A 576,716-nucleotide genomic window follows, 5' to 3' on the forward strand; every position below is an offset into this window, starting at 1 on the left:
TTACACACTCCTGATATGCAAACGGAAATCATTAGAAGTGAGTGCAAGACAAGACTGTCTATGATGGAGTCAGAATTAGAGACATCCACTGTGTTATTAACCATCATCATCATTATTATTTTAATAATAATAATTATTATTATTATTGTTGGTAATAGTTGTAGTAGAGGTATTACTGGGTAACTACTATTTTACACTACAATAACTACAATAACTACAATACAATTTTGGAGAAATTAGCGACTAATCTTGGGCTTTCATTACATCCATTACTATCAGTTACAACCAGCTTTAAACATATGAAACACAGCAAAATGTGCACCCCATAATAAATGTTTTGAAATGTTTGTATTGTGTTTATTTGCCTGTGCAGGCTATTGTTTTGAGACAAAGGTGAAGCAGAAGTCTTTTGAGTGTGAGGTAAAGTTGGACTAAGGGGTATAGATGGGGGGGGGGGGGGGGGGGGCACAAAAGTGATGCCACCGGGTCACCATGAATCACACCTTCATATCATTCATAAAGTACTGCACACTGTTTGTCCTGAACAGCCAACAGAGTATCACTGTTTACTGAACTGTTATATTAGTAAATCATCATTTTAACTGTTATATTAGTAAATCATCATTTTAACTGTTATATTAGTAAATCATAATTTTAACTGTTATATTTGTAAATCATCATTTTAACTGTTATATTAGTAAATCATCATTTTAACTGTTATATTAGTAAATCATCATTTTAACTGTTATATTAGTAAATCATCATTTTAACTGTTATATTAGTAAATCATCATTTTAACTGTTATATTAGTAAATCATCATTTTAACTGTTATATTTGTAAATCATCATTTTAACTGTTATATTAGTAAATCATCATTTTAACTGTTATATTAGTAAATCATCATTTTAACTGTTATATTAGTGAATCATCATTTTAACTGTTATATTAGTAAATCATCATTTTAACTGTTATATTAGTAAATCATCATTTTAACTGTTATATTAGTGAATCATCATTTTAACTGTTATATTAGTAAATCATAATTTTAACTGTTATATTAGTAAATCATCATTTTAACTGTTATATTAGTGAATCATCATTTTAACTGTTATATTAGTAAATCATAATTTTAACTGTTATATTAGTAAATCATCATTTTAACTGTTATATTAGTAAATCCTCATTTTAACTGTTATATTAGTAAATCATCATTTTAACTGTTATATTAGTGAATCATCATTTTAACTGTTATATTAGTGAATCATCATTTTAACTGTTATATTAGTAAATCATCATTTACTGAACTGTTATATTAGTAAATCATCATTTTAACTGTTATATTAGTAAATCATCATTTTAACTGTTATATTAGTAAATCATCATTTTAACTGTTATATTAGTAAATCATCATTTTACTGAACTGTTATATTAGTAAATCATCATTTTAACTGTTATATTAGTAAATCATCATTTTAACTGTTATATTAGTAAATCATCATTTTAACTGTTATATTAGTAAATCATCATTTTAACTGTTATATTAGTGAATCATCATTTTTACTGTTATATTAGTAAATCATCATTTTAACTGTTATATTAGTAAATCATCATTTTAACTGTTATATTAGTAAATCATCATTTTAACTGTTACATTAGTAAATCATCATTTTAACTGTTATATTAGTGAATCATCATTTTAACTGTTATATTAGTAAATCATCATTTTAACTGTTATATTAGTGAATCATCATTTTAACTGTTATATTAGTAAATCATCATTTTAACTGTTATATTAGTGAATCATCATTTTAACTGTTATATTAGTAAATCATCATTTTAACTGTTATATTAGTAAATCATCATTTACTGAACTGTTATATTAGTAAATCATCATTTAACTGTTATATTAGTAAATCATCATTTAACTGTTATATTAGTAAATCATCATTTACTGAACTGTTATATTAGTAAATCATCATTTAACTGTTATATTAGTAAATCATCATTTTAACTGTTATATTAGTAAATCATCATTTTAACTGTTATATTAGTAAATCATCATTTACTGAACTGTTATATTAGTAAATCATCATTTAACTGTTATATTATTAAATCATCATTTTAACTGTTATATTAGTAAATCATCATTTTAACTGTTATATTAGTAAATCATCATTTTAACTGTTATATTAGTAAATCCTCATTTTAACTGTTATATTAGTGAATCATCATTTTAACTGTTATATTAGTAAATCATCATTTTAACTGTTATATTAGTGAATCATCATTTTAACTGTTATATTAGTAAATCATCATTTTAACTGTTATATTAGTAAATCATCATTTTAACTGTTATATTAGTAAATCATCATTTTAACTGTTATATTAGTGAATCATCATTTTAACTGTTATATTAGTAAATCATCATTTTAACTGTTATATTAATAAATCATCATTTTAACTGTTATATTAGTAAATCATCATTTTAACTGTTATATTAGTAAATCATCATTTTAACTGTTATATTAGTGAATCATCATTTTAACTGTTATATTAGTAAATCATGATTTTAACTGTTATATTAGTAAATCATCATTTACTGAACTGTTATATTAGTAAATCATCATTTTAACTGTTATATTAGTAAATCATAATTTTAACTGTTATATTAGTAAATCATCATTTACTGAACTGTTATATTAGTAAATCATCATTTTAACTGTTATATTAGTAAATCATCATTTTAACTGTTATATTAGTAAATCATCATTTTAACTGTTATATTAGTAAATCATCATTTTAACTGTTATATTAGTAAATCCTCATTTAACTGTTATATTAGTAAATCATCATTTTAACTGTTGTATTAATAAATCATTATTTTAACTGTTATATTAGTAAATCATCATTTACTGAACTGTTATATTAGTAAATCATCATTTAACTGTTATATTAGTAAATCATCATTTTAACTGTTATATTAGTAAATCATCATTTTAACTGTTATATTAATAAATCATCATTTTAACTGTTATATTAGTAAATCATCATTTTAACTGTTATATTAGTAAATCATCATTTTAACTGTTATATTAGTAAATCATCATTTTAACTGTTATATTATTAAATCATCATTTTAACTGTTATATTAGTAAATCATCATTTTAACTGTTATATTAGTAAATCCTCATTTTAACTGTTATATTAATAAATCATCATTTTACTGAACTGTTATATTAGTAAATCATCATTTAACTGTTATATTAGTAAATCATCATTTTAACTGTTATATTATTAAATCATCATTTTAACTGTTATATTAGTAAATCATCATTTATTTAACTGTTATATTAGTAAATCATCATTTTAACTGTTATATTAGTAAATCATCATTTTAACTGTTATATTATTAAATCATCATTTTAACTGTTATATTAGTAAATCATCATTTTAACTGTTATATTAGTAAATCATTATTTTAACTGTTATATTAGTAAATCATCATTTTAACTGTTATATTAGTAAATCATCATTTTAACTGTTATATTAGTAAATCATCATTTTAACTGTTATATTAGTAAATCATCATTTTAACTGTTATATTAGTAAATCATTATTTTAACTGTTATATTAGTAAATCACCATTTTAACTGTTATATTAGTAAATCATCATTTTACTGAACTGTTATATTAGTAAATCATCATTTTAACTGTTATATTAGTAAACCATAATTTTAACTGTAATATTAGTAAATCATCATTTTAACTGTTGTATTAGTAAATCATCATTTTACTGTTATATTAGTAAATCATCATTTTAACTGTTATATTAGTAAATCATCATTTTATCTGTTATATTAGTAAATCATCATTTTAACTGTTATATTAGTGAATCATCATTTTATCTGTTATATTAGTAAATCATCATTTTAACTGTTATATTAGTAAATCATCATTTTAACTGTAATATTAGTGAATCATCATTTTAACTGTTATATTAGTGAATCATCATTTTAACTGTTATATTAGTAAATCATCATTTTAACTGTTATATTAGTAAATCATCATTTTAACTGTAATATTAGTGAATCATCATTTTAACTGTTATATTAGTGAATCATCATTTTAACTGTTATATTAGTGAATCATCATTTTATCTGTTATATTAGTAAATCATCATTTTAACTGTTATATTAGTAAATCATCATTTTAACTGTTATATTATTAAATCATCATTTAACTGTTATATTAGTAAATCATCATTTTAACTGTTATATTAGTAAATCATCATTTTAACTGTTATATTATTAAATCATCATTTAACTGTTATATTAGTAAATCATCATTTTAACTGTTATATTAGTAAATCATCATTTTAACTGTTATATTAGTAAATCATCATTTTAACTGTTATATTAGTAAATCATCATTTTAACTGTAATATTAGTAAATCATCATTTAAACTGTTATATTAGTAAATCATCATTTTAACTGTTATATTAGTAAATCACCATTTTATCTGTAATATTAGTAAATCATCATTTTAACTGTTATATTAGTAAATCATCATTTTACTGAACTGTTATATTAGTAAATCATCATTTTAACTGTTATATTAGTAAATCATCATTTTAACTGTTATATTAGTAAATCATCATTTTACTGAACTGTTATATTAGTAAATCATCATTTTAACTGTTATATTAGTAAATCATCATTTTAACTGTTATATTAGTAAATCATCATTTTAACTGTTATATTAGTGAATCATCATTTTAACTGTTATATTAGTAAATCATCATTTTACTGAACTGTTATATTAGTAAATCATCATTTTAACTGTTATATTAGTAAATCATCATTTTAACTGTTATATTAGTAAATCATCATTTTAAGGGTCTTCATGTAAAGTCTCCTCAGCCCCAGTTCTTCTCTCCATCTCCCTTTCCTCCCAGTGTAGGGGACTACTTTATGCATGATTCACTGATGTGGATGAATATGAAAATATGAAGCCCCTTTTTTAAAGCCTGCTGATCATCAGCGTCTGTGGAAGAAACTACGTTCATTTGTGTTGAAGTGCAGCAGAGTACAGATGGATTTGTCAAACATTATCTATCCACCATTTTAATCATTTCTGTTTAGACGTGAATCTAAAAAGTAAAGAAGGTTTAGTCTGGAAGTACATTTGTTCAATTTTGAATCGTTTCGTTTATTTTAACATAACAGACACTAAAATAGACTTTAAAAAAAGAGCTTGAGCTGCTTTTTAAAAGGAGCACAGAGGAAAAAAATGCAAAAACATGTTTAACTCAAGCTAACACTTTGGCTTATTGGTTTATCTAGTTAGTTAGTTCAAGTTTAAACAGACAGACTGTTGGTGTCATTGGTAGGTCATACTAGACCTCTCCCTCACTGACTGCAATAAGAGACAACACGCGGTGGTATCACACAGACAGTATGGCATGTGCATTCATCACTATGTGTTTTCAGGCAGCATGGCATGCAGTAGCATGGCAGCTGTCGAGGTAGGGCAGTGAGTGAACAACACTTGGTCCACTGCAAAGTGTCTCAGCAACACATTTCCTTGGAATTTGGAATCAACATGTACGTCTTGTTTTATACCAGTGTGGTAGACTCCCAACCATTCATCTAGCATTGTCATCGTGGGGAAATTTCCACTTGTACACACATTTAATAGGGCGATTGCAAAGAAATTGACTGAATATATGTTCCAAGAGTAACCTCACCTCTCACTTCAACTCAGGACAAACTTGATATTTCTGTCTCACTAGCTTCAGTAGTAGAAAAAGTCCCTTTGCCAATGTTGTGTGAATGTATCATTGTTTAATTCATTTGTCCACGTATGTTTGTGATTGATGCCTTTCTCTGTCAGCTGACAGAGGAAGTGATTAAATGACACAGGCTGCATGGTAAAGCTTCAGCCACACAGCAACTGCCCGTGACATGTGCAGTGATTGGCACAGTAATGAAGACAATGCATATGATTGATCATGTGGATCCTGTCTTTCCTTTGACTATGAGCCTCTGTCCTGGTAACCTAATCATCTTGTCCAACGTAAACATGTTATGTCTTACCCTATGTTCAGGGTCAGACCTCTGAACCTAGCCCGTGGTGAAGGCGCTCTGACCCAGCTGTAAAATAACTCTCTTTGTCTTTTGTAATTAAACCAAACTTCTTACAGAATACAAATGGAATTATTTGCTCATTTCTTAAGGTAATTAGAATTGGAAAGGGGGGGGGGGGGGGTTCATATGGGCCCAGCAGCTGGCAGGTCAATGCAGCCTTGTCTTTGGAGTTTCAGGGGGAACTCAGGAGAACGAACCAAGGCTAGGAATTGAATTGAATGTCATCCCTCTGGTTACAAAAACATTCTTCCACTCTTTATATCACATACATAGTCTTTGTCTCTTTACTCAAGCATTATGATGCTTATATGACATGTAATATTTATGAAAATCCAAGATATTTTTTATGACTCTACCATAGATCAAATGATGTTGAATTTACATGTAAATATGTGTGGCACGTGTAGAGGTTAGCACTGTTGCCTCACAGCAAGAGGGTTGCTGGTTCGAATCTCAACTGGGGTGCTTCTGAGTGGAGTTTGCATGTTTTCCCCATGTCTGCGTGGGTTTTCTCCTGGTTCTCTCATCGTCCAAAGACATGCAGGTGTTGGGTTCAATGATGGCTCTAAATTACCCGATGTCAGCTGGGATAGGCTCCAGCCCCCCCGAGACCCCGATAGGGACAAGCGGTTGAAGATGCTGGATGATGATGATGATGGTACTAATATTAGAGCTGTGCTCAAAATATCGATAGTGCATTAAATTGTGGAATACTTCTTGCGGATACATGTATCGATACTGATGTATTAATACAGCTGTGATGGTAGTTTTAAGAAAAATACATCTATGGTGGTGCAGTGCACAATAAAGCAAATCGGCGGCAGCCATGGTCAATCCATATTACACAAACTTGTCTCAATTCTCTCTCTCTCTCTCTCTCTCTCTCTCTCTCTCTCTCTCTCTCTCTCTCTCTCTCTCTCTCTCTCTCTCTCTCTCTCTCTCTCTCTCTCTCTCTCTCTCTCTCTCTCTCTCTCTCTCTCTCTCATTCAAAATCAACATTGTGGTACGTATTGTAGTGTATTGTATCATGAGGTTGCAGGTAATACCCATCCCTAATTGATATAGTTTTGTATGTATAAAGCTGTTCATTTGGCCTTTGTTTTATAACCAAAACCCATTTGTGAGATCCACACCTGGGGCTGTGGTTAGCCAGTGTTCTGCTTTTTACATACAGTAGGGGTCAGTGTGCGACACTGACCCCTGTATTTCACCATGGTAAGGGAGGACTGAGAACATTCAGAAACACACGCTGTGTATTCTTAGATTAACATCATATGCCAATGAGAATCTATGAGTGTACAGCACACAAAAAACATTTGTATAGTTCCTCTTTAAACCCACTTTCAAAAGTTTTTACTTCTATGAATGTTCAAGCCTTGAAGATCTAAAGTACAACTAAATTATGATCATGCACATGCACAGCCTCAGATGCAAAGCTGTGTACACATCCAGCTCACTCATATCCCTCCCGCCGCCTTTTTTCAGGCGTGATCTGTTCATTTTAAGACTCCAACATACTGTAGATATACAGTATGTTATTAAAGGTTGAATAGGGAGACTTAGCAGAGAACATCGCCATCTAGTGTCTCAAGATCCTAGTCACAACAACAAAACATAACTCCAGCAGTCGGGTTGTTAAGTTGGTCAGACCCGGCCCAGTAGCCTACAGGAGACCAGAGTCTGTTTGTCCAGCTAAGTAAAGATGAAAGTGATGTTAGCGATCAAGGAGAAGCGTAGCCATGTGGGCGTGCGTTTGAATGACGTTTCTCTCCTTTCTCTCAGTCCATGGAGTGAATGCTCGGCCTATATTGACTCTGGTTTTTGCCCGTCTCCGCTCACTCAGCTGCTGGGACAAAGAACGCCCCCTTCACTGAGGCTCCCAAGCAGCTGCAGGATTGGCTAACTCCATTTCACCCAGTGCCAGCCTACAGTAGCTGCACCCAACAACAGACAACCCTGGCAACCAGCAACGCCCAACACAACGGGACAGAAAGTCATTGTCAAACATGTCAAAAAAATATATATATATATACATATATATAAATTCAGACTAAATATATATATATATTTTGAAAAATCAATACTTTCATTCTGTACCCCTCAAAACGTATTATAGCTTTTAATAAAGATTCCTCATATTGCACCTTTAATGCTATTTGTATCCATGTAGCTACTCATAGCCGTTCTGCCCTCTAGTGGTCGTCAGGAGGCATGTCACCTTGTTCATCCAGCACATGAAGCAGGCAGGACCCACAGCAGTAATCCGCAGTGCTTTCCAGACGTGTAGCAGGTGTGACAATAACACACCCACAGTTCATTCAGCTCAATAACATCTCATTGTTCGCATATCTATAACTGCACATTTATTCAAATTCTACCTGTATCGAGAAGTTTAATAGTAGTTAGTGTAACGTATTGTTTATAAAATCGTTAACACTTGAAATGACACCAACGTTAGTGTACTGAGTGGCATTAGGGAACACATCCCGAACACGTTGTGTTGGTAAGGGAACAGCCCGGCCCACTCACTGCTGGATCAGCGCCTGTGTGTCCGCCAGTGTTGTTGAGAAGACGGAAGTGAAAGGAGCACTTCCCTCTGGACAATAACTCACTCCTTCTCGGTAACAGTTAAAGGATTACACCCCGGCTGCCCAGACATGTCTACTGCGTACAGAAACAGGTGGGGCACACACACTAAATCTCTGTTTTCGCACGGACACACGCACACACTACATCATGCACGGTTACGTTCGTGGCTCAACCGCGAGCTGCTGTTGACTTGGGTGTTGAGCTAGCAGCCACAGCAGCTCAGCTAACCAAGCAGAGGCTGCGTTCAAGCTTCGGGCAAGAAGAGCAAAAACATTACATTCGTACAGGCTGACGTGACTTTACAGTTAGTGTCAACACAGAGAGCCTCTGTGCCGCCTTACAGTCTAGCTAATATGAACACAGCGTTTGTGCTAAGCTGCTATGCTAGCTCCCTGTTAGCACGTCAGCTGACGCATCACACTTCCTACACACACACACACACACACACACACACACACACACACACTCTCTAACGTTAGCTCCCATCCAGCTGCTGTATCTGCTGACAGGATGAGTGAACACATATGCGACTTATTTACACTTGAACTGTTTTCCTGACGGTGATTGTGCCAATGACAATGACAGTCTTCCTTTAAAAAAGCGTTCGAGTATGGAAGTAAATCTGTGTCATCGCCAGATTTAGAAAATTAAAAGTTATTGAATCTCTAGCACTGAATATTTATGCATTGGAAATATGTATCTGAACGGTTTGACTCTGAATTTAACTCTTTATTTTTCAACGTTCATAAATTCAAGGATAAACAATTCAACGTTAAAAAATTCAAAGTGTTTAGAGCAGTGGCCCCATGTAAAGAGGCGGAAGGTCCTCGAGGCAGCGGCCGCGGGTTCGACTCCGACCTGTGGTGCTCTCTCTCTCACCACATGTCCTGTCTGTCCTATCTACTAAAGGCTTGAAAACTGCCCCCCCCCCAAAAAAATAAAATAAATTCAAAGTTAAAAATTGTAATGTGCCAAATCCAGAAGCAAAACACAATGTATGAAATGCTATGTTATAAATTCAGAGTAAAAAAATTCAACAGGCCAAACTCATGCAAAATTCAGTGTCTGAAATTCAGTGTTGACATCCGGGGAACCAGGGATGAGCAATCGATTCCAGATACTCCTCACAGATCGCTGTGACAGTGGCTGTGACAGTGGCTGCTTGTTGGCTCTGACCCAGGACACTTTAATCATTTGTTACACTTGCTTCTCTCTGTGCTATTACATATTTGAACCCACAGCGTCAGTCTCAGCGGTTGTATGTCTTTCAATGAAATTGCATCGTGATGAAATCATATATCGACATATCCTAATACACAATTACATCATCTAAATTGATAACAAGCATCACATACTTTCTGAAATTTTTCAGTAAATAGGATGTGAAACATTCTGAGTTTATATTTTGCTCTAAAGTTTTGATGAAATGACAAAATCCTCAGTATGTTATTTGTTATGTAATACATTAACACATTACTGTATATAGAGATTTCATAGAGACTATGTATTGACTTACTAGAGAACATACTATATCCTGATGTATATCTTTATTGAGATATGAATATGGGGATAGAAGGTTTTGGACATATTGTTCAGCCCTACCTTTCCATCTGCCCCATAACTCCTCATAAACAGGTGTTAGTAGCAGGAGTTTGAGTTTTCTCAAATGTGATCGATTCAGTTTTGAGCTCCGGTGTATTTCTTAAGAGAAAAAAAAAATCATATAGATAAGCTACAGGTCTGTAGTAGATGTGCAAGGTCCCATAGACAATCTCATAATGTGTGTGTGTGTGTGTGTGTGTGTGTGTGTGTGTGTGTGTGTGTGTGTGTGTGTGTGTGTGTGTGTGTGTGTGTGTGTGTGTGTGTGTGTGTGTGTGTGTGTGTGTGTGTGTGTGTGTGTGTGTGTGTGTGTGTGTGTGTGTGTGTGTGTGTGTGTGTGTGTGTGTGTGTGTTTTGGTTGTAGTGTTGTCTAACAGAGCAAAATCATCTCATGTAGTGTGTTAATGGGTTTATAGAGCACATGGTTAAGTTTTAATGTCTGTTCAGATAAGGGAACCATGGTAAATACAGAGCTGATCTTCAATTTCAAACGGTTGCTACAGGATGTAAAACTATTGCTGTATATTTTCACGTAGCCCATGTGTTAACAGTTATGACTTAACCGTTTAAGAGGCATTTCTCACTGAGCAGCAATTCAGAACTGATATTGGTGTTAACCTCGTCTTGTTTGCTATTTCAGAATACAGGAATTCAAAGTAACCCTGAGTGAAGAAAACATCAACTTGAAGACACTGAGGGAGCTGTGCTTCAGTGGTAAATTTCACACCTTGATGTTTGTTGGCTGATAACATAAGTGTATTTTACTGTTCTGTATTTGACCTTCCTTTTTTTAAATGTTACTCAGGAATCCCATTCGAAGGAGGAATACGAGCGCTCTGCTGGAAAGTAAGTCACCCTGTCTCTGTGTTGTTCCAGGAAACTTGTGTTTGGTACAGCGGGCCGCATATAAGAGCATTTCTGTATTCTAATCTTAAACCTCTCACACCTTTTCCCCTGAGGTGTGCTCATATGAGTGTTATAAGTGAGATTCAGCTGCACAAACTTTAGGTAAACTGCTTGTTTCCACTTAATGAATGCCACCACAAGACTTGACTATTAGCATACTCAACAACCAAACTGCTGCTGTATACAACTACATCTTCCTGTTCCACTCCAATTGTCCTTCACCAAAAAATGTCTTACAAGAGTAAATAAGAACTGCACACTGCAGGGTTCAGGTCCCGCTGTAAGAAATCAGCAGATCACAACACGACAATTAGGGATACGAGTAATTCAATTCATTAATCAATAGTTGTTTCATCTTATCGATGGATGATAGATTCATTGGTAGGCGGAAATTCTTCTGAGAAGCTGAATTTCCCTCAGAATAGGTTAACTGCATAGACCTTTTTAATGGAATTCCATTACTAGGCAACAGCCATGGTCCTTGTTAACTTCCTGTCAGCTGATGTCGTTCACATTCACTGCAACAGGAATCAAACTTGGAAACATTTAGAATGTTTGTTTACAACTTTGAAAAGGTCTAAACGTAACATAAAAAGCTATCTTCCTTATGATATACAGAAAAAATGCAAATCCTATTCCTTAATCACTGACTTGACAGAATAACATTTTGGTGGCATATCAAACACATTCTGAATAGAAAATATTAAAATATTACACAGGCTACTTAACATGAAAATACATGTGGCATTCTCTCATCTGCGACATTGGAAACATTAATTAGAGCAGCATAAAAAAATCATTCCTGAATAGAAGATACAATACTATGTGAGTGAGGCCGTATGCATCGCTGACTTGCTCTCTGTGAGTAGGACTGCTGACATTACCTGCCAGTCCGGTTCAATGTAGTGGCATGGAACTGTGATGATGCATTCTGTAGTCAAGGAAGTCAACAGTCGGTTGTTTTGTACCCTGGCTTGTACTTTATCTCTCAAAGTCCCTGTCCATCAAAGACATTTTTGGGCAGCATGTCAGTAGTTACCATGTTACATACCCGCGGGGTAATGCCCTCTGCTGTCATGGAGTCACACACCCTTCGTCCCAGCGCTGTGGTGATTGTAGGCTGAGTGCCACTCGCTGCTTGTAGCACGGCTGAATTTGACATATTTAGGTGGTAATTCAACTAACTTGTGGAGTTGTTGTACTTTGAAATAGCTCCACATATTGTGCATTTGGCGTCATCAACCAACTTAATGTGGCTCCATACTGCACTCCGTTTTGCCCTCTTCATCTATTAATTGCCCTTTATTTATTTTAATTGACTAATTTCTTATTGACAATTAATCGATAATCGATTACTTGTTTGCATTCCTAATTGCAATTAATTAGCAGTGTCAGTAATGATATCAGGAGTCCCCTGACAACTGGAAAGTATCACTGCGCTGTGAATGCTGTGTGCCCTGTGACCTGTCCAGGGTGTACCCAGCCTGTCGCCCAGTGTCAGCTGGGTGAAAAGGATTGGATGTTACAGGTAATGGTTGGATGCTGTGTCATCACTGAGCTGTGCCACGACAGAAAGAAAGAGCAATGGTTTGACAGGGAGATGTCTTTGTAAAAAAAGGAATTTGAGTGTGTGAACTGTCCAAACTACGGCTGAATTATGTTCCTCTCACTGAAGATGTGGATTTCTGTAACACATCTCAACTGCAAATGATTCAGATGAAGACATTACAGTTCATCAGTAAAACCAGTGTGTGAGGGTCAGACAGTGTACCTGACTTTTACAACAGGTGTGGACCACTTGTGAATTTGTTTTGCACCAAAGAGAAAAAGCTAAGGCTGAATACGTGCCAAACTTTACTGAGGCTGAACTCACACCAAACCAATTCAGACAAGAAGACGAGGGAACACAACAACATCATTCTTTTGGCATAACTAAAACAGACACAGTGCTACAAAGCCTTTCATCTTCACACGTGCGCGCACACGCACGCACGCACGCATGCACACACACACACACACACACACACACACACACACACACACACACACACACACACACACACACACACACACACACAAACACCACATTTATTACCCTCAAATTGTTTTTGGAAATCTTAGACGGCTCGTCCTCCGGGCCAGAGAGGAAAAGGACCGTCCAGATTGGTAGTGCAAAGTTAAAAAAGCCACATCTGTGATGGTCCTGTGTTAGGGCGCATGATCTGTGCCGTGCTTTTGCGTAATTGTCCCCCTGCTTGCACTCACATTACTTGAAATGATCCGAGCCTTGGCTCGAATGCTTCTTGATTTTACGTCATCACTCCTCAGTGATTTAGTTTTGTCTTACTGTTTTTGAATATTTTCATCTTAGCCAATCTGCAGCAAACACTCCACCACCACAAACCCTTTGGCAGCATCGTTTTAAATGTCCGTGGAGTATATAAACAGACATCAGGGCCGCCGCCACATCTTCACAATGTCGGGTTGTTGTATGCAGTGTTTGTGGCTGCACCGTGATCTCTAATGGAACCATTCAAAAGGCGTTGATGTACATTCTCTAAAATTCCGCCCTGCAGATTTGGTATCCGCTGTATAAAACCTAGGATCTGGACCATAGTTTGAGATGAAGCTTAGTGGGTAGTGGGAACACCAGATCACATGAGTTGGTAATGATGGCCTTGCTGTTGGGTACAGCAGGGTCGACCATTTTGAGCATAATTGTAATTTGCATCTTAACTCTACTATGTATGTCTCTTTGGTAAATAATGAGTAATGATCAGAGTATTGCACATTTGACTTTATAGGCTTGCAACACGTTCTGATCCACGACCCTGACTTGTCTTGTTGTTTTACTCTCTTTTCAGATCCTTCTGAATTATCTACCTTTCGATCAGACATTATGGGAGTCTTTCCTCAAAAAGCAGAGGTATGGAGAACATGTTGAGACTTGATCGAAGAGCATGTTGATTTGGTTCGGAGATTCCTCGTTTGGCTTCTGTAGGCATCCCCAGAATCAGCTGCTATCAATCAGCACAGATGGGGACATGAGATGATGTTGTTAGCTGACTAAAAAAAGAAAAACACCCACCCATTTCAGTGACTCACCAGGCCTGATGCTGCTTATTATGGTGGGAAGAAAGTGCTTTTAATTGTTTCCCAATTCTATTTTCACCACTGGTTTCAGATTAGGCAGCAGAGATGTTATTCCATTAGTAGACCAATCAGTCATTTTGGTCTTGGTCGACGAAGATTTCTTGAGTCGAGTAGTCATTTTCATGTTTTTCATGTGGAATTCAAGAAACCTACAAGAAACATCTGTGGCAAACACAAGCTCTAATGTGGCACTTTTACATGGGTCTTTGTGGAGAGACTCAGTTTGACAGATCTGTCCATGAAATCAACTCGACTAGCGGACAAAATCGATTGACTTCAGGTGGAATTTCTTTTATCAAGGATAAAATGACAAGACATTTTATTAAATAGAATGATTATTGATTCATTTACAGATTCTTTTTTTTTACTATCTACTTAATATTTGTTTGCCCATCACAATTTCCCAGAAGCCCCAGTTGACATCTTAACTAAGCAACAACCAAACCCCCAAATATTCCATTTCATACCATATAAAACATAAAGATTCTGGCATTTTAGACGCTGAAAAGCAGTAAATGTTTTGTGTTGTCGCTTAATAAAAAATGTACTCAATCATCAAAACACATGGTGATTCCTTTTCTGTCAAGTGGCTAATCGACTAAATGTCTCGACTCTTCTGCTGATGACTGTGAAGAAGTAGCTATCCCAGTATGTTTTGATATATTTCAACAATGTTTTGTCTCTGATAGGGAGGTGTACTCCCAGTTCCTAAAAGAAATGATCATCCAGCCTGGTATTGCCAAAGCCAACATGGGCCTTTCCAGAGAAGATGTGACTATGGAGGATCATGTGAGTCCAGACTTCCTTTTTTCACAGCTGTGTTTAACAGAAAGGAGGCCTGATTCATTTAAGCTAAACGCCATGTGAAGTAAGCTGTGTTCACAACGTCGGGAGAATCAGGTCCAGAGTTTCTCTTTCACACATGTAACGCACAACAGGTCCGTGCCAGGCGCCTTCTCACTTACTGGAAATGCTGTTTGGTTTCAGCGAGGGGTCAGGTCATGACGTGGATTACACCGTGGTGATGCATCCGCTTTTTAATTTGGTCATAAACAACCGAATCTCTTGCTTTGTCCTTGAATATCTGTGATGATTCTGCCGTTGGTCCTAAGTGACAGACGTTCTCAAATCTTCGTCTTCTCTCCAGTTAGAGGTTTACGCTGGTGTCTTTGTGTAAATGACCCTTTTCCTGCTGTAAAGACACCACGAGCTGAGTGGCTGTATTTAACGTCCCAATGGGAGCTGGTAAAGAGTGTTTGATGTGCGATCCAACAGATTTGGATGTTTGCGTTGTCACATACAGAAGTAGAGTGCACCTCAGTGACAATCGTAATGGTTGCTGTCATTCTCTACAGAAGTAAGCAGGAAGCTCGGTGATGCATGCATGGATCATAAGGCATATTCGAAAAGCCTAAAGGGGCAGACTGGTGATCATCATGACATCCTTTAGCTGTGCAACAATCATGTAGCACAGCTAAATAACCAATACGGTGAAACTAAAGTGGATTTTCATCGATGACAGACATTCAGCTCTAACTAACACGGAGCAGGAAGAGTAGGCTGTTAGGCCTGTCATGTTTTTATAGAAAAGTTCACATTAGTTTGACTTGGCAGGACTCACTGTTTAATGTTCTGTTAGGCTAATCATTAAACTGGTTCTCACAGTGCAAGCATAAAATTGTGTGTGTGTGTAACTGTTTTGCAGATCTCAGGTCTTTTCACTTTTTGTCCTCAGTTGCATCGAGCACATTTTGTGAAACATTTTTCACACAACATTAAGTACAATCACTACAACAATGTATACGGTGCCGTGCAGCTTTCAACAAATGTCACTTCATCCTATTTTTAAGAGACCATAAACTAATCACACACTTTAGCTCGTGTTTCATTATTGGATGAATTGGTGTCACCACAATGAAACGTCCCTTTGTCAAAGCTTAAACTACTGCAGTCAGATGAATGCAGTTCAAACTTTCTGTGTTCATGTGACGTCAATTTTGTCATCCATCACTAGGGACTGGTCATGCCATCTACATGTGCATCCATGTTCCGTGTATTGTAGTATAGTATATTGAGTATATTGTGTAAGAATTACAATAAGATGCCATTATTATGGTATATCTGGATTAGTGATACATTGATACATCGGCCGGCTGATATTATCTGCTGATATTTGTGCATATTAAGTGTATTGTATCGGCCGATGTGGGCTGCTGCGTTCGCTGACAGTTTTCCCCGTCATTATTTACAGACCGGTGTCCACAGGCAGCTCTGTGTTGCTGGAGACGCCTTTTTTAAGTTGAAATTTAATTTTTTTAATCTTTATTCTCATTTTCATGACGTAAATCAGTCATCAGATAAGTCTGATAATAAAAAAACAGTATCGGCATTGGCCCTAAAAATCCATATCAGTCTATCCCTAATCTGGACGAACTGTTCAGCGGGGTTCAGCGAGCAGCTTCCAGACCAGCTGTGTGCTTTAAAGGGGTTTAGAATCAGGCCTTCACAAAAACAAATGTCACCAAGAAACACATCGTGATAGGTGTCTTGTGAGAAGGACAGCCCCGCTCCCAACAGCAGTGAGGAGTTAGAACTGATAATAACTCTGCTTATACAGCCTAGAGCTTCTAAAAAGAGTCACTTTGTACCAAATATAAGTCACAGATCACCCTTGTGATTAATGCGATTCCTTGTTTGTGCTGTGATTACAATAAAAAGCACCTTTATTCATGTTTACAATAATTTCTTTAATGTGAGAAGAAATTAGCAATGTGTACGGAAACAGACAAAAAAGGTAAATCTTAAAGGTTGAACGTGGAAAATGAGCAGAACTTTGCCATCTAGTGTCTCAAGATCGCAACAACACAAAAATAATTCCAGCAGTCAGGTTGCCAGGTTTGTTGCCATGATGAATCAAACAGGGGAACCACTCATTTGGACTAATCAGTTAATGTACAACAGTATTTAACGTTAGCCAGTCTTCAGCTGAAGTCTTTCTGTGAGTGCTGTGGAATCCATCAGCTAGCTCTCAACTCAACATGATTCTTGTTTCTGTAGCAACAACAGTCAACCCTGGCAACCTGCAACGCCCAACGCTATTGGCTGCTACCATGGAAACAGCACGTCACAGAAAGTCATTTTCAAACCCGTCAAAGATTTTAAAATATTAATTCAGACTAAATATATTTTTTTATGGAAAAGCAATGCCTTCATTCTGTACCCCTCAGAACACCCCGTGGGTGTGTCATTTAAAAAAAAAAAAATATAGCTTTCAATAAAGATACTACATATTCAACCTTTAATATGAATTACTGCAGCGCGAAAACAATCTGCAAAATAAGTAGTAAATGATCTGATGAAGTGCTCATCAGGCTCTGTGCTCGTAGATATAACAGGCCTCTTACAGACACTACTGTAGCAATGAGTGAATGTAAACGTTGACTGTTTTCTTGAATTTCTCTTCAGCCTCTGAATCCGAACCCAGACAGCAGGTGGAACAACTATTTCAAAGATAATGAAATTCTACTACAGATCGACAAGGATGTTAGGTATGACTTTGGAAAAAAGACTCTAGATCTATTACGAGTTTGGTCTTGGGCGTATGTGGATGTAAACAAGACCACAGCCTGTCATTGTGTGTGCAAGTGACCCGTCAGGTGTGTTTGTCTGCAGGCGGCTGTACCCTGACATGGCGTTCTTCCAGCGTCCGACAGAATATCCCTGCCAACTTATCTTGGACCCTCAGAATGATTATGAGACGCTTCGTCGTCGAGTTGAACAAACTACCCTGAAAGCACAAACCGTAAACCGCAACCGCAGTGGAGTCACCAATGTAAGTGAATATTCATTAACTCGTGTTCTCAAACTCTGAACTGTTGGAACTCGTTCATCCTATTAAGTGCATTCAGTTGGTGCTTTCAAAGTAGGAACAGTTTTGTCCTGGATGTAGAGTTTTAGAATCTGAATCTGCATTGAGTTTTTGTATTGGGCCACTTTAAAAAAAACGTTGTAGTGATTCTGGATTTTTAATTTTAGTGTAGTAAATTAGATTCTGTTGGGTTTCTCTCCATGCATACAAATTCACACAAGACTAACAGCCCAGCCAGACTGCACCGTCAGCAGCACGTGTGTGGAGTCATCCCTATGTTCCCCGGTCAGATCTGCCTTCGCTGATTTAATTCAGCAGTTTGTTAGGGTGAGAGGTTACAGTTAGGGTCAGGGTTAGGGGGCAGTGTGAGGGTCTACATAGGCATGTTTGCTGGGGAATTTGGCACTAATAAAAGGGTCCTATGTGCCCCGGTAACATGCAAAGCGCGAAACATAGGACCTAAGGAACAAAGGTACGCTCCCGTGTGTAGCCGGACCTGTTGCTTTCTATTTTGGTGCCTGTGTTAAGATGTCAGAGCAGCCACACTGCCCACCTGAGCAGCACCACTCGATTTCTTACAGCGTCACATGACTTGCTCACAGCAAAAAGAGACAGATTTGAACATCATAACAGCACGCTCACTACAGTGTTCAGAATATGTCACAGGCATGAACAAAATGTAGATACATGTATCTCGGAGAGTGACTGAAAGGGAGTCCGCAAACAGACGCCGGTGTAGTTCACTTTTGATGTCAAAGCAAACCCACTGCTGGATTTTCTCATAGTAGATTTAAGCGTTTTAAAAGATAAACTACTAGGGATGCCATCAACAGTCATTTTTCTATCGATTAATCTATTCACTATTTTAATGATTAAACGATTAATTTTCCTCTAAAAATTCAAATTGACGGTTTTGTTTATGTTCATTTCATTTGGATAAACTGTATGTCTGTCTATAATGCAACAAAAGCAAAACGGAAACAAATGTTTACATATTATGCAAAACTAGAGGTTCAAATGGCAACAACATGATGAAAAGAAATAAGCTAAAATAACAAAAAGAGGACAAAGCTAACCCTTCACCACCACTCTAAACTCTCTTCTCAAATAAACAGTTTAAAGTTTCTTTCAGTATTTGTGTTGTTTTTTTTGGTAACTTTTCAAAATGCACATGAACCACTCTTTAATCAGCATCAATTGGATCCACAGCACTTAATTACAAAGAAAATGTCACTTTAAAAGCCGCTTCCTGTTCCTTCTGTTATTAACTTCTTCTAAAACAATCTGTCAGCACTCGTTTGACTGACTACCGAGTTTGTTAAGCGTACAACGTTGTGTTCGCTTCACCTCTGCTCTCTCTTTGTGTGCAGCGTGATGACCACACGGAGCACCACTGCTTCTGTGGTCAATGTATCAGCTGTTGGTTCTAATGGATGCGCTCTGCTGCTCTGTAGCAAGCATGCAGCGGCAAACGTCCGTCGAGGGTCTGTGCCCGTGTATTTCACCACTCGGTAAAATACAAGAGCAGAGGATATTAATGATCGCGTGAAATGTCGACAGCACCGATGCCGCAAATTCCTATGGTTGATCATTATCAGGTCACTGCTACTTTTACAGCAGGACAGTGATTTTTCACCTGTTTCCTTTTCCATCTCATCTTCTTTTTTCCACATCAATATCTTTGTTTCAAAGAAACACAGTGTGTGCTGCGTATAATCAGCATTATACAATGTTTGCAGAACAATGCCATCAGTGTTTGGTAAAAACTGAATGTGCTCTCCAGGTCAGCTCCCCTGGAAAGGCATTGAACCTGTACCCATCTAATGAATATGAGGTGCTGCCCAATGGGAGTGAAGCACACTGGGAGGTGGTGGAGCGGATCCTCTTCATCTATGCCAAACTCAACCCTGGGATTGCCTACGTACAGGGCATGAATGAGATCGTCGGGCCAATTTACTACACCTTTGCCACAGACCCCAACAGCCAGTGGAAAGGTGGGTAACATTCAATTTGGACAGTTTAGATTTTTCATGCATGGTAATTAAACTTAGCTTTGTGTCTGCTTCATTGTTCAGAGCACGCTGAAGCAGATACGTTCTTCTGTTTCACCAACCTGATGTCGGAGAACAGAGACAACTTCATCAAGAGCCTGGATGACTCTCAGTGCGGCATCACCTACAAGATGGAGAGTGTGTACTCCATGCTCAAAGACAAAGACCTGGAGCTCTATCTCAAGCTGGTGTGTTCAAGTAGACATCCCTACTTTCTGCTCCTTCTCTGTTCCTTTAAGGGAGCTTTAATGATGTTTTAAACTGTTGAAATTCACCTGTTACTGTGTTTTACTCTGAACCCCAACTAACAGTTATTTTCATTATCATTGATGAATTAATAGGCAGAAAACAGTGAAAATGTCCATCACAAATTCACAGAGCCGGCTGTGAGGTCTTCAAACTCAATCCAATGGTGCATCCCCCCAAAATATATAGTTTACTATCATACCAGACAAATCTGCAAATCCTCACATTTTAGAAGTGGGAACCAGAAAATGTTTAGCATTTTTCCGAAGCATTAAACGACAAAATAGTTGTTGATTTTTCTGTCAATCGACAAATCATTTCAGCTCATCTACTTATGCCCATATTTATTTTATATTAGAAATAATATTGACATGATACATTTCACTTGTTTCTGCCTTTACATGTCACTGCATGTGCTGGTATGAGTGCTGGAAATCCTTTAAAACACTTGAATTTTAATGTGGTGTTATCCAGGTGTTCGGCTTGACATTGTTATATAATTAATTTCATAATAAATCCTCCTGACAAAATAGTTTTATTTTTAGATAAAGAAATAAAATAAGTCAGAGTGCTCCTTTTACTTTTCACACAAAAAGAAGAAAACTCCGCTCGAGCATGTGTGATCTGTCAGGCCTCGTTCAGACAAATTCAGGTACGATCACATGAATGAATTTGACTTTGGAAACGGTGTACGAACCCTGCACACATACAGGAAAACTATCTCTTGGTGTTTGTAATTAGTGAGAATCAGAATCAGCTCTAATTGACAAGTAAGTGTGTGGATTTAAGGGGAAAGAAATCAAGACCTTGAAAGTTTGATTATTAAATAGACATGGGTCATTGGAAATGCATGAATTAACATATTTTGTGCCGAAAAAGAAATTCTTTCTTCTAAAATTGTTTTTTACTACAACACAGAATTGAATATTCTCTCAATTGTTGTCTTTGAGCTTCTGTAAAGTCTCTTTTCTCATTATGATAATTCTCAGTCATGTAACAGTAAGTAACCTTGATCGTGTCAAAGCATGAACATAAAAGGTGGTGCTGACATCAGTTTATATGCACCTGTTCCATGCGACAGGCATTTAAGAATAAGTCGCCAAAGGGTTTGCGTTGGTCTGATGCAGAGTCGTAATGTTGACTGCAGATTTGGTCAGATTCAAAAGCAGTTGGACAAAATGCAGAAAATATCAGATGACGTATAAGCAAGAAGCAATCGTGCCGTGGCCTGGATCTTTTGATGTTATGTGAGTGCAGACTGGCCTGGTTAGAGGGGGGGAGGGGGAACAATCAGGCTTAAGCACGGCACAGATCAACTGGGCCAAGAGTGAGTGCGCCCTTAAACTATTCTGTGTTTGGTTATTGAATTTGAGGGAATTGGGTTTGGAATGTTAAATTTGATGCACCAGGAGGTGTGGGAACCCTTGTGAGAGATGGAGGGGGGAGACAATCTGAGCCTGTTCAAAGATAGGTTCACATTTTTTTCAAATCTTATCTTGAAATTACATTAATATAGCCATGTTAACTGTTTTCCCCTCATTGTTTCTGTCCACACAGGAAGAGCAGAACATCAAACCCCAGTATTTCACATTCCGCTGGCTGACCTTGTTGCTGTCTCAGGAGTTCCTTCTGCCAGATGTCATCCGTATCTGGGACACCTTGTTTTCTGACCAGGACAGATTCCACTTCCTCATCCTGGTCTGCTGCGCCATGCTCATGTGAGCTTTTGATATTATACTCCCTGCACTCCTACAGCAGTGATTGGGAGAAATGAATATCTAAAAGTGATGACTGAACAGTTCAAATAATTAGCTACAAGTAATATATGATTATGATAAAAATGATGGATAAATGGTTGAAATAGCTAAAAGTAATCGACAAACCACTGAAATAGTTAGCCAAAAGTCACAGTTGAAATAGTTAGCTAAAAGTCATGGATAACAGCTGAAATAGTCAGCTAAAAGTCATGTATAACAGTTGAAATAGTCAGCTAAAGGTCATGGATAACAGCTGAAATAGTCAGCTAAAAGTCATGGATAACAGCTGAAATAGTCAGCTAAAAGTCATGGATAACAGTTGAAATAGTTAGCTAAAAGTCATGTATAACAGCTGAAATAGTTAGCTAAAAGTCATGGATAACAGTTGAAATAGTTAGCTAAAAGTCATGGATAACAGTTGAAATAGTTAGCTAAAAGTCATGGATAACAGCTGAAATAGTCAGCTAAAAGTCATGGATAACAGTTGAAATAGTTAGCTAAAAGTCATGGATAACAGTTGAAATAGTTAGCTAAAAGTCATGGATAACAGTTGAGATAGTCAGCTAAAAGTCATGGATAACAGTTGAAATAGTTAGCTAAAAGTCATGTATAACAGTTGAAATAGTTAGCTAAAGGTCATGGATAACAGCTGAAATAGTCAGCTAAAAGTCATGGATAACAGTTGAAATAGTTAGCTAAAAGTCATGGATAACAGCTGAAATAGTCAGCTAAAAGTCATGGATAACAGTTGAAATAGTTAGCTAAAAGTCATGGATAACAGTTGAAATAGTTAGCTAAAAGTCATGGATAACAGTTGAAATAGTCAGCTAAAAGTCATGTATAACAGCTAAAATAGTCAGCTAAAAGTCATGGATAACAGTTGATATAGTTAGCTAAAAGTCATGGATAACAGCTGAAATAGTCAGCTAAAAGTCATGGATAACAGTTGAAATAGTTAGCTAAAAGTCGTGGATAACAGTTGAAGTAGTTAGCTCAAGGTCATGGATAACAGTTGAAATAGTTAGCTAAAAGTCATGGATAACAGTTGAAATAGTCAGCTAAAAGTCATGGATACCAGTTGAAATAGTTAGCTAAAAGTCATGGATAACAGTTGAAATAGTCAGCTAAAAGTCATGGATAACAGCTGAAATAGTCAGCTAAAAGTCATGGATAACAGTTGAAGTAGTTAGCTAAAAGTCATGGATAACAGTTGAAGTAGTTAGCTCAAGGTCATGGATAACAGTTGAAATAGTTAGCTAAAAGTCATGGATAACAGTTGAAATAGTTAGCTAAAAGTCATGGATAACAGCTGAAATAGTTAGCTAAAAGTCATGGATAACAGTTGAAATAGTTAGCTAAAAGTCATGGATAACAGTTGAAATAGTCAGCTAAAAGTCATGGATAACAGTTGAAATAGTCAGCTAAAAGTCATGGATAACAGTTGAAATAGTCAGCTAAAAGTCATGGATAACAGTTGAAATAGTCAGCTAAAAGTAGCCTTATGGATATGACACTTCGACATATAGCTTCACTTTATGTCGAAGTGTCCTTGGGCAAGACAGTGAACCCTGAATTGCTCCCCGTACGCATGGGTTTGTAGTGTTTGTGTTTGAAAGCCTTGAGTAGTCAGACGACTAGAAAGGCGCTATATAAGTATAAGTCCATTACCAAACAGTTAACCATATCCACTTTATAATACTGAATAGTGTCATAAATTTGGAACATACATTGAGAACTGATGGATTTCTGACAGGGTGAGAGTACCTCAGATCCAAAAAGATTGGGACTCACTGTCCTACAGCATTGATTCCTCCGATTCTTTATGTGAATAATGGTTTCTGTTGACTCCTCCTGTTCACAGACTCATCCGAGAGAACTTACTGGCAGGAGACTTCACAGTGAATATGAGATTACTGCAGGTAAGACTTGACAACGCGAAACAAAAGACCCAAAGCTTCATCTCTGGACATAATGTGCAAATGATGTTCTTAACGGAACTGACCTCCTTTCCTGATGTTCCCTTTAGGATTACCCCATCTCAGATGTTAACACCATCCTGATCAAGGCCAAAGATCTGCAGGATAACTCCTAACCTGTTCACTCTTTTCCTCCTGCCTTTTCTGCTCAGATGTGGCAGGTGAGAGTTTAAACATTACAAAACATTGTCACGTCAAACATGTATCGTGGAAGGACTTGATCAATGAAGAGCTTGGACAGATGTGGTGGGGAAACCCGGCATACTGCTTTTTACTCGTTGTCTGATGATTGGTCAGTTGGGACTGCCGTGAAACCCTTTTAGGACATGCTGAAACTATTCTTTTCTTGAAGTGTGGAGGAGATGCCACTTGCTTCTTGGTGCATTGTGGGAAAAGGCTACCTTGGTACGTGGTCCCCCTCCTGTCACAGCTATCTCTCCCGTGGAGACCTGTTGTGCCCAGATAATGAGGAATGCACTGCACATCTTAGGGAGAGGGAGCCACATTAGTCCTACACTACAGATCTTGATTTGTCATGAAAATATGGCAGAGATGTTAAACAACAGAGCCAAGAATTCCCACTGCAACCATGTACAAAGTCAGATTGAGCAAATGTTTCCTTGGGTTGAGCAATAGTGCATGTTTGTTCTTTAAGGTTTTATTTTTTGTTTTTAGAAGTTGAACCGTTTGGATGTAAGAAACATGTATGCCTTATCTGTTTAATTATTTGAAATGGGACACAGTATTTCTGACTTCATGCTGGATCACAGCGACCATCACTGGACAGGCCAACGTCAACACTGGCACACCACGCAGGCTTCAACGTGGTTAGACTGTCTAATGCAGTATAGAAGCCTTTCTACTGTGCAAAATCACCAATAAAGGCTTCTAAACAAAAAACTACCCGACTGGACATGTTCCAGCAGGAATAGGTTTTGAAATTTCTACAACAACACTAATGCTTTATAATGTCAGGTCATTCTGTAATCTAATTATGTAAAAAGTTGCTGATGTGGTTCATTTCGCGCCAATTTTGGATCAGAATCCTGCTTTCCTGAAAGGGGTTGGGAAGTTAAGCTGGGGAATTTTGGAAATCTGATGTAGTCCACAGGCTCAAATGTGTGGCCTCAATAGTCTTGCGCTCTGGGCACAAAAATATGGCCTCAACAGTCTAGGGTTCTAGAAATCCTCTGTGCGTGTGATGGAAGAACACACGATGCATGTGGGGGCGTGGCCTAAATACCCCTACAGTTAGCAGTGTGCTATGTGCATGGGATTTAGGAATAGCATAGATATTCTCAATTGTACTTGCATGAAATCTGGTTTGTTTAAGTCAGGATTATGGTAAAATATATTTTACCCAACTATATTTAAAATTCCTGTTAAGGGCCAACCATCAATTTTGTTTATTCCTATACATTTCCATAAATTCCTGTTGATTCCCAGGGAAAGTTTCAAACTTTAAAAACTCCCACAATTTTGCAACCCTAGTTCCATTGTGTCGTTTTTGCTTTAGATCCCTTTATTGATGATTTTTTTTCACAGTGGAAAGTGCTGCTATAATGTCACTATAATGCCGTCATTCCACGGCTACATGTAGCTACATGCTTATCCGGGAAAGCTGTAATCCTGGCTGCCGATGTTAAGTTGTCCCCGATCGGAGAGGACGTGTCCAGCGGACGTGTGATCTAGCATTTACTGTTTTTCTGGGTACATTTTTCTGTCTGGATGAAATAAATCTGAAGTGTAGGCCTGGCCTATTGAATATTTTATTAGAAAATCAATATTTCTTAAGCATTTTGTCTGAACACAATGCCTTTTGTCTCATTGGAATTGTAATGTGGTTAACTTCCTTGTAAAGTCACATCACTTTGACAGAACCATTCTGTTGAAAGAACCGTCAGAGGGAATTGTGGTGCTTTTCACACTGAACATTACTTGCTGAGCTTTTTCTCCAACCTGGATTTACAAGTATCTCTGAAGTAGCTTCATTAGAATATTTAATACCATGCCCATGGTGACTCATTCATTGGGATTGACCAGAGGGAGGACACTACTTTCATAAATGCATATTCATAAGTTAACTCATAGTTGAAAGGCTGCTGGTTTCAGCTGATAGTAGGTTTAGGGCGGTGTACTGGCAAGAATCTGGTGATATAATATGCATCATGATACAGGGGTTTATGATTCAGTATGCTGCCATCTTAAAGAACACACCAGCTTATGCATATAATCTGAGAAAAGAGTTGACTTTTTTAATGCAGTCAGTACAGTGGGATCTGCATTAGCTTTTATCACAGCCCTCCCTATAAAAGGTTAAAAGATGTTTGAACACAAGCAACCAACTAAGAATTGCTTTGATTGAAATCATAATTATGTGATAAAAGGATACGTAGAAAAGATTACCATTCTGACCATTCTAACATTCAGGGCCATCTATCGATGCCTGACAGTTTCCGTCCTCTGTGCTGAGGGTACATGTCAGACCGTAACAAAAGAATGAGATTTGATGGATGCCAGTGATTCTACAGTTTGTTAGAGAAGGAAAGTGACATTTATTTTGTGGCTAACAAAGATCAACCTGACTCTCCAGATGGATTGATTCTTATTGTCTCAGCAGATCCATCTGGGAACTCTTTGTTGGAGATCTTTTGGGAAGGGAAAAATACTGGTTACTGATTGGATAAACCATCTGTCTATCACCAACATACGGGCCAAATCAACCAATCAGATCAATGTAGCATGTGACGTACTAACAGCGTGGAGGCAAAGCTCAGAAAGCAAACAACATGTGGGTAAAGGATATTTGCTGTTTGTGTAACGTGAATTTACAGATCAAAGGCCCAATTTCAGGAGCCCGGTCCATATTAAAATTGCTCCATAGCTGCTCATCTCATCTGTGGAATTCTCCATGTTGTTTACACTGAACAGTCTCTTCTTGTTTCCTCACTTAAATCCACCTCAAAACCAACTCTGATTGGTTCGGTTGCTTGGCAAACTTCTCCAAATTGTCTCCACCGCACGTTACCTTACTGATCTGAGAATAAAATACAACGGCGCTCAGAGATCAGGACGGTCTCACAGGGCTAAACAAAGATGTTACCACCTCAACATTTCAATTCAATAGTAAGAGTAAGATATTTGATCATTGGCAATTGGAAATGGTCAGTACACGATAATTATCTTCGCCCTGTGCCACTATCATAAAATCTGGAGCTGGAGCTGAACCCTTAGCCGCTGCATGGAGTGTTCCTAATGACTGTACAACATGATGTGGGTTATTAAATACTGATGGATTAGTGGTAATATCTGTTTGTTATCCATTAGAAGTATACGTTATAACATCGGCTTGTGTATTAAAAGCTAACTATCGTTCAGATAACTGCATGTCTCACACAGAGAAGCCCCCTCAGTTTCCATAATTAATACTCATCCGAAGTTACCGTAGCTACAAACTGATAGTAAACTGATTACGTCAGCTAGCGTGACTTTGGATAGTTTGGTAAGAAAAATGAATAGGAATTTATTACAAGACAGCAGACTGAAGTAGAAGGAGTGTATCAGGCTGTTAAGTCCGGCTCCAAGGACCAATTTGTTAGAAAAAGTTGTGACACAAGGACCAGTTCGGACCCAGAATCAAGTTCTAATGAAACAAAATGTATTCTAAGATGAGAGCATATAAAACAAAAATATAAAACAAATCAGACACAACGGCCGAACATGTGAACCATGACAATCACCTCTTTTGTCAGTTAGACAGGGAAAATGACAATAAGGTCGTTTTTAAAAACTCAGATCTGTTCAAACAACAGGGAACAAGGCACTGCTGCGTTGGAGAAATATGAGGCTTGGACAAAGAAATCATATTTTGAAAGGGTGTTACATCACGTCTTAACAGCCGGATAAGGACAAGAAAATGTTCTTATTTGCTCGCCTCAGTCAAATTAATTCAGCTGAAGAAAAACAAAGTCTGATTTTGAGGCTCTTAACCCTGCTGCCACGGTCAACTCTCCTATTGCGTATTTTGCTGTTTAGTCAACAGCATTTGATGGATGAGAGACGAAAAGGACGTAAGACATTAAGTACCTAAAAGCCTCTTCACTTGATCATTTACTCTTCCCCGTCTTATCTAATCTTATTTGCTTGTTTGCTTATGACTGAACAACATTGCAGCTGCTGTCCTTAACTCCTGTTTCACACTGCGAACAGCCAGGTGATTGCTTTGAAGGAAACAAAAGCCTTGTTAATAGCTAAGCTACTCCGGGGTTAACAGTGCAGGTTAACCTTTGGTTAAGCCTGATAATGTTCAGTGTGAACATGAGCACAGCTTCACACAGCGTGTTGATTCCCAACTCTTTGATTATTTGATCTTGTGTTATGTGACCTAAGTGGCAGCCTGACCATGGCTTGATTCAGTCTAGATCACAATTTGAATGTTAATGTGTATCTGCTTTAAGTCACGAGCTTGTAACATGTTGTTGAGTTAATGAGAAGTCAAGCCTATTGAAGCATTTAATGCATACTCATATGAAGGCACTCTTTGTAGAGCACTGATGAAATGCTTCCCCACACTAATATGAGCCAGGATGAAATGGAATTTCTTACTGAAGAGGCCATCTCATCCTGTACAAAGTGCAGCCTTCATAGACATGCCCCAAATGGTAACTGACACCATTACCAGGGCAACTAAAGTATTTCTGTAATGTATCATTTTTATTTTTCATCTTAATAGGCACTCCTCAGAAATGGGATGGAGCATTAAAAACACTTTTTCTTTATTTGTTCTGCTCCCGGAGATGGAATCCCATCTTCCTTGATCATTCTAATCCAAACACACTATTGAAATGTACTTTTTAATATTGTTGAGGCTTGTCTGTGGAAGCTCTGTTTACTTTTAGCAAACAGTATGGAACAACACAGTGCTTTGAAATTGTGTTAATGAGTGTCCAACACATTTAGTTGTGTTATTGCTCTTTCATTAGAACTGAAAAGGATATTCAGGCTTATTTTGGATAAGGGGCACAGAAATCCAGTGAGCCCAGGGCTAACACCGTGTCCCTACAGCATGCAGTGTGACGTCGGCGCTAAAATCAGATTGTCTTTGTGAAGCAGCGTGATGCATCGCATTGTTTTGAGCTGAACTTTTGTCAGACAGTTTCCATTTATTCCTGTCGCCCGTGTTGAAAGTGCTGCGATGGACGAAGAACAGCCGATCATGAAGTTGAAATGATGAGTTATCCAATCAGGATTTCCTCATTTCACTAAAAAACCTGAATAAATGTGTTGTTGTAGTTAAACAGGCCAGATAAGGTGCAGCCAGAGGAGGCTCTGGGGTGGGAGTGACTATTTTACAGCTTGTTCCACACAGTCTGACACTTGCATGCTGTTGTGCCAACGGTGCAGCACGCTCATAAAGGGGTTATGTACGTTCAACCGGCGGCCGACTGTCGGGTTGGGTGTCCTAAAGTGTAATTCCGGGGCAACATCATCCCATGGTCTTTTTTCGCCACTTACATATATCACATAAGCCATCGAGACAGTTTTTTTCATGTATAAACTGTTAGTGGAGAAATCCAGTAAAGTGCCCTGACCTAATCACTGTTAGCCACGTCCGGCTGTTAGCGACTCGCCGTGATCCCTCAGTAAATAGTTTATACACGAAAAAAACTGTCTCCATGGTTTATTTGATGTATGCAAGTGCTGAAAAAGACCATGGGGTGATTTTACGCCGGAATTACACTTTAAGAGAGGAGATTTGAATATGATTATAATAAATTAGTAGCTAAGAAAAACCCTTAACACCACAAAAAATACATTTTCCTGCTCCATGCAGTGTTTCCTGTGAACCAGAGGGGAAAAATGCAGGCTGAACCATGAACCTTTTCAAGTGTACTTTAACTATATATCTTCATCCAACAGCTTTGAAATGTCCAGAATATTCCGTTCAGTTTGAAAGAGCAAGTATTGTAAGACCAAAACAAAAGGACATATTACATTTAAAAGTATTTCTTATCATTTGTTTGATGAATATTCTCTGAGGGACTGTTACTAATTTGATGGCATCCACGTACTCCTCTTCTAAATGTGTATTTATTTGTGTGTGTGTGTGTGTGTGTGTGTGTGTGTGTGTGTGTGTGTGTGTGTGTGTGTGTGTGTGTGTGTGTGTGTGTGTGTGTGTGTGTGTGTGTGTGTGTGTGTGTGTGTGTGTGTGTGTGTGTGTGTGTGTGTGTGTGTGTGTGTGTGTGTGTGTGTGTGTGTGTGTGTGTGTGACTCTGTCTTATGTCAGTTATTTGCATGGTTCAAATTTTGTAAGCACATTTTTGTAATGTCTTCAGTGTTAAGACTTGTATATATGTTTTTACATGTTTGCAGATGTGCATTAAAATAAATGATGGTATAAATCAAATGTCTCTCTTGTGTAGTGTTGTAAGTAATACCTCTTTTTTTTTGAGGCCTTAGGACACATTCATTTATTATATCAATCACAGGTGTAATCATAATGTCTGCATTATGACATGACAGGTCGTGGTACACATGCTGGCTCACTGGGCTGAATTATGGGGACACCCAAAGGGAACCTTGTTATTGTTGTTTTTGCACTTGTACATTGCGGCCTATTACATATAGTGAGTTTACCAAATACGCCAGGATTATTTTGCTTTATCTGGCTTAATTACAGTTCATTTGGACCCATAAAGCCAGTACAACATATTTTATGCTCAGTTACTATGGCAACTGCAGAGCTTACTGTCGAGCTAAATGTCAGACTTACTGTCTAGAAACCACTGAGATGTGTTTACTTGGTGTCTGTTTTGTGTCACTGCAGTGTGGACAGCTGAACAGCTCTCTCGTTACCACAGCTGTATTCTTTGAATCCATGTCCCATCTCTTGGGGTGCTTAAAGTATAATTCCTGAGCAAAATCATATCATGGTTTTTTTGTGGCACATACAAACATCAAGATGTTTTTTTTTCCATGTATAAACTATTAACGGAGAGTTGCTAACAGCAGGACGAGGCTAACAGTGATTAGCTCGGGGCAGTACGGTGAAGGCATTAAAAGGTCTTTTTTAACCACTAATACTGCTGAAAATAACAGCAAACCTCTGCAGCACCAATGGGCTCCTTCCTTTGGGATTGACTTTGGTAATCCACTTGAATGGACTTTACTATGAGAGGAGCTGGTACAGGGGCCAGTAGGTAAGTCTTTAAAACACTCTTTTAATAAACTCTGGGTTCACTAACTGCGTTGTTGGTGCTTTGTTTTCTGTGTAGGGACTCTTCTCATGCTGCTGCAGAGGTTTGCTGTTATTTTGAGCAGTATTAGTGGTTAAAAAAGACCTTTGAATGCCTTCACAATGCTGCACCGTGTTAGCCAGGTCCAGCTGTTTCTGTTTATAGTTAATACATGAAAAAACTGTCTTATTAAACTTTGCTTATTTAATGTGTGTAAGTGACGAAAAAGAACATACACACAAACACACACACAGGCCCGAATTACACACATGCACAAACAGGACCTATATACATGCAATTAATGGATGGATGGAGATGTCAGAGCGAGGGGGCTGCCAATGGATCAGCGCCCTGAGCAGTTGGGGGGTCGGTGCCTTGCTCAACGGCACGTCGGCAGTGCCCAGGAGAAGAACTGGCACCTCTCCAGCCATGAGTCCACACTCCATTCATGGTCCACACAGGGACTCGAACCGGCGACCCTACAGTTCCCAGTCGAGTCAACATGTGGGTAAAGGATATTTTCCGTTTGTGTAACGTGAATTTACTGATCAAAGGCCCAATTACAGGAGCCCGGTCTATATTCAACAGAAGGATCCAGAGGAAAAAGAGTGAGTGAGCGGCTGCCCCATAGCTGCTCTCATCCCCTCTACAGAGAGCCGCCATGTTGTTTACACTGAAGAAGTCGCTTCTCGTTGCGTCACACTTGGAGTCGCCTCAGTACCAACGCTGATTGGTTCGGTCGCTGGTCAAACCATAGACATATAATGTCTATGGGTCAAACTCCTCCACATTTTCTCCACCGCACGTTACCAGACTACAATGGAGTTCGCGAGATCAGGGTAGTCTCACGGGACTAGGGAACTGTTGCTTAGATGAAGTTTCTTGTAGCCTAGATTTTTAATTCAATAATAAATTTATAATAAACAAGTCCCGCCCACAGCCTTTTGAGCCAATGGGAAGACGAGGTGAGCCAGACTCCTCTGGAAGTTAACGGCTGCCGAGAGCAACCGGAGCGAAGGCAAGTGAGTGATACCATGTCCCGCTTTCTCTTTTCTCTTTACTCTGTTCTCTGTTCTCTTTTAAGTCGTGATAGGAGCTCACGCAGCCTGTTCAGACCCCAGCTCACCGCAGAGCAGTCCCTGTAGAAGCAGCCCGGGCAGTGGCTGAGCCGGGAGCCGGACCAGCTAACGGTAAACTGTGAACCGCTACAGGCGCACGAGCTCTGCTGTCACACGTTAATAAGCACGTTAGTAAACACAGTCATTGTAGGTCAAAGACATGAGGGAGTGTTCCCTGTTACTCCACTTCTTTTCCGAGGCCATTCTAGCCTACTTTGCACTCCACTGCTTTTTATCTCACAGCTTTAGTTACTTTGCAGATTTCGATTTTACATAGAAATCATACGATCTGTTTTGAATATGATTTATCAATTAACAAAACCCAGGAATATGGAAATTGGCTACAACTCTGGATACTGACACGTGCATCGGTAGCCTAATAATAATGATTTGTTTAAAAGAGGATTATTAACACTGGCAGGAGTGATTCTGCTGCATAAAACTGACTCTTTGGTGCAGTAAAATGTATTTAACGAAATAATATATATATAGTGAAATTCAAATTCAATGGGAACTAGAATATCGTAAGTAAACATTTGAATATTGACACATTTTATTTAGGTAATAAATTCACTGAATAGGATGAGTGATATTATTATTTATTTACAAATACAATTTAAATGATTTATAGTCACTGCACATTAACTTTAAAATACTAATTCCATTTTAGTCTGAACGGGACGGAAGGTGGAAGACACCCAGTGGTTGCACCGTTGGAAAGCCCACACATGAGAACATATTCATGGGATCAACTTCCATCTCTCTGTGACCTTCTGTTACCAAGACACGGCCCACACAGCCACTCCCATGATACATTGACGGATGTATTTTATCAACAAGATTGCCTTTTTCTCACCAATAACGCATCATAAACACCAAGTATGATATATCACTGTGAGGTTCTTAATATCAGCTATCAGAACCATATATATACTGTACAGATTAAGCCTGTGAATGTTCTCATTCGTCCAGGTCATCGTTATCCTCAAAGCAATTTTAGTCAAAAACAACTGGACTGGTTGTTTGTCTAGGAAGACGTTTCACCTCTCATCCAAGAGGCTTCATCAGTTCATGTACGCATCTGACCAGGCTGGGACTGGTCCTGTACAGATTGCACATTATTTTGAAGCATTAAAGTGTAATTCTGGCGTAAAATCATCGCAGGGTCTTTTTAGGCAAATATGTTTGGGCTATATAATCAAAATCCTCTATGTCGATATGTGTAGGCTATATAACGCCATTTATATATCATGATGTAAAGTTTTTTTTCCTGGTATTTTTAATAAATAAATAGTCTATATGAAATAACCACATGGTAAAGCCAATTTTGTATAATCCTGAAGAAATCAAACACACAAATTAGATGTATTTTTTCATTTTATTAACAATTTTAGAGCAAAATGAATATGTTCTGCATGGGTCAGAACTTAAAGCGCCGTCCAAATGATGTTAATCAAGGGTGTCAAAGTGATCCAGTAAAGAGCCGCTGAGGCTGCAGGTGTTCATTCCAACCAAGCAAAAACACACGGGATCCAACAAATCAACCGTGTGAAGACAGTTCAGGTGATTGCATGACTCAAGTCAGGTGTGTTCTTGCTTAGTTGGAATAAAAACCTGCAGCCACAGCGGCCCTTTACTGGATCTCTTTGACATCCCTGATGTAAATATTACCGTAGCTCAGTTCAGCTGCTGCTTTTTCAACAACCTTATAGAAACGATACACAACCCTGTTTACCCCATACGTAGCGATCCAGAAAGAGCTGAAGAGAGGCGACTCTGGGGGGCACACAAAACATCACATCCTTGGAGTTTCCCAGAAAATCTGGCTCCAAACCACAGACTATAAAAATGGACGTAGCCTCTCCGTCTGGGTCTGTTCTCTCAACTTGATTCAATCGTCCTCACCTCTGGGAGACGCCATCTTGTCAGACTTTGACTCCGCCTCATTTCCTCTTACCAAAAAAGGGCATGTATGTGACATTGGGGGGAGGGAGATACGTCAATCTGGCTGAAATATACCATATAACATATACTGAATTAGCCGTATTAGCTCCACCCCCCAGGAGCTAGGCTAACAGCACACATAACTAGATAAATGGGGGTGGGTGTCAGTGTTGAGACTTTTTTTCTGGGACTGGGAGGGAACGGGAGTCTTTTTTTTTTGTGTGTGTCTATGATGGAAAACACACCGGCTCCGGGAGTGAAGTGCAGGCAGCATTTATGATCTCTGATTTAAACTGATATTCATCACAGTACCATGCTCAGACTGTAAAACACCGACCCTCACGACCCGAATCCTCCCAATGCACCAGATTAGAATAGAATGGTTGTAAATTGGTTGTAAATACAGTACACTTATGGTAACACCACCACAAGAGATGACGGAGTTAGCATGCTAATCCTGACAGCTAGCCTCTGAGGAGAAGTGAGGGCCCCTCTGGCCCCTAATTATTCATAAACTTTAACCTCCCATAAAATAAAAAACTAGCCTGGTACAATAAAAATCACCCCCCTCAGTGTTGTCATGGAAATATGACATAAACATACAGACTAGGTTTGTTTGCATCAGGCCTTAAACAGGTTTAATGATGCTGTGAAAACAGCCTGTTTAACATGGGGGTCAATGAGAAACTGCTCTATTATGAAACCTGCCCCTAGTGGACACTCAGCGAACTGCAGTTTTTGGCACTTCCTGATTGGATCAACCAGGAAGTCACTGTGGTGGGGGCTTGCTCCAGATCTTTCTATAGAAGTCAGTCCACAGACTGTTTATACAACGAGACACTAAGTCATTCCTTGGATAGGTAGTTCCAAAGTTCAAGTTCAAGTTTTTATCTTCCTTGGGATAATAACAACCTGACAATAGATATCCCTCTCAGTGTAGAGTGCAGCAGCATAGACTTGATAGATTTGTCACTTTAACTTTAAAAGACATTGAAGAGGAATTCTGTTTAGATCAATTTTACTACAGAGTGGTAAGTATTATACATGCTCTGTGTGCTATTATAATAGATGATCTGAAATGCTTATCATCATAGATCATCATATGCAAAATCAGAAAAACTACTAACAACTGTAGCTGAAGTAAAGTGGAGTTAGAGGTACAATATTGCCCTTTGAAATGTAACTGCTATCAGAATTAGCTGCCTAACAAATTAGTATTTATAAATGATATTTGCTGTTAGAATCGAATGCCTCTATTAGAGAGCTGACTGTAGAGTCCAAGATATGAGAAAAATATGTGATATGCGATAATGATTTTATCACAATTACTTATCAAATTAAAAAAAACGAAAGGAAATTACTTCCAACATTATTTTATAGAACAATTTCAACATTGAACTGAGCACCATTAAAAGAAATGTTACATTTTAACATGCTGTTTCCTACTGAATCCCTTTCAACGACGATAGGGTATGAAGTGATGGGGAATGACATGCAACAAAGTTTGTGATAAGTGAATTGGAGCCAAAGTTAGTTAAAAAGTAGAGCTACAAGTAAAAGGTTGAATGTGTAGAATCTTTATGAAAAGCTATATTTAAGAAAATAATAGTAATAAACCAACGGGGCATTTTGAGGGCTACAGAATGAAAGCATTGCTTTTCCATAAAAAGTATATTTAGTCTGAATTAATATTTTACTTTTTTTTAATTTATGTTTTATTTCTATTTTTTATTTTAATTTAAAGGGTTTAACAATGACTTTCTGTCCCGTTGTGTTTCCATGGTAGCAGCCAATAGTGTTGGGCGTTGCAGATTGCCAGGTTTGTCTGTTTTGAGTTGAGAGCTAGCTAATGGATCACACAGCACTCACAGAAAGACTTCAGCTGAAGACTGGCTAACGTTAAGTACTGTTGTAAATGAACTGATTAGTCCAAATGAGTAATGATCACTGACATGGAGCAGGCTGATCACTGACACTCTGCATCAAACCTGGCAACCTGACTGCTGGAATTATGTTTTGTTGTTGTGACTACGATCATGAGACACTAGATGGCGGTGTTCTGCTCATTCTCCACATTCAACCATTAAATATGCTATCAGATAAAGCAGAGACTACAGGTACACAGAAATGTCAATGGCCTGTGTGTTTATAAGATTCGGGTCTCCGTTCACAGATTCGTCCAATGCAGTACTGCAGTACTCGGGGTGGGGTCCATGGATGGGATTTCCGGGATGTGCTGTTTTCAGGTTTTGCTCCAGATGGGGGCATGTTCATGCCCGAGAAAGTGCCCTTGCTGAGCCCTCACATCCTGAGGGGCTGGAGGGGGCTGACCTACACCAAACTGGTGGTGGAAGTTGCCTCACTGTTCATCCCCACTCAGCTGATCCCCAGAGAAGACCTGGAGGGTGAGCTGCAGAAATCTTCACTGTTATCAGAACATGTCATTTGACATTATGGGATGCTTGCTTTCAAGAAATAGATCAAAGTAAAAATGTGTTTCAAATGCATTCAAAACTGCTCTCAAAAATGAAAAGTAAACATGATTGAACTGGCTAAAGGGGCATAGAAGATCCTCTAAGATTGAAAATGATACTAATTGTGGACAAAAAGCAGATTTTTTGTCAAAAGTAAAATAACACAAATCATTTTACAAAAAGACAAAATCCCATTCAATACAACAGAGCTTGGAACACCAAGAGCCTGATTGTCTCATTTGTTCTTTTCCCCTGTCCCAGTCCTGGTGGCTGAATCCCTGTCTGGTTTCTCAGTGCCTGAGGTGTTGAGAGTCGCCCGGCTAAAGGAGGGTCTGTCAGTCCTGGAGCTCTTCCATGGAGACACCTTGGCCTTTAAGGACCTGGCTATGACATGCACAGTGCGCTTCCTCGACTATTTCCTGCAAAAACAGAAACGCAGAGCTACTGTTATTGTAGGTAAGACCCATATACAGTATTTATATATATATATATATACAAGATACCAGATACAAGATACTTAATCAGAAATGCGTGTTTTCATACCAAAATACCTTGTCTTAAGATAGATAGTAACAGTAAGTGCCTCAAGCCTTAAAGTCATAATCCATCTGTTCTTTCAGAGCCTCCATCTTGACTTTTTTTTGCTCTTTTCTAAACTTTACTGACACACTTTCTACTTCTGGTCCGTCTCACCTGACTCTGCCAGATGGATTGATTCCATAGACTGTATCAAAAATGGTCGTAGCATACCCGTCGGGGTCCATTCTCTCAACTTGATCCAATCGTCCTCACCTACGGGAGTTGCCATCTTGTCAGACTTTGACTCCACCTCATTTCCTCTTAACAAAAAAGGGCATCAGATCAACGAAGTGTATGGCGTACTAACAGAGCTTCAAAGCAAAGCTCAGAAAGTACACAACATGTCACTAAAGGATATAAGCATCTTTTCCTCCGAGGAAAGCCTCCAGTGCCCTTTTTCTTCTCTTCTTTCAGAGAAGGAATACTCCGTTGCACGTTACCAGACTCATCTGCGAGTAAAATACAACAACATACAACATCAGGATGGATTTTTGTCCACACACACATGTTCCTATTGCACTTCTGCCCAACTACCAAGTTGGAAGTGGCCAATTTCCGATTACAAGTAAACGCAGCATAGCAGTCAGTGACGAGCTCCTCTGGCAGACCAACCGCTGTCAGAGTCACCAACATGAAGGTTTATTTACCTATGGTATTTACATTTAGAGAGCACTCAGCTAAAGTGCGTGGGTCATGTGATCAATCACCATTGTTTTAACTCACTATTTGACAGATAGGAACTTAACTGACAATTAACTAGCTGAAAATCTTACAGAGTCTAACTTTAATATCATTTAAAACGGCGAGTTATATAAAAATTCACCCCCCCAATTTGACGTTTGCCATGGTATTTGGGGCATGACGTGAGAAAGTGTTGGGTGTCACAGTGGGAGCGGCGTACGTCCTCTGGGTCTTGCTGTAGCGACCCGTCTCTATAGCAGAGTATGTCCACTCTTTCACATCCACACTCAGAAGAAAACTTGCAATGTAATTTAATTTGCAGGCTGCTTGCTTCACCATCTTGTTTTGTGAAACTGGACACGACCATATTTGGACCAGAGGGAGGAGCAAATGTGTTAAGCCAGTGTTGTTTTTTACTCTTTGGGCTACTTTTTCATATTTACTAAAACAGTCACTTTATCTCGACAGCACAATGAGACAGATGAACTGTGAAATTATCATGTCTCTACCTCTCTCTCTCTCTCTCTCTCTCTCTCTCTCTCTCTCTGCTCCTAATCTTCTGCTAGATTTCATTGTGCCTGACCAACAACCAATCAGAGCTGAGGAGTGTCTGACAACAGGAGATTACACTGTCATTTCAGACAGTGCCGAATTCAACGGCGAATAGGCTGATGTAGACCCTAACACTACCCCTAACCGTAACCTCTAACCCTAACCAAAACCTAAATTAAAGGCAGAGGCTTATGTGACTGGGGATCACTTTGACACCCCTGCCGTAGAGGAAGTGAGAAGCACCAGGACTATATAAAGTATCAAAGATAGTATCATGGATGAGAAATGTAATGAATCTGAATGAGTCAGCTTATTGTGATCCTCTCCAGGTACATCAGGGGACACAGGTGGCTCCGCCATCCAGAGCGCAAAAGGTCTCAGTGGTTTGGATGTGGTGGTGGTTTACCCCCGGGGACGCATCACTCCTGTCCAAGAGAAACACATGATCACCTGCCTGGAGGATAATGTCCATGTGTTTTCAGGTACACTTAAAGAGGCTAAAGGACTCAAGTTTGTTCTTTCACAATCAAACAATCACACTCAAATCAAGGCTGTTTTCACTTCTGTAGCAGACGGAAGCTCAGATGACATAGATCAGCCTCTGCGCCGACTCTTTGCGGACCAGGAGCTGGTCAAGTCCCACAGCCTCATGAGCCTCAACTCAGTCAACTGGTCTCGAGTCATGATCCAGCTCGCCCACTTCATCTATGCTTACCTGGAGCTCAGTGGTATGGAGCAGGTGGAGGCTGATGGGGACCTGCCTGAGCTGGAGGTGGTGGTACCCACTGGGGGGGCAGGAAACATCGCAGGTGGGTCGATTACTGCTGGTAGTGAATACGATTTAATGATTACTCTAAAAAAAACAAGCTCATGCTTTATTTGCTCTGGCAAAGGCATCTGGTCCATCCAGTCTGGACAGACATTCAGCCGCCTGAGTTGTGCTGGTCAATCCCAATTGTTTATCTGATATGATGGGTGTTTGAGGTAATGCCTGTAAACCGACCATGAAGGCTGCAGCTGATGTGGAAGTATTGAATGAACTGGATGCTATATTAACGCTTAAAGAAGAACAATTCAACTGAAAGATTTTCTTGAGAAGAACCATGTGTTTGCAGACATGATTTGGCAAAAGTGTTAAACCAACACTAATACCAAGTGTTATACCTTTCTGTCTGTCTGTCTGTCTGTCTGTATGCCTGTCTGTCTGCCTGCCTGCCTGCCTGCCTGCCTGTCTGTCTGTCTCACTCAGCTGGCTACATTGTAAAGCAGATGGGATTGCCCCTGAAGTTGGTGGCCATGGTGAATTCCAATGACATAGTGCACAGGACGGTAACCGCTGGTGACTTTTCCATGGCAGCTACAGTCACCCAAACTTTGGCCCCTGCCATAGACATCCAGGTAACAATGTGTTCTTGTTTGTTTGTTTTTCACTCTTTGAATTCTATTTTTAGGAGCACTGATGCACTTTATTTCCCTTAATTTCTTGACCAAGAAAAGGGACCATCCTCTGAAAAGTTTTTGTCTGATTAGTAATGTGCTGTAGTCAGCAGAATGGCACGACGGCTGACCCATCCACCCACATTGCCATCCATATAAAGTTAAAAATACATTTGTTATTTTTCGTGTCCACTGTGTGTGTAAAGGTTCTATTGACGTGTTTGGTCATTCAGGAGGCCATGTAACACACTTGACTTTTGGCCTGTAGGACCCATACAACATGGAGCGAGTGTTCTGGCTGCTGCTGGACAAAGATGGAGCTTCAGTGAAGAACATGATGGAGGAGTTTCAACAATCACATAAACACTCTCTGCAGGAAAACCACCACAAACTGGTACCAATTATTCAACATTTACTGCACCTCGACTGTTTACTTTCAGGTGTGTGTGGTAGGTCCAAACCCCCTATCTTCCACCCAATATATAATCTTTCCCTCTGTTTTACCTGTAGTTGTCACAGGTTTTGTCAACTGGAACAGTAACTGATGAAGGGATCCTGGAGACCATGAGGAGATGCTGGGAAGAAAACCAGTATGTCCTGTGTCCACACACAGCTGTGGCTGTATGGCATCACTACCACTGTCCTCACAGCCCCAGACTCAACAGGTCAGGCACACTGTCTTAATCTGCTTAGCCACATACACACAGACAAAGACATTTCTCTCCGAATCTATTATTATTTATTATTTATTTATTTATTTATTATTTTTTCCACAATCCGTGCCCAATTCCCCGGCAAATCGGCCTGTGTAGACCCTAACACTACCCCCTAACCCTGACCCCTAACCGTAACCTCTAACCCTAACAAAATGCTGAATTAAATCTGCGCAGGTAGAGGCTTATGCCCTAACATCGGACCCTTCGAGGCTCAGTTTAGGCTAGCTAAAATATTCAGTTTTGGTACATAAGCAACAATATATGAAGTAAATTTACTGTCATTAGCCAACAACAGAACAGATGAGATGAAGGTATATTATTTGCTAAGTTCGTTCTAAATTTCTGCTATTGATAAGTCAGACTAGCTATGGTGTTCACTGACTGTGGCCATTTCATCGGCACAAATAGTAGAACACAAGCGACTTACCACTGGGGATTAGCAAATGCCGCTGTACCATTGTAGCATTTCATTAGCCACTTTTTTAATTCAGTGTCACTCCGCAACCTTGTCACCACTTGATTTAGTATGTCAGCTTGCTAGCGTTAACATAAATATAACAAATTACAGGTTGGCCGGCGACCCAGTGGTTAGAGCAGGCACCCCCTGTGCTGAGGGTCCTCGACCACACACTTCCTGTCTGTCCTACTGAAAAAAGGCTTGAAAACTGCCAAAAAAGAATCCTTAAAAAAATAACAAATCTAAACAAAAGTGGTATTTCCTCGACTTACTATAGCACCCAGTTTTTTAGTGTTTTTTAGTAATTACTAAAACTCTTTTCGCAGATGTTACATTGCAACAGCATCTCCAGCCAAGTTCCAGGCAACAGTGCAGAGGGCTGGCCTGACCTTTGATCTGCCTGAGGCAGTGCTGGCATTGGACAAGTTGGCTACCCGGTACCAGAACCTGGAGCGGAGCCGGAACTGGTGCAAAGACTGGGAGGACAGACTGAGAGAGAAAATCCAGTCTGTGAGTTCAGCAAGGAAAAGCAGAAGAACCTATTACAGCTGATTTAGGAATGATGTTATTATATTGTAAAATAGGGCTTCACTTCAGATAACGTAAATGGACATCACACTATACATGAGTGAGGTCAGGTGATTCTGGCAGCTTGTCCTTGATCTATGCACTCTCTTATCTGGATGTAATAAAGTATGTTGATGGGAAAGGCCTCCTGAAGCCTTTTTGACGGACTTCGGTCTGTACTGTCATACGACTTGTCTTTGTATTTGTACAGTGATGCCATACACCACAAACCAATCAACTATTCACACTGTTCACGCTTCCTTCCACAGCTGTAACACAAGTGTAAATGAATGCAAAAGAATAAAATCTAACTGTAAGTTTAATTGCCTCAAAAACTATGATTAATGTAATGCGATACACCATTTAAAAAATGACGGACATTTACCCGTCAGGCAAAACAGCTGGTATTCAGTGTAGTTGACTGTATTTGATAAGGACATGAGAGATACTGTGTTAAGTGTTTGAAGTGAAACGCTGATTGGCCAGGCCTGTCTACAGGAGGCTTTTGTCTTAATAAGGAAAGAGAAGAAAAGTACATTCACAGATACATGTACAAACATACATCCAAAAAATAAATGTTAATACATATACAAACATGTTCTTCTCTAGTTGTATTTACAATGAGTGACATTACTACATCCAGCTGGAAACCATCACCGATGTGCTAAATGAAAGGTGAATAAGAATGGTTTTAGGCAGTTGTATGCAACTGTCTTGTGTTAAAAGTCAGTAGTGGATGTCAGGTTATGCTGTTGAGATTTAGTTTTGGTTTTATTTGTCATTCCAAACATCCATAAGAATGGCACAGCAGAATTAGCTATAGTTCCTCCCAGGAGCTGGACAAACAAAACATCCTTTTCCCCCTCCACTCAACAGAGTGTTTTTCTTCTGTTTCTGTCCTCTAAAATGTCTGACACTGACTAGAGTTAGACTTGATTTTGAGCACTTTTAATGTATTCACTAGAGAGGTGTTTTCAAATGCCACTCGTGAAGGAGGAGATGTCTGTGCATTTACCTGAACTCTGACATTGTCCCGGGCAGCTTTAGTTGGAACGTCACTAATCCGTAAACCAGGGCTGCCCAATCCTGCTCCTGGAGGGCCACTGTACTGCATGTTTTAGGTTTCTCCCTGCTCTAACACACTTGAGTCTAAAGATTTTTAGCCCTGCCGTAAACCAACCACTGTCTAATATTTGAATCACTATTCGAGTGGTAAGAGCAGTGGCCCCATGTAAAGAGGCTGAAGGTACTCCAGGCAGCAGCCGTGGGTTCGACTTCGACCCGCAGCCCTTTGCTGCATGTCTCTCCCTCTCTCTCACCCCATTTCCTGTCCGTCCTATATAAAAGAAAAAGTCTGTAAGAACTATACAGACAAAAAGTGAAACAAACCCTGTGGCGTTCCTTCCCTCCCCACCCCATAGGCCTCTGTTCTCTGTTATATATAAATACTGTGTGCAGGCAAAACAGATTCAGGATTCCAGAGCTAAAAAATCAAAAATAAACATCATAAAATGGCACTTTTAGACAGCTGCAGCACCATGCACTCTTGCCACTGACAGCTCCACACCAATGATATCAATATATGTGTTAATCCACTGGATTTTTGTGACTGTGTGTGGGGTGTGGTGTTTCCAGTATTCATACATGTTCATTTTAATGAGGTTGTATCATTCAGGAGCAGCAGAGCAGGAGAGCGTGGCACAGCTACACCCAGTAGATCAGACAGAATATCATAGACCCCACCCCAAAATGCTTCTACATCCCTGCATTCCCAATACATATGCATGAAAGAACCTGTGAGGCTTTCTGTGCACAATGTGCAGTCCTGGGAAGACAGTTTCATGAGATGAGCCTTTCTTGGAGTTAGATGCGTCCTATGAATGCAGTTGAAATGGATCAGTTGGTGATCAGGGTTCCTCGAGGCATTAATAATGGAGGACCATAACCTCTTCCACTCAGGCTTAATATCACCAGTGTTTGTTTAAAGTCGCCACCCATGCCCGTGCAATAGGCAGCTCTTTATAGGCAGTTGTCCGGAAGAGCGAGTCAAGCTGAGAAACCACATGTTCATTCCACCCATTCAGGGCAAAGATGGAATGTGAAGGATGCCTGGTAAGTGGAAGCTAGTCACTCATATAAGTAACAAAAGACTCTGGGTCTGACTTGTAACAGACATGCCCAGGGTTGTAACAGACTTCCCCAGGGTTGTAACAGACATGCCCAGGGTTTTAACAGACACGCCCAGGGTTTTAACAGACACGCCCAGGGTTTTAACAGACACGCCCAGGGTTTTAACAGACACGCCCAGGGTTGTAACAGGGTTGTAACAGACATGCCCAGGGTTGTAATAGACATGCCTAGGGTTGTAACAGACACGCCCAGGGTTGTAACAGACATTCCCAGGGTTGTAACAGACACGCCCAGGGTTGTAACAGACATTCCCAGGGTTGTAACAGACACCCCCAGGGTTGTAACAGACATGCCCAGGGTTGTAACAGACACGCCCAGGGTTGTAACAGACATGCCCAGGATTGTAACAGACACGCCCAGGGTTGTAACAGACATGCCCAGGATTGTAACAGACACGCCCAGGGTTGTAAACAGACATGCCCAGGATTGTAACAGACACGCCCAGGGTTGTAACAGACATTCCCAGGGTTTAAACAGACATGCCCAGGGTTGTAACAGACACGCCCAGGGTTGTAACAGACATGCCCAGGGTTGTAACAGACACGCCCAGGGTTGTAACAGACATGCCCAGGATTGTAACAGACACGCCCAGGGTTGTAACAGACATGCCCAGTATTGTAACAGACACGCCCAGGGTTGTAACAGACATGCCCAGGATTGTAACAGACACGCCCAGGGTTGTAACAGACATTCCCAGGGTTTAAACAGACATGCCCAGGGTTGTAACAGACACGCCCAGGGTTGTAACAGACATGCCCAGGTTTGTAACAGACATGCCCAGGGTTGTAACAGACAGGCCCAGGGTTGTAACAGACACGCCCAGGGTTGTAACAAACATGCTCGGGGTTGTAACAGACACGCTCAGGGTTGTAACAGACACGCCCAGGGTTGTAACAGACATGCCCAGGTTTGTAACAGACACGCCCAGGGTTTAAACAGACACGCCCAGGGTTGTAACAGACATGCCCAGGTTTGTAACAGACATTCCCAGGGTTGTAACAGACACCCCCAGGGTTGTAACAGACACGCCCAGGGTTGTAACAGACATTCCCAGGGTTGTAACAGACACCCCCAGGGTTTAAACAGACACGCCCAGGGTTGTAACAGACATGCCCAGGTTTGTAACAGACATGCCCAGGGTTGTAACAGACATGCCCAGGGTTGTAACAGACACGCCCAGGGTTGTAACAGACATGCCCAGGATTGTAACAGACACGCCCAGGGTTGTAACAGACATTCCCAGGGTTTAAACAGACATGCCCAGGGTTGTAACAGACACGCCCAGGGTTGTAACAGACATGCCCAGGGTTGTAACAGACACGCCCAGGGTTGTAACAGACATGCCCAGGATTGTAACAGACACGCCCAGGGTTGTAACAGACATGCCCAGTATTGTAACAGACACGCCCAGGGTTGTAACAGACATGCCCAGGATTGTAACAGACACGCCCAGGGTTGTAACAGACATTCCCAGGGTTTAAACAGACATGCCCAGGGTTGTAACAGACACGCCCAGGGTTGTAACAGACATGCCCAGGTTTGTAACAGACATGCCCAGGGTTGTAACAGACAGGCCCAGGGTTGTAACAGACATGCCCAGGTTTGTAACAGACATGCCCAGGGTTGTAACAGACATGCTCAGGGTTGTAACAGACATGCCCAGGGTTGTAACAGACATGCCCAGGGTTGTAACAGACACGCCCATGGTTGTAACAGACATTCCCAGGGTTGTAACAGACATGCCCAGGGTTGAGCAAATATAGATCACATTGCTGTGAGTTGTACAACAGTAGAGGATTGTATAGAATTAACAACAATTATCATAGTAATAAAATCAAAAAACAAAACAAAAGTAATGCCATTTCAATTTGACGGTTAACACAAAGACAACCCCACCCACGAGGATCTAAACTCTGTATAAGGCACATTGTCTATAGGTATAGAGATGAAATTATGGCGTAGCTATTCCCATAAAGTCAGATGACGTTCTGACGTCTAATGATCAACCGCATTGGGATTTTTTTACTTTCTATGTGGGAAAAACATGTTTAACAAAATACATACATATATATAGTGTTAAATTAAAACGTGTCTGGAGTGGGACTTCAGTACAAAGTGCCATTGTTATTAACGTGTTACATTGAAAATGTAACTGCACTGGCTCCCTAACAAACACCACAGCGACTTCAAGATTCTCCTGCTAACTTTCACGGCTCTCCACAACATGGCACCTCTGACCCCATCCAAAACTACGCACCTCCTGCCCGGTTGTCATCCATGAGAGCTTTCAGCCATGCAGCCCCCCGTCTCTGGAATTCTCTCCCACAAACCATCTGTGACCCTGACTTTCTCCCCACATTCAGATCATGTCTTCTTCAGATTGGCTCACTCCGTGTAACTTTTTTTTTTTTTTTTTTAGAAATCTTCTGGTATTTACTTGTTCTTCTATAACACTGTAACTGTTTATTAACTTTGTATTTTAGTTGGATCTGGGTTTGTTTTTTTTGTTGATGCTTTTTTTTTTACTGCTGTCTATCTGTTTATTTCTTTTTCTACACAAGGTGGGCTTGAGAGTCAACGGCACCCATAAATAACATGTATTATTATTAATTTCATTGTTAAAATCACTTATCTAAAAGGCAGCATTGAAACAAGGATGCACTGTTTTGGAGCGAAAGTATGAAGAAACAAAGAAAGTGCCTTCAGAAAGTCAGTAATTAGTTTACAAATGTTATTAATTACACGGTTACACCCGTGCTTATACTGCTGACAGGTCAAAATGCTGTGTGTAAGGTCTCTTGTGCATCAATGTGTGCATTGTACTGTAAACAGTGCAATGATAACTGTAAAGGTTTTACACAAATATGGAGAATTGATTCGGACAAATGTAAGCCCAAAAGCATTGGATTTCCACAAGGCTGGGAGTGAGCGTGTGAATTATGACTACAATTATCTGCAGTGTTCAGTTCAGACAATAACAATAACAGTAGAACTGGAAACTTGATGTTTCTAGTGTCAGTCAAATTATGCTATTTCCAATTGTTTATTTATTTTCCTCCATTTTAAACATTATTCATAAATATAATATTTATATAATAGATATAATATTACAGTATAAGGTATATGATGTAGGGCTTGTAGGTCTAAGTCTATCCTTGGGGTGGCGCCATAGCTCACATATGGCTCCTCAGACATTAGTATTACATAAGACGCACTGTTTACTGTATGCTGTTTGATACACGGTATGTGGCCTTTAAGTATGCATTGTCTGCATTTGAATAGTCATTTATATTATGCATAGCAGCTTTATGTGACAGCATTGCAGGATAATAAAGTATATAATAAAGTATATTATCTTATCTAAGACTGTAGGTTGCAGCTTGTACTGTCTCGGTGAACTTGATGCCTATACAACACCATGTTCCAGATGCATTAGCTGAAGACCACACAGTAACCCATTACTTCGTATTTTGTTACAATACAAACAATTCGAGTTATAAAAAAATAATGAATTCATTAATACGATTAAAACACGAAATATGGTTTATAGTGAAATACATGTTTAGATGAATGGAAACTACAACTTCTAACCACACTGACCCATGCTTCCCAAAACCATATCCGTGTTTTCCGAGGGACCTTGAATGTAGCACGAGGTTTGACAGCTAGACAGCCAAACATGGCGGCTGCTAGCTAGCGCGACCAGTCAACACCTCCGTATTTTATTATTATTACCAGTTGTCAGGACATAACCAGGGTCGGTTAGGATTCACACAGACAGACTGTGGACGACTGCCGCCCATTTTCACTTTTGCTGGTTTTATGTAGCCGCTGCCCGGGATGTGAAGGGTTTGTGAGCCACAAAGACGGGAGTGAAGTGACACCGGAACAGTGGACGGAGGGCGGAGTGCTTTTCCTTGGTTTCTTCACCTCTCTGCCGATATGTTTCACAGGTAAGACCGGTCCACTGTAGCACCGTGTCCGGGACTACTCGGGTATTCCCGTGTGCTCCAGTGTTGTTCATTTACGGCCGTGTGACTACCAGCTGACGCATCGCTCCTGGCAGAATTGACATGGCACTCAGAGATAAGATGAGAGAAGAGTGTTTATGTGTTGTTGTTGTTGTTGTTGTTTTTGTTATTCTTATAAACAAAAACAAAACAAAACAACAAGAGCATTAGCGAGTTTACGTGTCATCCTCGAAAGACTAGTGTCCACATTAGCCCGGACACACAACCATTATATGGAGCTTATTAAGCTCAACTTGCTTTTATAGGAAGTTAATATTACACTGAAATATGATGAGAATAAAGCTTTCTTTAATTCGTCAGTAAAATAAGCAGCTAGCCATCGGCTTCCACAGCATCCCTTTGTTTGTCTACACTGCCCTATAAACAAACACCTTGTGGCTCCACCCATGGGTGATTCATATCAGATAATCTTCATCTCCTAATATTCCTAAACCCAGACACAGCAAGAGGACCAATGCTCACAGTCTCAACAACAAATGGACATTTTAAGCTTGACAAATGGCGCTGTAGATCAGAGAAGTGGTATAAAACATTACTACTGGGCAACAGGGAAAAAGTGAGCTCTGTCTATGAAAAAGAAGTGTGGACGCAAGACTCACCCTAGGGATTAGAAGAAGAAGAAGAATTCCTTTTATTCATCCCGCAAGGGAAATTACATTTTTTCACTCTATTATTATTATTCATGTTACACACACACAGGCCCGAAATACACACACATGCACAAACAGGACCTTTATACATGCAATTAATGGAGAGATGTCAGAGCGAGGGGGCTGCCAATGGATCAGCGCCACGAGCAGTTGGGGGTTCGGTGCCTTGCTCAACAGCACCTTGGCAGTACCCAGGAGATGGACCAGCACCTCTCCATCCACCAGTCCAGGCTCCATTCATGGTCCACATAGGGACTTGAACTGGCGACCCTCTGGTTCCCAGCCGAGTCAAATGGGCATTAGGGTCCTTTACCTGACATCTGGATGACTTCAGAGTTGGGGTGTAATTATATCGATTCAATGATCAACAATCCAATATCCACATCTTTGAAATACAGCTTTATTTTGAGATTGCCACTTTATACTTTATATTTATGCTTTGCATTAAAAAGGATAGCTTATCATATTTATGTCTGTAATGTATATTAGGATATATGTCATCAAGTGTGTTCCATGGGCTATTGATATGTTATAGCGATAGCAGGCTCCTGAATTAAACTTGCGGTTTCAGCAAATATCGTTGTCGGGATAAAACTTGATAAAAGCTTTACATGTTGTAACAAGTTAGGAGAGCAATGTTTAAGGGAAGCCTGATGTTGCTTTACACACAACAGAATGATCCCAGTCACTTCCACACAGTGAGGCACACAGCTTATTAAAGAAACACTGGGACCAGATCGGGACTTGGCATTGGGCTGGAGAAGTTGGATCGGTGCAACCCTGATTTACAGCCCTGTTCAGAATTCTGAGTTGGCGAACGATGTAAAGGACAGGTCTCCATACGTTCTATGTATCTAGATCAGTGTGTTTGTCCATCATGTACCTGCACCTGTTAATTTTGTACCACTATTATAGAAGCTTATTATTTTCCATGTACACGTATCATTTCAAAACACACTTCACTCCCCACCTATTTGTAGAGCAGGTCTGACTTATTGACATGTGGCTTATGAGGCTTCTGTCAAGCAGGACCGCAACGTTCACTGTTGTGGGTCTGAGATGCAGAGCTCATTTGAGTATCACACTGCAGCTGGTGTCCTGCTGAATGGCTGCTGAGATAGCATGTTCTGCTGCTTTATGTCTGTACATTATTAAGGAGCACCGGCCTGCAGAGTTTCCACAAGTCAAGTCAAACTTTATTATCCCACCAGGGGAATTTATGGTTGCAGCCAGGTAAATAAACACATTCATCATTAAAAAAAAAATGCGACAATTGAGACATATCCCAGGGACAAACAGTGCAAATGTGAGATCACTTTAAAAGACGACAAGTGCAAAAAGGAGCTGAATACATAAAGTGTTTAGGTGCTGAGAGGATGCAAATTCAGGCTTCTAATTGCTGTGCAAACAAAAGACACTTTGTGTCTGGGTCTTCCTTATGAGCTGTCCATAACAGAAGTCAGAGAGACTCACCCCAGAAAGTGTGCTGGCCAAGCCGATGCTTATTGGCCAGATTCATGTTCCTGAATCATGCCACAATCCAGAAGGACACAACAGACTCAATACAACTTCTATACAACAGAGTCACCATTATAGTTAGGGCTGGGCTTTATGACAATATATATAACTCTTGTACCACGATTGCAAAATGTCACAGTTTCAGACCAGTCAGAATTGAAAAGGTTCATTGATGACTCTAAATCACCCGTAGGTGTGAATGGTTGTCTGTCTCTGTTTGTCTCTATGTGTCCTGTGATAGACTGGCGTCCTGTCCAGGTTGGACCCCGCCTCACGCCTGATGTCAGCTGGGATCGGCTCCAGCCCCCCGCGACCCCGACAGGGACAAGAAGCTGAAGATGAATGATGAATATAAAAATATAATTGTCAAACATATAATGACAAATATCCTTCCCAATTTCTTAAAGCCAAAGATGACTTCATCAAAAACCCGAAAATATTAAGTCCACTCTCATATAAGACAGAAAATAAGAAAGAAGCTGGAACTTTGACACGTTTGGTATTTTTGTTTGACAAATATCTTAAATGATTAATTGATTATCACAAAAGTTGCCGTCAAATCACTTAACGGTTAGTTATTTCAGCTAAATTTAAATTGTACAATTTGTGCTTATGGTTCTGTACCTAAGATAAAAGGAATAGAAGCTAAAAATAATAAAAAAAAATATAAGAAGCATAAAAGGAATTAGAAAGAATTAAACAGGTCAGTTAAAAGCCTGATTAAAAAGGTGGGTCTTGAGCCTCTTTTTAAAATATTGTTTTCAAATATTATTTTAAAAAGAGGTATTATCAAACTTGGACCACCTCTTCTACCCATCCGCTTTATATTTCACACCCCTTGTTGAAGAACAGCCAATGCAGTAGGGGCTTGGAACTTTCTATCAAGCATGTTCCTCTGTTGTGATCTGCTTTTCATTCTTCCCAAACATGAATAAAGCAGCACTTCAGGAAGGAGCCTGCAGGCCTGCCCCTTCCACACACCATGGTTACTGCAGCTGTCCAACACACACACACACACACACACACACACACACACACACACACACACACACACACACACACACACACACACAGGGTGGAGACAAGCATTCCACAGTTACATACCATACATGCTACAGCTTTCATTAAGAGACTGAAGAAAACATTTAGTAGAGTCAGAAAGTACTGTTGTCCCTGAGATCATGTTTGTAATACCTGAGATAAAGTGACATATCCTTGCTTTTTCTGCTCTCAGCTCTTTCTGTATGACTCAGTGCCTTCGGTTGCATTCCCTACACTGCCAGCTGCATACCGAAGGATTATTGGCCCTGAAGGAAGAAATCCAAGGGCGCTTTCACACCTGATTCCCTGGTTTGCACCAGATGCACAAATAGATAGTTTTTTTCCCCCAGCTGGTCTGGTTCGCTTTCACACCTTTCACGACGAGCTGAAGTGAACCAAAATGTAGCTCCACTTCAGCTCAATAAAGGTTTGGGAAAAAAAGCAATTCACTCATTGGTCAGATGTGTCTGGGGTGGGCACAATAATGTAGATCCTGAACTGATTTCAATTGGTCAGAATTGCCATGTTGGCAAATGCTGAGAATGTAAACAGAGTGACGAGCAGAGGACGCACCCACCACTAGTACGGTCACAATTGAGAGACAACTGCGGGAGTTGACTTTGCATTGGTCCAAAAATGTGCAGCGCTTTCTGCAGTTAGTGCGGACCCAGGTCTGATAACGTTCTCACCACAAACAAACCGCACCGGAGTTTGTTTGGAAGCGCACCGGGACCACCTCTTCTACCAGGTCCCCATCCGCTTATTTGGCCCGCTTCTGGTGCGCACCGGAGTATGATTGCTGCATTCCCACCTGCACAAACGAACCGTAGCAAATGAGGAAACACGTTTAACTCAACCGAACTAAATAAGGCTGGTGTGAAAGCTCCCTTAATCATTTCAAGCAGGAAACTTCAGCTCCTCGTTCAGGATTAAAGTGTGTGTAATGTACTGCAGGTGTACCGTCACCTCTCATGGCTCCTTCCTTTGCTTCGTGCCACCATCAGTCATTATCATTTCTGCCTCTCTGCAGGTAATCTCAGGCCTCTCTGTGAACCCGCCCCTCACCCACCCCCTGCTGAGGATGTCATCGCCACCAGCAAAGTCCTCCACCGCCTCTCTCTCCCCTGGGACCCAGGTGCGGCCCTCGCATGCCCTGGACTCCCTGTCCATGTCTTCCCTCCTGTCTGGGGATTTAGATGACGAAGGTGATGGAGGGGAGGAGGAAGGGCTGGGAGACCTAGAGGTGAATCCTTACGATGGTTTACCCTTCTCTTCTCGCTACTACGCCCTGCTGGAAGAGAGGCAGCAGTTTCCCATATGGAGGCTCAGGCAGAGTCTCCTGGAGCACCTGGAGAGCCACAACATGCTGCTGCTCAGTGCACCGAGTGGAGCTGGAAAAAGCACCCAGGTAACCAGAACCCAGGGAAAACAACATGTAGTGTGTTTGTTCAGATCAACACCAACATGAACCTTTTCTATACTTACTGACAGTGTACACGGGAGGAAAAGAGGATCTCAACAGTATTACCTAGCTATGTTTTTGATACCATTCAAATATGTCCATAACACTGTTTAAGAGGGGTAAGAAGTGAAAGACTCATATACTAGTATGCAAAATAGTGTTTAATACAACACCTTCATTTATTCAGAATGACTTTTACAGAACCATATTTCAAGCATTGATCTCGATCAAAATATTGATTTTATGATTAATAATCCAATATCCTTGATGCAGAGTGATGTCATCATCAAACTGTGCCTTTATTTCTGTGAGTTGATATAAATTTGACTAACTGTGTTCAGTGGGCAGATGATATCATCTCGTATGGATCGCTGGCCCCTTAATTGAAACAAATCAAAATCGTATCCTGATCGTATTCTCAGCAAATATCACATCATTGTTCTAAGAATTTAATGTCTATAAACCAAAACAGCCAATTTTAAATACAGTGTAAATGAACCAGAATATTATTTGAAATTGGACAACAATGGATTAAAGAATACAACACTAAAAATCAGATCAGCTTGACGGTTTTTCCTTCTGTGTTTTGCAGACACAGTTTGAGCTCAGTGCACCACCAATTTCTTCACCAGTTTGACAACACACACACACTGTTTTGCATTTTGCAAATAAATAAAACACGAGGACATTCCTTAAATACACATCCAGCAATTGGTCAACATAAATGTGTTATTAAGAGATCAAAAGTGTGAATTATTTTAGTTAAAGGGACACTGTATAGTGTTTTCAGTAATTTATTACCTCAAATCAACGTCTTCATTCAAAAATAAGTCCTCATTGGAATACAGTTACCTCTGCCAACAACCGGACTTATCCTTCTGATCTGTATTGACATAGGACGGGTAACTCTATGGAGGCTTCAGTGTCCTCCTGGTCTATAAAAAAACTATGAACGGCCCAGAGGGACAAAAATGTGTTTTCGTTCATAGTCAGCATGACTGTGGAAGACTGGAGAAGGAGCTGCCTGGCAAATTCTAAAGCCTGCACTGCACTTTAGTTCATAATGCAAGATCATACTTATGCCACACCACAGGAGAAGGAATCCTTGTGCCCAAAAATTCTTCTTGGCACATTATGCCTACCGTAGTTGCATCCAGGTTGCAACGCACCATTGAAAAAGCGAGGCGCTAGAGAGCGCTATTCTTCTGAATGCAATATACAATTACACAATATTGTATATATATTGTTATAGATGGGGGAGAAACCTACACCGGGCTCCTTTTAGTCTTTGCAGATGCAGAAACCAAAAGTGGAGGTGGGAAGATTTAGATATTTAAAGAATATAATATTAAATAATTAGAGAATATTTATTTATACTGGAAGATATTTAAATTAAAGACCAGGCTGATGCTTTGACCATTATTCTGCTGACAGTTCCTGAGCCTACTCTCTTTCTAGTCCATGTGTGGTTTTGTTTCCCTGTGATGGCCTGGTTTTCATTACACCTGCATCTCAGCTCCACTCCCTGCAGGCTAATGAATGACAGCATTAAAGCACTCCAGTGGAGTTAGACTGCTGTGCTGTAACCTGACCACTCATTTAATCTAGAAACACGCTGGGCTCCCCTTTCCAACACCTTCTTCTTCTATCTGCACAGGGAATGCTACTTCCATGTGTCTTTTTAAGGAAGAAAAACACTTTCTCCTTTGTCTTTTTACATACTGTGTCTCTATCATTCTGCTGACACTTGTCGTTATTATGACTGCTGTTAGTGCACTGCCACTTTTGACCTTTGCACATTTTACCGTTGTGTAATGTCTATAATGTCTGCACTTCTACATTTACACACAGATGTGAATATTTGGCACAGTTTGTCTTCTTTATTCTTAATTTGTATTCCCATTAGCTCCCACAAAGTGATTGTCTTCCCTGGGTTTGTGGCCTGTATCTTCCAGTGTCCTCATCTTTCGATCTAAAGCAGCCTTTGATTAAATATTTATTGAAGCTCTGTTGTAGGGCCATGCTTATTTGTTCTGTTAAGTCATCCATAGATGGCACTTCAGTTGCTTGTTCATTTATTACTGGAATAAATCTTTTATTATATTTACTTTAGGGCGGCTGTGGTTCAGTTGGTAGACCGGGTCGGCCAATGTCTGAAGGGTAGGGAGTTGGCCAATGTCTGAAGGGTCGGCGGTTCGATCCCAGCCCTGCCCTACTTGGTTGTTGTGTCCTTTAGCAAGACACTTAACCCACCTTGCCTCGTGTGAATGTGTATGACTAGTGTATGTTTGAGGAGGTGGTCGGAGGGACTGTAGGCGCTGATTAGCAGCCACGCTTCCATCAGTCTTTGACTACTATAGTAGTTTACCACCACCATGTATGTCTGTGTGAATGAATGGAGCCTGGACTCTGTAAAGCGCCTTGAGTACTGAGAAAGGCGCTTAATAAATCCAATCCATTATGTGCACACCTAGAGTACTGTAAGCCAAGTGGATAAAAGCATGGATCCAATTGGTGATGGTTGTGGATCTATTAGCTCCATTGCAAGCTATTGCAAGGTAGATCTTGTTGGATTTAGAGATACTACGGAGTGTTTTAGACTGCAGTAACTGTACTGGCAAAAATAACTTGGTTCAGAACCTGGAAAGTTTTCGGAACCTGAACCTAAAGATATCTGTTTTTTCAGTCCGAACCGGTCCAACCATGACAACATCGGCGGGTGTGCCAATCAAAAGATATAGCAACGCAGCCTTCTTCTGCGGGGGCCTGACCAATCAATGACATGAACACGTGAAAGGAGATGTGCTCTGAGCGGATGAGAGAGAGAGCGATCAGGGGAGAAATAAAGTTTATCAAGATATGTGTGAAGATTTCTAGTGAATGTGCAGCAACTACAGTTTTCAGTATGAGAACAAAAAAGACCTGTGGAAGAGTCCAGTGTGTTGTTTCTGCTGCTTAGTGAAGTGGCAGAGGTTAGCTCCAAACTTTCAGCCAGGAGACAAAATAAAAGTGTCTCCTCCTGGGATTCCTGAACAGGAACCGCTAACAATGAGCTACTGTCAGATATTTTGTTGAGGTTCATCTTAATGGAAGGCTGTGAAGGAATTTGAGTCCCCTCTGTAAAACAGTTAACAATGTATTGTGTCTCAAGCTTTTATTTTGAAAGGTAAGAACGGAAGAAATGAAGCTATCTGCGCTGCTTTTGTCGCGGTTAAAGAAGAGAAATAGTTTTTCGCCTGCACACAGCAGACCTCTGTTGTCTTATAATCCTCTGAAGCAAACAGCACAGTGTGATGAGAGAGGATGTAACCCAACATTCAAAATAACTTTCACATGGAACTCAATAATAAGGAGCACTCCACGTTATGGCACATTCAGGTCATTTATGCACCCCACTAACACACAGCACATCAGGCTCACTGCGCACAATACATTTACTGAACACACCCTCATCCATTATGACAGTGGTTCCCAATAAACTGGTGGAAATGCAGGCTCGTTTGCTAGACAGAACCAAGGTTCAAAGAAATATGAACGAAACCGGTTCAAGAACCTGTTCCCTGTCAGCAACCTTGTGTCCATTTCCCTCAGAGTCCTCATTTAAATATTGGTTTGAGGCACTCACTTAACATTATAAGAATTAAAACATGTCTGAGCCATCTGTCCTGTTCATGTTCAATTCAGTTCAATTCAATTCAATTCAATTCAATTTTATTTATAGTGCTAAATCATAACAAAAGTTATCTCAGGACACTTTACAGAACGTGTGTGTTACCCTAGTATTATATTCCTTCTGCCTCGTCTTTTTGACCTGTGTTTTCCTTCTCTTCTTCCTCCTGTTCTCCCTGCAGGTACCACAGTGGTGTGTGGAGTATGCTTTGTCCTATGAATTTTCTCAGGGCTTGGTGTGTTGTTCCCAGCCCTATTCGGTGACAGCGGCGAGTCTGGCTCTCCGTGTAGCTGATGAGATGGATCTCAGCCTGGGTCTGGAGGTGGGCTACAGGGTGTCTCATGATGACAGCTGCACACCTGACACCCTGCTCAGGTTAGGATACACATTTTTAAAATACTAAATGAACTATAGGCCATATCTGAATAATAAAAAGTAATATGATATTCAGCGCACTCTTTGGAAGACTAGGCTTATCTTAGGATAAAGACTGGAAGCAGGGGGAAACATGGCTCATCTGGCTCACTTTTAATCAATAATATGTCTACCATCACCTGTCACTCAGAAAATGTTGTATCTAGTTTCTAAAAATGATTTATGGGGAGTTTTGTGCTGGAACTAGAAAAATGGTTCCAGTACTCTGTTTCCTGTAAAACCAGAGGTGTAGGTAGGTCTGTTTTTGAGCTTCAAAAGGAGACACACTAGCGTTTCCCCCTTGCATCCAGCCTTTATGCTAAGCTAAGCTAATTAACTGCTACCTTGATGAATAATCATTTTCCTATCTTAACAAACAGACATGAGAGTGGTATTGATCTTGTCACCTAACTCATAAATAGAGTTTCAGGAAATGAGTCCTAAAAACCTGGAAGGGAGTCAGCATTTTTGCACTCCTGGTTCCCTTGTCTCAAAGTCTGTGGGTTTTAGGTTAAATGCCTTAAATAAGGTCTGTGGTTGACACATGCTGAAGAGATTTTAATGTTTTGTTCTACAAGATAAAATACGTCCGTTAATACGCCACTCATGAATGTTGACGCTTGTGGCTAAAAGAAAAACGTCATCACGCCGTTCATGTGAAATCAGTCGGAAGCTAGCGGATAGTTTAGTTTGTTCAAAGCCGTTAGCCTTTTACTTCTGGAGATTGCATTTACACTTCAGAAATCATAAAGGTGGTGTTCATTTGTTGAGATTAGCTTGCTTTACATAAAGATATGTTTTATAATCCAATCCAATGGCAAAATCCTTTTGACTTTTTGGCAAGGGAACCAGGGGGATGCTAACTTCAGGGATCTGCCTACAAAAATATGTCGTTCCTGCAGCACTCTATAAGTATTTTTGAGCATGCTTTAAAAAAACATATTACAAATTATTTAGACTCTTTTGAGGTTTTAAAAAGAAACTAAAACTAAAAAGTATATCAATTAGCTTTGAAAACTCCACCATAACGTCTCTAACGTCTTGGAAGGAGGCTACCTGAAAAGTTCTGGTTTTATAAATTGCAGTGCACCCTGGGTATTTTTTGGTCACAACGTGTGGGCGCTTTGATGCCATGTCCCTTGTTAACCTGCCCCACCCTCTTCATCCCCTAGCAGCAGAGAGAGTGCAGGGCCGAGGGATTAACTCATTGATCCATTATCTGGCCCCGACCATGGCTCTGAAATAGCGGTAGCCTAACTGTGCTGTGCTGTTTTGATAAACCCTTGTTGCTGTCCATGGTTCTGAAAAAGAAGGTGGATTCATGCTTTTCTCTGAGTCCTTCCCTTATGTCAGTTTCGTCTTGGATCTGTTATATTCTCTAAACTATATAGCGGGGTAGGATGGGGGTCGGTTCATTGGACATGCGCTAATCGTGGGTAACAAGTGCAACAGATTTGTCAACAAGATATCAACATCAAGATTCAAGAAGCTTTATTTATCCCGAGGGAAATTATTTTGCAACAGTTTCAATACAAAGGCGGAAAAGGATCAGAGTAACAATAAACTAACATAATCAAATCAAAATAAAGCTAACATCAGATAAATCAAGCAATGAACTAAGTGTGACAGAGTGCAACAGACATCGTGGTTAAGCGTAGGTATATACAATATACAACAATATGCACTGTTCAGTTTAGCAGCAGATTGAAATGAAATAAGTACAAACTAATAAGTGAGAAGGAGCGATAAGTTATAAGTGTTAAAAATGTTAAAAATGTAGCAGCAAATGTAGCAGCATTTCCTACAGAACTAAGTGACAGTATGGCACAGTGGAGTGTAGCAGCATTTCGTACTTTAGTAAGTTACAGTAAGTTACAGTAAACCACAGTGAAATGTAGCAGCATGTCCTAAAGCACAGTAAGTGTATCAGCAGATAGTTACAGTACCATTTATAAATAAATAAAGTGATGTAGTGGTGGTATAAAGTGACAGTGTAAAGTGTAGCAGCATTACTTACTGAAGTAAGTGACAGTACATCTGAATAAAGTGGTGCAGTGATGATATAAAGTGACAAAGTGACATTTTCTCAGGATACAGTGTCTGCACTGTTCCTTACCTGACCGGGGGGAGATGAATTATAAAGTTTGATGGCCACCGGAAGGAAAAACTTCCTCCGGCGTTCAGTATTACACCAGGGGAGAATGAGTCTATGACTGAAGGTGCTTCTGCTGGAGGTCAGCAGATGGTAGAGTGGGTGAGAGTTGTTGTCCAGGATGCTGTGCAGTTTAGACAGCATCCTCCTCTCAGACACCGCCACCAAAGAGTCCAGTTTGACCCCCAGGACGGAGCCAGCCTTCCTGATGATCTTACTGATCCTCTTGGCGTCTGCTGCCCTCAGTCTGCTGCCCCAGCACACAACAGCAAAGAAGATGGCACTGGCTACCACTGACTGATAGAACGTGCTCTACCAAACTGTGAGAAATCCAGGTAGTCATTCATTGAGTGCGTTTACATGCATACATTTAAAAATCTGATTATATTCAGGTTAGAGCAAAACCCAGGTATGTAATGTAATGTAAAAACCTCACCCCGGTTCCGGAGTTCTAATACCCCAGTTAACAGACAACAGATGAACGGATAGTTAACAGATAACTCCTTTAGTAACCAAGTATTCTTTCATGTATTCAGCAGACAAACAAAATCAGGTTATGAGTTGGCGCATGCTCCGTAGGTTATAACTGCACCTCCCCACTCCGCTGCAGTGGTTTTTGACCTGGAAATAAAATAGATGAGGGAGCATCTGCGCCGAAAACAACGTAAACAACATGAGCTTTACCTTTAAACCCTCTGAGGACTTCACCATGGCAACTAACGGTACTACCAAAAAGACCCATTTCTGTCGAAAAGTGCTCCATTTTCTCCCAGCTTCAAAAGTTGCTGTGATTTTAAGGTGAAGCAGAAGAAAAAGCCGTATTTCGACCAGTGTATGTTGGAGGAGTGCCATCTACTGTACCGGAGGCAAAGTTACTCCCGTTGTTCCTCCCTTTCTTCCCCTCTCATGTAAAAGGGGAGAACTGCAATAAGCCAGTTATTCACTTAACCAGGTTAAGACCATACTCCGGTTACTGCTGTATACGTATATGCTCTATATTCCGAGCACAATGATGATCTGTATCATGTGTAATCGTCTCCTCCCCAGAGGTAATGGAGATTGGGTCATTGGATTTCACTAGTTTTGTATGCAAATTTATCATTCTGTTTCTTTTGCTTACAGCACACCTTGACTCTTTGTTCTCTGGACCTTGTTCCCTGCAGTTTGCTGTCCAGTAAAATTCTTATAGCAGTCCATTCACTGAAAATGGATCTCTGTATCCGTTCCTACGACCCCAAATTATTATATTTTTCCATTTTATTTTCATTCTCTTATTTCGGTCCACAATATCAAGCCTCAAAGAAAATCAATAGATTTAGCAACAAAACATGTCACATAGACTGAAAAGGTGTTGGCCGAAGCTACCACTTACTATGCCTACCCTTCCTACATTTAGATATTTGGCATCATTTTGACTCGGGTCAATCAGTCAAAAGAAAAAAATCCAAACAAAAACATTGATTAGGGGTGCATGATATATATCTGTACCGATAAATGATCAGTCGATAATGGCCAATCACAGACATATCTGTATAGGTGCATATGTTCTCTGATATGAAACGATATGAAAACAAAACATATCATGTAGAAAATTATGCTTGGGGTGAGAAATGGTGTCATTGCATAGTTATGGAATTAAATGTTCAGCTGTTGACTGATACTGAACATACACTACTGATTCAGCTATGTGTATTATTTTTATTTATTCTTTATTTTCTCAGTGCTCATTTCTAGAATTGGTTGACAATGAAATACACTGTATGTATACTGTATAATATATTAAATATTAATGATGAACTATATATGCTGTATATACAGTATATATATGTATATGTACATGTACGTATATTAGTGTAAAGTTGATTTGCAATCTGCCATTGAACGTGTAGTTTGACATGTCTGATCTGACAGATTATGTCAAATAATTGAATCTGTTTTTAATCAAAATGCTCTATGAAAGCCAATGTATGTTTTGATTTATTTTAGTATAAGAAGTAAATGAGTATTTGAAGAGTCCAAACTGATGTTTGTTTTTGTTATGTTAACAATAGTGATGTCAGGTAGATTGGTCAGCTCAGAGCTATGGAATATTAAGCATCCATTTTAGCCTTTCTTACCACCAGGTGAGCATAAACTACAGGTTCTTTTTAAAATACAAAAATGTGAAATTATGGTTAATCTTATCGCCATCAGCCATGAAAAGCAGGTTATAATCAGCTGAAAAAATCTATGTCATGAATTCCTGACAATAGGGTTTTTTTGTGAGGTTTGACCCACTGAGCCATTCAGCTGTTAAAATGCTTTAAATTCTCTAATTCAATTCTCTCTATATTTAAAAGATACTGGCTCTGTCCTCATCTCTTTATTTCCTCTCCCTCTCCCCAGGTTTGTCAGTGACACTCTCCTGCTGGAGGAAATGATGTCAGACCCTCTGCTGCATCAGTATGGCATTGTGGTGTTGGACGAGCTCCAGGAGCGTACCATGCACACTGACGTGCTGCTGGGCCTGCTGTGTGACGTCTGCCGGCAGAGGCCAGACAACTTCCGGGTGGTTCTCCTTACTCACCCGACGCTGGCACCTCGTCTCTCTGCCTTCCTGGGACCATCCGTCCCTCACCTCTCCCTGGACAGCATACTCACTGACTCCTCTACCAGAGACCAGGAAGAGGGGAATGAGGTAGAGGAGGACAGGACAGCCGTTGAGTTGAACAAGGTGGAGACGCTGTACCGGGAGCTTTCATCTGGGAAGGAACCTGCAGTTGCTGCCTGTCACATGGTGCTGGATCTGCACAGGAGGGGAGAGGAAGGAGATGTGATGGTGTTTTTGGCCAGTGCACAGGTACCCATGTTATACTTTATATACTGCATAATAGTCCCAAATTCTGGGAGCATAGAAAACAAGCGTACTTATGAAAACTGTGACAAATATCACAGTTTTAGGGAATATCTGTATTATATCAGCATCTATGCAATTATTTTTCTGACCAACCTTTGATTATTTTTTTCATGATTTCAAGTTAACAGTATAATCATTAAGGGTTTGTCCTGTGGTTGCAGGTGGTAACTAACCTGACTCTCGCCAGATGAATTTCATTCTGCCTTGCTTCCACTTAGCTCCACATATCCATCTGAAATAGCTCCATAGGAGAGGTGTTTCAGGAGGCTGGGCCTTATCAGAAATCCTTGCATATGACTGGATAAACCACTTGTCTGTCATCTTTATTGACGTGCTACTTCAACCACTCACAATCGAAACCAACCTGTGACGCTACCACTACCAGCAGAGCCATGTGGTAGATCAAGCTTTTGCCAAACCCAGTCGGAAGAAGAGCGATAACATCGTTTCCACTATCAAAAGTCTTCAGAGACGTTCTCTAGTGTTCGTTTAAAGAGAAATCTTCGCTAGATTAGACAACACCGATGAAAGCATTGGTGTTGATGCCTGCTTTCTCGATGTGAGCCGTCATTGTTGTCTGAATCAAAACAGTTGCTTCTCCGCTACGTCACATCAATAAAAATCCCACCCGGCGGTTCTGATTGACTAAACCATTTTTTCAGTGGTCCCAAAACACCTATCCTATGGAGCGATCCCAGATAAATGAGTGGAGCAAGGCGGACCGAAATTCATCTGGCCAGTTAGGTTTCAGGTCGGGTAGTAATATCAAGGGAATGTTAATATTTAGTTAGTCAACAGTAAATCAGTCTGCAGCTATTTTGATAATTGTGACTTATTTCATTCATTTTTAAGCAAAAATGCCAACACACAACTTTTCCAAAGTGAGGGTGTGCTGCTTCTCATGGTTCCATTTGAACTGGAAAGTTGGATATCCAGTGTAGTCCAATCGTCCCAATCTGAAATTTCAATTGGAAAGCCCCCTGAATTCGGATTTCTGACTCGGAATAGTCGGTAGAACCTCCCCAAACTTTACGTCACAATCCAACATTGCGTCTTCATGTTGCTACACGGTTTGTACTCAAAAATACAGCATAATGCATTATTGTTGTATTGCTAACAGTGGCTAACCTGGCTAGAGTCCCCCCACCCCGTTAAATATGATGCTTTGAACTCAGGTGTGATGTTCATCCCAGTTCTGAGCTTTTACTTTTTTAACCACTAATACTGCTGAAAATAACAGCAAACCTCTGCAGCAGCATGAGAAGAGTCCCTACACAGAAAACAAAGCACCAACAACGTAGTTAGTGAACACAGAGTTTATTAAAAGAGTGTTTTAAAGACTTATCTGCTGGCCCCTGTACCAGCTCCTCTCATAGTAAAGTCCATTCAAGTGGATTACCAAAGTCAATCCCAAAGGAAGGAGCCCATTGGTGCTTTCTTCTCTGTGTAGGGACTATTCTCATGCTGCTGCAGAGGTTTGCTGTTATTTTCAGCAGTATTAGTGGTTAAAAAAGACGTTTGAATGCCTTCAACGTACTGCCCCGAGCTAATCACTGTTAGCCAGGTTCGGCTGTTAGCGACTCTCCTGGATTCCATTAATAGTTGTTACATGATGAAAAAAACGGTCTCCATTGTTTTTTTGATGAATGTAAGTGCCAAAAAAGACCATGGCGCAGGAATTAAAATTTTAGGATTATTTTAGGACCGATGCATGCGTCCATGTGCTAAAACTGCACAAAAAAGCTAATAGTGCAGGACTGATTTAAAAGGAAAACTAAACAACATTAGTATTAGATTCAGCTGGTGCTCTATGGGTAGAGAGCATATCAAGTTTCTAGTGAAGTTTTTGTATTTCAACAAAAGGAAAACTGGTCATACCAACATCCACTCTGTGGTGCGCTGTAGAGTTTCAACACCTTTGTCTCATAGAGGAGTGAAACAAGGACATCTCAACCTGATAGGCCTCTGGTGCAGGTGACACACTCACACACTGTATACAACACACACCCCTCTTATGCACATTAAAATCTCTCTCTGTCAACATCAGCACACCTTCCGTTCCTCGCCTCACTGCGAGTCCTGCTTTCTATCTAAAGGGATGGTTGTGATGTGAAGTCCTTATCCATAGTCAGTGTGTTACATACAGGAGATGACAGTTAGTTTTGAGAAGCAGACAGGAGGACTGATGGGAGCTGCTGTGGACAGGGGCAGCAACTGCAGAAAAACCTGCTGTTTAAAGGTTTAGTAACCTTTAAAAATGTAGGCTATATTTATATTATTTTTGTCTCTTTACCTTGCTGTCAAACAGCTTTCCCCCAGTTTCCACATACGTCTCCTCTCTGTTCAGTGTCCCTCTGCAGAAGTTCTCATAAAGGATCCTCTTGTCTCCACACTGAACAGAATTGGTTATTGCTGTTATAATCACTTTTTATTTATTTTTTATTTTCTTACCCATTCTGCTTATAGATCTGATTCTTTTTTTTCTTTTTTTTTCAAAATCGTTTTATTGAATTCTGCAGACAAGTACAAAGAAGAAAGATTGACAGTTTAAGGTGAAAAACCACAGACAAAAACAGAAAAACCCCAACATGAATCCCACTATTCCTCCAAAACAACACACGTCAGATGGTCACAATGACCAACCAAGCAACAAATAACATGTAACACTAGTAGATAGGTAAAGTAAAGAAAAAAATGGTCTGATTCTTTATCAATTACATTATTGTTTCCTGATCAATTGTCTGTGTGTATAAAAGTCAGCCGACAAAAGAGCAACTATAGTCTCTGAACACTGTCAATGAAATGAGTAAACATTTGTACAGTTTTACCTTTTTTTAGGTTTTCTTACCCAAACAGCTGATCTGCTGCACCTGTTTGCACCTGTCTGAATTTAGGTTGAGAAAATGTAGCAGGGTTTTTTTTCAGGTGAGACTTTTTAGGTGTCTAAAATCTGTTTGGCTGCTGTTTCGTCCACAGCAGGATATTGTTTAGCTTCTGTATCAGTACTCCTGTCTGCTTCTCCAAACTGGTCATCTACTGGAGGTAACACACTGACTATGGTTAATACCTCATACAACCACACTTCAAAAGTGCCAAGCTATCCCTTTAAGACAGAGCCTGACGTGTGTGCTTGTGTTAGCTGAGGCTAGATTTGTAAGTCAAAGTCCTCTGATGATACTGATCTGTTCTGGTTAATCCTCAGTGAAACACACACACACACACACACACACACACACACACACACACACACACACACACACACACACACACACACACACACAGTACTAACACAACAAAAACACAGCTCCATTCTCTCTTCCCTGTTCTGTGTAGGAAACAGAAGAGTGTGTGGCCCTGCTGGAGAAGGAGTGTGTAGCGCTGAGTCCTCAGCTTGGTCCTCTCAGGATCCTCCCCCTCCATGCTGGACTGGGTGGGCTGACCCAGCGTGTTTATGAATCAAACCCCGAAACGTCTACACTAAAGGAGAACGACAGCTCCGGCGGCGTGGACGGCTCAGTCCTGGGAGCCGGAGGTCCAGGGGTCAAAAGGAAAGTTATCCTTTCTGATGCCCTCGCAGAGGCTTCCTTCTCCCTGCCAGCTATTCGCTATGTCATAGACACAGGCCTTCAACTCAAAACTGTAAGTTTGTTTTCATACAGGACTACATGTCATGATTCAATCACAGATCATTGAAATGTAATAATCCTGCTTATCTCTGTCTATTATGTTGTATCTATTTTCTCTGATCAGTATATTGTTTCAGATCGTAAAATGATCTGCTCATATTCAGGTTCATACATGTATTTTGTGTTTTTTCTATCTATGTTTACATGCTTTAATATTCAAATACTTTTTCTCATACTGAGCATGGTTTTGTCTGAGACGCTCTGTTTGAAGCACCTGCCTCTTTAAGCCCCAATCCCTAAAAAGCCCAGTCTGCTCTGATTGGTCATGATTTCAGGACAATGTCAGGAGAGTCAGGTCCAAAGTTTCTCTTTCACACAAACAGCACACAGCAGGAGATTCTGTGTGTCAGATGCATTCTCTTACCGGAGATACTCTGGTTCAGGGGAGGGGAGGCACCTGGGTAGAGCATGCAGGAGGCAGGATGTGACACAGACTAGATCAAGGTCACAGAGCAGGTTCATAGTTAAGTCATAAACAACCTTTGTTATTGAATTTGTCTGATGATTTCAGTGTCGGCTGTTACTGACAGAATCTCGTCATCTCTCAGTTCAACGTTTTTGTTGCTGTGTCAATCACCCTTCTTCTTCCTCACTCACTTGTTTCATCCGGTGAGTCCCATGGTAGAAACATCATTAACTCACCATGAATACTCTGCACAAAGAGAGGCTCTTTTCACACATGGGCTCACTCAGAGATTAAACGGCCACTGTACCAGGGAACTGATAGTTTAAAGTCAACTTGACTGATTCAGACATTATCATTCTCACATACAGATGTTGTAAGAGTGAGTGTAAGTTATTGGGAGTACAAAGAGTTATTTGATCATGTAAAACACTGACAATTCCGTTTCTGACATTCTTTCCCCATATTCTGCCACAGGTTTACAATCCACAAATACGAGCTAACTCACAGGTGGTGAGGACGATCAGCAAACACCAGGCCGACATGAGAACTCAAAGGGTTAACAGCCACCTTCAAGGTAGGTCAAAGGCCATTGCTGCTGTTCTCATTAACTGCTGATCTGGACATTTACTAAACCTTAGGTTAACATTTGTGATTCGTTGTTTCTAGCAGCCTCTGTGGCAGTAAGATGTAACTGCAGGTGAGCCTGTTCTTTCGGAGCCTCCATCTTGTCACGTTCACTTCCACTATGTGTGTTGACTTTTTTGTTTGCTCTTTTGAAACACTTTCACCTCTCTACTTCAAGTCTGTCCCCTTTATGTTCCCCTTTTTAAATCCAAACACACATGTTCCTATTACACTTCCACCCTTGCTACAAGCCTGACTCAGAAGTTGGAAGTTCCCAATTTCCGATCGCAAGTGAACGCAGCATAACTGTTAGTGACGATCTGGGCCGACAGACCAACCGCTGTCAGCAGAGTCACTAACATGGAGGCTTGTTTACATCTAGAGAGGGAATGTCTCCACAGACACAGATATTAGAATACTCTTCATTAGTGGGTCACATGATCAATCCCCATTGTTTTAACTTGCTCTTTGATTGATAGGAACTTAGAAGACAATTAAATAGATGAAAATCTTACAGAGTACAACTTTAAAGCCGCTGTTCGCTGCATATTTGGCGTTTTTTTCTAGCCGCTGATAGTAGAACATTTTTACATTTTTGCTTTAGTTATTAATGGCTTAACCGGGATGGCTTATCCGATCCTGGATAAGCAGTTGAAGAGTGAGTGATTAGTGGCATTATTAAAATGATAATTGGTGAAAAAAGAAGGATTTAAAGTTGTACTCTGTAAGATTTCCATCTATTTAAATGTCTTTTAAGTTCCTATCTATCACAGAGTGAGTTATAACAATGGTGATGGATCATGTGACCCACTAATGAAAGCACTTGTTGCCTTTTTGCTGAGTATTCACATCTGTGTGTCTGTGGAGACATTCTCTCTAGATGTAAATAAGCCTCTATGTTAGTGACACTGCTGACAGCTGGTGGTCTGTCGGCCCAGATCGTCACCAATGGTTATGTAGCGTTCACTTGTAATTAGAAATTCCAACTTCTGAGTCGTGTGTGTGTGTGTGTGTGTGTGTGTGTGTGTGTGTGTGTGTGTGTGTGTGTGTGTGTGTGTGTGTGTGTGTGTGTGTGTGTGTGTGTGTGTGTGTGTGTGTGTGTGTGTGTGTGTGTGTGTGTGTGTGTGTGTGTGTGTGTGTGTGTGTGTGTGTGTGTGTGTGTGTGTGTGTGTGTGTGTGTGTGTGTGTGTGTGTGTGTGTGTGTGTGTGTGTGTGTGTGTGTGTGTGTGTGCGTAAGAGGGGGACATATAGGAGACAGACTGGAAGTAGTCAAAGTCATAGTCAGCTTCATTGTCAATTCTTCACATGAACAAGACATACAAGGAATCTAAATTAGGTTTCTCATTATCCCATGCGTAGACTAGACAAGCCAAAAACAAGACACAATAGTAGAGTAGAGAGGTGAATGTGTGTTAATAAAGTTTACAAAGGGGCAAAAAAAAAAAATACAATTGTCAACACACATAGTGAACGTGAACATGACAAGATGGAGGCTCTGAAAGAACAGACTCACCTGCAGTTACATCTTACTGCCACAGAGGCTGCCAGAAAGAAGGTATCGCAAATCTTATGGATTACAATTTAGTAGTAGGAATAGTATGTAGTAATATACTGTATCATGAGTATTTACTAAATGTGTTCTCCTTGGTCTTCAGGGCTGTGTCTCCGTCTCTACCCCCAGTCTTTATATGAGGAGGGCATGGAGGAGGCACACTGTCCAGGGGTGGTGGAAGAAAACCTCAGTCACCTGGTGCTGTTGCTCAAAAGGCTTGACATTGCTGATATGGGACAGTGCAAGTTCCTGGATAGACCAGGTACATTTATCAGCTACTTTAAATAACACATTTATATCATGGACTTTGATGCATCACAGAAACGGACTCAGTCGATTAAAAGTACTGATAACTTTTTCTTCCCATGTACGGTAATTAAGAGAAAACATCTATTTTAAACCTCGGAGCTCATGAACGGTAAGGTAATGACAGAGTTCAGGAGATAGAACTGATTCATGCTTGCATCTCAAGATTAGGCATCTAGATCAATGACAGATTAAAAAAACATCAATAAGTCCTCCTGTTCTTTTTGTCAACATGACTCTGCTGACTCTGACGTTGGAAGGGATGTAAAGAACGAATGAAAGGGAGAAAGGTAGAGATGTGGAGCTCTTGTCACGGCTGTTGCATCATTACTATATCTGCTAGTTATATTATACGGTATATTATATTTATATTTCTCTCCCCCACTCACTTTGCTTTCTCACTGGACAAATCCATTTATTTAGAAAATTAATTAAGGATAGATACTCGCTCTCTTCCTGTTTACTGTAACAACAAGCAACGTACAAAACTCCACTGACACATTTACTCAAACAAAACTCTAAAGACTGATCAGGGAGGTGACGTGATGTTTTACATTGTAATGAAAAACTAAACATAGAGACATTTACACGGACAGCTACGCAGTCACAACAGCAACCACAGACGCACTCGCCACTTAAAAGGGTCACTCGTTAAACCGGAACAGTGGTGCTCGGTGAAGTGGCGTTAACAACAGGCTGCTTTCAGCTCAGACGCTGAGTCAACAATGACGTGCTGTTGTGGTAGAACAGTTTTAGTTAACAGTGGACACATTGCACCTTTATGGCTTCTTTTGTAAGTGTGAAACTTAATTCTCCGCCTTTTCTGGGCTGTAGTGGTGTGCATCCGCAAAAACGGTCCGTGTGGAACAATGATCCCTGCAATGATCAGGCCGAGGCAGAGATTTTGCCTCGATGCATTTTTGTAATCGAGTAACTCGAGTGTAATTGTTTCAGCCCCGATTGCAAGAGCAGAAGTAAAGAGCACTTCACTACATCGCTGCAGAGGACATGAAATTATTAAATAATTAGTGTTTGAGATGGTTGATAAATGGTCCCCAAACATTTAAAAAGTCGTTAGGTACCTTGGAGTTGTGGAAGCTTATCCTTTCCATCTGTATGATTATTAGAATGAATAGAAGCAAGGGGGTGTGGATGATTTCCAGTCTGGTAGGATCATTTTCTTGGCTGCCACCATACCAAGCATCGGTGCTCATTGTTCTTCAGATGTGTCATTGAGAGCGGTCTCTGAGCATCCAAAACGTGCCAGTTCTGGATCAAGGGGAATATCTTTTCCATAGACCTCAGAGAACCACTTAAGTATTTCAGACCCGTATCTGTGTTTATGAAGACAGAGCCAGAAAACGTGTGTTAAAGGACCATGCCCGTGCATCTGTCGCATAATAGAGAAATAGATGGGAGATTAGATGTAATTTGATCTTTGAGTAATGGAGTCTATGATACCCTAACCTTCCAAACAGCTTTAATAACAGGGCAATCCCAGAAACAAGGGTAATGATTTACATTTCAATTTCCGCAATTTCTTCAGCAAACTAGGGAGTTTCCATCATGGTGGGCTTTCTGACTAACTAACTAACTGCTCTTCCACTGATACATCCACATTGTTTCCCAGTCTTCCTCAGATATATTATCACTCCTTCCTCCTCCCATTTGATCTTTATTGTTTCACATTGTGTTTTATGATTTAATAGCCCTTTAAACATACATTAAATAATTCTAATATTCAATCTGTCAAATCTTCTTGACTCTGTTATATTTTTTCAATTCAATTCAATTTTATTTATAGTGCCAAATTATAACAAACTGTATCTCAAAGGCTTATTTATGATTTACAGAGACCCAATCATTTTCTTTCTAGTAGGAATTTCTCTCTAAGCATTTCAAAACTGAACATTGTTCCTTCTTTTATTATTTTGCATAGAGTTAGTTGTCCAATCCTTGATTGTAATATCCAGTATATTTGGAGTTAAGTCAAGGTTGAATGCAGGTTTAGTTGTTGAGTTTCTCCACAGTTCCTGCAGTGGACATGCCCTTAATGTGTGTGATACTGTCTTTCATTTGAAAATATAATAGTAACTTAACACCACCTGAAAGTCTTTATTTTGCTGACCTGACTGATTTACCCTCTCACCCTGCTGAAGTGATGTAATGGTGTACTCCAGGACAGCGTGACATCACTGTCGGGTGTGGTTACAGGTGCAACAGAGCACATTTGTGACCACACCCAACAGACTTGGAACTTTCAGCCAGAGTGGGCAGTGAAACAGTTCTGGTCAGTCACTCTTTAGTGTATTCACATCAGGTCAGGGAGGTTGTCCACAGTTCTCTGCCGTGCCTGTCGACCAAAGTGAGAGTTACAAACTCAGTAGTTGCACTCACCACTGTTTGAAGAGCACTTGGATGTTGTGAGTTGTATTTGCAGCTGTAGCTTCAGTTGTGAAAACCTCCAGGTGGAACAGGTTTGGTGAGGCTGTGGAGGATTATTTACAGATGGCCACAAGGATGTTCTTAAAACACACTTTAACACTTCACTGCTGTTCTCAGTTAGGGTGAGGAAATGCTCACCTAAACTGTTGTCAGTGCTTGTTGTTTTTGGTTTTGTGGCAGATTATAGGACAGGGGTCAGAATGAATTTCCTTTGTAGACAGCATTCTTATAGTGTGGATGTTTTTAGGCTCTCATGGTTGACATCATGCCCTGGATTGGTGAGGGAATACGGTGACAAGTGGAAACGTTTTTTCCCCGATTTTTAATTAGTAGTATCACAAAATAAACATGGGGTGTTTTCTCTCACAATATAACAGCCAAATACTTATCCAATCATCTTGATATAAAAAATAAAAACTTAAGCAAAAGAAGGGCATTGCTTCCAGGTGTCATTGAATTCAGATTGCCGGAGCCTCATTGAAAAAGTGATTATTTCCATAGCATACACATTTTAAATAATATCATACCATTCATCTATAGATGGGATGTCTGGCTTGAGCCATTTCCTTGTAATTGCGTCTTTACTTTCTTATTGTTAACAAATGCCATGTGCAGATCCATCAGTGAATTTATCCACCAACGAGTATAGTCCGTGTATGAGCTCCACGTTGTTGTTAAAAACCTATTAACACTAAATAAACACTCCTTACGGGAGTCTGTTTGAGCCCGTTTGAACCCGTCCCCTCCAGCAAATCACACCATAAAAACAAGGATTAGAGGAGATTGACTGACAGTTAGCATTAGCCATTAGCATTAGCCGTTCCAGCTAAGTAAAGATGAAAGTGATATTAGCGATCAAGGAGAAGCGTAGCCATGTGGGCGTGCGTTTGAATGGCGTTCCTCTCCTTTCTCTCAGTCCATGGAGTGAATGCTCGGCCTATAGTGACTCTGGTTGTTGCCCGTCTCCGCTCACTCAGCTGCTGGGACAAATAACGCTACCTTCACTGAGGCTCCGAAGCAGCTGCAGGATTGGCAAACTCCATTTCACCCAGTGCCAGCCTAAAGTAGCTGCACCCAACAACAGACAACCCTGGCAACCAGCAACGTCCAACACTATTGGCTGCTACCATGGAAACAGAACTGGACAGAAAGTCATTGTCAAACCCGTCAAATGTTTTAATTAATTCAGACTAAACATTTTTTTTTTTTTTATGGAAGTAAGTAAAGTAATATTTTCATTCTGTACCCCTCAAAATGCCTGTGGGTGTCATTTTTTTTTTTTTAAACATAGCAAGATTCTACATATTCAACCTTTAAACTCTGGACTTGGAGAAGGGTGTTTTTTTCCTCCTTTAATGTAGCATTTGTGGACATCATATCATATCCCATATCATATCATCAAAACGATATAAAAATGTTATCGTAACCATGCTATATCGAAATCTATGTCGTTGTCCATAGATATGAAGGACCTGTGTCGGGATAGAAGATTTTGGCCATATTGCCCAGCGCTGCTAGAGTAGTGTTTGTCATCCTTGTTGCTTCATCTAAGACTGTACCTTCCTTCTCTCTCATTTTTCTTCCATGTCTCCTTTATTCCCAGCCCCAGAGGCTCTAATGCAGGCCCTGGAGGACCTGGACTATCTGGCAGCTCTGGATGATGACGGTAACCTGTCAGAGGTGGGGATCATAATGTCGGAGCTGCCCCTGGAGCCTGCGCTGGCTAAAGCCTTGATCGCTGCCTGCGAGTATGACTGTGTTGATGAGCTGCTCACTATAGCTGCCATGCTCACAGGTAACTAAAAAAGTGAATGATGATTGTTTGCATACAGCCCACTTTCATAGTACTTTTTTACTTATGGGCTAATGATGTGACCTTTGTCTTCTGTCAGCCCCCTCCTGCTTTGTGACAGCAGAACCCGGCAGAGAGGAGGCTGCACACACACACTGGAGACCTCTGATGCATGCAGAGGGAGACCACATGACCCTCATTAATATTTATAACACCTTCATAGAGCGTACGTATAGTCCAGCCTTCATTACATAATCACTTAGTTAGTTACGGGGTTCCCTCTGATTTACTGAATATACTATGACTATTTATAATATAAAGTATATCCATGAATTATGACTATTACTGAATGTTCTGTGTGTGGTTATTGCAGATAATCAGGATGAGGCGTGGTGCACGACAAACCTCCTCAGTCACGCTGCCTTACGGTTGGCTGTTGTGATCAGGGCGGAGTTGCTGGAGGTGATGCAGCGAATAGAGCTTCCTGTTTCTCCTCCTGCTTTTGGATGCCAAGACAACTGCACCAATATCAAGCGTGCTCTCATCTCAGGCTTCTTCCTCAAAGTAAACACCCTGTTCTCTTAAGCGGAGTATGAGACATGTAATCAGTTCCTCTCTTATATTTATGCTATTATATTTATACCAAAACTAATACCTCCAAAACAAATAATGTCCCCATCGGCCTCAGCTGTACTTTGAGCTGATTAGCAAATCTTAACTTGCTAACATGCAAGGATGCATGCTAGGATGGTGAACATGGTAAACATTATACCTGTTTAGCATCAACATGTTATGTCATTGTGAGCATGTTAGCATGCTGACTTTACAGTTTAGCCCACAACAACTGGTGTTTAAGTGCAGCCTCACAGAGCTGCTAGCATGTCTGTAGACTCTGCTTTTGTTAGTGCTGTCTGTTAAAATAGTCAGTTGAGGTGAAAATGTGATATTGCAATTTTAACAGAATTTTCACCTCATATTATTCATGCAAAGTAACAGCTAGAGCGTGTTTACAGTGTGTTTAATCGTCCCAAACAGCTGATGTACAGTGTTAGCTGCTAGCAATAAACAAATGCACTGACCAATTCTGTCTGAACACACCTTAAGTATCAGTTCACTAACCTGACTCCTCCAGATGGATTGATTCTCATTGTCTCTGCATATCCATCTGGGAACTCTGGTTTGGAGATCTTTTGGGAAGGGGCGAAAATACTGGTTGTTGATTGGATAAACCATCTGTCTATCACCAACATACGGGCCAAATCAACCAATCAGATCAACGTACTAAGAGCGTTGAGGCAAAGCTCAGAAAGTAAACAACATGTCGTAAAGTATGTTTGCCATGGGGTCATCCCTATGTTCCCCAGTCACATAAGCTTCTGCCTTTGCTGATTTAATTCAGCGTTTTGTTAAGGTAAGGGGTTACAGTAAGGCTCAGGATTAGGGGGTAGGGTCAGGGTCTACATAAGCATATTTGCCGGGAAATTTGGCACTGATTGTAGAAAAAATAACATAGGTACGCTCCCGTTTGCTCTTTGTGTAACGCAAATTTCCGGATAAAAGGCCCAATTTCAGGTGCCCGGTCTATATTCCCACAGAAGGATCCAGGAGAAAAAAGGGTTAGTGAGCAGCTGCTTCATAGGTGCGCTCATCTCTAATCCGCCGAATCCGCCATGTTGTTTACACTGAACAGTCTCTTCTCGTTTCGTCACACTTAAATCTGCCTCAAACCAACGCTGACAGGTTCGTTCGCTTGGCAACGGCTCCAAATTTTCTCCGATTCTCACGTTGACTGATCTGCGAGTAAAATACAGTGGAGCTCAGGATGGTCTAACGAGGCCACCAGTTTACTAACAAGCATCATAATATATGTGATTCTTTTTTACGTGGAATCATATCTTTTATATAGACAGTATATATTATGTAGAAAACCTTAGTGTTGCTCTAAACCTGACTTCCATAGAGTTAATCGCTGTATTACTCTTTTGCTGAACACATCTTGTTGATAAACGTGTTGTCTCTTCAGGTGGCTCATGATGTGGATGGCTCAGGTAACTACCTCCTGCTAACTCACCGCCACGTGGCCCACCTGCATCCCTTCTCGTCCTACCTGTGTCGGCAGCCGTGCCCCAATCCCCCCGGCTGGGTCCTGTACCACGAATTCACCATCTCCTGCGATAACTGCATCCGCATCGCCTCTGAAGTCCACCCTCAGATGTGAGTCAAACTGTGAGCTGGTAAATGTGCAAATGACTGTTTGTTGGATGTCTGTGTAAAACTGTTAAGATTATGATGTGATGATGCAGGAAGTCAAGCCACTTTGACTTTTGGCCCCTGATTTAGTTTTTTTTTTTTGATTCAGGCACTTTTTAGTCATTTGATTTTTTCCCAGTTTTAGTCAACAAACATTTTAATCTAGTTTTCATCAGTAACATCCAAACCTCATTCTGGGTCATGCATTTCTAATTTTTATTTAATTGTCACCACCATTGTTTTGTACGGTTACCATGGTTCACACACACACACACACACAGACACACACACACAGACACACACACATCACACACACACATACACACACACACACACACACACACACACACACACACAGTAAAGTGCAGTATGCACATGACAAGACTTTGTATTAAAACAGCAAGCAGTTAATTTGTCCATTCGTATTTTGATCACATTGTTACCTTTCCATTCTTTCAGAATTGTTGTACACGAAGGAAATTTTGTTATCTTTATAAAAAAAAAGGGCCTCAAACAAATGTTTCCATCATACAGTGGAACTATAGAACAAATGATTAATTCTTGTTTTATTCCAAAATACTGTTATATTTGACTGTTCATAATTTGATAGAATATCTGCTGTGTCACTGCTGCAGTAGCATGTTTTCTAAATAACCAACACACTTCAACAAAAACCTTTATTTAGTGTAAAAAAACAGTGATCAGAATGAGAGAACAGTGTTCATTATGTCAGAAGAGAAGATTTCAACCATGTTTTCTTCTCTAGGATTGAAAAATGAACAGGAAGTGTAGAGGCCACAGCTTTGAATGACTTCAGCACATCTGCACCCACAGGACATCACTAGTTTCTCACACTGCTCTGGTTTGATCTGCGTCCATTCTGACTCAGACTCTTTCACAGTTCACTAACTGCAGTGGGTTTCTTACAAATTACTTTGTTGCCAAGGATTTTCGGGAGATTCTCTATGGGGTTTAGATCTGGACTATGGACATTTCATTATTTCAATATTCTTAGCTTCAAGGAACTGCTTCACCTGTTTTGCAGTGTCACAGGGGACATTGTCTTGGATGAAAATTGCAGCTGATTTGGAGACAGTTGCAGTGAAGGTGTTGCATGTTGGTGAAGGAGGTTCACATGAAAATAATTTTCATTCACCCTGCCATGTAGCTGTAAGAGAGGCCCAACTCCTGCTGCAGAAAACATCCCCAAACCATGACACTTCCTCCTCCAGAGTTAACTGACTTCTTTACACACTTTGGGTTCAGTCTTTCCCCAGTCCTACGCCCAACATAATGTTTCCATCAGACCCAAATAAACTGAACTGTCCACACAACATGCTCCTCAGCAAAGGCAAGTCCAGCCTTTTTATTCTTTCTGCTGATGAGAGGTTTGGTCACTGCAGAGTGGGCTTTCAGTCCATAAAGTCTTAAACAGTGAGACACTGTGGCCCTCATTTATCAATCTTGCGTGAAAACGGGTGCAGATCTGAACGCAGAATTGGTTGGGGTCGCGGGGGGCTGGAGCCGAGCTGTTTTGAAATATAAAAGAATTGTGTGTTTCTTAGAGCAGCTTCCATCTTACAAAGTAACCAGGAGAGCTGCAGATAAATAGGGCGTGTCCAACAGGTGCAGATTAACACCAACAACTGGAAGGATCTCAAAGGGTTCTCTGATTTTGATCACTGTTTTTTTCACTAAATAAAGGTTTTTGTTGAAGTGCTTTGGTTGTTTAAAAAAACTAATACAGCAGTGGGATATCGCCAGTGGATATTCGATCAAATTATGGACAAAAAAAAATAGTATTTCAGAATAAATCAAGAATTAATACTGTTCTCTAATTTTGATATCCACTTTAGTTTTCATTGACGTAACACTGTGGTTTTCGGGGAAGTTGTAGTTGCAGTTGAGAGCATTTTTGAACTTTGGAAAGAGCCCCCTGCTTCCTGTCTTTATGCTAAGCTGGCTTATCGCCTCCCAGCTCCAGGAAAGCCAACAAGTGCATTTTCCAAAATGATGAACTATTCCTTTATTGAACATTGCAGGCTCTGAGGATTTTTGATGATCTTCTGATGTCTATAAAGGCTAGTAGAATCCATTCTGTCCCTGCCCTCTCTGCTCTAGGCTTGTGGAGCTGGCCCCTCAGTACTACCTGGGAAACCTGCCATCGAGTGACGGCAAAGAACTGCTCATGGAGCTGAGGCAGAACCTGGAGCCACCTTCATACGAGCGGGTCGGAGTGTCGGACGAGCACAGCAGGACTCACAGAGACGCGGATGGGACGCGAGACACTCACAGTGAGTCCAGCACCGAGCTCTGCGTTGTCCAGTGAAACGAAGGAAGAGACGGAGCATCTCAGGAGAAGACACTAAACACACAGCTGTCACTTTATTGTCTGAGATTTCGTACTTTGTATGAATTAGTGTGAAATCATTTTGATGTGCGATTTCAAATGGAAAACACTAATGTACAGCAATGTATTGTTAATATATCTTATATGCAGTGGCTTTGGAAAAGATTCAAACCTCTTCATTTTCTCCTTGTTGTGCTATGCATTGACTTAATTTAAGATTTTATTTAGAATATGTTTTATATTTAATGAGGGATTTCTGTGTTATCCGTAATTCTACAATAGTCTAATAATAAAAGTGTTAGCACAACACACGCTGGAAAATGTGAAGTGGAAGAAATACTTTATCAAAGCCCTGAAGTGTCATTTTTGTCCAAACACTTGAGATTCCAGCTAAAAGCAATACACACTAGTTCAGTGAGCAGAGACTGTTATTGGTTGACCTCTGACCTCTATGCAGACGCCTGTGAACTTGTCCGGCTCACTGTGATCTGGTACTGCAGCTGTGATGCACACAGCTTCTGTTTTCAGCTTTTTGATACCGTTTCTATAATGTTTGGGTTTCCTGCTTAGATTCTGCCTTTTTCTCTCCCACTTTGTGTCAATAATGAAAAGTCTTTGTGGATTCTTATCAGCCTATATAATAGGCCATGTCTGTCAATACAGTACTTCAAATAAAAGTGTTTTTTCATGTTTCAAGTATCTCAGTTGAGTGATTTGTATGCCTAGCGTCATGTTTTGAGGTTGTGGTAAGTGGTATGTCTATGTGATATCAAACATCTAGATTACCCCAATAGAATGATCATAGCTACATAAAGAGCTGATTTTTATTTTTTTGATTTCATATGATTGCAATAAGCCTGTGAATGTTCTCATTCGTCCAGGTCATCGTTATCCTCAAAGCAATTTCAGTCAAAACCACTGGACTGGTTGTTTGTCTAGGAAGACGTTTCACCTCTCATCCAAGAGGCTTCATCAGTTCATGTACGCATCTGACCAGGCTGGGACTGGTCCAACTAACTGGTGTGGAGATCCAGGTATTTAACCTCTCACAAGGCCGATGATGTCACTGAAACCCTTTGTGCTCCAAGTGCCCACGCCCGTCGTTAGAGTGACAGTCGGTGGTGGGCAGTTGGTTTCGACGTCGTTAGTGCTCTATTGAGTCTGAACGACAGTCGTTGGGGTCACCCGGGCCATGTGTGAACAGTTGTCCTTTAAGGTTAGATTGTTGAATCTCCTGGGAAGGGACGAAAGGGCGGCATTGTAAATTTTCACCACTTATCTCCAATTTACAATGCCGCCCTTTCGTCCCTTCCCAGGAGATTCAACAATCTAACCTTAAAGGACAACTGTTCACACATGGCCCGGGTGACCCCAACGACTGTCGTTCAGACTCAATAGAGCACTAACGACGTCGAAACCAACTGCCCACCACCGACTGTCACTCTAACGACGGGCGTGGGCACTTGGAGCACAAAGGGTTTCAGTGACATCATCGGCCTTGTGAGAGGTTAAATACCTGGATCTCCACACCAGTTAGTTGGACCAGTCCCAGCCTGGTCAGATGCGTACATGAACTGATGAAGCCTCTTGGATGAGAGGTGAAACGTCTTCCTAGACAAACAACCAGTCCAGTGGTTTTGACTGAAATTGCTTTGAGCATATGATTGCAAGTATGTACAGTAGTATCTCGGCCTGGCCTCTGTCCTCTGAAAAGGTCAACTCTTAAATGTGTTCAGTGAGAGAACATGCCACTGATCATCAACAGTCCTAACGCTGCTCACAGATCGACAACACTGCAGCCCTCAGGAGCAGTTAATGAAGGAGCCGTCCTAGCCAAATGCAACCATTTGTGGAGCCATATAAATAAAAACATGAAATGAGAAGTAGCCGTTGTAAAAGTTACAACGTTGCTTGTTAGTGATATTTGATTTCCTCTGATACAGAAATCATTTGGAATGTTTCACAGATGCCATAGCCGCCCCTTCAGCCGCCGCTGCTTAAAATCCATATAAGATGTATGAATTCTTTTTTTTTTAAGATGATTTTTTTGGGCAGTTTTCAAGTCTTTATTATATAGGACAGGCAGGAAATGGGGGGGGGGGGGGGCATGCAGCAAAGGGACGCAGGTCAGCCTCTTTACATGGGGCCACTGTTCTAACCACTCCCCATGTATGAATTCTTTAATATGTTTCTAATATTAAAGACTAATATTAAGTGTTGCTCTGGTGTCTCATTTTACCACGGCTGTTGGTGTATCCACTTGATCCATCTTACACTTCTCTGGCTGCTTCAGGACAGCATGCAGCGCCGTGATCTTGACTACTAGAACCTGTTGAATTACTGTATCTGATTGTGTGATCTTGAATTGATCTTTATGGAGCTGATTTAGCCCAGACTGGTTTGTTAGGCTCATTCAAGACAGGTTTTGGACCTTAAGCCTCGCTTGTCTTAGTGTCCTGTATGGAACGGGCCCCTGGTTTTGTCAGGTCATCAGGTGGCATGAGATGTTTCGTGCATCAGTTATACTAAACAAGATGACCAGGGCTTTCTTTGCTCTTTTGTTAAGGCTCTGTGTGCATGTTTGTGTGCATGTCGTCACCTTGGAAGCTGAACCTTGATCGTGCATCTTGAGGACTTGTGCTAGGAACTTCACAGATTAAGGATTGTACTTGGATTAATATGGGCGGCAGCTGAAGCAGCAGAGGCTGAGATACTTTTAGCTTCTGATATGGGGCAAACTCCAAAACACTGCAACACAAGATATCCCATGATGAAACTAGTGACTAACCCTGATAATGTCAGATAAGAGCACAGTTTGAGGGCAGTGAGACACTTCACCCAGCCTGTTCTCATTTCCAGGAATCAGATACTGAGCTTTGCCATGTGTTAAGACAGTTTCCCTAGTCAAGATATGTTTCCCCTACCTTAAAGTGTAATTCCAGGGTAAAATCATCCCATGGTCTTTTTCGGCACTTACATATATCAAATAATCAAGAGAGTTTTTTTGGTGTAACAACTTTTAACAGAGAAATCCGGGAGAGTCACTAACAGTTGGACGTGGCTAACACTGATTAGCTCGGGGGAGTACGGTGAAGGCATTAAAGCGTCTTTTTTAACCACTAATACTGCTGAAAATAACAGCAAACCTCTGCAGCAGCATGAGAAGAGTCCCTACACAGAAAACAAAGCACCAACAACGTAGTTAGTGAACCCAGAGTTTATTAAAAGAGTGTTTGAAAGACTTACCTACTGGCCCCTGTACCAGCTCCTCTCATAGTAAAGTCCATTCAAGTGGATTACCAAAGTCAATCCCAAAGGAAGGAGCCCATTGGTGCTTTATGTAGCATTGGTGCCTCTTCCAAATTATTCTGGGGGCATGGAAAAAGAGTGTCCAGTACGGTGCAGTTGATGGAGGATGGGGAATCCTCCAGAATAGTCACAAGGCGTATTGCAGTATTCAGTGATTCCAGGACACGGTAAAAAATGCACATGAGACTGATGCTATGTCTGATGCTACCTCTACCTTGGGCCCCTTCCAGCAACAGACAGTACAGTAGCACTGTAGCCGGGATGAAGTGTGTATGTGTGTAAGGTGTGAGCGAGCGAATGAAGAGAGACTGAGCGTGTGTGTGTGTGTGTGTGTGTGTGTGTGCACGCAAATGAGCAGGTTGGCGCAGGAGTTAGCTTTAGTGAGTAACAACATGTACAGGGTAGCTACAGTGTGAGACAAGACAACCCGGGGAGAGGTGAAGGGGTTAACCCTGAGTACTGGTGAAGCACTTCAGCCCCAGGAGACGACTCCTGGCAGCCAGACATGAATCCGGTTAACACAGGTTTCTTTGTTTTTTTTCAATGTGATTTTTAAATAAATAAATTTCGTTCCCTTCATTCATCTCCGCATAACACTCTTTCTCCCTTACACATCCTCCGTGTGTCGTTTTATGAGACAGAGGTGCAAAGATGGCGCAGTCACACCAGGTTGCGCTGGTCTGTTCTAACTCAGTTTGGTCTTTTGGAAGTGAAAGAAGTTGTGCATCTTTATCCACTGATTTCCTGTCTTATGCGCTGTCAGTGACACAGGCTGGCAGCGGTGCGGAGCAAGTTATTACGTAGATCATTTCAGGAATGCCTCAGTAAGCTACGGAGGCTAGTCTGTGTGTGTGTGTGTGTGTGTGTGTGTGTGTGTGTGTGTGTGTGTGTGTGTGTGTGTGTGTGTGTGTGTGTGTGTGTGTGTGTGTGTGTGTGTGTGTGTGTGTGTGTGTGTGTGTGTGTGCGGGTGTGTGTGTGTGTGTGTGTGTGTGTGTCGGTGAAGAAAGACGGAGGATGAAGTCAGAGCAGACAGCTGGAGCTGCTGATGGTCAGAGCAGAGAATAAATGAGCAGTTAAGTTGTGGCCTGTGAATGTTCTCATGTGTCCAGGTCATCATTCTCCCCAAAGCAATTTCAGTCAAAAACCTCTTTCAAACCATCTGTCCTCTCTGTCCAGGATTTGGACATTGTTGTCATCAGAGATGTAGAGATCTCTACATTGGAGAAACAAAACAACCACTGCATAAACGCACGGCCCAACACAGGAGAACTAACTCCTCAGGCCTGGACTCTGCTGTCCACTTACACCTCAAGGAGAAAGCCCACTCCTTGACAACAATGTCTACATCCTGGACAGAGAGTTAAGTTGTTACATTTTAGTAAATGTTTCATATTTCCTGACGCTGGTTTGTTTCTGTAAACAGCGCCTCTGCTAACAGAATGGTTTTCATAATGTGTACGGGAATATGTAAAACCTGAGTCCTCTGTGCTCATAAACTGGATATTCATGTCCATGTAAACGCACTCATTTGTGAATGAGATCTCAGCTTCTGAAAAAATGCTGATATTCCTTTAAAAACATGTCAATTCCTAATTATGAACACAGGCGAAGCCTTAGTTTCTTTGTTTTTTTCAATTCAATTATTGCTTTTGTTATTTAAAAAAAAAAAGTTCAGTTTAACTTTTAGAAAGAAAGGGGATTGTGCACTGTTTGCAGTTTATACATCAGAAATAATCATTCTTTCATTTTTCATCCCTTTTTGTTGAAAACATCGTATGGTGAATCAAATCCAAAAGTGAGTTGAGTCAGTGTATCCTTCCATCCCCACTGATCAGTCTCCTTAAACTGTGTTCAATAACAGGCTTCTGGTCCAGCTGCAGTATTGTTTTTCACTCTTTATATCAGTCACCTGACCTGGTTAAAGATTGTCCAAACAAATATGATATAAAGCAAAAGAAAAGGCAACGTGTCTGTCTGAGCACTCAAAATCCAGACCAGGCATCTGGCAAAAAGAGGTGCCTGTACGGTCCTGCACCACACATTGCTACCTGGTCTGTGGGGAGCACTGTGTGGGCTAACGCCGACACCATGCTGCAGGAGGTCCTAACTCACTTTGACTGATTAGGTCTTTAAACTCTAAATAAGGAACTCCTCATAAAAGTGATGTTTGTGTGCAATGCACATGGAAACACTACCGTTTAAAGGCCTCATTCATAATTCCACATAACACATGTCGAGGCAATGATACTAGGCAACCACAGCACAATCGACGCTGCGTCCAGGCTTCCATCATACGGTACTGGGTGTGGTTTCACCTAATCTGGATTGAAAAAAACACTCGACACACCCAGTGTCATCAACACCAGCTGGCATTAAGGTGACCTAGCTCGCGAGAGTGGGCTAATGCTACCTCAAGCAGCAAGACATGGATTATCCTGCCTACAGGGCCTGGGCAACTTGCTGCTTAAAGATCTAATCTGTAAGATTGATTTATTTAATTGTCTTTTAAGTTCTTATCTATCACAGAGTCAGTTAAAACGATAGTGATTGATCATTTGATGTCAGGATCTCGGTCCTGTCAGGCCCTTTCCTCATCCTTTTGTGTGAGTTAGTCTCACTTTGTCTGTTTTCTCCTGCTTGTGTCTTTCTCTTTGTGTTTGTCTGTCAGGGCTGGTAGGCGTGGTTCCTCCCAGCTGTGGCTCATCCCCTCGTCAGCGCCTAACGGATAAAAAGCCAGATGTGGCTCACCTTCGGCGCCAGACCGTTTTCACATTTACGTGGTATCGTGTCTTTCTTGGTTGGCTCCCATTTACCCATGCTCGGTTTTTCTACTTGTGTTGCTCTATTCTTTGTCAATTGACTCTTTGTTTCTTTTGTTTTAGTGAGGCTGAGTTCCTGCTTTCCCGACACCCATTTGTGTTCCTCTCCTGATCCCTGAGTTTGTTCTTCATTGTGTGCAACCGGACCCCATTCCTGTTTTCCCCGTTCCCTGAACACTGTTTGTTATTTGTTTTCCAATTAAACGTAATTGTTTAAATATTACTTGGTTTCCGTGTCTGCATTTGCGTCCCGCTCCCAGGAGTTATTCCCTGCACCGTTCATGTCATATGACCCACTAATGAAAGCTCTTGTTGCCTCTCTGCTGAGTATTCTAATAACTGTGTCTGTGGAGACATTCCCTCTCTCGATGTAAATAAGTCTCCATGTTAGTGAAACTGCTCACAATGGTTGGTCTGCGGCCGCTAGAAACAACGTATCTCAAATCTTACAGATCACAGATTTAAAGTGCCTGCAGAAAAGAGGTAAACTGATCAATAAAAGTCTTTAAAAATGTTCATCAAGATTAAAATAAGGTCAACTTTGAAAACATACCTTCCAGAAGACTAGCCTGCTCCCTGGCCACACTGGACAGCATGCACCAGAGAGAGTGCGATCCTGTGCACTCACAAGCTCCATCAGCTCTTAATGAGATTAATAGTGTCCAGGTGTGTGCCTGTGAGCTTCTATAGAGAGGGAAAGCTGAGTTGGTGGCACCCCAAAAGCCTACCCATCACACTAATGTCAGACTTTGCTATGAAGTTCTTTAGGTAACAACGTGAACTGAGCAAGTTATGAGAGACTTTTGATCAACAAGGGACTCTGTGTCACAGCCACCAGTAGACCCTCCGGCTAGTGTCTCCCATTAGTTAAGGCTTGACTTAGTAACCACATTTAATTTAACTTTATACTTGTCTTCCTCTGCTCTGATTACCTGTCTTGCTCTCTTTTCTCTGTAATCCTCTTTGGAGGCAGGGACTTCTGACCTCAGTATCTCTGGTTGCAGCTCTGTTTGTCCGAGGCTTATTGTTTGTGTGTAAGTGACACATACCAACACACGTGTCTTCAATTTTATTGTACATGCACTGTACATGCAACATGTTGTGTTACATCTGCACTTTTTAACAGAAGGGTCATCAGACATACTGGTGATCCAGAAACTCAGCACAGGAACTGGGTGCAAAACTTTAGATAATGTACAGTATATATTTATACAGTATAGGACCACCAGTGGTGAGGGTGATTATTGCTTGTGGAGGAGGCCTTTAGGAGCAGCTGACCCTGGGCTGGATCTTCAGAGCAGCGTCCCTCATGGTATGGTACTCAGACTCATTCTGCTTGAACATCTTCAGCTCCATCTCAGTCTGTCGGCGCATAGACTGAAGACATAAAAGCAAGGTTACCCAGAGTAGTGTACTGACCAAATGAAATAATGAATAACTATTGGACATTTTTACCGCATGCATAAAAGAAACTACTGGACAATGTACCTCCAGGTCCCTGGTGATGGCATGGTTGGGTCCATGGGTGACCATGAGGATGCCGTAGGCCTTGCAGATCATGCCATGACCCAACTCTATCTGCCCTGCATGCCAGTGGGTGACCCCTGCCCGCATGATTGCCATGCCCAAATGGGCATTGGTAGGGTGGTACAACTTTCTGCAAAAGAGACCCAACACCAGCACTGAACCATAGTGTGTGTATCTTCTTCCTCTGTACCATACAGCTCCATTGTTGTTAAAACCGATTAAAGTTGTACTCCATAAGATTTCCATCTATTTAGTTGCCTTTTTAAGTTCCTAACGATCACAGAGTGAGTGAAAACAATGGTGTGTGTGTGTGTGTGTGAGCATTGCACACAACAGTGTGTGTGTATGCAATGCTCACAGGGTGTTGTGACGCGTCTAGTGCAGCATGCTAGGTAGACGTTGCATGTAGAGATGCATGTGACTTCCCTCCCTTAGTCCCTGCCGCTGGCCAACCCAGTCCTGGGTAAAGGAAGCCGAGTGCGTAAGTCTTCTCAGGTCAGTACATAGCCTCTCCTTCACCAAGACCCCTGCTGTGCCTCCTCGTGGCCACACACGGTAACTGGTGTCCTGCGGCTCCAGGCTGAACCAGCAGGGGATCTGGGAGCAGCAGTGGGCCCCAGAGATGCGGTGTGCAGGTCCACCATGCAGTGGACGCGCCCTGGCACCCATCAACCACTGACCCAGCTATGGGCAAATAGCCCCACTGCCTTATGGGATAGTCTTTTGAGACAAAGGCTAAGGGAGCAGACCCTAACAGAAAAGCGTGTGCTGGCAGGTGCGCAACAGAAGGGTCAATAAAGACCTCGGACGACCCTCAGCCTGTCTAGGGGAGCAAACCCCGAAGACAAACCTGCACCTGGGGACAGGCACAGGCGGAGTCCGACTGACCGGACCACCGGCAGCCCCCTGCAGCTCCTGCCAGACGAAGGTCGTCATGGGTTCTCTCATGCCACTGGAGGTTAATCTGGTAGGAGTGAAGCTGGTGGGAGTGAGGAATGTGCACCCTCACCCTCACCTTAATCCTCACCTACGCGCAAGCTTTCTTGTCTCCCCCCCCCCCCCCCCCCCTTCCCTCCCCCAAAAAAGTCCTGTGGCGTTGTGGAATGGCGGTGGGTACAGGCCAAGGATGTGGCTGGGAGTGTCTAGCCAAACCATGCACGCAGGCGGCAATGGAGTGATGGTCGTTAGGACTGTGGGATGGAGCAGCGCATCCTTTCGGCAGCTTCCATTGCGACTGAGCAGCCCCGCACTGCTCACCCCTGAGATGGGGAAGGACCTAGAAAAGGTGGTCCAAAAAATGCCTGCTCTCCATACTCCGGACGGTAAACCGCAACCGTCGGAGCATCCCCCCTCGCGGTCGAAAAATTAAAGTAAAACATATGCTAAAAATAGCATCATGGAATGTGCGCACACTACTTGACCTGACTGCAACTCCTGACAGGCCCCACCGCAGGACAGCACTGGTGGCCCTGGAGCTTGCGAGATACAACATCGACATTGCAGCTCTCAGTGAGACCAGACTACATGGAGAGGAGTCCCTGTCAGAGGTTGGTGCTGGGTACACACACCTTCTTCTGGAGGGGGGTCCCCGAAGGCACTCGACGCAACCATGGAGTCGGCTTTGCTGTGAAGACCAAACTGCTGCAGCGCATTCCGGAATCCCCCATCGGCATCAATGAAAGGCTGATGACGTGGCGCATTCCCCTGGCAAAGGAACGCTTCGCCACCCTCATCAGTGCATATGCACCAACTCTTGATTCCGATCACAACACCAAAGAGGATTTCTACCGAGCTCTTGATGCCATCCTACAGAAAACCCCGGCTACGGACAGGCTCATACTCATGGGAGATTTCAATGCTAGAGTGGGCACAGAGCACCTGGTATGGAATAAGGTTCTTGGCCAGCATGGTGTGGGGAAAATGAACCACAATGGGCTCAGACTCCTCTCCCTCTGTGCAGAGCACCAGCTGGTCATCACCAACACCATCTTCCAGATGAAGAACAAGCTCAAGACCACCTGGCAACACCCCCGCTCAAAACATTGGCATCTCCTTGACTACGTGATTGTCCGTCAAAAGGACAGAAGAGATGTCCTCATCACCCGTGTCATGCGTGGAGCCGAGTGCTCGACTGACCACCTCATGGTCAGATCCAAACTCCTCATGAGCATTCAACCCCGTGGCCCGAGGGCAGCTCCACACAAGAGACTCAACCGCACAGCTCTCAACAGCCCCACCACCACAGACAATCTGCGACGGCTCCTTGCTGAAAACCTCAACAACATCCCGGAGGAATCAGCCGACTGGCCAGCCCTGCGCCAGGCTATTCACAGCTCAGCCTTAGAGGCGCTCGGCCATTCAAGGAAACGTCACCAGGACTGGTTTGACTGTAACTCAGCTGAGATACAGTCACTCCTAAAAAACAAGCATGAGGCCCACAAAGCTCTCCTGTCCTGCCCTGGATCTCCCACCCTCAAATCCACCTTCGCTGCAGCAAAAACAGCAGTCCAGCGAGCCCTCCGGACTATGGAGGACACCTGGTGGGTGCAAAAGGCGCAAGAGATCCAAATCTGGCAGACTGCAACAACACCCAAGGCTTTTATGATGCCATAAAAGCCTTGTACGGCCCCAGGAAGTGGGCGATGGCCCCGGTTCGATCAACTGATGGGTCCACGCTTTTCAAGGACCGGCACCAGATTCTTGCCCGTTGGGCAAATCACTTTGAGGATCTCCTCAACCACACCAACCCAGTCGACCTACATATCCTGGATAATCTCCCAGGGATAATCTCCCAGACCTGCCATCAACCACACACCTGGACACCCCACCACTCTACTCGGAAATCCAGCAAGCCATTGCAGGGCTGAAGAACAACAAAAGCGCTGGACCCGATGGAATCCCTGCAGAGGTGTTCAAACACGGAGGATACATCCTCACACGTCGCCTGCACCTCCTGATCCACAACATCTGGGAACATGGGACAATCCCACAGGACTGGAAGGATGCAAACATTGTGCTAATCTATAAAAAGAAAGGAGACAGAGCAGTATGCGGCAACAGCCGTGGAATATCTCTCCTCTCCATCGCAGGGAAGGTCCTGACCAAGGTCATGCTCAGAAGACTGGTTGAGCACATATCAGAAGCTGTGCTCCCAGAAACACAGTGTGGCTTCCGGAAGACCAGATCAACATCAGACATGGTATTTGTCTTGAGGCAGCTGTTGGAGAAGAGCAGGGAACACCACAAAGACCTCTACATAGCCTTCATCGACCTCAGCAAAGCCTTCGACACCGTCAACCGTGAGTTGCTCTGGCAACATCTCACCAAACTTGGGGTTCCACCCAGGTTCCTCAGCATCCTAAAACAGCTGCACGATGGGATGCAAGCCAGAGTGCTCACAGGAGAACTCCAGTCAGAGTCCTTCAAGGTGAACGTTGGGGTAAAGCAAGGCTGTGTCTTGGCTCCGGTGCTCTTCAACATCCTCCTCTCTGCTGTAACCTGCCTCTTCCACCGGGTCATGGGACAAGAAGACGGTGTCCATGTGGAATACCGCCTTGACGGAAGCCTCTTTAACATCCGCAGGCTCCAGGCCCACACCAAGACAACAACCCGCCAAATCTGTGAGCTTCAGTATGCTGATGACTGTGCCATCATAGCTCACAGCCCAGACTCTATGCAACATGCCCTCAACACAATATCCAGTCTGTACCAATCCTTTGGCCTACAGGTTAACACTCAAAAGACCGAGGTCATGTCCCATCTCACCACTCCCGCCCCCACACCCCCCAGTTTTCACATACACGGTGTCCCACTTAAAACAGTGGATCACTTCACCTACCTTGGGTCCACTCTGTCCTCATGCTGCTCCCTTGACAAAGAAATACACACCCGGATCAATAAAGCCTCATCTTCATTTGGACGCCTGCAGCAGGGTTTTTGAAAACCGCAACCTGAAGGTCAGCACCAAGGTTGCTGTGTATAATGCTGTTTGTCTCTCCACTCTGCTCTACGGGGCAGAGTCATGGACCCCATACCGTCAGCACATCACCAACCTAGAGGCCTTCCACATCCGCTGCCTACAGAAGGTCCAGGGTCTGTCCTGGGAGGATCGAACGCCCCATACAGACATCCTCCACAACACTGGCTCTGTTTGTATGGAAGCAGCTGTGGCCAAAAGACACCTGCGCTGGATAGGGCACATTATACGCAAGCCTGAACACCGCCTGCCCCGCCAAGTCCTCTATAGCCAACTATTGGGCGCAAAGCGCTCCGCTGGAGGGCAAAAGCGGCGCTTTACTGACTACACCAGGGACATCCTTAAGCGAGCGAATATCCCCCTCACTCAGCTTGAAAACCTGGCCACCAACAGATCTGCCTGGCAGGGAACCTGTGCCACGGCAGTGTCTCAGATACACAAAACAAACCAAGACAGAAGATCTAAGAGGCGCACCCAGCGACACCAGCGGGCGGCTGGTGTTCCTCTGGCATCTGGGTTCCCGTGTTCCATCTGCGGGCGAGTGTGCGGCTCAAGGATCGGACTCTTCGCCCACGAGAAGTGGCACCAGCGGCAACGTCGCTGACCCACCCCAGCCCCCCCACCCACCCTTCCCCAACCCAATCCCTGGAGCAAGCGTCATCTTCGGAAACGATGGACAGCTAAGAGTGTGTGTGTGTGTGTGTGTGTGTGTGTGTGTGTGTGTGTGTGTGTGTGTGTGTGTGTGTGTGTGTGTGTGTGTGTGTGTGTGTGTGTGTGTGTGTGTGTGTGTGTGTGTGTGTGTGACAAGATGGAGGCTCTGAAAGAACTGTTACATCTTACCGCCACAGAGGCGGCTAGAAACAATGTATCTCAATGTAGAGTACAATACTCTTATGGAGTACAATTTTAAATCAATGAGCCAGAAATATTCATAAGAGTACCAAATGTGGATGAATCCTCCTCTGAAATTAGTCCCCAACGAATGCACTGTTTCCTCATGTCTTAGCAAAACTTCTGTCTGTTTAAACCTGATTTTGCCTGTTTTTGGACTTCAGAAAACAAAGCACCAATGGGCTCCTTCCTTTGGGATTGACTTTGGTAATCCACTTGAATGGACTTTACTATGAGAGGAGCTGGTACAGGGGCCAGTAGGTAAGTCTTTAACACACTCTTTTAATAAACTCTGGCTTCACTAACTACGTTGTTGGTGCTTTGTTTTCTGTGTAGGGACACTTCTCATGCAGCTGCAGAGGTTTGCTGTTATTTTCAGCAGTATTAGTGGTTAAAAAAGACGTTTGAATGCCTTCACCGTACTTGAGCTAATCAGTGTTAGCAAAATTCGACTGTTAGTGACTCTCCAGGATTTCTCCATTAAAAGTTGTTACACGAAAAAAACTGTCTCGATGGCTTATTTGATGAGTGTAAGTGCCAAAAGAGACCATGGGATGATTTTACGCTGGACTTACACTTTTTACTTTTAATCTGCAGACACAAACAGACTATGAAGTGAGGTAAAATAAATGTTTTCTTTTCACTAGTCTGAAAAGAGACATGTTAGGGAAGATAAATATCACCTTAAACAGAACAAATGAACGGTATATAAACATTGCAATATACACAATCATGGTTTTGTGGAGTAACTGTATTCCTCCGGAACCAAGCGCTCCATCAGCACTCACTTGTATCCCTCCACCATCCTGCGGGCGTAGTCTGCAGCCTCAGAGAATGACTGCGCGTAAGAGAGCACCTCACTGGCAACGCTGAGCACACGCAGCTTATACAGGTTAGTGTTGGCCAAGACGTTCTCCTGCTTCTCCACACACTCACGGCACAACTTCACCACCTGAGGACAGACAGAACACAATACAAGACAAGGAGAATGTGATCAAGACAGGAAGAGAGGCAGAAATGCAGAGAAGCTGAGAGCAGTACCTCCTGGTAATCCTTCTCAATGCGGGACCTCTCGATCTTCTCCAGACACTCTTTACTGAAGGCAGTCACCTCTTTGACCTTATCAGCAGAGGGCTGAGAGTGAAGACACAACGACAAAACAGCTAACAGCAGTATACAGTGTTCTCACAACCATAAAAGTGAAAGAAACATATGCAAAAGATTCTGTATTTTGTGACTAAACCCAACTTTGTTCCCCTGGCTCTCTGCAGCAGCCGTCATCAGGTCGTCCTTGATGTGCTGGCTGCAGTGTTCGCAGCTGCACTCGAAGTAGAAATGCTCCCTCAGCTTCTTCTGGCGGTCAGCAGACAGGTTGAGGAAGTCCACGTAGCTGACGGTCAGCTCCTCGCCCTCTGAAATTTTCCCCATAGCTCGCAGCTCGATCCTGGGACAGATGAGGAGAGGCCGGGGGTTGTTATGGATCTGATAATACATGTTACCCTCAGCCCTGGATATAACCAATCCCAATACTGTGTCAGCACATGTCAGCTTGTTGTCGTTTCCCCTTGCTTCCTGTCTTTATGCTAAGCTCGGCTAACCATCTACAGGCTCATATTTACATTACATACATTACAGACACAAAAGTGATATCGACTGGCCTCATTCACTAACCTTTCCTGAGACATTGCATCTTAAAATCCACTCACGCAGTAAGATTCTGACATTCATGTGTTTTCTTATTCATGATTTGTTCTCATTTAATAACAGAATCTATGCACCGTCTAGAGCACTCTTATACTCATGGAACTGCGGACATCTTTGAGCAAAATAACTGGATATTGTGTCCCATATTGCGTCCCAATCCAGACAAAAGTATTGAAAAACTACTCTAATATGATTTTTGGTTGATGATTATTTTGTTAAACATGGATTTCCCACAGAGAAAGTAAAAAACATACCTCCTCTGAGAGTGGAGAGCAGAACTCACAGCTGACTGGCTGCAAAACAAAGGGACAGTCACTTCCATTCACTTTAATAGTTTGATTCTTGTACCTTATGTTGTGCTCGCATGATAATATATTCCTAAATAAAGTTGTGTTCTTAATCACTTCATTATTAGATATTCATTACGCAGAGATCTCTCATTGTGGTTTCACAGCGGCAGTAGCTCGGATACCTACTTGCCGTGGTTGAGGATGACGGTGCAGTTGGGCCAACAGTCATGGTTGACCAGACAAAGGTTTGGGAAAAGACCCACACCCACAGCCTGCAGGCCTCTCTGGTCACTCAGGGTGAATCCATTACACTTGATCTACGAGAGAGAGAGAGAGAGAGAGAGAGAGAGAGAGAGAGAGAGAGAGAGAGAGAGAGAGAGAGAGAGAGAGAGAGAGAGAGAGAGAGAGAGATAGAGAGAGAGAGAGAGAGACTTTACAAATGTGCAGTTTACAAATATAATCTTTGGTTAAGGTCATGAACTGCTCTTAACCAAACTTCTCAATATCAGTTTTCCATAGTTACCTCACAGACAGACAACAATGCGTGACCCTCGGAAATGTTAAATCAGACTTTATTCATATTACGAAAGGTGTCCCTCAAGGATCAATCCTTGGACCTGCTCTATTGTCCTTGTATGTTATTGACATTGTAACTACTGTCACTGGCTGTAACATTCATCTTTATGCAGATGACACTATTTTGTATTGTATTTCTGACTCTGTAACCTCTGCAATTGAATCTCTTCAGCACTGTTTCAACGACCTACAAGTTGCTCTAAATAAGTACAAACTAGTTCTTAATGCATGTAAAACCAAATTGATGCTTTTCACTAAAACAAAAATATCACTTTCAAAAATCAAATTTTCTCCACTAATAATGCTACAACTATTGAAAGAGTCTCTGAGTACAAATATCTTGGAATTTGGATCAATGCCAAACTTACTTTCAGACCTCATGTGTCTAATTTGGTGAAAACTAAGACAAAAATAGGTTTCTTTTACAGAAACAAACCTTCCTTTCCTCTTCACTGCAGGAAGAAACGTACTGAGGCAACTTTTATGTCAGTTTGAGATTAGCGACAACTCTACACCCACTTGACACCGTACATAATTCAGCCCTGAGCTTTATTACAGGCGACAGCCACAACACCCATCACTGTGACCTGTATTCAAACGTTGAATGTCCCTCGCTTTCTAACAGGCGTGATTTGACACTTCTATTTGTTTTTAAAGCTCTCACTGGTCTCGTACCATCCTTTATCAATTCTTTAGTATCTTTTAATGCAAGTCTTCATCAGACAGGCTCAAAAAACTGGATCACGCTGCAGGTTCCCTCTGTTAACCCTACTGTGCACCTGGAACCTGGAACACTGCAAAACCACCTGAAAGTCACCACACTCTTCTCATCACGACAATTTAAATCCATAACTGCATCTGATTTTAGTTCTAACTGCTCCGGTTTTTAACTTCTATGTTTTCATTATTCGAGTGTCACTTTACTTTTCTGATAATTCAGATTTGCTCATGTATTGTTCAAATGTTGTGTGTTTTGATCTTGGCAATATTGAGGTTGCTCCTCAATATATTCACGTGTTTAAATAAAGGTTATAAATAAAAATATTTTAAAAATCATGAAACACTGGTGAATCATAACATCTACATAATGAGACATTCTTTCTCACAGTGCCAAAGATGTGTGAGATGTAGTCAAAGGAGTGCTGCTTTCTTCCATAAGACCAGTATTCCAGGAAGGTGTGCACATCAGTCTTGAGCTGCTTGAGGTCTTCTTCAGGTAGGTCAGCCACGTGGCCCTCCAGCTGCTCCACTGAGATCAGCTGACTGTCGGACACAATGCCCGTGTCCTTGTGTATACGCCACAGCACACGAGCAGCCAGACTGGGCAGAGGAGAGACATCACTGTCACATTAAAATCACATCAAGTCATGGCTGTAGATGTCACATCCACACTGTCCGTCCATCCCCATTCATAGAATGTGTGGAACAAGCTGGGGGAATAATATATTCTGACTCTTTAGAGTTTTGAATAGAAATGGTGGACATTTTAACACATATGTTGATTCGAGATCCCGTGTTTTCTGATGTTTTCGGATTCACGTTTTTCTCATCTTTTTTTTTCCTGTTTATATTGTTGTGTGAATTCAGAGTATCTTCAATCGGCTCCAGTGCCAAGTACTGGAAGCACATGGTTCTTTTTTCTCTGTGACTTAAAGGGTCAAACACTGTTATTGTTTGGGAAGAGACCCGGAATCTCAGTTTAGCTGTGAGCTGGAGAGCTCAGATGATGTTCTTTGCTATGGGAGTAGCCCTCGGAGCGGTCACAAAATCATGATCCTGATTTTACTGTAAGATTCATGATATGATATTTTGCCATATCATCCCCCTTGATTGGGCTATATAAGTCAAAGTGACTGGACTTCACAGAGTTTCAGAGTTGAGACAAGGAGAACACTTTGTTCTGTAAAACAGGACCTTCAGTTTCTATGATTTGTGTCCCTGCAGTTATAAATTGCAATGTAATGCGCAGGTCCCTCTGTGGCACAAGTCAGTTTCCTGTAAACATAGGATGGACTCACCGAACTTTCTCACTGGGCGCCTTGCCGATCTTCTTGATGGCTCCACATTCCTGCTTGTGTTCATCCCAGCACGCGGTCTGGCAGGTGCGGTCGCAGTAATGGGCAAACTTACACTGGGCACAGCGGTGCAGTTTGGCCTGGTGCCGGAAACAGCTGTGGCACACCTGATCGGCTAAACTGAGACGGAGACAGACAAAACAAAGAAACATTACAGTTGCACCAACAACAAAAAATATCTGTCATTGATGTGAAGATCTGGACCAAAGGAAAGACCCAAAGACAGTTCAGTCGGCTCTGAACAGAACTCATTCTCTGCAGCTGTCTATCCAACGTGTTGGGCTTCACTTCTTACACAGTGACACTAGCAAACACTTGTGTTTTTCATCTTCCATCAAACATCAAACCTTCAAACAGATTTGACACACTCATATTTATGAGTTTTTTTCTTTATGTTCTTTTTTACTGGGTTCAGGTGCACAATCAGACTCTCTGCTCCTGTTGTTGTTTGTTTCAGAGAAAGACAACAGATTATCTCTGAGCTCATTTGGTGGCTGATGATTCTTCACTCTTTCAGCTCTCTATACACGTTTTTATTAGATGCAGTATGATATTTGACTATGGTTACACTCTGAGAGAGCTTGATGACCTTTACTATGTTGTAAAAAAGAAATGAGTACTGAGACAAAGAGGCAAAGTTAGCAGACTTTAACAAATCAAAACAGAGCAACCAGATTCAGATGTCTTTGTTTTCTGAACACCAGAAAGAGTCATATGAAGAGCAAAAGGTTTCCATGGCATGACCTAAATGTGTTTTTGTCAGCATGCACCTTATTGTAGACACTGATTGAAGTTGCTTCTCTGTTGTTTGAAAACTGATCCTAGTTCTATGAATTTGTGTCTTGGGTTGTGCTGTAAGCATGAAACAATATTAAAAATGATATTGACTCGTTCATTCATATGCATACTACTGTATACAGTATACTATTCTATATATATCTATGTAATATTGTTAAGTATACAATATGCATGAATAAGACACACATACAAACGCACATTTTTGCATTTTCCAAAAAGGTTAAGAAAAGTAGATCCAGACCTGCAAGAACATTATTACAGAGAACTGTTCTCTCCTCATCTTTAGTGTTTGAATGCTGATGACACACCGCGAGTGAACACACAGGTCTCAGCAGACTGCAGCATGCATCTGTGTGTAAACAGTTTATTCAGCTGAGTCCAAAGGGACAGTGAACAGACCTGTTAATGCTTCTGATGACACACACATACACACACACACACACACACACACACACACACACACACACACACACACACACACACACACACACACACACACACACACACACACACACACACACACACACACACACACACACACACACACACACACACACACACACACACACACACACACACACACACACACACACACACACACACACACACACACACACACACACACACACACACACACACACACACACACACACACACACACACACACACACACACACACACAGTCACTCTCAGATGCTTTCTCAGTGTAGTTTTGGACAGCTCCAGTCTTACATTAGGCAGATCAGCTCAGTGAATGCCTACTGTGTCTGAGACCCTGAGTGAGCCAACATCCTGCAGCTACTAGCTGCTCTTATATGGCTCAAACACGACTACCAGATCTGCGTCTGGCATTCCAGCACATAGACAAACCAGGCTGCACTCAGCTTATTACCCACCAACTATTTACAGAAAAGTCCAGAACACTGTGTGTACAATGTTGTGTTGCCTCACATTAAAATTACTCTGGCTTTGAAAAATAAATAAATAACCCGTTGAAGACATGATGCCCAGGTGTGGGGTTACATATGGAATACAAAAACAGCATCAAAGGTAAACGAAACGTAGATAATTATTTGACATTCTGGTCTCAGTTATGACAAATCGGTTGAACTTTCACATATTGATGCTACATGCAGTTTTAAATGCAGCATTACAGTAAAGTGATGTAATTTCCTCAACTAACTGTTCTATACCCGAAGTTCAAATCAAAGCAGTGAATACATCAAATCGCAAAAACAAATCACAAAACACAACAACATTAAATTCTAATGGAAAAGGTAGGGCCTATCTGTCAGTGGATCTTCCTGAGTACTTCCGAAGATATGTTCGCTATTCTTATGAATTATTTTGATGCATGGCATACACATGATGTAATCGGCCAGTTCCACGACTATGTTATCCCACAATGAAGGCAAAAACATCCTTTACCAATTTTGTTTGTCACCGAATGAAGGGATGGGGTCTAGCAAGTTAGTGAGTGAGCACTCACTTCATGTTAAAAGACAGACAGTCCGTGTGTCCAATCAGGAGGATCCTCTGATAGATAGGCCCTACCTGTTCCAGTAGAAGTTACTATCATTGTGTTTTGTGCTTTATTGTTGTGTTTTTCTATTTGCTGTTTTGATTTGCACTTCAGGGCCACCACAGGTCTATTATCTGCCTTTACACTTCTATCCACATTGCTGAGGATTATTTATCAAAGATCTCATTGTGTAAATATTTTGTGACAGCTCCAATAAGGTTAGGGATCGGGTCTGACAGGGCATGGGCTTGGCCTCGGCCTCAGAGTGCCCTTCTAGTTTTAAAATGCTACTTTTGGTTTAGCACTGAATGATTTAAGGGCCCAAATATAAATGTGCGATCTGCTCTGACATCATTAACTGTCCAGACTCAAAGATTACATGCAGAAGCAGCTTTCAGTACACACTTGCTTTACATATGATCTTTGCCAAGTATAGCTTGTAGCATATGAACAATGTATAAACAGGGGTAAGACCAATGTTTCAAAGCACACACAGACTCAATGGATATTAATATGCTGCACATAAAGCAACCCTCTGGTCCAGGCAACATGAGGTCACTGGAATCTCTTCCTTTGCATTTGAGAAATTATTTTGAAAGCTTGTAAGCTGTCATAATGGTTTTGTGGTAAAGCCTCCTTGCTCTTGACAACTAAATCCAAAGGTATGTCATGCTCAAGCTCACATGACACCATGCCAGCTTTCTCATTGCTGGTGTCATGAAAATTTGGCATCTGGAAATGAGGTCAGAGCCCAGTGAAGCCTTACCTACTGTCAACACCACACCTGCAGCTTGGCAGCCTGTCCTCCTATACCTGTCCATTTAGTCTCAAAACTACAACGACACAGTCCGGAGCCTCGTACCTGTCGAAGACCACAGCAGAGAAACTGGGCTCGGCGAAGACCACTTCCCCAGCTTTGAGCTCTTTGGTGGCCCTCAGGCCCCGACCTTTCTTCCCAGCATCAAAGAGTTCAGCACTCTCCATGTTCCCCACAGTCATTGTACTGGCAAAACAAAACACAGAGGAGACAGAGAGGAGGGAGAAAGCTGCTGAGGGTGGGACTGGTTGAGGGATAGACAAGCCGCAGGGAGTGGAGAGTTCTCAAAAATTCTCAGGAGCACTTGCCCCCTCTCTCCTTAGCTGGACCCCTGCAACAGCCAAAAATACATTCGCCCCCTCTAGGGGTTGTACCACCACCCCAGAGTGGGAAGGGGGATGAGCAGTGGGAAATGAGAGTGGCTGGGGAAGGTAGTAGAGGTAGATGTAGTTTATGGGTGCCGACCCCTTGTTTGGGTTGGTCCCCTCTGTGGTATTTTGGTCCGGGGCAGCTGCGGCTGTCTGTCAGAGGCACATGACAGGAAATAGAGCCGCTCACATTCAGTGATGGCTTCTTTGCTGTATCTTTTTTTATAAGAAATACTTGCACAGTATAGTGGAGGCGATCACATCCTGTCACTTTCACCCACCAAGCGTTTACAGCATGGTCACTCTGGGCTAGCAGAACAAGCTGTAAACACAACATGTATATGCTACGTCTGCTACTTCCCCCCTACACTCAGTCAGTGTGTGACATTTGGCTGCAATTCGGGGTAAAGTTGACCAATACATCTGCCAGGTCTCTCCTTTCTGTTCACCCTCAGTCAGCAGGACTGCTGGTGTCTCGCTAGGAGATGGTAGTGTGATGAGCACAGGGCTGCCTGTGTTGGTAGAATTAAAGTGAAATTCCGGCGTAAAATCATCTTATTCGTCAAATACAGTCATCAAATAATAGCCTAATAAACATTCTGATCTCAGAGCTCCAACTTGCGGCGGAGAAAATGTCGAGAAGTTTGCCAAGCGACCAAACCAATCTGCGTTGGTTTTGAGGCAACTCATAGTGTGACGCGACAAGAAGCCAATGTTCAGTGTAAACAACATGGCGGCTTCTGTAGATGAGATGAGAGCAGCAATCGAGCAACCTGCTCACTAACTCTTCTTTCTCTAGATCCTTCTGTTGAATATGGACCGGGCTCCTGTAATTGGGAATTTTACCAGTGAATTCACGTTACACAAACGGCTTTACACAATATCCTTTACCCACATGTTGTTTCCTTTCTGAGCATTGCCTCAATGCTGTTAGTACGTCATACGCTTCATTGATCTGATTGGTTGATTTGGCTCGTATGTTGGTGATAGATAGATGGTTTATTCAATAAGAAACCAGTATTTTTCCCTTCCCAAAAGATCTCCAAACCAGAGTTCCCAGATGGATCTGCAGAGCCAATGAAAATCAATCCATCTGGAGGAGTCAGGGTTAATCAAATAAGCCATCGAGAGCCATTTTCATGTATGAACTATTAACAGAGATAACTCGGAGAGTTGCTAATAGCCGACCGTGGCTAACACTGATTAGCTCTGGGCAGTATACGGTGAAGGCATTGACCACTAATACTGCTCAAAATAACACCAAACCTCTGCAGTAGCATGACAAGAGTCCTTACACATAAAACGAAGCAGCAACAGCATAGTTAGTGAACCCAGAGTTTATTAAAAGAGTGTTTTAACGACTTACCTACTGGCCCCTGTACCAGCTCCTCTCATAGTAAAGTCCATTCAAGTTGATTAGCAAATGCAATCCAAAAGGAAGGAGCTATTAAAACATTCAGAAACTTCATCACAGATGTTCCATCTCTGCCATGCAGTCTACTTCCCTTTACCAGTGAAGGCAGACATCACGTCCAAAACAAAGCAGACTTTCTCTCAGAAAAATGAAACCTGTTCCACTGAGGGACTTACCATCCCCAAAGTGCATAGAAAGCTGCACGCGCAACCTCCTACTGACTGTGTATGTGGAACCAATGGGCTCTCCGAAAAGCATCCTCAATCTCGCCTCGGAAGCGGATCAGCTCAGCAGAGATGAGAGATAAATATTAAGATAAATATTTCAATGCAGTTGATGCTTTAAGTAGATTTTATTGCAGTAAATGCATTATAAAATACTCTTTTGCCACACAATTGCAATCACAGGATGAAATAAATTGATAAATTAATTAATAAAAAATGTATTAATTTCTATGTAGGAGGATCCCTCTATGGGCAAGCCACCACTGCCCAGCACCAAGGTTGGAATAATTAGCTAAAGCTAGCTCATTCCTCCATGGCTTCATGCTACACTGGTTAAAGAAAATGAGCCGTACAAAGGTATTTGTCTGGGGATAGCAATGTGCTTTCCTACACTGTGGAAAAAGTGTGTGAATGAAGCATTAAAGATATATTTTGCTGATTTATTTGACCAATTTAAATCTAACTCTGTGGCATGGCAGTGTGTGCAGATGAATGATGGCTGGCTTCCTTCTCTGGCTCCCTTCCTTGCACTGCGGCCATGGAGGGAAGCCACACATTGCTCATCGGCACACATTGCCATGCCACAGAGATGTTTTAAAATCACCAAAATATCCCCCAAGTTGTTAAATTTTACTTATTCAGCGGCTGAGCCAATCACAGTACGCAGAACACTCTTAGGGCTAAAAAATATAACGCCTTTCTTACATACAGCCAATCAAAATGAGTCTGTATATGTCATCTGTAAAACCACAACCCAATCTGATCTGGTACAGTACCGGCCAAGTATCCTAGCTGGCTTGTTAGCCTTAATTCAGCCAGCCTCAGGTCTTCTGCGCTCCACCTCTTTGCCCACTTTTGGATTTGCCTAGAGTTAGACAATGCCAAAATAGTGATAGCTGAAGCCAGAATGGATGTATTCCAAAAAGTGGATACAGTGTTCAAGGTGAAGCCCCGTTCATTTATAAGAAACCCACATTTCTCCCATCAACTAGTTTGACATTGAGTGGCACAGTGGTGACACCATCAGTTTCACTTTATACTTCTGCTTTAATAATTGTACATGCCAATTGTGGTGTTTAAGAGAAGAGCACAGCAAAGGTTATAGTAAGGTTTAAAAGGGTGTCAGGTTTAGACAGCGCCCTGCTGTTCAAGCACAAGGAGTATGTAGTAGGGAGTGTGACAGTGAGGGGTGCTTTTCTGTTCAAATTGCTGCTGCCAGCTAGCACCCCTGGTCATCGTTTTTCACCTCCTTTCCCACACAGTCTGATGACACAGCACTTATCTCAGTCTAAACTCAGTGAGCTTGCTCCCATTTAGTAATGGATTGGTTACTTATATCCATCATTCTTATTTTCTTAATCCTTAAAGGTTGAATATGTAGAATCTTAGAAGCTATATTTAAAAAACAATAAAACACCCACGGGGCGTTTTGAGGGGTACTGAACGAAAGTGTTGCTTTTACATAAAAAAAATAGATTAATCTCATCTCATCTTCAACCTCTTATCTGGGGTCGGGTTGCGGGGGCAGCAGCTTTGGAAGGGGACCCCAAACTTCCCTTTCCTGGGCCACATTAACCAGCTCTAACTGGGGGATCCCGAGGCGTTCCCAGGAAGACCCAGGACTAGGTGGAGAGATTATATCTCTACACTGGCCTGGGAACGCTTCGGGGAAAAAATTGATTGTCTGAATGAATGTTTTTTTTAAATTTGCCGGGTTTGACAATGACTTTCTGTCCCGTTCTGTTTCCATTGTAGCAGCCAATAGTGTTGGGCGTTTCAGGTTGCCAGGTTTGTCTGTTTTGAGTTGAGAGCGAGCTAATGGATTCCACAGCACTCACAGAAAGACTTCAGCTGAAGACTGGCCAACGTTAAATACTGTTGTAAATTAAGTGATTAGTCCAAATGAGTGGTTCCCCTGTTTGATTCATCACTGACATGGAGCAGGCTGATCACTGACACACTCTGCATCAAACCTGGCAACCCGACAGCTGGAATTATGTTTTGTTCGATCTTGAGACACTAGATGGTGGTGTTCTGCTCATTCTCCACATTGACCTTTAAGTATCACATAAAATATTGTGTTTTTGATAGCGCTGTTTGTTCAGTACAGAGGGGTACCCTGGTGTTTTAGTGGTCCCAGACATTGCCGTAGTAACCCGTCTCCCTCCTCCCTTTAATTCCTGCAGTTTTACCAGAAAAATCCTCTCAGGAATGGCGCAGTGGGGAGACGGCATACTCAGCCTTTTGCTGCAGGGCTCCCTCTATCTCCCACCGTTCCTATCAAACTTCAGCTGTCCTATATCAATAACATTTTAAAAAGCCAACAAAAACAAACAAAATCTTTAAAAAAATACCTGGATGATCCCCACTGCTTCTGCATTATGTGGCCCATAGAGCAGAGGCATTAGAGCAGGCATTAAAATCATAATGCGTAAGAATTGAGATACTTGGTTTTAAGCGGCCTCTTTGGCGGTAAGATGTAATTGTAGGCGAGTCCCAGGCTTGTCCAGAGTTTTAAAATAAAAAAATAACTGTAAAAATAACACTATGTATTATAGAAATGCAATACTTAAGTTACCTAGTTAAGTTTACAAAACCGACTTGGATGAGACCCTGAGGTAAGCATACGCGAAGCAATTATTGTCAATCAATATTTATATGAAAATAACAAGCCATACATTGAGGAATGTGTGAAAATATTTTGCGTGGAAAAGAAAAGAACAAGTTTTCTTTCACATATTGAAATGTGTCAGCATTACAGCCGCATTCATCACCGTTTGTTTACTAATCCAACTATTCGGAAAAGACAGCATCTCATGAACATAAGGCACCACAATATTACAGTTCTCAGATTTCATAGTTAGAAGTAATTGGGCATAGCTTGAGGTCAGATCACAATAAAATCATCAATATCAATTGATAAAATAAACAGAGTAATATGTTTAGGGGATACAGTTTTGACAATAAAAGCAATTAATTCAATAAAAAAAAAATAATTAAAAAGTGACAGGAAATCAACCAACGAATAGAGTTTTCCTCCGAACAGAGGACAATTTCACAGATAATGCTGGTCCTTCAACATCTAAAGCAGCTTTGTGAAACCAATGGTGCCAGAGTCTCGACCCCTCAGAAATGATACACAGCTTCTGAATTCAACACCTGAAACTGAACCCCCCTAGACTGGAAACAGACGAATCTCTGAGCTCATGTTTCATCTGCTCTGGCGGGTATGTCTGGGCCCTCTCCCATTCAGACAGATTTACAGCAGTTTGAGAACTGACAGACCAATCGCAGCTGTATATCTTACGTGGGCCAGGTTAAAGATGATGACTGACAGAGGAGTTTCACTTTAATGATCTCAGAACAAACTGTACAATATGAATCAAGATTCTGTTCCCGTGTTACTAATCCCTCACCTAAAACGTATTCAGATACACATTTTAGTTTACTGTTTAGCTGTAATTTGAGAAATGCCATAATTAGCTAGCTTAGTAATTAAAAATCCTACTGTGGCAGAAAAAGGCTGATTTATTACTGTTACTGAGTACAATTCTGTGATCTTGTTATTTACAATTGCTCCCTGACATAATCAACAGTATTTCCCATTTGGCTTTCTCGCAGAAACACTGGAGGCTCAATTCTCTCATGTGCATGTTACGCTGGAGGTTCGAGCAGCGAGAGGGGTCAAAGGTTATGTGACGCCACTGACAAAAGAACACTAAAATGACATCGATTTCTGGGTTTGAATATTGTTGAAAACAATTTGAAGAAGTAATTAAGTAAACAACTTAACAAAAAACAGAATCTAACATATATATTATAATATATATAGATACAATATAATTTTATACCATAACATGTTAATAAATTTGAGGCCCATTGCTAAATGGCTGTAAGTACTAAGAATGCTGTGTCTACAGGTCATAGACGTCGACGTGAGCTCCTGATGTGTACGAGTCTTCCAGCAGCACCTTCATCAGCTTGGCACAGGACGCCTCACAAGTGAGCAGCTGACCCTGAGCAAACATGTCTGAAAAAGACTTCCTGATGGTGGGATCAGCTGTTTTGGATCTGGCCTCCAACTGCATGCCCGTGTCCAGCGGACCTGGTACGATACAGAGGGCAGAGATGAATGGGGTTCATAGGTAAGAATGGACTTCATTTGTAAAATACACTGTTCACTGTTGAAAAGGTGTTGAGAACAATTGATGGAACAACGTTCAATGGAAACCAAATTCATCTGGCTGGATGCAAAATCACACGGAAAATCAAAGTGAAACATTCAAATCCGCGGCTGATTCAACCTTTGTGAACATGCTCTCATCTGTGAAGAGAACTGAGACTGGATGCTGGGCTGTGAGCTTGGACAGATGGACAGATGGGTGTAGATCGACACTTGGGGGGGGGGGGGGGAGATCCACTTATTAATGCATTGCAATATAATATTTACCAATTCAATATCGACTCAGAAAATCCTGAATTGATCATTTTGGTTGTAATGAAGCCCTAGTTGAGTGGGGGCGCTGTGGACAACGCTGCAGTGTGATTGGCGTTAACCCAACCCTAACCCCACTCCACCAGACAACAGAGTTTATCAAACTCGATGGCAGCTGAAGGGAGTAGCAGCAGCAGGGCTATCATGTTGCATTCATGTCATAGATGTACTAACCGATCCTAACCAAGTGGTTTTCATGTTTAACCCTAACCACCAGCTTAGCAGTCGACTTCAACCGTCTTTGGTCTGACTTGCGTTCACAGTTTTAACAATTTCTGTGCATAGCTTTTGTTTCTGTTCATGAAGTCATTTTTATAGTAATAATACAACCTACTATCTTCTCCTCATTTCTGTTGGGGTCAGTTTGTTCCAAACATAATTTAACAATTATCAGAAGGAATTTTAATGAATTATTTCTGTATTTTGGTCATCTATACTTATTGTATTATTATTTACTTATCACTGAATAATATCTAATTATTTACAGTGGAGATCAAAATTAGAGAACAAAGTATTAATTCTTGATTCATTCTGAAATACTGTTGTTTTTTATTGGACATAATATGATAAAATATCCGCTGCTATCCCACTGCCGTATTAGCATTTTTTTTTTTAATGACCAAAACACTTCAACAAAAACCTTTATATTGTGAAAACACAGTGATCAAAATTAGAGAACACTTTCAGATTCCTCCCAGTTGTTGGTGTTAATCAGCACCTGGTGACAGTTGAACTCATTGTTGGACACGCCCTATTTCTCTGCAGCTCTGCTGGTTACTTTGTAAGATGGAAGCTGCTCTAAGGAGACTGAAACCCTGAGACAGCAGGTTGTCCAGATGAAGGCCAAAGGGATGACCCTCTCAGCCATCAGAGAGAGGTTGGTTCTGTGATTTCAAGAAGATTGAAACTTTACAAGGACACAGATTCATTTAAGTCCCTCAAAAAGGCCGGTCGTCCATGTAAAACAAGTGCACGAGAGGACAGGATTATGAGAAGACTCTCAATGGGGAATCGGTTCAACTCTGCAGCTGGAGTTGGTCTCCAGTTCAGTGCTGAACAGGACAAGGATCTGTCTCTGCCCACGGTGTCTCACTGTTTAAGACTTTATGGACTGAAAGCCTACTCTGCAGTGACCAAACCTCTCATCAGCAGAAAGAATAAAAAGGCTAGACTTGCCTTTGCTGAGGAGCATGTTGTGTGGACAGAGGAGAACTGGTCCAGAGCGACTTCAGTGATGAGAGGACCTTCAGTTTATTTGGGTCTGATGGAAACATGATGTTGGGCGTAGGACTGGGGAAAGACTGAACCCAAAGTGTGAAAAGAAGCCATTCAAATGTGGTCCTTGGTAACAAAGTAAAGTCTAAGAAACCCACTCCAGTTAGTGAACTGTGGAAGAGACTGAGGCAGAATGGACCCAGATCAAACCAGAGCAGTGTGAGAAACTAGTGATGTCCTGTGGGAGCAGATGTGCTGAAGTCATTCAAAGCTGTGGCCTCTACACTTCCTGTTCATTTTTTAATCCTAGAGAAGAAAACATTGTTGAAATCTTCTCTTCTGACACAATCAACACTGTTCTCTCATTCTGATCACTGTTTTTTTTTAACTAAATAAAGGTTTTTGTTGAAGTGCCTTGGTTATTTAAAAAAACATGCTAATACAGCAGTGGTATATATACAGCAGATATTCTATCAAATGCTGAACAATATTTCAGAATAAATCAAGAATAAATTCTTTGTTCTCTAATTTTGATCTCTACTGTAGATCAATATTGCATCGAAATCGTGACCTAAAGAATCCAGATTGAGTCGAATAGAATCGTGAGGTTCTTGACAATACCCAACCCCAATTGACAAACTACTACGTCTTCATTTAAAAACACACATCTTTTGCTATGTTTACGCCTGGCGTCAACACTGCTTCTGTGTTTCTGAGCCACTAAAACAACAATGCAACAATACTGAGTCTTTATTAGTTTGAAAACTTCAGGGTTGCGTTTAAATCTGGACGGGCAGAAGTTAGACCTTTTGAAACTAAATCCAGAAACGCACTGTAAAATTCCATCCTATTATTTTTGTATAGTAATCACATGACAAACCACTCCAATGATATTTGTGCCTCTGCTCTAGAAGAAGCTGCCCTTCTCAGCTTTAGGATAGCTGCTTGTGCTACTAGCTGTAGCCAACTTATGTCGGACCAGCCTCGCAGCTCTGACGTAGAAGTTGCCTTGTTTTCATCAAGTCAAGGCAAAAAGCAGCCGAGTAATGTTATGGCCTGCTTCAACTGCATCGTGCACCCCCAACCGCTCGGGGTTGGTGTAGTTGGTCTAGCTCCACCCTGTCACTATCGTACCATTTTCCTTTGGTACCCCTACGAAAGGGTACCAGAAAATGGTACGGTACAAGTTTGTTGTTTTGCCCCCCTTTATAATGGAAAACTTTTGGACATTACATGCCATTAGAAATATGTTGAAGGCCTCAGCATGTTCTTATTTAATTTCCTAAAGAATCCCATCGGCAACTTCTTATCACTGTTATGTTATTTGCCTTATATTTCAGTAAGCTTCTGAGAAGCTGAAGTAAAGTTTAGAGGTTAATTAACAGTGAATTCAAACATGTTTTTTTGGACCGAATTATAGAGAGTAGTATTGAAAAAATCCTAACGATCCTCATCCTTTTCCTTGATTTTGTGTCCTCCCACTTAGACTTCTGTAATAGTCTTTATTACGCCCGGAGCGAAGACGCTGTTGCCCGGTTACAGTTAAGTCCAGAACTCCTGTCCCCATATCGCTCTCATATCACTGCGGCTCTGAGGCAGGGATTAAAGCAAAAAAAATAGGCCAATTTGTATTGCCAATCTACAATTTGTATTTGTAAAACCGTTTTCAAAATGATTAGAAAAATCTACATTCCCACAAAAAGGAAGTTGTTGTTTTTTTTCCATTAGCCTGAGTGTAAATGCAGCCTAAATGCCCATCATGTGTTGCTGCTGTAACGGTTAATGCCTGCTAGTTACATGTGGACAAGCAACTTGTAATTATGCTCGATCCATTTTCACTGACTTGTCTTTGACAGGAAAGATTAATAGCAAGCCCTGGGCATGCAGTGCAATTACTATCTAGTCAAACTTGCAAATATTTGTAAGATATGTGTATGATTGTCCATTCTAAGGCCGGGTAGACATATAGAACAGGCTAGCTGTATGTGTAATCACATAATTTGAATCTTCAAAAATCTATACTTTATATCTTTTTATATTTTAATTAAAATACTATTATCCCTGTGTTGTACATGCACTGTAACTCGTGGGGAACATGATCCAGAAGCAAATAGGTGTCAATCGACTCCTTGACAAAGCTCGAGTACTCGCCAGGCTCTTTCACAAGTCGTCTGTTGCAACTGAGTGACTGCTGCAGCTGTGTGGACTCACTCTGGTCAAAGACTGCCCAACTGGATGGTCCAGCACATACCTGAGGATATCACGCCTTGTCCAAGTGAAGGACTCACTTCTTCAGGTAGCTGATGGAATGGGCTGGGACTATCTACTACCGAATGAGTGGCAGAGGCTGACTGCTCTCAGATATCTGCTCCTCCCCTTTGCTAAGAACATCTCCAGACTAACACCATGTCCTTATCCCTGGTGGTGCCGCCCTCCTGGAGCTGAGCGCTCACTGTCTGAGTTCCCCCAGGCCCAGGGTTACAGTTACAGGGGACCTAGCTTCCCTGGCACATAAGATGAAGGCAAATATGGACAAACACTTCAGCTGCTTCCTTGATCCCAGTGATCCAAAGTTCTCACCTCTCACTACTGCTGCATGCTATCTTACAGTCTCACTCACTCATTGAAAATGATGACGAACAAATTCAGGAGCTTCTGAGAAAAGCAGAAGATTACATTGCTCAAATGGTGTCACCAGTAATACAGGAGGTGGCTGACGAAAATGAGCAGGAAGAAGAAAGAAGAGAGGCACCAGAGGCACCAGAGGCATTGGCAGAGCGGCCCAGATTTAGATTCCTCTCAAAAGCAAGTACGAGCCGGCCATCTAGAGCTAGCCTCTCAAAGCCCTGTGGAAGGCAGGCGAGCAGAAATTCAAGAAGCAACTGTCAGAACCTATAAACCAAAAGACTGCCCTTGACTTTGGGGCTGCACAGGCTTCTGTTTATCAGAGCCTAAAACCTCTTGCTGTTGATCATCTGGCAATGGCAGAATCTCAAGCATTGCTGAGCGAGTTTTTAGCATTGCAGGTGACCTCAGTCCTGGTCGTCGAAATAGAGCAAGAGTCATTTTAGAAAGAAGCGCTTTCCTGAAATTGAATCGAGATCAGATTCAGTAGCCTAATTCTGCTGGTGGAGAGACTATCTGACATTCATGTTTAGCACTTAAATTCCACAGGGATGCGGGGAACCAAATGACAAACTCGTTATACACCTCATGAACCACTAGGGGGAGGTCTTGCTATATCAATAGTTAGTGGCTAAATCTCTAGTGCCTACTTAGGCTTTCTGGCATTATAACTTATTTTTTTCATTTTCTTCGACTTCCTAACAGACAATAGAGAGGATTAGCCTCAGATCTTCCTTGCCTTTTGAGAATAGGACAAATGAGAGCAGATTTGAGTTGAGAGATATCCAACTAAGGTGAGGAGTATGTGTACTACAGGTAAAAGTGTAAAGAACTTAATACAACACCTCATACAACCTGTCACCTGCATTTAAATTTCAGATACCTGTATTAGTCTAATTGAATTAGTTTAGAAAAAGAGAATACCTATTACTTAAGTCTTCACTTTTCTGTCTTTTCTTAAACAATATAGTAATAACAATAATGTGTGAGGTTATTACACCTCTATAGAGAGGGGGTCGATGTGTATGTTTCTTTAAGTATCTAACACCCAGTGTGGGAAAGTTGAAGTTAATGAAGGAGTCAGACAGAGTGGAGCTCACTACACTGGAAACAAACATGCAGTTTGTTTTGACTGGTTAAAAAGTTTGATAGTTGATCTGCTACTGCTACAAAATGAGCACGAAGTTTGAGAAGGAATGCTCATGAGGGACTCCTGTCGGGCAGGTCTACTGAGTAGGTTAATGTTTCTGTTAAGAAAGGTCAGCACAGAGCCCAGCAGCCAGAATGAGACATCAGAACAGCCTACAGCCTCAGATACACTGACATGCATCGACCTGATGTCAAGTGGACCGGTTGAATCCACTGCAGGTCTCCTTTATTAGACAGCACAGAGGTCCGACGCAGTAGCTCTGAATGCCCAGGTCTAACGACCAGCCAGTCTACCTCTCTCACCCAAGTGAGCGAGCTGTACCGAGGAGAGTGGGGTTTAGATCGGAGCTGACATTAGCTGACATCGATGTACATGTGCAAATAAATCAGACAATGCACAGGAAGTTTAGTGATGTGCCCTCGAGAACGGTCTTGAGTAGGCTACTACAACAACAACAACAACGTGCTAAAAACACCACCTGGCGGGGCGGCCGGTGGAACAGTGGTTAGAGCAGCCGCCCCACGTAAAGAGGCTGAAGGTCCTTGAGGCAGAACTGCTGCCCTTTGCTGCATGTCAGCCCCCACCCCCTATTTCCTGTATGTCCTATCTAATAAAGACTTGGAAAACTGCCAAAAAACCCACAACCTACCAAGCTAGTTAGTTAGCTGCAGGCTAGCAGCCAGATGGAGTCGTAAGACGGCTGTGGCGCATAGCGCGACCCATTTCACAAAGAACACCAGATCTAATCGATTCTAAAAGTCAATCCTCATGTAAATTGAACAGCCCCAAGATAGATTGCAAATCCGAAAATGCATTATTGCTCACCCGTTCCTCAGTCGGTAACAGTCTGTTGTACTGCATCATGTCCAAGCTCAACTTTCAAAGCCATAAAGGTAGAAACTTTTCAACGCTTGCTCCTCTGTTGGTCTCTAAGCTGTGCAAATTATGCGGGATAATTGACCTACTGTTGTCAAACGATGGCCAAATTAGCAGAAAAGATCCAACAATGATGGGAACAAAACAAACAGCCTCTTCAGTGTAGCGTGGTCACGTGCATTATTGAGCTGACACTTGCTGAGCGGCAGTGTTAACAGGCTTTTTATATGGTCCGATTGATTAATACACAATGTAGCGTTCATTATGGTGGGATGTTGTACATACCGTGTTATTCTTTCTATGCCTCAGACAAAAAACACAAGAATAATTTTCATACTACATATATATGTTTTTCAAATCTAATAACGGCCCAGAGGAAACTAGATTGAAAAACGAGGGGGCTGTGTGTTTATTGTTCCCAGTCTGTGGAACAGCTCTTGTTTCCTGTTTTTCTGCTTTTGTAATGTTTGTGTACTCACCTTTTATTCAACCTTTTCTTATCATTTTGTGAAGCACTTTGTAACCTATGCTTGAAAAGTGCTGTATAAATGGTGCTACATATGCCATGGCTTCCTCTGATGATGGATAATGCTCTCGGTAACATTCTGGTATGTCGCCAAATCCGCTTTACAACATCCAAGCTGTGTTTACGGTCGCCATTGCTGCCTTATATTCATGTGTTACTCACCTGGAGAGTAGTTGAGCACCCGGACGTCTGGCTCCTCCTCTGCCAGCACCTTGAACATCATCTCTCGGGCAGCCTTGCCGGTGCAGTACAGCACCCAGGAGCGGAAGGGCTGCAGAGCGCACAGCGAGGTGATGTTGATCACGGTGCGCCGCAGACCTGGGCGCTGTGGAAAAGCCTGCAGGACTCTGGCGGTTAGGCACAGAGAGGAGCTGACATTAAGAGACAAGTAAGAGTCCACCTCGGCCATGTCTGTGAAGTCTTTGGCACAGCGGGTCACCTCCCCCAGAGAGGCTGGGAAGAAGGAAGGAGGTGTTACTAGTGTGGGTCTCCATCCTCATACATACATAGTGAGTGTTTCATCAACTAGCAGTGGTTCTCACCTTTTTCCCTGTAAAAAATCCCTAAACTGATACACAGAGGAGAGGAGCTGAGGGGTTTTTTTGGTCTTCAGTGGGGGTAGTGAGAGGAGCTGAGGGGTTTTTTTGGTCTTCAGTGGGGGTAGTGAGAGGAGCTGAGGAGGTTTTTTGCCTGGGAACCAAAGGACTAAAGCTTTTTTTTAATGGTGTTTCCTTCCCCATGGATCTGTGGAGAAGATAACCTGTGTGGGGACCTTAAAGATTGGGCTGATACCTGGAGAGTGAGCTCTAGGCATTATTCCTAATCTAGAAGCAACGCCTGGTTCCTCTGGTTCTTCTGGGTTCTCTTGTTCCTCTGGGACTGGTTTTTTTCCCTATTTCTGGGGGGTTTGCAATGCATTGCTGGAATTTTTGTTTTTGGCTTTGGAAGGATTAACATTCCGTTTTTGGTTTTTCACTGGACATGTTCCCTTTGGATTCAGTGGACTGTGTGGAAAGGCCCAGTTGAAGTAGAATATTCTAGGCTTGAGAGGACATTATGATTTTTGAACATGCTCGTTTGAATTAATGCCTGAATTATTGAACACCTTAAACTTTTGGTGGTTAACGCTGGGAGATTCTAATTATTGGGGTTAAAAGCAGAAGAACCTAACCTGTTTACTTAACTAGGGGTTGTGAGGAATTACATGAACAGTAACTCACAAACTAAATAATAAATCAAAGTCATAGTTAACCTTTAAGATTGAGGGGATTGTTATAACTCAAACTCACTGTTCACCCCCACTTGATAGACACCCAGTCCTGCAACTCATTGGCTTGTTCACAGACATGTCAAGGCAACTTTTTATGTGAAAAGAGAAACTAAACTAAGAGGGATCAAACGGTAGCTGTAAAGAGTTCAAGCGACTGTGGAAAGTACATTTACTCAAAAAGGTTACTTGAGTACATGAAACAGAGTAACTAACTCATAACAACCCCTCTGCTTTAAGTAAACTGCATGTGTGCTAGGGAGCCTACTGTTAGTATTTGAGTCAGTGTCTTGAAAATCCACAGTAGTGATAGACTGATACATATTATCTTATATATATGCACGTTTTTTAGGTGCATGGTATCGGCCGATGCGGGCTGCTGCGTTCTCTTTCCCAGCATTATTCACAGACAGGCGTCCACAGGCAGCTCTGTGTTGATGGAGACGCCTTTTTCAAGTTCAATAAATGTTCCTTTTTTAAAAAAATTGAGACTCGTAACATTTGTTATCATCGTTGTGTAATTTCTATGATGTAACTTGAGGGAGCAAAAGTCTGTATCGGTCATCGATAAGAATGATGAAAAAATCAATGGGTATCGTTATCGGCCCTAAAAAATCCATATCGGTCCCTACTCCACAGACCCCACTGTCTTTCGACTAGAGCAATAAGAAATAGTCCCTACATAAGAGGACCCATTTTCAGTCATTTGAGTGAACCAACCCTTTAAAAACATCTCTACCACAGTGACTTTCCCATTCAAAGTATCCTAAAACCTGCGTTGAGATGGAAGTTGTTTTAGAGCAGATGACAGCTGGAGGAGGGACACATGGTCATGAGCTCTACAGGTGTCTTCTTACCCGCGTTGTTGACCAGTATAACGTGCTCTATCTCCTGAGCAAAGGCTTCTTCAGATGCTCTCACAATGCTCTCCAGTCCGTCCGTCTGACTCAGGTCCGCCACCACACTCTCGACCACCTGGCCCGCTCTGCCTGCCTCTGACTCGGCCAGCTCCGCCTTCAGAGCCCGCAGATCATCGCTGGAGCGGGCCGTGAGGACGAGCGCCGACCCCGGCTTCACCAACCGAGACATCTCCGTCGCTATAGTCCGGCCAAGGCCTCTGGAGGCCCCGGTGATAATACAGAGCGCCCGGCCCAGGTCTGTACACTCAGGGGACGACATGCTTCTGAACGTGACCCGCAGCAGAGGAACCGGCTGTGCGCGCAGAGAGAGAGAGAGAGAGCCAGGCGGCTTGGTTTCCTCCAGGGGCTGCACTCTCTTCTTCTTCTTGGGTTCTACTGGCGCTGTCAATCCACTTGTTGCCCTGTCGCCATCTGCCGGTCTCACACTCGCGTGACCGTGGGTGCAGATCTAAACCCTAAATGATTAAAAACTAACCTAATATTTTTTCAGACTTCACATACTTCATATTTCACATCTAAACAGAAATGATTGAAACGGTGACAAACAACTTTCTGACTGCACATCCATCTGTGCTCCACTCCAACACAAATGAACGTAGTTTCTTCCACAGACGCTGATGATCAGCAGGCTTTAAAAAAGGGCTTCATATTTTCATATTCATCCACATCAGTGAATCGTGCATAAAGTAGTCCCCTACACTGGGAGGGAAGGGAGATGGAGAGAAGAACTGGGGCTGAGGAGACTTTACATGAAGACCCTTAAAATGATGATTCACTAATATAACAGTTAAAATGATGATTTACTAATATAACAGTTAAAATGATGATTTACTAATATAACAGTTAAAATGATGATTTACTAATATTACAGTTAAAATGATGATTTACTAATATAACAGTTAAAATGATGATTTACTAATATTACAGTTAAAATGATGATTTACTAATATAACAGTTAAAATGATGATTTACTAATATTACAGTTAAAATGATGATTTACTAATATAACAGTTAAAATGATGATTTACTAATATAACAGTTAAAATGATGATTTACTAATATAACAGTTAAAATGATGATTTACTAATATAACAGTTCAGTAAAATGACGATTTACTAATATTACAGTTAAAATGATGATTTACTAATATAACAGTTAAAATGATGATTTACTAATATAACAGTAAAATGATGATTTACTAATATAACAGTTAAAATGATGATTTACTAATATAACAGTTAAAATGATGATTTACTAATATAACAGTTAAAATGATGATTTACTAATATAACAGTTCAAATGATGATTTACTAATATAACAGTTCAGTAAAATGATGATTTACTAATATAACAGTTAAAATGATGATTTACTAATATAACAGTTAAATTGATGATTTACTAATATAACAGTTCAAATGATGATTTACTAATACAACAGTTAAAATGATGATTTACTAATATAACAGTTAAAATAATGATTTACTAATATAACAGTTAAAATGATGATTTACTAATATAACAGTTCAGTAAAATGATGATTTACTAATATAACAGTTAAAATGATGATTTACTAATATAACAGTTAAAATGATGATTTACTAATATAACAGTTAAAATGATGATTTACTAATATAACAGTTCAGTAAAATGATGATTTACTAATATTACAGTTAAAATGATGATTTACTAATATAACAGTTAAAATAATGATTTACTAATATAACAGTTAAAATGATGATTTACTAATATAACAGTTAAAATGATGATTTACTAATATAACAGTTAAAATGATGATTTACTAATATAACAGTTAAAATGATGATTTACTAATATAACAGTTAAAATGATGATTTACTAATATAACAGTTAAAATGATGATTTACTAATATAACAGTTCAGTAAAATGATGATTTACTAATATAACAGTTAAAATGATGATTTACTAATATAACAGTTAAAATGATGATTTACTAATATAACAGTTAAAATGATGATTTACTAATATAACAGTTCAGTAAAATGATGATTTACTAATATAACAGTTAAAATGATGATTTACTAATATAACAGTTAAAATGATGATTTACTAATATAACAGTTAAAATGATGATTTACTAATATAACAGTTAAAATGATGATTCACTAATATAACAGTTAAAATGATGATTTACTAATATAACAGTTAAAATAATGATTTACTAATATAACAGTTAAAATGATGATTTACTAATATAACAGTTCAGTAAAATGATGATTTACTAATATAACAGTTCAGTAAAATGATGATTTACTAATATAACAGTTAAAATGATGATTTACTAATATAACAGTTAAAATGATGATTTACTAATATAACAGTTAAAATGATGATTTACTAATATAACAATTCAGTAAAATGATGATTTACTAATATAACAGTTCAGTAAAATGATGATTTACTAATATAACAGTTTGTCATGAGCTCTCTCTCTCTGCCTGGCAACTCACTAATTGTACTCATCAGCTTCACCTGTCTCTGACTCTGCTGTAGTGGGATGTATCAGTAAGGGTGAGGAGGCTGAATACAGGGCTGTGGTTGACAACTTTGTCACATGGTGTGAGCTGAACCACCTGCAGCTCAACACAGCAAAAACCAAAGAGCTGGTGGTGGATCTGAGGAAGACAAAGACACCAGTGACCCCAGTTTCCATCCGGGGGCATAACGTGGACATTGTAGAACACTACAAATATCTGGGGGTGTTCATTGACAATAAACTGGACTGGACTAAGAACACTGAAGTCCTTTACAAGAAGGGACAGAGCCGCCTCTATTTTCTGAGGAGGCTCCGCTCCCTCAACATCTGTCGGACCATGCTGAGGATGTTTTATGAGTCTGTGGTGGCTAGTGCTTTTATGTTTGCTGTAGTGTGCTGGGGCAGCAGACTGAAGGTTGCAGATGCCAACAGACTCAATAAACTGATCAGAAAGGCCAGTGACATTGTGGGGGTGGAGCTGGACACCTTGGCTGCAGTGTCAGACAGGAGGATGCTGTCGAAGGTGCGGGCGATACTGCAGCATGGCTCTCACCCTCTCCACAACACTCTGGCTGAACTGAGGAGCACCTTCAGCCAGAGACTGATTGCTCCTAAATGCACCACTGAGCGCCACAGGAGGTCATTCTTACCTGTGGCCATTAAACTGTACAACTCATCTCTTTAATTACCGGACTCTTGACTACTTAAAAACAAAACAAAACAAAATATAAATATCTGTTCTCATTTCATTTCATTTGCCATAACAACCTAATTGTACAGTGTATATATCTCAGATTGTATTTTCACACTCACTTCAGATTGTTTACTTGATTGTTTATTATTTATTTGTACTGTATTTTATTGGCTATTTATTAGCTACTTTAGATTTATTTTAATTGTATTTTATTTGAATCTTTACTTTATTTTATTTCTACTTTATTCATCTTTATGGCTTGTTTCTACTGTGCACGGAGCATTGGAACGAAAGAATTTCCCCCCGGGGATCAATAAAGTATTCTGATTCTGATTCTGATTCTGATTCTGCTCTGCTCCCGTTTACCTGCCAGCTGCAGTGCATTTCCCACTCACCACCTCCAGCATAAAGAGTCCTGCTTTTCAGCTCGGCCTTGTCAGACCGGCTGCGAAGTTGCTTTGGTATCGTGCTTCACTGGCTTTATTCCCTGACTCCTGTACAACCCGGACCTGCCTGTAAACCTGCCTGATCTTCTGCCCCGGTAAACCTGACCTGTCTTCGCCCCTGAACCTGCCTGATCGTCTGCCCCGGAAAACCCGACCTGTCTTCGCCCCTGAACCTGCCTGATCTTCTGCCCTGGTAAACCCGACCTGCCTTCGCCCCTGAACCTGCCTGATCGTCTTCCCCGGAAAACCCGACCTGCCTTCGCCCCTGAACCTGCCTGATCGTCTTCCCCGGAAAACCCGACCTGTCTTCGCCCCTGAACCTGCCTGATCGTCTGCCCTGGAAAACCCGACCTGCCTTCTCCTCTGGACCTGTATGATCTTCTGCCCCGGAATTCCAGCTCCTCTGCAGGCCAGCTTGGACGCTCCACCACCACCTGCACGAGACGTCTCTGGGGAACACACACACGCAGGCTCACGACATCGCACTCCCTTTCCCTCTCTGGAACCCTCAATAAAACTCTTAAAACGTGACGCACTTGTGGTCCTCATCTGTCTGGTCCGTGACACAGTTAAAATGATGATTTACTAATATAACAGTTAAAATGATGATTTACTAATACAACAGTTAAAATGATGATTTACTAATATAACAGTTAAAATGATGATTTACTAATATAACAGTTAAAATGATGATTTACTAATATAACAGTTCAGTAAAATGATGATTTACTAATATAACAGTTAAAATGATGATTTAGTAATAGAACAGTTAAAAATGATGATTTACTAATATAACAGTTAAAATGATGATTTAGTAATAGAACAGTTAAAATGATGATTTACTAATATAACAGTTAAAATCATGATTTACTAATATAACAGTTAAAATGATGATTTACTAATATAACAGTTCAGTAAAATGATGATTTACTAATATAACAGTTCAGTAAATGAGGATTTACTAATATAACAGTTAAATGATGATTTACTAATATAACAGTTAAAATGATGATTTACTAATATAACAGTTAAAATGATGATTTACTAATATAACAGTTAAAATGATGATTTACTAATATAACAGTTAAAATGATGATTTACTAATATAACAGTTAAAATGATGATTTACTAATATAACAGTTAAAATGATGATTTAGTAATAGAACAGTTAAAATGATGATTTACTAATATAACAGTTAAAATGATGATTTACTAATATAACAGTTAAAATGATGATTTACTAATATAACAGTTAAAATGATGATTTACTAATATAACAGTTAAAATGATGATTCACTAATATAACAGTTAAAATGATGATTTACTAATATAACAGTTAAAATGATGATTCACTAATTTAACAGTTAAAATGATGATTTACTAATATAACAGTTAAAATGATGATTCACTAATATAACAGTTCAGTAAAATGATGATTTACTAATATAACAGTTAAAATGATGATTTACTAATACAACAGTTCAGTAAACAGTGTTACTCAATTGGCTGTTCAGGACAAATAAAAAAGAAAGGTAAGAACAGTCAATGATTCCATGTTCAGTACTTTATGAATGATATGGTGAACCTCTGATTTATGGTGACCTGGTATGAGTTGCATACAGACCAAAAATAACCCAAGAAATCACATTTGTGTCCCCCCCAATCCTGACATCAGATCTGCACCCCTGCGCAGAGCATCACAGGATGCAAATTGAAGATAATGATAAACCTACATTTTCCCTTTGGGAATATGCTACTATTGTATGGATCCTTAAATGTTGATTTAATTTATATAACACTTTATTCTGTAAATGCAACATGTTTGAAACTATTAAAATATATTTTCCCTCGGCGGTAATGCACACTAAAAAGTTGTTTGCCAACTGTAATGAAACAGAAGAAGAAGACTGTTTCCCCCACCTTAACCAGACCTTATGGCCTGTCCCTATAACCACAGAGGGGGGTGCTATCATGGGTGGACACTAATTTAACTCACCTGTGTTAAAGTGTAACTCTGGTATAAAATCATCCGATGGTCTTTTTCGGCACTTGCATACATTAAATAAACCATGGAGACAGTTTTTTTCATGTATAAACTCGCTAACAGCCGGACGTGGCTAACACTGATTAGCTCGGGGCAGTACGGTGAAGGCATTCAAATGTCTCTTTTAACAGCAAACCTCTGCAGTAGCATGAGAAGAGTCCCTACACAGAAAACAAAGACAGTAAAACATGTACTACTCCAGTGCAAAACATAGACCGGTCAAAGGACTCTTGCACGCTTCTAAATCTGGATTCTTGGGTTAAACAAAGAAATTGGTGGATTTTAAAAAATTATTTGATGCAGGTCTTGATAACAAACAGTACGCCATCGCTGCATAGTCTTTCTAACTAAAGAAGAAACTCTCACTTAATACTCCACTTTTCAGCAATTCTCCAGCAAGATCCTTTCCGTGTTTGATCACCCCGTGTCTAACTGTGATAACAGCAACCAGTTACTCGACCTGCGTCAGGGCCCAAGAAACTGTCCCCGGTTGAGAGAAACTACAACGTAGGGAACTGTGAGTTACTGGCATTTTAATTAGCCTTAGAGGAATGGCAACACTGGTTGGAGGGGGCAGAGACACCTTTTGTGGTCTGGACTGACGGACTGTACATTCAGACGGTGAAAAGACTGAATTCTCGTCAAGCCCGGTGGTCGTTGTTCTTCGGGAGATTCAACTTCTCTTTGATTTACATTCCAGGCAGCAAGAATGTGAAACCGGATGCCCTGTCCCGTCAGTTTGTACCATCATACCCTCTTCTTGCGTTATGGCCGCCCTCACCTGGGAGATAGAGACGACAGTGAGACAAGCGCAACACACTGACCCTGACCCAGGTGGTGGTCCAAGGACGTCTGTTTGTTCCCGCCAGTGTTCGCTCCCAGGTGCTCCAGTGGGGTCATTCCTCTCGACTTGCCTTTCATCCCGGGATCACCAGAACTCTATCACTCCTTCACGTCACTTCTGGTGGAGAACCATGACTAATGATACCCAGGAGTTTGTCCTGACCTGTAGTCTGCGCTAGAGGCAAGGCCTCTCATCGTCCTCTAGCTGGCCTTCTTCGTCCTTTTCCCGTGCCCGGTTGTCCTTGGTCTCACATCGATTTGGACTTCCTGTCTCCCAAAGTAACGACACTATTGTGACCATTGTTAATAATTTCTCCAAGTTGGTTCACTTTGTTCCCCTGCCAAAACTGCCGTCAGCCATAGAGAAGGTATACCTCTTGGTGGACCATGTATTCCGACTCCACAGGATCCCTCTGGACATCGTCTCGGAGGAGAGGAGCTGGGTCTCTCGGACCCTGATCCTCGACCCATCTCTCATCAGGAATTTCTACCGGGCTCATCCTGGGAGCCCCGATGGAGCGCCTGGAGACCCTCTTTGGTGGGGAGGCACTCGTTTTTACTGTCAGGATCCCAGTCCTGCCAGTCCTTCCCTTCTCCCTTTTGTGCTTGTGTTTGTCTCCCTCTGTCTGTTTTTCCCTGCATGTGTCTCCCCTCTCTGTGTGTCTGGAGCTGGAAGGCGTGGTTCTGCCCAGCTGTATCCAGTTCCACTAATCACCTCCCCTGGAGTATAAAGAGCCAGATGTGGGACACATTTGTTTTAGTTTCCCGAGATCCTGTTCCCTTGTCTACATCCCTGTCTGTTTTTCTGCAACCCACTCGTGTTTTTCCTGTGATCCTCTTGTCGTCTTTTGTTTTGTCCCCCTTACTGGACTCGCTCTGGAGAGCAAACCCTTCACCTGGACTCTATTCCTTTCCCCCCTGCTCACTGGACACTTTTGTATAAAGTTTGTGATTAAACACTCGTTAAAATCTAACTCTGTTTCCGTATCTGCATTTGGGTCCCGTTTCTCTGTGTTACTCCCAGTACCGTTCATGACACCTGCAGTTCTTTCTGCATGTCTCTCCTCTCTCTCTCTCTCTCTCTCTCTCTCTCACATTTTCCTGTCATCCTCCAACTGTCCTGTTTAAATATAGGCACCAAAGGCCAAAAAACACATTACTGATTACTGCATTCTATTTACTCAGGCTATTCCTGAATGGAGATACGTTATATAATGTCCTCTGCACCGGTGCCTGCCTGTCACTAAAACACACTTTCACAGATACCGGAAGTTTTGAGGTGGAGTGTTTTCTCTCATATTACTTGGTGCATGAGCTGATGTCGTGAATCATACAAGCCACCTTCAATATCAAAATGAAGACAAACTCTCTGTTTTCATCGTCTTTATTGAACAACATACATTTGAATAATGGTCGGATCTTAATGTGCTCATAAAACTGTCTGCATGTCAACTAGATTGTTCAAACTGCAACTATTCTGTTTTTCTCACTTGGAGAAAGAAGTGCCAGAGTGCCGTTCTGGTGTAACGATCGGAACCCATTCAGAGTAATACGTCATCTCCAGGGTCTGGTAACACCCTGGCCACATTTTACTCCAATGGACAAGTGACTCATGATGAAGGCAAAAATGCCCCAAAAATAAAAAATTAATATAAGAGACGGACAGGACACATTTTTTTTTTCTGTTTATTTCACTGAAGTTATAATAAACAAAACCTAAGATAAGTATTTTAACAAAAGAATCTGTTGAAATCTGTTTCACATTCATATTGAAATCAGATACTATTCACCTGTCTCATGCAGTAAATGAGCAATGTTGGTTAAAAAGAAAAATCATCAAGTAACAAAATGTGAATGCACACAAACAATTTGCAAGGCAAGTCGTGTGAGACTGTACCAAACATAAACATCATAAAATGCTTGTAATAACCTGTAATAACACCAATATTAAACTGCTAATGTTGGGACAATATAGATATACTTTGTTTTCAAGTTGAGTTATGTCCTGGTGACAAAATTTTAAAAGTCCAAATCTATAATTTCTTCACATAATATCTGCAAAAGAATGCTTTCACTGCAGTGAACATATCACATATATCTAAACTTACTTTCCCCTCAACCTTCATACAAGGGTGATATGAATTTCAAATACTGATTAAAGTAGTAAACATACAAAACAGAAACTACCAGTCCTATTTGAAACTCATGACAAATGTATGAATGAACGTCATCATTTTAATTTGGAATGGAAGAGGAATGTAAGAATTCAAGATAATAATAAAGTAATGCAAACAAATAAAACTATGGTTGACAACATCTCACAATGAGGCCCCTACTCTCCAAATAGAACAAGCTGTAAGTGCTTGCATATGTTAACAGAGGTCGGGGGTTGGCCTACATGTTTGATTCACTGTGAGCACGTTTGTCATTTTCAAAATCACTATCCTGGGAGATGAGCTTGTAGGGCTTCTTCCTCTCCCTCTCCTCCAGCACTGAGTTTCCCATCTCCACGTCTTTGCTGCGGAGCTCATGTCGAGACAGGAACTCCACAATGCCCGCTCCAATCGAATCCCCCAAAACATTGGTGGTGGTACGCAGACGGTCCCTACACCCCAGCATTAATAAAGAATAAAAGTGGAAAAGTTTTTAGTTATGTGCAACTAAAATATGTAAAATTAAATTCATAAGATTGGAATATTTGAAGGGTTTAAATTGTTTTGAGACTCTAAACCCTAAATTAAAAGTAGGATTTAAAAGTTTAAATGTCTAAATGACATTACACACATTTATGTGGTTGCATATCACAAAGAAAGAGGACATCAGTGCAGCTTTATGTGAAACAACTATAAACACTTTTGATTTCCGATGAACCCCTTTGTTAAAGAGGACATATCAGGCTTTTCCGTCTTTTCTGACCTATAAATGTAGTTCTAATGTTTTATAGTCATGTTAAACAATACAAAAGTGGGGCGGCCCGTGGAACAGTGGTTAGAGCAGTCGCCCCATGTAAAGAGGCTGATGGTGCTCAAGACAGCGGCCTCGACTCCGACCCGGGGCCCTTTGCTGCATGCCCCCCCCCCCCCCCTCTCTCAGCCCATTTCCTGTCTGTCCTATGTAATAAAGTCCTGAAAAACTGCCCAAAAAAAGCTTTAAAAAACAAAAAAACAAAACAAAAGTGTCAAATATCGATGTACTTGCATTAAGACCCAGACGGTCGGCAGGGCTCATCTCTGAATGCTAGGGTGTTGGTCGTTATTAGAGATTTCTCCAAATATCTGGGATTTGTCTCCGTAGAAGAATCCTGACTTCCTATTGGTCGTGCTGCTACACACAGACTCAAACTGTAAGCTGTGAGTTCAGACACTTTTATGCTTTTTTAATGTTTATTTTGGAAGTTATTCTGGTAAAGCTAATGTTAGCGTGTTGCGCAGCTAATGTGGCTAGCCTCCATATAGGCATGTTTCCAGGTGAATTGTCGTATATGATAAGGGGCATAACATTTCAAAGCAGAGCAGACCAGCCGACCAATCAGAGCACACGGGCTTTTTGAAAGCTCTGACAGAGACACACAGAGGGGCTGCAGTAACGGACAATATGAGAAAAATAATGTGTTTTTTAAAGATCAAAGCCTGTAAATTATTGACCCGAAAAATAGAAATATGACCCTGAACTAACATAATTGGGCCTCTTTAAGTTTAACCTGACAATGAGATAGAAGTTGAAACCTTTGTGATCTAAACAAAGTTTAAGAAATGGTTTGATATTTTGGGAAAATTCTCAACGTTTTTTCTAATGAAACTACACCTAAAAGACTGTTGTTTCTGTTTTACTCTATCATTTTTTGAGGGAAGTACGCTCATTCATGAGATGAGAAGATCTGAGCTGCCATCAGGCTGTTCTTAGTTTAGCATAAAGACAGGACACAGCCTGGTCCTGGTTGTGACACTGTCAATCCTGATGGATGGATGGATGGATGGATAGATAGGTAGATAAAGATAAACAGATAGATTTGAAGATATTAGAATGTTATTGCTAAATGTAACGAGTAGTAGCTGCTGGTTAGTCACCTGTAATGTGTTTGATTACATTATGTCAAATATCAGAGAGAAACAGACAGATAGCTGTGTTTTATCACTTTGTTGGGGAGAAGGTTTTTCTCTTTTATGTTTATTGTTGAGGATGTCCACCTTACACCCATGATGAACAGTTGCAGGACAAAACGTACCACATTTTTGTTTTGTGTATTTGCATAACTTTTTTTCTGAAGACAGGAATAAGATCGTTCTCTAATGCAAGAACTAAAATCAGTGCCCCAGATAAACACGTTCAACTAGACCATTTTGAAGTAAGTGAAAAGTCATCCAAAAGTATTCAGAATACATTACTCTACTTGAGTAATCCAAGGGAATACATTACAGATTACATTTTAGGACATGTAATCAGTAATCTGTAGGGAAATACATATTTAGTAACCCTCCCAACACTGCTGATGCTGCATCATCACAGCTGTAGTCTGTTTATATTTGTCCGTCGCTCAGTGCTACGTCACATCTTTCATTGCTCTAATTGGTGGTAGGTCTATCCAATTGCGTTCAGAAGCAGTTTGGTCTACGGATGTTGATAACGCACTTTGGAAATCAAGCCTTTGGAACTAAGAGGTTCCAGACTAGCTCACATTTCCCAATGGGTCTTGAGATGCCAGTCTAGGAAGTCACTGCACTGGGCCAAGTAATAGAACTCTAATAGTGTAACATTTTTCAACGAGAGTCCTTATTCACACCTGCTGGGAAGTATAATCTGGCAGATTGATTGATTCAACGCAACGGTAAGCCTGGACCAGGATAGTCTTGAGGGAAGTTTCTATCGTAAATTAGGCCGACTTATTTAAACCTCCTTCATAAAACATAATGTTGTGAAAATAAGCCTGATTCACTGGAGTAAACCGGATAATCTCGGTGTATTAAACAGATACATACAGGCTTGTACTCATTAAACTCTGCACTTCCTTCTGTTCAGCGTGAGAAGAGCCTGCCTTCATGTGGGAAGGCTTTGACAGACATTCATATTTGGTCCATCCTAGTTAAAGGAGAGAAGGGTTTTTCTTATTACCCCAGTTAGCTGAGTAATTTCTGGGAAGGGTATTCTAATTGAGATGATTAATTTGGGAAACCTAATTATGTTTCTATGTTAAAACTCAATGCAAAAAATATTCAATACAAAAGGGAAGATGTGGAACAAGACTCCGGGGAGAGAGGAGAATTGTGTCACTAGGTGGTAGTAAAAGCAGATCTGCTCCTGACCTTTAAGACGACAGACAGGATTCACGTAGGACTGTTAATGAGAATGGATTATTGTTAACATGTTCCTGATCCACGCAGCTACTCACAGGAACCAATCGACCGCAATGATGAGAGTGATGTCATCAGTAGGAAGTCCAACAGAGGTCAGTACGATCACCATGGTGACCAGGCCTGCCTGAGGAATGCCAGCGGCTCCAATACTGGCTGCAGTTGCTGTAATACTTAATTGATGAGAAGCATGCACAGATGATGCTGTTACTGCTGAGGTTTTTATTCACATTTTTCACTATTTTTATCCTCTTTTGTTCATTTTTACCTGATGGTGATGATCTGACCAAAGTTCATCTCCACATTATTGACCTGGGCAATGAAGAGGGCAGCCAGAGCCTCATACAGAGCTGTTCCATCCATGTTGATGGTGGCACCCACAGGCAGCACAAAACGTGTGATCCGCTTGTCAATTTTGTTGTTCTCCTCCAGACATTTAAAGGTGACGGGGAGGGTGGCTGAGCTGAGAGATGAAAGAACGGAAACAAGTTATAAAACAGTTCAACGTAACAGGTGGAAATTATGATTGTTGAAGTTATAGAATAGAATAGAAATACTTTATTGGTCCCAAGCTGGGAAATTGCAGTGCATACTCCATAAGAATTGATATGTTGTTTCTAGAGGCCTCTTTGGCAGTAAAATGTAACTGCTGTGTTGGAAATCATTCCCGATCATAGAAGTCGTGCACTATATAGTGTGTACGCCATTTTGAAGTGGTGTTCGAATTCTCCGTGGTTCATTTCATTCACTATATAGTCCACTATAAAGTACCCACAATGCACAGCTAATTTGAGCGTACATACCATGTACACTACATTGTACTCTCGCATACCACAATGCATCACTGTCATGTTTTACCGGAGGAGAAGAAGAATCAGAAGAGGTGCTAACGGTAGCATGAAAGCTAACTGCAGTTAGGAAATGTTAAGAAACAACCGTTCCTCACGAGCTCACTGCTGTTACTAACAACCGTTCCTCACGAGCTCACCGCTGTTACTAACAACCGTTCCTCACGAGCTCACTGCTGTTACTAACAACCGTTCCTCACGAGCTCACCGCTGTTACTAACAACCGTTCCTCACGAGCTCACCGCTGTTACTAACAACCGTTCCTCACGAGCTCACCGCTGTTACTAACAACCGTTCCTCACGAGCTCACCGCTGTTACTAACAACCGTTCCTCACGAGCTCACCGCTGTTACTAACAACCGTTCCTCACGAGCTCACCGCTGTTCCTAACAACCGTTCCTCACCAGCTCACCGCTGTTACTAACAACCGTTCCTCACGAGCTCACCGCTGTTACTAACAACCGTTCCTCACCAGCTCACCGCTGTTACGAACAACCGTTCCTCACGAGCTCACCGCTGTTACTAACAACCGTTCCTCACCAGCTCACCGCTGTTACGAACAACCGTTCCTCACGAGCTCACCGCTGTTACGAACAACCGTTCCTCACGAGCTCACCGCTGTTACTAACAACCGTTCCTCACGAGCTCACCGCTGTTACTAACAACCGTTCCTCACAAGCTCACCGCTGTTACGAACAACCGTTCCTCACGAGCTCACCGCTGTTACGAACAACCGTTCCTCACCAGCTCACCGCTGTTACGAACAACCGTTCCTCACAAGCTCACCGCTGTTACTAACAACCGTTCCTCACAAGCTCACTGCTGTTACTAACAACCGTTCCTCACGAGCTCACTGTCAGCAGATTCACTAACATGGAGACTTATTTACATTTAGAGAGGGAATGTCTCCACAGACACAGATATTTTTAAATACTCAGCAAAAAGGCAACAAGTGCTTTCATTAGTGGGTCACATGATCAATCACCATTGTCTTAACTCTGTGAATGATAGGAACTCAAAGGACAGTTAAATAGATGAAAATCTTACAACTTTAAAGGTTTGTAGTCAGTGACTTTCTATTTAGTTCACTTTTGTTCTAAGCTAAGTGATTGCGTCTCATTCAAATATACTTCAGCATGTCCTGTAGGGGTGATCCAGCCTGGTAGCCAGATGCGTCTGCCAGAGAAAATGATCTCAGCAGACATTTAGACAGATTTCTGAACAGACGGGCCAATCACAGAGGAACTACAACGGTCCAGATTTCTGAAGTCACACATCACACGTTTCTGCTTCTCTGATAGGTCTGTTCAATTGAGTCCAGTCTGCATGTCTGAAACGAAGCCAATCGCAACTGTTTATCTCATGTGGGGCGGGTTTAAGGCGACGACTGACAGAGGAGCGTCATAGTTACTAACATTACTGGTCCTACTGCTCCTCCCAGCGCAGCTTATCAGGCTCACGAAAGATTGACTTAACTGTGACACTAGGCAGCACTGACCAAATATGAATCATCTGTCACTGTATTGCTTATTTCTCGCATTAAAACATATTTTAGTTACTGTTTAGATGCATTTTGAGAAAGTTTGTGACCAGGTGGCCATTTTTTCCCACTTGAAAACAGACAAAGCACCAACTTTCATGTGTCACTCAGCACTGCATCGCTTTGTTGCTCTGATTGGTTGTAATCCTGTCTAATGGCTTCCAGAGGCACCACTGATAATGACTCTTGGAAATAAAAATGAACTGTGAGGTTCCAGACTAATGCACATTTGCAAATCAGGCTAGCAGTGACCCCAACTATTAGACGATTTGATCTAAGGAGCCTGATTCGACTGCCGATCTCACAGTAGAACTGGCGCAGTGGTGGAAATGGTGGTTATGAAACAAAGGATCGTTCCTTTAATTCCATGAAATTCTCTGTCAGAATCTGCAGGGGAGAGCTTAGAAACAGTGGTTTGTGTCTCGCAGCTCTCTCTCACTGACTGTCCCGTCAACAGTGCTTTCAGTCACCAGTGAGGATCTTTGCTACTAAAAGCGACTGATTCAGTCAGTGATGATGAGTCAGTATAATCAGTTCAGGTTTAATATTCACTGTTAACGATTATTTGACTTGTACGTGTACTAAACACCTCTGATATGCCTCTTTGGCAGGAAACTCACATTCAGATGAGGAGTTCTTTTCTTCTCTGGCACAGATTTAGCCTGGTTTAACACAACTGCAACAGAGGTTAGCTGCTTCCAGCAACTCCAAAGATGTCTTAGTTATACGGTATGTACATGTTGCTGGTCCACCGGTATGGTAATAAATATTTATTGTGTCCCAGGACAGAAGTACCAGGATGTCCTTCTATTGCCAGCCAGATTTGGCAGTATGCAAGCCAGCAGGCTTCTCTGGCTGTTCAGACCTACAATCCTTTGTTCAGCATATATGAGCAAGAGGGTCAAACTTCCAGGCGCAATGTAGTGGTAGAAGTAGTATGTCCCAATAGGGTCGATACCTGGAATGAGGCGGGTATATCTTGCCAAAAACGCCCCTAATTTGCATGTGAGTCGTTTAAGCGACCGTTTTTCTCCCCTGAGAGAAGCCTGGTTGCTGATTGGATGTAGCTCTCAGCAGGATGTGACGTGTGGTAGGACAGACGCCACAACAACATGGTGAAGTAGAGGAGACACTTTTATCCAGTGCTGAAGAAGAACACAGCACAGAAAATGATCTGTGCATGTGCATCTGTGCATGTGCTTGTTAAATGAGTGCTGCTGCGACCGATTCTCACCTGTGGTCCTTTGCTGCATGCTCCCTCTCTCTGTCTCTCTCCCATTCACACACACACACACACACACACTCACACACACACGCACACACACACACACGCACACACACTTGTGCGCGCACACACACACACACACACACACACACACACACACACACACACACACACACACACACACGCACGCACACACACACACACACACACACACACACACAGCCTGTCTGTCAACAAACACTTTTACAGCCACCTTAATTCAAACAAAAACTATACTGTATTTCTCAGTTTCTCGAAACAGCGCTGCTGTATCACTGATCAGCTGATCACCGAGGATCTAAACCCATTCAGAGTGATACGTCACCTCCAGAGTCTAAATCCCTCTGGGGCCTTTTCTTTTTAACGGGAACACGGCGAGTGAACGGTCATTTGAGAGGACGTGGCCTGAGTCTTTCAGAGCGGCCACATTTTACACTAATGGAAACGCACCTAATAGTATCCATACTGCGTGCAACAGTAGGTAAGGCCAGCTGCAGTACACACTCAAAGTAAAAGGAATAAATATGCGATCTGGATCCAAGCCATGAGAAGGGGTGTAACGAGACCCTCAGCTCACGACACAATACACAATACCCAATACACAACACAGATATTGAGTTTATAAGAACGAGACCAGATAAGATTTTAACACTGTTTTTAACTCTCAGTATTTTCTTTACAGGGGCGGTAATTTTAGCAGAGCGTAGTGCATAGCGCTCATGTTAGCCAAGGTGTACAGCAGTCATGGCCGTAAAGTATAGACCCACCTGGACCCAAAAGGGCCCTGTCTATCATATACAGTCTTTGCTTTTGTCTGGCATTTCCATTCCATTAAATATATTGACCCACACTTCTGTTTTCCAGCTGTATACGTGTTTTGTGTATATGAGCCTAACCGTATCGGTGCTGACTGATCAGCTCAATCTGTGTGTGTCACCTGCCTCAATCACTGCCCTCGGCTGGGAAATAAAGTCAATGGCTCAGTTAAACACTTTGATTTCTTGCCATGGAGCTGACATAAAAAACTAATTTGGATTATTAAATGCCTTTGGATTAGTAAATGCCTTTGGATTAGTAAATATCTGTCTCCCAGCTCGACACATACCGAGGCTTCAGGTCTGTCCGGTGCTGACATTTGACCTAAAACCTGTAGCCTGATGAGAAGCTGCAGGGGCCCACGTGTTGCGTGTTTACATATTGTTTGTGTTTTATCTGTCACTGTTGCAGTTTATCCACTTACATAATGATATTGTGACACAACTTTTCACCTCAGCAAGAAATATTGTCACATTTTAATATCGCAAGATGAGTAATGCTAACTTTAGCAACTAATGTGCCCCAACTTCTCCAGCTCATGAAGCAATGTGGTGTTTTATTTACAGGGATATGCACAATACAGCTTTATTGAAACGACTAAACTCAGAAACCTACCACCATAGATGATGATGTCATAATCATTCAAATTGGGACAGCAGGGCATGTTTTCAGAAAGTCTCTCAGACAGAAGTTCATACACTACTTACACTTTGGAGGCAGCCCTCAGAATTTGTCAATGTCAAAAACGTATGGGGCACTTAGTTAAAGCATACTTTTAACAAATGTCAACTTTTAGCAGGTTTGTGGTAGTTCCAATACTAAAATAAGTGTTTCCGACGGCTTCCAGTCTTTGTGCTAACAACTAGGCTAAATACTCATCTGACTATAGGTTTGGCCACAAACAAGCATGGTTCCCAAAATGTTTGTTTTAGGGAATACTTTGATGAGATTCAAGTGTGGTAGTGTTGGACACAACTCACCTGGAGGAGGTCCCCAGGGCCGTTACTAGAGCTTGCAGGAGCCCAGCAATGAAGATAAAGGGGTTTTGCCGAGTGATGACAAAATAAAGAGTTGGAAGAATAAGAACTCCATGGATCAGTAAGCCAATGATAACTGTGATGGTATACATGCCCAGCTGGCCTCCCATCTGTGTCAGATCATCCATCTCCACAATCTTTCCTGCAATCAGGAACAGGATACCAATAGGAGCATACCTGAGAGGAGGATAGGAACAGCCAATCATTGAAGAGAAGAGTGAGGGAAACACCACTTACTGAAAGTGAAGTCTTACCACATGATGATGGCAACCAATCGCATGATAGCTTCATTGAGGCTGTCGAAGAAGTCCCTCAGGAGCTGGCCCTGCTCCTTCATATTGCCAATTATTAGACCAAAGCACATGGAGAAGACCACCAGCCCGAGGGCATTGACCCCGTTCACCTGACCCGGCACTGGGATCACATCTTCCCGGGTGATCTCCATGACCTCCTGGGTGCCATTGGTTGAGTTGAAGAAGGTGTCGTTCACTGTCACAGTCAAATGGACTACCCGCTTTCCATATTTGGTTTTGAACTGGAGAATGAGAAAATGAAAGGCTCAAGGTTTTACCTGTTGATTTTGATAGAGATGAAAGAGACCACTGCTCTGATTTCATCTTTTAGAACCAGGTAATCATACTTTGAGTTAAACTACCGCTTCATGTCCTTCGGGCTCATCCTTACTACTGGGGACCAGGGACAAATGCTGCATTTCCAATGCGTGGTGTGGCAACTCTACTCTAATCTACTCTACTCTACTCTACTCTACTCAGCTCTGCTCAACTCTGCTCTACTCTACTCTACTCTACTCAGCTCTGCTCAACTCTGCTCTACTCTACTCTACTCTACTCTACTCTACTCTACTCTACTTTACTCTACTCTACGCTGCTCTACTCTACTCTACTCTACTCAGCTCTGCTCAACTCTGCTCTACTCTACTCTACTCTACTCTACTCTACTCTACTCTACTCTGCTCTACTCTACTCTACTCTACTCTACTCTGCTCTACTCTACTCTACTCTACTCTACTCTACTCTACTCTACTCTACTCTACTCTACTCGACTCTACTCTACTTTACTCTACTCTACGCTGCTCTACTCTACTCTACTCTGCTCTACTCTACTCTACTCTACTCTACTCGACTCTACTCTACTTTACTCTACTCTACGCTGCTCTACTCTACTCTACTCAGCTCTGCTCAACTCTGCTCTACTCTACTCTACTCTACTCTACTCTACTCTACTCTACTCTACTCTACTCTGCTCAGCTCTACTCTACTCTACTCAGCTCTGTTCAACTCTGCTCTACTCTACTCTACTCTACTCTGCTCTACTCTACTCTGCTCAGCTCTACTCTACTCTACTCAGCTCTGCTCAACTCTGCTCTACTCTACTCTACTCTACTCTACTCTACTCTACTCTACTCAGCTCTGCTCAGCTCAGCTCTGCTCAACTCAACTCAACTCAATTCAACTATACTCTACTCTACTCTACTCTACACACTCTTCTTTGGTATTCCATCAAAAAAAGTTGTGGATAGTACCAGGTACCTTTTTTATTACCTCCTCGCCAAGATTTTTTTTTCTTTCAAAGAGCACAGAATCTTTAAGATGGAGTGTTTTCTTTCATGTTACTTACTTCATAAGTTGACGTTGTGAATCATACGGGCCACCTTAAATCAAACTACCACTATTCTGTATTTCTCTTTAAGAAAAACGCTTCGCTGTATCACTGATCTGCTGATCAGCTGTGATCTAAACCCATTCAGAGATACCTCCGGAGTCTCCTAAATCCCTCTGGGGCCTTTATTTTTGTAATGGAAACACGGTGAGTGAATGGCGATTTGAGAGGACGTGCCCTGAAACTTTCCCGGGAGGCCACTTTACGGGGCTAGTGGAAACATGCCTATTTTCTAGTACGACACAGGACACCATGTACAAACGTTCTTAAAGCTACAGTTAATAGTTAGCTCAATTATTTTATTCACTCAACCCAGATATTTCAAAATGGCAGCCAACAAAACAACACTGTACACTACACAGTACACAGTAAACTATACAGTGCCCTACACAGGTCGCTATTGTACTCTACACTGTACATTACACTGTACACTATACAGTACAATACACTATACACTTCCCTGCTCACAACATAGTACACTACACAGTAGTACAGTGATGAACGCTGGTTCATCACGTTAACGCTGGTTAATCACGTTAACAATACTAAGCTGAATGAACACAGCTAGCTCTGCTGCTGGAGGACCTTCACTACTGGTTTAAGTAGAAAATGAACAAGGCAAAATTGCTATTTGGAAGTATTTAGCATACAAGGCTAATGACCGGGGAAAGGCTGAGGATGTAAAGTGGCTATTAATAAACACTTACGTTAGCGCGAAGCTAAACAGCTAACGTCATCAGTCCTGCCCGTCTAACGTTAAGAGGCGGTAATTTATCGAGTTGACACAATAACGTGTCTGAAAAGTCAACCAGCAATGAGACAGAAACAGCAGCAGCTGCTGTACCAACTCTATCTAATCAGCAGAGATAATATGGAGCCAAGTCAGCAGAAACACAGCCGGTAAACAGGACTGGAGCTGAATACATTAGCATGGAGCAGATCCCTGTTTACACTGTGGAGAAACCTGACTAACAACAACTGATTAACTGATCCACCAACTGAACCCAAGTTTTAACCTCCTTCATGGAATCATTTAATGTCCACACAAATCCCTGAGCTCTACAACACAAGAAAACAAAGAGAATTTGAACATATTTGTCATATTTATATTCACCCTGCAGTTATGTGTTTTCTGTTTGTATTTTAATCTTTATTTTAAATTGTCCTCCTTCATTTTTTTGTTATTTTCTCCCTGTGGAATCGAAAATGCTATCGAGGTATTTTCCTGGGTATCAATATTGACTTTGAAATTCTAGTATCCTGACCTTACTCTACAGTGAAATACACAGTACACTACACCATAAACGACTCGGTACACTACACTGTACACTACACCATAAACTACAAAGTACACTACACGGTTCACTACACCATAAACTACACAGCACACTACTCTGTTCACTACACAGTATACTACACTGTACACTACACAGTACACTACACTGTACACTACACCATAAACTACACAGTACACTACACTGTTCACTACACAGTATACTACACCGTACACTACACAGTACACTACACTGTACACTACACAGTACACTACACTGTACACTACACCATAAACTACACAGTACACTACACTGTTCACTACACAGTATACTACACCGTACACTACACAGTACACTACACTGTACACTACACAGTACACTACACCATACACTACACCATAAACTACACAGTACACTACACTGTACACTACACCATAAACTACACAGCACACTACACTGTTCACTACACAGTATACTACACAGTACACTACACTGTACACTACACAGTACACTACACTGTACACTACACCATAAACTACACAGCACACTACACTGTTCACTACACAGTATACTACACCGTACACTACACAGTACACTACACTGTACACTACACCATAAACTACACAGTATACTACACCGTACACTACACAGTACACTACACCGTACACTACACAGTACACTACACCATACACTACACCATAAACTACACAGTGCACTACACTGTACACTACACAGTACACTACACTGTACACTACACCATACACTACACCATAAACTACACAGTACACTACACTGTACACTACACAGTACACTACACAGTACACTACACCATACACTACACCATAAACTACACAGTACACTACACTGTACACTACACAGTACACTACACTGTTCACTACAGCATGCACTTGAAGTGCAGACATTGTTGCAATTGAAAAGATCACATTGAAGATGATGTCATGGCCGTTTCATACAATGTTTCTATAGTGATCAGCAGTGGTGAAAAGTAATTAAATACATTTACTCAAGTACTGTACTTTGGTACAATTTTCAAGTAATGTACTTGAATATTTCCATTTTATGCTCCTTTGTGTTTCTTCACTGCATTTCAGAGGAAATATTATACTTTTTAACTCATCTACATTTATTTGGTAGCTTTAGTTACTAGTTACTTTAGAGATTCAGATTATTAATACAAAATAGTATCAGCAAATTAAATTGATTATGCTACACAGCAGTGTATAAAGTAAATAAAAAGAGTGCCACCTTTACCAGCTGTAACATTAAAGTGATATTTTCATGAATCTATCAATAATTACAATATTTACCGTGAATAATTAGTAACACAATGAGCTTCCATTTAGCACCACTCTTAGGTCAAGTTTGTCTTTGTTCATAAGAGATTGAAAACATGCTTGATAAGGAAATTTGCTTTGGATATATGCATGGCCTTCAATGGACTCATCTTCTCTAAATCTATCTGGGTCTACACAGGCCTATTTGTCAGGGAATTTGGCACTGATTGTGTAAAAAATAACAGACATAAACATAGGACACTTTCTGTGAAAAGTGGGGAACAGCCGACCCTTTTTTAAAAAAAAGGTCCCTCTGTTCCCCGGTCACATACAAAGATATACGACGTGGGAAACATAGGACCCAGGGAACATAGGTACTCACGTGACTTGCTAGCTAACTAACTGAAACTATACGGAGAATATAAAGATTGCAACGCAGCAACGGCAATGTTGCTCTCTGAAATGCATAATTTTCAATTGCATACACAAGTTTGTCACTGCATTAAGCATCGTGCTGTTGAAGCAGCAGGCCACGCTAAGTTCAACCTGGTATTTGTGCGGTCTCAGGTCATCTGCATTGTATACATTTTGGAGGGGGAGATTGGTCAAGTGACTACACCGCAGCGTCTGAGCGTTACACAGGGTGTGAGCGAGAGTGAAGAGGGAAGGGGGCGGAGACAAAGACGTTCCAAAGAGTTTTGGAACACATTGGCTTTAGGACTTTTGGTTCAATTTGGGTCAGGCTGAAAAATGTTTTTGAGCTGTCAGGCCTTAGCTGGGCTGGAGCCTACATGATTGTAGGGTCAGTCTAGGGCCTAAATGTCAGGCCCGTTGAAGTATTCTACCCTCGGCCCTCACACCATCTGATGTGTTATTTCGCGGGGTGAAATGAACACTGCAGGGGCTGCTTGTCAAATGATTACCAATAATAGGACTTCATGGATACGAAGAACCACAAACGTATTATTCATTTTCATTATAAAGCTCACCTGCTGTGTACAGGCTTGGACCAAGTTTGGTGGAAACATATTTCTGAAATGAGAAATCACACAATGATTAAGAGATGATGTTGGCCAGTTCCAGTCAATATTACTTTTGAATTTATTTGTGAATATTATTGTTCCTCCATGCAGGCTACCTGATTAGATCTAAGAAGGCATCAGCAGGACTGACTTGCTCTATTTTCTGCTGCTTTCCAAACTCATCTTTTGATCCTTTTCCGGGGTGGATGATGAGGACGACTAGGATGCCAATGAAGACTGCGATAAAGGTTGTGGTCATGTAGTAAATCACAGCTCTCATGCCCATCTTTCCAGAGGCTTTGCTGTCCAAAGCTGCCATTCCTAATGGAAAGAAGGTGGAAATATAATCAATATCTGAGTATTAAGACATAAAATATTCTTTACAAACCGTTTTCCCACTGATTTCTATAAAAAAATTTACTTCTTTTTGCAGAGTCGCCCCCTGCCATAAAGAGTGCAGGTTCACTTTTCAGACCTGGAAGCTATGTCCATCTTCATTATACAGTCTGTGGTTCTAAGCTGAGACTTAGGGGTATTGTAGTATTAAGGGTCATCACCAATACCAAACTGACCAAAAAGAGCCTGAGAAACATTGAAAATGTACAAATCTGGTCATATCTCAAAGCTTCTGCTCAATAGCCTCTGTACCATAAAGTTAATTCACCAATGTTAAAATATATTCAGATTGTATTGTCAAGTACAACAAGTGTATTTAAAGGCTAATTTAAACATTTGACCTGAATAGCCCCAATTATGTTTCAGATTTTAAGAAAGATAAATTAAAGAAACTCTATGCATAAACACAGAAAACACAAAGTGATTAATGGAACAGAAGCTGAGCTGGACGGCAAGAGAGACTTAAGCTCTATATACAAAGTTGAGATAGGATATTATTGAAATGTAAATTTTACCTGGGACACTGAAAGGGAGCATTTATATTCTGATGGCTACTTTATGTAGGCTAAATGAAAGCTGTCATAATAGACCAACCCTGAGGTGAGTAAAAATGAGGTGTACCTCTAACTTTGTAATTTTTCTAATATGTGGGTAGAAACTCACAAGCGGTTGGCTGAGGGAACTGCCTTGAAAAATGTGGGGCCCATTGCTGTAAACCAGGGGTGCCCAATCCTGCTCCTGGAGAGCCATTGTCCTGCATGTTTTAGGTTTCTCTCTGCTCCAACACACCTGATCTAATGATGTGCTCGTTATCAAGCAGCTGAAGCTCGTCACAGGTTTTATAATCATTAGAATCAGGTGTGTTGAAGCAGGGAGGAACCTAAAACTGGCAGGACAGTAGCTCTCCAGGAGCAGGATTGGGCACCCCTGCTTTAAACCATAAGAATAGACCGAGAGCAGTTAGCGGCCACAAGGATGAAATACCTTCGGTAACTGATATAAACCAAGTCTTCTCTGTATGGAACTGAATGTTGAAGTGTCCTTGGGTAAGACACTGAACCCTGAATTGCTCCCTGTGTTGCGCATGGGTGTGTGAATGTGGTGTGAATGGTTAGATTAAATGGTCTGTAGATGTTTACTGCCATCAGTGTGAATGTTTGTGTGAATGGGTGAATGTGACAAGTAGTGTGAAAGCGTCTTGAGTGGTCAAAAGACTAGAAAGGAGCTATATAAGTACAAGTCCATTTACCATTTACAGTGATTGGTTTATGGATTAGTGACGCACCAACCAAGCCCCCACCACATCGACTTCCTGGTTGATCCAATCAGGAAGTGCCAAAAACTGCAGTTCTCTGAGTGTCCACTAGGGGCAGGTTTCATAACAGAGCAGTTTCTCATTGACCCCCAACACTGAGGGGGGTGAATTTTTTTGTAACAGGCTAGTTTTTATTTTATTGGAGGTTAAAGTTTATGAATAATTAGGGGCGTGGCCTCTTGAGTGACAGCTAGCCTCTGGCCCTCACTTCTCCTTGGATGTAAACGTCAGCCAGATGGACGTATCTCCCTCCCCCCAACGTCACATACGTGCCCTTTTTTGTTAAGAGGAAATGAGGAGTAGTCAAAGTCTGACAAGATGGCGTCTCCCGTAGGCGAGGAGGAGAACGGACCCCGACGGGTATGCTATATCCAGTTTTTATACAGTCTACGGCACCAACTAAAGCTGCCTGGGATATGTTTGAATTTACAGAGAAGTGCATAACTGACTGAGGAATGTAAAAACTTTGCTCAGAAACAAGTCACTATAGTCAGTGTCAGACATTTTAGAGGACAGAAACAGAAGGAAAACACTCTTTTGAATGGAAGAGGACTTTGATAAGTCCTATGCACTGACTGATCAGTTACATGTATGGCATGCATTTGTCGTACCTGTTATTAGACTGGAGACCAGTAAGGGCAGAACAAGCATCTGAAGCATTCTCATTAACAGCTCTCCAGGGAAAGAGAAGTACTTTACTTCTCGATAGGTCATCTTATATGGACGGAGCGCAAATCCCAGAACAATTCCTGCAGAGAGAGGGATAGTGTGTGGGCCTGTGCATTAAATATTTGTGTCTCCACTGCATTGACAGGTCAGAGTCATGTCAATGCAGCGGAGACACAGGCTGAATGAACTCAGCAGAGCCATACACACCTACAATAACTGCACCAACTGTAAAGAGCACAAAGGCGTTCTTCTTGAGGAAAGCCTGGACGTCCTCTTTGGAGATCTCCTCCACTTTCCTCTTTGCCTTCATTGTACGTATGTGAATACCTTCCCTTAGTCGCTGCATCCTGCTGTAGTAAACCAAGATATATGCATTAGTGCAAATAGTGTACAGACTTAGTCATATGTCCATATGTGCATTATTGTAAGTAGTGGGCTGCGCTCAAATTGTGTCACTATCTTTTTAAACACACTTCCTGCCTGTAGAATAGTGGGGCAGAGCTCTTTGCTTGACAGAATTGGACCAAACCACCGAACCAACATACTGTAGAGGAAAACTTTGAACAGATTTCTGACTGAATGCAAAGCTTGGTTCACATATTGGTTGTCATCAAATGATGAAAAAAGTATTAAATGTTATGTCATGAATCCCCCAATCTATTAAAATTGACATTATAAAATATGTGTCTAAAGACATTTTAGGCCAGAATTACACATTAGGCGGCACAGTGGGGATGCGGTTATCACTGTCGCCTCACAGCGAGAGGGTTCCTGGTTTGAATCCCAACTGGGGCCCTTCTGTGTGGAGTTTGCATGTTCTTCCTCTTTCTGCGTAGGTTTTTCTCCGGGTTCTCCGGTTTCCTTCCACAGTCCAAAGACGTGCAGGTGTTCGGTTCATCGATGACTCTAAATTGCCCGTAGGTGTGAAGGGTTGTCTGTCTCTGTTCGTCTCTATGTGTCCTGTGATAGACTGGTGTCCTGTCCAGGGTGGACCCCGCCTCACGCTCCAGCCCCCCAGTGGTTGAAGATGGATGGATGGATGACTTATGCAATAGAGCGCTGGATGGGTCCCATTTTAATAAAGTTGACGTTGTGTTGTGATTATGCAAATTCAGATAAAGTGAATGGTCAGCAGTGGTTTAAGTCTCCCAACAGAAAGAAGAAGAAGCAATGTTGAGGTTCCTCTTCGATAGATGAAATAAACACAGCGAAAAGTGCACTGATACAGCTGATATTTATAGCAAGAACAATAACTAAAAGGCCAAATTCTAGTCTGTCAACTACTGTAAAACTAAAACGGAGTATTAGGGCCACTATTCTATTGTTTTTATATTTTCAATTTTCCTGCTGTTTTCCTTTACATAAATAAAGAAGTTTACACTATAAAGTGTTGCATAAAAATCCATCCAGGAAAGGATGAAAATGAATAACATCCATCAAACTTCACATACATCAACTCATCCAGTGTAACTGCACCTTGACTTCCTGTCTCCATTAATCCTATATTGTGCACAGAGAAAATCCATCTGAATTTGGCTTATATGAGAAATTATTTTTATGAAGTGCTTAACGGGATACTCTGGTCTGCTCGGACTGCCTTCTCTAGTTTAGACCCCTGCCAGCCTTATGGTTCTACATATTATATGTGTATAAATCTCTACTTTGTCATTAAGAACCTGAACTGAATCAGTCGGCCCACTTGGGTGCACTGGGTTCCTAGCATTGTTAACCCCGGTCACACCAGAAGTGACACTACTTGTGTGGATAGTGGAGTTCAGAGCTGTCGTCATCAGAGCCACCATCTTCCCCCTAACTGTCATATTTTTGCTCCTGCTCCTGTCACAGAAAACGGTTCACTCACAAAGAAACTGGCAACCAGCAGATACATTAAATTAATTTCCTCTGAGTGATCAAGAAAGGACAAAGATTAGCTCTCCGCACATGGCATAAATTCACACACAGAGGATCTAAGAGTTTAGAGCCAATTTTATCATCCCATCACTGTAGCAGGACACGCATATTTTTACTAAAATGATGGTTACTTTGGAGGATACTAACTTGACTGCTGAAACCTTATGTTCAGTTCAAAGAACTTTAGAATGGGTTTTTGCTTGGAATAAGTACTGTGGCTATTGTCTCTCAGTCTCTAACATTATTAAGTCTCATTGGAATTGGATCTCTTCAGGAATTACAGCATACAAAAGGGTATGTGTTTAATGTAGACTTGAAATTATCAGAACCCACTTTAAATCCATGTGCAGCAGCCTCTCATATGAAGTCAAAAATGATCATCGTGGACATTAAAAGGTCAATGTGAAAATTATATAAAGTCACTGGAGGTCAAGGTTGCAAAAGCAGTCATTCAAAAATGTATATCAATATATACAGCATTCACACTGCTATAAATGCTTTATTCTAAATGCCAATTCAACCCAATATCCTCACTTTCTTCTAGTGGTTTCAATCATGGTGGTAGTTTTGGAATATTTGCCTCAGAGATATTTCTAATGGAATTTTTCAAAGTTGTGAGCATTACAAAATAAATTCCATTTGTTTGTACTGGGGTGACAGCAGATATCCCAAAATCTGTACAAATAAAACTAAAACTAGCTGAATGTTACAGTCTATATATAGATATATAGATAGATATACGTATATACAGTCTATATATATGTATAGACTATATATATATATTTTTTTTTTTTTCCCCCCTTCTATTGAAAGAGTCAACTAAAGAAATGTGATCAAAACGAGATGAAGCCCCTTCATAGCTACATGTAAACTTTACCACCCCCTTATCTATCACCCACTGCAATTGCAACAACTAGTACCCCTGTATGCTTTAAAACAGAACAGAAAGAGCAATTGGTCACATACCTCTTTGGGCGGGTGTTTGCTCTTCAGTTGTCAGTGCAGAGTGCCTCAGTGTTATAGGTGGACCAGGTAGGCCTGTAAAGCAGCAGCAGAGCAGGGTACTGGAGCTTCTGGGAATCAGGAGGACAGAGTGACTGGGAGATGGAGCTGTAGAAGAAGCACTCCGAGTGTGTGGGAAAGAGTGCTCTCATGGACCTGTTGTAACTGGGAACCAAGGGAGGGGAAACATCCAGAAGAGTGACAGAGGGAGAGAGAGGGAGGGAGGCTGGGAGGACAAATGAGAAAATGGTCCTCCCATAATAACACTGTTAGCCCTGTGACACAGTTTCAGGTAAAGCCCAGGTGTATGAAAAACTTTGTTGAGAATTGTTGTGAAAATCTTCATAGAATCATTATGGAATGATCCATGTAAAGAAAGATATGTGCCTCGTCTCTCGTCTCTCCTCTCATCCTCACTTTCCTTTTCCTTATCTCTTTCCTGTCCATGGAGTTTTAAACACTTTCTTCTTGCATTATAAAGATAAATGGAAATTGTTCTGGCATTCAACAATAACCAGATTGAATTGATACACAGCGTCTCACTGGGGACGTGTTATAGTTTGAGCTAATTCCGCAGAGTAAATGACACACCACAATTAGCTGAAAAAAGTAGAGCTTGTAATAAATGACCTCACTGTATGGAAACATATTCCCTGCTGAAGATGAATATAATTAGTGAAGAATACCCCTCAAATCAGGTCACATAGCCTTTCACAAACACTGTTCCCTACTCACTGTCACACTAGTGAATGAAACGTTCCTGTAGATGTTTGTTAGTGATCCAAACTTTCTCTGAAATACTGTACTTGAATTTTTAGTATCATTTTAGACTCTTCAGTTGAGCTTTTACACTGCCTATTTATATAAAATAGGTTGAAGGTGAGCTCTATGTTCATTTAAAGACTTTATGATCAAAACCCAAATTTGATGTCATATCTCATGTCTGCAGATTAAGGCAGACATCTGCTCTACTTGAGGAACAGAGAACATACTGCAGGTGGTGGGTGTTGGAGGTATCATAATCCCTTAGGTACAACTATAGCCACCCCATGTCAGAAATAGTCTGTTCTGTATTCACAATTGTACTTACAGCTGCATCTATCAATATTTGATATTAACAATGGATCTAATTACTGTGTTCTCAGTGACACGCCCATAGAGAGATATCACCTGACTGAGGTCAAATGCTCTGTGGAGTAGTTTTTGGCAGTTTTAAAGCCTTTATTCAGTAGGACAGACAGGAAATGGGGTGACAGAGACAGTATATATTGTTATACAATAATGAATGACTGCTTTGGCAATTTAGACCCCCAGTGACTTTATATCATTTTCATATTGTCCTTTTAATGTCCAAAATGTTCTCCTTGATCGATCAATTTCTAAAAAAAAATGTTGGCAGTTTTTCAAGCCTTTATTAGATAGGACAGACAGGATATGGGGTGACAGAGAGAGAGAGGGTGAGACACACACCAAAGGGCCGCAGGTCAGAGTCAAACCCAAGGCCTCTGTACTTGGGGCTGAGCTCTAACTACCCAGCCACCGGCCGCCCCTCTGTGGAGTTTTTGAACCTCCTTTAGCTCTTTAATTCTGTTTTCTGGCTCACCGCTTTTCTGATTCTGCACAGTCTCACTGCTCTTACCAACTCATCCACAACATTTACAGCAGCAGGCAGCTGTCATCAGAAAAAAGCTCTCAATAACCCACACACACTACCTGCTCAGCAGCCAACAGCACACAGACACAGAGATTGGCTGGTGAACAGCTGTTACTTCACTTTTCTCGGTGGCCCATAACATCCTGACTTCTAAGGACTCGTGATGAATTTTCCATGAAAATCCAAAGGATGTGTCGTTTTGCGTGCTCTCGAAAGACAGAAAGCTATTCAAATTCATTTTAAAGGTTTCTATAAACATGAAAGTCGATCACGTTTAGTCCAAAATCGTGCACTTCCACCCTTAAACTGGCTTTTTTGAAGTTCACGCCGGCAGTCGATAAAATGCAGTTTACTGCATTTATCCGGCCGTGCACTCAACAAACGGCCAAAAGATTCAGTGTGGATCGATGGACCCTCAACGCCCTCAATCACCTCAACAACAGCGCAACGGTTTGGCAACAACTAGATTCACTTCACAAGGATTTTTGGCAGTGTGCTGAGTCAGAAGAGTTGTTGGAAAAGGTTTTGGACAAAAAAACAGAAGAAGAAATACGATCGTCATACAATTTAATTTGATAACAGTAAATAACCAACTGAAATCATCTGTCAGTGTTGTCTATAGTGTTCTTCAAGATATAAGAAGTGTTTATGAGGAGTGACATGTCAGGAGTGATGGAAATCTGAGGTTATCACGTTTCATTCATTATCTCTCAAAGGAATCATCTCTTTATCGCGAGAAAACGGAGGGAAATAAAATGTATGTTTTGTATGAACGTTTAGGGCTTCCGTAGTAAACACCTGTGCATGCAGGTTTTCTTCTTTTCCTCTCCATTTTCCTGTGTGTCTGCAGCCTTCCTCTTTTGCTCTACTGTTTTTCAATCTCCCAAAAACCCACATTGGTTTTTATTCCTAACTAATGTTTAAAGGTTGAATATGTAGAATCTTTATTAAAAGCTTTTATTTAAAAAAATAATTCACCCACAGGGCAATTTGTTTCCATGGTAGCAGCCGATAGCGTTGGGCGTTGCTGGTTGACAGGGCTGCCTGTTGTTGGGTGCAGCTACTGTAGGCAGGCACTGGGTGAAATGGAGTTTTCCAATCCTGCAGCTGCTTCGGAGCCTCAGTGAAGGGGGCGTTATTTGTCCCAGCAGCTGAGTGAGCGGAGACGGGCAACAACCAGAGTCAATATAGGCCGAGCATTCACTCCATGGACTGAGAGAAAGGAGAGAAACGCCATTCAAACGCACGCCCACATGGCTACGCTTCTCCTTGATGCTAACATCACTTTCATCTTTACTTAGCTGGAACAGCTAATGCAAACAGCTAACGCTAACTGTCAATCAAACTCCTCTAAACCTTATTTTATGGCGTGATTTTCTGGAGGGGATCGGTTGAAACAGACTCAAACTGACTCTGGTCTCCTGTAGGATACTGGGCCGGGTCTGACCAACCTGGCAACCTGACTGCTGGAGTTATGTTTTGTTTTTGCGACTACGATCTTGAGACACTAGACACTGGCCAACGGTTGTATGACACGTCACTACATAGTGTTCATGGGAAATGTAGGATTAGTTCTGTAAGAAAAATCTCCAACTCTAACAGGTGCAGCATTGATGGTCTGTGAACACATGCACCCACTGTACTGGATAAGTGAAAACACGTGTGCCTGCATGCTCCTACAGTATTTGGAGAAAGCACACACACACTTATACAGAGGTGAATATGGTACAGTATGTCTGGTTTATGTATAAAACTTGTACAAGAAATGGCCTCAGACTTGTCCTTTCTTCTTTAGGGCAGCAGTAGCTCAGTCCATAGGTGACTCGGCTGGGAACCGCAGGGTCAGTTCATCTCCTGGGCACTGCCGAGGTGCTGTTGAGCATGCACCGAACCACCAACTGCTCGGGGCGCCAGTCCACTGGCAGCCCCCTCGCTCTGACATCTCTCCATTGATGCATGAATATAGGTCCTGTTTGTGCACGTGTGTGTATTTCGGGCCTGTGTGTGTGTGACATGAATAATAATAGAGTGGAAATCGAATTTCCCGTTGCGGGGTTAATAAAGTAATTCTTCATTCTTCTTCTTATGCTATTGCTCATTACTAAATTAATCCAACTTCATATAAGTATGATAATAAATATGTTGAAAATATCAGGCAAATGCTGTTTGAGATCTGAGTCATGAACATATAAATCATACTAAATAAACAAAGATGAATGATGACAATCATGTTAAAGTTTAATAGTTATAACTTTTTCCAATGCTGAACAAAAGTAAACTTCCCCTTAAATTTCCAATAGAAGATGAACACAATTCCTCATTTTGCACATTTATTAATCTTTAGGAGATACTGTTCATGCATTAGAAAGCTTTATTAGCCATTTGTTAGAGCAGCGTCACAGCTTGTGGTGGCCATAAAATACAGGCTTGTTCAAAGTAAAAATCCCAGAGAGAACAGGCGTGCATGAATAAATGTTGTGAGTTTTGTGTACCATCTTCATGCATCAAATTTGATATTTGGGTGTGAATTGAAAAACTTGAAATCTGCCGTTTCTTGAGCTGAAAATTCCAATGTATTTTTAGATTAACCACCACGCATGTTAAGTAGATCCAGTGGAATAAAATAAACTGTATTCAAAGGAAATATGAGCTGTTTGGAAATGATATCCAATGTCCTCCATGAGCTGACTCTGTCCTCCATGGAGCTGACTCTGTCCTCCATGGAGCTGACTCTGTCCTCCATGGAGCTGACTCTGTCCTCCATGAGCTGACTCTGTCCTCCATGGAGCTGACTCTGTCCTCCATGGAGCTGACTCTGTCCTCCATGAGCTGACTCTGTCCTCCATGGAGCTGACTCTGTCCTTCATGCAGCTGACTCTGTCCTCCATGGAGCTGACTCTGTCCTCCATGGAGCTGACTCTGTCCTCCATGAGCTGACTCTGTCCTCCATGGAGCTGACTCTGTCCTCCATGAGCTGACTCTGTCCTCCATGAGCTGACTCTGTCCTCCATGAGCTGACTTTGTCCTCCATGGAGCTGACTCTGTCCTCCATGGAGCTGACTCTGTCCTCCATGAGCTGACTCTGTCCTCCATGAGCTGACTCTGTCCTCCATGGAGCTGACTCTGTCCTCCATGGAGCTGACTCTGTCCTCCATGAAGCTGACTCTGTCCTCCATGAAGCTGACTCTGTCCTCCATGAGCTGACTCTGTCCTCCATGAAGCTGACTCTGTCCTCCATGAGCTGACTCTGTCCTCCATGAAGCTGACTCTGTCCTCCATGAGCTGACTCTGTCCTCCATGAAGCTGACTCTGTCCTCCATGGAGCTGACTCTGTCCTCCATGAGCGGACTCCGTCTTCCATGAGCTGACTCCGTCCTCCATGAGCTGACTCTGTCCTCCATGAGCCGACTCTGTCCTCCATGAGCTGACTCTGTCCTCCATGAGCTGACTTTGTCCTCCATGGAGCTGACTCTGTCCTCCATGGAGCTGACTCTGTCCTCCATGAGCTGACTCTGTCCTCCATGAGCTGACTCTGTCCTCCATGGAGCTGACTCTGTCCTCCATGGAGCTGACTCTGTCCTCCATGAAGCTGACTCTGTCCTCCATGAAGCTGACTCTGTCCTCCATGAGCTGACTCTGTCCTCCATGAAGCTGACTCTGTCCTCCATGAGCTGACTCTGTCCTCCATGAAGCTGACTCTGTCCTCCATGAGCTGACTCTGTCCTCCATGAAGCTGACTCTGTCCTCCATGGAGCTGACTCTGTCCTCCATGAGCGGACTCCGTCTTCCATGAGCTGACTCCGTCCTCCATGAGCTGACTCTGTCCTCCATGAGCCGACTCTGTCCTCCATGAGCCGACTCTGTCCTCCATGGAGCCGACTCTGTCCTCCATGGAGCTGACTCCATCCTCCATGAGCTGACTCCGTCCTCCATGAGCTGACTCTGTCCTCCATGGAGCTGACTCTGTCCTCCATGAGCTGACTCTGTCCTCCATGAGCTGACTCTGTCCTCCATGAGCTGACTCCGTCCTCCATAAGCCTTCCTGTCACATGGACATTACTGGGGACTATCTTACAACGAATGATACATTTCATCCAAATTGGCATTAATGTGTCATTTGTATTTGAAGTTAATATTAGATCAATTAAATTTAAATAAAAAAGGATTGAATGTCCAAAATCGTGCCCAGGGACAAAATATAGCAAAAAAACACAGATAAAAGGACACTTTTTATATAATAAAAAGAACGACTGATCTATCATTTTGTTTGTGTATGTTCCTTTTGGTGTCAAGTATAGTGTGACAAAAATAAAAAATAATAAATGTGTTTTTGTTTTATTTCTGCCAGGGACACAAACATTGACGGAGTTGAAGAATGACACAGAATCAGTTGTGTCAGACCCGGGCAGGAATGAGGACTCAGATGCGCAGGTTTGCAGATCAAAACTGAATTTTATAATTAAAGACAAGAACGTGTGGCACAGAGACAAAAAGCCACAAACAAAAGATCACTCCGTACAGGAGGGATAAACAATTATCGATGTTAATGAACAAAGTACAAAACAAAGTCGCTCCGACCAGGAGGAGTACCAATGATTAAAGTGAACAAAATAAGAAATATAAGCAAAGTCACTCCGACCAGGAGGAAAAACAAACGAGTCTGGTGACTGGGAAGGGCCCGACGAATCGTGGAGCCAGTTTTTTGGACGGGACTCTTAGCCGTAGGTCCTTGGCTGACAGCCAAACTTTCTGCCCTGGCTGATATGCTGGAGCAGGTGGCAGTCTGCTGCTCTTTTCACTCGATCCCCCTGCCGAATCAGTACTTGTAGAAGGCCCATGCTGCCAGACGTCTTGTTCCGTGCACAGACCGAACATGCCTCCACGTACTTCCGGATCACCTGTGGACGAAACTCGATGGGCACAAACAGGCGATTATCAGGGCATCCACTAGGTATTGGGACTCCACTATTAGCTTGCTTTACCTCAGTTTCTATAGGCCAAGTCACCGCTCCAACCGCACGGTTCAGTGGAAGGATGATTTCTGGTTCCTTGGCTTCAGGCTCAGGGTCGAACACTCGTGACAGGGCGTCAGGCTTGACGTTGCGGGACCCCGGCCTGTAAGAGAGGTAAAAAGAGAAGCGGTTAAAGAAAAGAGCCGACCTGGCCTGGCGAGAGTTTAACCTTTTGGCTTTCTTGATGTACTCTAAGTTTTTGTGATCAGTCCAGACTATGAAGGGATGGTCGGACCCCTCCAGCCAATGCCTCCATTCCTCCAAGGCAATATTCATAGCCAGCAACTCTCAGTTGCTGGCATTGCTGCGAACGCTGCGAGAGGACCGCTCCCACCCCTTCGTTGGAGGCGTCCACCTCCACCATGAATTGGCGGCGCGGGTCTGGCATGGTGAGGATGGGGGCTGAGGTGAAGCTTGTCTTGAGGGTCTGCCAGGCCTTCTCTGCTTCCGGCGACCAGCGGAACTGCACCTGGGTGGAAGTAAGAGCATGGAGAGGAGCAGCTATTGCGCTGAAGCCTCTGACAAATTGCCTGTAGAAGTTAGCAAATCCCAAAAATTGCTGAACCTTCTTGCCACTGTCAGGCGTAAACCAATCGGCCACAGCGCTAACTTTAGCCGAGTCCATCTGTACCTTTCCAGGAGCTACAATGAAGCCCAGAAAAGATACGGTGTCGGCATGAAAAACACTTTTCTCGGCTTTGACATAAAGGTGACTGTCCAGAAGCCTTTCCAGAACCTGGGTAACGTGAACCTGGTGGGTGTCTAGGTTGGGGGAGTAAATTAAAATGTCGTCTAGGTACACATAGACAAAGTGGTCAAGGAAGTCTTTAAGAACATCATTAATCATGGCCTGAAAAACTGCCGGCACATTGGTGAGACCAAATGGAATTACCTTGTACTCGTAATGTCCACTTGGGGTGTTAAATCCAGTCTTCCGCTCGTCACCCTCTCTTATCCGAACCAGGTGATATGCGTCGCGGAGATCCAGTTTGGCGTACACCTGGGCTTGCTGAAGCTGATCGAATATGGAAGACTCGAGAGAAAGAGGATAACGGTTCTTTACCGTGATGTCATTGAGGGAACTAAAGTCAATACAGGGTCTGAGGGATCTGTCCTTTTTCTTTACAAAGGAAAATCCCTCTCCAGCGGGTGACAATGAGGGACGGATGAGTCCTGCTTCCAGAGAGGCCGAGATGTACTCCTTCAAAATTTTGACGTTGGTCAGAATGCGGGGAGTGTGGTGGGACGGTTTAACGAAACTCAACGCCTGGGAAATCTTGACTGGGCACGAGATGACGAGGTGGCCGATCTCCCCACGGTAGAAACACCTCCCCTCCAGCAGCCACTTTCGCCCCTCCTCCGGTGTCAGCCGAGCTCCTCCCAGCTGCATGGGCTCCTCGTCTTGATCGGAGCGAAGGCGAGGTTGTGGCTCCGGCGGTAAGTTTGTCCGCTCGGTGGTGGAGAATGAGAGTGTTGCTCCGTCGACGCAGATCCTCCGCCCCGCTGCTGTCTGAGCTGAGCGAGCCAGTTATCCGTCCGGATGGCGAGTGCGATAAGAGCGTCCACATCAGTGGGAAGGTCCAGAGGAACGAGGAGGTCCTGAATTGGAGCTGCAAGTCCTTTCAAAAACACATCGTATAGAGCTGTGGCATTCCATTCGCTCTTCACCACTAAGATGCGGAAATGGATGGCATAGTCACATACAGACCCGCTGCCTTGCTTCAAAACTCTGAGTTCCTGCGCCCTTTCTCTGAGCGTGGTAACGGGGTCAAAAGTCTTGATAAGCGTGGCCTGGAATTCAGGGTGAGAGTGACAGACAACGGAGCCCTGGCTCCATTCAGCTGCCGCCCAGGCTTTGGCTCTGCCAGACAGGTGTGATATCATAAAGGCAATCTTGGAGCGGTCCGTGGGGGAAGGCATGAGGCAAGAGTTCAAAATGAAGCGACTAGTCTATTAAAAAAAATTTGCAGGTTCCGGGCTCTCACGAATACTGAGCGGGAGAAGCCAACCTACAACTTGCGCCTCTGGCTGGCGAGGTGGGTGCTGGGGTGGTGTTCACGGCCAGAGGCGGAGCTGTGGCCACTGGTCGAGTAAGATGCCCCAGCAGGTCCTGTAACTGTGAGGAGAGCTGCCCAATGTGGGCGGCTGTGGCCGTCTGGAACTCCTCTTGCTGGACAAGGCGGGCCTCCTGGGTGCGCAGCGCCTCCGACAAACAACCTGCCTCTGCTGAGTCCATACTGGCCAGAATATACTGTCAGACCCGGGCAGGAATGAGGACTCAGACGTGGAGGTTCGCAGATCAAAACTGAAATTTATTCTTTCAGTCAAGAACGTGTGGCACAGAGCCAAAAAGCCACAAACAAAAGATCACTGCCAAGTGGTAGCTTACAGCTAGGGCTTACAATCCCTTAACAATGTTGTTATAGGCCTAGTCTGCCGGGGGATAATACTTTTCCTAATACTCTAACCTTCTCTCCTCTCTGTCTGTATCAGTCATGTCTCATCAATGCATGTTACTAATTCACGTCTTCCCCGGAGTTGTTTGTGCTTTGTCGTCTCGCAGGTGCCTGCTGCCGTGGTCCTGCATGACGCTTCCTGCTACTATTATAATCTATCACCTTAGCTGTGCTTGTTTCTACTATTCTGCTGTATTAACTGCCATAACATATAAGTCATATTCACATTACTTTAGATATTATTATAGTTACTGGAAGTGTGTCTGTCTCTGTCTTTGTGTCTGTCTTTGTCTCTCTCTGTCCATCTCTCTGTCTTTGTTTCCCCCTGTCCATCTGTGTGTCTTTTCTCTCTTTCTCTCTCCTTTTCTTCCTCCCCAACCGGTGCAGACAGATGTCCGTCCTCCACAGAGCTGGGTCTGTCCCACGTTCTTGCCTTCTACGGGGGAATTGTTGGGTCCATGTAAATTCAAAGAGTGGTCTTTACCTACTCTGTAAAGTGTCCTGAGATAACTTTTGTTATGATTTGGCACGATAAATAAAATTGAATCGAATTGAATTAATGATATGGCATCAATTTTTGTTAAATTTAACGTCGAAAGTTTGGGACACAAAATGGCGACTGGGCCAATTTGTAGAAAGTGCATCAAATCAACATTTAGGAAGTAACCATGGAGACGATGGAAGTATCAGGAGTCCGAGCTGCAGGTGTAAAGACACCAGGGCCCCGTCTACTCTGCTTTGGTTTTGGTTGGACTGAGAGCTGCTGCTGGAGCATTGGCTCCTTTTCATTTCAAACTTCATCACTTTTATGAACTCATGGGCGCATGTGTGTGTTTGGATTTCACACTGCGGATTGTAAACCACAGGAGTGATGGAAAACAGCTCACACACACTCTTCTAAATCACTGGAGTTCCACTTTATAATAACCATTAGAATATGACAGGATGTGATGGGACGGACTCCATTTGACTGAAAATAAATGTGGAACTGTGTTTAGATCAATCTGAATACACTCTTATTTGATTCATTTCAATCACCTATGGTTATAGAATTTTATATTTACATGCTAAATACATGCAAGCAGTTGTGCATATTGCTAATAATGTTTGTGAATCATCTTATATTAGTAATGGTAAAATATATTAGTATTTATATATATATATATATTTTTTTTTTAAGAAAAGCTTCCTGTGATATTATTTAAGTATCCTTGGAGAAGTTGAAAATCATTTTAGAGCAAGTGGGGTCTCAGCTAATTGTATGCCAATGCGTTGGTAGCACTTTACCTATTACAGCTCAGTAATAACATGGTGATGGGGTAATTGTATGAAGTACAGTGGTAATAATAGTTGTGAATTTGCAGCCTTGATGGTTATTACACATAAACTATACACAAATGTTTTCAGGTAACAATTACCAACATTAAACATATGATTGGCACGGTACCTTGAAGATGTTTGGAACATAAGGGAGGATGAAATTTAGCATTATAATAAAGTAATTCATATTTACTTTGACTTCCAAAAGTGTTCATGTGATTTTGATGGTGTTCTTGTGATAGTAGCCTGTAATATTATGAAATCCTTCTAACCAGTTTTATTTGTGAGATTTGACCTGTTTTATAAATATTAGGGACATTTATGGATAAAGAATGAACCTGTGCTCCAAGTGTTTGGCATAGACTTTTGTGTAATCCCCCATCTGTGTCACATGGTTTCATAATCAGAACTCGGTCCGTTACTCTCTTGTAATGCTTCCGTTTGGTGCCTGCAAATAATGATACTGTTTTTTTTTTTTTTTTATTAATACTACTTGTTGATCCTCAAAGCAATTTCAGTCAAAAACAACTGGACTTGGTTATTTGTCTAGGAAGACGTTTCACCTCTCATCCAAGAGGCTTCATCAGTTCATGTACGCATCTGACCAGGCTGGGACTGGTCCAACTAACTGGTGTGGAGATCCAGGTATTTAACCTCTCACAAGGCCGATGATGTCACTGACACTCTTTGTGCTCCAAGTGCCCACGCCCGTCGTTAGAGTGACAGTCGTTGGTGGGCAGTTGGTTTCGACTTCGTTAGTGCTCTATTGAGTCTGAACGACAGTCGTTGGGGTCACCCGGGCCATGTGTGAACAGTTGTCCTTTGAGGTTAGATTGTTGAATCTCCTGGGAAGGGATGAAAGGGCGGCATTGTTAATTGGAGATAAGTGGTGTCTCAGACCCCCTCCCCTGTTTAGCGATGGTTTCTCCACTTTTACATAGATGGCATCTTTTACTCCTCTTTCAAACCATCTGTCCTCTCTGTCCAAGATTTGGACATTGCTGTCATCAAAGGAGTGGGCTTTCTCCTTGAGGTGTAAGTGGACAGCCGAGTCCAGGCCTGAGGAGTTAGCTCTCCTGTGTTGGGCCATGCGTTTATGCAGTGGTTGTTTTGTTTCTCCAATGTAAAGATCTTTGCATTCCTCGTTGCATTGGACAGCATAAACCAGGTTGCTTTTGTGGTGGTGTGGTGTTCTGTCCTTCGGATGTACTAGTCTCTGTCTGAGTGTGTTACCGGGTTTGAAATACACAGGGATGCAGTGTTTGTTGAAAATCCTCCTGAGTTTCTCCGATACCCCAGCCACATATGGGATGACTATGTTGTTTCTCCTGTTATCTTTTTCTTTCTCAACCACTTTGGTTTTCTTTCTGGAGGCAGCTGCCGTTTTAACAAAGGTCCAGCTGGGGTAGCCACAAGTTGTGAGGGCGCCTCTCAGGTGCTTGCGTTCTTCCCCTTGAGCCTGTGAGCTAGTGGGTACGTTATCAGCTCTGTGCTGCAGTGTTCTGATAACGCCAAGCTTGTGCTCTCACCACCCTTTGGAACACAAGCTTGGCATAAACGCATGGCCCAACACAGGAGAGCTAACTCCTCAGGCCTGGACTCGGCTGTCCACTTACACCTCAAGGAGAAAGCCCACTCCTTTGATGACAGCAATGTCCAAATCTTGGACAGAGAGGACAGATGGTTTGAAAGAGGAGTAAAAGAAGCCATCTATGTAAAAGTGGAGAAACCATCGCTAAACAGGGGAGGGGGTCTGAGACACCACTTATCTCCAATTTACAATGCCGCCCTTTCATCCCTTCCCAGGAGATTCAACAATCTAACCTCAAAGGACAACTGTTCACACATGGCCCGGGTGACCCCAACGACTGTCGTTCAGACTCAATAGAGCACTAACGAAGTCGAAACCAACTGCCCACCAACGACTGTCACTCTAACGACGGGCGTGGGCACTTGGAGCACAAAGAGTGTCAGTGACATCATCGGCCTTGTGAGAGGTTAAATACCTGGATCTCCACACCAGTTAGTTGGACCAGTCCCAGCCTGGTCAGATGCGTACATGAACTGATGAAGCCTCTTGGATGAGAGGTGAAACGTCTTCCTAGACAAATAACCAAGTCCAGTTGTTTTTGACTGAAATTGCTTTGAGGATAACGATGACCTGGACGAATGAGAACATTCACAGGCTTACTACTTGTTGATAAAGATTACATGTGATGCCAGCCCTGGTTGTGCCTTTAAAAATGAGTGAGGGCTGGCCTTTGCGTCTGGCGGGGCTGGCAGCCCCCTAGATAGCGTCTTGCACCAGGGCCTGTCTGTATCCAGTGACCTGATTTTAGTATTAACCTTCAGGAGGTGTCTTTTGTGTCAGGGAGGTTTTTAGGCTGAAACCGCAGATAGTTTTGGCATCTAACACCCGAAACATAAAAAATGTATGTATATATATATATATATATATATTATTGGTATGACAATATTATATACAACTCAAATATTCGAGAAAAAAAAAAGATAGTTTTGTCATCCAATGTTTGAAATATATTATAATATAATATAATACAATATAATATAATATAATATAATACAATTTAATATAATATAATATAATATAAAACGCTATAATTGTTATAACTTGGGACAAGAGGACTCAGTTGCAGTCATGGTACGATGAAGGCTGGAGGTACGCGATGAGTCGATATATTCTGGCAACAAGACAGGGGAAGATGAGGACTATAAATACATGAGGGAGGGTGACACAATCAGGGAACACAGCAGACCTCGTCTTCCAACCAATACAGAACACACCTCACCATGCTGCGACAGTACCCTCTCCTCTAGGGCCAACTACCGACAGCCCAGACGGTTCAAGGTGTTCTCTGTCGAAGTCCTCGATAAGGGTGGGGTCAACGATGTGGCGGAACGCAACCCACTATCTTTCTTTGGGTCCATAGCCCTCCCAAATTACCAGGAATTGTCTGCCCCAGGCCCGGTTGCATACTGCCAGCAAGCAAGTAGACTGGACCGCCGTCGAACACCTCGGGTGGTGGTGGAGACGTGGCAGCCAGGACCATGGTGCTTTCTTTGGCTTGTTTTACCTGACTCACGTTGAAGGTGGGGTGAACACGGAGGGACCGGGGCAAACAAAGTCGAACCACTGCAGGTCCGTTGAGCCTGTTGATAGGGAATGGACCCAAAGACCGTGGTGCCAGTTTCTTAGAGGGAACCTTGAGACGTAGATCCTTGGCTGAGAGCCGGACCTTCTGGCCGGGCTGGTAGGCGGGAGCAGGCCTTCTCTTGCGGTCTGACACTCTCTTCATTCGATTTCCCTGTCTGTTCAAGAACTGATAGTTGGCTGCCCAAGTGCAACAAAAACGTTGGACCATGGCATGGGCAGAGGGGACCAACACTTCCAACTCATTCTTCGGAAAGAGTGGATGCTAGTACCCTAAGGCGCAATGAAAGGGAGAGAGGCCGGTGTCTGATGTAGGCAGTGAATTGTGTGTATACTCTACCCCTCCTTGGCGGGTGATAGTTTTGGCACAGCGATGAATCTGACCATCTTAGAGAATCTGTCGACAACCGTGAGTACAGTGGTGTTACCTTGTGAGGCCGGGAGCCCCATGACAAAGTCTACAGAGATGTCTGACTGTGGTCTTGAAGGGATGGGGAGCGGCTGGAGAAGACCCATGCAGGACCTGGATGACTTCTTATTTCAGGCACAGACCGAACACGCCTCTACGTACTCCAGGACTCCTTGGATGGCCACCAGAACCGCCGAGATATCACAAACATCATTCTTTTACTCCTGGATGACATGAAAGCAGCCAAGTGTGAGCCCGATGAATCACCTGGGAACAAACAACCGATTCTTGGGGCATCCCCTAGGTGGTGGGGCCACACCGTTAGCTTGCTTTACCTCTGCTTCTATTAGCCACGTTACCGCTTCTATTGGCCAAGTTACCGCTCCTACCACACAGTTTAGTGGAAGGATGGATGGATGGATGGATGGATGGATGGATGGAAGATTACTTTTCAAAATGAAACAGGAATTTTACAAGACAAAAAAAAAACAAGACAGGACACCCCTCATCACGGTGTGACAATAATTCAGTAAGATCAAGTGATATTATTCGCATGATAATATTATATGCAAACCATTTATCAGAATGAAACCACAAATGGTTTCATCATCCAACACCTGAAATAAAATTAGATAATAATATTGGTATGATAGTATTACATACAAATTGTATATTACAATAAAACGCCAGATAGTTTTGGCATTCAACACCCCAAACATAATACAATATAATATAATATAATATCATAAGCTGTAAGTAGCTGGTTTAGCAGTGAGAATTAGGGTAAATAGCTTCCATTAGGCATAACAAGACATAACCTCTTCATTACTACCTGTGTCTTGACAATGATACAATAAATGTAGGATTGGAGCTAAACGCAGATGCAAAGATGAGGAGGCAGCAGAAAGAGCTCAAGGACTTACAGCCGTGAGTCCAAACACAGGCAGAAAACAGTAAATCTATGCACCGGGAACGCCAAACAATGGAATCAACATAACAGAACTGGAACACTGTAAGCACAAAATGAAAGCAGACCATCTCACAAGTAAAGTGACAGGGGAAACACACAGACAGAAATAAACAAGGAACTACAACTAAAGGAACACAGGAGTGGTGGAAAACATACAGTGGCAGGAAGTACACCCAAGACATCACAAATGAGAGGAGGACTTTCAAAATAAAACAGAAAACAAAGTCCAAACAAACACACTAGGACCATGAGGTCTTTCCTCTCGGGCCTGGTCTTAAGAGGAGAACCCTCTTCCAGATCCAGGCCTGATTACACTTGTAATCACTGAAAGTGTCACTGCTGCTTTGTATTTGACCAGTATACCTGGAAAATTGTCTCCCACATGTGCTGCCTGAGCCATAAGCTGTCCCCATGTTCAGGTGCTTCATGCTGATCCCGCAGCATTAGGGAGAAACGGTACAACACTCTGACTCAGATACAAAGTGACCTGCAAATATATAAAGACACAGGAGGGAACGTAAACCACTTTGTTATATGGTTGTCCTCGGGTGCAGATGGCCAAGAGAGAAGACAACGTGGAAGGCTGAGACTCCACGTACCTACAGCACATCCAGAGTTTCCATGACGACGATGAAGAAACGCTCACTCCCCACCAGATCAGAAGGACGACTGAGATTAGGACAAGATGGAGAGCATGAGGTGTTTCTGTTACAAAGGTATTCATTAACACTATTAAAGGAGCTATAGTGACAGGAAGCTGTGATACGCTACTGTTAACATTACAAACTGTATGTTAACACAGGTTTGAAAATCCTTAGAGTCAGGTGTGTCAGAGCAGGGAGAAACCTAAAACATGCAGGACAGTGGGCCCCCCTGTCTAGAGCCTTCTTTCTACAGACTGGGTTTACCTGACAGTGACAACAGCGACCTCTCATGGTAGTTGGGTTCATTCAAAGTAAGCTCATGTCGGTTTAGGTCACAGCTGATTTGCATTAGAAAACACAATGAACACTCACACAGTTTTTCATCCACCGACCACAATGTTTTCAGGAGCAGGAACGCTGTTTAAGCTGTTAAACGTTAAACGTCATACTTCAATGCACAGATGATATTATGATATTTATATATATTATACTATGTGATGTATACAAAATATGATTCTCAATATACAAATACACATCAAACACTGGCAGCCTATGTTTTTTTCACATACATTAGTTTAAGTTATTTTCCTATTTGCAGTCTGTTGGGCCCCCACACCACACACCAACGACCCTCTGTATGTTTATAAAACATAATCTGTTATAATCCACTTCACAGTATAGCAGATTATACATCTATACCTCAGCTGTATAAAGTAGAACAGGCTAGGCCCTTTAATCTTTTTACAGTTATATCTACACCACCTACACTTTACAGTTACTGAGCGACAAAGATACAACCTATTCAATATCTTAGTGTAAATCCAACACACCTCTGTAAAAATGGAACGATAAAATGACTGTTAGATAAAGTGTAGGTCCACCTGAAATCAATTAAAACCCTTTACTTTGGCTCAGGGTCATGGTGGGTATTTTATAGGCTCAGAAATATTGTTTTATTTTTATAATCTATATCTGTAGATGTGAGTTTAGGACAGTGGACAAATAAATACATAAAGGATGAAGTGCTTTTCTAAGCTGTTAGATATTCATGTTGTGAAATAAAACTTACAGAAAAATATAGTTGAACAGTTAATTGAATGGCCTAAAATAACTATATAATACTTTTATTTAATTAAAAAAAAATTTTTTTTTTTAAACTTTTAGGTGCCGTGAACGCATCACGGTCGCGAGCAGCAGGACAGCAGCCAATCAGAGTCCCTCAGCGGCGCGTACGTACAACTCGGTGCTACGTGCCAAGTTGCATGGTACATACCGTGGTCACAGTGTTCTCTTGTGTTGTCGTCTATCCTTGACACAAACCCATGTGTTTTAGCTGGTGTTTATAACGCGTTTGGACCTGAGGAGTGTGGCACAGCTGCAGTGTGGTCTGCGGTAAGAGTTAAGCCACGCAGCGCCACTCGCTTACGTTGTGAGCAAACGGCTAGCTACGTTTAGCTTTGTAAGCCCAGCTGGGAGCGTAACGCTATATTTTAACCTTACCAAATACGGTTAGCAGGCTAGCAACGTTAGTTAAATAGCTAGTTCGCTTATTTCTCTCGCTGTTTTGTTACTTATCTGAGAAAACAGTCCACTTCGAGAGTGATATCCTAAAGTTATAAACGGGTCACCTAACGGCTAGGGCAGGGCTTTAGACGACCTTCCCCGACAGCTGGGCGTGTGTGACTTCTGTGAATGGACAGAAACTTCACCTGGCCACAGGACTGACGCAGCATGCCAGCTCCATAACGGCAGAGCCCTCATCCGACTCTGTTTACTGGACATGTAATTGAGTTCAATGGTTGTGTGTTCACTTGTAAGAATGACTCGCTGCTCGGTGGTGAACTTACTTTGCTTTGGGAATCGAGCTGTCAGCCTGCTGTATGGAAACTCTCTTCGCCCCCTCCACACTTCAGTCTGTCACCGCTCATCGCAGCCGAAAGCTGGCTTCAAGCCAGAAAAGGTCGCAGTGGTTACAAAGACCACTCGATACGAGTTTGAACAGCAGCGCTATCGCTATGCGGGGCTCTCTGAAGAGGACTTAAAACAGCTGGTGAGAGAGACTTTTACTCATTACACATGCCCTCCCTTAGTCGACTGTTTTGGGCCGAGTCTGTTTGACTGTTTAGTCATTTTAATGCATTTTTTCTTATGAGCACATCTCTGGTTAAAAAGAAACAAAAGCGATTTGAAGAGGTGCTTTGTGTGATTCTTTGTGGAGACAGATCTGTTGATTAAATCAACTACGTGATCAGTAGACAACATCCTATAAGTGTTGGTTGACTAAGAATTTCTTTAAGCAAAGACAGCCCTAACAAACATACAAGAAATATCACAAATACACCAATGAAGATACTTCCACAGATATAATAACATCCACAGATATCACAATTAGATGGATGAAGATACATTCACATACATATCGCAAATACAAACACAGAATATCAATACAGGTGTGTCTTAAATGGGTGGGTGCGAGAACAATGTTGCTTCTCTTTTAGACATGATGAGATTTTGCGTATTGCAATGGGTTTCTCTGTCTGTTTTGCAGCTTGCTATGAAGGGCTCCAGCTACAGCGGCCTGCTGGAAAGACACAACATCCACACAAACAATGTGGAACACATTGTGAAGAGCCTGCGGTGAGCTGTGACGGTTCACAGGAAGATCATTGCAGACTAAATTAAGAAGCAGAGGAGAAAGGTGTGTGTTTTTTTTTTTGCAACTGGGACTCGTCAAATATTGTTTTCTGTCTGTGTTTGCAGGAGAGAAGGCATTGAGGTTCGAGTGGTGAAGAGAGGAGAATATGATGAAGAAGTAGTTCGATGGGCAGATGCCATTATCTCTGCTGGAGGTAGGTATTTTAGATCATATAGTCATTTGATGACCCTCCTCTGCATGTGACATTGAATCATTATAAATACAGCATATACAGTGGGTACGGAAAGTTTTCAGACCCCTTGAAATTTCTCACTCTTTGTTAATTTGCAGCCATTTGCTAAAATCCAGTTGATTTTTTCCCCCTCATTCTTTCCCCATTTTGACAGAAAAACACAGAATTGTATACATTTTTGCAAATTTATTAAAAACAAAAACTGAAATATCACACGTCCATAAATATTCAGGCCCTTTGCTGTGACACTAGTCCATTTCTTCTGATCATCCTTGAGATGGTTCTACACCTTTTATTGGAGTCCAGCTGTGTTTAATTAAATTGATTGGACTTAATTAGGAAAGGCAAACACCTGTCTATATAAGACCTTACAGCTCACAGTATGTCAGAGCAAATGAGAATCATGAGGTCGAAGGAACTGCCCAAAGAGCTCAGAGACAGAATTGTGGCAAGACATAGATCAGGCCGAGGTTACAAAAGAATTTCTGCTGCACTCGAGGTTCCTCAGAGCACAGTGGCCTCCATAATCCTTAAATGGAAGATGTTTGGGACGCTGACCGTCCTGCCAAACTGAGCAATCAGGGAAAAGAGCCTTGGTGAGAGAGGTAAAGAGGAACCCAAAGATCACTGTGGATGAGCTCCAGAGATGCAGTGGGGACATGGGAGAAAGTTCTAGAAAGTCGACCATCACTGCAGCCCTCCACTAAACGGGGCTTTATGGCAGAGTGGCCTGACAGACGCCTCTCTTCAGTGCACGACACACAAACAGAGTTTGCCAAAAACACACGAGGGACGCCAAGACTATGAGAAATAAGATTCTCTGGTCTGATGAGACCAAGCTTGAACTTTTTGGCCTTAATTCTAAACGGTATGTGTGGAGAAAAACCAGGCACCTCTCATCACCAGCCCAAACTAATCCCAACAGTGAAGCATGGTGGTGGCAGCATCATACTGGGGGGCAGTTTTTCAGCTGCAGGGACAGGACGGTTGTAATTGAAGGTAATATGAACGCGTACAGAGATCTCCTGTAAGAAAACCTTTTCCAGAGTGCTCAGGATGTCAGACTTGACCAAAGGTTCATCTTCCAACAAGACAATGACCCTAAGCACACAGCTTAAATTACAAAGGAGTGGCTCAGGAACAACTCGGACTGTTGTTGACTGGTCCAGCTAGAAGCAACCCTGACTTAAACCCAATTAAGCATCTGTGGAGAGACCTGAAAATGGCTGTCCATCAATGTTCACCATCTAGCCTGACAGAACTGGAGAGGAGTTACAGAGGATCCCCAAATCCAGGTGTGAAAAATTTGTCACATCATTCCCAAGAAGACTCATGACTGTATGAGCTCAAAAAGGTGCTTCTACTCAATACTGAGCTGAATACTTATGTTTTTGTTATTTTATAAATTCGCACACATTTCTACAAGTCTGTGTTTTCTGTGTGTATTAATGAGAGAAAAGATCCACTTCAATGATTTTAGCAAATGGCTGCAAATTAACAGTGGAAAGTTTAAGGGGGTCTGAATACTTTCTGTACTCACTGTAAGAAGTACACGCCCTTTATTCCTTTTATGGTTCTATCTGTTGAATAAATGAACACTGAATAAAATAAAACTCCTTGAACACCAACTTTTGTTGACGTACATAATGGACAGGACTTTGACTTATTCAATCCAGGGGGCAAAAAGTCACATGAACAAAGGCTTCAGACAATACATGCAAATGCACAATACAAGTTCTCTAACTGCAGTTTGTTTTGTTAGGTGACGGGACAATGCTACTTGTTGCCAGCAAGGTTTTAAGCAAGGACAAACCAGTTGTTGGAGTTAACACAGACCCTGAGAGGTAAAAAGGCTGAACAGCACTTTTGGGGAAGGGCGTGGATCGTGGAATGTGTGAAGAACAATCAGGCGTAATACACTGTGGCTCTTTGAAAGAAGATAAGTGGAGAAGTTGGTCCATACACACAGTCAAGAGAGTACGCCTTATGTTATTACTATTTAACAGTTCTTTTATTCACTTGAGTTCATTGCATTTCTCTCTTTCTACTATAGGTCAGAAGGTCATCTGTGCCTGCCTGTGCGGTACACTCATGTCTTCCCAGAGGCACTGAAGAAACTCTGTCGTGGTGAGTTCAGGTGCGTATTTACCCACAAGTAATCCTAGCACTGTTGTGCTGTGCCTGTCCTCCTGTGTGCTCCGTCACTTAGAGTTTAATTCTGGTGTAAAATCAACAATTCACTCATCAAATAAGCCATCAAGACTATTTTTTTCGTGTAACAAATATTAACGGAGAAATCCCAGAGTCGATTACAGTTGCTAACAGCCAAATGTGGCCAACCCTGATTAGCTTGGGGCAGTACGGTGAAGGCATTGAAACGTCTTTTTTAACCACTAATACTGCTGAAAATAACAGCAAACCTCTGTAGCAGCATGAGAAGAGTCCTTACACAGAAAAAAAAGCACCAATGGGCTCCTTCCTTTGGGATTGACTTTGGTAATCCACCTGAATGGACTTTACTATGAGAGGAGCTGGTACAGGGGCCAGTAGGTTAGTCTTTAAAACACTCTTTTAATAAACTCTGGGTTCACTAACTAAGTTGTTGCTGCTTTGTTTTGTGTGTCAGGACTCTTCTAATGCTGCTGCAGAGGTTTGCTGTTATTTTGAGCGGCATTAGTGGTTACCTTGCTGCTCTGAGCTAATCAGTGTTAGCCACATTTGGCTGTTAGTGTCTCTCTGGGATATCTTCGTTAATAGTTGTTAGACGAAAAAAAAATCTCGATGTATTTGCCCCCCCTGAATACAACCCTCTGTGAAACATATGTGGATAATCCGTCATATAGAAGCACTCCTATCACTTTTTTTTTTAGATAAAAGATGCTGTCCTTTAGTTTTGCGTTTACTTAAATTTTTCAGGAAGCTACGTAGCACTCACATATCAATAGGGAGGTGACATAGTAGGTCAATTGAGTAACTCCTCCCACCTCTGGTAGAATACAGGGATTTCTAAATCCTGTGCGAGTTGGCCATTTATATTACAGACATCCTGAGGTAAAATTATTCTACCCCACGTTAAACTAATCCTTTCCAAATAGGGCTTAACAGAGTTTGGTAAAACTCTCCTGTCAGAGTTGATTTAGTGATTTTCAGATGAAAAAGATCTGCTTAGAATAATACTTAGAGTTGTAAATGTTACGTATAGCCTGAAATCATTAGACCAAGATGTAATGAAGACATTTAAAGCTTCATTTGAAAACCTCAATAGAAGCTTCAAATGTAAGAAAAAAAGACATTCCCACTGTTTTAGTTGCAGCATGATGGTGCACAAGTGAAGGAGGGGAAGCAGCATACGTTGTCCCCTCACCTCTCTGCTCCTGTGTTCAGGTGGCTGTGGCGCCAGAGGATCCGTGTGCACTTGGAGGGCACAGGAATCAATCCCACCCCTGTGGACCTGCACGAACAGCAGCTGAGCCTGGAGCAGCACAGCCAAGCTCACCGCATCACCACCATGGACAGCAAGCAGAGTAGGACTCCAGCACCCATCATGTGTTCTTGTCCCAGTCCTTCTGTCTGTCTGTCTCCTGTGTGACCCACTGATTTGAGCACAAGATGATGGAGGCTCATACTGAAACCTGCCCCACATGAGATAAACAGTTTTGATTGGCTTCCCCAGGATCTGGCTGGCTGTAAATCTGTCATGGGCGAGGGGCCAGAAGTTATCTGTCCGAGCAAATGTGTGTGATATTATGTCAGTCTGGGCAGTTTGTATGTAAACTGTAGTGAGACTTTTGGTGGAGGCACACAACAACAATTTTTCATAGAAAGTTAGCGACTTCAGCTCTGAATCTGCACACATTTTGATGCTAAGCCTTTAGTTTTTTTCCCATTGACTGCTGATTTCTTCTTTTTATTCAGCTGTTGCTCAGAAGGATCTGTCTCTTTTTGCCTTTTCAATTGTCAGTCTGGTTGAGCCTTTGTACAGCGTTTTCTTCTCCATGTACTAACCTAAATACCATCTATTTATAAAGCGGACAGCCTCAGGGCATTCAGAAATGCAGAGTCGTCCTCTCAGCTGGTCTGACTGAACTCACTCAAGCTTTTGTGGCAGGAGATTCCAAACTTTTGAACGGAAATGTATCTGTAAGTACATGTTTTTATTCTTCTACTAATGCAGTGACATTTCTCAGGGACAGGGACACTACACGAGAGCTTCTCCAAACCTAGTCTCCTCCCTATCAGAAGCCTGAATGAAATCTTCATCGGAGAATCTCTGTCCTCCAGGTACCTCTGTCGTCCTCACTGATGCACGCAGCTCCATCTGAACGTGGTGTGCCCGTGTCTGTGTGCATGTTGTAACCCTCATTAATCCCCAGCCCCTTCACTATCACCCTGCTCGTGTCTCCAGCACTCACCAGGGGAATTTCTGTCTACCACAGGGTGAAGTTAAACCTCTTCAAACCCCATGTTAACCTCTTGCTCCATAGGGCTTCCTACTATGAGATCTCTGTGGACGACGGCCCGTGGGAGAAGCAGAAGAGTTCAGGACTCAGCATTTGCACAGGAACAGGATCCAAAGCCTGGTAAATTCACCTCTACTCAACTCTCAAGTTAACATTGTTTGTTTGCCTAATCCTCATCCACTGTTTATTTAAGAGAGGTAAGGTTGAAGTTGGGACATGTCCATATGCCTGTGGGAAATCACCGTTATCACTTCTCACTGTGAACATTACACAGGCCCTAAAGTTGTACTCTGGAAGATTTTCATCTATTTAATTGTCTTTTAAGTTCCTATAGTGAGTTAAAACAATGGTGATTGATCATATGACCCACTAATGACAGCACTTGTTGCCTCTTTGCGGAGTATTTCAATATCACAGAGACATTCCCTCTCTAGATGTAAATAAGTCCCATGTCAGTGACTCTGCTGACAGAGGTTGGTCTGTCGGCCCAGATCGTCACAAACACTTATGCTGCAAACAAACAAACTGGTTGAGAGGAAAGCATTCAGAAACAGCAACAGACCGTTTAAGGGGTCAGGATGTTGGACAGACCGTAGGCTCTATGGTGGACCGCCATCCGTCTTGAGCGCTCTTTATGCTAAGCTAACCTTAAGCTTCATACTGAAGGGACAGACATGTCTGGCATCGATCTTCTCATCAAACTCTTAGAAAGAATTATTTTACACTTTACACTATTTACACTTTATTAAATAATAAAGTGTAATTATTTACACTTTATTAAATAATAAAGTGTAATTATTTACACTTTATTAAATAATAAAGTGTAATTACCAGAATGTCAAACTGCTTTAAAACCATAAAGAGTAAGACCATCAGGTTGGCACTATAACATGCAAAGTAACACTCGCACATGCTCAAAAGCCCAATGGGGTCATGTGTTAGGAGGAGACTTGGAACTCCTTCAGGGTCACCATGGGACTCTTGGTAGCTTCCCTGATCAATCTTTTCCTGGCTCAGTCTCCAGTTTGGAGGGGCGGCCTGATCTAGTCCAGGTCTGGGTGGATCCATATGCCTCCACTTCTGGATAATACTCTGAACGGTCCTCAGAGGGAAAGTTAAAGTCTTGGAAATCTTTTTAGATCCTTCTCCTAACTTGTTCCTATCCACAACTTTGTAGGAACAACAGATTTTATTCTGAAGTCAAATCAAAGGAACAGCTGATTTTATTCTGAAGTCAAATCAAAGGAACAGCTGATTTTATTCTGAAGTCAAATCAAAGGAACAGCTGATTTTATTCTGTAGTCAAATCAAAGGAACAGCTGATTTTATTCTGAAGTCAAATCAGAGGAACAGCTGATTTTATTCTGAAGTCACATCAAAAACACCACAGTTGATGTGAGGTGGAGAAAATGTTCAAATCACGCTGGATTATTTTCCTAATCTATTATCATTTCAAGCTGTAAACCAAAAACGGTGCCTATTTCAAAAGGGGATCAGAACTTCCTATAGGCACTGTAGGTGTTTCCAGGGCTGCATTTGGTCATGATGACCCACACAAGCCGTGCATGAGCCCTGAGTCAGTGGGATCAGGTCTGGACGTTGTCCCGAGTTTCTCTGTCACACACGCAGCACACAGCGGTAGATCCTCACTTCAGTGCTGACTCCACAGTTCATAGTGATTTGACATCATGTGTTAAACCCTGTAATAATCCACTGTTTTTTTCTGTCTTGGTCAGGTCCTATAACATCAACAAACTTGCTGAACAAGCTGTGGAGGAGGTTCTAAAAATCGGTACGTACATGTGCAGGTGTGGATGTTAAAATTTAAAGTAAACCAGGTTTGTCTTAAAAATCCCCGGACTTCACTGACAAACGTGTCTCTGTGCAGGAAAGTCTCAAACCGGCCTTGATATCCCGCTTAATCACGACTTCATTAAAAAGGGTGAGTTGATAATCCTCCTTTATTTATTTATTTCTTTTTTGACTTAGGGCGCACTCCCAGTGTCCATCCGTCCCGTGCCCCGTGCTTTAGGGTCCTTGTCCCCCCCTCCAGGCCTGTTTGTACTCACACTACCTGGGCCTCACGCAAATGCTTCTTGCCTGTCCTTACGTCATCACGCCGTAACACGTCACACACATTGAGGACCATATCGCGATGCGTTGCTTTGTTTACAAATCTTTCCATACTCCTCAGAGTTTTTGTGCGTCTTGTTGACTGTTTTTGAATATTTTCATCAGCCCAATTCTGCAGTAAACACTCCACCTCCTCATCACACCAACGTGAACCTTTTGCCGCCATTGTTTTAAATGTCTGCGCATGGTCCCTCCTTCTTTTTTCTATGTCCCAACAGGCGCGCGTAAAATTACATCACAGCCGCTGTAGGACTCGTGCTTGTACACGTGCGCTCACTTGTGCTTGTACATGTGGAAACGTGCTTTACAAAAGCCCACCTCTCCCAAACGGGCCGTGGCTGGCAAGCGCACTGCGCCTAGCCTCGGTACGGTTGCACTCACACTGGTCAAACGAACTAGACTTTAGCCGTTTAATGTGCTTGGGCACGGTACCGATGGACAGCGTGAGTGCACTCTTAGTGTGTTTGCCTGTTGTCTCATGTGACGATGGTACCTGGGTGTGTGTGTGTGTGTGTGTGTGTGTTTTTTCAGTTACTGATGAATACAACGAGTCTCTGGTGTTCGGTCCGGATGAGAGACGTTTGTTGTACAGCGTCAGGGAGCCCATCGTCAACAGAGTCTTCTCCAACAGTCGGCAGAGAGGCTTCGCCAGCAAGTCAGTCAATGTTGCTCAGTCTCTGAACAAAAGCTAAATAAGAGTTGACCCTGGAAAGACGCTGTAACGGTGCACCTTTTCTGAATGTTCTAATGCCTCTGTTGCTTCAGGGTGTCTGTCCGCTCGAGGTGCTGGGACGCCTGCATGGTGGTCGACGGTGGGACTTCGTTCGAGTTCAACGACGGGGCCATCGCTACGATCAGCATGAGTGACGAGGACCAGCTCCGTACGGTGGATCTGGAAAACTAAAGAGTCCAGTGCACATGACACATGGCTGCTTTCTCTCACGCTGTTCAAAGGGAGGTAGCACAAGTGTGGAATGCTTTCATACCTGAGAGAAAGGTATCATTGTTACTATTGGTTTCTTAAATGTGTGCATTTTTACAAATTGATTATTTCCAAATCAGATATATTTTCTTTTGCTTTTTATTCTCCTTCCCACTATGCCAAGTCAGAACAGGTTCTAATCCTTTTCACGGCTGTAAAACGTGTCAAACATTTAAAGCCTGTGTCGATCGACCGTCTTTCATCGCATCAGAACTACAGAGCGGAACAGACAAAAGAGCATCCATGATGTTTAGGTGGAATAGGACATCTTTCAGTTCAGAGTTTTCAGATTGCATTTTGTGATGTGCTTTCACACCCGTTGTGCTCGGTTAATTCATTTTAAAGGATGAGAATGAAAATATTGTATTTTTTGTATTGTCAACAAATCCCAGTTCGTCAGACTTTTTGACTCCCACACAGTCTGTGTCCAGTCCTGAGTCCATTGGTTCCTCCTGAAGACATAGATCTTACAGAACGGCTCACAAATATAACAATAAATAATAGGAAATAGGTTTTAGTCAATTCCTAAAACAGATGCTCACTCTACTTTTTAACAAAAGTAACTCAAACAGCAGGGAATTGGGGACTATTTGGAGCGGTGGATGAATCCACCTTTGGAGCTCCAGTGAGTATTAGTGGCAGCAGGACAGTGTGTGTGGGTCAAAATAAGCTCAAGTGTGTGTTCATGGAAATGAACAGTGTGACTCACTGATGTGTTTTTAACAACAACGGCGCTCTGTGTCACAGAGGCAGAACATTATGATCCATTCACTGTCGTTTGGGTCGGTTCAGGACAATTGTTGACATGAAGAAAATCTAGAATTGAAAAGTCCCTTTGAAAAGTCTCATTTCTTGTTTAAAAGGTATCTACTGTATATGGTGAACTGAAAGCACCATGGCCGTTTGTTACAGTTTGTTTGTTGACTAAAGATATTTTTGGAACATAGCTTATATTTTTTTCTAGCTATTTGAGCCAAGAATTCAGTTTGAGAGGAAAGAATGAACTGCACTAAAAACAGAACACTGTGCTAAAAGCACAATCCCGTTTTAGGTCAAGAGTATGTCTTGTTAACGCTCATAAGACTGGAAAAGTAGCTTTGGGAATGCTACTGGAAGAGCAGTATGTGCCTGGGGTGCACAGGACTAAAATGCCACAAGAAAAACTCCAGGGTGTTAAAGGATAAAGTGATGCAAAGAAATGTTTAGAATCTGTAAAGCCACTTGACACTACGCTTGGACAATGCTGTAAGGGGATGCTGAAATTGTGAAGAGGACACAGTTTGACCAGCACGGTGGAGTAGTCGTAACCATTTTCAATATTCCATACAGTTCTGATGGCCCTCTTGTATCCACTTGTAATTCCACTTGATTAGTCAAACATTGTTGGTGCACCTTAGGACACCTCCCCGCCCTGGAGGGGCTCTGTTTGAGGACTCGTTTACAAAAGGATCAGGAAATTGTAATGTGCAGCGTGCCAAAGGCAGGGTTCCTCATGAATATAGCGTGTCCGTATGTTCAGAGGTGTTTTGTGTTTCAATCAGATAAAGTGGTATGAAAAAGAAATGCTTGTGTGTGCTCATTACTGCCTCACTGTTGACTGTGAGACTGAACCCAAACCTCTTGGCATACAGATCTATCTGCTGTTAATAGCTTTTAGAAGAAGAAGAATTCCTTCATTAATCCCACAATGAAATTACATTTTTTCACTCTATAATTATTATTATTCAGGTAACACACACATGCACAGACAGGACCTATACATGCAATTTATGGAGAGATGTCAGAGCGAGGGAGCTGCCAATGGATCAGCGCCCAAGCAACCCTCTGGACTGAGCCACTGCCGCCTGTATTATTGGGACCATTTCAGTGAGACTTTTTGATAGGGATTGAAATGAATCATGTCCCAGTAATGTATTATGCTTTGGATATAAAGCTTTCCACTAAGTGCCCTATGTTAAATACACTCATAAAGGTCACATATGGTTCTGTCCAACCAGGGGCCACACCTGGCTGTGACTGCTACAGTTGATATTCACCAGAACACGAATCACCCATGGTATCGATTACACCAGTGACTGGATGAAACATTTCGACTGAAGCACAGGTGTAAACCAGAGTGTGTATAAAGATGGACCAGGTGTCTCCACTTCCTCCCACTGCACACTGAAGCGAACTCTCCCAGATCCAGAGTCTGCGCAGTAGTGAGCAGGCAGCAAATTCATGTCATCAAAGTATCGACCAATCACGAGTCAGCCACAGCTGTCAGTCATGATGGTTCACTGTTTTTATAGCACCAAATAAGTGGACTAAACGACCCACCGGTATATAAAGTCTAAAAAGCTGATTTAACATTGATGCATCACTTACAGAGGACGTGTTACTGCAGTCACCAGGACTTTCACTGCTCATATTTGCACTGTACTTCAACTTGAATTGGAAGATTTCTATACTGTTGTACTTTGAGTTCATGCCACACATGTAATTGACCATTTTTAATGTACTGTATTTGTATTTACAGTACACACTCGTGAAGCCTGTGAGACGTGTCAGGATTACTTCCAAGGTGATATTAACTTTCAGATTTCATCTCAAGTTGACAGACATGTAGGACTCAGGGTTCATGCACCTTTTCCAAGATAAAATTCAAGCACTTCTAAGGTCCATTTCCAAGCTTTTCCAGCACCTTAGGGCTGTCAAAGTACAGATTTCTACAAAGACATATTGAAAATGATTTCACCTTATCTCTAATCTCTATTTAAAGAGATGGTATTGTTATAAACAACTAAAATTGTGTTTAGTTTTACCAGAAGGATAAGAAATTAAATGTAAATTCTATAGCTATGTGTTGTGAAAAATTCAAGCACTTTCAAGGTCCAATTCAACTTTTCCAGCACCTTAGGGCTGTCATGAACAACATATTTCTACAAATACATATTGAAAATGATTTTTACCTTTATTTAATCCCAAACAGAGTTACAGACAATTGTGTTTTGTAATACCAGAGGAATAAAAAATACAATTTTAATTCTATAGCCATTGGTTGTGAAAGAAATACAATAGATACAATTTCAAGCACTTTTCAAACGACATTAAAATACAAGCATTTAAGGATTTCAAGCACCTACGAACCCTGAGGATTTCAACCCGGGGGGACAAACGCAGACACAGAACAGTTGTATATTCAGTGGTTTACTTGTTAAGACTCAAGGGAAAATAAAACAGTTCACAAGGTAAAACTCCTGTTCCTCTAAAGTTCAGCCTGTAGGACGTTTGAATGATCTGGTGACGTACAGCACATCTGCACTGACACAAGCACAGTGACATAATGGGCTCATCGTAAAAGCACTAATGTGCAGCTGCAGAGAAGAGAGCACACACCCACACAAACGCAGTGTGTTCAACAGGAATATTGACGCTTTGGAGATTCAAGACACATCATTTCACATTAAAACCTGTCACTCGTTAAAAGCCTCCATTCTCTCATTATTACAGGCGAGAACATTAGTGACATCAGTATTGTTCAAACATCTGAGGAGTAACTGCCAAACACTTAGAGACAGATCAACATTTCAGTCTTTAAAACCAGGTTTCCCTTTCAAATATTTTAAATTAACACATTATTAGAACCTAAAACAGATTCAAAAATTCATTCAACGTTTGTGTTAACACATTCCAACAAGGACTGATCCAACATCCAACTCTGACTTTTCTACAGAACGTGTTATACAGAAATAGAAGGAGTAGAACTGACATCCCCACTCAAAGCAACACAACGGCGACTTGTTTGATCCATTTTCAACATACATCCTGACTGTAACCATTCAAGGTCAGTGCCCGACCTCAGCCATCAGCGCACATGTATTGAACAGCCACACCATTCCCACTGCAAAGAACTGGGAGTGTTGTAGCGGGATCATTCCCACATGAGCCAACTCGCAGCGGTGGTGGACTCACTGAGGGGAGGTTTAGCGACAAACACGCATAGAGAGGCGTCTTTGGTGCAATATGTCTGTTGCCTTGCTGCAGACAGGACTTGATAATTGTTGGATTGAATTGCTTCATGTTTCTATTAAGTCATAAAATCGTATTCATTAGAGGATGGGCCAAAATGGACTTCTCTAACTAGTGGGTGTGTCACTAAGGCCTCACTGACGTCATTTTCTCTTGAAATAGTCAAATGACCATAAAACAGTTCAATGTTCATTCTATTTCTATGATACTATATTTCTCTACAAGCTTGCATGTTCAGTACTTAAAGACTTGGTCCAGTTTGAGACCTTTAGTACCCGTAATGCAAGCCAACACTAAAAACATCTTCTGTAGCAGCAGGAAACACTGAAACATGTCGGTTACCGCACAATGGGCTGGACCCCCTGTGTGTGCGTTGGAATACTGCAGGAACAAACACTCTGCAACAGAAACCAACTCCGCTGAAAAACACCACGGAGGTGTGGCGGTTACAGTCTGAACCTCAGTCGACACTTCCTGTCCCACATGGAGCAGCCGACGAGGCGGGTGGCGGGCGTGGGCCGGGCGATGCTGGAGAAGGGCATGGAGTTGATGCCGATGTGAGGCATCTCCTTCTTCAGAGAGGCCAGGTGGCTGTCGTTCACGATGCCGAACACGTCCAGCAGGATCAGCATGGGGAACGTCGTCGCCAAGTCACTGGAAACACAACACGACACGAGTCATGGTTTGGAACCTTCACCGCAGTCGCTCAAAAGCAAGAGAAGCAGCGACGGCAGCTGGGGAACTTACGTGAGAGCAGCGAGGTGGATGTGATAGCAGCGGCTCAGGGAGAGATGCAGCAGATCCTCCAGCTGTTTGAGGACGGGGAAGCAGTCGGCCATCAGCAGAGTGCTGTCACTGTAACAGAGGAGGCAGCTGGTTGGCAAACCGTTGCTTATGTACACAGCAATATTCACATCATTTTAAGTTTTTGTGTGTACGTGTGTGTGTGTGTGTGTGTGTGTGTGTGTGTGTGTGTGTGTGGTGCTGAGCAGGAGGTGTACAGTGGGCTCATCAGAGCTGCAGAATCAATGCTGAGGAGAAAGAGCGTGCAACCCAGGGATGCACTGATCTGGTATCAGATATAAGGCCAACACCGACATCAGTGCTTGATGACAATTGGGCCAGTCTGTTCAACTCTATGTATTCTCTACTACTACTTTATATACACTGGAATTTTAATTCCTTTATAAGTTTGTTTATATATATATATATTATATATATATATATATATATATATACACACATACATACATACACACACACACACATATAAGAAAGTTTACATTTAAATGGTAATTCCTGTTTAAAAAAAAAAAAAAACTTGCTGCTGCACAATTGTTTTAACACAATTCAGTAAACTTCTATCCATGTATACATTCATAAAATTCATTTTGTTTTACAAAGTGAATAAAGCAAAAGTCCAGCCTGATTTCGTCTTTAGGCTTGGCTATGGAAACCCGGTGTCTAGAATGGCACGAATCCTTAAACGAACAGCATCTACTGGACCCAATGACAACCCAGATTTCAGTGCCTCATCTTTTGAGCTGGATATTCCATATCCAAAGGCCCAGCTGGGACCAGATATACCAGAATATCTGTTGAATATCCAACTTAATACTGACTTCACCCCGGTGCCAAACAAAGCTTCACTGCATGCGAGTGATGGGAGGTTATCGTTAACATAAGCCGTGGCAGCAGGTCACGTTAGCCTCACGTCAGCTAACAGGAAATCCTCACGAGACAATCGTCTCTGTCCGTCTGTGAGCTCCTGGGGGGAGGGGCTGAGTGACAGCGCGACTGACTGTGGTCGGCACTGGGGCCCGGGAAAATCCCCTAAGAGTGTCTGTGTTCAGCTCACAGGACTTTTGTAGCCTCTAACTCTTGTTAAAGCGATTCTTACCTTTGTGGCAGTTTGACACTTTTGTAATCTTAAAATGCTCCCAATAACCATATGCACACTAAAATGTAAACGACATCCCCCAGGTGTTGAAACTCATCAAATCTTTTTATTCGGTCCAAATAAAATTATTTGCCAAGTTCATGCTTCCGGTGTCATGGGAAATCCGAATTCTCGGACCTCCAACTAGGCAGAGTCCACTGGAATGACTGTCAAAGTGGAGATTGACCTCTTCGCTAGTAGGAGGTTCCACTTTTACAGTCATTCCAGTGCACTCTGCCTAGTTGGAGGTCGGAAATTTCCGATTGCACCTGAAACCGAGCATTTCTCTCAGCACACCTGTGGGGGGAGCGTCAGGAGACAAGCAGGGGGAAGAGGGTGGGCTTTGGAGGGAATCCCTGTGAGACATGCAACAACGGTAAGAATTGCTTTATGCTACTGCTGAAGGAAACCCGACATTTCCGGATTTTGCCGCTTCACAATAAAAGCTTTAAGAAACAAAGTAAAGGGGGACTTTTATAAGCTGGTGATAAAAAGAAGTAGTATCAGAGGAAGAAACTAACACCATCATATAGATATGGCTGACACTATGACAGTCACTGATTGGTTGGATTTCAGTGCTTAATGCTGATCATATGATGAAGCTAACAAATCAGACATCGTGTTCATTTTTAGCATCAATACATTAACAGTACATTTCTAAAATGTCATGCCTTGAAAAACATTTTTTGAGGAATAAAATCTCACCTTAAATCGAGCGTCTGAATGTGGGGGCATCTTGTCACCAGCACCTTCAAATCTGTTAAGAGACAATACGGTCATCTCCCATCTTTATGTCTGCAGCAAAGTGAACATCAGCTGTTACAAACTCCCGGGACGCCGAGTGCTTGTGTTTCGCTTTTTTAGAATTCTCAAACAGACTGTGACAAGTCTGATTGGATTGGTCACCGCAGCGTGAAGTCAGGTTGCGTTTCTCTAAAGGTTAAGGCTGTCCCAACTTTTCACCAGAGCCCCTTTCACAATGAATGGGAGGACTGTTTTCACTGGACCGCGTGATCAGATCACTGACGCCAAGATTCTCAAAGGGTGGTCCATGGCACTCTGCCAGGGGCCCTGTAAAGTTTTCAGATTCATCAATTTCGTTTATGGCATATTCTAAATATGTAAAAAGGCCTCATAGTTCAACCAATGATATTTGAATGCAGCAACCCCCTCAGGGCGCCCCGACCTCAGGGGGCTCACTGAACCCACTAGTGGCCGCAGACATAACTGCATGTAGGGATTTAAATTTGATATTTTTCTTAAACATAGAACTACATTTATTGGAATCATGTTAACCTTGTTGTTTCGTCTTATTGACAGAATAAGAAACCAATAAGAGAATGTTTTGTGACCATGTCAGTCCTTGCACTGGGACAGCCCGCCCCTGCTGCCCTTAGCTGGCAGTCCGGTTTGAACCACACAGTCTATGATGTCCCCAACATACACACAGCATTTAAGGCCGAAGGGGACACTGCCACCTGGTGGAGATCCTGACACGCTACAGACCTTTGTGTTTGACGTGTATGCTCAGGCTCATATTAGACACCGTAGGTCCATCGATGAGCCTGCAACACCGGCTGGGCCCTGTACTCTGATCCATTGCATGCTGTTGACCTCTTGTGGGTATGGACACATTGACCACTACCTGAGCAACATCATTTAGAACAGAGATGGAATGAAACAGGTGTGCAAGTGGAGAACGTAGCAGGAGCATCAGTGTAAAAAGGCAGTGACAGAGTGCAGAGGATAGAGGAACACCCAGAGCTGTCCTGAGTCTAAAGCCGTGCTCAACATCATCACACACATAAACATGTTGTCCTGTAAGCAAGACATTTTTATTATCAGTTACCCAGGATTTTTCGCAGCACTTTACAGTTTAGGAAGCCAGCTAAACAACACACCCTTTAACCGGCCTAACAAAAAAAATATGAGCGCCATTCGCCGTTTCATTCCAAACTAGTGTTGTACGGTAAGCCGATACTAGAAAGGCACCTCAGTAGTTACAAACAATACTATTTCATATTTTATTAGTATTGATACTTTATGAACTTAGTGCGACAGCAGGGCAGCTTGTCTGCGTGCAGCTTCTCTCTGCTTCATCACTGTCTGCAGCCAGAGTGGGCGTGGTTTCATAGTGACATGTCACTTAAAGAGTGAGACAGACATGGCTGACAGTGGCTCGAGTGCTGTGGACCGTCCTAGACATATTTATAAGCAGACGCATGGAGCGAAAAACATAGCCGACAAAGCATCGTTTACAGACGGGCTTTGCAGTGTCTAAGTCGATACAGACCAACCTGGAGAAACATGGAGCTGACAGACATGAGGACTTGTTCAAAGACTTCGGAGAGCTGCAGGTTAGAGATGGATACAGAAATATCCCGGATGTAATCTTAACTCAACAGAGTGTTTATTTTGTGACAAGTGACCTTTTTTCACCATCAGAGTTTCATGAGGCAGTCAGGGGTAAAGCTAACTGTTTAACTGTCTGATGAGGTGCACACATCTCTGTATGCACGAGTTCACACAGGAGACATGAACTTTCTCACTCTCAAATTTTGGTCGCAAAATGTGACCATTTGGTCGCAGTCTGGAGCCCTGTGAAGCAACTTGACGTGAAGTGAAAGCTTAGGAATGCTTTAGATTCCCAACATCTAAAAGAGGATGAACATAAGGACGGCCATATTCTGGACAAAAACGCATGTTCTACACATTTCCACAATCAAAAATTGATAAGCTCACTTACCGTCGAGCATGAGGTCATCTCTGTATCCGCTGAGGTTGAGGCGAGTAACACTGGAGCTCAGGTTATTCACAACACTCTTCACGTGATTATTGCTGAAGTCACACCATGATATGTTCAACTGCTCTATTCTGAACAGAAAAAAACAACACACACACAGCATTAATAAATTGCAGAGTTGGAGGATGGATGAAATGGAACCGTGTGTGTATTTGGACAACATGATTCTGAGCGGCTGACCTGCTGCAGGATTTGAGCATGTTGGCCAGAGCGGGAGCAGAGAAGCCGGAGCAGCCGCTCAGGTTGAGCTGCAGCAGGTTTGGGTTCTGGGACAGAGAGCTGAGCACGGGACAGAACAAAATAATTAATTAAATACCATCCACGGTTACTTCGAGACCACAGGTGCAGACACACTGTAAAACAAAAAAATATACAGAAATTCTGTATGTATGGTTGACATCACTAAGTATTGAGAGGAATATGAAACAGATGTTTGTCCATCCAGTCTTGGCAGTGGAGCTGCAGGGTAGAAAACGTACCTCATAATGAGGTCTGAGAGCTGCAGACCCTCCAGGCTCAGATACTCCAGCAACTTGCAGTGACCCATGATGCTCTCCAGTGATGAGGTGGGGATGATGGAGCTGGACAGATCCATCAGAACCAGCTGCAGAGGGCTGAACATGAGAAAAGACAAAACAACACCAACATCAAAATGTTTCTTTTTTTCCCCTTTGAATTATTAAAGATTTGTTATTTTCCTCTTTCAGGGGAGGACTGTGAAATGTTTCATTTGGGAAGAAAGAAATCCGCCCACGTGAGAGCAACCGTAACTAGCTCACATTGTTAAAAATGTTTTAAAACTCTGCAATTTCCCAAAATAGTACGTTTTTAGCAATCTGGAGGGAATAGTGTATTCTGTGTTTCCACTGTATGCAGAGTTTACTCCAGTGGACCCGGCTTAGGCCCAGCCTAAATTGACTCCTTGCTGGGTCTATGTGTCTGGGAATTTTTTTTTTAATGTGTTGTACAAGTAGCAAACTCCGTTAAGCACTAATTCAATAAGTCTTCTGTGATAACATTAACAAGGGAGCAGTCGAGAGAGGTAGATCATGTGTGTGTCTCACTATGAAGTTAGCAGTAGAATTATAGCTTTAAATGTGGCAGTTGTGTGAGTGTGAGTGTGTGTGTGTGTAGTTTCGGCTGAATGAAATCTGGAGCAAGTGTCCTCAGCTACTTGACTCACCCAGTGCCTGTGAAGTGCAGCTCCTCCACAAAGGAGCGAGGGCAGCGCATCATGCGGACTCCGTACTTCAGCACCTTCTGCAGAGCTGGACCCATATGAGTCAACCCCTCCAGATCCACGCCGTGCCACAGAGACTCATCAAATCTGGACCAGACACACACACACACACACAGGAGGATGCAGTCAAATTCTATTTGAAATGTCATAGGCAAGAGTTTAAGCAATGGGCAAAAAAAGGCATTACAGCAATATGTACCAGGGGTGAACGAGGGAAGCTACAGAGTTTTGAAAAGTTATGGGATAAATATGGACTAGATGAACATGAACAATATCCATACCGACAAATAAGGATTATGAGAAGGAGATAAAAACTGACACTGATAATGAAGGTATTGATGCGTTTGAAGGTAAAAAATGTAAAGTAATCTCAACCTGATACAGAGGTTTGTTGTCATGCAGGAAGATTTCCTCTCTTTATATCAAAGAAAAATGGGAAAAAGAGTTGAAGGAACAAATAACTGAGGAGGAATGGTTTGTTAATTGTAAAACAGTGCACGGCCACTGGCTCCAGGACTTGGAGAGAACTCAACTGGAAAAATAGGGTCCGATTTTTTTATAACTCCAAACATGAGGAAGGGAACCGTATGTAACAGCTACATGGATAGAGCCCATACGCATATTTTCTGATCTTGTCAAAAGATATATGGCAGGGTTTAAAAAAAATCATACGATGGGGCAAACTGTGTGCAAATGCAACATGAGCATGCTGTGAAGCAAGAACAGTTCACTCCCCTCACCCTCTGATCTGAATATCACTAGTGCAATGATTAGACTTACGCTAGGCGATGCCAGCGTCTGCAAACTGTCGACACCCTGAGGAGGTCCTGCAGGGGCATGAAGTAGAGGATCCCGAGGAGCAGCTCGTCTGGGAGTTGATCCCACGAAACGCCTGCAGAGGGAAATGAAAAGGCAGAACAGAGTATGAATTCATCACAGCTCCAAACAAAACAATGCAGCTTTTTAGAAGTGCACAGAGACAGGTTTCCTACATGACGTGGGTTCCCTTTTCCTCCTTGATCTCCTGGCCAGGACGAACTGGTTACAGTCGTTCTCTTTGCCCTTGCAGATGAGCCGCTGGTGCTTGTGGCGTGGGGACCACTGCTGGATGAGCTCCGTTGGGGTGCATTCGACATCCAGACCCTCACCGAGGCAGCCTCCCGACTTGCGTTTGTTGCCTCTCTGGGACTGAGACAACATGGAGCCCTGGAGACCGAGGCAGGGCAGGTCCTGCAGGGGCATGCTGGGTGGAGGGAGAAACTACTTAACACACTGGGTCAAAACGTCAGCGAGGTTACACGACACTTTCTTCTGTTGTTTTACAGCAACTTCTCACAGAAACATTGGTTCGCGACTTGGCTTCCTCCAGACAACCTCTCTCTCTGCCCGCCATATTGATGATGCTACCAGCGCTGTGACCGCGCAAATTCTAACTGCAACAGAAAACGCCAATACTTTGTAGATCTATTTTACGCAACATCTGTACGCGCAGAATTACTCACCCTGTTTACTCTCTTTTTCCGGGGCTAGCTTATACGTTGTTAACCCGGGAGGGAGATAGAGAGAGACCCGGGGGAAGGCCTGGCTGACTCGAAAGCGCGGTATCGACTGTTATCACCTCCAGTTTTATACTAAAGCTCCCCAGAACGGTGTCTCACACACACACGTGTTACACGACTAACGTTACACACTTACACTTCACTTAAACCGGGCTTTTAAAGATAAGAGGTATTTCTAGAACTCAAACACGTCGGAGCAACTAACCAGGTAGCGGTGCCTCATTTCCACATGGACGGCACTTTGAAAAGTCTCGTGTGGTATCGCTCGTGCAAATATGTAACATTGACAGCGCATAGAAGCATTCGTAAGCATACCTGTGCTGTGGCATTTCCTCCGGTTCAAAGCTGAAAGTGTAATATGTTGTTAAGAAGGAGAAGGAGAAGGAGAAGGCGCTGTCTCCGGTTTGGCTGCAGCACTCCAGCCGAGACTCTTTAAACTCACCGCCGGAGCAGCAGGCGCCCTGTGTTCACCACGTCACTGACGTGTACGCGCCGTACGTCAACGTCACACGTTTCACTGAGTTGGCCATGTGGCGTTCACGCCCTGCTTGTTTTTTCCGTCTTTCAAAGGGAAGAGCTTGTATTTTTACTCTTCCAGATTTGATTACGTTGATTAAAAAAAGCAAACAGGTAAACTAAGGTCCCCTTAGGACCCAAACAAGACGTGTGTTCTGAATAACCATGGTGGCAGCCATCAGAGGGACAGGTCTCCTCTCCCTCCTCCATCACCTGGAATCAACAGGAACATTACCACAATCCATGGGTGCAGACCCCAGGGAAATGATTGAAATGGTGGAAAAAAAAGAATGTTTGACAAATATATTTCTGCTGCCCCACTACAACACAAATGAACGTAGTTTCTCACACAGGATGATCAGCAGGTTTAAAAAAAGGGCTTCATATTTTCATATTCATCCATATCAGTGGATCATGCATAAAGTAGTCCCATACACTGGGATTCCCTGATTGTGTCCCCTTCCACTAAACTGTGTTGTAGGAGCGGTAACTTGGCCAATAGAAGCGGTAACGTGGCTAATAGAAGCAGAGGTAAAGCAAGCTAACGGTGTGGCCCCACCACCTAGGGGATGCCCCGAGAATCGGTTGTTTGTTCGCAGGTGATTCATTGGGCTCACACTTGGCTGCTTTCATGTCATCCAGGAGTAAAATAATGATGTTTGTGATATAGGCGGTTCTGGTGGCAATCCAAGGAGTCGGAGGTCCGGAGTACGTAGAGGCGTGTTCGGTCTGTGCCTGGAATAAGAAGTCATCCAGGTCCTGCATGGGTCTTCTCCAGCCGCTCCCCATCCCTTCCAGACCACAGTCAGACATCTCTCTAGACCTCATGACGGGGCTCCCGGCCTCACAAGGTAACGACACTGTACTCACGGTTGTCGACAGATTCTCTAAGATGGTCAGATTCATCGCTACCATCCGCCAAGGAGACGGCGGAGATCATGATGACTAATGTTTTCCGAGTTCATGGGTTTCCCAAGGACATTATTTCAGACCGGGGGCCTCAGTTTGTATCCCGGTTCTGGAGGGAGTCCTGCCGACTTATTGGGGCCAAGGCCAGCCTGACCTCGGGATATCACCCGGAAGCTGACGGCCAGACCGAATGCCAGACCAGCAGCTGGAAACCAGACTCCGGTGTGTGGTCTGCCAGAACCCCTCCACATGGAGCAAACACCTGGTCTGGGTAGAGTATACACACAATTCACTGCCTACATCAGCCACCGGCCTCTCTCCCTTTTATTGCGCCTTAGGGTACCAGCACCCACTCTTTCCGGAGAACGAGTTGGAAGTGTTGGTCCACCCATGCCATGGTCCAACGTTGTTGTCGAATTTGGGCAGCCGCCCGTCAGGTCTTGAACACAAAGGGGGATTGGATGAAGAGAGTGTCAGACCGCAAGAGTTGGCCTGCTCCCGCCTACCAGCCCGGCCAGAAGGTCTGGCTCTCAGCCAAGGATCTACGGCTCAAGGTTCCCTCTAAGAAACTTATTTTATTTTATTGTTTATTGGATCGTACTATAGTGTATAATATTATATTTCAGGCGTTGGATGCCAAAACTATCTGCGGTTTCAGCCTAAAAAAACCTCCCTGACACAAAAGACATCTCCTGAAGGTTAATACTAACATCATGTCACTGGATACAGACAGGCCCTGGTGCAAGACGCTACCTATGGTGCTGCCAGCCCCGCCAGACGCAGAGGCCAGCCCTCACTGCTTAAAGACAAATCCAGCCACTAGATGTGACTGCAGAAGGATTGCCAGTCCCGCTTTAAACAGGGCTGAAATCCTAATCTGAGTCACTTTCAGCATACAACCATGGCCTCTGTGCAAACCTCCCATTAGCCCTCCAATACACAAACAAGCCCAGCCAGACGCAAAGGACATCTCTGTAGATTACAAAACTAAAATCAAGTCACTGGATACAGACAGGTCCTGGTGCAAGATGGCACCTATGGGGAAAGCCGACCCTGCCAGACGCAAATGCCAGCCCTCACTGCTTAAAGGAAATCCAGCCACTAGATGTGACTGCAGACGGCATCTTCTTCGGTGTCAGAGAACACATAACCAGATTCATGGCTGGTCCACTCAGAAGATTCCTCCCTGTCAGTCCAGTCATCGCTGTTACCCGTGACTTCATCATCCTCTTTCTCATCTTACTCAGGAACGTCTGCTTCTCCAGGGTGATCACCTGCAAAGTTAACAACATTCTCCACGTCCTCTTCATCTGAGGAGATATGTATCGGGGGAGAGTTACCTTTGTTGTCATCGTTGATGAACCTGAGCACCTCAGGGAACCCTTCAGCTGCAGGAAACTCTGTGACGTCCTGGACGCCACAACTTAGTAAGAACACGCTGATTTTCACAAGTTCTTCCCTTAACCTTACCTGATTCAAAAAGGTACCCTGCCAGGTCCCACCTATCAGCATGAACATGACGGGGAATCACAGACGAGACCAACCAGGATTTTTATTGTCCCTAACATTTATAAAACAGGTCAAATCTCACAAAAGAAACTGGTTAAAAGGATTTCCAACATCCAAAGCAAAAGTCAGTAGCACTTTGCATTACATCTCAGTGCCCACATGATAATGGTAAATGAATAACCTGATAATAATGAGGTCATATAGGTTGATGCTTTCATAATATTACAGGCTACTATCACAAGAACACCATCAAAATCACATGAACTCTTTTGGAAGTCAAAGTTTATATGAATTACTTAATTATAATGCTAAAATTCATCCTCCCTAATGTTCCAAACATCTTCAAGGTACCGTGCCAATCATATGTTTAATGTTGGTAATTGTTACCTGAAAACATTTGTGTATAGTTCATGTGTCATAACCATTAATCAAGGCTGCAAATCCACAACTATCATACTATTACCCCATCACCATGTTATTACTGAGCTGTAATAGGTAAAGTGCTACTAAAGCATTGGCATACAATCAGCTGAGACCCCACTTGCTGATGCGTCCCCTACCTGCTGAACAGAGTCTGTGAGAGTCATGTTCTCTGACCTCTCCAGCACATTCAGCACCACCCGTCCGGCTCTACTGGGGGAGAAGATGGCTGTGATGCAGGTGGAGGCCCCCATCGTGTCCTGGATTGTGGATTACCTGATGGGCAGACCACAGTATGTACGCCTACAGCAACACTGGGGCCCCACAAGGGACTGTCCTCTCTTCCTTTCTCTTTACCATCTTCACCTCAGACTTCAACTATTGCACTGAGTCCTGCCACCTTCAGAAGTTTTCTGATGACTCAGCACTAGTTGGCTGCATTGGAAAGGGGGATGAAAGTGAATACAGGACTGTTGTGAGCAACTTTGTCACTTGGAGTGAGCTGAATAATCTGCAGCTCAAAGGAGCCCGTAGTGGATCTGAGGAGGGTGAAAACAAAGGGGTCCCTGTCTCCAACCAGGGGGTCCCTGTGGACACTGTAGAGGAGTAGAAGTACCTGGGGGTGTACTTGATTAATAAGTTGAACTGGACTAGAAACGCAGAGGCTGTCTACAAAAAGGGCCAGAGTCGACTCTTCTTCCTGAGGAGGCTGAGGTCCTTTAACATCTGCCGGACGATGCTGAGGATGTTTTATGAGTCTGTTATGGCCGTGGCGATCTTCTTCGCTGTCTGTCACATGCTGGGGCAGTGGGCTGAAGGTCGCAGACACCAACAGACTGAACAAACTGATCAGGAGGGCCGGTGTTGTCATGGGGGAGGAGCTGGACACTCTGATGACCGTGGCTGAGAGGAGGATGCTGTCCAGGTCCGCTCTATCCTGGACCATGTCTCCCACCCTCTCTACGACACACTGGCCCAGCAGAGGAGCACCTTCAGCAGAAGACTCCTCGCACCCAGATGCTCCACAGGAAATCTTTCCTGCCTGTGGTCATTAAACTATGCAATGCATCCATAGGAGAGTCTGTCACCCCCTCTCTGTAATTCAGACTCAATCATAAACAATTGTTCTTTTGCACATTAGTCTGGTATTTTTGATCTTGTATACATTTCACTACTGTAAATATTAATTTCTGTAAATTTAAATGAGAGTTTTTCTAATGTATGTCGGCTGTATAATATTTTTTGTTTGTATATCTGGAGTTGTGTAACAAAAATAATTTCCTCCCGGGGATTATGAAAGTATTTCTGATTCTGATTCTTAGCCCAGCATAAAATCGTTGTGATATTTCAACTTTTTCTTTAATGCTTAGTGTCGTCGTCTGCTGTGTGGGTGGATGTTGGTCGGCCAGTCTGAATAAAAAGTTCCCCCTTGATGGGATGAACCATTTAACAGGGTCACATGTAAAACACATTTTTGCTCCTACTCCCAGAATTTCTTTTCCCAATAAACTCATACACAGATTCAAATATAGAGTCATATTACTGTCGGTCACTCTGATTTGACTTGGAAATAGTTTTATTGTTGATCACAATGAATAAACAAGGATTGTGCCTATAATCCCAAGACACATCCCATTGAGGTTCACAAAGGAAAGACCAAGAAATATTCAAAACAATTGAGGACACAATTTCCATAGCCATAGTTTTTAATTGAGTCATATTTAAGATGTGAGAAGAACTCATCTTCACTACTCACAATAAGTGCCAAGTTGCATTTTGATGACTTGATTATGTCTTGATTAATACTTTATTCAATTTAAAACTGATTTGAGGACACTGAGTGAAGGGACGTGCCTGAACTACCTGACCTCACTTAGCTTCACTAGATGAATCACCATGAGAACATTAAACCCCAGACCAAGAGTGCATTTATAGTTCCTATATCTTTCGCCATCATACATACAATAATTGTATGTAGTACAGTCAGGTAATGCAAATGAAGGACTTTTTAAATATGACTCTAATTAGATGCATTTGCATGATTTCATTTGACGTTAACACTAGTGTTAGAATATATGGACTTTTACATAAAGAAATTAGTAGGCCATGTGTATGAAATACATTGTACAATCCCAACAAAATGAAAGTAGAAACTGTGCAAAATGGCTTCCATAAAAAAAGAAAAGAAAGACTGAAAGGTGATAGTCAAATGTTCAAAACAGACGGTAAAAACCAGAAACTCCATAACGTGATGTAGCACTTGTTGGTGCCATTAACCTACAGTTTTTGTATAAATGTAATAACCATCACACCACTCCGGTTCATCCTGGTGGCATGGGTGATCACTGAAGCACACACGGTTCCAGCTTAGCCAGCTCACACGTGGTGTACACAAATGTACCCTCTGTAAACATATTTGGCTTCAAGTAAAACCAAAGACGTGAGTTCCACATGTTTGTGCGGTCCTCTGTAAGGCTCTGGGTGAGGCAGGGGCTGTTGTGAGGCCTGGAGCTGCCTTGGTCCAAACTTGTGGGTTCCTAGCATCACTAGCCACTGTAGGGAAGCTACAAGACAATAACGATACCTGGGGGCTGCTGAGCCCATTCAGGTAAACACCGTCTAAAAAGCTAGTATCCCAAAGATCTCATCTACTCAGTCAGACATCATTTTTTTCTTCCCCAAGGTCAATGTAAGCAGAGAATCCCATTATTTAAAACGGCTGAATTCACTCATTTCAATTTCATATGTTCCGTTTACTTGGAGGACGCTGGGTCGAGGTGCTTCAGTACTCCTCCCACCAGGTGGAGGCTTCCGGTGATGAGGATGTGGATCTCTGCTGAATCGCAGAGCGGAGCAGCTTTGGCCATGACGCTGGGTTTAACCGGTAAGACTCTCTTAGCTGGGTCTGCCAGCACTGAATCCCTGCCCTGGGTGATCCACTGGAGGGCGCTTAGGATGCAGGGGAAGACAAGGGTGTCTGCTTTCTTTTCAGAGACCAGGGACAGGCTTCCCTCGATCAGCAGCTGTGGACCTTTGTTATCGCCCGAGCTGTTGTGGAGATGCCAGCTCCTCTCGTTGTCCAAGCAGCGGGTCAACATGTTCTCCACCGAGACATTGAAGTTCTGCTGGTCTGAGGTGTGAGATAATTACAGGATGAATAAGTGCATACCTTTTCTGTTGTCTTGTTTTCTTCAGAAAAACCACTTAAAGATTTTATAGAGGCAAGATAAAGTATTAGAGATAGGACTGGGAAGTCTATCCCAGTTGGACACAGTAGGAATCTCAGTTGGACATTTTTGGGAAATGAGCTCTTGGCTTCTTTATTCTTACATAAACAAATTAAAAAACACCGGTGCAGTGACTTGCAGCTTCCTGAAGTTATGTGGTTAAACTGAGGTCGATGGGTTAGTACCGTTGTGCCTGTATGGAGCAGCGCTGCTGCCACGGTATAGATGATTTTCCTCATCGCACAAACGAGTGCAGCCATTTGAACAATCGTGGCGAAAGCTGACAAAAATAATTTAAATCTAGGATATTTTCAAATACATTTATTCCGGCAGTGACCTGTTATTTTTATAGAATTTACAGCCTCTTCCATAACCTTTATTCCATGACGTTGTACATACGAAGTATCGGAACTTTACCTGATTTACATCCTTTTTGTAGCCAGATTTAGAAAAAAATGACTATTTGTGTGGTTTTTAAAAAGAACTCTTCAGGATTGAGTGGCAAGGGGCTAGATTGAGAATGCTGGTTGTTTTAAATGACACTGCCCAATAATAATTTTGATATTGACAGCCGGGAGTACCATGAATTTTATTTTTATACATTTTTACCCAAGCCTCATGCTGCCATTCACGACGTTGAGCCCCGTGCATAAAAACGGCGGGGGCTGTAACAACAACCGTGTATTAAGGAAGTGGATCGGCTGAATTATCACAATAGCGGAGGCAAAGACATTACCAGCTCACTGTCAAATGAAGTACTATTTTGGGATCACTTTAAGGTCGCCGGTTTTGGTACTGGTACTGGTACTGTAAGTCTCTGAATGTTACCCGGCCCTAATGATGGTAGAGTTCCTTGTTTGCTGCCATCAGCCAAAAGCAATCTGCTCAATGATCTCACCTGCATTACAGGAAGCGATGGCTTCAGTGATGTTTGGGCAGAACACAGCAAAGTCAAAATGGCATGGCTGAAAAAAAGAAAAGAAAAATAAAGAAGTAAAAAGAAGTGGATTCAACCATGTGAACACAACACACAAACTGTAAGAATCATGCAAGAACATGTATAATAACCGAGTAAAAAAGAATTTCCCCTTGCAGGATTAATAAAGTAATTCTACTTCTTCTTCTTAATCAACTTCAGGAGATAAGCTGAACTTACTGAACTTCAAGTGATGCATTTACAAAGAGTAAGAACTTTAAATTATTTGATGGGCCAAGGTGCAGTAAGAACAGATGAGTTTCACTCTGCTACAGAAGACGTTTTCTCTACAAGGACATCAACATGCATACTATGGGCGCACTCACTGTCCATCCGTCCCGTGCCCCGGGCTTTAGGGTCCTTGTCCCCCCTCCAGGCCCGTTTGTACTCACACTACCTGGGCCTCACGCAAATGCTTCTTGCTGCCTATACGTCATCACGCCGTAACACGTCACACCCATTGATTGACGTCATCGCGATGCGTTGCTTTGTTTCCAGATCTTTCCATAGACCTCAGAGTTTTTGTGCGTCTTGTCGACTGTTTTTGAATCTTTTCATCTACCAAATCTGCAGTAAACACTCCACCTCCGCATCACACCAACGTGAACCTTTCACCGCCATTGTTTTAAATGTCTGTGCATGGTCCCTCCTTCTTTTTCTATGTCCCAACAGGCGCACAGGAAATGACGTCAGAACCGCCGTAGGCCTCATGCACGTGCGCACGCTCATGCTCGTACATGTGCAAACATGCTTAACAAAAGCCCACCTCTCCCAAACGGGCTGTGGCCTGCTACGGTACGGTTGCACTTACACTGGTCAAACAAACTAGACTTTAGTGAAACGTTCTGGGGCACGGTACGAATGGACAGTGTGAATGCGCGCTACATTACCCACAACCACATTCTGCTTAAAGTTGTGGAGCAGTTGAACTTACCACCAGTAGTTTAAGCATGGCTGCTGAGTCTCTCTCTCCTGTGGCATTGAACAGCAAAACTCTGGCCACAGGTCCACTACAACACAAATATGTCAAAGCTTTACATCAGTGCTGTTGAGCTGCTTGAGAAAATGTCTGAGATTACAAGAGTATCAGAACCAACTAGATGGTCTTATTTTGACTCACACACAGCTGGGCTGCAGCTTCATGTGAAAACGTTTTACATGTTGTGCTCATCTGATTAAAAACATGTGGTCTTACTACTTCTAGACCTATTGTGCTTTTCTTTATTCTCTCTCATATATAATGTTACAGTGGTGGATGTTTCAAGCTTCAAATAATGGTGTTAAAATAATCCCTGTGAGTGAAAAACTCAGATTTCAGACTGTCCTGAACGCTCCATTTTCAACTGTTGTTTTTAAAAATCATTGTCTCAAATCGACGTCAACCGGTACCACATTTCTTTATCTGGTCGTCTGCTCCAGGCACGCTACTGCAGTGCTTACATTACGTACATGCACTGCTACATGTAGCTACATGCTAACACCAGGAAAGGCTGTAATCTTAGTTATCACTGTTTTTTTTAATTTCATCCCAATTTTGGATCATATTCCAACAGGAGCATGTTCAGTTGTGTCCTTTTTTTTGCGACTATTTGACTATGAGATTTGCAGTTGACTATTTGGGGTCATCCCTAATAAAATATGAGCCAATAAAGTTTTTTTCTTTTTTACATTATTGCATTTAAAGGTGTTCTAGTAGAAGCACAAACTACAAGTATATGAACCTGAAAGTTAGTAGAATCATAGGTCTCCTTTCACAAGTATACAGTTCTTCAGGTAGTAACAGGTGTGTTTGACGGAGTGATAAATCACCAGAGTGATCTACAAATCCCAATGTAGCGGCTGACATTCTGTTTGATGTGATACGCCCAGGCTCAGTACTATGACCCCCTGCTGTCAGAACTGTGCACAAAGTGTCTCTCATCCTATTGGCAGTGAAGAAGTTTATCTATGAATGCAGGTTCATGTCATGAGAGAGTGCTGTTCACCTTGCGTTCCGTTCATGCTGCGCGGCAATCTCTCTGAACCAGTGTACACAGGCCTGCATGCTGCGCATAGTGTGAGCTCCATCCAAGAAGTAGGTGACTGCTCCGTGTTTCAGAGTCTGATTCCTTCCAGGCCACTCTGTGTCTGCCAGCCCTGAGACCAAACACACATTTCTGGATGATGTCACAATTTAGCCTGGTAACTGTTAAATGTTGGAACTCTATGAATTCAGATTCACAATTATCACAACTACCAGCAGCGTCAAGGCTCTCCAATCCACAGCCGCTAATGTTTCAGACACAGTCATGTTTGCAGAGGCGCACGTGAAACTTCAACATGTTATAATACAATAAAAACAAAAACAATAAGCTGAGTCAGATATCCAAAACTCAGAAAAGGAAGGATCTTGGTCCCAATATAATTTTGCTCTGCTCTTCAGTGACAGACTGTTCTTCAGGACTCACCTTTTACCATGATGGGGCTGGGCTTGAAGGAGGTCACCTGAAGTACACCCGTGTCCTCAACACTGGTGGAGGGAAAGCTCTTATCTGTTGAGCAAGGACAGGGTGCTGTGAAAACTCAGACAGTCTTAAGCCCTTTTCACACATGGATTGCACAACACATAAACAATGCTTTATAATTTATTTTTTGTTTCAGATGTAGGTGTCAGTTGGTTTTATTTAGAGATGACATTTACAGAAAGTGCCCACCTGATATTTAGAACCCTTAACCTTGGTTTGCCCCTCACCAAGAGGGAGACACTAAGGGCGGACTCACACTATCCTCCCGGACCGAGACCCGGACTTTAGGGTACTTGTCCCCCCTCCCTCTCCCTCCCGCACCCCAGCCCCGTTTGTACTCACACTACCAGGGCCTCGGCCAATACTTCTTGCTGTCCATACGCCACCATTGTTGTTGTTGTTGTTAAATGTCCGCGCATGGTCCGTCCTTCTATTTACATGTCCGAACAGGCGGACATAACGCTACTGCCGTAGGGCTCGTGCTCGTGCGCGTACACGTGCGCACGCTCGTGCTCGTACATGTGCAAACGGCTCCGCTAAAGCCCACCTATTTCAAGCGGGCCGTGGACGGTCCGCTGGCCGCAGTTGAGCGCGGAGCGGGTGCGCTCACACTACTTAAAGGTACTAGACTTTAGCTGAAAAAACGGTTTTGGCCGCGGCCAAAAGGATAGTGTGATCAGGCCCTAAGGGCGCACTCACACTGTCTGCCCGTACCGTGCCCCGGGCTTTAGGGTACTTGTCCCCCCCTCCCTCTCCCCCATGGCCCAGGCCCGTTTGTACTCACACTGCCTGGGCCTCGCGCAAATGCTTCTTGCCTGTTCATACGTCATCACGCCGTAACACGTCACACGCATTGATGACGTCATCGCGATGTGTCGCCTTGTTTACAAATATTTCCATAGACCTCGGAGTTTTTGTGAGTCTTGTCGACTGTTTTTGAATATTTTCATCGACCAAATCTCGAATATCGGTTTAAATAAAGTGTTATAAGCAGAAGTCTTCAGTCATGGGAATGTGGCGGACGCGGCCGGTTATCATGTTTATAAAGTGTCTATGTCTTTTTTTAGTTATCTGCGAGATACAAAAAGGTTTGTTTTCTCTTTTTAATCTGCACGTTTAACGTAATATCGAACAGGCGCACATAAAATGACGTCATAGCCGCCGTAGGCCTCGTGCTCGTGCTCATACATGTGCGCACTCGTACATGTGCAAACACGCTTTACAAAAGCCCACCTCTCTCAAACGGGCCGTGGACGGCAAGCTGGCCGCAGCTAGGTGCGGAGCGGTTGCACTCACACTGGTCAAACGAACTAGACTTTACCTGTAAAACCTGTTTTGGCCCGGTACAGAAGGACAGTGTGAATGCAGGGCGATCTGAGAGGAATCTCCTCAACAACTTAAAATTCGATATAAGAGATGACAACTGAGCAACATGCTTATTAGTGTGATAAGTTTTTTAGAGTGCAATAACATTGAATGTCTTGTTAAATTTTTGAAGTGAGGTGTGGGGGAAGATTAAACAAACAGACCTGTCCCAAACAGAGGTAACCCTCTCTTATGAATTGACACACACAGTTCAAATGTTAGTGGACAAGCCATCCCACCTGGTAGACATCTTTTCTGCAGCCAAGTGTGAGTCAGCTGGAGGGCCAGAGAGGCGTTGGAGCGCTGGTGCTGCCCTGCCAGGCCCAGACGCAAAGGCCCACAATCTGCCTGGTAGTCATCCAGCTCTGGACACACCCACAGAGGACACTACAACAGCAGGTTAGACTGTATTATAGAAAAGTTAGCAGCTGGAGGACAGAGGTTATTTGCCTAGGCACATTTTATTCCCTGACTGAACACTCTTTGTGTGTCTGACTGCATACTTACTCTAATCTCTTTGGCCCTGCTCCTGAGCATAACCATGGCATCTTCTGGCTGTTTGACTGTAAAGGCAGGAACCCCTGGCTGAAAACACATGCACATGATTAACAACAAGACAGGTTTATGAAAAACAACTCAAAAACCATAACTGTCATCAACAATCATCTCGGGGACAACAGAGCACACTGCATCTGCAGATGAAGACTGAGACAAAGATGTGTACAGCCAACACACCTTGAAGATGCCTCCTTTTTGCCAAGCAATCTTTTCAATGGTGTCTCCAAGTATCTGAGTGTGGTCTATACCCAGAGAGGAGATGCCACACACCCACGGCCTCCTGTGCAGAGGAGAAAATGTCTCACATGTCATTACATCACTGATAAAGTTGATAAACAAAACTTAAGGACAGTACTCTTTAATGATACTTTATATAATAACTGCAGGGGTTAAAGCAAGAAGTGATTTGTGAGGCTGATGAGGACGATGTATTGAATTAAATATTGTATGACTTTAAAGGAAGTGTCTGATCAATCAGAGCAGACTGGGCAGTTGCCCTCCGCTGGCGTTAAAAAAAAAATAATCCTTTGCACCTATCACCACATCCAATAGTTTTGTCACATACCCTAGACCAGGGATCGTCTACATTTTCAGTCCCAGGGACCGGCAAACAAGTCAAGACCATGGCCCGGACCCGAAACATTCAAGGTTCACCAATGTCACAACTAACCAGAAAAAATGAATCTGAGCACATGTTTGGGAGGTACGACCGGGCCCTCTCCCAATCAGATTTCCAACAGCTTGAGATCTGAGGGACCAATCGCAACCATGTATCTCATGTGGGGCGGGTTTAAGACTATGATCGACAGGAGTGTCATAGTTAGTAAGCGTACAGCGCAGTACAGTACAAAACTCCGAACAATCTGTCAAACTAGGCAGTGTTGATCAAATAAGAATCAGGATTCTGTTCATTATGGTCTATATCTCACAGAAAATGTTTTCAGAAACACATTTGACTTTGCTGTTTGGCTGTAATTTGAGGAAGTTGGTGCCATGTGCATGCCATGTAACTGTCTCTCAGCGCTATGTTTTTCTGTTGCTCTGATTGGTTAGGTCCATCTAATCAAGTCTATTATTGTCTGTTGTATTATAGGTATTATTGTCTGCACCATTCACCAGCTGTCATATTGTTTTGATTGTTTTGATCATGATCGCTAATTTCCAGAAGGGATCAACAGCTATGATGGCATGTGAACACTAGAAAAGATAAGATATGTGCCTTATTTGCTTTGGCTCCTCTCCGAAGCCATTTTTTTCATTTTTTGTTAGCCAGCCAGTTGTCATTAAAACGGCAATCTGGCACGTGGCTAAAGTGAGACCATAGTGGGACAATAGTTTACTCAGTTTGTCCATCGATCTGTTGATGCAGAATCCCTCAATCTTTGAAAAAGTTTTTAACACTTGCTGTTGACCAGCTTGTTTGCTCTTTTTGTTAGGGCTGAGTGTTTTGTTGGTTTCGCTGATTCTTTGGAGAGTACAACTCCACAAAGGGGATTGTGATTATGAGGGCTGCTTGTTGTCGTAAACCCGTTTAGCTATCCAGGCAGGTCTGTCTTTTTGGCTAAACATTGCCCTAGAGTACAGTTCTACATAGCTGTAGCAACAAGTTACACCACTGAAGGTGAGCAGAATCAAATGGAGGGGCTGTCAAATTACTTGTTAAATGCAAAGCAAGAAAAAAGGATGCTATCAGACCACACCCATTTTAAAAGCAAAAGGTTAAGTTGAATTACAACTGTATTATATTTGAACAAAATCTCAAATGTCAACAAAGACCTCCATCTGATTTGACCCAGAATGACCCAGGAGCATTTGACACACATCACTGGTCCCAGTCCTGTGGTCAGCAGAGCCTTGGACTGTGGCCAGAGCGTTCCACAAGGGAAGGGTTTGTTGAAGGAGAAGCACTCACTGGATGACACAATGTAACATACCGTTTGTACAGTAGATTGTGAAACCTGAGAGTTAATCCTGGAACTTCCTCCTGAGAGACTTATTTCAAAATTAGACATGTTGGCTGCACTTCCTGTAAATGCTTATTAACAGCTGTGGCCTCACGTTTAGCAGAGACGTATTGCTCAAAAGCACCTTAATAAAATGATATAATATATATCAAGATATACTGCAGTGATAAAATATTGGCCTTGCAAATTGCAACCTGGCAACTGCAACTGTTGAGCCCTGTACTGCAAATAATGAAGTATATACTGAAGTATAATCCTGCAAATCACAATCAAAGTTCATCAAGTTTTTTAGGGCTTTCATATCTTTATGATTCGAGCAGCTAGAGAGTGAAAGGACTGGAGGGAGAGGGGAGATAAGATTCAGCAACGGGCCACACAACTTGAACTTGGGCCGCTTCCAAGGACTTCAAGGTTAATACTGAACCTTAACCATCTACACTGGAAATCAAATTTAGAGAACAAAGTAATAATACTTGATTTATTTTTAAATATTGTTTTTTTTTTATTGTCCAGAATTTGATAGAATTTCAGCTGTGGCTACACCACTGCTGTACTTGGGTTTTTTTTTTTAATAACCAAGACACTTCAACAGAAACCTTTATTTTGTGAAAAAAGCAGTGATCAAAATTAGAGAAGGGGGGGGGGGGCGCAAGTACTACGGTATGGATGGACAGTTTGAGTGCGCCCTTAGACATTACTTTGTTACCAAGGATTTTCCAGAGGTTCTCTATGGGGTTGAGATCTGGACTCTGGCCATTTCATTGTTTTAATATTCTGAGCTTTAAGGAACTGATTCACCTGTTTTGCAGTGTGACAGGGGACATTGTCTTGTATGAAAATTGCAGCTGATTGGGAGACAGTTGCAGTGAGGGTGTTGCATGTTGCTGAAGGAGGTTCACATAAACATTTGCATCCACCCTGCCTTGTAGCTGTCAAGTCCCCATTGAGAGTCTTCTCATCATCCTGTCCTCTGGTGCACTTGTTTTACGTGGACGACCGGCCTTTTTGAGGGACTTAAATGAATCTATGTCCTTGTAAAGTTTCAATCTTCTTGAAATCACAGACTGAACGTCCCACCTCTCTGAAAGTGTTCTTTAATTTTGATCACTGTTTTTTCCATAAAATAAAGGTTTTTGTTGAAGTGTCTTGGTTATTTAAAAAACATGCTAGCATAGGAGTGGGATAGACACAGAGGATATTCTATCAAATTATGAACATTAAAAAAATAACAGCATTTCAGAATGAATCATGTATTTATTATTTGTTCTCTAATTTCGAGTTTCGATCTAACCTTCAATCTAGGTTAATGCCCAACCTTGACCATCTTCCAAGACTGCTGTCAAGCCCCGATCTTTATATACAGTATATGTTATGTGTAAACAGAGAGAGAAAAACCTGTAGATTTATTGAGCTCATTGACTCTCAATCAGTCAACACGTGTACAGTAATCCAGTCTGCAACAGTGCAGGTTCTGTACCATTACTCATAATTGTTACTATTGTTCATCAGCACCTTTTACTGTGATACTACAGCAGTCCTTCTCTGGGTCCAAACCTTGATAGATATTACAGCTCTTGGGTGTCTGTGTATCAAAGTGACACGTCAGTCATAACAACCAGAGCTAAAGCTTCATTCTCTAACATGGAACATGTTCATGCACGCTTACAGACAATCTTTGTTCACGAGTGTTTGATCGATAGTCTGTTCCAAAACTTCATCATCGTCATTTAAGGACAATTTGATATTAAGCTTGAATATAATTTATGATCTATATGTAAAGATAATCAAATACTAGTTTACTACTGTATAACCTGAAAGAGGTGAGTAAATTACCATCACTTTATAAATAGAGTCTTACCTTATAATGTTGGTGCAGTCATATGCACCACCAATCCCAACTTCTATTACAGCTAAATCCACCTGAACAGAGAACAGTTGTTTAGATTCCAGATTAGTTATTCCAGTAATACGACTTTTTGCCCTGCCCGTGGACTGGAGGATGCTGATGCCTGATCAGTGTGTCCAGCAAACAAAACATTAGATTCCTATTTTCTGGCTGCTAATGTACCTTCTCCTGTAGAAACACATGGAAGGCCAAGATGGTGAGGAAACGGAAGTATGCCGGCATCGTCCCTCCATGGGCATCCTGAAGAGGTCAAAGAAAAAGAATGACAAATAGTTCCTTCAGATTACATTTTTGTTTGATAGAGAGAACAATCCTGCAGTCTATCACAATGCTTTCAGCCCATTCATCTCAGTGCCTGTGTCTTTTTGATAGCACCAAAAACCTCTACAGAGGTTAGAAGCGTTTTTCAGCTCATAATTTTTTCCCCCGTGGCTTACACTTGACACACTTGTCAACCTTGTTTTTAGCCACAGATGGACCGGACAGATGAACCACCTGGAAAACAGCTGTCCAGCACCAGCCAGCAGAGAGACAAAGTTAGAGACTAGCTAGTGAACATAGCGGAGCGAAAGCCCCAGATGTTTTGCTCAAGAGTTGATTGAGACCAAAACAGAGCTGAAAGGAGATAGAATATTAGACTTACTCTCATCCCATGGACACAAACAGCTTCAATTTAACACTGATGTTACTCTGAGGGATGAACTGTGTGCTAACACATTCCCAATATCAGTTTTAAAGGTTGTTAATTGGCCAAATGTTGTATTTATAGGTCTGTGCTCTGCCCCACATGGTGAAATAAAATCCTAAAAATAAGTATTTGGTTTTAGATGTGTATGAACAGTCCCTACACTGTAACTGCTCACATGTCCTGTGTCCACATACACTCAACACAGTGATGTATCTACATCATTTGATTATTTCTAAGTGGCATCACTTCTCTATGGCACACAGCACAGGATTTTTAAAGAATGACCATCATGTGTCCAAAACATTTAAGGAGTCAAAGTGCATGCTGGCTGCAACTGATGTGACCAAAGTCTGCTGCCACATGATGGTCATGCTCATCCTCACATGAGGCCTCTCATTTAATATTGACTAAATTACAACCTGTGCCACTGATTATACACGCTGCAACTCTACTCAGGCTGGGGATTCAAACAGAATGTACAATCAAGTAAAAGGCCACAGAAGTCTTTGCTTGGAACGCCAGTGGTTACTTATTAAATAAAGGTTAATCCACTGAATCATTTCCCTGAGTGAAGAGAATAAGTAGCCATGGTGAGTCTGGCAGGCAGGTTTCTTTCCAGCTGGTCCATCTCAGTTAAACAGACAAGTTTAATTTAAAACTAGAAGGGCTTGTGTTCTAAAATATACCTCTCTGCTTTGTTACATGACATACCTTAGTTTCATCCAGTCGTCCATAAACCTGCCAGAAGTATTTAGTGAAGAGCTCTTTTCCAATGGGCTGTCCGTTGATTCGAATCCTCTCCCTGACTTGAACCAAATGTGGGGAACTACAACAACAAGGAAACATCAGAAGGAGAGTTTAGTCGGCAGATTATAAGAAAATAAATACTATAGAAAGGTACATCAAAGCTGAGTGCGTTCATTTCCCTGTTTAACATGTATTTAATAAATGTATGTGGTCACACTCGCAGGTCTATGTCACAGACCCATATCATCTAAAGCCAAGATGTTCAAAAATTGACCCATGTGGGTTTAAACAGGACTACCCTGGGATGTTTGTGATTGGACCGTGACGTTCACAGTTGGATTCCAACCAGGAACCTTTATCATTATCATGGATGTATTAAGAGGATTGGATACAGCATTGGGAGGGGCCCTGTTTCTTTCTATTAAAGTTACTCTGTGGCACATGAAGCCAAAAAAAAAAAAAATTAAACTGCCGCGTTAAAAATACCATGATGAGCCGCACAATTAAATCATTTAATCCCAATTCAAGTTAGCTGGTGTGCTAAACCAGACGCAGCTGCTCCATGAGCCCCACAATGCAGGAGCAGCGACCATCCACATATTTTTATACGCAGCAGTTGAACATTTTTGGCCTCATGCGCCACTGAGCAGCTTTTGTAGAAATAAACCTTCCAACGCTGCATCCAGTTCTCTTTATATGTCCATGGACATCATCCCTTCTCTCTTCTTATGTTTCTGTCACTATCAGAAAAAATGCATAACTGACAAAGAGAACCATGACCCAGCTAAGCCCCATTCCATCTTAGTAACTGTAACTAAGTCAGAAGGCTCTTTGGCAACAATATGGTGGCATCTCTTCTGTAGGGCGCCTACTGTGACTGAGACATGCAACATAGGATCTAGAAAACATAACAAGCATGTATGTTGATTAATAAAACTTTGAACTTATTAATGATTAATCAAGGGGATAGTATCAAAGGTTTTTAAAATGCCTGCACACCCATGGTCCGCCCACACAGGGGATTTGACGTCATTTGGATTAATGATTAAAACTCTTCTGTTTACATGACGTACTCACTCTCCTGTTTTGTTGCACCTGCCAGGGTGGGACAAATTACAACTTTATCAGTGTTATTGGTGCAGAGTCCAGTGACCTTATATAACCCCTGTCATTAGCTGTACAATGGCAAGAACAGGAAAAACACCTTATTCCGATCTCAGGACAATAATAGTTTTTAGGGCAAGATTGCAATAAAAAACACAGATAATTGTGGTGAATTTCCATTATCAGGATAATCATGAATATTCTCATGAGTGACATGACCAGAAAACTGACAGCAGTTTTCTATAGTTTGTCCTCTCATTGTAACATTCATTTGGCCACAGCCCGAAGTAAGTAAGAGTTCAAATGAAGTTGTCAAAGTGTTTGTTGCATGTACAACTGCTGTTTGTGTGAGTGTGTGTTAGACTGAAATCTAAATTAAATGAAATGATGTAGGATTAGGATATTGGCCCCAAAAAAAAGAAAAAAAGAAAAGTTTTGAAATTGTTGGATCACGTCTTTTAGGGGCACTTTGAGATTTGTTTGGGACATTTTTGTCTTTTGTCCGCTTCATTTCTAACACTGAAGGTAATATTCTACATATCTCTGGTTTCAGAACAAAAACAATAAACCCCATTTAATGGCAGTGTCCTTCTCCCATATCAAATAGTGCACGGGTTATTCATACGCTGCAGTATTACCTGTAAAATCCTGTGCGGAAGCCATAACTCCTCAAGATCTGCTCAGTGAACGCACATGTTGACCCCTGAAAGATAAACGCGGACACTCAGAGGCCTCCCTCGTATAGCTGTCCCAACAGGTTGTCTCCTTCAGCCAATGAATGCACGTTTGGACACATGTTTGTGTGACCTTTTGTCAGAGCTTGCATAATGAGTGGTTAGAGCTCAATATTAAAAAGGAACAGTCTATGATCCAATAGTAAACAAAGGGCTAACCAGATCATTATATATATATCCATCATTCAGCCTATACACTTCTGTACATTAACGTTAATACATGTGTTTGGGACTTGTTTGGTCAAAGAATCACAGACTGAGCTAAAATTCAACATACAACAAACACAAGCTGCTTGTGTGTCTAGTAAGCTCACCTTGCCCTTTGTTCCCGTCACGTGAATGATATTGAGATGATCCAATTCCTCCACCTTTGAAACACAAAGGTCAGATAGGGAAATAAGTAAGTACTCATATCAGACAACAAAAACATTCTTTGTAATCCCTGAAGTCGTCACTGTTATGTTATGGAATGTGTAGTACTGATCTAATATGAGGGATTTACCGTGAGGCCGGCCCGTTCCAAGAAGCCTCTCATGGCCCGGAGCTGCAGCTGAGGGTGGCTCCGCTCTCGCCTCACCTGCTCCAGAGCACCAGCGTTGGTCTGCAGTGTGTTAAGAGTGCAAATGGCATCCTGCAGCAAAAGTGAGATGTTTAGAACCACAGCACGCTGAAAAACAAAGCCCATTAATCTTCACAGCACAGGACCAGAGCTAGAAGGGAATGCACTCTCACAGCCTTTGACCTGTTGGATGCTTAAAACACAAATCAAGCATGGAATTAACCATGCGAGTGTCTTTTTCATTTTACATGCACATGTTCAGTGAGAGCAACATGTTAAGGAGAGCCAGGGCTGAAAACTCGGAGGCTGGACCTGGAAATGTTTAGTTTCAATAATGAATGTGTCCACTAACAAGTATTGTGTTTACTGTGTGTATACACCACAGCCTGACATACTGTATATTCTTCATCTGTGCGATTACCTCCATTGTTGTTAAAAACTGTTAAAATACAGAATAAGCCACACTGTTGCACTGGGTGACATGAACAGACAGGGACACACACAGAAACGAACACACGAACGAAAGACAGACAGACACGCACACACACACGAACGAAAGACAGACAGACATGCACACACGAACGAAAGACAGACAGACACGCACACACACGAAAACCCACTCACACGAACGACAGTCCCCCCCCAACACACACACGCACACACACACTGTCCTGCTGACAAAAACACTCACTAGAACAAATTTGGATTACTGTGCCTGTGAAAATGGGACACTTGTTACTATTTTCTGACATTTTATTCACCAAGGGATTAATGAGATGAGAAAATAGAAAGGTAAACATGTTTACAGAAAACATTAGCATTGATATGCTGTGCTGTAATAAATATGGGGTCGTTACCATAACAGGTTTCTGTATATACAGGAGGTGTCAGTGCTGGGACATATTTCCATGCACAGTGACTGTATCATGTTCATTTGCATTAATGTTAAACCGGTTTCTTTTATGTGACTGTCTTGACAGGTCCATGTGTATATAACTCTGAAGATAAAGTAGTCCCCGTTATGTTTAAATGTTATGTCAAGACCCAGCCGACATTTGAACACGTTCAGAGATGATGTGAACCACATTTATGTTGAATCAGAGGTTTAGAGCACATGTTAGCACGCTGGCTCTACTTTGACGTTGACTAAGTCAGTAGCAGACACTAAGAGACAGTGTGCGGTGAGCTCTGTCCACACTGGAACTTTTCACAGCACACCCACACACCAACCGGCAGCTTCTTTGCCGGTGTCAGCTCCAAAACGCCTGCTAAAGTTAGTGCAGTCTCATGTGGTCCTGTCAGCCATTTTTCTATTCATCTCCAAACGGTGCAGTGATTCAGAGCTGTCTTACAAACTTGTCAAACTAGCGCTGGTGGCTAGCTAGCTCGCTAGCAGCCGGTGCAAAGATAGGTAGAAGAGAGTGAAACGCAGCGTACCTGGTACTCCATGCCGGGTATCTGAGGTGCCGTCTTGGTGCTGTACCTGACTGAGAGGCCCGCCAAACTGCACACCAAGTCCTTGTTTCGGAGCCGCGCGGCAAACACGGAGCCCCGCTGCCACACGCTCCACATGCACACCATCATGGGGCGTCGAGCTGTCACAGGAAGCCGCTGCCAAATATGGGACGCTGCTTTCAAACACGCAGTTACGTCACGACACGCCCGCTTTCACGGGCTAGCTTTAAAAAAGAAGAAATATTTCTTACTCTTATTTTTATGTTTGTTTTTTTTTTTATTACACGGTGTACTTAAAGGTTAAATATATGCTGAATCTTCATTCAAAACCATATAATTTTTTTTAATCCGTTTTGTGGGGTACAGAATGAAATTAATTATTGCTTTTCCATTAAAATTATATATTTAGTCTGAATCGATAGTAACATTTTTTTTGACGTTCTGTCCCGTTGTGTTTCCATGGTAGCAGCCAAAAGTGTTGGCGTTGCTGGTTGTTGTTGGGTGCAGCTACTGTAGGCTGGCACTGGGTGAAATGGAGTTTGCCAATCCTGCAGCTGCTTCGGAGCCTCAGTGAAGGGGGCGTTATTTGTCCCAGCAGCTGAGTGAGCGGAGACGGGCAACAACCAGAGTCACTATAGGCCGAGCATTCACTCCATGGACTGAGAGAAAGGAGAGAAACGCCATTCAAACGCACGCCCAAATGGCTACGCTTCTCCTTGATCGCTAACATCACTTTCATCTTTACTCCTGTGGCTACGGGGCCAGGGTTATTTTTTGTTGTTGTCACTACGATCTTAAGACACTAGATGGAGCTGTTCTGCTCATTCTGCATATTCAGCCTTTAGTTCGTATGTTGGGGTCTGATAAGTTCATTTGGACTGGGCACCTGTACGTTTTGTGCATGACACAATAACCCGTTTGTTAGTTTGTTTATTTATTTGTCCCTTTAAGGAAATTGTTTGTCACAGTACAGGCTCTTCTGGCAGACAGGCATTTGTGGCACATGAAAAACACAGCACATATATATACTAACTAATGTCGATGGTGATGTACTCCGACCCAGTTCAGTCCCCATGAAAGGAAATGTTTGTTTCTCTTTTAATAAAAAGGTATGAATTCCAGAATTATGGCTTTGTTTCAGGTTGACTTGGTTTTTATTCCTTTATTTCTTCAGCAACTTTTTATTGGAGTATTTTTGTGAGTAATGTTGACTGGAAGGGGGTTATAGCCACAGAAATACATTTTACACATAAGGTAACGTAAGTGCCATTTAAGTTGGTCCATAGAGTCTATCCAGCGAAGAATCACATTGATGTCACTGCATTCCATCTTTTACCTGCTCTCATTTATTTTTGCCTTTTGATTCGAAGTGTGGAAGAAATGTAAATAACTTCATAGTCGGGCATTTTCACTTTTTGCTCTTTTCTATTATATTTGGTTGTTTTGATTATTGTGAAAAAAATATGATCATGTTTTTTGTCTTATTAATCAGATTTTGCTGCATGGTAAATTTCATATTCATAAGTGTAAATTTACAAACTGAAGAGTCTTTGTTTTGATGAAGGACATTGAACTATGTGAACCTCTTAAAAATAAAATAAAATAAAAAAAAGTATTATTTTAATTTAATTTGAATTCATTCATTTTATTTGTATCTTATTTATTTAATTTTCTTTTTATTTGCATTTTTCTGTTTTCCTTACTTTTTGATATTCTCCTTTTTGTTTTTGTGTTTTTCATTTATTCTTTGTTTATTGTCTGATACTGATGTCCCTTGACAATGTCTGTATTGTCTTTTTTTTATTAATAAAGAGAAGGTGGAAATAACACAACAACTAAATAATTAACTAAATAACTGCCTGTAAAACTTCTTCCTAGACAAATAACCAAGTCAAGTTGCTTTTGACTGAAATTGCTTTGGGGATAACTAAATAACTGTATTCTTTCTTATGCATGTTCTTCTATATTTCTGAATATTGAATCTTATTTAGAAATATTTTATGAATAGAAATATCCTATTCCACTAGCAAACGTTAACATTTCCTTTTACTAAGTGAGAGCACTAAGAAAACTGTCAGGTAATTAAGAAATAAAAAGGAAGGTTGATTCTTTTGGATAATTGTGTATGTGATGTTTGCTGTATGTAAGTTATAGTTACAGCTGCAGTAATAACCAACAAACATAAACTAACTATATACTCACACTGTCATGGAGGGTAAACAAAACCATAAATCATAATGGGCAACTTTGTGATTTGTCCACACTGACACGTTTACTGACACGTTACTCCTCCAGGCCGCCAGGTGGCGCTTCCTGTTTATGCCACTCATGTTGTTCTATGTTGCTGCCTTCAGGTACATCCCTGATAATCAGTTTTACAGCAATGATTGGACTAGAAATAATATTTGGTTTATTTTATATCTTATTGAATTGCATTATGTTAAAAAAAACGTGAATGCAAGTCTATGTTTCTATACAATTATTTTTTAGTATTACTGACGAATTAATTAAACCTTTTTTTCCCCCAAAACTGTATTCAAAACAGTACAAACAAATCGTAATCAACAAAAACATTACAAGCATATTCGTAAGGTTCTATTAACAAAGACAATACCAAAAATAAAATAGAAATAAGATAAAGCACGCAGTACATATATAAGCTAATACAAATATTGAAGTCTTTCTTTTTTTAAACAAGGGGCGAAAAACAGTTTAATTTGTGTTTAAAGATGTTATATCATCTTAGTGCTTTAGTTCCATTCATCAATTTTAGAGATTTAACACATATTTTACATTTATTCAGGAAAAAAAATAAATTGGGGGAAGAGTTCAGAATTCTATTTTTGTGGATGAAAAACGTTAGCAATCATAAAATGACATTACAACAGAGTTCATGTTTTTTTGTTTTGTTTTGCAGAATCAAACCAAATGTGATATTGTCGAAGCTGGAATTGAAGAGACATGTAGTTTGATCCAGTTGTGGATGTCAAGCAGAAATGTCTGTATCACCCTGCATGCGAATGAATGAAACAGTGTATTCCACTGCGGATATCAGGAAGTCTGATTTTTACGTGAACGCAGCACAGCAGGTCACAGCAGGGTCACGCGGAGCCGAACGGGACAGAGATGCAGCGAGACAAAACAAGCAACGCCGGCGGCGCTGAAAAGTAAGAAAATAGCTATTTATAACGTCATTTATAAGCTATGTGTATTTTCATTTATTCAATGACCCCATGAAATGTTCTAAACAGCGGTTGTTTGAGCATAAAAGTCCTAATATGAAGTAAAATGTTTCTGTAGGCCCGACCGGGAGGCGGCCATCATGTCCAAATACTACGATGGAGTTGAATTTCCTTTCTGTGACGAATTCTCGAAATATGAGAAAATGGCAAAAATAGGACAAGGAACCTTTGGGTGAGTTTCACACGAGCGTTTGAGTCCCGTGGGTGTATCTGAGAATGCGTGCTGTGTGGCTAGCGTTAGCTGGGCTAACAGCTGACGTTACAGGCTACAGGTAGGCCGAGTTCAACATGGAAAAGTGTCCTTTTAACGACCACATACGTGTTCAGGAGGCTTTCTGAAGATGTAGCTTACAGAAACACACAATCTCTTCTTAACCTACTGAAATAGGTGTTGCATAGGGGATCGTGCATTAGACTTGTACTTATATACAGTCCTTCCCTGTATTCTGTTTGTTTAGGTTAAACTGGGTAACCACCATATGAGAAACTCTTATCCACAGTTGTAAATGGCAATTAAAATATTTACTCAGAAGTAATCTATACTAACATGCGTAATCATTGTACGCAGTGGGTTTGCAACTGTGTACAAACAGTATGAACTATGTATTGATTGGCTTCGTATACTGTTTTGCATGATTCGTCTGTTGTAATGTGATATCCACTGCACAGGGAGGTGTTCAAAGCAAAGCACAGGCAGACTGGGAAGAAGGTGGCACTGAAGAAGGTTTTGATGGAAAATGAGAAAGAAGGGGTAAGCGCCCATTCAGAGTCTAAATATTAATCTGACAGTCTGATATGCTGCATGTTCATATTGGGACACCTGTGTTGCAACTGCAAAGCTTTTCTTCTTTGGCTCGACTTGGTCACAGCTTTATCCCCCCCAACTCAAAAAACTGTTTTTCTGAGGCAATTTTTTTTTTATCTGAGCACATTTTGTCCCTAGAGAGGCATTTTCACATTCCTCTCCTTTCATCATAGCTGTTATCCACTGACATTTAAAAGATGATAAAAGGTGGTATCTGCACTTACAAATCTGATACGTCTGCTAATCGACCATTTTAGTGACAACAGACTCCTCATCAGGGTCGGGGTCTGACTGACGCCGGGTTCAGGACACTGAGGGTTCGTCCACACGATCGAAAGAGACCTTTTTTTCCTCCGTCGCTTTTAAAAAGCTTTCCGTCCACAAGGCCTCTGCTCAAGAAATATCTGCTTCCACAGGAAACCACCTGTTAAAACGCTGTAGTACACATACCAGGCCTGGATGTGGCGCCGTTACCACAGAAATACAGCAACAGAGTAGAAGAGACAGAGAGCTGTAAACAAACACCAGAGAGTTTCTCTCCAAATCTGGAGACTTCCCAAATCTTCCTCCATCCTAGAGAGAAATGTGTCACTGTTGGACTCTGATGCACCACTCACTCTGCAGTTAGTGTCCTCAACGAGCAGAGGGTGCTGCTGGGAGCCCCCTCCCCGTCCCAAAGCACTCACAGGAGGGCACTGTCTCAATAGATTCACTCACTTGACCTTCTTAGAAACTTATTTATAAAAAGAGACTAGAGACCAATTTAGCTCCTTATCCAGAGCATCAGGGAAAAGGGAGAACTCTGTGGTCAGCCTAATTCATTCCCATGCATGTGGCTCAGAGTCCAGTTCAGTAAACAGTCTCTGGGTCCGTCTCTCTCCTCTCACGCAGCAGCACTGTTGTTGTTATGAGACACCGCAGGGTTAGGGGCCAGAAGACAACACCATGGGGGGCGTTTTCAAGTCTTCCCACTCTGGGACCCGGTTTCAAAAGATACTGTTTTTAGGCTCTGATAACGCCAACTCTGTGTGGATGGTCGCCCAAAACTATAACCTAGTTGCAGAGCGCCAACGTTGGCTCCATGGGAAGGCAGCGTGGGATCAGTGTCACACCATCAGTCCATCCACCTGCGTGGCTCCAGGAGCTACACCTGCCATAACGCACTTGGCAATCCAAGAGGCTCTGCTGCCACACCGCCTCCTTTCTGAAGTTGGCTCAGTAGGCCTATGGCTGATTCTCTCTGATGTGTTTAGTCATCTTGATGAGCCTTTTGCGTGCCTCTCTTTAGACCTCGGCCTGCTCGTCAAACTCTGGTAAGAGCTACTGAAGAGTCAAGCTGCCATTACAGGGCTCCAGACTCACTTTTTTCACTAGGAGCACTGTGGCCCCCAACTGAAAATTTTAGGAGCGCAACCAGAAAATTTAGGAGCACAACCAGAGATTTTAGGGGCACAGACCACAAATCAATAATAGATGCACAAATTACAATGTGCTGTTTCAAATTCAGTGTCACATTTTCATTGTGCTCTTTTGAAGATGCAACATAGAAGGTAAACCGACAGCACTGTTGATTTCTCCCCATAGAGCCGATATGAAAACTGTTATGGTTTGGTAATTTTTTTGCTGTCAGCTCGGGAGCTCATCACATACGGAGGCTTTGGGTCCGTCAGGTCCCGACACTGTGCGCATGTGCGTAAAATTCAGTCGCACTCCACACTCAAATTTTGGTCACAAAATGCGACCATTTAGTAACAGTCTGGAGCCCTGCATTAGTGCACACAAGACTGTGAGCACAAGACTGTGAGCACAAACAGCGGAAGGCGGGGCGACGCCAGATGCAACATTTTTCAATGAGTGAGAAAGAGTAGATGTTGAGGACTCAAGTTGAGGTTTATCCAAATTGCAGTTACTGGTTCTTGGCTAGGCCTCCTCTTCTAACATCTTTAATGTGGCTGCTGCCTCCTTTACTTATACTTACTTGAAAATCAAAACTCTGCCAACAAAAGAGCACAGATCTGACTGATCGTGAAACCCACGGCATTGATTTTTTTAAGTAACTAATTCCGTCGTCCTAGAACTGTGTGTCTTTGCTCGGCTCTGGTTTGGTGAACCTAGATATTGACAACATGCTGATTTCATATTAGTGCACCAGTGTTTTGACACATTCATTATAGGAGCTTCTTTTTGGCTGTTTTGTTTCAGTTCCCAATCACAGCTCTGAGAGAGATCAAGATCCTGCAGCTGCTCAAACATGAGAACGTGGTCAATCTGATTGAGATCTGTAGAACCAAAGGTGGGTGTCACAAGTCTCCAGTCTTTAAATTTGCTTTAACAATCAATTCCTGTGTTCATTCAGGTTTGTGTATTTCAATTTTAGGTCACTCCTTTGCCCTATCATGAAAGAAGTAACAAAACATGTCTGGCTTCAGTGACGGGAGCAGAGAGCACATGTTGCGTAAAATAAGTTTGGAACAGGTTTTCATTCATTCCTCTTTTTCCCCTTCTCATTATTCTTAAAGCTACTCAGTTCAATAGATACAAAGGCAGTATCTACCTGGTCTTTGACTTCTGTGAGCACGACCTGGCCGGCCTGCTCAGCAATGCCAATGTGAAGTTCACCCTGGCAGAGATCAAGAAGGTCATGCAGATGCTGCTCAATGGATTGTACTACATCCACAGAAACAAGGTGAGGCATGTGGAGAGTGGAAGGTGTGGCAGGTGTGTGGTGATGAGGAATGAGCACTGAACTGACCCCACTCGTGCAGAAGAGCACAGTTTTACTCGGCAGCTAAAATGGGATCCAAGATCTGTGGGAATGTAGTCCAATTTACACTGATCCTCTATCATCTAGGTAACATCATGTTGGAATCCTAAACAACCCCTTTAGTTAAAGCTTATATCTGGGTGATTATAAATGAGTTATTATTTTCATCATTCTCTCATTTTCTGAAAGTTGACCAATAAGGTACATATTTAAACCAAAAAAAAACACAATATTGATCTTATCACAGTTTCAGCCCAAGAAATACCACTTTATTTGTCATTTTGTACCCTTACTGTCACAATGTCTTGTAGTCTTGATCATAACATTGCCTTCTCTTGGATCAGATCCTCCACAGAGACATGAAGGCAGCCAACGTGCTCATCACCAGAGATGGTGTCCTGAAGCTGGCTGACTTTGGTTTGGCTCGAGCCTTCAGCCTGGCTAAAAACAGTCAGGGGAACCGCTACACCAACCGTGTGGTCACACTGTGGTACAGACCTCCAGAGCTGCTGCTAGGTCAGTGGTTCCCAAACCCTTTCTACAACATACACACACTCTCTCTGACACATCCTTTGCTTGCACACTCCTATAGACCTTTTCAAAGATGTAAACATAAACATTCTAAATGTGTCCTGGTTCATTTCCTGTTGCAGTGTATGTGAATGGCATCAACTGACAGGAAGTTAACAAGGACTAAGGCTGTTGCCTAGTAATGGAATTCTGTTGAAAAGGGCCATAGAATTGATTTAAAACATTGTCTGTAATTAATACAGAACTACAACCTCAGGGTGTGACGTGTCCTTGAAAAATCAAAATAACAGGTCCCCCTTTTAGAGTGAAACATTAACAGTCACACTGTAGTATGCATCTTCTAAATTCAGCATTCAACAGTTTTTCTCAAAAGTGCCTCTGCACAAACCTGGCACGTTTACCAACTCCCTGAGAATAAACAGAAACGTGAACATCTATCTGCAAGAATTCCACTTATTTTCAGTGACTAGTGTGGGCTTGCTTTTTTCTGCAGATCTTCTCAAATCAGAGCTGCGGCTGTGAGACTGCCGCTATTATCTCATTTTAGGTGTCCAGCTTCGAGTTGTATTTTGTCTTGATTGAGGCAACTGCAGAAAAACAGACAAGTATGATGTGGCAAAAGGAAGCAGTGTGGCCAGAGCTCTACTGCCTAGCGGCTGGGGAGTCCCTTTCCACTCCGATCCAAAACTCACCCAATGTCTTGGACTAAACCCGCGGCCTCTTCGCTGAATCAGATGTGACAGCAAGTCACTGAAGTCAGGAGAGCGCCGTGATCCAGAACAAAGCAGTGAATCAGGGAAATAAAACCGTCTTTTCACCATTTCATTACAACTGGAAATGCAGCGTGCGTCGATGCGGTGCGATTGTGTGACACTTGCTTGCTGTTAGGACATGATGTAAGTCCTCCGTTCTGTTTACATTTTCAGCAATCACTTACCACTACGGATGAGAAATCTGCATCACTGCCTGTAGTTCACTTTGATTGGTCGATCGTTGTGTCTTTAGGGCGGTGCTTGAGTCAGACTAGCCAATAGTGTATAGCTGAGGGTGAAAAAAAATCTGATGTGTCTGTGCAGAGCGGAGAACAGCAATGGATAGAATGTGTCCTACCGACGATACTACGATCTCTCTGCTTTGGCAGATCATCAGCACGTCTAACCGCCTTTACGATCTATTATCGTCATATCTCCCACCCCTACTACAGATTATATCCAGCTACGGATAAAAGCCTGAAGAGTCCGAGGTTAGAACGGAAGTACAGACAGATGTTGCTATGGAGATACACCGTCTGAACGGGCAGGTTTCAGAACCTGCACATTGCAAGTAGTTGCAAGTTTCAATTCGACTCATTGCGAATCTTTGGTCTGACCTGGACTTAACATGGAAATCACTGTGTTCTGCAGCTTGTTTACTTCGATAAATGATTTCAGGTTCTTAAATGAGTCCATAGTCGCCTCTTTCACTCACCCACATATCCAGTTTTCTTGTGTGTGGAAGGTGTTCGCTGCTGCCCTGCATCTGCAGATTTAGTTCATCGAGTTTCTGAAACGCGTCACTGAGGTGCAAGTTTCATGGGGAAGTTGTTGTTGTTAAACCTGTGGGCAATTTCAGTACCCTCTTCCTCCCAAGAAGATTCTGATCTCATCCCACAGTTCAAACACCCTGGATAAAAGCTTCCCATGTGACAGCCATCAGCCCACCCCGGTGAAACAAAACAGCTGTGTAGGCAGATCCCATTTCCTCGCACAGTGCGGAAAAAATCTGGGATTTGACGGGTCTTGTTTTGGTTTAGTTTACAGTTGCAATGATGTCTGTCATTACATCATTCAGCTCGGGACTCAGCTGTTTAGAAGCTCTTGTGTATCATACAGTGTGTCCGCTGCACATTGGGGGAGACGAGCTTGATTAGCGCTTGCAGCCCTCCTTGTTTTTCAGCCATTGCCTGAGCTGCATCTGTGCAAGTCCCCACACAGACCTCTCACTTCAGATCAGCCTCATTCAAAGTAGTGTCAATTATTTTGAACAGCCTATCTGCAGTGGCTCTAGTAGTTACATGTTTGCAGAAAAGCAAGTCCTGCCTCAAATCTTCGCCATCAATGAATTTGACGTATGTTATTAATAAACCCCATAAGCAATTTCAGTCAAAAGCAACTGGACATGGTTATTTGTTTCACCTCTCAGTTGGACCAGTCCCAACCTGGTCAGATGTGTACATGAACTGATGAAGCCTCTTGGATGAGAGGGGAAATGTCTTCGTAGACAAATAACCAAGTCCAGTTGCTTCAGACTGAAATTGCTTTGAGGATAACGATGACCTGGACAAATGAGAACGTTCACAGGGTTATTAAGAAACAGTCTTAGTTACTGTCAGTAGCTTCATGCATCTGCAGAGATAAAGGGTTGTCTTGTATTTTGTCATTAAGTTGCTCCTCTTATGTTTTTTGACACGTCATCAATGCTCCTTGCAATGTTATTGTCTGACAGTGGACTAGCCTTGACTTTGCTGGCTGTTGGTTCATCAATCATAGTTGAAACCATATCAGTAGCGGCAGGTAGTATTGATTCCTCCACTATTTTGTGCAGTTTTTTATAGAGCAACTCTGTACAACGCACAAAGGGAGAAATATTCATATGTTTATTAAGTAATGTTTTGAGATATTTGCTTAACAAATGCTAAAAATCCAGAAAGACTCATCTTATTTGTTTGTTTTTGAAAGGCGAGCGAGACTACGGCCCCCCCATTGACCTGTGGGGAGCAGGCTGCATCATGGCAGAGATGTGGACCAGAAGTCCCATAATGCAAGGCAACACTGAGCAGCATCAGCTCACTCTCATCAGCCAGCTCTGTGGCTCCATCACAGCTGAGGTAAGATGAAATCATTACAGGAATATCAGTTAAGACTCAAGTTGCATTAGTTGATGACATAACGGAACTGTAGTACCAGTCGGACGCCGTTAGCTTGTATCAGCCCTATCGGACGGGTCCGGTCTGCTGCAGTTTCTGGTCTTTTCGTGGTGCTTTACTGCGATTGCCACCCAAGTGCATGTACAATTTATTTTACACACTTATAAGAATCTACAAGTGAAATTTCATATTTATATATGGGCATTTACAAGTCTAATTATTATACGAAAGTGACGTTGATGAGAGAAAGCAGCCAGAACGTTTGGGCGACGCTCAGCCTGAGCGGCTCAGGTGATGGTTTACATTCAAAATGGAAATGAAGAAGACTTTATGCTTTATTTTAGTTTTATTGTGAAAGACTGAAGTATGATCCTGAATGTTTTGACAGCATTGATTTTAATGTGGACGACCAGCAGCTCCCAGTGTTTACGGCAAGGAGATTGGGTTGTTGACTAGAGAGGAGCACACGTCTAATTCAGCGGTGGTAGCGTCCTTTTGACCACTCTGGTTGACACAAGGATAAATCAGGCCGTATAAACGATATTTGGTAACAAAGATAAGAAGTTACACTTCAGTTTAACACCATTAAATGAACTCTAAACATTACACCATCATTTATATTTGTAGGTTAAATGGAAAATTTGATAGAATTTAGACAAAAACTGTCCCACTGGTGACAACGATGTGTTATTTGTCTTCTTTGTCAACTGGACCATGATCCTCTCTTTCCATCAGGTGTGGCCTGGCGTGGATAAGAAGTATGAGCTTTATCAGAAAATGGAGCTGCCTAAAGGCCAGAAGAGGAAAGTGAAGGATCGTCTCAAAGCCTACGTCAAAGACCCGTACGCCCTGGATCTGATAGATAAACTCCTGGTCCTGGACCCCTCACAGCGCATTGACAGCGACGACGCGCTCAACCACGACTTCTTCTGGTCAGACCCGATGCCGTCTGACCTGAAGACCATGCTCTCCACGCACAACACCTCAATGTTTGAATACCTGGCTCCGCCCAGACGGAGAGGCCACATGCCGCAGCAGCCGCCCAATCAGAGTAGAAACCCAGCCACCACCAGTCAGACGGAGTTCGATCGAGTCTTTTAGTGGTTAAAGACGTTTCTGGACAGCTGTTTGCCTGGTTGGACTGTTCATTCAGTCACAAATGGAAACTGTATTTCCCACCTGGCCTTATATTGAGAAAAGCTACACATTCCTTTTTTTAGCTGAGGTTTGGCGAACACCTGGAGATTTCTAAAATCTGTTGTATGATCACTGCTGTGTGTGCGAAGGATGCAGGTTGTTTGGGGTGACCAGGGACGGGACTGTAACGTTCAAAGTTATGCAAAGCCATTTCAAGCCCAGTTATTATGTTGGTATGCTTTTCCCCCAGGTGATCATGGAGAGACTGAACTCTGTAGACATGGCGTGGGTGTTTTTGCTTGGTCACCTTATTGAACAAGGCCCCTTTGGTTTTAATTTGGATTAGTTTATGAGCGAGTCTGGCATTCTAGTGTTTTATATTTCCACACATGATTATTATCATTTTGTATAAAAAAAAGCTCTTTAAAGACTGTCCAGTATTTTGAAGTGTTTTATTTATATTAAAGTCACTGTATTCAACATTCAGGACATTAATAGCCGCAAACAAATATGTTCTATGTGCACATAGAGCGGAGTAATGGCATCTTGAGCCGAGAGTGAGGTCACTCCCTCTGTTGTAATCAGTTTCTCTGCTTATTGTTCCAGACACTCTCAGTCCACTTTTTTAAAAGACAGAAACACTGTTAAACCATTTTACAAGGATACCACATGTTTCTGAACACATGTTTCATAAGGGACATTCCCAAAATAAAATCATTACCTCATGTACCCTTTGATTGAGCTGGTGTTGGTTTCAAAGTCAGATGAAGGTTAACTGCAGAGTAACAGAACTCACTAGAGCTTGTTCCAGAGTTGGTGATATTACAATTCAATAAAGGACGGGGCGAGGTTTAGCACTTTGTGAACCACTGCGTGAGCAAATAGTCCAGTTTAAAGTGTAATTCTGCAGCAAAATCATCCCATGGTCTTTTTTTTTGTGCTTTCATACATCAAATAAGCCATCGAGGCAATTTTGATCATTTAAATACTATTAACTGAGAAATCCGGAGAGTAGCTAACAGTCCCGACATGGCTAACAGTGACTAGCTTGGTGCAGTACGGTGAAGGCATTCAAACGTCTTTTTTAACCATTAATACTGCTGAAAATAACAGCAAACCTCTGCAGCAGCATGATAAGTGTCAGTACACAGAGAAGAAAGCACCAATGGGCTCCTTCCTTTGGGATTGACTTTGGTAATCCACTTGAATGGACTTTACTATGAGAGGAGCTGGTACAGGGGCCAGTAGGTAAGTCTTTAAAACACTCTTTTAATAAACTCTGGGTTCACTAACTACGTTGTTGGTGCTTTGTTTTCTGTGTAGGGACTCTTCTCATGCTGCTGCAGAGGTTTGCTGTTATTTTGAGCAGTATTAGTGGTTAAAAAAAGACCTTTGAATGCCTCCACCGTACTGCCCCGACCTAACAATGTTTCTCAACGTACAATTGATAGGAATTTAGGGATTTCATCATCTGCAGTTCATAATATCAAAAGATTCTGTCTCAGTTCTGAAACGGGTGGAGACTATTTCTACTCCCCTACATTTCAGAGGGAACTGTACTTTTTCTGATTAGATCTAATGAAGTGTATGCTGGTCGAGCTGTGCTGGGAATTACGTGATGTCACCAGATCATATGCACTAATAACACTAACAGGATAGACTGTCCCTCCAAAGGACAAGCACAGTTTGTGCATGCCCATACTGTACTGAGAAGCAATTATAACAGAAGTGAAAACACCTGTGGAGTGTGGCTGAGCAGCTGTAGAATTTTACTGCATTTACAAACTCTGTGATGCATTATATTAATGAAATCAACAAACCTAGATCCTAGTACCTAGAAGTTGCTCATGGCAAAACTTGTGAGGAAGCACAAAGTAAACCTGCCAGACTTGACACAAGAGACGTGTTCGTAAGCACTAAACAATTGGGTGTAAAATCCTGATTTCAGTTCAAAACTTCCACTCAACAGTTTTCTAATTAAGCAGGACAGAGCACCTCACAATGGCTCTCATTCATCTATTCACACACACACACACACACACACACACACACACACACACACACACACACACACACACACACACACACACACACACACACACACACACACACACACACACACACACACACACACACACACACACACACACACACACACACACACAAACACACACACAATAGCAGTAGAGCTGCCATGGAAGGTACTGCCCTGGCCACCGGGAGCAATTGCGGGTGCAGTGTGTTCCTCAAGGATATTTTGGACATGTGGCCAGTCCGAGCCAGGATCAAACATGAACAACCCCGTGTATCAACACAACACAGACGGTACACTGCTGTCTACATTTTAACATTCTACCGGTCTAGAAGTTTCAATGTCCCTGTATCACTGTATGTACAACATGAAGAATGGAAGGGTATGGAACAGTGATGAGCTGTGTCCAGTAGGTGGCAGCATCACATTATTCATTAAATAGTAGTTGTACATATTTTGCATGCTTGCCCCTGAACCCTTAGCAAGCTTGATTACTCTTACTCTCGCAATAACGCAACAAAAAGAACCTTCACGTACTCAATCAATCAATAAATCAAACATAAAACTATTTAAAAATACCACAGGTTTATGTAGAGAGCATAAAAAACAACATACACTTAAAATTAGAGAACAAGTTATAAATACTGGATTTATCCTGAAAGTGTTCTTATTGTTCAGAATCTGATAGAATGTCCTCTGTGGCTAAACCACTGCTGTGCTAACATGTTTTTTTAAATAACCAACACACTTCAACAGAAACCCACTGCACTTAGTGAACTGTGTTAGAGAGTGAGTCAGAATGGACCCAGATCAAACCAGAGCAGTGTGAGAAACTAGTGATGTCCTGTGGGTGCAGATGTGCTGAAGTCATTCAAAGCTGTGGTCTCTACACTTCCTGTTCATGTTTGAATCCTAGAGAATTCTAAACAATAAAAAATAACAGTATTTCAGAATAAATCAAGTATAAACCATTTGGTGTTAGATCTCCAGTATTGATGGGTATAAATGTGGATGAGTCAAGACAATCTAATATTAAAAAACCTAAATACAGTGAGAGATAAACGATAACATTAAGTGAAAGATGAATCAAATGCATACTAGATAAAAAGCATGTCTTAAAAGGTATGTCCTACTTGTACTTTTGAAGATATCCACACTCCCTGCACCGCTCAGCTCCTCCGTAAGGTCCTCCGTAAGGTCCTCCGTCAGGTCCTTCCACAGTTGGGGGCCATAGTGGCTAACAGCAGCCTCACCGTGGTCTTCTCCTGTATACTGAAATGGAAGTTGTTACAAACATTTTAGTTGAATGTGCTTGTCCCCATTGAAGAATAATTGTTTCTGGAGGTGACAGCTGTAATCCTCTCTGAATGATCTGCTCAGGCTAAATTGGTTTCATGTAGGACCTCCACTTCTGGTTGCATCTAGAACCTTCTGAGTGTCCAGGTTGTTGGATGTTGTTGAGCTGAATGCTGCATTCATATCATTTTCGCCACAAGAACTCCATATCAAGACCATACTCTATGTAAAGGTAGCCTGAGTTGAACACAAACAGCCTCTACTACAGAAGTTATGGAGGTAACTATGGTTCTATGAAATCCAGTGGTAGTAAACGGTTGTGTTGTAGGCTACCTACACATTCCAGCTTGAATAGTATGTGGCAACCTACATCTAGCCCCTCAGAATATTCTCCGCTAGTTCTCTGAACACCTATAGCTCTCTGACGCCTTAAAGTGAAATTTCGGCATAAAATCATTACCAGGTCTTTTTCTGCAAATACATTCAACAAATAAGCATTGGAGACAATTTTTTTTCGTGTAACAACTATTAACGGAGATATCACAGAGAGTCGTTAGCAGTTGTTAACAGTTGCTAACAGTTGGTAACAGTTGAATGCAGCTAACACCGATTAGCTCGGGGCATTACGGTGAAGGCATTCAAACGTCTTTTTTAACCACTAATACTGCTCAAATAACAACAAACCTCTGCAGCAGCACAAGAAGAGTGATTGGCACAGAAACAACGCACCAACAACGTAGTTAGTGAACCCAGAGTTTATTAAGAGTGTTTTAAAGACTTACCTACTGGCCCCTGTACCAGCTCCTCTCATAGTAAAGTCCATTCAAGTGGATTACCAAAGTCAATCCCAAAGGAAGGAGCCCATTGGTGCTTTGTTTTCTGTGTAGGGACTCTTCTCATGCTGCTGCAGAGGTTTGCTGTTATTTTCAACAGTATTAGTGGTTAAAAAAGACGTTTGAATGCCTTCACCGTACTGCCCGGAGCTAATCAGTGTTAACCACATTCGGCTGTTAGCGACTGTTAACAGATTTCTCTGTTAATAGTTGTCGATGGCTTATTTGATGAGTGTATTTGCAGAAAAAGACCCCGGGATGAGTTTATGCTGGAATTTCACTTTAATGTACAAGGTCTAATGACTAACCAACAGACTGGCCCTTTCCTCCACCTCGGATCTAAATGGGGGAGCTGCCTAGGATCTCTGTCCAACAGACTGAGGGGAGTTGAGAACCATAACATTGATGATCACCTGGGGGGCGCTGGAAGGACCCCGTGATTGATATTATATATATATTATATATATATATATATATATATATAATATTATATTAAACACTTCATAGGATGTGATGGAATGCCTAAAGGAGACCCCCCAGCCAGGTGTTGTGGAGCACTAACCTCTGCTAATAAAAACCACAGAGGACCTGTGAACTCTGAGGTGTCTACGTCTAAACAGGCTTACCCATATTGATCCCTAATCCTGCACTACATGAGGGTAAAACATTCATTCCCCAGAAGGCAGGCTCTGGCATGGGAGGTAATCCGCCGCCAAGTTCGCTCTGCCTTGAAGGTCTATTGCCCTCAGGAAGGCCAGGGTGAAGGGCGGGTGTAGGACGTTGAGCCCACACCAGTGCTTTAAGTTGCTCTATTTCAGCTTGTTAAGTCTCCATCTCCTGGCCAAAATGGTTATGAATATGTATTGCATGTGCCTGTATTTGTTAAGAATCACCTCAGGCTCATATAGTTTCACTCTCCTCAGTCTAACAACAGTCTGTGTGTGGTGTCACACTGGAGCTTTACTCAGATGATGGATTGCTCTTTTAGTTCCAGAGCTCCTCCACTGTCACTTCTATTAAAGGGAGGGTGTGAGTGTGTGTGTGTGTGTGTGTGTGTGTGTGTGGGGGGGGGGGGGGGTGCTGACGACAATGACAACAACAACTAACATAAATTAGAAAGCGCTCCATTGGACAGATGGGCCTCCGACTGCAGCCGTCTGCATGCAAATGGACTCCCAATTATTCGCCATAGAAACAGCACTGTTGATTATCTGTATGGATGAGAGGCCAGGATACAAAATGACACTCTGAACTATGCCAGATTTGGGCCACAGAAGGGCACACTGTGAACTGGCTCCAAAGGGCTTTTTATGGTGTTCTTTCTGACTTATCTGATGCTACTGGGCTGCAGGGTTTGTCTGGGGTAAATGCCATGTCAGTTTGGATAAATGTCATTTCAGATTCACAGGGTCGTCCTCCTGAGTTCTAGAAAAACATTGCTGCTATATTTGGTGAGCTTCTGCTCTGTGGAGGTAGTTTAATCTGAAACAGCCTGATACTCTGCATTCCTTCACTGTACAGGTCATGATATCTTCAGAGGAATGAGAACCCCCACCCGAGATATCTAGGCTACCTGTCATCTACATCTTGCACCGTTTATATGCACCTCTGTGTTTGGATTGTAATGCTGATGCTGGAGACTTTTGAGACCTAAGCCCCTTTTCACACATGCCATGAAAACCTGATATTATCTCGACATTACCTGGCAGAGCTGTAGGCCTCTGTGAGAACGCAAATGGACGATTTAGTTGGATCAGACATCAGGCGGTCTTTACCATCCCAGCTCCCTAGACTAAAGTCCCAGCGAGCGAGAGGGCATGTTGGTGCCCGAACCTCTGTGGGTGAAGGAGACTGTTTATTTACACAAAGAAGGTGAAAAGTGAAAATGTGTAGCTGGAGAGAGGACAAAATTAGGAAACTTCTGTTGGTAAGTGCAGACTCCAAATTGTAAGACAAAACGGTTGTATATGAGCAAATCCCATTCTACTGTAAAGTGTGTTTTAAACAAACATTTGAAATATTGCAAAAAATATTTGAATTTGGTGTATTTCATTAACTGGTTTGGAGCGAATAAACAGGAGCGTACCTATGTTCTCCGGGTCCTATGTTCCCTACTTTGTATGGGGATCATCTGACCCTTTGTTAAAATAAAGGTCTGATGTTCCCCATTTGTCACAGAAAGGGTCCTATGTTCCCCGGTCTGTTATTCTTTACCACAATCTGCGCCAAATTCCCTGCTAGCATGGCTTTGGATCAGTGGTGATTGCTCTCAGACTTCAGGGGAAGCTCATCTCCCCCTAAAATGTCACCATAAAAAAAAAAGTGGTGAAATAAGTACTGCTGTGTGTACATTTCATTGACTAAATACGCACTAGAAAGCTTTCGCCCTTTGTTCAGAATCAGCTCCTTATCACAGGTAACTGGAGCAACTTCCTCCTCATTCATCCCCACAGCTCCACAGCTCTTTACACAGTCGGACGCTCAGCTTCTACTGACTTCCATGGGGAAGCGTAGAGCAGGTTGTTCCACTGCAGAGAAACTAGATGCTCATTGGATAAATGCTGGGCTTTGTCCCGCCCATCGGACGCTCAGCGTCTCTGGGGGTCTATGGGACAGTGGGCTGGCCCGGACACTCGGCTTCTGCATGATGATTGGATGAGCCGTCTGAGGCGGAATCATTTTTGATTGACAGCTAAATGAGCGAATTAGCGATCCTAAACATCCAGCGGAGCATTTTCCAAGTTTTCATTCCGTTGTTCTGAACTGATCCAGAGACTTTACCGATCCCCAGAGACTTTGTCTTTGTTAAAAACCACTAGCGTTGTGTTTGGCGACTCTGTTCTCTGCGGTTTCTTTCCCCAACGAGCAGCAGCAGCTGTGGAACTTCTCCCCTGGTCACTCAGACTCACACTCACAGGCGGTCACACTTCACAGTAGCCTGGCGCAGCAGCTCCAGCTGGGCCAAGGCCGTTTAAGCAGCCCAGCTCTGCTGCCATTGAGAGGACACTGGTCCAGTCCCTGGAAAAGACGCCTAGTTGGTACGACAAGGTCGCAGATCATTTTCTCAGAAGGAACAAAGGGTAGAATTTACATATGAATAAACAAACACATTTATGATGTAGGCCGGAAAAATGAGCTTCCCCTCCTTGAAAGACCAGCAGCCGCCAATGCTGTAGACTCTCCAGCCATTATCCCACAAACAGTATTGCAAACTCTGAAAACTAAAAGCAGAATGTAAGAAATAGAGGGAAGTCTAAACTGTGCTTGTTTGGAAGGTTTTACAAGAAAAATGTATAATCAGAAAATATGTATCTGATGAGGAACGATTTTTCAACTGAACTGAAAGACTTGCCTGCTATCGAGGGAGTTGATGTTACTATGTACCTGTAGCGTTACCTCTACTCTACCTGTAGAGAAGCTAGTTAATTATAGAAAAGTTATCTAGCGCTAAAGTTTTACACTTTTCTGCTCACAAACCTGTCTCACTAAAGCTCTATTTTGTACCTTATCCTCTAGAAACGGATTTTGGCCCTTCCATCAAACTTGCTGATCAGTCAACTTTGGATCTCGTGGAATATCACGATCACAATGGCACACTCCCCTAAGTGTGTCAAGATGTTTTTTACTAATTAACTAGTTAACACTAAATAAAAAGTACAGCTAAAGCTTATGGGAATGTCCATAGGGGACCATGAATGTCAGAACCAATATTCATAGATATCAATCCAGTGGTTAAGTCATGTCATTAAAAATGGAAAAATATAAACGTGGCACTGACGAAAAGTCAGGTACAATCTATCCAACCGTTGTTGAGATATTTAAGTCTGGATGGACCGACCACACAGACATTTCTATCTAGAGCCGCACACTTAGCCACTGTGGCTCAGAGGTAGAGCCGGTCGTCACCAAGCCCCCACCACAGCAACTTCCTGGTTGATCCAAAAACATTCTAGTCTGTATGTTTAGGTCATATCTCCATGACAACACTGAGGGTGGGGGATTTTTTTTTGTAAAGGGTTAGTTTTTATTATATTGGAGGTTAAAGTTTATGAATAATTAGGGGCGTGGCCTCTTTAGTGACAGCTAACCTCTGACCCTCACTTCTCCTCGCAGGTATACACGTCAGCCAGATGGACGTATCTTCCTCCCCACAATGTCACATACATGCCCTTGAAGGACCCCGACAGTATGCTACATCCATTTTTTATACAGTCTATGGTCCTGCATTCGTCGGTTTGATCCCAAGCTCCTCCGGTCCGCATGAGTGAGACTAGAAAGGCACTATATAAGTACATGTCCATTTACCATTTAGCATAGCTAAGACACACTGGGCTTCGTCCAAAATGTGAATGTTATTTTAAATGTAGAATTCACATTTCCATCTCCAGCATTTGTCTGTTATTTGTGCCCTCACATTGCAATTTTCTGTGATGTCTGGGGGTATCTTTTTTTCATAAACAAACTTCCACGTATTCAACTAGTTATCAGATGTGTTTTAATGCGCTCTACTTTCCAAGTATCTCATGTTTATCAGTGTTGATTTCAACCTCCCTCAAATGTTGATTTCACACTATAATTGCAGGTGTTGCCAGCACAGAAACTAGAGTAACACTTTGCTCACTTATCATGTTGCATTGTTCTTGACAGTTTACTTTTTAGGAGGCAGAGAGGCTCAGCCAATCAGGAAAGGCACACAAATTATCTTCTACTCTCTCAATCACTTTCTTCCTTCTCTTTCTTTTCTCATTTTCCTCCCTCCACCACCTTTTCAGTCCTAGCCAGCGGCGACTGTATGTGGCTGATGGCATCCGGCGTGCAGGGCAGCACACATGAAAGGGGTCCTGTCACTCACTTGAGGCGACCATATGTGTGCCTGCAAGAGCTCTGTGCCAGCGGCGGGCTGCCTCTGCCAGAAGACATTAGGGAAGCAGCAGGGTGTCATTAAGGCAGCACGATGATTGATTAACCGTAAATCGTGAGCATGAGACCTACCAGTCCCAGCCTCTACCTCTCCCTTCACACTGCGCACACACATCTTCCCACCTACACACACAGTCACAGAGAGCAGTGGGCTGAGGTGGAGATGGAGACAGAGGGAGCCCCCTGCAGATGCAAGGGTGTAATTGCATTAGCTGCCCAGTAGGGAGAGGATGAGCTTGGGTTGCTCTGAAATGAACACAGTCAGGGGCCACATCAAGCCATTAGTAGCACTCCAGCCCTCTGCTCCACTCCTGAGGCGGATTTCATATTCAGCTTTTCTGCAGCGGCTCACAGAGCTGTGGGGAGTTAATGGCAGCTCCCAGTTGCTTATCCTGTGTCGCTGGATGTGTTTCTGTTGAGGACCAGAGACTGACTTCAGCTGTGAAGAGTTTTTACACTAAATCTGGGTCAGTTTCTTTTGCTCTATAGTAAAAAAAAACCATTGGAAATCATGAAATTTAAGAAGATCTTCAGTGATTTTTTCTAATGAAGATGCTACCAAAACTTGGGCTTTTAATATTTAACCAATTGTACAGAACAGTGTCATAACTCCCTGGTTTTGGTTAAAAAAAACTTACAAGTTCCGATCAGAAGATTGCTCAGCTCCCCTACAATAACCTGGTGTCTTAAAAGCATCAATAATTTGAGGGGGAAGGTGAAAATGGATAAATAATCAAACTTTATAAAAGGGTATCCAAATTCTAGACTCAGTGTTTTCTATTATGCACATTTTCAATTGGTAGAAATGCCTGCAATTAAAAAAAATCCAGATAAAGCAAAAAAAAAGTTTTCATAATTGTCTCAGGTTAAAGAGTTGGTGAATGTTCGGCAGCACGGTGGCTCAGTCGCCAGTTGCCCCGCAGCAAGAAGGTCCTGGGTTTGATCCCTGGACATGTTTCTATCTATCTATATACAATGAATAATGATAAAATGACGTTGTATAAAGGGCGACAACAGTAGGGTGTATTAAAAGACAAAACCCCCCAGGTACAGAGGGAGGTTGGGGTGGTGAATGGGTCACATAAGCAAATGATGATCACCTGGGAGGGTATAGTTTCCATCCCATGTGAAACTAAAGTCTTGGCTTCTTTTTAAAATGTCGTGTTGTTAACATAAACATTAGTATTTTCTAAACCTAACCATTTACTTTTGTATCCTAGACCTGACCAAGTAACGTTAGTTATGTTTGAATTCCTAACAGGACCTTAGAAAGTGGCTCCAAGTGGTGACCGTTACCAAGAAAAGATGATAACGACCTTCTGAACCTGATGGTGGGTGTAACAGGTTCCTTCTAACCGTATTTATGAGCTGATGACCACTGATTACACCCATTCAATGTAGTGATAACATTTGAGACGGGTGCCAAATATAGCAGAAGACTTAAACATGAGATCGGTGTGGAGCCATGGCACCTGCCTCAAATGAATACATAAAACAAATATGAGTTTCATAATTTCCATCATGTTTTCCACTCACTTTTCCATTGTTTGAGCTTTGATTGGAGCTCATCTGGTTGTGCCCTTTTTGTCTGCGGTGGTTAATGCCACCCACCTGGAGAATTAGCACCACTAACTGTTTATCGTGATGAACCTAATAGTGAATAGAATTGCACATTTATTATTTTGCTCATCTTCTGGATATTCTGGTTTATCCATTAAGTGTATGAACTACACTGCAGACGGGAGTCTCTGCTGATAGTCAGAGTGACAGCTGTCTCAAGTGGTCAGACATGACCAGAGGCATACTTGAGAATGAAAGGGCTAGTCTTGTTTCTTGTGTTGATTTACATCCTGGTAACCACATGGAGAACATGTTAAGCACTGCAAAGCTCAGTAAAAGGCATCCACCCTCTCCTATCAGTGTTGATCCTGTTAACAGATGAGCCGGCATTCATGGTCAACCCTCAAATGGTCACTGAATGGTTTTAGAAATGTAACACAATATCTTAAAGACAATTCCAGAGTTGCTGACCCAAAACAGATACATTCACAGTTTCCATAAAACTGCATGCAAAAAAAGCACGTTTGTAAAATTACCAAGCTCTAATGGTGTCTGCCTTCTCTCTGCCCCTCTGTGTCCTGGAGTCATGTGGAGCCACAGAGAGATGAGTGATGAAATCAACAGAGAGGGAGTTAGCAATGGGACCGCTCAGGCTAATGTTGTGTTTGGTATTAACATGCACGAGGCACTTAAACTCCCACTGATTTGGATGAAAAAACATTTGGAATAGGGCTCATCAATCAAAGGGCACACACACAGGAGCTGTCAAAATCCTGGGGTGCTCTGTGTATCCGTGTGTGTTACATTGCTCAAAGGAATTGGTATTATAAAAGAGAAACTGTCTCTCCCCTACTGCTTTAATGATCCATTTTAATCTCTTCTTCACGTTTGAGACCAGAGGAGGCTGTGTGCACACGTGGTGCACCTGGTCAACCCTGGACCCTGGTTTCTACACCACTACCCGCTCCCAAAGCAACCATATCCTAATCTATGTTTTTATGGATTTCAGCGTGGAAGAAACACTTCTATATGTCGTTGTTTTGGAGTACAAACTGTACTCATATGTGTCTTGACTTTTTTACAGCTAATACCTTATTGCCTGTGGGGCCCCAAAACACATGTTCATGTCATTGGTGGAGGAAGTCCTCAGAGCCTTTACTCAAGTAATACTACAAACATTACATTCATTACATTTTACAGGTACCTTCATTCATAATTCTACTTAGGTCAAAGTGCATAAGTATCATCAATAAAACGTGCTTAAAAGTATCAAAAAAAGACTCACTTGCAGAAAAATGCCCCTATGACTCATAAATGATTGTTTGTTATATTATTAGATGCATTGATGCTAGTCTAACTACTTTATATACAAAGCAGACTGTCCCCGCCCCCCAAAAACAGGCTCCGTATAGGTCATTTGTACAAGCAGCTTATTTTGACCCATAAGTACTTTTATAGTGGCGGCGAACCCTAGTGGCTGTAGTTATCATGACGGGAGCAAAAAAAGGAAGTCAGGTGATCTAAAAGCCGTCAAAGTCTACAGAGGAGGTTGGGTCATAGGTCTCCTTGGTAAAACTTAACTCCTGGGTAAAACCTCCTCTGTAGGGACTCTTTTCATGCTACTGCAGAGGTTTGGTGTTACTTTGAGCAGTATTAGTGGTTTAATGTGTTAATTTTCTCCGTTAATAGTTGTTACACGAAAAAGAAATTGTCTCAATGGCTGATTTGATGTGTGCAATTGTCGAAAAAGACCATAGAATGATTTTACGTTGGAATTACATTTTAACCCAAAACCAAGTAGTTTTGTCGTCAAACCTAACCAAACTGCTGCTGTTTCCCAACGTTAAAGCTAAAGTCGGCAACTTTCTGTAAAAAAAGTGTTTGTTTTTTTCATATTTGCTGAAACAGATTTCCAAACAGCACAATTAAACGGATGATCTGTGAAAAGTATTGTCACTCTTCTTCTCTCTGTGCACTCCTAATGTCATCTGCTAGAGTCCACTGTGCCTGACCGACAACCTATGAGTCTCTGACACAGTCTTATTTACTAATCGGAACTCCGATCAAACTTATTAAGTCATTGACACCACGGCTCTGATTGTATTTTGTCATCAGGTGCAGTGGATCTAGCAGATGACTTAAGGAGCAGACAGAGAGGACTTCAGGAGCAGACAGGAACAGAAGATGGACATAAAGAGACATGACTTTTTCCCAGATCGTCTGTCTCATTGTGCTGTCAGGATATAGTCAGTTTCAGCAAGTATAAAAAAAAAACGTTTTTTCATAGAAAGTTACTGACTTTAACTTTAACCACATACAGTTTAAAGTACATAGCTGCCTCAGGAGTCGGGTCCCCTCCAAAGATAAGATAAATCTGAAGGGGTCAGACATCATGAAAAAATCCTGCAAAACATATGATATGTTAGATTAAAAAGATATTGTATAGTGTATATTCCATCTAAAAAAAATGAAAGAAAAAGGCGGCTGATAGATGTTTCTCACAAAATATTTGAGTAATACCAGTTCACTCACAACTCAATGCTTAAACCATCCAGGTATGGAACATGCTTTAAAATGTAATCTCCATTGTGTTTTCAAACTTTTGGGTGCCATAGAGCATGCTACTGACTGACCTTCACATTCTCTTTCCTTCATGTCCTCCATGTGGCAGTTAGATAGATAGATAAGCGCTTAACTTTCTGTAGTACACATACAGTGTGTGGAAATGCAAAGTGCTTGTGATACGCTCTGTAGCCAGCATCACTTTGAAGCTGTGAGCCTCAGTGGGGCTTAGTGGGTGTCAAAAGCACTAGACAGATGATTCAGTTTTGTAGAAGAGTTTTTACACTTCTGAGCAGATCTTACGCTATATCTGAAGAGCACTGATTCAAACTCTACACACAGGAACTCATTCCCAGACCGCTAGTTACGAGAGGAAGGAGAGTTAGACATAAAGATACTGATGAATGTAGCTTTAAATATTTACAGCGTACAGACTGCAGACCAACAGGAAATGTAGGAAAACAGGATGGCAATATTCATTTATTCATCTTCAACCGCTTGTTCCTATCAGGGGGGGCTGGAGCCGATCTCAGCTGACATGAGGCTGGCGTGAGGCGGGGTACACTCCAGTCTATCGCAGGGCGCATAGAGACAGACAGATACAGACAACCATTCACACTCATACCTATGAGCAATTTAGAGTCATCAATTAACCTAACACCTGCATGTCTTTGGACTGTGGAAGGAAGCTGGAGAACCTGGTAAGAACCAACGCAGACACAGGGAGAATATGCAAACTCCACACAGAAGGGCCCCAGACGGGATTCGAACCAGGGACCCTCTTGCTTGCTAACCACCACACCACTGTGCAGCCCCACTACATTGATCAAAATTAGAGAATAACTAATAAATACTTGATTCATTCTGAAATACTGTTGTTTTTTATTGGACATAATATGATAGAATATCCACTGCTATCCCACTGCTGTATTAGCATGTTTTTTTTAAACAATCACTTCAACAAAAACCTTTATATTCCGAAAAAAAACAGTAATCAAAATTAGAGAACACTTTCAGTTGTTGTTAAATGTCCGCGCATGGTCCGTCCTTCTAATTTCTAAGTCCGAACAGGCGCACATAAATGAAGTCAGAACCGCCGTAGGCCTCCTGCTCGTGCTCGTACACGTGCGCGCGCTCTTCAAAAGCCCACCTCTCTCAGGCTGGTCACAGTTATGCGCAGAGCGGGTGCACTCACACTGCTCAAACGCACTAGGCTTTAGCTGAAAAAACGGTTTTGGCCCGGTGCGGAAGGACAGTTTGAGTGCGCCCTTAAAACAAGTGCACGAGAGGACAGGATTATGAGAAGACTCTCAATGGGGAATCGGTTCAACTCTGCAGCTGGAGTTGGTCTCCAGTTCAGTGCTTAACAGGACAAGGATCTGTCTCCGCACACAGTGTCTCACTGTTTAAGACTTTTTGGACTGAAACCCACTCTGCAATGACCAAACCTCTCATCAGCAGAAAGAATAAAATGCTGAGGAGCATGTTGTGTGGACAGAGGAGAACTGGACTGGGGAAAGACTGAACCCAAATTGTGTAAAGAAGTCAGTTCAATCTGGAGGAGGAAGTGTTATGGTTTGGGGATGTTTTCTGCAGGAGTTGGGCCTCTTGTACAGCTACATGGCAGGTGAATGCAAATGTTTATGTGAACCTCCTTCACCAACATACAATACTTTCACTGCAACTGTCTCCAAATCAGCTGCAATTCCCATGTAAGACAATGCTACCTGTCACACTGTAAACAGGTGAAGCAGTTCCTTGAAGCTAAGAATATTGAAACAATGAAATGGCGAGAGTCCAGATCTCGACCCCATAGAGAATCTCTGGAAAATCCTTGGCAACAAAGTAATTTGTAAGAAACCCACTCCAGTTAGTGAACTGTGAAAGAGACTGAGGCAGAATGGACCCAGATCAAACCAGAGCAGTGTGAGAAACTAGTGATGTCCTGTGGGTGCAGATGTGCTGAAGTCATTCAAAGCTGTGGCCTCTACACTTCCTGTTCATTTTTTAATCCTAGAGAAGAAAACATTGTTGAAATCTTCTCTTCTGACACAATCAACACTGTTCTCTCATTTTGATCACTGTTTTTTCCCCCGAAATAAAGGTTTTTGTTAAAGTGCCTTGGTTATTTAAAAAAACATGCTAGTACAGCAGTGGAATACGCAGGATATTCTATCAAAAAAACAGTATTCATTAGTTGTTCTCTAATTTTAATCTCCACTGTATATGTCCATTTACTAAACCTCAGCTGGCTTCAGTAATATTTTGGGGGTAAGAAGTTCGGAAAGGATAGTTACAGGTTATAGGTAATTAGGCCCACAACATAGCCCTACGGAAATACAGTATCTATGTATCAATATGTGTATTCAAAAGACAGAACAAAGATGAGTGAATAACTGCAGTTGTACACACAGACTGTTCACACTGATTGTTATCAACAGCTCAGGAAATGTCAGGTTCATGTCATAATCAAACCGACATCATCATGTGGATGGTGGTGAGTTCAAGGGTAATCTCAGTGTGAGCAGATGGAATTGACTCCTTGGTGTTTTACTAGCAGTGTCTGTGTGAATTTCAAAAGGAAGGTTACTGGCTTTTTAGGGTACAAATGACAGTTAAAACCTAGAGCCTCTGCGTACATTAATTATGATCAAACACACATCAGACATTTATCACTCTATAAATGGCCCTAAGCAGCGGTAATCAGCCTCATAGATATGAGTTGGAAGGTTTCTGCAACACCTACCCATGGTGTCGCTTTTTAATGGGAGTCACGTTGTGAATTCAAACAAAATGGATGTTACTTGGTTAGGTTTAGGAAAAGATTGTAGTTTGGGTTAAAGCTGAATTTTTTCCCCGTATTTGCTGAAACTGTCACTACATCCTGACAGCACAATGAGACATGCGGATCAGACAGGTCTGTGAGATAGTATGTATCTCTTACTCTCTCTGACTGCCCTTTATGTCTTCTGCTAGAACTACTGCGCCTGACACAGCGTCAATAACTCCTCATGACCTCTGATCAAACGGTGAAACTAGGCAGTGCTGATCAAATATGACTCAGTATTCTGTTACTGTATTTGTCATGAATGGTGCGGGGAATACCTCTGAGCGGGACCCAAATGCAGACAAGGACACCGAGAAAGGTTTAAACAAATATTTAATGAAGAAAATCAAGAAAGAAACAGGATCCAGGGAACAGGTATAACAGGTACATGGTCCGGGTGAAGACGAGGAATAACCAACCCGGGGATCAGGAGATAAACATGAACAGGTGGTGTAAAAAACAGGAGCTTGGGAAACTACAACAAAAGAAACAAAGAAACAATTAACAAAGAACAACACGGAAAGAGAACACGATCAATAAACGGTAGCCAACCAAGAGAGACACGATACCACGTATTTGCGGTCTGGCGCTGAAGGTGAGCCACATCCGGCCTTTTATTCCTCCAGCACTGACGAGTTGATGAGCCACAGCTGGGCGGGAGCACGACTACCAGCAACGACAGACAAACACAAAGAGAAAGACACAAGCAGGAGAAAACAGACAGAGGGAGACTAACTCACACAAAAGGAAGAGGAAAGGGCCTGACAGGCCGTGATCCTGACAGTATTTTCTCTCATAAAGTGTTTTCAGCATATTTAGTGTGCCGCTTAGCTGTAAAATGAGAAAGTTGTCCGGCCAACTGGTGGGCGGGGCTTGCTTTGGTTTTGTCTTGGTCACAAACTCATGTTGAGTCATATAGATCAGCACTGCCTAATTAGAAGTTTGATCGGAGTTCAGAGCAGTTATTGACACTGCGTCAGTGACTCCTCTGCTCTGATTGGTTGCTTTTCTTTTCAGGCGTGGTGTAAACAAGCAGATGCTATCAGGAGCATGCAGAGAGGAACAGCAGACGGAGGTACAGACACATAACTTCGTCACAGATCGTCTGTCTCACTGTGGTGTCAGGATATAATGACAGTTTCAGCAAAAAGAAAAAAAACAAAACACTTTCCACAGAAAGTTACCGGCGTCGACTTTAAAACACTAAAGAACATGTAAAACAACTTGTAAAAAAGTCACCATTTACGCACCATGGCAAGCAAACTCGGGTCTCCTATGTGAAAGTTGTGTGTCTGACTCATCCGCCTCCTAAGAATTCCTCCTTATGAGGAATTTTTGGTCTTAATACTTTCTACTTTCATAGTACGTCATCATCCAGCGTTGCTATTTGAAGACCATTCGGGACCATGTGGACCGGAACCGCAACAGGGAACTGAGCTATAGTTAGCACTAGAGCCACTCTGATGGAATATAGAGTTTACCAATACACTAGATGATAACAGCTAACTAAATCAACTAACATTAGGAGGTCTAGTAGGGCCATACCACCTTGTATATGTGATAGTGATAAGCAACTGCTAAAATTGTCTGACAGCGTTCTAATCGGCTGATCAAACACCTGCGCAGGTTAGAAACTGGACCTTGGGCCCTAGGGACCAAGATGTCAAGGGGCCTATAGCCAGAGACATTTCTAGTTTGAACTTTCAAACCAGAGCTTAGACAAAAGTAGAATCATTCATTTGAACATCCACGGATAAAAATGTCATCTTAATCTGGCCTCACCTCGTTCTGAATTCAGACGTTTTCTTTCTCTCCTCTAACAACAATCTAAGAAAAACTCTGTAAAGTTCATGCCTGAACCTGAAATTTTTAAAAGCTAACGGTTGGTATATTTGTGACTTTTTCAGTTGGACACATGCGATTTAAGATCATGAAGTTCACAGAGGTCCTGTATTTCGCCCAAAGTCCTTCCCTGTTTTGTTGAAAAGTGCCCTGGTCTTAGATACTCCTTGTCATCCCTTCTTTTATGATTCCCCAAGCCGCTGGCCCCCAGAAGGCCGGCCTGAATATCAAAAAGAGCAATTTGACTGGGCTTTTGAAATGCTTAGCTGTAATGTCAGTCCTGGGCTCTTTCAGATAGAAAGGAGAGGGAAATGTCAGTGCAGATTTCTATCAGCCTAGTCGATACAAAGTGCCCTCTCGGTGGCCAGCTGGGCCTGCCAACAGGACAACTGCCCTTTTATTGCCCATATTTATAGAGCTTTAGCCAGGATTTGAAGATTCATTTTAACATTCAACATGCACACGTTTCCCCCTCAGGGAAAAGACCCAAGGACACCAAAACAAAACCTACTTTCTCCATAACAACACTTGCTTGTTTAAAAGGTAAACGTCTGTACGGACAGATTCCATTTACCTGCCACCTTAAAGGTTCTGTGTGTAACTTTTTACACGTAATTGTTATTTATTGCTAATGGGCAAACGGTTTGTAACATAGCTTAAAAAATGAGATTTCCCCCAACTTTTCTTTGTTGTCTATAACAGCCTGTGGACTGACTGTGAAACTCATCTCTCCTCTCTTCAGCTCGCCTACAGCTAACGTAAGCTTAGAAATGGAGTCTGCAGACGTCACCAAACAACGGTCCAGTCCACACATGCTCTGCTTCCAAGTGCAACTAGTTTGCTGAACGCAGCATTAAATATTTGCTCTAAGTATTAGGGTCTGGCCACTGTCCCTTATAAGACGATCTGATTGCTACGACCTGATTCAGGGTTTGGTACATTTTAATATACGTATAATGATTCTGTTCCGTTCAGTTCAATTTCAATCAATGCTCTATGATACAATCTGATACAGTTCTCAATATTTGTTTAATGAAGACATTCATTTTCAGTAATAAAATAAAATAATCTAATTCTATAAAAATTGCTCTGTTGCTTACCTTCAAATAGATTTCTTACTTGAATATAAAATCTTTCATCGTATGGCTCCCCCTCCCCTCAAGGAATTCTTCACACAAGATCTAAATGCATCTACCAGAGCATCTGCAAGATGGGATTGGTAAAAAAAGTAGTTTTGGCCAGTCAGTCTTCTCTTATTGAGCAGCACTTGGAATCCTATACCCACAGAACTAAGGAACATCACATCCTTGAAATCTTTTTCTAAATCTGTAAAACAATGGCTGTTTGAAAATCAGACATGCTGCCATAATCAGGATTAATGTACTTTACTCTGTCCACACTTGTAGTTTGTGTACTCATGCTAATTTTTTTTGTTTATACTGTGTATGCTGATTGTTTGTGCATGAAGCCTTTGTCTGTGCTTAAATGCTAATGTATTTAAATGTGCTATATGTTACACATTTTTAATTTTTATGTCTGTGTGCTGTCTTATCAATTTGATCAATTGCTTCCATGTGTATGTTTTATGTTTTAACTCACACTTGTACTGCTGTAATTTGTCATGCTCATGTGTTCTTGTGTCTATTTTTTTGTGCTGCTTTCACCTTTATGCTTTTAATATTTCCGTAAATGTCTTCAACCTGCCAGGGGCTGCAGATGAAAATGAGCCTGCATGGCTATGGCTAAATGTGGCACATTTACATGTGTGACTTTGTTGCTCTTTTTTATTATGTGCGTTGTCCCTTTTTTAAAAAAAAATAACACCTTTATTTCATAAAAGAACCGAGTATTTTTGTTACTTTACATACTGCCATGGGGAAAAAATGGAAGACAAATGTATCATTTCAGAATAACACGTCATTGTGTTTTCTTACTCTTTCAACAGACACAGGTGGACAAAAAGATTTAGCCTTGTGTCTGAACAACACAAACTGACATATTTAGCATGACACAAAAGCCATTACTGTCAACCACACTGTAAAGTTTCAGGTCCTGAGCGATAAAACAGGCCGAGATTATCTTCTACCTCTCTGTGTCGTGGCTGGAAGGAGTTTTTAAGTTCCGGGTCTTGTCTTGCGTGTCCTTGGTTGTGCTAACTGTAACATTACTAGTGTCCAAATCATTCTCATCATCCACATAGCTTTTCCTGTGTCGTCTGTGCCAGTTTCAAGATTTGTTTTGCTGCTGCTGGCAGGGGTGTGTCCAGTCTTTTTTGACCAGGGTGGCCCAAGTGGGACACTAGTATGTAGTTTGTGTAAGTGTGCACACACACTTAACGTTTCAACAGGCTGCTGACTATTGGTCTTTCAGAGCCTGTGAGGGATCAGTCGTGAATCCAGAGTGAAGATGTTTGTTGAATCAGGTCTCTAGTTTGTGGTTGTAAAGTTTTTTTTGAAGCGTCTTGGTTATTTAAAAAAACATGCTAGTACAGCAGTGGTATAGCCACACAATGTGTGTGTGTGCGTGTGTGCGTGTGTGTGCGTGCGTGCGTGTGTGTGTGTGTGTGCGTGCGTGTGTGTATGTGCGTGTGCGTGCGTGTGTGTGTGTGTGTGTGTGTGTGTGTGCGTGTGTGTGTTTGTGTGTGCGAGTCTGGACTAGATGTGTGTTCATGTGTTATTCTCTGTAACTAAATGTTCACACACATTAATATCTTCTTTTCTAAGGACTGTTTCATCCAGGATCTCTGAAAAAGGTCAAAGCAAATCATCATTAAAAAAAACAAACAAACATTTTTATTCTTAAATCCTCATTATAGTAAATGCAGTGTTTTTGTTTTGGTGAGAACTGGATGGATTTCAGGCTGCCCACATACATAAAGGAAAGCCGTACTGCTTCAACAACCAGGAGGGAAGCCTGTGGTCAGGGGAGGCTGTGGGACTGAGTCTGGTTTACCACATTTCGTCTTTGTCCTTTATTTTTCATTCCCTCCTCTGTGATGGTCCACTTGTTTCTGATGGAAAACAACACGGCTGTGTCCTGCCCAGCAGTCTGTAGCTGCAGTCGGGTTTAAGGAACATGTTGACAGTGTTGTCTGCACACCTCTTACTGCAGTGGGGGAAAAATAAACTTCTCAAATGAGTTCCACAGTATTGCTTTAGAATCTCTCAAAGATCCCCTCAGACATGTTTTAGGAAAATCTCAATACTCTGCTGTTGTTTTATATGGTTTTTCAAACAAATGAAAAATAATGTTTCACATCTGCTCCTTCTCCCTTATTGAAAGTATCGACTCTATGAATGCATGGGTGCTGGAGGTTTCAAGCCTACTGAATCCAAACTAGCTAGATGTCACACAATACTGCTGCCGGTACGTCCAGGTGTTAAAGGGAGGCTTTGGATATTTTGACGTGGGGTTGTTTGAGGTACTTATCCATAGTCAGAATAGATTACGGTTAATATGCTGCCAGTTTGGAAAAGCAGAGAAGAGTGCAAACACAAAAGCTGCTGTTGATAGGGGCAGTAGTTTAACATACTTTAGATACCTAAAAACGACACACCTAAAAGAATCAGTTTCAAAAGTAGGCTATATTCATATTATTTATGTTTCTTTACCTGGCTGTCAAACAGACTTTCCTCCAGTTTCCACAGACCGTGGAAAGTCGGACTCAAACAGCCGATCTGCAGCCTAATACAGTCTAAATTACACAACATTACACAGCATTCTAAACATAAAGTACACTTAAACATTTTCTAAAATGTGACTAAAGTGTGTTTTGCTGCAGCTGATACCCCGTCCACAGCAGCTTCTGTGTCAGTACTAACAGTCATCTCCTGTAGGTCACACACTGACAATACTGTGGATAAGTACACAGTACAACCACTTCCTCATACAATTTAAGGTGGGCACAGAGACTTGGGTTACATTCACACTGCAGTTCACAGTGACCTGAATCCGATTTTCTTCCTCATATGTGACCCATATTTGATTTGCTTTTGACAGTGTGTACAGCACCAGTCCCATTGAATCTGACATTTCGAATCAGAATCAGGCCACTTTTAAATGTGCTACTGAATCAGATACAGATCACATTTTTTGGAATGTGACTATAATCTGAACAGCCAGGTCATATTTAATGTGACTTTGACGTCATTCTGACCCGTGCTGCACTGTTTTGGAAATAAATGACAAATAAAGTTGATTGAAAAAGAAAGTGTGCCACAGACCGGAGCCAGAAACAGCATCAAACCAAACATGGAGGACAGCAGTGAAGCAGGCGGCCCCTGGAGGGAGAGGGAAGTTCATTAGATTGAGACCTGCACTGTGAACACAGCCTAACTTTCATTAGGAGTCCAAGCCCAAGGGGGCTGGGGCCACGTGATGCAAGCAGCACATGGCTCTCAGTACCAGCGGTAATCTTTCTAACCCTACGGTCAAAAGTTATCAAAAGAATTTTCATAATCCAAACAACATGAAAGTCATAGAGGAAAGACGTTGTACACTGTAGTCAAAACAGGAATTGGTGCGTTACTTTGAAGTAGTTTGTCTGGTTATCACACAACTTGGAAAAGTTATTTCCCGAGCCGCACTGAGGGTCTGTGCAAAACCTGACATCAATCAGCCACAAGCTGGGGCTCTAATGCAAAATAGAGTGATGCATACATTATGTGAACAAACATCTAATAACTAAAATACCTACACTTTCTATTTTAAACTACAACCTGTGCTGCGTTCAAGCTGCGACTTGCGTCGTACCCATGGACCTGCGGGTCCCAATTGCATCGCCTCTGTGGGTCGCCAGGCCCCGTTGATAACTCTTACAGGTTTAGTTTCATTTTTATTGCCTCTTTAAATGGTAACAATGCATTTAAAGGCAGATACAGAGCTGAGGGGCGAAGAAAAAGAATGGACACAAAGAACACAAAGAATGGATCGCTGCCGCTGACAGCATCATGAATTGCGCATCACTTACAACGACTACGACTGCCCTATCTCTTGGTCCAATTCCCAAAAGATACATGTATATCACAACGCAAACACACCCATCAATAAACTGCACTTCCTCAAATGGCCATTTCAGGCCGCAAAATAGTGAGCCAATCCCTGAAGACCCCCATTTGAAATATTCGACTTTACAGCAGAAATAAACATGTTTTGCATCTGTTTGTGGTGGTTTGCATCTATATTTAGTCATTTTACATCTTTTGTGGTGGTTTTTCATCTATATTTAGCCATTTAGCATCTTTTGCTCTGGTTTTTCATCTATTTTGAGTCATTTTGCATCTTTTAAAGTTTTGCAGCTGAGTGCAGTTTTGCCCTTTTTTGCATCTGACTGCAATTATCCACGTGTCAAGGTATAAATGTTGCCTTTGTCGGCAGAACAATGGCAGAGAGAAAATTTCCTACTCAAAACAGGAAGGAATTTCAAGACGATGAACAGATTTCATATGCCAGTGTGTTAGTGCAGTTTTTCACACATGCGTTCTGACTGTAAAAGTAGGTTTTAGGGCTTCATTACCAACAACTCTCTGAAGATGCTAATAATGTCACTGTAACTGTTTAAGGCTGCTAGCCCTGTAGCCGAAAGGGGCTCAAAGTGGTTGTGGGGTTTGCGAGGGGAGAGGCTGGCATTTTATTTTGTGTAAAATGTTCTAAGTAAATAGGATAAATGGTTTTGACTTATTTTTACCACTGAAATTACATTTCTTCAGTGAAAAAAGGTACAATTGGGTACCAGTAACTAATTCCAGGTACCAGTAATGGTAATGGTAACCATTCAAATGTGAACTGTACCCAACCCCATGACAACCCAGTCACCATAATGAAATGCTGGCGTTGTACATTTCTGCAAATCACAGATGTGTTGAAGATCTAGATTTTTCTTCCTTTCCTTTACTTGTCACATACCAACCCCTTTGGCATCATTTTTGAGCTGTTATAAACAGCTAATACTTCTATTAAAGCTAGCCACAGTGAATATTGTTACTACTGCTTATCCAAGGGTTACAAACTAAATATAGAACGGGTGCAAACCAAATTCTCTGCTACTCACATACATGGGCTTAAACATTGTCAGTGGCCTCAAGGATGAGAGCGGCCCAAACAGCGCTAACACTGGGTCCATTTAAGCCTAATAATAAACACTTTACATTTAATCAGTGGTGAGTGGGGATTCGGTGAGTCTCGGTGTTCAGAGTCAACTAAGCCTGGAAAAGCAGCATGTGGAGATGAGAATATAAATGAGACCAATGTGGACACAATGGACTTTTCTGTTCCGTTCTATTTTTCGTAAAGCAGCTGGTCTTTCTTTTTATTATCGCTCAGTGTTACGCATGCCTCTGCTATGTGTGTGTTCTGTTCTCTCCCTCTCCACCTGAGTACACCTGAGTACACCTGAGTACACATACAGCACCACTCTAGTGAGGAGCTTTTTCTTTCTTCACTTTTTCTCCTATCTTCAAGCAGATTTGATTTCAAACTCCATGCACATTTAGGTGCTGTTTTTTTTTCTCGTTTACATTTATTATGTTCTTTTGGACTGGAGGTTACCGCTCACACACTTATTTGTCTCTTTTGCTCTAGTATAAGTTTTGTTTAAGATCATTTAGGAGGAGACGTGGGAGCCACAGCCAACTGTGTGGTTGGCCCTGCGTCTTCCCATCTTTTGTTCCTTCTGGCCGGTTCAGCCCCTTTTTATTTGTTCCTGGTTTTCTTTTGAAAATACATTTCATTTAAATAAAGTTTGTTTGTTAATTATTACAGGATGTGTTGTGGCATCCTTTTATATGTTGCTTCCTCCGACGCCTTCTGAGCCTTTGTTTAAAGTGTTTATATAGAGGCCGTAACACGCCACTAGTTTTTATCATAAGTTTTTCAAAAAGGAGGAAATAATGCATTTGTTAGGGACATTTTCAACTGTGAATTCATCCACATTCGGAGCTCCAGTGAGTATTTGTGTCAGCAGAACAGTGTGTGTGGGATTGAGTGAAAATAAACAGTATACATGTGAGTGGATACATTCACTGTTGGTTTGGATAGTTCATGGGATTTATTATTATCAATATCACCAGACTTATACTTTAATGATATTTTCCACATTGTTACTAAGATAAAATATTAAGAGTTAAGTTAAACAGCTAGCCAGCTATTCTGTGATAGCAAGCTTCCAAGGAAAGGCAGAGTATGTAGCCTCAGGCCCTGTTTAGAAGAGGACGATCCAGAGAGGAAACACAAAAGTGGCGTTCTGTTCTCACTTTTTATTACGTGGTTAGACGAGCGTCTTTGGGGGGAAATCTGCGTGGTGACACAAAAGTATGTGAAATTCAATGTAGTATGCACGTCAGTTGTGTAGGTGGAGCTGTGAAGCACTGCCACACAACAGCACCCAGAGCTGGTGCATGTGTAGAAACTTCTCTCTCCTTCTCTGAGGTCACTCCAGACATGACCAGCTGACGGAGGCGGATTTTGCAGCTTCATGTGGATGGTGGTGTGGATGAGATTTTCCTTTTAACTGGGGGCCATAAAAGTTTGGTTTCAAAAATAGCCACGTTCATGTGGACTAGGCCTAAGAACAACATGTCTCAATGTACAATTACAAGGGATTTAGGGATTTCATCATCTACAGTCCATAACATCATCAGAAGATTCAGAGAATCTGGAGAGAGCTCTGCACGTAAGCAGCAAGGCTGAAAACCAGCACTGAATGCCCCTGACCTTTGATCCCTCAGATGGCAGACCATGACAGAAACGCTCAGCCTGCTTATTTCAATCATGATATGATAGCATATTAAAACCACAATATGGACAACACACAAGCACTGGCTTCAGACAGTGCTGAGTATTACCATTCATTTCTTTCTGGTGCCTTTATATAGAGGCGTGTCTTGTTTTCTTTACAAACGTGGACATGTAAAGCTCTTTGATATGACCGACTGTGATTCAAGGCTCTACAGAAACACAAACTTGAATTAGCCACAGACCTAACCTTTGGCTTCTGTTAGCAAAAGTCTCAACTATGAGCATATGATCGGATTTTCTCTCTACAGTAGCCCTAAAAACATAAAAAACATTAAAACACATCATCTTGAAGCTGCCCAGCAGGGGCCAACCTTTACCAGCCGTGAGGACTGGCTCGTCCGCTGCACTGACGTTTCCTCTCACACAGCCTCCAGTGTGTCCTCCATCAGATGGCAGCAGTAGGCGGTGCCGTGGCGAGCGCCTCTGGTCCTTGTTGCAGGGTAACACTGCCATCCGATCACAGACACTGAGGTGGTGTGAGGGGGAACGTACACACAGCAGACAAGCTGGACTGATAGACTAAAAACGTACTCCAGCAGCAGACCAGCTCCTCTGCCTGGACGTTAAACTGGACTACATTTATACTCTTTCATCCCTCTATGTACTGTACTGCACTGTACAAGGAAAACAATACAGTCTCTATCCAATAACTGGGCCTTGATTTTAGCTGCAGCTGTGAGCCTTTGGCTACGGTCAGCAGAACTTTCTTTTACCGAAATGCATCTGTATTTGTATTGATTTGGCTTGAATAGCCAATAGGAAAGCTCTCTCTCTGAAATGACCTGTGATTGGCCAAAGTCTCCCGTCACATGGTAGATTTTTTGAAAATCTGAGCAAATATTGAGCCAAAAGGAGGTGCAGAAGTCTCTGATTTACAGTATGATGAAAGATTATTATGGATTTTGTTTTGCCTGGGAAAAAAACCCTACCCCAGCTAAACAAGGTTTAAAACTTGACTCCATCTTTAACTTTTATAAAAGGATCTTTGGGCTCATCAGCTTATAGGCTACCCACATCAACCTGAAGTTAGCCTGACTCAGCCCTGTACAATAAAGTCATTACGTATATGTAAATGACTCTTAAAAGAAGAGAACGTGTTTAAGTCAAGTTGCACCTTATGGTTATTTCACAGCATGCTGATCAGTAAAGACTTACAACAGGAAACATGATAGAACGTGAGCGCTCCTCCTGAGCTGCAGACTCATCTGGTCACCCAGCTGCTTTTTCTCATAATGCTTCGGTGGCTTTTGATGCTCACAAGCAATTTCCTTCGGATGACTATCACATTACATCAAATTAAACTGCATTGCCTCACACCCAATGAAGGGGTTTATTTAGTCAACAGATGGCGGCCTTATCCTGAGGAAATATGAAACGTGCCTCTTTGGATCCTGAAGGTTTGCTCACTTTTAATTGCTTTATAGAGTCAGATCAGGTCATATTGCTTTGGGTGAACACACACTCTGGACTGAAGGTTAAGAAATATATGCTGTGGTTAAAAGTGGGAGAGCATTTCAGATGATTTATTGAGAGGAAAATAGCTGTGATGCTATGTGATATGAAGCTATTTCCTGTCTGGGATGGGCTGTGTCTTTAAAATTAAATAAATCTTGAAAGTTTGTGTAATTTTATGCCTTAGTGAATCAAATGTGTTGGCTCACCACAGCCAATACATCATTATCAAAAACTAACTTTATTAAATTGACCTACCTACAAGATATCTGTTGTGAAAAACAGGGTTTAGTACCTTATCCCCAGGCAGGATTCTTGGATGTGTTGCAGAACTGGGATCAGAAAACGTTCCATGAGGAAGCATGCCGTATGGCTGTTTCCTGTTTTGCTCCTGTGAATGGGCTCTTTGTGCCCTCCGCTCTGCTGCAGTTGCACTCAACGTGTGTCTCTGAAGTATCCTGAGTTGAGACCTGGACTCTGTCTGAGGGGCTGCTGACAGAGCAGCAGATAAAGACAGAGGTGGTCCATGTTAAAGAGGGGAATGGAAATAATGACCTTTGTTTGGCAGATATCACCTTATCATTTGCCCTTTAGCGCTCTGACTGCCTCATTAGTCACATCAGAGATGAGTGGAACACTTGTACGGGGCAGGAAGAGACACTGTGACATCACAGGACAAATGTTTTCATAAAAGTAAGGCCCTGTTTACGCGACAACGCTCACGAGTGAAAACGACCAAATATTTGATCAGATGTGCCTTTCGTTTAGACGATAACAGCATTTTTGGGGCTTAAAAAGGCAAAAAAGGTAAACCCCCCTTCAGAGTGGAAATCTTAATAACCCTCCACTGTTGTGTTTGCGTGTAAACGGGTAAAAACACTAAAGTGTGCTCTGATCTACTCACGCTGGCTCACGTGGCGTACGTGTTTCCGTAACATCCGTGTGCAGAGTTCAGGTAAACAACAACAAACATGTGGGACTGTTTCCATCAGTGGGACATCCAAGTGTCCTGGGTGGAGCCGAGGCGGTGGGAGGCTGCAGACCGTGCTGCAGATCCCTGTCACACTGTACGGCGTCCTGCTTCTCCGCTGTTAGGGAGAGAAGGAGAAGGACGTTTCTACACATGCACCAGCTCTGGGTGCTGTTGTGTGGCAGTGCTTCACAGCTCCACCTACACACCTGACGTGCACACTACATTGAATTTCACACACTTTTGTGTCACCGTATGCACGCAGATTTCCCCACTCGATGGGAATAAAAAGTGAGAACCCAACGCCACTTTTGTGTTTTCTTTCTGGATCGTCTTCGTCTAAACAGGGCCTGAGGCTACATACTCTGCCTTTCCTTGGAAGCTTGCTATCACAGAATAGCTGGCTAGCTTTTTAACTTAACTCTTAATATTTTATCTTCACCTCTTTTGCTTTTGTTTCCTCTCTAGATCGTCTTCGTCTAAACAGGGCCTAAATTCTTCCTTCTGCAATGAAATGAAGAGGGTTTTTTGTGACAAACGTTTTTATTTATTTTCACCAGTGTAGGGAGAAATATTCAGATCAGATGCTTTATTTACTTGCTTTACGATATGATCATATAATTCCAAGCATGCACCTGGTCTCTATAAACAGATTCTGCATGTGAACGTAGAATCTGTACGCAACAGGACAAGATTTGGGTAGTGGAATCCTTCTGGGTTTGGTTTGTATTCCAAATCATATTTAACCAATCATGTACAGTATGAGTGGACCTACATGCAGGTAAACAGACCGTGTAGAGGTCGAATGCTTCGGCCAAAATGCAAACTCAGAACCCATCGGCTATTGTCTGAGGATGATTTAGCTTTTAATTAGTTGTTTGGTATTATTTAACTTCATTCAAATGCAGATATAAGATGTCGCCTCTCAACTTCAACTCCATTATCGTGACTGAAACTGGAAATCGGTCCATAAACAATGACTGCTGCTCGGAATAGGATGGATATCCTTTGCCTGGATATCTGCTGGCCACACCGAATAGCCGAAACATTGGCCGTTGACTCCAAAATTGTTGTCGAACTGATAGCCAATGGGTTCCAAGATAGACATACACCTGATCTGGTGTAATCAACCAGAGTAATTGAAAACTGTAGGTGTATCTAATATCGCAAGCTGTCAAATTAATGTAGTTGAGTAAAAAATGTAATGTAATCTGAAATGTAGTGTTGTGGTATAACTTAAAGTTGTACTTTTAATTTATTTAATTGTCTTTTGAGTTCCTATCTATCACAGAGTGAGTTATAACAATGATCATGTGACCCATTATTGAAAGCACTTGTTGCCTTTTTCTGTGTGTCTGTGGAGACATTCCCCCTCTGGATGTAAATGAGCCTCCATGTTAGTGACAGAGGTTGGTCTGTCGGTGGAGCTTGTCACTAACGGTTATGCTGCGTTGTAATCGAAAATTGGGAACCTCAACTTCTGAGTCAGACTTGTAGTAAGGGCAGAAGTCTAATAGGAACATGTGTGTGTGTGTGTGTGTGTGTGTGTGTGTGTGTGTGTGTGTGTGTGTGTGTGTGTGTGTGTGTGTGTGTGTGTGTGTGTGTGTGTGTGTGTGTGTGTGTGTGTGTGTGTAGATTTAAGAGGGAGACATATAGGGGACGGACTGGAAGTAGAGAGGTGAAAGTGTTTGAAATAAAGTTTACAAAAGAGCAAAAAGTCAACACACATAGTGACCATGAACTTGACAAGATGGAGGCTCTGAAAGAACAGACTCACCTGCAGTTACATCTTACTGCCACAGAGGCTGCTAGAAACAACATATCTCAAATCTTATGGAGAAAAACTTTTACATGGAAATACCTCAAAACAGTACTTAAATTAGCTATCACTGATATTGTTTAATGAAATCACAATGTGAGTGGTGTCTGGTAGTGATGAATCTATAGAGAATGATCAGATGAATCTGCAGCTCCCCTCTGCATTTAGGAGCTTTATATTGAGTCTCAGCTGATTGTTCAGCTGTCCGGCCAACAACTTTACTGTTCTGGGTCACTCTCACTGTTCTCATAGAGTGGTTTTTGAAAAAAACACTATCTACTCAGGACCAAGCAGCAGACAGAGATACTAGCTAGCTGGTGAACATGGTGGAGCATTTAGCAGCTAAACAGTCAGTATTTCCCTCAGGGGCTGCTGTGGTCCAATCCCAAGTCACAGAACCATCTGAGAAGGCTTTCAAAACATACCTATTTGGTGATTGGATGAACCACCTGTCAATCAAACTCTTGTTGAAGTCAATCAGGAGAAGAGAGAAAACATCTTTCCCATCGAGAAAAGCCTTCAGAGCCGTTCTTTGCAGTGAAGAAATACTCCCCAGCTCTGAAATAACTGACGCTATTGCAGCATCTGCGCTGCCATTGTTGTTGTGAACAGTCGCCTCTCCATGTGGTCACACACCTAAACCACGCCTGTAGCTGCCACTTAGTCCTCACAGGATGCTAATTAGTCCGACCACCGTGGCTCTGAACACAGACGCATAACTTGAAGTCTGACAAGAGGGATTTTTGTTTGATATGTGAGCCCACATTTCTCATGTGAACTTGTGATATTACAAGAATTCAGCTGCCGTGCATGTAGGGTAACACCCTCAACATTATGGAAATGAAATTCACTGAAATAAGACTTATGCTCCTAAGACAATGAACCTTTTTGATTTGAATGACCTAATGGTTTTTTTTTTTAGTTTGTCACTATGTAGTTTTCTCCGTGTGTGTGTGTGTGTGTGTGTGTGTGTGTGTGTGTGTGTGTGTGTGTGTGTGTGTGTGTGTGCGTGTATGCGTGCGCGCATGCATGACTAAGGTTAGGGAGTGCTTGCCACCGGGTGCAGCTCCTGCGTCAACAAATGACTCTAAAGCTATTCTCAGCACCATGTCCTCATTAAAACATTCCCCAAAGTGCCCCTCCATAAAACGCCCTTGGCTTCATGTTTAGGTGTCTAATTAGGGTCCCTGCCACAGCCTTAGTCCTGGCTTGTGTGTCAATTTAATGAGGCAATTAGGGATATTAGTGATATTGTATCTGGACTATCAGGAGATTTGAGGGGAACTGGGAAGTGTAGTGCAGGCTGTGGGGGCAGTTGGAGGGCAGGGGTGTAGGGTTGCAGATATGTTTGTGCAGGCTCCGGAAATGACCAGCTGTAAAGTAGAAAACTCAATAATGTTGATTACAAATGTAAAGGGGGAAACACCTGTCGATTTAGGTTCCACAGATAATTATGTGAAAAGTACAGTAGCTAGTGCAAAGCTAAGCTTATCTTAGCTTAAGCATAAAGACTGGGGAAGGGGAGCACTCTCCAAATGGAACAAACTTTATACAATACATAACTAAAGCCCATCTAAAGCTCATACAATAGAGTAACACAATAAATCTTGTTTCTTTTTAAAAAAAAAAACTAAACAGGATAATGATCATATAACCCCCCAGTTTTTAACACTTTTACATATTTTTGAACGGATTAAACATTTTTGGGCCATTATGACAAATTAGCTTCAAAGTCTGGTGCACTTCAAACCAGCTCGACTTGTAACTAGGCACAGTGTGCAGATGGACTATAGCAGCACTTTTTACCATGAAAAACCTAAAACTTCACAACCAGACGTGCTCCAGCAGGAACGTGATCTGATATTACAACAACAGACGTCACTGCACAGCTTCATGTAGCTTTCTTGCAAATGTTCTTAATTTGCCACAATTTATGTGTGTGTAGTTTTTGGTTAAGAAGTGCTGCTATATCATTATTCCACAGTCATTCCACTGCTACACGTAGCTACATGGGGGTCATCCCTTTTTTCCCTATGTTCCCAGGTCACATAAGCCTCTGCCTTCATTGATATAATTCAGCATTTTGTTAAGGTAAGAGGTTACGGTTAGGGTCAGGATTAGGGGGGAGTGTTAGGGTCTACATAGGCCTATTTGCCGGGGAATTCAGCACTGATTGTGGAAAAAAAAAACAGAACATCGGTACGCTCCTGCTACATGCTAACATCAGGGAAAAGTGTAATCTTGGTTGCTAGCGTTTTCTCCTTGATTTCGGATCACATACCAACATTTTCATTTGTGAAGGTTTTGGTTTAGAAGCTTTTATTGGACATTTTCAGTGTTGCTATACTCTGCTATACTCTAACCATCTGTTGAACTGTGTTGAAGCCACAGTGCTGACGCCGGCGCAGTATGCCCTGTGTTGACACTTCCAATGGGTGTTAACTAGCATCTACCTATTTTGTCTGCGGTTCAGTTCCAACCAGAGCCCTTCACTGCACGTTATACCTGTATTTCCCCTTGTTTCCTGTCTGCCTTGATTCTATAAAACAGTGTATAGTCTACACATACATACAGCAGAATGCAAAGCTGCATTATCAATTGATGGCCACTGGGGGTGAAAAAACATTCAAAACAAAGTGACAGATACACAACTATCAGTTACATTTGCCTGTTCACGCTTAGCAATAAGCGTAATGCTCTCTGAACACCCTAGTTGTATACCTGTGAATGTGCTCGAGGTGAAAGAGGGCACAGGTCTGTCAGTGATTGAAGTACAGTATGTGTCAGCAGGCCTCCGTGTGTGTAGGTTTTTGTGTGTGAGCCACTGTGCCGTGCTGCAAATTGCATCTGTTCCTAATTACAGAGTGCTAATGAAAGCCTGTACTCCTGGTGGGCCTACTGAGGACCAGCCTGGCACCTTGCCTCTGCCACTCAGAGGAGGGAGGAGAGTGACGACGCACACGGAGTCATAAACAAAACGGAATACATACCGTACATACTGAAGACTGATGAAGACAGAGAGGTGATGGGCAGCAGCTTATCGTGGGATCATGGAAGGACAGCTGCTGTACTCTCCACACTGCAGTCCTCTGGTTGGCATTGAACAGCTTGTCTTCATTATCCCAGGCAGCATTAGAACTTAGAAATAGATCAGTCTTCAGAGTGCCGTTGACAACAGCCATTCGTGTTCCAGCTGTCTCTACTGGAGGTATATAATGTTAGACTACCTCTCTTCATTCTAAAAGCTTTCCAATTGCCAAACCACCAAGGCTTTTATTGTGAAGCACTGATGTGACACTGAGTGGTGTTGTTGCCGGCTGCGTGCTGCCCAGGTTAAGAACACAGACCCTTTCTCATTCTGGATATCACACCCAGTGGCCACTTTATTAGGTACACCACTTTCGTATCTTTACCAAGCCCCCACCACGGAGACTTCCTGGTTGATCAGGAAGTGCCAAAGACTGCAGTTCTCTGAGTGGTTTCATAACAGAGCAGTTTCTCATCGACCCCCATGTTAAACAGGCCGTTTTCACAGCATCATTAAACCTGTTTAAGGCCTGGGACAAAAAAACATTCTAGTCTGTATGTTTAGGTCATATCTCCATGACAACACTGAGGGGGGTGGATTTTTTTGTACCAGGCTAGTTTTTATTTTATCCGAGGTTAAAGTTTATGAATAATTAGGGGCGTGGCCTCTTGAGTGACAGTTAGCCTCTGGCCCTGACTTCTCCTCAGTGGCTAGTTGTCAGGATTAGCATCACTAGCATGCTAACTCCGTCATCTTGACCTGGACCACAGTTATTTGTGTGGTGGTGTTTCCATAAGTGACAAGATGGTTTGCTCTTGGATCGACTGTGCAAACAGATGGTTTAGGAACACACTGTGTAAATGTTAGCTCTGTTTTGCTAATTAAAATAGCCGTACTTGCCTCATGACTTGCAATTCAGCCTGCTATCTATGACACTAGATGCTAATCTGGAGCAGCGGGAGGATTTGGGCCGTGAGGGTCGGTGTTTTACAGTCTATGAGCATGGGACTGTGTTAAATATCAGTTTAAATCAGAGATCATAACACTACACTTCAATCCCGGAGACAATGTTTTTTTCTCTAGAGACCCGGCAGTATCTGTTACATTAGTGCAAAAACACACAATAAATAACTGCAGTGTAAACAAACAGTGTCAATACAGTATCTAATAAGTGTTATTTATGAACAGAGACTCCTCATCTCTGCACATGTAGTTCAGGAGTTACAGACTCAATATTATATATGGTTATAAATTTGAAAAATCAAATTATCATTTCTACATTTCCAAATAAGTTGGGGGGGGGGGGGGGGGGGGGGCAGATTGTCCATGCAAACCTATTGCTATAAGCATTCTAACTCCTAAACTGTGTTTTGTTTTCCCACACATGAAATACATCAATCAATCTATTTATTTATTTGTCACTTAAAATCGTATCAAATTCAATTCTACTAAAATGTAATCTTGTCAGTTCCTTCCATTCATGCACTAAAACAGTAATAATAATCCTAATACATATTGTAACAGACTGGAGTGACTGTTGTTCCTGGTAAAATGTGAGTGTCACTGTTTGAGTGAATCACTGAGGTGTCCCACAGGTCAGCGAAGTCACATGTTGATTTTTGAGATGCTGTGAAGCCTGTAGTTGGCTGAGAGCTAAACAGGGGCAGCCGTGAAAATAGCAGGAGATGAGAGACGGAAAAATAAGCTAGGAGCTGGAGTGTGAAGAGGGTTTTTCTTGTTCTGTCTTGGCGTTGGCTACGGCCCACAGTAGCCCGTGTTCAGTCAGAAATAAAGCTGCACCAAACTGGATAAGGTTTTACCGTCTGCTCATGGAGGCATGCTACAATATATATGTAGGGGAAGTCTTAGGCAGTTTCCTCATTGAGGATCCGAGTGTCCTGAGGGTAGGAGCTCCTCCTGAGCCTGTATCTGGTATTCTTCCAGACCTCAACAGAGAGAAAAGGCTGTTACCAGGGTGGTTTGGATCTTTAATGATTCTCCTTTAGCCTTCTTGCGGTGCCTGCTGTAAATATCCTTTAGGCAGTATGTTGTAAATATTTACAGCACCTGAAAGCAAACAGGGGTTGGAAAAAAATGGGCCATACGCCCACTGCCTCACCCCAAGCCTGTGATACAGCATCAGTAAGTGAGTCAGAGGCCCTGCATACAGTATGTGAGCACATATATGCTTGTGTGACTTGTGCACTAAAACTTTACTGTATAGTGGTTTCTGCTTGCTGCTCGTTGCCTGTGTTCATCCTCTCCCTCATTTTCGTCTCCTTCCTTTAATTACTAAATTATGAGAACTATCTGGAAGGTTTGCTGTGGGAGGTGGGGTGTAAAACTCAAGCAGGGACCCTCAATGTTGCTAATTCATTTACAGATTTAATTAGATGGATGGAGCCCTTGCCGTTATTAAAACAGAGAGGGAGAAATGTTGCCAGCACTACAGGACTTTTTAATTACAACTCCACATCCCACTTGCTGACGTCTGGGGAACCAGTTAATTAAAATCCTCATTATTTTACTTTTAATTAGTTCCCCCCTCTTTTGTTTCCTTGCGCCATATGGCAATGTTCCGTGGTCAAATCAACTTAATTGAGCTAATTAAGTTGATCAGTTTAATTATTCAAAGTACTCTGATTGGATGAAATTACTACCCCATCCCCCTTCTCACCTACCAAAAACATCCCTGCTTCAAACTCTCAAGTTCACAGCATATCCATGTCATATCATTGTGACTGATGAGTGGTTAAAGCTCAAATCTTTTATTAAATCAGCCGCAATGTCCGTTCCTCAAACACAATTTTCAAATGACACAAAAGAGAAGAGTTTGCTTTAAAGCTTATGAATCCAGGGGCCTCCATTATCCTCTGACCTTCAGCAGGGGTGGGGGAGAGGGCAACACTAATAGTTATAAGATGTTTCCCATTTCAGCAAAGGGCCCAACTGCAGAGCTCATGTCTGAGGACACCAGGTCTGAGACCCAGTGAGAAGAGTGTATGCACCCCCCCCCTCCACACACACACACACACACACACACACACACACACACACACACACACACACACACACACACACACACACACACACACACACACACACACACACAACTTTATTTGAAAGTGTTGACAGGACTTTATCAAAGATTCTCTGTACAGAAACAAAGTGGTATACTCCTAGTAGGTGCAGCTTTGTTTGAAAGTGTAGTGAACGTCATCAAAAGTTGCTGAATATGTGCATAATGTATTTATATTTTCTCTTGCTAACATGACAGTCACACAGCTAACAGTTAGCATTACAAAACTTATCTCTTTGAGGCGTTCGTGAACGTTTGATGACGTTACCGTGGCAGCTCTGTTCCCAGATCACGCAAGAGTTTGTCGCTGAGACAGAAACAGGTCTCAAACTAATTTTCTCCCGATCTGTCCATCTGAAAAATGGAGTTGGACCTCCCTCTGAAGTAAAATCCAGAGCTGTAGACTCACCACGTCATAATCCTGCTGTCAAGTAGTGATGTAACGCCCTTTCAACATATGATTTCCGGGTCCAAGCCTTGTATTTCTCCAATGCAGCAGTGCCATGCTCCCCGTTGTATGAACAGATCTGAGTTTTTTTTTTAAATAATGTAATTATCATTTTACCTCTTTCTTATCAATGAAAAAGATGTCTAACTGATCTTGTTCGGCCGTTGTTGTATGTTTTGTTTCAACGGAGCGTTTGGACTCAGAAATCGTATTTTGAAAGGGTGTTACGTCAGACTGAACAGCCGGATACTATAGGTCCATTCCATTTAAAAGGATCCTCCTACTCAGGTTGAGAATTGTCTTTTGCAGTATCCCACAATACATTACAGAGCTGTTTTAGGTTGTATTCAGGCGTTCCTTCTTAGCACGGGAATTGTCAGGTGACACATTTATCAGGTGTTTTATTCTAGGTCATGAAGGAAAACATCATATGAAGCGGACCAATGAAAAAGTCACTGCAGGATATGAGGTGTGCAGCTGTTTCTACATGTGTGAAACTCAAAAGATATTACGCATGGATGTGGAGGATTTGGACCAGTTTAAATGCACCTTTGACAGAGTACAGACGAATGAACCTGCCTCAATAACAAACTGCAAACAAGTGAAGACTGCGGAAGGAGACTGGAGAGGCAGAAATGAGCGAAACGAAGGAACCATCACTTAACAATATTTACATCATTACAGACAGCAGGCAGCTCACTATTGCCATCTGGAAAATAGTACCAGAGCATTAAAACATGTACCAGCTGCTTTAAAGTCTTCTTCTTCCCCACAGGCGGTCAGGCTGATTAATAGTACACACAGACCAAAACATGCTATACATGCACCCTGCACAACAACAACTCTATCCCTGCAGGTTCGAAATCTACAATTAATGTGGACTACCAAAAATAAATCTGACTAATTAATTTACTGTATCCAAGCAGAGTGGGAAAGATCAATGAATCAGTTGAGCTCATAAATAAATAAAGTAGCTGTAGCAATTAACGCAGTATAAATCAGGGAATCTAAGCACACTCACTTGCTAGTTTGTAAGTTACACCGAGCTAAAACTAAGGCAGTCTATCAGGTCTTTCTCACACGCCCATTTTGACATGAGTAAGAAAAGCACAGGTGAAAACAATGGCTGATTTCCCTTCAGTGCCTCTTTCACACAGGGATTCATGCTGGCATTACGGATCCAAAATAGGCCGAACACAACACCATCGGCGTCTAGTGTGTGGGCATAGTCCCGCTATGCCGCTTGTCCCGTACACACCATAGACTGTTATAAATGGACGTAGCATACCCGTCGAGGTCCGTTTTCTTAACTTGATCAAATCGTCCTCGCCTCTGGGAGTCGCCATCTTGTCAGACTTTGACACCGCCTCATTTCCTCTTTACAAAAAAGGGCATGTATGTGACGTTGGGGGGAGGGAGATACGTCCATCTGGCTGACATTTACCTCAGAGGAGAAGTGAGGGCCAGAGGCTAGCTGTCACTCAAGAGGCCGCGCCCCTAATTATTCATAAACTTTAATCTCCAATAAAATAAAAACTAGCCTGGTCCAAAAAAATCACCCCCCTCAGTGTTGTCATGGAGATATGAACTAAACATACAGACTAGAATGTTTTTTTGCATGTCACTAATTTAACTTCTTCCCCGGAGTTGTTTGTGCTTTGTCGTCTCGCAGGTCTCTGCTGATCGTGGTGGTGCTTGCTGCCGTGGTCCTACATGACGCTTCCTGCTGCTATTATCACTGTTACTCATATATACTATCACTAGTTTAATAAACTATAAAATGTGTAGCTGTATCATAGCTGCTATTGCCACTACTCATCATTGATCATGTTTGCCACCATAATTATTATCATTTTCATATTCTGTCACCTTAGCTGTGCTTGTTTCTACTATTCTGTTGTATTAACTGTCTTAACATATAAGTCATATTCACATCACTATAGATATTAATATAGTTACTGTTAGGCTTTGCTTGCTTGCATCTCTGTCTTTGTGTCTGTCTTTGTCTCTCTCTGTCCATCTGTGTGTCTTTTCTCTCTTTCTCTCTTCTTTTCTTCCTCCCCAACCGGTGCAGACAGATGTCCGTCCTCTACAGAACTGGGTCTGTCTGACGTTCCTGCCTGTTATAGGGAAGGTTTTCGTTGCCACCGTACTCTACGGGGGAATTGTTGGGTCTATGTAAATCATAAATAAGTCATTGAGTGGGGTCTTTAACTACTTTGTAAAGTGTCCTGAGATCACTTTTGTTGTGATTCGACACTGTAAATAAAATTGAATTGAATTGAATTGAATTGAATTTTTGTACCAGGCCTTAAACAGGTTTAATGATGCTGTGAAAACAGCCTATTTAACATGGGGGTCAATGAGAAACTGCTCTGTTATGGAACATGCTCCTAGTGGACACTCAGAGAACTGCAGTTTTTGGAGCTTCCTGTTTGGATCAACCAGGAAGTCACTGTGGTGGGGGCTTGGTACCCTCAGAAATCGATTCAGCTCTGTTTGTACCTCTGCTCCTGACTTGAAAAACTCTGTCCCCCTCATTTCGTGTCCGTACCTTTAATACAGCACCAGTGTTTCCCCTAGGATGGAGTTTAGCAGCAGAGGTGAAAAAAAAAAAAAGTGAGCCTTCAAAGTGCGCCCTGCCGGGTAGGGCTCTTAGACCCTATACAGTACTTTGGATCACAGTTACTCATCTGGAAATTAAAAGTAGTTGTGAGTGACCTGTATCACCCAGTGTTCATTTATACAGCCATATTTATACAGCCATTTTGAATTTAGCCTTAGTTTTTTAGATGGAAATGCAAATGACATTAACACACTCTGATTTGAGTCTGGTTTTATCAATATAAATATATTAAATGCATTCAATGTCTGGTTAACATATTAAGACATAATATAGGCAAAATACTTATATTTATGTGCATTGTTGCTCTTTTCTTTAACCAAAACATATTATTGATCAAATAAATGAAAGGTGTCTTCTTGAACAAAACAATAAAGTCCCTACATCCTCAATTTTCTGTATCAAGTACTTTGGACTGGAAAACATTACTTAGGAGAACTAGAAAACATATTGGTTGAACTTATTTTATCACGTTAGCGCAACATCATATTTTTTTCTCAACCTCTATTGCCAAGATACTTGAGTTTAAGCAAACTAATGTTTACAAAGACTACAAGAATTGGCCAGTCAAACACATTAATTATTATATTAACACATGAAAAATAGCTGAGCAGACAATTCAACAAGGATTTTTATTAAAACCTCATCAAGTCAAACTTTAACCAGCCTTGCTTCAAAAGACCTTCATTGGGACATGTAAAAAAAACAAACAACCTTTACACCCTCTAACCGTGCATTCACACCAAATGCAATGGAGGGGATTCAATCGCCCGTAGAGCCAGTATCGCATCGCTTGCTCACATTTGTCACATTTTCGATCGTTGCTTCATCGCTTCAATCACAGGTAGCAGCTGAGGCGGCTAGCTAACTGAAGCTAACCCCCGGCTCAGCCTACTCTGCTGTTGTGCTAAATGGGACGTTATGCTCGTTCTAACCAGGGATCTGAATGCTTTTAAAAAGAACAGGAATGAGCTCTCTGATGAAGTGTGTGGCTCTTTAAAGAGCTGTTGTGTTAAAGTGAGATCAGGCCCTCAGTGATTTAACCTCTGTAGCCGTACAGGTGCTGCCCGGTCTCTGGTAGATCAGACGGGGATACACTTTACTCTGCACTGACCGCTTTCTTCTTCTTCTGGATTTCTGGCAGACTCGATGCCTAAAGGCACGTTGCTGCCATCCATAGTTCAGAGTTATATCCATTATATTATATCCATAGGAACAGTCTGGTTTCCCCCAAGGACTGCAACAATGGCGGCTTTGGAGAACCCGGTGAGCCCCTGGATGTTTCATGGAGAACTTCAATGACGCTTACCGCAATCTCAACGCTGATTGGCTGTCGTGGCACAGCTTCATGCGACATCGCTTGAAAAGTTAAAATTTTTCAACTTCAAGCGACAGAAACGATGAGGCGATGGACGCTTCATCGCATCGCTGTTATCGCTCGGAACGCGTCGCCCGAAGCGACATCGTGCGTCATTGCGTCATTTACATTGATTTTGAATGGCAGCTTGGCGCTTTCATCACCTCCATCACTTTTGACGTGAATGCATGGTAACACCCCTTTGCTTTCAGAAACTGAAATTACAATGTTCTACACATAAATTATAATATAATACATATAGGAAGAGCACCCTTCTACTGGGGAAAAACAATAACTCTCTCAATTAAACAGAGTGAATGTTCACAGCTGCTGCAGTAAAGGCTAACCCTCATTTCTGAAAATGAACTAAACATGAAATATCACAGGTTATGTTGACGGACCATTTGATACAGAGAGACATTAGACAATCAATGCACATTGCCTACAGATGAACTAACTTTGCTGAAATAATTTTCAATGTACTTACTTGGAAGATTTCGGCTCCGAGGAAAAACACTGCAGACACACACGTGTTGGTTGAAATCTCCCCCGTAACTTATTTTTCTCAAGTTATCTGAACGACTTATTATGGGTTTTTAATGAGTTTCCGCACTTTTTTCAAGTTGAAGTTGAACTCCTCTTACTTTGTTGGAATGGGAAATGAGTTGTCTCAGTGTATATGTTAGAGTCAGATCACTGGATGTCATTTTACAGAGCAAACTAATGAAAAACAGAATGCACTGGACTTGTACCAGTGTAACTGTTGATAAAATAACTGAGGTTTATGCTGTTTCTTTAATGAAGGTAATGTAGCCCAACTAACAGATAATAACTGTCCCAGGGAATCGGTATATCTTCTGTAATGAAACCTTTCGTGCCTCATTCACGTGATCCAATCATGATTGCATTTGCTGTTCTGTTACTGTGTGATACTCAAAGGAAACTGCAGGAGAGTTTTCCCTTCAGTGAAGATGATGATATCTGTGATCAGCAGACTCACCCTGTCCTAACAGAACGGGACACGAGCGAGCATCAGCCATAAAAATGAGTTTGGGTACATTGTTTTTGATTTTCACGCACGCTGAAAGCACCGCCATGGATGAAGAACAACTAATCCATGGAGCTGAAATGATTCATTTATTCATTCATCTTCAACCGCTTGTCCCTGTCGGGGTCGCGGGGGGAGCTGGAGCCGATCCCAGCTGACATCGGGCGTGAGGCGGGGTCCACCCTGGACAGGACGCCAGTCTATCGCAGGGCACATAACACAAACAGAGACAGACAACCATTCACACCTACGGGTGATTTAGAGTCATCAATGAACCGAACACCTAACACGTGCATGTCTTTGGACTGTGGGAGGAAACCGGAGAACCCAGAGAAAACCCACGCAGACACAGGGAGAACATGCAAACTCCACACAGAAGGGCCCCAGCCGGGATTCAAACCAGGAACCTTCTTGCTGTTAGGCAACAGTGCTAACCACTACAGCACCATGTCACCAGTGAAGCTGAAATGATGAATTATCTAAAGAAGACCTACTTATTTTACTACAAAACCTGAATAAATGTGTTGTTGTAGCTCAACAGGCTGTTACTGTCTGTGTGTGCCTGACTGTGTGTGTGTGTGTGTGTGTGTGTGTGTGTGTGTGTGTGTGGACGGTGGCCGCCACAGTGCACGAGACATATACCTGTTATCTATGAATAAATGTCTCGATAGTCTGACGCTCGCATGCTCAGGAGACAAGGACGAAGACCAATCTCTCACTGAAAAAGAATGAAGAACCTTAACCTAAGCTAAAAGCAACCATCGCTGTCCAATGCTCGGGGTAGAGTTCTGTTCACAAGATATCATAAACATTTTTGTGCAGAACTTTTTGTAAGTTTTCCTATGAGTCTGTTCTTGAGTTGCAGTTGCAGGACTTAATAAGAAAAGGCCAGACTTTTTCTCACACAACTCCACAACCTTTTGTTGATCTGTTTCTGACATGGCTCTCATCAGTCGGAGTTGATTTGCCCCGTCTTTGAACTCTGGCATCAGCAACATGCACCAGTGACATTGACTTGACCAGTGTACTGATCTGTTCCACTTCAGACAAGTTTCTGTGATAACACTTTAATACATTTCACATATACCAACAGAATGGTCTGTGGCTTCAGTGAGCTGTGGTCAACTTACAGCGTTCACTTAACATTCAGCATGAGGCCCTTAAAGACCTCTGGATTGACAAAAAGCTTTCAAATTTCACAGTGATAATCTTGTGGGCCGACTCACATAAAAAGTAACAGATATAAAAACACTTTTCCCATATTTTGTAGGAAAAGTGTACACGATGGTACATGATGCTCAGGGTCTCTGCAATCTACTGTTTTTCGTGTTTGTCTCCTTAAGCTGCTACGGTGTGTGTGTGTGTGTGTGTGTGTGTGTGTGTGTGTGTGTGTGTGTGTTTGTTGGTGTGTAAGCTTGTCGTTTTAAATGTGTCTTTTAAAGGTCGAGTCTATTCAATTTGATGCTTTTAATGTTAAATTATTTCTGCACTTTTAGGGATTGTACTGTAAATTTTGTTGTACTGGTACAATGACAATAAAGACAATTCAATCTAATTCAATTCAATTCAATTCACAAGGGTTGTTTGGACACTTTTTGGTGATTACGGTGATTTATAGACATGCATCCTCTTCAATCCTTAAATCTCTAGTCTCAGTGTATCACTCCACCTTGAGATTTATAAATAGTAATGTCTATGGTACACATCATCGTATTTTATATGACAGGGTTGGATGTTCTTCTCTCCAGGATGAGCAAGATGGCAAACTCACTGGTATCTCTTTGTCTATAAGAACCTTGTTGGAAAACCACCGTCTTACCTTACAGAACTACTCTGTCATTCACAGAGACATTATCAGACCTGCTTTTAGTTTTTGTGCACCTGACCGGTGGAATAAAATACAAAAAATTCTTAAAATCGACTCACTTGTGCCTTTTGAACATCTTAGAAATATTATTTTGGACCGCCAAACTTATACTTGTAAGTGCTTTAGAAGAAGAAGAAGTCCTTTTTTAATCCCGCAAGGGATTTTTTCACATGCACAAACAGGACCTATTTATATGCAATTAATGGAGAGATGTCAGAGCGAGGGGGCTGCCAATGGATCAGCGCCACGAGCAGTTTTGGGTTTGGTGCCTTGCTCAACAGCACCTCAGCAGTGTCCAGGAGATGAACTGTATTACTTTTGCATCCTGCTTGTCCTGATCTAATTTATCCAATTTTTTCCCGTTTCGTAATGTTTCAGTGCCTTTCCATGTTCTTATGATGCTGCTGCTTCTGTTTCTGTGCTGTTTTCACTGTAAATGATTACTTGAGTATGAAAAAAGGTTAAATGAAAAGTAAAGGCAGGCTTCACCCTTAGGTCACCTAGGTCAACGACCCTCAAATGATGTTTCGCTCTGTGATAAAGGTTTATACAACAGTCTTTTACAATAATAATTTGAACTTTTTCAGTCAAACCCTAATTTCATTGCAATCCCTTTGGAGCACTCATCAACTGACAAACCACCACAAAAGTCATGCTGCTCGTTTGGCTAAAAATACTATTTAGCTTGGCTGGATCTGACATCTCTCATGCGTGTGCTGCTGTGATCACCCTGCTGCTGACTGCATTTCTGTTGTATTCATCACACCAGTCTAAACCCTGTACACGCAATCTGTGTGAAAACCTCAGGAGGGCTGCAGGTTTCATTGATGCAGGAAGCATCACATCTGGCACCATCATCTCATCACTCTCGCTGTCTTCCTCTCTTAATGCTCACTCACACACTCTGTCTGCAGTCTAACACACACTCACATATTTTGATCAGGCATGTGAGGCAACGTCTCAGATCAGATGAACTGGATCAGTGGTCTTTGAGGTCACAGCAGGTCAAAACTGGGGACGGCTTCATGTTTCTGTCCCATGTCTTCTGTCAGTATAATGTGAGTGTCAGTGTGTGAGTGTGCGTAAAGCTTACGAGCAGAATATTGTCTTCATTTCTCCCTTTACCTCTTCCCTCGGTGAAGCAGGGGAGGACTAAATGTAATACTGATCTCCTTCATTACCACTCTGTAGGCTTTTGGAAACTGCCTCAGTGCAAATATTGAATGGGAAATTCCACAAGGCCTGAGAAGTGAAGAGAGAAAGTGGAGGCATGCAGCTGACTAAAGAGGCTGTGCATCAGTGAGAAGGCTGTTCATGATGTTAGTTGTCAGCAAAATGGCCTGGATTTGTAACATCTGGAGTGTGCAGAAGCTATGATGGGACACCTATTAGGTTTTTATATAATACAGTAAAATGCAGAATGCCAATGGTACATCTCACAAATCAAAAGTTGTGGTCGTTGGAATTTTACCAATCACCTGTTTTTTATCCGTTTTTTTGTTTACAAAGACTTGGTCTCGACTCCTTTGGAGTTGGTCTTGAGTCAGGGTACATCCACATGATTGAAAACAATCTTTTTTTTCTTCCCCGTTCTTAAAAAGTTTTCCGTGAGTGTGAATGGTTGTCTGTCTCTGTTTGTCTCTATGTGCCCTGTGATAGACTGGCGTCCTGTCCAGGTTGGACCCAGCCTCACGCCCGATGTCAGCTGGGATCGGCTCATGCCCCCCGCGACCCCGACAGGTACAAGCGGTTGAAGATGGATGAATGGATGGGTGACGGACTCGACTCAAGTCGACAAATATCTGTGTCCACAGGTAGAGAAACTCAAGAGAGAGAGACTCCAAATGCTGTAGTACACATGCAAGGCCTGGATGTGGTGCTGTAAATGTCACAGAAATAAACCAACAACAGAGAAGAAGAGACAGACAGACACCGGCAACTTTCTCTCTAAATCTGTCAACTTTCCAAATCCCCTTGGTGATTTTTCTTTGTCAAAAGGGACTAGAGAGAAATGTGTCCCTGTTTCTGGTGTTAGTGGAGACTTTGGTGCTGTTTTGGACTCTGATGCACCAATCACTCTGCAGTTAGTGTCCTCACTGAGCAGAGGGTGCTGCTGGGAGCCCCTTTTCCATCCCAAAGCACTCACAGGCGGTCAGCAGTGTTCACTTTCTAAATAGATTTAGCGACTTTTCACACCTTCTTGGCAACTTTATTTATAAAAAGCAACTAGCGACAAATTTAGCGACTTCAGGGAAAAGGGAGAACTATAGCCTATCATAATTCATTCCCATGCATGACGCTCAGAGTAATCAAACTCTGCAGCCGCTGAGGCCCATCTTAATGTTTATGCCAATGTATAAAATTCTATTGCAGCAGCATGAAATGATCTGTCTTTCTCTGGCATCGCTGTCAAATGCTCGACAGCAGCGCTGTAAGATGATGTAGTATGAAGAACGACCATAACGCCCGTTCAATGCAGTGAGACGACGCAGTTTACTAGTCAAACAGGCATGTGGATGACCTGGTTATATCCTTCACTTATAGGTTTCAGCGGGAACATAACATGTCACATTTTGTTCTCCAAATATATCAGCCTCTTTTTCACAGTATTTATTTATACTCATAAAAATAGGACTTCATTCATGGAATGGCCTCACACAGTCGTGACAAAGGCAGTTCGACACGCTCAATGCTGATAGGAAATCAGTTATTTACTCCATGTCTGTGATCATGAAAAGCATAAGACAAATTCATTAACACATGCAAATGACTTTAATTGCAATTATCTCCATATCTTGATAAGCAAGGAGGGGGGTCTCCCAATCTCCCTCCATGGTGCAAGTTCCATGCCACACTCAAACCAATCAAGCCTCATCTGCATATCATTAATTAGCCTGACGAGTTCGAGAACCAATTAGCAAGACTGCAAAGATACAAGGTGAGGTGAATAAAAGTTTTCAGAGGGCATGACTCACAATTGGTCTCATATGTACATAAACAACATCAGGCATGGATGGATGTTTCGGGTGTACGTCAACAGGTGTATTGGCGTGTTGTTCCACCAGAATTAGAAAAGAGTTCTCCCACAGAAAATTCTAAATCATCTGCAGCCATCTTGATTGTTTTCGAAAATGGCTCAATGGTGATCCTACAGGTTTATGCTCGCTGCAGTGTCCCCAGCCCGAGGATGTGTGAGCCGGAGTTAATATAATCATGTATTTTGCACAAATAGCGAAGGCTCGGTAAGGATCTGGTTGGCTTTAAATCTGTCCGAACGGGAGAGGGGCCAGACGTATCTGCCAGAGCAAATACATGAGCTCACAGATTCGTCTGGTTACCAGGCATCATTTTTGATACAAATTGGTTGAAGTGTCCTGTAAGTATCAGGACATTAACCAAACACACTAGTACTATAATTACAGTATATATACATTATATATACAGTATATAGGTGCGTTTCCATTAGGGTCGAATACCTGGAATTAGTCGGGTTTATCTCGCCGAAACGCCCCTAATTTGCATGTGAGATGTTTTTCTCCCCTGAGAGAAGCCTGGTTGCTGATTGGATGTAACACACAGCAGGATGTGACGTGTGGTAGTACAGACGCCACAACAACACGGTGACGTAGAGCAGACACTTTTATCCAGTAGTGTAGTAGAATGCAGTGCAGAAAATGATCTGTGCACGTGCATCTTTGCACGGGCTTGTTAAAATGAGTGCTGCAGCGACCGGGTTGGATTCTGACCTGTGGTCCTTTGCTGCATGCTCCCTCTCCCTCACACACACACACACACACACACACACACACACACACACACACTAACACGCACACACACAAACACGCGCGCCCCTGTATCACTGATCAGCTGATCACCGAGGATCTAAACCCATTCAGAGTGATACGTCACCTCCAGAGTCTAAATCCCTCTGGGGCCTTTTCTTTTTAACGGGAACACGGCGAGTGAACGGACATTTGAGAGGACGTGGTCTTTCAGAGCAGCCACATTTTAATATATCCATATATATAATTTCATCATCTGTGTAGTATATTGTAAATATACTGTAAGTATATTGTACAATACCAGTATGTTTATTATAAAGTAAGGCTTTCTTTCTGATTATTGGTAACTGCCTCAATAAGATCATGACTGTGTTCTGCATGGAAAAATCTTCTTCCGTGCTGTAAAAGTTGTCGAACAGAAATTCTGGTCAGTAAGTCTGAGAATGTTGCAGTGGAGCAATTTTGTTGACCCCAATCAGACAGCACGTTTCAGATCACACTGCACACTTGTCAAAGATAACCTGATCAGACGGACATGTTGCTGTTCTGTCTCTTTGTTAATTTTGCTACTAGGCTGTTATTTTGCTATGAAGTTGGAGCTGCAGTAGGTACATGGCAAAAACGGAATCTAAAGAAGAGTGAAACCACTTCCTGCAGCTCTCCCTCCTTCTCCCCTCTCTGTGATGAGCCAGTGGGAACACTTTCTCTCGCTCTGAAAAGTCTCCCATCACAGCCTAGATTTTCTCTGAAAACAGAGCCAAGAGAAGGAGCAGAGGTCTGGTTTTCTCTCAGAACATTTAATTATAATATGATTATAATATGATGAATTACAATATGATGAAAGTTTATTATAGATTTTTTGCTCTGCATCTGCAAAAATAAACTGGTTTAAGTGGCGTTGGGCGCTCTTCTGCTATCGCCAACTCTGCAGTCCCTCTCAGCTCCGTGGTCGATTGAGCATTTTTCAGCTGATTGTTTTAGTTTTATCACCATTTTTATTTTCGTACGAAATTGTCCAAAGCAGAGAACTCTCGATGACTACGTGCTTTTAGATGTCTCGATCTGGCAGAAAGGAGCTGGTGTCACAGCTGCTCAAACAATGCTGGTAATGTGCTGGCAAGCTCCTCATTCTCTCACACACTCACACACACCATTCATACGGAATGGTCTACTGCTACTAATGAGGCTTCAGAGATTAAGAAATTACAGTAGCTTTTATTTATTTAGCTAAATCTACCTCAGTTTGACTATGTTACAATGTTTTGATGTGATGTTAAAACCCCATATACCCAGGGCCTGGCCTCTTCCATATTTAGTTTCAGACTAAGAGCATTTCTAACGCATTGCGAGTTCTATCATTGTGTCACTGTGACAATATTGACAGGATTAATTGGTGATCTTTCAGGGGTGGGGGTGGACGGGGGGCTCAAATTTGACCTGCTTGTTGTGAATTGTGAGGTTTCTTTAAAAAACAAAAAAATCACAAAAAGGTGATGTTTTTAATTTTGCTGGTACTTGGATGTAAACCAAAGTATTGGACGACAATGATGGCAGTAGAAAAGCTGAGGGCTCACAAAGCATGAATATTTGTACAAAATCCATAGACTGTGTTATAAAGATGGAAGTAGGAATAGAAAAGGGAAGCCTTCAACCTCCATTCTTTCTCATTTCCAAGCAGGGGGCGACTCCGCTGGTTTCTAACAGAAGTCCGATTGTATAGAAGTCAATGAGAAAATCAGCCCATGTTCCCTGGGCCCTATCTTTCCTCAGATTAATAATGACATTAAGAATTTCACCTGCTTCCTTGTGTTTTCACAGTTGGAAAAAAAGTAGCTCAGAAACCGATCTAATGGAAAAAAAAAATAAATAAAAGAATCACCTGCCAAACCTTTTATTCCACAGATGAAAAAAAGGAAGAAACATTTAGGAACTAAGAAAGATTATTCTGGATTTTTTTTCTCCACTCATTTTGAATACATGAACACAGAAGGGACAACCATTTGGCTCAGACTTTTCCCCCTCACTTGCACTCTCAGGTCTTAGTAAGAGTAAAATTATAAGTGTGGGGTAGGCCTACTCCTCTGGTTGGTCCATATTCAGAAGCATCCAGCAACAGTGCCCAAACATGGGCAAAATGAATGCTGCGTGTTCAATAGGCTTCGTCTGTACCTGTATCCGTATTTAACGTTGAGCCTTAACTGCTTAACAAACAAACACAAAGTTGTCGGCTGAGGGAACATAGGGCCTATATTTGATTGGGGGGGGGGGGGGGGGCGACAGCAAAAATGAGAGGACGACAGCAAAAATGCAATCTCCTGGCTTCAGAACAGCAGGGTGAAGTTGTGGTAGCTATGTATGTCCATCTCTTATATCTATGTCAAAATCGCACAATCCAGCCTATATTTGCCCAGATATTCAGTTTGAACCAAACAGGTGGACTGATAATTTGAATGCATATCAGGCCTTGGTTTCAGTGAGAATGTAGAGTTGAAATGTGTTCCACTGAAACCTCTCAATTACTCCTTTGCATTATCCAGAGTAAGAGAAAACGGAGTTGCTGCTTACAGTAACACTCAGAGAGGTTTAAGTGAATCAACCCTTTGAGTTGAACACAAAGCCAGCTGTGTTGGTAAAAGCTGTATTTTGGCACATTCGGTGCCTCGTCATTCATTATTTACCCCCCCCAATCTTCATGGTGATGTGAAGCAACGGACAAAACAAAGCATCACAGTGGACTCAGAGGAAGCGTGGTATGACTCTGGTTTGAAGTCATGACTGAAAAGCCAGAGGAATGTGTCCACCCTCCATCATTATGAAAGAGCAACTGTGAAACACTACCATTAAAAGCCTCATTGTTACTGTGAATGTGGAGCTAATTGGACCGACCATGTGAGGAGCTGCTGAGTTCTGCGGCCTGTTAATTTGAAGCGTCACAGCTGGCCACTCATGTGAGCCTCTACCCGCCCTGCCTGCCTCACATCAGCCTTTAATTCTGCTCAGTAGAAAAGCCACACAAACAATAAAGTAAAGGAGTGATCCTAAAATTAGCACGGAGGAGATGATCTTGTACTTCCTGTGCCAAATACATATAAAGCCGGCCCATTTAAAGGCACACATTGAGCCAAAAAGAAATCATGACAAACCAGAGCGGAGACCTCGGAAAGATCAGAGACCAGAAAACATGTTCAAAATGATGTTTTAATGTGAACGGACAGAGAATGGAGGAATATGAAACTTTTCATGGTAAAAGAAAACAAAGCGTTTTTTCTAACTTGGACTTTGCTTTTCCCCCTCAGACAGCTACAGAGAGCACAGACTGCTGGCTGCCTGGTGCCCACAGGAAAAAGCTCCCTCCCTTTTAATTAGACCAGCTCACCAGATTAGGCCTCATTAGGCTGCAACACTGGAGTGCAGCTAAAGCCCATGCAGGCCTCCAGCGCATCCCACTTTAATTGCTTCTGTAATGGCTTCGGCTCAGGCCTTTGAAATCCCATTCCTGTGGGTAATCAGCCATGTTTGTCTGAGAACTGCAAGCATTTCTTACTTACTCCGCATCAGTTACCTGTAAGTCATTGTTACACACTGATTGTAGCTTTAGCCACATCACCCTCTACACACACCCCCCACATGTGAGACACAGCTGGCTAAAATAGCATTAGTTACTCTGAGAGGACTTATTCCCTCTTCAACTCTTGACTGGAAAAAAAAAAACACAAATTGCAACACAGAAAACTTAATTCATACACTGTAGCACACAACACAACAGGATATTAGTGCACTGGAACGTATTCTCCCGATCTTTCCTCACTCACTCATAAACTAACAACATATCAGTTTAAACTGTAAAAAGTTGAACATTGTTGCAATACACATTTATAATGTACAGTATACATCGCTGCTGCTCCAGACACACTAACAAACACTGAGGAATCCCAAAAGTAAGTATGGGGTGTGGAACTACCACCAAGAGCTGAAGAACATAAGGTACATCATGAGAAAGTGTTGAAGTGAAATTCCAGCGTAAAATCATCCCAGGGTCTTTTTCGACACTTGCACTCATCAATTAAGCCATCGTGACAATTTTTTTTTCGTGTATGAACTATTAACGGAGAAATCCCAGAGTCACTAACAGTTGGACGTGGCTAACACTGATTAGCTCGGGGCAGTACGGTGAAGGCATTCAAACGTCTTTTTTAACCACTAATACTGCTCAAAATAACAGCAAACCTCTGCAGCAGCATGAGAAAAGTCCTTACACAGAAAACAAAGCACCAACAACGTAGTTAGTGAACCCAGAGTTTATTAAGAGTGTTTTAAAGACTTACCTACTGGCCCCTGTACCAGCTCCTCTCATAGTAAAGTCCATTCAAGTGGATTACCAATGTCAATCTCAAAAGAAGGAGCCCATTGGTGCTTTGTTTTCTGTGTAGGGACTCTTCTCATGCTGCTGCAGAGGTTTGCTGTTATTTTGAGCAGTATTAGTGGTTAAAAAAGACGTTTGAATGCCTTCACCGTACTGCCCCGAGCTAATCAGTGTTAACCACGTCCGGCTGTTAGAAACCCTCCCTGATTTCTCTGTTAATACTTCATACATGAAAGAAACTGTCTCCATGCTTATTTGATGATTGTAAGTGCTGAAAAAGACCATGGGATGATTCTACGCCGGAATTACACTTTAAGCAAAGGAATTCATATGGAGGGACAGCATTGACTGCCGTGCTGCTCAAGACTCACTGTGTGTATCTCAATGGATTCAACTGTTTAGAAATGCTCATACATCCGGAAAAGTTGAGTTATTGAATCTCAGGCCTTTGGGGAAACATAAGAACCCTGACTGTTAGAGACCTTGCTCTAAAAAAGTTGGTTCCATTTCTTCAAATAGATATTTAGAGGCAAAAAAAGCTCACCAGAATCAGTGGCATAGCTGCCTTTAAGGACTGCACTGTGGTATTTCCTGTTATAGCCCATTAACTATCAAAACCAGCACCATGCTAGCTGCTTCTTGAGGCTGTAATGCTCATTATCAGGTGGATCAAACTTGAGCTCCAAAGTTTGATTGTGGTGAAGTAAATGTAAATATGGACGTCGTTGTCATGCACACAATGACAATGATAAAGCAAATACAGTCTATTATCATTTGTGACTTGTTTCATATGTCTTGGCTATCATCTGTATTGGTTGTGATGATAGCGTACTCATCTCAGAACGTAGTGATAGCTGCAATCAGACAGGTTGAAAACAAGCTTAAAGTTAATCCCCTTTATTTGGAGGTCCGTTTCTTTATTGATTCCCTTATTCATTCCCGATCGGATTTCAGGAAGAAAAGGTTTTCACCATTTGAACACAGTGTAGATGAAATGAGAGAATATTTGTACAGCATTCATTTTGATTGAGGTTTTTCTTAGTCAATGAAAAGATCTGCTAAACCTGCCTGTGTTGAGCTGAAGTTATTATTCCAGCATACTGACCCTCAGTTCAAGATGCCTTTTAATCTGTCATTTACAGACGTCAGGTGCACTATGGTCATCTTTCTTTGCGAAATGAAGACACTTTAGACCGTTTCGTCCTCTCCGCCTTGACTCCTTTTGTTGGAAGTTTCCCGCAGTGTAGACGCAGGAGTTTGACATTATTGAACTACAACTCAGAAGAGCATGCTGGCATTGACAAAAGGAATACAGAGACATATGATTCTGATGGATCAGACTTTTTGTTCTCGATTTCCATCCTGACATTTCAGATCACTCCTCATTTAACAGGAAAACCACAGATGGACAAGTACAACGCCACTGTAAACGGCGTTGGATGTTTGCAGCAGTTTGAAAATGGAGCCAATCACCTCCGTTTTCTCTGTTGAGAAAGTTGAGGGTTCGTTTACAGCCTGACCGCTCATCTCCTGTCCTGGACCTATTTTGTTTTTTAACAATGTGGCTATGTTTGGAAGATCACTACTTTAGTGAGTACAATGTCGACATCACCATTTTAGTTGAGATTGTTAGCATGCAAACATGCGGGTATGATAATAACTGTAGTGCTGAGGTTGGTTTGGCACTTTTGCAGGTATTTCATAATACTAATAATTCATAATATCAAATAGAAATTTGTCCAATACAAAAGGAAAAATTAAGCGATCCTCAAAGTTATTACATTCACCCTGGGGGGAACATGAAGGTCTGCACAATATTTCATGACAATCCCTTCAATAGTCAATGACAACCAGTTTTAGGCACAAACTCTTTCCTTAAAGCTCCTTCATGCCAGTATGAAATGTTGATATTGTAATTGAAAGGTGGCAAATCATTCACATGGATGATTGACCTACTTTGTGCACAGTGAGTTGATCTTCATATTGTTCTGAAGTAAACTGAAAACAGTGTCTGCCTGAATGGTGAAAAACCAATCTCCAATCTGTTTGTATCATTTTGATTGGTAGGACTGTTAAGTACCGTAAATGCTCATATATATATAACAATAATGTGAGTCTCAAATAACAGTGGCCAGCACAAAAAAATGGAGGCCAGTATATAAGAGAGGCTGGGTAATAATACACTGACAGCAATTACGTGTAGCTTACTACAGTAATGAATGAATGTAATGCTCATTTCCAAAGCACTAATTCCATCAGTGCAAAAGATTAGCACATTTTGTTTTCAATCTCAGTCTTTCACAGAAAAAACAAACAGTAGACTGTTAATGTGAATATTCTGGAGGGTGGGTTGTATTTCACTCATGGAAACGTAAAGTGAAATTCCAGCATAAAATCATCCCAGGGTCTTTTTCGGTAAATACACTTGACGACGATGCGGCTAACACTGATTAGCTCGGGGCAGCATGGTAAAGATATTAAACGTCTTTTTTAACCACTAACACTGCTCTAAGTAACAGCAAACCTCTGCAGCAGCATGAGAAGAGTCCCTACACAGAAAACAAAGCACCAATGGGCTCCTTCCTTTGGGATTGACTTTGCTAATCGACTTGAATGGACTTTACTATGAGAGGAGCTGGTACAGGGGCCAGTAGGTAAGTCTTTAAAACACTTTTTTAATAAACTCTGGGTTCACTAACTACGCTGTTGGTGCTTTGTTTTCTGTGTAAGGACTCTTCTCATGCTGCTGCAGAGGTTTGCTGTTATTTTCAGCAGTATTAGTGGTTAAAAAAGACGTTTGAATGCCTTCACCTTACTGCCCCGAGCTAATCAGTGTTAGCCGCGGCAGGCTGTAAACGACTGTTATTGAATGTTTGGGATTTCTCCGTTAATAGTTTTTACACACAAAAAAAAATGTCTTGATGGCTTATTTGATGAGTGTATTTGCCGAAAAAGACCCTGGAGTGATTTTACGCCGGAATTTCACTTTAATATGACATGACTACTTCTGTGCTAATGCACCATGCAGTGTAGTGCGAGTTTACACATCACAAGAGATAGCTCAAAGTTCAGTTCACACAGATTAAAGGAACTTGTTCACTTTCAGAATTTCGAAATAAGTTTATAACTAGCTGTCCTCAGACTAGTTTGGTGAACTGATACATTCCGGTCACCAAAAACATCAGCAGGTGAATGTGATTTTCAGCGCGTTCATGCACAACACTGGCAATGTGTGCTGTCAAGATAAAAACATAAACATGGAGGAAGTGCTGAGTTTGTATAGACTGGGGAACAGGGGGAATTAGAAGTAAAGGCCTGCATCTAATAAAGGCATGGTTCTCTCTCATTGAGGTAAATAAAGGCCCCGGCCCCATTTGAAAAATTTATGGTGAACAGTTTGTAGATAATGGGCTGGAACAGGAAAGGACCTGGTAGGGTCCGTTATTACTGCAATGAAGCCTACGAAGTCAGCTTTGTACAAAACTTGTGAATACAAGATCCTTCTGTCGGAGGTGAGAACTCTATCACCAGAGGGCCGCGGGGAAAAAACTGGAGCTGAACGTGTTTGTTGAAGATTTCAAAGAGAATTACACAAAGAAATAGTGTCTGCATCAATATAGATGTTTTCTTGTTCACCTGAAACGTCCAGCCGCTGAAATCACAACTCAGGAGTTCCATACATGTTTTCTCAAACCAAAAAAAGGTCAAACTACCATGTGTGTGGTCTGTGTGATTTTGGGAGGATATTTCACCTCCTGCAGGAATCATTGCTGTCAAAGTTCCCTCTGTATTCTATGCCCTCTGTAACAGCTAGCTGGGTAAAGTAATGGATAGTAAAGGGATACGTCCATGGCAGTCTTCAAATCTTCCCCGTTATCCACACCAGTTCTTATCAATATTGCCACAGTTCACAATAGACAACAGTCTACTGTATAAATAAATTCCAACCATCCTCAGCATCCTCATCCCTCCATCAGAGCGCTGCACAGGTCTCACTCCCCACAGTCTACTCAGAGAAGCCGGTTTCTGTTAGGATGCTGAAAGCTAACGAGTAGCAGTAATGAGTATGTCCAGGTGGTCAACCAGTGGCAGGATTTACAGGTAGGGGGGAGGAAGGTGAAGGAGAGACAGAGGAGAAAGGTGGAGGAGAAGGCACACATATGGTTTCCCATCCTCTTCCTCAGCAGACCTGTAAACAGGGAAGAGTAAATGTTACTAAACCTTTCACACCACACAGTAGATGTGTTTCCATCCACCTGTATTTTCGAAAAAGCTGAGATTTGATTGGCGATCCTTCAATTGCATCTTGTTGTGCCATCTCCCGACTGGAGAATTACACCAGCAGCTGTTTATCTGGATGCTCTTAAGCCATAATATTCACACATGAATTTGCATTTTCTTCTGTTGATGTGCCAGAAACTTTGTTACATTTGAGCTACATTTGGATGGAAATAGGGTTGCAACTAATAGTTATCTTTATTGTAGATTAATCTGTTCTTCCCTTAATTAACTGATTAGTTGTTTTATTCTATAAAATGTCAGAACATGGTGTAAAATGGTGATCAGTGATTCACAAAGCCTTACATGACATCCTCACATCTTGTGTTTTGTCCACAACAAGATATTCACTTTACTCTCGTAGAGGAGGAAAGAAACCAGAAGATGTTCACAATTAAAGCTGCAGTCGGCAAATCTGGCAGATCGAGCTGACTCAGTCAAATTTCAAATGTTTACATCTCTCACGCCCCTCCCCCTCTACCACAAGCTCCTCCTCTCCCTCTCATCGAGTGCTCGTCAGTGCGCGTGCACCAGATTCCTGTGAACGCACCTGTGTCTGTTCTCATCAAAAAACAGCATGGAGTACACACTACATCAAGGTAGGCTGGCTAACTAACTCATAGATAGCAACTGCTAACGTCATTTAGCGTATGCCTAGCTTGAGGCGTGTGCCTGTGATATTGTAACATGCGCGGGGGGGGGGGGGAGGGGGGATCTGCACAAACTGTGAATTGCACTGTGGATTTTTGAAAACAAATAAGCTCTAGGTGCACGTAGAGGTGCGTTTTTTTTTTTAAAAACGGATGATTTCCGTATCAGAGCAGAGTGTCAAATGTTGTCGACTTTAAGGAGCTTAAATCAGATCATTACTTAAACTGATGAATTTAAAATAATTGACAACTAATTGATTATTAATCTTTAAAGCTCTAAAAACTTGATTTATGACAAGTCTACCAACCCAACCACTGTTGGTCGTGTGCTATTGTTTTCAAGCTGCATGGTCAAGCAAGAGTTAAGAATGTAGCCAAAGGTTTATGGATTCTGAATGACTGGCAAAGACAGTATTTTATACTGAGATTTACACCATTCCTAGTGGTCTAGAAACTAGAATTAGTGCGTTGCAGTTGTATGATTTTGGTAACCAGCCAAGCTCCAGTTCACATCCAGACATAATATATGAAGTGAAGTCTTTGAAGGAGTTTATTAACAATGTCACAGTGAAGTTGACCTTTGAACATTTGGATAGAAAATCTCATCACTTCATCATTTTATCCTGTTAGACGTTTGTGTGAAATTATGTCAGAATCAGTGAAGGAATTCTTGTGTTATGGACAAAAATATCAGTTAATCCTTGAGACCAATTGGACATTTGTGCCACATTTGAAGAAATTCCCTCCAGGGGAACGGCTGTAGCTGGTATGGCATAAAAACTTTCCCCTTCATTTGGGGAAGAGTTGATTAATGTTTTTTATTGTTTTAATGGGGTCTTTTCTGAGATTAGCTTGAACTAGGCCTCAAATGTTTGCAAAATAATTCAGTTTGAAGAAATTAGGACTTGCATGTTGTTGTTGATCCAGCAGGCCAATCTGAAACTAAATTGCAGAGCCAAAGGCTGTTTTGTGTAAACAATGAGAACAATATGTTCCCCTAAGTAACTTTTTTATACTCATTATTAAAAGTGGATAAAGAAATGCTTACGAGCATCCCATGACCTCTCACCTTCTGGTCAGACATCATGCTGTTGGCCTGCAATGGACCTGGGTGTCCACCGAGCAGACCTCCTCCAGGCCGGTCGTGTTCACAGAAGATGGTCCCGTTGATGTAGTGAAAGCGATCGCCAGGGACCAGGCGGTTCCTGCAGGTCGCACAGGTAAAACACTGGGAAACAAAGAGAGTAAAAGTGTCACGATTAATTATATTTAATAAAGTTATTATAAAGATGAGCTCATTGATACATTAAGTGACGTATTTACCAACACCAAGACCATGGTATTGTACATAAAGGAGGTATAGGTAAACAAGCTTACCTTAAGGTGGTAAACATTGCCTTGTGCTCGCATCACCATCTCACTCGCAGGTATAGACAGTCCGCATGCACTGCAGGCTCCACTGTGTCCAAACAGCCTGCACATGAAACACAAGACACGGACACATTAGCACATTGCTGCAAAACAGAATCCACACAATGTCGCTCATTTGCATGATGTTTTTGAAGAGGAACTGATTGTTCCTGATGTATTTTGTGTTACGATGTCTAGTGTTTATCTCCTTCACCCTCTCAAATCCCCAAACACCAAAGGAAGCAGTGTAGCAGGGAATCATTGGAATCTATTTTCAGTGATGGTCTGAGGAAGCATAGGGAAAGCAAAATGTTTATTTGTGATGTAGAACTATTAACAGAGATTTCCAGGAGAGTAGCTAACAGCCAGATGTTGTGAAACAACTAGTAATCAAGGAATCCGGTAGAGTCGCGAACAGCTGAATGCGGTTAACACTGATTAGCACAGGGACGGTGAAGGCATTCAAAGGTCTTTTTTTAACCACTAATACTGCTCAAAATAACAGCAAACCTCTGCAGCAGCATGAGAAGAGTCCCTACACAGAAAACAAAGCACCAATGGGCTCCTTCCTTTTGGATTGACTTTGGTAATCCACTTAAATGGACTTTACTATGAGAGGAGCTGGTACAGGGGCCAGTAGGTAAGTCTTTAAAACACACACTTTAATAAACTCTGTGTTCACTAACTAAGCTGTTGATGCTTCGTTACAGAAATCGATATGGTGTCCCTCAAGGTCTGGGTGTTTTAATTTTGGATTGTGGAGGGATTTTAACCATTTTTATCAATTCTTTAGAGGTAAACATGGTTAAACTGTGCATCAAATGTGTGAAAAATCATATCAACCCAAAAGTTGCTGCAACAACTATAATATATACAATAATAATATAATATTTAATATAACAGATATATTTAAATCTGAATGTGCTTAGCCCTTAAACAGTTTTTAAATACATTTATTTAATTATTTATTATTTTTTTATTTCTGATTTCTGACTAGAAGAAGCTGACATTGCTTAGCTGCATCTCAAATTAATCTTCAGGTCCCAGTTTTGAAATGATGTACAACCCATCTATATGACATCTACTGTTGACCTGCTGTCCCCCACTGAACATCCTCTGACCCCTATACTCAACACTATCTTAAAACAGGGGTGGCCATGGAAGGGGTTAAACAACCACACATTTAACTAATCCCCTCTGTGTTCTCTGAACGTAGCAGCACACAGCAGCAGTCAGTCCTTATCTATCAGAAGCATGTCGGCACCTCAACTGCACAGGGTGAAGTTTTAATAGGAAGCCTCTCTCATCATTATGACCTCTTGTGAAACTGATGCCTTGTGACACTTACTTGATCAGTTTGGGTGCTCTCTGTCTCTCTCTCTCTTTCAGTGACTGCACAGAGTAATGAATTTTTTATCTTAATCCAAACAGTCATTTAATGAGCACGCTTGAGAGGATTCCTGTTCTCCTTAATTAACCCCCAACACACACACACACGCACGCACGCACGCACGCACACACACGCGCGCGCACACACACACACACACACACACACACACACACACACACACACACACACACACACACACACACACACACACACACACACACACACACTTTCTCTCTCTCCTCTCAAGGCTCAGTTACATCTCATCCTGCTTCACTGGCAGGTCGGGACTCTGAGGACCCGACCCAAACCAGGCTTTAGGTCAGCACTTTGTAGCCCTTCTCTGCTGGGTTGGGTCCACTAACTTTGCTATGGGTGGCATGCATAATTTGATTTATTGGATCTGACAGATCCACAGGGCCAGAGAGCAGTCTGATAAGATGAGCAACACATGCTGTGTCTTTAGTTAACCAAACAAAATGCAACTGTATCCTGTTTTCATCGTGTCAGAGACTTTGAGAGCGCTGCATTTTGTCCAAGAGACAGCCGTGCAGGCCACTGAGGTTTCCTCTGAATTAGGAGCTCAAGCTACAAGCCTTTTCATACAAATTTATGAGCTTTGTATCAGCATAACTGCCACAAAACTAGGTATGTAATATTTAGGGAATTTTCCAAGTTGGAAACTTTCCATGGGAATTAACAGGAATATATGGGAATAAATGGAAATGAACCTGAAATGTAATAAATTGAAGGATGGGTTAAAATGTATTTTACCATAATCTTGACTAAAACAAACCAGATTCCATGCAAGTACACTTGAGAATATCTATGCTATTTCTCCATCACATGCACAGATGGTTTCTAGAGCCCTGGACTATTGAGGCCACACATTGGAGCCGGTGGACTACATAAAGTGAAGTAAGTTTTGTTTATATTATGGGGTAAATATATTGGATGTATGGTATTGATGTTTATGTCAATTTGGAATATTTCCAAACTTTTCCCAGCTTAACATCTAATGGAAAATTTCTGGAAATTTACCGGAACTTTCCCGCCATTTACAACCCTGCAAAAAAGTGAATAAATGAATGCCAAGTGGCCGGTCAACAGTATTAAGTCCTAACCTGGCACACCTATTAACAGTACACAAGGAGAAATGACCACCAAATAACAACAAACAAATAATGGTCAAGCTGCAGGTCAAAGTAATTCAGACTGTCTGGCAACTCATACTTCACTTCTATCTATGAGCACGAGCATAGTCATGCCTTTTGAAGCAGTGTGAATGAAAGCTGGGCATGGCCAGTGGGGGAGGAGGGAGGCGGGAGCAAGCTTATTAATGATAGCTAGCAATGGACAATGTTTGCCATGGCCTGCTGTGGCTGTTCAGCCTCAGCTTGACCAGAGAGAAAAGTCACTCAGTTGTGAGTTATAAAGATAAAATTGCAGATATAGTTAAGAGCACTGTGCTGTATTCATGGGGCTCTCTGAAAACCACTGTAATCATATTAATAACAGTATTTGAAATAGTTGGCAGTATCAGAGCCGTGGGACGCTCTCCATCCCCCTTTCTATTATGCAGTGATATAATGTTACATTAAATCTGTGAGATCTAAACAAAATTTTTTTATAACAAAATAAATCTGAGTGAGATATCTTATGATGGTGCTAAGCGTATGGTACGACAAATACGTCACAATAAGTGGCCGAATGTTACAGTGAGTTACGCTAGGTACGAGATATGGCACTGAAAAGGATTTATGATTTTTTCAATCAATCTTCCAAAAGTAGGCCCAAACAAAACCCAACACCAATTATGACACCTGCTTCAAGTCCTACAATGAAAACAGGACACATTTGCAAGTCCGACCATGGATGAGCATTTGGGTAATAATGATAACCTTGAAAGTGAGAGACCCCAAGAGCCTGCCTCAGTTCCTGCGGCGATCGCTGCTGCTAGCAGGCTACCTAGCACGCTAACAGCGCCTTTTCAGCCTGTCAACTACAACTTCCCTTGTCACCGTTTTGGGACAGAAACATTTTGTCGATCATTCACACCGGCCTGGTTTAACAGGTGGAGATGGTTACATTACGACACTTAGACCGATTGAGTTTTTTGTTTTGCTTGTTTGAAAACACTCATAGCCGAGGACAATTTCAGGACAGACAACCCATTCCTGTCAAACGGATTTGGAAATTGGCGTAAAACCACAGCAAAATTCAATGAACAAGAAAAATCTTAACTACACGCCGACTCCATTCAGAAGATCGCTGCCTTGGAGAATGTGCCTATTAATGCCCTACTGTCCGATGCCAGTTCCAAACTTCTCCAAAATGCACAACATGCTTTGGAGCTGCTGTTCAGGACAATTCGGTTCTTGGGCAGCAAGGGGATTCCCTTCAGAGGTGAAACTACTAGGGATGGGAACCTCTATGAAATGATGTTGGAACGCACATATGACCAACCGAACGAGCAAGAGTGGGGAAGGAAAGGGATACCTGGATGTCCAACACCATACAAAATGAGATCATCCAGCAATTTTCCCAATGCTGTACAGAGGGACATATCGTAGTCTTACATTGCAGCAATCATGCACTTGACTTGGTTCTCCAGGAGGTTGCTGGTGAAGTAAGCCTTGTTGCGGATACTTGGAACGTTGCGACTGTTATCAGAGAATTGCCAAAATGCAAAGCGCTGTTTGAGTCGCTTTTCGCTGGTGATGAGGTTGCTGTGAGTATCTTAGGCCTATGCCCGACTCAGTGGTGTGTCCGTGTCATAGCCATAAGCCGCATAGTGACGACGGGAGGCTAGATGGTTGCAGAGCTCCAAAACAACAGCACTCACATGCGCTCAAACAGCGGGTAGCAGCACTTTGACGTGACGAAAATGCGGGAAAGATGCTTGAACGTATATGCTGCAACAAATAGCCTGAGGATGCCTAACACCACTGCAAGAGAGAGCAGAGCGCCGGCACTTTTGGTGTTATTCATTAAAGACCAGATTGTCATCTCATGTTAAGCGATGGATTTATTATTAGCTGCCGCCGAGCAGCGTATGCCTAATGATGACCTGAACAGTTTAACTATTTGTCTTGTCTTAATGGATTTGTTTCGTTAAATTTATGCTGATGGTGTATAGCTTTGGTAAATTGGTAAATGTTTTATTGATCTGGCCTTGCTGCTCATGCTGGTACTCAAACTTTATTGAGACTTTTCAGTGATAACTCTAGCTTCTACCTGAGGTGAAAGAGCAGCTCACAATCCACCCATCAAGATGACTAAACACATCTGAGAGGATCAGCCATAGGCCAACATGTTTGAGCTGCTTTAGACGGGAAGCAGCAGGGTGGCGAAGCACCTTGGGCGAAGCCCCACAGCTTAATGAACGGACACAGAGCCCAGGTTGACTGCTTATGGAGGTAACGTTAGCAATCTACAACTGTTATAGTTGGCCGTAATAAAACCTGGCGTCAGTCATATACGTAGTTAGGAAGTGTAGTTAGTATCTTGAATGAGTTACTGTTGTTTGTTGGCTTGTTAGCTTGTTACTGTCAGTGTCTGACAGCTGTGATAGCAGTGTGTTTTCTGTCTGTATTGACAGTCCGCTCTGAGCTGGAGGTTTCAGGTTTCTTTGCCGGTGTTGTGTCGAAGTTGTTTCCCGGAATACGGAATAGTGACGTACCAACCATAGACTGTTTAATAAAGATGAAAATAGCTTAAGGGTCTGAAAAATTAAGCCAATGGTGAAGTGCCTTAAGCCTCCATTCTTTCTAATTTCAAGTCCACTGGCTCCAAAAAGAAGTCAGTTTAATAAAATGAGCCTACTTCTCACTTGATTTATTACCTTATGTTATGACCCTGGGTCATTAGTTTGTGTATTGTTTGATGCTGCTCTGTCCCTCCTCCTCCTCCTAGTCTGTGAGCAGTTTGCTCTGAGTGTGTGTGTGTGTGTGGGAATGATTGATAGCAGGTTGGACCTGCTCATTGGCTGGAGCTGCCTGATTACTGCTCCAGGATTGGCCAGAGGCAGGAGAGGAGCCTTTTTGAACCTTCGGCTGGCTGCAGTCTTCCTCTCTCCAACCATTCACCCCCGACCAACTGGGACTAGTGTCTAGCTTGATCAAGTTTTTGTGTTTGTGTTTGTGTCTGTGTTCGTGTATGCTGTTGAAAATTTGTGAGTATGGAAAATTGGTTTTGGTAGCCCAGTAGGAGGGAGAGGCATTTTCTTTAACCCGTTTTTCTCCTGTTTTACCCCATGTAGGAGTTAGGTAAGGTTTTGTCCTTTTGTTAATATTTTTATTTGCATAGGGAAGGTAGGGAGACAGATTCTTTTGTTTGTTGTTTTGCTTCATCTCCCTCTGAAGATAAATAAATGGCTACATTAAATATAAATTCCTGGTGACACTGGCCTTCTTGGGAGTGGGAAGAATGGGGAGAAGCAACATCATGTTCTGTCTCTGGTTCCCCTAGACCAGGGGCGTAACATGATTTGGGGGCTCGTCCGTTCTTTGCCTTGTAAATCGTCGTCGTGAATCTGGTGAGTTTGATTGATCCTTTTTTCCTCATCTCTGCTTGTTTGTTTGGCAGTTTTTTCTTTTTGTAGTGGTGGCAAAAATGGAGTTTAAGATAAAAGATTTTACTTTGAGTCCGTCGATTGAGACATTAAGAAAATGTAAAAAAACTGATTTAATTGTGATTGCAGAGTTTTTTGATGTATTTGTGCCAGTTAATATTAAAAAGCAGGAGTTATTGGACCTTCTGGTTGATAAACTAACCGAAAGGGGCTTGTTTGAGGAGCCAGCTCCTGCAGTGGGAGTTGAGCCAGGGTTACTGGCTGGCATTCCTGCATACCTCCATTCCTCCATACATTTTTCAAATGAGTTTATCTCAGTCACTTGTTTCAAGTCTACAGCATGATGTTCATTTTTATAAATTATGGTTCCATTTAGAGAATAATAGATGATAAAGCTAGCGATCCTTTAAAGCATGGCTACCATGTGGTTGACAAGTTGCCGTGCTAGCGCAGGATAGAGGTTTAGCGATACATATATACAGCACTGTATAGATTGAAATAGCTGCAAACTTGTTTTTGGGTCTTTTCTGTGTTAATTCTGAGGACTTTCCCTCTGTCACAGTCAGGGTTCTAAATCAACACCCGCCACATGCAGGTCCAAATTTATTTTGGCGGGTGTTAATAATAACTTTCTAGCCAGTTTGGCCTGTGATGTAGAATATGAGGCATTACATGCAAGATACAAGCCTCTGTTCTCATCATTTATCCTTGTTACGTTACTTCCTACCTACCTTCCTACCCAAAAGACTAAAGAAGAGGGAGTTAGTTAACGTTAGTAAACGTTTCCCACATTCAGACACCCAGACCTTGAGGAATACCAGAGAAAAACCCACGCTGTGATTTGGGATAAAAAACATTTGACATTTGAAGTTTTTTTTGTAAGAATCACATTTTTTTGGAGACTGGAAGATGAGCGCTTGTGTTGTGCAACATGCTCAGAAGCCCCCTCAGAAACTTAACATGTGAGAGGATTTGCTCAAGTGTCCACAAACTTTTGGCCTTAAAGTGCACTGTTGTGTGTACAGCGGTTTGTAAGACGATGCTTTCTAATTCAAATGAATAAAATAAATATTTCTTCCAAAAAAAAGGAAAAAGTTCAGATTAAACTAAATGACAAAAGAGGAGGGAGTTAGCTAACGTTAATAAAGTAAAGTAAAAAGTTCAGATTAAACGAAGGAAGGAAGGAGGAGGAGGAAGTTAGCTAACATTAATAAAGTAAAGTAAAAAGTTCAGATTAAACTAAATGACGAAAGAGGAGGGAGTTAGTTAACGTTTATAAAGTAAAGTAAAAAGTTCAGATTAAACTAAATGACTAAAGAGGAGGGAGTTAGCTAAGGTTAGTAAAGTCAAAAGTTCAGATTCAACTAAATGACTAAAGAGGAGCAAGTTAGCTAACGTTAGTAAAGTAAAGTCAAAAGTTCAGAATAAACTAAATGACTAAAATGGAGGGAGTTAGCTAACGTTAGTAAAGTAAAGTCAAAAGTTCAGATTCAACTAAATGACTAGAGATGAGGGAGTTAGCTAACGTTAGTAAAGTCAAAAGTTCAGATTCAACTAAATGACTAGAGAAGAGGGAGTTAGCTAACGTTAGTAAAGTCAAAAGTTCAGATTCAACTAAATGACTAAAATGGAGGGAGTTAGCTAACGTTACTAAAGTACAATCAAAAGTTCAGATTAAACTAAACAGCGGTGGTTTGACATACTTCTGGGGGCGAGAAGAGGAAAGAGGCAGGGGATGAGGATATCGACAAAGAAACGAAGAAAAGAAAATGTAATGCCAAATGGCTGACGGGTCGAGACTGGCTTGTGTCATGTTTTGCCAGGATTGCTGTATCTACACAAAGGAAAAAACAAAACAAAACAAACAATTTGGTGGCGGGAACTAGTTATTTTAAAGTCAAGGCAGTAAAGGACCATGAGTGGGTCCGAAGTCATCAGGAGAGCCTAAGGAACTTGGATGTATTATACATAGATAGATAGGTAGATCCCAAGCTTGAAATGAAATGTTTGCACTTGCTGTGTATATTTTGTTGTATGTTTTGTAGATAGATAGATATAATTATAGTAGGACAGATAGATAGGAATATATATATATATATATATATATATATATAGATGCATAGATAGATACCAAGCTTGAAATGAAATGTTTGCACTTACTGTGTATATTTTTTTGTATGTATTGTAGATACATAGATATAATTATATATATAGATAGATAGATAAAAAGATATATAGATATAGATCAGGGGTGGGGAACCCTGCTCAACATGCCTGCAAAACATGCAGTGGGTTCCCCACCCCTGATCTAGAAAGATAGATGGATCCCAAGCTTAAAATTAAATGTTTGCACTTGCTGTGTATATTTTGTTGTATGTGTTGTACTTGATATGTGCTTTTCATGCCAACAATGTTAAAAAAAAAAAGATCAAATGCATTCAGTGGCACTCATATTTCTTTTATTTTCACTGGAAAAAATGTGGCTAGTGGAAATCCTGATTGGCTGGTGATCAAAAAAGTTAATTTAGAACCCTGGTCACAGTGTGTTTTCACTTAATCAGAGTTCATTATAGTCGCCTTAAAATGTCTTGATCAGCGTTCATTAGTACCAAGCTAACAAAGTTAATGTTAGCCAGCAACAGTCCAACGGATGAGTCGCGTCACTCGGCTGAAAAACTGTCAGTTTCCCTCTTTAGCATTTAGCTTAGCTTATCATTAAAACGTCAGTGGAACCCAGCCCCTTTGTCCAAATATGGTCATGTCTGTTTTGAAAAATTGGTTTGTGGCTTCAACTTCCACAAACCAATGGGTGATATCACGGTAGCTACATCCATCTTTATTATAAAGTTTATGGTACCAACTAAAGAAACATTTGTTTTTACTTTAACAAGTGCAGTGACAGTTCCTATATTGAATAAATGAGCTGTAAATATGTATTCAATGCCTGTAAAACACAAAAAAGTCCTTAAAACAACTCTAACAAATGTGTCTGCTGAAGAACAGTCTGGTTAACCCGCTTCTTAAATGCATCCCGTGGACATGACGGGTAAGATAGCATCAGTCGGACCCCGGCACACTGCCTAGACTGGCAGCAGCGATGGAGCCCGAATGTGTCGCAGCCACATCCAATGGAGTGGCAGGGATACATAGCCACTTTTGAGTTTCCTAAGAACTCCCCTTGGGCCCTTCAGGTCCAGATTTTTGCCATGTAAGACAGCCCTGTTTGGTTTAGATGAGTTTGAAGAGGTGCAACCTGGGGCTAGTCACAAATACTACAGGAACCCATCAACATCCAAATCCAAATTTGGAGTAACGCCACTGTAACACCACATGAATATTAATCAGGAGCCTCTTAAATAGCTGTATTGCTGGCCCATTTTATTTGTGGACTAAATGTGGGACTTCTTTACACAGTAGACCTCTCATGACTATACAGTGTCTTATTGCAGATTGAGGTGTAATTTGAGTCTACAGAAGGATCCGTATTTATTTGTTGAGTCGGGTCCTTAAAGCCACTGTATTATTACTGGCCTGATATACAAAGTCTGCTGTGTCTCCTCAGCGGGCTGTGAGCTGCAGCTTACATTTGCCCCGGACATGTGGGCACCCACAAAATCCCCTTCTTTGTTATAGCAATCCACCTCAGGGACACTAAATGCCCCTCTGTCTACAAAGAGCAAAACACAAGCACAAGCTTGCACACATATGTTTATCATTAGTATGTTTACTAAGACATTTTTAACGTGACCTTCATCATTTTCTTTCATTTTAGTACCAGTGGCGGCTGCTGGTCTTTCAAGGAGGGGAAGCTCATTTTTCCGGCCTACATCATAAATGTGTTTATTTATTTATATGTAAATTCTACCCTTCGTTCCTTCTGAGAAAATGATCTGTGACCTTGTCGTACCAACTAGGCGTCTTTTCCAGGGACTGGACCAGTGTCCTCTCAATGGCAGCAGAGCTGATCTGCTTAAACAGCCTTGGCCAAGCTGGAGCTGCTGCGCCAGGCTACTGTGAAGTGTGACCGCCTGTGAGTGTGAGTGATGGGGGGAGAAGCTCCACAGCTGCTGTTGCTCGTTGCAGAAAGAAACCACAGAGTCTCCAAACACAACGCTAGTGGTTTTTAACAAAGACAAAGTCTCTGGGGATCGGTAAAGTCTCCGGATCAGTTCAGAACAACGGAATGAAAAACTTGCTAAATCCTCCGGTGGATGTTTATTCTTCAAGATCGCTGACTCGCTCATTTAGCTGTCACTCAAAAAAGGATTCCGCCTCAGTTTGGCTGCAGATGAACAACCCACTTTACACTTCCCCATTGATTCTGAACAAAAGATGAAGGCTTTCTAGTGCGTATTTAGTCACTGAAATGAACACACAGCAGTACATTTTTCACCACTTTTTTCTGGTGACATTTTAGGGGAAGCTGAGCTTGCAGCTTGCAGTCAGCAATCGCCACTGTTCAGTACCATTCTCTTGGGATGTTGGTTCTCTCCTTCCACTGCTCTGTTTATCTCACAGATGTCACAGACAAACACAAATTCACTAATGAGACAAAATAAAATAGTGATGACAAATGTTTGCATACTAAATTTATGACTATGAATTTGCAGAGTACTATGAGGTATGAGTACAGTATGAATAGGCTAAATAACCCCAAGCAGAGTATTTGCTTTCTTTAGAGACGGTTTGATGTGGTAATGCGGTAAATGAGAGAAGGCTAAACAGGGTTCTTTGTTTTTGAGAAAAAGTGTCTAAACGTTTTACAAGAATTCTGATTGGCTGCATTCATATCCTGCAGAGCGATGTGTGCTCATGCTGTGACGCTCTCTTCCCTTGGAGCTGCCTTCTCCTGTTTATCAGCACTACCTAGCCTCTTGTGCCCATCTTTACTTACGTGGGTGTGTTGGTTTTTAAATGAGGTGTGGTCAGGGGCATTGTTGGAGCATTGCTATCTTGAGTCAGCAGAAAGCGATTGTGCCATTGAGCAACAAAAACCTGGTGTAAAGTCAAAGGCGCCGTGTTTTAGTGATAGTAACAGGGCGCATTAGTCGTAGTAAGAATACTGATTCACAGACTGCAGTCATATCTATGGCTTTGTGGTTAATCCATGGATCAGTCATGAAAATACACCTCTGGATTAATAGCAGATGGGTGAAATAAATCGTTAATGAGAAAAAATGTGGACATAGCAAAGCTGTTGTCTGCTCTGCTCATTTGAGTATAATTATTCTGTATTTCAGAAGCTAAAAATTTAGTTCTGTTTCCTCTGTGAAGTTTATTACTACAGTTGTTAGTTTTGCTGCTTAAATGTCCCATGAGATTTGCTGCAATGACTTTACTGTGTGCATGAAAATGTTTACAATTACTGAAAGCATCCTCTGATCCTTAAACAAGTCACTAAAGAAAATACTCATACATCAATACAATACATGATTTTAAAAGTAGCAGCCTACAGGGTGAGTGAAAGTCATGCATTCTCACTCATTCTCCGGCATTGAAACATTCTGGATCTGGCCTCACCCAATACCGTTGCACATGCTATGTTGAGACTTGTTCGCTGACTACATTCTAGCATCTGCCAGAGGTTGACCGGTGCAAGGACAGTGTGCATGCCTAGAAACATAGGAGAAATTTAGGCACTTTGGCGTTTGAACCTGGCATCAGTCAGACCCTAACCTGACTCCGCCAGATGGATTGATTCGCATGATTCTCATTTGCTCAACTTATCCACATTGGAACTCTTGTTTGGAGATCTTTTGGGAGGGGGAGGAAATACTGGTTGCTGACTGGCCAAATCTATGCATCATGTTGGTAAAGGATATTCGCTGTTTATGCAACGTGAATTTACTGATAAAAGGCACAATTTCAGGTGCCCGGTCCATGTTCAAGGGAAGGATCCAAGAGAAAAAAAGAGTTAGTGAGCTGCTTGATAGCCGCTCATCTCATCCGCAGAAGCCACTGTTGTTTACACTGAACAGTCACTTTTGTTGCATCACACTTTGAACCGCCTCAAAACCAACGCTAACTGGTTTGGTCACTTGGGCAAACTTCACCAAATTTTCTCTGCCGCAAGTTACCAGACTGATCTATGAGTAAAATACAATGGAGCTCAGAGGTCAGGATGGTCTTGCGAGTCTAATCAGACTCCGCCTCAGATGAGGAATATGTTGTGCACTTAAAACTGCAACTAGCAGACGAATCAGAATGGTAATTGCAGTTAGCATCTTTTATTTGTTGGTTTCTTATCTTGTTAGCAGTAACTGTACTGGCAGTCCCCTCTGTGCTAGAGGTTTCAGATTTCTTTGCTGGCTTTCGCATTGATTGGTTAATGGATTAGTGACGTACCAGCTAAAGCTGCCCGGGATACATTTGAATCTTAAATTTCAGAGAAGTGTACAGACATCTCCTCCTTCAGGAGAGGAATGTGAAAACAGCTCTCTCAGGTGTGCTCAGATACAAGTCACTATAGTCAAAGTCAATTTTTAGGATATACAAATAAGAAAAACCCTTTTGTGAGTGAAGGGGGTTTGTGATGGACTCTTTCCAGGACCACTGTCCAGAAAGGTCATCAGGGCTCACCTGATGTAGTCGTTCTTGCAGAGGATCATGCCTCCTTTGCTGTAGCAGGTGCTGCTGTACTCGCCCAGCTGAGCGTGGCAGCAGGAGCACTTGAGGCATCGTGTGTGCCAGTACCGCTCCATGGAGAAGAGCAGGAAGCGGTCAGCGATTCGAACTCCGCATCCTGCGCACAACCTGCCTGCTGTCCCCCCGCCACCGCCCATCACTGCCACTGTGGGTGCCTCCACCCTGCTGTTCACCATAGCAACCTGAAGACAGAGCAAGAGGGAAAGAAGAGAGGGAACTATTGATTCAGGACAGTTCCAGTTAAATATGTGGCATCCTAAAAAAGTCCAAAATGCTTACTTTTTTTAAATGAATGTCCCTTTCCACAATCATACTTAATATTGGTCGTAATAAAATGTGTGTGTGTGTGTCTGGTTGCCATGGTTACATGTCTCATCTTACAGTTAGTTGACTCAATTTTTGTTACTTGACTCAGCAATTTAGACTCAAAACTATAACTTGTCATGCAAGCCTCTGCTATAGCTGTCACTAATTTAGGGATCTATTTTCTTTTATTCATTGATTTGTACCCTTTAATTGCAGGATTGCCCCCTGTTGAGTCGAGTCAGTCAAGCATAAACTGAAGCTGAAAATGGGTTTCTATTATATCACATATCTCAAAGCCCACCATTGTTCTTCTTATGCTCTGGTTGCATGGTCAGCCTTGTCCACCTATAGACTTTATCAATTGCATTTTCATAATCATAGTATAGGGCTGTTCTTGGACTCCTTCTTACCTACGGATCTTCATCCTACAAAAAGTGTAGGAAATTTTTGTCTCCACTTCCAGGACGTTTAAGTACGCTGCCCCTTCCGGAATTAGCCGGCACATCTGGCTGCAGATGTTGACTAATGTTAAAACATCTTATATGTTTTTTTTTATCTCTTATAGTGTTATTTTTGCTGCTGCCTGTCTTTGCCTAGCCTCATGAGCCCATTCGGATATCTGAGCTCCATTGTATTTTACTCATAGATCAGTCTGGTAACGTGCGACGGAGAAAATTTGAGCCGTTTGCCAAGCGACCGTCCAATCTGCTTTGGTTTTTAGGCGGATTAAAGTGTGACGAAACGAGAAGCGTCTGTTCAGTTTAAACAACATGACGGCTTCCATGGATGAGGTGAGAGCAGCCATCGAGCAAGAGTAATCAGAATTAAAGGGTATTGCTTCTCTGAAAGAAGAGCAAAAAACAGCAAATATCCTTTACCGACATGTTGTTTACTTTCTGAGCCTCAACGCTCTGTTAGTACGTCATACGCTTCGTTGATCTGATTGGTTGATTTAGTCCGTATGTTGGTGATAGACAGTTGGTTTATTCAATCAGCAAAGATCTCCTGATGGATATGCTGAGCCAATGAGAATCAATCCATCTGGAGGAGTCAGGTTAGTCTTGGCCAGGACACTCTTGAAAAAGGGATTTTTAATCGCAGTGATTCTTTTACTGTCGATTATGCCTGACTAAATTCAGGTTAAGTAAAAGAAGTACAAGATCTAAAGAAAATGTTCAGGTCTAAATCTTCACATTAGAGAAGGTGCAGTGTGAGTGTTTGGCATGTTGTCTTGTCCATGTAAATTATTTAAACGAGTAACACATTTATAGAACCCCTAACTTAAACATCCAGGTAACATGTCAGATCAATCTAAAGCCCAGTTCAGACCAAAAATTTGCGATGAGACGAGTTGAAACTTGCAACTACTTGCAATGTTCAGGTCTGCAACGTTCTGAAGGTCAGTTCACACCAGTGAAACGAGGCAAGACGATGTATCATCTCCATAGCAACGCCTTTCTGTAATTCCGTTCTAATGTCCGACTATGCTGTCCAGGCTCCGGTCTATCCTGGACCATGTCTCCCACCCTCTCTACGACACACTGGCCCAGCAGAGGAGCACCTTCAACAGAGGACTCCTCGCACCCAGATGCACCACAGGAAATCTTTCCTGCCTGTGGTCATTGAACTATACAACACATCCATAGGAGAGTCTGTCACCCCCTCTCTGTAATTCAGACTCAACCACAGACAATCTTTGATCATGTATATACTTCACTACTTTAAATATTCATTTCTGTAAATTCAAATTTGAGTCTTTACTAATATACAGTATGTTTACTCTGTATAATATTTGTTGTTTGTATATCTGGAGTTGTGTAACAAAAAAATCACCAAGCTGGCTTTTTTTTCACCTGGCACGCTATTGGCTGGTCAAACCCGATGATGACAGAGAAGCGTCGCAAGCAGTTTTGTGTTTACAATTTACATTTTACATGGAGGCCACTAAAACACAGCAACCGCTTCCCATTGATGCAGCTGTCAGTTATAAATGATTTCTGTGGCAAGTTTACTTGCTGACCAGAAACTTGCCCTTGTTAGTGATGAGCTCTGATCCAAGGGTCTGACTGTGCTGCTATAGGCCTAGTCTGCTGGGGGATAATCCTGCTCCTGATACTCTGAGCTTTAATCCTCTCTGTCTGTATTATCATTATTATATGTATATAATTATTATATGTACATTCATGTCTCATCAATGCATGTTACTTATTCAATTTCATATTTACCACTACAATTGTTATTATCATTGTCATGTTGTCACCTGTGCTGTGCCTGTTTCTTGCTATTCTGCTGTATTAACTGCCATAACATATAAGTCATATTCACATTACTATAGATATTATTATAATAACTGTTACTTTTTGTTTGCTCGCATCTCTGGAAGTGTCTGTCTGTCTCTCTGTCTGTCTGTCTCTCTGTCTGTCTTTGTCTCTCTCTGTCCATCTTTCCGTCTTTTCTCTCTTTCTCTCTCCTTTTCTTCCTCCCCAACCGGTGCAGACAGATGTCTGTCCTCCACAGAGCTGGGTATGTTCCACGTTCCTGTCTGTTATAGGAAGGTTTTCAACGCCACCGTACTCTACAGGGGAATTGTTGGGTCTATGTAAATCATAAATAAGTCATAGAGTGTGGTCTTTACCTACTCTGTAAAGTGTCCTGAGATCACTTTAGTTATGATTTGGCACTGTAAATAAAATTGAATTGAATTGACTGTGCTTCAATGTGACTACACCCGTGTGAAGAGGTTTCACACATCTAATCCTCAGTACATTTACTGTGCTGAGAATGTGGAGAGAAATACAACCGGAAGAAACACAGCCTCGTCTGCCCAAATGTGGCTCTTGGCAAAAGATCCAATCGATTGGTTTTGGAAATTCTCGGTAAAAAGCTTGGAGCCATTTACTTGTGGGGGCATGGGAATGTGAAACCCCACAAAACACACACACACACACACACACACACACACACACACACACACACACACACACACACACACACACACACACACACACACACACACACACACACACACACACACACACACACACACACACACACACACACACACACACACACACACACACACACACACACACACACACACACACACACACACACACACACACACACACACACACACACACATACACAGACGCTGTTATACACCAAAGTTCAAAGTGTCCAACTCAGAGAAAACCACACACACTCTTTTTTGGGCCTACAAATAACTCTTATTTTAACTTGATAATATGTCCCGAGAGGAGGCTCTTTTAAGCTGTGCAGCACGGCTGCTCTACACTTTCTGCAAATGTAGTTCATTTGATACAGCTGCTCATTTCTTCATAATTTCTTTCGAACGTCATGGAAACAAAACAAGCTAAACTTATTGTAAAACAGTTTGAAAATGAATTGGTTATAAGTAAAGTTGCTGTTGGTGGAAACAGTGCGACGCATATGCCATCAGGCAACATTTACTGTATTTCTCCTTCCTTCATTTTTCCATTACAAATCTGAACTGATTTCATGCACAGCTGGGAATAATATTGCTTTTGAATCACACGGAGTACAACCATAGCAGTGTGCGCTACTCAGCAATGAGTCAGCAACACTGCCTCTTCAGCCGCTTCCATGATTTATAATTAGCGCCAACAACAACATAAAATAATTGCAGGGCTAGATTTCATTTTCCAAATGAGCAACAGCAGCACAATTTGTCCTCTAGAGCATCTAATTTCAGCAAGGGCATGTTTAGCTTTACGACTAGCCTTCCCACAAGATTATTTGAGATTGCAGCAGCTGGTGCTCTGCAGTGAAGCAGGCTGCCCTCAATACCCTCATTTTCTGGAGTAGACACCTGGCTCTAATCAGCCACAGGAACACCATGTTAAGAAGCCCAGGGCTGCATTAAAACCACAAACAGCCACACGCACCAGGACCAAGCCTTCCTATTAGTGAAGGCTTATTCATGAATAGATTGAAAGAGTGAGTCCAGTTTTTTAATTCGCAAATTTAACTTTGAAATTAAGCTGCTTGAATCCTGGTGTTCCCAATATTAGCATAGAACTCTCGTTTTAGAAGCTGAAATCCATTTGAGTTTTTTCTTATGGTTTGCCCTTTTTTCCCGACAGCACTTAAGTTAAATCTGATATTTAAATCAACACCTCTCCTAAAAATGAGACGTATTTTCCTGGTTTCCTGGGACATAAGAAATCGGGTTATTCATATTGTTGTATGCAGTATCCAGGTTTCTGATAATGGTTGTTGTCATTGTTGCTTGTGTGGTAATTACTGGCGGAGGAAGCATCATTTCCCCAAAGAGTCTCCTGAATTCATTCATACTATAGGCTTATATTGTGGGAGTTGCCAGGATGGAGGGAGAGGCCGACCAGTAATCATGAACCATTGGCCACTGGAGGGTGGCTGGTATTACAACTCGGCCCTCAAGCAAGGCACTGAACCCCTAAATTGCTCCAGAGGTACTATAGCTGATGTCCTACGAACCTCTATGCAAAGAGCCTTATATGAAATGATTTAGTATAATAAAGTGCGAGCAATTTTAAATGAATAAAACAGCCCACCCTACGTGAAAACGTGTTCTACCTTGCAAGTTTGTCTCTCCTGTTGTCATTCACTTGCAGTTAGCCTATCACTAGCGTTAACACAAAAGTGAAATATTCCTGGCCACGTGTGAAACTAATTGCAGAGTAGCAGCCAATGTAATCATCATGCAAACACCTGTGTTAATTCAAGACGTTTCAAGACATCTGCCAAATGACTCCCAATTAAAATGCAAATCCTTCATTTAATCATCTTCGGCAATGCAAAGGCGTGATGTGTCATCTGTCTCAGGTAGGGATGGGCATGAGTAGTTAATTCCAAGATCGAGGGATCGCATCAATTCCTCGTGGGCCAATCGAGTAAGTTGTTTCTCTAAATCTACTTTTAGAACTCAACGCATCTTGCTGCAGGAATAATGATGCACAGCAATACAGCCTACCCAACACCTAATGCTTATTTTCAATCAAAACAGTCATAGTTCCCCTTTAAGGATTGCTTTTTTCACAACCACAACTTCAAAACATTGTTTCCTTACAAAAAACATAATGAAATCCTCGTTCCCATTCTTAATGATCAGTCCTGCTGTGTGTTAAAAAAATCGAAGGTGTTTGTGTCTTTGGTAAAGCGCAGAAGCAAGCGCACGCACACCAAAAATACTTGAGTGCCGTTACCAATCGAGTAAATTTGAAACAAGTACTACTCAAGGAATCGATCACTCACGACTATCTCTATAGTCTCAGGACGGCACACACACACACACACACACACACACACACACACACACACACAGACACACACACACACACACACACACACACACACACACACACACACACACACACACACACACACACACCTTGACTCAAGATTATATACATTATTATTTTTATATTTATATTTATTATTATTATATTATTATTATTATTATATATATATCTATATACATTATTATATACAGTGTAGCAAGCAAGATTCTGACATCCTTCTGTTGATTCTGACCAGGCAAGAATCACTTAAGAACACAGTGCTGTACACCATTCAACTGCCACATGTAGAAAAGTACTTCACTTATAAATCTCACTTTTTTCCAAACTGCACTTGCTGAATCAGCCCCCCATTGCCCCAGTTAATCTGTGACAGTGACCTTGAGAATCTTAAGAGTCTAGAATTGTGTAGAACTTGACTCGTTGACTCTATTAAAACAGTCAGGTCTCTGGGCCACGGCTCAATTGCTTCTTGCTTATACGTCATCACCAGGGCTTGACATTAACACTCGCCCACCCGCCACTTGCGGGTGAATTTTAGCTGTGATGGGTAACAAAGTTGCTCCTACTCGCCACTTTGGCTCGTTGAATTTAATTGATGTCTTCTCAAAGGTCATCTGAATGAATAAACTGTTGGTAAAGTGATACAATGACTCTACAACTCCCATAAGCAACTAGAGAAGTAGATCCAGACGTGATTAGTAACTATGGATATGTGGTGGAAAAAGAAAAGAGTGAAGGCAGGTAGAGAGTGTCTAACATATGATGGCGTTAGGAAAACAAAGTACTGAGGAGATTGTATTTTCTTAGCAAAAGGTTTTTTTTTGTGATTTGTAAAACAAACTTCAAATGTGAAACTGTTAGAGAACACAAAGTTTCAGTAACTCATCTAATATACGGGAAAAATGTCATGATGGTCTAATGTTTTAGATGCACCTGTACGTGATTGCTGCTTAGATCTCCTGTATATAGAGTCATTACTAAGGCTTTCAATCAAACATATCTCAGTGTTCTATGTTTGATGAAATGTATGTATTTGAATTAGACTTCAGTGTTTATTGTTGTTATAGATAAATTATGTTGTTAATGAATGCTGTATTTAAACAGACACTATTCATCTTGACAGGATTTTTTAATTAATCTTCTACATCCCTGCAGTGTTTTTTTTGGATATGCATAAGAAGCTGCTCTTTATTTAGGGTATTTTTTCTTAATATACTATATATACAAATGTGCTAATAAGAATGCTGAGTGGCTAGTAACTTTTAAAAACCACTAGCCACAGTGGCTGGTGAGCAAAAAAGTTAGTGTCAAGCCCTGATCATCACCCCTCAGAGATTTTGATTCGTCCGACTGTTTTTGAATATTTTATGTGACCAAATCTGCAGTGAACACTCCACCTCCGCATTAGACCACTGCGAACCCTTTGGCTGCATCTTTTTAAATGTCCGTCCTCATACATGCGCAGTTGGCCGAAGACCACCTGTCTTAAGCGGACTGCGGCTGGGAAGCGTACCGTGCCCTCCCACTGGAGAAACTAGACTTTAGCTTTGAATCTTGCTTGGACACGGTACGAATGGTAAGTGTGAGTAGATCCTACAAATACCGAGATCTCTGGGATCCTTCACTTATGGAGCCTTTATATGCAACACTTTACTAATTAAGCTGGATTACATTTCAACTCCAATAATATTTTCTGTGATTGGTAAAATGCTCTACAATACACTAGGCTCTTTTTACAGAAGACAGTTTGACATGTGACAGACAGTAGGAAAATGTCCCTTTTGTCCCTTCTTTCAGGACGGACGGGCTCCAGCTATAGGAGCTTATCAAAACACCACAGACAGATCAGCACTCTGTCACATGGAGAAGACATACACACTTCCAGTGGCGTGCATACATATTTTCAATACTGCTCTTTATATTACAACTGGCTCCAACTATAAAATGCTACTTACACTTTAAGACATCAGAATTAGACGAGTTCCCAAATTCAATGACAAAAAGCAGGATTGGCGATTCCCCCATTTTAAATCAATTATATAAATTTGACCTTAAGGCCTTAGACTTGGACTTCTCTTTATTAATCCCTTTGGGATGACTCCCGCAAGGAATTTGAATTTCCATCAGCTTACAAAAACACGAGGGGGGTTTAAAAACAAAACAAAAAAAAAAACAGTACAAGACAATACAATACAATAGTATGGTACATTCCATGTAGCCTTTGTTTTGCATGTAAAATGACAGTGGTCAGGGCATAAAACCATTGTTGTCTTGATCTTTACGAATCAAGTTTCCATAGTCTAATAATGTGATGGGAAATAAAGTATTTACATTGAGAAATTAAATTGAATCGTTACAAAAGAATAGTCACTTCTGCATAATGTATACTTTTACTTTTGTTACTTTGAGTATATTTTGCTGATTACAATGTCTAATTTCTCATAAATGTCTTCATTTACTTCCCTTACGCGAGACGGTGTAGTCAGAGTGGCTCACACCGTTGGCGCGGTGGAATTGGTGGAGCTGCATCACACAATTTATGTACGTAAATGTGCTCCTGTTAAACTCTGCGTTAAGTTCCTCTGCACTACATTAAAATACCGTTTTTGAAGCCCAAACAATATTCAGTTCTTAAACACCAACTATTGATGACTAAGTAAAGCTAGATACATACCATTTTCCGGTAGGATCTAAAACCCAACTTTGACTTTCTGTACAGACTGGTGGTGCTGGTGGAAACTGTCTGACTTGACTGCAGCTTTTTGTCTCTCCCAGTGGATACAAGTTGACCTTTGAATCACAATTGTTTTGTCTGCATTAGATCCTTGAACCCTTCCCAACCAATACAAAGGCGAGTGAATAAGCAACTGCTTGTGTTCTGCCCTGCTAATAAATTGACTGGTGAAGTAGTCAATAGAAATGGGAGCGAATGAAGAGAAACACAATTCCACTGCAGTCTGGACACACTGATGACTTGCATGCAGTTTCAGGCTGACAGTGCCAATAAGGGCTCATTTTCCCCAAACTGAATGTAATTGACTGATGCCTCTCACACAGGAATAAGTATTCTATTGCATTGTATTGTATTCCTCGACTCCATGACAACAGTAATATCTAAATGAGTATCATAAGGTTTGGACTTAAAGTGTAATTCCGGCGTAAAATCATACCATAGTCTTTATCGGCAAAGACACTCGTCAATAAGCCATCGAGACAGTTTTTTCCGTGTACAAACTATTAACGGAGATATCGGTAGAGTCGCTAACAGCCGGCGTGGCTAACAGTGATAAGCTTGGGGCAGTACGGTGAATGCATTAAAACGCCTTTTTAACCACTAATACTGCTGAAAATAACACCAAACCTCTGCAGCAGCATGAGAAAAGTCCCTACACAGAAAACAAAGCACCAGTGGGCTCCTTCCTTTGGGATTGACTTTGGTAATCCACTTAGATGGACTTTACTATGAGAGAAGCTGGTACAGGGGCCAGTAGGTAAGTCTTTAAAACTAACTAACTACGTTGTTGGTGCTTTGTTTTCTGTGTAGGGACTCTTCTCATGCTGCTGCAGAGGCTTGCTGTTATTTTGAGCAGTATTCGTGGTTAAAAAAGACGTTTAATGCCTTCATTGTACTGCCCCGAGCTAATCAGTATCAGCCGCATTCAGCTGTTAGCGACTCTACCGAGTTCCTCCATTAATAGTTGTTTCACAAAAAAATTGCCTCGATGGCTTGTTTGATGTATGTAATTGCCGAAAAAGACCATGGGATCATTTTATGCCGTAATTTCACTTTAAGGGTATAATATATTATCTGTTTCTATTACCAAGCCTATTTCTGGACAAAGGCTTGGTGGATTAGAGGTCTAATGAGGCCACAGAATTGTGTGACACTCTCCACTTTTTAGTATGAGTGATCCTATAGTATCTCATGATGCATCATGTTGAGTGAATAATTCCAGTACCTCGGATCCTTTAAACATGCAGGGGTTTGTGTTCTCATGATGACAGGTCAGAGAGTTATATGCAGCAACCTCAAACTTCAAACACTTTCTGGTCCCACTTACTGAGAATAATGTGAGGATTTGCTCTGTTTTATATCGGACTAAATTGAAAATCTTTTGTATCCCATTTGCAGCAATGTGCAGACTTTCTCTTGAGCTCTAGAAACTGTGGTGGACATTCATTTCCATTACTTTCTGCTGTAACTATTTGGTGTTGTCAGAAGGACACAGAGATAAACATATGATTTCAAATGTGTTCAAAAGCTCAACTTATCAGTCTTGTGAGCCATCACTGGTCCACCTTGTTTTCCTAACAACTAGGCTGGAATTTAGGCATGATATGGTGGAAATTTACAGCCTCGCAGATACTGAAAAGTGGAACTTTGTGGAATGACAGCACTTAATTGGTTATTGAAGTTATTGCCTCCTTCCTCCCTTCTTATACTGTACAGTAATTAAATCATGGATCCCACAGCCAGCCCAACACACTCCTGAGGTGTCTTACATGTGAGGTGTAATTAACAAATAACCTCAGGTCATACAAGTCCGGGGAAAGCTACACCACAGTCTCCATTAACGTTACTATAGAGAGCAGTCCGACTGGACCGCACTGAGGCACACATTCTTTCTCTTGAGAAAGACATGCTGTTTCATTAAAACGGGTCCCTTTTAATTAACACCAAGGGCACAAGTGTGGCAGAAGCCTACCACAGTTGCAGTCAAATTATAAGGATGCCCTTTGAGTGCTGCAGAGCAGGCTGCATGCACAGCCAGAATGAAGCTGGTAAATCTGCAGTGACACGTTGGAGAAGGAGAGTACTTTAGGCACAAAAAGAGAGGAACAACTTATTTCACTACATTTCAGTACATGTTCCCACTCCCACTGCAACTATTAGCAATAAATAATAATCAAATGGTGAAGCTGATTCTTGTATACTCCTGTGTGTATGTAATATATAACAAACATGTTGTATCATAATATTTAAAATCTGATTTTTATGAACATTTTGAGTTAGTATGTGCTTCTATATCAAAGATCTGTTGTATAGGACTAGGTGTTGATATCCCTCAATACATTCCCACACCGTAGGGACTCTGTGGAGGTCAAGTGAGTGAAGGCATCCTTCGGGTTGTCGAGATATCAATAGATAAAATGACTTGATTGTATATTTCAATATCTCGATAATTTCACATCAAATTATCACCCAGCCTTATGTAGTTAATAACAGTAACAACTGTAGTAGCAGTAATAATAATAATAATGACGATAATAATAATAATAATATTGTTATTATATTTTTTAATTATTATTACTATTATTACTGTTACTATTAATACTGAGTAACTATTATTAACGTTCCAGGTGTAACTACTATACTATATATATATATATATATATATATATATATTGAGATATCAATAGATAAAATGACTTAATTGTATATTTAATATCTGACATTATATGACCTCATATCGAATTAATAATTACAGTAACAACTGTAGTAGTAGTAGTAATACTATTATTATTAATTTTTTTTATTATTACTGCTACTATTACAACTGAGTTAGTACTCCACACCGTTCCAGGTGTAAATGCTCTGACAGGGGAAACACCTGGGTGTAAAGTTCGCCTAAAGCACGAGGACATGGACTCTAACGCTGTGTTACAGCTTAAAGGGAAAAACGAAGGTTTCGAACCTTGAAAAAAGAAGAACCTGAACAATTTCCCCAAACCTTAACGTTAACTGCTGAAAAAGTTAGACAAACGGATCTCTTGTGACACTCCTCTGTACAAACTTACTACTTGTTTCTTTCACGTTAGCAGAAAGCCCAAAGTCGCTGTTTTAGCCTAGTGTGAAAAGTTACGGGTGAATTCCCGCCGTGCTCTAACGGTACAGTGAGCTGAGGTGGAGAAGGCTCCAGTAAGCACGGTGGTGTGCTGTGTGTCGGACTGAAGGTGTGCCATGTAAGCGCCGTGTGTTCAACTCACCTTGCAGTGAACTGGAAAGCCGTCGGAGTTGGTGTGAGTTGATGAACCCGCGGCGGCTCGAAGCTTCTCTCGCCTTCTGCTTCAGCACAGAGCCCGATGTTCCAGAGAGACCGTGAACTTCTCAGCTGCTCCACTCTCCGCGCGCCAGTCTGTGTGTGTGTGTGTGTGTATGTGTGTGTGTGTGTGTGTGTGTGTGTGAGTGTGTGTGTGGAGAAAACCCGAATGGTGTTCACTTATGGAAACTCCTCTGCTGTCCGGCTGTGGACGCACACCAGCTCCCTGACAGCCTGTCCTGTCTGTTGGCCCCGGACAGCTCCTGCCTTTGTTCCTGGACACAAGTGCGCTCCTGCTCCCGCGGACCCGGCACAGAGCAGAGGTGAGTCCGCTCCCCTCCACTCACTTAAACGCTTTATACTGACTCCTCCGCTGACGTTGGCGAGGGGGCGTGGCTTCCCCTCGCCATGATATTTGGATGACTGCTGGAGGCAAGGGTGCAGATCCAGGGGTGCACATCCAAGGGTGCACATCCTGGCGGACCCCCCCCCCCCCTTTCTGAAAAACATGACCCCCCAATAAGAAGACCCTAAATTGAATTTAATTTTTTTGCAAGGGCACCATTGCTGCACAAGACGATTGTGATTGCTTGTGAAAAAAAGCCCTGAAGAATCTCAACAGGGGAAAGTTTCTAAAATGACCCAAATATTCCCTGACTGTATAAATAAAAAATGTAATGTGTTTTTTGAAATTGTTTGTAAACATTAGCAGACGGGGCATAATCTAAGAACCTATGCGCTCATTTTCATGAATACCAACAGATGTAAACATTGGGTACATCCCCCAGAAACTCTCCCACAGACCCACAGACCCAGCTCCAAACCCATCTCTGCAATAATCCTTCAGAAAGGCTGCTTTAAAGTCTTTCTTCCTGCCTCCACTTATTACCTTAATTTATTAACTTTTAATGTTATATGTCAACACGATTCAACAGAACATTTTCACCTGGCATAACCCAGTGTTTAGATCTGTTTTGGTATTTATGAAAATTAGCACATGCGTAATGAGATTATGCCTCATTTGCCAAAAAACTATTTCAAAAAACTTGTAGCCTAATACATTTTCTGTTTGTCTTGATGTAAGTTATACACTCATGTATACTCACTCAATTTTCATGAAGATATCTGCAGATGATTTTTTTTCCTCTATTCACATGAAAAAAATAATGAATAGGTGAATGCCAGCCTGTCCTCCACCCAAAAACACATGTGAAAAGAGGCATACCTCCTGCCTCCAGTAGGGGTGCTAATTTAGGAAACGCTCCGTTGGGTCGTATCGTAGGTTAGGAGCAAACCACCTACGTGGTCGGGTGGACTGGAGGAGTTGTTGGTGAACGCAAAGGGAATATTTGGGTCTTTTTTAGAAACTTTCCCCTGTTGGGATTTTTCAGTTGTTTTTTTTCCTTACTCAGGACTTATTGAGGATACAAAATCAGTTGAGTTTGCTTCTGTTGAAATGTGTTCAACGTTGACCTCTATTTGGGCTTAAAATGACTGGGCCACAGTACTGGCTTATGGCCTAGCACTGTGAGATTTAAGCTAAATGTTCTTCAAGTGCACATTATGCAGAATGGCCCCTTTCAGAGTGTTCCAACATGGTGTGCCCAAGGTCCTGAAAGACCAGACCCAAACCCCTCAAAGCCTCCACTGAGAGGGGGTCAGAGGTCTCCACCCAGGGTTCTGTGGAGGACCAAAGGATGGAGGCCACCCAAAGACCCTCCTTAAACTGAAGGTGTGACTTAAGGCTGCACTAATCAATATTTTGACATTAATATTCGATCAAATGAATGTGCCATGTAACAAGTGTCACTGGAACTGACAAACAGAATTATTACCTTCAGCATTCAGCAGTTCCCCTCAGCTCTATATAACATTTTCAGCACTTTCAGCCTATTGTTTTGGTTTTAGAGCCCATCCAGGTGCTACACTGTAAAAAACCAAAATAAAAATTGTAATAAGAGAATTTGACTGTTTATTTTACTGAAAAATACCATTTAATTTACAAAAGGAGGCTGTGATTTCACATGAAATCACTGTAACTGTGAAAACAACATATTTCTGTTATTTTACAAAAAAACATTAGAAATACATATATTTATTGTTAAAATATGTTCACAAATGTATCGTAATTTCACAAAATATTTATCAAATATTTAAGGGAATTGTCATGAACAGTACAAGGAATAACTCAGAGAAATGGGACCCAAATGCAGACACAGGGTAAGATGTAAACGAGTGTTTAATGAAAAAACAATAAACAAACAGTGTCCAGGGAGCGGGGGAAAGGAATGAGGTCCAGGTGCAGGTGAAGAAATAACAACGAGGTGATCAGGGGAAAAACACAAACGGGTGGTAGACAAGCAGGCGAGGGTTCAGACAGGGAAGCAGAAAAAACAAAAACTAAACTAAACTAAAAAAAAGAAACAAAGAAACAATTAACAATTAACAATGAACAAATAAGCACAGATCGAGCAAACTAGCAGGGATCCTGACAGGAATAAACAGTAAAATTCAACTCTTAGTCTCTAAAAAAAGGAAAACATAATTTAAAATGACTGAGAAATAAATAGTAAAATAACTATTTCATTTATAATTTAACCGTAATTTCTTCCATAATTGACTAATGTTTCCACTGAAAATAACTACTGTTACTGTCATTTCCTAGATGGTAACATTTGACTTTATTGCAGCTGCTGCTTCAGAACTGAAACAGACACACTGTTGAAGGCTCTCGTCTCACTCGTGGCATGCTCACATTGTCAAGGGCAGTTATTAGCAAGACTGTACATCAGTTTAGGCCTATACAAGTTAGGATCAGCTTCACAGTCCCATTAACACTCAGACATTTGTGTACAATAGTATTTTGGGTAGGGGGATGTTAGGTTACAGTACCACCGCCTGATTTGAATCCAGGAAAAGGTCTGAGTTTGCAGTCTGAGTGATTCAAAAGGATTTCCTGCAGACCCTTGCCCCTGAATGACCTCCTCCATCAGAACCACTCAGCCTCCTGGTATACCTTCAGCATGTGCGTATGTACTGCAAATGTTAACCTTCATATTACGCTTTCATTTTTTTGGCGCCCCAGCTGCTGGAAAATGACCGTGCTGGTTTCATAAAAAACGCTTAGATGTAGGGCAGGTTGATATGACAATATACTGATATCATCAAAAGGATATAAAAATGCCCATCATGGATATTTTTCTATATCGTTTCTGTTACAATGCTGAAAAACAAGCAGCCGGACTGCGTTTTGGCAATATTTACGCTATTTGGATGATGCTTTATATTCCCATCCTTGCACGTTATGTTAATTTTGCACTGAAGTTCTTAATAAAATGAGTATTTAATTCACACATGAATATAACAAGGATTAAGGACTTTTTGAATACAGTTTGCACATGCACTGTCTCTGAGCACTGATCTGCTTTTTTATTTTTAATGTGGTTTTATTTTGTTGATTTATCATGTTTAGTTGTGTGTCATGTTTAGTTGTGTGTTGTTTTGGTTTTAAATGTGAAACTTGTGTGTTTATGCTGCTGTCTTGGCCAGGACTCCCTTGGAAAAGAGATTTTAAATCATAATGGGAATATTCCTGGTTAAATAAAGGGGAATACAAACAAATAGGTTTTACCATGTGGTTATTCCACATACTGAATATCCAGAAAACATGCTGTATCGTGATATGTATCTTTTTCCAGACATGAAATCATCTATACCGTCATAGAAGATCTTGGCCATAGATGGATCAGCTGGATGTGTTAAAACACAAGAGGTACACTGTAGACTTTTTTATGTTTTATTGTCTCTACTGTGTCTTTTCAAGGCCCACTTGTATAATAAGATCACTGTGCAGTCAGTGTTTAGTTTACTGAGTCTAAAAAGCAATCAAAGAATACTCTCCTGATGCCGTGATGTCAGATTATAGTTGACTACAAAGTCTTTTCTAAGCATATTACCAGTGGTTTTAGGGTTGCAGTGCAGTAAGACTTTCTTGACCAATGGGAACTCAGGGGGAAAACTGTTCTAACCACAATGTCAGTTCCCTGTCGACGCCTTTAATTATGTGGTTATTTATAGTCCGTTCTGTGTGCCTCTTGTGGTCTAACTAATATGACCTTGACCACAATCCTGCATCACACCTGCAGTGGTCCGTAATAAGCACAGCCGAGTTTTAACTGTCGGGGATAGAGCTGCTCAGGGATCCAGGCTCTCAGAGGTTGTCTGGTTATGATAATAGTCTTATGAAGCAGACTAGGCTTATACGTAAAGACGTTAGGGAACCAATCTGTTTAGTTAACGGGCAGGAATAACAAGGCACAAGTGAAACTACCAACTGCAAACAGCTGAGGTGACTATAAAACATTAAGTAATGTGGTGTGGCTCAAAACCACATCCAAACACATTAGCCTGTATTAGTCCACTTAGCTATAAAAGGGTGGAGGCTACTTGTGTTGCCATTTCATTTGAAATGTTGGAGCATAGTCAGTAGGGACAAAAGAACCCTGTAGAAGAGTGTAATCATTACCACATGCAAACAGAAATGTGCAGAGTGTGACCTCTGGAGGACAAACTGCTAACGTGCAAGGTTGGATGAAATGCGGAATCAGACATGTGATATAGAAATATATATCATGTTTACTTGTATGCATTATATGGAAGCATTCAGGGGGTGGGCCTGTGGACAGCCCCCTGGTTTACAGGCTAATGGATATATGGACCTACTGTAAGTTTCATGCTGATGTATGTTCCTGCAACGTTAATGAAGTTGTGTGTTGTTCTACAGTGTGTTCTGCTATGGTCCCTTGTGGCCTAGTTCCACTGCGTTGTGTGTCAGTTCTGTACAGTACGGTGCGGTTTGGAATGGCAAGACTGGCCTTGCGAGCGTTTCCATGTATATTTATTTTGTAATGTTGTAATATCATTGATAATAAATGGTCGTCCAATCAACAGACTGTAGTGGGTGTAGCCGGTCAAGCTCCACCCTATCACTACCGCCTGTACCATATGGGCATAATTATTGTTATTATTATTATTATCATTATTATGGGTATTGTAACCTCTTTGATATGGGTCTGTTGTTTTGGCCCCCTTTATAGGAGGTTCGGTGTACATGACATTCCTGCATGTGTGAGGGTCTGGGGTTTAAACTGAAAAAGACTTACAGCCATACAGAGTCTATGCTAACAGCCCTGGTGTAAAGAGATACTTTGTCTGTTGTTTTTAATATACATATACTGTAATATGCAGCACATGTTGAAAAGATGAGAAACTGCTAAAACCCGCTCAGTTTTATCCTTCTGTATTAACTGCCATAACATATCAGTCATATTCACATCACTATAGATATTATTATAGTTACTGTTACTCTTTGGTTGCTTGCATCTCTGTCTTTGTCTCTCTCTGTCCATCTGTCCATCTTTTCTCTCTTTCTCTCTCCTTTTCTTCCTCCCCAACCGGTGCAGACAGATGTCCGTCCTCCACAGAGCTGGGTCTGTCTGACGTTCCTGTCTGTTATAGTGAAGGTTTTCAACGCCACCGTACTCTACAGGGGAATTGTTGGGTCTATGTTTATCATAGAGTGTGGTCTTTACCTACTCTGTAAAGTGTCCTGAGATAACTTTTGTTCTGATTTGGCACTATAAATGAAATTGAATTGAATCGAATCATCAGTGAACCACATCTGCCTACAATATAGTGGTCTCATCTCCCAAGAAGTCTTTTGATTTGCACCTCTGTGAACAAAACTTATTTCCGTTATCTGGGAAGCACCACTGGGGAAGTTCATGTGCCCATTCAGACCTCTGATGCAAACTCTTCAGCAGGCTCTGTGTCTGGAGGTCACTTTGGGTGCCACTACCCTCACCACGACCGAATTACAAAGCTTCCTGTGAATATAGACCTTTTCAACTGAATTCCATTGCTAGGCAACAGCTTGGGTCCTTGTTGACTTCCTGTCAGTTGATGTCATTCACATACACTGCAACAGGAAATAAACTACGACAAATTTGGAATGTTTATGATTACATCTTTGAAAAGGTCTATACATTCAAGTATCAGAATCTATGGGAGCTGTAAAGTGTTCCCTTTTATCTTCAGAAAACATGTGGGGACTTCATAGGCCAACTGGATCACTTACACCATGGGTGGCAAACTCAGGCCCGTGGGCCAAATCTGGACCGCGGTGTAATTATATTTGGCCCGCAAGATCATATCATGGTTCTATGAGAGCTGGCCTGCAAGTATAAAGCACATACACGTCTACTTTTCTGTTAACAAACATGAGCATCCATGCTACCAGTCTCTGCAGACAAGCTTAATCCACCCCTCCCCAAAAACGCCCAAAAGAAAGATGGAGAACAGGAACCTTCAGCACAGGTGGGAGGCAGATGATCTGTGTGTGAAGGTAAAGAGCTGTTTGTCTCGTCTGCAGAGCCACCGTGGCTGTGACCAAAGAATCAAACAGAAGAAACACCACGACAAGAACAAGGACCTGCACTGGAAAGGTTCAACATTACACATCTGGAGAGAAGGGAAAACAGGGGTGTCAAACTTCCACTCCGACCTACAGAGGGCGGTACGCATGTTAGAGCTAGTTGCAGCCCGTTGATAACTGAAAGAAGAAGCTAACGCACTGTTATGATGTTATTACAGCCTTCGTAGGGGAGGAGGTATCGACTGGACAGGGTCATATCGGGATTATTGCCGAATGTATCATATCTTTATGAACTAGGAAGGTAACGTAGAATAGACTTTCATATTCCGTAGCCACCTGCTTTCGAAGGCTAACTTGGCCTAACGTAAGCTCTAACAAACGTTCAACATTAGCGAAACATTCCCTTTAATTTTCTTCAGCTACTCAAATGAGTGAGGAGCAGTGAATAACAGCAACACGCGGCCCGTGAGTATGAATTATGGCTGGTTAACTTCGTCGTGTTGTCATAGTTTATGGGTTATTATTTAGCACCGTGCTGTTAGCTTGTTTTGCTAGATGTAGCCAGAGTGGCAGGTTGTGATGGGGAAGCTAGCTATGAGATTACCTGCCTTGGCATTAGTGTAGCCTTTATTGGCGTGAAGCGACTTAATGGACTTATATAGAGAGAGATAATATTCGTAGTGTTGCCGTGCAGAATAGCGTGCGCATCTTTACAGCGGTTGTGAATTGTCTCAAAGTGTTGCGAGGTTGATCAGCTGACAGTAAATGTGTGCTCGTTACGCTCTTAGCTACGTCATTTACGGTAACGCTCCCTCCCACGCCCACATCTACACACCCACAGGCAGGGGCGTTAGGGGGCCTGGGCCAGCCCTACTATCTGATCGGCCACCACCCGCGGGGTCGCCTTTAAGAGGCTGTAACAGGGTCGAGCTTATATTTAGTGTGCATGTATTGGTATCATAAGAAATCAATAAAAATAACATGATCCAGGTTATCCATTGGTACCAACCACACCACCCATTGCTAATTTGTCTGGAAGGAGGCTAAATCATGCTCCAAAGTTAAACTAAATGTTGGTGGGGGGAAAATCGGCATGTCCATTTTCAGAGGGGTCCCTTGACCTCTGAACTCAAGATATGTGAATGAAAAGTCCCCCCTTCACATACGTGCCCACTTCAGGATAATCCAATTAAATTAAATTCAACTCAATTTTATTTATAGTGCCAAATCATAATAAAAGTTATCTCAGGACACTTACAGAGTAGGTATAGACCACACTCTGTGACTTATTTATGATTTACATAGACCCAACAATTCCCCTGTAGAGTACATTGGCGTTGAAAACCTTCCCTATTACAGACAGGAACGTCGGACAGACCCATCTCCGTGGAGGACGGACACCTGTCTGCACCTGTTGGGGAAGAAGAAAAGGAGAGAGAAAGAGAGAAAAGACGGACAGATGGACAGAGAGAGACAACGACAGACAGACACAGAGACAGACACACTTCCAGTAACTATAATAATATCTATAGTAATGTGAATATGACTCATATGTTATGGCAGTTAATACAGAAGGATAGTAGAAACAAGCACAGATAAGGTGACAGGCAGGACCACGGCAGCAGGCACCACCACCATCAGCAGAGACCTGAGAGACGACAAAGCATAAACAACTCCAGGGAAGAAGTTGAATTAGTAACATGCATTGATGAGACATGAATGATACAGACAGAGAGGAGAGAAGCTCAGAGTATCTGGAAAAGTATTATCCCCTGGCAGACTAGGCCTATAGCAGCATAATTAAGCAGAATCAACAAAATCATCTTAAAAATAACAACATTGCTAAGGGCTCCTAAGCCCTAGCTGTAAGCTTTATCAGAGAGGAAAGTTCTAAGTTTACTCTTAAATATGGGGACAGTGTCTGCCTCCCGAATAGAAAGTTTGACAACATGTAGTTTTTCTCATGCAGCACAATTGTGTTATTTGGCCTTTTCTAAAATTGTGCATTTGAATATTTCTGCTTACTGTGAACCATAAACCTCGATTGCGTTAATTGGGTCTGACTGTAAAGCTGAGACTCTGGTGGATTTAATGAGCCCAGTTATATTCATGTCTGATGATGTTGGTCTCCATAGTAACCCTTTCATTGTGGTAAGAGCATTTCTTTTGTATAAATTAGCTGTTGTGACTTCTAGGATCATCACAGCTTCATGGAACTTTACAACCACAAATTAGAGACCTGGAACATTCAACAAACCTTGTCACTCTGAATTCACGACTGATCTCACTACAGCCTCTGAAAGACAAATAGTGGTTGGGCCCACCAGCAGCCTGTTGGAACGTTAGGAGGTTAATGTTATTCTGACGGATATGTGCACAGACTACATGCCGCCCCTGCAGAAATCAGTGCCTCACTCGGGCCATGAAAAACAAAAATCTGATGAATTAGATGTTTAATTCAAAAGATAAATGAATGAGTAACTGAACTGAGTTGGAAAACAACAAAAACACATTTTATCTGCTGAAGGTATAACAAAAAAACAACCAAAACATACATCTATATGTCGTCCTACACAACTATGTATACACACACCTTCAAACATGTATATACATATGTATAATTAGATTAAGGTAAAGAGGTATAATTAATGCTTAAAAATAATATATTAAAACAGGATAAGTAAATATAGCACAGACTAGCAGACAAAGCTAGCAGCACCAATGGGCTCCTTCCTTTGGGATTGACTTTGCTAATCCACTTGAATGGACTTTACTATGAGAGGAGCTGGTGCAGGGGCCAGTAGGTTAGTCTTTAAAACACTCTTTTAATAAACTCTAGGTTCACTAACTGCGTTGTTGGTGCTTTGTTTTCTGTGTAGGGACTCTTCTCATGCTGCTGCAGAGGTTTGCTGTTATTTTCAGCAGGATTAGTGGTTAAAAAAGATGAAGGCCCTACTCTGAAGGCTAATCAGAGTTAGCCACATTCAGCTGTAAGCAACTCTAATTTTTTTCTCAAAATTGCGAAACGAAGCATCTACAACGTAGTTACCCAGAGTTTATTAAAATAGTGTTTTAAAGACTTACCTACTGGCCCCTGTACCAGCTCCTCTCATAGTAAAGTCCATTCAAGTGGATTAAAGTCAATCTCAAAGGAAGAAGCCCATTGGTGCTTTGTTTTCTGTGTAGGGACTCTGCTCATGCTGCTGCAGAGGTTTGCTGTTATTTTGAGCAGTACTAGTGGCTAAAAAACACGTTTGAATGCCTTCACCATACTAACCCGAGCTAATCAGTGTTAGCCACGTCTGGCTGTTAGCGACTCTACAGGTAAAGTTCTCCGTTTACAGTTTATACATGGAAGAAGTGTCTCGTCGTAAAAGACCACAGGATGATTTTACGCCGGAATTACACTTTAATTATAGTTATCAGTCATCTGGTGCATGGTGGAAATTCTAAAGGGTTATTACAACATGAGTCAAGCCATAGTGCTTCATCTGACTAGTCAAACTGTCTTTCTTTTCAGTGTGCAGGTACTGCCAGTGCTTTCCAACCTGTCCATCTCTCCTCTGGAGTGGCTCTTGTTGTAGGGGAGGGACAGGAGGGGGACCCATCAGGCAGTGAGACAGCAGGACAGGCAGGACTCAGGATGCCTCTGTTCTTCAGAAAGAAGAAACCCAGCGACGACTCCCAGAAGAGACTGGAATATCAGCTGTTCCGGGTAAGAAGAGAGTGTTATGTTAAATCTGTTCCAAGGCAATGCAAAGTCAGTATAGAGCGGTTTTACTGCTAGATGCTAACGTTTTCCTCCCACATGTGCTCCTATGTTGAAAAATAAATAAGAGAGCTTTGGGGGCGAAATGAAAAATGAATCGAATCATGGGTTGCGAAGACCCTTTACAAGCAAGCAGATTTAATAATTATGTAATTATTTACACTGTAAACAGCGTTAAACTGTCAAAGGTTAAATGTTGATTTAAATTAATTCACATTCATTTAAAATCTGTTAAGCAAATCTGGTGAAACAGCTCTCCATTTATAGGAAATGTTACACTTAGTATTCATTCGGAGAACCACAGTTATAAACATAACCTGCTTCTATTTAAGCTAGCTCATCATGTGACGCAGCAATCATTTATAAACACGACCTGGAAAATACACAAAGGTGTATGTTAAGAGGTAATAAACTAACTGTGAGCACGTTTTCACCTTATTCATGCCCCTAGTGTGGCTGTATGTTTTTTGTTAACATAACAACACTCTGCATCTTTGCTGTCTAAAAAAACTAACAGCTCCAAGTACCCAATAACTGTTACTTCTTGTTCTTCAGTCTAAGGAGGTAGGTGCTGATGACATCCTGGACATCTCAGCCTGTGAGCTCTCAGAGGTGAGTATGTTACTGTCAACAGGTCTGAGGCAAGCTTCACTCATGACCATTTATGAATAAAAGTCGGATTTTCGCTTAACTTTTAAGCCAGGCTTAGTACACCTGCAGGTACTACTTTTAAACTTTATGTGAACTTTAAAGTTGTTGTGATTTTGACAAAACCAGAAGAAAAAGCTCTATTGCCCCCACCACACGACTTCCTGGTTGATCCAATCAGGCAGTGCCAAAAACTGCAGTTCTCTGAGTGTCCACTAGGGGCAGGTTTCATAACAGAGCAGTTTCTCATTGACCTCCATGTTAAATAGGCTGTTTTCAAAGCCTCATTAAACCTGTTTAAGGCCTGGGACAAAAAAACATTCTAGTCTGTATGTTTAGGTCAGATCTCCATGACAACACTGAGGGGGGGAATTTTATTGTACCAGGCTGGATTTCATTTTATTGGAGGTTAAAGTTTATGAATAATTAGGGGCGTGGTCTCTTGAGTGACAGCCAGAGTCAAAGTCTAGGAGTGGGAGCGGACGTGGTCAGAAGTACGAGTTCTACAGAGAAGACCTCAAGACTGCCTGGTGGAGTAGCTTCTTCTAACGGCAGACTGGGAACAAACCTCCATCATCCTGTTTGTGGAGACATTTTCTCACAGAGAACAGATCTGTGTCTCCAGACGGACCATTTTTGTCTAAATTCTATCAAACTTTCTGTTTCACCTACAAACATAAATGATGGTGTAATGTTTAGAGTTAATTTAAAGGTGTTAAACTAAAGTCTAACTTCTTATCTTTGTAACCAAATATCGCTTACACGCATAATTAGCTGTGTGCTCCTCTTGGCTCTAGTCGACACCCCGATCTCCTTACTGTAAACACTGGGAGCTGCTGGTCGTCCACATTAACATTAATGCTGTCAAAACATCCAGGACCAAACTTCAGTCCTTCACAATTAAATGACATGCTTTAACAGCTCCAAAATATACTGTAAAGTCTTCTTCATTTCCGTTTTTAATGTAAACCACCACAGATGTTGTTTTTTTCTTTCTCTCGTCAATGTCAATTTAGTTTACTAATTTTAAATGAAAATGCTCATATATAATATGAAACTTGCCTTGTAGATTCTTAGAAGTGTGTAAATAAATTCTACTTCCACTTGGGTGCAGATCACCCAGTAAATCAAGCCATTTACTCTGGTTAAATGACACGGAAGGGTTGTTTACTAGTGGTGCCATCGGAGAACGCTTTGGCTTTTGCCACCCGGAAGAACGAATATTGTTGTTGTGACGTCATGGCGAATTAACGTATACAGGGAGAACTAATCTGGTTAATCACTTAACCAGGGTAAGACCATGCCCCGGTTACTGCTGTGAGCAGTGGCGGATTAAGGTGGTCAGGGGTCCCTAGGCTACTGTTTGTTTTGGGCCCCCCACATTATTAATCATGCTTTATCAGAAAAAAAACCCACTAGAACAGAAGAAGAGTCTGCGACCTTGAAAAATCCTGTCAGTTTAGGAATTTTCGCTGTTCTTTCAATCATTGTGCTTCTCTTTTTTCGTGCTCTATCACATTTCCTCTCTGACATTTTGCCGCCATACTGTCTAGTAACAGTAAATGAGGTATCATTTGACAACAAAACTGACCTTATGAACCCGGCCACATGATGGCAGCTGATTGGGTAAATGTGTCCCATATCTATCCAATCAGCAACTTATTTTTTAAAATGTTTCTAAGGGCCCTAATAGGTGACATTTTTCCCCCATTGTAGTAAATTAAAAAAAAGTAGTCTGGCCAATCCAGGGCCCCTGCACACCTGGGGCCCCTAGGCTGCAGCCTAGGCCAGCCCATGGATTAATCCACCTCTGGCTGTGAGTGTATTCTGAATGACAGAACACTGAAATAGGAGAGATGACCAACAGCTTATGTGACTGATGACTTGGTTCATGCTCTTGTGTGACTTCCAGGTTTTAACTATTGTGTACCTTGCATTATATACATTACTGCTGCACCTGCAGAAGCAACTGTTTTAAACATTTTGGTATTAATAAGTGTGTGGTCAGCACTGCAGATGATAACATCAGTGGTCTCTTCTGCCACAGGTTCCCTCGAGTGCCTTTTCCATTTGCAAGGTGCTACAGAAGAAGGTAAGAATGCATCATGGAGACATACTGTAGCATGTTTATTTTTGGTTCTGTGTATGTATTTAATACACTTTCACCAACATATACAACACCCCTGTGTCAGCCCCTTTCACACGCACGTTCGCACGTTCGCACACACATTCGCACACACATACACACACGCTGCAAACTGAAATTATCCACACGTTACATGGCGGGTCTGTATGTGACAATGCAAATCAAACGGCCTTTACCCCGCCAGCTCCCTAGCACAAAGACTGTTTAAAGACCGGGTGTCAATACAGCTGCCCGGTGTATTCACCGCAAGCGTGCAGTTTGTAGAGTTGCTCCGATTTTGATACCAGTGTCAGAAATGCCTCCGATACTGCCAAAAAGGCTGGCATCAGTATGGGCGACTACACATCATTTATTATAAATAGGAATCTATTTACTGGTTAGCTTCGTTAGCTCTGAAACGGTTCTTCTTAATCTTTAATTAATCAGTTTAATAATTCTTAGTAGTTCTTCTTAATAATTGTTCCTATATTTATTTAGTTAAGTTGCTGTTGCAATATGTTTTTATACTGTTCTATTAAAAAATAAATGTAAAAATAAATGGCTTTCATTTGCTGTATTTATTCATGTTTTACAAAGGGTTTAACCTGAGCCAGGCCTCACCACATAATAATCATGTCACAGTCATGCAGGCGTAGTAAGATCTTTTTCTAGTCTTATTAACACACTGGTATTGGTATCTGTACTCGGTATTGGCCGATACCCACAGCACGAGTAATGTAATTGGTATGGGGAGGGAAAAAGTTGTGTCTTGTCTAGTTCTCAGTCTGGTTGTGTGTTATATGTATGACGGAGAAACTCGGGACCTGATACCTGACACTGTCCAGGGTTCTTCTGTGGAAATGGTACACATGTGTGTGTGTTTGTCCCTGGCTGAACAGTCATCATCAGGCGTTTTCTCTGTTGCTCTCCTTCAGGTCCTTATCCTCCATAACAATGAGCTGAGGTCATTGCTGCCCAAAGGATGTGACATCAGCACTCTTGCAACTTTAAAGGTAAACCAGATTAAAGCATGATGGGAAATGCAAGTTCCAGTTAAAAGGATATGATTTGATTTTGATACCAGTTTTGTGAAGATGTCTAGTTTCAGTCTAGGATTTCTGTGAATGCATAAGCAGAGAATGTAAAGACGCAGTCAATCTGTGAGCAAGCATCCCATCTGACGATTTATCATGGTTTACCAATCCTATTCCTCTGACCACTGCTTTGTCACCAAAGACATGACTAAATCGGTCTGCTTTCAAAGGTTTTGGATCTGCATGACAACAAGCTGACTTCACTCCCAGAAGACTTTGGGAAGCTGGTGTCACTGCAGGTAAAGCCATTCTGAACTTGACTCCTGATACAGTGAAAATGAGTGCGGATGAATGCTACACATCATCCCTGTGTGTCCATTTTGTGTCCTGTCAGATTCTGAATATGGAGAGGAACCGTTTAAAGGCGCTGCCGGACTGCATCGGGGATTTGCGGCTTCTGCAGACACTTAATTTGAAGGGTATGACACTTTACTGCTTCCTGCTCTCTCTCTTTAGTGAGAGGACATGTACAAGTTGTGTGAGACTGGTAATGTTTTCCTACATCACTGTAAATCATTAGGTAACTGTCTCAGTGAGCTGCCCACCTCAGTCGGTTCTTTGAGCAGCCTGCGCACCCTGGACCTGAGTGACAACAACATCGTCCAGCTCCCCAAAACTCTGGTCTACATCCGCACCCTAGAGGTGTGTGTCTTGGGATTCATACTTACAGGAATAATGATGGCTTAAACCTTAGATACGGTTTTAAACAAACTCTGTGTGTGTACTGTGACAGAGCTTCACACTCGATGCTGCCAGGATGTCCTACCCGCCTGCGTCTGTGTGTACAGAGGGCACAGAGAGCATCCAACGCTTCCTTTGCACTGGTGAGGGCTTACCCAATGTTATTCACTACACACACACGCACACGCACACGCACACGCACACACACACACACACACACACACACACAAATCCAACTGTCTACACAGGGTCTTATAGGGACAAGAAATCCTTAAACAACTCATTAAATGTTAATAAAAGGAGCTAATTTTATGTAAAGATATTGTGTAGTAATGGTGTCCCGAGCGGAGAATGAAGTCACCTTCCCTCTGTGTGTGTTGGAGCTGCTCTGTTCTTTGTTGCGATAGGCTGCTTTCACATTTTAGAGCTTAATGCTCAATAATGTTTTTTTTCCCCGGGTCCAGTCTTTCTGCCGAGAATGTTTACGTTCATTTTTGAAGTGACACGTATCTGAAATCAGTGTGTCTGTGGTGTAAATGGATCTCCAACCTATAACGTAACACACGTGAATTGGAACAGAAACAACACAGGCATGTACCAGCTGTAGCAAAGCTGTAGCAACCGTGGCAACCAATCTACAATTGTACGTTGTTCTGGGAAGGCTGCTGTCATTTTCTTCGGCACAATAGGCGTGAGTTGTTCAAATGGCTGCATGCAAATGGACAATCCTTCAACCAATCAGACCAATGATCCCATGAAATACTCCATTCGTTTGTCTACCAACTGGTAGATTCAGCTTTTACCAAAACAAGCCAGCAGTAAAGCAAATACATCCTTTCTTTGGAGAAATTGCTCCAGGAGCAAGTTCCTGCTCAGTTTTCAAAGTAAACTTGACTCTGAAATCAGCTAATTCAAATCGCCGGTTTCCCTATTGGAAATGTAACATATTTAAATCAAATACAGCTGGTTACTTATAGACATTCGTTCCTTAAGGTACAGCTGAGAAAAATAATAGCAAAAGGTAAAACCACAGCTTCGCCTAAACACTACGGCAAGTCTGAGTTGACAAACAGTGCTGCATCCTCAAGACTCTGCACATTATTTAAGTGACTTTGTTATCAGGCTCCGCTGATATATTTTATTTTGAATTCCTGTTTGCACTAAATGTTTACATATAAGTTCCATTACTGTTTGTTCTTTAAGTTGATTTATTCTAAGGTTCAGCTGTTACATCTCATTTTTAATTTTCAGAAGTTTAAACCGGCGCACATTTGCATCCCTATAAAGAAGCGTGGTGATGTTTAAAATATCAGACTCTATTAGACAGTACCGTTGGATTTCATGGTTGATGTGGTTTTCAGAGCTGGGAGAGGAGTACTGCTCCCCATCCCAGTACCTCCTGCCGGTGCTGGAGAGTGAGTGTGGTAGACAGAACTCTGACTGTTTGGACAGCTTGGAGGAGGCCTGGCAGGTACAGCAGGGGACACACTAACACACACAGGACCTTACACAGCAGTAGAATCTGTTGCATGACTACGTAGTATAGTGCTGATGGACCTTGTTAATTACTGCTTACTCTGTATTAACTTGTTTCTGGAAGTCTCATTCAGTATTTCTTCATTTTCTTTTGCAGAACAAATTCAGTGACTACGAGAAGAGAAAGGTATGGGACTGGAGTAATACAATCACTGTTTAAGACTGTCTGTCCCACACATTTCATTTGTAATGTGAAAGGGATCAGTCGTGACAAATCCATAGATCACTATCTCCAGCTCTGTGGTTCTCCCTAGCTCCATTGGCTGTTCTTTAAAGCATTTTGAGTTAATTGTTTTGATTTGTTTTTTTGTCACATTTACTAAAACTGTCACAACATCCTGACAACACAATAAGACAGACGATCTGTGAAAAAGTCATGTATCTCTACCTCCACCTTCTGTTCCTGTCTGATCCTAAAGCCATCTGCTAGATCCACTGTACCTGACTGACAACCAATCAGAGCAGAGCAGTCTCTGACACAGTGTTAATAAGTGCTCTGAACTCTGATCCAACTGTGAAACTAGGCAGCGCTGATCAAATATGAATCAGGATTCTGTTTCTCTAGAAAGACGCACTGACTTGTCCTATCGTCCTCCAGGAGCAGAAGCACCAGGCGAAGCTGGCGTTCGAGTGGCAGCTGGAGGAGAAGAAAAAAGAGCACAGCCAGCTTATGCTTATGAATTCCTCCCGCAAGGAAAACATCCTCAACTCAGTCCGACAGGTACGCAACATGTTGACTCACACCAGTGTAGCATTCATATGCACTGTATGGATTCTTTGAGATAATTTGATGTATTTGAATCCTAAATAATCCTCCCACTCCACTGTTGTTGTTATGAACCTCAGCTGTGAAGGATAGAGCTGAGGGGACATTATTTCATTGTACAGTTTTCATTATAGATTGAATGAGAATGAGAATATTCACAGGCTTATTATAGATTGATCTATTTTTATAAAAAAAAAAAAATCAAAATGTTCATATAAAGTCAACCTAGTACAAAGTTGTGCCTTGAAAGACCTTAGCTTGTCTGACACTCAGTAACACCATGTCCTAACAGCACGTGATGCGAGCGAGCGTCAGCTACAAAATCACTCTGATTACACTTTTTCCTATTCGAATGATCAAAATGGCCGCAAGTGGTGCAGTGTGCCTTTTGGAACTGCACTTTTGTCGGACGCCCTCTATTTTATTCCTGTCGCACGCATCGCAAGTGCCCGGGATGAATGAAGAACTGCTGGTTCATGAGGTTGAAAAGAGGAATTATCTGTTCGATACCTCATCATTTCACTATGAAAACTTAAATAAAGAAAGGCTCAAAGGTGTTCAGTATACAAGGCAAGGCAAGGGAACTTTATTGTATAGCACAATTCAAAGTGCTTTACATAAAGCATTGAGAAAAAAAACACATAAAACATATAAAAGATATCTACACATCAAGGCCTCTATCTTTGACTCTTGATTCAGTTAATAAATGCAGTGAGAAGATCAAAAACATTGTTAGTCTATCTCAGGCCCTTTAGTTCTTACTGAAGATATGAATGCTTGAAATAACCCGGCTGGTCGTTGTATTTTTAAATAAACGGGACTCAAACAGGAGGAAATGGTGTATTTGTTGGGGACTATTTACAGCAGCGAATTAATCCACAGCTGGTGCTCTAGTGAGTAATTGTGGCAGCAGGACGTGTACAGTATGTAGGGTTGTATGTTTATGGTAATAAAGTAATATGTCACCCATTGTAACAGCGAGGCTCATTGATGTATTTTCAAAAGTTTAGCAGTTATTTGTTTTCTCTACTGAATCACACGGGACAAACAGCTGCACTGCTCTCTTAGTTTCAGGCCAGGCCCAGTCAGTGATGTCAAAGCAGGTATTTTGCCTTTGACAGCTGATTGTTTGATAAAGTTTTATAGTCTATAGCACCTCAGCGAAATGACTTTTGGACAACACCGGAGCTCTATGGCACAGAGAAAGGAGAATTATCAGGCTGTGGTAGGATACATTCATTGTTGGTTTTCAGAGTCAAACAAGTCTTTTCCCCTGTGCAAAAGGCAGACTGACTCTTTTTTTTGTACATGCATCAAACACTATCACTACTTAATTGAACTGTTACTCACGGGCCGTGGCCAAATTAATGTTACAGTTAGAGGAAGACTGTTGTAAACTGCAGTCAGTTTGCCGGTCAAGTCACACATGAGGATATTCACGATTGTCCCAATATTGTAAATTCACCTCAATGAACCTATTGTGAGTGTTTTCCATTGTGATCCGTGATACTGTACTAACCCAGCAAAGTTATCAATTTGGGATCTGTCTGTCTGTATGATTTTTGTGTTGATTTGATCTCCATTAGTGTAAATAATGCCTCTGATGTTTAGGAGCAGGAGCGTCTGGAGCTAGGGGTCAGCCAGCAACAGAGGGCCCAGGAGGCAGAGAGGCTGCTGGTGCTGGAGAAAGTCAGACAAGCTGAAGACGGCATCAGCAGCCGCATCAGCAACATGCTGATGGACAAAACAAGGTAGGCCCTGAAAGAACTGGCTGTGTAATATACTGTTGGTTTGGTTGTGAAGAGTTGGTGTGTGGAACTGTGTCACATATTGATGCTTTATGTGCACGCTGTCCACAGATGAGTTTATTTATTTCCATCTCTTTAGGCAGAAGAAAAGTGCAGAGTTTCTTCAAGCCATGGAGGAAGACCGGTGAGTGAACAGGCAAAAAGATATGAGGCGCTCATCCACTTGTTTCCCACTTATCAGACTGAGCCTATTTATAGAGCAGATGCACAAAGTGCTTTGGAAGGAAAATAACAAGGGGATGGCAGGCAGTGGTGTTAGAAGTGCTCAGAGCCTTTACTGCAGTAGAAGTAGTAACACCTCACTGTAAAAGTACTTAAGTAATAGTACAAAAGTATCAGCATCAAAATGTACTTAGAGTACAAAAGGTAAAAGTACTCATTATGCAGAATGGCCCATTTCAGAATCTTATAATATCATATTATAATTATTGATAGATTCATGTAAATATCACTTTAATATTGCAGCTGATAAAGGTGGGGATCATTTGATGTACTTTATATTCTGCTGTGTAGCTTAATCTACAGTATAACAATATACGTATGTTATTTCATTTGTTGATAATATTGTTTTAATAATAATAATTGTTTATTAATAATCTGAATCTGTAACTGGTAGCTAAAGTTAGCAAATAAATGTAGTGGAGTATAAAGTACAATATTTCCTCTGAAATGGAGTAAAAGTTTAAGTAAAGTACAAGTAACTCAAAACTGTACTTAAGAACAGCACTTGAGTAATTTCCCACCACTGATGACAGGACACACAAGGCCTTAAACACATCACCATACTGAAACAAACCTTTGAAACCAAATAGAGTAGTGCACTGATAACTGAAACATATTATACAAGTATGAAGAAAATCCATTTAGTAAACTTGATCTTAAAGGACAGATAAGGAGTTTATCTTAAAACAATACTCCCATCTAAGCACTTTGACAATGATTCTGGTCAGTGTAATCCTTCCTCCTGTCCATACTGGCTGTGAAGGGATTCCTCCACAGCCAGTGATGCACTGTTGTCTTGGTGCATTGGTATACTGTGGCTACGCCCTCGCTTGCTGGTTTAAAGTCATTATTTATGGGTTAATGTCCAGCGCCTTCCCATTGTTAATATGTATATAGTGTATACAGCCATTGTGGTCAGATTTCTATCAAATCTAAAATGATTTCAAACAATAACTCAGTTTCCCTGGAACAGTCATCCCCCTCCTATAATGTTCTTATGCAATGGAAACGTTCACTGCTCCAGCAAATAGGATGGATCTTAGAAACAACAAGGCAACAGTAGATATATCTAGCCTGAGCAGCTCACAGTACTCTAGCTAACATCGCTAATGTTAAACTAGCAAGATTCAAAGTCAGTGACATTGCATACAGTTGACAAACATGAAATATAATTTGAGATTATGTTTAACAGCAAGTTGTAATTGTTCTCCAGTCTTTCACACAAATTGTAGATTAATTAAAATAAAGTCATTGTAATTTGTATAAAGTGAATTTGTATTAGAGTTTGGACATTATTACCTGCTCCTATGGCTCCTGTCAGTCAGTAGAGCTTTACTATAACAGTGTTTCCCTTCAGGATCCGTATGGAGCACCTGACTGCCATCACACAGGAAGAAGCCAACTCACTGAGGAAGAGGGAGGTGGCAAGTAAGCAGAACTTTAGATATACTTTATATAGAGTCATGGCTGTGATTTGTCACAAAAAGATTAATTATTTTTCCGATTGCCATGACATATGCAGGAAAAATTCATGGTCCCCATTTTTTTTTGTCAATCCCCCTGACCTTACATCCTGGACAAAATTGATTCAATAAAAGTTATCCTTGTACATTCATGCTCCCCACACGTTGAACTCTTTTAGTCCCTGTAGGCTTTTCTCTGGTGCTACCATCAAGGTGTAATTTCAACCTCGCACATGAGATATCTCATATGTGTGTCCTATGTCACATTCATGGTCCTGAGGGGCTAATCCTGGTCTTGCATCCCACACCAATCCCTGAAAAAGGTTCATGTTTTGAACTGTTCACAGGATGTTATTTTAGTATTTCTAACTGAATTTAAGGGCCCGTCCACACAGAGACGCATTTTCCTGTAACCGCACAACTTCTGTATCGTTTTGGCCGACCCTCCACACAAAGCCGGTTTTATGGGAGCCTGAAAACTGTATCTTTTGAAACCGGGTCCCAGAGTGGGAAGATTTGAAAACGACTCCGGCCTCTAACCCTGCGACGTCACATAACAACAACAGTGCTGCTGCGTGAGAGGAGAGAGACGGACCCATAGACTGTTTACCGAACTGGACTCTGAGCCACATGCATGGGAATGAATTAGGCCGACCACAGATTTCTCCCTTTTCCCTGATGCTCTGAAGAAGGAGCTAAACTGCTCTCTGGTCTCTTTTTATAAATAAAGTTCTAAGCAGGTGTGAAAAGTCTTTAAATGTAGTGAGACAGTGCCCATCTGTGAGTGCTTTGGGACGGGGAAGGGGCTCCCAGCAGCACCCTCTGCTCGTTGAGGACACTAACTGCAGAGTGATCGGTGCATCAGAGTCCAAAACAGCACAAAAGTCTCCACTAACACCAGAAACAGGGACACATTTCTCTCTAGGATGGAGGAGGATTTGGGAAGTCTCCAGATTTGGAGAGAAACTCTCTGGTGTTTGGATTCTCCACATTGTCTCCCCGTCTCTTCTTCTCTGTTGTTGGTGTATTTCTGTGGACGTTACAGCGCCACATCCAGGTCTGGCATGTGTACTACAGCGTTTCTAGTCGGTTTCACAGGTTCCGTGTGGACGGAAACATTTTTTAAGAACGACGGAGAAAAAAAAGGTTGTTTTCGATCCTGTGGACGTACCCTAAATTTCTCTCGTTCACTGAACTCTAATACTGTTCATTTCATTTGGCACGTGTATATTGTTGGGTGCTTCATTCTCTTTTCTTCTCCTCTCTTCCCTCTCTGTGTTTTTAGTGGCCATGCAGAAGATGCTGTCCGACGGCTGTGTTATGAGCCTCCTCCAGCAGGCCAGTGACTTCCGCAGACAGAGCCTGGTGTCTGAGGCCTACAGAAGGTTAAACACAGGCCCCAGATCTGAGAAGATAGATGTTAACATTGCCAACTTAAAGCTGTGAGAAAAATGTTGTGAACTCAGCTTGCGGTTTCTCTCGGTTTGTAACAGTATGGAGAGTTTGGACAAGAAGTTTGATAAGGTGCTGTCCCTCCAAGTTTTGGACAAATCTAAAGCTATCGCCCACATCTTACAGGAGGTATGTGGTGCCCGGGTATGCCTTATGTGGTTCTCACCAGTGCCATGAGAGCCGGGTGGAGAAATCTAACTTGCCGTGAATCAAGAAAAATCTCACCTTTTGATGGTTGTGTGCAGGAGGAGATGCAGAAAGCAGCGTTCCAGGCCCTGCAGCTGCAGAAGGATGCTGTACACGGCTACATCCGCAACCAGGTCTGTGTGTTTGGGTGGAGATGGGTGGGGTGAGGGTTAAACCGGTCACTGGTCTCTGATCTCCATGGCACTGATAGAATGAGGCTGACCATCACATGAAAAGCTGTACTGTAGAGGAAGTACATTTGCGTTTTCGATCAGTCTAAGGCGAGTTTGAAAGATCATATTTTATATTATACTTTTTTTCCTTTATTAAAATGGCCAAAAAATAATTTAGAGTGATAGCTCTAGATCTAGAGGGAATTCAAATAACTAATGAGATATTTCTGCATTCTTGACACTAGCTATAAGAAATAATGAAAATAATGTCACACAGAATCACCAGAACCGCACTCATCTTTTCTCACTGATTACAGGAATAAATGATGAAGTTCATCATTGTTATGCCACTCGTTTCTGTCCTCTGCTCCGGTGCTGAATACAGTGAAGTCAGCTAAACTACCTTTGAACCAGGCGATGGTACAACCTCCCTGTTGTTCACTCAGTGTGAGCCACTCTTCAGCTGTCAGAGCTGAAAAGAAAGACTTTAAATACTGTTGTAAATGAAGTGATTGGTCCAAATGAGTGGTTCCCCTGTTTGATTCATCACTGACATGGAGCAGGCTGATCACTGAAACACTTGGCAACAAACCTGGCAACCCGACTGCTGGGATTATTTTTTTGTTTTTACGATCTTAAGACACTAGATGGCGGTGTTCCGCTCATTCTCCACATTCAACCTTTAAAGGTAAATTATGTCCTTGAGAGAACACCAGTATAGGGAGCTCTGTCCCAATTAGTTGTCAAAATTAAATGATGAATTACAGTTTTGAACAAATAAATACACAGGTCACAACAAACACCAAGAGAAATATCTTCTGTATAAAATGTATACCAATCTTTTAGCAAAAAAAACATATTTGAATTCCAATTGGACTTTAAATCTTCTGATCCCACACTGGGATTGAACAGTAAGTGACCCTCCGCGCTGTTCTACACACTGGTGTGGTAGAAAATAAGACTGCAGACATTATTGTCATTTCTTTTTCCTGTTTTGTTCTTTTTTCTTTCTCTTCTGCCCGCCCATAGCTAACTCATTCTTACTCATACTCGTTTAGTAGTGTTTTTACATTTACCTGTCAGGTGCCCACGAAAACCCGGTGTGTGTGACACAAAATCATTTCATCAAAGTTTTCATCCTGACTTTGCGTTCAGCAGCATGTCCCTTCCTTCTCCCTGCTAGCTTCACGTTTGCCTCTCCATTGTCCCCAGATCAAGCTCATAGAGGGTGAATTAATGCAGCTGACTAGATTGGAGATTAAAAGACGCAATCTGGACACTGAGAACCTGCAGGTGGGTGTCACGGCCTTTTCATCGCCCTCATTTACTTGTTTTTGTTCCTTCTTCCTGTTGATTACTATATCATTTATTTTGGCTATTTTCATGTCATTTCTTCATTGCAACAATTTATCATTGTGCACATAGAGGTTCAATAAAACAACCAGAAATATGAGGATATAAAATACAGGCTGTCGATTGAGTGATAATAACTATTGTATTAATGAGAACAGAGTTTTATTTTCAGTCTTTGTAGTGTGTATTGTTGCTCTACTTCACGTCAAGGTGTGTGTGTCTGTCTATCTGTCTGTCTGTCTGTCTGTCTGTAGGAGATTCTGGTGGACCAGCGCACGGCTCTCAGTGATTTGTTGCAGCAGCTGCTGAAGCAGAGAGACCAGAGGGAGCAGGAGCTGCGACAGGTTCTGGTAAGAAAACTGGAGCCGGTACCTGGATTTCTGTATCAGAACCCACTTACCTTCTTTTTTCAATTATTTCTCTGAAATAACAAAAAAAAGAATCAAAAGAAGTTTACGCTTACATTCTGTCAGGTGACGAAATTTGGCACCAATTGTGAGTCACTACTCAGTAGTAACAAGGTTTTTCACTCCTACCTTTAAAAGTACCAAGTTTGGCACTCAACCCTAATTACATGTTACGCACACTCTTCTTACCATTCTGGGGTCAGTGGTTAAATGAGACCAGCAATCACTTTTTTTTTCCCAGGCGGAGATGGAGCGGAAGTCTGAGTCGAACCAGCAGAATTACTGGATGATCCAGTACCAGAGACTGTTGGATGCCAAGCCCCTGACACTGCGCATGCAGGTACAGTACAGTGCAGACACACAGAAACAGCTGGAAACCCAACTGTGCTGCTGTTAAACTGTTATCTTATTGCAGGAAGCGGGCGTGGAGAAAGAGTTGGTCAACCTGTTATGCAAACTGTCAGCTCAGCACTACTTGCCCATCCTGGCTCATCATCGAGTGACGACTGAGGCCCTCCGCCACATGAACTCCTCTGACCTCAAGAAGGTGTGTCTGCAGCCTCATTACTAACACTGGTCATTTGATGGTGGAAATCTATCATCACACACAGTTTGGGGTGTAAAATCATCCCAGGGAAATACACTTATAAACCATCGAGACAATTTTTTCGTGTAACAACTATTAACTATTAGATATTGATAGGCTTTAATGGCTTTAAAACAGCTTTTTTAACCACTAATACTGCGCAAAACTGTCATGAACGGTAACTGGAAAACTTAGAGATGCAGACACGAAACACAGAGTCAGGTTTAAGGGTTTAAATCAGTGATATACAATATATAAAAGTGCACAAGGGAAAAGGGAGTGAGGGCTAGTGAGCGGTGTAGTGCTCTCCTGAGCTAGTCCAGCGTCGGTCAATGTTCTCAATTCCAGATGGGGCGTCCCTCCACGTACTAATGGCGTCCTTCAGGTGGCAAAGAATTGTGAGATGGCCATAGGGAGAGCACAAGCGGGTGGTAGACAGGCAGGCAGACAGGTTGACAGGATAACGGGTGATTGAAGCAAAGAAGCACAGGAACAATAACGCAAAGGTACACGAAGAAGAGTAGAAATACTGAATACATTAGGGGCCAAGGATCACAACTCACTACCGCTCTGCTGATGCAACGATCTGGCGATGAAGGAGTCTCAGGTTCGGCTAAATATAATAGAAGGGAGGTGATTAGTGGCAAGGAGTTCCACCTGGATCAGCTTGCCCGGAAAACCACACCTCCAGCTGACAACAGACAAACACAGAGAGGGGAGACACATGCAGGGAAACACAGACAGAGGGAGACAAAACACAGGAACAAAAGAAAAGAGAAGGGCTGCCAGGATGGAATCCTGACGCAAAATAACAGCAAACCTCTGCAGCAGCATGAGAAGAGTCCTTACATAGAAAACAAAGCACCAATGGGCTCCTTCCTTTGGGATTGACTTTGGTAATCCACTTGAATGGACTTTACTATGAGAGGAGCTGGTACAGGGGCCAGTAGGTAAGTCTTTAAATCATTCTTTTAATAAACTCTGGGTTCACTAACTACGTTGTAGGTGCTTTGTTTTCTGTGTAAGGACTCTTCTCATGCTGCTGCAGAGGTTTGCTGTTATTTTGAGCAGTATTAGTGGTTAAAAAAGACGTTTGAATGCCTTCACCGTAATGCCCCGAGCTAATCAGTATTAGCCACGTCCGACTGTTATCGACTCTCCCGGATATCTTTGTTAATAGTTGTACACGGAAAGAATTGTCTCAATGGCTTATTTGATGAGTGTCTTTGCCGTAAAAGAGCCTGGGATGATTTTACACCGGAATTTCACTATAACTACAGATGAATGTGCAGAATAATGAGCATCGATCGTTTCTCTTTGTTCAGCTCGGCATTAATGAAATAGGAATCCAGAAAGCTCTTCTGAACTGGGCTCGGGAACCCTACCCTGAAGGTACATCAACGCGCATCCTACATTATACAATGATGCTGCACATGATGTGTGTGAGTTTTCAAAGCAAAGAAATCCCCTGTGCCCACAAGTTTTTATTTGATTTAATCACAATAACACACACTGGGTGGTTGTAAGTAATGACACTGGGCTCTTTGGCACTTCTCCGACTAGAGGCTACAGATTTATCACCAGCGCTGTAGGGATTTAATGAACTGAGAGAGAATTTTTTACAAACAGTTGAAAGGATGAAGATGATGTGTAGGACCATTGACACTCATGGGAAGTCAATAAAAAGCTACTGTTTTTGCTGTTAACGCATTATCTCCTCCCCCACCAGGAGCCTGTAAGGCTGTGGAGCAGGATGTGGAGGCAGAGGTCGCCCCCACAGCTCCACCACCCTGCTCCCCTCTGTCACTTCCCAGTACCTCGACCATCCAGATGCCCAGCCCGCCACTCACCCCGGGGACCCCCGTCACCCCCTCTGCCCCCAGCCCTGTGGAGGGACCAGGGAGCTCAGAGTGTGTGGTCTGCATGGAGACCAGGGTAAGAAAAAAGTGATACATTCAGTATCAGTAATAATCAATACTACACTTGTTGTTCTTTCATATCAATATTGTGGACACGTGAAAGTTTTTTAAAGATATAATCTGTAAGAGTGAGTTAAAACAATGGTGATTGATCATGTGACCCGCTATTGAAAGACCTTGTTGCCTTTTTGCTGAGTATTCACATCTGTGTGTCTGTGGAGACATTCCCTCTCTAGTTGGAAATACGTCTCCATGTTAGTGACGCTGCTGAGTCACTAACAGCTATGCTGTGTTCAGTTCTAATCTGAAATCCGGAACTTCAAACTTCTGAGTCAGGCTTGTAGTAAGGGCAGAAGTGTAATAGGAACATGTGTGTGTGTATGTGGATTTAAGAGGGAAACATATAGTGGACTGGAAGTAGAGATGTGAATGTGTTTCAATAAAGTTTACAAAAGAGGACCAAAAAAAAAAGTAAACACGCATTGTGACCGTGAACGTAACAAGATGGAGGCTCTGAAAGAACAGGCTCACCTGCAGTTGCATCTTACCACCAGTTTTATATGGGCCCGCTCATTAACACAGGCAACAGTTACAGTTAAGGGCCCGATTACATTTGATTAAAAAAATGTTCTCTCTTTTCCCAGAGTCATTACTCAGTCAAATCTGAACACACACATATTTTTAGATTCTGTGTGATAAATCTCTGATGTAGCTCATAAATGCACTGAAAATCCACTGCAGCCAAACTAGACGCTCATTGGATAAATGCTGGGCTTTGTGCCGCCCATCGGACGCTCAGCGTCTCTATGGGCACTGTGTTGATTATTTATTTGAATTTTTTCTTTGCTCTTTTTTTTAAACTTTATTGACACATTCACCTCTGCTTCTAGTCCGTCTCCTATATGTCCCCCTCTTACATCCATACACACACAAACACACACACACACATGTTCCTATTACACTTCTGTCCTTACTAAAAGCCTGACCGAGAAGTTGAGGTCCCAGATTTCCGATTACAATTAAACGCAGCATAACTGTTAGTGACGATCTTGGCCGACAGACAGTCTGTCAGCAGCGTCACTAACATGGAGACGTATTTCCAACTAGAGAGGGAATGTCTCCACAGACACACAGATGTGAATACTCAGCAAAATGATCAACCACCATTGTTGTAACTCACTCTTTGATAGATAGGAACTTAGAAGACACTTAAATGGATGAGTATGAGTATAACTTTAAAGGTGACAGAGAGATTTCATATCCCAGTGTGTCAGTGCGGTTGATGTTTCCAACACACTTAGTGATAGTTGTACTCCAACAACTCTCTGAAGACGTCATCATTTCACTGTAACTGCTGCTGTTAGCACACGTGTTTACACTCTTCCAGATGACTGATTGTGTCCCGTCCTCCCCTCTCTCCAGTCTCAGGTCATCTTCCTGCCCTGTGGCCACGTGTGCTGCTGTCAGGTGTGCAGCGACGCTCTGCAGAACTGCCCTCTGTGTCGTAGCAACATATCCCAGCACATACGCCTGTACCACAGCTAGGACCAAGGGCACTGTGCCGCTCCTGCGCTCCCTGTATTTATGCATGATCATAAAGCTGCTGACCATGTCATGTGTAGGAAAAGCTTTCAATGAGCTGAGCCACTTTTCCTGTATTAACCAAACAGTACTTTGTGATGTACATGCAGAAACTAAGTAGAATAGAATTATTTTAATGGTTTGTTTTTGGTGGTCGATGGCGTCCAAGCCTGTTTTATTTGTTCTTTTAAATTTCATATTCGTTTTTATTTGTTTTGTATTATATATTTGGAGCCAAGTGGATTACACCACTCACTGGTTTAAGACCGACTGTTCTTTGCCTATAGTTTCTCAATTGATATGTGCCTTTCTCTGGAAATCTCTCTTTTTTTTTCTAACACTGCTCTTTGTCTGTGGTGACCAAAGTAACACCTGTCCAACATTTGTCGTTGATAACTAAAACACATATTTAAGGCTTAATATAGAGTGAGCGGGTCATCATTGTGAATGAAATGTCCTGTCCTACATCGTTCTGTTCACAATAATGTCCTGCATTTTACCACTTATTACACGGCTACTTACTCAAGGAATCAATCATTTCACACAAAATATGGATTTCAACAGAAAGCTATGGATTACTTTTGCCGTTAACTTTACCGGACTTCTTTGGAATGATGGACGGGGTCCTCCACGTCAGAACTGCGTCCATAGAAACGCTCTGTTATAAAGAACTAATAGACCGTAGAATGCTGTGATTGATGTATTGGAACTGAGAGTTCAACAAAGCTGTGTAATAATGATTGTTATTGCTTTTTGTTATAATTGCTGGTTGTCGTTGCATTATTAATGCAACGTCATCCTTTCGCTTTTCAATCCAGTACACACCGTGTCTCACCCACACTGCCAGAGGCTTCTTTCCTCTCTTATCCAGGGGCGTAAATAAATAAAATAAAAAAAATACACCCACAGGGTGTTCTGAGGGGTACAGAATGAAAGTTGCTTTTCCGAAAAAATATATTTAGTCTGAATTAATATTTAAAAATATTTTTGACAGGTTTGACAATGACTTTCTGTCCCGTTGTGTTTCCATGGTAGCAGCCAATAGCGTTGGGCGTTGCAGGTTGCCAGGTTTGTCTGTTGTTGCTACAGAAACAAGAATCATTTTGAGTTGAGAGCTAGCTAATGGATTCCACAGCACTCACAGAAAGACTTCAGATGAAGACTGGCTAATGTTAAATACTGTTGTCAAAAATAAGTGATTAGTCTAAATTAGTGGTTACCCTGTTTGATTCATCACTGACACACTCGGCAACAAACCTGGCAACCTGACTGCTGGAAATTTTTTGTTGTTGTGACTACGATCTTGAGACACTCGATGGCGGTCTGTATTCTCCAGATTCAACCTTTGACGTCTATGGTTGACTCTTCTTCTCTTCCATATCTGTCCCACCATTCCACTATTTCAGTGAAGGTGCAATACTAAATTGGTGGAGTACACCTTTAAAACTAGATGTTAACACATAATCTAACAGGACCTACCTGATTCCCTAATCGTACTGTGCTTCAGTGGTGCACATACTCCTATTTAACGGTTACAGTTGCTTGCTACCTGGATCCAGCTGTGGACCTCACTGTAGTTTCCTCCCCTCTTGTCTGTGACACATCATTTGATCCCACTCTCCTTTGAATCGCTATATGTGGTGCATATGTATGAACTAACAACACATCGCCTGTTTGTAGCCATCACTAATGCTCTTATACTCTTTCAAGTGCTCTTAACTTCAACATCCCAGCATGTTTCAGGTTTATTGTATATGACTGTTAAATGTAATGTGTAAGAGATTTCACGTCCACAGACTGATTTTCCTGTACTCACCCTGAGCTCAATGTAAATGCTTTGTGTTGCTAAAGAGATGCAGCGCTCCTGCACATGCAGCAACATCCGGAAATGTACTGAAATACAGTATACAAACACTTAATGTTGTTGAGTCTCAATATAAAAACACAAATATTTGATATAGTTGGACATCCGCTGTTGATGTTATACTTGTTTGTGAAGGGAGTGACCAGCCTGTCTTCTTGGTGAGCATATACTGCATTAATGACATGTTTTCTAATTAGTCTGCTGGAAGATGTAATATCAACAATAGACTGTATAGTAAAGTATAACGAATCTGTATTCTCATCTCATTTTCATCCGCTTATCCGGGGTCGGGTCGCGGGGGCAGCAGCTTTAGCAGGGGACCCCAAACTTCCCTTTCCCGGGCCACATTAACCAGCTCTAACTGGGGGATCCCGAGGCGTTCCCAGGCCAGTGTGGAGATCTAATCTCTCCACCTGGTCCTGGGTCTTCCCCAAGGCCTCCTCCCAGCTGGACGTGCCTGGAACACCTCCCTAGGGAGGCGCCCAGGGTTCATCCTTACCAGATGATCCTGAACCACCTCAACTGGCTCCTTTCAACGCAAAGGAGCAGCGGCTCTACTCCGAGTTCCTCACGGATGGCTGAACTTCTCACCCTACCTCTTCAGTCTATAAATACAAGTAGAAGAAGAACTCCGATGCAGCTGCTGGGACATCCTACCCAATCATATCCAGTGTGCTCCAGTGCTAACATCCTTTAAAATTAAACTGAAACGGTCCTTATTAGCTGCACTTTTCCATAATCTGCTCGACTGCTCTTCATTATTATTTTATTCTTACTTCTTTGATTGGTTTGAACTTTATTTTATTCGTTCTTACTATTTTCATTTTTCCTTTTCCCTCATAATAGTTGTGATGCTTGTATTGGTCACATATCTGATTGAATTGTGTTTATGTATGCAGCACAGGGCCATGGGTCGGGGCTGATGTAGTCCACCTGCTTAAATACTGTTCTTCAGGACCTGGAACAGCTACTTGTATTGGACTGCTTAGGAGCCTATGTCATCATTTTGATTTAGCATGTTATTTTCAAATTAAAAAGAAATAGTATCTCATATTTTGACTTGTTTTTGATAAAGTTTATCATACGTCACTCACTAACTTTTTTCTCAGTCCTTACATTACATCAGTTTATTGTGTTTTTTTTTTGTGGTGAACTCACTTTATGAATAATGGCGAAGTAGCGTCCGTGCTGCAGTGGGTAGCAGCTGACAGCACCAAAGCAATGTCAGTCTCAAGCGATGACCTGGACAAATGAGAACATTCACAGGCATAGTAGCTGACAGCACCCAGTACCCAAATACCCGCATTGGCCCAAAGAAGATAAAAAAGTGGGTGAAAAACCATGACTTAATTTTAGACCCTAAAAATGACTGGTGGGCTCCAGTACTCGCTCATTGCGCTACTCTTCTTATGAAAATTGTTGAATATGTCGCCAGGTTGTCGGTATTATAAAGTAGAAAACCCGAATCTCTCATTTTCCTTTTGGGGCTTTGAATGCAGCATCGCCGCACGAGCCAATCACAGCGGGGAAGCGGCCTGCCGTAAAGTGCAGCGTTGGTGTTTAGAAAGAGGAGCTGAATGCCTTCACTGGTGCGGTTAGTCGGTCCTGTTATCTGCGTTTAAGGCCACTGTAGACGAAGACAGCAGCGGTGAGTATCCTGCTGCTCGGTATGTAGTGACATATGTGATTTATGGAGGAGAAAAATGAATACGGACTAAAATATTGAAGCATATTTCTAGACAGCCCAGTGACCTGCTAAGCAGCTAACGCCACAGTGATGCAATGGCAAGTTACAGAGTGAGCCAACTGACAGCGTGAAGAGATAAGATAACATGAGGAAAATACCTTTTAGTTAATTTAAGTGTGATGCTTTCTGTGCAAGTAACTCACGTATTTAGCTAGTGGCCATGTAGCCATGGTTACTCTTACTGTGTGCCGTTAGAAAAACTCCATCTTTGATTAAAACAGACATGTCACAATAAACATGTGACGTAATATGCTTAAACTGAGAGTATTCAAAACTATTGCATACATGATGAAGTGACCCCATGCAGAGATACACACTATTACAATGATATGACATTATTGTAGTAATACAAATACAGTAAAATAATGACCATACCATACAGTCTATGGGCCACACTAGTCATATCAGACAGCACCGTGCGTTCCCATCAACCGGTCCTTATTCTGTTATTAGTCAGTTTGATGAGACTGATTCCTATAAAGCATCACTAGTTACACACCAGGGTTCCTACTGGTGTTTCCTGTGGGTTGAAGTTACTAAGCTCTGTGGATTTCTTTGTGATTACAAAGAAGATAGAATAGAATATAAATACTTTATTGATCCCAAGCTGGGAAATTGCATTAATACTGTGATACTACGTGTGTAACACTACATATATATGTGTGTATGCAGGGCTTGACAGTGACTCTTCTGCTCACCAGCCACTGTGGCTAGTGGTTTTCAAAAGTTACCAGCCACTCAGCATTCTCACTAGCCACACATATGTTTGTTTATAGTATATTTAAAAAAAAAAAACCTAAATAAAGAGCAGCTGCTTATCCATAACAAAACGGTGCAGGGATGTAGAAGATTAATTAGAGAGATAATTCTACTAAAAAAAATCCTGGCAAGATGAATAGTGTCTGTTTCAATACAGCATTCATTAACAACATCATTTATCTATAACAACAATAAACACTGAAGTCTAACTCAAATACATACATTTCATCAAACATAGAACACTTAGATATGTTTGATTGAAAGCCTTAGTAATGACTCTATATACAGGAGATCTAAGCAGCAATCACGTACAGGTGCATCTAAAACATTAGACCATCATGACATTTTTCCCTGTATATTAGACGAGTTACTGAAACTTTGTGTTCTCTAACAGTTTCACATTTGAAGTTTGTTTTACAAATCACAAAAAAAAACCTTTTGCTAAGAAAATACAATCTGCTCAGTACTTTGTTTTCCTAACGCCATCATACGTTAGACACTCTCTACCTGCCTTCACTCTTTTATTTATCCACCACATATCCATAGTTACTAATCACGTCTGGATCTACTTCTCTAGTTGTAGCTGTGTTTCTCAATTTAACTGTTTTTTTTCTCTCCATCCAACACTGAAGTGCTCATGGGAGTTGTAGTGTCATTGTATCACTTTGCCAACAGTTTATTCATTCAGATGACCTTTGTGTAACTGTGTTACTCACCACGGCTGAAATTCACCCGCACATGGCGGGTGGGTGTTAATGTCAAGCCCCGTGTATATGCAACACAACAATCTCTTCTTGTCTACAATTTCCCAGCTTGGGATCAATAAAGTATATCTATACATACATATATCTATCTATGTGGCACTTCATGCGCTTTATGTGCCTTGGTTGATTTGTGTTGAACTCTAGTATCTTGTTACTATGTTCTTCTAAAATAACAGAACCCAGTGTGGCTTTGTTTCTCTCAGACATCATGTCAAAGCCCACTCTGCTGGTCCTGTACGGGAGCCAGACTGGTACTGCCCAGGACACGGCCCAGAGGATCGCACGGCAGGCGCAGAGAAGGCAGCTGCAGGTTCAAGTGTTACCTCTGGATCACTACAATGTGGTGAGTGTGGTGTGTGCAAGTTTACTGGACATTTATCGTTACAGCACCAGATCCATTCCCTGCTGTGGTGAACAGCAGTAACAAGCCAGCTTGCCATTGGTACATTTTTGAGAAATTGGCAACCAATGTTTAAATAATTAAATGGTCAATATTTAAATATTGCTGTTACAGTCAGAACCATAACCAGACAACTAAATGACAACACTGCAGGTGGGTTTACTATGAAAAAGACCCAGATGAACCTGAACGAAAAACAAAAGTAATTGTGTTTATTTTTTTCAAGTCAAATTGAATTATTAAACTGAGGTATAACAGTATATGTCAACCATATTTTCAGTTTTGGCAACCACTTTAAGAAAATAGTGTTGAGCCCTGCCTGTATATAGTCTGGTTTACCAGATGTACGGTGCTGGGATAAAGCCTGACCTCCTGCACAAGATGTCAGGAGGTTAGACTTTATCGCTCAGGCGTTCTCCTGCCCTTCTGCTCCCTCCATTATTGGGCAGAACGCCACCCCAGACTATGTGATTGGTTTAAAGCAGGGGTGTCCAACCCTGCTCCTGAAGGGCTGCTGTCCTGCAGGTTTTAGTTATCTCTCTGCCCCAACACACCTGGAACTAATAACGTGCTTGTTATCAAGCAGCTGAAGCTGGTCACAGATTATCAAACCTGTGCTGAGCTTCAGCTGCTTGATAACGAGCATGTTATAAGACTCCCCTGGTGGATTATGTTGCTCATTACAACTACGTTGTACCAGACTGTAGCGCAGCAGGTGCTGCTTTTTAGGCCACTGGCAGTCACAAACACTAAAGTCACTTCATATATATTTGCTGATGTATTGTATCTGTATTACATCTAGCCTTAGCTAACATGACGTGGCGTATGCACATAGTCTGTGTTTATGCCATGATTAGAGCAAGTGTTTCCTCTTACACTCCACAGAGTTGGAGATGTAGTGTAGCCAGATGACGGTTCTGTCTGATATCAGGCTATAAAGCCCACATAAATCACATGAAAACACTGCCCTCATGCGTGTTTCCTCTCATCAAACAGGCCAACTTGATCTCAGAGTCTCTGGTTGTTTTTGTGTGCTCCACCACTGGCCAAGGAGACCCCCCGGACAATATGAAGGTAATTAAAATGTGTAACAATAAAAAGACATGCAGAAAGAGGAAGAAAAGTTTAATTTAGTTTTCAGGTAACCCTTTAACCATTTCCAAAATCGGTATGGAACACCATTTGATGCATGTGTATACATTTTCACTTTAAAATGGCATAGCAATGCTTTTGTTCAGATTTTCTTATTTTACACCACACCCATGAGATTAATCAAGATGCAGACAAATACATATGAAAAAGAAAACCTGTGAATTTGTACGTGTCTGACCCTGTTCACTTGTGGTTTTCTCTTCATCTCCACTTTTTTCATAGAACTTCTGGAAGTTCGTCTTTAAGAAGTCTTTGCCTGCTGGCTCTCTGAGTCGCTTGGACTGTGCCATACTAGGCCTGGGGGACTCCTCCTATCCTAAGTCAGTCCTACGCCAGGTTTACAGTTCTCACAGTACACATTCACAACAACTCATGGTCTTAGTAAAAACATCAACCGCTCTCACCCATAGGTTCAATTTTGTGGCTAAGAAGCTTCAGAAGCGCCTGCTGCAGCTGGGTGCCAGCGTGCTGCTGTCTGTCGGGCTTGCAGATGACCAACATGACCTGGGGTAAGAAACAACATTAACTTTAACTGGGGACGAAATATAAAGCTAATTTTTTCCCCAGGTTTTTAAATGTAATTTTACTCATTGGTTATAACAAGCCATTACAGAAGCCATGCCACAAACAGCTTATTGGGATTTAGTTAAAAAGAACAGGTACACAACAGGAGGTAACTGCAAAAATATTGCCCCGTCCACATTTGTTTTACCTTTCTATCTCTACATTATCCAGACTTGATCAATCAGCAGAGTAGAGAGAGAAATGTGGGGGGAACGGGGGGAAGGGCACGCAGCACATGTTCCAGCTGGAATGGAACTGTGGACGTACCTCCTGAAAATGTGTTTGAACCAGGTCAGACGCTGTGATTGACCCGTGGCTCACATCGTTTTGGGAGAAAGTGTTTTCTCTGTACCCGTCGTTGGCTGATGTGATTCCACTGAGGGAAGATGAACCGTGAGTATCCTCCTGATTTGACACAGCATCTCATTCTGTGCTTGCATATTTTGAGTGAAAGTTTGTGTCCTTCAGAAGCCTGTTATTAGCTCCTGTTTGGATTCAGTGTTGAATTGTAGTTGCGTGCGATTGTTTTTGCTGGCTTTTTGTGGCAGGCTCCCTCCAACCTACACTTTCCACTTCCTGGATGACGTGAAAGAGAAGACAGACGACAGGCTGAGGATTCCCCCGGCGCCAACTGTCCCCTCCCAGTCCTGTCCCTTTCCTGCCAGACTAGCGTCCAATAGGAGAGTAACGGACACGTCGCACTTTCAGGATGTGAGGCACATTGAGTTCGATATCACTGGATCCAACATTGAGTGAGTAATCTTGAGCCCCTTTCAGACGTGCACCTCTTTATTCTTCATTAATCCAGCACTATTTACACTTGACCACATTTTCAGAATTAAGGATGGGTATCATTAGGGTTGTATCAAGCCCCCACCACAGCGACTTCCTGGTTGATCCAATCAGGAAGTGCCAAAAACTGCAGTTCTCCGAGTGTCCACTAGGGGCAGGTTTCATAATAGAGCAGTTTCTCATTGACCCCCATGTTAAACAGGCTGTTTTCACAGCATCATTAAACCTGTTTAAGGCCTGGTTAGTTTTTATTTTTTTTGGGAGGTAAAAGTTTATGAATAATTAGGGGCGTGGCCTCTTGAGTGGGAGCTGGCCTCGGAACCTCACTTCTCCTCGGAGTTAAACGTCAGCCAGATGGACGTATGCCCCTCCCCCCAACGTCACATACATGCCCTTTTTTGGTAAGAGGAAATGAGGAGGAGTCAAAGTCTGACATGAATGGCAACTCCCAGAGGCGAATATGATTGGATCAAGTTGAGAGAACGGACCCAGACGGAGAGGCTACGTCAGACATTTGCTACGTCAGACGTGTGCTAAGTTTTATACAGTCTGTGGGTTGTATCAATACTACTCTTATCGAAACTCAATATCAATACGCTTATCTGTTCTTCTTCATTACTAAATAACTGCTTTAGTAAGGATTAGTATTTAATATTTTGGACTTGTACTTGACTTTCTGGTCGACTATTCAAGGCGCTTTTCCCTATTTGTCACATTCACACAGACATTCACACTGAATGTCTGTGTGGCTAGGGGCGAATTAGGGGCGGCTGTGGCTTGGTGGCAGAGTGGGTCGTCCTCTGTTCGAGAGATTGGTGGTTCGATCCCCATCTCCCCCCGGTCCACATGTCGAAGTGTCCTTGGGCAAGACACTGAACCCCGAATTGCTCCCCGAATTGCGCATGGGTATGTAAATGTGGTGTAAATTGTTAGATCAGATTAGATGGTATGTAGATGTCCACTGCCATCTGTGTGAATGGGTGAATGTGACAGACACTGTGAAGCGCCTTGAGTAGTCAGATGACTAGAGAGGCGCTATATAAGTACAAGTCCATTACCATTTACTGATGGCTATCTAATCATTCACCCCACATTCACACACACACCCATGCGCAGCACAGGGAGAAATTTGGGGTACAGTTTCTTGCCCAAGGACACTTCAACATGCGGACCGGAGAAGTTGGGGATTGCACCGCCGATCTCTTGATCCCTCGGAGCCACATCCGCCCCTTTGTGCTTGTGTAAAACAGTGTTGTGTAAAACAGTGCACAAGTTGTACTGATAAATTGTATATTGCGTATTGATCCTCGCAAAGGTTTTATTACACTTACTTACAGTAAGGAGCAAAGTTGTTGTCAGCTCGGATAGTGCTGGCGCTACCCATTTAACCATGGCCTGTGGGTGTGTGCGAGTGTGTGGAGGTGCTCTGCTCTGACACAGACAGCAGAGGAGATGCTGCAGCGTGATAATAAATGACACCAACAACAGCTAACGTGGGAGCTTATCAATACTGGTCTTTAATAATTTAGCCCTGGTCTTTATTTCTATCTATGTTTCTGTAAACAGAACTGATCGGCTGCTCAGACTTGCAGCCAGTCGAATAGGCTCCCTCTCTTTCTCTCTCTGTGTTGTCTCTCTCTCTCTCTCTCTCTCTCTCTCTCTCTCTCTCTCTCTCTCTCTCTCTCTCTCTCTCTCTCTCTCTCTCTCTCTCTCTCTCTCTCTCTCTCTCTCTCTCTCTCTCTGTTGTCTCTATCTCTCTCTCTCTCTCTCTCTGTTGTCTCTCTCTGTTGTCTCTCTCTCTCTCTCTCTCTCTAAATTAGACACATGCAGTTTTCTTATATGGGTGTTTAGGCATGAAAAGAATATTCACGCTGAATCCAACATGTCCTAAACTTCTCCATGTTATTGATGGAATTGTGGGATACACTGTTTTTCTCCTTGTGAGTGCAAAATGAAAGTTGTAAGCCTTCTGTAGACTGTAGTTGTGGCTTTGCTGTTTAGGTTTGCTGCCGGTGACGTGGTGATGATGCTTCCATGTAACCAACCAGAGGATGTCCAGCAATTCTGTCAACTGTTGAGATTAGATCCACAGGCCAGGTTCACTCTCAGGGCCACACACAACACTGCAGGTAGGCTGTGTTCACTGTTCATATAAAAATAGTGATTAGTGCAGCAGAATGGCATAGTCTTAATGGACTCTTGCTGATGAAATGACAATGAACCTCTGTCTTCTCAGTTCCAGCAAGGCTTCCTCAGCCCTGCACTGTGCACCATCTGGTGGAGAGCTACCTGGACATCGCCGCTGTGCCTCGCCGCTCCTTCTTTGAGCTGCTGTCTACCTTTGCCACCAACGAGCTGGAGCAGGAGAAGCTGGTGGAGTTCAGCTCCGCTGCAGGCCAGGACGAGCTGCACAGCTACTGCAATCGGCCCAGACGCACCGCGCTAGAGGTGACAGCTCAGGGTTAGAGTCAGTGCTGGGCTGTTAAGACAGGGGTCGTGTTCCCTTTCCCTTTGGTGTGTCCAAGCCCACTTCAAAGAAATAGAGGTGACATCGACTGACTGTTGTGTCGCCTCATGTAGCCTGTGCCTCGCCCTAAAAATGGACACTCGTACTAGCACGTACGTTCTGCGCCTGTGTGAGAGGCAGCAGCAGTCTGTATTCATCTTTCAAAAAAGGGAAATGGGTAGAACGACAGGACGGATTCAGGGGCCGTCCACACAAACGCAGGTATTTTTGAAAGTGTGTGTTTCTCTGCACAGTTCGTCCTTTTCATCCCACAGCAGTTGCTCCTGAAACCAGGGTGAACTTTTTGTAAAAGTCCAGTTTCAGCAGTCATGTGTCGACAGGAGAACCGAGGAAAACCACATTTCTTTCTGTCACACTGTGCGATGGTAAACATTCAGTTGATTTCAAAAATACCCGTGTTTATGTGGACTTGGCCTCAGATGCTAGTTAGCCAGTTAGCACATTAACAACACAACTCGATGGTAAAAGAATAAATGACGTTTACCACGCCTGACCACCGGCTGGGTGCGTCACTGCCTTTAGCCGGGAGTTCAGTCTTATCAAGGAAAATAATATTCCACTCTTCCATTTAAATCTTTGCTTCTTACTTCATCTAAACCCAATTTGTTTAGGGTTTCATGTGACTATTTTCACCTCTTTTGATGGCACACACTTTGTTTGTATGTGATCCTCTTTAAAACAGGTAACAGTGTTGCTGTTTGCACCTTCAGCTCTGTGTCTGCTCAGTGTCTTTTCTTGTAGGGAGTATGAGTGAGACCTGTTTGAATCCTACACACAGAGGCTTTAAACCTGTGAACGCTCAGTGACTGTGTTGTGCTCCTGCTGCTGCAGGTCTTGGCAGATTTCCCCCACACTACAGCAGAACTCAAAGTAGACTATCTCCTCGATCTATTCCCTGAGATCCAGCCTCGCTCATTCTCCATCGCCTCCTCTCTCCAGGTAGCTCATCCTTCATGACACATGCGCTGTTTCAACTGAATGCCTTAAGAAAAGCTGTAAATAAAATGGATTGAGTGCTTGTCACAGTGAAATCTTGCCTTCTCTCCACACAGGCTCACCCGGACAGGCTTCAGATCCTGGTCGCTGTGGTTCGTTACAAAACCAAGATGTTTAAACCACGAAGAGGCCTCTGCTCCACCTGGTTAGCCTCCCTGGACCCAACACAAGGTCTCTCACCACAAGTGCTTAAATCACAGCCGCAGAGATGCCTGCAATCTGATTGGCTGTAGGTTGTGTGTTATTTTAAACACACATACATAGTGTTCCTTTTGCCTGTTCTCCCAAAGCAATTTCAGTCAAAAGCAACTGGACTTGGTTATTTGTCTAGAAAAACATTTCACCTCTCATCCAAGACACTTCACCAGTTCATGTACACAACTGACCAGGCTGGGACTGGTCTGAACTCTCATTACTTAAGTTACTCACAGGCGTTAGTTTTAGAGACAATGGTGGAGAAAATAAAGTTCTTTAGCTGTGGGGTGAAAAGTTGGACTCACCATCAACATCGCACATACGAGCAAATGAATTCAACTGACAAAAAGCCTGATTAACCTAAATAAAAACAAATAGAAAAGTTGTACATTTTTGGGTCTCTTGCGTCATATTTTTATTATAAGGTCATGTATTTGCATAGTATCTTTATTATTGAAATATTAATGAATGAATGAACAAACCATATTTTCAGTTTCAGCAACTAAAAAGTGATGAGTGGTTTCAGCCTGTTAGCCAACTCTGGGGCAGTCAGTGTCACGGTCTTTTTTTTTTTAAGTGCCTCCTGATGTTGATCAACTGTTGTAAGGTATTTAACCATGTGGTGGAAATGTAATGAACACTTTCCTGTTGAGAAATAAACGTATAAGAACTCGACTGAGTTTAAAATGATTTAATTAGGAACAGGCTCAGTCAACAATTATACAGGCCACTAAATGGGCTGACAATCAAACAGACAGAGTCAGGCAACACTATTCAGCTGCGGAGGGTCAGAGTCATCCACCAGGCTGGTTTCAGAGTCTTAGCAGCTCTTTTAATACTCAGCTTTCATGCGCAGCAGCTGTGGACAGACGCACGGGCACCGTTCAGTTGTTTGCCCAGGGGCGAACTTTGTTCAAGGCTGTCTGAGCCCCTGTTTAACTTAGCCAGTCCACTTGGGTTTTCTCAGTTCAATTGAGACAAATGTGTTTAAAGAGCAAAGGACAGCAATGATTCACCGAAACAGGTTTAGAACAACAGGTTTACAGTAAGAGAAAGCAAGGCTTATGAATATTGCAAATTTCTATCACAAACCATCTTTTCGTACTTAACGCAGGGGAGGTGTCTGTGCCTCTGTGGGTGAAGAAGGGATCTCTGAGGTTCCCTAAAGAGAAGGACACTCCTGTGATTATGGTGGGACCTGGAACAGGAGTGGCCCCCTTCAGGTCGGCCATACAAGAGAGGATTGCTGAGGGAAAGACCGGTGAGATCTTTACCTCTCTCTTCTTTGAAGATTACCTCACTTTACATCGTGTCCCAGCTCTGACATGACCCCCCTGCTCCTCGTCTTCCTGCTGCTCAGCCAACATCCTGTTTTTTGGCTGTCGCTCTGAGACCAAAGACTTCTACTTCAGGTCCGAGTGGGAGGAGAAGATGAAGGCTGGACATCTGACCCTCTTCACTGCCTTCTCACGAGACCAGGTCAGACACACTCACTCACAGTAGACCACGTAACCGCTTTGGAGGAGCAGAGCTTGAGGTTCACATTTTGCTGTGATTTAATTGCAATAAACGGATCAAGTATGCCGATATAACAACACTATGATGTGATCAGAACAGTGATCCGAGCTCTTCAGGAGAATCTCAGTGCTGATAGGCCCTCATGACTCAGCATTGTGCAAATTTCTTGCTCGAGTTGCAAGAAATTCGATGCAATGCAATTCGCTTCTTTGCATCGACTTTGTATGAAATAGTGCTGTGCGACACACCATGACGCTTTTTTTTTTTTTTTTCAATTATCTTTTTATTTATTTTTTACATATTTTTTTACATTTAAGTGACATAACAGACACCATGACGCTTTTTATAAATATACTGTAAAGGCAGGGGTCCAGTGTGCGTTTACATGCACAGTAGTAAACGAGGTATGGTCTTACGCTGGTTAAGTGAATAACTGGGTTATGCCAATGACGGGAGTAAGTCTACCTCCAGTACAGTGGGTGGCGCTCCGCCAACATACAGGGGGGCGGAATACGGCTTTTTTTCGGTTCACTTTTGTCAAAATAGCAAACAACTTGTGCTGCGTTCAAATAGTGGTTCACCATGCCCTTGTTCACTTCCCCTCGCTCACTTGCCCTCCTTCACTTGCCCTCCTTCACTTGCCCTCCTTCACTTGCCCTCCTTCACTTGCCGTCAGGGGAGTCCCCGCCCCCATCTTAAGTGTCGTTCCAATAGTGTGATAAACCGAAGGTAACTTGGTGAGATGGACCTTCGGAGGGCTGAGTGATCGAGTGAACAACGATGGTCACTCCAGTGGTGGATATCACCCACAATGCACTGCAGTTATGCATTTGGTGGAAGAGAATCCATCCATGGGTAGGGGGCAGTGATGGACTTAAGTCTGGGATTCTTCACCACTAAAGAAGAACAATCTGCATAAATAAAGCACCTTTTTATCATTATTAAAAAGTTTCAGTTTTTCTATAATAATAATATCTCATCATAAGTCTGTATTCTTACATGTGTGGGCTGTTCGCCTGTTTATCAGATAGTTTCTGGAGAAAATCTCATTGATGGCTTCATATTTTACTGACAAATGACAGGTTGCAGTAAATATTGTGTCTACTTAGTCATCTGTAAACCCATGGAATAAATGTTATTTTGTAATATATCAGAGCAATAATAATGATGATAATCATGTGAGAAGTTCAGCATCCGTGAGGAACTCGGAGTAGAGCCGCTGCTCCTTTGTGTTGAAAGGAGCCAGTTGAGGTGGCTACTGTGTTTTACAGAAAAGTACCAGTATATTAAAAATAAATGCATATCTGAACCTTCACATACTTTAGAATTAATAATATTAATAATGATTTTTAGGAAGTGGTTTGGTGCCTGTGTGTCTCCTTTGTGGCGTATAATGACAGTGACTTGTGTATGTAAGGAGGAGAAGGTGTATGTGCAGCATGGCGTGCGGGCACACGCAGAGCTCCTGTGGGACCTGATTGCCAATAAAAGTGCCTGCTTCTACATCGCTGGGTGAGTCCAAGGCACCAAAACTAAAACTTCTCCTTTGTTCACATCCAGGACAATGTATGCTCAGTGTCTGTGCCTAAATGCTACTGCGTTTAAACAGGCTATATGTTACACATTTTTATTTTAGGTCTGTGTGCTGTTTTATCAATTGCTTCCATGTGTATGTTTTAACAAACACATGTGTTGCTTTAACTGTTATGATCATGTGTTGTGTCTATTTTTTTGTGCTGCTTTCTCCTTTATGCTTTTTAATGTTTTCCTAAATGTCATCAACCTGCCAGGGACTGCAGATGAACTTTAGCCTGTGTGGCTAAATCTGGCACATTTGTTGCTGTAATTGATATGCATTGTCCCTTTTTAAATAAATAAATCTAAAAAAAGGATAGCTTCAAATGTGTCTTAAAACAATGGTAGGGTAAGCTAAGAGATCCCTTCCTAAAACCCTGCTAATGGAAGACATGGTGAACAAAAAAGGCATGAAATGAACTGATAAAAAATACAGAATATCCCCAGTGATCCTTTAATATTCAGCGGCTTTCCTGCCATGCAAAGAGGCATCTCTCATAACCAGCTCCTTGAGACCACCTGTCCACACTCTAATATTATAAAGGCTGCTAAAGGAGAGCTCACTTCATGACACAAGCTCCAGAACATCAGCAGGGATGTGGGACCAATATAAATGTTTTGTTTGATGTTGTCATGTAGCTAAAGTGCCGTTTGCTGTGTTTGAAAGGGACATATACAGCGTTAACCTTGTTGTTTTTCTGTGCAGCAATGCTAAAGAGATGCCAACCAGTGTGTGTGACGCCCTGAAAGAGGTGTTCCAGCAGGAGGGAGGCGTGTCCGCCGCAGACGCAGAGCAGATGCTGGCAGCCATGGAGAGGACAGGCCGATTCCAGAGCGAGACCTGGTCTTGATGACGTGACCTCAGCCCACCGCTCCTCAGAGTGGACAGGCCGCTGCATGATAGTCTCTGCTAAGTGGATTCACCCATCAGTCGTCAGAGTGTGTCAGATGAAGAATACCACGGCACAGATGACGTCTGGCGCTTCATTCAGTTTGAAAGTCTTGCAGCTAAACTTTATGATGAGCGCATTTGTGGGATAAGAAGAGAGAATAATTAAGAAATATGACAATGTACACCACAAAAACATAATCAGAACATTTCCACCTGCTACCCAGGAGTAACGCAATAAATGTACTAACAAAAGATCATGTAATGAATTTCATTGAATCTCATTGGGTGCCCAGCGCCCTTAAAGCTTTGACTCTAGAATCACCCCTGACATCAACTGTCTGTATGTAAAAGTGATATTGGCCTATTATCGGCGATGTGGGTGAAAAGTTCCCATTAAAAGTAGAAAAGACTAAATAAATAAAAGACAAATGTCGCTGTAATGAACGATGTCCACTTGACACTTGAAAACTGTCAGGAAAGTCTTGGTCACATTGGGATTTGAACCCCCAGAGAAGGGGACTTACCGACTGCAGTATTTGTTTACCATCACATACATTTCTTTATTTCCCCCCATGTCCCGTCTCTCCCTCCGTGTCTGCCAGCTAGCTGAAACAATGTTGAGTTTGAACTATGCCAGGCAAGTAGGACACACAGGTATGTTGTGGCATTATTTGAGTAAATGATCAAAAGCATTGATACAATCACTTCTGTCCCCTCATGTTTGGAAGCCAGTGCCAGACTGTAGTTGAAGTATGTAAAGTGAATATGAACATAAACAACTTAAGATTGAAAAAGGTTGCTGTTTATTTTCCTAAAATTATAAATTTGGAGTAACGTATACAATACTTCTGTGTGCTATACATTGTACATGATCATGGAAATGTATTATGGGTCCTTAAAAATTCATAGAAACGTTTGTGTGTGTGAACTTATCAGGGGCCGTCCACACAAACACAGGTATTCATGAAAGCGTGTGTTTCTCTGCACGGTTTGGCCTTTCATCCACACGTAACCACAGTTGTTGCTCCTGAAACCAGAGTATTTTGTAACAGGAGTCCAGGGTGAACTTTTTGGAAAAGGTCTGGTTTCAGCAGTAATGTGTGGACAGGGAAACCATTGTTTGACGTCACATTGTGCGATGGTAAACAGTCAGTTGTATCCATGGAGACTTATGGAGCACTCTAGACGTGGGCAGCTGACAGAGGCGGATTTTGCAGTTTCATGTGGACAAAGATATTGTGGCGTAGATGGGAATTTCTATTTTAACCGGGGGCCATAAAAGTTTGGTTTCAAAAATACCTGTGTTCATGTGGACTAGGCTTGAGTCTACTCAGACGTGTCTTGCTGGGTTTTAATTCTCATGGCCCATAGACTGGCAGCTATAGCAGGCTCACTTTATCATCAGGACTAAACCCAAAGGACTGTACTCGTCCTGTAACCCCTCCTGTTACCCCCACAACTCACACTCTCCATCTGTCTCAGCCGCATGTTCCTCTAGTGGACACTGACCTCTGGTGGCACGTGCTGTGGGTTACAACACTTCAATGCAGCACCTGCGTATCTCTCTAATAGAAAGAGGAGCCTTTTCATTTTTTGACGGCATTAAAACTTTTACCTTTAGATTTCTAAATGCCCTGCGAAAACCATGATAATGCCAAAGCGTATTGAAGATGCTCTGCCTTTGAAATGCTTCCATGGTGTGATGCAGCTGAATGCAGGAGACATTTGGGTAAAGGTATGGGCACACCGTCTGAGTAATGAAACTGCTGCTCTGTCACATATCCGACGTGGGCAATAAATAAAATATTGAGCAATTACAAACTATAAACAGTCTGGAAGAGTGATGCTGGAGTTTGCAGTCTGATGATGACTCAGCACTGGGACACACAGCTTCTATTGGCTGAATACCTGCGATCCTGCTGCACATCACACTGACAGGCACTGCGATGCTAGAGTGAGTCCGTCTTGATGGGAGATGGAACAGATGTTCCTAAGGCAGAAGTGTAGTGTGGCCGAAAAGATGACGCAGCATCGGCACAGAGCAGTACGCTGACACATGGAGTTAAACACATGGCACTGCAGATCGTTTCCAAACAGATACTAAACGGACTGCTGACTAGAACATCATTAGAAGTACTGTGTATACATGGCCCCCCTCTTGCTATCCCATGGAGGAGGGAGCAGTCCTATCTGAGAGCCAGTGTGTGGACTTGGTAGATCTCCTTTGGGAAGTTAAGTTGTTGCTCCTCGTGGACGATGCGGAGGCCCGCTCTGCCCACCAGGCTGTGAACTATCTCCAGGTCGCGGCAGACGCTGCTGTCCACCTCATCTGGGACCACGCCCTCATATGACACATTGTCTTTGATGATGATGAGGCCGCTGGGCCGCAGGGCTTTCTGGCAACGCTGCAGGAAGTCCACCAGGTGGTCGTCTGTCAGGTGACCTGAAGGGGAATATGTATTATTTGACCGTACAACACTGATACCAAGTAGGGATGAGCATTTTAAGTCATTTCCATATTAGAATACTCACATTAAACTATTATGAGTACTTAAATACTTGCAAAAAAAGAAACCCAGGGGTCTGATCCCAGGCCGACCCACAGATGTTACTGCTATTAGCGCTGCTGTTAGCCACCAGACGCTAAAACAGTCAAATTTAACAACTTGATTCTTTATCAGCTCAGCTTAGGGAAACCCATTGTTATTGCCAGATGAGTGACAACTTGTTGACAGGCAACAAGACGGGACTGTTGCTCACTTATGATACATACACACATGTTCCTATTACACGTCTGCCCTTCCTACAAGCCTGACTCAGATGTTGAAAGTTGTCTCCACAGACAGTGCTTTCATTAGTGGGTCATATGATCAATCACCATTGTTTTAACTCACTCTTGGATAGATTGGAACAATTAAATAGATGAAAATAGATTATATATCTTAAAGTATACAGTAATAGTATAATCAAAAGTGTATATGTATATAACCAAACAACAACCATTGCTTACTGATGGCAGCCACTGTGGCAGACTCACCAATGACCCACTGGATCCAGATGACATCATAGCGTCCACTTTCTGGTACAAAGTCCTGCAGGCCACTGCAGAGGTACCTGCCCACTCTGTTGCCCTCCTCTCCCAGGTATGTCTTGGCTTTGTCCAGAAACTCCTGCGTCACGTCCACTAGGTCCACGGTCTTAAACAGAGGCAGCAGTAAACGTTTGGTGATCCTCCCGATGCCTGCTCCACAGTCCAGAGCACAGCCCGTGCCCGTCTTCCCTCCCCCTTCCTTCAACGGCAAAAACACAAAATGGTGAATATAAGTTGTGACACAAGCTGATAATAAAAAAACCTTGAACTCAAGACCAACAAGTTTCAAGTTAAGACTCCTAGACCCAAGCGTGTGTTTAGAGGCCTAAACCGCTTCACCATTAACACCGTAATGCCTTTTTTCATTTGATTACTTTAAATACAATTTATAACAGGGGTCTGCAACCTCAAAGTTACTGCAGGAGGACCGCCAAATTATTGTTTGATTCTTTTCAAACATTTTTTCAATAAGAAAATATACATTAACATGAATCCAATATAATATTATTAAAGATAAATCAGGCTATTGTAATAAAAAAAAACAATACACATTTAATTTACCGAACATTGCTAATAAGCTAATTGTAAGCCTAGTTTAATATAAAATTCAATCTTTAACTTTCACTTAAAGGGTGCTTGGCCTAAAAACATTGAGGACCCCTGCTTTATAACATTTCAAATCCAAATGATCAGGCGTGTCTGCCACACAGTTACAATCATTCGTCATTTCTGAGCTGAATGCTTCACATATTGTCCATTATTTGGTAGCATAATGTAGTGTTCCATCTGTTGTCTCTGCTTGATGAGAAAGGCTTTCGTCCATGTGAAGTCATGAGTCGTTGATGTTAAAGTCAGAGTCGAGATGAAAGTCTTTAAATTGTGTCCAGTCAGTTCTTAAATCATCAGATTTGTGACTCCACAGGCACTGACCAGTCACATACATAATGTAGCGCTCAGTCCCATTCACACTCATACTGTATACCACTGTGTGGCATCTTTAAAAAGTTTCTTACACCGAGGAACTTCTGCAGGAAAGCCTTGGATCCATTGATATCGATGCTGGAGATGCTGCCGTAGCCTCCCAGCATGCCATCCACTGTGGGGGGGACCTCCTTCCAGTAGCCCTCCGCATTAGAGTAGAAGTTTGTCTTATCGCCTTCTATGTCACCCATCCTGTCATAATACACAGATAATATGGTTCACTCACAGGAACATGTACACAAACTATTATTCACTGCTGAGAAGTAAGAGCCCATCATATAAGTGGTCATTTAAGGCGTATGTGGAGACTAACTCTAATGTCAGGTGTGAGCTGAGGTTCATAGAGCTGTGTACTAGGGATGTCATCATATCACAATTATTGTATTAATTATAGAGGAAATATCACAGATTCATGGATGCCATGATTACTTATCAGGTAATTTATTATTTGACACTATGGAAGGGGAGAGACACGTAAGCCTACTTCTTTTTATTGAAAATAGAGGCTTCAGCACGTACTCATAGAACTGGAGTTACATCCAGGTAACTACTACGTATCCCCAAAGGATTCAGGAAGTCAACAGGAACACGCTGTGAACTATTCCAGCCCATTTTTAACTGATTTGGTCCAGCGTAGTAATGTCACATTGGTTAGTTCACTTTTTTTTTAACCTTGACGTTGAGGGGTGGATGATTATCTTCAAGATGTTGGAAAATATTCTAAGTGTTGGACCCTTTACACTTACTTTTAGACGGTACGCTTTACAAACTGGATATCCCTCTTCTACAACAACTCTCTCTGACATTTTTACAACTCTTCTTCTCCGGTGGCACGACTCTCTCACACAAAATAGACCAGTGCGCACACACATGCTATGTGACACCATAGGTATCATAGCCTCTACAATTTTTATGGTTATAAAACTGTGACGTTATGTTACCGCAGTTATGGTGAAATCAGGTTAATCCCGACATCTCTACGTCCACTTGTGATCGGATCACCCAACCCTGATGCTTGTCCTAATTAAAGGTTGGGTCTAACAATGTCAACACATCCTGGTATCATAGCAATAATGAAGCTGTTGAGTTAAGGGTGCACATCCCAGGGGGAACACAGGGGGGCCCCGTCCCCTCAACAGTTACAGCATGTGCATAACCAGGATGAAAGACAGAAGGATCACAGAGAAAAAAGAGTTAGCGAGTGGCTAACAGAATTAGAACTACCGCTGTCCGAAAATGTGTCTAGATCAGGCCGGATTTGCATGCGTTGCATCACACTTTAACTCGCCTCAAAACCAACTCTGATTGGACTAGGGCTGAAACAGTGAATCGAGTTACTCCATTACAAAAATGCACCGAGGCAAAATCTCTGCCTCGATGATGTGAGACAGGTAACATGTCATCACATCATATTAATGTATAATGTTACATTTCTTTCCTACTTGTGCTGTACCTGTACTAAACCATACAACTGTAAAGCCTGTCATGTTTTACAGTATTCAGTGTTATCTTTGTAGTCTCTAGGGTAGTAATTGTTTCAAATGAGCCGTCATCCACCTGCTTCACAAGCTCTATATATGGCTCTGTGCAGGTTGGATCTGAAAAGACAAATAATAACGTCCCTCTTCAGCAGTGTTTCCACTTTCAAGTTGACAGGAGGACACACGCACACGCACACGCACACGCACACACACACACACACACACACACACACACACACACACACACACACACACACACACACACACACACACACACACACACACACACACACACACACACACACACACACACACACACACACACACACACACACAGTTCAGCTGTCAGCACCCATCTTGTATCCGGGGCAGAGGGCACACATTCTCCTCTGAGGCTCTGATCCACCCCGCAGAGAGCAGAGGCAGAATGAATGAGAGTGAATGTGGACTACACACTTTGTAAAGCCTGCCATACTGACTCTATTTATAATGACTATAAGATAATGACTCCTCAACACTACAACACCCCAGCCCATCTTGATACAACAGGTGACACAACATAGACATGGCAGTAATAACTAAGCTATAGCTGCTATTGTAGCCTACGTTAGCCCACTTCATAACCACTGGGGGGATAAATAAACTCAAATAATGCGGAAGTAACCTTTATAATATGAAACATTTAACGAACTTGCACGAGTTACACGCTATTCATAACATATACATCTCCTTTCAACTTCACACGTGTGTCCTTTCCCAGCACACTTACATTTTTTAATTGATAACGGTTTCTATATTCATTTCCATACTGTTCAACACAATACGTGACGCTAATACGGCCCCGCACGTGCTAAGTTAGATGCACTTTTAGCAAAACAGCTAATAAGTTAGCCGGCAACAGCTTCGTTTCCAGGGTGAAAACGTGTTTATAAACTTCATTCAAACGATTCTTTCTATTAAGGCTTACCTCGTCTTGTGTCCGCGGCTGGTCCCGCACCCTCCTCTACCTCTCACACGCCCGGTGTTAAGGCGAGGTCTCTTCCCCTGTAGATATGTGTCCCCTCACTAACCAGAACACCGGTGTCTGTCTCTCACTTTGCTATTTGAGACCCGGCACCGCATGCACCACGTCATTTCCTTATTTGGTTCCCGGGAAAAGCAGTGACAACAGCGCCCCCACCGGCTGACTTCACTCATGTCTTACACGTTCCTCATAGACTGTCATATACTGTATATACTGTATTTACTTCTTTTTGAAAACATCAATAATGGATGAGTAAAGTCAATTTGAATGAGAAAAAAACAACCTTTATATTTGAAACTAATATATTTAATAATGCTTTAAATTGTATCTGGCCTACCAGCTATTAAAACACAGTTCCAAGGCTAATCAGAGTACAAAGCCAGGTTTACTACATGCTTATTGTTAATTTAACTGTGCTTAACTTTCCTGAAGTGTCACTGATAAAAACAAGGATATTGCTTCCTGTTTGTACTAAACAAGTGTTCCTGTTAATGTGTGCACCCCTCTGCGGTTGACCCTGGCATAATCCATGTACGTTAGACTGTATGTTCTGGAATTTTTTAGTGTGTTTCGTGAACTACCGAGCAGAAACCCCACACAGTGGACGTGAATGACACTAAAACAGTTTGGAAGGTAGAAGAGCACATCCACATATGGAATGTAGGCTACTTATACGCCTTGGAAAATAGCCAAAAAAGGTAAAAATGTCAAACCGTGACATTGCCCTATAAATTTAAACTTTGCTCCATATAGCTATGCTACATGTCTCCGACCACCACCAATTTTGACTACTTGCTATTTTTCTATTTTTCACATGTTAAGAAGCCCATCAATTCAGAATGACCCTGCTGTAATCATTTTCATTGATTTACTTTCACATACAGTGCCTGTAGACCCAACACGTCACAACACTTTTGCTGAGTTAAGATTAAAACACATACACAGAAAGGATTCACGATTAAGAGCCCCAACTCTTTGATCGTCATTTCTGTAAATATCTGCCAACACGGAGGTCTAAACTTTCTGCAGAGTCAAAGAAAGGTGAATGTCTTGTTTATTTTGCTTTCAAACATATATGGAATCTTTACTCAGACAATTAGATATCACAGTGTGTCATTGTTCAGTGTGCTCTCTATAGAAGTGATGGTTTTCTTTGGCATGTCACTGGATGGAGAAAGGAAAGCAGTCTTTTTGTATCACTTTATTGTAGTACTGTTACATGCAGGTACAAAATGAAATAGATTCTTTACTTTTAAAAAAAAACGTTCAACAGGGGGCAATATAGGAAACACATTATTTAACATAAAATGTTAACAAAACGAGTGAAGGGGAAGGAAAGCAGCCTTAAAGGGTTAAAAATAGCAACACTTGTATTAAAAACAATTTAACTGTCAGACCGACATTTTGCAAATAATCAAACTAATGCTGCCTGAATTCCATTTAGCTGATTCAGTTTAAGGGTCCTGGTATTGTTTGTTGTATTACTGTCTGGGACACTTGAATAGAACAGAGCTTCTCCTACTATGGCAGGGGAAATGTCTGCAGTGAAACAGGCCTCTCTAGCAGGATCAGATGTACTGTCTGCTGTGGATGTGTGTCAAATGCTCTGCAGTAGTTTAAACTGCAGAAGGGCGGCAGTAGCTCAGTCCACTCGGCTCAGAACCGTAGGGTTGCCGGTTCGAGTCCCTGTGTAGACCATGAATGGAGTATGGACCGGTGGCTGGAGAGGTGCCAGTTCATCTCCTGGCCACTGCCGAGGTGCTGTTGAGCAAGGCCCAGCACCCCCAACTGCTCAGGGCGCTGATCCATTGGCCCCTTACCCTGACATCTCTCCATTAATTGCATGTATATAAGTCCTGTTTGTGTATGTCTGGCCTGTGTGTGTGTAACCTGTACAATAATAAAAAAATTGAATTTCCCCTTGCAGGATTAATAAAGGAATTCTTCTTCTTCTTCTTCTAAACACAGGCAGCGTCATCATTAAGTTCAGTTGCATGCTGGTGATTCACACAGGAGAGCTGCAGTGTAGCACATAAAGCACAGGAGGGCAGTGCGGTATAGAGCTATAAAGGATCCGCTGTCCTGTCTGTTTGTGAAGTCTTTGTCAGAGCAGTTTACTGCCAGTCAAAGTCACGTTTTGAGTCGTACTCTGAGTGTTTTCACTGTGAAACTGCTGATATCTGACTGGTCACCACATTATAGCCATCACGGTTACTGTACATGTGCATTCACCAAATTATTCTTATTGATTATTCATGTTATTAGTCTTAACAAGTGTGAAATGAGAAGTCACTTTACTGAACACAGTCGTTTTGACTGTGTTTCCATGACTGAGCACATCCCATCTGCTGTTGAAGACCATGAGCTATGTCTGAAAGCTCCAGAACAGAAGAATCTAGGGTTATAAGGATTCTGCCTAGCTTGCTATGTAGTTTGTGCACTTTTAAAAACAGCTATGGGTAGAACTGCTGTCTGACAGTGTCTTTTCTGGTACCACCACTGGGGAGCAGAAAAAGTCTGACATTTTAAGAAAACCTGATCAGACTAGTCACATAAATGTCAGAACTCAGGCTTCAGAAAGTTACAAAAATTGTCATCTGCAGTCCCTCCGGATTCTGCCACCGTAAAATGCTGTTAGTCTATCCAACCTGCACTTTCTTGAAACAGTGTGGGACGCAGAGGGGCTGCATCTGAAGGTCTTCAGTTCAGTCTCGGATTTTCATTTTTATCCAGTCTTTTTCATTCAGTTCAGTAAGCCTATTTAAGTCCTCTTTCTAAGGTTAAGAACAGACACAATTGTGTCTGTAGCTTTTGCTATCTTTCATTAACCAGTAAGGAACACAGATTATCAAGGCTGAGCTGTCAAATGCATGTCAGAGCTTTCAGTCACCAGTGAGGGGAGCTCTAGTGCAAAAAGATACCCTTTCTGTTGGTGGTATATTCAGTTCAGCTTGATGATCTTGTGTTGAACATTTGTTCATTCCTGCACAGAACACACAGTACATTGTTTGTACGAAAGAGAAACACCATGCAGTTTGTATAATGATTCCAATGATAATCATATGAGAATATTATGCATGTTTGTATGTACAATGTCAAAAATGAAGATGCCCTGTAAGGTCCTTGTGGGCTCCTAAAAGAAAGACACAGTGCAAGGAAATAAGATAAAGATAAAGATAAACTGTACATACCAAGGCCATGTTATGTTGGGATTATACATATCCTTAGCTGTAATATAATCCTACATATAACAGCCTGAAGTGAGCTATTGCTTTTATAAAATGGTTACCAACTATGGCAATATTAAAGTGATGGACATATTCCAATTAAAACAGTGTCTATTAAGAAAATGTATCCATAAAGCATTGTCCTCCCAAAGAAATAGGTGGTTGCTATGGGAAATACTATGCTCAGTGGTCATACAGCGCAGTACGGTCCTGCACACGCCCAGACTCATGTTACATCAGCTATCGTAATGATCTCTATAATAACGCCGATAAACATAACTCAAGTTCGCCGGTTAAACGTTCAATAATCAATCAAATGTAGACATCACAATTCACTGTGGCGTATTCAACTTTAACACATCACAATCAAACATGGCAGATTGCAGGGAGGATCAAGGGAAGGTCAGGGGGGAGTTTGCTCAAAACAGGTTGAGTACCGCTAGCCTGTTGCTGCCCTGTTAGCTTAACCGAGCGTAGCCTGTCATCAGCGTAGATAGTAGACATTGTGAAGTCTCATTCTGAATAAAGACCACACATATAAACGCTACATTGCTTTGCTAACTCAATCCTGTTATAACTAAGATATCTGCGGGGGGAAAAAAATGTTTCTGTGGACAGATTTTGCTATTGCGTCTGTGAACATGTAGTGTTAGCTTAAGCTAACCATGTCAGCGACAGGAGCGTACCTATGTTCCCCGGGTCCTATGTTCTTATTTTTAAAAAAGGGTCCCGTTCCCCGCTTCACAGAAAGGGTCCTATGTTCCCCGTTTTCCCCAGCAAATAGGCTTATGTCGACCCTAACACTACCCCATAACCCTAACCCTAACCATAACCTCTTGCCGAGCGGGTAACATAGGACCCAGGGAACATAGGGATGTCCCCTCACCGACACACCGGCACAGTTGATTGACATTTCCAATATCAGAAACCAATCACTTGATAAATATATTGTAAAAAATAAGAACAATTTATAAAAAATATCAGATCACTTTGTCAACATGTTGAAATCTTTTTCAAGTTTATGTTTAAGTCCTTATACTGTACAACGATGATAGAAATAGAATTGTGACAAGGAATTGGACGTCAGAGCCAACAAGCAATCAGATTGCTAGTTTCGAGCCATCCATTTTATAATATAACTATATCCCAATGCTATAGGACATTATAATGACATGCATTATGTATGTATACTAATTATTATAATGTTCTTTTTTTGTACAGTAGATCAACTTACTTTCCTCATGCAAACTGTGACTTTGACATGTCACTGCCATTTTCAACAAATCAGAAAGGAACATCAGTTTCCAGAAGATGTAATACTTTGTTTGTTTTTCTGAGATCTTCGTGGAGCTGCTTCACCTCCAACCACAACTGCATATGATTATCTTGTGAGCAGCTCCACCGTGTCCTTTGTGCTCTGTGTTGTGAAGCACCAACACAACAATCAAAAATGAAGCAAAGCTAGTATGCATACGGAGCTTGTTACTTTCCAGTGTGAACACATGCGCTTTGGTAGCCATAGCAACAATATTGATGTCTCACAATAGGTTACCAGTTAACTCACTGTTGGTAACGAACCGTGGGTTAAACTGTGCACTCTAAAAATAGGTGATGATTTGAAAACCGCCCACCTTGTACTTTTCTGCTAAGTAGCCTCAGTATGAGCATGATGATACAATAAGTTGTTCTCATTATGTATTATCATAGCGGCAAAATGTCATGATGGAATGTGGCGTGTTAAAGACCCAGCTTTGAATAGACCTTAACAGACCTGTGAAGATGTCTGCAGGGAGAAGTGGGTTATGAGTGCTGATTCTCACACCCTTTAGGTCGGCTTTTTTTGTTGACTTGGGTGCAGTGGAACCAAGCTGAAAACCCCCTACCTTTTTCACAGCAGACGTTTTTGGCGTACCATAGCAGATGACAACATTAAAAACCCCTGAATTCTATTTAGATGAGTTAGTTTCATGGCCCTGATATTGATTGTGTGCATCCTGGCTAATGCTGCAATCAAACCGCACGTGATGGACGCTATAGAAGCAGCGTGGTTACATACGAAGTCAAAACCGTTAGCGTGACGCTGTGATGCGTCAGCCAATCAGCGCTGAGATTGAGGTAAGCGTCATAACATCCAGGGGATCCCCACAGCCGCCATTGTTGCAGTTCTTGACTACATTGAGGTAACCAGCCTGTGCCTTTGAATACTAATATAATGGATATAACTCTGACCTGTGGATGGCAGCAATGTGCCTTAAGACATTTAATCTGCCAGAAATCCAGAAGAAGAAGAAAAGAAAGCTGTCATTGCACAGGGAAGCCTATCCGACAACTGATCTACAGGAGAGCCCAGAGACCAGGCAGCACCTTTACGGCTACGGAGGTTAAATTACCGATGGCCTGATCTCACAACAACACAAAGGCTCTTTAAAGAGCCACACACCTTTTCTAAAAGCTCATTCATGTTCTTTTAAGCATCCAGATCCCTGGTTAGCACTAGCGTCACTTCCCATTTAGCACAGTAACGAGTATAGGCCCATTCCCACCCTAAGATAAATACAGATATGGACCCTTTCGTCCGGTACCGGATGTTGTTTCGTCCGTCAGTGGGTCCGTCGCCTCTGAGCTTACGAATCCGGAGTGTTTCGGATGGAACGGAGCAATACCATTGGAAATTGAGGAGGCAGTATAGAGTCAGTCCAAACATTCACGAAAATCTGACAAAGAAGAGAGCAGTAACTGGACATTTGAAAAGCTAAAAAACAAATCATAGAAAGTAGCAACAGACAGCCGCCAGAAAACTCAAAGAAGAAGCAGAAGAAGAAGTAGCGGCGGACATCCTAAAGTTTTGGATGTGCCTTTAGTTATCCAGCTCTCTCATCGGCAAACCCAAAGATAAAAACTCTCCATTAAGGTGTCAGTTTTCATGTAGTGGTCTCACATGCCACTGCTGTGAACATTTTTTGTGCCTCTTTTGGCTAATTTCGGATGACAAACAGCAAAATCTCCTCTACGGACGATGGTTGCGACGTTTGCGATTATCGATGCTGGTTATTTATTTTAATTTGAAAATGAAGTCAGCATTAAAGTGCCAAAAACTGCAGTTCACTGAGTGGCCACTTGAGGCTGGCTCTAAAAGTGAGTCAATCCCATAGACTGTATATAAGAGATGGACGTAGCTACTGTGATGTCACCTATTGGTTTGTGAAACCGTTTTGAAGCCTCAAGTCTGGCATTTTGCCGTTGGCAACTTGGTTTTTGAAACCAGACATGACCATATTTGGACAAGAGAACAATGGTTACAATGGTGCTGCACTAAGCTGAACGCTAAAGAGGAACACTTTCCCCGAACCCCGGCTCAATCCCTGGCTTCTCCATGTCCCGGTGACCACATGCTGTATTTCTCCTGAAGGCTGTGCCATCGATGTGTGAAGGATTAAATCAGATCCTGAGGATACCAATACCTGGGCTGATCGGCCGATACCTGATACCGACCTGATCCTACTGTTGAATGAATGAAGCGTAAATCTGTCCATGTGAGTGAAGGCATCAGGCTTCATATAAACATTTAACCTTGTTAAAAAAAGGTCACAAATTAATACAGATATGACTGTACTTTACGCTTAACACTTTCATGTAAAGTGCACTGAAAACATAATTTTAAAAGGAATAAAATAAATTAAATTAAATATAGCAGCTGCCTGAAACCCAACAAACAATGGCTTAATTAACTTGCTGTGTATGATATTAAAAAAAGAAATGAAAAGATCAGAATTCTGGATCAGCCTCATTCATCGATTATCTGATCCAGTTAATTAAATAAATCGATCCCGGTATCAGATCGATGCATCTCTAGTATGAATGTGTATAAAAATGGTTAAATGTGGAAAGTAGTGTAAAAAATTCCTTGACTGGTCAGAGGACTAGACAGGCGCTCACTCGTATTCACTTTTCTTTTGTGAGTTTCAGTAGAAAAACTGATTTTTACTTAGTAAGTAAAAGATACACACCAGAAGTGTTTTCATTTTAAAGGTACTGTTATTTTATTGAAGACTGTAGATGTATTTCATTGTTAGGTCCATCTGTATTCTAAGTATCTGTGAGGTTTCATTTTGCATGCTAGTTTATCTTTAGTGCTAGCTGGACTCAAGTCAGAGACAGCAGAGGGATGACAGTAAGATGTGTTAGGCTACTTATGTATAATACAATTGTATTGTAAAGCAAGAAAAAAACACACACACAAAACAATGAAGAACTTTTGTGCAGCATCCATTGCTCAAGCCTAATAATAATTTTTGTTATAACAAGTGATTGGATCAAAATCTTTCAGTTTTGACGCATTGGACCAATTTCATACAATTGCATCATTCAACATAAAATCTGATTTGAGTGTAACATGGTCATGTGCTCCCAGGACAGGAATGTTATATTCCAGAAATATCAAGTACTTGTTTTATAGTCAATTTATCCAACTATTACTTAGAGTGTCGGCTTATTATAAGTGACTTTGGGCTTGTTTTTCTGTAAAGTAGATTACAAGTATTGCCGGTTGCGGGTTGCGTTTTGTTTTGGCTCGTCTCTAAGGTGTAGTTGATTATTTGTGCCTGCATTGCTCCCTTTTTTAACTGCTCCTCTAACTTGCCAGTTTAATAAAGCGAAACACAAACATTTGTCCTCCTGCAGGATCCGTCCATAATATCCGTCCCCGTGGTTACGGTTTACAGGCGTTCCGGCCCCTCCCCTTTCCTTGCACACATAGGTTACAGACTTTGCTAAAAATGCCCTGAAAAATATAAATAAAGAGTGGGAGAAAGAGAGTGGCTTAAAAGAATGGATCCAACCTCAAATGTGAGAGGAGTCAGAAGCACTGTGCAGATTTTGTGCACTCAATGCGGATCTAATTCAACATGCTAGCACTGATAAACACAAAAAAGATGCAGCACCTTTTTCTTCGATGAGGCTAACGGACATTTGATTTACTGTGTCAAAAAAAAAAGAGAGAAACCACACAAGTGAAATTTATTTTTGCATTATGAAATGCAAAAATAAATTCATACTGTGTAAAAGTTTAGCTGCTAAATGCACCACTATATGTTTGCCAGCTAGTTTCAAACTGTGTCTGCCTGCTGTTTTGTGCTGAGCAGGTAGTGTACAGTGGCTTTATCAGAGCTTTTTGCTGTAAACGGCTTCCTGCTGTGACCACGGCTGTATTATAAGAACTGCATTAGGCTCCTCCGCTTAGCCTTGCAGCCAATTTCCCACACCATTGTAAAAGTGACATCTGTAAAACTGTTTACAGGACACCTCCAAAAGCAAACAAGTTTGATTATGAATCTTTTTTACTTTTTATAACTTGTTTTATTTAGTATACGTATAGTAATAATAACAGTCAGCAGTCCGAGTTCTGAAAGGAAAGAAACAATATGTCAAGAAATTAGTGCGAGCAAGAGAGAAAAAAATTACTAAATACATAAAACTCAAAAATGTGGGGGAGAAAGGTAATATTCTATACAGTAAGACACAGACTTACAGGTGTTCATCTCTGCACAAAATTATCCTTTTTAATTCGCAATTATGCATTCATTTCTTCCATTATGTCCCTTTCTCAGTCTCTTAGTCCACTGTTCCACTGTAGGGTCGATTTTGCAACCAAGAAAAAGTTATTATTTTTCTTGTTATTAAAAAATAATACTCTTAAGATATACAAATTATCTCTGTAGAGTATACCAAAAGGAAAACATCCCAGCATATACATTAATACTGAAGTTTCAAAGGTCAACATCTAGAATGACTGTTACGCCCTTTTTTTTAATATTCTCCCAATATTTCTGCCCTTTCAGACAATCCCAGAAATTATGTGAATGGTAGCCCAAATCGGTCCAGAGCCTGTCAAGCATAAGTGTGAGGACCCTCCAACTAACCCAGACACCACTTGAGGGGTCCTAAAACTAACTTTCCACTCAAACTCTTTCCACATTGGACTATTTTTGATCTTATGGCTACTTAAGTGGCTCTATCCAATAGCATCACATTAGCCTCCAAGACGGCAGGTCCCTTCGACATCGCGGTTAATAATTAAAAGCCAATCATGTTGAGAAAAAACGTGTCAAATATGGGATCACTTTGAAAAGAACAAGGATGACCCCTAGAAGGTCACATGCAAACTATGCAAGAAAAACGTCACCTGTCACTCGTCCACGATGAATACCACCTTAAAACATGTAAGTAACGTTAGACGAACATGACCTACCACCTTAAACATGTAAGTAACGTTAGACGAACGTGACCTACCACCTTAAACATGTAAGTAACGTTAGACGAACATGACCTACCACCTTATACATGTAAGTAACGTTAGACAAACATGACCTACCACCTTAAACATGTAAGTAACGTTAGACAAACATGACCTACCACCTTATACATGTAAGTAACGTTAGACGAACATGACCTACCACCTTAAACATGTAAGTAACGTTAGACAAACATGACCTACCACCTTATACATGTAAGTAACGTTAGACGAACATGACCTACCACCTTAAACATGTAAGTAACGTTAGACGAACATGACCTACCACCTTAAACATGTAAGTAACGTTAGACAAACATGACCTACCACCTTAAACATGTAAGTAACGTTAGACGAACATGACCTACCACCTTATACATGTAAGTAACGTTAGACGAACATGACCTACCACCTTAAACATGTAAGTAACGTTAGACAAACATGACCTACCACCTTAAACATGTAAGTAACGTTAGACGAACATGACCTACCACCTTAAACATGTAAGTAACGTTAGACGAACATGACCTACCACCTTATACATGTAAGTAACGTTAGACGAACATGACCTACCACCTTAAACATGTAAGTAACTTTAGACGAACGTGACCTACCACCTTAAACATGTAAGTAACGTTTGACAAACGTGACCTACCACCTTAAACATGTAAGTAACGTTAGACGAACGTGACCTACCACCTTAAACATGTAAGTAACGTTAGACGAACGTGACCTACCCACTTAAACATGTAAGTAACGTTAGAGGAACATGACCTACCACCTTAAACATGTAAGTAACTTTAGACGAACGTGACCTACCACCTTAAACATGTAAGTAACGTTTGACAAACGTGACCTACCACCTTAAACATGTAAGTAACGTTAGACGAACGTGACCTACCACCTTAAACATGTAAGTAACGTTAGACGAACGTGACCTACCCACTTAAACATGTAAGTAACGTTAGAGGAACATGACCTACCATGTTAAACATGTAAGTAATGTTAAACGAACATGACCTACAACCTTAAACATGTAAGTAATGTTAGCCGAGTTTGAAAGCAGAGATAACTACATTATATTGCCTTTTATTTGCTTGTGTCATTAACAGGCGGCAGACTTTGCGCACTAGTAAAATAATGGGGGTTGGGTGTATATATATGAATATATATATATATATATATTTATCGCTCTAAATGCCGACCACTGGTCATCCAAGAAAATCCTTGGTCGGGGGCAGAACTAATAATGTTAATAATGTACTGTTCCAGGCCTGTTGAAGGTCCTCTAATTGCTATAATGCCTTATTTGAAAATGCAAAACAAACCAAAGATGGATCTGTATTCTGTATTATCTGCAATTGGCATGGCCCTTGATATTAACTTTCCCTTTTTTTCTAGAATCTAGTATTTGGTATCCAGTTATTTCCAATCTTGTTTTTACCCAGGAATATTATTGATCGGAGGGGAGTCTGTGGAATTTAATTTTGTGAAGTCTGTACCCATCCTGTATCCAAATTGTTTTTAATCCATTTCACCAGTATAGTTTTGCAGCTCAATAATAGTTTTTCAGATTTAGCGGACCAGGAACACTCCTGTTTTTTGGTAAAATGAGGAATTGAGCCTAACTCTGGGTCTTTTCTTCTGCCGGATATAGTTTGATAAAAGTTTATCTAACATCTTGAAAGCAATAGCAGGCACAGGTATTGACTGAAAAAAAAAGAATGAAAAAGAAAAGTGGAAAGCTCAAATTGTTTCCATTCTTCCCAATAAAGAGAGATGTAAAAGGTCCCAGTTTGTCATAGTTTTCCTGATATCACTGATTTATCCTAGGAATCAAAATAATTCTGAAACACCTCAATCCCTCTCAAGTGGAAGGACGCTATGATGTTCAAATGAGGAGGCCAACTTCCCCCTATTGTCATGGCTTCATTTTTAGGGCGCACTCACACTGTCCGTCCGTACCGTGCCCCGTGCTTTAGGGTACTTGTCCCCCCCTCCCTCTCCCCCCACGGGCCAGGCCTGTTTGTACTCACACTGCCCTGGCCTCGGCGAATGCTTCTTGCTGCCTATAAGTCATCACGTTGTAACACGTCACACGCATTGATGACGTCATCGCGATGCGTCGCTTTGTTTACAAATCTTTCCATAGACCTCAGAGTTCTTGTGCGTCTTGTCCGACTGTTTTTGAATAATTTCATCCGACCAAATCTGCAGTAAACACTCCACCTCCGCATCACACCAACGTCAACCTTTCGGCGCCATTGTTTTAAATGTCTGAGAATGGTCCCTCCTTCTTTTTTCCTATGTCCGAACAGGCGCACATAAAATGACGTCAGAACCGGCGTAGGCCTCGCGCTCGTGCTCTTACACGTGCGCACGCTTGTGCTCGTACACGTGCAAACGTGCTTCACAAAAGCCCACCTCTCCCAAACGGTCTGTGGCCAGCTGGCCGCAGCTAGGCGCGGTACGGTTGCACTCACACTGGTCAAACGAACTAGACTTTTATATTATATATAATATAATAAATATATATTTTTATATTATATTTGAAAGTGAGTGTAAGGGATTTATGATGTATAGTAAAATGTCATCTGCATATAATGAAATCTGGTGTAGAACCCTTTTGGTCATTTAGTCCCTGTATCTGTGGGTTTTGACCTGAACGCCACTAGCGGCTCTATGCTAATTGCTAAGTGATGGAGAAAAAAACCTTCCCTTGACGTGCTCCTCTCTGTATCTCAAAACAATGGGAGCAGTGGCCATTGCCCTGATTCAAGATTTACAATTTTTATATAGAATTTCTATCCAACAAATGCGTTATCAAACAAATGTGTTATTAAATCCCGTACATTTCACTGTGAGGTATAGATACAGCCAACTATAAAATGCTTTGACAACATTTAGATCAAGTAGCATGGATGGCTCCTTTCTGCATGTTGCTATTGATTGCAAATTAAAAGTTTTTTTTTTCAATATTTAAAGTCATTACAAAGGAGACTTAAATGCTTATAGGCACTGCATCTTTCCTTCTTTATGTATTACTGATGTTTGACTGTAGTTTGCAGAGCTTGTTTCCCATCTCATAGTAGGTCCTTCCACTTTATATGTGAACAGATCATCTAGATTTTGTCAACATTTCTTTTTAGAGCTTTTAGATCTTCCTCATCTCCATGCTGTTTATGTTTCCTTTAGTATTTTAATCTCATTTTCTAGATTCTGCTGTTCTTCAAGTAACTGTTTCTTTAAGGCTGCTGACATTGAAGTCTTATTACCTGTCATCCAGTGGCAATTGCTCCAAGACTGCAAGAGAAATAGGGAATACGCACTAGAGCCTTCATTCTTTGTTCAGAATCAGCTTCTTATCACAGGTAACCGGAGCAACTTCCTTCTCATTCATCCCCACAGCTCCACAGCTCTTTACACAGTCGGACGCTCAGCTTCTACTGACTTCAATGGGGAAGCGTAGAGCGGGTTGTTCCACTGCAGCCAAACTAGACACTCATTGGATAAATGCTGGGCTTTGTCCCGCCCATCGGACGCTCAGCATTTCTGGGGGTCGATCCTGAAGAACAAACATCCAGCGGAGCATTTTCCAAGTTTTTCATTACGTTGTTCTGAACTGATTGTCTTTGTTCAAAAAATGACTAGCGTTGTGTTTGGAGACTCTGTCACTCTGCGGTTTCTTTCCCCAATGAGCAGCGGCAGCTGCAGAGCTTCTCCCCCCATCACGATCACTCACACTCACAGGCGGTCACACTTCACAGTAGCCTGGCGCAGCAGCTCCAGCTGGGACAAGGCCGTTTAAGCAGCCCAGCTCTGCTGCCATTGAGAGGACACTGGTCAAGTCCCTGGAAAAGACGCCTATTGGTACGACAAGGTCACAGATCATTTTCTTGAAAAGGAACGAAGGGTAGAATTTACATATATATAAACAAACACATTTATGATGTAGGCCGGAAAAATGAGCTTCCCCTTCTTGAAAGACCAGCAGCTGTCACTGCTCTCGTCACAGCCTTTGCAGCATCCCATAAAATTGAAGGTGAAACACTAACTCTCTTCTCAACATATCCTCTCCCATACGAGAGACTCCGACAGCATGGACACATTGAGCTGCTAATATTTAAAAGTCTTATGGGTAAATTGAAGAGTTACAGGTTTGTGGTCTGAGATGGTCACTGGTCCATTATTACAGGATTCGACCTTCGACCGTCAGTATCTTGCTTAGAAATACTACCATGGATTCTAAATCTTCCTTCTGTTTTCTCAATCCATCCATTTACCTGAGCCAATTTCAAAGGTGTTCACTGATGACTGAGTGGCATTATGTGCTTCCTGATTCTCTCTCCTTTCTTCTTTTAATTCCTTAGGAATCACCAAGTCCTTTCTCTCAGTTTCCTCGTCGCAGTGAGGGAGCTAGCAGGATTAGCCTGAGCAGTTAGTGTGGATTCTCTTCCAGAATCAGCTTTAAATCGATCTGGTAACTTGTCTCGAGAGTTCTCATGAGCAGGCGACTGAAGCTGCTACCCCATGTATCACACAACGGGAAGTTCCGATTATGAATCTTTTTCAAATTTTAATCCATTGAGTTTTCATGCCTTGAGCTGAAAAAAAGGACTTCATACCATGTGACATGAAAGTCAGCGAGCAACACTGCTGTGCATATTCAATGGGCCGCATATCACGGAAGTGAACCTGGAAGCCCAATAACTTTAAAGTTTTGGGATATGGGACAGAAAACCAAGACCATGAGCTTCATCATCAATCAAGATGCTATAAAGCTTCAGGGGAACTGCATATTCAGATGATAATGCTCTGTGGGTTCATCACTATGAGCAACGCTTTTCACATTCAAGTAGTCATGCAGTCCATTGTTAACATAAAAACATTTCTTGTACCAACTTTTAATTGAAATACAACAACGGTCTCTTGAATCTTTCCCCCAGGATTATACCGGTTTTCATACAACACAGACCAGTCTTTCCCAAAGTTAGGGTTGGACCCAAAATGGGTCGTGGACCTATTTTTATTGGGTCGCCAATCAGCAAAGTAAAATGCAAAACAATGCTGTGATATGTGAATTAGCTTCCCTAATTAAAATAGAAGAAGAGCATTCTATTTGGGGCTGTTTACTAGAGTTGGGAAAAACTTGATTCACTTAAAGCCTCTGGAAACACGGCTTAATGAAAAGTAAAAATGCATATACTGTATGATATCAAAGTTGAGTGTCTCATTACAAAAACGCAACGTTACATTATACTCATGTTAGCTACGAATCACCAGAGCTAACTGTTAGCACATCCAAGTTAGATAACATTAACCTTAAATATATTCTAATGATACGCTAATAAGTCAGTAATGTATCACATCAGGGATCTGTGCTGTGTGGAGAGGGAGAGACTGAAGACGAGGGAGAGAGGGGACAGCTCCAAGCGATAGACGGAGCAGATGACACGTTGTCATCTTTTGTGCAGCAGGGACAGCACATGCAAGCATGCAGCGAAGCGGAGATAGATATCAGGATAGATAGATGATAGCTAGCTACAGTAGATGGCTGATGATTTCTAGGTAGATAGATCAAATATATATATATGAATTTAAATTTAAACTCCTGGTTAATACTATTTATATTCTTACTGTATTTACATACAGTCAATTTCATATTTAGAAGGATATTGTGGATTAGATTTCCATTGGCTATAAGTATTTGCAATTCTTTGTAGACAATTCTTTTTACTAGATTTCTTTATGCGTGAATGATTAAATTGCTTAATTTTATTCCATGTGGTGGTAGGAGAAAGTACCGCTTTTATCATCTATGAGGTGAGTAAGGTGACGTTGAGGCCAGACAAAAAAATCAAGCATTTTTACTGAATTAATTTAGATTCAGCTTTTCCCCCAGGGTCTAGTATTAAAAACTTAAACAAAATTTCAATAAATCATAATATGAAATCACAATACATGTTGTCTTGGCACCCAAATATTGTGATATGGAAACATAAGATAAGCATATTGTCCCAGACCTTTCTCTTTCTTTGCGTGAACCTTGACCTCTGACTGAGGTAACGTTGAGTGTGACTCTGTGATTCTTTCGCTCTCGTTAGCTGAAATTCATGTATTTTTGTAATTTTGGGTCCCAGGGAACACTAAATGTCTCCTGTGGGTCTTGCACTGAATAAGTTTGGGAACCCTGACAGACCATTGTTATGGAATTTTGCATGAATGGACAAATGAAGTGAACTCTTTATTTTGTGTAGATGTATGCTCAGTACAAAGTACTCCACTTGTATGAACAGAGATGGTCTGGGGATGTTTGGTACAAACCTAAATGGATGCTACTTTATTTGAAGCGGAATTGAACCAAAAGTCAGAGATCTATGTTTGCACAGTTATGTTGAGGTACACTAGCTACACAAACAGTCAGGTGTAATGGGCTCCCAGAAGTGGACAGGCTATGTGTGTTTTGGGAATTGAACCTTTTCCAAGTAGTTCTGCAGTTGCATTTCATGTCCATGCGGGCTGAGTGGGAGACCACTGACAATGACATCCTTGTTTTTGATAAAGGTGATCCATGTTTTTTTCTAAGTTGAGTGGAAATAATAAAGGTAGACAAAACAAAGAAATCAAAAACATTCTAATGGAGGGAGGAGATAAGAAAGGAGATGAGAACTGGAGCCCCACAGTTGTGGTTGCTGCACAGTTGCATTTTCTCATAAATATTTCAGGGACGCAAACTCCCCCTCAACACCTCCATCCTGCACTCACTGCTGCGGCTCGGACTGCAAAGTGAGAGACAGAGAGAAGAAAAAGAAAATGACCATGACCATTACCTCAGCTCTGACATGATTTTAAAAAACAACAGCTTCAGTCAAAGAGTGGAAGAGAGTGTGTGTGTGTGTGTGTGTGTGTGTGTGTGTGCGTGTTGGGGTGGGGGGGGTGGGGGGGGGGGGTGTGGTCCACAGCATCGCTGACTCTATGTTTATACAGAAGACCAAAAAGACCAAACCAGTGCTTCCACTTTCTGACTACTACCCTACCCTGCCTTTAGGTCACAGCCTCTAGCTGTGTGTGTAAGTGTATGTAAATTGGAGACAGAGAGAGAGAGCATGCAGCAAAGGACCACAGGTCAGAATACAACCCTGGCGCTGCAGCACTCATTTAACAAGCCCATGCACAGATGCTCATTCACAGATCATTTTCTGTGCTGTGTTCTTCTTCACCACTGGATAAAAGTATCCTGCTGAGAGCTACATCCAATCAGCAACCAGGCTTCTCTCAGGGGGGAAAAACAGCCGCCTGCACGACTCACATGCAAATTAGGGGTGTTTTAGCAAGATAAACCTGCCTCATTCCGGGTATTCGACCCTAATGTAAGCGCACCTTTTGTGAACCTCCTTTAGCATCATGTAACACCTCCACAATGAAATTATCAGCCCGGAGTCCAGATCTAAACCCCATAGAGAATCTCTGGAAAATCAAACAAAGTAAAGTGTAATAAACCCACTCCAATTAGTGAACTGTGGAAGAGAGTGAGTCAGAATGGACCCAGATCAAACCAGAGCAGTGTGAGAAACTAGTGATGTCCTGTGGGTGCAGATGTGCTGAAGTCATTCAAAGCTGTGGTCTCTACACTTCCTGTTCATTTTTGAATCCTAGAGAAGAAAACATTGTTGAAATCTAAAGGAAGTATTACTTAGCTTGTAAATACAGTTGAATGATGTTTTCTGTGTTCAAAGTCTGAAACTGATGATGTCAATGTGAGGTCAGATGTCTCGACTTTGGGTTGAGACTGCTCGCAAATCAGCTGTGTGGAGTTTGAAAGACCCATTCTAAAAGTCACACTCCATAACATCCGTGTGCAGAGTTCAGGTAAACAACAACAAACATGTGGGACTGTTTCCATCAGTGGGACATTCAAGTGTCCTGGGTGGAGCCGAGGCAGTGGGAGGCTGCAGACCGTGCTGCAGATCCCCGTCACACTGTACGGCGTACTGCTTCTCCGCTGTTAGGGAGAGAAGGACGTTTCTACGCATGCACCAGCTCTGGGTGCTGTTGTGTGGCAGTGCTTCACAGCTCCACCTACACACCTGACGTGCACACTACATTGAATTTCACACACTTTTGTGTCACCGTATGCACGCAGATTTCCCCCCAAAGACGCTCGTCTAAACACGGAATAAAAAGTGAGAACGCAACGCCACTTTTGCATTTTTGCCAGTCCCCTTTCATGCAATTTAAGGTCCTTATTATGTCAGTTCATTATTTGTTTTGTTGCATATTCCTTAATAAAATGTCACATAAATGAGCACAAAACAGTTGACACACGGCCTTTTAATTAGGACTTCTGGACCTCTATTGGTGATGCAGTAATGAATACGGCTTTGAAATGCAGTAGATGCTTCTTTAGGAGTGACTTTACATCTTGGCTTTGCAGTGACCCCGCTGGTGTAAGTCAGTCCAAGCCTGCACATCATTAACAGTGGACCCAGGGACAGATGGAAGCATGATCCACCCGTGAGGATGCAGAGAGGTAGATGGGCAAAGGGAAAAAGAAAGACAAGGAGACAGAGAGAGATGCACAGTGAGACAGACAGAGATACACGGCTATTCAAACTTTGGTGTTCTATCCCAGTCTTATTGGAAAACTGTCCACAGTGAACTCAGGACTGAAATTAGATATTGATCCTTCTCCTCTCTCTCCATCTCTCCCTCTAGCTTTGGGACTGCACACTTCCCCTTCTGATGATTCCCTCTCTTTCATTTGTACATCCTCTCTCTCTTCCTTTTTCTCTCTGTCACTCTTGGGATTCTTCTCAATTGGGACTCATTTATGCACCCTTACTTCCATCACGTAAGAAATGAAGAGTGTTATGAGGATGAGATGTGAGAATGGAAGAAATGATGCAACACCATGTCCAGAATGGAACATTTCATCTGTTAATTTCCTTCCACAGAACATGACATATGAAAACATGAAGCAGTATGTATATTATGGTACAAATACTAGTTTGCCAAAAATGAATCATAGCAGGGGTTTTTTATTCGGAAAACAAGGAGGAATAAGTGGGTAACTTTTTGTCATATTTGCTGAAACTACCACTATATGCTGACAGCACAATAAGACAGACGCTGTAAAAAAGAGTCATGTATCTCAACCTCCACCTTCTGTTCCTGTCTGCTCCTAATGTCATCTGCTAGATCCACTGAATGTTTGATTTTCTTTTGGCTTGTTGGAAGCTAGACTTACTAAACATTGGGATATTTAAGGACCAAATTTCACCACTTCAAATATTTAAAAAGAATATTTTGAATATCTTTTATGTATTTCAATTATCTCGCAGCCTGCAATGTTGCTGAGTCATCCCTGTGTACAGGGTTGAGGGTCAGGGTTAGGGGGTAGTGTTAGGGTCTACATAGGCCTATTCGCCGGGGAATTCGGCACTGATTGTGGAAAAATAACAGACCATAGGACCCTTTTTCTTAAAAGAGGGTCTGATGTTCTCCGGTCACACACAAAGAACATAGGATTTGGGGAACATAGGTACGCTCCCAGCTAGCTCATTAGCTAGCTAAGGATTACTACCACTGTACAGATATTGCCCACAAGTTTGCAATTCACATAAACTCGTCATCACCGCTTTGTCACCACATGCTGATGTTACAACATCCCAACATCACAAATGGCATCAAAATATAAACTTGATGTGTTATCAAGATGGTGCTAACTTGCTTCTGATGTTTACGTTCAAAATGATTTGGAGCATGCAAAATACTAACCTACGGAAACACAACTAGGGTCCATCCTGGTGTAATTTTGTGATTCACTCAGCACTGTTAATTTGTATTTAATTAACTGGCTTATTTGGCTGAAACAACTTGACAAGTGGAAGTGAAACTGATGAAGTGGGCTACTTTTCGAAAGCCAACACAAACATGTTAATTCAATTTGACATAGAAGCATTAATTATGTATGTAAATGAAGGTCGCAGACACCAACAGACTGAACAAACTGATCAAGAGGGCCACTGATGTCGTGGGGGTGGAGCTGGACACCCTGAGGACCGTGGCAGAGAGGAGGATGCTGGCTCCGGTCTATCCTGGACCATGTCTCCCACCCTCTCTACGACACACTGGTCCAGCAGAGGAGCATCTTCAGCAGAAGTCTCCTCGAACCCAGATGCACCACAGAGCCACAGCAAATCATTCCTGCCTGTGGTCATTAAACTATGCAATGCATCCATAGGAGAGTCTGTCATGCCCCCTCTGTAATAGAATCAATCATAAACAATTGTTCCTTGCACATTTTTACAGTACGTTTGTTTAGGTTACTATTGTAAATTTGATATTTTATATATTTATTTTTATTTATTCCTGTTTTTCCAAATATATAGTATATTGTATATATATATTGTTGTTGTTGTTAATATGTTGTTTGTATAGCTGGAGTTTGCAACAAAAATAATTACCCCCTGGGATTAATGAATCTGATTAATATCAACAATACACAGAGTTATTTTTTGGAGTGAAGCAGATGACTTTAGGCGCACACAGAGAGGTCCCTGTTAGCAGGCAGGAACAGAAGGTGGACGTAGAGGTACATGACTTTCACAGATCGCCTGTCTCATTGGGCTGAGAGTTTCAGTAAATATGAACGTCTCTGTAAACAGATATCTGCATATGAATGCAGAGATATGAGTACAAAGAGCTAATGAAACTAAATTGTCGTCAGACGATAGTGTATGGGTTCCAAGGTGGTATTTCAGCCAATGCCTTCCGTCTCTTTTACTTTCCACACATTTACCTGCATCCAACCATAGCATGCTCAACTGCTATTGGTAAATACTACTTTCGCTACAAACGGAAATCAGAATGCTGATACCAAAATCAATTCAGTTTCAATTTAATTTTATTTACAGTGCCAAATCATAACTAAAGTTTTCTCAGGACACTTTACAGAGTAGGTATAGACCACACTATATGACTTATTTATGATTTACAGACCCAACAATTCCCCCGTAGAGTACAGTGGCGTTATAACAGGCAGGAACGTCAGACAGACCCAGCTCTGTGGAGGACGGACATCTGTCTGCACCGGTTGGGGAGGAAGGAAAGGAGAGAGAAAAGAAGGACAGATGGACGGAGAGAGACAAAGACAGACACAAAGACAGAGACAGACAAACTTCCAGTAACTATAATAATATCTATAATAATGTGAATATGACTTTTATGTTATGGCAGTTAATACAGAAGGATAGTATAAACAAGCACAGCTAAGGTGATAGAATATGAAAATGATTTTAATTATGGTGGTAAATATGATCAATGATGAGTAGTGTAATAACAGCTGTAATACAGGGAGACATATTACTGATGATGTTTTATGGCTACAAATGTTATAATTTACAAGACTAATAATATTTTTGAGCAACAGTGATAATAGCAGCAGGAAGCGTCATGTAGGACCACGGCAGCAGGCACCGCCACGATCAGCAGAGACCTGCGAGACGACAAAGCACAAACAACTCCGGGGAAGAAGCTGAATTAGTAACATGCATTGATTCTGTTTTGTTCTCTGTTTTGTTGCCTTATTTTCCTCAGTTTACCTTGAACATTTACCGTGTTATTGTTCGCTCGTCCGGTTGCTTACAGTCTACATTTACATGCAGGATCAAGATAAGGGCTAAGTTGAGTAGAGCTAAGGAAAACATACATCTTAGGGATATAGATCTTAACACAACACACAAGCAAGCAGCTTGGTAGCTTCACTGTCACATCATTGACACTTGAGCCGATGACATTGTTGCTGCTTTAAGGAAACTGATTGATAAGAAGTTGGATGTTTTACACTCTCTTTTTTTTCTTTATGTTATTTATTACCTCATCGCTTATATACTGTATGTTAACATGCACGTGCAAACCTGGAAACTAAAGGCACAAAGTTGCAAAACAGATAGAAACCTAAATGTTCAGACTGCAAACACAGACCTGTATACGCAAGCCTACAACATAATTTACCAGCACAAACTTAAATGTGCAAGCTTACCTAAATCTATTTTCAAGGACACCATCAACAATTACACTGTATAATACTCCACAAATGACTTCCATATTATTTTCCCCACAGTTATTCCTTCCTCCGTCTCATGTCTGAAGCACACTGGATGCATCGCTGTGGTGCCTCATGTGACTCACTACAGGACTGTGTGTGTGTGTGTGTGTGTGTGTGAGTGTGTGTGTGAGATAGAGAGAGAAGCAGTGGATGTTAAACTCCTGGAAGTAAGAGACGGCCTAAAAGACAACCAAAGTTCTGCCATCTGCCCAATGCATGTTCTGATACATGTAACCTGTAAAGGACTTAAATGACTGACTACAACAACTTTTATTTTGAAATTTAGGCCAGTTACTCAGGTATCAGTATGTCATTATATACCCATGATATAACCACGTTTTTTTCTTTCATTTTTTAGAGTGTGGTTGAGAAAATGGTCACAGATGCTATATTTAATTAATTTTATTTAAAAAGAAAAATGAAATGATAGTAGTATAACAACTTCATCATTTTGTAATTAAACACAACAATAAAAACACAAAGGACTCATGACCTCAGTACTTTTAAAAGCCTGTCACGCAATTGTGTCCTGCTGTATTCTACACATGATTTAGATAGAAAGAAAACAATCAGGAAAAACATTGTGCCAAATGAATGCTGAAGGAAAACCAGGGCATTAAAACCACATGTTTTGTCCTGTTGTCTTGCCTTTTGGAGACATGGTTTTTCGGACCGGAGGTCAGGTGGAACATACAGACGTTCTGGTGGACAGGAACTGGGTCCAGGCTGGTCCTGGATGGCAGCTCTGACCCTCTCTTCCACCTCCCAGGTAAGTGTGGCGATGAGGCGTGAAGCTGGGAGAATGGTTTCAGGCTCTCGAGCCTCCTGCCGAGACAAGGCATCAGGCTTGACGTTGCGGGACCCCGGCCGATATGAGAGGGAGAAGTTGAATCTGGTGAGGAAGAGAGACCACCGGGCCTGGCGGGAGTTCAGTCTCTTGGCTGACTGGATATACTCCAGGTTCTTGTGGTCCGTCCACACCAGGAATGGCAGTTTGGTCCCCTCTAACCAGTGACGCCACTCCTCCAGAGCCAACTTCACTGCTAGTAGCTCCCCGTTACCAATATCATAGTTTCTTTCGGCCGGGGTCAACCGCCTGGAGAAGAAGGCACAGGGGTGAAGTTTCTGGTCAATGGCGGCCTTCTGAGACAGGACAGCCCCTACTCCCACGTCGGAGGCGTCCACCTCAACCACAAATTGTCGTTCGGTGTCAGGCATTACGAGGATGGGGGCTGTTGTAAAACGTGTCTTCAGGGACCGGAAAGCCTCACTGGCGGCCGAAGACCACTGGAAGGGCACCTTGGAGGAGGTGAGGGCTGTGAGAGGGGCTGCCACCGTGCTGTACCCTCTGATGAACCTCCGGTAAAAGTTGGCAAAGCCCAGAAATCGTTGAAGCTGCTTATGGGAGTCTGGAGTGGGCCAGGAGGTGACAGCAGAGACCTTGGCAGAGTCCATCTGGATGGTCCCCTTCCCTATGACGTACCCCAGAAAGGAGACGGACGTAGCGTGGAATTCACACTTCTCAGCCTTTACAAAGAGAGAATTCTCCAGAAGGCGTTGGAGAACCCTCTGCACATGGTGGATGTGTTAGTCTATGGAACGGGAGAAGATCAGGATGTCGTCGAGGTAGACGAAGACAAACTTATTGAGCATGTCCCTGAGTACGTCATTCACCAGGGCCTGGAAGACAGCAGGAGCATTTGTGAGGCCAAAAGGCATCACCAGGTACTCGTAGTGGCCGGTAGGGGTGTTGAATGCCGTCTTCCATTCGTCTCCCTCTCGGACCCGGAGGTAGGCATTGCGTAGGTGGAGCTTAGTGAAGATGGTGGCTCCCTCCAGGAGCTCGAACGCTGAGGCGATGAGGGGCAGGGGATAACGGTTCTTCACCGTAATGTCATTTAGTCCTCTATAATCAATACAGGGGCGGAGCTTCTTGTCCTTCTTAGCCACAAAGAAGAAACCCGCCCCTGCTGGAGATGATGAGGGTCGGATGATGCCTGCGGCCAAGGAGTCAGTGATGCAAGTGTCCATGGCTTCTCTCTCAGAGGCGGATATAGAGTACAGGCGACCCCTGGGTGGAACAGACCCAGGCTGGAGGTCGATGCCGCAGTCGTAGGGTCTATGCGGGGGAAGAGATGTTGCCTTTGCTTTGCTGAAGACCTCTCGGAAGTCTAGGTATTCAGCGGGGACCCCCGACATATCTGGAGCAGGGCTGGAGCAGGTAGATGACTGAGGAGCGGTGGCTTGTTTAAGGCAGACTTGATGACACGTAGAACTCCAACCTAGGATCGCCCCCGTGGTCCAGTCAATGTGTGGATTATGACGCCGGAGCCAAGGAAATCCCAGGAGGAGTGGATGACGAGGAGAGGGCAGGATATGGAACTGGATAGTCTCATGGTGGTTGCCAGACAGGAGCATGTGGATGGGCACTGTCTGGTGGGTGACAGTTCCCAGGAGGTGACCGTCCAGGGCATTGGCGGGAGCAGGAACTGGCAGACGAATTCGACCAACGCCTAGCTGAATTGCTAGGTTGTTATCGATGATGTTAGCGTCTGAACCAGAGTCTATGAGTGTGGCAAAAGTCTGAGAGCCTTGGGGTAGCAGTAGTTGAACCTGGCACAGGGGACGTGAAGCGAAGGAGGGTTTAGATGTGTGACTCACCAGGACCTCCTTCCTCACTGGTGAGCCTGACATTTTACTGGACAGCTGGAAACGAAGTGTCCGGGCTGCCCACAGTAGAGGCAGAGGTTTCCTATGCGGCGCCTCTCTCTCTCTTGTGGGGTTAGGCTGGCCCGGCCAATCTGCATGGGTTCAGATGTGTTTGGAGTTAGTGACCTGGCAGGAGCTGGAGAACGAGGAGTCGGAAGCCCCTCCCCTCGTCCCTGACGTCTCTCTCGGTGTCTGGCTTGAATCCGTCTGTCCACACGGGAAGCCAGCTCGATGATATTGTCGAGAGAGGCCGCTTCCTTGGAGGCGAAGGTGTGAGGTTGCAGAGCAAAGAGGATTGAACAGTTTGTGATAAATGGATTGCAACCCTCTGGATCCCTGGCGTAGCGTTCTGGGACTCCCACTCGAGGCTCAAGGACGGGACCAGGATATACCGGAGCTGATGGAGGAGGATGACTCGCGGGAGCTGGCAGAGGGATGGACTGGGCGAGTGCAACGGTGAGTTGTTGAACCTGGGCGGATAGCGTGGCTAGCGCTTGCTCTTGGTTAGCTGCTGCTACCTGAATGTTAGCCGTGGTGGAGGCTAACATCACCTCTTGGTGCTGGAGCTGGGTCTCCACCCGGTCTAGGCGAGCCAGTGGATCCGGGTTGTGCGCTGGGTCCACACTCATGGCCAGATTGTACTGTAACGGGTTTGGTTGGGACCCAGTAGCAGCACAAATACAGGCAGGTATCGTTGGTAACAAACTTTATTGGTTTGATGCAGGGAATAATCAGAGTCACGCCGCTGCAGGTAGCCACAGAGGAGACTTGAGTTACACTCACTCTGAAGAGCTGAACCAGGTAACCGCCAGTTAGCCGCAGGAGCCGACAGGCAGAATCTAGAAGGGGACAGGCGAGGATCGTGGTCAGGGACGGAAGGCTGAGGTGGTTTCCAGGAGATCGGTCAGGCAGGATAGTCAGAGGCAGGCTGGGTCGAAACCGGGAGATCAGGCAGAGTAACGCTGGAGAGTCTGGTGCAAGCATCGAGAACAATCTGGCAATGAGTGAGTGTGGAGTTGGGGCTTAAATGCAGCCAGAGCAGAGAGCACAGGTGAGTGGACTTTGCTTGATGAGGGGGGTGTGTCTGATTGGCAGATTGAAGCAGGTGCAGAGTGTGAGGCAGAGATGAACTGTGACAATAAGCCTCAGAAACAACTTGTTCTTTCCTAGATTCTGTTGGTCCAGACAAATCTATCCATATAAGCCACGCTCATTTGTGTCATGATTGATTTTCCACCATTTTGAAATGTGCCCAAATCTGTATGTTTTTGTGCTACTCCTACAACTTTGATCAATCATCACTAAACTTGATACAGAACATCTCTGGACCAAGCTGGAAAAAGTGACTTTTTCAGATTTTTGATGATGTTCCGTACTGTTTTGCTGCAGCTGATACTAAAAGTTTGCTCAAATTTTGATGAACATGTGTAGATATCTCTAAGTCTTGCATTGCCAGTATGATGTTTGAGTGCCCGTGCCTGTAGCAACATCATATCATGAAGGAATGAACCTCTATCTGTCTGTGGATGTATGCATGTTTGACTGCCCTTCGCATATTTCAAGAACCGCTCACATCATCTTCACACTGTATCACAGGTGAATTGTGAATCCAGTGTTGAGTATGAAGTCGATTGAATGAGTGTTTTATCGTCACTGCAATCGGACCGCTCTGAATGGCCACACGTTCCGTACGTGCACAAGCTCCGAAAGGGCATTGCACTAGTGTATTCAATGCAGTCAGGCAAAGCAAGTGTGAAATGTTCATTGGAAAAATTCAATTTTAATAAATTCACTCCAAATTTAATGAAGACACGTTCTCTCTCAGGGCGGCACGATGTTCTCCCTGTCAGAAATTTCGGACCTCCAACTAGGCAAAGTGCTGAATAGTAGGAGGTTCCACTTTGACAGGCATTCCAGTGCACTTTGAAGATGGAGTGTGCCATACGCAAATTAGGAGAATTCAGATTACAAAAGAAAAGTGTCAAAATGCCAGAAAGGTTAGAATTGCTTTAAAGGATAAGTATTTTTCTTTCAAATCTATCTCAAACCAATAATCATATCCTTATATGGACAAATAATGGACAAAATCCACACTAATCAGAAATGCATTCTAATGTTTAGCTGAAGTTATTATATGGCTTCAACTATAAATTGTAACTAATAGCTTAATGATTATGATAAATATATAATGTATTTTTGCTTGATAGACTGGAGCACTTTTTGCTTGCCAGGTTGTGAAACTAATCTAATGGACTGATCACTTATGCAAGGAAAACATCCATTTATTAGTAACTTAATATTTATAGTTGCAGACGGTTTATTGTAGTGGAAGAACAATGTATGAATGAAACATTTATAACTTGATCTGATGCCTTGTTATAAACTGAGAAACTTGTGACTCATCACCTCCACACTTTCTAATAACTTTTAAGTCTGTAGCAGTCATTAATAAAGGCAGACGGATTGAATCCATCACAATGCAAATGTTAATAAAATATGAATTCATTGATTTTGGTGTGAGATGGAAGATAAAGATAGAACTCCTTTTATATAATATGCTTTATGTGATACTGAAAACAACTGAATGACAGTGTGGCTGGATTACCTAAGGGATCAGCTGACCCAAGGCCCCCTGTTATCACTACTACTCATCACTGATCATATTTACCACCATAATTATTATCATTGTCATATTCTATCACCTTAGCTGTGCTTGTTTCTACTATTCTGCTGTATTAACTGCCATAACATATAAGTTATGTTCACATTACTATAAATATTATTATAGTAACTGTTACTTTTGTGGTTGCATGCATCTCTGGGTCTGGCTCTCTGTCTGTCTCTGTGTCTGTCTTTGTCTCTCTCTGTCCATCTGTCCGTCTTTTCTCTCTTTCTCTCTCCTTTTGTTCCTCCCCAACCGGTGCAGACAGATGTCTGTCCTCCATAGAGCCAGGTCGGTTCTTTCCTGCCTGTTAAAGGGAAGGTTTTCAACGCTACTGTGTGCACATGATTGCGGGATAAATACTGCATATAATTCATTCATTCATTCATCTTCAACCGCTTATCCCGGGGCCGGGGTCGCGGGGGGTGCTGGAGCCGATCCCAGCTGACATCGGGCGTGAGGCGGGGTACACCCTGGACAGGACGCCAGTCTATCGCAGGGCGCATAGAGACGAACAGAGAGACAGACAAAGATTCACACCTACGGGCAATTTTAGAGTCATCAATGAACCGAACACGTGCATGTCTTTGGATTTTGGGAGGAAACCGGAGAACCCGGAGAAAACCCACGCAGACACGGGAGAACATGCAAACTCCACACAGAAAGGCCCAGGCCGGGATGCGAACCTGACACCTTCTCGCTGTGAGGCAACAGTGCTAACCACTACACCACCGTGTAGCCCTACTGTATATAACAACTATAATAATTATTACTACTTTTACTTTGATAGTGTGACTTGTTGCTGCTCATGGGGGAATTGTTGGGTCTCTGTAAATTAGGAATAAGTCATGTCGTGTGCTCTAGACCTACTCTGTATGTAAAGTGTCTTGAGATAACTTTTATTATGATTTGGCACCTTGTTCTATCCATATTTAGTCTACTTTTCTTGCTGTAAAAGAAATAAAACAAACTGATAACGCCGTTGTGAATGAAATCTGCGGATTGTAATGAAAAAGGGAAAAATACAGGACTTACAACATTATTTCTGCAGATATGTTCATGTGTGTATACTATACGGTATGATACTTGTATCATATACATGCAGCTTTAGCATAAAACCAATTTAGGAAGGGCAGATTAAAGACTGTACTACTAATGACTTCACAGTCTAATACAATTAATACTGATCAAACCTTACTTTAGTCCCTGTAGAGGAAACTTTGATGTTAAGAGTGCCAAACGTAACATGGAATCCACATTCTGACATGTGTTCAACAACGAGTAATCATCTTGCACTCGGCAGCAGATCACATCACTTGTAGTGATGTATTGATGTATTTGAAAGGAATGTTAGAGAACAGATCTGTGAAAGAAGAAAATATAACAGCCCCCCACCAAACACACACACACACACACACACACACACACACACACACACACACACACACACACACACACACACACACACACACACACACACACACACACACACACACACACACACACACACACACACACACACTCTCTCTCTCTCTCTCAATCTCTCTTTCCTCTCCTCCTATCTCTCTCGGGCTCACCTTCACTCATCACCTCATCTATTTTTTCCCCTTCTGTTGCCAGGCAACAGACAGGAAGAGCATCACTTGGAGACGTCAAAACCACAGGAAGAGCTCGCAGGAAGACACATCACGCAGATGTTCCATGGAAGAACAAGGGTCTACCTGTAGACACCCTTGTTTCCCCTCTCTCAGCACTCTTATTTGATGGAAAATGTCATGAGGAAAGATGTCTCTACGTTTAACAAAGATAACACAAATGAGTAAAACAGATTTCTAGTCATCTAACACAGTCTATGTAATTCAGAATTATTACAAATACATTGGTATCAAACCTATTCTATATATCAGATTATTCACTGGACAGACACAGTTGAGAATGTCTATACTGTGTGTTGTGCAGCACCGTAATGCAGCGTTGCAATAACTATTAACTTTCAATTATATTTAAAGGCAAAATGGAGACCATCCACTCACTGCTCCCCTACTCCCGGCGCTCTTGCTCGGATCACACCCATTTTCAAACTTGTCCTTAATTTTAAGAACTATACACCTGCAATGTTTCGTGACTTTATCTTGCGCAGGTGTGGCGCTACTGCGGTGGCAAAATCTGACAGACAGACAGACAGACGGACCGACAGAGAAACATATAAACACCTGGTAAAATGCTCAAAATCACACACACACACGCGCGCATACACACACACACACACACACACACACACACACACACACACACACACACACACACACACACACACACACACACACACACACACACACACACACACACACACACACACACACACACACACCATTAACTCAGAAACTGCTATGGAAGTTTCTTTGCAAACAACAATGCTCTGCAACATTAAAACACATTTTCAAGTCCAACATTTAAAAGCCGTTTGTAGGACCTGTAGACATTCGGTAACCATGACGGGTTTTCCACAAAATAAACACACACCTTGCCCTCTTTTCCGATGATGAAGACACAAATACACATAAGGTGAAAATAATACCAGCGTCACTGTCTTGGCTGGTAGTAATTTTAAGTTTTGAACATGAGTAGTGGATATCCTTGTTAAATGAACATGTATACATGTAATTAAACCTATAATAACAGATTTTTTGACCAGCAGAAACAAGTTGTGAAGACACATTTTAAGTTGATGTAGCAAAGTTGTTAGCAAACAGTTGATTATTTACACATCCAGCTGATGTGTCCATCTAATTAATGTAAATCCGATATTCTCTCTCTTTCAGCTGTTTTTGGTCTCCACCAACTCCTAAGGGAAATATCTATCTGTTCAGCCAAGCCGTTCTCCTCTCAACTCGAGACCCTCTGTCATGGTCCCTTCGCGTACTGGGTCCACAGGGAACACGTGGTTAACGTTGTAAATTCAAACAAAACATCTTGGTTTGGGTTAGGAAAAGATATGTGCGGTAATGTAGTTACAGTGACACATGTGTTGTGTTCGTGAGTGAAGCACAGGAGACGGACTAGGATTCAACATGTTGACCGAGCCCATCGATGAGAGAAATTGCTTAAGTCAAGAGGCTTTGAGATTGAAAAGGAACTTGTTATATCAGGTAAGATAATTAATTTTGACTATCTTGCTCTTAAGCAGAAACGTCCTTGTTGATTGCTCATGCACGGTATATATCATTTTCAACATCAGATTGTGTTGTTTATGTGCTAACTGGCTAACTAGGATCTTGAATTAGTCCTGTCGGTCTTCTGGTTTCCCTTAATGAATGACGAATACACACTCTGACCTGCTGGTATGGAGAGTTATTTCATCTAGTGCATGCACAGAACATACATGCTAGTTAGCAGTTAACTGTAGTGTTTGTGGTGGGTTTAAGTGCAACTTTCTGGACCGGCGATTCAATCAATGTTCGCAACAGATGATGATGCAGTTTGCACAGTTGGGTTCAAAAAACTAATTATTGCTCTGTAACTTCCACAGAAATACACCAACAACAAAGAAGAAGAGGTGGGGAGACGCTGTGGAGAATGCAAACACCGGGGAGTTTCTCTCCAAATCTGGAGGCTTCCCAAATCCTCCTCCATCCTAGAGACAAATGTGTCCCTGTTTCTGGTGTTAATGGAGACTTTGGTGCTGTTTTGGACTCTGATGCACCGATCACTCTGCAGTTAGTGTCCTCAACGAGCAGACGGGCGCTGTCTCATTAGATTTAGAGACTTCAGATCTTCTTAGAAACATAGTATAAAAAGAGACTAGAGACCAATTTAGCGACTTATTCAGAGCATCAGGGAAAATGGAGAAATCTGTGTCGGCCTAATTCATTCCCATGCATGTGGCTCAGAGTCCAGTTCAGTAAACAGTCTTTGGGTCCGTCTCTCTCCTCTCACGCAGCAGCACTGTTGTTTTTATGTGACGCCGCAGGGTTAGAGGTCCGAGCTGGGGAGATGACGGCATCGTTTAATAACGTTTAAAACATTCAGAGGTGGTCTCAGCCGCATATATATGTTTTCCCTCTTCCTTTTGTGTTGGTTTGTCTCCCTCCCCTGTTTTTCCCTGCATGTGTCTTTCCCCTCTGTTTGTTTGCCTGGAGCTGGTAGGCGTGGTTCCGCCCAGCTGTGTCTAATCCCCAAACAACGCCTACAGCATAAGAAGCCGGATGTAGGACACATTCGACCCCAGACCGTTTCTCTAATTTACGTGGTAACTTCTTGTCGGTTGGCTCCTGTTCTTTATATGACTGCATTTTCGCTCCCTGTTGATTTGTTTGCTAATCATTGTTCTTTGTTGCTTTTCATTATAGTTTTCCGACATCACGTTCCTTTCCCCCCTCGACCGTCTCGTCACGTTTTGTTTTGTACCTTTTCCCCTGTTTTTGGATTCCCATGTTTTCTTCATTTATTAAATATTGTTTAAACTGTTCTCTGTTTCCTTGTCTGCATTTTGGTCCTGTTCCTCTGAGTTATTCCCTGAACTGTTCATGACAGAACGGTCTGGCCATAACATGGAGGTCGACCCTCCGGGCTTTTCCGTTCGATACCTCATCCGCTCAGGGTGTTCTGCTCGGTCAGCATTCACAGACGCTGCAAGGAATCCTTGAGAGTCTGAGCCAGCTGTCCGCCTGTGTTTCTTGCATGGAGGGAAGACAGGTTTGGCCTCTCCTTACTTCCTCTGCGAGTCACCCGCTACCACTGTGAGTAATCTCCGGGAGCCTTATGTCCCTGCACCTAAGCGTTATGATGTGAAGTTGGGGGAGTGTAAGATTTTCTTATTTCCATGCTTGCCAGTGTTCGGTCAGCAGCCCCTCATCTACGCAAGTGATAGCTCCAAGATAGCATATGTGCTAGGTTTGCTCACCAGTAGAGCCCGAGTCTGGGGAGCAGCTTTTTGGAACAACCCTCTCACACAACATGCTACCTTTCAGCAATTCTCTAACGAGATCCTTTCCCTGTTTGACCACCGGGTTTCTAATTGTGATACTAGTCACCGGTTACTCGACCTGTGTCAGGGCTCCGCCTGTGCGGCTGATTATTCTATTGAATTCCGAACCTTAGCAGCTGAATCACGGTGGGATGATAGGGCTCCACAGAGCATCTTTTTCAAAGGTTTGAACGAGGAGGTAAAGGACTGCTTAGCGGGGAGATCTGAGAACAGTAACCTACAGGAGCTCATTGGCCTTGCTATCAAAATTGACAACCGTCTCTGTGAATGGCGCCGTGAGATCATCACCCTTAATTAATGCCAGGCCCACTCACTGTTCCTCTCGACCCTGTTACTAGCGTTCCTGCTTACAACCTTGTAAACCAGTCTTCCGCTCCTGTCCAGGAGGAACCCATGCAGTTGGGCCGCAGCCGTCTGACTCCCGCCGAACGACAACGGCGTTTTCGAGAGAGACTTTGTATTTACTGTGGAGCTCCTAACCACCAGCTGGCTGCCTGCCCGCTTGGTTAAACGCTTAGGCTCACAAGTCGCAGACGGGGTTCTGGTGAGTTGATCTGTTGTTTCTGCTATTCCCTGTAAGTGCATACTTTTGGACAATGTTTTTTTTTTTAGCTGTGAAGGCAGAGAATTCCCCCTTCAAGCTTGAATCAACTCAGGGGCGGATACTAACATTATCGACTCTGAGTTGGTATGTACTAGTCAGTTCCCGACTGTTCCTCTAGTTACTCCGTTGGTGGTTAATGGTCTCAGTGGTAAGGAGCTAGCTCAGATCTCTGCCGAGATGATTTCCATGACCCAGGCGCTAGAGACTTATAGCTAGGGCTTACAATCCCTTAGCAATGTTGTTTTTAAAATGATTTTGTTCTGCTTAATGATGCTGCTATAGGCCTAGTCTGCTGGGGGATAATACTTTGAGCTTCTCTCTTCTCTGTCTGAATCATTCATGTCTCATCAATGAATGTTACTAATTCAACTTCTTCCCCGGAGTTGTTTGTGCTTTGTCGTCTCGCAGGTCTCTGCTGATCGTGGTGGTGCCTGCTGCCGTGGTCCTGCATGACGCTTCCTGCTACTACTATAACTATTACTCATATAAACTATCACTAGTCTAATAAACAATAAAATTTGTAGCCATAAAAACACCATCAGTGGTATGTCTCGCTGTATCGTAGCTGCTATTGCCACTACTCATCGTTGATCATGTTTGCCATTATTATTATCATTGTCATATGCCATCACCTTAGCTGTGCTTGTTTACACTATTTTTTGCTATATCAACTGCCATAACATATAAGTCATATTCACATTACTATAGATATTATTATAGTTGCTGTTACTCTTTGGTTGCTTGCATCTCTGGAAGTGTGTCTGTCTCTCTGTCTTCGTGTCTGAATAGACTATAGCCTTTCACATTATGCCATCCGCTAATGCTCCCCTTGTTTTTGGTCTCCCCTGGCTTATCACTCACAACCCTGTTATTGACTGGGCAGGCAGGGTTGTGAGTTGGAGCAGCAATTGTCACTCTTCCTGCCTTCGTTCGGCTCCTTCTAGGTGCCCCAATGACCCCAGACCTTCGTTGCCTGAACCTCCTGACATGTCCTCCGTGCCACCAGTATATCATGACCTCGCCGAGGTGTTTAGCAAGGCCACCGCTCTGTGTTCGTCTACCTGGACGACATTTTGATTTTTTCGAAGGACTTGTCAGAGCACGTAAATCACGCCCGCAAGGTTCTCAAGCGCCTACAGGGGAATCGGTTTTTCGTTAGGGCAGAAAAATATGAGTTCCACGTTTCATCAGTGACTTTTCTGGGGAACATTGTGGAGAATGGGCATGTGAAGGCGGATCCAGCGAAGGTTAAGGCTGTGACGGAGTGGCCGACGCCATCTTCAAGGAAGCAACCAGTGGTGGACCCTCAAGGCCAGCAAGGCCTTCTCTGCTGGCCTAAACATAATCAGGAATATATTTTTTTAATATATATTCTTTCCACAAATTGTTCCCCATAGTCTATACTCTTCATTTCATAGCTTTCCTAAATTGGTTGCTCTGCTTCCAGCCCCGGGTAGAGATCTGGGGGGGGGGGGGGGGGGGGGGGGGGCGTTTATGTTAGAGTTTTTATCCAATCATTATTCAGCTATCATGTGTTGCCAGGGTCCCAAATCTGCCCTTACGCCTGCAGAAGCAAAAGTGCAGGCGCATGGTAGCTTAAAGTCAATGATAACGGACCTGTGGCATTAACCAATCAGCGTCAAGTTGGGTTCACTGGCGCCTGCTAGCAGGCCTACAGCGTCATCGCGTGCACGTCTTTTGATTGGATACGCGCTAGAGAGCGGCAGAGCTTTGCAGAGCTATGCAAAGCAGACCTGAGCACAACTGTCAATGTGATAAACGGGAAATAAGGACATTTCTAATTTGTGTAGCGTGACAAGTTGTTTTAGTTTATTCAACCCACAATGGCTGAAGGAGGCGAAGATAACGATTTGATCGCAGATTTAATTACAACGCCATTCTCTAGAAAAACTTTTCAAGATAAGCTAGACACTGTAAAGAGAGGCCATCCGACCCCGACGCTAGCAAGCCTGACTCAGCATTATTCAAACACACTTGATCTGAGTGAGTACAAAGCACTTTATGTTTTATTAGATTTGTATGGCTTTTCCCCATTTTATTTAGTAATGTTAACTAAATATTAAAAACCTAAGTTGGCAATTATTCTGTAAATTGTTTATTTTGCAGTGAACTGTGTGTGTGTGCGTCAAACATGTTTCTATGACACTGCGGGTTTGTGTGTGATGATGCGCTGTTTGGTGAACAGACTTGTTAAAGCTCATCGCTGTAGTGTTGGTGGACTTAATACAACTTTGTATTATACCTTAAAAGCCTTTTATTTATTTCTGAAATGATGCCTTTGTGTGATATATAATGGCGCGTGAGCCCGTGGTGGAATACATGGAGCAAATGAACGTGACGGTATAGCTTATAGTTGAGTTATTTTTGTATTTTAGTTGGGGACTTTTGCAGCTTTCTTTATTTTGTTTAGTTAATATTATTGGTAACAAAAATATATTAACGAATGTTTCTGTGATGCTGCTTCGGCTGCGACTTGATTGATTGGTTGATTGAATTGATTTGACAGTGCGCTCTGCGCTGTTTTGTGAACAAACTTGTTAAAGCTCATACTCTTGGTGGAGTGAATAAAACTCAGTAGAGTAATATGACTCTGTTGTACTTGACTATATGTGAAGGTGATGCAACGCCCAGTTGTACTGTGTTTTGGTCTTAATGCATAATGTGTAGAGCCATGGCATCATAATTATGGTTTTAAGAGGTGGATTAAGTCTGGTAGGGCATCGCTTCAGGCGTAGGTCTGAAATGCACGGCCCGCCACTGGAAGCAACTACAGCGTTTTGCTAACTTCTACCGTCGGTTCATCCGTAACTACAGTCAGGTAGTGTCTCCTATGACCCAGCTAACCTCTCCCACTACTCCCTTTATTTGCTCTTCTTCAGCGGAAAGTGCTTCCCAAGCCCTGAAGAAGTGCTTTTCATCTGCCCCTGTGTTGGTTCAGCCCGATCCTTCTTGACGGTTCATTGTGGAGGTGGACGCCTTGGATCTGGGAGTGGGTGAAGTTCTGTTACAACGTATTGCTACAGATAACAAGGCTCACCCGTGCGCCTTCTTTTCCAAGAAACCGTACCCCGCGGAGAGGAACTATGACGTAGGGCACCGTGAGTTACTGGTGGTCAAATTTGCCTTGGAAGAGTGGCGTCACTGGTTGGAGGCGGCAGAGGTTCCATTTGTGGTTTGGACTGACCACAAGAACCTGTCGTACATCCAGACCTCTAAGAGACTGAATTCCTGGCAAGCCCGGAGGGCATTGTTCTTTGGACGTTTCAATTTCTCATTGACTTATATTCCAGGAAGCAAGAATGTGAAACCGGATGCTCTTTCTCGCCAGTTCGGACCTGCTGAAGAGGAGGAGACCGGGTCAGACCGCTTCCTTCCTGCATCCTGCGTTATGGCCGCTCTCACCTGGGAGATTGAGACAACGGTGAGACAAATGCAACGCACTGACCCCGGCGTCTGTTTGTTCCCACCAGTGTTCGCTCCCAGGTGATCCAGTGGGGACATTCCTCTCATCTCACCTGTCATCCTGGGATCACCAGGACTCTATCACTCCTGCACCGTCTCTTCTGCTGGAAAACCATGACCAAGGATACGCGGGAGTTTTTCCTGGCCTGCACCGCCTGTGCTCAGGGCAAGTCCTCTCATCATCCTTCTCCTTCCTCTTCCAGTTCCACTGACACTATTGTGACCATTGTTGACTGATTCTCTTAAATGGTTCACTTTGTTCCCTTGCATAAACTGCTCTCAGCCATGGAGACGACATCCCTGTTGGTGGACCAATGTTTTTCGACTCCAAGGGATCCCTCTGGACATCGTTTTGGACCAGGGTCCCCAGTTCACTGTCTGGAGAGCCTTCTGCCAGGCTTTGGGAGCCAGGGTCAGCTTGTCCTCAGGCTACCACCCTCAGTCTAACAGGCAGACGGAGAGGGCCAACCAGGATTTGGAGACCGCTCTTCGCTGTGTCTGTGCCCGCAATCTCTCGGTGGGTCGTCTCAGCTGTCCTGGGTGGAATAGTCCCACAACTCCCTCTCCTGCTCTGTTACAGGTATGTCGCCCTTCAAGGCTTCATTGGGTTACATACCTCCTCTCTTTCAAGCCCAGGGGCCTCATGTACTAAGACTTGCGTGGATTTCTTACTGAAACATGGCGTACGCTAGAATCCAGAAACTGTCGTACGCACAAAAAAAATAGTTGCGTACACACGGATCCAAGCACTTTTCCTTAGTACATCCCAATCAACGTGGAATTGAGCGCACATGTAGAAGTGCTAAACTCCTCCCTGTCCACACCCCCATTTAAATATGCAAATACATGTAAATATGGCCTGCACCGGGTTATTCCCTCTCTGCACCAGTGAGGCAGTGAACGCTGTGGGGTCGGAGCAGCGCACACCCACTGAAATTTAAAAAAAATGGTCCGACGTGAAGGTGGAGGTGAAGCGGAGGATTTCGGCCCGAAGTATCACTGCAACGGGCGGGGGGACAGGAGGGGAGGAACTGACCCCTTTTACTCAGAGAGTGGCGGCTATTGTGGGGGGACATCATCCTCAAGGTAAATGTGTTAAACTCAGAAATGTCATTATACTGGTCGTACAATAGGCTGATCACATTACACATGCTCGTGCGTTAAGTTGCCAGGATATAAACACATTGACTCATGTTTAATTACATTTTTAAAATTATTATTTCTCAATAGACGATGAACCAGGAGAGGGCTCCTCCCTCTGCACCGTGCGCCCTGGCGTCTCCACCGGCACCTCCACCGGCACTTCGCACCCTGGCTCCTCCACCGGCACCTTGCACCCTGGCTCCTCCACCAGCACCTCCACCGGCACCTAGCACCCTTGCGTCTCCACTGGCTCCTCCAGCACCACGCGCCCTGGCGACTCCACGCCAGCTGCTGACATCCGCCAGACTGCCCGTGTCCTTTTGCAAGCTGTGCTGGAATCACAGGAGGAAATAGTGAGAGCAATCCGTGGCGTCAGTGATCGTCTAGATCAAATTGTCAATGAACTGGAAGATATTTGTCACACAATAAATGCACTTAAAAAATAAATTGTGTCCTTGCCTCTTTACATCGTTGAAATCAGATGTTGCCGGGCCCGTATCGCTTCGCAGGGTGGGTCGAGGTTAACGGGTCCGGCATCCGGTTCTTCTGGTGGGGGGATGTGGTCTGGCAGTGGTATGCCATGGCGGTGTGCCAAGTTGTGTGCAGGACACCACAGGCCAGCACGATGCGGCACACCATCTCAGGTGTGTACAGCAGCACCCCGCCCGACCTGTCTAGACAGCGCCAGCACCTCTTCAATAGGCCAATTGCCCTCTCCACCACTGCCCGCGTTCGGGAATGGCGGTCATTGTACCTCCCCTCTTGGTCGTGCCGGGTTTAGTGAGAGGGGTCAACAGCCACGTTCTCAGGTTGTAACCACTGTCCCCTGGAGTCAAATAAAAAAGAAGAATAATCATACAAATACATTTAATTTCCTTTGTTCATGCACCACTTGATTAAATCACTTACTTTTAACCTTAGTTTGGTTAGCCTGTAAGTAGTTTCCTATGCAGTTAGCTACTGTGTTGACTTTAAGTTGAATGTAAAAGTATGTTTATTTGGAAAGTTTTAGGAGGTTTTTGTAGTAGAAGAATGTACTGTATATGTGACTGCAAAGTTCTCCATTGTCAGAAGTAATAATGAGAATATAACCAAGGTTGAGAAATATTGCAACATTCTGAGCTGCATGTCTTGAAAAGTAATCTTATTAGCATTACGTGTTATTAGCATGTCCGTGTCTATGTATGTGCATGAGTCTACACTACATGGCAGAAGTAGTCGAGCGCAGCGCGAGTGGTGTGTGTGCATGCTCCAGTATTAACCCAGCTCACTGGGCTCATCAGTGGCTGTGCGATGTTTGCTGCTGCTCAGAAAATGTTCCACATCATTAATCTTCAGTCTGTAATGTGGTCCCTTTTCATGCAAGTAAAATTCATCCTTATCTCTCTGCAGCTCTTTCTCTCTGTTCTGCTTTTGATTCCTTTTTTCTTCCTTGTAGCAAGTACAGCGGCAGCGTTTCCTTCTCCTCTGTGTCACCTCCAATCCCTCCCTCCCCCCGCCTCCCTCCATCTCCTGCTGCTTCCATCCTCCCTCCCTTTTCCGCTCTGTGTTTGCAGATGAAACGGGCAGCCTGCCAGTATTTCATATTTCTTGGCAGCAAAGTGGCTGGCCAACTTCCTGGGGAGGGGGAGCGGGGGGAGTTGGGGCGTGCAAAAGGTTACATTTGCACAATGTGTCTGTGAAAAACCAGCAAAGAAGAGGTAGGGAGGGAGTGAAAAAAAAGAAATAAAGAAAGAGAGAGAGAGGAAAAGCTGGGCTGGATCAGTTAAACGACTGCACCGTTCTGGGGTAATGGAAAAAGCCCTCGGGGGGAATATTCAGTATGCAGGAGTATCGAGTTGCATGCAGTCATTACAATGATGTCTGTCCCTCTCTGTTTCTCTTTTTGTCTACCTTCTCTGGAATGTTCCCTCCCTTCACACACACACACACACACACACACACACACACACACACACACACACACACACACACGCACACACACACACACACACACACACACACACACACACACACACACACACACACACACACACACACACACACACACACACACACACACACACATAAACACACGCACACGCACACACACACACACACACACACACACACACACACACCTCCCTTTCTCTCCTCTCTGTCTGTGTGAGAGTGTTCTGTGAGGCGATAGCTTTGGGATGGGGAGCTGGTCGTGTGTGTGTGTGTGTGTGTGTGTGTGTGTTGCGGGGTGTTACTGTCGCTGATTATATACCAATAAATATCCAGCAGAACTGTGTGCTCTGTCCTGCTGTGCTGTCAGGATTGACTGAATGTGGATATATAGTGTGAGACAGAGGGAGAGTTAAACAGTGAAGTGGAAAGACTGAAGGGAAAAAATTCAATAGTTTGCCTCTACACTTCACTTCTCAATCCACATCTATCTCTACGGAGAAAGATAAGGAGAGAGGCTCTAGAATAAAACATTCAGGAGTGCTGTGGGTGTGTTTTATGATGTCACTGACATGTCTTGGGGCTGACTAGGTAAAACCAAACACAGACCACCTCTACTGGCAAAAAAGCTTAAAAGGATGAATTTGGTTTTGGCACTGTCGCCTCACATCAAGAGGGTTGGTGGTTCCAATCCCGGCTGGGGCCCTTCTGGGGGAGCTGCAGGTTCTCCGGTTTCCTCCCACAGTCCAAAGACATGCAGGTGTCAGGTTAATTGAGGACACTTAATTGCCCGTAGGTGTGAATGTGAGTGTCTCTATGTGCCCTATGATAGACCGGCGTCCTGTCCAGGTTGTTGATACTTTAAACCACAACATCTCAGAGGGGAATACTCTACCTTTTATGTCACTACATTTATCTAAACAGCTTTACTTTGCAGAATCTGATGAAATAAAATATTTGAATATACTATATCATTCTGAAATGAGCCATTTTGCATAATGAGTACTTTGACTACTATTTTGATCCTGATATGTTTGAGACATTTAAATGCAGAACATTTACTTGTAAAAGACATTATTACAGTGTAATATTATTACTTATACTAAAAGCTCGGAGCACTTCTTTCATCACAGTATGTTATGACATCAGTTTATAGGAACAACAGTTGACATTAGCAGTAGATTATTAGCAATAGAGATCAAAATCGTCTTTTCGTAGCAGGCTGTAAACATGTTTATTAATGGGGATTCACTTGCTCGGGGAATGTTTCTCAAACCTCTGCAGTAGCATGATACGTATCCCCATACAATAACCCAAGCACCAACAACGTAGTTAGTGCAGCCAGAGTTTATTAAAAGAGTGTTTGAAAGACTTACCCACTGGCCCCTGTACCAGCTCCTCTCATAGTAAAGTCCATTCAAGTGGATTATCAAAGTCGATCCCAAAGGAAGGAGCCCATTGGTGCTTTGTTTTCTGTGTAGGGACTCTTCTCACGCTGCTGCAGAGGTTTGCTGTTATTTTCAGCAGTATTAGTGGTTAAAAAAGACGTTTGAATGCCTTCACCGTACTGCCCCGAGCTAATCAGGGTTAGCGACTCTAGTTGTTACACGAAAAAAATTGTCTCAATGGCTTATTTGATGAGTGTATTTGTGAATTTCACTTTAAATGGTATTTTTCAGACGGACAAATCAGGGAAAAACTGAACTTTGAACTTTGAAGACTTTTGAAGAGTTTCTGTCTCAGCAACAAACATCTCACAAGATCTAGCAACACAGCTAAGCTAACGTCAACGTTCACGCCTCAGATAACACATCTCTGTAATGCTTAACATTGCTGTAAGCTATGTAAATATCTAATGTTAGCAAAAATATATATAAATGAACATTGCACATATAACTTTTCATCCATCCACATGATGTTAACTACACTTTCAAATGATGCCGCGCCAATTTAGGAGACAGGATGAAATTTAATTGGCCCAGTTAACACGGCCGCTCACGAAACAAAAGCAACTGGCAATCCAGACAACACAGATCCCAGTCCTGCTGTAGTCAGTTCATATGAATATTTGAAGGACTTTTAGGAACAAATCAGTACAGATTCTGTAATTCATTTAGTTTGGGAAGTGGATATGGATGGGTAGGAGGAGGTCATACGAATAGCAGAAGAAACTACTTTATTTTTGGGACTGTGAAGTTAGTTCAAAATTCAGAACTATGAACATGAACAAGTTTTTTTTTTTACATTTGTGTGAATTTTGAGTGAGCTCTTGTGAAGTGTAAACTTGCACATCACTGGCTGTCTGTATCATCATTATCCAACAGTTTAGCAATATCAGGTCGGTCCATAACTTTAGTCTAGACTTAAACTTTTGGATTAATTGTCATAAAATGAGTTTGACACATTAATGTCTTCACGTGATACATCGTAATAACTCTGGTCATTCTGTAACTTCCCAGCTTGACCAAACACCTAAGAAAATGACATTAGCCTCAGCCTCATTAGCAAACGTTAGCATGCTAACAAAGAGAAAAAAGATGGCGAACATGTTAAACATCATTCCTGCCAAACATCATCATGAATAGCATTGTCCTTTTGACATACGGGCATGCTGATGTTAGCATTTAGCTCCGAGCTCCAAGGGGGTGATTTGCCCCCACCCCCTCTGTGTTCAGAGGGTTCAGTTATCCTGGTGAGCCTGTTTACTGAAAACCTGACTGGCCGCTGGTTGTGGTACTGAACAATGAAGATACCACTCATTCCTGGGGTGTCTGTAATCAGTGCTCATTTCCTGGCAGCTTGCAGACAGCTGCTCAGTACCAGTAACCAGTCCACATCGCACCGGCAGTTGGTAATGAGCTCATTCACATACTTTTGTCTTGAAAACACCTCTAGGCTATGATTTGTTCCTAAATAGTCATCAGTTACAGATTATAGAAATGTTGGTTGTAGGAATATAGCCAGAGAGAATTAAATGGTGACTAAAAAAAAAGGTTGATACAGTTTATAACTTGGCACATTCTGTCTTTTAGATTGACATTTTTGCATGTAAAGTGACATTTTAAATACATTCTTGAATGAATTAATGAATTAATTTATCATTTAATCACTTTTTGTCCATGGCTGTAGCTGTGAATATGACTATGGCGTGGCTTTGGGTATTGCTCTTGCTGTAATTATGGTTATTGTTGTGGTATGGTTATGGCAGAGGCTGTTATGATGAACTCCTGGTAGTAACACATCTAAGAAGATCTCAAATCCTGGCTTTACTGTCTTGGCCAGTGTTACTATTTTAGGTGCTATAAAGAGTTGCCTTGGTAACCACAGCCACAACTAGCTATAGAGCTGGTAAGTCCCACCCCTGCAATACAGCTTCCGGTAGACCCCATGGGACCTCAGCTCCTGAAAAATTTACATTGGTGTCTATTGCAATGGGACAATTATTTTCTGGTCCCAGTCATTATCTGACCTGGATTACACATATGATTTTTGCAGAATTAGATGGTAATTTTTCTCCAAGTTTGACAGATTATTGTTAGATTGTTCAGTGAAAGGCTCTGATAAAAGCCTAATGAGAATGACTACATTTCATATCGCCTGTGTGACATTATGTCATCACATGTTTTGTGCCAGAATGTCCACATTCAAGCAAGAACGGGTTTTATTTTTTTCTCTCCCTCTGACCGTAAGACTAAGAAGCAGCACTCAGAGTTGAGAAGTGGAGGGAAAGCGTGTTGACGTGACGTCACATGGGCGACGTGAAATGTAGTCATTCTCGTTAGGCCTTTTCTAGAGCCTTCCACTGAAACTTAACTTCCTGTTTAACACAAACACTTCATGAGGTTGGCATTTTTGGCTCAGTCTGAAAAAACAGAAGATAGGTTGACATGAAATTTGGTGTAAGAAATGTATTGTTCCTAATGATATTCTTCAGCCTCAGTTTTACTTTGTGTTTAGTGCTAATTAGAAAATGTGAACTAAGATGATTAACGCAGAAAGCATTACATACCAAACATCAGCATTTTCATCTTGTTAGCTTGTCACCATGTGCATAGTCAGTATTTTCACGATGCGCTTTTGAGTGTTTTGAAACACAGTGTGTTTCCATGCAGTTTAAAAACCTGATCATAATCGGGTTAAGGGCATACTCTGGTTTCTCAAACACTTTGTAAACACCATAACCCAGGAGTTTTCATACCCCGGTTAACAGACCTAGATAACTACTTCAGTACCCAGATTATTCGTGCACTTTAACACTTTACCCGGATCATTATCGGGTTCCTCGTCTGGTCGCCTGGTGTTAGAACTCCCCCCTCCCCACTCCGTGGCAGTGGCTTTTGACCAGGAAATACAATAGAAAACTAACACAAAACACAAAAAACCCCAACAACAATAGAACGTTACCTTTAAACGGAGGGAGAACTTCACCATGACAACTAACATCACTACCAAGAAGAACGGTTTCTGTCGTAAATCTGTCCAAAACTCAATGTTTCCCCCTGCTTCAGTTTTTGATGAAGGTGAAAATAAAATCGCATTCCATCCAGCTGTATGTTAGCGGAGCGCCACCTAATGTACTGGAGGAAGAGTTACTCTGTCATTACCTGATTATTCCCTTAACTGGGGTATGCAGTTTTCAGGTTACTGATGTGCATGTAAACGCACTGAGTATCACTGAGATTCTGCAACAGCGCCGCTGTTGAAGGTACGCCACAATTATGGTATGCTGCAATGCCGGCTTTGTTTATTCACACAGAACCAAACAAAGGCAGCAACTGTGTGTGATTTCACACAGCAGTCGGCATTGCGGTGGCCAACGAGGCGTCTCCATCTAGTGTGTAGGAGCCGATCCGCACCGTTAATTGACGACTCGAACCCGCCCGACGAACAAACTGTCAACTTTTTACAGTACATTGTCATAGCCCAATTATGAGTAGAGAGGACAGAGACAGACTGCAGAACCACCGCAGTGTTAGAGAGCGGGAGAGAGCAGAAGAGAAGGTAGACTATTGAATAAAATGATTCTGTAAGTTATTATTTTTTTATTATTTTTTTATTTTTCATCGGTTTGGCGCAAACAGATCTGTCCCCAATTCTGTCTTCATAGCTTTCATACAGCTGGTGGGACAGACCGCCCTGCAACGAAAGTGTCTGTGTGAAAGGGGTTAGTGTTGTACTGTGTATTTTACTGAATACAATTAGGTCTTACACTTTTTACTCCTCATTACTGCACAGGAAGACTCATCTAAATGAAAAATTGTCTGTGAAACATGGTTCCGAACCTGCTTTTCAACAATGCCTTCGAAATAACAGCCTCTGCTGCTGCAATGATTCTCTCTCTCTCTCTCTCTCTCTCTCTCTCTCTCAGAAACAGACACACACACACACACGCACACGCACACACATACATACACACACACACACACACACACACACACACACACACACACACACACACACACACACACACACACACACACACACACACACACACACACAAGCACACACACACACACACACACCCACACACACACACACACACACACACACACACACACACCCACACACACACACACACACACAGAACCCCTCCCTTCTCCCTCCCCCACTCCCTCTCCTCTTTGCTGTGCTGCTTCTATAATTCAAATTCTGTCATGCTCGTTCCAGACTGCTGGCTCCAGCCTCTCTTTCTCTCCCCTGCTCATTCTCTCTCTCCCAAGGAAAAGACAAGCAAGGGGAAAAAAGAGGGGGGGGGGGCTCTTTGAGGGACAAAGCTGACAGAACCACACACAGACGAATACTCCAAGCTGAACTGAACAGCAAATGTGAAAAAGCCTGCTGTGCATTTGGATTCTTGCAGGAACATCATCTGCACTCTTCTCACTCCACATCTCAGTTTTACACTTATTTTACTTTTTGCATCTCCCTCATCTCGAACTTTAGTGGTAAAGGAGAGCATGTTAATGGACCATTTAATTATCCACTTCAAAAGGTACTTTTGTCAGAGCTACCGTGTCTGTTAAACGGCCACGATCAGGGTTAGTTTCTCTGACTTCAGGCATCTGCCAGAGCAAATGAAACATGAACTCGGCAGATTTGTCTAAGCTCCTCTAGACGCTCAGAAGACGTTATACAACTGTTTTCAGAGGTTGTCTATTCCCCATGACTGATCAACTCATCTTGACGTGTAAATTCAGTGGAGTGCCCTTCAAGACTTTTAACCTAAGAGAGATGACTTTCCCTACAGCTCCAGGGAATTGTTGCCCTCCTGTTGTACACTAACATTCAATTGTTGAACACTGGCATCAATAATGTCTCATAAGTTGTTGCAGTCATGTCTTTATTACATAGATTTGGTGCAAAATTTAACCATTTGTGGCTACTCAAGAATTTATTTTAAAAAATTCTCAAAATCCCAAGATACCACATTAAAAACTCAGACCTTGAGGAACAATATAAAAAAAAAATCCATGCTTTGATTTGGGATCAAACATTTTCTGTAAGAATTGCATTTTTCTGCGATTGGATGGTGAGCACTTTTGTTGCGTAAAGTGCTCAGAAAGCCCCTTAGGGCGCACTCACACAATGGTGGTGAAAGGTTCACGTTGGTGTGATGCGGAGGTGGAGTGTTTACTGCAGATTTGGTCGGATGAAAATAATTAAAAAACAATTGGACAAGACGCACAAAAACTCTGAGGTCTATGGAAAGATTTGTAAACAAAAAGATGACGTATAGGCAGCAAGAAGCATTCGCCGAGGCCCAGGTAGTGTGAGTGCAAACGGGCCTGGGCCGTGGGGGGAGAGTTAGGGGGGGACAAGTACCCTAAAGCACGGGGCACGGTACGGACGGACAGTGTGAGTGCGCCCTAAGAGTCTAATCACTATCCATTGGTACTGTGCCCAAGCAGGATTCACGGCTAAAGTCTAGTTTGTTTGACCAGTGTGAGTACAACTTTACCTTGCTTAAGTGCAGTACACTTCCCGGCCGCGGCCTGGTCGAGAGACGTGGGCTTTAGTTAAGCACGATTGAAAATGTACGACAGCAGTCCTGATCTGTTTATAGGCGTTTGTTCCCCGAGACGGACATTTAAAAAGATGTCTGGTAACTTGTGGCAGAGAAAATTTGGAGAAGTTTGCCCAAGCGACAAAACCAATCAGCGTTGGTTTTGAGGCGGCTCAAAGTGTGATGCAACAAGAGCGACTGTTCAGTGCAAACAAAATGGCGGCTTTCGCGGATGAGATGAGCGCAGCTATCGAGCAAGCCGCTGGCAAACATCTTTTCCCTTGGATCCTTCTGTTGGTATATGCACCTGAAATTGGGCCTTTTATCAGTGAATTCACGTTACAGAAACGGCAAATATCCTTTACCCACATGTTGTTCACTTTGCCTCAACACTCTGTTAGTGCTTCATACGCTTCGTTGATCTGATTGGTTGATTTGTCCTGTTTGTTGGTGATAGACAGATGATTTATCCAATAAGCAACCAGTATTTCTGCCTCTTCCCAAAAGATCTCCAACCGAGAGCTTCCAGATAAATATACTGAGCAAATGACAATCAATCCATTTGGCAGAGTTAGGTTATATAACATCATCTCAACTTAGAGAATACAAATGTATAGCCACAAATAAATGTACCATTGTGAAGACAGGATTGGTGGTTGGGTTTTACAGGTAGAAATAGATATTTAAAATACAGTAAACTAACTCACTTAATAATATTCAAACCAAGACACAGTACAAGTAAAAAAGATAGCTTTCTTTTCCCCTGTGCATTCATGGCTGCGTCACTCTAACAGAGTAATTCTGTCCGTCTCTTCTCTTTTCCTTCAAGGTCCTACTCTGTAAAAGGACCTGAACGCCCTTGGAGATGGATGGCTGATGGACATAACGTCCTCTTACTTGTCTGATGACCTCCACACCTGATTGGCAGGACACACTCACACACTGTTGCTAACTCACCGTTGGCCTGTCAGGGTAATTGAATCATAAAGGAACATGTGGCCTGGACCGGCTCATTGCCCCTGTTGCTCTGATGATGCAACAGCAACAAAAGAAATGGTTCCTGTAGTCACATCAAATGTCATCTAGGACCAGGGCAGCCATGAAATTGCTTCACTTCTCAAAATCCAACAAATGTTCTAAATTCACACACATTGTATGGATTATCTTGAATTATATCCACAGGTAAGCACTTCCTCTGTAATAACCTTGAGAGACTCCGACCTTCCTTTTAGATATGTGTCTTTTACCCCTTTACACCAGCTTTCAGGTTTTAGATCATTTTGGATTAAAAACATACCTCCAAGAGGCTTAAAGAAATACCTGCAGTATTTTTGATCAAAAAGCTGACAGGAGGATGTTAAATTCGCCTCTGATCGATGAGGAATGCACCACTAGTATAAGTATACAGCAGTACGGGTCATGGACTAGGTGGTAGTGTGTGCTGGAGTGGAAGAGTAAGCTCTCGTCATTGAGCATGCAGAACTCTTGTGCATCACGTTAATGACCCAGGCTGTGTACCATAAAAACCAAACTATAAAGAGGAGCCAAAATGCAGGCTCAGACACAGGGAGATCAGATTCAGAGTTTTAATCAGCCCAAGTCAGTTCACGGGTAAGCAGTTCAAAGGCAACAGTACATCCAAGAGCAGGCAAAAAGCAGTGGTCAAAAACAGGCTATGGTTGTGATAACAAGGTTTTACAAGAATACAAGAATTAGGCCGTAAGGTGAACCACAAGAAGTCTTTTAGAAAATGATTTCCGCTCCACAATCTGCCATCTACACAATCTTTACTTCATAAAAAAGAATGAGTCATGCTAAGCTACCGAAAAAAAGTTTGTCGCTGAAATTCCAGTCGATCATCTATGCGTCTATGTTTTATGTGTGTAAGTTCCTATCCTCTATTTTCCAACCATATCAAGCAGGTGATGGTGCACTTTTTTGAGCGCATCGGTACTGCTCGATGAAGCCACGGGGCCCGTCATCTTTCCATTCTGTTGACAAAAAGCAGCTACCTTTTTGGTGTAGCACGATCATGTGTTTGGACTGAATCTTATTACGCTGTGAAGAAACTAGTTCTGCATAATACATAGACACATGGATAATCAACTGGAATTTCAGCGACAAACTTTTTTTTGGTAGCTTAGCATGACTCTGTTTTTTTCATGAACTAAAGAATGTGTAGACGCCAGACTACGAAGCAGGATGAAACAATAATAGGGTTCACTTTATGGCCTAAATACAAGCGTTGGAATGTGGTGACACTCAGGAACACGCAACGAACTGGTAACGAGAGGTAAGACGCAAAGGGTTAAAATACACCGACAGGCTACAGGGTATAACGGGGCACAGGTGAAACACATCAGGGCGGAGCCAACAATCACATGACAGGAAATGGGACCTAAAATGAGAGTACCAAAAAATTTTTAAGTGGAGAGCAATTGGACTTGGTTGTTTGTCTTGGAAGACGTTTCACCTCTCATCCAAGAGGCTTCATCAGTTCATTTACGCATCTGACCAGGCTGGGACTTGTCCAACTAACTGGTGTGGAGATTCAGTTATTTAACCTCTAGTGAGGGAGTTCACAAGGCAGATGATGTCAATGGAACCCTTTGTGCTCCAAGTGCCAACGACAGTCGTTGGTGGGAAGTTGGTTTCGACTTTGTTAGTGCTCTACTGGGTTACAACGACATTCGTTGGAGTCACAGGAGGCCATTTGTGAACAGTTGTTCTTTGAGGTTAGATTGTTGAATCTCCTGGGAAGGGATGAAAGGGCAGAATTGTAAATTGGAGATAAGTGGTATCTTAGGGCGCACTCACACTGTCCTTCCGCACCGCGACCAGGGCTTTAGGGTACTTGTCCCCCCTCCCTCTTCCCCCACGCCCCAGCCCCGTTTGTACTCACACTGCCTGGGCCTCGGCCAATACTTCTTGCTGTCCATACGCCATCACGCCGTAACACGTCACAGGCATTGATCGCGCGTGTGTGGCTTTGTTTACAAATCTTTCCACAGACCTCTGAGTTTTTGTGCGTCTTGTCGACTGTTTTTGAATATTTTCATCCGACCAAATCTGCAGTAAACACTCCACCTCCGCATCACATCAACGTGAACCTTTCACCGCCATTGTTGTTGTTGTTAAATGTCCGCGCATGGTCCGTCCTTCTATTTACATGTCCGAACAGGCGCACATACTGCTACCGCCGTAGGGCTTGTGCTCGTACACGTGCGCACGCTTGTGCTCGTACATGTGCAAATGGCTCCGCTAAAGCCCACCTCTTTCAAGCGGGCAGTGGGCGGCCCGCTTGAAAGAGGTGGGCTGTTATGCACGGAACGGGTGCACTCACACTGCTTAAACGTACTAGGCTTTAGCTGAAAAAACTGTTTTGGCCCGGTACACAACGACAGTGTGAGTGCGCCCTGAGACCTCTTCCTGTGTTTAGCTTCTTTTACTTCTCTTTCAAACCATCTGTTCTCTCTGTCCAGGATGTGGACATCGTTGTCCTCAAAGGAGTGGGCTTTCTCCTTAAGATGTAAGTGGACAGCAGAGTCCAGGCCTGAGGACTGTGAACGCCCTCACAAGAGGTTAAATGACTGGATCTCCACACCAGGAGTTGGTTCAGTCCCAGTCTGGTCAGATGCGTAAATTAACTGATGAAGCCTCTTGGATGAGAGGTGAAACAACTTCCAAGAAAACATCCAAGTTCAGTTGCTTTTGACTTAAATTTAAATGACCTGGCCAATTGCAAATATTTACAGGCCTAAAAGGAGAGGAGACGTGAGACACCAAAATAAAATAAGAAATGCAAACAAAGGAAAAAGAAAATAAGAAACAGGAACATGATCATATGTTCTTCCTGGGGCAACAGTGAGGCGCCAATAAGTCCTCTTTTGCCTAGTCGTTGACAACTAATCTAACCTTGGAACACATCCTTAGAAGCTGCCTAAAGGCCTAGAGAGAAGGCCGCTATTGCCATGACCAGGTGCTGAAAGAAGGGACGAGGCACATTTCATCATCCATCAACAGCAGCAAGCACCTCCGCCTAGGTAAAAATATGGTGTTCATGTAGAAAGGTGAACAGCCCCAACTACAGACCAGGGTGCCAACAGGCCCACTCAGTGCAGAAAATGACTGATGTGGACCTAGACTGGCAGCTCAAGTTCCATGACATCATTACACCAACACTTCACAGCCCTTATGTGTTCCTACTGTCAGAAGACTCAAAGAAGATGACTGTACCCTGGGTAGACCAGACTTAGTAGCCTCAAGAAGAACTCAGCCTCAGGACTCAGGACTCTGGTCATAACAGCAATGAAAAGATAACATGTATATTTTGAGAGTTAAGGTAATTTATTGTTTAAGTTGTGTCGACTTCTCTGCTGAGTGTGTGTAAAAACTTAATTTAGCACTTAGAAGCAGTTCAAAGTAGACGAACTACACATTACTAGCTTGTTAGCCCGACTAGAAACCAACCAGCAGTTAGCATTAGCTTTGCTGTCGTCATGGAGATACTGCCATGCAAGTTTTTTTTAACACCATGATAATGGGGTGTCATAATAATAATGAATCTATTAAGAAAGTCAACACTGCTGACCGTCTGTGAGTGCTTTGGGACGGTGAAGGGGCTCCCAGCAGCACCCTCTGCTCGTTGAGGACACTAACTGCAGAGTGATCGGTGCATCAGAGTCCAAAACATCACAAAAGTGTCCAATAACACCAGAAACAGTCGCTTGATTTCTCAGTAATTGCTTTTGACAAACAATTAATTTGTAGTCGCCAGATTTAGCGCGAAAGGCGCCAAATTGGCCACACTGTTTGTATACAGCATCTCTCTGTCTCTTCTTCTCCATTGTTGCTGTATTTCTGTGGCAGAGTTACAGCGACACATTTAGGTCAGTTTCACTGTTTTCGTGTGGACACAGGTATTCTTGAGACGACACCATGCGGACAGACTACTTTTTAAGAGTGATCGTATGGGCGTACCCTAACAGTCTGCAAACATGCTTGCAGCTCTGTAAGGCTGTACTGAGTGGTGGTTTGAGCTAAATGCAAATGTCTACATGCTAACATGCAAATGTTGGCCCAGTTCACACCTGGCATTAACATGCGGCTTGGGTGATTGAATCAAAAGTGGACAACTCTAAAGTCAGGTCTCCATCAAACTCTTTCGGTGTTAGGCCATTATTACCAGGTGGTAAGGGCCGTGGACAGCTGTATGCTGAGAAACAAGCTAAAAAAACATGCATTCCTGTAATTCCTCACAACTCCACCAAGCTCTTGCTAGCAACATCTGCACCAGTGACGGATTGCAGTGTTTCTAACCCCACCTTATTTATTGCCTCAGTGTTCTAGGTATGTTAAAAGATCAGTAACAAACAATCCACAACTTTTGACAGTGGAAAAGCAAAAATAACTGTTCTTATGTGTAACGAACTAAACTGAACCTGACTGCTTGGTGGAAATAAGTACCTCAGTTTACACCTTGCATTAGAATGCATCCGTGCATGCATCTCAAGTGACCACATATGATCGGATCTCACTTCCACGTTGTATATAGAAGAAATCCAACAATACAGACTAGTTCTACTCTTGGCTGTATTCCAGGCAAATCAAATTGCCCATAATGTCAGACACACTCATATTTTTAAATTTCAGCCTGTTGTTGCACTTAAATACGATGTCATTGGTGCATGAATGAGTACATACTTCTACAGAGGACATCAGTTGAGTAGACAGTACCTCAATGTGGCCCTGGACACATTCACATATACACTGCTAAAAGAATGAGGCCTTATGCGGCTGAGACCACCTCTGAATGGGGTCTGAGGACCCATCCACAAGGAGCGGGCGTTATCGTAGCCTGAAAATGGTATCTTCTAAAACCTGCTCCCAGAGTGGGAAGATTTGAAATGGCCCCCATGGCGTTGTCTTCTGGACGGCAAAACCACATACTTTGTTAAACGAAGCCGTCATCGCATGAGAGGAAATAGATGGACCCATAGACTGTTTACTGAACTGGACTCTGAGCCACATGCATGGGAATGAATTAGGCCGACCACAGATTTCTCTCTTTTCCCTGATGCTCTGAATAAGGAGCTAAATTGGTTGCTAGTCCCTTTTTTTCTTCTTAAGATTATTTTTTTGGCAATTTTCAAGCCTTTTATTAGATTGGACAGACAGGAAATGGGGTGAGAGAGAGGGGGAGACATGCAGCAATGTGCCACAGGTCGTAGTCTCCAGATTTGGAGAGAAACTCTCCGGTGTTTGGATTCTCCACAGCTTCTACTGTGGCAGTTACAGCGCCACATCCAGGCCTGTCATGTGTACTACAGCGTTTTTAGCCGGTTTCACCGGTTTCCTGTGGATGCAGATATTTTTTGACTCAAGGCCACGTCGATGGAAAACTTTTTAAGAGAAACGGAGAAAAAAAGGTTGTTTTCGATCGTGTGGACGTACCGTGAGTGATCGGATTTCAATGCGTCCTAAATGAGCCTTGGGTACGTTCAGCAGGTATAATGTTTACCGTGGTCAACATTGCCGTTTAGCATGTTATCATGCTAACATTCACTCATTAGCACTATACATACAGTACAGTTGAAGCTGATGAGAATGTTAATAAAACTCCACCAAGGCATTTAGGCTTCAACCTCTGGCAATCCATCGAATAGTTAAGACATACCCATTCTATTAGACAGCGCTCACTTGAGTTTCAGGTCCTACCTTCTGGCTCCCAGTTGACAGTTTGCCCTGTAAAGAGCAATAGATACAGGCATTCATTAATTCCCACCCCCAGGCCAGGAAGGCAGGTGCCAATTAGTTGTGATGGTTTTGTTCTTTGATGATGAGGATGTTGACTATCACATTGGTTTTATGATGTTTTACATAAGTTTGTTGAATTGTACATATTGCCCTTTATTGTATTAGGGTGGAGACTGAACTCTCAACGGCACATATCTCAAAACCTGCCCAAATAAAACCAAAAATATCTGCATCACTACATATCTGTTGAGGTAAATTAGAATATATGATTTATCAAAATTTGGGTGAATCTGACCTTTAAAACACAGACTTCTATGGGCTTGTACCATAGGTCATATAAAAAATAAATGTAGCATACCCGCCGAGGTCCGTTCTCTCAACTTGATCCAACCGTCCTCACCTACAGGAGTCTCCATCTTGTCAGACTTTGACTCCTCCTCATTTCCTCTTACCAAAAAAGGGCATGTATGTGACGTTAGGAGGAGGGAGATACGTCCATATGGCTGACATATACTTCCATGAGAAGTGAGGGCAAGAGGCTAAATGTCACTCAAGAGACCACGTCCCTAATTATTCATAACCTTTACCCCAATAAAATAAAAACTAGCCTGGTACCAAAAATAAATCACCCCCCTCAGTGCTGTCATAGAGATATGACCTAAACATACAGACACAATGTTTTTTTCTACCAGGCCTTAAACAGGTTTAATGATGCTGTGAAAACGGCCTGTTTAACATGGGGGTCAATGAGAAACTGCTCTGTTGTGCAAACTTCTCTAGTGGACACTCAGAGAACTGCAGTTTTTGGCACTTCCTTTTTGGATCAACCAGGAAGTCGCTGTGGTGGGGGCTTGGCTTATACCTGCTTCTACAGACTTCTATTGGTCTCATTACGGGAAGAGAAAGTAAGGCCTACAAAAATCCATTGAAAATAGGAATGATTCTGTTTGTTGTATGAAACACAAAAAATTCGTCTTTAAAAATCTTGTCCTGCATGTACACATTTTCCATCATACCTGCAAACTCTTCTGGCTAACGGTACAGAATAGATTTAATATGCGCTAACAGAATCGTTAAAACTGTTTCTAAACGGCTGCTGAAATAAACCAACAGCAGTCTCATTCAGACACAGAAGGCAAGCAAGAAAAAGAGACAAAGCTGGAGGGCTGTGAGCAGAATGTTTGCAGGCTTCTTTCAGTTCCACTGCTCCCCTCCCTCATTCCCTCCACCCCAGTTAGCTAGAGACAGAAAAACACAGGCTGTTTGAAAAAAAATGGAGGCAAAATGTAGCTACACAAAGGCAGCGCTTGCTTTCTCCATCGCCAGCTTACTAATCGGCGTCTTTGCTGTGCTCGATGCATGCCTGTCGCCCGTTACATGGCAGCATTGCCATGGCGACGGGGGTCTGAGTAATCATTTGTGCAATGACCCCTATTCTCCAGAGGGAAGACGGAGGGATGGAGAAGCTGAGGGGGGGAGGAGGCTAGAATGAAAGCAGAGCCAGCAAAAGCAGAGGAAGGGAGGGAGGAGGGGAAGGAGGGAGGGAGGGAGGTGTGGGGAGCAGCAGAGCAAAGCAGCAGGACCCAGACAGAAACAAAAAGGAAAAAGAAAACAGATTTTCTTTCTACTGGCAGCAGGGGAAGAACCTTTTATGTTTTTATATAACGAATAGAACTCTGAAAAAGAAAGAACGGGGAGAACACAAGCTCCAGAAAAACTAGATAATGGTGGGAAGATAAAGACTGGACTAGAAAATGGAAGGTGCATCTTATGGACAACAGAGGGAGATAGAGAAAGGACGAGAAAAAGACAAAGGCTTTTTAGACAGAGAGCTAATGTGCAGTGTTCATTACACCCCGCAGTTAGAGTTACTGGAGCTGGTGCTAGAGGAAAGGTCAGGGGGTCATTAACATGAAACTCCAAAAATGTTATTGTCTGAGATACAGGAATGTGTTGGGTACATGGCACTGCAGGAATCATCACTAGGAATCATCCTCTGGAGACATTGAACATCCATGCCTTTTCATCACAATGTTTCAAAATGACTTGCTTGGAAGTGTTGGACAGATATAATAAAATAGAGACGGACAAGTAGCGAGAGAAAGCAGCATGGATGAGAAATTGTGGTGTTTTATGTTTTTGCTCTGCGGCCCTGTTAAGTGCTGTTAACGTAGTGGCAGTGATATTCCCCTTCAGGACTACAGACTGTTTAAAGATGGACAGTGAAGGGAAAGTGAAGCGAAAACATCTGGATTGCCCCCTGGTGGCTGGCTGCAGAATAGGTCATAAACCCCGCCCCCTGAATGTCGCCACATAGGAAATGGGCACCAGACAACAAAGTCAATTTCAAATAAATTTTTCCCAAAGATGGTTTCTGTCATTTAAGTGATTGAGTCGTGATTAGTTGGGTGTGACTTCGATAGCACCTGATGCCTACTGTGCAGACTCTGACTCAATATCAACATGGCATTTCCTGTATCAGGGCAGGGGGGTCTCATGCATTTTTCAAACATATAATGAAAAGTAATATGAAGTAATTTTTGCATTTCCTACATGTTTATTTTGTGTATTCCACGTTTTTTGTAACTTAAGAAAGTAATGCACTGTAGTTTGTGTGTATTCCACATATTAAAAGCAGGAGATGTAGTGAAAGACAGTGTAACTCCACTTACGGAGGCAGGTCAGGGTGGTGGATGGCTCCCAAAACAGGATTTCATCTGTTGCTGTTCATGTCCTGGACGTACTAAACCAACCTTATTTCCAATCCTAACCAAGTGGTTTTCATGCATAACCCTAACTATCACCTTTTTTAGGCTAAAACCGCTAACACAACAGTAGTTTAGTTAAGAAACTGACACCAGAAGCACTTCCGATCCATCGTCGTCTCTCGGTTGACTTCCGTTTACATCTGTTTTACTATCAGAGATGGTCACAAGTCACTTTTTGAAAGTCCGAGTCCAGTCTCTGAGGGCAGCAGAAAGTTTTTATCAAGTCTCTTATGGTTTTAATAAATAATAATATAGAGTCGGAGTATAACTGTATTGTATAATTACACAAGGTCCCAACTAATGAAAGTTTATGATCTACAGTAAATAAAGAAAGTCTGCCGCTCCCTTTCCCTGAACTAATTACAGACACACCTGAAACTCCAGGTCCTGCTCTCATTGGAGGATTTGTAGACATTTGATAAGAACTTGGAGGCAGACACATCTGGTTGTAGATATTCTACAGGACATATTCATGATTACGCTCGATGTTGATGTATATTTGCCGTTTTACTTTTTTTAAAATATTTTTTTATTGTATTATTGTCATGTATTTTATATTGGCTGCTCATTCTGTTGGTCAGAAACGTTGTCAGTCGTGCTGCTGTCTGTCTCAGGACACTCTGAAAAAAGAGATGTTTAATGTCAGAGAGCTCTTTCTGTGAAATAAATAAAAAATCCTCCAGCCTCTCAAACGCAGTGTAATGCTAATAACGCAGTAAAATTAACGCTATGTGGTCAACAATAAACCTGTAACGTAAACTTGCCTTCAGCAGACATTAATAATTAACGTGTGTTTCTCCCGGTTTAACGGCGTTGGCAGCAGATGGAGGCAGCTGCGGCAAGAAAACTTATTGAAATTTAATGAACGCCGTTCTAAAAGTTAATCTCTCACAAAGCTAACATTAGTAGCAAGCTAACATTGATAGTTTATGTAGCTGATCTTACCACACATACATTGTATTCAGTGTTTCTTTTGTTTCGGCTGTGCCTGAAGATATTAAAAACAATAAGACAAACGGTAATGTGACTGCAGCAGCAGACCGGGGTGAAGTTAGTTTGAAGTTGGATATTCAGATAGGCTTGGACCGGCCAGGGTCTGTTGAATATTCAACTTAAAACTAACTTCGCCCCAGCAGCAGCAGGTGATGTGTTCTCTGTGTCATCTGCAGAGTGTGGCCCCTCACACATCTCTGTGGGGAGAGGGACTTTCTGCTCCTGTTGTTGATGCTCCAAAAAGGATATAGATAAAAAGATTGTGCACAAGTCTCAAATCTTTAGTCCGGGTCGAGCCTCAACTCTTTGGGGGGGAGTCCGAGTCAACCCTCACATCACATTTGAGTGTGACTTAAGTGTGACTCATGTCCGAGTCTCAAACTTGAGTCCCCATCCCTTGAACCTGTTAATGGAAATACGCCCGGGATATTTTGGCTTGACTTTTGTACCCGTTTGAGGAAGTGGAGACTTGTCGTCCATCTTTATATACAGATGGTCAGGACGCTCTCAATGCACTTTTCCTCCTGAATAACATTTGCTAAAAGCTACAATGACCAGCACTTTTTTCAGTAAATTACTGAGTCTTTGAATAAATCAAAGTATTTTGTGAGTTGTTTTTAACACTGAGATCTGTGTTTAAACATGGGATAACGCACATTTTAAAACAGTCAACTGCACAGAATGAAAAAGACCGGGAACTGATAACAGCACGCTGCTTTCAAGGAGAAACTTCACACTAATCATGTTTTTGGTAAATGCACTGACCTCTATAGGTCGAAAGGTTGAGTGTGTTGCCTTTTGACCACCTGACATCACAGTTGGGTGTGGTCACATGTGAATAGTTGTACTTGGGACCACATCCAGTGGTGACATTGTGCCCTCTGAAGTAGATAAGGGTGTGGCTAGGCTTGCATTGCCAGATGATATTCTAGCACTGGAGTACCGTCTGGTTACACTAGTTTATCATTCAAGGATGGGGGGAATTTCTTTAAACCAATCACAATGGTCTTGGGAGCCCAATAGCAGAAATAACATAAGGGGAGGAAAAAGTCAGACACCGCACTAAACCTCAGGACTTATCCCAGCAATTTCCATCCGGTAAAACAGACTAGGGTGTGGCAGAGCATGCGGAAACTGTTAAATGGCAGCATGACCAGGATTTTCAGGCTGGGCGCAGTTACTCCTTCAAAGGGGATTAGAGGAGCCGCTGTGATTGGCCGTTCCTGAGGCTCACCATCATTAAAACTCCACCTGCTGATACTGCAGTTCTCCTACTAATAATGTATTCATCCAGCTCCCACCTCTCTTTCAGCCTGTGCCATGCTTCATCAGGATTGTGTTCATGCCTTTTGTTAATAAATATGCTAATGTTAGTCATTTACACCCACTGTGTTGGTGCTTATAGCTTCAGGTAAATAATATTGTTGAAATGGCAAATTCCTGATAGAGACATCGAATTGTCACCATATAGTAATACTTTTCATTTAAAATAGGTGAAATGACTGTGTGTTATGTGAAGGGGTTTCATTCTGAATTATGTTCCCCTCAGCTCTACAGAGCCAACAACCTGCTACTTTACTGTTTTGGTTCAGTCTCTGTTCAGCTCTCATCTATCTTGTTTCCAGCTGCAACAAACAGCTTTTTTCAGCAAAACAGCTGTGATAAACCCACTCAGTGTACACTGACTGCTCAGCAAACTGAAGTTAGTGACTAGCCGAAGAACATACTGTAGTGGAGCATTTAGCAGCTAAAGGGCCTAATATTTGGTTCAGCTGGTGAGACCATAAAGAGGGCTAAAGGTAGAGTCAATATTGGACTTTGCTGGGTTGCCAGCAATGCTAATTTTGTTTCAATTTGTTTCAATGCACACTCAATCTCAAATCTTTTATTAATATTATTTTATCATTTTGTTTCAATTATAATTTTTAGTCTTGGCTGAGGTGGAAAAGTTGGCAAAACGATAAAAGCAAAATGGGTTGAACCAACTCCTAATAATCTCATAACGGTAGTTATAGACGCGAATTGAGTGGTAACTCTACATTTAAAATCAATGTAAATCACGCGATGACACACGATTCAGGCAGCGCGAATGGAGCATCTAGTGTCTGGAGCATCTGAAGCAACACAAATAAAGTTGACCACATCAACATTTTCAGCCGTCATCGTCCCGCGAAAGCCAATCAGCGTTGAGACTGCAGTAAGCGCCATCAAAGTTCTCCGTGACATCCAGGGGCTCACCAAAGCCGCCATTGTTGTAGTCCTTGGGGGAAACCAGTCTGTTCCTATCAATATAATATAATGGATATAACTATGAACTATGGATGGTAGTGACGTGCCTTTAGGCATCAAGCCTGCCAGAAATCCAGAAGAAGAAGTGTCCCGGTCTGATCTACCAGAGACCGGGCAGCACCTGAAACGGCCACGGAGGTTAAATCACTGACGGCCTGATCTCACTACAACACAACGGCTCTTTAAAGAGCCACACACTTCATCTGAGAGCTCTTTTCTGTTCTTTTAAAAGCATTCAGACCCCTTGTTAGCACTAGCATCACTTCCCATTTAGCACGTTTAGCTAGCCGCCTCGGCTGCTACCTGCAATTGGAGCGATGAAGCGATGATCAAAATGGGACAAATGTGAACAAGCAACGCGATACAAGCAACGCGATACAAGCCTCTCAAGCGATTGTATTTGCGTCCATTGTATTTGGTTTAAACGCAACATTAAAGTGTAACTTTGGCAAAATAAGGCACCATTTTCTAGATGAATATAAATAAATTAAGCCATCGAGACAGTTTTTTTTGTTGAGCAAATATTAACAGAGAATTCCCGGAGACAGTCCAGCAGCCAGACATGGCTAACATTTAGTAGCTTGGGTTGGAGCGCCGAACACATTCAAAACAGCTTTTTTAACCACGAATACTGCTCAAGATAACACCAAACCTCTGCAGTAGCATGAGAAGAGTCCCTACACAAAAAAGAAGCACAAACAACGTAATTAGTGAACCCAGAGTTTATTAAAAGAGTTTTACAATTCTACAAGCTTTAGCAGTCTGCTACGTCCATATTGAGAGTCAGTCCATAAAAGTTGATTAACGAATGCGCTGGAGTTGAATTCAATTCAATTCAATTCAATTTTATTTACAGTGCCAAATCATAACAAAGGTTATCTCAGGACACTTTACAAACTAGGTAAAGACCACACTCTATGACGTATTAATGAAAAATATAAATAAACATACACCCAACAATTCCCCCCGTAGAGTACGGTGGCAACGAAAACCTTCCCTATAACAGGCAGGAACGTCAGACAGACCCAGCTCTGTGGAGGACGGCCATCTGTCTGCACCGGTTGAGGAGGAAGAAAAGGAGATAGAAAGAGAGAAAAGACGGACAGATGGAGAGAGAGAGACAAAGACAGACACACTTCCAGTAACTATAGTAATATCTATAGAAATGTGAATATGACTTATATGTTATGGCAGTTACTACAGCAGAATAGTAGAAACAAGCACACCTAAGGTTATAGATTATAATAGTAGCAGGAAGCGTTATGCAGGACCACGGCAGCAGGCACCACCACGATCAGCAGAGACCTGCGAGACGACAAAGCACAAACAACTCCGGGGAAGACGTTGAATTAGTAACATGCATTGATGAGACATGAATGATACAGACAGAGAAGAGAGAAGCTCAGAGTATCTGGAAAAGTATTATCCCCCGGCAGACTAGGCCTATAGCAGCATAATTAAGCGCCTGTATTCCGAATAACACTTGGGAGTTTGTTCCACAGGAGAGGAGCTTGGTAGCTGAAGGCTCTGCCTCCCTTTCTACTTTTGGAGACTTTTTTTTGGAACAACAAGTAGCCCTGCATTCTCAGAGCGCAGTGATCTAGTCGGTAATACGGTACTATGAGCTCTTTAAGATACGACGGAGCCTGACCAATAAGAGCTTTGTAGGGAAGAAGAAGGATTTTGAATTCTATTCTAGATTTTACAGGTAGCCTGTGCAAAGAAGCGTATACAGGAGAAATACACGAGCTGCAGCATTTTGGACCAACTGGAGACTCTTAACAGACTTATTGGAGCAGCCTGATAATAAGGAATTGCAATAGTCCAGCCTAGAAGTAACAAATGCATGGACAAGTTTTTCTGCATCTTTCTAAGACACAATGTTCCTAATTTTTCCGCAATATTACGCAGGTGAAAATATGCAGTCCTTGTCGTAAATTTTATGTGAAAATCAAAGGACATATCCTGATCAAAAATAACACCCAGATTCCTTACTGTGGTGCTGGAGGACACCACAACATCATCCAGAGTAACAATGCCTTTAGTTATTGAGTTTCGGAGGCCTTTGGGGCCAAGTACAATGACTACAGTTTTATCTGAGTTTAACATCAGAAAATTGCAGGTCATCTAGCTTTTTATTTCCTTAATGCACATTTAAAGTTTATCTAACTGATCGAGTTCAGTTCTATTGAACTATAAATCCTTCTCCTTACCTACAAAGCTCTTATTGGTCAGGCTCCAGCGATTTTAAAGAGCTCATAGTACCGTGTTACCTGACTAGATCGCTGCGCTCTGAGAATGCAGGGCTACTCGTCGTTTCTAGAGTCTCCAAAAGTAGAAGTGGAGGCAGAGCCTTCAGCTACCAAGCTCCTCTCCTGTGGAACAAACTCCCAAGTGTTATTCGGAATACAGACACTGTCCCCTTATTTAAGAGTAAAAACTAAACTTAAAACTTTCCTTTTTGATAAAGCTTACAGCTAGGACGCCCTTAGCAATGTTGTTATTTTTAAGCTGATTTTGTTCTGCTTAATGATGCTGCTATAGGCCTAGTCTGCCGAAGGATAATACTTTACCAGATACTCTGAGCTTCTCTCCTCTCTGTCTGTATCATTTATGTCTCATCAATGCATGTTAATAATTCAACTTCTTCCCCGGAGTTGTTTGTGCTTTGTCGTCTCGCAGGTCTCTGCTGATGGTGGTGGTGCCTGCTGCCGTGGTCCTGCATGACGCTTCCTGCTACTATTATAATTTATAACCTTAGCTGTGCTTGTTTCTACTATTCTGCTGTATTAACTGCCATAACATATAAGTCATATTCACATTACTATAGATATTATTATAGTTACTGGAAGTGTGTCTCTGTCTTTGTGTCTGTCTTTGTCTCTCTTTGTCCATCTGTCTGTCTTTTCTCTCTTTCTCTCTCCTTTTCTTCTTCCCCAACCGGTGCAGACAGATGTCCGTCCTCCACAGAGCTGGGTCTTTACCTAGTTTGTAAAGTGTCCTGAGATAACTTTTGTTATGACTTGGCACTGTTAACAAAGTTGAATAGAATTGAATTATTGAAGTTCAATAGAGTTGAACTCGGTAATCGACTCATATGGTTTTCTCAAAATTTGTTTAAAATTTGTGATACATTTCAGTGGAAACCCAGCTTGTGTCTGCTGGATGGGTTCATGTTTACAATAATAACTTTATGAAGTGATCAGGGTCCTGGACAAATAATTGATAGGCAGCTCAAGAATGACACCATAAAGGTATGTAGATTTATTATATTTTGTGTTGAAAAGGAGGCTACTTGCTAATATTATTTTCCAAATGACAATCCCCTCAATAGACTTATGTGCATAATAACACTATTTTGAAACAAAACAAGTCAGTATTATGCAAAGGTGTCACACCTACAAAGCATGTGGGTCCGTGTTTCAGGACAGGCAGGTGGGTTGTCAAAATGAGGACTTTTTCATTAGACATTATTATGACTGAAGAAGCTTTAACAGAAATTCCCGGTCAAGAACAGCAAGTACCGAATAACACACGGACAAAAAAACAAACAAACACAGAAGGTGATTATAGTCTGAGGTTGTATTTTGAAGTTTGTTCCATCCCCCAAGTGGCCAAAATCTATAAATGTAGCTTTAAAGTTCCATCAGGTATTCTCATTGCATTACACACACTGTGTTTTTCTGCTGCACCATTGTACATGATCTACTACTTAATGAAGTGTAACAACTTATTCTTCTTGTCAGTGTTTCAGGGTCAGCTTACCTCCATTACAAAAAACATAGACGATGATGTCAACAGTTTTCATTGGAACTGCTAAAGAAATGATTGACACTGTCACTGTTCACGGTGACAGTGTTACAGACACTGTATATGGAAAGAAACAAAATCCCATTCCTCTCCATCATATCAGGCAAAAACCTCAAAACCTGGACAGATACAAGCAAAACTATGTGAATGGCTACAGTGAAATATGTTTTTATCTGATTTGACCTTGATTGGGAACTGCTCACAAAGATAAGCACACAATAAATATGTCATCTCCCATTACACAACACAGAGTTATAGAAAAGCCATAATAACAAAAATATTTCATATGCTGCGAAATTAAACTGTATTTCCTTCCCTTAGGCCAATCACTGGAACACATTATTCCCCAAAGACTCATCAAAATCCACATGCATCTCACATATATTGTGTGACAGACTTTGGAGGGAGAAATCAAGCACGATAGTCCCTCGCAAGCTTTACTGAGGGAGAAACTGACTCAAGTCTCCATCAATAAATCATTGTACGCATCATTTTCAGCTCTGTTTATTGTCTTCTTGCTAAAATCTAATTTCCAAAAGATATGCTACAAACAGACTGAGAAGAACAGCTGGAAGAGAGGTTGCTGCGAGGTACAGTAATTAGGCACTAGCTGTAGAAGATGCAGACATAAATAGCACACAGAGAGATGTAGAGAAAAAGGAAGCAGGGAGGCATTGGAGTTGGAGAATGGATCCAGGACCGTGGCAGCAGCAAAGACAGCTACCCCCCAGTGCTGACCGTGCATGCAAAGGAAGCCGAGAGAGAACAGCACCTGCTTTGCTGACACCTGCAACTGTGGTGCAAATAATGCTGCCCTCCCTCTCCGAGCTGTAGAGAGAAATAAACATGCTTAGGAGGAAACTGAGGGGTGAAAAAAACAGGATGTCAGTGCAGACAGCAAAGGGGTGGTACAAGGAGCCAGAGACAATCGAGCAGTGAGGCTGAAAAGATGAGGGGAGAACATAAATGGAGGAGATGGGTGAGGATGGCTGTGAACGGGGGAGTGCAGATATAACAAGGCAGGACTGAAAATAGAAAGAGACTGCAGTATAGTGGAAGAATGTGTCGAGAGAAAGAAAACAGGATAATGAAGTGAAATCTGTATTTTTCACGGAAATGTATTAATATCAATTTAATTGGGTTTACTTTTATGGAAAGAAGCTGTATGTTTTGCATACTGATGTGTACAGGTAGGAAATATGAGTACCATGTACTAAAATTCTTCTATTTTGTTCCATGAACAACTTCACCACTAAACCAACAACTGTCAAAATGTGATGTTGTGATTTTATTGTGATTTGAATAGATTGGGAATTAAATGCTTTTTTCTGTAAGATTTAAATGTGGTAACAGTTTATAATACAGCCTATGACTCGAAGTGTGATTACCCGACACTAACAGTGTAATATTGTCATATGAAACAGTACATCTACTTACTGGTTCCTACTGGTACTTAAATGTACATACAATGGAACAACAAAGTAACAATTGTGACTTTAAGCGGAAATAACACTTTTCTTATACTCATAACATAAAAGCACTTTAGTTTTTACTAGATATCTACAGGGTATAAATCAATAATCATGAGGCTAACATTAGCATTAGCATATTGGTTTCCCAGTCTGCTTTGTGAAACCTCCTGTGGTGGCTAGCTAGCTTCGTTTAGGTTTCACCAATGGCTAAAATCATTTGTTATTTTTTACCTCAAGTCTCTGAAGATAGTCAACCCATACTTTCCTCACACACTGCTTCAGACGCCATTGTTGGATTTTCTTTTAGGACCAGACTTGATTAACAAAAACAGCCGTTTTACTCCAGAAAATAGGAGTTGCTGGTTTACCGCTGCCTAGATCTGTATGCAAATTATATGTGGTGACATCACCAAAATGCAAATGGCACTATGACATTATCCGGTGACTTTTAGCGACTTTTGGAACAGACAACAACATTGTGTAGCCTGAACCTGGCATAACAGTGAACACAATACTATTTTTTAGGTACAGCACAATTTAATACAAAGTCATCTTTCTACTTCATAAATGTAGAAAGATGAGAGTAAAAGAGACTGGACTGGGCTGTCTGAACTGCCACACAATACACATACACCAACACTACACACACACACACTACACACACACTACACTGCACAGACGCACACAGCCATTCAGTAGGCTAAGTTGCTAGCTAGTTACAGCTAACCTGCTGCCAGTATATTAGCTGTTTAAGAAAGAAAGAATGCCTTTATTCATCCCGCAAGGGGAAATTATTATTATTCACATTACACACACACACAGGCCCCAAATACACCCACATGCACAAACAGAACGAGGGGGCTGCCAATGGATTGGCGCACAGAGCGGGGTACAGTGCCCAGGAGATGAACCCTACGGTTCCCAGCCGAGTCACCTATGGGCTGAGCTATTGATGCCCCTAAAGTTCAGAGCAAATAAACAGACTAAACAAACACTCCAATGGGCAAATTTGTTACCAATAATTCTAATAATTATTTCTGAACAGTAAGGGTGGCCGAATTTTAAATTAAAAAAAATCTATTGATGTAAGCTTTCAATTAATTTTTCTCTTCACTCATGCGCATAGCATAGCATAGCATGCAGCTAAAGACACAGGTTAACGTTAGCTTAACAGTATCTTGCAGCTGCACTTTTCCCAGACACCTTAGCTGCAACTGGAAAATCCTGCTGCTCCTGTCAACATTTTTGCATAGTGCATACAGGTGCACCTCGTAAACTCATGGTGCATTCAGAAGCTCCTTGTAAATCTGAGAAACTCAAACTATAGTATAACCTACCTGTCTGCCATCTATTGGCTTTTCTTTTTGTTAGTTAACCGTTTGTTCCCAATTTACCGATGAAATAAATTATGCTAAATTGTAAAAATGTAGTGTGGTTTTTCATGGTTATGTTGTTGTGGTTCCATTCCCCCAAAATACAGCGGTGATATCACACTTCTCACCATGTATCATTTTAAAGAACAGTGAATGACAGCTGTTGGGGCATAAAACTTACAATCTTCATGAATCAAGACTCCATAGTCTAACAATGGCATAACTGTCAGCACAGATGTTTAAATTGAAAATTGAATCCAAACATGACCTTGACATCAAAAGTCAAATTGAATTGTGAATTTGGAGAATCATGACACCTCTACTGAAAATACTGTACATAAAGCTAACTACTGGACACTCATCCTTTTCTGTACATTAAGGGATCATTTCAGGGAGACTTACATGCTGGAACTATTTCTTGAAGAACAAATTAAACAAACGAGATACAACATGTTAATTAGTGAGCTTTTGAGGTGGTGGTACTGGACATTTATTTTCTTTGCTTTAAAGAGGACCTATTAAGCTTTTCCGTCTTTTCTGAGCTATAAATGTAGTTATAATGTTTTATAGTCATGTTTAATAAAACCAAAGTGTCGAATAATGAAGTACTTGCATTGCTAATTTCTCCAATTTTCTGGGATTTGTCTCCGTAGAAGAATCCTGACTTCCTATTGGTCATGTTGCTACACACAGACTCAAACTGTAAGCTGTGAGTTCAGACACTTTTATGCTGTTTTAGTGTTTATTTTGGAAATGAACCTAGTAAAGCAAACCTTAGCATGTTGCGCAGCTAACGTGACTAGATTTCATATAGAAAGTGTTTCCAGTTGCTGAGATCACTGATTCTCGACATGGTAAAATTTACCTGCATGCAGCGTAAAGAGGTGACCAATCATAGCAGAGCAGACTAGCCGACCAATCAGAGCACACTGGGCTTTTTGGAAGGGGGGGGGGGGGGGGGGCAGAAGCTCAGACAGAGCCTGCCACACAGAGGTGCTGCAGCAATGGACAATATAAGAGATATAATGTGTTTTTTAAAGATCACAGCATGTAAACCTATTGTAGTTGCCCCAGAATATGACTCAGAAAACTAGCATAATAGGGTCTCTTTAAGTTTGGCCACTCTTTATTCTAGTTGGAAATTCTTCCTTTGGTAGAAAGCAGTTAGCCTGGAAACCAGACAAATCTGCCAAACTCATGTATAATTTGTGTTGGCAGATGTGTCTGGCCGCTCCCCTATGTGGATTTCCAGTAACCTGACATGATATGGACCAATCACAACTGTTTGATGTGGGTAGGGTTTAAGACGATGACTGACAGCGAAACCTTTGGGTCTGCAGGTCATTTCAGTTTTTCAGGCTCATGAAACTCAGGTCAAACAAGACAGCGCTGATCCAATATAACTCCATATTCTGTTACTGTATTGCTTATCTGATGAAATGTTTTCAGAAACACATTTTAGTGTACTGTTTGGCAGTAATTTGAGAATGTTTCATACCCAGCCGCCATTTTTTCCACTGAGCAAGCCCCGCCGTTTTGTTACTATGATTGGAAACTGGCTACCTGTAAAATCTAGAATAGAATTTAAAATCCTTCTTCTTACCTACAAAGCTCTTATTGGTCAGGCTTCGTAGTATCTTAAAGAGCTCATAGTACCGTATTACCCGACTAGATCACTGCGCTCTGAGAACGCAGGGCTGCTTGTTGTTCCTAGAGTCTCCAAAAGTAGAATGGGAGGCAGAGCCTTCAGCTACCAAGCTCCTCTCCTGTGGAACAAACTCCCAAGTGTTATTCAGAATACAGACACTGTCCCCATATTTAAGAGTAAACTTAAAACTTTCCTTTTTGATAAAGCTAACAGCTAGGGCTTACGAGCTCTTAGCAATGTCGTTATTTTTAAGCTGATTTTGTTCTGCTTAATTATGCTGCTATAGGCCTAGTCTGCCGAAGGATAATCCTTTTCCTGATACTCTGAGCTTCTCTCCTCTCTGTTTGTATCATTCATGTCTCATCAATGCATGTTACTAATTCAACTTCTTCCCCGGAGTTGTTTGTGCTTTGTCGTCTCTCAGGTCTCTGCTGATGGTGGTGGTGCCTGCTGCCGTGGTCCTGCATGACGCTTCCTGCTGCTATTATAATCTATCACCTTAGCTGTGCTTGTTTCTACTATTCTGCTGTATTAACTGCCATAACATATAAGTCATATTCACATTACTTTAGATATTATTATAGTTACTGGAAGTGTGTCTGTCTCTGTCTTTGTGTCTGTCTTTGTCTTTCTCTGTCCATCTGTCGGTCTTTTCTCTCTTTCTCTCTCCTTTTCTTCCTCCCCAACCGGTTCAGACAGATGTCCGTCCTCAACAGAGCTGAGTCTGTCTGACGTTCCTGCCTGTAATAGGGAAGGTTTTCGTTGCCACCATACTCTACGGGGGAATTGTCCGGTCTATGTTTATCATAGAGTGTGGTCTTTACCTAGTTTGTAAAGTGTCCTGAGATAACCTTTGTTATGATTTGGCACTATAAATAAAATTGAATTGAATTGAAAATTAACTAAGACGCTGGGCTAGAAAGTAGAACTGGGGCCCCAAGCTCAAAACCTGGACAATAAAACCAAAACTATCTAAAGTGCATAGTTAGATACCATTATAGAAATTATATTTATCATTTGAGTGAACCAACCGTTTAATGTGAACTGTGACAGTCTCACAGAAAATGTGTGCGCGAATGTGAATGGTATGAGTGCACAGGGTTCCTCTGATGGTCCAAATGTAGATTAATAAAAAAAGGATTATTATGGTATCTGTGCACTCTTTGTCATAATGTGGCCATACATGTATTATTACCATGCTTTAGGCCTACTGTAGGTTTGATGCATCTTGTGAATTTATATTAATGTATCTTCTTGTGTTCTTTTGTTTGGATGTTTTACTTACTGCACTTGAAAGAGCAAGCTTTTGCTCCTAAATGTGTCATTCAAAGGTTGAAAAAACTATTCTCCAAGAAGATTCCTTACTAAAGCGTTCCTCTATAAATCAACATGGCACAGATTGCAGTGTCCATATATGTTGAATACCAGCTCCAGCACCTCCAACAAGCCTTTATCTAGTGAGCGGTGATCTTTATATATTGAACTGAAGGAAACCTCTGGGGTGTGCTCCTCTTTGCGAACAGCTACCTCCTCTGGAAGAAAAGATGAGTGTGTCTCCTTCTCTGCATCATACATTCATCATTCATAGAGAACATTACAATCAGGCGTCCTTCAGCCACCCCTCAGTGTGATCTTGGTCTTATCCAGAGGGAGTTCCACGTTCTCATTACTTCTGCTTCATCCTGCATGGAAATAAATGTCTTGTTGCAGATCGTTGAAGCTCTGTCCCGCCTCAGAAGGAGAATTTGGAAACATAACAAAACACTAATCACACTGGGCAGAAAACTAGTGCTGCACTGTCCTCTACAGGTTCAACACGGGTTATTGCACTCACATGGCAAACATTTGAACCTGTGATTAAACCTGTAGAGGCCACTGCAATGCTGGCTTCCTGCAATGACTGAGTTGGTTTGTTACTGAGGTACACTCATTCACAGAAGACAACATTTTTTCTTTCATTCCCACCCTACCATCCTGGTTCATTCCAGGTATTCAGCTGCCTTTAGAATTAGATCATGTCACTGACAATGTAAATGATTAAAAGAAAATGTATTATTTATCAATTATTATTACAAGATGTTTACTGACAATAAGGGTTATTAATATTCAGGATGGCAATTAAATGTGATTTTGTTCAAGAACTCAATATCAACACATTCTGGATACCTCACTGTGGCTCTCGAGCTGCTGCCAGATCTTGTGTAAAAAACTGACATTGTGTCAGTGTCTGTTCTGAAGGTTTCAGTTTACGGCTCACTGCCATCTTAATTAGTCAAGGAGGGGCTCAGTCTGGGTGAGACAAGCTTGGGGAAACCAACACTGCTGTCTGCTATCGGCTAAAATACCTATGAATGTACTAAACACCTAACCTGACTCCGCAGGATTGATCCGGATTGATTCTCATTGGCTCAAGCAGATCCATCTGGGGACTCTCGTTTGGAGATCTTTTGGGAAGGGGCGAAAATACTGGTTGCTGATTGGATAAACCATCTATCTCTCACCAACATACGGGCCAAATCAACCAATCAGATCAATGAAGCGTATGACATACTAACAGCGTGGAGGCAAAGCTCAAAAAGGAAACAAGGAAAAGGATATGAAAAGGATATTTTCCATTTGTGTAGCGTGAATTTACAGATAAAAGGCCCAATTTCAGGAGCCAGGTCCATATTTAACAGAAGGATCCAGAGAAATAAGAGTAAGTGAGCGGCTGCTCCATAGCTGCTCATCTCATCTGTGGAAGCCTCCATGTTGTTTACACTGAACAGTCTCTTTTCGTTTCATCACACTGAAATCCGCCTCAAACCCAACACTGATTGTTTCAGTCGCTTGGCAAACGGCTCCAAATTTTTTCTGCAGCAGGTCTGATCTTTCAGTAAAATACAATGGAGCTCAGGGATCAGGATGGGCTCACATATTTCTATTTAAAGCTGCAATCATTCATCTTTTGGCCACTTGGGGCAGCACGACGAGGCTGTATATAACATTAAATATCAGTGTCATGAATGTAGAGCATATGGCAAATATGTTAGGCAGTGTAGGATATTTAAAAAATATTTGAGCGTTAACTTTTGCCCCCTGACCCCGGGATAAGCGGTTGAAGATGAATGAATGAATGAACTTTTGCCCCCACTGTGTTAACATTTTGTGTATTGAGTTGCTGTTTAATGTGAAAAGAGCCCAGACTAAATTGCACAAAGTAAATGGACTTATTTAGCATCTTTCTAGTCTTCTAGTCTTCTGACTACTCAAGGCGCTTTCACACTGATTGCAGTGGACACCTACATACCATCTAATCTAACCATTCACACCACGTTTACACACCCATGCTCAGCACGGGGAGCAGATCAGGGTTCAGTGTCTTGCCAAACGACACATCAGCATGCGGACCAAGGGAGCCGGGGATTGAACCCCTCATCTCTAGAATGGAGGACGACCCTCTCTACCTCTAAGCCACAGCCGCTCACCTTGTGCCAAAATGAACCAATAAACAACATATTGTATAGTAACAGTGTTGTTTGGGTGGGTGTGTTAGAGACAGAATTGAATATTAAACAAATTGAATGAAAATAAAATGACGGCTTAATGTAGCATTAGGATAATAGCCTAAGCCGGTAAAGTATATACCGTATATATTCATACCGTATATAGTATTCAGAGATTTCTTTCTTTCTTCTTCTCTATTTGTAAGTGTGTAAAAATGAACCAATATGTATGGATGCCAACTGCTGTTAAACTTTAAAGAAGAAGAGCTGATATGTATCAAAAAAGTGTTAGAGATTTGACTAGATCGATACACAGCCACATATCCGATGCTGGCTCTCTATTAAATTCTGAAAAATCTATTTATCTGTCTAAATTGATATTTCACTGTAACGCACTCTCTTCCTGTCTCTCTGTGTTCTGTTGGTGTGCGCCTTCTTACTTTCCCCAATCACATCCCTGCTTCACAACATACCCCCAAATTAACGGCTAACTACATTGAACTGCCCCCTAACTTCTATTAGCTATTAGCTATTCAGTGTACTTGCACTTTTAATTGTGGCTTAATGGACTCATGTATGAATCAAATCTGCTTTAATTCTCATGCGTATCATATCGTTGCAACTTTGCTTGGATCGTTTTTGTATGGACTCAGCAGACAGAGCAACATCATCATTCGTTTGGAGTCATGTTTCTGGTCATCTGATGTAAGTCTGCTGCTGCCTTTCCACTGCATAGTACGGCTCTATTGTACTTGCACCTTTCTGGAGTTCCATTGGCAAAAGTTACGGATAGTACCTGGTACTTTTTTAGTATCACCTTGGATGCCATCCAAGTGAGCTGATCCTAGACTAGAAGATGGAGTTAAACCCCTGCAGACCACTGATTGGTCAGAGAGAACTATCACTAGTACGACACAGGTCATCCCGCACAAACCAAGCTGCCGTCAATAGTGACTGAAAGTTTTTTATTCAGTTGACCCAGATTTTAAAAAATGGCGCAAAACTAAGGCATAAATGCAATCCTGCTATGCAGTACGCAACGCTGTACACTATGCTGTACACTATGCAACACTGCGTGCTACACCCCACTCTACACACAGCACTTATGACAAAACTATATCGCACAATATGCTGCACACTATTATGTTGTACACTACAACGCACACTGTCGCACACTACGTCGCACACTACGTCGCACACTACGTCGCACACTACGTCGCACACTACGTCGCACACTACACCGGACAATACGCTAGACACTAGATATTGTTACCGATGAAAGGATCCAGGGCGTGACACAGTGAAGGTGACATCATAGCAGTTTCATGTAGCATCACTCTGACGATCAGCTAAGAATCCCACCAACACTGAGACCATATGAAAAGAGAAAAGCGCCAAAAGTGCAATCTCTGAACCCATCAGCTATCTGTCTGACAACAATTTTGCCTCTGGGGCAATATTTTGGACTTTCCAGTCTAGCCAGCGGATATCCGGATCACAACTTCCTCTTCCGTGCAAAAGTCATTGTTTACGGTCTGATTAACAACTCGAGATGTGAGAATGGAGCTGAATATGAAAGATGACGTCTCTATAAACAGATACCTGCTTCTGAATGAAGCCGATGGGTTCACAGATTGCATTTCGGCCAATATGTTCCATTTTGTGTGCTCTCCGCAGTTTACCTGCGTGAAAAAAAGGCATGCTCAAACCTGATCGGTCAAAACTACTCAGACTACAAACAGAAACCTGAAGTCTTTCGTTACCCAAATCTCCCGAGTCCTGTGGTCTACAGATTCTATACGCAGATATCTGTTTATGGAGATTACAAAAGTGGATTGAGTCAAATCAAGCTGAACACTGCAGTGGGAGGATGTATCATATTCACTCTCCTTTAGCAGCTAAATGGGGACCTTAAGCAGCGACAGTTAAAGGGACGGCTACGGTGTTCCAGAACAGTTTGCTGTTGTAGACGCAAACCAGTTGCTCCCGTAGCAGACAGTTGGGCTACCACGTCAAGAACCCATTGGAATGTTTCTGGAAGGCTGTAGCCGTCCCTTCAGCGCTCGCTGCTTAAAGTCCCTACTGTTACAGCCAGCTAGTCCCTAACTGTGATTGTCTGCTGGTAAATTGCATATGGTGTACAGTGGATTATTTTTTCTTTTCTCTGAAAACAGCTGCCTGCTGCTGCTGCTGGAAACAACACTGAGAGGGATTTCTGCCTCCACCCAAATACAATGGAGGTGGAGGGACAGAACTTTGTCTCTTAACAATTTGATAATAATATAAAAATATTTATTTTGTCTAAAATGGTTCCCATTGATAGCAAGGTCTGTGTGTGTGTGTGTGTGTGTGTGTGTGCGTGCATGTGTGCGTGCATGCATGTGTGTGTGTGTGCGTGCATGCATGTGTGTGTGTGTGTGTCCATGTCTTTGTACTTGTTGTTTTTCTGAATCCAGTTTGTAACGGTGCTGTGGTGATAATGTGCCAGATGACTGAGCACTTCCTCAACCTCAACTTACAATTGTCCTGTTTTATTGTCTTATTTTATTGTCTATTTGCCTTTGTTTTAACGTGTTACATTTTTTTTTATCGTGAAGCACTTTGAGCTTCATCCTTTGTATGAAAAGTGCTCTATAAATAAATGATTATTACTAAAGAGGATGACTTCAACAAAACCCCCACAGTCCTCATTTTGAGCCTGCTTTCAACTGTTTGTTTATGTATCCACATACATTTACATACCGTACACACGTAGCCTAAACATACCGTACATGAGGACTGTTATTGATATGCAAATCTGAGATAATCTGTCATAATGTGCAATGCTGATATGTTGATTAGCTTGTCTCTCATGTCTTCATGTCTGTCTTTTTGGGGACAAAACTGAGATATGCTTCCTATCTGGGTCAAAAGTGTAAAAAAAGACAATTTTTACCTGGAACAGCAAACTTCAAAATAAACCCTGATTACTTTGTTCGCTTGATTTACCGGAAAACAAGCAGGTTTTCTGGGAGTCCCAACTGTGGAGCAGCTGAATGAGGACATTCCTGTTCGACAACCTGGGTGGAATTTGAATAGTACAGAGGAACCGCCTGACGCTGATTGGTCGAGAACGACTGGTTTCCAGCGCGCCCGCCTGCCACTCAACGGATCCCAGGCAGCTGATTGACTCTCCCTGAAGAGGGCGGGCCCTCTGTCTTGATTATATAGCTATTCTGGTTCCAGGCCATCTGCGAATGATTGCTGGCTCTGAGAGAGAGGCGGATCGCTGTGTCCAATGTGTCTCCACAGAGCTGACTTGAAGCGTTCTCCTCCAAAAAAACGATCCCTGCTGAGATAGCTGAGAGTTGGCTTTCCTCTCCCGGAGAGGAGCTGGAGGTGGACCCGGGGAACATCACAATGATCAACACCATGGAATGCGCAGTGGACGCGCAAAGCCTGATCTCGATCTCCCTAATGAAGATCCACAACTCCAGGACGCAGAGAGGGGGCATCAAGCTGCACAAAAACCTGCTGGTCTCCTATGTGCTGAGGAACGCCAGGCAGGTCTACATCAAGGAGAAATACGCGGAGATCTACAGGATGCAGCAGTACGAGGAGGTGATGACCGTGTGCAACGAGATCCAGGAGCTCAACCCTCTGGATCTGGACTCAGAGGACGCCGACGACGAGGAACAGGCTTGCTGCGGAGAAGAGGCGAGTCTGTGCGGCTCTGCGTGCCACCGAGGCGCGGCGCAGCCGGCGGCGCACTCCCGAACAGCGAGCGCCCTTTTCGGCTGCTCTCCCCTCGAGGACGGCAGCAAGGAACTGGATCCGTCCTACTACCGGAGCTGCTGCATGGAAGCTTCCCCCGTGTCACACTGTGACCAGTTCCCCGCAAACAGCAGCACGCACTGCAACAAAACCACAGTGCTGGATTTGGACACGCATGTGGTGACCACGGTGGAGAACGGATACCTCCACCAGGACTGCTGCTGCGACGCGCTCCAGTGCGGCCAGGGCGCGCAGTCCCCGGCCAAGAAACGGAAGGTTGAGTTCGGTTGTTATATCTCCGACGTTGAGGAGGTTTCGGATTTTACAGCGGCTCGCAAACGAGCGAAACGCGAGGACTGTTCCTACTCCAACCTAGACTACACGGACACTTCCAACATCTCCAACCTGATCTCCATCTTCGGCTCGGGGTTTACTGGGCTGCTGAGCAGACAGGCGGACTTGGAACAGATCTGTAGCAAACAGGTCCTGGCCAGTCTGGGGGCATGGACTCGAGCGATTGTGGCGTTTTGAATCAACCCCTTTATTTCAGGAGAGCCCGGGTCAGTTGTAACATGTTTTCTCCCCACAGGAGTATTAAACTCAACCCAGTGGAGAACGTTATTGTTGAGGAACATTTTTCTGAGCTCAGGAGAATGTTCCTGTTAACAAAGGAACAGTCCCATACTGTTCCTCAAGGAATCTGACAACATTTCATGTGAATTTGTGGAACTCTGTGCATAGTTACAGCACACGCACACTGTCCCGTGGAGACATTTCAAATATCCACGACAGAGTGTTTTCCTTGGGAACCTTAGGGGAACGTCTCCAGTCTACTGGGAGAACTCACAGTGCTCTGTGCTGCTCCACATGCTTTCTGTGTGTGCCAATAGTGAACGTGTGCTGCAGAAGATGTATTCTTGTGAAATCAGTGTATTTACAGAATCTGTGCATTGTTCCAAGTAGAGCCCCATGTGTGAGTGAGTAGCTGCAAGAATCCACAATTACTCGTTAATAGATGTCACGTAACTGTCCAGTGATGGTCACCAGTTTGGTAAAAAAAAAAAAAAAAAAAAAAAGGTTTATTCATGAACTTTTAAAGCGCAAAGTGCAAAAAAAATAAAATGGCAAATTGGCCAATTTGGAACCTCATTAACCTCATTTCTGAACATTAACGTTCATAATTTAAAATGTTGAATGCTGACAAGGAATTTTCCACATTTGACCGAGTTCCTTTTAGCATGCATTGCAACTGAGCTGACAGAACACAGAACAGCATCTTTCACATAGGCCTACATGTAACAGAAACACAGATTTCAAATACACACAAGACAAAAGTATGAAGCATTATACCTGGAAGCACACCTTTGTCTTAAAGAAAACCAACAACATATGTGAGTGTGGTTCATTGGTGTGCACTCGCTCACACTTTGTTTCTGATTGGAAGATGTGGAGGCGTTACAACTGAGCCCGGTCTCCCCTACCAGATCTAAATCCACTTTATTTTTGCAGGAAAAAGAAAAGCTATTTTAAAAATGACAGTAGTTGTGTCAGGGAGAGGACACTTTGTGCCATATATAACATGTACAGCCTCTCCTGCGCTCACAGTGGGAGATGCATGTCTTCAGAATACACCTTTGGGACTCACGGAATGGATCGACTTCCGTTGCCTTAAATCGAATGCACACCAGTGTTAGCTATTGTTATGGATCAAAAGTGACTGAACGAGTCTCCTGTTCCAGGCCGAGGAGTCCTCTGGGAAAAACACCTGAGCAGTTTGTTGTCCTGTGAAACGCCACGTTCAAGACTTTCCCTCCCAAAAACTTTTGATGTACGTGGACTCTGAACCAACTCATGACACTTAACGGAGTGCCAACACTTGCATACTGTAACACTTTTTGGGCTATTACTGTGGTTATCACTTCACCCCCTCTCCCAGTGTGTGATAGTAACAGTGCGGATCATTCTGGCAGTTTGACATCCCCTCTTAATCATGGTTGTTGCTCAAAGCCTTCACAGCAATTCAGAACTCCAACATGTCTTGGTTTTGTGTGTTTGCCTTTTGTTTTGTGAAAGAATGATCGTAGTCCTTTTGTTTTAAAAAGGCAAAACTCATGATTCAGCCATAACCTGAGAATCCACGCATTAGCTTTATGAGCACTATGTGTACCAAAATAAAGAGAGTATTCAGCCATTCTCTACATATTTTGTTGTTATTCTTGTATTTTTGTGCTTACTAAATTGTATATCACCGGGTAAAACTGTTGCAGAAAAGATTTGTAAAAAATTTATAATCTTAATAAAAAATGAAAACCTTAATGGTAACTGTTGTGTTTGACTGCGGTTATGGAGCCGCTTGTTATGCTTAAATACTGATGTAGTTCAAATTGATCTTTATTCTTGTGCGTAGAACAACAGGCCTACGGTGGCTCACCAGTGTCACGTGATACCATGAACAACCTTTCCCATAATGAAAATGATTTGGCAAAAAAAGCAAGAAATAAACGGAGATTCCTCTCTTTTTAATAAGCTATATAAGTCCATTTTTAAAAGTGTATTATTTAATCGATTTCAAGAAGGGTTGAGAAATGAGGAACGTTCTCAAGAACAGAAACAACACAAACAATAACAAGGATTAAGAAAGAGTTACAAGAATCATAAAATACCCAAGATAAAAAAGGTGAATGCAAGACTAGTTTGATGGTAGTTTGCAGCTAATTTAAACCTACACCACCTGAAACAGTTCAGCCAATGTGGACGTGGGACGGTTCACTAATTGTGTGCTGTGGTTATACGATTTAAAGGAGAGAAGAGGTGTGAGGTAGTTTGGAGGCTTCAGCATTCGAAGGACACTCTTAGGGCTTTATGGATGAATAGTAAGGTAATTAATAAAGGTGTAATTAATAACTTTTTACAGTAATCCATCTAGTGTGCAGTAAAGGTTCAGGGGAAATATCAGTCTCACTCATATCATTAATAAGCTACAGCTAGAGCAGACAGTTAGCTTACCTCAGCACAAGGACTGGCAGCAGCCCGGATGTCCAAAGGTAACAAAATCTGCCTACCTGCACCTCTACGACTCACCCATTAACGTATATGTTCTTTAATTAATTAATCAAACGATGATAAAAACGGGAATTTGTCACTTTACGGGGTCATGTTCTGGACGGTGACACATTTAAAACGTATTGATTCCTTTTCTCGATGTCTGCATGTTTTTTCTGACATTTGCATGTTACAATAACATTAACCTCAGGCAGACTTAGCAGATTGCTTCTTTGACCACGAGAACCTAAATAAAAATGAATGCTGTACAAATGCACTCTCATTTTGTCTACACTGTGACGCTGAAATCCTGACAGAAAACTGATTTGGAATCAAAACAGCATCGGACCAATGAGCACAACTGATAATGGCATTGGTATCAATAAAACAGTGTCAGTTCCGATTCCCACTATATAAGAAACAATAAAAAAGACACCCCTCGTCCTCAATGGGCTCGGTGCTAGATCAATGGAATATCATGGAAGACAAACACATCACATCTGAGTAGGAAGAAAATCAGTCAACGCGTAAAATGTGGAACTGTTCCTTTAACAAGTTGTCAATGTAAATGGATTATTGTCCAGATTCTCCAAAATCGCTCACATAGTTCGATATATATATGTTATAATAACCGGACGTTATTTTTTGCAACCTGACCCAAAAGTTGTTGCTTTAAATGACTTGTAACGGATTTATAGATCATTACAAAATGATTAAACAGTAATAAACAATAACAATATCAATGCAATCAATCACTGTTTGACTATGGAGCTCCAGGTCCACTTATGATCTTTTCCTAGGCTTTCATCTGCATGGCATGGTCTTCCTCCAATGGATGGAGTATGCTTGTTATATATATATTCCACTCATTTTTTTATACCCCAGTTTATACTTGAGTCACGTGATGACAACAGAGCATTTTCCAAACTCAGTTGAAAGCTCCAGAAAAAAAGCTAGTAAGTAGACCTTGAGTTCATTCTAAATCATTTCTTTTTTGTGTGTTAAATAGCAACGTTGCTGCTTCTTACGCCCAGCCTCCATAGCCAAAGTGTTGCAGATAATGAATGATTAAACACTTGATGATAAGGTAAGGTTTGTCGTATAAACACCATAAAAAGCCCCGTTCTTGTTTTTTGCTGCCTGCCCCCACAATGCACCAGTACCATATGTGACTACACTTTCCCTCTCAGCCTGAACTTTCCTCCCAGAGCAAAACTCTGAGTCCTGTTATCTCTGCTCTGTGCCACTTGGTGGTGTTCTTTAAAATCAATGAATGAAGATATCAGCAGGGCTGTGTATGCAGAGCAGAGCCACCTCAGGCTGACCCTCCCTCCAACTCTCTACTCAGCAGCCCCCGCCACCCTCCTCCTCCTCCCCCTCCCCCTCCTCCTCCCCCTCTCTTTCATCCTCCTCCTCTTCCTGGCTCATGAGGCATCACTCTACCCCAACACATCACATCCATCGCTGCTGCCGCTGCTAGTTTGCTTCTCCAGCTCTGTGGGCTTTTTCCAGCTCCCGCTACCCATAATAACTTGCAGTAGGTAGGTCGTAATGGAAGGAATGAGGCAATGTGAATAATGCTAGTGGTGTAATTATGCAGAAATGGGATGCAGGAGGACTCTATGTCCGATTTTTTTTTTATATTGATACATCTGCCGACTGTATTGAGACACAACATCTTTGCTGAGAGACAAAGATTCCTACAAAACAAAGACATGAAATGATACGGGAAACACACCGTGGCTCAGCCCTCTGCGCTGCTGACAATGGGTTAGTTTCATGGTGTAGACACAGCTCCTCCATCTGGATCAGGAAAGACTCACACCCATGAACACACACACACACACACACACACACACACACAAGCACGCACACACACACAAACACATGCATGCACACACACGCGCACGCACGTACAAACACACGCACATACACACACACGCACACAAAACACGCACGCACACACACACACACAAAGCACGCACGCACAAACACATACACACACACACACACACACGAATGCACACACACACACGCACACACAGACAGAGAAACAAACAGACACACACACGCACGCACATGCGCACACACACACACAGACACAGAGAAACAAACAGACACACAGACACAGACACACACACAAACACACACACAAACACACATACGCACGCACACACACACATACACACACACACACACATACGCACATACACACATGCACGTACATACACACGCACGCACACACACACACACACACACACACAAGCACGCACCACACACACACTTGCACACACACACAAGCACACACAAACAGACACAGAAAAAAACACAGACACACACATACGCACGCACACACACACACACACACACACACACACACACACACACACACACACACACACACACACACACTCAAACACACGCACGCACGCACACACACACACACACACACATGCACGCACTCAAACACACACACACACACACACACGAAAGCTTTGATTTGATGTTTGGCTTCAGTGATTTTTCCTTGATTTCACTAATTTGTCATGTACATACTGTGTGCATTTAGTCTTTTCCCCTTAATATTTTGATTGTAATAGCCTATATCTGTCTGTCTGTAAATATTGGGTTGTTATATATATATATATATATAGTAGTAGTTTCTGTCCAGTGTACAGCTCCTTGTATTTCTATTTATGTATAGATATATAGTATGTGTATATATGTATAGATTATATTCATACGTGCCTCTATAGTATATGAAAAAAAACAAATATTGTTGTGTTGAACACTGAATGACAATAAAGCTTCTTGTCTTATATCTAAAATATAAAATATACAAAAAAAACAAATTTGTGAGTGCGTGGGTTATGGATATGTGAATACTTTCGAGACAAATACTGCGTTCTTATTTATTTCTACTTCATCACTTCTTTGATCCACTGATCCACATTAAAGGACAATACCAGGTGGCGGGGGATGATGTGAGTTGGGTGAGGTTGAGGGTGGGGGGGGATGGGGTGGGGGTGTTGTTGTGTGGGGTTGCTGGGAGGAAGAGAAGGGGGGTGTCAACAGAGGGGTTGGGTGGGGGGTGCAGTCATGAGGGGGGTTAGCGGGGGGAGCTAGGCATGCTTTGTCAGGAGAGGGGGTTGACATGTTGGGGGGTTTGCAGAGGGGGGAGGAGGCCAAATGTGACAGCAGAAGGGTGGGGTTAGGGGCGGACTGTAGGGAATAGGTGTGGGGGGAGGCAGACTGTGGCACCAGAGATCGTACAGGTCAGCCAGGTTGCACAGAGGTCTGTGGGGGGAGGGGGGTCGCCAGAAGGACCTGATGCAGACCAGATCCAAGCTCATGTGGATGCATCTGAGAACTCTCCCTGTGTTAGCCAGGGCTGGTCCTCCACAAAAACTAGGCTGGGCCTTTTTACGTAGCTCATGTTTTCTCACTTACTTTAAGTGGTATCTAACAATGCAGATTTGACATTTCTGACTCCACTCAAACACAACACAGTTTAAGAACATTTAGGATACAGTGTTGTATTGTTGAAAATGCTGCACCAATGATTCTCTATCCAGAAGATAGCGTACTGCAGGCAGCGCCAATGGAACAAAATAGTGTACACTTCCTGTCTCCTAAGTGGGCGCGGCCTCGTCGGTTGACGTTAACTTAAGTGCCGTCAAATATGAACGCGGGTATTTTTGAAAGTCATGTTTCTCTGCACGGTTCGTCCTTTCATCCACATGTAACCGCAGTTGTTGCTCCTGAAACTGGAGTTTTTTTATAACCGGATCCAGGGTAAACTTTTTCTAAAAGGTCTGGTTTCAGCAGTCATGTGTGGACAGGAGAAGTGAGGAAAACCGTAATTTCTTGTCGAAATTGCTTGTGAAGTCGTATCCATGGAGATGTGTGGAGCACTCTAGACGTGACCAGCTGACGAAGTTGCTGTTATGGAAGACCGAGCCAAAATACTGCTGCTATTTAGCAGCTTCTCAGCACTTTGTGTGTCTTAACCACGTCCAGCAACAGAGGCGTCAGCATGATCTATTAAGGCGATAATATTTATTATTTTTAATAATTATTTTTCCAGCCTTGTGATTGGCTAAAATGGCCTTCCTGTTAGGCGCGCTATCGCCACCTACTGCTTTGGAATGTGCATGACATTGTTTGAGGTGGATTTTGCCGTTTCATGGGGGCAGGGAATTCTTTTTATCCGGGACCCATAAACGTTTGGTTTCAAAAATACCCGTGTTCATGTGGACTAGGCCTTATCACAGATCTCACAAGTTTGTTGCTGAGACAGAAACAGGCCTCAAACAAAGATCATTTTCTCCACATCTGTCCATCAGAAAAATACCATTTCGGTCAGAATGTTCTGGAGAAATGACTGTTGAACTGTCTTGCTTCTAATCCACGCTGCTTTGGGCTAATGCTGCGTTTCAGTCGAACTCGAAAGTCCAAAATCTCACCTGGCACGCCCCCTGAAGTCCCAGTGCGTTCACATTTGGAGATCTTCCGGAGCTCTGACCTCAAAATCCAACATGGCTGCACCATCATCGGCAGTTAAAGCTGTATGAAACCACTGTTTACACTCACAGACTCGCTGTGTGTGAGCCAGACTGTGTGAATGCTGCTCTGCACGTTTGACGCAGGGCCGTAGGTGAGTATTTGAAGGTCAGGGGCCTAAGGTTACACTTTTATTCACATTTGGTCAGTTTCAAGTCTCTACAGTTGGGGGACAGCTGCCCCCCTCCGCCCCTGTGTGTACGGTTTCACTGCAGTGCCTCTGATGAAAGCACACCAACACCGCTCTGCTCTAACATGAACATGGGGCTTTTAAAAAAAATCAATTTTCATCCCCAAATTATTTATGACGTATCAATGAGTTTTAACGATTTTCATGTTGTGTTACATCCAAAACTTTTGTTCTCTGCTACAATATGACACTGTTCACTGAAAGAAAGGTCCTCTTGCTTCAGGAATGAAAAAGTGTCGAGAATATCTGGTAGATACCACCAAGGAGCTGCACATTAAATTGAAATACAAAAAACTGTCCTACTTAATAAAAAACAGGCCATGCCCCTTGTCACATATTTAGACTTCATACAGGACGACGCCCAAATAAAATAGACCGCGCCCTTTTCCCACAAGTTAAAAGGCACAAATCGACCACGCCTCTTGCATATTGATGATAAACATAAACCGTGGCAACATTTCCACACTGAAAGAAAAGGGCCACGCCCATTTGAATATTAATTAGCTTATTGCATATTGAAAACTAGGTTAGGCTCTTATTTGCATATTGGGGGCAAACTATGCTGTATCTTATTTGCATATCATAATAAAAACTAATTAGGTCACAGTCTAACTTGCACATTAGAAACAGAAAAAAATCGAGATCATTTTGTATGTCATCTTTAAAACAAAAATAGCTAGCTTATAAAAACTCAGACGAGGAAATGGATTGAATGATCATTACTTAATTGACCTTTTTATTCACTCATTTATCTGTTCATCTATTTATCCACCGTACTTTTCAGTCTTTTTGCATGAAGCGTTTGACTTCTTGAATACTGGACTGTACTGAGTTGCACTGTTGGACCCTTTGTGTTTTCTCCACGTCTATCTCTTTGAGCAGTAACCAGTCCTGCTGAGGTTAAACTGTGATGTAAAGTGGCTGTAGCTCAGATGTACTGAGGGTTGGCCATTATTGCAGGGCTGGATGTCCGTGACGAGCATGTTGCTGCCTCCTAAAAGTAGTTAAAAACAGCTCATATCATTTTCTCAAGTAAGTATTAACGCAACATTATTAATAAAACACCATCACAAGTGAAGCTCCTTGTAAATCAGACTAAAGTAGTCTATTTTTTGCTGAATGTATTTAAACATTCACTATCAAAGTACACTCTGAAATGTGACTGAAAGTTCAGCTAACTAAAATAATTTAGGAAATGAATTGCACTAAAAAGGTAAGTAACTGTAACAAATAGTCCTAAGTTTACTTCATATCTACTTGTTAAGTTGACTTTAAATCTAGTTGTATTCACTTAATGTTGAAAAGTTATTAAAAAAAGTATAATGGACCTGGTACCAACTTAAGTAAGCCAAGTGAGTCTGACTTAACTGAACAGTTGTGTTTACTTAGCAGAATCTAGGAAATTGCACTAAAAAAATCAAGCAAGCAGAACAAAGAATGATAAGTTTGCAGGCTTCTTTTCTTACTGCTGAACCTCTGTGTTAACTCTAGGAAAGATATGTTTCCATCAGGGTAAAATGTGTCCGCTTGTAAAGTTTCAGGCCACGCCCTCTAAAATGGCCGTTCACTTGCCGTGTTTGATTAAAAACGGCCCTGCTCTCCCACAGGGTTAAAAAAAAAAACAGCCTCTAAGATGGCCGCTCGAGCGACTCACATCAAATTAGGGGCGTTTCGGCGAGACAGACCCGCCTGATTCTGGATATTCGACCCTAATAGAAAGTTCCAGTTTACGCATATACATTTTTTGTTTTAAACCTCTTTAAGGAAAAATTAGTACATACTTATATCCCATAAGTTATATCTCCAGGATAGGGACAGATAAGTAAAGTACACTATTATGATCTAAGTAAGCATAGTAATTTACTTTTAGTGCACTTATGCATAAAAATGGCCCTGTTAAATACTCCTTAATTGGATTATTAATGATGCATTAATGTGTACCGTAGATAGTATTTTACTGTAGTTTGTTGTGGTTGGAACTGTGGTGGACTAGTCTGACTACTTTATGGACAGTTTGTACAGTTCGGATAATCCAGGGGTTCCCTACCTGGGCCTTGGCTAAATGGGAGCTGTGAAGTAATATTTTCACTAATCTTTGCTTTTTGTGAATGATTGTATAATTTGATAATGTCAGGAGAATCAGGTCCGGAGTTTCTCTTTCACACATCTAACACATAACAGAGATTTTCTGTGTCAGATGTGCTCTCACTAACTATAAATACTCTGTTTGGTTGAGGCGAGCTATGGCGCCTGGTAGAGCGTGCAGGAGTCAGGACGTGATGCGGATCACACCGGGCCAACAGAGCCGGTGTTTATTTTGGTCAAACCTAGCTTCTGGCAGTTCTTGAATCTGTTTAATGATTTCTTTACACCACCCTTCTTCTTCACTATTGGAGGCTTGTTTCCTTCTGGTGTAGGCCCCAGCGTGACAGAAACGCCATCTACATGCCCATCCGCTCGCTGTTAACACACCTGGAAATGAGCAGCTGTATTCACACATGGGCTCCGTCTTTGTTCTCTGACTGAATCAGACTTGTGCTCAAGTAAGGCGTCCTAAGCAAAAAGGTTGGATTAGTATATAACAATGCATTGGATTTTATATGCTACAGCTGTCAGATAAATGTAGTGGAGAAAAAAGTAGCATTTCCATCTGAACTGTAGTGAACTAGAAGTATAAGTTAGGATCAAATGGGAATACTCAAGTATAGTACAAGTAACATCTACTTAAGTTTAGTGCCTGAGTAGATTTACTTACCTTCCACAACAGCTCTCCACCACCATAAGTCTGCAGCTGTGTCCCATTTCAGAGACTGCCTCCATGGTTGTGCACATTTCAAGCCCAGACGTGTCAGGACAGCGTCCCATTCCAAACATTCCTCCAGATGAGGCCAACAAATTCAGCCTTTTCCCCCTCGTTGTTGTACCCTCAAATCCTCATGTACACTCCCATGTGAATGAATCATCATCAACTCATACATTTGGCTATTTCCTTGTTCCTTGCTAACGGTTTGAGAGTAATCTCACTCGCCGGGTGTAGACTGCTGGTATAAATCCTGCCATTGGCTGCTTTCTCTTTGTTGCAAGGGCACGTCGCTGCATCTGGAGCTTAGCACCGCGTTTTCCCACTAATGGAATCATGTTTCAAGTCGGGCAGTTTTTGGCTAAATTCTATCAAACTTTCTGTGTTGCTTTCTTTTAGTTTTCGGTGTTAAACTAAAGTCTATTTTCTTGCCTTTGTAACCAAATATAATTTTAATGGCTTAATTTTGCTTTGTGTTAACACAAGTGGTCAAAAGGACGCTAACACGCTGAATTAGCCGTGTGCTCCTCTTGGCTCTAGTCGACACCCCGATCTCCTCTCTGTAAACACTGGGAGCTGCTGGTCCTCCACATTAACATTAATGCTGTCAAAACATCCAGGACCAAACTTCAGTCCTTCACAATAAAAGGACATGCTTTAAAGTCTTCTTCATTTCCATTTTGAATGTAAACCACCACCTGAGCCGCTGAGCAACTTCAACCAAACCAAATCTTACTGATTCTCTCATCAAAGTAATTTTACAATACTAATAAGAGATATAAACGCCCATGTACAAATATGAATTTTCTTAGAAGTGTGTAAATTAATTATACATGCACTTTGGTGGCGATCACCCAGCCGAAGCACCACAAAAAGTCTAGTAACTGTGTCAGACGATGACAGGGACAATAACAGCGAACGGTGTCTGACTGGTGACACAGAGACGTTATGGACCTTTTCAAAAAATGAATACATAAACATTCCAAAACAGTCCTCGTTTATTTGCTGTTGCAGTGTATGTGAATGTCATCAGCTGACAGGAAGTTACCAAGGACAAACACTGTTGCCTAGTAAGGGATTCAATTAACAAGGTCTATACCAGAATGGTCACTTGTGCAGCCAGGCCATTCTTTCCATTCTGGAAATGTGAGACTATGAGCAGAAATAGAATAGAATAGAATTACCTTAATGATCCCAGACTGGGAAATTATTTTGATTGTTATATGTCACTTCAACACAATGGACAACAGTCTAACAATACTTCAAAATTGTCAGTGCAATATATAATTCTCCATCACAATGTGCAGTATTTTAAGCTACGCAAAATCACAGTGTATGTATCACTTTGTTCACAAATCCACCAGTTTGCATGTAAGAACACACCATATTGTTTTTTTTGAGGATGTTCAGAGTAGACTGCTGGTTTAACAGCCACATGTAGTAGTGTAACATGTACGGGCTGTTGACAGGAACAGTGGCGTTTACATGGCGGCCTTTTCAGTACACACTTTGGGCGTCGGCCCTTAGAAACAGAAGTTCCTGAATCTCGTTGACTCTCCAGCTAGACCTTTCGTTGATGTCGTTGCGTTTATCACCCGTCTTCACTCTCAAATGCTGTTTTTTCCTCTGTGTTTGAGTGAGCTGCATGATAGAAACAACATTAACAGGCCTAATTGCTCGCTGTGAATTCTCACACTTTGGACTCAGTCAGACATTACACAGACTTTGCACTCGGGAGCAGGCACGCTAAAGTCCGTTTGATGTCCAATCCAACAGATTCAGACATTTACGTCCTCACATACAGCCCCTCCAAGTAATGTCTAGATAATTCCAGGTTGTAGTGCATGTGTGAAAGGGGCTTAAGTCCATTCATCTGTAGGGCGTCTCATCTGATGACAGCTCACTCCTCTGAAGGAGACATGGCTTCACAGGCTGCTTCGTACAACAGAGGCTTCAGTTGAAATGGGACGCAGCTGCTGTTCCAGTCGAACAACATTAGCACAGCGCCCCTCTCAATCGCCTGTGGACCGCTGTGCTTAATTCCACCACTCTCTCCACTGCAGTCTAACGTCCTGTACGTAAGGGGAATTCCACCCAGTTCTTCTGAAGCCTTGTAGTTAGAAAAAAAAGAGTCGACTGTTGCACTGTTGTTGTGGAATTGTAAATTAGACATGAATCGGAGTTCCCCTACTCCTGGTAACCGCATCTGCTGAAAAAAATCACCCCTCACATGAAGGAGTAGTGTAAAGTATCCTGACTCATGTAATATTCAACACTTTCTCTCCTCATCTCAGAATCCATCTGCCTCGCTGCTGGGTTCATCTCTGGGTCACAAGCAAAGTGTATTTCTAATAAAACAAAGGGCTACATCCACTTGCACAAACACATTAGTTCTGAGGTGGAACATGCAAGTTTAGCAATTCCGTTTTTGGCATTTACCAGTTTTCTCATACTCTGAAGTCTCAAAATTCATGAGGAAAAAATACACTTTTTCGAACTGAAATCAAAATGCCATCATCTGAATGACTAGAGATGAAATATGATAACGCATTTAACTAAAAATAAAAACAAAGTCGATGCAAAATCAACATTCTGTTCATCATATTATCATCGTCTCGGCTGCTTTACTGAAAGTTCTTTGAGATTTAAAGGATTTTTATTGACATATTTTGTAGGAAACAATCACCTCCAGAAGGAATTTTGATGTCCCTGATTTAAATGTGTGCATTTTAAGACATTTTAAGAGCAAAACATGGATACCAATAGCTTTAAAACCTTTTCGTAAATGATCTGTTAAGCAGTAATTAACGAGATCCACAGTATCTATAAATACAGAAAGGCTAAAAAGGATCATGAAACATCTGAAAATAAATGTTGACAATGTTTAATTAAAGAATTATGACAACCATGCCCAAATATGGGAACTATAGGTTGATTTTGGATGTGTGTGTGTGTGTGTGTGTGTATGTGTGTTAATCCTCCACAGAGAGAGCAGTGTTTTGTCAGGATTCAACATGTCCATGTAGAGTAGAAATGTGTCTGAAGCAGTACGTAAGGGTAAGCAAAATGGGTTACGTGTATACATAATACTATATTATTACACTACAATCCAGCCTGTGTGTTTTTTCTTTGTGTAATTACTAAGAACATATATATCTCTCTCAGTGGTATTGGTTGAACAGCACAGGGACATGATGTTAATCCTGTCCTGGCTCAGTGAACACACCCTGCTCTTCCCCTCTCATCTGCTTCCTCATCTGTATCTCCTACCTTCCCAAAGCTTAGATTTGACCCATGGAGTCTTTTCATTGCTGTGAAGAATCAGAAAGTATACTAACAGGGTTAATTGATCATTTTATGTAAATAAAAATTTCAACCTTTCACACAAACTAAATTTAAGAGAGATCATTTTGACTTAAATGGAAAGTTCATCAGTCTACAGCCCCTTTCACACATGACCTTCAAACCTGAAAGTATCATTAAGCAGACTTTTCCCTGCCACATCCCTAGTACAAGTCTGCGTAATGTCTGATTGAAGAGTGAGAATTCACAGTGAGCGGGTTTGATGACGTTTATCGTGTGCCCCGCACAAAACCATAACAATACAAATATCCAACGGTGAAGAAGAAGGGTGATTTACAGACTGCAAAAAAAATGTCTGACTGAAGAGATGAGGAGATTTTTTTTTTTGTACCGGGCTAGTTTTTATTTTATCCGAGGTTAAAGTGTATGAATAATTAGGGGCGTGTCCTCTTGAGTGACAGTTAGCCTTTGGCCCTCACTTCACCTCAGAGGCTAGCTGCCAGGAATAGCATCATTGGCATGCTAACTCCGTCATCTCGACCTGGACTGTGGTCATTCATGTGGTGTTACTATAAGTGACAAGATGGTTTGCTCTTCAACTGAACCAACAGATGGTTTAGTAACACACCGTGTTAACTTTAGCTCTGGATAGCCTACTATCTGTGACACATACACTAGATACACACACACTGTGTTGAATATCAGTTTAAATCATTGATCATAAATGCTGACTGCACTTTACTCCCTGAGCTGGTGTAGTTTCCGCTAGAGACACGGGACTTCCACTCCCGTTTATCTAGTAACGTGTTCTGTTAGCCTAGCTCCCGGGCGGTGGAGCTAATGTCAGCTAATGTGGCTAATTCTGTAAACGTCACCCAGACGGATGTGTCTCCCTCCCCCCAATGTCATATACATGCCGTTTTTTGGTAAAAGGAAATGAGGAGGAGTCAAAGTCTGACAAGATGGCGGCTCCCGGAGGCGAATATGATTGGATCGAGTGAGAGAACGGACCTCGACGGAGAGGCTACGTCCATTTTTTATACAATCTGTGGCCTTCCCTTGAGAAAGTAATATCTGGGTCACAGAAGAGAAAAGAGAAAAAAATAAAGAGGAAAAACAAATCATGGGAAACAACTGTTAATTCCTTTTTTTCAAAAGAAAGGCGGCTAGTTAATTACAAACAGCGACAGCTAGCTAGCAGCTACCTAACTGAGATCGACACAACTGCTATTGCTAGTGTATATTAGAACACACACTATATTATTCTCTTAAGCCTGATACTCTTAAGCAAACTGCATTCAACCATAGTAACGTTCTTGTTAGGGGTTGCAATGGTGGTTTGGGGGCCCCCAGAGACTGCTCATGTATGCCCAGAAAATGTACTTGCAATATAACTAAAGATTTGGATTAAAAAAAAGAAAGTTGTTCACCCCAAAATGAAGCCTGTAACATGTGATGCAGCTGAACGGGGATGAAAAGACAATATATACACTGTAGATCAAAATTAGATAAAGTATTAATAATCAATTTACTCTTAAATACTGTTATTTCCATTCATCATTTAATAGAATATTCTGTGTCCATACCACTGCTGTAACTAGCATGTTTTTTTAAATATGGCACTTCAACAAAAACCTTTATTTAGTTAAAAAAAAGAAGCAGTTATCAGAATGAGAGAACAGTGTTCATTGTGTCAGAAGAGAAGATTTCAACTGTTTTCTTCTCTAGGATTCAAACATGAACAGGAAGTGTAGAGGCCACAGCTTTGAATGACTTCAGCACATCTGCACCCACAGGACATCACTAGTTTCTCACACTGCTCTGGTTTGATCTGGGTCCATTCTGACTCACTCTCTTCCACACTTCACTAACTGGAGACGGTTTCTTAGGGCGCGCTCACACTATCCTCCCGGACCGAGACCCGGACTTTAGGGTACTTGTCCCCCCTCCCTCTCCCCCCCGCGCCCCAGCCCCGTTTGTACTCACACTACCTGGGCCTCGGCCAATGCTTCTTGCTGTCCATATGTCATCACGCCGTAACACGTCACACGCATTGATCGCGTGTGTGTGGCTTTGTTTACAAATCTTTCCACAGACCTCAGAGTTTTTGTGCGTCTTGTCGACTGTTTTTGAATATTTTCATCCGACCAAATCTGCAGTAAACACTCCACCTCCGCATCACACCAACGTGAACCTTTCACCGCCATTGTTGTTGTTGTTAAATGTCCGCGCATGGTCCGTCCTTCTATTTACATGTCCGAACAGGCGGACATAACGCTACTGCCGTAGGGCTCGTGCTCGTGCTCGTACACGTGCGCACGCTCGTGCTCGTACATGTGCAAACGGCTCCGCTAAAGCCCACCTATTTCAAGCGGGCAGTGGCGGCCCAGCTGGCCCCAGTTGAGCGCGGAGCGGGTGCACTCACACTGCTTAAAGGTACTAGGCTTTAGCTGAAAAACCGGTTTTGGCCGCGGCCAAAAGGATAGTGTGATCACGCTCTTAGACTTTACTTTGTTACCAAGGATTTTCCAGAGATTCTCTATGGGGTTTAGATCTGGAGTCTGGGCTGGCTATTTCATTTTTTCAATATTCTTAGCTTCAAGGAATTGATTAAAGATGACCTATTAAGCTTTTCTGTCTTTTCTGACCTATAAATGTAGTTATAATGTTTTATAGTCACAATTAATGAAACAGAAGTGTAAAATAACGAAGTACTTGCATTTAGACGTGAGCCCTGTCGACCGTCTGGGTCGGCGCAGCTAACGTGGCTAGAAGGTGTTTTCAGCTGCTGAGATAACTGATTCTGTATATGCTAACAGCAGAGCAGACCAGCCGACCAATCAGAGCACACTGGACTTTTTGGAAGCTCAGACAGAGCCTGCCCCACAGAGGTGCTGCAGCAATGGACAATATGAGAAATATGTGTTTTTTAAAGAGCGAAGCATGTAAACCTATTGTAGTTGACCTGAAAAATACAAATATGACCCTAAAAACTTGCATAATAGGGCATCTTTAGCCTGTTTTGCAGTGTGACAGGGGGTCTTGTCTGTCAAAATTGCAGCTGATTGGGAGACAATTGCATGACACCTCCTCCTCCATATTTAACTGACTTTAGACACTTTGGGTTCAGTCTCTCTCCAGTCCTACGCCCAACCTTTCTCTGATGGCTGAGAGGGTCATCCCTTTGTTCTTCACCTGGACGACCTGCTGTCTCAGGGTTTCAGTCTCCTTAGAGCAGCTCCCATCTTACAAAGTAACCAGGAGAGCTGCAGATAAATAGGGCGTGTCCAACAATGAAGTGAACTGTCACCAGGTGCAGATTAACACCAATAACTGGGAGGGATTTTAGGGCGCACTCACACTGTCCATCCGTACCGTGCCCCGTGCTTTAGGGTACTTATTCCCCCCTCCCTCTTCCTCTGCAGCCCAGGCCCGTTTGTACTCACACTACATGGGCCTCGGCGAATGCTTCTTGCTGCCCATACGTCATCACGCCGTAACACGTCACACGCATTGATTGACGTCATCGCGATACGTCGCATTGTTTACAAAACCGCATGGTCTTTTGGCCACATAATGGAAAACATGGTATAAAAACATTTTTGAAAATTTTCATCTGTCCAAATCTGCAGTAAACACTCCACCTCCGCATCACACCAACGTGAACCTTTCGCCACCATTGTTTTAAATGTCCGCGCATGGTCCCTCCTTCTTTTTTCTACGTCCCAACAGGCGCACATAAAATGACCAAAGAACCGCCGTAGGCCTCGTGCTCGTGCAAACAAACAAAAGTCCACCTCTCCCAAATGGGCCGTGGACGGAAAGCGTACTGCGCCTAGGTGATGTGCGGTTGCACTCACACCGGTCAAACGAACTAGGCTTTACCAGTGAAACTTCCTGGGGCACGGTACGGATGGACAGTGTGAGTGCGCCCTGAAAGTGTTCTCTGATTTTGATCACTGCTTTTTTTCACAAAATAAAGGTTTTTGTTGAAGTGCCTTGGTTATTTAAAAAAACATGCCAGCACAGCAGTGGGATAGCCACAGCTGACATTCAAGTAAATTATGGACAATAAAAAAAAAAGCATTTCAAAATAAATCAAATATTAATAATTTGTTTTCTAATTTTGATTTCCACTGTATTGAAGTGACTTTATACAGAATGTTTATGCGACTGTATTGCTGTTATTACAACTTTACATGTTGTGGCTTCAATGTAAGATGGAAACCAAGAAGAAAGTTCATGGTGGGGGTAACCAAATAAAAGATGAGAAAGCGGATACATTTATTAGGTCAGGTTCAGCAGGTCAGTATAGTCACACAAAAATAGCTTTTTCTTATATTAAAAACACATTCCATAATCTTTATAATTTCATTTCCATAATAATGTAATGTATACATTATTATTATTTAAAATGTGTCGAATGATACACATGCAGAACTTACCATAGATTTAAATCTGGGGTAAGAAACTCCAGTATTTGACGTGGTTTTTTTTTTAGGGAAAATCTGCACAGCACAGCCACAGGAATAAAAACGTAAGACTCAGGTGAGCCGGGACTATGACTGACAGACTGGTTAGGGACAGACAGTGAGCGTAAAATATGAGATTTCATAACCTTTCAAATTATGGCGAATTCAATTCTGTACATTCCATTTTGGATGAGCGGTTAGTGAGACTTTACAAAGTGAATCTTTTCATTTTAACGCATTGAAATGTGAAGACATTTTGTGAAAAAAAACACTCCAACACTGTTATTTCTTAGCAAATTATTAATGTGACTTACATGTTGCAATGAAGTGGGTATTTTAAATATCGGTACATTTGCAACAAAACATCTGACCTTGAAAGAAAAACCATTACATGTGTAAAATGGAAGAATCGCAGAAGTCACACAAAGTCTTATTTGTATCACATCGCTGTGAATGAGGCTCATGAGGTTCCACACTTCTGAGGTAAATTCAAGCATCAATGAGCAAGCTTCTAAAAAAAAAAAAAAACATCCCCCAAAAAAGGAGCCTGATTCAAATTCTATTGTATAAATAACATGACAAAAATATAAAGATGCTCCAAAATCACAAAGGTCATCCACAACATGTTCCGCATTAAAGTTATGGATGGCCTACAAGCTGTCATGACCACATGCGTGAACATGTGGGAGTGCGTGTGTCAAACTACATGGGGTTGATCTTTGCTACTGTTGTATTATCACGTGAGGATGCCCGAGGAGGGGAACACTGTTGGGATTTTGGTCTTTCCACCATGTGCAGTGCGGCGTGAGCGTCAAGGCTTCCCTGGCTGGATGGACAGCAGACTGCCGAATTTGAAGTGCTGGATCACAGGGAACTTCTCCAAACACTGGAAAACAAGACAAAAAAGAGAGGGATGGTTTTACCAACACGAGTGAAATGGGCTTCAAACTAAGTACAGTACTGATGAGGTTTTCAAAAGTATCTGCAATTTAAACAACAAGACAGTTGACACAACGTAGCGTAATGGCTGTAGCGTGCAGCTAACATTAGCTGAGCAGCTCGTGCAGTAGCACTTTTAGAGACACCGTGCTGCAGTCAGTGATGACAGAGCTGCAACTGGACTGTTAAATCCTCCTTGCATTCAGGCACACCTTGGAGAAACTTAAATTGTTGTCTGAAAGTACCATTCGACTTTTCCTTCTTGCTGTGGTATCAAAAGACATTGTTTTTTTTCATAATAATATCGTATTGTTTAAAGTTCTTCTATCGTGACAACCTAATGTTCTAGTACTTCATCGGTCCATTATTGCAGTATTTTTTAGCCACTTTGAACCAATTGTTTGTTATTGAATACTTGCAGTACATCTTAAAATATGATGAAAGACCAACATTTTGCAAAATGAAATTTCTTTGGTAATCTAGTCAAAGAAGTAAAGCTTGGTATATACTCGACTTGACTGGTTAACAGCAGTCCTGCCATATATGTACATACAGTGTAGGTTTGATTAACTGCCAGATTTCACCTGCTGATGAACCCACTGCAACACTGGACGAAACACACCACAACACTGTGTTCCAGTTTGAATGATTTGGACTTTAAACTTAATTTTGAACCAGAAACTCCTCAGAAATGTGAACATTTTATGACAAGATACTCATGGAACAAATACCAATTAAGGCTGTCAATGTAGTATATAGTTCCACATAGCATCTAATCACAAGGACAATCTTGAATCTAGAATCGATTGCTTTTCCTTGGGTTCCTGGATGTTAACACTGAATTTTATACATTGACTTTAAAATCTGAATTCGGACCACTGAATTTTAGCAAGTTGAAAATATACTAGTTGAACATATACTAGTTGAACATACATTGTATTTTGCAACTGAATTTGGTATATTAGAAGTTTTTGAGGTTGAATATTTGATTCTGAATTTGTGAACATTGAAAAGTAAAGGCTAAAATGAGTTGTTGAAAATCTGAATAGCTAAACTTTTACTCCATAACATTTGAGACACGTTGTTTCTAGGCCTCTGTGGCAGTAAGATGTAACTGCAGGTGAGCCTGCTCTTTCAGAGCCTCCATCTTGTCACGTTGTTGACAAACATTCACCTCTCTACTTTCAGTCCGTCCCCTATATGTTTCCCTCTTAAATCCACACACACATGTTCCTGTTACACTTCTGCTCTTACTACAAACCTCAGAAGTTGGAAATTCCGATTTCTGACTACAAGTGAACGCAGCATAACCGTTGGTGACGATCTGGGCCGACAGACCAACCACTGTCAGCAGAGTCACTAACATGGAGGCTTGTTTACATCTAGAGAGGGAATGTCTCCACAAACAGAGATATTAGAATACTCAGCATAAAGGCATCAAAAGCTTTCATTAGTGGGTCACATGATCAATCCCCATTGTTTGAACTCACTCTGTGATAGATAGGAACTTAAAAGACAATTAAATAGATGGAAATCCTACAGATTACAACTTTAGATTCAGAGGCAAAACATTCAGATACATAATTTCAATGCATAAATATTCAGTGCTAGAAATTGAGTGGCTTTTAATTTCAAAATCTGATTACAGGTATACGCCCATAATCCTTTCGGTCACACATACAGACTACTGCCGCCTGCTGGTATGGAGAGTTATTTCCTCTCGCGCAGGCGCAGAACAAACGTGCTAGTTAGCATTGGCTGTAGTCTTTGCAGTGTTTTCAAGTGCCACTTTTCAGACGTGAGACACTCTCATCGGGGCTAGTTGTTTGATATTGGCTTGGTGTGTCTGGACTCTAAGACACTGAGTAAAGCCCAAACCCAGAGAGTTAACCTTGACCTAAAGGGTTGCGGGCCACTGGTGCCTACTGGCCATTCACTTTGTTTAAAATGGCTGTGGATCAGCCCAGAGAAAAGACCTAGTTTTGGGGAGAAGCGGTGGGGGTGGTCGGTGTCTGCAGTGGGGGTTGGGAGGCTGTGCTGGGGGAGCACAGTGGAATTGAACTCTTGTGCTCAGTCTGTCTGTGCAGTGACACTATCAGTCATGATCATCTGGGTAGAACTGGGGTGGAAAAACACGCCTCAGAGAACTCTGGTCTACACACATATTTAATCGATGAAAACATGGTAAAATAACCATTGATCCCAGATAAACTCTTCACACGAAACATTCAGCGCCCACCGTACTAAACTGTCAGTTCAAAGATAACACAAGCATATTCAAATATGACACGTCTCCTAACTTATGCCACATTAGTCATTAGTGATCTATGTGGAAAATGGATGAGAAATTTGGTGTCTTTATACACAACAAACCACACATGCTTTCTACAGCTCACCATGGTCTTTAAAGGAGAGATCTGAGGATTTTGGACATTTGATTTTCAATAAATCCAATGAGCAGACTCAAACCAACAGTAAATGTATCCATTAACAAGTATTGTGTGTGAACCCCAGCCTGATAGATCGTCTTCTTCGCCGCCATAGAGCTCCATTGTTCTGAATGGTTCTGAATGTCCTCTCAGACAGTCTGGGTATAATTCATTTCTCTCCAGTATGTAAATCAACTTGTTGAGACTGTCGAGGAGCTCGTCTGTGACAACAACAAATCAGACTTGTTCACAGTGATGAATTAACCATCTCAAGCAAGTCTGTGCAAGTAGATTTGGTATAGTTCATTGAAATGAACTGAACCCAGTAGCTGCCTGGAGGAGGAGAGGGAAAAAAACGTATACATGGCTGAAACGCAGAGAGCTGGGTGACTGAAGTTCTTTACATGTGTGGACAAGACATAATGTGTAATTCTGTCCATTCAAGTCAAGAACAGTCCAAATCCATCCACCATTGTTTCCCTGAGCACTCAATTCATGTTCCAAACAGGCGACAAGGCCCCAGATTTGCCTCCTCTCTCATAGGGAAAGTGGTCGAATCTGCTCTTTCTAGGTCTACTACAACTCTTTGCCGAAACCCTGTGTGGGGCCAGGAAAAGGGAGAGAGGAATGCAAGTCTGCTGATGGTTGCTCCAGGCTCGGAGGAAGGTCGGGACAGAGGGAGGGGAGGATTTAATGAAGGGAACGGCAAAGGAGGAGGAGGGGGAGGGAGAGGCAGACAGCTTGGCCCCTCAGCTCTTTGGGAAGACTCACAGGCTGCTCTGGAAAACACAGGATGTGGGCATGCAGGCGGGGAGAACGGGCTTAGACGTCCCCCCAACCGCACACACACACACACACACACACACACACACACACACACACACACACACACACACACACACACACACACACACACACACACACACACACACACACACACACACACACACACACACACACACACACACACACACACACACACACACACACACACACACACACACACACACACACACACACACACACACACAGCTATTCTCTCCATTCCTCTCTTAACCCTTTCCTGCCTCTCCTCTACTCCGCAAGAAGCGCTCTGTTCTGCTCATAGGGAGCCTGGTGAGAGTGGGTTTTCAGCTGTGATCTGATGTCTGAAATATAAACCTGTTCTTAATCAGGGTGAAGGATAAAGAGGTATATAGTTTACAGCTACACTTTCTTGACCATGTTTTGCTTAACTGGGCTCCAAACAGTTTTATTCAAATATGTGCAAACCCTTCACTGTAACGGCAGTGCTTTTGGGAGGAAGAAAAGATCATTACATTGAGCCATGCCTCTCTGTATCCTAAAACTCAAAGTCTCAAGTCTTATCCATCCAAAAGCTCAAACTAAAAAAACAACCACACACCTTCAGTCTTCACGCCAGAGCTTTGAGCCCAATGCTAACAACTGCATGCTAACATGCCAAAAGTGACAATGCTAACATGTTGATGTTGACTCTACCATGGTTGCCATCTTTGTTAAGTGTGCGATAGTACGCTCCATTTTGACCGGGAAGTTGGAATTTTTGAGTTCTCAGGCAGAGAGTTTTTAACTGGAAAGCCCCCTTGAAACCTGACCTCAAAATTCAAGATGGCGGCTCCGTGCATCAACATTAGTGGAAGCTGTAGGAATACCCTGTTCATTGACATTTCTGTTTGATTGGTGTTTCATTAACCCAGTCGTACACACAGTGCGGTCCATCTTCGTGTTGCTCGAAATACAGCATAGTGTGTTGGTGTTAACTGGTGAAAAATTCTACATGCAAAGACCAAGCCCCCACCACAGCGGCTTCCTGGTTGATCAAATACAGAAATGCCAAAAACTGCAGTTCTCTGAGTGTCCACTAGGGGCAGGTTTCATAACAGAGCAGTTTCTCCTCGACCCCCATGTTAAACAGGCCGTTTACACAGCATCATTAAACCTGTTTAAGGCCTGGGACAAAAAAACATTCTAGTCTGTATGTTTATACATGAATGAATGAATGAATGAATGAATGAATGAATGAATGAATGAATGAATGCTTTATTTCAAACATATGAAAAAAATAAATAAATTACACTTGAAACACGAGTCATTAAAAAACACTTTGTATGTTTGAAAAGGAGCAGGAAGAAGCATAAGCTTATTAATTCCTACCCCTTCTCCACTTAGTATCTATACTATAGGTTTTCTTACTTCCTGTGTATCCTGTTTCTTTTATTTATTTTTTTACATTCTTTTTTTTTATGTATTTCTTTCTTTATTTATTTTAATACGCTCAACAAAAACAAACAATTCCAACAAACAAACAATAACCACTTGTGTATAAAGAAATAAATGACAAGTATGGCAAAAAGTGAGAACCCTAGTGTTCGTCACACCCCTCTTCTTCCCTGTACCTTGTAAACACGGTCCGTTTGTACTGTTGTTTGAATTTGCTCATGGTTGGACATTGTCTGAGCTCCTTCGCTAGTCTGTTCCACAGTTTCACTCCACATATTGAAATGCAAAAAGTTTTTAAAGTTGAGCGTGCATACAGATGTTTTAGATCCAGTTCCCCCCTCAGATTATAACCCACTTCTCTCGGAAAAAAACATGCATGAATGAATTGAATTATTTTTTTTTTGTACCAGGCTAGTTTTTATTTTATTGGCGGTTAAAGTTTATGAATAATTAGGGGCGTGGTCTCTTGAGTGACAGCTAGCCTCTGGCCCTCACTTCTCCTCGGAGGTATGCGTCAGCCCGATGGATGTATCTCCTTCCCGCCAACGTCACATACATGCCCTTTTTTGGTCAGAGGAAATGAAGCAGAGTCAAAGTCTGGCAAGATGGCGACTCCCGTAGGTGGGGACGATTGGATCAAGTTGAGAGAACGGACCTTGAAGGGTATGCTATGTCCATTTTTTATACAGTCTATGGCTAAAGCTTCATCCACACCAATATGTTATCCTTTTAAAGACGCATATCTTTTGCTACATTTAGGCCTTGGACCCACATTTCTGAGCCCCTAAAACAGACAGTTTGTAAACACTGTTTTAGTTTGAAAAGTGTCTGTTTTAGTCTTGACCGGCAGAAACAGAGACGTTTGGAAATGATGACATAGACACCCACGTCAGTCAGTCTTATCCAGACTTGCAAACTCAAAAGGGGTGAAAAAGGTGACAACGGGGGTATGGGGGAAGTCAACGGTGCATTTTCAACCCCTCCCCTCCCCTCCCCAGTACATGCCACAAATGGCACACAACAGGCCTTAGTGCAAGTGGTGGAAAGTAACATTTACTTTAGGTTCTGTACTTGCACTTTACTTGAGTAAATATCTAATTCTATTTTATGCTACTTTATACTTCTACTCCACTACATTTCAGAGGAAATATTGTACTTTTCATGACGCTCAGATTTATTTCTCCTCCCAACGGCTGTCTAACATCTTGCTACAGTTCCATATCTGAACAGATTTGTCCTGCCCCACATGAAACCTGCTTTACCAGTGAAGAAAAATCTAATAACATTAGATATAAGTGAGGTGAGCCATATATGCAAATATTAAACACACATTCGTTGTTTGTTGACTTAGAAACATGGGTCTCGTTTCATACCGTGGTAGGGTTAGGTATATATTATTTCTCCCCATTGCTGTTCTTTATCCGTAGTATATCTAACCGTAGAGTAATGCTGTTGCCCTCTACTTCCTGTTTACACCGGCAAACGAACACCCACTGAATGTGAATGGTCATGTCATTTGTGCTTTCAGGAGTGTTAATATCATAGACAGTTGAAAAATGGAAGTAGCGTCTCCGTCGGGGCCCGTTCTCTCAACTTGATCCAATCATATTCGCCTATGGGAGCCGCCATCTTATCAGACTTTGACTCCTCCTCATTTCCTCTTACCAAAAAAGGGCATTGATGTGACTTGGGGGGAGGGAGAGATGGCGGTCACATGACGTTTACAGAATTAGCCACATTAGCTCCACTGCCCGGGAGCTAGGCTAACAGCACACTCTGCTTGTTAAATGGGAGTTGGAGTCAGAGTTTAGATTATTTTCCACTTGTCTAGTGGGAAACACGCCGGCTCCAGTAGTGAAGTGCAGGCAGCATTTCTGATCTATGATTCAAACTGATATTCAACACAGTACCATGCTCACAGACTGTATAACACCAACCCTCATGGCCTGAATCCTCCCAGTGCTTCAGATTAGCATAATCCTGACAACTAGCCTCTGAGGAGAAGTGAAAGCCAGAGGCTAACTGTCACTCAGGAGACCACGCCCCTAATTATTCATAAACTTTAACCTTCAATAAAATAAAAACTAGCCTCGTACAAAAAAAATCACCCCCCTCAGTGTTGTCATGGAGATATGACCTAAACATACAGACTACAATTTTTTTTTTTTAAAGTCTGAAGGTAGGTTTAATGATGCAAATGTCCCCGCCTGCATGTGCAAATGTGAAAATGTCCTGTCCCTAGTGGACACTCAGAGAACTGCACTTTTTGGCACTTCCTGATTGGATCAACCAGGAAGTCTCTGTGGCGGGGGCTTGACCAATTTGGACCAAGATACTTTCTGTTACAGAGCAAAAATTTTCTGTGGACAGAGATTGCTTTGAACATATTTTTTACAATAAAAACTTAGTAAAGTGGATGCAGCCTTAGGTGGGGAACATGGTAAATATGATATATCTTCTAACCATTGTAGCATTTTCATTAGGACATTAGCTTTAAGCTCCAAGCACATTAAGTACAGCCTGACAGTGCTGCTTGCATGGCTGTAGACTCTTAGGGCGCACTCACACTGTCCTTCTGTCCCGGGCCAAAACCGTTTTTTTCAGCTAAAGCCTAGTACGTTTGAGCAGTTTGAGTGCACCCGTTCCGCGCATAACTGCGGACAGCGGGCCGCCCACGGCCCGCCTGAAAGAGGTGGGCTTTAGTGGAGCCGTTTGCACATGTACGAGCACGAGCGTGCGCACGTGTACGAGCACGAGCCCGACGGCGGTAGCAGTATGTCCGCCTGTTCGGACATGTAAATAGAAGGACGGACCATGCGCGGACATTTAACAACAACAACAATGGCGTTGAAAGGTTCACGTTGGTGTGATGCGGAGGTGGAGTGTTTACTGCAGATTTGGTCTGATGAAAATATTCAAAAACAGTCGACAAGACGCACAAAAACTCAGAGGTCTGTGGAAAGATTTGTAAACAAAGCCACACACACGCGATCAATGCGTGTGACGTGTTACGGCGTGATGGCGTATGGACAGCAAGAAGCATTGGCCGAGGCCCAGGCAGTGTGAGTACAAACGGGGCTGGGGCGCGGGGGGAGAGGAAGGGGGGACAAGTACCCTAAAGCCCGGGTCGCGGTGCGGAAGGACAGTGTGAGTGCGCCCTTAGGGTCTAATCACACTATCCACTGTACTGCCCAAACACGATTCACGGCTTAAGTCTAGTCTAGAGTAGTGTGAGTACGACTGTTCTGTGCTTAAGTGCGGTACACTTCCTGGCTGCGGCTGCGGTTAGGGGTGGGCTTTGGTAAAGCACGATTGCCCATGTACGAACATTGACCGCGGAGGTGGAGTGTTTACTGCAGATTTGGTCAGATGAAAATATTAAAAACAGTTGGACACCAAAAAAACTCCAAGGGGTTATGACATATAAGGAAGAAGTAATCGAGCTGAGTCTGAGGGCGCACTCACACGGTCCTTCCGCACCGGGCCAAAACCGTTTTTTCAGCTAAAGCCTAGTGCGTTTAAGCAGTGTGAGTGCACCCGCTCCGCGCATAACTGCGGACAGCGGGCCGTCCACCTGAGAGAGGTAGGCTTTTTTAGAGCCCGTTTGCACGTGTACGAGCACGAGGCCTATGGCAGTTCTGACGTCCTCTATGTGCGCCTGTTCGGACATAGAAAATAGAAGGAGGGACCATGCGCGGACATTTAACAACAACAACAATGGTGTTGAAAGGTTCACGTTGGTGTGATGCGGAGGTGGAGTGTTTACTGCAGATTTGGTCGATGAAAATATTCAAAAACAGTCGACAAGACGCACAAAAACTCAGAGGTCTACGGAAAGATTTGTAAACAAAGCGACGCATCGCGATGACGTCAATCAATACGTGTGACGTGTTACGGCGTGATGACGTTTGGACAGCAAGAAGCATTTGCGCGAGGCCCAGGCAGTGTGAGTACAAACGGGCCTGGGGCGCGGGGGGAGAGGGAGGGGGGACAAGTACCCTAAAGCCCGGGGTGCGGTGCGGAAGGACAGTGTGAGTGAGCCCTCAGGCTCAGATCATCTTGGCCAAGTGTGAGTGTTCCCTCAGTCTTGTTTTTAAACACTTGCTTAAAACCTCATGGAAAAATCTTCTTCTACATCATGCAATTGGAATCATCTCCACGGTGCTGACCTTGGAGGGAAACAGAAGAACTGGAGAGTCCAAACTGGGTGAATATATATCAGTGTCACACCCTCCATTTTTATGTAACCCTTCTCTGCTGCAGCATGAACGCCTCCACCAATGGTCTGCAGTCAGCACAGACAGGAGTGCGTGCTACTGACACATTCCTTTGACTTGACTGTGGTAAGGCACTGTCTCATTGGCAAAGGAGAGTACAGACTTCCACAAAGATATCTTCGCCATTTTGTATTTACGCACTACAAATGTTGTGGTTTTCTCTATTTTATCTTAATATGCAGGTTTTGTTTTATTCTAAACACACATTTTACCATTTATTTTACAGTTTCAGCAATAAGACTAAACAAAGGCACCATTTATGCCAGTATCTGCTCATCTTACCTGGACATGAATGTCAAAGCATAAAGTTATTCTTTATATTCATATCACTTAGGACCCATTCACACAGAGACGCGTTTTCCTGTAACCGCACAACTTTAGTGTGGTTTTGGCCGACCATCCACACACACACAGCCGGCGTTATCGGTGCCTGAAAACTGTATCTTTTGAAACAGAGCGGGAAGATTTGAAAACGCCCCCTGTGGCGTTGTCGTCTGGACGGTGAAACCACATACTTTGTTAAACGATGCCGTCATCGCCCACCTCCGAAAGGTCGTTTTTGGTTGTGCAGACGTACCGTAATACTGATAGATCACTGAAGAACTGGAATGATCAGTGAGGATGACAGAAGGAAGCAAGCTTACCTCAGCCTTGTACATTCTGATAAGGCCCTGGTTGACTTTGGACCAGGATGGAACAGCGCTGATGTTCCACAGCTGGTTGGAGTGTTCTGCAAACGGACCTGTCTTCATCTACAGAGCAGAGAAAGAGTGACAAAGACGAAATGAAACATAGAAGCAACTGAATGGAAAAATACAGTGATAGATATTGGGTGGTCAGTTTACACATTAGAAATATATATATATATATATATACATAAATACATATATATAAATATATATATATATACACATACAAACACACACACACACAAAGGTAAATATACCGTATATACTGTATATATAAAAATCTATAAAAGAAGAAATGCTTTATTAATCCCTGGGGGAAATTCAATGTTTGCACACATACAGGCCTAAAACACAAACAGGACCTATACACATGCATTAAAGGAGAGATGTCAGAGGGATGGGGAGTCGGGGGTTCGATGTCTTGCACCTCGGCAGTGCCCAGGAAGTGAACTGGCACCATTCCCCTATACATCAATTCAAGTTAAAAAAAAAAGTGTGACTCCTGGTTCACAATTATTGTAAAAGTGAAACATACTTTTCTTCATTTAGCGTTGGAACGTTCTTTTTTGCTACATTTTGGAAACAAGTACCATAATGTCCCAAATATAAGACGACCTTGCTAAAAGGCATAAAGACTTTTTTGAAGACCAAATCTTGTTTAACAAAAAACAAGTATTTCTTCTAATCCAATGTCCAATTTCAAAGCCACTGTTCCAATGACCAAAACTAAATGAGTCTTTCTTCTCAAAACAGAAATAGTCCTTTTCAGGAACCCATTAAGAAAACAAAATGATCAGTCAGTTTCCAAATAACCTTTGGTGAACAAAAACAAAACTAAGTGATATCTCCTGCATCTAATAGACCAGCTATGTAAATCTCCAACAAGGATCCTGTTTTCTTGGCTGATTGACTCTGCTGCTTTAATCACAATTATATTAAAATGGCACCATAACTCCTCCTCAGTCGTCGGCTAACTTGGCCGACGTCGGAGTCACTTTTTTTCCGGGGTGATCACTGTGTCTCTCCATGTTTCAGGCCCCCGTCACGGTAAGCTAGTTGTCTCTGTAAACAGTGTCGCTGTAAACTGTGTTGTGATTGATGGCCCGTCATGAAAGGAACTTGTTTTTAGAGATTTTTGGCGCCACCGGCTGTTGTGACTTTATATTGACATGTTACACTCAAGCTCATTCACGCTGTCCATTCGTACCGTGCCTAAGCTCGCTTCACGGCTAAAGTCTAGTTTGTTTTACCAGTGTGTGGACAACTGTACTGTGCCCAGACAAGGCAAACTTGCCCACCACAGCGCGGTTTAACATGGGGGTCAATGAGAAACTGTTCTATGAAACGTGCACCTAGTGGACACTCAGAACTGCAGTTTTTGGCATTTCCTTATTGAATCAACCAGGAAGTCGCTGTGGTGGGGGCTTGGTTAATATGGGCGGAGATACTTTGTTACATAGCAAAAACGTTTCTGTGGACAGAGATTGTTTTAAAAATATTTTTACAATGAAAACTTAGTAAAGCGGATGCCTTATGTGGTAAATGGTAAATATGATATATTTTCTAAACATTGTAGCATTTACATTAGGACATTAGCTTTTAGCTCCAAGCACATTGAGTACACTCTGACAGTGCTGCTTGCATGGTTGAGAGAGGTTGGCTTTAGTAAATTTGGGCGGATGAAAATCTTAAAAAACAGTTCGGTAAGAATGGACAGTGTGATTGCGCCCTCAATGACTTGGTCTATAGAAGCACTTATTTGGCCTTTAAAATCTAGACCCCAAAAATATGACGACCCCCTATTTTCAGGCGGTTTTCCAGGAAAAAAACAAAACACTGTCTTATATTCAGGAAAGTATCAACAAGCAGTTGCATAGGCCATTGGGAGAATCTCCCCAGCTGTGCTTATTATGTCAAGTTCTCACTACAAGATTTTCAAGTGGTCAGTTTTGCTGTACTCTTTGCACTACACAACTCAGTGTCTTATGTCAGGATGCTTGAAGTTGTTGTGGTTTTCACACTACCAGCACTGATGGCGACAAGGAGTCACCAACGACAAGATCTTTGAACGGGAGGAATCCCTGATGTGTGTGTCCAGAATCAGAATCCGAAATACTTTAATAATCCCAGGGGGAAATTGTTTTTGTTTCAAACTCCAGCTCTACAAAGAACATATTTAACAACAGAAATATAAAACAGTATATACAGTATATATAAAAACTATATATAAAAATCACAATGGTGACCGTCCGCTCTCCAAATTGGAGCTCTTGCTCTGATAACCATTACTGCTACGGATGAGTTAACGGTTGAAAACATGACGTGTTTGAAACCGACGTTCAAGTGTGCCTTGTGCGTCAGTATCAGACATACGGGCCGTGACAGCGCAGCTGGCAGCAGCGCCTTCTCCTCTGGCCATAGGCTGAGCTTCACCTCACTGTTTCGCTGGACCCCAGGGCAGCAGTTCCTGTTGTTACAGGCGCCCACTCCCCATGGAGTCTCTCCTCAACTCGTGTCTTGCGCTCTTATTGGCTTTTGGAACCCCCAAAACTACAGATACTGTATATAGCCTGCCAAATTTCTGAACCATATCTATCTACACCTTTCACACATCACGCTCGAGCTCCAAGCCAGTCCTAATTTGCCTACAATCTAGGGGAGCTCCAAAAGCTGCTAGGGAGCGAAAAATCCGACCTAAAGTCTTGTAGAGGACACTCAGCATTAGGGGACTGGTCTCTCCTAGCACCGGGCAGATTCAAACAGAATTTTGCATTTGTACTTGCACGCTTAGTTGTTGCTTCAAGAATTGTTCTCCACCATTAATGGTTCAAATTAATGACTGACAGCCTCTGCTGAACCTCTAGCCACACACTGTATATAGGGAACCTAAGTGAATTGGTAAATATAAGGGCTGCCACGATTAGTCCTTACAATTGACAATGTTGCCGGCGAAAAAATGCCGCTTGAATTGCTTCAATCAGTGTTTCCCCTAGAGTCACTCTGCTGATGAAGTGTGGAGCATTGGCCTGTGTTGCATATGTAGTGGTTTGAGAAGTTTCTATGGACCGCTTGATTCTTTTTTTACAGTGAACATGGGTCACACGTGGAATCCGTTGTGAAGAACTCAATTCAAGTAACTGAAGGTGCTTTTCTCAAATTGACAAGTCCGATTTTTGTTTTATTTTTGTTCTTTGTGTTTTTTTTTTTTAAAGGTTCAGCAAGGGACTGGGAGAACTGCAGCTCTAGTGATAATGAAGGACGTGTAACAGTAATGTCCTGTAAAGGAACAGATCCTTCTGTGCATGACGGAAGGTCTTGAGCTGAGCAGTGAGGAGTCCAAAGATAACCCTGCTGTTTGATTCATCCTACAGTCCAGGGGGAGGCTAGAACGAGGTCAAACTTCTATGCAAATTATTTAAGATTTGTCTTCATTTGTGGAGGTCTAAGCCCTTAAAACATGCTGGAATCAGTGTTTTTCATATTAACGCATGACATCACTGCCTGTATGTCAAAGTGTTCACTCGGTGTGACAAACCCACAGAGAACTGTCACCAGCTCTGCAGCTCCCCGCAGCTCTACAGAGCTTTATGCCGTCGCTCAGCTTATTGTTTTGGTTTTCTGGCTCACAGAGTGATTTTGACACACTAACTAGTCTCATTCATTTCCAGATGTTTTCAGCAGAAAGCTCTGAAAACTTCATGCCCAACACCAAGCAGCAGACTATCAGTGCGTTTACCTAGATTACAAACCTGATTATATTCGGGTTAAGGGCATACTCTGGTTTTTCAAACAGCATGTAACACCGTACCCCGGGTAAAAGCAGAGTTTTCATTCCCCGGTCAACAGACCTAGATAACTCCATCAGTACCCTGATTATTTTTGCATGTAAACAGCCTTACCGGATAAATATCTGGTTTTCAGTCTGCGCATGCTCCGTGGGTTATAACTCCTCCTTCCCACTCGGACGTTTGACCCAGAAGTAGAATAAACCCAGAAGCATCTGCGCCATAAAAAAACTACAATAGAGCGTTCCCTTTCAACTGAGGGGGGGCTACTAACATCACTACCAAGAAGACCTGTTTCTGTTGTTGGTCATACTTCTGTCCAAAAGTTGGACATTTCCCACAACTTTCCAAGTTGTTGTAATTTTGACAAACGTGAACCGGAAGAAAATGCCACATTAAGTCCAGCTGTATGTTGGCGGAGCACCACCTACTGTACTGGAGGAAGAGTTACTCCGTCATTCTCCCCCGCTGATGTAAAAGGGGGGGAACTTCAATAATCTGATTATTCCATTAACCAGGGTTACTGATGTCCATGTAAACACACTGAATTAGAGACTAGCTGGTTAACATAAGCTGTAGGGCTTTGTTCGAATATAATCCCAACATTTTAAAAAGGAATGATATTTGAATGAATATTAGGCAGCCCTTAATATTCCAACCATTTATGGACATTATTTTTTGTAAATGTGTTTGCTTGTAAACGTTGTTTTCAATTCAGATTCTGAGGCTTTTTCACGCCTGGTGAAGTTGTGAATCGTGAAATAATCAAATATTAATATTAATAAACAAAAAACTTCAAATATGATTGTTTGGCAAAAGTTACAGCCCTATTAAGCTGTTTTCACAGTTGAACTAGAAATTTGATTTCGGTGTCAGTCCTTGCTGACTGAAGTTCCTGAATCTCGATGTCTCTCCAGTTGGACGTTTTCATTGCAGCCCTCACAGTTCTTCACTGTTCGAGGTTTCCTGCACTGTTGGCTGACGCATGATATCAACACCATAAACACGCCTGCTGCCCTGCCATGAAAAATCCAGAGAATGAGCAGCTGTATTCTCACATGGGCTCACTCTGAGATAAAAAAGGTCTTTGTATGAGGGGGGCTGGGAGGGAAAAGTCTGTATGATGTGTGACTAAATCGAACATCTACATTCTCACATACAGCTATGTCATTTCTGGAACTTTCAGGTTTGCAGTGCATGTGTGAAAAGGGTCTTCGCAGGATTATGATGGTATAGTTGTGGTTTATGCTTTTTTTAAATTGTTTTGTTCTTCTTTGACATCATTGAGGTTTGTTCTGTCGATGATATGCGTATAATTAAGCTGAAAGAAAAACCTCAGACGAAAAAGAATGAGTGTGATGAAACCATATGAAAAACATTTCCTCTATTATAATGGAAAAATGCAAAAAAGCTCCTGATGACATTGCTTTCATACTACCTTGATTACTCTGATTTCAGAAAAGTAATCAATGTAAAAGGAACATGTGGAACAAAAGGCTGATCGTTGCTCCAGCAATCACCTAAATAACAATAACAATAACAATAATAATACACTCTGGAATCAGCAACGAGTGTGTTGGCTTACAGACACAGAAGAACAATAGGTAGACAGTCACTGTAACAAGTGAGACTGACAAAAACAAATGTATGAATTCATAAATGTATGAATGAATATAGACTGTTTTCCCACCATTTTTCCCAAGAGGCAGGGGAACCCAAACCCAGACCCTGGGGCATCAATCTAACAACCCCCTCCTTTTTCCATCCCCCCATCCCCCCCTCCTCACACTGCTCTAGACACTTTCCAGGGCCTCGCATGAGAACACATGGGGGAAGGGCATGGAAGAGGGAGGAAAAGGGGGGTGGAGACAGCCCGTATTCCCTGGAGGAAGGAGTGATTCACAGCAGCATGTGGGGAAGGAAGTGACTCATGTTTAGGACGGCGCACACACACACGCACGCACACTAGAGCCTTGTGTGTGAATCAAAAAAAGAAAAGAAAAAAAGAACATGAGTTTGAAGTATCCACATGTGTGTGAATAGGAGGGAAATACGTGGGTGTACATATGGAGTGTTGCGTGATAGAGGCCTGTCTGCGCAACAGTAAACAAAAGAGGAAAAACAAACCTGCAGTCAAGACTGAATCCCATAGAATGATGTCAGAACCGGCGTAGGCCTCGTGCTCGTACACGTGCACACGCTCGTGCTCGTACACGTGCAAACGTGCTTTATAAAAGCCCACCTCTCTCAAACGGGCCGTGGCGGGCAAGCGGACTGCGCCTAGATGCGGTACGGTTGCACTCGTGCTGGTCAAATGAACTAGACTTGAGCTGTGAAACGTGCTTGGGCACTGTACGGATGGACAGTGTTAGTGCCCCCCAACTTTTAAGTTCTGTTGCTATGGTTACCCACAGTTAAATAAACCTTGCATTATGAGTAGGGGTGGTTCACAAAATTCACTGTTCGGTTCATATCACGGTTTTTTGGTTCGGTTCGGTTGTTTTTTTTCTATTTCTTTTAGATTCTAAAAATACCATGTATCAGATCTGTAGCCTTATAATTAGATTATTTTATAATCAGATATTCTTAAGGACATGTCACGCAATCATGCAAAGCCTGAAACAATGAGACAGCTTGTTTAGGGATTAATAATCTTAAATTAAAGTGAAGTGAGATTTTGAAACAGTAGGAGACACATTGCTGCATTTACGCGTTTATATATTTAGTTGGCAATAAGGTAAACAATTGCCTTCTAGGTAAGAATATAAACACTTAAACATTATCAAATCTTAAAAAATAGGTTTTCTTTCACTAAAATACAACCAACCAGCAATCACTGAACTGACTGAAAAAGGCTACATCAGGGCTGTTCAATTAATTATGAATCGGGGCGGGTCGATGAAAATTGAGGGGCTGGAAAAATATGAGCATCACATTGATGGATATTGTAAAACACTACAGTGACATAGGAGGGAATATATTTTATCAATTTGTCATAGGCCTCAAAGTGCAACAAGCTTGTCAAAAACAATCCTTGTTGAATGAACAAACCTGTGAACCAGAGGTTTTCACTCCATTATTGGACTAAAGGAAAGTTTGAGGCTCTTCTCCTTTACTTGAGTATTTTTATTTACATGCTCCTTTATTATTCTACTCCTCTACAAATCAGTGGAAATATTCTACTTTTTACTGCACTACATTTATCTGATTACTTCAGTTTCTAGTTACTTTACCAGATTTACAAGCACATATGAAACATTAGTTTATTCATCAGAAACTGGACTGACACAAATGAAAGTCACATAAATGCAGAGTAGCAGGATTTTTATCAACTTATCCTCTTTACACACAGATATGGCTGCGGAGTAAACACTTCAAAAACTTCTTTTGAGAAAGAGACATTGATGTGGTGATTTAACCACGGATTTAACCAGACAGAAACGATTGAGAACAACTACAGTGCTGAGCTTAGCGAGCTGCTGCCAAGAGGATTCAGAAACCCACAAAGAAGAGCGTAGCGGGAGCGTGCGTAGCGGGAGCGTGCGTAGCGGGCCGAACAGGACAGATTTTTCATAATAAACCATTCCACCCCTAATTATGAGTTAGAATGATGATTGACTGGAACCACATTTGACGTGCCCCAATGTTTTAACGCCTGCTAACCAATCAGAAACTGCTATTGTCCTTGTACATGCTATACATAAACTGTATGTAGTCTGTTGAGACTACTTTTAATCTACCTAATGGACTATTTTCTAAATGTGACTCCTGCTTGTGCACGCAGCCAAAATGGCAGGTTTTTGAATGAAACAAGGTTGACAAACATTGCACCGCAAAACATTGTCTTTTTAAATACATTTGTGGTTTTAAGAGTCAGTGTGCAGGGGTTAAACAGAGCCAGACCAATATATCGGTTGGCTGAATTCGCCTATGGCAGAAATATCAGTATTCATTGATATTGCCGTATATACTATATTCACAGATATGCCAAACTGTTTCAGAAGATATAATGTAGAAATTGATGCATGGGTTGATTTAGAAATAGAGTCATATAGTTTATTGTATTCTTTATTTTCTGAGTGTTCATATCATTGGTTGACAATGTATTACATTGTGTATTTAAATCATGTAATAATGTTAAATATTCTTGAATAGGTGTTTGCTTAGGGAATCAGCCTTCTGAGTTTTCATTCCTGCTCAAAAATGTGCTGTGTGTTAGTGGGGTGCATAACTGACCTGAATGAGCCATAATGTGGAGTGCTCCTTATAATTGAGTTCCATGTGAAAGTTGTTATTTTGAATGTTTGGTTATTTCCTCTCTCATCACACTGTGCTGTTTGCTTCAGAGGATTATAAGACAACAGAGGTCTGCTGTGTGCAACCGCTTCATTTCTTCCGTTCTTACCTTTCAAAATAAAAGCTTGAGACACACTACCTAGTTAACTGTTTTACAGAGGGGACTCAAATTCATTCACAGCCTTCCATTAAGATGAACCTCAACAAAATATCGGACAGTAGCTCATTGTTAGCGGTTCCTGTTCAGGAATCCCAGGAGGAGACACTTTTATTTTGTCTCCTGGCTGAAAGTTTGGAGCTAACCTCTGCCACTTCACTAAGCCGCAGAAACAACACACTGGACTCTTCCACAGGTCTTTTTTGTTCTCATACTGAAAACTGTAGTTGCTGTACATTACACTAGAAATCTTCAAACATATCTTGATAAACTTTATTTCTCCCCTGATCGCTCTCTCTCTCATCCGCTCAGAACACATCTCCTTTCACATGTTCATGTCATTGATTGGTCAGGCCCCCGCAGAAGAAGGCTGCGTTGCTATATCTTTTGATTGGCACACCCACTGATGTTGTCATGGTTGGACCGGTTCGGACTGAAAAAACAGATATCTTCAGGTTCCAGTTCGGCACGAACTTTCCAGGTTATTTTTGATCGAAATGCACCAGCCGGGTCATACTCTGGTGCGCGAACCAGGACAGAGCCTGCTCCGTCAGCCGAAAAAGGCTAAATATGGACTTCATATCGGTAACGGCGCTAGTGTCAAGGCCTGGTCCCACCAACATTTAAAACAGTGGATCAATTGGAATTAATTGAGCCAGAGAGTCCAAATTAATGTGGCTGTACCATCCTCTTTGGGATGGGAGTTGAGAACAGGTTCCGTTTGGGAACTGGAAACAAATTGGAACAGTATCATGTCTCCAATCTTATCAATTCTTTTCAATAATGCAGACATGTTTTTTTTCACAATAAAACAATGAAGTCAAACTCCTGCATCCACTCTGCTGGAAACAATGAAGGGGGAGTCATGGTGGAGAGACCCCTAAAGTGTGGCGCTATAAAAACATAAGCTCAACACAGGCAGGCTTAGCAGATTTTTTCTAAACAAAATAGAGAAAACTGTACAAATATTCTCTAATTGCATCAACACTGTGTTCAGAGACTATAAAACAGCGGTGTTGGCTGCTTTTTGGGTATCAGACTGATAAGCAGAATCGATACAGACACTGGTATACAGGCACAGGACACTCAAGAAGACTCTCCTGTAAGTTCTTGCAGAAAGTGCATTAACACTGTATCATGTTTCTGAATTCTAGAGATGAAATAGTAGGAAGGAAACAGCAATAGTTAGGTTATCTCACCAGCTACAGCAGTTCACCAACTTGCCCAGTGACACGCAACAGTTCATAGAACCAAACATTTTGCAAAGACGATTCATTCTGGTGTACCACTTATGCAGTTGATCAGCTGGGCTTTTGATACAGAAATTCAGCACTGCCTGTAATTCATCAACAATGGTAAACTATTTATATATTTGACCCAAATTCCACCTGGGTCCTGACCTTCATAAGTGGCTGAGTTAGCTTGATTTGATTGTTTACAATCTGACAATTCTGAATGCACAGCTATGTTTTAGATCTTGAAAGTTGGCTTAAAGTTGATCTGGACCTGTTGTGCTTGTGTCCAAACCAGCAGAAGTGCAGGTTTATTCACAGATAGCTGGGTCAGGACCAAGCCCCCACCACAGGGACTTCCTGGTTGATCCAAATAGGAAATGCTAAAACTGCAGATCTCCAAGTGTGGTAGTTTGCATAGAAGAGCAATTTTTCATGACCCCCATGTTAAACAGGCCGTTTTCACAGAATCATTAAACCTGTTTAAGGCCTGGTACAAAAAAACATTCAAGTCTGTATGTTTAGCTCATATCTCCATGACAACACTGAGGGGGGTGAATTTTTTTGTACCAGGCTAGTTTTTATTTTATTGGAGGTTCAAGTTTATGAATAATTAGGGGCGTGGCCTCTTGAGTGACAGCTAGCCTCTGGCCTTAACTTCTCCTCGGAGGTAAACGTCAGCCAGATGGACATATCTCCCTCCCCCAAACGATACATACATGCCCTTTTTTGGTAAGAGGAAATGAGGAGGAGTCAAAGTCTAACAAGATGGAGACTCCCAGAGGCGAGTATGAGTTGATCAAGTTGAGAGACCAGACCCCGACAGAGAGGCTACATAAATTGTTTACACAGTCTATGGTCCCTCAACCTCACGACCCTCAAACATGACTCATTCTCACATATAGAGGACTCATCTCTATCAATGACAAATGTTGATATGAAGATGAGAAGATAGGTTATTGATCTGCTTGTGTATCTCAATTTAATTTTCTCATCAAATACTAAAATGTACTATGGGATACTGTGAACAAAAATGCATCAAATCAAATGAAAAGATCACTGGAGGCTGACATTGATCTCCTGAGGTTTTTCCATAGTAGGGAAGGTGGTCATACCAAGCCATGCCGTGAACGGCCGTGAGCAGTCAGCCGTGCTGGCATGGTGTGTGTTTTTCCACTGAACAGCACAGCTAAGTAAAGTTACAGACACACACAAGTGTGGATGGAGCTAAGGAGAGGAGACAGCTGCAGGTTTATTGTGCTCAGACCTTCGACCAAGTGGGATCATGGCACCGACCGGGCCTATGGAAACTCTATGGATCCATATTTGATGTTGGATGAAAAAACATTTTTCAGCACTAAAATATACTGTATGTAGCATACTTGCATTTGCAGACTGTGTATACTTTGATTGAAAAATTCAAATAAAACATTTTAAATGACGGTACATCCACTCAGTGCCCCTAAAAGTGAAACATTTGGAAATACTGCTGTGTGTGCTGTAAGTTTGAAAACCCAAGGGTTGTGTTTAAGGGTGCACTCACACTTGGCATTCATACAGTGCCCAGGCAAGATTCACGGCAAACGGCTACACCAAGCACAAATGACACAAATTGAGCAACAACTCTACATTGAAAATCAATATAAATGAAGCAATGAGCCTCTGAAGCATCTAGAGTGTCTAGAGCGTCTGAAGCGAATAGTTAAAAATATTGAAATTTTCAGGCGACAGAGTGAAGCTGAGGAGGAGACCAGGCAGCACTTGTACGGCTACGGAGGTTAAATCACTGACGGCCTGATCTCACTACAACACAACCGCTCTTTAGAGAGCCACAACCCTGATCTGAGAGCTCATTTCTGTTCTTTTAAGCATGCAGATCCCTGGTTAGCACTAGCATCACTCCCATTTAGCACAACAGCAGAGTAGAGCCCTGGGTTAGCTTCGGTTAGCTAGCCGCCTCGGCTGCTACCTGTGATTGAAGCGATGAAGCAATGATCAAAAATGTGACAAATGTGAGCAAGTGACGCATTTGTATTTGCATCATTTGCGTTTGGTGTGAATGCAACATTAAGCTGTGATCACACCGCATGCGATAGACATTGAAATCACAAGAAATGCGAGCAATGCGCCGCTTGATCATATTTGGATCATATTTGGACCATTGCGACCATCAAGCCAATCGTGCGTTTTGGAGCATCGAGGCAGTTAGGTAGCAGCGGGCAGCTAGCTGCCTGCAGCTATACTTTGCTTTTTTGCTAAATGGGAAGTGATGCTAGTGCTAACAGGGATCTGAATGCTTTTAAATGAACAGAAACGAGCTTGCAGATGAAGTGTGTGGCTCTTTCAAGAGCCGTTGTGTTGCAGTGAGATCAGGCCGTCAGTGACCGTCAGATTATTTTTTTGGTAGTTTTCAAACCTTTTAATAAATAGGACAGACAGGAAATGGAGTTAGAGAGAGCGGGGGTGACATGCAGCAAAGGGCCACAGGTCGAAGTCGAACCCACAGCCACTGCCTCAAGGACCATCATCCTCTTTACATGGAGCTACTGCTCTAACCACTGTTCCACGGGCCAACCTGTCAGTGATTTAACCTCCGTAGCTGTAGAGGGTGCTGACCTGCCTCCACGGCTCTAATGTAGATCAGACTGGGACACACTCGTCGGATACGCTTCACTCTCTGCAATGACAGCTTTCTTTTCTTCTTCTTCTGGATTTCCGGCAGACTAGATGCCTAAAGGCACTTTGCTGCCATCCACAGGTCAGAGTTATATCCATAGGAACAGTCCGGTATTCTTGATGTAGTCAGTGGTGGCTTTGCCCTGGTGATCCCCTGGATATAAAACACGCTTAATCTCAACACTGGTTGGCTGACGCACCACAGCTTCATGCGATTCAGCTGAAAAGTTCAATATTGTTCAACTTGAGTGTTTAACGCGAATATAAACGCTTCCCAAAAAAACTACTACTTCGTCGTCGATCCAAAAAAATAAATCTCTGTTCTTACTTGTCACCATTGCTGTTCTTCATCCGAAGAATTTTCTGTATTCATCCTTGATTTTCAACGGCAGAGTAACGTTAGACAATCTGCTTCCTGTTTACACCAGCACACACGCTCAGTGTATGTGAACACATTTCTGACACAGAGCTAAAACGTTTGTGTGGACGGGGATCGTTTTTGTATGTTTTTGTACGTGAAATCAGATTGACTACATACGCACTCATATTCACTCTTAAAAACTAATAGAATAAAAACGTGGGAGTGGAAACATTGTGGAGCAAGAAGCAGAACATAATAGCTCCAGTAACAATGCAGGGACACCCATAAAATAAGACTTATATCCATAGCTGTGTTCAAAACTGTTCCCTCATTCATTCACTCACTCATTATTCCCTTTATCAGTGTGTTTTACATTGTGAACTATAGAGAAATGACCAAACGAGATTTTGGACACTAAACTTCTTCTCCTCCGTGAAAACACAACCACATTGCATTGTTATATATGAGTAAAATTAAAGGTGCCTCGTATGTACGCTCAAATTAGCTGTGCATTGTGGGTATTTTATAGTGGACTATATAGTGAATGAAATTAATCACTGAGAATTCGAACACCACTACAAAATGGTGAACACACTATATGGTGTTTTCGTGATAGGGCGGGTTTCAAACACAGCTCATGAGTCTATTGCCCCAGTGAATGTTGGGAGTCCTCCCATGACTCATAACTGTAATCATATGATAAGTACTAACCTCAAAGAGATTCAGTTTAGAATGATATCAAACAGAGACAAGCAGCAAATCCTCACATAGGAGAGCTGGAACCATTTTTGGGAGAAAAATGCCTGAAACAATTTATTGATTATGAAAATATTTGCAGGTTCATTTTGGGTTTATCTTCTTTTTGTTCCAAAACATAGTAAAGTGTCAAAAGACAAGGAGAATGAGGAAAAAATCTGAACTATGATTAAGAGATGAGGAGAACCGCAGAGGCCCTAAGTCCCCTCTTTACAACAGCAGCATCCTTTCATGACCGTGAGGAGGAGGGAGAGGTCAAACAGCAGGAGGAGGAGGAGGAAAAAGAGGGAGGGAGGTTGTGCCTCTGAGTGGGAAGGAGGAAAAGGATGTAGCTGCTCCAACAACGCCCTCATCTACTTCCCTCCCCTCCTTTTCCTTTCGAAACCAAAAACAAAGCGCATGGTTCCTGCTCTGGCACTCTACCAACACAATCCATCTGCCTTTACCCCGTCTTCCTTTTCCTGGACAAAGCTGAGGTGGACTAGTTTATTTTCAACAGATAAAGTACAATGTTTAGTTAAAGTACACATAGAGCTGTAAACACATATTGATTATATTAATATGTAATTTGTTAAACATATACGTTATGGGTATGTTATCTAAGGGAATACGGGAAGATTTTCTTTTTTTAATCTGAAACTCAGATTAGACAATGGAAAAGCTAAAATGCTATCATTAAGTAGCTCGTTCTTGTTTCCTAACTGCGTATTATAGGAGTTCTGCAGGGAGCTTCATGGAAACTGTCAACAGTTAATAAATAATAATAATGATAAACTGCTTAAAAATCGTGACAGCATCGCTAGGCGTCATTAGCAACGCTGTTAGCAACAATGTTAGCAACGCTTTTAGCAACGCTGTTAGCACGGAGACTAACGTTCAAGTCAAGCTAGTGCGGTGCTTATGTGAAACATAGTGGTAGTGGATGAGAAGATGTGGACAGAGAAGAAATATAGTTTATGTTTGTTGTACAGGTGTATCAAGGTTTTATTGCCAGTTTATTCATTTTTTATTCATTGACAGTAACGAGCGTAGTTGGAGCTCACTGCTGACAGAGCAGAGGAGAAGCTGCAGCGTGATAGAGAATTACACCACAACCTTAAAAAGTACTGATAAAAGAACCAGTAATATTCGAGCTATTAGATACAACATATTAATACTACAGTCATTAGAATTTAACCTCAAGGCCCAATTAATTGTGGGTGTTGATACCCATCCATGATTATCACAATCATTCAATTCATGAATTTACATTTGTAAACACAGCTCGTGTGGAGATAGCCACTTGTCTAGCATGGTAATGTCTAATTCACTCTTCTGATATTCTTCATAGACCATTAATCCAAGACAAGCAGAATACTCTGTCCTTAGCGTGCAATAGATGCGGAATAAGCTGCTATCATAAAGAGCCATAAGAAGGGCTCCAAACCCCACCTGAGGACGTATTGGGACTGTTAGCGTCTATTCATTTAGAAAGTACAACGGCCAATAGACTTGTGAGAGAGAGAGAGAGATAGAGAGAGAGAAATGCAATCTCCAGAAGAAAAAAGCTAATGTTGGGCTATAACTGAACTACATCACTCACTCTACGACTCACTTCCGGGTTTTAGGCAAGGCTATGGAAAGAGGCAAGGACACCAATCAAAGATGGCAGGGCTTTGGGGGTATGACGCATACGTAGTGGACCTGGAGCTGTTGTTCTTGCTGTTCTTTCTCAAAAGTGAGAAATATAGAATAGTTGTAGTTTGATTTAAGGTGGCCAGTATGATTCACAACCTCAACTTATGTACAAGTAACATGAAAGAAAACACTCCAGCGGAAACCCTGGTATGATCATGCTATAAAGTTGTTATGGATAACTTTATTTGGAGTTGTGTTTGCGTCTATTGATGAACAAAAGCACAATATTCACTCTTCTATTTGTTTCGTTTCAGTTTGTACCGAAAAAAAAATATCATCTCTTTAGCTGCTAAATGATCCACTTTGTTCCCCAGCTAGTTTGCTAACCTTTGTTTTTGCAGTTTAAGTGCTGGGCAGGTGGAAAACCAATGGCCAAATCAATGATGTTAAATGTGCTTAACACTCCAAACTGCGGCAAAATTGAGACAATGCTCTGTAGATTTGTAACTATGAGCAACACCGTTTACATTACACAGTAAATATAAAAACAGTGATCAGAGCGGCTTTTGAGGAATCAATGATCAGGTGTTTTTAGAATACAATGCAGAGATCACATCAAGTGTGAGCAAAAATAAGTGACGGAAACCTTTGTGATGATTTGTCTGCGTTTCACTTTCCCACCTCATTAATGAACTTGATGCACTCCAGAAACATGTAGTCTTGGTGATGCTCGTTCACCACCCTCTCATCGATGAAGTGCCGGGGCTCCAGGGTTGGGTGATCTGAGGGGAGAATGGGCTGTAAGTGTTCGTGTTCACCAGCAGGTGTCACCGTTTACCTTCCCGTTACCTGAGATCACTGTGGAGCACCTTTTGCCTCCACACAGGATGAGCGGAACTACAGCAATGCCCTTTAAGTAGCACAGTAGAGTGCTCCCGCACCTTTTCTTGTCTTTTGGACGTGTGACAGCAGGAACAGCACCGGTTACTGGGAAACTTTTGCTAAATGTCTTCTGGGTTTCTGAAATTCTAAAGATCCTTTTAGTATTGTTTTAGGTTCCCTTAGTGTTGTTTTAGGTTCCCTAAACTGTCAGCCTTTATTTTAGATTTTATCCCAAATTCAAATGGTTGTTGTTTTACAGCCTACCTCATATCTACCTCCACTGCAGAGCCTCACATCAATCCATATAAAGCACTCATGTGGGCGCTCAGACAGGGACCTCTAAACGGAGCTTCACACCTCGCCTGTTTCAGGGTTCCTCCGCAGTATGGAAAAGGATGGGATTTAATTGGAGTCATTTCCAGGTCTGGATAAGTTTGCAAAAGGGGAAAAGAGTTTGGAAAAATGTTTGTGTTTTTTCCAGACTATTATCTCACTTTATAAAATCAAATATATTAATATCTACAAATTAAAACACATTTACTAACGCGACACTGCCGACCTGTAGATGATATGAAACTGATCAAGCTGCTGTAGAATAGTGTCAGGTTACCATGGTTACCGTTCACCATGCGACTGCGATTCTCATTTATTGATTTTTTTTTCCATACGGGTCATTATTTTATTGATTTACAGTATGTTTACTCCAATGAAGCACAGACTTGTTTTCTTCTGTAGTTCCTGGTTAATTGTCCGTCTCTACTGTTACTGTACTTAGGGGTTACAGGTTCACAGTTATTCATTTAGCATTTAGCTGTGCATTGAACATGTCTCCGTATGGAGTTCAACCACTGATACAAGCTCCAATACGTGTGTAAAAATGTCTTTTAATTATTACTTGGCAACATAATGGCATACATAGTCCAAATGTAACATGCGTGTTAAAAGTTGGATTCAGAATCAGAATCAGAAATACTCCCCAGGGGGAAGTTGTTTAAAACCATTTATTTATTTAGTGACTGAAAAATCCTCGAGAAGTCTGGAAACTTGAGTCAGGAAAAGTCTGGAAAATGTGGAGGAGCCCTGCTGTTTGGAGTTCAAATAAACTCAGTCATTTAGGCTGGTGTGTGTCAATCGACTGGGATGATGATGATGATATATGCGATCAATTCAAAAAGCTAAACCACTATTAAATCCATCTGCTGACTGTGAACTACTGAGGAGGCCATCTCCTGATCTGTACGCTGTGGGTAAAGTATAGCCAGTATTTATGCAAGCTCGTTTGGTAACCATGGGAACACATTTGTACATCGCCACGAGTGCAGTGATTTTCCCTGATCAATCAGAAAGTGAGTTAAACCAGAGGTGCGTTGAGAATTGGTCTACTGCGTCTTCATCAGCAGGTTCCTAACAAACCTGAATATTCTTGTAAAACATCCCTTCTGTCCGTCACTCCTGACATGACACACGAGGTCCAGCTGCTGTCTGGGCTACCAATGCTCAAAAATGAAATACCACACCATTTCTTTTTCTGTCCCGCTTAAAAAAATCATTTCAGCACTCAGTTATAGTATGCATCATTGGCATTTTTAACATGAAAATAAAAAATGGTTAACCCGACATATACAGAGTTAACACAGTATTTATAGAGAATACTCAGAATCGCAGCCTTAAAGCAAATAACTAGAAATTCTTGGGTCCAGAAGCCTTAACGGTAGGGGAATTCTCAACTTAGGAGCATAACGAATAAAAAATCGACGTAGAGAGTCAGAGAAGTAGAGACGGCTTCAATGGAGGAGAAATGAGGCCAAGATCTAATCTATGAAATCCCCAAAGCTCACCCGTCAAGCTGTAAAATGTTTGTGACCAAGTCGAGCTGAAACCAGGCCCCACCCACCAGACAGACAAACTCTCTACTTCTACAGCTTAACAGGAACTAAAATATGTTACTGGAAACACTTCATGTGAGAAATACGCTATACGGTAAGTGAGTCTTAATTCAAATTTGATCAGCGCTGCCTAGTTTCACAGTTTGATCACAGCAATTTGACAGTTCAGAGCAGTCACTAGATGTTTTTACTCCGGACAGTAAGACGGTAAGTTAGCTGCCTTTTTTGTAGCCTGGTCAGTGAATTCAGACAGACTGAGGTATGTCACCGGCCTGATTTAGGACCTTATGTGACTGCTTGGACCCTACATATCTTTGCTCGATCTCAATGTAAATAGAGTTGATGCAGCTTGGCAACACAGGCGTGACTTGGGCGGAGGTGCCGATGATGTGTTTTAAAATCAGGAAACAGCTGATCACGGATACGAGAGACAGCAAAATATCGATCGTCGTAATGAAAAAACTGGAAAGCCTGTGAAATCTGTGAGATACTGACCATGACGGCAGAGAAAGTCGTGGATGATCAGATCACAGAGCAAACTTCTTTCTGCAGTTTTTGGCACTTCCTTATTGGATCAACCAGGAAGTCTCTGTGGTTGGTGCTTGGTGTGGACACATGCTGCTTAAACCACCTCTGAATGTTTCTGACACCTGATCTCAATGCGTCCTGGGAGTGTTTTCACCTGTATTTAGAGCTGTCCACTCGATAGGATCACTCAGGACACATGTTAGTGCCGGGTGGAAACGGGGTGCTCTACTTACTCCTGTGTGGTAATATAGTATTACCATGCAAATTCCCACTTTAGGCTGCTTTCACACATACATATGGCCCAAACTTCCTAGTAGTTATTCACAGCCACTCACACTTTTATCCCCGATTCTAACACTGTTACATCAACATTACATGACCCCACCTGACTCACTCTATATCAGGGGTGGGCAATTCCGGTCCTAGAGAGCCACTGTCCTGTTTTAGGTTTTTCCCTACCCTGCCCTATCTGCATCTCCCTCAGACACAGACAGGCCTGCTGTCAATAGTTTTGTTACCGAACAGTTGTAGTGAGGCTCTTACCTACAAACTGGGAGCTTCCCCAAATGAAGGGCAGAAACTGAAAGTCATCCAGTCCCCACACACCTTGGCTCCCAGCTGGCTCCATTCTGTAGGTCATCTGCAGCTTCCGCATCACCTCGAGATACCTGCAGACCAATCGGTACACACACGCAGCAGCAGCATGTTTAAGAGGAGCTGAGAGTTCATAAATGACCAGACAAGCTGATACAGTGAAATAAATACCTGACACATCAAAGTGTGTCTTACATGAATGCAAATAACTGCCGTGAAACAGTCTTGCTCACTGATCTACAACACTGCCTACAATGGCTCAATGCAATCAATATTATCAGTAAATGTAGTTAGCTACTAAAGCTAATCCAGAGGGGTCATTTCTGCGTTTACTCTTTGGAGTATACTTCATTTTGACCATTTTTCACTGTGTGAGAACACTGCATAGTCCAAACTAAGGTTGATACCAGAACTGTAAAAACAATACTCCACACCACAGCAAAACAAAAACAAGTAATTGCCACACAAAATACGGTTATATTATTATTTTTTTATTAACCAGCGTTGATAGACACAATGTCATACCAACACATTTGTAATGATGAGATTGACTTAAAATCTGATTGTTTGTTAGTTTTAAATAGCTTTGGCACTTTCAAACTCAAATGCAGAGTTCACGGAGGTCGTATTGTTTGAAACGTGGAAATATCAAAGTATTGATACTTTTCACAACCTTACTCAAAACCTGAGGAGTATTAGGATGTTGTATGGATCTAAGACATGGATGTCATCTAGTGCATATCTATAACTGATGTGGTGAGTGCACATTTAGCAAAGCCACAATAAACCCAGGTAACACACAGATCCTGTGTATAGGAACCAGGCAAAGGCTGGGTCCAAAACCACTCTCATTCTATACTGCTGAAATAAACTAAATTACAGTCCCTAATGAATCATCACTCTTTTGTACCATCGCTGTTGCACAACAACTATTTCTTCAAAAAACGACACATTGCAGTATTATGCAGATACATGTCAGGGACAACTTTTTTGTTTCATTGTTAGGAGTTTGAGGACACTATTCAGTGGACACATATAGGGCTGGGTGGTATATATACTGTGTGTATATTGTATATTTATATATATATCAAGATATAGCAAAATATAGCATGTTCTCTGGTAATTCAATTAACAAATACTCATATCATTAATATAGTATTTTCTTATTGTATTAACCTTAAAATGAACATAAAATGAACGCGCATTGAATCAGAACATAAAGCATACTGTCAATCCTGCCATAATGCAGTTCAGTCACTTGTTTGTTAATATTGCGATAGAAACAATACACAACTATATCTAAGTGGTAGACATTTCTGTATCATTTTGACCAAATATCTCATCATGTCACCCTGCCCTAGATAAATCCCACACTGAGAATTCAGACACATGGCGGAGGAAAGCAAAGGTAACGATATAGCGAAGAGGAAACATTCTGGACACAGACATAGCTCAGTGAGGTTGGAATGAATAAAAAAAAGACACAGTGATAAACCAAAGTTTTGGACAAAACCTGATGAAAAGTCAGAAGATCAAATTCATTAGGATTTATCCAGGACAAAATCTAATGACCAGCGGGTCTGATGTGGGTTGTTTGGAGGGATAGCGGGATTCATTTTTTTTTTTTTCTTGTCCGTTTTTTTCACCTTAAAGCACTCACACTGTACAAATATTGTACTTTCCGTGTGTACTTGTCTGCAGAATTCAATAATTTTTCTTTGGGACAAAACAAAAAATAATCTAATGACCATCCAGTTGAGATATTTCAGTCTGGACCAAAGTGATGGACTCGGACTGACTGAACCAGGCCTATAGCCACATCACCAGTACGGCTTAAAAACCCATCACATTATCGGTACAATAGGGCTTAACATGGAGCAGACCACAGGAGAAACAGCTCACCTGTTAAAAACCTTAAAAACAATGGCCAGCTGATCATCTACCCTGAGAGCTCCAACCTTACAGAGGCAGCAGAGGAACGCAGCAAACGCAGCTTCGTGACCTGAGGGGGAGAGAGAGAGAGACACACACACACACACACACACACACACACACACACACACACACACACACACACACACACACACACACACACACACACACACACACACACACACACACACACACACACACACACACACACACACACACACACACACACACACACACACACACACACACACACACACACACACACACACACACACACACACACACACACACACGACCTTACAACATGAACAGGATCTGTGTGCAGTCCATGTGTGCTTCTCTTGAATCAAGAAGAAGAATTAAGAAGGAGAATTACTTTATTTTTATCCCACACGGGGAAATTCAATTTTCACTCTTATTATCATACATGTTACACACACAGGCCCGAAATACACACATGCACAACCAGGACCTATACATGCAATTGAGGAGAGATGCAATCCATCTTTGATTGACGGACTCTTGGCAATGAGTGGCACTGTATGGCTCCATGTGTTATTACAGCCTAGTGTTCGATGTATTTACAGGACTTTGACAATGTTACTAAAAAAGTAGTCTTTTAAGCTCAACTGAAAGTCCTTTTCCTGATCTGCAGCATTTGTACACTTTTTCAAAGGTCAAATTCAAGCACTTTTCAAGCTCCATTTTTGAGCTTTTCTGGCACCTTACAGCTGTGGTGAAATAATATATTCTACGAATACATACAAACTGAAAATCATTATTTCACTTTTTCATTTCAGGCTCTGACTTATTTTATTTATACTCTACAGCTATGTGTTGTGAAAGAAACGCAGATACAATTTCAACCATTTTCAAGCACTTAATCCAAAATCCATGCACATTTCAAACCTTGAAAAAACAACATTTAAAATTCAAGCATTTTCGAGGATTTCAAGAACCACTGCATCTGCTTTTTCTTACAGCTTCACCTTTGAAGGACGAAATGTACTGCCTTTGTAAAGCTCTGAATCAAGCCTTCTTTTTACACTATAATGGAGTTACCATAGCAGCCCCTGGTGGCCAAACATACGTATATAATGTCTGTATATTTATAGTCTGACACTTGGCATCCATGTGCAGAAAGCGCTACACTTCTGAAATATAACAAATGCCACAGCAGCTATGTAATCATCCCTCAGCGTGACATGACAGATCCCCCCGGGGTTATGGACAGAGGAGCAGGACAGAGGCCCGCAAAAACGGCAAGGTTTGGTTAAGGCATGAGAAATGGACACATTTAGATGTAAATCAAGAAGTGGTTTAAATGTTTAGATTTAGTTCTGTTGTTAAGTTTTAACAGTTTGTCTATAGAGGTAATCTGGCCTTGCAGATTTGGCAGCATTGGAAGGTCTTTTAAGAACCCAACAGCAACGCCTCTCCAGAAAGTGTCCTTGTTACTGCAGAGAATCCCTCTGAACGCAGCGTCACAAACTCAGCTCCATTCACCTCAATTAGGATGGAGGTAATCTCTGTGAGACAGATTCTGCATATCTGTAGGCAACGGGACATTTGGGTGGTGGAAGCGTCTGGTGTCCGTTTGTATTCACCACTCACTTCTGCAGGTAACCGAGTGAGCAAAAGAGTTGGAACGCATCGGCGGGCATGCAATAATGGAACCCATTGGCTATTGTCTGACAACGATTTAGCTTTTCATTATTATTTATCTGCATCTATATGCAGATTTCTGTTTATAGAGACACCGTCAATCAACTTCAACTGCCTTCTCACATTTCGAGTAAATAATCGAGCCGTAAACACTGACAGAGAGAGGAAGTCTTGGCCTTGATATCCGCTGGCTTCACTAGAAAACCTGAAATATAAGCTGTTGCCTCCAGAGGCTAAATGACTGATAGACGTTTGGTTTGGAGGCAGAAATCTCAAAACCTGAACAATGAAAATCAAAGTTGCATGAATAGGTAGGACTTGGGCTGAGTGCGAACTGATTCTAACATTAAAGAGGGCGGGGCGGTGTAAAGGTAAGGTGTGGTTTAAATGTTAGGGTAACATTGTGGGCAGGACTATGAATGGTATAGGAACGCTGTCAATTAATTTATTGCACTTTTCTAATGTAACACAGCTAAGAACTGCTAATTTGCTTTGCTTATATTGAAGAACATACTGTACTTTTAAAGTATTGTTTAGGGCACTTTAGCCTCTTTTAGGGCGCACTCACAGTGTCCATCCGTACCGTGCACAAACAGGTTTTACGGGTAAAGTCTAGTTCATTTGACCAGTGTGAGTGCAACAGCACTATGCCTAGCTGTGGCACCCTTGCCGTCCACGGCCCGTTTGGGAGAGGTGGGCTTTTGTAAAGCACGTTTGCACATGTACGAGCACGAGCGTGCGCGAGCATGAGGCCTACAGCGGTTCTGAAGTCATTTCCTGTGCGCCTGTTGGGACGTAGAAAATAGAAGGAGGGACCATGCGCGGACATTTAAAACAATGGCGGCAAAAGGTTCACGTTGGTGTGATGTGGAGGTGGAGTGTTTACTGCAGATTTGGTCGATAAAAATATTCAAAAACAGTCAACAAGACGCACAAAAACTCTGAGGTCTATGGAAAGATTTGTAAACAAAGCGACACATCGCCATGACGTCATCAATGCGTGTGACGTGTTACGGCGTGATGATGTATAGGCAGCAAGAAGCATTCGCGAGGCCCAGGTAGTGTGAGTAGAAACGGGCCTGGAGGGGGGGACAAGGACCCTAAAGCACGGGGCACGGGACGTGCAGACAGTCTGAGTGCCCCCCTAGTCCTCGATGTTCTCTGTTATTGTCAATTTATAGCGCTGTGCTTTGCATCGAATTATAGTATTGGACAGAAATAAGCACAGACACACAGCACACTCACCTGTTCCATAGTCTATCCTGGTGGCGTTCCCGACGGACTCTTTCAGATAGACAGCTATCTCTGGAGCTGCAGCACATCTGCCAGCTGGGAGCACTGCTGACACCAAGGCCTCAGCTTCCTGCACACACACACAAACACATCACCTGTTGACTGCAAGGCATCTACAGTACATAGCACATGTGGTCGTTTGCATAGATGTGTGAGTGTCAAATTAAACTTGGGGAACCTTTTTTTCGATTGTGTGGAATAAGATGAGGGTTACAAAGGGTCGGACATTTCCAGAAAATCTCCGGACATTTTGTGGGTTGTAAGAGGTATTTATCCATAGTCAGGGTATTATCTACAGGAGATGACGGTTAGTATGCTGCTAGTTTAGAGAAGCAGACAGGAGTACAGACACAGAAGCTGCTGTATGCGGGGGAGCATCCATCTATTATCTATAAACCCTGATCCCAGTCAGGGTTGTGGGGGCTGCAGCCGAGCCCAGCCGACATTGGGCAAACGTTTTATTTTCACAGCTTTACCTTGCTGTCACATAGCCCTTTCCTTTGGCAATTGTGACCAGACGTTCCACAGTTAATGGAATAGACAAATATGAGTGGTTCTAACAGCAACAATGAGAGTCTACTATTGTGGAGACAGGAGGATCCTGTATGAGCTGAGTACACAGAAGAAAAACTCCTGGTTACTTTGTAAGATGGAAGCTGCTCTAAGGTGAAACCCTGAGACAGCAGGTTGTCCAGATGAAGGCCAAAGGGATGACCCTCTCAGCCATCAGAGAGAGGTTGGGCGTTCACAGTCTGTGGTTTCAAGAAGATTGAAACTTTACAAGGACACAGATTAATTTAAGTCCCTCAAAAAGGCCGGTCGTCCACGTAAAACAAGTGCACCAGAGGACAGGATTATGAGAAGACTCTCAATGGGGAATTGGTTCAACTCTGCAGCTGGACTTGGTCTCCAGTTCAGTGCTGAACAGGACAAGGATCTGTCTCTGCACACAGTGTCTCACTGTTTAAGACTTTTTGGACTGAAACCCACTCTGCAAAGCTTGCTTCAAAGCTGTGGCCTCTACACTTCCTGTTCATTTTTGAATCCTACAGCCGAAAATATTGTTGAAATCTTCTCTTCTGACACAATCAACACTGTTCTCCAAGTTTGTTCACTCTTTTTTTTAACTAAATAAAGATTTTTGTTGAAGTATGTTGGTTATTAAAAACACATGCTAATACAGCAGTGGTATAGACACAGAGGATATTCTATCAAATTATGAACGATAAAAAGTAACAGTCTTTCAGAATAAAACAAGAATAAAACTTTGTTCTCTAATTTTGATCTCCACTGTATTTATGTATGTGTGTATGTATGTATGTATGTATGTATGTATGTATGTGTGTATGTGTGTATGTATGTATGTGTGTGTGGAAGTACTTTGCATACGACCGGATAAACAAGACTTGGATTATACTACACAAGTTGTGTAACCCCTATTTCTTCAAAGCATCATGACGTCTCTGTTCACTCTTCATGAATTCAAGGAAACACTCTGTGAGTAACTGCTGTACAAGTGATCATTTTGGTGGTGAAGTAAGGATGAGTATTCCTTTAAACATTCTACATTTTGGAAAATGTAGAACACCGGACACTGGAATATCAATTAAATGGTACTCTGTCTGAGCTCTTGAAGTGTGTGTGTGTGTGTGTGTGTGTGTGTGTGTGTGTGTGTGTGTGTGTGTGTGTGTGTGTGTATAACACTTACCTGGTCTAGTTTGGCAAACCAAGTTCTGTACGCCTTGTTACCAAAGCGAGATGGCTGGTCTACAGGAGGGGTCTCATTTATCCATCGGTCCAAAGTCTCCAAAAGATCAAGTAACTTCTCCACTGTCTGTCACACAAGACAACAGTGAATGTAGCAACACCGTAAGTGACATTTATCATCATCACAGATAGATTTTAAGAGTACAACAGCAACAAGAAAGTGTTCTTCTTTGAAGCACTATCACATTCAGATGTTGAAGCATGAGGCCTTTGACCCTTTGAATATACAGGATCTCTGCAGGTTTCAACAAGTGAAATTTAATACTTTTTTAAGACCTTTTTAAGACCATCACAAAATAAATTTAAGACCCTTATCACATCCATACTGGCAAAAAATGATGAAGCATATGGAGGAAAATCGGAGTCACAGTCATCATTTTACACTATAAAATCATTTTTGCACTATAAAATGGTTAAAGCTGCAGTTAGCACGTCTGAAACTCCTCAGCTGCCTCCCATGGAGTGCTCGTCAGTGCGTGTGCACCAGATTCCTGTGAATGCTCCCTCGTCTGTTCTCATCAATAAACAGCATGGAGTACACGCTACATGGAGGTAGGCTGGCTAACTTACTCATAGATAGCAACTGCTAACATCATTTAGAGTATGCCTAGCTTGAGTTGTGTGCCTGTGATATTGTAACATGCATGAGGGGGGGGGGGGGGGGGGGGTCCGTTGCGTGTGCGTGAACTGTGACTGAGAGTCAGCTCTGTGCTGAGTGGACAGGATGATACGGGCACTGTAGATTTTTGAAAAACAACAACAAGCTCTAGCTGCACGTAGAGGCGTGAATTTTCTAAAACTGGATGATTTCTGTTGTTTTGTCGGAGCAGAGTGTCGGCTTCAGTGAATATGATCAAACAAATGTTGCTGACTGCGACTTTAATGTAACTTAAACAAGCTAGAATCACTCAAATAAACCAGGAAAAAACTCATCCTGAAGTAGTTTTGTGTTTCTCTGCCTTCCCATGTGACTGTAGCAGGGACATAACGATACATTGAACTCACGATACGATTTTCAATTAAAAAGCATTTTTAACAGCATGAGATTAAAGACAAATAATGAGTAAAAAAAAAGATCCCTTTTATAAAAATATACAAAATATATCATCTCATATCTTCTCTATTTCGAGTTAAAGAATAGTTTTTTTTCTGAGGTATGAACTGCCAAACACTGCATATTTCCTTTTCTTTCTAAAAGTGAAACTGGACATAAACATATATATATAAATAACAAAAAAATAATTGATTTAAAAAACAAACAAACTAAGGCTGTTTGTGATCCTGAATGTGTTTACATGGACATGAATGTTGAGGCTTTTTGAGGCTTATCCCGGTTATGATCATATTAGGGATATGGTGTTTGCATGAGCACACAGTAATCAGGTTATTCATATTCCCCGTACATAAATACCATTCTGTTTGTGGAGGAGTTGTGTTTGCAGCCACAAACCAGCGTCAGGAAATATGAAACACTACACCGTACATTTACTAACACTTCACAGCATTTCTGCTAATTTATTCTCTGGGCATCATGCGAGTATTGTTTTCTATCCTATAATAATCCTCATGAATGTGGGAGGCTGGCAGCACGTGCTTTTGGAAGCCACTGAAATGAAAGACAACATACCTCTGACACTTTATATTCACACGTGAGCTTCTTTCCCTTCACACCTTCGTTCAGCGTCAGAACGAAGCCCATGTAGTCGGCATAGGCCTGCAAGAGGAAAGCGTGGGAAAAACAGGAGTGCATTCAGACATGAGGTCAGATGAACGGCTTCAAAAACTAAAATCTATGTTATATTAACAGGAATATAGTCCACTGTGATGGACTACATCAGACAAAACTCACTTTAAGTGCACTTAAATAACTTAATAACAACAATCATTTTACAACGTTTTAATTGACTTGGAATCAATCTAAAAAAAAACATAAAGCACATCAAACACTCTATCCGGCCGTTAAGACGTGACGTAACGCCCTTCAAAATATGATTTCCGGGTCCAAGCCTTGTATTTCTACAATGCAGCAGTGCAGTGTCCCCGTTGTTTTTGTTATTTTACCTCTTTCTTATCGATTAAAAGACGTCTAACTGATGAAAGAGGTGATCGTTATTGTTCACATGTTCGGCCGTTGTTTTCTGTTTTGTTTCAACTGAGGGTTTGGACCCGGAAATCGTATTTTGAAAGAGTGTCACGTCAGACAGCCGGATACAACTGCTGAAACCGAACTACAGGTGTGGTCAAAGCCAATAACCACTGACGATAATCATTTTCGCTGTAAAGAGATGAATTTAATGCCAAATTCCCTTTTAATGGGCAAGGAACCAGTGTGTATCGAAGGGTGTTTTTAGAAAGCTGTCTCAGCATCACACGGAGTAAGGCCCACGTTTTAGTTCTAAACTTCGGTGTGGTGTGGTACTTGTGGAAAGTCAGACAAAGACACAACATATTCAGTCATGTTCACACTCCCTCAGGCAGCAACTTACTTGAGATCGCTTCCACTTGCCCATGTCAGGCACCATGCTGATTTCTTTCTTGGGTACCATGAAGGTGATGCTGTCTGTGACTTCAGCTGCTTCATCCTCAGGAGTGGATCCTAAATAGTTTTCAGAAGAGACAGATCATTTCAGAGATACCCTTTCATTTGAGGAGGGTGTGGACACTGTAGAGGAGTATACATATCTGGGGGTGTACTTCAATAATAAATTAAACTGGACTAGAAACGCAGAGGCTGTCTACAAAAAGGGCCAGAGTCGACTCTTCTTCCTGAGGAGGCTGAGGTCCTTTAACATCTGCCGGACGATGCTGAGGATGTTTTATGAGTCTGTTTCCAGTGTGATCTTCTTCACTGTCACATGCTGGGGCAGTGGGCTGAAGGTCGCAGACACCAATAGACTGAACAAACTGATCAGGAGGGCCGCTGATGTCGTGGGGGAGGAGCTGGACACTCTGATGACCGTGGCAGAGAGGAGGATGCAGTCCAGGCTCCGGTCTATCCTGGACAGTGTCTCCCACCCTCTCTACGACACACTGGCCCAGCAGAGGAGCACCTTCAGCAGAAGACTCCTCGCACCCAGATGCTCCACAGAGCCACAGCAAATCTTTTCTTCCTGTGGTCATCAAACTATACAATGCATCCATAGGACAATCTGTCACCCCCTCTCTTTGATATGGACTCAACCATAAACAATCTGTTCTTTGCACATTAGTCTGGTATTTTTGATGTTTTATATATTCACTACTGTATTCATCCATTTCTGTAAATGTCAAACATATAGTTAAATATATTTATATTCTGTTTCTTTAATATGTGTTGGCTGTATAATATGTGTTTGTAAATCCGGAGTTTTGTAACAAAATGACTTCCCCCATGGGATTATTAAAGTATTTCTGATTCTGATCATTTAGAACATGTGAATTCAGTATCCACTTGATCTGAGATTGTATATCTACTAACTAGTCCATAGATTTTTTATTTTTTTTACAGAAAGCCTCTATTACAAACTGGAGTTTTAAAGACATGGATGTTTAGCAGGCAGAACTGGTTTAATGAAAGGACGCTATTGAGTTGCACTGTGGGAAATGTAGGATCCAGTGATTTTTGACCTTTCTCACATTCGGGACTGAAGACAGGCCATCGTGTTGCTTCATTTAGACATTGAATGATTCACTCTGTCTCTTGTGACGGCTGGAGTAGACCTTTCGACAGAGCACTGTATCAAGCGCGGGGTCATTTAACCCTTAAACCTTTAAATACATGCTGCCCTGGTGATGCTCTTCAGAAGTGAGTAAACACCAGTGAGGCTTCACCATGGACACACTCAAAGAAGGGCTACACTGCAAACTGTCTCCTCCACATCCACGGTGCTAGCTAACACCTGCTGTAGAGCGAGAAACTGAGATTTGTTTTAACAACAACTGCTAACAAGACATACATACATAGCACGGCTTCAAGTTTTTTTTACACAAATAGGCTACACAACAAGCCGAAATGAAGTTATTGAACATGTAACGTTATGGAAGGCTCTGCCTGAGGACAGAGGCGGTGTGCCTCCTGGGCTAATCTCGCAAACGGTAAGTCAGACCGGTGAATGTCCCGTGTGGCAGTGCACTGTGTAGCTGCTAAAGTTGTTAGCGTTAAACACGAGAGAGCTAAGGCTGAGCAGAAGTACGGAGCGGGGCTTTACCTGGCTGCTGCTCTGTTTCCGCCATGTTAAGGCTAACAGTGCTCTTCGTCGGTGTCGGGCAGATTTAACCCAACCAAAGCTCTCTACCGCCCCCCCCCCCCCCGGTCCAAAGGGGAACGGCGCCTCAGGGTCTGTAGGATAAAGGACTTAAACGGCCAACACGGAATATATAAAAACATATTTATATAAGTAAATGCTTACATAAATGAATAAATAAATAATGGTATCATTCAGTGCTTAATAAATATATAATAAAATACTTCATTAAATAAATACATGAATATTATGTAATTTAATTTCATTCGATTATCACCATAAATACAACATTACATATACATGTTAAATGTATTTGTATATTATATTTGTATTTTTTCCTTACTAGTTATATCTGTTTATTCATTTGTATTTAGTTATAATTATATAATAATAATAATACTAATATTGTATTTACTTATGAATGTATGCATACAGTTTATATATAGCTGTATCTATGTATTTATTTACACTTTTATTTTCCATAGTGCCTCTTGCTGCAGCGAAATAAATAAATATGTTTCATGCATCAAAAGTCAGTGGAAACGCAGCTGGTGGTTGAACTTGAATCTAATGATCCTTAATAAATTGACTCTTTATGCATAAAGTTGACATATTTCGCTGCAGGAAGTTACATTATGGATAAATGAAAGGGTACATAAAATAGCAAATACAATTACAAATAGATAATCAAACATGTGATTAAATGAATAAGTAAATGAACTAGTGCATATGTTATAGATAAACAAATGTGTCAATGTGTAAATATACAGATGAATAAATAAATGAATATATAAATACATTTAATAATATAATTCGTGATGCATTTATATATTTAGTTCCGTCCCATAAACCATCCACACTCATGCAGTGGCCTACTCAAAATAACCTATTTTCACTTTCTACCACTTTCTTTCTGTGGATACATTATTCCATAAGAAATAAGTCCCGTGTATAATTATTATAATAATTATTATTATCAGCAGAACTGTACTGGAAGTGTCAAATGTAAACATGCCGTCCCATTGACTTCCTCGTTCAGAATGACACATGTTTTTAATGAAACATATCATAGCGTTGATTCTCCCGATGTTTCCAATATTCATTGATCTATATGTAGCACTGCACGCAGCCTTTACCAATAAGTCCCACCCAGCGAGATAAGTGGCGTTTACAGCTCTTCTGTCCAGCACAGCACCTGACCTGCTGTTTGGCTGTTGAAGTTAGCAGTGCTCTCAGCCTGTCACTAGTGGGCCTGACCCGGTCTGGCCCGGTCTAACATAACGCCGATCAAACACGTAGCGTTGGCTAACGCTTCATGCTGGACCTGAATCCGTGGGCGTTTCTTTCACAGCAGAATGTGGGGCATTTGCAGCAGAACTATGGTGAGCCACGCACCTTTACACTGTTTACGCTGGGTATAAGCCAACTTTATTGAAATGTATTGGCAATAGAACTGACTTTATACCTACTCCGTAAGATAACCTCCATCACTGTGGGGATGTATCAGGTAACTCCAGCTGGTTAACTAATGCTCGTTGGTAAAGAAATGTTTGCTAGCTGTTAGCAGGTCGCTAGCTCGTAATAAAGCGAAGTAGCGGTAGTTCAAAGTGAGCTAAGCTAACTGGGTCAAAGGTGAATGACCTAACATTAAAACAGCTGCAAGACACTAAAGGACAAGCTTGACTGAGGCGAGAACACTCACTTAACTCGGTCTAACTTTGAGTATCTGTTAGTGTTATGCTAACTCTAACGGTAGATAGGGAGATAATAGGAAGTAAACACTATGGTAATGTTACGTTACTCAGCTCCAGACTGAACGGACAGCTGTTTGAAGGCCATTTCCATATTACTGGACAAACATAGTCCAGCTTTGTCATAGGATAACATATAATGCAGGAGTTTAGCTTAAACTAATTTATCATCAGTGGCACGTGCACTGGGAACATTTAAATATAGCCTCTGAATAGTTTCTGTGTTTGTTTTCCCAGAGCCATTTAGTACTTAAGTTGACATATAATGTATATCTGTACTACTGCAGGCAAGCTGAAGATAAATACACATGGCCCTCTGTCTGTTGTTTTGTTTTGTTTTGTTGTTGTTCTCTTTGAGTATCCAGAAGGTCCAATTTTCTATTATTATTATAACTCTACTATATATGTGTGTGTGTATATATACATGATATATATAACTATATCATAAATATAACTATTAGTAGTAGTAGTAGAAGTATCGTGGACATTTTGCGTTTAATATGGTCACATGTTGTGAGAACTCAGATCATGTAAGATGAGATCAACTTTCTTGAGCACACGGGGAATTCAATTGTTACAGCAGTTTAAGAGTTTAGAAAAGCAGATGGAAAAAGTGAGTGATTTTAAAATTAGAAATACAAATAAAAAAATTACATTTAACGGAATAAAAAATAGAATAAAATAAAATAAAAATAAAAGTTACACTATACACATTGTACTTACACACATATTTCTATATTGTACTGCCACCAAGATCTATATATTAATTCAGTTGGTTGTAGATAGGGTCACAATGTATGAAACAAGTGGCAACCAATTTTGGTGTAACACCAAAACATCCATCCATCCATCCATCCATCCATCCATCCATCCATCCATCCATCATGTGTAAGCGTATCCCACTTGGGGGTGATGGGAGCTGGAACCAGTTGGAACACAGTTAAAGTTCATTTAGTAAACTAAACAAAAGCAATAGTTGACCAAGGTCTTAAACAGATTTGTTATGCATTACAGAGATGTTTTGCTGATTTTAATCCAGGTCTGTATCATGCAATAATAATAATAACTTTATCTGTATTGCACCTTTTAAAAACGGCAATCAACAAAGGGCTTTGACATAAGAAAAGTAAATTGTGTTCAGATGAACGGTGCTCAGCCTTTCTCAGTACCTGGGGAGTATCTGATCTGGTTTATAATGCCACTGTCCTGCAAAATAATAGGGCTGCCCCCTCTTAGCCGATTAGTCGACTAATACGTGACTTTGGTCTCAAACAAGATTTGCTTTAATGACTTATTTCTACTCTGTCAGTCAGTGTTGCTGAGTTCTCTTTTCCAGTTGACTGGAGAAATTACAGCAACACACTCTTTCAACAAAACTGCACCAAAAACATGCATTTATTGTCCACTCTTTTGTCTCTCAGGTAAAGGTGGGGATGGCGAAACCCTGCGGCCTAGTGAAACCCTGTCACTTGGTGAAGCCTGTATCGGCGACTCGGGTCTCTGGCAGATACCTGACTCACCAGAAGGGACTGCCCGGCCTGCCTGTCCCCCCTCTGCAGCAGACCTGTGAGCGCTACATCAGTGCCTTGGAGCCCATCGTGGAGGTGGAAGAGCTGAGGCATACTAAAGAGCTGGTGGAGGAATTTCAGAAAGCGGGAGGGGTTGGAGAGAGACTTCAGAGAGGCCTGGAAAAGAGAGCACGCCACACTGAGAACTGGGTGAGACTTTGGCCCTTTGAATTTAAAAAGTATTGATGCGGGAACATTCAACGCTTCCCTGACACGACCTGCTTGCTTTCATTCTCTACACACATTGCAAACCCCACTGACCTTTGGCTTCTTTCCTTCTAATACACTGTATTATTGTGCCATTGTGTTGATCTGTTATTGACTGTCTGTATCTCTGTGTGTCTTTTGTAGTTGTCAGAGTGGTGGGTGCAGGTTGCTTATTTTAATTACCGGTTGCCTGTGGTTGTTCATTCAAGTCCTGGGTTGGTCTTGCCCCGCATGAACTTCAGTGACAAGCAGGGACAAATAAGGTGAGCACACGATCCGAGCGTCAACTTTTTGTCGTGACTTTCAGCTAAGGTCCTTTCAGCTCGGTCTTTACGGGTTTCTTCACAGTAGACACAATCGCAACCACCCATACACCTATGGTTCTTTTAGTGGAATTGTTTTATGAATAAACCATGTATCAAGATATTGTGATATAAAAGTATGTCCTCTAAATTTGTTTAGAGGACATACTAACTCAAACTTCCCCGAAAATGTTTTCTAAAAAATACCCGAGGGATTATCATTTGAAGATTGCGGTTTTGTTCTTACATGACACTTTACATTTTCGCTCAGTTCAATGAGATTCATAAACTGTAATCCAACTGGCAGCCTTCCAGTCACAAGCTTTTCCAACCTCTATTACCCAGAATACAACAGTGCATAGCTCAGGGCTGGGTTCTCTCTGCGTAATTGGTCTGTTCAGTCCGACATGACACCCTTTCAAAATACGATTTCTTTAGACAAATGTTTTTTTATCAATAAGATAGAGGTAAAATGACAATTACGTTGTTTTTTAAAAAAAAATCGGATCTGTTCAAACAACAAGGAACGGGGCACTGCGGCATCGTAGAAATACAAGACTCGGACCGGCCTGGACCCGGAAAACCTACTTTGAAGGGGCGTTACGTCATGTCTTAACAGCTGGATAATGGTGGAGAATGTGTAGATGTCCACTTGGAACGATGGACCTATATCAGAATAGAAGATTTTGACCATATCATCCAGGCAACTGTGAGATTCTCCTCCTTTAGAAGACAGACATGTCAGAGATGCAGTGTTTATGCTACTGTAGACAAATGAAAGCTACTTACTCACAGTGTGTCAGATCTGGATGAATTGTTTATATAAAAATATATCAACTCTAGTTTATATATGTCATATTGCTTTTTGCTACATATGCCTGTTCCACAGCTCCACTGTGCTGTGATCCATTCAGTTTTAATTCAATTTTCAATTCAATTTTATTTATAGTTCCAAATCATAACAAAAGTTATCTCAGGACACTCTACAGAGTAGGTACATTCTGTTGTGTAACGGTGATGTTTTCAGAAAGTGCATTGTTAAAACCTTTAGACACTAACTGTTTTATGTCCTCTCTGTTTAGGTTTGCTGCCAAACTGATAGCAGGTGTTTTGGACTTTAAGACAATGATTGACAAGTAAGTACTGCGCTTAAAGTATAATATTCTCCTTATATGTGGCCCGTCCATTTTTGTCTGATTTATGGGTTTGTCCCTAAGCTTCCAGGTGCTATTACTGCCATAGTAAATACAAATAGGGTTACAACAGTATGAGATTTTCACGGTCTAATAACCGATATTCTGTATTATACAACTATAATTATTGTTATTATTGTCAGTTACAATGACCCTTAAAGAAACAAAAAACAGAAGTTTTATTTATGAACACTAACAGAATTCAAATTTTAAACCATTTTTTAATTGAAGCAAGTGAAAAAGTCTCCCGTTAAATAAAAAATATATTTCCAGTAGATAAGCAAATGCCATGGTATGGTCACAGATACCAGACTAAAAAGGCGATCTTTGGTGCAAAGTTACCAACAGTGTTGACTAGCTTACATCTAAGATAGCTCAACTAGCTCAAGCTTTGGGTAGAGCATGCAGAGAGCAGGATATGACCATAGACTGTATAAAAAATGGACGTAGCCTCTCCGCCGGGGTCCGTTCTCTCAACTTAATCCAATCATAATCGCCTCTGTGAGTCTCCATCTTGTCAGACTTTGACTACTCCTCATTTCTTCTTACCAAAAAAGGGCATGTATGGGACGTTGGGGGGAGGAAGATACATCCTACTGGCTGATGTTTATAGAATTAGCCACAATAGCTCACATTAACTACACCGCCTGGGGGCTAGGCTAACAGAACTAATTACTAGATAAGTGGGAGTCAGTGCGCACATGTAAAAATCACCAGACAGCAGGATCACAATTATTCAGCAATAATCAGAGCCACTATGCAAACTCAGTTTAAATCAGTGTATTGAACAATGAGCCACACTTGGTATCAGAAAATGTATTTTAAATAATTGTCCAAAAGGTCCAAATAATGTTCTCCAACAGAAACAGTCCAAAGTTAAAGAAAAAAAAAATCATAACATAGCTAACGTTAACACGGTTTGTTCCTAAACCATCTGTTTGTACAGTTGATCAAAGAGCAAACCATCTTGTCACTTATACTAACAAAACCACATATATGATCACAGTCGAGATGGAGTTAGCATGCTAATGATGCTAATCCTGACAGCTAGCCTCCGAGGAGAAGTGAGGGCCAGAGGCTAGCTGTCACTCAAGAGGCCACGCCCCTAACTATTCATAAACTTTAACCTCCAATAAAATAAAACCTAGCCTGGTACAAAAAAGTTTAATTATGCTGTGAAAACGGCCTGTTTAACATGAGAACTTGCTTTATTGTGCAAACTACTCCTACTGGACACTCGGAGATCTGTAGTTGTAGGCACTTCCGTATTAAATCAACCAGGAAGTCGCTGTAGTGCGGGCTTGGACATGACACACCATATCCAAGCCAGTCTCTTGCCTGTCTTGTGATTTTGGTGTGGCCCATTTTCATTGGCGTCTTAGTGTAATCACCCTTTTTCTTCTGGTTTTGCATGAGCTGCATGATAGAAACAGCTTAAACACGCCAACCCCTCCGCTGTGAATTCTGTGAGACTCTATTCACACATGATCTCAATCGGGGACTGATCACTGATTTTGTACTAGAGGGCTGGGAGGGTAAAGACCATTGAGGGCGCACTCACACTGTCCTTCCGTACCGTGCCCAAACAGGTTTTACGAGTAAAGCCTAGTTCGTTTGACCAGTGTGAGTGCAATTACCCTAAAGCCCGGGGCGCGGTACGGACGGACAGAGGGAGTGCGCCCTTAATGTCCAGTCCAACTGATTCGGATGTTTGCATCCTCACATACAGCTCTTTCAGGTAATGTGTTGATAAGTTCAGGGTTGCAGTGCAATGTTTTGACTTAACTGTGTAATATAATGTGTATTTTATTGATGATATTATTGTGAATAATCTTTTTAAACAGTAATACATTTTCTTAGAATACTGGACTGTGTTTAATATCATAACTAACCAACTAAGTTTTTATTTTGTGTCAAAGATGGAGACATTACTCAATGTGGTCATGCAACATCCAATAGCTTCAGGGACAATTAATAAATGGTAGAATATTGTAAATGCTATTGTGGCTAAGTCGGTGTTTAATGGCATAGCTTGTATGTCTTGCAGTGAGACAATTCCAGTTGAATATCTGGGAGGGAAGCCCCTGTGTATGAATCAGTACTATGAAGTGCTGTCGTCCTGCCGGATCCCTGGTCTGAAGAGAGACTCGGTGGTAAACCACGGCAAGAGCTCCAGGCCCCCCAGACACATTACTGTGGTACACAACTTCCAGGTGAGTAGCAATGGTCAAAGTCCCATATATGTGTCTGAGGACCAGGGGCCTGTGTCATGAAGCAAGTTCTATTTACAATGGAGCTTTTCACACAGAGTTTCCACCATTCCGATGAAGGGCCTACTAAAGGCGTAAACAGCCCCGCAATGAACAGGCTTCCTGGTTTTCACCGGGCCTGACATTAGTGATTCAGTTCAGTAATTCAGTAGTCTAGATTTGGTTGTTTGATGACAATTAGGTGAAGAACGTAAATACAATGGAAATGTGAATTAGCTACAGCTGTTGTTCTGTTAAACTGACAATTGTCAACTCAAAGTTAGAAGCCTGACTGAACCTTTCTTGTCTCTCCTCCGCTCGGAACCAGTTTTTTGTGCTGGAGGTGTACAACAGTGATGGGACTCCCCTGACATCTGATCAGCTCTGTGTTCAGCTGGAGAGGATCTGTAGCTCCTCACCACAGACCAACACGGAGCCCGTCGGGATCCTCACCACCCAGCATCGAGACGCCTGGGGCAAGGCCTACGTGAACCTCACTAAGGGTGAGCTAACAGACCACAGACAGGGATCTAAAGGAGGCTGGAGCCTTCTCGCATCAAAAGCACTGTGCAATTTGCACCAGTGAGAGACACAGTAAATAGGGAAATTCAAAGTTTGATTGAGAAAATCTGTTGTGGTGGAAATTCTCTGACAAATATAAAAAAGAAAGATAGAATTGTCTTCCAAGAGTATATTTGCAACAGCCTACATTTGTATTACAGGGGTAGAGCTGCAAAGATGAATTAATTAATCGGTCTATATAAGACAAAATTCTCAGATTCCAGCTTCTTAAATGTGATCACAGTCCGACTCCATGAGAACATCATGTTTGCTTTGTGTGCGTGTACTTGATGTTTCCAGATAAAACCAACAAAAAGTCAGTGTCAGCTATCCAGAGGAGCATCTTCACTTTGTGTTTGGATGGAGCCATGCCTCAGGTGTCTGATGAGATGTACCGCAGCTGTGCCGCCGTCCAGATGCTGCATGGAGGAGGCAGCCAGTGGAACAGTGGCAACCGCTGGTTCGACAAGACGCTGCAGGTGACCCACTGAGGCTTTCTAATCACAGACACACACACACACACACACACACACACACACACACACACGCTGGCCCCACAACTGGGCAACTGTGGGTCAGAAACGTCTCTCCTGACCACCACGAGGGTGTTCCTGATCCAAGGTTGATCATATTATCCGTCCAAATGATCCTGTAGTGAGACGGGTTTACAGACGTAATCTGAATGTTGGTTTGGACTCTCCTCAATTTCTAGATCCTGTGGGGCTGGATGACAGAATCTTCTATCTTGATATTAGTCATTTCATACTTTGATAACTTTCCCAAGATAGAATTAAAGCAAAGTATCTCAAAGCTGTTCCAATTCTAAAATTTCCACAGAAAAAAATATTTCCATAATTAAAAGCGTGGCATAAATAAATCCCCATGTAAATGATTCAATTATAAATGAGCTCACGTTTATAAGAACAGTTGTTACATATTCACTGATTTAATCATAACATATGCAATTCATAAATCATCATATTACAGTAATATCCGCAATCTTTGTGTTACCATTTTTCTTAAATATATATTTTTTAAATAATAAAAAAAAATGTTTTGTGCATGTGCGAAGGCCAGAGATTGTCCAATGAACAGGAGAGAGAGTGTGGCTGGAATTTTTCCCTGTCAATTAAATTAAATTAAATTTTATTTACAGTGCCGAATCATATCAAAAGTTATCTCAGGACACTTTACAGAGTAGGTAAAGACCACACTCAATGACTTATTAATGATAAACATAGACCCAACAATTCCCCTGTAGAGTACGGTGGCGTTGAAAACCTTCCCTTTAACAGACAGGAACGTCAGACAGACCCAGCTCTGTGGAGGACGGACATCTGTCTGCACCGGTTGGGGAAGAAGAAAAGGAGAGAGAAAGAGAGAAAGACCGACAGATGGACAGAGAGAGACAAAGACAGACACAGAGACAGACAGACACACTGTCCTCACACCACAAAGGGTAAAATCCCCCCAGTGGTTTATCGACAGCTGCACCAGAGATTAATGTTAGGGTTTCATCGTTGTTGTATTTTTCTTTTTTAGACAGCTTCTATCTTTCATCCCGGGAACGTCCCAATATGTATTTTTTAACTTCCCTGATCAATTTTTGTTTCTATCCCTGGGAGGACAGGACAGGACACCTGGGACATTCACAGATCCAGAACTTAGTCACTCCGTATGATTAAATTCATCTTTCGATGAAGACTCAAAGAGTTAAAACAGACCTGGAGTGTTAAATGTAAATCATACAAATATAAAATCGGTAAGGTAATAATTTGACATCGTCAGGCGGGATCTTATGGAAATTCTTGTTTCACGTTCATGTTTCATCTGTCTTTCAGTTCATTATTGGAGAAGACGGGACATGTGGTGCGAACTACGAGCATGCCCCCGCTGAGGGCCCGCCCATAGTGGCGTTGATCGACCATGTCGTAGAATACACGTAAGTAGGTGGGAGATGAGTTGGACTCTGTAGGTCTGCTTGGATTCCTTTCTTGTTATAATGTCTTAGAAAATTCAGAAACGAGTCGGAGAGTACATAGAGACATTCTGATACTGGCATGGACAGCTTGATCACGGACACAAAACCATGGCTTCATTAAGTATCACTTTGGTTTTTCACTACATTTCTTTTTTTCCCATCTCGGGTCCTTTCTTTGCCTTCTTGTTTGTGCCAACAGGAGGAAGCCAGAGATGGTGCGGTCTCCCATGGTGCCTCTGCCCATGCCCCAGAAACTGCACTTCAACATCACTCCTGAGATGAAGAAGGACATTGAGGAGGCCAAGCACGCCATGAACATGTGAGGGTGGATTTTATAACAAAACTGTGACCAGGATAATGAGTAAATCTACATTTTCACTGCTCGTCATTAAGCAAAGGGATATCCTGGGTCTCACTGTCCTGACGTTTCTCCCGCCACAGACTGGCCCAAGACCTGGATATGAGGGTCATTGTGTTTGGCCACTTTGGGAAGAATGTCCCAAAGGCCCACAAGATGAGCCCTGATGCTTTCATCCAGATGGCCCTACAACTAGCCTACTACAGGTGAGATTTTGGAAGGTCGGATGGAGGTGGGGCTGACTTTGTATGCAGATCTTTGACTCTTCTACGCCCTGGCTAACTAGAGCGCTTTATGGAACAAACATTTATAACACAGTTAAATGAGGCTGAAACACAGCTTCTTGTACCCCTTAATAGAGACTGAATAGATTTGCATATAATAATCTGGACTGATACATATTGTATAACAGTTGTAGAAGTAATGATCTAAATAATTGTCCCGAATAGAGATGCACCCATCAGTCAGTAACTCAAATCTGCGATTTCACGTGAGATCAAAGAAAATTAATAATTGAAGTGAAAAATTCAGAGACTGAAATAACTGAATAAAATTCTCTCACTCATAAATTGTTTCCCTTCCAAGTTTGAAACCTGCAGTGTTTACTTGCTTCCACCAGCTGTCAGTGTTCTTCCCTGCCTTTGTTGGCTCTTTTCTTCACCACCACCACCACCCGTCAGTTTTCTCACACTGTCTCTCCTCTCCTCACTGTCTCTCCTCTCCTCACTGTCTCTCCTCTCCTCACTGTCTCTCCTCTCCTCGGCAGGATGTACCAGCGCTGCTGTGCCACATATGAAAGTGCCTCCCTGCGTATGTTCAGACTGGGCCGTACAGATACAATCCGATCAGCCTCAAGTGCCTCAGCTTCCTTTGTCAAGGCGTTTGATGAGCCCAGCAAACAGGTGTGACAAGCAGGAACATTTTTAACATTTTGTTTTTGGGGATTTTTTCAATCTTTCAATCTTTTTCTTTTATTGTCCACAATGTGGAAATTTGCCTTTGGCTTCACCACATAAAATCCCACAGTAACACGTGTCATTCTGTATTGAATGACACGTGTCATTCAATACGGAAATTGTAAAAAGGTGATGTACATAGCTCTAAAATGTCCTGGAATGCGTCCATGAATTTAATATTGTAATTGCATTCGGTATTAATTAATAGACTTATGAGTATTTTTGGTTGTTTTGGCAGCTCTATAGCGCCTTCCTGAGGGAAGCTTTTGAAATTTGTTGGCCAGGACGTGACTGGGATCAGCCAAAATCCTATGTGCTTTCTGTTCAACTCTATCCTCATTAAAACATCCCAGCGGTTTCTGCTCCCTCCCTATGATTTTACTGGCCATTTTTATCATTTTGCCAGTTTGTATTTTGCATTTGTATTTATAGCAACCGTTTGGCAGCAAACTGACAAACTCAAACAAGCCAAACTCTGACGTGGTAAATGAAACACTAAGTGCAAGTACAACAGTCTGTTGAAAGAGCACTCATAACACTGGAAACCTCATTTCATTTGGAGCCATAGTGTACATGAGTACAAATGATTCTTCTAATGTTGATGAATTTCAGTGTTACAAATGAAATCCTTTAGATATATTTAGATAGGTGACACTGTTCACAATAACCTACAGTAAGATGTGTTGTAACGTTCCTATCTTCCTGTTTTGCACAGAACACAGAGAAGGTTGATCTGCTGGAGAAAGCTATAAAGGCACACAGGTCATATACTAACACGGTGAGTATTCACAGCACCACGATTGGCAGACACTTAGTAGGTTCTGGGATATTCTATATTTTTCTGATTGTCAGTAAAAAGCCCATGTACAGAGCCAAACCAACAGGTAATGTATCCACCAACAAGTGTAGGGTGTGTATCAGGTTCTTCCTCTGCATAGTGCCATAGAGTGTCTTTGTTGTTATGTGAGCTACACTATCGCACTGGATCACATTAGAGAAAATAGAAATACTACTAAATAAATCAGACAATATAAAATGTGAAAGGCACACATGGAATCAACAAACAAGACAAGAGCAGCAGCAGTGAAAAAATATCTGTGACATATACATAGGGATGTATCGCAAGACGGTTAAAATTCGGTTTAAATGTGTGAAGATTTAAATCCTTTGATAGACAAAATGACAAAATGAGAAAAAAAACGTCTAAAACATTTCAGTACATTCCTGTAAGTGTTTCTCTCGTACTCATTCTATGGCAGTGATGCTGATGAGACAAAAACGGTGATGACATGCAGGATTTCTCTAGGCAGACGGTATGGACGGCCAGCAGTTCAACATCCGGGCTACACAGTTGTTCTGTAACGCTGATATGACCAGGATTACACCATCTGCTGTTTACTAGAAAGGAAAGCCCCCCTCCTTTCCTCTTACAGCTCTTGGTGCAATCCCGGTCAGCCTGAAGGGTGTGGAAGCCATCGACGGAGACGTTTTGGTCCATGATGTCCCTGTACAGCCATGTCTCTGTGGAACACATCAGACTGCCCTCATGGTACTCCGGTTGGCTCCGCATTAGCGCCGCCAGTTCATCCATTTTGTTGTACAGAGACCGTACATTGCCCATAACAACAGAGGGGAGACCAGGCTTAAATCTTCTCCTCTCCATAAGCCCGTCCTGTCTCAACCCTCCTATTGCCCCAACGTTGCTTCGCACCTCTGCATCCAGGGTTCTGGTGTAATCTCAGCGGGTCTGGCCCCTATGCCGGCGTTAGCATGTAGTAGTGTATGTAATTTAAACATTGCGGCAGCGTCCCGGGAGAGGATGACCAGATAAAGAAATGTGGCAAGGGCTGACGTCACTTCGAGCCAAAAGTAAAAAAAACAGTTGAAAATGGAGCGTTCAGGACAGTCTGAAATCTGAGTTTTTCAATCACAGGGATTATTTTAACATGTTTACCTATTTGAAGCTGTGGCCACGTTGAATATGAACATCCAGCACTGTAACATTATATATGACGGAGGGAAGGAACGCACAACAGGTCTCCTTTAACTTCTCGTGACTAAAAATACAAACAAAATGAATTATCTTCATCCCTACAGGCAATCAGTGGCCAGGCCATAGACAGACACCTCCTGGGCCTTAAGATGGTGGCTGTTGAGGAAAAACTCTCCATACCTGATATCTACACAGACGCAGCATACGCCAAAGCCTTACACTACAAGCTATCTACATCTCAGGTACAGGCCAGGATTGAATCTGCATAATGGCAAAGGCATTCTCTAGGTGTGTGTGTGTGTGTGTGTGTGTGTGTGTGTGTGTGTGTGTGTGTGTGTGTGTGTGTGTGTGTGTGTGTGTGTGTGTGTGTGTGTGTGTGTGTGTGTGTGTGTGTGTGTGTGTGTGTGTGTGTGTGTGTGTGTGTGTGTGTGTGTGTGTGTGTGTGTGTGTGTGTGTGTGTGTGTGTGTGTGTGTGTGTGTGTGTGTGTGTGTGTGTGTGTGTGTGTGTGTGTGTGTGTGTGTGTGTGTGTGTGTGTGTGTGTGTGTGTGTGTGTGTGTGTGTGTGTGTGTGTGTGTGTGTGTGTGTGTGTGTGTGTGTGTGATGGAGTACAACTTTAATACAAAGATCTGATAAAGCATACATGCCAACAAGTAATTTACCTTGTTACCAACTTCTAACTAACTACATTCTCATTTCGATTCAAGGTTCCCTCTAAGACTGACTGTGTCATGTGTTTCGGCCCGGTCACATCCAATGGATACGGCGTGTGCTACAATCCTATGAACGATCACATCAACTTTGCAGTGTCATCTTTCAACAACTGTGAAGAAACAAATGCAGCACATCTGGCCCAGGCCGTGGAGGAGGCACTGTTGGACATCAGGACACTGCTGGAGCAAACCCCCAGAGCCAAACTGTGAAGATTTTCCAGACTTTACTAACCCCTTCATAAATGAAGTGGATACCCCGGGGCTATTCTCCGTGATGGCGCTGATGAGTCAGACCGGATAGGAAGACCACTCTTAGTGTGATTGAGTGACATTTGTATGACTGAACCCCACACCTGGTGCAAGACTACCAAGCTCCAGTTGGTAGTCTGAACCAGTATTCATCATCATCATCAGTAGGCGATTTAAGCGAGTAGCCTTCCCCATGGTTAGCAGATTTACTAAAATACATGCCCCTTTTTAACCTGCTCCACCCTCTCCATCCCGCAGTAGCAGAGCGAGTGCAGGGCAGAGGGCTTGTTTAGTCTGTCTGACCCACTGATCTGTTCGAGGTTTGTGACAGAAAGAATTTCTGGCCCCGACCATGGCTCTGAAATATCAGTAGCAGCTTTTTGTAATAATTTTCATTGAGTGAAGCCTCGTGTTTTCCTGTTGTCTGTGCTTCGCATTTTTTTGCAGGAATGCCCTAAACGCCTCAAGAAAAAACTTCAAATCAGAGCGCAAAAGTACCAAACGCCAAACAAGTCAATTACCGAACGCCCCCGAGTTCAGCTCAATACATTCTTTCTTGAAATGTCTTGATGGCTTATTTGTAAAGACCACAGTTTGTTTTTGGTCCCTATCGCCTTCTGATCATCTTGCACTTTAAATGATGCTGTTATACCTGCTGTGTAATGACTTGGAAGTGCTGTTCCTCTGGTGGTACAATGCACATTCACACCTGATATGGGTGGATGTTTTATCGTTTTATTATCAACAAATCTCCTGATGAGACCAGACATACAATCAGTTCATCTGTTAACAAGAACAGAGCACAGATCAAGTCTCCAGTCTCAGGTAATATTTAATGCAAATCGATTGATAACTGTTTTAAATTTCCTCAAATCAGTGAGCTCAAACAAGTCACAGCACGTTAGCCATTGCACTCTTGGATTGTCAGAGCGCCTCTCCTGGCCTCTACTTTGTGGTCACGTGTAAATTATGCTTTAGTAATCCAGTGTTTGATGGTAAATCTATTATTTGCAGTACAGTGGATTTTATGTTTTATAGCATACAAAAAATTTTCAGTTAGTGAGTGCAAAGATTACATTAAGTGTATTGTCTTGCATCTATCTAATCCCCCTGCCCTTTTTTATTCTGACAGCCACTATCAGAAGTCAAATGGCTGCCACGAACGCATCTTTACTGAGCATTCTTAATTCTTCTTTCTACTTCTTTAATCGTGCACACATCGCACATGAATTAATTAATTGTTTTAATCTGTGCGCTCTAATTTCCAGATCCATATTTCAATTTTCTTTCACATGACCTACAGTGGGTGGCAGTATTTCATTTTGCTGTCTTCCAGTGTTTCTTTTTTTCAAATTACACCTGATCAAGTCTGAATTGAATTGTAAAAGACAGTGTGTATTGATTTGATCAGTTTAAAGTAGCCATGTTTGAAATGATGTAAAATTGCCCTTTTTGTGACGGGTCATGCCCGAATTTAAAATGTTAGTGAACTGCAAAATCACTGAATCTTCCTCTGAGAGAGACGTCAGATTTGACATCTCTGTCTGAAGAAGAGAAGCCTCCACTTGATGACAACTGTTGGCCAGTAAGTAAGAGGTGTTCTTATCTGAATGCAGAGATTAAATGAATGTTTCTCAAAGCCCTCGCTGTGGTCGTCCTCATTGCTAGATCGATTGTATTCCTTATGTCTTCTTAATCCATTTTTAAAGTTAAAGTTTGTAAGCTAAGAAAAGGTAAGAGGACATCCTTACCATACAACTAACTTGTCTGACTAGAAGAAACTTTAACTTCCTGATTGCTAGTTCTGTCCTTACAGTAGCAGATTTCTTAAAGATCTCCTCCAGACATCCCTTAAGAAATACCAAATATTATTATTATTATAACAATAATGTGTGTCTGAGTTCCACATTTAAATCCTTTTACCTCATTAGAAACTACAGAATCTATGAATATGCAAATGAAGACAAAATGGTCTCCTACTCCACTGCACACCCATTTTCACAGTATGTTTTTTACAGCTCTGAGTTTCTACATCACATCAGTATAAGGTAAATATTGGATAAGGATTGACTTCCCATCTAGTTGTGATGTCACAAATCAGTGTGAAAACAGCCTTCTCGTGTCAAACTCTGCTTCACTGTGCAGAATGATGTACGTATGTGCAAACATCCAACAGGAGGAAAAAGAAGAAAAACATTTATAATAATAAAAGTGGAGGGGGACTTTTCAGCACCATCTCAATACGCTTCTGACAAGTGAGATGCCAGCACAAACTATGGAATAGTGCTATTTTATTCATCCATTGATTTATTATTGCACATCCATAAAGTGGGAGAACTCACAGAGACTAATGGGAACAATGTGTGCAGCAGAGGCCAGTAAATCCTGACTTTTATAGCCCAGTCACACCAAGCATTAAAGTGTGATCTGTATCAGCAAATGTTATTTAGAAATGGAAAAACGTGTTAATGCTGTAAATGCTTGCACAACACATTGGGACCTTAAAGTGTAATTCAGGCCCAAAATCATCCCAGGGTCTTTACCGGCTCCTAAACACATCAAATAAGCCACCAAGACAGTTTTTTTGTGTATGAACTATTACGGAGAAATCCGGTAGAGTCGCTAACAGCCAGATGTGGCTAACACTGATTAGCCCGGGGCAGTACGGTGAAGGCATTCAAAGGTCTTTTTTAACCACTAATACTGCTCAAAATAACAGCAAACCTCTGCAGCAGCATGAGAAGAGTCCCTACACAGAAAACAAAGCAGCAACAACGTAGTTAGTGAAGCCAAAGTTTATTAAAAGAGTGTTTTAAAGACTTACCTACTGACCCCTGTACCAGCTCCTCTCATAGTAAAGTCCATTACAGTGGATTACCAAAGTCAATCCCAAAGGAAGGAGCCCACTGGTGCTTGGTATTGATTTATTTATTTTTGGCAGTTTTTCAAGCCTTTTGTTATAAAGGACAGACAGGAAATGGGGTGAGAGAGAGGGGGGGGGGGGGGGGCATGCAGCAAAGGGCCGCAGGTCAGAGTCGAACCTGCGGCCGCTGCCACGAGGACCTTCAGCCTCTTTACACAGGGTCACTGCTCTAACCACTGTTCCGCTGGCTGCCCCAGTTTGGTGTTATTTTGAGCAGTATTAGTACTAGTCTGGATTACACTTTAATGTGCTGGGATCAGTCAGACAACAACATCAGTGTTATTTTTTCCAGATAAAATTAGATCTGAGTTGATAAAAATGTATTTTCATTTCTTTTGATCCTCGTTGGCACTGTCATGGCAACATCTACTCGTGAGGTCCGCACCTCATTGGTGAAGTTTGTTGGGAGTGATACTACTCAAGGCTGAAAAATGAAATGACAATTTTGTTTTAGTGGATAAGATAAGACAATGAAGCAAGGGCTGTTTGAAACAAAGATGCAAATATAGCAATCCAACAGAAACTATAGATTGTTTTGAGTGGGGTTAGTAGTCCATGCATTTATCTTCAGCAGGCTGGACTACTGTAACAGTGTCTTTACAGGTCTCCCTAAAAAGTCCATCAGACAGCTGCAGTTCATTCAGAACGCTGCTGCTCCAGTCCTCACTATGACCAAAGAAGTCGATCATATCACTCCAGTCCTTAGATCTTTACACTGGCTTCCTGTCTGTCAAAGAATTGATTTAAAAATACTTCTGTTGGTTTACAAAGCACTGAATGGTTTAGGACCAAAATACATTTCAGATCTTCTGCTCAGCTACGAACCATCCAGACCTCTGAGATCCTCTGGGACAGGTCTGCTCTGTGTCCCCAGAGTCAGGACTAAACATGGGACAGGTCTGCTCTGTGTCCTCAAAGTCAGGACTAAACATGGGACAGGTCTGCTCCGTGTCCCCAGAGTCAGGACTAAACATGGGACAGGTCTGCTCCGTGTCCCCAGAGTCAGGACTAAATATGGGACAGGTCTGCTCTGTGTCCCCAGAGTCAGGACTAAACATGGGACAGTTCTGCTCTGTGTCCCCAGAGTCAGGACTTAACATGGGACAGGTCTGCTCTGTGTCCCCAGATTCAGGACTAAACATGGGACAGGTCTGCTCTGTGTCCCCAGAGTCAGGACTAAACATGGGACAGGTCTGCTCTGTGTCCCCAGAGTCAGGACTAAACATGGGACAGGTCTGCTCCGTGTCCCCAGAGTCAGGACTAAACATGGGACAGGTCTGCTCTGTGTCCCCAGAGTCAGGACTAAACATGGGACAGGTCTGCTCTGTTTCCCCAGAGTCAGGACTAAACATGGGACAGGTCTGCTCCATGTCCCCAGAGTCAGGACTAAACATGGGACAGGTCTGCTCCGTGTCCCCAGAGTCAGGACTAAACATGGGACAGGTCTGCTCTGTGTCCCCAGAGTCAGGACTAAACATGGGACAGGTCAGCTCCGTGTCCCCAGAGTCAGGACTAAACATGGGACAGGTCTGCTCTGTGTCCCCAGAGTCAGGACTAAACATGGGACAGGTCTGCTCTGTGTCCCCAGAGTCAGGACTAAACATGTGACAGGTCTGTTCTGTGTCCCCAGAGTCAGGACTAAACATGGGACAGGTCTGCTCTGTGTCCCCAGAGTCTGGACTAAACATGGGACAGATCTGCTCTGTGTCCCCAGAGTCAGGACTAAACGTGGGACAGGTCTGCTCTGTGTCCCCAGAGTCTGGACTAAACATGGGACAGGTCTGCTCTGTGTCCCCAGAGTCAGGACTAAACATGGAGAGGCAGCGTTCAGTTTTACTTCCAGAAAACTATAGATCTGCTGCTACTCTTAGTTCTTCTAAATCAAGACTGAAGACTTTTCTATTTGCCGCTGTTTTTCAGTAAACTGCACTGTAACTTTTGTAACTGCAACCATGTTTTTATGTTTTATGTGTTTTTTTCCCAATGCTTTTAATGTTTCATGTAAAGCACTTTGAATTACCTTGTTGTTGAATTGTGCTATACAAACAAACTCGCCTTGCCTTGCATTAACAATCCAATGGTTTCTCGCGTGACATCCTGAGAATATTTAAGGTATGGGAAGTATCCTTTTTAAGAAAAACGGACATTTCTTTGAATAACTGTTTTTATTTCATGTTCAGTGGTCAGTGAATCATGTTGACTTTCCCAACAGCTGGCAACTTTTTACAGTGACAGTTGGACGAGTCACCGTGGCCTTTACTGGTACTGGAGCAAAGTAGTTTGAAACACTAGTGTAAATACACAGATATTTGGAGACTAATGAGTGCGCCCTTACTTGTCTGAGAGCATCCTGTCCATGTTACCACTGAAGGCCTTTCCCTTTCACTTCTCTGCGTGCAGGCTGAACTGAACCCATCCATGACCCCGCCCCCCTGACTGACTGCTCTGTCCTCTTCCCAGGAATTTCCCATGAATCCATGTGGCTCTGCTGGCTCCTAACCAAGGTGTAAACAACAAAAGGCTCTTGGCTGAGTGGAAAAACTAATTTACACTTAACCCAAGCCCACGTGTCTTCAATTCAAAATGTGTTGGTTAACCCCACATCGCATTAAAGGTTTAATAGTGGTGTGAAACACTTTGATTTATTTTCTTTGTATATCCTTCAACCATGTTGTTAAATGATGAAACAGGATATTGTAGGTATGGAGACCCAATGTGTTCAAAATGAAATGAATAAATGAGATATTATGAAAAAAAATAGAATAAGTGCCTTGCGGTTGTATGCCTCTGCCAACCATTGAAGTTGCTGTTTACATAAATTTGGATCCAACGAGTGGCTTGCATAGGGGGGAGTGGCAATTCTTGAGAAACACGTGCTAAATTGCCCCCTGAGAGCCAAAACATGTGCTAAAGTGCCCTCTAGGTGCCAAAATGTGTGTTAAAGTGCTCTCTTGGGAGGCAAAACGTGTGTTAAAGTGCCCTCTAGGTACCAAAACGCATGCTAAAGTGCACTCTTGGAAGCCAAAATGTGTGCTAGAGTGCCTCTTGGAAGCCAAAATGTGTGCTAAAGTGCACTCTTGGAAGCCAAAATGTGTGCTAAAATGCACTCTTGGAAGCAAAAATGTGTGCTTAAGTGCCCTCTAGGAGCCAAACCTGTGTTAAAGTGTCCTCTAGGTGCCAAAACGTGTGTTAATGTGCATTCTTGGAAGCCAAAACGTGTTTTAAAGTGCCCCTCTAGGTGCCAAAACATGTGCTAAAGTGCCCTCTAAGAGCCAAAACGTGTGCTAAAGTGCTCTCTTCAGTGGTGAGGACGCGCTACATGTGCCTTTTTTTTCCCTTTTTGCCCCTGCCCTTCGAAAAGTCTTTGCACGCCACTGGATCCAACCAAATGTCTTTTCTGTTCCTGAGTTATGAAACATTAGGATGTCACAGTTAAGTTGACCTTTAAACTTATGGATAGAAACTGTCATCACTCCATCATTTTATCCTGTTAGACATTTGTCATAATCTAAGGCTGCGGTCAACCCCAGAAAATCTTGGTTGGTTGATTTTTTTCCTACTCTTCAACCAGTTGTTCAAATGAAAAGCTGCACTGTTTTACCCAAGGGCCTGTCTCCTCCTCCCTGGGACATCAACCTGCACCTGCTATTTCACTCACACACACACACACACACACACACACACACACACACACACACACACACACACACACACACACACACACACACACACACACACACACACACACCTTACTACTGAACTTACTGATTGACTGATTTTCTCTCTTATGTTATTCTAAATAATGTGTTCATTGGCTTCGTTGTGTGCTTCTCCCTCTATTTATGGCAGCCCTGGTGTGTGACAGTGTAACAAGTGTTATGAACTGAGAAAGGAACTGAGCAGTGATGATGTCTGAACTTAGGCAGCTGGGTCAACTTCTGCTATTTTTTTTGCATTATTTTAACTTAAGAGGGTTGTGGTGTAATCCCAAAAGCTTCTGTGTGTTTGAATGAAGTTTGAGTCGATTAGGGAAGAGGAATCATGAAGATACGGTCTACTCTGAGCTGTTGTGTCACTACTACTACTAACTCCCACTCTTCCTGTTGCACTTTAGTAACTCAGTGCTCTCAGCTTTCTCTTCTATTGCACTGTAAACTTGCTACTGAGTTCACTGCGTTGAGGAACATGTTTAAGTGGACTGATGGAAATCACACACTTGACTTTGCTATTTAAAGATTGAATATGTAGAATCTTTATAAAAAAGGTATATATATGTATATATATCTTTTAAATAATACACGCACGGGGCGTTTTGAGGGGTACAGAATGAAAGTTTTGCTTTTCCATAAAAAAATATTAAGTCTGTATTAATACTTTAAAAAATTTTGACGGGTTTGACAATGACTTTCTGTCCCATTCTGTTTCCATTGTAGCAGCCAATAGCGTTGGGCGTTGCAGGTTGCCAGGTTTGTCTGTTTTGAGTTGAGAGCTAGCTAATGGATTCCACAGCACTCACAGAAAGACTTCAGATGAAGACTGGCTAACGTTAAAAACTGTTGTAAATTCATTGATGAGTCCAAATGAGTGGTTCCCCTGTTTGATTCATCACTGACATGGAGCAGGCTGATCACTGACACACTCTGCAACAAACCTGGCAACCCGACTGCTGGAACTATGTTTTGTTTTTGCGACTACGATCTTGAGACACGAGATGGCGATGTTCTGTTCATTCTACATATTCAACCTTTAATACTTGTCTATATTTGAGGTCTCTTTAAGTCGGTGTGGATGTTCTCATGTAAAGCATGTCTGGATCACAGAGCTGAGGGAGTTTTCCATCAGAAAACATTGTCAAGAAGTCGTCAGATTCCTGATTTCTCTCAACAGCACAGCTGATAAAATGAACCCCAACAAGTAAAGAGGTATTTACCCTGCTATTATGGAGGCCTGCCACACTGAGCTACTGAAACTTGCTTTTGTTTTGGAAAGTCATTTCCAAGAATGTGAACCTTCTGAGTGCATGTTAGGCATGTCTGATCTGGCCACTGTGACGCACAGTTACCAGAAGCAGCCTCCTCATTTCCTGCACTGAGGTCCACATGGATTTCACAATTATCTTGAGCTCAAACAGCAAATGGATTTTCAATTGGCTACTTTTGAAGGGAGTGTTTCTTCAGGGAGTCACTTGGCACTCTTTCCTGTGTGAGATCCACAATAACCAGTCATGTAAGTATTTTGATTCATCTTCATAAAAATACCTCAGGAATATGCTCTTTAATGAAATGTACTGTATATTATCTACATCATCATTTCCACAGTGGGGTGGATGTCTTCTCTATGAGGACACATCCACGAGGTCCACCAACAAGGTTACCTTAAAGGAATAACAACTGAGCACAAGAGGTCATTGTGAAGGCGACTATGATGATCCCAGGGTTATTACTGCTCTCACTGTTCTGTAAGAGCACACAAGATGGGAACGGCCAAGAACATGGTGAGTGTCATTATTTAACTTGGAATAGCCTGCAGCTGTGAAGATGATCAGAGACTCTTTACAGCTGATTAACAGCATAAGAAATTTTGCCCTCTTTTCACAAGAATTTTTAATGCAAATTGCATTTTAATACAGTAATTTACTGTAGGTTCTAAGTGTTTATGCAGCCTATTTACTGTAATAATTAGAATAGTTTAAACACAACTGTTGGTTCTGACAGTGCTTATTTTAAATGTTTCATAACTGGTACTGACATTCTATTGGTAATGAAGAGATACAGTATATTTAGCATGCAGTGTTGGGCAAGGGCATAGGTCTTGATTCAACATTTGGACGGGGGGGCACTTAATAACAGGGGAGTATGGCGTCAAACACTTCATTTCCTGCCTTCTGGTAAATTATTATGCAAAAATCTGTGCCTTTTCTGCATCAATTTATGGTGCAGATATCTTTATTCATGTAGGATATTATTATTATTATTATTATTTAATTATTATTAGCAGTTATTGTTCAAAACGTTTTGCATATTCAAACGTCATGTGTGTTTCAGGATATTGTTTTAGGAATCATGTAAAAGAACCATCCTGCGGAAACACTTAAAAAAGTGGCTAAGTTCTGTGTGACAACCGCAGACCTGGTAAAGCGGACTAGGTTCAGATGGTATGGTCCACTATAGGGGTGTCTGAGATCATTGGGAAACATATGAAGAGCTCTTTTCCAAAACGAGATAAAAGCCAAATTTTAAAAAAATGAGTTTGTCATGCCACTTTGCTGTATACAGAACCTATTCACTGCTTCATCAATGTTTCATGCCAAATCGCTATATTTCCTTGTTTAAAATGGGCCACAAGATGCAGTTCCTTCCAAACCGCGACCAGCGCCAAACCTATTTTTAGCTTAAATGCGATACGTCCTCTCGACCAATCAGAATTCAGGGAGCGTTCTATGCGATCCAACATGGCGGCGCTCTGAAGCGGGAGAGTTTTTTGTTTTGTCCGTCCGTTCAACATGTTCAGACTGAGCCATAAACCATTTTGACTTGATAAATTGAATATTAACCAAATGTTTGGGTCTAGGTAAAAAATGTAATTTTCCTGAAAACTATTAAAACGGATTTATAGCGTTTTGGAAAAGAGCTCCTCATATATTTAAAGGTCTGTGAATGCTCTCATTTGTCCAGGTCATCTTTATCCTCAAAGCAATTTCAGTCCAAGAGGTGAAACGTCTTCCTAGACAAATAACCAAGTCCAGTTGCGTTGGACTGAAATTGCTTTGAGGATATATTTAAAGGTACACATTGATGTAATCAATTCAACTCACACAGTGTTAATTTGAACACTTTTCCTGAGTTTATATAGTTCTCACCTATATAGATTTTGAGTTAAAATTACACTTTGAAAAGTGTTCATATTTAAACTCTTTAATAGTGCCAGAATTTGACAACCTTGGTGTTGTTTTATGGCACCACAAAATTATTCCCTTTCAGTGTTAATTTTAAGGTGGGTATGGAGAATGACCCCCTGAACAGTTTCTTATGAAACAACATAAAGCTGGATGGTATATACACACTCATATATTTTCTCCTCCTTTTCTTTAATGTATGTTTATTTGGTTTCAGTAATGATACTTTGGCCGTGAATAAAAAATCATAATCACAACTACTTCATTTATTTTGTTTTATTCTCAACATTTACAAAAGAGCATGGCCTGCTGGGAAATCTGCAGCGCACGTCGGAACCGGATGTTGTGATCAACTCCTCCAGGAGTGAATGTAACTCAGTCACAGGTACAAACAGTTAACTCGCCTAATTGACAACACTCTCAGAAAAAAGATTATTTTTTGGCAGTTTTCAAAGCCTTTATTATATTGGACAGACAGGAAATGGGGCGCGAGAGAGAGAGAGAGAGGGGGGGGGGGGGGGGGTCTGGGGGAGACATGCAGCAAAGGAGCAAGGAGTTGCAGCAAGGAGTTGGTCGGAGTTGGTCGGAGTTGAACCCGCGGCCACTGCCCTTGAGGACCTTCGACAGAGCTTCTTTTCACTACACTACAAGCGTTAAAGCAGCACTGAAATCAAGACCAACCAACTCAAATTGATTAGCACTGAAAAAACAACACTAGAGATTTTGCTGTGTAAGAAGGATATACAGTTTACTGTATATGATCTTTTTTTACCTCTTTGGAGAGTAGCTGTCTTTCATTGTTTTGAGGGGAAAAATCTCCCTCTTCTAAATATTGTAGGGACATATCTACATTGGTTAATTAGCACTAAGCACACCTGCGTTGCTGACGTTGCTAATGGTTTTTAAACGTCATTGAATTGACTCGCTGGAAAAAAGGAAAGAGACAATGAGAGAAGAACAAGAGAAAGAGAGAAAGAAAGAAAAAGCACACATGTGTGTTTGAGAAGGAGGGAGTGTGTTTATCGACAGACAGAGCTGAAACGGAACCTTCATTTTTCTCTGCTCATTTTTCGTTGCCATTGAGTGTAATGTTCAGTTTCATCAGTATAGTGTATGGAACTAGGGTGGCAATTAAAGGCAATTTTAAACATGCGACTGCAGTGACATTGACTATTTATTGTTTTATTATAAAAAAAACTGTTTTATATTGTGAAACCCAACTATAATGTGGTTAGGGTTAGTCAGCAGAAAACCTTGGCTAGGGTTGGGAAAAGGTCATGGCTTGGCTTTGGATGAGTCACAGACGTAACTACATTAGGAGTAAGGTTTAGTGGGTTCATTTATTTTAAAAAGTCAACGTTGACTTTGAGCCGGCACGGTGGTGTGGTGGTTAGCACTGTTGCCTCTCCGGGTTCTCCGGGTTCCTCCCACAGTCCAAAGACATGCAGGTTAGGTTCATTGGTGACTCTAAATTGCCCGTAGGTGTGAATGTTAGTGTAAATGGTTGTGTGTCTCTCTAAATGTTTAGGCTTAATCTTTGGGGAGCTCAGAGCTGTCAAGCTGTCCATCCTTATATACTGTCTATATCCACCACCCTGACCTTCCTCCCAACATGGAGTTTAGCGCTCTAATTCTCAACTCCTCGTTTGCTTCCACGATAGTGACTACAGCCACTAGAGGTTGCCTCCTAATAACAAGCGTGAATATGGTTTGGTATAAGACGCTTACACAACGGACCTATATGCCGTTATCTGGGTGAGGACGGACTGCGTCTGGACCTGCTGAAGTAGCAGTTATTACAAAATATCTTTAGTCCAGGTCCATTTACCAGGTTTCCTCCAGAGCTGTGAGCTAAATCTCAGTGAGCTCCAGCAGCAGATGGAGTTTGCTCAGAGTGAAGAATAAGTATCTGTAAATAAATAAATAAATAAATAAATACATGAATAAATCCCCCATTTATAATAATTACAATAAGCACATGCAATTTAAATGATACAAACATTCGAAGACATACGATTATAACTGTCGTATATCAATCAATCGTATTTATTTCTGTTTCCTCAGGTGTCTTGCATTGTGGACCTCAGAATCTGACCCTTAGCAGCTCTGGTCAGATGATCCTGCTAACGTGGAAGGATGAGCCCTTATGCTCTGCAGTACAGGACGTGCTCATCTATGAGCTGCAGGTGCTCATAGCAGACAAGCAAGTGCATTATGTAAGAGTTCATTTGTATTACAGCGACTTTGCTGACTTCCATAACAATAACCTCAGATTCTGGAGTAGCACAGAAGAGCACACCTCTAATTTGGTTATGAAAATGTTTTAGGATGAAGTTGCTGTGACGCCTGACCAGACAGACTCGACTCACTCCTGGAACTGGACGTCATATTTGGCACTGAAGTGTGCTGCCCATTCAGTCAGGCTCAGTTACCGATACAAAAACCATACAAGCCCATGGAAACTACGAACACTTCCTGGTTAATATTCAACATATTTATCGCCGTGCTTTGATCATCAAAGAAATTCAAGCTATCATGATCACACATTTGACCTCCATGGCACTCCTTCAGATGCTCATTATTATGTGTTTTCAGGGAGGGAAGTCTCAAGAAGGCCAGAGATTTTTCCAAAGGACAAATGGTTCAAGGTTGGCAGCAGAGTCACCTTCTGCTGCGTTCTGCCTGAAGGGGAAGTTTTCAACAGAATGTACCTGGCTGGGTATAGTGGTGCTAACACAAACACTACCCAGATCAGCAATCAGACATATGCCCTGACCGTCGACCTGAACCAGGGCTCATATCGCACTTGCACTAATGTAAAATGTGAATCACTTTCAAAAGACAATGGCGCTTGTACTACTATTGGCTGTAAGTATGACCTGGTATTTTGCTGGATCTGGGGATTTGGGGGTCTTAAATATGTCCTGTTAATTAAGGCTGGCTGTTCTGTTCTTTACTCACTCAGACGCACCTGATTACAGAGACCTTCAGTGTGAAACCCAAGATCTGGAATCAGTGGAATGTCACTGGACAGTAGGGAGACACATGCACCTGTCCATCATGAGTCAAACAGTTTATCAGCTACTTGGAAGGTACACTAAGATCGCCACATGTTGGAGTAGCAAAACAAAGCTGTAAGGATTTGAATCTTAGAAATAACTGAATATTTACTACTTCGATTTAGCGTTGTACTCCTAACGCAGCGGTGTCAAACTCCAATTCACAGTGGGCCAAATTTAAAAACTGGGACAAAGTTGCTGGCCAAACGCATGTTTTCCCTTCTCTCCAGATGTGTAATGTTGAACCTTTTCAGTGCAGGTCATTGTTCTTGTTGTGAAGTTTTGTATGTTTTATTCTTTGGTTACAGCCACAGTGGCTCTGCAGACGACACAAACAGCTCTTTACCTTCATAAACAGATAATCTGCCTCCCACCGCTGCTGAAAGATCCTGTTTTCCATCTTTCTTTTGGTCGTTTGGGGAGGGGTGGATTAAGTTTGTCTGCAGAGACTGGTAGAATGGATGCTCATGTTTTTCAACAGAAAAGTAGACGTGTATGTGCTTTATACTCGCTATCAAGAACCTTGATATCATCTTGCGGGCCAAATATAATTACACCGCGGTCCAGATTTGTCCCACAGGCCTGAGTTTGATACCCTTGTCCTAACGCTTTGGTTCAGAGCCCTTAACTATCCAAATGTATTCTTACCCAGCTGTGCTGAATAATGGATCCCACCAAATTATAACAGAATAAGGACAGGTGTCGTGTGCAAACACTCAAACACATGCCCAAGAACTGGATGAATCAGAAACATATATGAATGAATAAAATATAATAATTCTCGCCCAGTGTCTGCTGAGATCCAGTATTGGATGTTTTATAGGAACTGGATGTCGGATCCCAAAACAGTGCTCATTCAGTTATATGAATGTTTTTACTGAAGGTGAGGTTTTTACTGAATATGCACAGTAGTGTTTCACACTACGTCATGTTGTGATGCTGTCCTGTCAACAGTTTTACAGACGTCTCTTTTATAATAGTGGAGATCAGGAGGATTTTTTGTTGCAATATTGCATGTGACTGCTGGAGAAAGATTGGCCATAAGGCTGAGGGACGGCACCGTATCCAGTTCTTATAATATGTGACCCTCCATTGAATGAAAGGTTAGACTCCATTGGTATTTGTTTTTCAGACCATGTACAAAGCAGTCTGAGGGGAGATGCTCTCAAAAATTCCAAGTAGATGTTGGTGAAAGAAACTGGACAGTCACGGCACAAAATGAGTTTGGGAAGGTGGAGCTTTCAGACACTGCAGACCTGACTAAAAGAGGTACAAATGAACATTTTTCTATGGTAAAATGTAAACATTTGGTTTACTTTCAATCATTAATTTCAGCTGATTGTTGTTTGTCTTTTGTTTCAGTACACATGTTCCCTCCAAAGGAAGTGACAGCTTCAACTGTGAATGCCAGAGATGTCAGCCTGAAGTGGAGGTGGACGGAGCCGCAGTACTATAATCTCAATATAACATGCCAAGTAAACGTTAGCCAAGGTGGAAACACCATAGTGAGTTAACAAAAGAAGGAGTGCGAGACATCAGCGAGGTGATTAATGTGGGATTCCCCTCTGAACTACACTAACATCATCATTCTTGTCCATATTGTGTTCCCAGATGGAAAACTTTGGAGTAGGTCTTAGTTTTGTCATTTTGTATGACTTGATCCCAAATTGGAAATATAATGTGACAGTACGATGTGGAACAGCACAACATTTCTGGAAATGGAGTGACTGGAGCACAAGTGTCAACCTCCACACAAAGGGAGATGGTCAGTAATAAAATAAGTTAAATCTTACATACTTTAACCCGTAATGCCAATTTAACAGATGTTTCCATTTTCTGGGCACTGGTTGTTGATTTGTCCCACAGTTCCAGATGCTCTTGACGTTTGGATGCAGAGGAAGGACAACCAAATGATAACTATCTGGAAAGTAAGTCAGATGAGTGGGACCCACTTTCTATTACGCTGCTCTTTATGTTCTTAATTAATGCTTAATAGTTATCAGTATAAGTAATCAGTTATAAGCCCTCAATAACACATTTTAGGTTGCCAGGTTGTTGAATAGAATAGAATAGAATAGAATAGAATAGAATAGAATAGAATGAAAAAGAAATATTTTATTGATCCCAATCTGGGAAATTGCAGTGTAACAGCAGCATTACACACAGACCCATTAACACAGTAATATAGAAATACAATATAAAAGATACCTAAAAAATAAAATGTATAAATAAGCAGTCTAATTGTAGTGCAAATGTAAACATATGATAATCTAAGGTGCAGTGGACAGATTATGAGAAAAACATGAGGTGCTGTATTGTTCTGAACAGTTGAACTGTTATGGTAAATGTTGAAAATCTCTTGAGTTCTCTGCTTACAGCCCAGTAGCCTGAAATAACTCTTTGCATTGATGTACATTTGTGCAGACCACAGTAATGTTGATATGAAACTGATTTGGAACTCTTTCATGTTTGGATGAGACACACTGGGCTTTCAAATGACTCCAGTGTCAATCAGTCCACGTCACTATTACAAGGTGGGGTTAGGGTTTAGCCTCAAACTCTGCTGAGGGAGGAGGTCAAGGTGGATGGTTGGCTCATACACAAACCTTTCAGACCACGATATGTGTCCAACGTGTTCTCAACAGGCTTCTATGATATCTCACAAAAATCATTCATTCATTCATCTTCAACCGCTTATCCCGGGGTCGGGGTCGCGGGGGGTGCTGGAGCCGATCCCAGCTGACATTGGGCGCGAGGCAGGGTCCACCCTGGACAGGACGCCCGTCTATCGCAGGGCACATAGAGACGAACAGAGACAGACAACCATTCACACCTACGGGCAATTTTAGAGTCATCAATTAACCTAACACATGCATGTCTTTGGATTGTGGGAGGAAACCGGAGAACCCGGAGAAAACCCACACAGTCACGGGGAGAACATGCAAACTCCACACAGAAAGGCCTAGGCCGGGAATGAACCTGAAACCTCCTTGCTGTGAGGCGACAGTGCTAACCACTACACCACCGTGTAGCCTATCTCACAAATATGCATGCACAAAAATTTGCATGACAGTTTACAAAATCGGAAGTGGACTGTGACGGTTACGTTAAGGAAACAAAAGGTGACAGTTAGGGTTAGGGTTAGGTACCAAAACGACTTCATTAGGTGTAGAAAAAGGGTCATTGTTGGTTACGTTGAATACATATAAATTAGTGTGAATATCTTGAAACCACGTTTTTACATGCACCTAGAGCCTGAAGTTTGTTTTGCAAAAATCCATCACGCCCGTATCATCATGTCCACTCAGCAGTTCACAGTTTGTGCACATGCCACAGATCCCATATCCCCACTGTTACAATATCACAGGCACACGCCTCAAACTAGGCATACGCTAAATGATGTTAGCAGTTGCCATCTACTAGTAAGTTAGCCATCCTACCTCCATGTCGCCTGTACTCCATGCTGTTCATTGGTGAGAGAAGACACAGGCGCGTTCACAGGAATCTGGTGCACGCGCACTGACGAGCACTCGATTGGAGGAAGAGGATCAGCTCTGTGGTAGAAGGGGAGGGGTGTGAAAGTTGTAAACATTCACACTTTGATTGAGTCAGCTCAATCTGCAAGACTTGTCCACAAACCTTTCCCAAACTTAAAGCTAAAGCTCAACCTGCAAGACTTGTCCACAAACCTTTCCCTAACTTAAAGCTATAGTGCGTAACTTCTAACGCCCCCTAGAGGATTTCTGCATTATTACAACGATACGGCCGGCGCCTCAATATGACGTGTGGCCTGGTGTAAGCAAACTCCGATTCACCCAGTGCCAGCCTACAGTAGCTGCACCCAACAACAATTCAATTAAATTAAATTCAATTCAATTCAATTCAATTCAATTCAATTTTATTTACAGTGCCAAATCATAACAAACGTTATCTCAGGACACTTTACAGAGTAGGTATAGACCACACTTTATGACTTATTTAAGATTAACATAGACCCAACAATTCCCCCATAGAGTACAGTGGCACTGAAAACCTTCCCTGTAACAGACAGGAATGTAGAACAGACCCAGCTCTGTGGAGGACGGACATCTGTCTGCACCGGTTGGGGAGGAAGAGATAAAGATTCTACATATTCAACCTTTAATAAAGCTATTATTTAAAACATTTTAGAAATTAGTATTGATGAGCCTGCTCTTGAGCCTTTGGTAGGTAAGCTAAAGTCCTGATGTTACCTCTCTGCAGATGCCTCTGGCCAACCAGAGTCATGGAGACATCACAGAATATGAAGTGACCTGGACAAAGACCACAGAGAGAGAACTACAAAATAGAACCAAAGTGTCCCTCAACATCCACAGTCTTGCCCTCAGTCTGGACCCCACTGAAGAGTATATTGTCACAGTTACAGCTAGGAATATAAACGGCAGCTCAGACCCATCAACCATCACCATCCCCAGCCTCAAAGCAGGTATGAAGCTAACACATTAAAGTTAGGGGAGAATCCAATTTCAGTAGGATTGGTTTTAAGATGTTATCTACTCTGCCAATTAGGGCGCACTCACACTGTTCATCCGTACCGCGCCCCGTGCTTTAGGGTACTTGTCCCCCCCTCCCTCTCCCCCCACGGCCCATACCCATTTGTACTCACACTACCTGGGCCTCGGCAGATGCTTCTTGCTGCCTATGCGTCATCATGCTGTAACACGTCACACGTCACATTGATTAACGTCATCGCGATGCGTCGCTTTGTTTACAAAAGCGTGCAGTCTTTTGGCAACATAATGGAAAGCAGCGCAGTAAACACTCCACCTCCGCATCACACAGACATGAACCATCCGCTGCCATTGTTTTAAATGTCCGCGCATGGTCCCTCCTTCTTTTTTCTATGTCCCAACAGGCGCACATAAAATGACGTCAGAACCGCCGCAGGCCTCGTGCTCGTACACGTGCTCATGCTTGTGCTCGTTAATGTGCAAACGTGCTTTATAAAAGCCCACCTCTCCCAAATACTGGTCAAACGAACTAGACTTTAAGCGTGAAACGTGCTTGGGCACGGTACGGATGGACAGTGTGAGTGTACCCTTAATTGCAGCTATATGTTTATGTCAAATCTAACTTTCAAAGAGTCTTCATTTTCAGACAGAACCAAAGTGAACACTTCTTGGATCATTGGCAGCAACAGGAGATTCAACCTGTCCTGGTCTGCCAGTCCTTCAGCCAGCTGTGGCTACATAGTGGACTGGTGTCCTACCTTAGGGGAGCGCATTGTGGAGTGGCTGCAAGTACCCCCTAATGAGACTAATGCCATTATATTTTCAAGTTAGTCTCATTCTTTGCCTACAAAACTGTTATCTATGTAACATGACATTCCCTTGGGTTACAATGCTTCTCTCCTGTTATTTCTCCACACCAGAGGATTTCACAGATGGGCTCAGATACTCTTTGTCCATATACGCCTGCACCCAGGGAGCTCCTGTGCTTCTAGAAAGAAGAGAGGGCTATGTCAGTGAGAAAAGTAAGATTGAATTGTTGAACTTTTCAGTGGAGCACAGAATACGTTCTTAAAAAATGTGCCGTGCCATAAAATAGCACCTTGTCCAACAATGTTTCCCCCATGTTTCACCTTTCAGGTATAGAGGACGGCCTGTTTAAATCATTGAAGGGGAGACAACAGGAATCGGATTTTGAGGTATCCTGGGAGCCTGTATCTCTCAGAGAGCAGACTTCTTTTATCCAAGGCTATGTCCTGTATTGTTCGGACAACAACAATAAAGTCATCAGTTTCAGTACAGGTATTGTGACAAATAAGGGTTACACACAGCACCTGTTACACAATCTCAATCTGTAGATATTATGAGATTATATTAATGCAGATATAAGAAGACATTTGCATGTCAGGATGCACCTTTACAAACCTTTCATTTCATTCTTCTTTATTTCAAACAAGTGTGACAAGGCAAGGCAAAATACTCCTAGTCACATTTATAGATAAATGAATCATATGTGTCTGAGAAGGAGCAAAGTATATCACCCCCCCCCATTCAACTTTTTATAATTATCTGTAGAAATTTACACCTATTACCATATGTTCACCAAAGTATTACATTTCATTACTATATTTGATCATATACAGAATATATATCATATAATATATAGATATATCCTTACTATTGCAGCATCAACTTTATTTTCCCCCTATTATTTATTATTATGTGATAAGTAAGAAACACAGTACTATGCATTGATTAGCAGTTAATTGTGCCCTTATTAATAGTTAACTATGCATTTATTAAATGTATTTTAACAGTTTACTAACATATTTACATTTAACTATGCATTTATTAAATTTATTAACTGTTTACTAACATATTTACAGTTAACTATACATGTATTAACAGTTATTAACAGTTTCCTAGAACATTTAGAGTTAACAATGCATTTGTTAACCGTTCACTAACATATTAACAGTTAACTATGCATTTAATAACAGTTATTAACAGTTTACTAACACATTTACAGTTAACGATGCATTTGTTAACCGTTCACTAACATATTAACAGTTAACTATGCATTTATTAACAGTTATTAACCGTTTACTAACATATTAACAGTTAACTATGCATTTATTAACAGTTATTAACCGTTTACTAACATATTTACAGTTAACTATGCATTTAATAACAGTTATTAACAGTTTACTAACACATTTACAGTTAACTTTGCATTTGTTAACTGTTCACTAACATATTAACAGTTAACTATGCATTTATTAACAGTTATTAACTGTTTACTAACATATTTACAGATAACTATACATTTATTAACAGTTATTAACAGTTTACTAAAATATTAACAATTAAAATATTAACAATTAATATTAACAGTTAACTATGCATTTGTAGCTACCGGATCTAAAGCGAGAATAATGCTTTGTTAAAGGATTTATAAACCTACTAATGAATGCATAATAATGTGTTTCTGTGCCTATAAATGTCCTATAATCTAACAATAAACCTATTCATAATGATATTATTAACACATATATTCGAATTACGAGAAATCCCAGACAGTCACTAACAGCCGAATGCGGCTAACCCTGATTAGCTCGGGGCAGTACCGTGAATGCATCAAAACGTCTTTTTTAACCACTAATACTGCTGAAAATAACAGCAAACCTCTGCAGCAGCATGAGAAGAGTCCCTACACAGAAAACAAAGCACCAACAACGTAGTTGGTGAACCCAGAGTTTATTAAAAGAGTGTTTTAAAGACTTACCTACTGGCCCCTGTACCAGCTTCTCTCATAGTAAAGTCCATTCAAGTGGATTACCAAAGTCAATCCCAAAGGAAGGAGCCCATTGGTGCTTTGTTTTCTGTGTAAGGACTCTTCTCATGCTGCTGCAGAGGTTTGGTGTTATTTTGAGCAGTATTAGTGGTTAAAAAAGACGTTTGAATGCCTTCACCGCACTGCTCCGAGCTAATCAGTCACGTCCGACTGTCAGCGACTCTACAGGATATCGTATTAATTGTTTCGATGGCTTATTTGATGAGTGCATTTAGCCAAAAAGATTCTGGGATGAATTTACTCTGGAATTTCACTTTAACTCACCACCCTTGAGCAGAAGCTGCAAGCAGTTACTAAAATTGTTGCAAAAATGCTGTGCATTGATGCTTAAAATGTCCTCATAGCTGCATACAACAACAATTATTAACTGCTGATAATATTAAATGTTAATATAGGAGAAGCTAAAGTGTTACCTTTATATCTACACATACCTGTATGTTGCAGAGGTTCTGACTTCACCGATTGAACAGCACCTCAATATTGTTACGTTGTGACCTTGATGCTTCTTCAGAAGGCTTACAGTATTAGTAATGACGATATCTTTTGATTGGTTTAGATGATCCTGAGGCCACCAGCCTGACAGCAAGAAACCTTCAAATCAGTTCCTACACTTTCACAGTGAAGGCACAGACAGCAGTTGGAGAATGTGGAACCACATTCATTACGGCCACCTTGAATTCGCTGAGTACGTCGCTTCTTTTCCCTTTCAGACCACTTTTTGTCATTTTCTTTGGTAGATGTGTGGAAACACAATCAAATCTTGCATTAGTTACTTTTTTTATTTGATTGACTCCTGTTCACTCACCAGCTGATGACTTGATCAAAGTGGTCGTGATTTCCCTGGTCACTGTTTTTGGTTTCCTCTCCCTCATCACTATCGTTTGTTACAGACACTGGGCATGGTAAGTGAGTCAGCAAATTTATTTTCTGATGGTACTCTAATGGTTTCATTTGAGTGCATGTTTTTGCCAAAGCTGTGTGATTTATTTCCATGCATTCTTACACCCAACAGTATCAAGGAGAGGGTCTATCCTTCGATCCCAAAGCCAGTGTTGATATTACCGGTAGGTCTTCACAATGCCTTAAAGGGGCACTCCACTAATTTCACACATCTGTTTACTGGTGATGAGGTGTATTACTCAACTAACTCACATAATTTCTTCAGTTCGCTCCACAGGGTTAGAGTTAGTGTTCACATACAAGAGATTTGCCTTGGTATTGAGGTGTGAAGCCTGAAAGATGTGGACATTTAAAAGGCACGGATGGTCAAATGACAGATACCATTGAGTGACATTATGGGTGGGGAAGTCTGTTGGTCCACCACTGTGGCCCAGACGGAAATATCTCCTCTGTTGGATGGATCGCCATGACATTTTGTACATCCAAGGTCTCAGAGGATGGATTTTTTCCCCCCTGGTGCCATCATGAGGTCCACATTTGTGGTTTTGAGTGGACTGTCTCAACAGCTATTGAATGGGTTGCAATGGAATTTGATACACGTCCCCCTCAGGATGAATTGTAATCCGGCTGTGAAGACGTGATGTAAAACCCCTTCAAAATATGATTTCCTGGTCCGAGCCTCGTATTTCTACAACACAGCAGTGCCTTGTTCCTGGTTGTTTGAACAGATCTGAGTTTTTAAAAAACAACTTAATTGTCATTTGACCTCTTTCTTATCGATGAAAAAGATGACTAAGTGACTAAAGAGATGATCCTAATTGTTCACATGTTCGGCCGTTGTGTCTGTTTTGTTTCAACGGAGCGTTTGGACCCGGATATCGTATTTTGAAAGGGTGTTATGTCAGACTGAACAGCTGGATAATTTTGTTGATCTCTTGATTTTCCTCTAGTGCCATCATCAGGTCAAATTCTTACTTGTCCAATCATTCAAATACCTCCAAAAGATATTCCCATCAGTCACAGTTGTTATGTTAGTGTGCTAACACACTGAACTAAGATGGTAAACATGCTTAGCACCAGCATGTTAGCACTGTCGTTGTAAGTATGATAGCATGCTGAAGTTACAATTTGGCTCAAATCCCTGCTCTGCCTCAGCATTGCACAGAACTGTTGGCATGACTGCAGTTAGTCCTATCTAACTGTGTCTCATGTGAGTCCTCCAACTTTATTTACACTTACAGTGTAAATCATCCCATGGTCTTTTTCAGCACTTGCATACAGTTGTCAACTACCAACAACGCAGTTAGTGAACCCAGAGTTTATTAAAAGAGTGTTTTAAAGACTTACCTACTGGCCCCTGTACCAGCTCCTCTCATAGTAAAGTCCATTCAAGTCAGTTACCATAGTGATTCCAAACGGAAAGAGCTCATTGATGCTTGTTTTATGTGTAGAAAAACTGTCTTGATGGCTTATTTGATTTATGCAAGTGCTGAAACAGACAATGGGATGATTTTGCGCTGGAACAACACTTGAACTGGGGTTGTATCCCTTTAATATTCAGTGAAAATAAAGTTTAGCATTCCTACTATGGTGATTCATTGATTCAGAGGTTATCAGCATTTTTGCACACCCAGCTACCATGCATCTTTAAATTAATGTGAGGTCATGTTTTGGTTTTTTTTCCAGGCTGAACATAGATGTCGTCCGCCGTACATGGATCAGTGTCAGAGTGTTGAAGAAGATTTCTTGGATGTCCCAGAGCTGCTTTGTAGTTCAGGAGCTCCAATGAGTGGTTATATCAGCCCGGAGGACAGGCCATTTGTTTTTTCACAAACTCCAAAGGGTTACTACAACCAGCCCCTGAGAAAGTGCACCCCACAACCCCTGACTTTAGCCACTGCAGGCATCCCATCTCAGTCAGGACTGCAATCTTCTCCATTCAGAAGTGTATTTCCTAACCTGTCGTACAATGTGATAATGCAGCCTGGGGATCAGCAGTCACACTTAGGTCTTGAGTTTCAGGAGGGAACATCTTTAGAGAGAAGCTCTAGTGGATACCAGCCTCAGGGTCACTCTGATCACCAGACAGAAGAGGATCCAGAGAGTCCTATGTCCTGTGTCTCCACTTACATTTTGTTACCACCTTCCAGATAGATGCTCTATGCACAGCCTATATGGTATGTTTTAGATAGGGTAGCCAGAAAACAGAAAATGAACATGAATGTAGTGAAACACATCATTTGTATTATGTGTACACATTTACACATTAGGTTAGAATTGAGTTTTAGCCATGCCATGGCTCTAGGGATGGTAATGTCTGTATGTCCACCACTTTGGCCTACACTGAAACACTACTGGGTAGATTGCCCTGATGTTCATAACAGACATCATTCCTAGTGGATCATTTGTAAAGATTTTCTTCATCCCTAAACCTGTCTCGTAGTGCCAACATAGGGTTGACAGTTTTATTTTTTTATTTAAAAAATCTATTGTATTGATTGGGCATTAAATTAGTTACAGCCATTCATGATCCCAGAGCATGAGCTCTAAAAATCAAGGTCTCCTGAATTTTCATCTAGCAACATCATCAGGTCACCATTTCAATTTCTCCAATACTTTGGTTTATGACTTAATTCCTGCAAAACTAATGATGTGCCCATCAGATTCAGCTGTACTTACCGTCTTTAGTGCTTATAAGCAAATGTTAGAATGCTAACATGCTGAATTAAGCTGGTGACAATGGTAAACATACATACTCAACATCAACATGTTAGCATTGCCGTTGTGAAAATGTTTGCATGCTGACTAGAGGTGTCAAAAGTATTCAAGTTAATGACTCAAGTAGAAGTATCAATACTAGGGTTTAAAAATACTTCGGTAGAAGTAGAAGTGTCAACTCAAGCCTTTTACTCAAGTAAAAGTAATAAAGCACTGGTTTCAACACGACTTAAAGTATAAAAGTAATGTAAGGGGAAGAATGGGGGCTGGAGCCGATCCCAGCCATTGGGCATGAGGCGGGGTCCACCCTGGACAGGACGCCAGTCTATCACAGGGCACATAGAGACAAACAGAGACAGACAACCACTCACACTTACGGACAATTTAGAGTCATCAATGAACACCTGCACGTCTTTGGACTGTGAGAGCTGATAGCGCATTCAAAAGGAGTTGTTTTTGCGTCCAACCACTTCAAAGAATTCTTCAAGGTACGGTCAGGGATGTAGAAGGGTTGGCTGGTGTTCCTGGATACCAACCTCTCTGCTGGTGCTTGGTTGGGACATTTCACTCCAGTTCTCTTGAGTTTCTGACACGGACATCTTCGTACTAGGCTCCATACTGTACGCCGCTGCTTCTTGCTGGAGTGTACGTAATTTGTGCCATGTGCAGATGGATGTGGGTCACGTACAACCAATAGGGTGTTGGAATGATATATGTTTATACTTATCATCCAATCAAAATCACATTCACTCTATCCGGATGGCATGATTTATCTGGATAGTTTTTTTGTGTGTGTTTTTTGAACAATGACAAGCTGTGATGAAAACAAGCAGAAATGAAAAAGGTGTAATGAGTAGGGATGGGTATTGTTAAGATTTTAACCATACCACTACTTTTACTGATACTGCTTATCGATGCAGTACGGTACTAGTTATTGGTTCTTTAAAGAGAAAAAATAAATCAATTTAAAAAAATTAACAAATTGAGAATTAAATGAACCATGGCTTTATTTTCTTCTACCTTATAATGCATTAAAAAAAATGTACAGAAATAAACATACATAACAATTCACTATATTATAAATATAAATATATATATATATAGCATAAATATATACCGTATATATATGTATGTATATTTACGTGTGTATATATATATATATATAAGCATATATATATATATATATATATATATATATATATATATTATGTATATATAATACATAATACCCATTGTACCTATCATGGTCATCACATTATTACTCCTGTGTTTTGATATTTGGCTCTGACCAAAGACTGTATAAAAACTAGCATAATATACCGCTAGCATTACTGAAAACATACCATGCCATGTGTGTGAGAGAGTGACAGACGGGCAGTGAATGAGACCCCGGCCCACTCCCTGCACAGGAGCAGGGCCTCTGACACTGACACTGTTCAGGAGGATTGCATGGACCGTTGAGCAGAAACGATAACTGCAGAGCCTGTCGATGCTACGGTACTTCAAAGATACTTTGAATTCAAAGTATTTATACTTCGTTACATAACACCTCTGATGCTGACTTGCCATTTATCTCTTAGCACTGCTTCATAGAGCTGCTAGCATGTCTTGTTTTATCCAGAAATGCTCAATCAAGGGTCACTGGACTTGCTTCAGATTCTTTAGACATTTGGCCCCTTATTATATATATATATATATATATATATATATATATATATATATATATATATATATATATATATATGGTCCTTCGTCAAAATAGAAAAAAGATCCGGTATGTCCAGCAATGAACACCACAACACCACATGCCAATGCCTGGGACTCCCTACCAGTCAGTCTGAAGAAGCCTTTTGTATATATATATAATATATATATACAAAAGGCTTCTTCAGTTCTGACTGACTGGTAGGGAGTCCCAGGCATTGGCATGTGGTGTTGTGGTGTTCATTGCTGGACATACCGGATCTTTTTTCTATTTTGACGAAGGACCATATATATATATATATATATATATATATATATATATCTATATATATATATATATATATATATATATACATATACATATAATTTCTTCAATAAATATCAGTTTATTTTTACTGAGCCAGTATCACTTATTTTCTGAGAGACACAAAAAGAGAGGTACATTTTAACTGACATTTATTAACTATCATGACAAACTGTATTGTTCATTTCTGTTAGTGAGCACTAGAGGGAGCTATCACTACACTACTGATGAGAGGATGTTGTGGACAGAGTATAGGACGGGGTTGAAAAATGACTAAGAACACTTACTCAAGTAGTGTACTTGAGACCAACTGTGAGAAACCAGCACTTATATTTCCATTGTATGATACTTTATTACTGTATTCCACTGCATCTTGTACAACTATTGTACTTTTAACTCCACTATGTTTATTTGTCAGCTGCTGTTACTTTTCTGATTAAATGAAGCATATGATAAGTTTATAGAATATATTTCATTGCTAAAGATTATACCTGCATGTGCCGCCAATCTTTGTGGCTTGTGACCTCTTACTAAAAATCAAACGTGGGGCCTCTTTTCATGTTTCCGATGTAGATGAGTTGTTTTATCTTCTAAACTTCTTAGATGGTTTTATTTACCCGAAACTCCTTCAAACAGATTCTGACCCTTACAAGGGGACCTGACCTCTATAGGTTCAGGACAAGTTAAACTTTTTTGACATTTGCATTCATCAAATAAGCCATCGAGACAGTTCTTTTCATGTATAAACTATTAACGGAGAAATCCTGGAGAGTCGCTAACAGCCGGACTTGGCTAACACTGATTAGCTCGGGGCAGTACGGTGAAGGCATTAAAATGTCTTTTTTAACCACTAATACATCTCAAAGTAACAGCAAACCTCTGCAGCAGCATGAGAAGAGTCCCTACACAGAAAACAAAGCACCAATGGGCTCCTTCCTTTGGGATTGACTTTGGTAACTGACTTGAATGGACTCTACTATGAGAGGAGCTGGTACAGGGGCCAGTATGTAAGTCTTTAAAACACTCTTTAAATAAACTCTGGGTTCACTAACTACGTTGTTGGTGCTTTGTTTTCTGTGTAGGGACTCTTCTCTAATGCCTTTACCTACTGCCCCGAGCTAATTAGTGTTAGCGGCATTCGGCTGTTAGCGACTGTTATCGACTCTGGATATCTCCATTAATAATATCTCCACTGTCTCAAAAATCTATACAAAAAACTATACAACTGCATAAACACCTCAAGCATCTGCGATTGTTTCTCCTATTTTCTGCTGGAAAAAGACATTTACTTTTAATACTTTTAGTACATTATACAGCAACTCTTCTGAACTTTTATTTTGGATGGAGGAATTTTACATGTAATGAAGTATTTTCACATTCTGGTTTGACTTAACTACGTAATGGATCTAAGTGGGACAGAGGAATACGATATATCAGACACTGGATACACACACACAGTAACTGTTAGTAGGATACATTCATTGTTGGTTTGGCTCTGCTCATGAGATTCTTTGACAATATTACCAGCTTTATCTTTTAAGATAGAAACGCAGTAAAATATGAAGGGAAGAACGCACAAACCCAGTTGTAGCAAACTACAACACTTTTTATTTGATCTCTTTCCAGCAATTATGGATAATTGAGCCACCAATAACTCTATCAACACACACATGGGTATATGTGTATTAACATAAACTTGAAAAACACCTGAACCTACCCTACACTGCAGGTTTATGTAATGTCTCTTCATGTTTGGCTGTTGGTCTAGTCAGGCCTGAATAGTGTTTTTTTAATTTTATGTTTTTGTATTTGGACCATGTGCAGATTAAAATGACTTTCTGTTTGGATGTTTCAGATTTAAATATGAGGAGTTAACTCTTTCAGGATCCTCACCCCCCCCCCCCCCCCCCCCTCCATCTCTTTCTGTGTCTCCCTGTCTCATGCACAGTATGATGTCATCACGCCTGTTTGTTCAGATGATGTCATGGCAGCTGATAACTTTCAGATGTGAGAGAGAGGTTTTTTCCATTACATCCAAGTTACTCTCGCCCCAAACAGCCAAATAACCTCAGAGTTAAGTCAGCTTCACTCTGGATATAAACAATATGTGCTGTGAGAGCCGGCCCACTTCATGTGCCGTGTTTTTATTCACTCAGAAGTCACTTTGCAGTCTGACCCTTGTGCATTTCACTCTGGGACATATTTAGATTAGCCTACGTTCACACTGTCACACCACTTGGTGCCCCGGGGCAGTCACTGTCGTCTTTTCCGTCACTATGAGGCTTCCAGGCAACCAGCTGGGACTCCAGGAAGTCACTGCACGGGGCCAAGAAATAGTCCGGCCCATTTCTCCCCGTAAAACCACAACTTGTCGTTTTTACACTTTGGTTTGATTCACTATCAATCTCCTCATCTTACTATTGGCGAGAAAGCAAATGAGCATATTCCCCCAAATGTCTGATGTCAGGCAGCTGTGTTTCGTGCTAATATTATTGTTAATATTATTGTTGGTAGTAAAATGTGTAGTGTTCATCTGTGCAGCTGTGCTTCCCCCTGGTCCTGGAGAGCCCCCAACCCTGCATGTTTTCATGCTCCCACAACAAATTTAGCTCTTGATTGTTTGAACACACCTTCATCCAGCTGATCAGGCACTGCTTTACAGAACCATATGATGTTGTTATTGTTGCTGGTATTACTATAATTACTATTATTACTTTTCATCATCAGGTCTATCTTCTTCCATGTCTTTCCAAATAATTCTCTCAACTGCATATCTCCTCCAATTAACCTTCCTGACCCTCGACAGTCTGGTTTCAATGGTAAATGGACTTGTACTTCTATAGCACCTTTCTTGTCTTCTGACTACTCAAGGCGCTTTCACAGTGTTTGTCACATTCACCCTTTCACACAGACATTCTGACTTTTAAACATGCAGTTTAAAAACCCGATTACATTCGGGTTAAAGGCATACTCCTGTTTCTCAATCTCCATGTAAACACCATACCCCGGGTAAATTCGGAGTTCTCATACCCCGGTTAACAGACCTGGATAACTCCTTCTGTAACTTGGGCATTCATGCATGTAAACATCTTACCTGGAGTATTATCGGGTTTCTCTGTGCATGCGCCGGGGGTTATAACGCCCTCCCCACTTTGCGGCAGTGGCTTTTGACCCGGAAATAGAATAAACCAGGAAGCAACAGTGCTGAAAACAATTTGAAAAAAACAACGACAGTAGAGCTTTACCTTCGCCACGACAAGTAACATCGCTACCAAGAAGACCGATGCTGTTGTAAATCTGTCCAAAAGTCGGCCGTTTCCCCCCATTTGTGATTTTGACAAAGGTGAACCGGAAAAAAACTGTATTCAGTCCAGCTATATAATGGCAGAGCCACCTACTGTACTGGAGGAAGAGTTTCTCCGTCATTTTCCCATTCAACCCCCTTTCATGTACACGAGGGGTACTTCAATAATCTGATACCCCTTAACTGGGGTATGGCCATTTTCAAGTTACTGATGTGCATGTAAACCCAGTGAGTGATGGCAGTGGACATCTACTGTACATACCATTCTAACCATTCACACCACATTTACACACCTGTGCACAGCACAGGGAGAAATTCAGGGTTCAGTGTCTTGCCCAACGACCCTTCGACATGCGAACCGGAGGAGCTGCACCGCCAATCTTTCGAATGGAGGAGGACCCGCTCTACCTGAGCCACAGCCGCACTACCTGTCACAGTGAATGCCACTCCGCTAAAGCAGCCTCCCTCTCCTCCGTTGTCATCCGTCTGCAGCTTTCAGCAGCGGCTCAGCACTCACCCTGTTCACACCCTAACCCGGGGACAGGGTAATTAACTTACAGGGTAACTGTGTCTCTGAACCTCACTACTGGGACTTGTTCTGGGTCCCCTCCTGTTTTCTGTTAACACCAAGTCACTTTGATCTGTTATTCACTCACATGGCTCTCCTTACTTAGCCTCGTGGGTCCATCCTGATCCCTGAGCTCCATTGTATTTTACTCACAGATCAGTCTGGTAACGTCAGGTGGAGAAAATTTGGAGAAGGTTTCCCAGGCAACCGAACCAATCAGCGTTGGTATTGAGGCGGGTCGAAGTATGACGCAATGAGAAGTGACTGTGCCGGCTTCCACGGATGAGATGAGAGCAGCTATGGAGCAAGTCGCTCGCAAACACTTTTCCCTTGAAACAAGGACCGGCTCCTGAAATTGGGCATTTTATCCATAAATCACGTAATAAATCCCAGAATGCTCTTTCTCTGAGCCGAGACTGTTGCAATAAGCAATATATTGATCAATCACATGATAACTTTTAATGAGCTCGGTAACTTTGCCAGCCGCGGTAATTTCCATTTTTCCTCGTTTCTCCATCAGAGAGACTGGATGACAAGAGTTTCACTCCGGTGCATCAGTTTTTACTGACCCCTTTTAACCCTCGTCAAGTGTCGTGTCAGTCATCTGTCAGCCGCACGGCCTCTGTGTAGGGAGGAAGACAGAGTCCATTTTATTTATTGTTTTTGTTTCGTTGTTTATTTATTTTGGATATTAAAATATTTTCCAGTTCAGGGGCGGCCGGTGGCACAGTGGTTAGAGCAGTGGCCCGTGTAAAGAGGCTGAAGGTCCTTGAGGCAGCGGCCGCAAGTTTGACTCCGACCTGCTTCCCTTTGCTGTGTGTCTCCCCCTCTCTCTCACCCCATTTCTTGCCCGCCCTATCTAATAAAGGCTTGGAAACTGCAGAAAAAACCCAATGTTTTCCAGTTCTAGTGTTAAATATTCTTTAGAAATACATGTTTATTGATCTTTGAAAGGGTGTACTCACATTATTATGCCATTAACATTATATCAGTTGAAAATGGTCTCAATACGGCAAAATTATCGCTTCTTGCAATCATTTCTGGGACATTTCTGGGACACTTAATCACCCTGCAAAATGCCTATTACCAATAGCTTAATGTCAAACCCTGCTTTAATCACAGTTGTATTTTTACTTATTGTTAAAGGTTTTTCATGTTCTATTGTAAATCTATTGTTTTTTCTTAGACATTGTTAAGCACCAATCATCACCAAGTCAAAGTCCTTGTTTGTTCAAACAAAAAGATTGGTTTTGTGTTGTATTCCCATGGTTGAATGAACCTTTTGTTGGTGTCTTTGGATAAAAGCGTGAGCTACCTGATGAAGTGTAATTGCTTTGTTTTTGAAGAAAATGGAAAAGGAAGTGATTGGGTTGGGGGCAGAGAGACCCGTACCTGCAGCTGCAGACCGGAATGTTTCAAATTTCAAGAGGATCCTCACGCCAGCCGCAGTGATGTCATTACTGTGATTTGCAAGTGTGCACGTGAGGCTACAAAGTCTGGCACAAGAACCCCACAGCTCGACCTTACTCAGGTTGTATTGCCAAGGAAAGCTAGCCTTGTCTCTGACCTCGAGCTCATACTGCAGTCTTCATAAATGAACACTCATTAAACACAGCGACATATTGTTGTCCCTCTGTCTCTGTCTGCAGTTTAGTTTCTTTATACTAGTGGGTAAAACCTCATTAACTCTGTCTTTTATAGGAACACTGCATCAACATGTCACAAATTCACTTGTCAAATTTCCACAAACACGACACTGAACTCAAACAAAACATGTTTTTAATTGTATGACTTTATCCAGTCGTATTTTCCAACATCTTCCCTGCACTGAACTCGGTTTACCTGACCTTTCAGTCAGAATGTGATGAATCATCGGTCAGCTACCACTGAGGTCCTTCCCTCCGTACCGGTTCTGTGAATTTAAGGATTTTCACTCCCTACAATAACACGTTTTACACATGGCTGTTTAGTAATCAGGGGCGTTTTGTTTTTAGTTTTTTTTTTGAGTCAGTATTTGTGTATGAGGCTGTTTTAAGGCAAAACTATTCAGATAAATTCAGTTAAAAAGGGAATTTGTGTGTGAATCATATTCCTGGCCATGTGGAGGATTATTTTTATTGAAACTGCATTTAGACCTTCATGTAGGGAGATTTATTATATTATATATATTGCACTTCGGAAAAGGATGGAATTTTACGATCCATGGCCCTGGAACATTTTGTATCGTTCAGAGCCTGAACTGATGATAATGATGATGATGATGATGATGATGATGATGATAATTACGAACTGTACAAAAAATATGATGTATTTTATTCTTTGTGCAAAAGGGAGGACAGTTCAATTATTTATAGTCAGAGCTGCTATTCTACAGCTGCCTTCAACTTTACAAGAGAAGAACTACAGTAGAGGAAACAGTGTAATAAAAGTAAGTGTGACAGCTGATGGTTAAAACTAAAGAATAGACAGAATATTTGGTCAAAAGGATGCACAAAAATACGAATGATATCTTACAAAACAGTGAACGAAAGTCGACCGCGAGGGTGACGGACTGGAAGTGGGCTGCAAAGTCAACAGCAACTGCTGGGTCCATCACACGATGCCTCAAAAAGTTTAGAAGAGCTGCATCATTAAATAATTGTATCTGTTTAAAGCACCTGCTCTATGGATCTATGGATCCCATAATGCAGATGTAATGTCGACCATCTGGGTATAGTTGAACTTTTTTGGATTAATGCTCCTCTGAGCTAACCTGGCTCCACCAGATGGATTGATGTGCAATTGCAGCATATTAATCTGGGGACTCTTGTTTGGTGCGTATGACGTACTAACAGTGTCGAGGCAAAGCTCAGAAAGTAAACAACATGTGGGTAAAGGATATTTTCCTTTTTTGTGTAACGTGAATTTACGGATCAAAGGCCCAATTTCAGGAGCCCCATGTTGTTACACTGAACAGTCGCTTCTTGTTTCATCACAGATACATTTGCCTCAAAACCAACGCTGATTGGTTCGGTCGCTTGGTAAACTTCTCCACATTTGTCTCCAATGTCCAATGCCATTAGCTGTTTAGTCTGACGTAACACCCTTTCAAAATAAGATTTCCGGGTCAAAACGCTCCATTGTGACAAAACAGAAAACAACAGCCGAACATTTGAGCAATTAAGATCAGAATCAGAAATACTTTAATGGTTTTTGTTTCAAAGTCCAGCTATACAAACAACATATTTAACAATAGAAAAATAAAACAGTATATATATAACTATATATGTATATAGTTATATATATATATATAAAATCTAAACTGGGCAATGATAGATCACCTCTTTCTTCAGTTAGACATCGATAAGAAAGAGGTAAAATGACAATTAGGTTGTTTTTTAAAAACTCAGATCACTGCAGCGTTGTAGAAACACGAGGCTTGGACGGGAAAAACAGTTTGAAAGGGCGTTACGTCACGACTTGTAGTAAAAGCCGGATTGGCTGCTACAATGGAAACAGAACGAGATTGTCAAACCCCTCAACAATGATTTGAGATATAAATTCAGACTAAATATATTTATTACTGCTCTTCCTCACTGCAATCCTCTCCGTAAAGTCCACTATGATTATGATTATCCAGTCAGTCATTTCTGTAGCCTGTAGCCTAGTTTAAATGGTCAGATTCAAATATACCGAAGTTAATCAGAGTATCATATTTATATCATATGACAAATATATATTATATATGTCATATCATATTTCAAACATGACCCTGCTGTAAATAAATGACTTCATTAGAGATGCGTTAGTACGCTTAGTGGAAAACGTCAGTGAGTCACTTTATGATGGAGAGAGAGAGGGGGTGGGGGAGAGAGAGAGAGAGGGAGAAAGAGAGAGAGAGAAAGATAGAAAGAGAGAGAGAGAAACAGAGAGAGAGAGAGAGAGAGAGAGAGAGAGTGTGTGAGAGTGTGTGTGTGAGTGTGTGTGGGTCTGACTCACTGTGTTCTCGGATGGTTCAGCAGCTCTCTCCTTCTCTCTGTGAGTATGAACCTTCTCTAACATTACTAGAGTTCGCATCAGCCTCTGTGTGATATTTCCATAGCTCCGGTCCGGACGGAGCAGTCCGCTCTTTGCTAACCCGTCCGCCTGCCGCTCAACTTAACGGCGGCACCGGGAACTTTAGAGCGTTAGAGCGCGTCCGGACGGAACCGAGCAGAGACAGCTCACTGACAGAAGAGCTGATCTCTCATTACCATGGTTCAACATGTGTCTTAGTCATGAGCTCTGTGCTGATAGGATTCATATTTCACTTGTTTATTATTATACATTATTGGATTATTATCATCATCATTGGATCAACATGTAAGTGGTCATTTAGCAAGTAGAGCTGATGCACTTATTACTATAACACACTGTTGTTCAGTTCATAACGATTCATCATATTTTATAAACTGATCATTTGTTTTGTATGTTTAATCCTTATTTACAAAGTAACTCAAATTATTATAGTGGAGTCAAAAAGTAAATTTCCCTCTGAATTGTGTAGTGATGTGGAAGTATAAAGCAGTAGAAAAGGACAAAGTAGCACAGATACAGTGGAGTATATTGTCTGGTATTAGATTAGTAAATTATAAGTTGGTAAGTGATGTATGTGCTGATAATTGTTGTTTAAACAGTGTTGTCGTTTCGTAGTTTGTCCACCAGAGAGCACCAACTGTGGTGAGAGATAGGACCTTAAATAATATCCTCATACTGGAAGATATTTTTACAATAAGTATATTTAACATCCATATGTAAATCATTTGTTTCCCAGCTACTGAGTTCAGATGTATAGAGCCAGCTCCTGTCTCTTCTTCTGTCCAATCACTGATCATTGAGAGACAGAGAGCAGCTGCAGGGATGTTAGTCAGATGAGTTCAGCTGATCGACTCCATGCAGCTGCTGGTCATTAACTAACTTCAACCTGTGCAGTCGAATATTCCTCATACGTTCCCTCCTTAAAGTGAGTAATGAGCCGTTTGCTCTGCTTTTCCATAAAAACGCTCTCCTCAGGAAGTGAGTGTGCGAGGCGACAGTCGACCTCAGCTGAATCAGATCCTCGTGCGTCGCTTCTCCTGCTCACTTTTGTTACTATAGATGCTGCAGGATGTGGTCTTTGTTGCGTGGTGTAGTCTTTGCTCCTTTAACTCTAAAGTTAAAGGATAGGTTCACATTTTTCAAGTCTGTCTAACAACAATACTGACATGCCTGTATGTACATTGAAACACTTTTTGGTCACTGGAATTGCTTCTCCTGTTCATACTGGCCACAAAAACTCTTCGGTTGTTTTCAGTTAGATAAATCAATTTGATATTGTCCAAGTTACAGTCTTTTTAGTACCCCTCTTTGTGTTAATATCGGTAAGGGTTGGGCGACTGGACAGATATATTCATCTATCAGCGATGACTGAGTACATCTCCGGTTGTAGCTTTTTTGGGCCTTTGTTATTACTTTATTTTGCTAATTTATTGGTTTCCCTCGGATGGAGCCGTGGCTAACGCTCTGCAGCCGGCATGATTTCACATCTTATAGTCCACTCACATTGTCCATTTGTGCTTTAGGGTAATGGGTCACTCTTCCCCCGCGGTCCAGGCCCGTTTGTACTCGCATTACTTGAAATGATCCGGGGCCGCGGTGCGAATGCGTATTGCTTATACGTCATCACCCCTCTGGGATTTAGTTTTGTCCGACTGTTTTTGAACGTTGCGTCAGACCAAATCTGCAGTAAACACTCCACCTCTGCATCAGACCACCGTGAACCACTGCATCTTTTTTAAATGTCCGTCGCTATATATATATATATATCGGACAAAAAAAAATTCGAGAGGTGATGACATATAAGCAAGAAGCAATCGAGCCGAGGCTCAGTTCAATCAAGTAATGTGGGTCAAAGTGGCCTGGACCCTGGTGGAGGAGGGAGGGGGAACTATCACGCTAAAGCACGGCTCATCTGGGCCAAGTGTGAGTGCGCCCCAACTCTAGGCATTAAGGATTTATTTGCACCAAACCTGAGCTGGTGATTGCTGGAACAGTTGAAAGCCTTACAAGGACATGTTTGGTGTTTTTTTTTGTTTCTGTCCAGTTTGAATGAAGTGTGTTTTTTACGATGATCAGCAATGTGAAATTACATTCTTTTTTTCAGTGGAGTCTGGGGGCTTTGCTGTTTCTTATGACATCATACTCTGGGCATTAGGGATTTATTTGCACCAAACCAGAGTTGGAGCATTTGAAAGACTTACAAACCAGGTTTGATGAGTTTTATTATTTTCTGTCCAGTTTGGATGACGTGTGTTTTGATGAGTTAAACCTGGGGGATGCAGTTTACTTTTGGCGCTGTCAGACAAAAAGTCAATAATAATCTTCATTCATATTGTTATTCAAGTATTCCGAGAGAAAACTTCTCTTCTGCACCTCCTCTTGTCTCTGTTTTCTGACATTATAAAATCTAGCCATGACTGGAGATGTTGGCCAATCACAGGTCATCAAGAGGGAGAGGGAGAGAGAGAGAGAGAGAGAGAGAGAGAGAGCGTGTGTTCCTATTGGTTAAGGACAGAGAAAAGAGAGCTACAGGAGGAGGTCTCAGTCTGCTTCAAATTGTAGCGTTTTTTTTATTTTTGCTTTTTACCTACTGCATCTTTAACAAGGCAATGAAGCGTCTTAGTTTGGTCAAAGAGAGAAACTTGAATTCAGAAGGTGCACAGTTGTGTTTTTCTGTTTATCAAGAAAAATAAGTATAAGAAAACGTCTTTAGGCGTTTATTTGTGTATCCTAGTCGCCATTGGAACACATCTTCCAGCTGGGCTGACGGTGGCCAGTTGGAAAATTTGAATATATGGCTCAACATACTAACTGTTTGCTCTGTTAGCAAGCAAACACTGTTTGTTGAAGCACACAGAGCAGGTTCACTTACGTTTGAATCTCTTTAGGAAATAATCTCTTTGCAGATAATATGAATAGAAGTCAAAAACCCTTTCAGTGCACATATGTAGCACTATTCTTTGATGATATCAAATCCCTGCAGCAGCAGCAGCAGCAGCAGCAGCAACAACAGTGAGGATACTTTAAACATTCAGCCATGGATATGAAATAAATTTGTCTTTACATTTCACATTTTGGACAGTGGGATTGTGCCCTAAGAGACCATCAGCAGGTCCTGATTCCAATGGGAGAAGTGAACGTGAACACAGATTATAATCTTTCTCTTAGCCCGCATGATCACTCAAGTAAATGTTGGACCCATTTTTTAAGAGCCGCACATCCCGAGAACATTCTGACACTAAAATTAAATTTTCAGACAGACAAATCAGCTAAATGTAACTGTGTTTCTGTCTCAGCAACAAACTCTCCCAAGATCTGGGAACACAGCTAAGCTAATGTCAGCTAACTTTTGCGAACGCCATAGCAAACTAATTTTCATATGCTAAATATGGCTGTTAGCTGTGGAATTATCTAGTTCAAAATAATGTCTAAATAAATTATGCACATATAACATTACACAACACACACATTTACCATTTCATTCCATTGGCGCAGCTTGAAATGTGAAATTTACAGGTCGTGGGAATGGGGGTGTGTAGTCAGATGCTAATCATCTGGGCATCCTTCTCTAACAGCAGAGATGACTTACTTAGAGTGGTGCTCAGAGCAGAGATCAAATGAATAATTCCAGGATAACTAAGCTTTTTTTCATTGGTTTGTTGTGTTCAATCTTACCCAGATAGATGTTCTGATTGGCTATTGTGTAGCCCCTTTCTTGTTTTTGTTTGGCTGGTAAGTAGCAGGCTCGTCTGAGATCCCAAAGGGAGAAGCGCTTGATTCCTGCTGGTTCCATAGTGAGAGCATTGCTACTGCGCCACGGCCAGAGACATTTTGCGCGCTGCGGCACATTACACATTGTTTTTCCATGTGAGAAACGTGGCGGGAGTGCGTGACCAAAGACCAAAAGAATGACTGTCACTCTCAATGTGTGACACTTGAGAGACCTGCTGCAGATTTGGTGTGGTCATTAACTGATTATTATCAGATGCTCAGACATAACAAGAGTCACAGTCCTCTCTCTGAGGCATGTGAGAAGGAAAGCCATGTTATTGTGCGCACACTGCACACGCCTCGTCATGTTCATCTCCCAACTGTCAATCTGAAACTGTTCATTAAAATAATAGTCAAAGGGATCGAAATAGAGGTTATACTAGTTATATTTAATTAGGCCTACAGTAAAATATGTTCTCACTCAGTCACTGTGAGCAGTGGATGGTCCTACATGAACACACCATTTCCTGCCCAAAAGAGTTCTCTGTTAGTGTTTCTGTCTGTGCTCTTCTGACTGGTCTGAAGTAGGCAGTGCCCAGTTGGAAAAAAACATGGACATAGAAAAAAAGAATGGACAGCAGACGAAAAAAATGGCACCCATTCATTCCTATGGAAAGATGCTCAATGACGCAGGCTCCCTTAAGGACACCGCCATTTTTGGTTGTCGTGAACGCAGGAAGACTTACTTGATGTTGAAATCTTCGCGTTCTCGAGTCAATGGCGGAGCGCCAAGCACGAAACAACACAAAAACAATAGAAAAACATTAGACACAGCGCAAAGTGTGAGCAGATGAGTTGTGTCGCTGCACTGGGCTCTACGGAGACGGGAACTAAGCTGCTGAATTTTTCGCACTCTCCTTCTCTTGCCCATAACTCTATTTTGGTAGGGTCTGGGGTGGTAGTAGCTCAGTCCATAGGTGACTGGGCTAGGAACCGAAGGGTTGCTGGTTCAAATTCCTGTGTGGACCATGAATGGAGTGTGGAGTGTGGACTGGTGGCTGGAGAGGTGCCAGTTCATCTCCTGGGCACTGCCGAGGTGCTGTTGAGCAAGGCACTGAACCCCCAACTGCTCGGGGCGCCGGTCACTGGCAGCCCCCTCGCTCTAACATCTCTCGAATTGGTTGCATGTATATAGGTCCTGCATGTGTGTGTATTTCGGGCCTGTGTGTGTAAAATGAAAAATAATAGAGTGAAAATTGAAATTCCCCATTCTTCTTCTAAAATTACGCCTGTATACATTTTTTAGTAAAGGGTCTGAAGATAATTATGAGCCTTTTGATTGGTACAGAATTTTTGTTGCCCCTGTATGTATGGGAGTGAATGGGCAATGGCCACACAAACCGGCGAGGGCTGCAGGACCACGCTGGGCCGCTAAGCCCATGGTGGTGTACGACGAGAGCGCCTGTCCTGGGGACCTGGGAAAAAATAATATCATGTACTTTATTGCACCAAAACAACATGTGAATCCAATCTGATCACAACTGACTTTACACTTTGACCTTGACTGCTGCTCCTTTAGTCACATTAGCGTGAATGTTATACCCTGCAGACAACTACGAGCACTATGGAGCAATGTGTTTACAAGCAGCTATTTTAAATGTAAATCTTTTGTAAATATATAATTATTTGCAAATGTTTTATTTTGAAGGAAACACATTTGACACATTTTTTTTTACCTCAAGGACATTGGGCCTCATGCAAGAACATTTTTGTATTATCTAAACTTTCTCTTACTTTTTCATATGGTGGGTTCATACGAATGTGCCACGTCAGATTCAAACGCTCCTAACTTCACGTAACTGTATGACGTGTAAACATGATGAAGTCCACCTTAGTGTAAATGAATGAACAGTGTAAAGACATGAATGCATAAAGAGCCTGAGTGTGAAAGTTCATTCTTGTGAGTAGGGATATTAATTATAAGGTAACCAGCAATATTCTTGCCAATCAATGATCGATTAGAACCATCAGTTAAACAGTTACCATATACGTATATATATATATATATATATATATATATATATATATATATATATATATATATATATATATATATATATATAAATATTAGGGCTATCAATTGATTAAGTGATTTAATTGCAATTAATCGCATTATGTCCATAGTTAACTCGGGCTAAATCAAAAATGAATCACATATTTCTTTGCTGTTCTAATTGTGACCTGAAGGGAAGTTTTCAAGTTTTTTTTATACTTTTATCAACATGGGAGTGGACAAATATGGTGCTTTATGCAAATGTATGTTTATTATTATTGAAACAATCCAAAACAAGGACCAATACTGTCCAGGATATATTCTCCAAAATAACCTCAAGGTACTAGTGCTCAAAAAATCTGCTGAAAGGGCAGATTGACCTGAATGTACCATTAGTATAATACTACCACAGTGTAGTGTCCAACTTAACACTTGCAAACGTTAGCTAAACATCCCGTTTTTTAAACAATCAACACAAACCCATTGACCTCATGCATCACACCAACAGACACATTAAACAACAAGTACATTGGTCGTTAAAGGTTCCATTCCTCAAAGATCATTCCCTCCACAGGGCGAGGAGGCCTCTCTGCATCAGCTGTACATCTGTTACCTCCTCCAGTGGCAACTCACTTCACATGGGCAGTAAACCCAGATAACATTGGTCTTTTCCAGAGAACCATCTGGCTTTAAAGCTTTTATTGTCTTTATTCATATCTGCTCATTGACGCTTGTTTCTGCTTGTTATCCATGATGTTACTGCTGCATCACTGCCTGATTCTCTAAACTACAGTGCGGGCTGAGGGTCATTATCACAGAATGGGTGAGGGTCAGAAAGAAAAGTCCAAATTAGCAACCTTACTTGTGATTAGCGGTACTCAAGGTCCACTTCCTGGCTTTTCCAGAGCTTTCAACCCATCTCACAGTCTTCCTCCCCTTCAGTTAATGTAACTCCCCCTTTTCAAAGACTAAATTCAGCTGACAGAGATAACAGGGCAACTAACAGTATAACTGCCAATCAGTGCATGATATTTGTTTCTCTCTCTCTCTCTCTCTCTCTCATTCTCTCTCTCTCTCTCTCTCTCTCTCTCTCTCTCTCTCTCTCTCTCTCTCTCTCTCTCACACACACACACACACATTCATCAGTAGCATCAATAGTGTCAGCACCACCTCCCAGTTTACACCTCAGTAATCTTTCAGTCCTCTTCTTCTTCTGACAGACGTTTGTTTTTCCTGCAGGCACTGGCCTTCTCGCCTTCTTCTCTCTGTGTCTTCTTCTCTTCGTGCCGCCCTCATCCTCCAGTCGCAGACCTCAGTGGAACGTTTTAATCCCCTCTAATATTCGGGTTAATCTGATTATGAAGATTTCCTATGAGACGCCTCTTCATCAATGACGGCCAAGATGGAGACTCCTTTCTACCACGACGACTCCCCCGTCGTCCCCGGCTTTAGCCAGATCGCAGAATACGAGCGTTACACAGGAAACAAGATGCTGATGAGTAAGAAGGCCATGTCAATGATGAGCAGTCATCACTTCCCCAGCGGTGGTGCAGCAGGAGGGAGGGGCGGTAACCACCACAACCTGGGGCTCGCCGGCAACATGATGACATCAGCAGCGCCCTCGGCGGACATGAACCTGCTGAAGCTGGCATCCCCCGACCTGGAGCACCTGATCATCCAGTCCAACCAGGGAATGGTCACCACCAGCCCTGTGTCGAACTCCAACAATCCCTTCATGTACCGCAACCAGGCCACCAACGAGCAAGAGGGATTTGCTGATGGCTTTGTCAAAGCGCTCGCAGACCTTCACAAGCAGAATCAGCTGGTGGGAGGTGGCCCCATGTCCCCGTCCTCATCCTCTGCTGCCTCCCTGCAGGCATCCTACCAGAGGAACCTGATGTCCGGCGGAGACATGCCTGTCTACACAAATCTGAGCAGCTACAACCCAGGCCAGATGACCTACCCTGGGGGGCATATGGTGTACGGCAACGGCTCCGGCCACGGTGGTGTTGGAGTCCCTCAACCCCACACCCGAGGCCTGGATGCCCCTCAGACCGTCCCTGAGGTGCCTCAACCGCCAGGCGATCCCACATCCCCGCCCTCCCTCTCCCCAATAGACCTGGAGACACAGGAGCGAATCAAAGCAGAACGCAAGAAGCTCCGCAATCGTATCGCCGCGTCCAAGTGCCGCAAGCGGAAGCTGGAGAGGATCTCGCGGCTGGAGGAGAAGGTGAAGGTCCTGAAGAACCAGAACACGGACCTGGCCTCCACTGCTGCCATGCTGCGAGAGCAGGTCGCGCAGCTCAAACAGAAGGTCATGAGTCATGTCACCAATGGCTGCCAGATTGCTGTCAGCTCAGCCACCGGCAAATCCGGAGGTGGAGGGATAGGGGGAGGCACCGGCAGCAAGGACTCCAGCTGCTGAGGAGGCGGGACACCAGAAGAAGGATTTACCTGCCCATTTTGCCATTCTGCTTGCACTTTCAGTCAAGGCGAGAAGAGAGCGAGGTGTAGTTGACAGCAACACAGGACAGATGGATGTTTAACGGGATTTATGTGGCTCCGTATACCACTGTCAATCATCCAGCCAGAGGGGGCGGAGCTTAGAGGAGACGGAAGGATGAATAAATCCTGGACATGAACGAAGTTCAAATTTTGAGAATTTGAATTTTGACATTGAATTTTTGAAGAAGAGATGGTGGTAAATTTAATTTGAAGAGACTGCGTGTGTAAAGATACAACACATTTATTCAACAGGTGAATTCAATTCACTGACAGAAGTTTCCAGTGAAAAAGATCACTCAGAAAATAAACTGTACTGGAAACAGTGGACACTGTTTTCCACCACTTCACCAGTGTCAAAGTGCTATTTTATTATTCAAAGCAGAGTTGAGAAGATTGCTCATAAAAGGTCATGAAAATACTCAAATCAAAATGACTAATGCAATTCACATGGAAACATGCCAAGTAATCAGATTACTTTTAGCTACAGAGTGAGGAAGAAAAGAAAAAATTGTCTTGTCATCATTTACAATAATCAGTGTTTTGGGCATCAAAGTGACAACTTCAGCCCAAATTTTACGCCAAAATGGAGGATGCTCCAGTTTGTTTTGTAATCTGATAACTGAAATATATTTACTTGATGGTTTTTACTACAGTCCCACTGTGTGTCAACACAGCTAAATGACCATCATTTACAATTTTACACTAACTCTTCATGGTTACTGTGATGGATTCATGTAATCTGATTACTGCAATCTCTTTACAGATTTGAACTGAAGCTCAGCTGTGGTTGGTAATAATCCAGTGACTGTTTCAGTTTCTTTTGGTGTTTTCTCGTCTGTTGTCTCTGGAAGTTACAAACCTTTAAAGATAGTGCTATGATGTTTTTCCAGCTGACTGGCTGTGGGTTTTTTATTATTGTTGGCTGGTGCAAACTTCTCACTTTCTCTGGATCTTTCAGTAAATCGGGACTGAAGGAAATGATCAACGTAACATCCACAAAGACATCTGTATGTGGTCTTAATTTAGCATTTTTCTTTTTTTTAAATATATTTTCAGATTGAGTCGTGTAATAAGCCGGATGTGGGGAGAGAATTTCACTTTCAACTCAACAGCAGAGTGAAAAATATAGTTAACCTGAATTTGATTGTTTACAACAGAAATATTACTGAACATTATTCAGATAAAAACTGTTAGCTAAAGCATTTATCCGATCTTGTGCATATAACATTGACTATTGAATAATATTGATCATTTTGATAGTTAGTTTGCAGTATATGGAGGCCCATGTCTGCCAGGTAGAGAGAAAAAAAAACCTGAAAATGCTCTCACATGTATATTAATATCAATATCATTACTTGACCTGCAATTTTGTCATATTGTCATTTTGACTCTAAAAATGTAACAACCATTCTTGACGTAATTTTGATTTAAAAGTCAAAATTCACTCTTGTATCACATAATCTCTGACGTTACTGGTAGCAATGGGCTTCCATAGTTAACAAATTAAAGGCAGAAAAATCTATCTGCTGCTGGTTCTGGTCAACCAATCATAATCCCAATTTGTCACATACAGCAATTTTGTCAGGACCCTTTGTCAATGCATGACACTCCCAGTCACTTTTTTTTTTTTTTTTTTGGAAAGCACATAGCACCCTTGTGTGTCTGTGTCAAATGCAGAGGGCCATGACAAAATGGAGGCGATTTAACGCTCTGTGAATACGTGTTGTTCTAGTGTACAGAAAATGTCTTAAGTAAGTTCATGCAAAAAATAGCTTAGAGGAATATCAAATGTGTTCCACCTGCTTCGGCAAGAATATACCATTAATACTCAACTTAAATTTCTTGTAAATGGATTGTGTATATTTTTACAGTAACAAATCAAAATAAATCAGCCAATCTGGAAAAGAGCTCCTGAAGTTGAAGGCCACACCTACAATCATACATATAAACAAGACGTATATGTGGAATAACCCACTCCTAGCTGTGCTGTTATGAAGCATAATGAACTCTTGATTGTGAGGAAGTAGTTCTGAGGAAAGGATGTCCTTAAAGAGGTTTCTGAGGTCCTTGAGGGGACACGTTGGTCTTTGAGGAAGTTCTTTGAGAGGGTTTCTGTGGTCCTTGAGGAGGTAGTGAGGTCCTTTAAGGTTGAGAACGGCCTTGGGTAGGCTGTAGAGGTACTTGAGGAGGTAGTAAAGGAGGTTGTAGAGGTCACTAAGTGAGTTGACAACTACAAGAGACGGAAGCATCAGTACTGCAGCTCTGATTTAGGGCCAGTCCACGCGAAGATGCATTTTCCTGTAACCGCACCACTTTAGTCTGGTTTTTGGCCGACCATCCACACGCAGCCGGCGTTATCGTAGCCTGAAAACGGTATATTTTGAAACCTCGTCTCAGAGTGGGAAGATTTGAAAACGCCCCTCATGCCGTTGTCGTCTGGACGGTGAAACCGCATACTTTATTAAACGATGACATCATCACCCCACCTCTGACCTCTAACCCTGCGGCGTCACATAACAACAACAGTGCTGCTGCGTGAGAGGAGAGAGACGGACCCATAGTCTGTTTACTGAACTGGACTCTGAGCCACATGCATGGGAATGAATTAGGCCGACCACAGATTTCTCCATTTTCCCTGATGCTCTGGATAAGGAGCTAAATTGGTCGCTAGTCTCTTTTTTTAAATAGAGTTGCTAAGTAGGTGTGAAAAGTCTCTAAATCTAGTGAGAAAGTGGCGCCTGTGAGTGCTTTGGGACGGGGAAGGGGCTCCCAGCAGCTCCCTCTGCTCGTTGAGGACACTAACTGCAGAGTGATCGGTGCATCAGGGTCCAAAACAGCAGAAAAGTCTCCACTAGCACCAGAAACAGTGACATTTCTCTCTAGGATGGAGGAGTATTTACACATCTAGGCCTGGCATGTGTACTACAACGTTTGGAGTTGGTTTCACTGGTTTTGCGTGGACGGAAAACTTTAAGAACGACAGAGGGAAAAAAAGGTCGTTTTCGATCGTGTGGACGTACCCTTAGACCAGTGGTCAAACTGTTGACCTGTTTGAAATGTCCACATATAAGATTTTAACAGACACCTACCAACCAATCAGAGGGCAGGATATTCAATTGCTGTGGTATAATGAAAACACTCCACAGTGTATTGAGAGCGCATTATTGTTTGATAACTGCATTTATTTTTGATTTACTTACTTTACTCAAGTTATGTGTGTGGTTTAAAAATGACTGATTGGGCCTGTAATATCTTAGTACAATGGCAAATCCACTAAAGAAAATCTAAGGTACATGTGTTGTTGTTTATGCAGTGTGTTGATTGATACTTTCACACATTTTCAACCATGAAGCTAATGATCCCTTTCTATTTTTGGACTGTGTTTTGTCCTGACTTTGTTGTCCAGTAAGCAGCTCTGTATCATGTTACAGTTTGTAAACTGCAGCTGCCAGATAGAAAAGCATATAACTGTGAAGAAGGAAAATAAATCAGATATTTTTGTGTGCTGCAAAAATATGAAGCTCACTTTAAAACCTTTACATCAGAGCTTTAACTAAGCAGCAACACTCCAGTATGAAAAAACTGTTGCATTTCTGTTTTACAAATGAGGTTTTCAAAAATACTGTTGGCGAGTGTTGAACAAATATTTATTTTTTTTAACTTGAATGAGACTTTTGATGTCTCTAATTATTCTATTTTTGTACAAATGTATAAATATGGTTGTTATTAATGTTCTAAAATTGTGTGTGTACGAGCTGTTTGATTTGATCAGACACTTTATGTCTCTATTTATTATCAATATCTTTTGTTATACAGCCATGTGTTTATTTCCATTTACACTGTTCTGCTACATTGAGGTGTTTGCATCAATATATCTGAATACGAAATATTCACCTGCTGCCGGCTTGCAGTTTGTAAATCCGGAGTTGGAGTAAGGCCACATGTTGTAATAAGTGCACTTTCCTAAAACTCATTTTATCTGGGTGTTCAAAATGTCCCCTAAAGGATTAAAGAAAATATACAAACAAAATGTAAATTGATTAATAAATTGTTGAAACTGCCTTGATTTCGGGTACAACAGATATTGGTTTCCTGTTGAGAAATTCAGGGGTTCTTGTAATTACTAGGGCTGCCTCCAAATAGTCACTGGTCGACCAAAAAATCATTAGCTGACCAAAATGTCATTAGTCCATTGGTCACATGAAAAAAAATTATATTTGGAGCTGTTTCTTTTCAAAAATTAAGTGAAAATCTGTGTGACTAGCGGCTGGCCTATAAGGCTGGAGGGCTTTTCATTTGAAGGGTCAGGTACAGGAAGTCGTAACACTCCTTCACTGTCAGTGTTTTTTTTTTTTTTAACACAACATCACTGTTAGACAGTTAATAATTAAAAGCCAATCATGTCGTGAAAAACGTCTAAAATATGGGATCACTTTGAAAAGAACAAGGACGACCCCAAGAAGGTCACATGCAAACTTTGCAAGAAAAACGTCACCTATTACTTGTCCACGATAAACATGACCTACCACCTTAAAACATGTAAGTAACGTTAGACGAACATGACCTACCACCTTAAAACATGTAAGTAACGTTAGACAATCATGACCTACCACCTTAAACATGTAAGTAACGTTAGACGAACATGACCTACCACCTTAAACATGTAAGTAACGTTAGACGAACATGACCTACCACCTTAAACATGTAAGTAACGTTAGACGAACATGACCTACCACCTTAAAACATGTAAGTAACGTTAGACGAACATGACCTACCACCTTAAACATGTAAGTAACGTTAGACGAACACGACCTACCACCTTAAACATGTAAGTAATGTTAGAACAACATGACCTACCACCTTAAACATGTAAGTAACGTTAGACGAACATGACCTACCACCTTAAACATGTAAGTAACGTTAGAGGAACAAGACCTACCACCTTAAACATGTGGTTTAAAAACTCTCGGAAGACCCAGGACCAGGTGGAGAGATTAGATCTCCACACTGGCCTGGGATCGCTTGGGATCCCCCAGTTAGAGCTGGTTAATGTGGCCCGGGAAAGGGAAATTTGGGGTCCCCTGCTAAAGCTGCTGCCCCCGCGACCCGACCCCGGTTAAGAGGTTGAAGATGAGTGAGTGAGTGTAAGACAAACAATAGATAGATACAGAATAGATACAGAATGACACAGGTAAGCAGATATTTGAACATTATGAAATTATGTCAGATCTGCGACCCACGACTTACGACACGATATTCAGTCAGGCTGTTCTCATTCACTATTCGTACATCTCACTATAAAAAGTAATGCACAGAAATGTATGTGTATTCCATGTATTAAAAGCAGGGGATGTAGTAAAAGGCCGTGGAGAAAACAAAGTGACACTTTGCGATGACGTCAATCAATGCATGTGTCGTATTATGACTTGATGACGTACAAGCAAGAAGCAATCATGCCATGGCCCAGATCTTTTGAAGCAGTGTGAGTGCAGGCTGGGCCTGACCGGGGGGTTGGGGGGGTGGAGATCACGCTTAAGCACGGCACAGATCAACCGGGCCAAGTGTGAGTGTTGTTTAGTCCACAGCAACCTGGGGGAAGGGGGGCTAACTTCTTAGGCTTGAAATGGTCTAAAATGTCTCGACAAATTAAGCTGCAAAATTACTGAAAGACTGCTCCAACACCAAAGACCAGTCTAAAACATCTTTGTAAAACCGGCCCCAGAACTGAAGCAGCTCTTTTGAACTTCACACTCTCTATTAATCACAACAGCACAGGCTGTTTTATAATAAGTAACATTTGATTCTTGCTTCATATTCCCTTATACTAACATGATCATAGCTATGGGACATTGAAGTGAAAAAGTGTTTGATCAGGATCAGAATCAGAATCAGGTTTATTGCCAAGTTATTTGCATTACAAGGAATTTGCCTTGATTTGACAGTGCTTACATGGAAACAGAAACAACACAAAAATAAACCAAAGCATAGTAAACTTTTAACCATATAAATAGAAAGTATATACATGTGTATTTACACAAGTAGTGCAGGAGGTAGTGTGCAGTTAAAGTGTCCAGTGATGAGGGGGGATTGGGGATGGAAACCTAACAGGACCTAACAGGTAAAAGTTTGGACTCTATGTTTTGTTGTTGAGGATGGAGCCAAACTGAATCACCTGTTACAGTAATGACAGTATTTATGACAATCCTTCAATAACAGGTGAGTCAGACTGTTATCAGTCAAAGACACAGGTCAGTCCAGAAAATAGGAGTCTTAACACTCTTCAATGAAACCTGCAATCAGACGACGCAGTCTCCACAGACATTGCTGTGACTCCAACACAGTAGGTGGCCGACTGTCATAAAATGGAAGGAAGAAGACAGCTTTAACTGAGGCCCTGTTTACACGACAATACTCGTGGGTGAAAACGAACAAACATTTGATCAGATGTGCCTTTCGTTTAGACGGCGACAGCGTTTTTGGGGCTTAAAAACGCAAAAAAGCTAAACCCCCCTCCAAAGTGGAAATGTCAAAAAGGCTCCAGCGCTGTGTTTGCGTGTTAAGGTTAAAACACTAAAGTGAGCTCTGATCTGCTCCGTAACATCCATGTGTAGAGTTCAGGTAAACAACAACAAACATGTGGGACTGTTTCCATCAGTGGGACATTCAAGTGTCCTGGGTGGAGCCGAGTCATCAGTGTGTATGTAAACTTGTGGCGTTAAATAGGCAATATGATTGCATACACACAGGGTGTTCAAGGCACCACCATATCAGACTACATAAACATTCTGCTTCATTTTGTCGGGGCTGAATACACCCCTGACCTGAGGCCAATTCTTTCAGTCAGACTTCTGACCAATTGTAATACTGTGGCCGACAGACAGTGGACTCAGACGCATGACTCAACTCACAGGCAGGCAGAATCAAAACTCTTTACTTTCAAACAGGTTCGGTACACAGAAATCAGTACAAAAACACCATGCTAGAGCAGGGTCCAAAACATGAGGAACAAGGTCTGAGGGGCTTACTGCAAAGCACGCTGAACATCCCCAGGGTTTCTTTGGATAAGCTGGACCGACAAATGCGAAACTCGCAATCAGAGTTCAATGGTACCACAAAGCTCACTTACCAGTCAGTTTGTTCAAGCCAGGGTTTCTTTTTTATTTTCAATGCACGTTCCCATAAAGAGAGCATGTATCGTGTCATTGGGCCGCATAATTCACTGAAGAGGGAGGAGATCATTATAAGGAACTCCTATGAACAGTTAAAGAGTATAGTAACAGCAAAGGACAACAGTTGCAAATAATAAGGCTAGGGAGGCGTGCTGGCAAAATAATTAGCAGATCATGTAAATTCGCAAGGGCAAAGATTCTGCATGTTGTCTAAAAATAACTATGCCAAATGCAGAATTGATCGCCATTAATTCCAAAAGAGTAATGATGATTTAAAAATGAAAAATGCACTTTCAGCAGCAAGCAGCTGTTTCCATCCAAAAAGCTCTGATAAAACCAGTGCACACTACTACCTGTCCAGCACCAAACAGCAGAAGGGCTCAGTTAATGGTGTTTTCATGCCTGCCTTGTTTAGATCGGCTGAATCGAACCCTGAGTGTTTAGCTCTTTGGTGCTTTCTCAATGAAAACAAAGCAGTGGGATCCTGGGAGTTTTAGTCTTTATTGCTGATGATAATCTCAGGCAGAAATAATATTCACAGATGACGTATTAATATCAGTCATTTGTAACATTATGTTTCGTAACGTTCATTCACTTTTTGTCTTTTCATTCAACTGAAATAGCGCAGTGTTTTTTCTTTGTGATGGTACCCAGTGTAGCATGTAGCATTTGGGAATTAGGAAGCTAGCTAGAAGCATCAGGTTGTAAAATTAAAAAAATACAATTTCATCCATACACTTGTCACAGCATTTCCCGATGACAACTTGGTAATCTAATTTTCTCTAAATAATGTATCATGAAAGAATAAGATAGCCTTTGTTATACTTGCATGCCAGACTGCCAGTCCTCATCCCAGCCAAAGTCTCCTAGTGGCGGGAGAGGCAAGGTACAACAGGGTGTGCCAGCTAGCTAACTTGCTAACTTAATGTTACCTAGATGAGTCAATTATTCATATAGCTACTGTACTACTACTACCTATATTAATTCTGTAGCCTATCCGTTTTTCAAAAGTCGTAAAAGGAAAAAGAAAAACTCTGTGGGTGTTGAGCATCATAACATTATGTTGTATCATGTCCATGCCACTGTATTAAGACATATAAAAAGCAAAGCTACATATCCAACACTAACACCAAAGAAAACAAGACAACATTAAAGTTGTACTCCATAAGATTTGAGATCTGTTGTTTCTAGCGGCCTCTGTGGCAGTAAGATGTAAGTGCAGGTGAGCCTGTTCTTTCAGAGCTTTTTTCAAATCTGTCTCAGAGACTCAACTGATTTTCAGAATGTGGAGAATAGCTTTTAAGATTCAAGTTCAATGCCTAACCATAACGTTCATACGAGACTTTCGCGAATCTTGGATTACCATCTAGACCAAAGAACCTGAACCAAGGGGTAAATGCTCCAAGTTTACTGTTTCAGACCAGAACAATTGAACTGTAGATGTAAAAACTCCCTTAGAAACCAGCTGGTGAACATAGTGGAGCATATAGCAGCTAAAAAGCCAAATATCTTTCTTCTGTGGAGACCAGAACAGAAAGAGAATCATTTATTCACATTTATTGGATGGCCAGAGACACACCTCCAAATAAATGTTAATGTCACGCCTGCACCTTTATAAAGTGATAATATGTCGTGTGATAAAGTGGTAAAGGTGATAAAGCGTTGTCTTTACAGCTTGTTTCCACTGACCCCAAGTGGCCGAAACATCAGCTAATCCAAATTTAAGACCAATAAAGATAAACCTCTCCTTATGCACAGTAAAGTTGTTATTCATCTGAAGGAAAAAAAACAGGAACAAGTCATAAAACAGTCATTAACAGATCACACACTCATTTCTGTTTATCCTTGAGTTTATCCTTGACCTTGGAAACAGTAGTTCATTTCCAGAGCTTTCAAGCACATCTCTCAGACTCCCTGTGCAGATAAAGATTGAGCATCATCAGTCAGGCATCATTCACTGGACTTTGGGTAAATCAAAGGGGTTTTGACTTAATAATAATTAATGAACCCTCTCAAACTCCTTCTGCTGATGAAGACATGGTTGAAGCTCCAGCATTTTTATTTTGATCATGATTTCCACTTAGTTCCAGTTAGTTTCTTATTTTTCCCAACATGCTGGATGTGTCATTATGTGGTGTTGAAGAGCTGCGTGGTACTTCACACAGTGGTGTAGCCCGTCCTGGAAGATTCACCATGATTCACCAAGTAATCCAGATGAATAAGCCATTTTGCTTCTACCACTTCTACAGATCAGGAGTTACAATAGGCAAAGGTGAGGCAAAATATAAATGTTTACATGATGCTGCCAGTCGCCAAAACTTCCACCAAATCTCATCTAAATCTACTGACAAACTGTGAGCAGTCTTGACCTTTAAAACAAATTCGCAGATCAAGTTTACCAAACTCCGTTCACCTTGAGGAAGAAAGCTTGAAAGCCAGTGAGTGGAGCTTAAGGAAAGATTGTTTTGTTTCATTACTTTTGAAAAGGCTTTTAGAAGTAACGCTCACTAACAGACAAACTGGATTAAGCGTCTGCAGGACAAAGGTCTCAATTAACTACCTTCTCAAAACACATTATTGTTCAGTCGACGTGTATGAAAACATACGTTTTTACATAAATAATCCTGCAAACCTGCATAACATCGCATTTCAAAACTCTGTTTCTCATGAAGTGTTTTGGTTGGTATTGAATAAGTGATTTACATAATCTAAAAGAGAAAAAAATTATCATGTTTTACTGGTTTTACTTGGTACTGACTTTGGAACGGCGAAATCAATTGAGTTTTTGTGTGTTAAACAGTTTGGTAGAAAACGTTGTGTTGCTGTTTTTCCATATTCTGCTCCAGATGGAGTGACCCACTTACTGAAAGAGAGAGAGGCTCTGTGCCATTTCTGGTGACTAATACCCCCTCCACCCACACCTTAACACACACACACACACAAACACACACACACACACACGTACGTGTCTGTTGGTGTGTTTGCCGTCTTGTTGTTTCTCTGTGTTTCAGCTCTCTGATGATTCTGTTTGTTAAAAATAAAGACGTTTGTGAATAAATGAGGGTTGACAGTGAACGTCAGTGCCTGTTGTTGTAGTTTTACATGTTTTCAGCTCAGAAGCCTTCAGTTCATTACACTCTGCTGCTTCCTGCCACTTTGAAGTGAAGGGACTTCTTAGACCATATTATTTATTTAATCATTACTTTTTCAAATCAAATAAACTGGTTTTTGAAATGACAATACTTGAAGAATTTCTTAAAAATGGGTCTGATAATTAGACTGAATTTGTTTTTTAATGTTTGAAATCATGTTCGTACAAAATGGAAGCAAATGGTGACCATAAAGAAGAATCTAACTGACTACCTAATTATGACATTTAATCAACTACTGTATACGTAATGGTGAAATATTAAGATCACTGGATTTATAGCATTTATGACTATTTTACCTTGAAACCCACAGATATTTATGATATTTGATCTCACACGAATAAAACATTGGCATTACACGTTTCTTCAAACCACAGATATGTTGAATCTCTGCAACCTGTTCTCATTGTTTACTCGTCACATATCACACATTTTCACGCTCCAGTGGTTGTTTTAAACATGTAGTTAGAGCTGTGAATTCAAACAAACATTACTTGACTTAACACACTCATTCAAGAAAACCTGCAGTATGTGATTATAGCCTGAAAACCAGACAAATCTGCCAATCTCAGGTTTCATTTGTTCTGGCAGATACATCTGGCCCCTCTCCCATACAGACAGACCAATCACAACTGCTTATCTCATGTGGGGTGGGTTTTAGATGATGATGGACAGCGTCACTGTCCACTGGACAGTGCAGATCTAATATAACTTGATAAACTGTTCATGTGTCTTCTATTTTTTGCATAAAATGTTTTCAGAAAGGCATTTTAGTCTATTCTTTAGCTGTGATTTGAGAACGTTTTTGACCCAAAAGTTGTGCCCAGAAACATTTTGCTCTGCACCGTTGATGATAATGCAAGTACAACTAACATATAAATGAGTCTCATAATCCGACTGAATTTCTTTTACATAAACTTCATCAGGCTGTAATCATAGTTTTTAAGAAGCAAATTCTCAGATTTTCTGCTCTTCCTTCCTGTGTGACCGTCTGAAATGTATGATCTGTCAAAAAGAGTTCACCTGAAAATGAACTGCTGGTGTTGTAGATCAGGACTGTGTTGCTGTTGTTATATGAATAAATATACTGTGTTTTGGGCAGAAGAAGCGGGCTTGGGAACAGATATGTTAATCAGATTAATTTTAGTTTACTGCTCTGAAGCTGGTCAGACTGCTGTAAAACAACAGCCCCAGCACCAACCTGAAGGGAAACAGTCGGGTCCAATCAGGCCTTTCCCTTCATTCCTTCTTTCCACTTCATTTAATATTCATGAGACTCACCTGAGGCGTTGCAAAGACTGCCTACTGCCCTGAGCAGTTGATGTCGTACTGAGGTGACAGGGTTTTTTTTTGTTGTGAGTAGTTCTCAGAGAGAGAAATGATACAACATGGTGGACGTCAGTAAGAATCTGATGGAAAGAGGAGATCTGCCTGTCTGACAGCAGCCGACTGACAGCAGAGTCCGCCTCACCTCCTATGTCAAAACTAATAGTATCATCTGACCAACTGCAGGATCTGTCCTACTCAAGCCCCCACCACTGCGGCTTCCTGGTTGATCCAACCAGGAAGTGCCAAAAACTGCAGTTCTCTGAGTGTCCACTAGGAGCAGGTTTCATAATAGAGCAGTTTCTCATTGACCTCCATGTTAAACAGGCTGTTTTCACAGCATCATTAAACCTGTTTAAGGCCTGGTACAAAAAAACATTCTAGTCTGTATGTTTAGATCATATCTCCAAGACAACACTGAGGAAAGTGAATTTTTTGTACCAGGCTAGTATTTATTTTATTGGGGGTTAAAGTTGATGAATAATTAGGGGCGTGGTCTCTTGAGTGACAGCTAGCCTCTGGCCCTCACTTCTCCTCGGAGGTAAACGTCACCCAGATGGACGTATCTCCCTCCCCCCAGCGTCACATACATGCCCTTTTTTGGTGAGAGGAAACGAGGCGGAGTCAAAGTCTGATAAGATGGCGGCTCCCATAGGTGAGGACGATTGGATCAGGTTGAGAGAATGGACCCATAAGGAGAGGCTACGTCCATTTTTTGTATTTTTTTTTTTTAATTGCTCTATTGTGCAAACTACCCTAGTGGACACTCGACGAACCGCAGTTTTTGACACTTACTTGTTGATCCTTATTGGATCAACCAGGAAGTCGCTGTGGTGGGTTAACAATATAAATAATATTTTCCACTTTAAAACTGGACTACAATTTACAATTACTTCCTACTTTTACAATTACAAATTCTGTAGTCTGGCTTTCAGCATTATAAGCTGTTAATACTTATTCTTTTAGGACTACAAACTGTTAATGCTTATTTTAGGACTGCAACTGTAAATATTTTTTGCTTAGGACAAGAAACTAATATTTTCTCTCTGTCATCCACCCAGCACACAGTGAAGTACAACTGTCATTGCTAGTTTCACACTCAGCGCCCATGTTGTGTAGGCAGCAAATGTACTTGCACTCATCTGTGCGTCCATGTGTGTGTTACTGGTTATCTTATACTGTATTTTTCTATACCTCCCTTTTGTTTTTGTAAACTGTTGAAAAGTCAATTTCCTTGCAGGAATCATCCCAAAGCATTAATAAAGAGAAGTCTAAGTCTCTACGTCTAAGTGTGTTGGTCTTTAAAGTAGGTGTGGTCAGGTGCATCATTGGAGCATTGCTATCTTGAGGCAGCAAAAAGTGTTTGCATCATTGACCAACAATAGGGACGGGTGTTGAAAACTAGCATCCGCTATAGGCACTATTATACTTGCATTGGATAGCTGTTCTCAGTTTGTCTATGTACACTGTATATGTCCCTATCAAATAAACCATAAATAAATAAATTTAAAAAAACCTGGCCTTAAGTTAAAGGCGTAGTATTGTCCTGCTTTTTACAGGGCGCATTAGTCGTGGTAAGACAACTGACTCACAGACTGCAGTTATATCTGTGGTCCTGTCGTTAATCCATGGATCAGTCATAAAAAACATTCTGATGAAAAGCGGATGGGTGAGATACATTGTTGATGAGGAAAATTGTTGTATGTGGACATCGCAGAGTAGAGCTTTTGTGTGTATTTACACGAGGAACAGAAACTTCATTATTTCAGAAGCTAAAAGTTTAGTTCTGTTTCCTCCGTCAAGTTTATTACTACAGTTGTTAGTTTTGCTGCTTAAATGTCCCATGAGATTTGCTGCAGTGACTTTTCTGTGTGCAGAAAATACTTTCAGTTATATGTGTGCATATTACTGAAAGCATCCTCTGATCCTTAAATAAATCACTTAAGAAAATACTCATACATCAAAACCATACATGATTTACAAAGCAACGGGTGAACATCATTCATTCAGGTGGGTGGCAGGAGGATGATTTAAGCGTACAGTACAAGTGAGTTCGGATGACATCAGAGCCGTTCTACGCATCATACTAGTTACACACAAAGAGACGCACAGTCCTCCTCCTCCTCCTCCTCCTCCTCCTCCTCCTCCTCCTCCTCCTCCATTAAACAGGTTGTTGGTACATTTGCTCATATTCAGTCGGATGGAGTTTATTCGTTTTATAAATGCTTTTGGGACTAAAAGTGTGAGTACTTCCTTCTTTTAGGGCTTCAAACTGTGGTCTTAAGCTGTGTTCATATAATATTGTTTAAACCACAATTCTGAGTAGCTGAGGAGTACTTTCACGCAAATGGGAATATCACATCTTCGCACTATGAATGAAGGCATAAAGAATCCTGTTTCACATATACTTTGTATAACAACAAGGCTAACACAGAGGCTCTGTATTCTTACACAACTTATGGACGAAGATGGTACCTTACTCCTTTTAACCTTGACAAAAACAGCATTCGAGCCGCTCCTTCTGTTCTTACCTTTAACAATAAAAGCCCAGAAAATGCCCAGATTACTAGATATCTGCAGGATCTTTTAGAGGAAAAGAAAAATTACTTAAACTGTAAGTATTTTTACTGGGTACGACTGTTTTTGTTTTTTTGTGTTTAGAGGAAAGAAAATATAACTTATTTCACATTTGTGTGATGTGGTATGATGATATATTAGATGAAGTACAATTAAAACAGTTTCTTAGCCATAGCTCATGGCAGTTATGACAATAAATCCCACAGTTGCTCCACAGTTGCTCCAGTGAAGTTTATATCTTCAATGAAGTCGACTCTCTCTCTCTACTAAAGATTAGGAGTTACTGGGTGGGCTGTATTATGAGGTTTGCACAGTTCTCCTGTTGTCGCTCTATAAGAGCACTTATTCTATAAATACAGCCAAAGTCACACCTGTAAGGAATTATTATCACAACTGCCATCAGCAAAGGACAGAAAAATGTTGTCATTGTGCTTCATCATTACCATTTTGGTAGCGGGAGCACATCACACCACTGTGAAATAAGTAATGTCTTCTTTCCTCTAAAAAACCCTGTAGATATTTAGTTAGTATGTATTTTCTCATTTTCGCTAAAAGTCACAATTATAACTCCCTTGTTCCATTGTGCCTACAATTAAGTACCAGTAGGAACCACGTATTATATATTATATATTATATTATACCACAAGTATTTATATGTACTGATTCACATGACAATATTACACTGTAAGTATCGGATAATTGCACTATAAGTCACAGGCTGCATTATAACCATATATACAGTGCCTATATACCCTTTTGAAATAGTCACTTTTTTTGTTTCATTTTTCCAGCATGATTTACACATTTTGCCTAAAAACATTCATGTGAAATGGTTTTTTTCTGAAAATGAGTGTGTTAGCAGTGTTGTAAAAGCGATGAGTCCCTTTAGAAAACCATTATAAACATTCTCAGGTTTAACCAATCACCTTCCAGATCACACACCAAGTTAACTGGCCTCCACCTGACATCAGCTGTGGTGTTTTTGATTTGACTTGAGATTAAAATCAGCTGTTCCTTTGATTTGACTTCAGAATAAAATCAGCTGTTCCTTTGATTTGACTTCAGAATAAAATCAGCTGTTCCTTTGATTTGACTTCAGAATATAATCAGCTGTTCCCTGATGATTCCACTCCTAGTAGTGCATGGTAACACAGATAATTAACCATGGTTGGAAAGATGCTTTCAAAAGAGCTCCAGGATAAAGTTGTGGAAAAGCACAAGTTAGGAGAAGGATCTAAAAAGATTTCAAAGGCTTTAACTCTCCCTCTGAGGACCGTTCAGAGTATTGTCCAGAAGTGGAGGCATATGGATCCACCCAGACCTGGACTAGATCAGGCCGCCCCTCCAAACTGGAGACTGAGCCAGGAAAAGATTGATCAGCGAAGCTACCAAGAGTCCCATGGGGATCCTGATGGAGTTAAAGTCTAAATGGCAAAGGTTGGTCGATCTGTGCATGTGGCAACAATTTCACAACTTTTACATGTTTGGCAGGGTGGAGAGAAAGAAGCCTCTTCTGAAAAAATGTCACACTGAGTCTCATAAAGAAACATACTGAAGATTCGGATGCCATGTGTTAAGGGTTATACAGTCAGGTGAGACCAAAACTGAACTTTTTGGGCTGAACTCTGAGCTCCATGTTTGTCAGAAACCAAACACAGCACACCACCCAAACCACACCATCTCTACAGTGGAGCATGGTGGTGGCAGCATCATGGTGTGGGCTTGGTTCTCTTCAGCAGGGACTGGGCAGTTGGTCAGGACTGAAGGGAACATGGATGCTGCCAAGTCCACCCAAACTCTTGAGGGAAACCCATGTCCCTCTGTTAGACACGTGAAAATGGGCAGATGGTTCACCTTCAGCATGACAACGACCCAAAACACACCTCCATAATAACAACAGAGTGGCTAAAGGACAGGAAGGTGAATGTCCTAGAGAGGCCCAGTCAGAGCCCTGACCTGAATCCTACAGAACATCTGTGGATGGACTTGAAGAGTGCAGTCCATCAGCGCTCACCACAGAATCTGACTGAACTCCTACAGTTCTGCAGGAAGAATGGGGAAATATTTCCACTCTAGGTGCACAAAGCTGGTAGAGACACATCCAAACACACTGATGCTGTAATTAAAGCAAAAGGTGCTTCCACAAAGGATTACATCTGTGGACTCAGCACTTTTACAACACTGCTATTTTTTATTACTTTTCAGAAATTAAAAAAAAAAAAATCACTTGAATGTTGTGAGGCAAAATGTGTATATCCCGCTGGAAAATATATTGTGACTATTTCAAAAGGGTATCATGACTACTACATTATAAGTTATTATAAATCCACTTTTAACATCTGGTTTTATTTGGTAACGAATTGCTACAAATCTATAACATAAATAAATCAGCCAATTTAGGTGATGTATTTGGAGTGACCACAAGGTTAGCAAAAGAGCTAAACACTCCTAGGTGTAAACACTCCCAGAGTGTAAATACTTTGTTTGAACACCTCTGCCATGCATCCCATATAATGTGAAAATGGTTCAGAGTTTTGCTCAAAGAGTCCTCATCAGAGCAGGTGTTGAGACAAAGCGCTCTGATTGGTCTGCTTATCCTCACTCTCTGTTGAGGCTGTTGGCTGCCTCAAAGACTTACTGCCTGTTACATAACCACACACACACACACACACACACACACACACACACACACACACACACACACACACACACACACACACACACACACACACACACACACACACACAAACACACACACGCAGTCAAAGTTTTCAGCTATGTCTTTGTTTAGTGTTTGGGTTTGATGTTGCTATGGTGACGCTGACTAGAAACAAAACCAGAGGCAGAAAATAAAAAGACAAGCATGACAGAAGACTGTAAAACGCATCTGTAAACATTCATAAACTGAACCAATTGTTGATTCAACCATTCAGAGAAGGAGTTTGTCTTGTTGTTAATGTGACTGAGCAGCTTTTACCACCTTTCATGCTGCGAAGGGATGTGTTATAACAAATGATAACAACAGACAGATGGAAAACATTCAACTTAATGAATGAATGACAGGAGCAAAGAACAGTCAGATTAAATGAGTGAATGAACGAATGTTTGAGAATGGAGGTGAAGTGTGTGAGTAAACGGATCACACTGGTGAAAAGCTGAACTGTTGTGCAACCACTTTTCTTTGTTCACTGAAGAAAACAAACCATTTGTGTTACAAAACCAACAACAGACTGAGAAGATCTGACGAGAAAAACATCCAGTGAAGATTTAAGAAAAGCGTTTTTATAATCAGCGTTGTCTTGAACCTGATGGAGGGATGAGGGAGGGATGATGGAGGTGTGCATGGATGGAGGGATGGATGGAGGAGTGTATTATTGGCTCTGTAGTTGTTTGAGGGTGACTCAGATGCTCCGCCCACAGACACGCTGAGTCACCATGAACCGCCAAGTACTCCGTGTGTGTGTGTGTGTCTGTTTGTGTGTGTGTGTGTGTGTGTGTGTGTGTGTGTGTGTGTGTGTGTGTGTGTGTGTGTGTGTGTGTGTGTGTGTGTGTGTGTGTGTGTGTGTGTGTGTGTGTGTGTGTGTGTGTATTTGTGCATGTGATGTACCTGATTTAAATGTCAGTAAAGTGAGAATCTGACTCTCTCTCTCACATCTTTTTTTCTTCTCATTGGAAGATATGAGGTTAGAGCAGGAAAACACTCAAATGATCTGAAACATAACGAGAAACAGGCTGGTTTATAGCCATGCCGTTATGTTAATGTATAGAAGCAATTTAGTTTTCTCTCTTAAGACTCATAAGACTCCATATCCCAGAAGCCCTGCTGGTTGTTTTTGCTAATTTCTTCCAGATGTATGCCTTTTGGACTGTTCTCTCTGAAAAGACACTTAATAACTCCCACTAGCAGTTGTCAGTCAGTGTGTTTACATTCAGTTTAAAAACCTGATCATATTCAGGTTAAGGGCATACTCCAGTTTCTCAAACACCATGTAAACGCACCCATGTACCCTTGGTAAAACCGGAGTCCTCATATGAGACCTAGAGAACTCCTTAGGGTTACTTTCAGGTTCGCATCTGCGCATGTGATGTGGGTTACTCCTCCTCCCCACTCTGCGGCAGTGGTTTCTGAACTGGAAATAGAATGAACAGGAAGCAAAAACAACGTGAAAAAAACTACAACAATAGAGCGTTACCTTTGAACCATAGACTGTTTCAAAAATGGACGTAGCATATCCGTCGGTGTCCGTTCTCTCAACTCGATCCAATCGTCCTCACCTACAGGAGTCTCCATCTTGTCAGACTTTGACTCTGCCTCATTTCCTCTTACCAAAAGGGGATGTATGTGATGTTGGGGGGAGGGACATACATCCATCTGGCTGACGTATACCTCAGAGGAGAAGTGTGGCCCAGAGAGCAGACCACTAAACGCTTCTGCCAGTCAGACTGGCTACTTCTGGTTTAGCAATCTGGCTGGAATTGAACTTGAATAGGGATTAAATTATTTAATTGTGTGGCTCTTCTATACTTGCCAAATGTTATTGGACCGTATTAATCATATACTGATGTTCATACAAGTCATTTGTAAGGGTTGTGACGCCAATTAAGTCAATGGGGCAGAGACCCATGGCATCACGTAACAGACACGGAAGTTGTAATTCCACCGTTTAGCCACACACACAAATTTGGGCCTGTTTCTTACATATAGTTCTTCTTTACAACAGTGAACTCTGGTAGGGCCATGCCCCTAATGCGAAAAGTGTAGAACACTCACCACGGTGATATTTTGCTGTATCTAGTTCCTATGATAAGCTGTCTCCTGCTTTTCAAACTCCCGGCTGTGGGTCAAACAACAGTTCACGTCATTGACACCTCCGCCCAAGTCATGCCTGTGCCGCCAAGCTGCATCAACTCTATTTACATGGAAATCGAGCCACCAATATCTACAGGGGACTGAGCCGTCGCATTACGGTGCTAAATCAGTCTGGCAATATACCTTGGTCTGTCTGAATTTGCAGACCAGGCTTCAAAAAAGGTAGCAAATTACCGTCTGAGGACAGTCACAATGTCGTCACATATTGGTATTCCCGCGGAGTTGGGTGTGCCACAATGTCGTTAGTGATTTGCCTTTTAATAAGTTGAAGCTTCACAACAAATTATGTCATGTGTATGGCATATTTGCAATAGAAGCCCGCCTTTTCGGTGCAAGGTCTCATTCAGTGTATTAAGATTGATCAACTAAAGAAGAAACGTCTACCAACCACTCAGGGTTGCTCAACAGTGCTGTGACTTTTTTCTTTTAAAAACAGTTCAAATCTCAAAGAAAAGATCTTTTATCTTTCTTTTTATCATCATTATATGACCTTAGTGTGGAACTCTGGTAATCACCTGAGCTGAAGAAGACCGTGACATGCTGTTGAAAGCTCTAGAAATTCTTGTTCCTGTTTTTGGGTTGAGGTCATTTTGTCACTCATACAGTTTCCAAAGATCAAGAAGAAACTTTTTTTGTCAGACAGGTCCAACCTTCTTTAAGCTTTCACATGACTCTCCAGTGGTCCTCTCCAGTCTTGGTGTTGCTTCTTGCTGTTGTTTCTCCTTGTGTTTAATGAAATCAGACTCCGAGGTTATGTAAAGCTTCTGTCTCGGTAAGGCTCCAACAGAGGGGTCTGGACAGGTATGCTCCTCGACTGTCACAGCTCGTCAGATGCTGCCACAGTGTGATGCCATGACTTGTTTACTACAGTCCTCACAAGGAAACTGCTTTAAACATACAAAGGTCCTGCCCGTCTAACCTTAAGACACGTTATTTTAACAGGACAGCACAATAACGTGTCTGAAAAGTCAACCAGCAATGAGACAGAAACAGCGGCAGCTGCTGTACCAACTCTATCTAATCAGCAGAGATAATATGGAGCCAAGTCAGCAGAAACACAGCAGGTAAACAAGACTGGAGCTGAATACATTAGCATGGAGCAGATCCCTGTTTACACTGTGGAGAAACCTGACAAACAACTGATTCACCAACTGAACCCAATGTTTAACCTCCTTCATGGAATCATTTAATGTCCACACAAAGCCCTAAACTCAACACAATGATTTGAAAATATTCAGATTTTTTTTAAAAATATTTGTCATATTTATATAAACCAGTGTTTCCCCTACCATTATATTAGCTATAATGGTTAGGTTATTTGCAAGATGCCGTTTGTTGACATCACGAATAAGTGAATGGGAGTTATTGATCAGTGTTCATCAGTAAGGAGACCGCAGAGGTCTCCTCCTCACTAAAACAAACAGACCTGGTGCTTCAAACTGGTAGAAACACTGAATAAAGCAGTTCCATGTTAAAAACCTACGTTTCTTTGGCTACAAAGGATGTTTCAGAGTGGCTGCAAACTGAGCTGCCACTGACGTTTGCTCAGCTTGTTTCTCTGATAACTTAAGATCCAGATATGTGATGACTTAAATCACCAGGATTTTAAAAGTGTTCTTGTAAAAAATGTGGCTTAAAACTGGACAAAAAGTCAATTTACAAAGAAGCCTCTGGCAAACATCCAAAACACTGTCGCATGTACAAAGAGGTAGGATGCCATTGACAGGTGACCAAATGTAACGGTTAATATTCAAATGTATTGATTATTTCAGAGATGACAGCAATGTAGGAATCTGAGGTACATTTAGGCAACTGTATCATGCTCATAACTGGGCTTGTGTCTGTTAAACTTAAGCTTATTTTACATTCAGTGCGTTTACAGTCACATCAGTAACCGGAAATGGTCTTACACCAGGGTAAGGGAATAATAAGATTATTGAAGTTTCCCTCAAATACATGAAAGGGGGTTGAATGGGAAAATGATGGAGTAACTCTTCCTCCGGTACAGTAGATGGCGCTCAGCCAACATACAGCTGGACTGAATATGTCTTTTTTTCCGGTTCACCTTTGTCAAAAACACAAACGGCCAACTTTTGGACAGAATTACAACAGAAACGGGTCTTCTTGGTAGTGATGTCTGTTGGTGTGGCAAAATCGTCCCTTGATTTAAAGGTAACACTGTTTTCGGTGCCGTTGCTTCTTGGTTTATTGTATTTCGGATCAAAAGCTGCCACAGAGTGTGGAGGGGGAGGTATAACTAACGGAGCATGTGAAGACACAAATGACGCAAAATAATACTCCTGTTAAGTTGTTTACATGCATGAATACCCCAGTTACTGAAGGAGTTCTCTGGGTCTGCTAACCGGGGTATGAGAACTCTGATTTTACCTGGGGTACGGTGTTTAAATGGTGTCTGAGAAACCGGAGTATTCCCTTACCCCAAATATAATCAGGTTTTTAAACTGCATGTTAACGAACTGATAGTGGGCAAATGGTGGAATTACAACTTCTGGGTCTGTCACGTGATGCCATGGAGCCCCCAAAAGTCTGTCCCATTGACTTGCATGGAGAAAGAGACATCTGTAATTCAGTTGATGGATTTTTTGATAGTCACACATTCCTCTGTGAAATTACGTTATTATCAGAATTTGATTCATTTGGTCTGATAACATTTAGAAAGTCAAGCAGAGCTGCATGATTAAATAATTTAATCCAGTAGCGCTGAAGCGGAAGTAACGGCCTGGACCAGTGGAAGTCTCTGCTGCACCTGATCTATGGGCCACACGATGCAAAATGCATTGCGATTTCGACGCAGCATTTTTTTGGCTTCATGCACAGCTGAGCAACTTTCCTAGGAATGAACGGGGCTTCGTCTTGAATGTTGTATCCAGTTCTCTTAATACATCCATGGTTTAACTGCAGCAGGCGATTACAGTGATGAGAGTAACTCAGACATTGACTGACTAGCCTGTTTAGGCAAAAAAGTAGAAGCCAGTTACTTTCCAATGTCTAGTACAAAGCTTTTCCCTCAGCTGCAATGAAGAAAAAGTCCTAAAAGACACATTATGACAGAATCTTACTACAGCGTGATGTTGAGGGAGTTTCCTTTGCTGAGGAAGAACATCTGACCTGGAGTGTCCGCCTCAATCTGAGACAAGAGGTCATGAGGTCACAGCACACTACGATCCTCCTGTTCCTCCTCCTCCTCTTCCTCGCTCCGTCCACACGCATCACATCCTGCAGGCGTTTGGTTTGCTTTTTTCCCTCTAAATAACAACAGCAGCTCATTCTTCTTCTGATCTCATTTTAGCTCTGACCTCCAGGCTCCGGCACACATCAGACAGTCTGCTTCTAAAACGGACCGAGAGTCTAGTTAGCAGAGGCAAAATTCACCTTGAGGCGAACACAAAGTCCGAGAGGGTCCTCTGGGACCATTAATGAGATATAAAGTGACTTCTCATTTAAAGCTGTGAGTTTGAAGTGGACTTACCTGCAGTTCTCAGCTGGTTTTTCTCTCACCATCTCATCTCTGACAGAAACAAAACCTCTGCTAGAGAGTGAAATTAAACTAAAAATGATGACTATTGGATTTAAAATGTTGCTGCCAGTAGTGGAGCTTTTATTTGAGTAATAGTGTAACCATTATGTAAAAAAAACAAAACACTTCAACACCTTAATTCAAACTCTGCATTTGATATTTTACTTTGGAGTAAGCCAAAACATAGAATAAATGGTTTATGTGGAATTTAACATGCGCAGGAAGAAAAGGTCTTTGTGGCCCTTTACCACCACGTCTGAGAAGTGGGCATCGACAATGATGAACAGGATTATGAAGAGGTGTCTGTTTAATCTGGGAACCAGACAAATAGATACTGTTGGGTAGTTTAATCTACTGCAAAGCATCATATTCCACATCTTAGATTCCACTGGAACTGTGACATGAAGTGATCCATCATCAGCTGTTTCGATGAAGAAGGAAACATACCCTTTTTACATTTGGTGAATCATTCGTTTAACAAAGATGTTTTTTTCTTCCCAGGTTGAAAAATAATGTTTTTATTGTAAACAAATCAGAAAAATGTGAGAAAATATCTAATGGAGACATGAAATTGATTTAAAGCAGAAGAGTAAAAAATGAAGATGATGAACCAGTCAGTGTTTTTTTTATCCATTCAACCTAATTAAAGCAGTAAGATTTAATATTTGGTGTGAGTGTGTGTGTGTGTGTGTGTGTGTGTGTGTGTGCGTCACGCATGTGTTCATTACAGCAGTGTTTGTCGATGCGTTCAGACAGCTGCCGTTTCCTTACGGCTACGCTGGTCGACGCCTGCAGACACACTCACACACACACACACACACACACACTGTACTGTACTTTATGTGGCCAGTGTGCATGACACTCACACATCCACACACTGTGGATCTGTTCTGCATTGTAAAAACACTTTGTTTTAGAAGAAGAAGAAGAGAAGAAGAAGAATCCCTTTATTCGTCCCGCAATGGGGAAATTCAATTGGTGGTTTCTAACCTTGTGAAAGAATAACCCTGGAGTTTTGGGAGCCTTTGATAAAATACTTATGTGGTCTCAGTAATGGGAGCTAACCAGCACCAGTCCAGTGTAAAAAATGAGGGATAAAAAAATTATGTTGTAATTATTTACTTTATTACTACAGAAATGTCATATTGGTGAGATGCACAAGTGAAATGCCTTGAGTAGGATAGTAAGTGTGATTGAGATTATATTGTTGTTTTATTTAGCCTAAATGTTAGCATTAGTATTTTCAACAGTCATGTTCAAGATAATATAAGATATAATAAGATATAAGAATAGTTTAAGGGTGCACAGTTTGAAACAGCAGTGTGTGGAATTATAATCCTGGACTGCCCCGACTTGTTGCAGCCATAGACAGATTGATGCTGGCCTCTGTGTGTTACAGTTTGAGCCCGTCTTTGGAGTTGCTCCTGCAACTAAGTAGCTCTGTCACCTGCCCTTAGCTTTCATCCCCAGCAAAGTGCTAGCTAGCTTGTTAGCCTTTGATAGCTTGATAGCTTTGAGCGGGAACGTACCTGTGTTCCCTGGGTCCTATGTTCCCCACATCCTATGTTCCCCGGGTCCTATGTTCCCCACTTCCTATGTTCCCCAGGTCCTATGTTCCCCAGTTCTATATTCCCCACATCCTATGTTCCCCATATCCTATGTTCCCCAGTTCTATGTTCCCAGGGTCCTATGTTCCCCAGGTCCTATGTTGCCCAGGTCCTATGTTCTCCGGGTCCTATGTTCCCCAGGTTCTATGTTCCCCAGGTCCTATGTTCTCCGGGTCCTATGTTCCCCTGGTCCTATGTTTCCTTGGTCCTATGTTCCCCAGGTTTTATGTTCCCCAGGTCCTATGTTCCCCGGATCCTATGTTCCCTGGGTCCTATGTTCCCCACATACTATGCTCCCTTGGTCCTATGTTCCCCAGGTCCTTTGTTCCCTGGATCCTATGTTCCCTGGGTCCTATGTTCCCTGGGTCCTATGTTCCACAGGTCCTATGTTCCCCAGGTCCTTTGTTCCCTGGATCCTATGTTCCCTGGGTCCTATGTTCCCTGGGTCCTATGTTCCACAGGTCCTATGTTCCCCAGGTCCTTTGTTCCCTGGATCCTATGTTCCCTGGGTCCTATGTTCCCTGGGTCCTATGTTCCACAGGTCCTATGTTCCCCACTTTGTATGCGACCGGGAAACAAAGGACAATTTTCTAAGAAAAGGTTCCGATGTTCCTCGCTCTATTTTTTTTTCACAATCATTGCCAAATTCCTTTGCAAATCTGTAAACCCTAACCGTAACCCCTAACCCTGACGAAATGCTGAATTAAATCAGCAAAGGATAGGTTTATGCGACTGGGGAACATAGGACCCATTGGAACATAGGGATGACCCCCTTTGGATTAGCAGGGAGCAGGTGGAGTTTTTGGATTGGCCGGAGCCACCGGGAGCTTCTTCTACTTTGAGCTTCATTTGGGCTCTTTAGAGACCTGTGGGTGAAGTCACAGAGACTACATCCATGGTATGTCAAACTTGTCATTTAAAGCCGCAACATTTAAAGTGCAGAAGAAAAAACTAAAGCAGATCAGACAGTGGTAACCACTGACCACGTTCAGAATTAAATTTATTATTTAAAGCTGTGCAGTTAATACACAGAAACATGGCGGCAACATTAGAACAGGGAATATATACCTCAGTTTCACATTAGATGATGACATCTAAAATGTGTGAACTAGTCCCTTCATAATTAAAGTCAGATTTTAGGAGGAATCAGGTCTCTGTTTTTTCTTCGTTTATGTGGAAGGGAAGTGGAGACACTGGTGCCCTTAAAGTCTATAAATAAATATGTAAAATAAATATCCGTACTATGGGCTGTAAGGTCAGTCTGAGAGTCTCGACACAAAATCAAATCCCTGCAGAGAAGACTGAAAAAATGAACAGATTCTTCTGCGCTGGGATATGAGGTTCCTGTCTCTGTCATTAGCATTAGTGTCGGTCTGAGCGCAGTACATTAGCTACAGGTTTTACTGCGCTATAATTAATCCTCTTCACGCTCATCTATAATTCATGGAGGTGTTTTTTCCTTGGATTTGAAAGAGAGAGAGGAGCTTATTTAAATTGTTACACAGTTTGGTTAAAATAATGTGGTGGTGTATGTATGTGTGTGCGTGTTGGGGAGGTGGGGGTGGGGGGCTATGTAATTAACCTTGCTTTTAATGTTTCATTTTGTTTTTTAATCTTATTTTTTTTCTCCCACTACACATCTCTGGCCTTTGGGGGGAAATGTTTTAACCTTTAATCCTCCATTAGACAGAACACCAGTCCAACCATGAACAACAGAAAGACGAAGAATCAAACTGATGATACTAAATTATGCAAAAAGACAATTATCCTCTGTGTTCAATCCCTGTCTTTTGTCCCTCATACATATTTAACATCAAAAGGCTTTGTTAGACATTTAACAACCCTTCGTTTCACGTCATTCTGATGACTGTACAATGGAGTTGGCCTCAGAATTGAAGAGAATTAAATCTGTTTAATAATGTAATGCAGCAATAGAATGCAAACCTTTTAGTGGAACAAGGCTGGTTTCTCCAACTGTTTCGAGTCTTTGTGTTAAGCTAAACATATCTTGGATCTATCCCCATAGGACACACAGGGATGCAAGTGTCCATCTTATTATTTCAGATTAAAACATAAAATATTGTCTGTGAAGTCAAATACAAACTGTTCATTGCAAAATTAGTAATCTAAATTAAAAGTTATTTTGTCTGTAACTTTTTTTTTCCAAGTTTATTTTCTCAAAACAAGTGAAAACAAGACTACTACCACATTCACACCAGACTGTATAAAGATGGAGGGCTTGACAGTGAAGCCAAAACCTCTGAAACACCCCCTGGTGGCTGGCTGCAGTATGGGATATAAATCCCACCCTGAAAATCAAAGTGCATGTCAAATATGCTATAACTGAGGACATTTTACATTTAAAATTGAGCATTGTTTTCTGACGTAGTCGGCATAAAACACAGAAGGAAGATCAGTGTTCTACTGCAATCGGGTATTATCTGGTAAACATCACATTTATTCACATGGTATGATTACATGGAGATAAAATGAATACAGAATTATCATGTTAAATATCCAAAATTCTTTCTTAATGCATAATTTAAAGTCAAAAATGATTTAGGAGTATCAACTGTGTCACAGTATTATGTTAACAGAGTCTGGAAAGTACACAGCCTAACCATAGACTGTATAAAAAATGGACTTAGCATACCTGCCGGGGTCCGTTTTCTCAAGTTGATCAAATCATCCTCGCCCTTGTCTCCATCTTGTCAGACTTTGACTCCGCCTCATTTCCTCTTACCAAAAAAGCCGTCTGGCCCCTAATTATTCATAAACTTTAACCTCCAATAAAATAAAAGCTAGCCTGGTCCAAAAAAATTCATCCCCCTCAGTGTTGTCATTGAGATATGACTTAAACATACTGACTAGAATGTTTTTTTGTAGTAGGCCTTAAACAAAATCTATTTTTTCAGACTTTGAAAAGATAGCCGAGTTGTTACTTCAGCATTCCTACAAGGTTGAGTTATTCTCTAATTTCCCTTGCTGTTGGGAGACTTTTAAACCAGCATTTCTGTCCGCCACTTGTTTTCCATTATCAATCGTGGTCGAAATAAGCTTTGAGCTAAATGCTAACATGCTCACGATGCTAACATGTTGATTTTTAGCAGGAATATTCTTTACTGTTATCACCATCTTAGTTTAGTGTGTTAGCTTCGGGGTCATTGCTTCGAAAGATCAGGGAATCAGCTCAATTGCTTCTTGCTTACACTGGAGATCAAAATTTGAGAACAAATTATTAATACTTAATTTTTTCTTAAATACTGTTATTTTTTTATTGTTCATAATTTGATAGAATATCCTCTGTGTCTAAATCACTGCTGTACTAGCACTTTTTTTTAAATAACCGAGGCACTACAACAAAAACCTTTATTTAGTTAAAAAAAAAAAAGCAGTGATCAAAATGAGAGAACCGTGTTCATTGTGTCAGAAGAGAAGATTTCATCAATTTTTTCTTCTCTAGGATTCAAAACTGAACAGGAAGTGTAGAGGCCACAGCTTTGAATGACTTCAGCACATCTACTCCCACAGGACATCACTAGTTTCTCACACTGCTCTGGTTTGATCTGGGTCCGTTCTGACTCAGTCTCTTCCACAGTTCACCAACTGGAGTGGGTTTCTTAGACGTTACTTTGTCACAGAGGATTTTCCAGAGATTCTCTATGGGGTTTAGATCTAGGCTTTGCAGAACAGAACAGAACTGAAACAGTGGTGATTTCCTGTTGTATGTTGTGAATTGCTGTTTATTTCATGTCGTTGTGTTTTGCACTTCAGGGCCACCATAAATCATATATTTTTTTACACCTGGATTCTGTAATTAAACACACTTAAGGTTAATTATTGTCTATTCCTTAAAATATTGTTGTATAAATCCAACCCTGATGCTCTTTCTTCTTCTCGAAGCCCCTGGGAGCAGATCACAGTCTAATCAACATGGATGTTTAAAAGAATCACTCTCGGAAAAGCTCCAACATCCTCCTGCTTGCCGTTACAGCGCTGTGAGTCACTCCACTGAAGGAACCCAGCGAGGGATGAAAGTGGTATTAGTGCCGGTTAATTCGTCCTGACAGTTGGAAATGTTAAATCCTGCAGGGGGCTCAGCTTAACGCGCTCGCTCGCTGCCTAAGTAGGTTAAATACAAACCAGTGTGATCAATCTGCAGACACCAAATAAATCCATGCAACTGAGCCAACAACAGCTTGAAACTTGTGAGGAGGAAACTGAAGGAAAGTGAAGGAGTAGATCCACCAATGGTACCAAAGGGGAGCCCTAGAGCAAGGCACTTAACCACCAGTTAGAGGTACATTTACTCAAGTACTGTACTTACAATTTTGAGGCACTTGTACTTCCCTTGAGTATTGTCATTTGATGTGACTTTATGCTTCTACTCCACTAGATACATGTGACAGCTAGAGTTACTTTTCAGATCAAGTTTTTACAAGCAAATATGTGATCAGTTAGATTTAACTCAAAAGTATATCAAGCATTTAAAATTAGCTCCACCTCAACCAGCTATAAAAAGTACTGTTAACATGTTGATGCATCAATAGGAATGGTCCAGTAATATATGGACTTTGCATGTTCTCCCTGTGTTAGCTTGGGTTTTCTCCCACAGTCCAAAGACATGTAGGTTAGGTTAATTTGAATAATTGTTGACTCTAATGTTTATTTTTAAAGTTCACATATATTTGAAATCTGTCCGTCTAAACAGGGATTTGAAGTGAAATGAAAACAGCTCAGGTAATCCCAAAAATCCCCCAAAATTTGAGAAAAGCTTTTTGTTAATAGGTCGAACGTATTTATCGAGAAATATAACTTATTTTCAGACTGAACGAAAGGTCGACTGCTCTGGCGTCAATAGACTTGGTTATAAATATATATAAGAAATAACAAATTGTATTGATAAAAGGAAATTTGCAGTCGGTATTTTCATTGATCCTAAAAAAGCATTCGATACCATAGATCATGAAGTTTTGTTAAAGAGGTCTTATGCTTTTCCACCTTTTCTGACCTATAAATGTAGTTATAATGTTTTATAGTCACATTTAATGAAACCAAAGTGTCAAATAATGACATGCTGCTGAGATAACTGATTCTGTATCAATCATAAGCGGCATATGCTTGTTTCTACTATTCTGCTGTATTAACTGCCATAACATATAAGTCATATTCACATAATTATAGATATTATTATAGTTACTGGAAGTGTCTCTGTCTTTGTGTCTGTCTTTGTCTCTCTCTGTCCATCTGTCCGTCTTCTCTCTCTTTCTCTCTCCTTTTCTTCCTCCCCAACCGGTGCAGACAGATGTCCGTCCTCCACAGAGATGGGTCTGTCCCACGTTCCTGTCTGTTATAGGGAAGGTTTTTGTTGCCACCGTACTCTACAGAGGAATTGTTGGGTCTATGTAAATCATAAATAAGTAATTGAGTGTGGTCTTTACGTACTCTGTAAAGTGTCCCGAGATAACTTTTGTTATGATTTGGCACTATAAATAAAATTGAATTGAATTGAATTAACATTTCCTGGTACACAGAATACACAGTTGACCAATCACAGCAGAGCAGACCAGCTGACCAATCAGAGTACACTGGGCTTTTTGGAAGCTCAGACAGAGTATGCCCCACAGAGGTGCTGCAGCAACTCACAATATGAGAAATATGTGCTTTTTTAAAGATCCAAGCATGTGGGTATTGCTCTATGTCTGAGAAGCTATCTGAATGAGAGACAGCAGTTTGTCCAAACAGGTAATCATGTTTAAACCTGTAGGGATATAATTTGTGGTGTAACTCAAGGGTCAGTATTAGGCCCCATCCAATTTAGATTGTATATTATTGATTGTTTGATATCAAATGTGATGAAATTTGTACTCTTTGCTGATGACACCGGCATTATTTGCTCTGGGGACAATTGGAAATGACCACATATGAAACTAATAAGTTGAAAAATTGGTTCACTTTGAACAAACTATTTCTAAATTTGGATAAAACAAAGATTATGTTATTTGGTAAAAACAAAACTGATTTCCCGGTTCAATTTAAAATTGACAATGTAATAATCGAAAAAGTAGAAGAAACTACATTCCTTGGAGTGATAATCCATGATAAAATGTGTTGGAAATTTTAGATTAAAAATGTGTTGGTGTCATGCGAAGAGTCAAGCATATACTAAATGCATGTCAAGCATATACTAAATGATCAGTCTTTACTTTCACTATATAATGCTTTTATTTTTTCCTTATTTGAACAACTGTGTTGAGGTCAGGTCACATATGCAACAGCAATTTGCATCCACTGATTATCCTACAGAAAAGAGCATTCCGTATCATCTGTATGTAAAGTACAAGGAACACACTAATGACCTGTTCTTGAGGGCAGCTGCATTGAATTTTCTAGATTTGATTAAATTAAAAACTGTACAAACTGCCTATAGGGCGAAACATAATCAACTACCTGTTATTACCCAATGAAGTTTCTGTGAAATGGAAAGTGCCAAGAGATATGACCTTCGGGGTAAACAATCAAATTAGTTTGGCCGGAAACATTAGAAACAGAAAAAGCCTAAGTGAGTTTAAAAGACAGTTTAAACGACAGATGTTAATGGTGTCTCTCTCCTTTCTCACAGTCCATGGAGTGAATGCTCGGCCTATAGTGACTCTGGTTTTTGACCGTCTCCGTTCAGTCAGCTGCTGGGACAAATAATGCCCCCTTCACTGAGGCTCCGAAGCAGCTGCAGGATTGGCAAACTCCATTTCACCTAGTGCCAGCCTACAGTAGCTGCACCCAACAACAGACAACCCTGGCAACCAGCTACGCCCAACGCTATTGGCTGCTACCACGGAAATACAACAGGACAGAAAGTCATTGTCAAACCTGTCAGCAAAAAATGGAATATTAAAAGCAATACTTTAATTCTGTACCCCTCAAAACACATGTAATATTTTTTTTAAATATATAGCTTTTGATAAAGATTCTACATATTAAACCTTTACTATGTCTGTGGTTGTGCCTCCAAAAAAAGAGTATAAGCAGAAATATGAAGCAGGAAGCTGGAAAATAAGACTTGAGTTCATCTGAGTGTTTCCACTGAACTGCAGTTTAGTTAAATATGTACAAAGTTTCTCATTCACACCTTCATGTCATAGGAGAATTGTTAAGGCTCGGTCACATCAACATTTAAAACAGCAAAATCAGGACACCTGTTTCCGTGCATTAACACCAAAAGCAATGGAGGCGATTAAATCGCACGGAATGCGAGTATCGCGTCACTTGCTCACATTTGTCACAATTTTGATCATCGCTTCATGAGGCAGCTAGCTAACTGAAGCTAACCCCTGGCTCAGCCTACTCTGCTGCTGTGCTAAATGGAAGTTATGCTAGTGCTAACAAGGGTCTGAATGCTTTTAGGAGAACAGAAATGAGCTATCTGATGAAGTGTGTGGCTCTTTTAAAGAGCTGTTGTGTTGCATTGAGATCAGACGACTTTCTTCTTCTTCTTCTGGATATCCGGCAGACTCGATGCCTAAAGGCACGTCACTGTCATCCACAAGTCATAGTTATATCGATTATATTATATTCATAGGAACAGTCTCGTTTCTGGTTTCCCCCAAGGACTGCAACAATGGCGGCTTTGGTGAGCCCGGTGAGCCCCTGGATGTTTCACGGAGAACTTTGATGACGCTTACCTCAGTCTCAACGCTGATTGGCTTTCACAGCACAGCTTCATGCGATGTTCCTTGAAAATTTTTCAACTTCTAGCGACACATGCGATGGACGCTTCATCGCAACACTCTTATCGCTCGGAACACGTCGCCCGAGCGTGTCATCGCGTCATTTACATTGATTTTGAACGGCAGCTTGACGCTTTCATTGCCTCCATTGCTTTTGTTGTGATTGCACGGTTAGGCAAACCAAGCGCTTACATCTCTCCTTCATTTCAAATCCCATTAATATGCTTAATCACAAATAGCACACTGGCTGCATCTCTCACACTGTTATTATGGTGTTGTGTCACTGGTGTTGTCTTTATATTCTGTTGTGTAAATTCTGGCTGCATAAAACAATTCCTCTAGTGGGACAATAAAGATAACCTTTAACCTTTAACAATTTGCAGAAAAATCAATTATTCAGTGAAATTGCAGCAATCAGTGGATGGAGTAAACCATGGTTGTGATTGCCAATAGCCCTAGAAGGATCCCATGTTGGCTAGCGTGTTAGCCATTTGCTCCCCAACAACAGGAATTCAGCTACTGATCGAGGCTGTAGCCATCAATTCCTGTGTACTGCCACGTAAATGGCTGTTTTTGTCCACAGAGTCTGGTGGCTTTGAAGAGAGTCTGTGATTTTCACTATCACTCCACTATATCTGTATATACTGTATATATACACCGTATTTTTGCACTATAGGGCGCACTTAAAAGCCTTTAATATTCTCAAAAAACGACAGTGCGCTTTATAATCAGAAGTGCTTTATATATGGATTGATCTGGTTATCCTTACTGACCTTGAAGCGATTTTGTGTGGTTCGGTAAGGTTTGTGTGGTTTTGGTAAACTACAAAGCCGCACCGCTTGCAGCAGAGTTTTACATACTGTTCTTCACTATAATATTATAGTGTGTGTGTATAAGGACCCCAAAACGACAACTGTCAAAAGACACGCTTATGACGCGGAATTCAAACTCAAGGATATCAGTCACTCAGTAGAGTGTATTAAAGTGAGTGTATTGTGTTGTATTTGACGTTGTAACTGAACAATTTTGAGAGTTTTTGTGAATACGCTAACATTGTCGTTGTTTTTAAACTGACTTTGCCAGTTTCATTGTTGGAGGAATTATTTCATTGTTTTCTAATTTGTTTATATGGTTGAGTTTAGTTTTTTGTAATTATGATATTCTGGTTATTGTTTAATTTCTTTCTCCTTACCACACTGGCAGGAGGACTTGTGCATAGCTGTAGATCAACAGTGTCCCTATACCTTGATTGATATTGTTTGTTTGTATGTTATTTTTCTCCCCCGTAGATTTCCCTTTTTATTCTTTATATTCCAAGAACTGAGGGCCTAAAGTGGTGGCAGCAGGCCTCTTCTTGTTGCTTGTTGGTACTTTTAAAATAGGCTGTTCTCATGGAATTTTCTTAATTCATTTTAAGTAATGCGCAGATATTCACGTTTATTCCAATTATTTATTGTGTGCATTCCCTACAGTGAAAGCATGTGACCTAGTATGAGATGGCGAGGCATAGCGTAAAGAGGTAGGTCGGTGGGGATGGCTGGCACTTAAAACATAGGACTTTAAGCCAGGTCGTTGCTTCTTTGTGCGTTGTTGCACTTCCGGGTTGCCGATTTTCCGCGGTGAACTTTCTGTCCGTTACGGCTTTTTAGAAATCCTAAAAAAGTGTTTTTCATGCCTAATGCTAACCGTCTCCTTTTGTTTGCTAAAATCAGTCACCTAATGTTGTTTTTGTGCATTGTTGCAATTCCACTTTAGCGTATTTTGTACGAAAACCTGTTCATGAGAACATGTTTAAAAATACAAATTATCCCTGAGTTTCCACAGTGGTTTTTTTGGACACCTCTTACTAGATTTGACTATCAAACATAATCTCCTATCACATCTCCCCTCTCTTGCCACATAGAGTAAATAGTCGTTTACTGCTATATTAATATTCTGAATGCTGAGGACAAACCCTTTAAACAGGGCTGTCTGACAGTAAAAGTAAGTAAAGTGGTGAAGGCTCAGCTTCTGCGTCAGTACACTGCGTGTGGACCTCCATCTACTGTAGGTAAGGGGTCATTCCTATGTTGCCACACCCCTATGTTCCCACATTATAAGATTTATTTTTTCGAAATTAGGCTCTATGTATTAGGTTGAGGGTTATAAAAGCATTCCTAATCCGTCACACCGTGTGATAAATCTCAAGTGTGGGAACATAGGCTGTGAAAACATAGGGATGTGGGAACATAGGGCTCTGATAACATAAGGCTGTGGGAAGATGAGTCTGTGGGGACATAGGGCTGTGGGAACATAAGGCTGTGGGAACATAGGGCTGTAGGAACATAAGGCTGTGGGAACATAGGGCTGTGGAAACATAAGGCTGTGGGAACATAAGGCTGTGGGAACATAGGGCTGTGGGAACATAGGGCTGTGGAAACATAAGGCTGTGGGAACATAAGGCTGTGGGAACATAGGGCTGTAGGAATATAAGGCTGTGGAAACATAGGGCTGTAGAAACATAAGGCTGTGGGAACCTAAGGCTGCAGAAACATAAGGCTGTGGGAACATAGGGCTGTAGAAACATAAGGCTGTGGGAACCTAAGGCTGTAGAAACATAAGGCTGTGGGAACATAGGGCTGTAGAAACATAAGGCTGTGGGAACCTAAGGCTGCAGAAACATAAGGCTGTGGGAACATAGGGCTGTAGAAACATAAGGCTGTGGGAACATAGGGCTGTGGGAACAAAAGGCTTTAGGAACATAAGGCTGTGGGAACCTAAGGCTGCAGAAACACAAGGCTGTGGGAACATAGGGCTGTGGGAACATAGGGCTGTAGAAACATAAGGCTGTGGGAACATAGGGCTGTTGGAACATAAGGCTGTGGGAACATAGGGCTGTGGGAACATAGGGCTGTGGGAACATAAGGCAGTGGGAACATTGGGCTGTAGAAACATAAGGCTGTGGGAACATAGGGCTGTAGAAACATAAGGCTGTGGGAACATAGGGCTGTGGGAACATAAGGCTGTGGGAACATAAGGCTGTGGGAACCTAAGGCTGCAGAAACATAAGGCTGTGGGAACATAGGGCTGCAGAAACATAAGGCTGTGGGAACATAGGGCTGTGGGAACATAGGGCTGTAGAAACATAAGGCTGTGGGAGCATAGGGCTGTGGGAACATAAGGCAGTGGGAACATAGGGCTGTAGAAACATAAGGCTGTGGGAACATAGGGCTGTAGAAACATAAGGCTGTGGGAACATAGGGCTGTGGGAACATAAGGCTGTGGGAACATAAGGCTGTGGGAACCTAAGGCTGCAGAAGCATAAGGCTGTGGGAACATAGGGCTGTGGGAACATAAGGCTGTGGGAACATAGGGCTGTTGGAACATAAGGCTGTGGGAACATAGGGCTGTGGGAACATAGGGCTGTAGAAACATAAGGCTGTGGGAACATAGGGCTGTGGGAACATAGGGCTGTGGGAACATAGGGTTGTGGGAACATAAGGCAGTGGGAACATAGGGCTGTGGGAACATAGGGCTGTGGGAACATAGGGCTGTGGGAACATAAGGTTGTGGGAACCTAAGGCTGCAGAAACATAAGGCTGTGGGAGCATAGGGCTGTGGGAACATAAGGCTGTGGGAACATAGGGCTGTAGAAACATAAGGCAGTGGGAACATAGGGCTGTGGGAACATAAGGTTGTGGGAACATAGGGCTGTAGAAACATAAGGCTGTAGGAATATAAGGCTGTGGGAACATAGGGCTGTGGGAACATAAGATTGTGGGAACATAGGGCTGTGGGAACATAGGGCTGTGGGAACATAAGGCTGTGGGAACATAGGGCTGTAGAAACATAAGGCCGTGGGAACATAGGGCTGCTGGAACATAAGGCTGTGGGAACATAGGGCTGTAGGAACATAAGGCTGTGGGAACATAGGGCTGTAGGAACATAAGGCTGCAGGAACATAAGGCCGTGGGAACCTAAGGCTGTAGGAACATAGGGCTGTGGGAACATAGGGCTGCAGGAACATAAGGCCGTGGGAACCTAAGGCTGTAGGAACATAGGGCTGTGGGAACATAAGGCTGTAGGAACATAAGGCTGCAGGAACATAAGGCCGTGGGAACCTAAGGCTGTAGGAACATAGGGCTGTGGGAACATAGGGCACACTGATATTGTTAAATACCTCATACAACCACACTTCATCAATATCAGAGCTATTTCTTTAGGGCTACGCCTGAAATGTACAACTTTAGATGACGTGACATCCATCCATCACTGGAGGCAAAGCCAGTGGTCATAGACGGGTGAGGCACAATAATTGTCCCAGTGGTAAAAACACTACTCGCACACTTTCAGACAGTCTCTCCACAAAGATACCCGCGGTGCTGTTTGCACGAATAATAACAGAAGCAGTTGCAGAAGCAGAATGAAAAATAGTGTCTGCTTTCTAACAGTCAAGGTCCACATGCTTTTTAAAAAGTTACATATTTAATTTCAGCAGACCCATCTTATGGTTAAAACATCATCATGGGGTTTTAATACAGTGGTATTTACTTGGGTTGATGTCAGTATGGCTTGAGCTTCACTTTGGATAAACCTCTTGATGTTCATCTTGCGACCTGCTCAGCTAGGACTGGGAGCGTGGTCAGACAGTCAGACGGACGGATGTTGGAGAAAAGGCCCCGCAGCTGCTCTGCTGCATGACATTATGGAGAAAAACACGACGAGAAAATTTATGCTGCTGCCTCTTTGGGTTCACGCTGTGAGAGAGCAAGCTGAGCGTAAACTGATCAGATGTGATCAGTGCCACGTTCAGGACGAAGCCAGCGGTGCAGGGCTGACTGAGTGTGTGTGTGCGTGTGTGTGTGTGTGTGTCTCGGAGGGGGGTGCATGCTCACGTAGTCATAAACTAATTTCATCCAGAGTCGTGGTCGCAGTCCGTCTAAAAATACGCCTCATATGTTGTTTTATCTTGAAAATAGAGGTCAGGATCGGAATCAACGGCAGCTTTCACTTTTTTACAGGAGCTGTGATGTTTAGAGATTTAATGTTGCATAAATACATTTCATTTGTAATTCTTAATATTGTAATCTAAAGTGATGTTTTTTTAACATTACTAAAGGCTGACTTTTATGTCATTGTATTGTAATACATTTTATATAAACGTTCTAATTGTCTTATATTAGACGTTCTTATTTTAGAAGTTCATTTTTCAGTCCGATTTCAATGTTTTTTAATGTTCATTGGGAAATATGAGAATATCAAACTGTTTTCATGCTTGCGTGTTTCTTTCCCGAGGTCAAAGGTCATTACGGAGCAGCTCGGCCCACTACGCTGCAATTAGTCAGTCAAGGTTATAATTGATATTTAGAGAAATACTTCAGGCCAAAAGCCGAAAATAAGAAGCTGCTCATCATCATTAACCAGGTCAGATCGACAAAATCTTGACAACGCGCCAATAAAGCTTCAGAAGGAAAAAGAGATGACACAGCTGAGAGAGACAGAGACCCAACTGACACAAGATGGACATTTTAAAGGAGAGTCTTAAGGCTGCAACAGCACCTATATATATATATATATATATATATATATATATATAATATGAATAAATATTAAATGGACGTGTCACATCTGTATTTAGGATTGCTACATTTTTGGTCTAAGCACAAAGCATTCTAGCACTAAAAGTAGCTCCTTAAAATGTGAAAAGTTAGTAGTCGTCCCCTAAGAGGACTCTCTTGCCAGCAAACCTCATAATCTCATCAACATTTTTTGAATGAGTGGGAAAGCTACATTTATTTCCAGGCATTTATTTCCGAACACTTTTTATTGTCTTTTGCAGTTATCACTACACTTTTCCTTTAATGATGTTGTTCCTTTCATGCACAAGTTGGACAAGAATCATGGTTATTGATGGCTACTTCTTCCATGGATACTTGCTAACTGATAATGAGCAGCCAGGCATGTAAGAGGCGGACAACTACAGTATTTGCCGATATAATTGACTAGTAAGCAGCCTATATTACTCTTTGTTTCATGATAAATCCCTGACACCTTAGTGATTTAAAACTATTTAGGGCCAAAACAGCCTAAGACCTAAGACAGCCACAGCTTGATGAAACATGACATTGTCTATAACAACAGGTTAATTCGCTTAGCCTAAAGTGTAATTCTGGCCCAAAATCATCCCATGGTCTTTTTCAACACTTACATACATCAAATAATCTATCGAGGCAGTTTTCTTTCCGTGTAACAACTATTAACGGAGAAATCTCAGAGAGTCACTAACAGTCAGACGTGGCTAACACTGATTAGCTCGGGGCAGTACGGGGAAGGCATTGAAACGTCTTTTTTAACCACTAATACTGCTGAAAATAACAGCAAACCTCTGCAGCAGCATGAGAAGAGTCCCTACACAGAAAACAAAACACCAACAATGAAGTTACTGAACCAAGAGTTTATTAAAAGAGTTTTTAAAGACTTACCTACTGGCCTTTGACACTATTGACCATCGCATCCTGCTACAGAGACTGGAGCATCTAATTGGCATTAAAGGAACCGCACTGAGCTGGTTTAAGTCATATTTATCAGATAGATCTCAGTTTGTACATGTTAAGGACAAATCCTCCATGTACACTAAAGTTAGTCACGGAGTTCCACAGGGTTCTGTCCTTGGACCGATTCTATTCACCTTATATATGCTTCCCTTAGGAAATATTATGAAACTTATATCATATAATATGTATATATACTATCACTAGTCTTATAAACTATGGAATTTGTAGCCATAGAGGCCCCATCTGTGGTATGTCTCGCTGTGTCGTAGCTTCTGTTGCCACTGCTCATCATTGATCATGTTTGCCATAATTATTAACATTTTCATATTCTATCACCTTAGCTGTACTTGTTTCTACTGTTCTTCTGTATTAACTGCCATAACATAAAAGTCATATTCACATTACTATAGATATTATTATAGTTACTGGAAATGTGTCTCTCTCTGTCTTTGTGTCTGTCTTTGTCTCTCTCTGTCCATCTGTCCGTCTTTTCTCTCTTTCTCTCTCCTTTTCTTCCTCCCCAACTGGTGCAGACAGATGGCCGTCCTCCACAGAGCTGGGTCTGTCTGACGTTCCTGCCTGTTAAAGGGAAGGTTTTCAACGCCACCGTACTCTACGGGGGAATTGTTGGGTCTATGTTAATCATAAATAAGTTATAGAGTGTGGTCTTTACCTAGTTTGTTAAGTGTCCTGAGATAACTTTTTTTATGATTTGGCACTATAAATAAAATAAAATTGAATTTAATTGAATTGGCCCCTGTACCAGCTCCTCGCATAGTAAAGTCAATCAAGTGGATTACCAAAGTCAATCCCAAAGGAAGGAGCCCATTGATGATTTATTCCAGCAAAACACATAAACTTTGTGGTTTGTGGCAATTTGGTGACATATAAATTAATAATAGATGTAAAAGATTTGGAAAAGTCCCAGACAGCAACTTTCTCTGCAGCACTGAGTGTCAAGCGGGGCAGTGGGGGCTTGTGTTTCCGTGGCCTGGAATCACTGAATACCACAACACGCTCTGTGACTGCTCTGGAGGATTCTCCATCCCTCATCAACCGCACCGTAATCGACAATTTTTTTTCCATGTCCCCAGAATAAATAGGAAGAGGCGACTGATAAACTGATAAATTTATCACCAATGGGCTCCTTCCTTTGGGATTGACTTTGGTAATCCACTTGAACACCCTTTACTATGAGAGGAGCTGGTACAGGGGCCAGTAGGTAAGTCTTTAAAACACTCTTTAAATAAACTCTGGGTTAACTAACTACGTTGTTGGTGCTTTGTTTTCTGTGTAAGAACTCTTCTCATGCTACTGCAGAGGTTTGCTGTTATTTTCAGCAGGATTACTGGTTAAAAAAGACGTTTGGATGCCTTCACCGTACTGCACCGAGCTAATCACTGTTAGCCACTCTACTGGATTTCTCTGTTAATATTTGTTACTCAAAAAAAAAACTGTCTCGATGGCTTATTTGATGTATGTAAGTGCCGAAAAATACCATGGGAGGATTTTTGCACCAGAATTTCACTTTAACACTTCTACCAGTTTCTTAGTAAAAGATGATCTCAGCAGCCTTGTGAACAGGTTTTAAGAGGACACTCTTAGTGCGGAACCAACTCGTCACATGATGCCATTTTGTCAGGACCAATGGAAAATAACTGGGGATAGCTGAAAAAAGAAAGACAAAAAGAAACGTGTGAAAATAAATGCCTGGAAATAACTATGGGTTTCTTAAATGTTGGTGGATTGCCTCCAGCAGCCATTTTAGGATTGTTTAGGATTTTGTGACTAAGGAATCCTCTTGACTACTTCTTACTTTTTACAAATGAACAGCTGCTTTTAAAACACTAAACACTAAAACACCAAGACCAAAACTATAGGGCTGACACATTTACACACCTCCTGAACGAGAAGGTAAGATTGACTTTTAGCCCTGGGACATTTTATGAATACTGTTTTTACATTTCACATTCATATTGTTTACAAATCAAACCATCAGGTAGACATTTGCATTATGAGAGAATGTAACAAGTCATGCACACGATCAGAACTACATTCAATGAAAAACAGCATCATCATATGTGAGCCACAGGCCTCAACAACCAGCCAGTAAAGTCATCACATCACAAACACCAATGACAGACAATCGTCCCATCAATAACTGATAACACACATATGAAAAGAGACATCGGACTGGTGGTTGTAGCCTGTGGCTCTAGTTTAGTTCTTGGTGAAGGAAAGTTGCTTTGTCAATAAACTTAAATAATAAAGTAAAAGATAATAAAGATTAAAAAATGTTTCTTTTTTTATCAGACTATCAGGTCATTTCTTTCATCCAGCAGCCGTCTCACTGACTTTTTATCACCTTCACTTTAGTTTGTGCAGCTTGTCCTGCAGCAGATTAATGTTTCTGAATTAAAGCTGACAAATCCCAAACAAATGACTGACTGACACAGGCATGCGCGTGCGCGCGCGTGTGTGTGTGTGTGCGTGTGTCTGTGTGTGTTGTTGACATACATATTCAGTGTTGATTTGTTACACTGTCTGCACCTTCAGATTATTATTAGCCACAAGGCTTAGGATGACACACACACACGCACGCACACACACACACACACACACACACACACACACACACACACACACACACACACACACACACGCACACACACACAAATAATTCATTATTTTTGCCCACATATATTTACATTAATCCCCCCCAAAAAGATAAACAAACTAAACTAAACAGTACATCAGACAAATTCACAATTTTGGGGTCTTCCTTTCATTCTTCTTTAAAAATAATCATTTAATAGCATCTTTTTATACTTCCATCCATTCATCTTTAACCTCTTGTCCCTATCATGGTCGTGTGGGGACTGGAGCCGATCCCAGCTGACATCGGGCGGGAGGCGGGGTCCACCCTGGACAGGACACCAGTCTATCACAGGGCACATAGAGACAAAGAGAGACGGATAACCATTCACACCTACGGGCAATTTAGAGTCATCAATGAACCGAACACCTGGGCAAACCTGAGAAAACCCACGCAGACACGGGGAGAACATGCAAACTCCACACAGGAGGGCCCCAGCCGGGATTTGAACCAGGAACCCTCTTGCTTTGAGGCAACAGTGCTAACCACCATGTGGCCTCTTTTTAAACATTACAGGATCAAATTTTGATAAAAAAGTTTTTTTGTACAGATTGATGTCAGACAGCAGTACCCAGAACATATACCCTAACATAGTTTATACCGATTTTGACCGAAAAGGAGTAAGCCAGGGCTTATTACACCTGCTCTTATCACGACCAACACTTTGGGCCTTTAGAACGTGTCCAGCTCCACTTTAGCTAGTAAGACAGCGCATATTCTGGGCACAGAGTAAGGCGCAAAGGCCAAAGAGGTTGTATGCTCCGTTTAAGGCCAGGTGCGTCTGCGTATTGCTGTTTAAAAGCAGGTTTGGAAAGTCAGTTGGTTTGGCAAGCAGTTTTCTGCTGATGAAACGGATCTGCTCAACTCTCTGGTCAACTCACAGTCCTCTGTCCCATCAACAACTCCATCTGACTGAATATGAGCAAATACACTGAAAACCTGTTTAACTGAGGAGGAGGAGGAGGAGGAGGACGAGGAAGAGAGCGTGTGTGTTTAACAGGCATGACCGGCACAGCCGCTCTGATGTCGTCCAAATCCACTTACACGTAAATCATCCTCCTGCCACCCACCTGAATGAATGATTTTCCTCCCCTGTAGGTTGTTTTTTTTTTTAAATCATGTATTGTATTAATTAATGAGTATTTTCTTTAGTGACTTATTTAAGGATCAGAGGATGCTTTCAGTAATTGTAAACATTTTCATGCACACAGTAAAGTCACTGCAGCAAATCTCATGGGACATTTAAGCAGCAAAACTAACAACTGCAGTACTAAACTTGACTAGGAACAGAATTAAGCTGAAGTCACTGTTCCCAGCGCTTAAATACGCACAGTGGAGCAGCAGCTCTACTTTGTTCCCTTCTCTGGCCACACTTTAGAGAATATTTATTTTCATGACCTATCCATGGATTAACGACAGGTCTGCAGACATAACTGCAGTCTGCGAATCACTAATCTGAATATTGCACCCTGTACATAGCAGGATAACACTGCGCCTTTGACTTTACACCAGGTTTTTGTTGGTCAGTGGCACAATGGCTTTCTGCTGACTCAAGATAGAAATACTCCAACAATGCGCCTGACCACACCTCATTTAAAAACCAGCACAGTCACTGAAGGAACAGATGAGTGCGAGTACATTTGTGTCACACAACTGAGTCAGTGTGAAACTAGCAGGACAGTTGAACTGCACTGTGCGCAACTTTGCACCGCATTGTGTCAGGCAGAAGATAGAGCCCTTCACCTTTTTCAGACAGCTGCAGCACACACACACACACACACACACACACACACACACACACACACACACACACACACACACACACACACACACACACACACACACACACACACACACAGATATAGTCAACAAAGTATCAAGTTGTCATATACCATACAGGCTATGATGAGATATCAAACAAATGTCCTATATTAATCCGGCACCAGAACAATATTTTACATTTCTGAATTGTTCCGCACATTTTCAATTCATCTGATTGTTCTATACATACACAACCATTATTGAAATGCATTTATTTTTTGTATTGGTCTTTTAGTTCAGATGGTCTGACCTTGTCAGATTTCTGTTTTTTCCGATATGTGCTTACTCATTCAGACAGGATGTGTAATGAGCATTAATGGAACCAGGTGCATGTCTGAAAGGGGCTCCAGAACAACGTGCCATGTCAGTCATTAATGCTTAGGGATGCTTAAGTTTTGTATGAACACCACAGCTATAGCCAAAAGACACAACTATTTTCACATCTGTCTTTAAGATTATTTTTTGCCTTTACGATGGATACAGGTAGACAGGAAAGGGGAACATGCAGCAAAGGGCACAGGTCCGATTGGAACCCTGGATTGCTATGACTCTCCCAGGTGAGCTACCAGGGGCCCCTGATTTTCATATTTAAAATATGTATGAATAATATATTTACAATTTATATAAAATATATGAAAGAGTACTGAGAGACCTTGAAGCTGTGAATATATCCATAGGAGCGTGTTGTGTGATATTCAGACTGTATGTTAAAAGTTAAAACTTTCTCATGACATCAGGCAAGTATTAAATTGTCAGACGTGACTCAGACCAACACACCTCTGCTGTGGCAATGCTGAGACACACACACACACATAGAGGAGGTGAAACCATGGCGTTATGGTTACAGTGTGTAACAGCAACGCCCTTTGACTCCAGAGCAGTGATGTCACGCG

The 576,716-nt window shown here is 41.9% G+C and overlaps 19 protein-coding genes across 28 annotated transcripts; 11 read left to right on the forward strand and 8 right to left on the reverse strand.

Moving 5' to 3' along the window:
- The first annotated feature begins 8,721 nt into the window (after positions 1-8,721).
- tbc1d13 (TBC1 domain family, member 13) lies at positions 8,722-30,467 on the forward strand. The gene is made up of 12 exons (XM_083929959.1): positions 8,722-8,828; positions 10,977-11,050; positions 11,142-11,182; positions 14,107-14,168; positions 15,085-15,184; positions 17,861-17,943; positions 18,068-18,227; positions 20,047-20,257; positions 20,339-20,502; positions 22,118-22,278; positions 24,179-24,236; positions 24,344-30,467. The coding sequence occupies exons 1-12, from the start codon at positions 8,806-8,808 to the stop codon at positions 24,407-24,409; spliced, it is 1,203 nt and encodes a 400-aa protein (XP_083786085.1). The 5' UTR covers positions 8,722-8,805; the 3' UTR covers positions 24,410-30,467.
- A 2,065-nt stretch (positions 30,468-32,532) lies between these two features.
- On the forward strand, positions 32,533-42,331 carry thnsl2 (threonine synthase-like 2). 2 transcript variants are annotated; one of them, XM_083929486.1, is made up of 9 exons: positions 32,533-32,550; positions 36,764-36,995; positions 37,326-37,520; positions 39,206-39,358; positions 39,446-39,685; positions 40,126-40,274; positions 40,582-40,707; positions 40,824-40,978; positions 41,813-42,331. In XM_083929486.1, exons 2-9 carry the CDS (start codon positions 36,773-36,775, stop codon positions 42,036-42,038), a joined length of 1,467 nt encoding a protein of 488 aa, XP_083785612.1. In that variant the 5' UTR covers positions 32,533-32,550; positions 36,764-36,772; the 3' UTR covers positions 42,039-42,331. The 2 variants fall into 2 exon arrangements, with proteins under 2 accessions (XP_083785612.1, XP_083785611.1); XM_083929485.1 differs by having other exon boundaries at positions 32,541-32,718.
- Positions 42,332-47,951: 5,620 nt separating this feature from the next.
- Positions 47,952-78,184, forward strand: dqx1 (DEAQ box RNA-dependent ATPase 1). The gene is made up of 12 exons (XM_083930202.1): positions 47,952-48,196; positions 52,514-52,891; positions 56,797-56,990; positions 61,567-62,020; positions 65,411-65,716; positions 66,644-66,743; positions 68,449-68,607; positions 72,700-72,891; positions 72,989-73,114; positions 73,262-73,452; positions 74,912-75,102; positions 77,260-78,184. Exons 2-12 carry the CDS (start codon positions 52,565-52,567, stop codon positions 77,465-77,467), a joined length of 2,448 nt encoding a protein of 815 aa, XP_083786328.1. The 5' UTR covers positions 47,952-48,196; positions 52,514-52,564; the 3' UTR covers positions 77,468-78,184.
- Positions 78,185-84,670: 6,486 nt separating this feature from the next.
- Positions 84,671-98,107, reverse strand: smyd1a (SET and MYND domain containing 1a). 2 transcript variants are annotated; one of them, XM_083929822.1, is made up of 10 exons: positions 97,838-98,107; positions 94,599-94,775; positions 93,687-93,900; positions 92,191-92,321; positions 91,969-92,007; positions 91,259-91,454; positions 91,052-91,129; positions 90,799-90,962; positions 85,105-85,273; positions 84,671-84,993 (listed from the first exon to the last, which is right to left on the reverse strand). In XM_083929822.1, the coding sequence occupies exons 1-10, from the start codon at positions 97,972-97,974 to the stop codon at positions 84,880-84,882; spliced, it is 1,419 nt and encodes a 472-aa protein (XP_083785948.1). In that variant the 5' UTR covers positions 97,975-98,107; the 3' UTR covers positions 84,671-84,879. The 2 variants fall into 2 exon arrangements, with proteins under 2 accessions (XP_083785948.1, XP_083785947.1); XM_083929821.1 differs by having other exon boundaries at positions 91,052-91,144; positions 97,838-98,106.
- Positions 98,108-99,490: 1,383 nt separating this feature from the next.
- Positions 99,491-293,421, reverse strand: lmo4a (LIM domain only 4a). Of its 2 annotated transcripts, XR_014593550.1 has the most exons (6): positions 293,067-293,421; positions 281,386-281,633; positions 268,814-268,910; positions 268,506-268,664; positions 265,211-266,697; positions 99,491-99,604 (listed from the first exon to the last, which is right to left on the reverse strand). XR_014593550.1 is itself a non-coding variant. In XM_083929775.1 (5 exons), exons 2-5 carry the CDS (start codon positions 281,625-281,627, stop codon positions 266,689-266,691), a joined length of 507 nt encoding a protein of 168 aa, XP_083785901.1. In that variant the 5' UTR covers positions 281,628-281,633; positions 293,067-293,421; the 3' UTR covers positions 261,328-266,688. The 2 variants fall into 2 exon arrangements, 1 of the variants encoding a protein (XP_083785901.1); XM_083929775.1 differs by lacking the exon at positions 99,491-99,604 and having other exon boundaries at positions 261,328-266,697.
- spra (sepiapterin reductase a) lies at positions 102,476-113,132 on the reverse strand. Its single transcript, XM_083929718.1, has 3 exons — positions 112,810-113,132; positions 110,848-111,138; positions 102,476-103,903 (listed from the first exon to the last, which is right to left on the reverse strand). The coding sequence occupies exons 1-3, from the start codon at positions 113,129-113,131 to the stop codon at positions 103,713-103,715; spliced, it is 804 nt and encodes a 267-aa protein (XP_083785844.1). The 5' UTR covers position 113,132; the 3' UTR covers positions 102,476-103,712.
- Positions 121,807-138,262, reverse strand: LOC310958378 (excitatory amino acid transporter 1-like; the record flags this gene model as incomplete). The annotated part of the gene is made up of 9 exons (XM_083929292.1): positions 121,807-122,017; positions 124,799-124,933; positions 125,029-125,223; positions 130,209-130,442; positions 130,520-130,800; positions 135,504-135,546; positions 135,653-135,857; positions 137,859-137,996; positions 138,124-138,262. The coding sequence occupies 9 exons, from the start codon at positions 138,260-138,262 to the stop codon at positions 121,807-121,809; spliced, it is 1,581 nt and encodes a 526-aa protein (XP_083785418.1).
- Positions 157,733-169,463, forward strand: nadk2 (NAD kinase 2, mitochondrial). Of its 5 annotated transcripts, none has more exons than XR_014593541.1 (13): positions 157,733-158,516; positions 159,015-159,103; positions 159,227-159,315; positions 161,117-161,198; positions 161,408-161,491; positions 162,739-162,878; positions 163,542-163,635; positions 163,791-163,934; positions 165,551-165,606; positions 165,703-165,756; positions 166,479-166,602; positions 166,713-166,944; positions 169,448-169,463. XR_014593541.1 is itself a non-coding variant. In XM_083929268.1 (12 exons), exons 1-12 carry the CDS (start codon positions 158,262-158,264, stop codon positions 166,849-166,851), a joined length of 1,350 nt encoding a protein of 449 aa, XP_083785394.1. In that variant the 5' UTR covers positions 157,733-158,261; the 3' UTR covers positions 166,852-168,444. The 5 variants fall into 5 exon arrangements, 3 of the variants coding, with proteins under 3 accessions (XP_083785394.1, XP_083785395.1, XP_083785396.1); XR_014593542.1 differs by lacking the exon at positions 169,448-169,463 and adding an exon at positions 167,677-168,444 and having other exon boundaries at positions 166,713-167,642; XM_083929268.1 differs by lacking the exon at positions 169,448-169,463 and having other exon boundaries at positions 166,713-168,444.
- Positions 171,387-178,890, reverse strand: skp2 (S-phase kinase-associated protein 2, E3 ubiquitin protein ligase; the record flags this gene model as incomplete). The annotated part of the gene is made up of 10 exons (XM_083930287.1): positions 178,797-178,890; positions 177,915-178,165; positions 177,703-177,814; positions 176,866-177,009; positions 176,162-176,296; positions 175,863-175,961; positions 175,626-175,753; positions 173,585-173,636; positions 171,688-171,795; positions 171,387-171,594 (listed from the first exon to the last, which is right to left on the reverse strand). Exons 1-10 carry the CDS (start codon positions 178,808-178,810, stop codon positions 171,387-171,389), a joined length of 1,251 nt encoding a protein of 416 aa, XP_083786413.1. The 5' UTR covers positions 178,811-178,890.
- Positions 183,673-199,751, reverse strand: fpgs (folylpolyglutamate synthase; the record flags this gene model as incomplete). Its single annotated transcript, XM_083929611.1, has 15 exons — positions 183,673-184,965; positions 185,961-186,027; positions 186,973-187,048; positions 188,024-188,174; positions 188,486-188,569; positions 190,147-190,294; positions 190,415-190,492; positions 190,643-190,745; positions 194,288-194,349; positions 194,498-194,575; positions 195,735-195,849; positions 197,513-197,577; positions 197,923-197,976; positions 198,111-198,239; positions 199,605-199,751. 15 exons carry the CDS (start codon positions 199,749-199,751, stop codon positions 184,589-184,591), a joined length of 1,734 nt encoding a protein of 577 aa, XP_083785737.1. The 3' UTR covers positions 183,673-184,588.
- cdk9 (cyclin-dependent kinase 9 (CDC2-related kinase)) lies at positions 202,733-211,716 on the forward strand. The gene is made up of 8 exons (XM_083929410.1): positions 202,733-202,789; positions 202,923-203,036; positions 203,534-203,615; positions 205,872-205,962; positions 206,189-206,355; positions 206,778-206,949; positions 209,682-209,830; positions 210,605-211,716. The coding sequence occupies exons 1-8, from the start codon at positions 202,749-202,751 to the stop codon at positions 210,968-210,970; spliced, it is 1,182 nt and encodes a 393-aa protein (XP_083785536.1). The 5' UTR covers positions 202,733-202,748; the 3' UTR covers positions 210,971-211,716.
- Positions 293,422-300,995: 7,574 nt separating the features above from the next.
- lrsam1 (leucine rich repeat and sterile alpha motif containing 1) lies at positions 300,996-321,409 on the forward strand. The gene is made up of 25 exons (XM_083930250.1): positions 300,996-301,062; positions 303,073-303,267; positions 303,877-303,933; positions 306,017-306,061; positions 307,030-307,107; positions 307,359-307,427; positions 307,523-307,607; positions 307,709-307,830; positions 307,922-308,012; positions 309,231-309,340; positions 309,503-309,532; positions 310,004-310,126; positions 311,783-311,922; positions 312,059-312,103; positions 313,559-313,629; positions 314,950-315,049; positions 315,158-315,245; positions 315,362-315,436; positions 316,688-316,768; positions 317,083-317,178; positions 317,477-317,575; positions 317,651-317,782; positions 319,147-319,213; positions 319,551-319,756; positions 321,163-321,409. The coding sequence occupies exons 1-25, from the start codon at positions 301,012-301,014 to the stop codon at positions 321,283-321,285; spliced, it is 2,379 nt and encodes a 792-aa protein (XP_083786376.1). The 5' UTR covers positions 300,996-301,011; the 3' UTR covers positions 321,286-321,409.
- A 3,334-nt stretch (positions 321,410-324,743) lies between these two features.
- On the forward strand, positions 324,744-337,813 carry ndor1 (NADPH dependent diflavin oxidoreductase 1). Of its 2 annotated transcripts, XM_083929216.1 has the most exons (15): positions 324,744-324,833; positions 326,659-326,798; positions 327,852-327,929; positions 328,230-328,327; positions 328,418-328,516; positions 328,863-328,964; positions 329,120-329,323; positions 331,365-331,492; positions 331,600-331,811; positions 332,722-332,829; positions 332,943-333,057; positions 334,196-334,342; positions 334,442-334,560; positions 336,017-336,111; positions 336,881-337,813. In XM_083929216.1, exons 2-15 carry the CDS (start codon positions 326,664-326,666, stop codon positions 337,023-337,025), a joined length of 1,785 nt encoding a protein of 594 aa, XP_083785342.1. In that variant the 5' UTR covers positions 324,744-324,833; positions 326,659-326,663; the 3' UTR covers positions 337,026-337,813. The 2 variants fall into 2 exon arrangements, with proteins under 2 accessions (XP_083785342.1, XP_083785343.1); XM_083929217.1 differs by lacking the exon at positions 336,017-336,111 and having other exon boundaries at positions 336,881-336,998.
- An 81-nt stretch (positions 337,814-337,894) lies between these two features.
- Positions 337,895-343,706, reverse strand: ntmt1 (N-terminal Xaa-Pro-Lys N-methyltransferase 1). Its single transcript, XM_083929218.1, has 4 exons — positions 343,587-343,706; positions 341,171-341,330; positions 340,104-340,356; positions 337,895-339,509 (listed from the first exon to the last, which is right to left on the reverse strand). Exons 2-4 carry the CDS (start codon positions 341,327-341,329, stop codon positions 339,253-339,255), a joined length of 669 nt encoding a protein of 222 aa, XP_083785344.1. The 5' UTR covers position 341,330; positions 343,587-343,706; the 3' UTR covers positions 337,895-339,252.
- Positions 343,707-417,632: 73,926 nt separating this feature from the next.
- On the forward strand, positions 417,633-420,381 carry ier5l (immediate early response 5-like). Its single transcript, XM_083929331.1, has one exon. The coding sequence runs from the start codon at positions 417,782-417,784 to the stop codon at positions 418,664-418,666; it is 885 nt and encodes a 294-aa protein (XP_083785457.1). The 5' UTR covers positions 417,633-417,781; the 3' UTR covers positions 418,667-420,381.
- Positions 420,382-436,338: 15,957 nt separating this feature from the next.
- Positions 436,339-476,730, reverse strand: ptpa (protein phosphatase 2 phosphatase activator). Its single transcript, XM_083929238.1, has 10 exons — positions 476,695-476,730; positions 474,994-475,103; positions 474,135-474,221; positions 472,449-472,574; positions 470,693-470,810; positions 467,753-467,852; positions 465,800-465,924; positions 462,642-462,742; positions 447,036-447,143; positions 436,339-437,391 (listed from the first exon to the last, which is right to left on the reverse strand). Exons 1-10 carry the CDS (start codon positions 476,717-476,719, stop codon positions 437,317-437,319), a joined length of 975 nt encoding a protein of 324 aa, XP_083785364.1. The 5' UTR covers positions 476,720-476,730; the 3' UTR covers positions 436,339-437,316.
- Positions 476,731-477,949: 1,219 nt separating this feature from the next.
- crata (carnitine O-acetyltransferase a) lies at positions 477,950-492,389 on the forward strand. Its single transcript, XM_083930006.1, has 14 exons — positions 477,950-478,112; positions 479,903-480,199; positions 480,401-480,519; positions 481,641-481,694; positions 483,799-483,964; positions 484,329-484,503; positions 484,862-485,040; positions 486,403-486,503; positions 486,742-486,861; positions 486,984-487,106; positions 487,667-487,802; positions 488,572-488,634; positions 489,954-490,091; positions 490,555-492,389. The coding sequence occupies exons 1-14, from the start codon at positions 478,086-478,088 to the stop codon at positions 490,768-490,770; spliced, it is 1,914 nt and encodes a 637-aa protein (XP_083786132.1). The 5' UTR covers positions 477,950-478,085; the 3' UTR covers positions 490,771-492,389.
- A 6,441-nt stretch (positions 492,390-498,830) lies between these two features.
- Positions 498,831-515,570, forward strand: LOC310959156 (leukemia inhibitory factor receptor-like). 2 transcript variants are annotated; one of them, XM_083930403.1, is made up of 19 exons: positions 498,831-498,958; positions 499,051-499,226; positions 500,926-501,012; positions 502,692-502,843; positions 502,955-503,105; positions 503,223-503,495; positions 503,593-503,719; positions 504,819-504,955; positions 505,049-505,191; positions 505,298-505,451; positions 505,553-505,614; positions 507,929-508,151; positions 508,823-509,002; positions 509,097-509,198; positions 509,314-509,475; positions 511,584-511,712; positions 511,836-511,929; positions 512,040-512,091; positions 513,614-515,570. In XM_083930403.1, the coding sequence occupies exons 2-19, from the start codon at positions 499,154-499,156 to the stop codon at positions 514,079-514,081; spliced, it is 2,769 nt and encodes a 922-aa protein (XP_083786529.1). In that variant the 5' UTR covers positions 498,831-498,958; positions 499,051-499,153; the 3' UTR covers positions 514,082-515,570. The 2 variants fall into 2 exon arrangements, with proteins under 2 accessions (XP_083786529.1, XP_083786530.1); XM_083930404.1 differs by lacking the exon at positions 500,926-501,012.
- Positions 515,571-531,735: 16,165 nt separating this feature from the next.
- On the forward strand, positions 531,736-532,770 carry june (JunE proto-oncogene, AP-1 transcription factor subunit; the record flags this gene model as incomplete). Its single annotated transcript, XM_083930093.1, has 1 exon — positions 531,736-532,770. The coding sequence occupies one exon, from the start codon at positions 531,736-531,738 to the stop codon at positions 532,768-532,770; it is 1,035 nt and encodes a 344-aa protein (XP_083786219.1).
- Between the last annotated feature and the right edge of the window lie 43,946 nt (positions 532,771-576,716).

Source organism: Echiichthys vipera (assembly GCF_963691815.1).
Source record: "Echiichthys vipera genome assembly, chromosome: 16".
Lineage (NCBI taxonomy): Eukaryota > Metazoa > Chordata > Actinopteri > Perciformes > Trachinidae > Echiichthys > Echiichthys vipera.

Bases quoted from the DNA above. Each gene is read 5' to 3' on its own strand.
- LOC310959156 (XM_083930403.1), top strand. From the start codon at position 499,154: ATGATGATCCCAGGGTTATTACTGCTCTCACTGTTCTGTAAGAGCACA. The intron at 499,227-500,925 runs GTGAGTGTCATT...CATTTACAAAAG, and splicing joins TGGGAACGGCCAAGAACATG to AGCATGGCCTGCTGGGAAAT. The intron at 503,496-503,592 runs GTAAGTATGACC...TTACTCACTCAG, and splicing joins CGCTTGTACTACTATTGGCT to ACGCACCTGATTACAGAGAC.
- cdk9 (XM_083929410.1), top strand. From the start codon at position 202,749: ATGCAGCGAGACAAAACAAGCAACGCCGGCGGCGCTGAAAA. The intron at 203,616-205,871 runs GTAAGCGCCCAT...GTTTTGTTTCAG, and splicing joins TGGAAAATGAGAAAGAAGGG to TTCCCAATCACAGCTCTGAG. The intron at 206,356-206,777 runs GTGAGGCATGTG...CTCTTGGATCAG, and splicing joins ACTACATCCACAGAAACAAG to ATCCTCCACAGAGACATGAA.
- crata (XM_083930006.1), top strand. From the start codon at position 478,086: ATGTGGGGCATTTGCAGCAGAACTATG. The intron at 481,695-483,798 runs GTAAGTACTGCG...TATGTCTTGCAG, and splicing joins TTTAAGACAATGATTGACAA to TGAGACAATTCCAGTTGAAT. The intron at 486,862-486,983 runs GTGAGGGTGGAT...CTCCCGCCACAG, and splicing joins GCCAAGCACGCCATGAACAT to ACTGGCCCAAGACCTGGATA.
- lmo4a (XM_083929775.1), bottom strand. From the start codon at position 281,627: ATGGTGAACAGCAGGGTGGAGGCACCCACAGTGGCAGTGATGGGCGGT. The intron at 268,911-281,385 runs GTGAGCCCTGAT...TTTCATGTGCAG, and splicing joins TGCAAGAACGACTACATCAG to GCTGTTTGGACACAGTGGAG. The intron at 268,665-268,813 runs GTAAGCTTGTTT...TTTGTTTCCCAG, and splicing joins GCAATGTTTACCACCTTAAG to TGTTTTACCTGTGCGACCTG.
- dqx1 (XM_083930202.1), top strand. From the start codon at position 52,565: ATGTCATCGCCACCAGCAAAGTCCTCCACCGCCTCTCTCTCCCCTGGG. The intron at 56,991-61,566 runs GTTAGGATACAC...CCCTCTCCCCAG, and splicing joins ACACCTGACACCCTGCTCAG to GTTTGTCAGTGACACTCTCC. The intron at 68,608-72,699 runs GTACATTTATCA...CTTTATTCCCAG, and splicing joins CAAGTTCCTGGATAGACCAG to CCCCAGAGGCTCTAATGCAG.
- ndor1 (XM_083929216.1), top strand. From the start codon at position 326,664: ATGTCAAAGCCCACTCTGCTGGTCCTGTACGGGAGCCAGACTGGTACT. The intron at 329,324-331,364 runs GTGAGTAATCTT...TTTGCTGTTTAG, and splicing joins ATCACTGGATCCAACATTGA to GTTTGCTGCCGGTGACGTGG. The intron at 332,830-332,942 runs GTAGCTCATCCT...CTCTCCACACAG, and splicing joins CCATCGCCTCCTCTCTCCAG to GCTCACCCGGACAGGCTTCA.
- lrsam1 (XM_083930250.1), top strand. From the start codon at position 301,012: ATGGACAGAGAGAGACAACGACAGACAGACACAGAGACAGACACACTT. The intron at 307,831-307,921 runs GTGTGTGTCTTG...GTACTGTGACAG, and splicing joins TCTACATCCGCACCCTAGAG to AGCTTCACACTCGATGCTGC. The intron at 319,214-319,550 runs GTACATCAACGC...CTCCCCCACCAG, and splicing joins TCGGGAACCCTACCCTGAAG to GAGCCTGTAAGGCTGTGGAG.
- thnsl2 (XM_083929486.1), top strand. From the start codon at position 36,773: ATGCAGTACTGCAGTACTCGGGGTGGGGTCCATGGATGGGATTTCCGG. The intron at 39,359-39,445 runs GTACACTTAAAG...TCACTTCTGTAG, and splicing joins TAATGTCCATGTGTTTTCAG to CAGACGGAAGCTCAGATGAC. The intron at 39,686-40,125 runs GTGGGTCGATTA...TGTCTCACTCAG, and splicing joins GGGGGCAGGAAACATCGCAG to CTGGCTACATTGTAAAGCAG.
- ptpa (XM_083929238.1), bottom strand. From the start codon at position 476,719: ATGGCGGAAACAGAGCAGCAGCCAG. The intron at 475,104-476,694 runs GTAAAGCCCCGC...AAAACTATTTAG, and splicing joins GGAAACAGAGCAGCAGCCAG to GATCCACTCCTGAGGATGAA. The intron at 437,392-447,035 runs GTAAGCTTGCTT...CTTGTTTTCCAG, and splicing joins TCAGAATGTACAAGGCTGAG to TGTTTGGAGAAGTTCCCTGT.
- ntmt1 (XM_083929218.1), bottom strand. From the start codon at position 341,329: ATGGGTGACATAGAAGGCGATAAGACAAACTTCTACTCTAATGCGGAG. The intron at 340,357-341,170 runs GTAAGAAACTTT...TTGCCGTTGAAG, and splicing joins TCCTGCAGAAGTTCCTCGGT to GAAGGGGGAGGGAAGACGGG. The intron at 339,510-340,103 runs GTGAGTCTGCCA...ATTCCCCTTCAG, and splicing joins CTGGATCCAGTGGGTCATTG to GTCACCTGACAGACGACCAC.
- nadk2 (XM_083929268.1), top strand. From the start codon at position 158,262: ATGGTTGTGTGTTCACTTGTAAGAATGACTCGCTGCTCGGTGGTGAAC. The intron at 159,316-161,116 runs GTAGGTATTTTA...TTGTTTTGTTAG, and splicing joins TGCCATTATCTCTGCTGGAG to GTGACGGGACAATGCTACTT. The intron at 163,935-165,550 runs GTAAATTCACCT...TGTCTTGGTCAG, and splicing joins GGAACAGGATCCAAAGCCTG to GTCCTATAACATCAACAAAC.
- ier5l (XM_083929331.1), top strand. From the start codon at position 417,782: ATGATCAACACCATGGAATGCGCAGTGGACGCGCAAAGCCTGATCTCG.
- smyd1a (XM_083929821.1), bottom strand. From the start codon at position 97,974: ATGACTGTGGGGAACATGGAGAGTGCTGAACTCTTTGATGCTGGGAAG. The intron at 94,776-97,837 runs GTACGAGGCTCC...TCTCCGTCTCAG, and splicing joins TCTGCTGTGGTCTTCGACAG to TTTAGCCGATCAGGTGTGCC. The intron at 90,963-91,051 runs GTACTGCTCTCA...GTCTGTCCTCAG, and splicing joins TTGAGAAGGATTACCAGGAG to GTGGTGAAGTTGTGCCGTGA.
- spra (XM_083929718.1), bottom strand. From the start codon at position 113,131: ATGTCGTCCCCTGAGTGTACAGACCTGGGCCGGGCGCTCTGTATTATC. The intron at 111,139-112,809 runs GTAAGAAGACAC...CCTTCTTCCCAG, and splicing joins TATACTGGTCAACAACGCGG to CCTCTCTGGGGGAGGTGACC. The intron at 103,904-110,847 runs GTGAGTAACACA...GTATCGTACCAG, and splicing joins GGTGCTCAACTACTCTCCAG to GTCCGCTGGACACGGGCATG.
- tbc1d13 (XM_083929959.1), top strand. From the start codon at position 8,806: ATGTCTACTGCGTACAGAAACAG. The intron at 18,228-20,046 runs GTAAGTGAATAT...TGTGCTCTCCAG, and splicing joins ACCGCAGTGGAGTCACCAAT to GTCAGCTCCCCTGGAAAGGC. The intron at 20,503-22,117 runs GTGTGTTCAAGT...CTGTCCACACAG, and splicing joins TGGAGCTCTATCTCAAGCTG to GAAGAGCAGAACATCAAACC.